General features: G+C 41.7%; 1 long non-coding RNA gene across 1 annotated transcript; it reads right to left on the reverse strand.

Annotated features, from left to right (window-relative positions):
* Window positions 1-21,766: 21,766 nt before the first annotated feature.
* LOC311519463 lies at window positions 21,767-295,681 on the reverse strand. The gene is made up of 2 exons (XR_014711283.1): window positions 295,628-295,681; window positions 21,767-22,097 (listed from the first exon to the last, which is right to left on the reverse strand). It is a non-coding gene; the product is annotated as an uncharacterized lncRNA (long non-coding RNA).
* Window positions 295,682-576,716: the final 281,035 nt, after the last annotated feature.

Raw genomic sequence — 576,716 nt, forward strand, 5'->3', positions numbered from 1 at the left:
GACATCTGGGGCCTGAGCCACTTGTAGAGGCACTCTAGGAAATCCAGGTAACTTCAGCAGGGTGTTCTGTATGTAGAATGCTTGTAGGACTGGGCCCTTAATGCATTAGGGAAACATTTGCCTACCCCACTAGTTGACCTATTTCAAAATAAATATTGACATTGGTTATAAAGAGAACTATTTAAAAAAAAAAACCTGTAGAACTTCAGACACTGGAACAACATTCTTCTTAATATTTTTTATCTCAAGGACATGTATAGAAACTCAAACTGAATTACTGTACTAGCATAAAGCCTGGTCCAATGGCTTGTTCACATTTTAAAAGTGTGACATTATGGTCAGTCTTCGCAGTTTATACTGCTTGTTTCACAGAGAAACTTCAGTCCGCTGCTTGGATGCCTGTGTGGAATTTGAATTAATCCCCTGGCCCAAACACATTGTTGCATAGGAAATATAGGGGGATAGATATACAGTTTATAACTTAGAACACATGACCATACATGTGCCCTTAGTGACAGGTGGGCTACCCCTTATTCACAGAACACAGAGCAATGCCTCACAGTTAAGAATGACCAGAAAAGGAGGGCAGCAGGCCAACTTTGTACCTGACCTCCAGCTGATGAACAGTGAAGCTAAAGCAGACCGTGGAAGTGCCCAGCTAGAAATCCTGCTGTTCTGGACTTGGAAACCTGAGCCTGGCATCTGGATCTTTCAGCTGCCAGCTTAACTCTGTGAATAGCCTTAAAGGTTGACTCATCTGCAGAAACAAAGGAAAATGAAGACCAAGGAGTCTATGTACAGAACTACCCTGCCAACTACATGAAGATGCAGTGCCAAATGCATTTTGAGTATTTCAGTCACAATCATGACACTGTGGTCTAATGTCTTAATAATACCATCTGTGCCAGATGAAGCTTGTGGCACATGTATCTGCTATATTACAAGTGTATTAGGGATTGCACTCTCAACACACACTATATTTGAAGTAATTTTCAGGGATACCCTTTATATCTCTCCCTAGTAAACTTTGTGATCAATCATGTCACTTCTCACAATAGATGTCAAAGAAGTCCGTAAGGATTAATGTCAAAAGATCAATAATGGAGCTGAAGATGGAGTTCAAGCCATTGTGAATTTGAAAGAGAAATCACTTTTATAGTCTTTGGGGCCAAATCCTACTATGCTCCTTAAACGACAAAAGTCCTATTGAGATGAAGGATGGACTTGTGGTTAAAATACTGGATTAGCACTCAGAGCATTTGGATACAATTCTCAGCCCCGCCACTGACTTCCTGTGTGATCTTGGGTAAATCCTTTATGCCTCAATCACCAATCTGAAATGAGGCTAAAAATGCTTCCTTTGGCTGTCTTACCTATTTCGACTGTAAGCTCTTTAGGGCAAGGACTGTCTCTTACTATATATGTGTACAGTATATAGAACAATAGGGTCCCAATCTTGACTGGGACATCTAGCTGCCACCGCTATTTAAATAATAATAAGCTTCAACTGGAGGTTTATCTGAGCAAAGAACCAGGAAAAAGATCTTAGCTTTTACGTGTGCATTTTCCTTTTCATAAGGGAATGCTTTATAAGATACTGGAAAGAACCATTGCCTCCTGATTAATGGGAAAAAAGAAAAGAAAAGAACTGTTTGAATTAAGAATAGTGTATTGAAGTTTATCTGACTTGCTCCAATAGTATTCATCAAACTAAAATATGACAAGTCTTGGCTTTTTGCATTTGCAAATCGCTCACAAACCAGTCTTGTTAGCTGTAAATATGTTCAGTATTTGTAAGTATTCACCAGAGAGTTTGACCTAATAATTTCAAACTACCAGCTGTTAGCTAACTGTGCACAGACTTAACTTATTCATTAGAGCTCATCAAAAAAAAGGAATTGCTAAAAAACTTTTTTAAAAAATGAAAACTGACCTTTTTATAAAATTAACATTTTAATGGATGTTTTTGAGGTGGGGCGGGGGAAGGCAGGGGTTAGACTTTTTTGACTTTCTGTTAAAACAAAATGAAAAATCTTTTAAGTTTTTGAGTGTTCTCCCCTCTTCTCCCTTCTTTTCCTCCCTCATAGCCATTTTCAGCAGTCCAATGGAAAAAGGAAGGAAAACCAAAAAAGGATTTTTTTTATTTTAAAAATTAGATTTTTTTTATCTTTTCATGAAACGTACTTCCAGTTTTTTTTAAACTAGCTGTTATTTACTATTTCTTAACCATGTTGTGTGATTGGTGTGACAAAGTTCCTCCTCTACCTTGGTGGGTCTTGTGCTTATTGGTGGATTTGCTCACCTTGGAGCTTCAAGGCAGCTTGGCCATTTTTATGAACCCACAGTCCAGGTCGACTCCTCCTGTGTCTGACCAGGAGTTGGGAGGATTTGGGGGGAACCCGGGCCTGCCCTCTACTCCGGGTTCCAGCCCAGGGACCTGTGGAATGCAGCTGTCTAGAGTGCCTCCTGGAACAGCTGTATGACAGCTACAACTCCCTGGGCTACTTCTCCATGGCTTCCTCCCAACACCTTCTTTATCGTCACCATAGGACCTTCCTCCTCGTGTCTGATAATGCTTGTACTCCTCAGTCCTCCAACAGTATGCTTTCTCACTCTCAGCTCCTACAGCCTCTTGCTCCCAGCTCCTCACATGCACACCACAAACTGAAGTGAGCTCCTTTTTGAAACCCAGGTGCCCTGATTAGCCTGCCTTAATTGATTCTTGATTGGCTGCAGGTGTTCTAATCAGCCTGCCTGTCTTAATTGTCTCCAGAAGGTTCCTGATTGTTCTGGAACCTTCCCTGTTACCTTACCCAGGGAAAAGGAACCTGCTTAGCCTGAGGCTAATATATCTGCCCTCTATTACTCTCCTGTAGCCATCCGGCATGGCCCTGTCACATTGGTCACACACACAATATTATTCTGCTCCCTGATTGGATGTTTGATGTTTTTGAATGAAGGAATAGTTAATGATGAATGTTCAGGAACAAATATATAATGTAAATTTGGGGGGAGGGATAGCTCAGTGGTTTGAGCATTGGCCTGCTAAACCCAGGGTTGTGAGTTCAATCCTCGAGGGGGCCATTTAGGGATCTGGGGCAAAAATTGGGGATTGGTCCTGCTTTGAGCAGGGGGTTGGACTAGATGACCTCCTAAGGTCCCTTTCAACCCTGATATTCTATGATTCTAAATCTGCCACAAAATGGTACAGTATGTGGGATTTCATGAATGCTTAGCTGTTTTCTGGCTATTCACAAATATTATAACCCTCTGAATAGCACTAAGTCCATCTGAACTGTTTATTTACTTATATATTAGATACCCCTGATCATACTGAGTAGTACTTTATTCTGAAAGTCGTTCCACTGAAGTCAATGGGATTACTCTTCAAGTAAGTTTCTGTTTGGTGTAATCAAGTGCATTGGAATCTTGCCTGTAGTCTGTTTTTTTCATTATTCAACAAGAACTGTTATATCCAGGTTTAAGGATGCTTTCCTCCACCCTTGTATATAGTATTGCACAATGTATTAGGTAAATATTGGGGGGGGGGGGGGTTAAAGCATTTACCCTCCTCTGAAGCATTGGGTATCAGATGCTATTTTCCTGAGGAAAGATGAAAACTAATGACTAATCTGGTTTGCCAATTTTTGTGTTCCTAGTTGAAGAAAAACACATGACCAGCACTCTGTCTTAAATTCCACTTGCTCTAGAAGAGTTTAGGATTTCATTGCAAAACTGCATTTGTCGCGCACCAATGCGACAAATCACTCATAGTTTAAATCTCACTGTTCTTTTAAAAGGATGTCTGGGAAAGGAAACAGAGTCAAAGACTGAGAAAATATAAATGTAGGAAAATGTAATTGATATACTCCAAAGGGGCTTTAAAATGGTTAATAACCGCCTGATATTAGAAAGGAAGCCCTTTGTTCCAGCAGATGTTTACATAATTAATAATAATGATAATAGTGATGCCAGTACAGCATCTTTTTTGCATTTCTTAACAAAGTTTCAACTTCTGACATTAAGGCAGAACTTAATATTTCTTTATATTTTTCTGGTCCCTGAAATCCTTTGACATTGGTACTGCTAGTTCCTGCAGTCTTCAAAATATTCATGAAATTTATTTGGGCCATCCTAAATCTTCATATTCCCACCTCAGAATAACTGCCAGAGCTGAGCTTATCATCAACATTTACACAGAATGGCTGGATGCCTCTTAAATGAAGAATCTCAGACATAATGAAGGTATGTGAAATAGTGATTTCTTCCAAAGTGATTCCATATGCATTGTAACTGGCCAGCTTCCTCTGCCTTGCATCATTGCTCAGACAAAAAACGAAGTAGTTCAGGCATTTTATGAGAAGAACATAATGCCTGTAAAATTTATGCCTCTCTTCACACCACTAGAAAATACTCCAGGGTACGCCAGAGAACAAACTTCTCCAGCTCATGAGGGACACAGTGCATTGGATGCAGGTCATTAATTTAATGCTTTCTGAGCCAGCTACTCTGATGCAGCAGAAAGCTTTAACTGTTACAAGTATTCATTATTAATATTCATTGCCCACACATCCCCCTGTTATGATGCTGTTTAACTGTATCCTTAAAGCAATTCAAACTCAGGAATTTCCATATAGACAAATCTCTTCCAAAGACAATACTGCAGTATTCCACAGTAAAGAATCAAAACACTGCATTATATATTATCATCATCAGAGCATTTGGGACTGTAATACTGTAACATCTTTCTTTCAAATAATGGTTGATCCCATCTGGAAAAATCTTCACTCAGCTCATCTGAAAAGAATGTGTTGAAAAAAAGGTCATCTAATGGCTTGAGCCGAGGGCTAGTACTCACAAACTCTTGCATTTTAATGCTGGTTCTGATTCTGATTTCCTCTGTGGCCTTGTGTAAATCACTTAGGCCAAAACTTAGTAAGTTGGGTGTCTGTGTAAATCTACATTTAGGTTATTCTATCAGTGTCCTCTTCTTATCTCATTACTTTGTGGAATAAAATATTTTTTTCTGTTTTTAATTAATATTATTAGTACCGTGGAGCCAACCCCGCTGGCAGAAATGGAGCTGGATTATATTCTCGTTTGTGCATCTGCAGTCTTGTTCACTAAATTCCATTTGTTGAATATATATTACTGGTGGTGATGTGCAACTCTGGAAAAAAAACAAAACACAGACCAACTTTCAGGCCTCAAGGTGAGTTACAGGGCTGGCAGTTAGAGATCTAATATCATCTTTATTTGTAGATTGTCTGATATTGAATCACTGAAAAACAATAAACATGGAACTTCAGGATGGGTATTTGAGTATTTTATGTATATATTTATAAATACTAAGACCATGGACAACAGTGCTCAATTACTGTACAGAAATTACTAAAAAATATATTTTTTCAGTTTCCCTTTCAGAAAGCCAGAAAAATCTAATGTAATAAAATAACAATTAACAGTAGGTGATGTGTGTGTGTGAGAGAGACAACAACAAATATTCATCACACATTGAGTGTGTAAATATGACATCCAATGATAAAAGTGACATGGAAAGGTGCCTGGTACTGATGTGCAAAACATATGACAGAAAATACTAATAAATTAACAACTTCTATCAAAAATCTATAAGAGACGTAGATTTTATGTAAGAATGATCATAAGATATAAATGAAAAGATAAACAGAAAGCTGATGCTATTTCATCTCCCCCGTGAGAAAATGTTCTCTAATGTTTAGAGATCATCATTTAATTATTCTTTTTATCTAACACATCTTTGAAGTCACCAGACACTTACAGAATTAAAAAATGTATCATTCACTCTGTGAAATTTACTTCATCTGCCCAAAGCCTGAGTAATCAAATCTGTGGAAGTAATCATCTTTGTGGTGGAAGTGTGTGTGCATGCTTTGGGAGGTGAAATCCACTCCTCAGTCTGGAACCACTGTATGGGCTGCAGCATATGCTGCTCCTCCCCAGTCTGTGGGCTGAAGTCAATAATACTTTTTGTGTGAGTAATGATCTGCATGTGTGTAAGAGGAGAAGGATCAGACCCAGTTTAATATAATGAAGTATTTGTTTTACTAGCAATGAAAAGAACTGGTCAAATTATTTATTGTGAATATGTGAATATGAAAATCACTATTTCTTCCTGCTCATAGATAATTTGTGAACTTATCCTGGCTTCTGCCTGTGCTTTTTGTTCTTCATGTGTATTCTCCAAAAACTTTGGGTGAACAATTTTCACCCCAAAGATACTGTTCACTTTGACTGTTCATTATTCATGATGTGTGACTGTGACTAAGTTGCAAGGTATTGTCTCAGTTCCTTGATTGGGAGACTGGAAATTATTAAACAGGAAGATAATTAACGATTAACAGTGAAATGTGAACAACCTCATATATGAATATGTGAGGAAATAGTGAACATAAAGTGCCACGCACATGGCTGAAATTATCTGCTTTTTAGAATGCAAATATTTGTTTGCAAATGCTAGTTTTGCTGTGTTCAACCAATTTCAACAATCCTTACTGCAGTAACTTTTCTTTCTTTCTTTCTTTCTTTCTTTCTTTCTTTCTTTCTTTCTTTCTTTCTTTCTTTCTTTCTTTCTTTCTTTCTTTCTTTCTTTCTTTCTTCAATATATGGATCTAAAAATGGATATCTTGGAGAAGTTGATTTACCTGGGTCCTAAGAAAAAATTGACATTCACCAATATCCTAAAAAATGTTCTTTTGACCACTCATGGTACGGCAGTTTTTTGTTTTTGTTTTGCTTCCTGTGCAATTTTTGACTTTGACTTTACAGTTGGCCAAGGTGAACAATATGACATTGCATGACAACTTATGTCAGAACAGTAAGCATACTTCTGAGTCTTCATATGTCGCTGTCCAGAAAATGTTGAGCTCTGCAGGGACAGAAATAGCATTTGTGAGAATACTGGCATAACTCTTCCTCTTCCTACAAAGACAATATGGACAGGTTATCGCTAATAGGAGCTATGAAATGACCAGCACCTTGTCTTGAGTACAATATGTTCCAGGGCCAAAACTATTTCATTTGTCTTTCTCTCTCTTAGCAAAACATAGACACAGGTCATGAGAAGTACTCTGTTTATTCTCTACTGCAACTTAGTGTCATTCATATATCAGATATATCAGAGCATTTCTGTGGGACAGAGTCTGACTGCCTGCTAGCTGTGCTGACGCACACCTACACAAGACGATTTTTCTTTTTACACCCTGTTATCTGGAGAAGGAAAAAAAATCACTATACAGTTCTGATTGAAAATCAATAACACTGACAGTGTTAAGACTGGTTTCTACAAAATCTAGAAATGTAATTGTACTATTTTCATTCACCTTACCGGTGGACACTAACCTCATTAACCGAGATATTCATTGAATACCGCATGTACTTCTTAAGACAAATTCAAAGGTGTGGGAATAGTACAACTGTAGCCAAGTTGGGAGAAACAGTGACAAGTAGGGCTGGTCAAAACATTTTTTCACCAAAATGATTTTTTTAATGGTAATTGGGATTTTTGAGTCAATGAAATTTTTCACAAGCTATCTCTTTTAAGCAGAAAACTTCAACTCTTCATACTCCCCCATCCCCAAGTTTTCAATTTTCCTCTGAACGTTGAAAATATTCATCCAAATATAGAAAATTTCTATTTGGAAATACTGCTAAATTGGAAATAAGTTGTTAGTGAAGCATTGAACAAGTGGATAACTATGCCCAGAAAAAATGGCACAGTTTGGAGTTACTTGGAATGTATACAGATATTCTTTACACTCTGTTTTCTAGGCTTGATTATCTGGAGGCAAATGTTCATTGCTTTAGCATTCTTTTCAAATTCATCTCCAGGGTTAACCATCCATTTTTAATCATTGCTTATAATGAGATTTGCAAACTTTTAAAAATCCCGTAACTATAACTATGAATAGGTTTGTGCATAAAATAGAGTGGGAAAAATGTGCTTTTATTTATTTATTTAATTGATTGATTGATTACTTTGATTTTTGTTGAAAGGGTGATAGAATCAACCGAGGTTTTTTTTTTTCAAATGGATGTAGTTTTGAAATGGTTTCACTGTGCAGAGACCAACTGGGAACTAGTAGAGAAGAAGCTCAAAGAATGTATTCAGTTTCCTACTGTAACTGCATCTTTTTCTGTTGTCTTAATCTCTGCCAGATCTCTCCCTTCTGTGGGTTTTCCCATGGTAGGGGTCCTTGCAGTGAAGAAATTGAATTTCTGCAGATGGAGAAAGGGATTCAGGTCCCAGATCCTCCAGTTTCTTGGGTCCCCAGGAAATCCCATCCAGTTCTTAGCGGGTATGGCTCCAATAGACTTGCATTGCCAAGGCTTTGCATGTTAGTATGACACTGGAGCAGTGGTGGGCAACCTACAACCCGGGGGTTGCACGCAGCCCATCAGGGTAATCTGCTGCTGGGCCACCAGCCAGTTTGTTTACATTTGCATGGCTACCTGCAGCTCCCAGTGGCCGTGGTTCGCCATTCTCAGCCAAAGGGAGCTGCGAGAAGTGGCGGCCAGCACATCCTTTAAGCCCACACCACTTCCCGTAGCTCTCATTGGCTGGGAATGGCGAACCGCGATCACTGGGAGTTGCGGGCGGCCGTACAAACTGGCGGCCTACCAGCAGATTACCCTGACAGGTTGCAGGTGGAGTGTCCCTAAAGGAAGGTTCTACAGCACAGAGAGGCACTATGTAAGTCTGAGGCTGCATTGACATTTTGTTGGTGCAAAATGTTTCCTCAGTTTGTTTTTTTATCTGCCCACATGATCCCAATTAGTTTGTCTGAGATCAGAAATATTCTCAGTAGACTGGATCCAGATCAACCAGTTTTAGGTGCCAAAAATATCATTCAACATGCACGGCTTCAAGGACGATCAGTCACATTCACTACATGCAATGAAAAGTACATGTGGTAGACAATATGAAAACCTTGCAGACATGCTCCGCACTTCCTCTTCATTTGTTGTATGGCTTTGGTTCTCAAATTAAATTAGACACATGTTTAAACCCTTGGACTGAGCTGCACTGTGTTCTGGTGCTTTGCTGAAGTGGGGCTTGAAAGCACCATCTAACACTAAGGGTCTGATCCAAAGCACCTGGAAGTCAGTGGAAACATTAAACATTAAATTAATGGGGTTTGGATCAGCCTCTAAGTGAGGATTACTTTTATTTTTAAAATGATTATGCCTATGAAGGCAGTTTAAGGGAATGATAAAGATTTAAAGAAAAACGAATACAGGAAGGAATGAAAAGAGGCACAAAAGAAAAGGCAGATAAATGCATCAGCTTCAGAGAAGAGGAAAAATATTTAATTCTCCGGTCAACAAAGGCCTCCTAGTTTCTTCTGTAAAAGAAAAATGGCATAGGAAGAAAATCTATAGCAACCATACAGTAATCCTCTCATTCTTGAGGAAGGCAGTCCACAACTTGACTTTTTTTCAGTCGATTCCCACAATAAACCACAGAGAAATTAGCTTTATTTTTGTCATATCATTTATCACAGAAACAGATTTTTTTTTAAAAAAATATTGTACATTGCCCTAAACATATATCTACTAATTTTAAGTTGTCATTCCAGTTCCAGTTTGGTTGTGCTTGGTTCAATGAACTAGCTCTTTCTCTCTCTCTCTCAGGTTCTCTGACTTAATTAGTTGTCACTATACCAAAGACATAAAATAAATCTGTTACTTGTGCAGTTGCCTCAGTGGCCATCTCACTGTATGTACCATAAAGTGCCAGCTGTTAGTTTGTTGTGGTGTTTGGTTTACTTTAGTCATGATTTTTATCTTTTTTTAGAAAGTACAGGAGAATACTGCATAGTTACTTAGTTTTGTTCTTAAGTTCTTCGAGCAGGACCCTTTGTCAAAATAGTAGCAAACCTGTATTACCAATGCCTGATGCTTAAGCCCAAGTTGTTAGATCTGATGCCAGTTGTGTAATGTGACAAGAGAGGCAAGTCTACCCTTTTCTTGCTTTGTAAAAGACCTTGTTTTTCCCCCCTAACTTCCTATGGCTATTGTCATTGCAAGCCACAGCCATATTCTCCCACTTATGTCCTCACTGATGACAAAAATAATATTTTTGACTCTAAGAAGATCTTATACTATCATGCCAAGGAGCCCTATTATCTGTCTCCTTGAGAACATTCTTGGTGAGGAAGGCAAGGATGATTTCCTATCATTGGAAATACTGCTTGTGTCTATCTGGAGTCTAATGTTTGAAGCTATAATATGGGGTCACAGTAACAGTTTGGAGCAAATTGATTCAGTGATGTGTTTTGTCTTCCAGCAGTAATACATTCTGGAAAATTGATGTTTCTTGTAGATTTCTAAATGTTGTGGCATGGAAAAATGTTTGACAGAGGTAAAATACTTCCTACAGACTTATCTCAGTGGGAAAGGAGGAACCAGGGAAGGGCAGACTTTCACAACTGTGTGTAGGTCCAGCTATCGTTGTGAAAGTTGTATGAGGGGTTGGAATAAAGGGGAAACCGAGAAGTCCTGGATGGTGGAAAGGCATGTGCGTATGGAGTTTGAGGGGGGGGGGCATGGAAAAGAGTTCTGATTGTGCTGCAGGGGAAGGCAGGCATGGATCCGCTCAGTCTGCAGCATTATCAACCCTAATAAACTAGAATTTGATCCAAAAACTAACACAAATCACTTTGCTAACAGCCTTTGTAAGGAGTGTGAATTAGATTTTTCAGTTATGAAAATATTCATACCAAATTCTGCCCTTAGTTTTCAGGGCTGTAACTAGGTGTAACTGAGGGGAGCATCTGGCCTTTTATTTCTTAAATCAGAGTGGGTACAGAGTGTTCACCATTTAAAAGAGCAATGATTTAATAGCAGTTAGTGTTATGTGACATATCAGTATTTCTGTATATTCTGAATGGGAAATAACTGCACTAGCTCATATACAAGTGTAACAACTATTGATTTTTTTAATGGTGTTAAACCAATGTAATTTCCATTGATCCTACTGAAAGTTATGCATAAGTACCATGAGGTAAACTGATCTCTGACCGGCTGACATTTTGTTTGTCTCCTAGACCTCATAATGGAGAACACTTAGGGTACACCTGGACAGCAGTAAGGAGCAATTCAACAACAGGTTGAATAGGTGCCGGATGACAGCTGAATGTGCTTTTGGCAGATTAAAGGCTCTCTGACGATGCCCTTATGGCAGGTTAGACCTTAATGAGGATAATATTTGCATGGTCATAGCCGCATGCTGTACGTTGCATAATCTCTGTGAAGTCAAGGGTGAAAGTTTGCTCAGGAGTCGAGTGCTGAGGCAGACCACTAGGCTGCTGATTTTGAGCATACAGATACCAGAGCTATCAGAAGAGTCCAGAGGGGGCCAATCTGAATCAGGAAGGCTTTGAGGCAACACTTTGAAAATGAGAGCCACTAAAGTATATCTCTGTGATTGGTGCTTCAATGTCACATTACGTGTAGTTTTCCGAGGAAGCAATGGTGACATTTTGGGGCTTACATTTCAGTAAGCAAATGATTAAAATGCCTCCACATGTATTGGTAGTGTCTCCTATCTCAATTTGTAGAAAACCAATAAAGATGAGTTACCATTCAAAAACTTTGCTTTTATTTTACAAGAAACAGCACTCACAAACACACAGATGCTCAGTGGGAAAGGAGGAACCAGGGAAGGGCAAACTTTCACAACTGTGTGTAGGGGCAGCTATCATTGTGAAAGATGTATGAGGGGGTGGAGTGAAGGGGAGACCGAGAAGTCCTGGATGGTGGAAAGGCATGTGCATGCGGGGTTTGGGGGGCTTGGAAAAGAGTTCTGAATGTGCTGCAGGGGAAGGCAGGCATGGATCTGCTCAGTCTGCAGCATTATTAAGGACTTCAGCATCTGCTTTTGGTCCTCCATTACTTTAATCATCCACTCAGTTGCATCCTTAACAAACTCCTGATTCGCTTTTCTGTCCTAATGTTCAGCTTTCCAACACTCCTTGCATTCCCTTTTTTCTGCACTGGAGCATGTCTTATTTGCTGTACCTTGGATGTTTTCTTATCTGGCAGAGACGCTTGGCCAGAGTGCGTGGGGTGTTCCTGAAGGGCATATCTGCTGAAGCACAAGGGACAACGCACAGAAGCGGGATTGTTAAATTCACATACAGCACTGAAACATTTTGGTTAAATACAGCTTTTTCAACATTGCCATCACTTCTTACTGACTTCTTTGCCAGGCACACATCTCTGCAAACACCCAAAGCATGGTGAGTGTTGGCGGGGGTTGGAGGGTACAGGAAGCAGGCACTCAACATGGGGAAAAGAGCACACACTCTTTGTAAGGGTCATGCTGCAACATACTAGGGGAAAAATTATAACTTTCTCCCACACTTTTCCACAGACAGGGGTCATTCAAGCAGATATCTCACTGCTAGGGGTAAGCAGGGAATTGAGAGTACATCTACTCCATGCTTGTGGCTTCCACCCTGCTCCCTATGCTGCTCGCCTTTGTGCCGCTTTGCTCCCTGCAGCAGTGATTGCTGAATGGTGTGGGAAAGTTTCCTACAGTGGGGGAAGAAACAAAGCTGGTCTGCCATGGAATCTTCAGCAGAAGATTGCCGAGTACCTCCAGGAAACTTTCTTGGAGTTCTCTCTGGAAGATTCCTTTGAGATCTTAGCATGCATCAACACCCTGTTCTGCCATACCAGTTAGCTACACAGGGAAACGTGCAGCTCATGGAAACACAGCCAGCATCCCACATTTCTATACCTTGAACCCACCTCCACACTACACAAACCACAGCCACTTACCGGGCATTTCCTCTCCTGGTTCTTGCTCAATGGAGAGCAACTGCTGAGACTGGCTAGACACCTCTGGAGTGGAGAACAGTTCCTGGCTGGTTGCCCCAGAGCTGCATGTCGTTGTCTAACTCCACCTCTTCATCAATAACTTCATCCTCTTTCTGCTGAAGTATCCATGGGGCTCTTGGTGGTGGAGATGGGGTCGCCATCGAGGATAGTGTCCAGCTCCTTATAAAACCAGCAGGTCTTAGGTGAAAAAGCACTGAAGCGATGGTTTTCCTCCCTCGTCTTATTGTATGCCTGCCTCAGCTCCTTTATCTTCGCTCTGCACTATAATGTGTCCCAATCATAGCCCTTTTCACACAAGCCTCGAGAAATGTGCCCTTAGGAATAACAAGTCCTACAGCTCAAGTGCAGCTGGGACTGCACAGCCTCCTCTCCCCATATACTGATCAGATCCAACAGCTCCACAGTGGTCCAAGCAGGAGAGCATTTGGTGCGATAACCCACCATGGTCACCTGGGAAGATGCGATGAGACCTCTTCATGCCGAGCCATCAGGAAATGGAATTTCAAAAATTCCTGGGACTTCTAAGGGAGGGGGTGGATAGTTGTTTATCTGGTTGCAGGGTAGTAGCGTTCAAACTGCTGACTAGAGCAGTCATGATGGACATTGTGGGACACTTCCTGGAGGCCAAGTAAAGAGATGAAATCAAACGTGATGTCTATACTGGCACTTTGTCGATAAAAATGTAGAGGAAAAAGACGTATGTCTCTCATCGGGGTGGCTGCATTTTGTTGCCAAAACTGGGCATTTTCCCCAATAATAGTTGCATCGCAGTGTGTACACATTCACTGTTTGGTCGACAAAAGGGAGTTTTCATGGACAAAACTTGGTACTGTAGACAAGGCCTCACTTCCTTTCAGAGCTCATCATCACCACTGTCTTCTCTTCCCATTCACCTGCTCCCCCGGAATGTGCCACCACACCAACCTTTTCATCTCCTGCTCCCTTCATCTCCCAGCACTTGGTGGAATCCCTCTCACATTGCGTCTCCAACTGCAGACTGTCTCTTATGCAACCTCTCCCTCTCTCAGACATTTGGCTCCCTTGGACTCTTCTATGTCCCTGGAATCTGAAATAGCAGCTATGCCAACTGGTCGTGTTTTTCATTTGCAATTAACTAGGAAAATATGACTTTTTTTCTGCCACTGGATTGCATCCAGAAATGGCAGCTAGAACAAAATATGGCAGACTGCTTGCTTAGAATTGGTTGCTGAATTCAGCTTATTACACCTGTGAGCCATGTGCTGCATGTCTTATTTGCTTTCAGAATGTTCATTTACAAATTCCTTTGTGCTCTTGATTTCGGCTTCCTTAAAGACTTCCTGTCCCCTTCTGGTACATATCCTCCCAACAACTGAGATCCACCAAGTTATTTCAATCCTGAATTTCCATGTAAGATACAAGGTGCATCTGTATAACTAGGGTTTTCCTTTATTAGGGATTTGGAGTCATAGACCATGGAGCTGGAGCAGAGGGAAACCTGGCCAAAGCCTGACCACTTTTGGCCCACTACAGCCCAGCTCAAGGAAGGAAAACTGGCAGCACCAGAGCCAGAAATTGGGGAGGGCATTGCAGGGGAATGGCCTTGTCTGCACACTGTGGCGAGAACCAATGCACTAGAGCAGGGAGCCAGGCCAGGAGCCACTGCAGGGTGAATGTGGTGTGGGCTCACTCTCCAACCCCCCTCCTCCAGGGTCTCCCACTCCTCAGGGGCAGGAACCAACCCCCAACTCACTTTAAATGCTGCTCCACAGCCCCTGTTTGGATTGAAGATACCTGGAGCTCAACCTTCCTCTCATGTATATCAGTGTAAATCAGGAGTGACTCCACTGAAGGCAGTGGAATTACACCAGTGTAACAGTGTAAAGAAAATCAGCTCCCTGTATCTAAATAGCTGTGGTTGGTGTTCTTAAGAGGTATTTTTTGTGGTGTGGTGTTAATTGATTTGGGTATTGTGTGTTTTGCTGCCAGCTGATAGCATTCTGTTGTTAATTGTTTCATGCTAATTACATTTTTAAAGATCTAAGTGTGCCTAGGTGCTTGGCCAATTAACACATGCTTTCTAAATAATTAAATAAAATGTATACACCATAAATATGTTTGCCACTTTGTTGGTAATTTTTGTGTTTCGTAATATCATGTATGATAATATATTTTAATAGTTTATGTGGCACAGTGAATACATAATCCCTTTAGACCAGTGGTTCTCAAACTAGGGGCGCCGCTTGTTCAGGAAAAGCCCTTGGCGGGCCGGGTCAGTTTGTTTACCTGCCACGTCCGCAGGTTCAGCCGATCGCGGCTCCCACTGGCCGCAGTTTGCCACTCCAGGCCAATGGGGGGCTGTAGGAAGGGCGCCCAGCACATCCCTTGGCCCGCGCCTCTTCCTGCAGCCCCCATTGGCCTGGAGCGGTGAACTGCTGCCAGTGGGAGCCGCGATTGGCTGAACCTGCAGACGCGGCAGGTAAACAAACCAGCCCGGCCCACCAGGGGCTTTCCCTGAACAAGCAGCACCTCTAGTTTGAGAACCACTGCCCTAGTTGTACAGTAGGAATTAAGATCCAGATTGTGGAACTGTTGCTCACATTGAGAAGCACTTACAGTTTGGATCTAATATTTTGTAAAGCCTCCTAAATGCCTAGTTCCTACATTTTTAATATCATCTATGACTTTTTTTTTCTCAGCGCCTTTAGCTCCTCTTTTAACCAAGATGACAGAATTCTCCTTGGCGAAATCGATAGTAATCTGCAGAAGTACTTAGAAATTTTGTCTAAATTCTACTGTATTGTGGAAAGAATTTGCAAGAACTCTAGAGACAATCTTAACTTTTCCCGCTATTGTTAAACTTCAAATTTGCATATATATATGAGTGAGTGACACCCCCCGCGCTGCCCTCCAGAGCTGCGCTCAGCCCCTATATATATATATATACATACTATATAGTGTGTGTGTGTGTGTGTGTGTAATTAAATGAAAAATATACCACAGGCAGTGTCAGAGTATAAACAACAGCTAGACAAAAAACGAATACATAGAAAAAGGGAGGGAGAGAAAATTACATATACACACACACACAAACCATAAGCAGTTGATGGAAGATCCCAACAAAAAGCATGTTATAAAGACACCACACACTATGACAAAGATAAATCATTATCTGTTTCTACTTGGAGTTCAATGAGGGAACAATTCACTTGTGGATGTATTTCTACTAAAACAATTTCTTAACAAACCTTTCCCCTTCTTCACCTATTCAGCGTACAAACAAATGGCCAGCTCTGCATTCTGAAATTGGTCCCAGGCAGAAATTATTTTCATCAAAAACTGGCCATGTCAAAATGACTTGGGAACAAATCCTGAATAATGAAAAAAGTGATTTAAAAATCATCTGGACAATCCATCCGGGGCTTCTAGCAAGTTACCAAACAAAAGTCGTAAAGAAAAATAAGACAAACAGCAGAGATAAAAGCTAAGCTATATCATAGTTTATTGTGCTGTAGTAAAGAAAAAATCCTTTGCTATCCTTTTGCTGTGGATCCCTTTTCACTTTCAGCTTTTCAAGAAGCTAACAGTTGTACACCAGCTAAAGATTTTGGGTGCTGTAAAATAAATAATATAAAAAAAACCCTTCTAAAAATTGTTGGGGAGAATCATAGAATCATAGAATATCAGGGTTGGAAGGGACCCCTGAAGGTCATCTAGTCCAACCCCCTGCTCAAAGCAGGACCAATTCCCAGTTAAATCATCCCAGCCAGGGCTTTGTCAAGCCTGACCTTAAAAACCTCTAAGGAAGGAGATTCTACCACCTCCCTAGGTAACGCATTACAGTGTTTCACCACCCTCTTAGTGAAAAAGTTTTTCTTAATATCCAATCTAAATCTCCCCCACTGCAACTTGAGACCATTACTCCTCGTTCTGTCATCTGCTACCATTGAGAAACAGTCTAGAGCCATCCTCTTTGGAACCCCCTTTCAGGTAGTTGAAAGCAGCTATCAAATCCCCCCTCATTCTTCTCTTCTGCAGGCTAAACAATCCCAGCTCCCTCAGCCTCTCCTCATAAGTCATGTGTTCTAGACCCCTAATCATTTTTGTTGCCCTTCGCTGGACTCTCTCCAATTTATCCACATCCTTCTTGTAGTGTGGGGCCCAAAACTGGACACAGTACTCCAGATGAGGCCTCACCAATGTCGAATAGAGGGGAACGATCACGTCCCTCGATCTGCTCGCTATGCCCCTACTTATACATCCCACAATGCCATTGGCCTTCTTGGCAACAAGGGCACACTGCTGATTCATATCCAGCTTCTCGTCCACTGTCACCCCTAGGCCCTTTTCCGCAGAACTGCTGCCTAGCCATTCGGCCCCTAGTCTGTAGCGGTGCATTGGATTCTTCCATCCTAAGTGCAGGACCCTGCACTTATCCTTATTGAACCTCATCAGATTTCTTTTGGCCCAATCCTCCAATTTGTCTAGGTCCTTCTGTATCCTATCCCTCCCCTGCAGCATATCTACCACTCCTCCCAGTTTAGTATCATCCGCAAATTTGTTGAGAGTGCAATCCACACCATCCTCCAGATCATTTATGAAGATATTGAACAAAACCGGCCCCAGGACCGACCCTTGGGGCACTCCACTTGATACCGGCTGCCAACTAGACATGGAGCCATTGATCACTACCCATTGAGCCCGACAATCTAGCCAGTTTTCTACCCACCTTATAGTGCATTCATCCAGCCCATACTTCCTTAACTTGCTGACAAGAATACTGTGGGAGACCGTGTCAAAAGCTTTGCTAAAGTCAAGAAACAATACATCCACTGCTTTCCCTTCATCCACAGAACCAGTAATCCCATCATAAAAGGCGATTAGATTAGTCAGGCATGACCTTCCCTTGGTGAATCCACGCTGACTGTTCCTGATCACTTTCCTCTCATGTAAGTGCATCAGGATTGATTCCTTGAGGACCTGCTCCATGATTTTTCCAGGGACTGAGGTGAGGCTGACTGGCCTGTAGTTCCCAGGATCCTCCTTCTTCCCTTTTTTAAAGATTGGCACTACATTAGCCTTTTTCCAGTCATCCGGGACTTCCCCGGTTCGCCACGAGTTTTCAAAGATAATGGCCAATGGCTCTGCAATCACAGCTGCCAATTCCTTCAGCACTCTCGGATGCAACTCGTCCGGCCCCATGGACTTGTGCACGTCCAGCTTTTCTAAATAGTCCCTAACCACCTCTATCTCCACAGAGGGCTGGCCAGGTTTCCTCTTCCATTAAGCCAGGCATTACAAGCAGCTTCAGGGAACAGAAAACCTCTCTCCCCCAGTTTTAAAATGATATATTATTTTATAGCACTCAAGTGTGCTAAGTGCTTCACGACGTAGATAACACTTTGGGCCAGATCCTCAGTTGGTGTAAAGTGGTGTAACCCCATCTGAGGATGGGGCCCAGGGTCTTGGCCCTGAAGAGCTATCAAACTAACTAGACGCATAACACAATAAATGGGGAACTGAATCAGAGAGGAGGAAATATTTGGGAAACAATAATGAGGCTAAGGCCCAGTTTGAAGAACAAAGGAGTCTTTTGAAACAACATAGATGTTTTAGGAAGTTAATTTTTTGTAGACACTGCAGCAGAAATGGATCCTGAGGAAGGATGTGAATGAGGAGATACTAGTGGTCTTACCAGCTGAGAATAGGCTGCATAGCAAGCTGTGTGAAAGAAAATGAGAAGATGTTTTTTAGAGAAGAGAACAACAAATAATGTGTTGAATCTGATATGATTGGCGGAGCAGAGAGGTAATGGGTGAGGATTGCTGTGATGAGAGACATGGGCAGATAAGTAGAAGAAGAATTGCAGAGGGCAATATAGGGAAGGACAAAGAGCTTGAACTAGAGGCACTGGTAGAGGGAAAGTCCATGGAGGAATTCAAGGAGGGAGCTACATGCCCAGATGAATGGGTTAGGAAAATGATCTAAGTTCCCATGGACTTGAAGTGTGTGTGTGTATGGGGGTGGGGGTGAGGAGGAGGGCATAATACAGATGTCATAAAGGCCAAAGACAAGTAAGTAAGGGCCTGGATGAAAATTTTAACAGAATGGACCAAGAAAAACATAGCTCTTCAAAATGTTTTGTAGAAAGGGATAGCAGTATTTGGGAAAAACCTGGATGTGTAGGGCAAGAGAGGTGTTGAAGATGACATACAGGTTAAGGGTCTCAGTGACAGGGATGGGCAGAGGTATAATAAAGAATGAGGGAATTTCACAGGATTTGGGAGGGAAGATCCCAGTGGTTCATGTGAGACATCCTTTAGGAGGTGTTAGGCAGCTAGGCTTAAATGCAGATTCAAATGGAAGGAGACAGCGCAGGCATAGAAAGATAGATTTGTTAATCATCCACTCCTCTCTCATTCAGATCTTTACAAGAAGCCTATATGCAGCATCACCCTCTAAGTAATTATTCCTTTTGTGCTTAGGGAAGACAAGCTCCAAAGTTATCTAGCTTCTGGCTTGAAAGCTCTTTAGAGAAGGAATCATTTTGGGGGGTTTATACAGGAACAAATACAATGCTGGTGATAAACAAATACATGATAAAGGCATTCTGAGATGCTGAAAACCACTGAAATCAGAGAAGCTTATTAAAGCTGGTAAAGAATATTGGCTTCCATGTTGGCCCTTTTTATGCTCACTTTAATCAAAATAATCAAGCAAACAAATATGTACAGGCAGCTCTGTCCTTTGATTCCGACTTTTTTTTATGGGCTGCAGTCATACACCCTTCAGTCTGTGCTCTTGCACGTGAAAGAGAGTTGGATCTGGCTTGTATTTGCATTGGACAACCGAAAGTAAAACCCAATGGCTCTACTTCCTTGCATAGCCATGTACACTTGCGACAAGTGTACATAAACTCTTACCAAATCAGAATGATAGTATGATCACCACCACCTTGGCTGACACACAGAGGATTGACCCAGCTACCTTGAGCTAAAAGAATGAGTAGCTTGAGCTGAAGAGCCAGGCTTTAACAAACTCTTATCCAGACAGGGACATATAACACACATGTGTAACAGCAGAGTTACAGTAGCACTCCTGTACTACACTCCTGTGCCAGTCAACGGTTCCATGTTTGTGGCAGTGTGAGGAGCACTACAGTAGCCCGTGGAAAATCAGGCCTCCAAGGTATTCTCCAGAATATTCTTGCTGATTCATGAGGGCTGGTCTATACTGGGAGCTTAAAATGGCCTTGCTCAATGGTTCTCAAACTCGGACTGCGGCTTGTTCAGGGAAAGCCCCTGGTGGGCCGGGCTGGTTTGTTTACCTGCCGCGTCCGCAGGTTCAGCCAATCGCAGCTCCCACTAGCAGCGGTTCACCGTTCCAGGCCAATGGGGTCTGCAGGTCTAGGGATGTACTGGCCGCCCTTCCTACAGCCCCCCATTGGCCTGGAGAGGCAAACTGCAGCCAGTGGGATCCGCGATCGGCTGAACCTGCGGACGTGGCAGGTACACAAACTGGCCCAGCCCGCCAGGGGCTTTCCCTGAACAAGCGGCACCCCTAGTTTGAGAACCACTGGCCTAGCTATGTCTCTCAGGGGTTTGGATGTTTGACACTCCTAAGAACTACAGCTATGCCAACCTAACCCCCAGCGTAGGCAGTGCTAGGTCAATGAAAGAATTCCTCCGTTGACCTAGCTACCACCTCTTGGGGAGGTGGATTACCCTCCCATTGGCGTAGGTAATATCTACACTAAAGCGTTACAGTAGAGCAGTTGCAGCGCTGCAGCTGTAGTGTTGTTAAAGCAGAGACATACCCTGAGGGCTAGTGGTTTCTGTAGGCAATCTTTCCTCTGAGTCAGTGCTGAATAATGTCACACTGAGTTGCTGTGGTGAGATATAAAACCAAGGTCCTCCCACTGTCATAGCGTTCCTACCTAAATTCACTCTGCTGTTTCAATGGGACTCATGTCATTTTCTAGTTCAGTAATAAGGTATCCATTGCTTGCCTTACTGAAAAGGGAATATTCCTCCAATTGCTCGATGAGGTGGGAGAGGGAAGATTGAAGATTTTTAATAATGTTTCTGTCAAAAAAAGTCACGTTCTCATATAGAGCCCCCCCCACACCCCCACTGTCACGTTCAAATAATTTAAATGGTACACATCCCATTTGCAGGACAGCATCCTAGTGTTTCAGTGCAGCTCAAATACAACTGTGACAGGTGGCCATGTAATTCAAAAAAAGCAGGGGTGGTTTTGAGGCATGACATTAGACTTCACATTTTTTTCAGATTTTTTCTTTGGCACAGATGGTGCTTTATTTTTCCCCTTCAAAGCCTTACCTCTGGAAGCTATTTTTATTTATTTTCTACAAGTACACCTTCAGGCTATAGCAACGGGGGTGGGGGGGGGGCAAATCCTTTATTTTATGCTGTCAAAACTGATCCACTATGAGTTATTCACATTGCTTTCTGATGTGCCAGTCAACGGTTCCATGTTTGTGGCAGTGTGAGGAGCTAACACAGATCCATAAAAAGCAGCTTGTTGACTGATAACATCAGAGTGGGAGTTAGCAAGGGGGGGAAAAAAGGACCTTTTTGTTGTTGATAGTTTCCTAATGAAAGTGGATGAACCAAGAACTGTGTAATAACATGTGCTTGGCCACTTAGCCATAGCGGCAGATTTGGAATGAAAGTGTTGGGGACACTGGGGCATGGCCACTAGGTAACTCGAGGGGATGGAAGACCACGAGTGTCGATGAAGCCCCCTCGCACTAGGCCCAAGTGTCCTTGGCCCCCCTGCCTGGAGGCACACACAGCAGTTATGCTGAGAATCTGCAACAGTATGTTGCAGAGTCAGACTGCCTGAAACTAAGCAAGGCCAAACAGGGGAGATATGAAAGAACAATGCTGAATAAAGCAGCTTTATGTATAGTTTAACAAATGATACAGAGAATCAGGGAACTAGCTGGGAACTGGATTGGCTGGCTATATGGATACTTGGGGCAGCTTGCTATTGGACAAGTATGCTGGAAAAAAGGATGTATAAAAGCCTGTGTAACTTCCTGCTCTGTTGTGCAGGATTTGAGATTTTATTCTCCCTGTACCTTTTTGCAGCTGCAAATAAACTTTTCTGTTTCTCCACCCCATTGTGATTATTGGGTGTAGCACACCGGGTAACGAACCACTCAAGCTGTTGTTCAGCCTCTCGGCACTGGGTGCCGGCAACAAAAGCTTACTAAGAATATGGTGAGGACCTTTTGTACTATTTCTCATCTACTGCAGTTCTCAGAAAAAAAATAAAGTGAAAGACTATAAATCAATTCCCCGGATTTTTAAATTTGATTCCCAAAAGAATACTTAAACTTGTCCAGAAGATAAGTAAGCCATCAGGCTGTTAGAAAGATGTTAGGCCTTTTTCCCCCTTTCCCCAGTAAAAGTAGATCATTTCTCAAAACCTTCAGAGCTATCATTTTAGGATGATGTTTGTCTTTGTCAATTTTTTTCTAAGGAATTCAGCTCAAACCTGCAAACATGTGGAAGTGAAAGAGCAAACATTAGATAATAAGCATGTGAGGGGATAACTGCCAAATTGTTCTGTGACTACTCCATACAGCAAAGCAACTTATCAGGTCTTCATAAAGTGCAGAGGCCTGCAGAAACATTTCCAGAACTGTTACAGGTCAGTCTTGTAATCAAAATTAATAGTGTTCAAATTTTTCTTTAGCAAGTGAAAGAAAAAAAAACAGCTTGGTTTACTAGAAGAGTATGCTGAAGAAATCTCCTCAAACTGTCTATCTGCAAAGAAATGTAACCTTCCTAAATCCTACCTCCAGGTAGAAGTTGACAGGAAGATCTGTGGAAAATTTAACATTTTATCTAGGGAGCTGCAACAGTTCAGTAGAACATAATAGTTTTCTATATGAATTTACAGAATGCCAGCCGACAGAGATAGATAACTTGGTACAAGTCCTGGAAGCTCAGTTATTCAGAATGTCTGAGAGAATTACAAGCAAGACAAGCACAGATGTTGGTATTTAAGTAACTTATGCTGACAAGATTTGCTTTCCTGTGTCCCGTGTTACACTATCAAGAGGCCATTTAGGTCCCATTACAGCAAACTATTCCCTGTGGCTGGACCCTGCTTGGAGCCCCATTGACTTCAGAGATGCTAACTTCTTTGGTGCAAGGTTCTGCTTGGGCAGGGCCATTTGCAGGACTGGAGACTTCCTGAGGTATGGGAAAAATCAAAACAATTATGATGGCTTCAAATTGAAAAGCCTTCAATCCAGTGTTGGCGGCTACATTGAATACAAAACATGATTTCTTTGTTACATTTGCAAACCAAATATAGAAGCAACCACACCAGCTACTATTGCATGGAACAGCACAAGCTGTACTGCAAACAATCCCCAGGGAGGAGACAAAAACCTTCTCCTAAGCTCATGAAGTTCTGTTTTTTTGTTTGTTTGTTTGTTTGTTTTTAAAGGATACTTCTCTAGAATTAAGTGTAACAATATTTAATTTTATTTTGCAGAGCATCATTTCTACAAAATGTACCCACCTCCCTCAAAATTTGCAGAGATGTATGATACAATGCCAGTGTTAAATCTTTCCAAACTCCAGACGCCTCATTTCTGTAACCTATTCAGCTTTCTGGGAAATTTCCAACACAGAAGCTTTAGGTGAGAAGATAGCTAAGGTTGCAAAGGCCCCGATTTCAAAAGGAGTTAGGCACCTAAGTGCCTTTGAGGACCTGTTTCTAAGGCCCTAATCAGGTAATCTGCTCCATTGGGACACACCTCTGCACCCATACAGAATCCCATTGAAATTAGCATGCAGGGGGACCCAGGAAAAGCAGCTTCCTGGATCAGGGCATACATGAAAACAGTGTATCATGTCTTGTATAAAAGTCACGACTTTGGCCCTGATTTGGGAAATCATCTCTATTCAGGAAAGCACTTACGCACATGTTAAAGCCACATTGAAATCAATAGAGTTCAAGCACTTGCTTAAGATCCTTGCTGAATCAGGGTCTTTATGATTTCTTTAACTATTCCTGGCTTTAAATCTTAGCCTGCTCAGGAATAATAAATGTAAGCACATTATTGTTATCAGCTACAAAGAACTGCATATTTCCTAGTTGCATAACCATCTTAACTTTCACCGCAAATAAAAGCTATTCCTTTATCAATAATTCCTAAATATATGAATGACTCAGACTGGAGAAGTAGGAGGATGAAGGGTGTAAATCCCAAGAAATGAGAAAAACTAGTCAGGGTGGAACAAAGTGGTATATCTAGTGGTAATGGGATGAAATGGAAGATTTTGGTTAAACATTAAAAAAACCAAGAACATCCTGATAATGTTACAAAGTCGTGAAATGAAATCCTATCATTTTGGACATTTACTACTAGATTGAAGAGAGCATTTGCAGATATGCTATAGGGAAAACTCCTGCACTGCCACTGGTATGAACTAGGTGATCCAATATGTCTTTCACCTCTAATTTCTATTAATTCTCTTCTTAGAATGAAGAACCTTTCTTTAACTAAATGACTTTATATTCAATGGAGCAGTGTGAGAAATGGTTTTCCTGTCCTGCAAACATTTTTTTTGAGATTTCAAAATATATTCCCACCCCAAATTAGAATGAAAAATCTTATTCTCAGATTTTTTTTCACAAGCAAACAAACAAAGATTAGGATGAATCAAAATGTTTCATTTCAATTTTGGCCATTTTTTACTTTTACTGTTTTTCTAAATTACTAAAATTAGCCTAATTTTTTTTTAAAAAAAATATTTTGAGCTAGAAAACCAGCATTTTTCATTTAACATATTGAAACATTTCATTTTGACAATTTTGAAACTCTTCAAAATTGTTTTGAGTTGAAAAAATTGTTGAAACCAACCCTTTCCAAGTAAAGGGTTTGGTTTCAATGAATCAGCATTTTCCAAGAAGAAAAAATCAACAAAAATTCCCAATTATTTGTAGTAATCAATACTGATGAAAAAGAAAATGTTACCACTTTTTGGCTAGGGCAGTTAGCTGATAATCGGGGTATGGCAGGTTGTTTCTGTTTGGAGGAGAAATTGATTATAAAGTCAGGGTTTTTTAATGTAATCCAGTTTATTTACAAAGTCTTGTTTCCCTGAACATAGTAGGAATCGAACAACAAGAGGCAGTTTCCTTGCTCATAATTCCAAGTCTTTTTCATCCAGTCCTATGTCCAAAAAGATCTCTTGGCTTTCTCTCAAAGCCACACTACACAAGGCTTCATCTTCTTTCTCCTGACTTTGTTTGCTTTTCTACTGGCTTTCTTGTTGGCTTTTTGTTTGACCCACCCATCCTCACGGAGCTGCCACCAAATCAATCCTCAACTGCTGTGTTTGCATTAAGTCTAGTCTCTGGGAAGGGGCATTTAATTGTTCCCTCATTTTGACTGAATAGAACAACCATCAGATTTATCAAGGTGAAACCCAACCTCCAGTATAACTGCAATATGTTGGCTGTATTGCAACATTTATTGAAACTTTAGTAACATTATTATGTTTTTGACATCTTGAATGTAGATGAATCAGAGAAAAAGATGAAATTCTACATTTTATGCACCATAACATTTGTTTTGACATAATGAATATTTTGCTGTGGATTATTTCAGATTCTTGCAATTTGCTTTATTTAATAAGGATCTTATTCTGTAGTATCTGTACACACAAATTTCTCACATAGGCCATATAACATCCTAAATAGGTTAACTTATTAGCATACTATCTGAACACCTCATTGACATGAATTAGTTTCCTTACAACACCTGGGTGATATAGGGAAGCATTATTATTCCAGTTTTACAGATGCAGAAGTACAGAGAAGCTAATTCACTTGCTCAAGGTGAATTAGTCAATGGCTTCCTGAGTTCCAGTTCAGTGCTATACCCAAAATACCACCTTTCCTGGGAGATTTGCTTGTGCAATGACTAAAAGGTCAGAGTTTTAGTCTATATGGATATGTCTTAACTGCAGCTGGAAACATGCCTCCCAGCCCAGGTAGACAGACACAAGGTAGATTTGTTTGACCTAGTCTGCTACAAATAGAAGTGTGGATGTTGCAGCATCAGCGCTGCATTGGCTAGCCACCAGAGCTCAGACCCAGCCTTGTACTCAAAGGGCTAACCTGTACTGCCACCTGTCCACAACATCTCCATTGCTGTTTTTAGCACATCTAACTCAAACAAACATAGCACACGTATGTCTATCCAGACTGCGAGGCACACTCCCAGCTCCCATCGTAGATATATGCTGCCTCGCTTATAAATATTTATACACATATACCATATCTTTAAAAATTGCTGAAAATCCACACAAGCTCAGTGAGATCTAGAGAGCAGAATCTAGGCTCAGTGAGATCCAGAAATCCCATGAGTCAACTCCAGCCTTTCCAAGATTTTCTTTGAAGCAAAATGTGATTACCTCGTTCGTCATAAATCAGAGCCCTTGACTGAAATAATGGTGTGTGATAGTATGGGTCTTGCGTGAATTAACCCTTGTCACCACTCTGTGTTCCTAGCTTGTTTTAATATCAGATGCACAAAGGTAAGTCATCTAGCTAAGTGGAAACTTGATAACCTAGTGTAATAATCTTTGACATTAGAGATCAGAAAAAATCTTTTATGTGTCAATTGGCTCACAAACGTCTGCCTGGCCAGATGGTGTTGGTTTTACAAGACAGGCATACTTTGCCCGGAAAATTTCAGAGAAATATGGGTATTATTTTCAAACTCCGGTAAAGGAGAAAGGTGTCATTTCATTCACAGCCCCAGAGAGTATTTCCCTGTTACTGCTTGCTTGACAGATGCTAGGAACAAATTGATGTATAAAGAAAGGCAAGGTACAAGGAAACCGTACGTTAAAACTCATTATCTTTAGATAGGAAAACTCTGCTGGGAGCAACTCTAGAGCATTTTTTGTATGTATAGTGAATGTTTAACATTCTGAATATATGTGCTTTTTAATGCATTGAGATTGCATTTCCATATTTGGTGTAAATCTGAATGAAAATGAAAACAATGAGAAGGTAAACACATGAGGAAATGCAGCAATAAATGAATCAGGAAGAACATGAAGCAAAATGCAAAAGAAATGCATCAATTCTCCTGGTTCTAGAGCAATGGAAAAACTAGAGATGCAGAGTTTGTGTCTGGATTCACTCTGAGGTTATTCAAAATTGAGGGACTGGGGATGTTCGGATGTAGTAGTTCCAGTTTGTTTCTTTACAGAAATTTAGCTTTAATTCACCAATTCAGCAAAACACTTAAGCACGTGGTGGCCTTTAATCACATAAACAATCCCCTTGCTGGAATGTGGCCTAAATTCAAACTTCCACGGAGTACTAGGGAATTGAGTCAATTCAGATCAAGTGTTCCAGCAATGGAATTGATGCAAACTGTAACTCCTATACAAGAGTTAGGGCTACAACTCCAAGTAATTATCAAGTATAATATTTAAAATATGCCGTGTGTGTATCATATCATGTGATATATATGTATATTAATACCAGTAAACAATAATCTTCTTCTTATTCCTCCCTCACGGCTTCTCCCTCATGGCTGTACACAAGCAATTAAAAAAGTCACAGTAGGAAAATAGACAAAGCAGATAAGCATTTTAAAAATCAAAACAAACTTTGTTAGAGTATAAAAAACACTCTTAAAGTGGGGAGAGAGAGGATGAGGTAGTTGTCCAAGGAAAATGAGCTCCAGCATCATAGATGCCAAATACCAAGTTAAGCTCCGGTTCTGCATGCAGACCCTTGCGCCTGTGCAGAGTCCCGTTGAAGTCAGTGGGACTGCAAAAGGTGCAGGGTATTATGCAGATCCAAATTCAGGCTTAGGGCCTGAAGGTAACAATATTGGTAGGCAGAGGTGTGGTGTTAGAGCCCAGCTATCCATCAAGTGGAGGAATCAGTCTAGCCCATAAGAAATCAAACACTGTTAGATCCTTCACCATTAAAAGTTTCAACATTTTAGATGGTCCAGATAACAAACCATGGATCTGAACATATGCCATAATCTTTGGGGAAGTTTGGAGCTGGATCCAGATCCAAATGTGGATTAGTCACTGTCTCCACAATAAACTGGACCAAATCCAGAAACTCCCAGACTTTCAAGTAGTTTGAATTTAAATCAAAAGGCAAACTTTGTGACTTGTGGCCATCTTTATTTACAAAAAAAGAGAAGGCAGTTGAATGTTGGTGTTGAGACTGTAGGATGGTTGAAACAGTTGCTTAATGTAATGAGCACGTGTGCTAGTGAACTTTGCACCAGTGGAAGAGATGTAAGCCCTATTAAGTAGAGCTGATTGCAGGATGACAATTTTGTTATAGAATCATAGAATCATAGAAGATTCGGGTTGGAAGAGACCTCAGGAGGTCATCTAGTCAAACCCCCTGCTCAAAGTAGGACCAACACTAACTAAATCGTCCCAGCCAGGGCTTTGTCAATCTGGGCCTTAAAAAGCTCTAAGGATGGAGATTCAACCACGTCCCTAGGTAACCCATTCCAGTGCTTCCCCACCCTTCTAGTGAAATAGCTTTTCCTAATATCCAACCTAGACCTCCCCCACTGTCCAACCTAGACCACTGTTCCTTGTTCTGTCATCTGCCACCACGGAGAACAACCTAGCTCCATCCTCTTTGGAATCCCTCCTTCAAGCAGTTGAAGGCTGCTATCAAATCCTCCCTCACTCTTCTCTATACAGTAACTTTTGTGGTTTTGAAATTTGCTTGCATTCTGTATTGGATCAAAAACAAAACTTTGAACATTTTTTGCAAAAATGGAAATTTCAGTTCAAAATCTGAGCTTTTTTGATTTGGGAAGATGGGTGTGGAAACTTGTGGTTAGGGCATTGACCTGGGCTGTGGGAGACCCTAGGTTCTTCTGATTCATCCCTGATCTTGGATGCAAAACTGCTCTGAGAGTCTTGCTCACTCTCTGACCTTCCCAATGAAAACTTAATTGAAACATCTGTAATCCTTCTGCCAAGTGGTGTTAGCAGCAACAAGAGCTGGGTTCAGTATCTAGGGGTTCTGTTTGAATCAGCTCAAGCCCCCACCCAGAAATCTGGGAAAACTAAATACCACCCCTGTGTACCTCTAAGGGACAATACTTCCCTATCCTCAAGCACTCAGTCTGTGTATAACAAAACAAAACTTTTATTAAAAAGAAGATGGAACTCAGCATTAATTGAGGAAAGCACCACAACAATGATTCAAATGTATGCAAGCAATAAATAAACACCCTCCCCACAGAATCTTGGGCTGTAGGTCGTTGCCTCAATTTCTTACTTTGTGGTGTGAAAGTTTGATGGACAAATGTCCCTTCAACACACCACTCCCCTTTCCCTCCAGTTCATTGTCTGAGGTCAGTGAAGTCCCAGAATTCAGGGGTGGGTTAACCTCCCACCGCTGAATGGTGGAGTCGAGGAAAGCCTCTGCCTCCTCTGCCTTTGCTGTTGCTCATCACTTGCCACTCGCTGCTGCTTTTGCCTCCACTATGATGCCTGTTCTGAGGTTCCACTACTTAGCCAAGTCCGAGTGATTTCAGCCCTTAGTTATTTTACTGGATAGATGGGAACCTCACTGACACTGTATCCTCTGTGTTGCCTTTCAGTGCAACGCTGTCCCCACACCACATCTAAGGTCACAGACCTGCTAATCTAGTGGTTACTGAGCAAAAACAAGAACTCTAAATGGAATCTGATCAGCTGGTCTTTAAACACAGGAGGAGGCAGGTTAATGGTATCTAGGACTCTTTAAGCAGAGGCCACACCAGCATGTGAGAACACTTGTCCCTACCCCTTCTGCTTTTCACTTGGAGTTGGCATCAATACTCCCTGCTTAGTAAGTGTCATAAATATAAAGGGAAGGGTAACCACCTTTCTGTATACAGTGCTATAAAATCCCTCCTGGCCAGAGGCAAAACCCTTTCACCTGTAAATGGTTAAGAAGCTAAGGTAACCTCACTGGCACCTGACCCAAAATGACCAATGAGGGGACAAGATACTTTCAAATCTGGAGGGGGGTGGGACAAAGGGTTCTGGCTGTCTGTGTGATGCTTTTGCTGGGAACAGATCAGAAATGCAAGCCTTCCAACTCCTGTTAAGTTAGTAAGTAATCTAGCTAGAAAATGTGTTAGATTTTCTTTTGTTTAATGGCTGGTAAAATAAACTGTGCTGGAGGGAATGTATATTCCTGTTTTTGTGTCTTTTTGTAACTTAAGGTTTTGCCTAGAGGGATTCTTTATGTTTTGAATCTGATTACCCTGTAAGGTGTTTACCTTCCTGATTTTACGGAGGTGATTCTTTTACTTTTTCATTAATTAAAATTCTTCTTTTAAGAACCTGATTGATTTTTCATTGTTCTTAAGATCCACGGGTTTGGGTCTGTGTTCAGCTGTACCAATTGGTAGGATTCTTATCAAGCCTTCCCCAGGAAAGGGGGTGTAGGGCTTGGGGGGATATTTTTGGGGACGACATCTCTAAGTGGTATCTTTCCCTGTTCTTTGTTTAAAACGCTTGGTGGTGGCAGCATACTGTTCAAGGACGAGGCAAAGTTTGTACCTTGAGGAAGTTTTTAACCTAAGCTGGTAAGAATAAGCTTAGGGGGTCTTTCATGCAGGTTCCCACATCTGTACCCTAGAGTTCAGAGTGGGGAAGGAACCTTGACAGTAAGCGAGTAGAGTAACCCCCTCTATTAGGGCATATTAAGTACAGTTCTGTTGTCCTTTAGTCATACAACAAGGATAAAACATTCAATTACTCCTGTGTACAAGGCTAAAGTGAATTTTAACCCAAAACAGCCAACTTGGGAAAACAGGTCTGTCTGCTGATCACTAGGCAAAGTAGCTGTGTCTTTGCAAATACAGGCTGCTCCTGAGGTCTTTTCCCGGAGTTCATCAATAGAGAGCAGGAGAGAGCTCATTCAGACCATGGCATACACATGTCTGTGAAACATTCCATTTATTTCCAAATTTCAATTAGTAACCAGTTTTACTGTTATATGCCTCATCCTGAGTTGCTTACTGCACAGGCAACCTTCATTCTAATATTTCCTAACTTGGGAGTGCTTGACTGGGCAACTTTAATGCTTTTTTAAGATAGGATGTTTTGGCGATGTAATATATTAATTAATTTAATATGTGTGTCTTCTTTAGATGCAAATATATCTGATAGTAATTTTTATGATGAAAATTAAAAATATTAAACAATGAAGGGGACATTTGTAATAAATTCTGCTTTTTGAAATCTGAAATGCAAAATGGTAGTAGCCCTAAGGGGTCTGGATGTGAAAAATATAAATATACAATGGCATATTTGTACTGTGCACATTAATACTTAGACTATATCTTTATGTTAAATTTGGAAAGGCTTCTTTTAGACAGGTAAAAGTTAATTGTTTTATTGGAGATGTGTGGGTACGAAATTATTGACATGTCCATGCATAATTCAGATAATTGCTTTTAGTAGATATCCAGTCTGATAAATGTCTGACAGAAATGCAGATTGACTAATTTTTTTTTCTTATGAGGGATTTTTCCTTTTTAAATTCATGAAATGTTATGTTGATTTGCATAATGGTATAACTGTCACAGCAGGTTACAGGTGACTACTTAGAACTTCATGCTACCTAATACAAAATGACCCATTGCTTCCTTCAGCTTGCAGTCTGCAGCTAATGGAATTTAAGCCTAGAAACATCATGCAATTATAAAGATATAAAGAAACTATTTGAAATATGTTGCAGTCACCACTTAATATTCATTTTTCATTGTAGAGAGGTAAATGCCATGGTTCATTTTACTCAAGATCCCCAACTCAGGAAAGTCTACCATGAGTTACCATTCTATTCTATAGAGACTGCCATCATTATCATATTACCTGAGCTCATTAAGTGAGATGACTAACATCTGTCATATGTGGGTCACTCTCGCCTGGGGGAGAATTGTGTGGGTGGAATAGTGTTAAAGTTTTGGTAGGGTTTTGTTTTAAACATACATACTGTTGTGTGTTTATGTTAGAGAAGGTGAGGTCAAATAAGTGCACTGTGAACTTGTAGTAGAGTATGGTGAGCTTTGTGATGGTCCTTAGTTCTTGAAGTAGGTTGTTCAACAATCTTGGACCAATCCCTAAGACATCTCTGTTTCCTGCAGAAATGAATTATACACTTATGGTAAAAAGTTCTACTATGGCTGAGGAGCACAGTTGCCAACCGCAGTTTTCACCCCAGAGCTTAAGGTGATCTTTTAGGGTATGTCTACACTGCAATTAAACATTCACAGATGGCCTACATCAGCTGACTCAAGATTGCAGGGCTCAGGCTGATCCCAGATCCCAGGCTCCAGCCTGAGCTTGAACATCTACACTGCAGTTAAACAGCTTCATAGCCCCAGTCCCTCAATCCTGAATCAGCGGACACAAGTGTTTAATTGCAGTGCAGGCACATCCTTAGGTATGCTGGGCCCAAGCTGCTAAGCACCTTGAAAATGACCAAGATCTTTAATTTGACTTGATTTTTTTATAGGAAGCCAATGTAGAGAGTGGAGGACACAACTGATGTGTTCTTGGTAACCTGTGTTGCTGAAGAGATGTGCTGTATTATTTGAAGTTACCTAAGGGCTAATGTCTTCATGCCCAGGCATATTCCATTGTTGTAGCCCAGATGGGGTGTGACCAAGGCGTGTATGAATGAGGACAGGTCATCGCTCACCAGAATAGAACAGAGGAGATGGTGGTAAGCCAACAGGAGATGGTAAAAGGTTTTACTTACAGATGCTGGTTTGGGGACAATTAGCACCAGGAAGGGCATCTAGGAATACCTATTACTGACACCTGAGTCCATGTTGTCTTACCACTTCACCTTGTGGCAGATACCTTAGCATCCAAGCTCATTGTGAGCTTTTAAAAATCAAACCAACAATCCCTTGCTTTGCCTCCTCCCATAGGTAGGGGTAAATTGTGTGTTTTGATTAGTTTATTCTTGTCACTGTTTGTTTCTTTTCAATTTTGATAAAAAATAACGAGGGCCTAATTTGTCAACCTGGTTACACCTCCTCCCCAACTACTACCTAAACACACTTTATCACTCAAAGAGACTGGAGCTTTTCAATCTTTGACAGCCAGCTTAAAAATAAAGTGCGCCCGAGGTGGGGGTGGGAGGTAGGGGGAGGAGAGAAAGAAAGAAAAATCAGAGGCGTCTCCACCTGGCTCTGCTGTTCATCCACCCTAGCTGAGCACTTCCTTCCCAACCTCCTCACTCTCCAACTCCCTCTTTTTTCACTGAGTGCCTTCAAAACCCCTTCCTCTCCCCCAAGGTCAGCTACTTACTCCCCCAGGCTGCCAGAGCCCACTGGTGGAAGAAACGATACCATTGCCTTTCTTTCTCCCAACCTGCAGCAGCACAGTAGGTGAAGCCAGTGAGAGATGCACTCTGGAGCAACTAATGGGGAGAAGAGAGAGCCCTAGCAAGAAGGTGAACTGGGGTGCATGCAGCCCTGAGGAAGGGGGTGGGGAGCTGAAAGACCCAGTAAAATATGGGGCAGCTCCAAAAAGCCCAGAAAAGGAAGCACCATTAGCACCCAAAGTGGGGTGGGAAGGAGGCTAAAAGCCTCCACAGAAGGGTCTGGAGGCCTTGCACCTCAGTATTTTCTCACTCAGCTGGGTGCAAAGTGTTGAAATACTATAAGGCTATCACTAACATTGCCAACCTGAATGGAAACCAGACTCAACAAATCTCCTACTGGGATCCCGCTCATGTGAAATTTCCAGCATTGCTTTGCAGGTCCAAGAGCTTTGGATAAGCTTTGAATCAGCATCCAAATTTTGGACGCTTGTATAAGCACAGATTCAGAATCTTTTGGAGACTCACTCATCACTAGTTATATTGGAAACTGAAGTAGTAAAGCTGAACGAGAATCAGTGAAATAAAACCAACTATAAAATGATAATCTCTATTCAAGTTAAACATCATTATCTATAACTCGTGCCTGGGCTTGTAGTGAGTGATATTTTTAAGAGATCCCAAATACTACATTAGGTTTTTATTTCAATATTTTCAGGATGCTCGGAGTAAATAAACTAACTTGTAGAGACCCCGTCTCTGTATGAGAGAGAAGGAATGCTAAAAGAAAGGTCCACCCTTCTCTGTTTCATTCCTATTTTGTCACATTGCTGTGTGGTGATAAGCACTTGTATGACAGGTAAAATTCAGTGTATTCTTAGGGCATCAATACAAAGTATTTACTTTTAACAATGAAATTATGTTTGTATTTAATGAAGTAGCAGGAAGGTAAGATCTGTCAGGAAATGCTGCAGAGACAACGCTTCTTGAAGTATTAAATATTAAATAATAATGTCAAAGTTCTGAAAGAGTGAACAGACCTTGCATGCATAGTATTCTAATTGTAGCAAATTAAAAAGGGGTTGGAATACTGCCAGTTGAGTGACTATGGGGAAAAAAGGGGACCCATAATAAGAAACAGTTGTAGTTACAATATTTGCTGAAACCAACACACATTAAATAAAATGAAAGCAGCCATCTCAAAATGCTGGCAGAGAACGGAGAACAGCTGAGCTGAAGAATCTGTAAAAAGGGATCTTAGCCAACATGTTGGCTAAGAATAAAAAGCTCCATTGGAAACTAAATGGTGAGATCAGCTCCAGGCAGAAATTTATGAAACAAAAGCAAGAGAGGAAAAGATGTGGGCACTGTCAGATTACCCAAAGTACTACAATGCAGTGTGATTGAAGATGTCCTACAAGAAGCTTACATTAATTTATTCTAAAAATTTATGGCAGACTTTAGAGTCTCTGTTTAAGCCAAATGAACCTTATTATCCTTTATACTAAAGAACATCAACCTGATGCCTGACGACAAAACTTATTGGGATCTTGTGCTTACTGGAAGAATTAAAAAGGAAATTCATTAAAAAGTATTAGTGGTTGAAAAGTTTCCACATGAGCTCTAGCAAAGGAACTTCTGAACAGCTGAATTTGTTCTTTTGTTTGTTTTTGTCCTACATGTGTTCTAGTAATGTATTAGACTCTCTACTTTAGGCACTGGGATAAGTTCTGTTCTCATTTACGGCAATGTAAACCCAAAATAAAAGTATTAAAGTCAATGGAGTTACTCTGGATTTTCAACAGTGGAACTAGTTTTTACACAACATACATTTCTAATAAATAATATACATTCTTACTTTAAAAAACTTGAGCTATTTTCATGTAACAAGTGCAAAAGGCCTTTTACACCAGTAAATTTTGGGTATTTTTAAAAATATTTGGTTCAACTTAAAATTAACCAGCACATGAGGGTATTTTTATACTTGTATAATTTAAACATCCCGTATCAGTTTTATCTAAACTCAGATTAAAAATGAAAAAGCTATTAAGAGTAGATGATGGGCTCACATGGTTCAGGTAACTATTATTCGTTAACATATATGGAAGTCACTTACTCACAGTGAAATCCTGATTTACTCCATGGGTAGCCTTCCAGTGCCATCAAATCTGCAGTTACAAGGAACACGATCCACAGCTGACAATGAGGATGCACTGCAAATGCCACTGATGCAGTTAAAACTGAAACTGAACCTAGGATCATAGAATATCAGGGTTGGAAGGGACCTCAGGAGGTCATCTAGTCCAACCCCCTGCTCAAAGCAGGACCAATCCCCCTAATCTACTGTTATTAGGTCTGCAATATCTATATAGGTACTATATTGTCCCCATCACGGTAGTATCTGAACACCCATAAGGTACCATAGCAGTTCACAGATGGAAAATTCAGGCACACAAAAAGTAATGGCTAGATTCTGCCATTCTTCCTCATGTTGGGACCCTCTGTAGAGCTAAGTACTACGTAAGTGTGACAGAATCTGACCCGAAGTGATGTACCCAAAGCTGAACAAGAAGTGTATGACCGAGTCAAGATCTGAACCCACAATTCCTGTGTCCCAGTCCAATACATTAAGCCCAAGACTGTCCTTCAGATGTTACGCTAGCCAGAAAACACAATGCAACTATCTCCATGTAATAACATGATGGACACATTTTTTGTTGTGGGTTTCCAAATCATTTTCAACAGGAGGGTTTCCAAAATCCTAAGACCGCATGTATTTTCAAAACCCGCACTCTTGTCAGAACAGCTGCATGCTTCCACTTTTGCATGCCCTTTCTTGGAGCAGTACCCTCTTGGGAGGTGAGGTTGCTAACTCGTACCTTGAATGTCTAAAACTGTGAACGCTATTCTTAGAACTCTCAATTTCTGGGAGTGGTGTCACAGAAAATGGCATTTTAATATTTTGGGAATACATGTAGGAGGCCTGAGGGAAGGGTCAAATAAGTCTGAACCCAAGAGCAGAGAGTATAAGAGATATGTCAGGTTTTGGAAAGAAGCACATTTATTTACAGCAAATCAACAATTTTTCAAAATGGGATTTGTATGGAAAAGGACGACAGATCCTTAACCGTAGTAACATGAATGGCTCCACTGCAATGTGTTTGTTCCCCTTTTTCTTTGTAAGTATTGACTAAGTATTGCTTTTTTCTTCACTTCAAAGTCCTAGGTACCTGAAAAGAAAAGATGCCGCTGTATTAAATGCAACAGATGTGACTCTAGCATAATATTGATCTTATAGAAATCAGTTTCAAGTGGAAATATTAACATTTCTAGGATCTTAGTGTCAATGATGAAGTGAGCTGTAGCTCACGAAAGCTCATGCTCAAATAAATTGGTTAGTCTCTAAGGTGCCACAAATACTCCTTTTCTTAATGTGACCAAAGTTACTCACCAGATTAGCATCCCCTAACTAAACTGGCTTGGCCCATTTCTACTGCTGTGTGTATCAAATGTTCTGTAAATATATACACAATTATTTTTACTGGAAAATACATTTAAATATCTTGATTTCCAGATACTATTTTAATGATGACCATAAAGCAAAAACATTAAAAAGTTTCCCATGGTTAGATCCCTGCTAGAAATTCATCTGTCTCTGAAATCCTTAGCTCTTATATTCACAACATTCTGAAGGTTATGACAGACCTCCTCCTTCTTTGTTCTTCTTGGTGATGGTGAAAACTGGATACATGCCCAAAGCAGGGAACATAGTGTAAATAGCTTTGCTGAAGACAGCTACTGGATCGTTCAAAACATCAGATGGCTAGAATATGTTATTATCAACAAGCTGTTTCCTGGCCAATCAATTAGAACACTGATTGAGCACTAAGCAATTGATTGTAGGCTAGCCAAGCAGTCTGGATGGAGAAAACATATGTTAATTGTTCTTCTAGTTGATGCTTAAAGGGGCAATTCCTGTTCCCTCCATCTCGAGGTTTGGAGGGTCCCTTTAAAATGGAACTCAGACGATTCTGTTGTGGTGGGAAGATACCCGGAGAGTGCATCTGGGTGCACATGGTCCATGTAATACGGAGCTCACATCCTTCGGCACTCACTTTGTGCTATCATATATAGGTTATATGAGAGCAGTGTAGGAGCAGAACTGAGGATCTTTAGGAGTTCTTCTTCCTTGCAAATGATGATGGAGTGCTTAGGTCAGGGATCGGGAACCTTTGGCACGCGGCCTGCAAGGGTAAGCCCCCTGGCATGCCGGGCTGGTTTGTTTACCTGCCACGTCCGCAGGTTTGGCTGATAACAGCTCCCACTGGCCACAGTTCGCCGCTCCAGGCCAATGGGGGCTGTGGGAAGCAGCGCCGGCCAAGGGATGTGCTGGCCGCCACTTCCCGCAGCCACCATTGGCCTGGAACGGTGAACTGCAGCCAGTGGGAGCTGTGACCAACTGAACCTGTGGACACGGCAGGTAAACAAACTGTCCTGGGCCGCCAGCGGATTTCTCTGACAGGCTGCATGCCAGAGGTTTCCGATCCCTAGCTTAGGTCATACTAGTGCTTGTGCAATGGCTCATGGTCTAGGAGGCAGAGACAATCAGGGAACATTTTTAGTTACTGTGAAAAATTTCAACAAAAAACAAAATTTTTGTTTTTTTGCTGAAACTTTTCTTCCAGAGTATTTGGATTGTCATCACAAAAACTCCCACTCCCTCTCCAGTTTTCTGAAATGGAAAACCCGGGGTGCAGGGGGTTTGGCCCAAGCCACACATTTTATGAGCAGATTTTCTGTTTGGATGGGGGGGGGAACCTTTTTTTTTGTCTGAAAAAAGTATCTTTGAACAAAATCTTTCAACCAGCTGTAATGAGAAGGAAGATTTCCCCCCCCACACACACACCCTTTCCCTCTACTTTCTACTATAGAGTTTTCTAGTGCTGAAATTAGCTAGTTGAGCTGGATGCCAGGAAAAAGGATTTAGAGGAGTGGAATAAGACCAGAAGAAGAAAAATTAGGCTAACTACTTTTGAAAAAAAATAAACCTGTAACTGCATTAGTTGCAAGTAATTGGACAACCTTTCCAAAGGAGGCTTTGACAATTATAGAAGGAATAGACATTGTAAATGTGTAGCCACACACCACAGTCACTTTGTGTCATTTTTTTGTTGTTTTGTTTTCATTGACCCTTTGGCAACACTGGCAGCCATTGAAGCTTCTCTTTGACTAAGAAGCAGTCAGGTGCCATCAAGGTAGAAGTTTCCATTTGGAAAGCAACAAGGAAAACTATACAAATATTTTTAAAATCTTGTTAAAAATTCCAATAAAGACTCCTGAGGAATAGCTCAGTGTACCTTTGAAAGCTTGTCTCTGTCACCAACGGAAGAAAGAAAAGACTTACCCATCTTGTCTCTCTGATATTCTGGGACCACATGGCTAAAAATATGGTTTTTTTTGGTCATTTGGAGAATGTCTTTTGAAAGTGCCCACTATTCTAATATACAGTGAAGAGCTATGTGGTAGACAGAGTATTTTATGGGTAGAAAATAGGTCTATCTGACTCTCTCTGAGGCTTCAAAAACCAGTAACTTGCTTGAGCTAAGGCAGAGGCTTACTGTTAGAGGAGACGGAAAAAGATAATTGAGACATGCAAAAGTATCAGCTATCTGTATTCACAAAATATTTGACTGAAAGGTTTTGGAATGTTTGGTAATATTCTACTGTTCTCCAAATATTCATTCACACTGAGTGGTGTCTTGATCTGCAAGTGTTTCTATTGCTGGCACTAGTCAATATGAATAAGAGCAGAAGACTCAGATCTGTAATGATTACAAACACCACAACAAGAGTTTATAAATTCTGAAGGGAAAAAAAAGCCTCCTATGGAAGTTCTGAGCTCCAGAAGAGTACAAAGACTTTAGCAGAGTATATGTTTTTAGATTGAAAACTATGTAGAGGAAGGTTTCTACAATGACAACTTTCTGCATATATATGAAATGACCAGACTTGCTACTTTCAGCCAGCATATTTAAGCTTTATTATTTTATCGCCGACCAGTGACCTCTGGCCAACTTTATTCTTCTAAAACATGAATATAATACACCAGAACTTCAGCTGATATAAATCAGCACAGTTCCATTGGCTTCAGTTGAGCTACACTATTTAAACCAGCTAGAAATGGGCCCAATATTTCCAGTATTAAAAGCCCCTGTACGCAAAGTGTTATTAAAAAAATAAAATAACAAGACAAATTTCAGTCATGTCTGAATTATGCATCACCAAAGCATACATATTAAAATGTTCTTCCCCTGGGTAATTTTTTTTTCAGCCTTATTTAGTTCAAAACGTAGCTGATGGAATTTTACTCAATTTCATTCCTCGGCTGTGGTTGTGCATAGGCATTTCTAGCCCCAAAGGAGCCTTCCAGAAAGTTTAAAACGTAGAACTTGCTAAAATGTTTTTGAAATTTTGTTTTAATTAATTCATTTATTTATTGCAAAAACACTTTTAGCTTTTTTCCCCCAACCATTCCTGGTTATAACCACAAGCTGATGGCTGCTGCACTAATCGAGGGCACCAGTGGAGATGCTGATCTTTCAGAGAGGAGGGGCCCAGAATCACAAAGGTACTTTAGTGCCTAGCCCCCAGACTTACGCATCTAATCCCTGTTTTTAGGTACACTGTAATCAGCAAAAACCCCACTTGGCTGTTGCTTAATCCTAAACTCATTTGGCACATAAGGTGGTTGCATTAAAGTTCCCTAGGTGTCTGTTTTCTGCTTCTGGGCAAGCACACTTCTGCCTCACTCTCGGCATCTGAATGCCTATGTCCTGCCTAAGCCCCATGGTAATCCATGAACTGGGGGAAGATTTGTCCACCTAATTTGCGTGGGGGGCCCAGTTCAGTAAGCATGCTCAAAGACTACCTAACTCCCCACAAAACAGCCAGGGGAGTGGGGAAGGAGGAGGTTCTTTCCTATAACTTTTAGCGGAGTGGTTAAGGTACTCAACTAGAATGTGAGAGACGACTAGATCAAGTCTCCTGTCTGTGGAGAAGGGACTTGAACAGGGATCTGCTAACTTTCAGGTGAGTTCCTTAACCACTGGACTATAGAATGATTCTCACTCATTTTGTGGTTCAATTAATACTTAATTATTCAATTCCAGTGGAACAGCTTCAGTAAAACAGGTTGCGGGAGCTGCACATCAGAATATCTCATAAAGCACTCACCTGTGAGGTGGCAGATCCCTGTTCAAATTCCTTCTCCTCAGTAAACTAGGCAGGACTGGGATAAAGATTATAAGGGAGACTTTCCCCACAGTTGTTTCATGAGGAAGTAGGAGGCCTCTGAACATGCCTACTGGAACTGGCCTGGCATGTGAGTTTAGTGCATTGTTTAGGGAACTTAGGCTTCCAGCTCAGGCTTTGTGGATTGCAGTGTTGTCCGTGTGATTTTCTAGGTGATTAACCCCTGTAACCTGATGGGAAGATCAAGCAAAAGGCATTGGATCAGGTACTGTTAGCATTTCTAGCCAAGTTTGATTCATCTTCTAAACACAAACTGTTGAATGTGAGCAGAGCCAACAAAATTACCCTGCCACTAGATAACAGAGGTGGAGAAGTACCCTCAGAGAGGCCTGTGGCCAGACAGCATGGACGAGATTGGAACCTGTATTCATGTTTAACCCAGAGGTGAGAGTAAGACGATCCGGTCTGGTCCGGCGTACCGGCAAGAGCAAGTAGGCTGTGCTGGACCGGACTGGCTTCCCCAGCGGTGATTTAAAGGCCCTGGTGCTCCTGCCACTGCGGGGAGCCCCGAGCCCTTTAAATCACCTCTGGAGCTCCGGCAGTGGGGCTTGGGCAGTGCTTTAAAGGGCTCTAGGGCTCCCCGCAGTGGCTGGAGCACCGGGCCCTTTAAATCCCTGCCTGAGCCTGGCTGCCAGAGCCCCAGGGCTCTGGCATTCAGGCTCCAGCAGGGATTTAAAATGCCCAGAGCTCTGTGGTGGCTGGAGCCCCGGGCCCTTTAATTCACCCCTGAGCCCCGGGGCTCCCAGCCACCTCTGCAGCTGGTAGTTCCGGGGTGATTTAAAGCCCCCAGAGCTCCCAGCCAGAGCCTTGGGGCCTTTAAATCGCCTCTTCCAGTTGAGGCCATGCCCCCACTCAGGACTCTGGTGTACCAGTAAGTCCTTTAAGTTACTTTCACCCCTGCTTTCACCTCAATATTTGAATAGTGACTGTAAGAGCTCATGTTGTACCTTTCAGACAGGCTACAAGTCCACATTTTGCAGATGAGCCCCATCTTTATTGTGGCTCAATGTAAGGAATTTCCCACATTACATAGCCTAGGTGATATAACTATGTTGGCATAGCCATGGCACTAGAGCCCTCTAGTATAGATACAGTATAAAAGGGAAAGGAAGAAGGAGGTCTCATTGCTGGCAGAGTTATACCACTTCCCTGAAGGACATTGGCTCACCAGAACGAAGCACTCTTCTGTCAGTATAGCTGTATCTACACTTGAGATTTTGCCAGCATAGCTATGTTGTCTAGGGCGTTTGATTCCCCCACCACCCATCCTAGCCAACATAGGTATGCCAGAAAAGCTTTGTAGTGCAGATCAGACCTGTCTGATGCATCCTGCAACAGCTACCTGTTTGCTAAAGCTTATCACCACAACCAAAGTCAGGGGAAAAGCCAAACACAAACAGGCTTGTCTACACTGCAGCTGGGAGCAAGCCTCCTGGCCCAGGTAGACAGACTTGCACTAGGTTGGCTCCAGCTAGTGCACTAATAATAGCAGCCTGCGCATTGTGTGTTCAGGTGGTGACGAAGGCTCCCACCGGACCCCCTGCGTCTGAGCGTGGGTGGCTAATCTAAATCTCTGCCAGGGCCACAATGCCTAGGCTGCTCTTGTTTTAGTGTGCTAGCTAAATTCAAGCTAGCATGATTCTGTCTAGCAAGGCTCACTTCAGCTTTAGCGTATGCATACCCCTAGAATCTGGAAAAAGTGCAGGGCAGAATCCACCAGGAAATTTCCATTGACAGTCACCATGTAGATGTAATTTACTTTGTTCACCACTTAGATACCAATTAATGCTATAGAGAGGCTTTCAAGCTGAAATCAGTAGGAGTTTTGCCATTCACCTCAGCAGGAGCACAATTAGGCACTAATTAGTAAATGTGGTAATGAAAACCTAAAAAAAAAGCCAAGAGAGATATTAAAGTGTTTTGTTTGAGAGTTTTCCCCAGTGCCACAGTGTCTCTTTAAGCAATTGAAGGCTGTGTGTGTGTGTTTCCCTGTGCATGTGCATATCTTGAGGGAACAGCAGACCAAACACGTTTCCACTAATCCTGGTTGGAGAAAGAAAATAATTTAGCCTGTGCTTGGTAGGTGCATTCTGAGCCTCTAAGGTTTTGGAAAAAGCATCATCCAAAGTACAAAACAATTTAAGGGTGTGCTAAGTGTTGTGTGCATTTTATCAGCGTTGGGCTTTGGAACCTTTTCATACAAATAGAATGAATAATTTAGTGAGTGTCTCAGTATGTGCATCTTGCACCACTGAGTTTTTGGAACACTTTCAGACAGGAAAAAATGTAGCGGGTGCTTGCCTTGCTGTGCTGATAGTTTACTTTGTCCTTATTTCAATTCCTTCTCAAAGCAAAATCTGCTCCTATTTGAGAACCAAATTAAGTTCTATTATGTGTTTATTTATTTATTTTATTTTGTTACCAGACATGAAATTGGGGAATGGAGACGAAAATAACAAACTTCATATACTATTTCTAATAATCTTAGATACAAAATGTTAGCCTAAATCTTTTTTTTCCCTTTTACCTCTTACATACAAACTCACTTTCATGCTGGTTGCTTTATTCCACTCTGGAACAGCACAAAAGAGTCTGAGGGTACTGACCAATTAAGCTGGGTTTACAGTTGTTTTGTTTAGCCAGAGCAGGGTTAAGCAGTTGCAGCATGCCCCCCAGTTTCTCCCTCTACAGCTCCTCCAAATTCCTCCTTCCTCTTGCACCTTCCTCTTTGTACACATTCCTCTTTGTACACATCCCAATGTCCCCCTTTCTCCTATCATCCAAATGCAACTCCATCCCCATTTTCTCCTCCCTATTTCCTTCTCTGAGTAGATCTGGTGAAGACAGTAGTTTTGCAAAAACGATATTTAAGATTAATGATCTTTTTCTGATGTTCATTTTCAGAAAGAAAAGCTTCTGTCAGAGGATGCTGAATAAAATACTTTTCTTCAGAGAAACATATGAGGAATTTTCAGAAAGAAAAGGAGTACTTGTGGCACCTTAGAGACTAACAAATTTATTTGAGCATAAGCTTTCATGAGCTACAGCTTACTTCATTGGATGCATTCAGTGGACTGAATGCATCCGATGATGTGACCGATGAAGTGAGCTGTAGCTCACGAAAGCTTATGCTCAAATAAATTGGTTAGTCTCTAAGGTGCCACAAGTACTCCTTTTCTTTTTGCGAATACAGACTAACACAGCTGCTACTCTGAAACCTGTGAATATGAGGAATTGCAATCTCAATGAGCATGCAGCCAGACTCCCCTTAGATAACATGGTCATCGCTGTGGTGTCAGGATAGGAGGCAAAGACTTTCCAATCTCGTTGAGAACAATGGAAGTCTACCTTTGTCAAAATGGCCAACTGAGCGTACTTGTGGCTTCAGTCACAATGAGAACTCTGCAAGATGGACATCATTTTGAAAGAGAACAGTTCTTCATGGAATACTCAATAGTAGAATATTGTTCATCGGGTGCTACTGAAGAAGAAACTTTTAGATATGAAGAGTAATAGCAAAAGCTGACTATGAATTGTAAAACAATTCTTCAAACGTCACAATTCTGTGATATTTCAGTGAGTTCTATAGGGGAATGTTTGAATCTGTTATTAAAATCATTTGAAATTAAAACCAAAAGTCTGACAGTGGATGCTAAATTTCTTAGATGAACTGTTTTAAAATTAATTTCACCTCCAACTAATTAATGAGTTTTTTTGTAAATTCTCAACAACAGAATCACCTTAGTCAAAGTGTAGTAAATTTGGGAATAATATGTATTCTTCATACACAGCAAAGTGGTTGAATCCCTGCGTTAAATGTAAAGCTCAACTCAGCATTACCTATGGAACTGTGAGTGATGCTTCCAGAATGACAAGATTACATTGTTAATATTGCCGTCACCACTGCCCCAAATTCCCTGAGTGTGGTTTTATTACTTTAGATGTAATATTTGGGGCAAAGGTGTAAACATAACCTAGTCACTGTCCAACTTTAAGCAGTTTTAAACAAAGTTTGGGGTTTGGTGTACAGAGGCCTCAGCCTATTTAGGGCATGTCTACACTTACCTCCAGAGCGATCGATCCAGCGGGGGTCGATTTATCGAGTCTAGTGAAGACATGATAAATCGACTGCCGAACACTCTCCCATTGACTCCGGTACTCCACCGGAGCGAGAAGCATAGGTGGAGTTGATGGGGGAGTGTCAGCAGTTGATCTATTGCAGTGAAGACACCCCGGTAAGTAGCTCTAAGTACGTCAACTTCAGCTACGCTATTTTCATAGCTCAAGTTGCATAATTTAGACTGACTTAGCTCGCCCATGTCCCCCTTTCCCCCCGCCCCAGTATAGATCAGGCCTTAGTATCATGGCAAATCACCCTTAATCATCACTTTAACCTTTTATTAAAGATATAAAAAGAAGGAAAAAGAACTAAAGCATTTGAAATGTAAATTCTTAAGTAAGAGTTTTAATTTAACAACATCCCTTTGCCTTTAGCTGGGGAGGCTTTTTAGAAGGAAAAAACCTACACATTTGATAGTCTTTTAGATGGTATTAAGGATGGTAATAATTGTTCCTTTTGAGGGAAAGAGTTACTTGAGATGAGCTGGAGCTGTCTTTGTTGATGATGCTATTAAAATCTGATCCCATTTCCTAGAAGACAAAACCAGACAAAACACACAGAAAAGTGGAGAGAAAAGAGCAGGAAAGATAGAAAATGCAGTTTTTGACTCTGGCATTCACTTTCACTTGCCACTGCACTGCTGGAAAAGCCAAGGCACAACACACAATCTTATCAGCCCCTCTGAGACCTGGCAAACTTGTACAAGCTTCAGGCTCTTTAGAGCATTGAATTTAGTTTCCTCTTTCTGCTCACAGTGTTACAGCAGTGTTGCAAAATATAGTCTTGGCCAGCTAAACCCAAATTTATTAGACTGAAGGAAAAAGGAGCAGGATAGGAAAGAGAAGAAATAGATGGGAAATCAAAAGAACATATGTGGGCAGGGACGAGGGGAAGAGATGCAAGAGATGGTGTTCAGGATTCAGGGGGAGCTGGTGGAGGTGGTGATGTCCATGGGTGGTAGGTATAATAGGTCAGGGAAAGCTAAGCCTCCCAAAACCCAGGCCATGGCACCACCCTGAAGCCGGCAGGAGCTCAGCTTGGGTGAGTAGTTTGAACCCCGACCTCCAGGCTGCTGACCTGAGCTGAGATGACCATCCAGGGGCTTGGGACAGTGGCTGGGGGGCTCAGGGTGGCTGGCGGGCTCAGGGGACAGGGTGGAATTCAGGGGGTGGGCTGGGGGTTGAGATGGGCACGGGGCAGGACCCAGGGTCAGAGTGGGACTCCAGCATGCCCAGGGGTCAGGCTGGGGGATTGGGGCAGAACTTGGGGGTCGGGGCAGGACTCCAGGGATCGGAGTGGGACTCTGGTAGGCCGGGGGTTGGCCTGGTGCTTGAGCTGGCCGGGGCCCTGGAGGGGTGGCGGGGCCTTGGGTGGAAGGGGTGGGGCTGGTGGGCTTCCCTAGGGGGGGTTTCAGGTGCCACCCATGTCTGGGTCCCGCCCTCTGTCCTAGTCTGGTCAGGACATCTTTCAGGATTAGAACAAAGAAGGTCCGGAGTACCATGAGCTTGTGGGGGTGGCAGGTATTATGGTGAAAATTGCTCCAATAGCCATTTTTTTCTCCCCAAAGTCTCTTTCTGTAAGGACCCAAAAAGGGAGTGATTGGTGGAATAGCTCATCCCCCTCATTATTTTGTCCAGCAGTTAGGCCTAATAGCTGATATATTAATTTGTATTTATGCATTTTCAGCCCTCAACTCCTCTTGTTTACCAGGTATAATCCTTGAGTTATATCTTTAAGCATCTTAGCTTGGGTCAATTCAGTCTTTCTGTCTCCTAGTCATACCCTTTCCCATCAACACTTGTTATTACAGGTTATTGTGATATCTTGTGAGCTTTCACTTCGTTTTTACAGTGGATCTCACTAGAGTAAATTTGTAGGCCCAATTACCACAACAGTACTGCTGCTTTAATCATAGTCCGATTGCCTAAATGGAAAGCCCTGTTGATGCTAGATGTATAGCAGTATATTTTGTTCTGTGCCAGCTGCTTTGGAAGCCATGTTATACTGAGCAATAGTTGCCTTCTGAAGTGTAGTTTTCAGCCCTGTTGTGGAAGAGAGGAGTTTGCAAATACTGCTACTGTTTGATAGAGTTTAAAGTGGTACAAGATTTCAGTCCTCATGATTCAGTGTAGCAGAGCTCTCTAGGTATCCTTACAACCTTCAGGGATGGGGTTCAGAGGGTGTCCTAGCACAAATTGAAGGCTGATTTCTGAAGTGAGATGATCTGAGGGATGTGTACTAGAGGAGACATAAAGAGAAAAGGATTCCAGCAGGTAGGGCACATAGCAGCTGGAGTCCAGTTTGGGAAAGTTGTCAATGATAAGAGCAGAGACTTGTCACTGCTCAGCTGGAGAAGGTTATTGGATGGGAAGATCTAGTAAAGAGGGTGAAAAGTGGCTATTATAGTTCCACTGGGAAAGCTGTCAGGATTCAGAGGTTCCAGAGTAACAGGCATGTGGCCGCTGAGGTTATGAAGCTGTTCAGTCATCTGGGGAAGGTACGGTGCAGTTGAGATTATTGCATGGGAGGAAACAATCTAGCAAAGTTATCAGACAGCATAATGGATTCACAGGTAATATGTGTTTATGACCCCATTGATGGGATGAAACTGTTTTCATTCACAATGCTAGAATGGTTCATTCCCTTACTGACACCACAGGTGGTTACAGTGGCAAATGCTAATCCAGTTTTCACAGAGGTAACAAGATTAATTACTTCTGGACTCATAAAATATATTTAAAATACCATAAATAGTGAGGCAGTCAATGTCTTGCTGCCCAATATGAATTATATCTTCTAAAGTGAGTGTAATATTTATTGTTCAGTAAGTTAAGATAAGGTTCGTAAGGAATGTTTTCTAAGAATTCAATTAGCCTGCCTTGTGAGCTAGCTCCATTTGCATCATAATGAAATGTTCTTTCAACAAAATGTTGAAGGAAAACACACTAATGAGTTTTTTATGTACAACACCGATATTCACAGGGCCCAACGGTGACAATGGCTATATGCCTGCTCCTTATAAAAGCTCGCTGAAATTTTTTCATCTAAATATATGATGGAACAACAGCTTTATGAACAACATAAAGCAATTTTCATTAAATAGAATCATAGAATCATAGAATATCAGGGTTGGAAGGGACCCCAGAAGGTCATCTAGTCCAACCCCCTGCTCAAAGCAGGACCAATTCCCAGTTAAATCATCCCAGCCAGGGCTTTGTCAAGCCTGACCTTAAAAACCTCTAAGGAAGGAGATTCTACCACCTCCCTAGGTAACGCATTCCAGTGTTTCACCACCCTCTTAGTGAAAAAGTTTTTCCTAATATCCAATCTAAACCTCCCCCACTGCAACTTGAGACCATTACTCCTCGTTCTGTCATCTGCTACCATTGAGAACAGTCTAGAGCCATCCTCTTTGGAACCCCCTTTCAGGTAGTTGAAAGCAGCTATCAAATCCCCCCTCATTCTTCTCTTCTGCAGGCTAAACAATCCCAGCACCCTCAGCCTCTCCTCATAACTCATGTGTTCCAGTCCCCTAATCATTTTTGTTGCCCTTCGCTGGACTCTCTCCAATTTATCCACATCCTTCTTGAAGTGTGGGGCCCAAAACTGGACACAGTACTCCAGATGAGGCCTCACCAATGTCGAATAGAGGGGAACGATCACGTCCCTCGATCTGCTCGCTATGCCCCTACTTATACATCCCAAAATGCCATTGGCCTTCTTGGCAACAAGGGCACACTGCTGACTCATATCCAGCTTCTCGTCCACTGTCACCCCTAGGTCCTTTTCCACAGAACTGCTGCCTAGCCATTCGGTCCCTAGTCTGTAGCTGTGCGTTGGGTTCTTCCGTCCCAAGTGCAGGACCCTGCACTTATCCTTATTGAACCTCATCAGATTTCTTTTGGCCCAATCCTCCAATTTGTCTAGGTCTTTCTGTATCCTATCCCTCCCCTCCAGCGTATCTACCACTCCTCCCAGTTTAGTATCATCCGCAAATTTGCTGAGAGTGCAATCCACACCATCCTCTAGATCATTTATGAAGATATTGAACAAAACTGGCCCCAGGACCGACCCCTGGGGTACTCCACTTGATACTGGCTGCCAACTAGATATGGAGCCATTGATCACTACCCGTTGAGCCCGACAATCTAGCCAGCTTTCTACCCACCTTGTAGTGCATTCATCCAGCCCATACTTCCTTAACTTGCTGACAAGAATACTGTGGGAGACCGTGTCAAAAGCTTTGCTAAAGTCAAGAAACAATACATCCACCGCTTTCCCTTCATCCACAGAACCAGTAATCTCATCATAAAAGGCGATTAGATTAGTCAGGCATGACCTTCCCTTGGTGAATCCATGCTGGCTGTTCCTGATCACTTTCCTCTCATGCAAGTGCTTCAGGATTGATTCTTTGAGGACCTGCTCCATGATTTTTCCAGGGACTGAAGTGAGGCTGACTGGCCTGTAGTTCCCAGGATCCTCCTTCTTCCCTTTTTTAAAGATTGGCACTACATTAGCCTTTTTCCAGTCATCCGGGACTTCCCCGGTTCGCCACGAGTTTTCAAAGATAATGGCCAATGGCTCTGCAATCACAGCCGCCAATTCCTTCAGCACTCTTGGATGCAACTCGTCCGGCCCCATGGACTTGTGCACGTCCAGCTTTTCTAAATAGTCCCTAACCACCTCTATCTCCACAGAGGGCTGGCCATCTCTTCCCCATTTTGTGATGCCCAGCGCAGCAGTCTGGGAGCTGACCTTGTTAGTGAAAACAGAGGCAAAAAAAACATTGAGTACATTTAGCTTTTTCCACATCCTCTGTCACTAGGTTGCCTCCGTTATTCAGTAAGGGGCCCACACTTTCCTTGGCTTTCTTCTTGTTGCCAACATACCTGAAGAAACCCTTCTTGTTACTCTTGACATCTCTGGCTAGCTGCAGCTCCAGGTGCGATTTGGCCCTCCTGATAACATTCCTACATGCCCGAGCAATATTTTTATACTCTTCCCTGGTCATATGTCCAACCTTCCACTTCTTGTAAGCTTCTTTTTTATGTTTAAGATCCGCTAGGATTTCACCATTAAGCCAAGCTGGTCGCCTGCCATATTTACTATTTTTTCGACACATTGGGATGGTTTGTCCCTGTAACCTCAACAGGGATTCCTTGAAATACAGCCAGCTCTCCTGGACTCCTTTCCCCTTCAAGTTAGTCCCCCAGGGGATCCTGGCCATCCGTTCCCTGAGGGAGTCGAAGTCTGCTTTCCTGAAGTCCATGGTCCGTATCCTGCTGCTTACCTTTCTTCCCTGCGTCAGGATCCTGAACTCAACCAACTCATGGTCACTGCCTCCCAGATTCCCATCCACTTTTGCTTCCCCCACTAATTCTACCCGGTTTGTGAGCAGCAGGTCAAGAAAAGCGCCCCCCCTAGTTGGCTCCTCTAGCACTTGCGCCAGGAAATTGTCCCCTACGCTTTCCAAAAACTTCCTGGATTGTCTATGCACCGCTGTATTGCTCTCCCAGCAGATATCAGGAAAATTAAAGTCACCCATGAGAATCAGGGCATGCGATCTAGTAGCTTCCGCGAGCTGCCGGAAGAAAGCCTCATCTACCTCATCCCCCTGGTCCGGTGGTCTATAGCAGACTCCCACCACTACATCACTCTTGTTGCACACACTTCTAAACTTAATCCAGAGACACTCAGGTTTTTCTGCAGTTTCGTACCGGAGCTCTGAGCAGTCATACTGCTCCCTTACATACAGTGCTACTCCCCCACCTTTTCTGCCCTGCCTGTCCTTCCTGAACAGTTTATAACCATCCATGGCAGTACTCCAGTCATGTGAGTTTTCCCACCAAGTCTCTGTTATTCCGATCACGTCATAGTTCCTTGACATCACCAGGACCTCCAGTTCTCCCTGCTTGTTTCCAAGGCTTTGTGCATTTGTATATAAGCACTTGAGATAACCTGTTGATCGCCCCTCATTCCCAGTATGAGGCAGGAGCCCTCCCCTCACAGACATTCCTGCCTGTGCTTCCTCCCGGTATCCCGCTTTACCACTTACCTCAGGGCTTTGGTCTCCTTCCCCCGGTGAACCTAGTTTAAAGCCCTCCTCACTAGGTTAGCCAGCCTGCTGGCAAAGATGCTCTTCCCTCTCTTCGTAAGATGGAGCCCGTCTCTGCCCAGCACTCCTCCTTCATGGAACACCATCCCGTGGCCAAAGAAACCAAAGCCTTCTCTCCGACACCACCTGCGTAGCCATTCGTTGACTTCCACGATTCGACGCTCCCTACCTAGGCCTTTTCCTTCCACGGGGAGGATGGACGAGAACACCACCTGCGCCTCAAACTCCTTTATCCTTCTTCCTAGAGCCACATAGTCCGCAGTGATCCGCTCAAGGTCATTCTTGGCAGTATCATTGGTGCCCACGTGGAGAAGCAGGAAGGGGTAGCGATCCGAGGACTTGATGAGTCTCGGCAGTCTCTCCGTCACGTCGCGAATCTTAGCCCCTGGCAAGCAGCAGACTTCTCGGTTTTCCCGGTCAGGGCGGCAGATAGATGACTCAGTCCCTCGGAGGAGAGAGTCCCCGACCACCACCACCCGCCTTCTCCTCTTGGGAGTGGTGGTCGTGGAACCCCCAACCTCAGGACAGCGCATCTCATGCCTTCCAACCAGCGGAGTCTCCTTCTGCTTTCTCGCCCCAGACATATCATCTGGTCCACTCTCCGCAACGATACCTGTGGAGAGAACATGAAAGCGGTTAGTTACCTGTGTCTGTGTTACTGGAACCCGGACATTCCGCTTACCTCTTCTGGAGGTCACATGTTGCCAAGCTTCTTTACTGGCCTCTTGGCTCCTCTGTGCAACCTGCTCTATATCTGTAGAGCTGTAGACATCATTCAATAATTTCTGACATGTTTAATCTAATTGGCAAATTTTGAATTGAGAAGAAAAAATGTGGTGGCTTTATGGGTTTTTTTTTCCTTTCTTTCCCCCCTTTCTCTTCCTTTCCCCTCCCACACCCCCTTTCCAACCCAAAACATAAACCAGAACCAAATTACTTTTTGTATAGAATGAAAGTGAGAAATCTTTGGATGAAAAATCAAACATGTCAATGATTTTGTTTATATTCAAGTGAAAACGGTGTTTCCTTTGAACATTTTCACAGAAAACAATTGTCATTTTTCATCTCTACTTCTTAAGCCACTGCACTCTCCTATCAGGACTGCCTGCAGTATGGGTACCAATATGGGGGCAGAACAGCTTCCAGAGTGCTGCTTCTCCTTTTTCCGGTCCTGTGTTTTTCACTCCATGCCCCCCTCCCCTCTCCCTCTTCCTCCAGCCACTGAGGGAAATAAGCTACACCAGGAAACAGGCTGCCACACTTACCTTTCCCCAGTGCATGCCAGGCCATGAACAGCATAGCTACATTTTGTCCCTCACAAAAGGTGGATGGCAAGGTACCAATCCAGTCCACGCTGGGTAACAGAACAGGGCAAATACAGCCAACAAACCAACCGCAAATATTTATTTGAATAAAACCAGTGAATTTGCTTTCACAATGTTTGTAACACCATTTTTTATTCGTTTTCCACAAGTATTTGTGTTAGTGGAAAATGATGGTCTCACAGAAACTCAGGGGTATCTGTTTTTAGGGATACGTTAGTGCCAGAAATGTTTGTGTGTTTATCTTGAAATCACTTTGATTTTCCTTCTCCTGTTGGTAAAAGCTTCACTCACCCAATCAGGAAGCAGAAACAACACAGTGTGACTGAATGAAGGAATTATACAGTACCAATATTGATTTGTGACTATTGAATGCTCACAGGAAGGTCTGCACCATAGGCAAGCCATGAGCTGAAATATTTGTACAGTAGATTCTACTAATTGCAAAGGAAAATATGAATTTTCTAAGTTTAGGCATTGCCTTTTAGGTATAACCTGTGCTGTTCTAATTCAATCTATGTCCTCCCAGGTACATGGAAGACTAAATAATGACTCAATCAGTTTAATAGGGATTCATTTAGACCAGCTCTCCTGAGTCTGTGAGCTCTGTATTCCCTAAGTAGACAGCTAAGGTTGAATAAGAGTCAAGATTTGCCAATGTAATTTATCATTTTTGCTATTATTATTATTTATTATTTATTGTATTTATTATTTATTATTTATTATATGTTTATGTTGCAGTAGCATCTAGGGGCCCCATTGTTCTGGGTGCTCTACTAACATACAGTAAGACACTTCCTGTGCTGAGAAGCTTACAACCGGTAAGAAGATGCTTAATTAAACACTGAGTCTATGGTGGAAGAGTGAGTTGCAGTACAGTACTCTCTTCCTCTGCTAAAATTGTGAGTGATCCTCTTGAAAGCCTGGCTGCTGCTGGGAACACAAGCTCAGACATCTGTGTATGAGTAATAGCATTATGTGCGCTGCAGCTCAGCCATCTGCCAGGCAAGCTACCTGCAAGTTGTTTGACTTTGGATGGGGCAGTCAGGAGACCTATGAGAGAGAGAGAGCTCATAGCATAATGGGGAAGACTGCTGTCTTATTGATTCTCTCTCTCTCGTTCTCATTGTTATTCTTATTTTATCTTATCTCTTTGTGTACCTGTTATTTATATATTATAGCAACAACACTGAATGTGGCGAAACAATAATCAGCACATTCATGGTGGCTGAAATTCACTCTTTCCTTAACAGAGACAAAGGTCTACACCTGAACATTAGATCGATCTAGATACTTTACTCAGGTCTGTGAAAAATGTCATGCCCTGTGCAACATAGTTCAGTCGACCTGACCCCCGCTGTAGATATAAGTAGGTTGATGGAAGAATTCTTCTGTCGACCTAGTTACTCCCTCTCAGAAGGAAAAGTCCTTTTTGTCAATGTAGAACATAAGGACGGCCATACTGGGTCAGAACAAAGGTCCATCTAGCTCAGTGTCCTGTCTTCCAACAGTGGGCAATGCCAGGTGCTTCAGAGGGAATGAACACAACAGGTAATAATCAAGTGATCTATCCTCTGTCACCCATTCCCAGCTCTGGCAATCAGAAGCTAAGGACACCAAGAACAAAGGGTTTTATGGTTGTAGGAAGCATCTACAATGTGGTGGAACAGCTTTAGCACTGTACCTCTGTAAGGTAGACATGGCCTAAGTAACTAGATTGGGGTGGGGGTGGGGATAAGTGGAGCCAAGACAAGGTAGATGGCAGCTCTGACCTGGAATATAATAGACCTACATCCTCCACAGCCTTTTTCTTAGAGTTCCATGCCACTGGATCAACATAAACACAGATCCAGGGCACCTTCATTCAGCTCACGCAGTTGAGGGTGATGAGCTTTATGCACTAGGTGAATTTTCACTCTGAATTTCACCCTGTGTGAATAATTACCAACTAATCACTTCCATCCCTTTCAGATACTGATAGTTAACACTTGTGATTTCCCTCCCACTAAATCTTAGAATTTATTTATTTGATTTTGTAAGGCCCTGATCCTGCAAGCTGCTCTGTGCAGATAGACCCTTCCCTCTATGCACCACCCTAATGGAGGACTGGGAATTTTGTAATCACTGGTATTTTGTCTCTTTCACTCAGATTATTTTCAAAACCAGATACAGAATAAAATCTAATTTTTATGACAGACCTATTCCATCATGAGCTCCTGTTGGAATCTGCCATTACAACAGATGTGCTGGACACTCTCTGCTCTCCCACAGGAAAGGGTTGAGCCAGTTAGCACTTATGCTCTGAAAAACCAAATTATGGAATAAGACAGGTGGAGAAACATGATTTGTCCAACTCATGTATTTGGTTTACTTAGAAATTCAGTGTCTCTTGTGCACTCTGTGATAATGAAGGTCACCAAGGAACAGGAGCAATGAAAAAAAATTGTCTACATGTCCAAAGCCCTCAACTGAATGAAAACAAAATAATTACAAATAACTAGCAATCTAACTAGGAATAAGGAGAAAGTGGAGCATCTTTAAAAAAAGACAGGAAATCATGGAATACAGTTTTGAATATGCTTGATGTCATGATGGATTTTCCCAAGAGGGACTTTAATGAGTTCTGTAGAGTAATCCTTTATTGAAAACCACCTTATTGAGGGTGAAAGAAGTCACATGGTAATGTGGTTTGTCACCACTAAATAAAAGGATCATCTCTTTCACACTACTAACATGCTAGGAATGCCTTGAAAAGGAAGGATGGTCTTAGACGAAGCCTACTCTGGAAAAGAAAGGTGGTCCAGTGGACAGGGTGTTGTTCTAGGACATGAGAGCTGAGTTCCTGTCCCTGCTTTACCATGTACTGCCTGGATGACTTTAGACAAGTTATCTAGTCCCTTTATGCTTCAGATCCCCATCTTTAGAATGAGGATAATAGTAGTGCCCTATCTCAGAAGGGTGTTGCTTTCTCTATTTATATTAATTAGAAATTGTGAGATTTTCAGACACTGTGATGATGAGGGTCACAGAAGTATGTAGAGAGAAGGGAAAAAATCCTATTTCTGTGACCAGTGAGAACAAGACACAAATATGATACATTATTTTTTTCCTTATTTTCCCTTTAAAATAAACTAGATTTAAAATAATTTCTCACAAGAGTAGGCTATATAATTATTGCTAATTATAGAATTGTGTTAGAGCTAAGAAAAAAGCCAGAAATGTCACTGATAAGATCATCTAATTTTGATAAATATTCACAAGTAATCATTGGCATAATCTAGAATTTGTTAGAAAAACTGTAAGTCTGATTTGGTAGTACACAAAGCAAACTACTTTTGTAAGTTAGTATCTTGCTTTATTTACAAAAAAATATGAGACTGGTTTTCTTGAACCCATGCAGATTATAATATCTTCCCTGGCCTACCAGATACAGCAATGGCTCTGAACAGAGTGCTCCCAGACTTTCACAGCAGATGTACAAATGACAATGCAGAGGGGTAATTTTTGTAGGGAGTCCAACCCAGAAAGAAGGCTAACCTGAATAAATTACCCTGCTGCACAGTGGAAATCAGTAATCTTCTGGGCTTTGTGTGGCTCAAAACTACAAGTGATTCTGGCTTTATAGCCCCACCCAAATGCTAAATTCACATAGTGAACTTTGCATCTCTCTTATGTCTGTAGGTCTCAGAGGACTGGAATTTTGCTCCAACAATTGGACTCCTTTCTGCACCCCATAGACCAAAGTCTCTCCTACTCCACCCCCTTCGTATCACTCAAATGGTGTCAAGGGATCAGAAACTGGCTGTAACTTCCCAGGGGCATAACTGTGGATCTAGCAGAGGTTCTGATGCCACCCCCTGCAGCCCGATTGTAGAAGGCTTTGGGAGATGAGGAGGGGTGTGGTTAGAGTGTTCTGTGCTCTGGCGATGTCCAGCTGGTGAAGGTTCTTTGGGGACTGATACCATCTGTCAAAGTTTAAAGCAACTTGTAGCTTGCCCTAACAAGGACTGGGGCCAGTGCAGGACTGGCCAGAGGATCAGGTACTGTAACAGGCTCCAGTCCATCTTCATCCCAATCACCTGTTGTGCCCAGTGGAAACTGGACATAGCAAAGAAACTTGGCAATTATTATCAAAGCTTCCTAGTTAATCCATTTTTCTCTATCCTAATGGGAGGGAGGATACATATTGCATAACTCTTTCATAACTGGTTATTAACATATTAGCCACTTAAATATTATTTCAGACTCACTATTATTTCAGTGGAACAATTTAAATGTATCTCCATTTTATGTACATTGTAATTCTTAATGGCCAAGTTTCTTTGCTATGCCCAGAACTGCAGAAGCCTTAGGTGTAATTCTTAATGCCCAGAACTGCAGAAGCCTTAAGTGTAATTCTTAATGCACAGTCACAGCATCAGAAAAAAAAGTCAATAATAATACAAATTTATTATTTGTATTATTGTAGAACCACAGAAGCCCTAGTTGTGGACCAGGACCCCATTATACTTGATGATAGTGAATTGCTTACTTACCTTTCTAAAACACTGCGATCCAAGACTGAAAAGCTGTATAAAAGTTCACTGCCTCATCATCATTATTTACAGTAAGAACAGGAATGTAGAAATAGCCTTTCATCAAGTTACTAAGAGTTCAAGCTGTCTTTAATTACCAATGTAATAACTCTCTATTTGATTCCTATGGACACTCCTGCCTCTTTAAAATCCATTTCCAGGGTGAAAAAAAGATAAGTTGGTTAAAAATGAATGAATACAGTGGACAGTATATAGGTGAAATGGATAAGCAAGTTAATATAAAGTGACAGTGTGACTTGGGCATAATACATATTTTTTTCAAACAGCATTTTTTTAATCAAAACTTGTTCAGTTTATTTCAAGTGAAATGATACTGGTTCACTGGAAATTCAGAAGGTAACAAGAAACACTGTGGGCCAAATTCTGCCCTTAGAAGTACTTATGGCTTTTAAGGGCAGAATTCAATAGAAGACTCTCCACTGTGCTTCTAAGGTAATACTTGATTCTGTCACAGTTCCCAAAGAGTCTGGGGAATAGTAAAACTCTGGGATGTAGTACTAGGTTGTGAGCAGGTATCTTACCCAACCTGATCTAATACAAAGGCCAGAGTTGGGTAGAATCAGAAGTCACCACCTTTCTAAGTTAAGAAAGGAATTAACAATAAGATAAAGTTCAGCTCAGCCTTTCCCCCTCAGGCTTTACCAAAACTAAGTTGTAAAGGTGTATTGTTGGATCACATTAGTTAGCTTGATCCAGCTCAATCTTACAGGTCTTCTAAAATCCTAGTCAAGCAGGTAAATATGGTGTTTGTTAGATCAAGCTAGCTAACATAGCTATCATATCGGATATAGCTAACATAACTCCATACTTAAAGTCTCATTTAGAGGTAATATTCTGTCTCACTGAGTTAACAGAACATTCTTAACTCTTTTCAGAATCGTTAGCAGTGAACAGTGTTTCACTCATACTTCCAACCTGTCAGATCTGGTCACTCCCTCTCAAAAAAGATATACTGAAATTGGAAAAGGTACAGAAAAAGGCAACAAAAATTATTAGGGGTATGGAACAGTTTCCGTATGAGGAGAGATTAATAAGATTGGGACTTTTCAGCTTGGAAAAGAGACAACTAAGTGGGGATATGATAGAGGTCTAAAAATCATAATGGGTATGGAGAAAGTAAATAAGGAAGTGTTATTTATTCCTTCTCATTACACAAGAACTAGGGGTCATCAAATGAAATTAATAGGTAGAAGGTTTCTTCACACAATGCCCAGTCAACCTGTGGAACTCTTTGTCAAAGGATATTGTGAAGGCCAAAACTAAAACAAGGTTCAAAAAAGAACTAAAGTTTATGGAGGATGGATCCATCAATGGCTATTAGCCAGGATGGGCATGGATGCAAAACCATTCTCTGAAGTGTCCCTAATTTGTTTGCCAAAAGCTGGGAATGGGTGACAGGGAATGGATCACTTGAGGATTACCTGTTCTGTTCATTCCCTCTGAAGCACCTGGCATTCGCCACTTTCAGAAGACAGGATACTGGGCTATATGGACCATTGGTCTGACCCAGTATGGCTGTTCTTATGTTCTTTCTAGGACAATGTATGGAATACATTGTTATAAAACTGAGCAGAAAATGTATACATCCCACTTTTAACTCCTTCTGTGAGATCCTGCCCTCACTCAAATCAATGTGAACTGTGCCATTGATTTGAATGGGGGCTCAAAATTTCACCCCGAGAGGAGGTTTCTAGAAATTCTTAGTGTTAATTAACTTTCTCTTCATCAACAGTATTTAAATATTGAGATGTCCAGCATCAAAGAATAAATGGAAATATTTATGCAAGCTTATTTTATATTAAGTTTAAGAAATATTAAAGATCTGATATCTATCAAAATTTAAAATCAGTGAGAAGTAGAATAAAATCTATTAGTAACTTAAAATTTTACTGTGCTTAGAAGGAACTGAGAGTTTCTTTAGTTTAACTAACATTTTGAAGTAAAACTTGAGATACCTTTAGGACAAAAGACATCAAACCGATTTTGCCTGGAATGGACACTGTACATAGAACATTAATGATGTCAGTCAGCCTTATAACACTCTGCATGTGAACATAGCAATTGGAAGAAATCAATAAAAAGCCAGTTCAAAAAACAATGTTTTAAATTTGGATTAAAAGTTTGGCAAAGGCTCAGCATCAGCTCCTCAGTGGAATACTGTTCACAAATAAGGGATAAAGTGTGCCGTGCCAAAGAACTTGTCTCAAATAAGATCATTGTAACTCAGAAGAGTAAACCAGTTCTTACAACTGTGGATAACTTTACTGAAAACTACAGTTACCAAATGCATATGAAGTTTTTGTCTGTTTTTAGCCAAAGCTTCCTCAAAATGGGATTATCCTTACATCACAGTTAAATTAGATGAGCCAGATTGTAGTCCTAAATTCAAATTTAGGTAGCTAAAACAGACTCTGATGTGGGAAAGCACGTAAGCAGGTGTTAAAGTCCATCCTTATTTAGGAAAGCATTTAAACACATAAGAACAGCCACACTGGGTCAGACCAGTGGTCCATGTAGCCCAGTATCCTGTCTGTGACAATGGTCAATGCCAAATGCTTCTGGCAATCGGTGGTTATGGAACACCTAGACCATAGGATTGTGTCCCTGACCATCTCGGCTAATAGCCATTGATGGATCTATCCTCCATGAACTTATCTAAATATTTTTTTAACCCAGTTATATTTTTGGCCTTCACAACATCCCCTGGCAATCAGTTCTACAGGTTGACTGTGCATTCCTTTTGTTTGTTTTAAACCTGCTGCCTGTTAATTTCATCAAGTGACCCCTAATTCTTGTGTTATGTGAGGAGGTAAATAACACTTTTTTTCTCCATACCATTCATGGTTTTATAGATCTATATCATATCTCCCTTAGTCATCTCTATTCTAAAAACTGAACACTCCCTGTCTTTTAATCTCTTCTCATATGGAGGATGTTTCATCCCCTAATCATTTTTGTTGTCCTTCTCTGCACCTTTTCAAGTTCTAATTTTTTTTTTTGAGATGGGGGTCTAGAACTGTACACCGTGTTCAAGGTGTGGGAGTGCTGTGGATTTATATAGTCGCATTATTATATTTTCTGTCTTATATTCTATCCTTTTCTTAATGGTTCTTAACATTCTGTTAGCTTTTCTGACTGCTGCTGCACATTGAGCAGATGTTTTCAAAGAATTATCCATGATGACTCCAAGATCTTTCTTGAGTGGTTACAGCTAATTTAGACCCCATCGTTTTGCATGTATAGTTAGGTTATTTTTTCCAATGTTCATTACTTTGCATTAATCAACATTAAATTTCACCTGCCGTTTTGTTTGCCACACCCATCTGGTGTGATTCCTTTGTAACTCTTCACAGTCCTCTTTGAACTTAACTATCTTGAATAATTTGTATCGTCTGCAAATTTTGCCGTCTCACTCTTTACCCCTTTTCCCAGATAATTTATGAATATGTTGAACAGCACTGCCCCCAGTACAGATCCTTGGGGGACCCTGCTATGTACCTATCTCTGTTGTGAAATATGACCATTTATTCCTACCCTTTGTTTCCTATCTTTTAATTAGTTACTGATCTATGAGAGGATCTTCCCTCTTATCCCATGAGAGTTTACTTTGCTTAAAAGCTTTTGTGAGGAACCTTGCCAAAGGCTTTCTAAAAGTCCAAGTATACCATATCGACCAGATCACCCATGTCTACACGCTTGTTTACCCCCTAAATAATTCTAATAGATAGCTGAGACATGATTTCCCTTACAAAAGCCATGTTGACTCTCTCCCAACATAGCACGTTTATCTATGTGTTTGATAATTTGTTGATAAATTTGTTCTTAACTGCTTCAATGGGGCTTAAGCACATGCAGAAAGCGAAACATGTGCTTAACTGCTTTCCTGAACAGAGTGGCTTTTCTGAATTGTGGCCAAAAAGCTTGCTGAATTTCAGAGATTCTAAACAGTCTGGTTGAGTGTTGGCCTGATACTAGGTCAGTGTGTTGTGGGCAGTGGCTGACCCAGTGGCGGACCACTCCACCACTATTTGGGCCCTGGGCTGTGATGCAGTGGAGTCAGGTGGGCCCATGTCCCCCTACCCCATATCATCCCACCCTTGGGGTGGAAGCCTCCCCTTAAGAGGCCTGTGTTACTCTACCATCCGCCTAGCTAGGATGCTAGACTGTGTTGGTGCTCATCTCTGTCAGAGCCCCTGAACAGCTTGCTGCCCCACCCTCACTAAAGGCCTGGGGCTCATGGACTTTGTTGTCTGACCTGACTGCAGACCAGAGCCTTCTAACTATTTGCTTCCCAGCCCTTACTGAGGGCCTGGGGCTCATGGACTGCTTTACAGCTCTACCTGGCCTGAGGGTCTGAACACTAGGAACAGCTAATTCCCCCTGCGGAGATCACCTTTACAGGTGTGTGACAACAAGGAGGCATGGCTTCTCTCAGAGACTGACAGGGAGGGATGACCACTCACCCTTACACTGGGACAGTTTTTTCAGGAAGTTACAAACAGAATAATTTTGGATATAATGGTAAAATATGATTATGTGTTGAAGGTGCGTGCATTAACTTAATACATGAACTATAACAACCTAGGCTACTGCTAAACCTCACGTCTAATCCCAATCCTTTTATAGCACTATGGGGTCTGGACTGCATCTTTACCTGTGTACATGTCTGCTGATAGTAGCTGCTACTTTGTGTTCCTTTCAGATTTATTCCAGCTAGACAGAAGCAATGCGTACTGTACTGTGTGATGGAGACTTTAACTTCTGTTCTTTCTTGTTTTAGCTTATTTTAAAATAACCTCTTCAGACTAGTAATAAACTATTAGACATCGTATATGGAAAATGTAACATTCACATGGCAACATTTAGAATTCAGCAGTCTCTTCCTCACACAGCTTTAAAATAAGTCTTTTCACATTAGGAATACTTCCTAGTGCTGTGAAAGGAGTCAGCAGTGGATCCCTGGATTCTTTGCCAGAGGAGGGGGACAAACCTATTTTTCTAATTGAATGCATCACTTATCTGCTTGTACAAACAACCCAGAGTGCAATTGTACACAATAATAGCTTGGTCTGGACTGAGGCCTCCTTTTTCCTCCCATGCCAACAAAAAATAAATTAACCACAGGGGCTGTCTTATTCCTGATATGAAATAGCCTGTGAACTCATAATATATTTTTTTCTCTTGTTAAATTTATTCATGATGCACTTTGGGATTAAAAAGAAGTAGTTGATTTTTTTATCAACACTTTTTTTAACATAAAAATGACTTTTAAACTAAAACAAAAATTTTGATGAAAGTTTTCATTTTGGGTGATTTTTTTTTAATTGAAGTATTTAGTTTTCAAAAACTGCTTTGGCTTTTTCTCTTTACTTTCCTTTCTTCCCTCCTCCTCCTTTGCAGTGATAAAATATAGTTTGGTTTTCACTTAGTCAAAGTACCTAAAAAATTCTATAAAAACTTACACATTAAATAATAAAATAATAATAAGTTCAAGTATAAAACATTTTTCATCCCCTAGAGCATTTGATCCCCTAAGTCATTTAGTATGTCAGAAACTTCAGTCTAGTTAATTTCAGGGAAATACCATTTGACTAATCATTCACAGTATTATTTATCTGTTTAAAATAGTAAATGTTTTAAAACTGTGCCAGATGCTAAACCTGTATACATTGGCGTAGTTTCACTGAATTTTGGAAAAAGCAAATTATCAGAGAGATGATATTATTCTATTTTATTATTTCTTTCACAGTGGTGTCTGGAGGCCCCAGCTGAGATCAAAGCCCCATTTGGCAAATGCATAGTAAGGATATGTCTGCACTGCAATCATAGGTGTGATTGCACCACATCCAGACATACCCATGCTAGCTTTGATCTAGCTAGCTCTGGTACCAATATCAGTGAAGCTGCAGGAGTGCAGGCTGTACAATCCCACCTGGCACCCTGGGTGCTTCCTCCGGCTGTCAGTCCATGCTGTTGACCATGCTGCCATGGCTTCACTGCTATTGGTATCTGAGCAAGCAAGACTGGAGGAGAAACAGGGACAAAGGTGAAGGAACTTTCCCCAAAGTTACACATCAGGTCAGCGTCTGAGTTGGGAATAAAACCCTTGGTTTCTTGGGTCTCACCGCAGAGCTCTATCCACTGGAAAATGCCGTCCCTCCAATCATAAAACGTATGCTAGCCTCCATGCCAGGACTTCTATGTAATAGCTTGCTTCATCACAGACTGGCACCTCTAGCGGAACATTCTCATCAGAGTATGTATGGCTCAGTTTTCAGAAATGTGTGTGTATTCACAGCATACATTTGGGTGCCTAATTTTCAGTAGGATATTCAGACATAAAATGGCCAGTTAGACACCAGTGGCCATTTGGGCATATAAATACCAGATGTGCATGCAATTCTAGTAAATTAGATGCACCATTGTACATGTGTAGTTTAGAAAAACAGGCCCACAGTGTTTCAAGCAAGGTGGGGAAAAAGTCAGAACATATGAATCATTTTAGCAGATGAGCACAATTTTCTGTTGTCAATTCTAGTTCTGTTTGTCATCAGACAAAGACACAAAGCCATTAGAGGTCTGCATTATTCTATTTCCAAGAGGGCCTTTTTAAATAGGCAAATTGATTTTTGCCACCAGCCAGAGTCATGCATACAAAGTAGTAGAGTACTTCTGATTCCTTACGTTCAGTTCCCCACGGTTCTTGGTAAGGTAAGTTGTTTGTCTGACTTATTTAGGAATAGATCTGTAAAAAAAGACTGCCTTTAACCCCTACCTCAAGAACAGAGTGCAGCTATAAGACACTCAAATAAATGTCTGCATTCCCTAGGGAAGGCTTCCTGTACATACATTTCTGATTTACACACAGAACTGATATGATCGAACGATTTATGACATACTGTGCATAGAACTTTTTAGACTAGTATTGAAGCTGCTACCACAGAAGGAAAAGGGGAATTGAGCAAGGAAGAATTTTAAGAATGTCTGATATTTCAGATTAAGCAAAAAAGAAAGATGGATTTAAGGTACCTAACTTCAGGCATCCACATTTGAAAAATTTGGCCAAATATTCTGTAAAGCACTATGGTCCCTACGTAAGATAATAAAGCAATAAATATGCCTGATTCTCCTTTGGGAGAGAGAATTATGCCCAGCAGCGCTACGCAAATATCATCAAACAAATCTTATCTTGCAAATTGACTGCAGCTCACTAAAACCTAAGATATGTCTCAACTTGGAGACTGAAACCAATGATGGCTCAACTGCCAGATCGAGACATCCTTGATTTTAGCAGGCACCACACAGTTTGGAGATAAACTTTGATTAATGTTGTTTGCTTTAGAGTTATTTTTCAATAGCTTCATAGGAGTGTGGGTTGCTTAACAAATCACAGGATGCCTGAAATTAAACACCTAATCCAGGCTAGGTGTTTCAATAAAAGACATTGTGATCCTGGTAGACCAAGTGCCAGCTCATGTTGAGGCCCCACACTTAACTGAACACTTACAAATGCATAGGTGGAAACCAATCTTATTACCTGTGTGTTAGAATTATCAAAATAGATATTACACGTTAAATTGATGAGAATATGCTGAGTGTTTAGTCTTTAGAAAATGCTTGTAGACTGTTGTATATATTGATCTCACTTATAATAGCCCATGGTATAAAGTTATATTGAGTGTTTGCATTGTAAACCTCTGTAATTGTGTAACTCACCAAACAGGAAAAGAAGCATTAATTAATGAAATGTGCTCATCCCATATACACGATGGCCTACTAAAGACAAATGAGGCATTGTGTAGCATCAAAGGACAGAGGCCATGTTGACTGCATTCTTAACCAGGAGGGAGATACCTACACAAGAACTCATCCCATCAGTTTTGCACTCTGGAGTAGAGGGGATAAAAATTCCTCACAAGGAGAAACTGAATCACTTTCATGCTGTCTGAATTACGAGGGGCAAAGATTTCTAAATATAATCAAAGAGATCCCCATGCTTCTTGTCCTGGTTTAGCCCTGAAATAAAGTTTTTAATTGACAGACTACTACAACTCTGTCACCTTTTGAGTCACAGATTGAAATTCATTTGTGTATGTATATGCTTCTTTGCTTTAACCTATAAATGATTCTCATTTATTTTTCCTAGTTAATAAACCTTTTGTTAGTTTATTATAGGATTGGCTACCAGTGTTGTCTTTGGTGTGAGATCTAAGGTACAAATTCATCTGGGGTAAGTGGTCTCTTGGGACAGGGAGCAACCTGAATATTTTGTGATCTTTGGTGTAAGTGTCCATTTATCACATATTCCAGTTTGCCTGGGTGGCAAGATACACTGTTGTGCCCAAGGGACCATCTGACTCCACAGTAAGCCTGTTACAGTGATTCAGGAGTTCATATTTGTTACAGGGTTGGTAAAATCTAATAATAGAACATACAACCAGTTTGGGGTGTCTGCCCTTCTGTTTGATAGTCTGCGCTGTGGTTGGCACTCACAGTCATGAGCCACTCCTGACAGTGTGACAGACCTAACTTTCACAATGGTGCTAAAGAGGAGAACTGCTGAGCAGGCGTCTGCCTAAAATCACAGCACTATTGCAACATGGTCAACAGGGGGCTATGCTTTAAACTAGTCCTGGAATGTAAACTGGTACACAATGCAGCTATCTGCCTATTAAATAGTGCCTTTCAGTGGCAACACAGGTCATTGGTTCTCCATGATCTGCACTGGCTACCTGTTGGTTTCTGGATTTAATTTAAGGTGTTGGTTTTGATCTGTAAAGCCCTACATGGGCTAGGAGCTTCCTATATGACAGCCTACCTCTCTCCTGGTGCCATACAGACACTGCTGTGATTGGCAGAAGCACTCAAGCAGAAATTCCTTTGATTAAAAAAAGAAGGGTCTGGCAGGAGAGTATTTTCCCTCAGTCTGAAATAGCCTAGACTTATTTCCCTTCAGGCCACACTGCAAGGTGCATCTATTTGCATGGGCTGCTCTAGTGGACTTTTAAGAAGAACCAGATTGATGCTGGAGGGAAGTTAGTTGTGTGTTTCTGTGAGCAGCTTAACTTTGTTTTTGTAATGTATGGAAAGGGTCCAATCACCCCCTTAAATTATTTTATGACACTTCATTTTAATAATCAATTCAGAATTGTTTTAGATTCACTTTATGACCACTAGCTCAATCCACATTTGAAATTGACATATTTGGTTCTGTTTCTCCACTGTCTACATTTTATGTAGTTATTTATACTGTGGAAAGTAGATGTGAAATGGTACCAGATTTGACTGAAGAATTACTCTGCCCTGATATAAATGCTTACCTAAGGTACAAGGCAGTGAAGAATTAGGCCCTTTGTTTGCTAACAGAAGAATGATCACATCTTCATTCCCCATATATTTTGTATATTATGTCAACTCCTTGCAACACCAATTTTGGGAGGTAAGGAGATTTATTATAAAAAAATCTACAGCATATTTTTGTGATACAATATACAAATTTACTGATGTTAGCATTAGTCTTCAGCACTGCAAGCAAAACAAAGATGTACAAATAATATAGATGACTTTAATGAGTATTGCATGGCTAAATCCCTATGCAACACTTACAACATTTTAAGGTTTAGATCATTGTCGAAGCCTCTGGAAGAAACCTTGATAAAACACACAATGGTATGCCTGTTCTACAAGATGAACATTTTCCATGCCTGTCCTTCACTTTTCTTACCTGTCTCACTTATTTATCCAACTCTTAAAAACTTAAATACAAAAATTTCAGGAGGCAACTTATTAAAAGTAGGCTTAACCTAGATATAAGATATTAACATAAAACAAATTAAATATGTCTCATCCATTCCTCTTTCTTTTTTGTCCGTTGCAACACTATTCTAGAGTAGTTCTTCCATTCAGGGGAAATCAATGACTACAGTAGTTCCTAACCATTGTGAAGAGGTATAAGGGAGGGTCTCTTTGTGTCCTGTTGCTGGGCTCCTGTCCATCCAAACATCCACTGTAGCTCCTACCTCTTCGTTATCTTCCCCAAAATACACACCTGAGAGAGGAATGAAAGACAATATTGCTATGGAACACACAAAAAGAAAGGCTTCAGAAAATGAGCAATTGTCCAATGTGCCCACCTGAGAAATATGGGAAAAGTAAACATGTAATCCCTCTCAAGCAGAGAAAACATGGTCGAGGTCCTAGTTCCACTGAAGTTAATGGCAAAGTTTCCATGGTATAGGTGACCCAGACACAGGACACACTATTAAACCAGCCTGGATGCAAAAAGTCTTCTATAAGATAAAAAAAGTGTCCTCAGAATGAGAAATCTTTTATTCATTTTCAGTGTGATGAAGCTTCCATGACAGATTTAAAAGAACTCTGTGACACAGTCAGATTCAGAACATAACATCCACTCCCTACACCCCTGCATTAACACCATAGACGATCTTCCCTATATCAAGGCAATCAGTGAAGAAGAAACATGAAGGGAGTATGTTAGATAACTACTGAAGTGATGTCTGAGGAAAATAATTATACCAGTCTCTTGCCAGGCTATTTATAATGGTCTACCAGTTGTACCACACACTAATACATGTCTGAAAACATGCTAGGGTCCAAATAAACTGCAGTGGGCAGTTTCTTTCTGGACCCAGCAAGAAACTGGGTGTGAGAATGCAAATCAGCAGTTTGGTTATTATTACATTACCTATTGTACCCTGCTGTAATACTTCAGCACAAAACCCATCCCCACAGCATGAATCTATGACTGGCTTGACATTCCTTGAACAAATAAATTATCAGTTCCCCAGTTGCTTCTCATATTATCAAAGGCATGACCATGGAGGAACAGCTTTGCAAACCAGGACCACTAACAGGGAGTTTCGAGAGGGAGTTCTCCAGGTGAAAGAGGAGCAAATACAGGACCCTTGGGGTAAGTGGCTGTCTGTAGTGTGTGTTTGTGTTTGGTGGTTACTTGCTGTGTGCTGAGCTTGAGTTTGTTTGTTTGTTTGTTTGTTTGTTTGAAGGACCGTGTGCTGTGGCCTGCAATTGGAAGCTGTGAGCTTCTAAGCAAGGTTTGAAATCTAGAAGCCTCTGTTCATTGGCTGAGCCTTAGTCAGGGGATGGGGCTATCAAGAGGGCCAGGGCTTTACAAAGCAGTGAGCAAGTGACCAAGGACCGCTAACAGGGAGTTTCGAGAGGGAGTTTGGAAGGGCAGTGGAAAGGGGGCGAGGTACACTTGCCATTCTTTAAAAACTTTAAACTAAACTATAATCAAAACTTCTTGATTTAATCAAAACCCCTATCATTAACCGAGGTAGCTGTAGGAGAAAATGCAGGCAGAAGCCCAGCAGCAGAGTGGGGCCTATTCTGTTTATTGCACTCAGTGTAGCATGTATGATTACCTGCCCTGTGGGCGGGTGGCATATGTGTGCATTCAGTGCAAGAAGCTCCTGGCCTTCAGAGACCGTGTACGGGCTTTGGAGGCCAGGGTGGCAGAACTGGAGGAGCTAAGGGAGGCAGAGAGGTATGCTGATGAGGCTTTCCAGGACACTGTAGATTTGTCCCACCTCCGGTCAGACAGCCCCTGCACTGTTAAGGAGGATGAAAGGCCCAGAGAAGGAGAGCAGTCAACGGGAACAGAGGGAAACCTTCCCCGAGTTGGGACGCTCCTTCCAGATGATGTTGAGGTATCTTCTTGCACTGAGGTTAGGGGAGGGAACTCCAGTCATTAGGAAAAGGCAGGTGTTAGTAATGGAAGATTTGATCATTAGAAACATAGATAGCTGGGTTTGTGCTGACCGGGAAAACCGTATGGTGACTTGCCTGCCTTGTGCGAAGGTTGCGGATGTCTCAAGGCATCTAGATAGACCTATGTGTAGTGCTGGGGAGAAGCTGGTGGTCGTGGTACAAGTAGGTACCAATGACGTAGGGAAGGGTAGGAGAGACGTCCTGGAGGCCAAATTTAGGCTGCTAGGAAAGAGATTGAAATCCAGGACCTCTATGGTGGCATTCTCTGAAATGCTTCCAGTTCCATACGCAGGGCCAGGTAAGCAGGCAGAGCTTCAGAGTCTCAATGCATGGATGAGACAATGGTGTAGAGAGGAGGGGTTTAGATTTATTAGGAACTTGGGAAACTTTTGGGATGGGGGGAGTCTACACAGGAAGGATGGGCTCCACCTAAACCAAAGTGGATCCAGACTGCTGGCACTTAACATTAAAAAGGTTGCAGAGCAGTTTTTAAACAAATAGATGGGGGAAAGCCGATTGCTGCAGAGGCGCATGTGGATCGGACAGAGACTTCTCTTCGAGGAGAGTCTATTGATAGAGATTCTCTAGGTTTTAGTCAGGAGGAGGGGATGGAAGAGGATAAAGTATGGGCCAGATCAGACGAAAATCATTCACATAAAGAATCTGACACATCAGAAAAGGGCAGACAAATAAACAATGACAAGTTTTTAAAGTGCTGGGACACAAATGCTAGAAGTCCAAATAATAAGATGGGTGAACTGGAGTGCCTTGTGTTAAAGGAGGATATTGATGTAATAGGCATCACAGAAACCTGGTGGAGTGAGGATAATCAATGGGACACAATGATTCTGGGGTACAAAATATATCGGAAGGACAGAACAGGTCGTGGGGGGGGGAGGGAAGTGGCACTATATGTGAAAGAAAATGTAGAATCAAATGAAATAAAAATCGTAAATGAATCCACATGTTCCATAGAATCTCTATGGATAGTATTTCCATGCTCTAATAAGAATATAACAGTAGAGATCTATTACTGACCTCGTGACCAGGACAGTGATAGTGATGATGAAATGCTAAGGTAGATTAGAGAGGCTATCAAAATAAAAACTCAATAATAGTAGGGTATTTCAATTATCCCCATATTGACTGGGTACCTCAGGATGAAATGCAGAGACAAAATTTCTCAATACTTTAAATGACTGCTTCTCGGAGCAGCTGGTACAGGAACCCACAAGGGAGAGACAACTCTTGATCTAGTCCTGAGTGGAGCACAGGATCTGGTCCAAGAGGTAACTATAACAGGACCGCTTGGAAATAGTGACCATAATATAATAACATTTAACATTCCTGTGGTGGGAAGAACACCTCAACAGCCCAACACTGTGGCATTTAATTTCAGAAAGGGGAATATGCAAAAATGAGGAGGTTAGTTAAACAGAAATTAAAAGGTATAGTGACTAGAGTGAAATCCTGCAAGCTGCATGGACACTTTTCAAAGACACCATAATGGAGGCTCAACTTAATGTATACCCCAAATTAAAAAACAAAGTAGAAGAACTTAAAAAGAGCCACTATGGCCTAACAACCATGTAAAAGAAGCAGTGAGAGATAAAAGGGCATTTTTTTAAAAAGTGGAAGTCAAATCTTTGTGAGGTAAATAGAAAGGAGCATAAACGCTGCCAAATTAAATGTAAAAATGTAATAAGAAAAGCCAAAAAGGAGTTTGAAGAACAGCTAGCCCATAACTCAAAAGGTAATAACAAAATGTTTTTTTAAATACATCAGAAGCAGGAATCCTGCTAAACAACCAGTGGGGCCTCTGGACGATCAAGGTACAAAAGGAGCACTTAAAGATGATAAAGTCATCACAGAGAAACTAAATGAATTCTTTGTTTCAGTCTTCACGGCTGAGGATGTTAGGGAGATTCCCAAACCTGAGCCGTCTTTTGTAGGTGACAAATCTGAGAAATTGTCACAGACTGAAGTGTCACTAGAGGAGGTTTTGGAATTAATTGAGAAACTTAACAGTAACAAGTCACGGAGACCAGATGGCATTCACCCAAGAGTTCTGAAAGAACTCAAATGTGAAATTGTGGAACTATTAACTATGGTTTGTAACCTGTAAAGGGAGATCATGTCTTCCTAATCTATTAGAGTTCTTTGAGGGGGTCAACAAACATGTGGACAAGGAGGATCCAGTGGACATAGTGTACTTAGATTTCCAGAAAGCCTTTGACAAGGTCCCTCACCAAAGGCTCTTACGTAAATTAAGTTGTCATGGGATAAGAGGGAAGATCCTTTCATGGATTGAGAACTGGTTAAAGGACAGGGAACAAAGGGTAGGAATAAATGGTAAATGTTCAGGGGTAACTCGTGGTGTTCCCCAAGGGTCAGTCCTAGGACCAATCCTATTCAATTTATTCATAAATGATCTGGAGAAAGGGGTAAACAGTGAGGTGGCAAAGTTTGAAGATGATACTAAACTGCTCAAGATAGTTAAGATCAAAGCAGTCAGTGAAGAACTTCAAAAAGATCTCACAAAATTAAGTGGGCAACAAAATGGCAAATTAAATTTCATGTGGATAAATGTAAAGTAATGCACATTGGAAAAAATAACCCCAGCTATACATATAATATGATGGGGGCTAATTTAGCTACAACCAATCAGGAGAAAGATCTTGGAGTCATCATGGATAGTTCTCTGAAGACATGCATTCAGCGTGCAGCGGCAGTCAAAAAAGCAAACAGAATGTTAGGAATCATTTAAAAAGGGATAGAGAATAAGATGGAGAATATCTCATTGCCCTTATATAAATCCATGGTATGCCCACATCTTGAATACTGCATACAGATGTGGTACCCTCATCTCAAAAAAGATATACTGGCACTAGAAAAGGTTCAGAAAAGGGCAACTAAAATGATTAGGGGTTTGGAATGGGTCCCATATGAGGAGAGATTAAAGAGGCGAGGTCTTTTCAGCTTGGAAAAGAGGAGACTAAGCGGGGATATGATAGAGGTATATAAAATCATGAGTGGTGTGGAAAAAGTGAATAAGGAAAAGTTATTTACTTGTTCCCATAATATAAGAACTAGAGGCTACCAAATGAAATTAATGGGTAGCAGGTTTCAAACAAATAAAAGAAGTTCTTCTTCACTCAGCACACAGTCAACCTGTGGAACTCCTTGCCTGAGGTGGTTGTGAAGCCTAGGACTATAACAAGGTTTAAAAGAGAACTGGATACATTCATGGAGGTTAAGTCCATTAATGGCTATTAGCCAGGATGGGTAAGTAATGGTGTCCCTAACCTCTGTTTGTCAGAGGGTGGAGATGGATGGCAGAAGAGAGATCACTAGATGATTGCCTGTTAATTTCACTCCCTCTGGGGCACCTGGCATTGGCCACTGTCGGTAGACAGGATCCTGGGCTGGATGGACCTTTGGTCTGACCCAGTATGGCCATTTTTATATTCTTATATTATGTTCTTAAAAGATTCCAAGCCATTACATTACTTGTAACCCATTCCTTTTCCCAAGTTATCACCATCCTTACACATACCATTACAGGAAATGGGAGTTGCATATCTAAAAAACACACACAATCATTTGGAAATTCAAGAGATAAGGTTATGAATTTTATCCAATAACTGTTTTCTTTTAATCATCTGAATAACCCAGAAAACTGAAAAAAGAAAAGGAGTACTTGTGGCACCTTAGAGACTACCCTTGCAACAAAGCCCATTGCCAACTGTGTCCACATATCTATTCAGGGGACGCCATCATAGGACCTAATCACATCAGCCACACTATCAGAGGCTCGTTCACCTGCACATCTAGCAATGTGATATATGCCATCATGTGACAGCAATGCCCCTCTGCCATGTACATTGGTCAAACTGGACAGTCTCTACATAAAAGAATAAATGGACACAAATCAGACGTCAAGAATTATAACATTCAAAAACCAGTTGGAGAACACTTCAATCTCTTTGGTCACTCGATTACAGACTTAAAAGTTGCAATTCTTCAACAAAAAAAACTTCAAAAACAGACTCCAAGGAGAGACTGCTGAATTGGAATTAATTTGCAAACTGGATACAATTAACTTAGGCTTGAATAGAGACTGGGAGTGGATGGGTCATTACACAAAGTAAAACTATTTCTCCATGTTTATTTCCCTCCACCCCCCACTGTTCCTCAGACGTTCTTGTCAACTGCTGGAAATGGCCAACCTTGATTATCACTACAAAAGTCCCTCACCCACAGCTATCTTGTTGGTAATAGCTCTCCTTAAGTGATCACTCTCCTTACAGTGTGTATGGTAACACCCATTGTTTCATGTTCTCTGTGTATATAAATCTCCCCACTGTATTTTACACTGAATGCATCCGATGAAGTGAGCTGTAGCTCACGAAAGCTTATGCTCAAATACATTTGTTAGTCTCTGTTGCGGTTCAGTGATGAGACAGAACACAGCTTTATGCAAGCAAACAGGCTGGTCAGCGGAGATGGGCTGTTCTGCCCCCCCTGCCTTCCACCTTCTCCTTTTATTATATTTCTCCCCCTAAGCATTACACACTGCTACACAAAGGAATGTATGACGTTGATTCATATGCTTAGTTACCATCCTCTATCTACTACAATCCTGGTTCTCAGGCCTTGAGCCCAGGCTAAAGAAACCTCCCACAGTTGCTGTCCAACCAATCAAGTTCTCAGGGTTCATATCTAGCCCTTGTCCTTGGATAGAGCAATGTGTGCATTGCTCCTAGGAAACAGTCAGGGTGTGCCCCGCCTGCTTCCAGGTGGAATAGCTAGACATTAACCCTTCATCTCCCCTTTTTTGTTTATTGATAATTGGCCATCTCATGGTAGCCGCCAATTTGTTTTATCATGCTATTTAACTCCCAGACAGACAAGGACATAACCTGGGGAGCTTTCCAGGGCAAAAATTTTACAAAGTCTTAACAAGGAAGGAATACATTGTACACAGCAACAACAAAAAATAAGCCCAATGATTACAAACACAAAATAACCAAAAGCTTAACATCTGCAATATAATCATCTAAAAGAGGTACACTTCTTTTACTACAATTGTGACCAGCAAAAGGCAATATAAGTATCATTCTACTAAGACAGCAAAGGGTGCCATCACTTAAATTTGCAGGAATATAATTAAAGGTGCATGAACCACAAGTAAAAAACCATCCTGATGGTAGGATGATATGGCCATAATTATATGAAACATTAACAGCATGGGAACAATTTAAAAGGGATTGAGAAATTTTTTGACAGCCCAATGGCACCTTTGTACTAGTGCAGTTAACTACACGCGCACAGGTGACATTGTGAGCCCCGGCCGGGTACGGTGTGTGGAGGGATATAGCCGTGCGAGGCAGAATATAGTTGGCCGGGCCCCAATTAGCCATGCTAGAGTACTGGGAGAAAAGATTAGCATAAGCAAAGAGCAGTATCTTATTCTCCTTCGGACTTGTAACGGGGGAGGCGCTTCCGAGCCAACCCCTACAGAAAATAACAGGCACAAAAGGCACACAATCATCACAGAATTAGCAGTGATTTGGGCGAGAATCGCCACAAACAAAGTCTTAGGAGTTTCTGGCTGCTGATCTGCTGCTAGTTTTCGTTGAGCCGTGGCGACCAATGCTTTTACTGCTCCCCCTGTCACGGGCTGGCTTGGGACGTTACGCCTCCTCCGTTTCCGTCCCGCCGTTGTCGACTCGGGGGGCAACGCGGTCTCCTCCAAGGTCAGCTGAAACTCTGGTATGGGATTCGACAGCCCCTGGTGCCATGCCATGTTGTTTAAGTGCTGGTCGCACGCACCGGGCTGGAACCCACAACGGTCCTGCAGGGAGAGACACAGCAGCATATCCCCGACCCCAAGTGATTAGAGGTGCTGGGCCCAGCCACTGTGGATCGGGCAGCTGACGGTAAAAGACACGCGGTCTTTCCAGTACCTCAGATTTGTGAAAATGCCGATCCGCAGGGGTCTGCTGATCTGCATTCAGTGTTAAATTATTTAAAGTAAACAAGAGAATATACATTTGTTGTTGAATGTCTCCTAAGGTTCGGAGACGCAGCTCCCCTTGTTTTAATTGTTTATCTAGCAAGGTTTTGAGTGTGTGATTGGCACGTTCAACAATGGCTTGGCCCGTGGAATTATAAGGGATTCCGTGTTTAAGACGGACGTCCCAGCGGGCACAAAAGGTGGAGAGGGCTGCAGAGCAGTAGGCTGGGGCATTATCTGTTTTAATTTGGCAAGGGCGACCCATAACAGAAAAGCAGGCCAGCAAATGGTGAATAACTTTGTTAGTGGCTTCCCCACGTTGTGGGGTTGCCCAAAGGAAGCCTGAATAAGTATCAACGGAAACATGTAAAAATGAATAGGGGCGGAATTGTGGTACATGAGTAACATCCATTTGCCACAGCTGATTTGCTGCGGTACCTCGGGGGTTAACGGCATAAGAAAAAGTAGGAGCAGCAACAGCACAGTGGGGGCAGGAACGAACAATGGAACGTGCATGATCAGCAGGAATGTGAAACTGCCGGGCCAAAACAGAGGCAGACTGATGAAAAAAGGCATGGCTTTCAATGGGGTCAGAAAAAAGGGAATTTACCTGACCACGCAACGCGCGATCGGCGCGTGCATTGCCCTCAGTGAGTGGCCCAGGCAGAGGGGTATGACTGCAAATATGAGCAACAAAGTAAGGGAAATGACGAGTGGCAAGAAGATGCTGTAAAGACAAAAACAGGTGAAGGAGGTCTGCATCAACCTGAGGGGTAATGAGGGCAAGGGGTAAATGATCAATTACCTGACAAACATAATGGGTATCCACAATTAAATTAAAGGGACAATCAGCAAAAGATTGAAAGGCCAAAATAATAGCAGCTAATTCTGAACGCTGTGCCGAACGCTGAGGCAGTGTAAAACGAGAATGCCAACGAGGGGGGTCACCCAACTGATAAGTGACTACACCTCGGTGGGGAGAGCCATCAGATGTTAATATCGAGGGTGGTGTCTAACTTTGTAAGTAAATCACGGCCCCAAATATTGAGGTGGACAGGGAGCACAAAAGGGCGGATTGTAGCAAGGGCACGGCCTCCTGGTTTAGAGACCGTGACCCAAGACAAACTTTGGCGCCCGGGTTTGCTACCCCCAATCCCCCACAACTCTTTAGAAGGAACCGTAGGCCAACTAACTGGCCACTCCAGATCACGAATCACTGTAACGTCAGCTCCAGTGTCCACCAGCCCTGTAAAAGGAACATCATTTAAAAGAAGTGTTAACTGAGGTTTCGAGGGGCGGACTGACATTGTCAGAGCAACAAGTGGAGAAGACGCGCTGTGAGACGGCGAGTGAGACAACGTCGATCCAAAGCCTCCTCCACCCCGAGTTCGATCCTCGGCAGCTGGCACCTGATAGGGGACTAAAATCAATTGTGCAATTGACCGTCCACGCGGGAGCGACTGTGGAAGATGAGTCCACACCTGAACCTTAATAATGCCAGTGTAATCAGCATCAATGACCCCTGGAATGACAAAAAAGCCCTGTTTCCCAGCATGTGAGCGAGGGAGAACAAGACCTACAAAGCCGGCAGGAAGAGGTCCCATCACCTGTGTAGGTATGGCACAGACCTCCCCTGGCAGCTGAAAGTCAGTGTCCTCCTGCATGATCAAATCAAGCCCTGCACTTCCAGCAGTCGCTGCCCTCATAGAGTCTACGGATTCCAAGGCAGAGGAGCGATTGCCTGAGTAGGAAACACCCCCGTTTGGCCCTGGGTTCGGGGGGGACCCGTCGCGCGGTTTCCCGACCCGCTACGACACTGATTAGCCCAGTGATAACCTTTCCCACACTTGGGGCACTTCTTTGAGGGTCGGGCTGGTGCCTTAGATGAGCGGCACTCCCGCTGAAAATGACCCTCCTTTCCACAGCGGTAACAGCGCTTCCCCTCCTTCCCAGTTTTTCTGAGGGTGGCAGCCAGAACTCCAGCCTTGTGGGCTTGTGTGCCAATGTTCTGGCACGCCCGCAGCATGTCTGAGAGCTCTAAAATACCAGAGACTTGTGCTGCCTGGAGAGCACGGCGGCAATCCTCATTTGCATTTTCAACTGCCAATTTTAACAGGAGCTCGTGAGCTGCCTCAGTGTTATCCACCTGTTGGAGGATAGCCTCCTGCAATCTGTTGGTAAAATCCAAAAAGGACTCTAAGGCACCCTGACGGATACTGACAAAGCTTTTGGTAGGCTTGCCTGAATCCGGGACCTTCTTGAAAGCATGCTGGGCACAGGTGGAAATAATGGGGAAGACGGCCTGAGGGAGTTGAGACTGCATCTCAATAGTAGCAAACTGGCCCTCCCCTGCCAAATGCTCATAAATGATACCTTGCTCTCTATATACCTGGGCTTGGCGTTCTGCGATCTGCCGATACTCACTAAGGCAAATAACATACTGACTGGGTGACAACATCATGCGCAGCAGCGTTTTCCAATCCTCAGGGATTAGGGAGTACCCAGCACCCATCCCTTCAATGAGACCACGCACAAAGGTGCTAGTCAGGCCAAATTCACGAATTGCTTTCTTTACCTCTCTAACCACCGAGTATGGCAGAGTGGTCCAGGTGCCCACGGGGTTGCCCTGGTCATCATTCTGCCAGGTCACCGGGCAAACGGAGACCAGATCAGCCAGCTCCTCTGCTGTAAGATCTGATCGAGCTTTCGCTGCGTGAACCATTTGTTGCACCAGCGAAAGCTTCTGAGCAGATGCAGATGACTCTCCAGGGGGCCCCATGGGGGGAGGGTGATCACACACCGGCTCCGGTGGGGAAGGCCAGGGAGGCGGTGGCAATAGAGGCACTGGGGGCGAAGCAGGGGGAGGGATGGCTGCAGGAGCGGACGGGGGTGGCAGGATCGGCAGCTCCTCTGTTGGTGCTGGAGAGGGCCTTTCTGAGGCGACACGCTGTGTCGCATCGCCAGGAGGGGGGATGGCTGCAGGGGCGGACGGGGGCGGCGAGAGCACCAGCCTCGCGAGGGAGGGTCTGTCCGAGGCGACACGCTGTACCACGTCGCGGCAGAGGTGCCAGGCATGTAAAGCCTGCACGGGTGCCCGAGGCTCTTTGTGCAATGTCTGGCCCAATCGCTCCCAGTCCGCTAGCTTAAGGCTTCCAGCTTCAGGATACCACGGGCACTTGGCACGCACCTCCTGTACCAGGAGAGTGAGTTCTCGAGCCGGGCAGTCATGCTGAGCCTTACGCAGCAAATACTGCAGCTCATTACGGTGTTGCACTTGCAAAGCAGAGAGGGAGCTTCCCATACTTACCACAATGAAAAATACTCACCGGGATCCACGAAGTGGATGAGTGACGCGTCTGAAACCCTTGCCGGGCGAGGTGAGTGCTGAGGGCCCCACGTTTGGGCGCCAGTTGTTGCGGTTCAGTGATGAGACAGAACACAGCTTTATGCAAGCAAACAGGCTGGTCAGCGGAGATGGGCTGTTCTGCCCCCCCTGCCTTCCACCTTCTCCTTTTATTATATTTCTCCCCCTAAGCATTACACACTGCTACACAAAGGAATGTATGACGTTGATTCATATGCTTAGTTACCATCCTCTATCTACTACAATCCTGGTTCTCAGGCCTTGAGCCCAGGCTAAAGAAACCTCCCACAGTTGCTGTCCAAACAATCAAGTTCTCAGGGTTCATATCTAGCCCTTGTCCTTGGATAGAGCAATGTGTGCATTGCTCCTAGGAAACAGTCAGGATGTGCCCCGCCTGCTTCCAGGTGGAATAGCTAGACATTAACCCTTCAAGTCTCTAAGGTGCCACAAGTCCTCCTTTTCTTTTTGTGAATACAGACTAACACGGCTGCTACTCTGAAACCAGAAAACTGAGCCCCTCTATTTTATCCTCTCTGAAAGGAACTTCATATTTATTTTCTTCCAAAAGCCTACAGCAATCTTGACTATTTCTAAGTAAAAGAGACTCGAAACCAAATCACTCCCAGATGAAAAAATATATATCTAAAGCACCACAACATGAACAACAGTGTAACTCAGGGGCTGTGGGATTTATACTTACAAAATATTTATCCTTAGATTTAAGTAAACATGTGGGAATATGTCAAAGGATGACTGACTGGTGGAAAGCACTGAAACAGGAATGTGAAGAAGGGAAATACATCTACGAAGATGGGAAAAGGAACAAGGCACAATGTTACAACAGTGAGTTGGGCAGAAACACAGAGGGACAGGGTGGGCTGGCGGAGACATGGGCAGAGGAAAGTAGATTAGAAGGGATCTTGCAGAAAAGAGTTGCTTGTGAGAAATGAGGGGGGTTGGGAATGGGAAAAGACTGGAGAATAATTGCTATAGAAGAGAGAGAAACTGTTGAAATATAGAACCCTCATCCTCAACAGAAGAGGAGACATGAGTGAGTTGATTTGAATGAAGTGAGAGTACCCAAATCTTTCACTCCAAATTTGTACCACAGGTTGGAGGAAAGTAGGACATATTTGGCTAGTTTTGATAAGAAAGCACCGTTCAGCGCTATGCATTTCCTGTTTGAAGTCACAACAGGAATCAAAGGAATCAAAATACTTCAAGAAGAGTTCTTCTCATGGTATTTCAAGCTCAGCTAGCAGCAGGAAATATTCAAAATATCATAAAGGAGATAGTTGAGGGACAGGAAATAGAACAACAAAAGAAGTGACAAAGTTGATGCTATTTGATGACTGTTCAATGCCCTAGGTGAAAAGTGCTTTCTGAGTTCCTAGCAGACAGGTATCTACAGCTCAAAAACACCTCCACAGTTGACCTTTAAAATTGCCTCAGCATAGGGACCCAGGAATGAATTAAGCTCTTTCCCCTAGAGCAGGTCCTTGCAGGTCTAAGATTTATACACATTGATGAGGTAGTTGGGGAAGCTTGTGCTGCACCTTGTCCATAGACAAATCGTTACTACACTACAAATACGATTACACTGTATTTTAATCTATAGGCTGTCAGTTTGTAAACAGATGGAGTTCCCCTCAGTATCTTACCAAGGATGTTCTGGCCCAGTTTGAAAACTGAAATCTCCCACCATCCCTCCACTACAAAACCAACAAATGATATAATCTCCACTAAGTACTTTTACAAAGAGACCTTCCTAGTCTTCTCTGAATCTCATTAATTACCTCATCAAAGTCTATCCATCTTGCTTCCAAGTTCTCTACAGAAATAACTGCCAGTTCTCTTACCCTTTCCTGACCTATGGATGTTCTTAGATAGCTCTTGATTACTTTTAGGTTGCTGAAACTCCTTTCATTAGCAGCCCCGGTTCAGGAAGACAGCAAAAATATGCAGTGCTGTTGGAGGAACTTGCATTTAAAGACTTTTTGTGAGTGTATATAAGGAGATCAATGGGCACCTTCATTTCCAAGTAATCAATAATATTTTGCTTGCAAAAACTGGCAAAGAATTCAGTCTCATTCTCAAAACACTGAGTTTAAATTATCAGGGTAGCTGCTTGCTAAGTTTTGAGCATGTCTCTTTAGGCCTGCTGAGACTTTTCACTGTCAAAAGAGTGAACATTTATCCGACGCCATCATATTTATGCATCCTGTCATCCAACTGTGTTAATATTTTGTCTAAGGCAGGTTTGAAAACCTTGCATTCAAAAATTTCCAGGATTTGATGACCTTCCATCTTTGGAAGTTTGCTTGACATTACTTTTCTCCCTCATGTCATTTCTTTTTAAAGTGCATGGATATACCTAATGGTTCAGCATGTGAGCAGCAGCTTCCTTACATGTAATGACCCCAGAAGACTGTAATTCTGATAAAGGGTCTCAAAGGCTACCAAGTAAACCACAAGCCGTTTGAATGCCGAGATCTATACTCCACAGTTTTTTGCTCACAATGTTAATTTTTGATACTATACCACATCTCGGCCAAACCAAAACACCAAAAGCTCAGAAATGTTTGTTTGCAAGCTATCAGCTTGTAACTTATGCTGTGGTTTAAGACTATGTGAAGACTTTGATCTCATCTCATGTGTTACAAAGATGCTTAACCTGATTTAATAGTTGACGGATCACCTCTGCCCATGCTGACTATCTTGTTGTTGCATTTTAATGTAAAGGTAGGATGCTTTTTCAACACATCCCACAGACTAGTAGAAGACAGAGTATGCAATTTTTGAGCAATTAAAAACTAGAACAATTTGGGGAACAACTATTGCAGCAGCTTCTTCAACAAAATGAAGTGAGTGGTCAGCACATGGCGCAAGTGGTCAGCACATGGCGTGAAGATACAAACAGATTTACCTACTGAATTGGATTTTGAATACCTTTGTGTCATGACTGAAATGAGGACAGTGAGACCAAGTTGGAGCAGGAGTTGGGAGTCAGGCCAAGTCAGGTACCAGGAGGTCAGGGTTCAAGATGGGCCAAAGGGCAAACCAAGAGTCAGGAACCAGGTGGCAGGCGGGTGTGATTGTTAGGATATAGATATTCAGGCCTGTCTGTAAAGGCCTATACTCTAAGAATTTAAGTGTATTCTTATCACTTGGCTAGTTAGAGGTATAAAAGAAAGAATCAAAATCACTGTCTGCCAGTGTAAGGGCCTTCTGTTACTGTCACAGTCTGGGGCCCTGTTCTTAGGCTAAGGTCTTTGGCTAAGCAACAGAGGCAGCCATAAGCTGGGAAGCAACCAGTCACCTCCTCACATTCCAAACTAGTCACATTGAAATAAGGTGCTATTGGACTGTTAGGAATACAGTCCTGTCCTGATAGTGCCTATTGCCTCCAGAGAAAGGGAAGTGCCTAGAAGATGTAAAAGGAAACTTAGTTTGATAGCATCCTGTCTGGCAAGAACTCACTTATCTATAGCTGAGATGTGAAATCCTCACTTCTGTATTGTTTTGTCATTATAGTTCCCACTTTGCTATTGTTTGTCTGTATAATCTCTGTCCGGTTTTGTGATTGTTCCTGTCTGCTGTATAATTCATTTTGCTGGGTGTAAACTAATTAAGGTGGTGGGATATAATTGGTTACATAATCATGTTACAATATGTTAGGATTGGTTAGTTAAATTTCAGGAAAATGATTGGTTAAGGTATAGCTAAGCTGAACTCAAGTTTTACTATATAGTCTGCAGTCAATCAGGAAGTGAGGGGGTGGGTGTGTGTGGGGGAAATGGGAACAGGGAATGGGGGTGGGGAAATTGGAATCATGTTTAGCTAAAGGGGGAAATGGGAACAGGGACACAGGTAAGCCTCTGTGCTGTCAGAGCTGGGAAGGGGGACACTAAGGAAGGAAACTGGAATCATGCTTGCTGGAAGTTCACCCCAATAAACATCGAATTGTTTGCACCTTTGGACTTTGGGTATTGTTGCTCTCTGTTCATGCGAGAAGGACCAAGGAAGTAAGTGGGTGAAGGAATAAGCCCCCTAACAGTGATTACTGATAGGTCAGATTCTGAGACAGGCCAGAGGGGTGAACCAAGAGCCAGGTGTCAGGAGCCATGCAGGGTCAGGTTAGCAGGAGATCAGGTTATAGCGAAGTAGAGCACAAACCAGGGTCAGAAGCTAGAATCTAGTCTCTATCGCAAGCAGGGTCTGGAGCAGAAATAGGGAGGCAGTCTGTATTGTTGCTCAGAGAGCTCCCCTTTTTGGCTTCCTGGTTTAAGTACTGGTATCAGCCAACAGGGGCAGCCACTTAGGTCCTGTTGGGTGATATGTCCTGGCTAGCCCAGCTTCCCAGGGTCCTCCCATGAGAGCTCAGCCTAAGCCTCCCATGGCAATATGGAGGTGTCAGCAGCCCAGAACGCCCACAATCACAGGTTCCAGCTATGTGGGCTCCTACACTTCGTATGCTGCAGCCATGTTAGCTCTGCTATCATAGCTCTGTCCCTGCAATCAGACATATCTAAAAAAAAATTCAGCTTCTGTAGAATAACCCACCTGTGATGGTGTGGATATCCATTACATCTACAAACCTCTCAAAAGTCTTCAGGCCATCTTTTGAAACCTACCGTAATGTCCAAGACATTTGTTCCATTTCGGAGAGGTCTGGAGTGGAATCAAACGCAATATAAAAGTCTTTAGTTTTCCTAACCTTGTTGAGAATAGTCTGCTATAGTTTTTGTGTGATTCTATCAATACATTCATTTTGAATTTGGTTACATAAGTAAGTCATCTTTGCAGTATAGGCTTTAATAGTTTCCATGTGATCTTTCAATATGCTATCAGACCTTGCAAACAGTTACAGTAAACACAAGAAATTACCATTGCAAGGACTGTCTAATTTCTTAAGAACTTAAATACAGTTATACTGGGTCAGACCAAAGGTCTATCTAGCCCAGTATCCTGTCTTCCAACAGTGGCCAATGCCAGTTGCCCCAGAGGGAATGAACAGAAGAGGTAATCATCAAGTGATCCATCCCGTCACCCATTCCCAGTTTCTGGCAAACAGAGGCTAGGGACACCATCCCTGGCCATACTGGCTAATAGCTATTGATGGACTTATCCTCCATGAATTTATCTAGTTCTTTTTTTAACCCTTGTATAGTCTTGGCCTTCAAAACATCCTCTGGCAAGGAGTTCCATAGGTTGACTATGTGTTTTGTGTGAAAAAATACTTCCTTTTGTTTGTTTTAAACCTGCTGCCTATTAATTTCATTTGGTGACCCCTCATTCTTGTCTTATGAGAAGAAGTAAATAACACTACCTTACTAACTTTCTCCACACCAGTCATTATTTTATCTACCTCAATCATATCTCCCCTCATGCATATCAAGCTGAAAAATCCCAGTCTTATTAATCTCTCCTCATATGAAAGCTGTTCCATATCCCTAATAATTTTTTTTGCCCTTTTCTGAACCTTTTTCAATTCTAATATATATATATATATATATTTGAGATGGGGCAACCACATCTGCACACAGTATTCAAGATGTGGGCGTACCATGGCTTTATATAGAGGCAATATGGTATTTTATGTCTTATTTTCTATCCCTTTCTTAATGATTCCCAACATTCTGTTTGCTTTTTTGACTGCCACTGTACATTGAGTGGATGTTCTCAGAAAACTATCCACTATGACTCCAGGATTTTTTCTTGAGTGGTAACAGCTAATTTAGATCCCATAATTTTATATGTGTAGCTGGGATTATGTTTTCCAATGTGCATTAATTTCAAACCTCACAAAGCTAAACACTTCTCACCTAAGTAAAATATTCAAGAAATGATACAAAGTATTGTGTCACATGTCCTTCTGCATCTGACAGCAGGTTTGCATATCTTTGCCAAATGTGTGACCCTTTTCCAACCATTCTGCAAGTTCCACTCAGGGAGCAATTGCCTCTGCATGTTCCTTTGATTGTTCATGCTGGCATACTCTCTTGATAAAATGGAAAAAGTTTGTGAACCCAGTTTCACAGTTCACAGATGAAGATGAGGAATTTGGTTGGAAAAGCAAGCAAGTAAGCAAAACAGAACAAGGAGGCAAGAATTGAGCAGTACATCAATCAAGATTGTTGGTGTAACCTGACATTGCAGTTTTGACAAAACAAAACCCACCTTATTTTAATGCTATCTTTCCTTTGCATTTGCTAGGGAGGAAGTCTTGTTCTAAATTAACAAAAGGTCTGTTTTCTACCAAAAAAACCAAACCAAAACAAAAAACCTCCAAACAAACAGATAAAAGACTCTATCTCTTGTGGCCAAGTAGTTGGATCTTCATGCGTCTTCAGGCATGTACTGTTAGAATAACTCAGGGGAAGAGGCCTGCATTCCTATGTAGAGTCCTAGAACATGCCACTCTATTACATAGTAATAAAGATTCCGAGTGTCTTGCAGTTCTCCCACACTTTCTACACTGGACATACAACAAAATAAAATAACTTGCTCTTATTTACACTGGTGTAAATCCAGAGTAATATTGTTTAAATTAATGGAATTAATTTAGATTTACATTGGTATAACTAATGGCAGAAGTGACCCCATTGTATTTGGGTTACTCTGCATTTACCATGGTGTAAATGAGAACAGAACTTGGTGCAATATGTTGTTTATATATAATATGTTTTAGTTAATAATACAGTATCACAAACACTGCAGAGAGACAACCCTAAAATAAATTCCAGTGATTTTCTCAAACAGCTTGTGAACATATTCTATTAGGCTGTAACAAATAATGCAGGATTGATCCGTTTATCATCGTTGGCTGACGTATTTAATTATAATCTTTTGCATGGTTACAATGGCTTTCCTCCACATATTATTTAATCTAGAGAACTGCATCTTCTTCTGCTAGAATAGTGACAGATTATTGAGTTTTAGTAACCAGCTAGGAAGCCAGATTTCAGGTCTTCGCTGAAATCTTTGCATGTTCACAGAATGAAGGCTGCTGTGTATGAATAAAGGCCTTAAACACATTGTTATCGTTATCAAAAACTTAAATCCTGAAATATGGAAGCATGTCATTAAATGATATGTCTTCCAGGATTTTGAACAGACAACAGTATACTGTCTGCAGTCTTAGTCTATTAAAGCATCTGATTTTACACAGAACAGCCATTTACGGAAGGTGCGAAAGGGTAGGGAAAAAATAAGCAGGGTTTATGGGGTAGGTTTGACCCATGGAGCAGAGTTGCCATCAAAAACTGCAGTTACAGTATTCAGTAAGTGCACAAAGTAATACAATATGTAACGATATGTCAGACTGCAGACTATTATCTCAGCTGGTACCCTGGCTCTATTATGCATACTCTGGGCTGAATTTGTCCTCATCTACATCTGTGCAACTCCAATGAGGTCTGTAATTACACAGATGTAAATGTAGCAAGATTTGAACCTATGGTTTCAGTATGAAAACTAATGAACTGAAGAAAGTGCTTTTAATCCAAACTATAATTTGCTGGGCTACAGATGGACTAGTATAATTTGTTACAACTCCATTTGCGTTAAAAAAGCTGAACCTGCATATATTGTCCAAATATAACAACATTATTGCTAAGCACTTATATAATAATGCTTTTCAGCAGAAGATCTTAAAGTGCTTTACCAAGGATCAAAATCCTTTTTCACAAATGGGAAAACTAAGTCACACAGGGCTAGATTCACAAAAGAACTTAGGTGCCTAACAACACTGGGATTCACAAAACCACCCCTCATCTGCTGCTGATCCCTGTAAGTGCCGCCATTTTCTCACTGCTTACATTTTTGCAGTAAAAGTTCACTCAGCACCTGTGTTTCTTCTTGTGCACTTGTGCAACTGCAGTCCCATGCAAGCCTCCTGAATGAGTCAACCCCAGTGTGAGGCACAAACTGGGAAAAGATAGATGTTCCTCCACCTAACTCACCTGTGGGGCCCGATCTGGTAAGTGGGACCTGTATGTGAACTCACACAAAACTGCTGAGGAGTGGGAGCACAACCTCCTTCCCAACTTTTAGCCTGGGGGTCAGGGTATTCATCTGGGATGTTAGAGACCCCCAGTTCAAGCCTCCTTCGCCGAGAGGGAGGATGGACTTGAACAGGGATCTGCCACCTCCTAGGAAAGTGCCCTAACCAGAGAGCTATGGGATATCCTGATGTGGGGCTCTCTCCCTCTCTTCTGTTGAAGCTGTTGCATGGTGGCTAAATAATGAAAGGGTCATTGGGCCAGATACAGCAAGCACAAGCATGAGAATGACTACGTCCAGGCAGTGAGATCGTGCATGTGGGAAGTAGAGGACCCAGGACCCAGTCGGCCTGTTCCAATGACTTTTTAAATTGTTTATTCACAGTAGAACAGCTTCAACAGGAGAGCTGGAGTAAGCCCTGTGTCAGAAAATCACATAGCCCGGCAGGTAGTCTGTTTACATGAGAGGTGGCAAATCCCTGTGTAAATCCTTTCTCCCCCTCAGGTGTAGAGGGAGCCTTGAACTAGGTAGGTGTCTCTCACATGATAAGAATGTAAGAATGGCCACACTGGGTCAGACCAATGGTCCATCTAGCCCGGTATCCTGTCTTCCGACAGTGGCCAATGCCAGAAGCTTCTGAGGGAATGAACAGAACGGGGCAATTTATCGAGAAATCCATCCCCTGTCATCCAGTCCCAGCTTCTGGCAGTTCAGCTTCTAGGTACATCCCAGTGGACTACCCTGACCACAGCATGAAAAGTTATAAGGGAGGGCTAGGGCCTCCTCCTCCCAAAAATAGCAGAGGTGCCTAACTTCAAGACAAAGAGTATCTAGCCCATTAGACAAAGAGTATCTAGCCCATTATTTATTATTTTGTATTACATTAGCACCTTGGGTTCCCAACCAAGATCAGGACTCCATAATGCTAAGAATGCACTTAATTAAAGACAGCCCCTACCCCAAAGCACTTAAAATCTAAACAGCCAACACAAACAGTGGGTGAGAGAGAGGAAGCATTATTATTCCCATTTCACAGATGGGACCCAAGGAACAGAGATTAAGTGACTTCTAAGGTCTCTCAGCTAGGATGTGACTAAGCAAGAAATTGAACTCAATTTACTCCCCAGTCCAGTACCATAGACTATTAGCATTTCTTTATTTTCTACCCTGCTATTGGAAATGCTCTTTTTCAACTCTTTACTATGACTTATACAAGCACACACTTCCCCTCCTCCAGAGGTCCACATATAACTGGTCACATATATTTTGCCTCCTTCACACTCCTGGAGGAGCCTAGGTATCATTATCGCAGCTCCCTTCCCCATTACAGACAATATAAACTGCATTAGTTGTAAAGGATTGTTGAATGGACAGGCTTGGGGTTGCTGCCACTGTAGAAAAATACTTCCCCAAAGGTTAGAACCTACATTTTATCAAAGAAAACAGTAAAGAAAGATTTGAACTGTTGTTTCTTGAATTACAGCTTGCTGAGATACTTGACTGAATCCCTTAATCCTTATAATACTGTCCTATTTTAGCTTTTATATAAGCATTTGCTCATACAAAGTCTGCATCAAACTCCAATCCAAGAAGCATTAGAACTGCTTGTGAGACTGATTGACTGAGCGGCTGAGCCCAGGGTAAGAAAATTCAAGAAATAAGCAGCCGCAATACCACTTGAGTCCAGCAAGAGCTAGCACTTAGTGACTCATAGTCTTTGCTATTCCAGTTCTTACAGACAAGACTTTTCTACTGTCAGCTTGTTTCTAATACGTATGAACAAAATGGTGTCAAGAAATGCAGCTAGATTGGTGTCATTTTTTTTAAGCATTAGGCATATTGATTGAGGCCATCTGAGGGAAAATACTATAATGGCGGTTGTGCTACATGGCTTTGAAATCAATTAGACTTGATGGCTTGTCTCATGTGACACATTTAATGGAACAGATTGATCTGTTTTGTGCAAGGGAAGTACTTACAATTAAGATTTGATTTTGTTATGTTACCAGCAGTGAAATGAGAGATTGAGAGAAAGAGAGCTAGTACCCTCCTTTAAAGAGTTAAAATAAGGCCACTAGTTTCTTTAAAAAGAAGCTGCAGTCATAATTTAAAATGGCCCTGCAACAAAGTGTTTTTACTAATGTAAGTACTTCAAAAATAGTGGGATAGGCAATTAAGAAGAGGTGCAGGTCAAGAGGTCATAGAATATATAAAAGGGAGGAAAGCCAAAAGACACTATAATCTGATAGGCACAAACCAAGCTGTTTTTCTCCTAGCCTAAATCTTTATGTCTACTACAACCTGTAATCATGTTTGTAGCCAGTTAATGACACGGATTTCCCAGAATTCACGGATGCATAGCTGGACAGTTGTAGATGCACAATGATGGTTGACACATGGTGGGAAAAAATGTACCATGTGGACACAACTGTTTATGATAAGGAGATTGGATGAGCGTGCCACTGACTGGTTACAAAACCCGCAGATCCACTGGTAATGTAGGTACAGCTTATTAACTGGTCAATGCTCAGTCTAGTCCCATGTTGGAAAAAAAATCCATTTAGTAAAAGAGATTTGATGTTTTATTAGTTTATCATTGTTTTAAGTGACAAGATGTTAAGTCCTCTCAACTTACATAGTTTCCAAGCTCTCAGGTTTATATATATATATATATATATATATATATATATATATATATATATATATATATATATTTAAACATAAATATGCTGGGTAAATTACATCACATACCTTGTTTTTTTTTTGTTTCCTGTGTTTTAATGCATGGGCTATAGGGTTTGCTTTTCTGTTTTTTAGAAGCAATGACATAGCAGAGGACAGAGGGACTCATCTTAAAAAGATGTTTAGCTTAATCAACATTTTATAAATAAAACAGAGATTCAGCTTCTTTGGAGAGACTAAATAACTGCTGGCGATTCATAATTCAGCTTTTGAATATTGAATCTTACAGTCTGAAAACAGTTATATTCCGAATACAGCTTACGCTTTCCAATACAACCATTCATTAGGAAACCATGAAGCAGAAAAAATAAAATTGGCACAAATGATTAATTTTAAAATACAACTAGACATCATGTTCTCTCACCTGAAACAGAACAAAACAACAAATAATTCCAGCAGGAGTTGAAATTGCAGAATACTACCAGTTAACCCTAACTGAACATAGGTTGCTTGAATGAAAAAAAGGTGACTTTAGCATTTACTTTGGTAAAACTTAATGAACACATGAAATTATCTTCCTACTAGTCAAGTACCACCCACCTTTATGTTGGATGACAGACATGTTATCAAAACCTCTTACTCCCCAAATGTTAATTTTGAAGAGGCAAGCAGTTTAAGGACAGATCTGATCACCGAAAAACCTTTTTCTTTAAACAAATCATAGCATTGATTAAAGTCATACATGAAAATGTATAAAAAACTTTGCAGTACTAATTTATGACAGGTAAGACAAGGAAGAGCTACTTTCTGGAAATTTAGGCCCTGATCCTGCAAGATACTCTTCAGAGACACACCCAACCATCTTTGCAGAGCTGTATTGGCTTCAGCGGAGTTCTGCAGAGCTGCAAGAATCCGCTCATATCTCTGGGTGCAGGATCAGAGCCTTAGGCAAGAAAGGGAAGAATGGCATTAGCTATACTGGCTAAGAGTCTGATGCAGAGCTGATTAAAGTAAATGGGAAGATGCCAACTCACTTCAGGTTTCAGAGTAGCAGACGTGTTAGTCTGTATCCGGAAAAAGAAAAGGAGGACTTGTGGCACCTTAGAGACTAACACATTTATCTGAGTGTAAGCTTTCGTGAGCTACAGCTCACTTCATCAGTGAGCTTTGGATCAGAAACCAAGTCAAGAGATTACACGGAATATCAATCCTTATCAATTCAAGACATGGGTTGATTGCTTATGGGGATTTGTAAGTATTTCTTTCCTGTTACATAGCATTGCAAAATTGTACAGGCACATTTTAGACTTTCCAAGAAGTCCTACAAAAACACAACAACTAATGCACCAAAAATGTCAAGATGGTCATGATTGCTTGGAATGCTTATTGTAATAGGGGGGGAAATATCTGTTCTCTTGCTCTGTGTTGTAAATACAAAAAATAGACTTACCCTCTACAAAACACTTGCTTTATCTTTCTCCTTTAGATTAATAAACCCATTAAACTATAATCTTGCATATATTTAACACAATATTTTGAACAGGTTTGAGGGACAAATTCAGTTATGGAGTAAGTGGGTGTCGTTGCATTAAAGTCAAGTGAAATGGAGCCAGAATTAAATGATGAAAACTTTCACATTGCATCTTTCCCCCCCCTTGTGCAACACTAATAAATGTAAGCAAAACATATTATAAACTGTATGGCTTTCTCTCCGTCTACCCCGGTTTTCAGATCATGATCAGCACTGTAGTAGCCAAACACATGGTTTTCTCTTTATAAAAGGGACAGACAGGACATTCATCTTGAAGATGAGGCAATTATCCCAACAGGACATGGTACCAAAGTGATTGGGTTGAGAAAACTGCTTGAGCTATGTGGTTTCTGCAAGGAATCTGAGGGCCAGATTTCACTTTCACTGAAGTTAATGGGATCCATTCCACTGAGTTCAATGAGAGCTGGATTAGCCCTTAAAAAATCATCAACTTCACATTTATTCTGAATGAATAAATAGTATTTCATAGTACTACAGCCTGTGTATTTTGTATGGAACACAAGTTTCACATTTACACGTCAAATGGCATCATTTAATAATAGACTAACTAGCAATGGTTGTGCTCCAAGGGCTAGATTCCCAAAGGAATTTAGGTACAGATGGTCCCCGTCTTACACAATTGTTCCATTCCAGAACGCCTTGCGTAACTCAAATTTTGCATAAGTCAGAAACGTATACCCGACCATTACGCAAAAAACAAACAAACAAACAAAAACCCCAAAACCCAACTCCTATTTCTAGCTTACAGAACTTTTTCCGTAAATGCGGATTTGTGTAAGTCGGGTCTTCCGTAACCCGGGGAGCATCTGTACATTGATGCTTAGCATCACCCCACCTACCTCTTAGAAGCCTAGAAAATCATTATGATTCACAGCACCTGAGCTGGGAGCATAGGCTTCCGATACAATGAATGGAGGAATATAGCTGCCTTAGACTATGATTCACAATAGTCAGCAGGATAAGCAGCTCCTTACCCAATCTAGCAACTGGGAAGTGGAAAGGTGAGTGACTGTCCTAAACTCTCAGGGAGTTTGGTGCTTAAATCCACGCAGAAGGGAAGCACCTTTCTCTGCTTGGGATTCTTAGCTGCAAATCCTCTCTTGGCATTAGGCTCCTATGCCATTTTTGCAAGAAGCAGGAGATGGGAGGATTTCCCTTGTAGTGGGGTGGTCACCCGCTCCTGGAAGAGGGCTGGGGCTGCAAGCCAAAGGCTAGGCTGATGGGGAAGGCAGCCACAGCTGGGGCCATGCCCCAATCAGGCCACAGTTGGCTTTATAAAAGGCTGGGAGCTGGGAGCTCAGGTAGTCTCTCTCTAGCTGTGGAGAGAGGTGGGCCTGGCTGCTTTGGGAGCTCACCAGGGTATCTAGAGTGAAGCAGGGCTGGGGAAAGGCCAGAGGAGCCGGGGAGCTCCAGGCTGCAAGACTCCCAGCTTGAAGGCCCAAAGCAGGTACTGGGGTTGCAGAGGAGCAGCCCAAGGTTAGACAAAGACAGCAGGTCCAAACCCTCTTTGCCGATGATGAGTGGAACAGACTGCAGTCTGTCCCAGTGTGTGGGGGCTAGATGAGGACTGACAGTAGCTGCTGAGGCAAGGTGGGGGTAGACGGTGGGGATTCCCTTGGGAAAGGAGATCCAGAGACTGGTGGGAGGGCTGCACAGAGCAGAACCCCAAGGGAAGGGGCACTGGGGTCCGTGAGGGACACGGAAGCCAGAGGCAAGCAGGACACTGGTCTGCAGAGGGTGATCTGGAGGCTTGAGAGCTAATTCCCTGGATGACCAGCAGGAGGTGCCGCACCAGTGAGTCGTCACTTGCTACTTCCCTCATACCTTTTAGCTCAGTGGTTAGGATACTGACCTGGGATGTGGTTTTGGAGCATAGGGACTGGATTCTAGGTCTCCCATGTGAGTACTTTAATCACCAGGCTATAGCATTATTATCATGCTTATGTGTTCTCTCTCTCTGATTCAATGACTCAGTATTTATCCAGAGTGCAAGAACTTCAGCAGGAGAGACTGAGGGAGCCCTGCATTAGAACAGCCCACTGGTTAGGGCCTTCATCTGAGATGGAGCAGATCCCTGTTCAAATATCTTCTCCCGTCAGGTGGAGGGGGGACTTGAAATGTGTGTGGGACTCTCCCATATCCCAGATGAGTAAGCTTTTAGCCCAATGGTTAGCAATGAGGGAAGGCCTCCTCCCCTCCACCCCCAGTCATTTTGTGTGAACTTACCTATGGGGGCCTGATCCTGTAGGTGAGTTCTGAGCACACTTACTAGATCAGGCCCCATAAGTGAGTTAGGTCGAGAAACACCTGTGTTGCCCCAGGTTGTGCGTTGCTCTGGGGCTTAGGCATCCAGATATCTAGAGTAGGGCTTCATTGTGTATGCCTAGAGGCAGAAACAGAAGGTGTTTTTACCGCAAAAATGTAGGCAGTGAGTGAGTTTAGGCACCTGCAAGGCTTGGCAGTAGCTGAATGGGGGTTTTGTGAACCCCAGTGGGACCGGATTCTGGGATTTAAGTACTGTAGGGGCAAGGTTGCGGAAGATTGGCGAGGAGCTAAGTGGTGGACTGAGTATGTGACTGGATATAAGTGGAGGATGCAGGCAGTTTCAATGAACTTTGTCCGACAGACCCTGCCAAAAGATATTGTAGCATAGCTCAGCATATTTTTGCCTGTAAACAAGTCATAAGCATAAAGCATAAATAAGCATAAATTATACATGTAAGAATGTAACCGGCTGTTGATCCCATGTAACCCCAAGATAAGCGCGGAGAATATAGCGCCGCAGAGGACTTCCCTCCTCCCCCATCCCAGCTCTCATTGGCTGGTCAGCTATCCCGAAGGGCCAGAGTCCCCTGCAGCCCCTCCATGCATCCTAGAGGCTCCACGAGCAGATTGGAGCGTAATTCTTCCTTCCTTCAATAAAGCATAGTTTACTATTCTTAAGCCTGAGTGTCCTCCTTTCGCTGGTATCTTCCCCCCAGCCCTTGCGGGCATAGGTACCTAACGTGGCAGTTAGGCTCCTTAATCCTTTTGTGAATCTAGACCCTAAATATTACTTTTCAAGTTAAAAACACTTTGTATTTTAAGCATAATTTGTTTGCTGTATGACTTGTTGTTAACAGCAAAACCACAATGTGGTGCAAAGAAGAAAACACTGTGACACTCACTTGCGTCCTTTACTGTTATCCTTCAGTGACTGTATAATTGCTGTTTAGTTAATGTGTTTAAATGCCAGTGAAGAGTATGCTTTTATGTATAGCATATTGATGATAATATCTGGGGAAGATTTGCTTCCCAATGAGAGACAACCCAAAAGAAACATGGCAGTACAAATTATACAAAAAATAACTATTTTTCTCTCTAAGCAATCAAAAATTGTATACTGTGTGGTTATTTTCATCAACACACTTTGGTACTGTAGAATGAACATAACAACTTCATTTGATTCATAGCAGATGCTGGCAACATAAACCTACACACCTGTGGAGAGTAGGATGTAGTAATCCCACTGTGATTAAGGAGATGTATTCTTGCAGCTCTGCAATCAGAATGGATTGTTTATCTTTTCTATGAGGTCTATAATTAATCATCTGGGCTTGATCTGTTTGGTACCAAATGGATTTAGCGACCCACATTGTTTAAGTAGCATGTAGGCTCATACAATGCTTATTATGTCTCACATTAAAAGGCACTACCACAGAGCACACTATGGTGTTTATTTTCTTGCATAACCTGCTATCTATTTGGACAGAAAACAGCACTGTTGTGAATAAGAAAGAGAGAACCGTGGAAAGTCTATCTGAAAAATAGATGCTCGTAAGTTACCATTCCTGTGCCGAAGAAGTAATTTTCTTTTACACAATGCCTTCTATGTGTACTGCATTTCAAAGTCCTTTAAATAATATCAAAATACGTGCAACAAAAAAAAGGAAAGAAGGACAAATTCTGCTGTTTGTTGCAATGATACTGTGACAGAGTTGGCTATAACTGAGTCACTGTGATCTCCATTTTGTATTGTCCTAATTCAAACTTAAAGTTACATCTATCTTGTGCTACATGCTGAATTCATGGCTAACCTTGTCCAAGGCAAGATCATTATGCTGTATTACAGTCAGTTACCCTGCACAGGAAAGATGCCTGACATTTCACTGAAGGACAATCCCTGAGAAACCAGCAAGATAATAATCTAAGACCAATGACTGATTGTCTCTCAACTAATGGCCCATGCCCATAGAACAATGGACTTTCTACACAGAAGCCTGATAGAGAAACTCCAGACTCTTACCAGGCCTGAACATGTGGCAGAAAGGGACAAAGACTACATTTAAGAAGAGTGTGCTTCTCTGTGGAGGAGGTCTGTCCATCACTACATACAAGATGATGAGACTGGAGAGAGGAAGGCAGGAGCAATTCTGCCTACTCTGAAGGCACATGGGGAGAGTATATCTCAGGACTTCTGTTATTTTTCAAAGATCTCTAACTCTTCATCATTTTTTAAGAGTAAAATGACTGTGGTTAAGATATTCCTTTGCTAAGCCTTTGCTCCTTGCTTTTCCCCCACGTTGCCCCAAAGAGGTTAAACTAGAAGACACAGCTATGTGGAATTCTGAGTACTCCTGGGGGAATTCTGTGCCAGTGGGCAAGCTCAGAATTTATGTCCTCCACAGATTTCTTTGCTTCCCTGCAGAAAAATAACTGTCTGATGGGGAAGCAAAGGAAAGCCACAAGAGCAGTTGTGTGACTCTCCCCAGCAGTATGTTTCTGGTTCTCAGAGAGGTAAATCACTGTGGGGCAGGGGCAGGACTGGAGAAGACCCGACTAGTGGTTCCTACCCTGGGCCGGGCTCAGCTGCTAGTCGTGTCTGGGCTGGGGAGAACAGGGCTTCCTCTTCCCCTGCATGGCAGCCGGGGTTGTGTCATACCTACCCTGCAGATTTCTCCCCTGGCTGCAAACTCCCCTCCCCCATCACTCCTCAGCTGCAGCGGAAGGGATCACTGTACAGGGAGCTGCTCCTCCATGCGCCCAAACCCCGGGCATCCAGATCCTCCCACCGAGCCTCACCCTCCTGCACCTGGAACACCCTGACAAGCCACCAGCACCCAGATCACCACCCTACCAATACCCAATAAGCTACACATGGATCTCCCACCCCACTGAGCCCCATTCCTCCCCCCCTCACCCAGACCCACCCTGCTGAGCCCCAACCACCTTTACCTTGACCCCCTGCAGAATCCCATTACCATTGCACTCAAAACCACCCAACAAGCCCCTGTGCATCCATCTCCCCTTGCACCTGGAATCCCCGCTGAGCGGCTCACACCCAGATTGCCCCACAAAGAGCCCTCACCTGGATCTCCCCACACTAAGCCCCTCCATATTTGGATCCTGCATTTCTGAGCCTACCTGGCCAAACTTGGTGCACCTGGCACAAAAGGGTAGGGCCCTGGGGTGTTTCTGGGGCAGGACCATTCCTTGTACTGTGTCAGGGTTGGGTGCAGTCTCACCGCTGACTCAGTGTTCCGGTAGGGGAGCTGCGCAGTGATCTCCCACCTCTGTGCAGCCAGTGGCCTGTGCTCCCCAGGGCTGTGCTGGGGCCTCCACATTTATTTGACAAATACAATTTGCAGAATTTTAAAATATTGTGCACAGAATTTTTAATTTTTTGGCAAAGAACGCCCTTAGGAGTAATCAGAGTCTGAAGGACTATGTAGAAGCAGCTGGGGCTTGAGAGATGTGAGGCACTGTTGAGAGAGACTGTGCCCCTATGTTCATAATTTTTACAAAACTATGATAAATTTTGTACAAAGTATACCTTGTGAGTTATCATTTGAAAACTCAATCTGCTGAACATTATTTTCTTGGTAAAATGTGCGGCAACATAAAGTTATAAGATTCTACTGCATAACATTGCTGTGACATACTTTTCTGACTTTGTTTTCTAAAGTTAGAAATGCAGGCCCAAACCTGTTCTTCAGAGACAAGACACACTGACACCGCGGCCAGGTATCAGCATGATTTCTTTGGCAGGAAGAAGGGTGTGAGCAAGAACTTTACATATTGGCAGTGGAACAGCTGAGGGTTTTCCATGTAAACAGACTGACTGTCTTCTGAACTCCAGCTGGAAGTAATCCTCAAAGAGGGGAGAAGGGTATAAGAGTGAGAAACAGAAGCTCCCAAATCACCTCTCTCCCCCATCTCGATTCAGAACATCAACAATGTTTGAAATACAAAGGAAGCATCATTGAACTGGGGAGAAAGTCCTGTCTGAAGCAATCCAGCCAGATTGCTGTGAGTGTATGGTGAGAAAAAAAAAAAAACGTTTGCTTTTAAGTAAACTTAGCTTGTTAAATTAGGTATTACCCTGCATTTCATCTTTTATTTTCTTTGTAACCAATTCTGATTTTTATGTCTCATTACTTGCAATTCCTTAAAATCTATCATTCTTTAGCTAGTAAACATGTTTTATTGTTTTATCTAGACCAGTGTGTTTGGACTGAAGTGTTTGGGAACCTCCACTTGAGATCACATATCATTTTCCATTGATGAAATTATGAACTTTCTATAAGCTTATATTGTCCAGAAGGAGAGAGGTGAGCAGCAGAAGACACACATTTCTGGGGACAAGTCTGAGACTGGGAGTTTGCTGGGGTCACCCTGCAGGTAATTCATGAGTGATGAGCCAGAGCATTCATGTAATTTAGCTGGGAGTGACTTTGCATGCTAGAGGCTGTGTGTGAACTGGCCAGAGGTGGTAGTTCTCACCGCAAAGCAGAGTAAAAGGCACCCCAGACTGGGGAATTGAGGGGATATAGCGGTTCAGCAGTCTAGATTGCACCCTAGGGAATGTCACAACTGGTTTGAAGGTCTAGGTAGTAGACTTCAGAGTCCCATGTCCCAAGGAAGTGTTCGGTTAAAATGTCTGAGTCTGGGAATGTGCCTTACAGTCCCAGAGCTAGGAACAGTGACTAGACTCAGCCTAGTATCAGCTGTTGAGTTCACTTACAATAAACTCATTATTGTGCCCAAGGGGGGTTGTGCAAGGTGTGCAGATACAACTCCAGACTTCAGTGGGAATACATACATGTAAATGAGGGGAATATTGGACTCACAAAAGTTTTGACGATATGTAACAAAGCAACGTGGAAAAGTAATATAGCCATTTATCAAAAGGGATTGGAAATAGCTGCCATAAGCCCATATGCTACACCAACCCTCCTCTGAAACTGAGCATTAATTTTAAAACAAAAAGTCAATCTTCAGCTGTTAACATTGTGAAGGCATCCTAAAAAAAACATGTGGAAGAAGCATGACTGAAGCAAAGATGAATCTACAGAGAGCCTGGAACAACTACTCTGAGAGGTGTGACCTGCCACATTCATCTCGTGAGGTGTTAACTTTGATGCAGTGATGATAATTTAAATGTCAGTGCCATTAAGTATGTCATTCCTCATACAAGGAAGGGAAGGGAATATCACAGATTTACTGTGACATCTCATTTTGTTGCCTCAATGGGTGGCTTTTGGGAGAGACCATCACTGATAATTTTTCCTCAAGTGGAAAGGCACATGCAAGTCCCTCTGAGGGATCACATTTTAATAAGGTGCATGGTCTACTATAAGTAGCATCTAATTTTTGGTGAGTTATGGGGGAAGCTTATTTTGTGGGCAGAGCTTAGAAGAGTAACTCCTTTTTTCTCTTCCAATCTTCTGAGCCTGTCTACAAAAAAAAAATAGGGTATTGTAAGTGAGCTATCCATGAGGAGAAGCTACAAAAATCATAATTAAAATATTGACACTCACTGTTTGAAAGCAATTAGAGTGACAGTCCGTTTGCTGTTATTTGCCACTTCAAATGATAATTCTCAGTGTTTTACTGATGAACTCTGTACAGCACTTGGCTAAGTGCAATGAAAGACTTCAACTAGACTTGAGATGGTATTGTTGAAAATGGACTCCCTAAGGTGGTATTGGTAGCAGAAGAGTAGAGAGATTGCATTTATTTTCTGGAAAATGTTTGTGGCTTAACATATAAAAATCAACTTCTTCAGATTCCTCATGCTAAGGAAAGAAAACTATTTTTTAAGACAGAACTGCAATTTAAAGGATGAGCCCCAATACGACATCTTCATAGATGATAGCAATTATTTTACCCAGATAATAAAATCTGTAGTATTTCTTTCTTTCTTTCTTTCTTTTTTTGTGTGTGTGTGTTGGGGAACAATGTTGTATTCCTTAGAATTATAGATGGGAAAATATGTTTTGCAACTGGCCCTCCCAAAGACAATAGTATAAGTGAGATGGAATCCATGATCAAGTGGTTGGATGAGTCCTGTGTTTACTGACTTGGGATATTCTCTCTACCATCTCATGAGGATCAGGTAGGAAAGAGGGATCCGCCTGATCTCTTTATTTCCCTTTCCCAAAGGGAAGGGGATTGTTCTCTTTCCCACTGAATAGAATCATAGGGTCATAAAATTGTATGACTGGCAGGAATCTTGAGAGGTCATCTAGTCCAGTCCTATACTCATGGCAGGACTAAGTATTATCCAAGAAAGAGACCTGATTGATTGTCATCTCAGTGCAGTTCAGATGTTGGTTTTGTTCACATAGTCAGATACATCTTACCTAGAATTTGTGGTATACATCATGCTATTCTCTGTATGCACTGCTTTGAAGGATAGCTGAACTGTTGCTGATGCCTGGGAGCAACAATCAGAGTTAGCAGCACCTGCAGCCATAGGCGCTAACTCCATGGGTGCTTTGGGGCTGGAGCACCCAAGCGGAAAAATTAGTGGGTGCTCTGCACCCACTGGCAGCCAAGTTCCCCTCACACTCCCACCCACTTCCTCTTCCCCCCCCGAGTGCGCCGCGTCCCCACTCCTCCACCTACTTCCTAGTGTTTCCCACCCAGACACCACCAAACAGCTGTTTGGCAGCGCTTAGCATGCTCCTGGAGGGAGGGGGCATAGTGGGAAAGTGCTCAGGGGAGGAGGCGGGGAAGAGGCAGGGTTGGGGTGGGGATCTGGGGCAGGAGTTGGAATATTGGTGGGGGGGCGGAGTTGGGGCAGGGACTTTGGGGAAGAGGTTGGAATGGGGGCAAGAAGGGGTGGGAAGAGGCGGGGCAGGGGTGGGGGCTCATGGAAGGGGTAAAGTGGAGGGGCGTCAGGGGTAGATGGGGGCAGGGGTTGAGCACCCCAGGAAAAGAGGAGAAGTTGGCACCTGTGCTTGCACCTTCTGGTGCAGCCAAGGCCTCATTGCACTTCACCCAATACAGGGCACAACTTTAAATACATAAGCCCCAGGCTGCTTCATATTTCTGTTGTGTTCCCTCCACACTGGAGATACCTTTTTAAAAGGAGGAGTCAGAGCTGCCATCATCAGCAGAATACTGTGTTAGTGATGCTGCACTGGAGATGCATGACTAAGAAGTTGAGAGGAGATGTGCAGCCGGGGCTTCCACTGTGTTGAAATTCTAAATTTAGTGGGAATTTCCTGAGTAGGTGCAAAACCCTGCTTTTTTAAATCACTCCTAACTCAATTATTCATATAACTTTTTACTTATGTTTCAATCCAATCTGGAGATTAGTCTTCAGTGAGGACAAGCCACCAAAAAATGTCAACCTATAAACATCAGCTATTCCTGAATTACTCCGAACAAAAAGTGGTCTTTTTGGCAATTTCTTTGGAGACAATGGAGTAATACCAGGAATGAAGTAAAAACTCTTGTTTTTTTTCATTGTCATATAAGAGAGTCCCCAAATAAATGGATCTTTCTCTTATGTCTTCACAGTAACTACCTGTAGTGAGAGACCTAGCCTTGAACTTTATATCCAAAAAAGAATTTTGCAGAAAGTTAAAGGGCATTTGAAAACAGGTGTTTATAATGTTAGGGTGCACATACCCCAGCTGTAATATTGGTCAAAATGGCATAAAACAGCAAAAGTATATTCTCTTTATTATGATGTTGGACTGTTTCTAGCTCATAATGTACTGCAAAGTTGCTAAGGTACCTGCAGATGCTTGGGAATATTTTCCAAGTACCAATCAATTGTCCAGCAACTGAAATGTCATTTCCAGAATCAATGCTCTCCACAAGAGCACAATGCGTGAGTGGCACTCGCCATTTAGGAGTTAGAGCAGATAAATGCTTGACAATTTATATATGTGCCTCCAAACAATTCTGAGTCCAGAGATATCCATTTGAGCTCCAAGTCAGATCCATTATTAATGTAAAACCTCCACTAAATAGCATTAGCTTCTCAGCTGTTTTCCTAGAACCATAGAAGTTAGAGATCAGAAAGACCTATTAAGTCAAGTGGTCCATCTCGCTGCCGAAGGCTGTTCCCTGTAGTACGTTTTCTGGTATTCCACCAGTGTAATTTTTAAGTGTCCAAATCAAACAAGCTTCCTATATTTCTCTTGGGATAATATCTACTAACAAATATATCTCACGATATGGAAAGCATTTGTTGCTGATATTTTGTCTAAATGTACCTACATTTAAAACAATCACATGGCTCCTGCAATGGTAGTGGTGGGAAAATCAACATTTTTGACAATACAATAGTAAAGTTTTACTATGACACTTCTTTTCAAATACAGGCAATATTTTAAATACCACAGTAAATTTAACACTTTGTGTAGTAAATGTGGATTTGTTAGTGTTGAGCACAGCAGTTATACCCGTTGTACCACCCCAAATGACTTCTATCCCTCTTTGGTAGCTACAACCTCTAGCTACAGTTACATGTCACTTATTTCCAACCTCTTCCCACCCATGCTTGTCTCTTAAACAGTCTATACATTTTTAAATGCTTTTAAAATCATATTCTTTTACCTTTTTTTTAAAAGATTTCTTCATGTACATCAGGATTTACCCATTCCCTGATAATTATTTAGCTCTGTTGTAAGCTTCATCAAATTCATATTTAGCTTTATATTTCCTTAAAAATCTTAATTGACTATATAATCTTATTCAGTTGCTCCGCTCCTCCCCTCCCTTTCCAGCCATGTGAACATGGTTATTTTAACAGCAGATCATGACAAGTCCCTTGGAAAACCACTTTGTCTCCATGTCCCTTGCGTGAGTCTCTTACAGAGGAATTGTAGTTTCTGCTGAATTATGGTGTATTATAGGATTCTTCTGTGTTTTCCCATGATATTATGTATAGTTTCCTGCCTTCAGTTAAAAAAAGTAATATGCTAAAGATTTTCTGTTCTACATATTATTCTGCATGGTTCAGATAGTCCTTTCTGAAACAGTTGAACACGTTCTTTATTGGGAGCTCAGCAGAGCAATTCATCTCTCCTGGAGTAAGTGCAGCAACTAAATTTAATACAAGAACTCAGTCAAAATGGAATTAGAGGTGATTCAGAGGTAGATTTTGATAGCTTAGTTAAAGAGGTAATTGAGCTTAAAGGTGAACTGAGGGGAGATGAAAATACACAAACTTTTCTGTGCTCTGTTCTTCTTGTTTATAACTAAAATTTTTCTACTCAAAAGAAAATCTGTTTTTTCCTGCTACTCTTTCCCAGAGGACCTTAGCAAGATCACTGGAGAACCCCAACAATACTAGCACCCCTGGTTGAAATATGACCCCCGATATACCAGCAACATGGCAGCCTTTAGTCCTGATCCTGCAAATGCTCATGCCCAATAATGCGCATGAGAGTGGTCCCATTGCGCTTGCTGTACACGGTTAGTACATTCACTCTGCAAAAGGTCTTTCCCAGGATGCAATAGCCTGTGTAGTGAATGGAACCAAACAAAAGATTATTTAGTTGTTGTAGGTGAATAGTACAAACAAACTTTGCGTATTTTCTCTATCATGAGAATGAATTCACTTCTGCATGCTTATGTCACTTTAGTGTTTACTTTATACAAACAGTTCTGCAATCAAAATTATAAAAAAGGTAGCTAATGTCAGAGGAGTGAGATTCTGGAACAGCCTTTCCATAGAAGTAGTTGGGGCACAACCTAACCAGTTTTAAGATGGAGTGTGATAAATTTATGAATGGGATTATATGACATGGCTGCTTGCGATTGCTAGGGACTGGACTCCTTGCCCCAGGATTCCCTTCTAGTCCTCTGTTCCTAAATTTCATTGCCATGAATACTCATATAAGAACAGCCATACTGGGTCAGACAAAAGGTCCTTCTAGTCCAGTATCTTGTCTTCTGACAGTGGCCAATGCCAGGTGTTTCAGAGGAAATGAACAGAACAGGTAATCATCAAATGATCCATCCACTCCCAGCTTCTGAGAAAGTTTTAATCTTGCATGAATATAATATACAGTGTGGGGTACACCAGGAAGACCAGGGGTCCTAAAATCCCTTAGCAAAGTTTGAGAAGGAACAGCTAAACAAGGGAAGGACTTGGCTGCATCTTTCACAACTAGGAACAGGTATGCACACCCAATTACCTTGTCTGCATGTGATGAGAGAAAATTAACTATACTCTGCACCCAGCCAATAAATCTTAAGGTAGCTTAATTCTTCTAACAATAATGCCTTGGGCAAAGCTTATGGGGCTAGAAGGGAAAAGGTTTACAAGTTTCTAATGTCCTCTACTCTTGCTTATCTGATATTTCTCCCTAGCTTGTTTCTGCTCCCTGAGAGAATCAAGACCCCAGTGACTGCTTCAAGCCATTTTTTTCCTGATCAGAAAAATTAAATTTATATAATCATGGAACAGAAATTATAGAGAATGTGAGACCCATCACAATTAAACCAAAACAGCTTACGTTTCAAATGTCAGGTATCCACATTTGACATTTAAGTGTTCACAAACTATAGATTAAAACAAAACAGAAACCTTGACAAAACTGTATAGTGTAAAGTCAAAATGACAAATTAAAAGAAATCACAATCTGTTCACAGACATTCTGAATAAACAAACAAACAAACAAAAAGGCTAAATTCATCATGTTATACTGTGAATTCTTTGCTCTTCTCTTTTATTTAGATTTTGGATGTGGGTGCTTGACAAGACCCCAGGAGCTACTGGAGCCCCAGTGTCACATAATTTAAGGTTTGCAATGCTTATTTTGGCACAGAGTGTTGATTCAATAAGACAATCAAAAATTATGGCATGCGCCTAAAGGAAGGTCAGTTTTATTCTAATTCTACTGTAGCTCACTGTCATCCAGAAACCTATGAAGCTGGAGGCCTTCAACAGCTAATAGAATAGAGAAGAGGCAATTTTAGTATCTTGTGGGTCACTTCTTTTATAGTGATCTTCATTTGAACTCATAGATTTTTCAGGCTCAAAATAAATAGCTCTTTATTGCAGACTGAACAGTCATGCAGAAATATCAGCTGCTGTGGCTTAGTTTTTCTCATCCATTTCAGGTCTATAAGTTACAAGAAAATAGAATTTTTGTACAATTAAAAATGTTGGCAGGCAAGCATTTTGTTCCCTGCTTTCTAACTGAGCTTTCTTTTAGTACCAACACTCCCCCAATTTGCAATCATTTAGGCCCCTACCCGACAAACAGTTATGAATGTAACTAACTTTGTTCACAAGAGCAGAGCCATTGAACCCAGCAGACCTACTCATGTGCATAAGCATTTACAGGATCAGTGTTATGTCCTTTCCTGGATACTTCTGACATAACCCTGGACTAATGAAAAGAGTCCTGCTCAAATTTGTATACCTGGAGTTACTTCAGCTTTGTTGTTTTAAAGGGCTATTTTCACTTTTTTATTAATCATATATAGAGAGAATTCCCTACAATGTGCAAAACCAGCTTAGCTGATCTCAATTTTACAGACATTAAAAATGAATCAAAGGAGGTGAAAACTATGGTCTGTTTTATACTAGAATCAAGAGCTGGATTCTCCAGGGAAACAAATCATCCAATTGAAAAAAAACCCCAAAGTCCATCCTTCCTCTAGCCCAGAGTTCCTAATACGCTGATCTATGGCACACCTGGAGAAGTACAACCTGCTATTGCATTCCACATTTGTAGCTGCAGGCAGGTGTCGTCAGTGAAAGGGGAAATCAACCAGCTGGAAGCTCTTCTTTAATCAAAGTTATTCCTCCTCCCTATCCTCTTCTGTAGCTGCTTCCAGACTTCTCTTAACTTGACCCCTGTCAGTCTGTCCTGGGAGATGAGAAGTGAAGGCAGAAGAGAGTAAGACAAGGTTCATAGGCAGATTAGCTCAGAGAGAAAACAGGATAACAGGGTATATCAGGACAGAACAACAGGCAACGCTTCTATCTTTCTCTCTTAGGGTTTTCTGTTGCACCCATCTCTGTGGTCTAGGAGAACTTATCCTACAAGCTGAAAGGAAGGTGGAAAGAGGGGGTCTTGCGGTTAGTTAGATTGTGGAATCTGTTTTTCATGAACCTTACAAAATGACCTGACACAAACCTGAACCTGTTCTGAAGCCAAAATTCTAGCAAAATTAAGCCTTCGTCTGACTCTTGAGAAGGACCTCCTTGAAAGATACCTGGAATTCAAATACTCTCTTCAACTTACTTTTACGTGAAAACCCTCTGGCACAATGGTTATGCGATATTGGTATTTCTTTTGTTATTTTGGAATTACAGTACAATTAGTGCTTGAGAATCAAAGAAGGAGATTTTCTTCTGATACGCCACCCTTTTTTGTCACATATTAATGTGCTGAATTTCTCATCTGTCATTTTTACTCAATAGCTACAATCAAAAGAGAATTGTGGATTAAAAATATCCTCTTGTTTAATCACTCCAAATATTTCTGTTGCCTTTTGATCTAGAATATCTATATCTAGATGGATGGATGGTGTTGGTTAACAGGGTGTATGCAATCTGTTCTAAAATGAAGCAGGAAAGGCAATACTTTATATCTTTCACAGCACGGGAGTGCTGCAGAACGTATTTTCATTATCACATATTAGGAAGATAGCAACCAAGATCAAAAGACAACATGACACTACATGCAACATCATTTATGAATTCTTGGCAATTTATCAATATTATAAAGTGAATATAGGCAAAAGCATTAAGAATCACATCAACATATATTTGAAAATGACTGCAATCATGGTGGGAGTGAGGCTGGCTTTCTCTTTTAATACAAAATCCTGGTGAATCAAAGGTTATATCTGAGGGACTCCAAAAGTCAGGCATTTGAAAAGGGGGATTCTCTGTTCCTATGCTGGTGACTACAAATGTATACAATGACATTATAATCCATACTGCTTTTCTTGCTGCTTGTAGAGTTGAAATATAATCACACAAGCCTTTGATCATGTTCAATTGTGCTGACTATTAGGGTACCCTAGCTAAGAAATCCCAACCTTCAAGGCTTTATTTAAACTAAAGAGCCCCCCCCAAAAAAAGTTAGCCCTGGAGTTACACTGGGTACTCAGACACTTTCAGTTTAGCTTTCAAATCTCAACTCTTCCATCTTTAAATAAAAAAATGAGAAAAAATGGAAGTCAGCATCCAGAGGGAACAAGCTTAGTGGAAAGGAATCATATTGATTTTACCATGTCCTTATGGATGAGGCAGGTTATAATCAGAAGTGTTGAATTACTTTTGATATCAGACCTTCTAAGCATGGGGTTACCTGCTGAAGCTGAGTGGTTGGCCACGGTGTATTTGTGTGTGTGTGTGTGTGTGTGTGTTAAAAGCTTGTGCACAAAACCAAAACCTGTTGGTTTCTGATACTTGTCTTTTACATTTTACTATGTTCACTGGGTACAAAATGCTATAGTTAAAGTTATATTCAGACTTCAGTTACAAACTCCTGGTTTTTACATGCTCATAATTTTCAAAAATACTCTTTTGTTACTAAATATGTCCCTGTTTGATCCTGGGCAAAAGGATCTTTTTTTCTTTTAGAAATCTGGAGCAAAATCTATTCTCCGAACTTTAAGTAATGCAAAAATAACGCAATTATATTTTTCTGCTCTAAAATGAATGTCACATTATTAATTTTTTTTTTTTTTACAAACACAACTAAAAGAATGGATGAGTGTTATAAGCTTAAATGTTCTGGGGCTGCTAAGCACTAGTCTCCAAGGGGCATATCCTCGACTGGTATAAATTGTCAAAGCTCTATTGAAGCTATGACAATTTACACCAGCTGAGGACCTGCCTGTAGGTGAATGGGAAAGAAAAAAAATTGTCGTCCTAAATTGTTTTTGAAAATGTTCTTGTAGATGTGCAGAATGAAATGTCTGGGATTATGGAGTAAGATAATATAGGTCTCCATCCTTCAAAGTGTAACACACATGCTTAATTTTTTGCATCTGAGTAATCCCTTGAAGTCAATGGAACTACTCCTCTAAGTAAAGTTGGACGTGTGTAGGTCTCTGAAGGATCAGGGCTGGAGTATTACTGGTAGTTACTAGGTGTGATTTTGAACTGATTTTCTCCAGACTTAGTATTTGTTAAGCCTTTGACAATGACACTGTAGAAGTACAGAGTGAAATTAACAAAGATTAAAGTTGTAACAAACATTTTTTCTCTTACAGTAATATGAAAATTAAGTACAATTCTAATTGTTGTTGAATTTTACGAAAACACATCTATACAGTCAAAACACAGGAAATGAAAAAAATAAAAGTTTTTGATAGCAACCTTAACTTGTCCAGAGTTCATGTAGGGGTGAACACATTTCAGAAATTAATTATTATACCATAATATGTATTGGGCCCAATGCTATCATAGAATATCAGAGTTGGAAGGGACCTCTGCAGGTCATCTAGTCCAACCCCCTGCCCAGAGCAGGACCAATTCCCAACTAAATCATCCCATCCAGGGCTTTGTCAAGCCTGACCTTAAAAACTTCTAAGGAAGGGGATTCTACCACCTCCCTAGGTAACACATTCCAGTGTTTCACCACCCTCCTAGTGAAAAAGTTTTTCCTAATATCCAACCTAAATCTCCCCCACTGCAACTTGAGACCATTACTCCTTGTCCTGTCATCTGCTATCACTGATAACAGTCTAGAGCCATCCTCTTTGGATCCACCTTCAGGTAGTTGAAAGCAGCTATCAAATCCCCCCTCACTCTTCTCTTCCATAGAATAAACAATCCCAGTTCCCTCAGCCTCTCCTCATAAGTCATGTGTTCCAGACCCCTAATCATTTTTGTTGCCCTTCGCTGGACTCTCTCCAGTTTCTCCACATCCTTCTTGTAGTGTGGGGCCCAAAACTGGACACAGTACTCTAGATGAGGCCTCACCAATGTCGAATAGAGGGGAATGATCATGTCCCTTGATCTGCTGGCAATGCCCCTACTTATGCATCCCAAAAGGCCATTGGCCTTCTTCGCAACAAGGGCACACTGTTGACTCATATCCAGCTTCTCGTCCACTGTCACCCCTAGGTCCTTCTCTGCAGAACTGTTGCCTAGCCATTCAGTCCCTAGTCTGTAGCGGTGCATTGGATTTTTCTGTCCTAAGTGCAGGACTCCGCACTTGTCCTTGTTGAACCTCATCAGATTTCTTTTGGCCCAATCCTCCAATTTATCTAGGTCCCCCCGTATCCTATCCCTACCCTCCAGCGTATCTACCACTCCTCCCAGTTTAGTGTCATCTGCAAACTTGCTGAGGGTGCAATCCACACCATCCTCCAGATCATTTATGAAGATATTGAACAAAACCGGCCCCAGGCCCGACCCTTGGGACACTCCACTTGATATCAGCTGCCAACTAGACATGCAGCCATTGATTGCTACCCATTGAGCCCGACAATCTAGCCAACTTTCTACCCACCTTGTAGTGCATCCATCCAGCCCATACTTCTTTAACTTGCTGACAAGAATACTGTGGGAGACAGTGTCAAAAGCTTTGCTGCAGTCAAGGAATAACACATCCACTGCTTTCCCCTCATCCACAGAGCCAGTTATCTCATCATAGAAGGCAATTAGATTAGTCAGGCATGACTTTCCCTTGGTGAACCCATGCTGACTGTTCCTGATCACTTTCCTCTCCTCTAAGTGCTTCAGAATTGATTCCTTGAGGACATGCTCCATGATTTTTCCGGGGACTGAGGTGAGGCTGACTGGACTGTAGTTCCCAGGATCATCCTTCTTCCCTTTTTTAAAGATGGGCACTACATTAGCCTTTTTCCAGTCTTCCGGGACTTCTCCCGATCGCCATGAGTTTTCAAAGATAATGGCCAATGGCTCTGCAATCACATCCGCCAATTCCTTTAGCACTCTCGGATGCAGCGCATCCAGCCCCATGGACTTGTGCATGTCCAGCTTTTCTAAATAGTCCCGAACCACTTCTTTCTTCACAGAGGGCAGGCCACCTCCTCCCCATGCTGTGCTGCCCAGTGCAGTAGTCTGGGAGCTGACCTTGTTCGTGAAGACAGAGGCAAAAAAAGCATTGAGTACATTAGCTTTTTCCACATCTTCTGTCACTAGGTTGCCTCCCTCATTCAATAAGGGGCACACACTTTCCTTGGCATATCCTGAGATATGCATACAGAAGTCCAGCTGACTTCAGAGGGAATTGCATGGATTTGTGCATGAGTCCAGAACTGGCTCTTCTGAATGTGCCATTCGGGAAAGTTACTGCTGAGTTACCATGAAAGCCTTAATTTTTGTATTTCTAATTTTTCATTTTTTAATGCCCTGAGTCCTTCAAAAACTCTCACATATGAAATCTTATGCATGCGAGATGTGCTATTGGGCTCAGTGGAACTATTAATATGCATAAAGTTTAGGGTTGCCAACCCTCCAGGATTGTCCTGCAGTCTCTAGGAATTAAAGATTAATCTTTAATTGAAGATAGTGTCATGTAATGAAACCACCAGGAATCCATCCAACCAGTTGGTAACCCTAATAAAGTTACTCTTGTGCATCAGGGTGCAAGATTGGGGCCTGAAATGAAAGCTTGAAGATTACATTAATGGAATAAAGAAAAGGAGTACTTGTGGCATCTTAGAGACTAACCAATTTATTTGAGCATAAGCTTTGGTGAGCTACAGCTCACTTCATCGGATGCATACTGTGGAAAGTACAGAAGATCTTTTTATACATACAAACCATGAAAAAATGGGTGTTTACCACTACAAAAGGTTTTCTCTCCCCCCACCCCACTCTCCTGCTGGTAATAGCTTATCTAAAGTGATCACTCTCCTTACAATGTGTATGAGTGTTGCGATATTACAACAGAAAAACTTCAAAACCAGACTCCAGAGAGAGACTGTTGAATTGGAATTCATTTGCAAATTGGATGCAATTAACTTAGGCTTGAATAGAGACTGGGAGTGACTAAGTCATTATGCAAGGTAACCTATTTTCCCTTGTTTTTTCCTCCCCCACCCCCAACTCAGACGTTCTTGTTAAACCCTGGATTTGTGCTGGAAATGGCCCACCTTGATTATTATACACATTGTAAGGAGAGTGATCACTTTAGATAAGCTATTACCAGCAGGACAGTGGGGTGGGGGGGGGGGGGGAGAGAAAACCTTTTGTAATGGTAAACACCCATTTTTTCATGGTTTGTGTGTATAAAAAGATCTTCTGTACTTTCCACAGTACGCATCCGATGAAGTGAGCTGTAGCTCACGAAAGCTTATGCTCAAATAAATTGGTTAGTCTCTAAGGTGCCACAAGTACTCCTTTTCATTTTGCAAATACAGACTAACACGGCTGTTACTCTGAAACCTGTCATTAATGGAATAGGAGTTTGTTTATCTGGGGACAATACACCCTAGATTGTCAATTATTAAGGGACAATTTATACTCATTACTATATTTATTTTCCACAAGCTATTCCTAGTATAACTTTTCATGAGTGATGTATCTGAGTATTTGGATACTGATATTTAAACTGCATTGTTCAATTTATTAACCCTAATTTGGAATATTGCAGATTATGTACGATATGCATTTTATGACTTTTTAAACAAAATTTGCTACTTTGGGATAATTTAACCATTATACCCAGATGAAGAGAAACGTTTTCATTAATCCATGTTTTAGATAACTTTAACATAAGTTTTAATATTATTTTTTTTAAGTCTGTTAAACAGGCCAAATTCTCAGATGGTGCAAATCAATATAGCTCTATTGAAATCAGTCGAGCTCAGCTACCAACTGAAGTCCTGATGACCTGGAATAAGAAACATAAATCTAACCCTCCTCTCTAAAAAGGTCAGAGTCAAGAAGCTGGATTTAATACATTAAATCCAGAAGCAACCGTTATGTTTAGTCTAACCTCCTGCATAACACAGGCCATGGAATTTGAATCCCTTAGTTAGAACTCACTTCACCCTACCCCTAGTATTTCCAGATCAATTCCTAAAGCTAAAGGAGCCTACTTCTTAAATCTATTTTGGAAGCTGCTCACAAAATCATCTGTTATTATGATACTTCTAACATTTTGGACCTTGGCAATTGCTGCCCTGTCATAAAAAAACCCCACACATACATTTTCTAAAAGATAAACATGAGCACTGTACAGCTTGATCTGTGTTTAAAAAACAAAGTAAAACAGATAAAAAACTTACTAGACAAAGTTGATCTTTTTATAGGATAGAATTACAAATGAGTGAATGAAGTGAAACATTAGATGCAATATATTTTAATTTTTGGTGGAATATTAAAACCTCTCATAAAATCCCACTCTCAGATTAAGTGACACAAGGTTTGGATATGACTACTGGCCCATGGACTGAAAACTGGCTGAAGGACCACAAACAGTACATTCTTGAATGTAGGAGTGGAGTTTAGCAAAACACCTTGTGTTAGGCTTGAACTCATTTAATATCTTTATCAGTAGTTTAGAGGAGGAAGTAAACTTCACGCTAATGAAATTTATAGATGATACTATATGGAGAGGTGTTTTGACTATTGGATTCAGTGTAGCTATGTGGATTTACACCTGCTGAGAATCTGGCCCTATGAGTTTACTATGCAAGATAATTTTGTTTACTTTTTTTGTTCATCTGGAGTACTAATTGCAGTTGTGGGCATCATGTTATCAGAAAGATACTGACAAATTGAAGGGAGATCAGAGAAAAGCAACAATAAGTAATCAGAAGTAAAAAATGTATTTATAATGAAAGATTAATGTATTTAGTTTCCCTAAGGGGAAATGATTAATCATCAACAAATATTTGAAGTAGAATCAAAATTCTGAATCCAAAAATCTTTGGGAATGCTGCAATTTACAGCAGATTTTCTGATTGGAACTTTGTTGTCTTAACCTGTTTCTAATTTGAAGTAGGGATGAAGAAGGCTGGAAAGGAATTATTTGAGAGATTTTTTGCGGGGAGGAGGGTTTGCAGACAACCTTTAAAAAATTATAAACATGGGAATATGCAGCTTCAAAAAAGAAAGTACTAATAAGAGGTGAATTAGAGGGAAAGTACAAATTGAATTATATGGATTCAAAAATTTAATCTTTTTTCGTTACAGTTGTGAGTACAAACAAATTGCTTAGAAATGTAGCAGGTATAAATCTTATTTTTAATTTACATAAGCAAACACTTTAGAAGATTGTCTAGACCAGATGTGTGAAGCGTAGTCTTTCCTAAGATTAAATAAAATGCAAATATAGGCCACTTTCATCACATTCTGTAAACATTAAAATTAAGATAGCAGTACGGGGAAAAAATAGGATATTTATTTTGTTGAACTCACTCATTTCAAGCCTTGCCTGAGTTGAGTGGTATCACCCAGTCATGTGTCCTTTTTAAAGAGCTTTTAAATATAAAGAAGTACGGTAACACACACGTTTAAGTGAAGTACATTATCTTGAGGATTCAATCACCAGCTGATTTAATGTTGCCTATTTAATCATATTATAAGCTTCTTCAAGAAGATGCTGTGTGTAATTGCCTTCTTAGCAGAAAAGGATGAAAAGCATACCTTGCAATTTTAGTTGTGTTAAACAGGATATTACAGTTCTACAAGCTCCAAAAAGTCTGTCAGCATTTCCATTTTCAACTCCTATTTTCAGGAGATAAAAACCTGGCCATAAAAATATACTTTTGGCTAAAAATAGCCGTGGAAAGACTCACGAGATGAGCAACTCCCTGCTCCTTTATTTTCATATATAGTGTGTGTGATCTTCATAGATTTCCTCCCTCACAAATCCCATTTTTTCCACTTCAAGTATGGCTGATCTATGTCCTTACTGAGGCTTAGATAAAAAAATGGCCATAGTTCTGAGGGAGGAAATCTATGAAGATCTATCCTTTCACACAGTCCCTCCTCTATTGTTTCACTGGACAAGGGACTAGAGTTTTTCAGCCCCCATCAAATAGGCCAAGGTCTGCCCTCCTAATCCTTATGGCCCTTTGAGAACTGCCAGAGGCTTGGTCCATCCATGTAGAGGCCCTTTGCCTCGATACAGTCCTTCCCTGGCTCCCTGTTGACATGGCTATAATGAACCCCACAAGGGTGTGATGTGGAAAATATAACAGGTCAAAACAATCTTGACTAAACTTTTTTCATTGAAACCAAAATGCTTTGTGGAGCTGTATTGGTTTTGATTACATTTTCATCGAGCAGCAGAGGGACTCTAGCTATAGCCTAACTGGTTGGGGAACTGGCTTGGGGTGTGTAAGGCTCAAGCTTCTGCTCTGTATGATTCAGAGTGCTCTAGGATGAAAAAATATACTCTAACCTGAGGCAAACCACTTTACCCTGGTTAATGTGACTTCTGGCTCACTGTGAAAAGCTAGTTCCCAAATATCTATAATCCCAGGAGGGCCTGTCTTGACTTATAAATTCCCTGACAGAGCAAAGGATTCATCCTGAAATCCCCATCCACAAAGCCTCGCCCTTATTCATGTTGATAACTATTCTACTTAAAGCTGAATTATTGTGTAAGTTGTCCAAAATACATTCCAATCTTCTGTATTTACCAACAGCATGGTGACAATCACCTGCATGAGCAAAAATGTTGTTAGACAGTGAAATTTAAACCCTGAAGTCCTCTGTTTTCATACATTACTCACACTAAAGGGCCTAGAAAAAAATACAGCAGTGGACTCAAGAGAATGTACCTGTATACAGTCTCCCCTCCACCCATTTACTAAAGGGATGCATAGAGCATGAACAGACAAGATCTGTCACCAGTTAATAAACTGCAGAGGAATACAAAGTTCAGATAAAACTAACCATAAATAGGTTAACTCTATCAAAAGCTTTGGCCTGATTCAAGGCAAAAACATAAACCTCCCATCCTCCCTATCACCCAGTTTTATAATTCCTGCAAACTACACAAAGTGTCTGCCACTATATGACCTTTAACGAGATTAGACTGATTGGGATGTAATAATTACCATGCTATTTTCCTGGTCTCTTATCTTAAATGGAAGCCAACATTTTGTAATATGTGTTCAAAAGGGTAATAAACTCCCAGTTCTGGATATCTTTCAAATCCCCCATTGTGGAAAAAATACCAAAGAAGAAAAAGCCCCCAAAACAAAGGCCCTTCATAAAAGGAAGATCCTAATGTGCTTTATTGTTTGTTTGTGTTACCAAGCCATCACTGAAAGCACAAGAAAAAGGGGATCTATGAACCTTTGACAAAATCTGGCTTTTAATGTGTCAGTTCCAGGGAAAGTCACCTTTTTCATTGATATGTTAGCTGCATGAACCTCCATCTCCTGTACTGGTCTCACTGGCCTCTGCCAAAGTTGGAAAACTTGCAGTACTTATCAAAAACTGCTGCTCCTGGAAAGGAGGAATGGTTTGTTCCTGAGAGAGCTCACTGTAGTATTCCTGAACTATCCTCAACATGCCATCAAGGTCCCTGCAGTACTAGGAACCCATATCCTCACCATATTCTGCTATAGTCTCTTTTCTTTACACCCTGCATAGATATCAGAGGAGGCTGACCCACCTTTTATATAACTGAAAACTGGCCAAAGGACCACAAGTAGTACGTTCTTGAATGTAGGAGTGGAGTTTAGCAGGGCACCTTGTGTTAGGCTTGAACTGATTTAATATCTTTATAATATTAATAATATAATAAAAGTCCTTTGAAAATTTACCTGATTTCAACTTCCTCATTTGATACTGAACTATCTCCTTCTTAACCATTTCCTTTATTTTCTTCTACGACCCTCATGTCCACATATTCCCCAGCTTGCAGTTGATTATTAAGGTCTCTCAAATGACTCTGTAATGCTAAATAATGCTTGTAATCAGCTGAATACAGACACCCTGTAAAGGGACATAGGGAGGCTACCAGGCTCCCCTTGGTGAATTCCTACCATTCTCTCTTGGATGCAGAACCCCCCTGAACTATTCCTTGGTCCCTAAAGATGCCCTCAGCCTTTCTAATTGCAACTGTGTATTCAAGTAAACAACTATTTAGTTTCCAATAACGCCATCCAAAGTCACTGTCCCATACTCCCCAAGTTCAGCTCAAACCAAACAGTGGCCAGAGAAGCCTACAGGCTGAATTACACATCCTCCAATAATTGAAAAAGCTTTCACAGATACCCGGTCCAATAAGCTACCTGATTCCCCACTAAAAAATGTAAAAGCTCTTCCTGCTCACCCCAAAGGCAACACATACTGCTTTCAAGTAAATTTTATCAGCTTTTGACCCTTTAGGTTGTTTTACTCTGTCAGTCACTACAGCTAAGTAATAAAATGTCCCCATTACAAACAAACCAAACCAAACCACAGTTACCAAGGCATCAATAAGAAAGGAGCAAATTCAGGAGAGCATGGCAGGAAACAAACACCTCAAGTCTGTCCTTGTTGTCCTCAGATGATAACTTACAAGTGGCCTCTGTGCTCCATCAGTACTAGGGCTTGATTTTTGTATTGCTGGAACCTCAGTGTCAAGTAAAACAAAGGACCACATTTCAGATTCTAAAAATAAATAAATTTAAAAAAATGCTCTTTTGGGCTATGTTTCCCTCCAGTCAATTCCTACTTTTAGTAACCTCCTGAGTGGAGCCCCTGAAACAGAAGCTATAACAGTACTACCCCTCCTTACACTTACAGAGAAAGGGGAGACCCCAGATGTGGCAGCTAAACTGCCTTTTGATGCTATGTTTCTGAGACAACCTGGCTGTGGCGAAGCTCCACTGTATTCCTCATCTCCTTGGGACCCCATGAAGAGTGTGGCATGGAGAGCAAGCCCTGTGAACTGTTTCCCAGAGTGAGGGAACCTCGTTCTATCACATCTGTACAATGGGTTCCCTCTGGCAGCTGCATGCCAACAGCAAAGAACTTCAAAACAAACTCATTTTTCTTTCAGGTAATATGCACTCCTGTTGTCTGGAAGTCACTTCAAATACTTCCCAATCCTCAAACAGTTTTGAGGCCAGCTACCCCACTCAAGGTACCTTTGGCCTTGTGGGTTCAAACCCGCAGGCACCAGAGGAACAAGGCTCATAACAACAGTCAATAAACCATCTGATAGCATCACAGGACCTAGTAGTCTGTGCAAAGTAACTTGTGCATCAGACTCCAAAGGAAATGGTCAATAATTGTTCCACTATTACATCCAGAGATTTTGCTGGAGGACTAGAGCCTCCTCCAGCCCAGTCACCTGAAGCCATCTTGGCAGGAAAAGGAAGTAAGAGTACTATTTTTTTGTCTCTAAAAAGTTTTAGTTTTGTTCTGATCTGGAACAAAAACAAATTTTGGAATCTCTAAATATTTTGTGAAACAGAATTGTTGCTTTCCAGGCAGCCTTAATAACACTGTCTGAGGCTGTATTATCTTTTCTCCTGAAGCTTCATGGGGCCAGATGCATGAGCAAAGTGTGTCCACTCCAGCTCTCCTGCCCACTCTTCTTCAGTTTGCCCAGTTGTCACCTCTCCTGCTGTGTGAAGGTTCCATGAGGACCCAAAGAAAATGGAACCATGCCATCTGACCTCCCCACCCTTTCTATGTGGAAAACCATGCACGGAGGGCCTCTGATGTTTGTGGATCTGTAGGGGAAAATCCAGGATTGAGTCTTCATTCCTTCATGCCATCCCTACTGAGGGCAAGTCTCATTTTCTTCATTTTGGCCACAGAAAATTTACCCAGCAGCTAGAGAATGGGGTACCTCCCCACCAACACAAAATTAGAGAAAAAATAGCATAGTTGTTCATGATGGGTCATTTTGAACCTTCCTACAGAAATTATAAGTGGAGGGGCAGAGAAGGACCAGAGAACTCTCTGGTGTTCACCTCATTGAGTTTCTCAAACACTTTGGGGTAGGAAGTGTGTTCTCCATGTGTTTGGACACCACTTATCATAATTAAGTCCTGATCCTGACTGTGTTTTTAGGAGCCACCAGAATCCAAACAGTAAATAATGATGATAAATGTTCACCTCCAAGAAGACTGAGTTGGAGGCTCAAGGAGGGTGCAGAGGAAATGACCTCCAAGCCTACACAGAACTCTGTATTCAACCCCATGGACCCAAGAGCATTCATTTGAAGGAACAGCCTATACAGTATATCCATATTCCCTGGCAAAGTGGGAAACCTGCCTAGGATAAGCTTTTGAAAGTTTGGCTGGTTAGCTAGATTTTACCTAAACTGTGCTACATTCTTTAAGTCAATTCACTGAAAATGAGGTAGGATCTGAGGGTAAAATAGAGAAAGACCAAGTCAAAAATTACTTAGACAAGTTAAATGTCTTCAAGTTGGCAAGGCCGATGAAATGCATCCTAGAACACTCAATTAAATGACTGATGAAATACCTGAGCCATTAGCGATTATCTTTCAAAACTCAGGGAAGAGAGGAGAGATTTTAGGGGACTGAAAGAGGACTAATATAGTGCCAATCTATAAAAAGGGGAACCCAGGGAATTATAGACTAGTCAGCTTAACTTCAGTGCCAGAAAGATAATGGAGCAAATAATCAAGCAATCAATTTGCAAACACCTAGGTAATAATAAGGTGATAAGTAACAGTCAACATCAATTTGTCAAGAACAAATCATGTCAAACCAGCCTGATATCTTTCTTTGACATGGTAACAAGACTTGTGAATGAGGGGAAGAGGTAGATGTGGTACATCTTGACTTTAGTAAGGCTTTTGATACTGTCTTGCATGACCTTCTCATAAACAAACTAGGGAAATATAGCCTAGATGGAGCTACTGTAAGGTGGGTGCATAATTGGTTGGAAAACTGTTTCCAGAGAGTAATTAGCAGGGGTTCACAGTCAAGTTGGAAGGGCATATTGAGTAGGTCTTGCAGGGATCAGTCCTGGGTCTGTTCAATATCTTCATAAATGATTTATATAATGGCATAGAAAGTACACTTATAAAGTTTGTGGAGAATACTAAGATGGGAGGGGCTGAAGGGCTTTAGAGGATAGGATTAAAATTCAAAATTATCTGGACAAACTGGAGAAATGGTCTGAAGTAAATAGGATGAAATTCAATAAGGACAAATACAAGTACTCTACTTACAAGGGAGCAATCAATTATACACATATAAAGTGGGAAATGACTGCCTAGGAAGGAGTACTGCGGAAAGCAATCTGGAGGTGATAGTGGATCACAAGCTAAATCTGAGGCAACAGATGCTTAAAAAGCAAACATCATTCTGGCATGTATTAGCTGTAAGCAAGGCATGAGAAATAATTCTTCCACTCTACTCTGTCCAGTTCTGGGTGCCACATTTCAGGAACTATGTGGAAAAAATGGAGAAAGTCCAGAGAAGAGCAACAAAAATTATTACAGATCTTTAGAAAACATGATCTATGAGGAAAGATTGAAAAATGGTTTTATTTAATCTGGAGAAGAGAAGAGTGAGAGACGACATGATAACAGTTTTCAAGTACATCAAAGGTCGTTACAAGGAGGAGGTTGAAAAATTATTCTTAACTTCTGTCAGGGTTCCCTTCCCACTCTGAACTCTAGGGTACAGATGTGGGGACTTGCATGAAAGACCCCCTAAGCTTATTTCTACCGGCTTAGGTTAAAACTTCTCCAAGGCACAAATTCTTTGCCCTTGGACGGTACGCTGCCACCACCAAGTGATTTAACAAAGACCACGTGAAGTTCCTATTCCCCCAAAATATCCCCGCAAGCCTTTACACCCCCTTTCCTGCGGAGGCTTGAGAATACTATCCAAACCAATTGGTTACAAAGTGATTACAGACCGAAACCCCTGGGCATTAGCACAATAGAGAAATCAGTCAGGTTCTTAAAAGAAGGATTTTATTTAAAAAAAAAGGTAAAAATCACCTCTGTAAAATCAGGATGAAAAATAACTTTACAGGGTAACAAAAGATTCAAAAACACAGCAGTACTTCTTCTAGGCTTAGTGTTAATGTTACAAAAACCAGGAATAAACCTCCCTCCAGCAAAGGAAAAATTCTCAAGCAGAACAAAAGATAATCTAACATGCCTTGCCTGGCTTTTACTTACAATTTTTGTAATATGAGAGACTTTTAGGATGGTTTATAGGAGAAGGAGTTTTCTGACCTGTTGCTTCTCTGCTCCCAAAAGAACACACACAACAAAACCTTCCCCCCACAAGATTTGAAAGTATCTTCTTTCGCCATTGGTCCTTTTGGTCAGGTGCCAACCAGGTTATTTGAGCTTCTTAACCCCTTGCAGGTAAGGAGGAATTCTAGGCTACCCTTAGTTGTATGGCTATGACAACCTCCGAGGATAGGACAAGAAGCAATGAGCTTAAATTGAAGCAAGGGAGGATTAGGTTGGGCATTGGGGAAATCTTCCCAACTGTCAGGGTAGTTAAGCATTGGAACAAATTGCCTAGAGAGGTTGTAGAACCTTTGGCACTGGAGACTTTTAAGAACAGGTTAGACAAACACCTTTTACAGGGATGGTTTAGTTATTATATATTCCTGCCTGGAGTGCAAGAGACTGGAGTTGCTGACCTATTGAGGTCCCTTCCAGTCCCATACTTCTATGAATCTTTATATTATAAAACAACTAGTGCTGTACCAGGGAGTGTGGAAAGAAAGATTCAGATTAATTCTCATCTATTTCTTATGTAGAAAGTAGGTTCCCATTTTCCCCTCATTTTCTCGGTATTTCTTTAATGAGGTAGATGAGCAGGATTTCTGAGTACCAATTCAGTGTTCTACCCACTAGCACATCCTTCCTTCAAGGCTGTAGCTGTTGAAACCGTGTTTGTATTAAGCTATATCATGACAATAGCCTCTATAACCTGTAAGCCAATGGAACATATGGAATATTGAATTTAATGTGAGTTTTGCAGCTGAAAACCTATACAGAGCTTTGAAGATTTACCACTATGTGCCTGACTTGAATTCACAAAAGCAAAACATTTAAAATGAAAGTTAAATCTCCAATGTTCATATGTCCTTAAGGATCTCCCAGTAATGTGTAGTTGACAAGTTAAGGACATAAAGCTACACAGTTTCATGGCTTGGAAACCAATAAAAGATACAACCTATTAGAAACGCTATGTCAAAATTCTGGGAAGTAGCCAAAACCACTTGCTTTGTATGCTGTGTGCTATACCATCTGACAGCATAAACGTAGTTCCACACTGAAGATCCATAAACTTCAGATAAACTTAAATTAAATTAAAATAAAAAAAAAGAAGGTTGTAGTCTGCAAAAGTCTGTGAGGAGTTAAAGTACCACACATGCTACCCTGGAAAAATGATGGAAGGCAGTACAGAAAGCTGATAACAAGTTAGTGTGATTGTCAGCAGCACTCACTTACTACTGGCAGAAATCCACAAGTCAAGGTGGCAACATGTAAATGCTGCAGCGGATGAATAAACACACAGGACCATGTACAAACAAAGGAGGGAGTGTGGCCTTCAACTCAGACTGCAGTGGTTAGTTGCACATTTCTACAAGTCAGGCCCTACCCTTCACCCCCGTGAGAATGCCCTGCCTTTAGCCCCAGAAGTTTTAACCTTGGGAACTGTTACCAAAAACATCTGAGCTATCAGGGTGGTGCATCAGTATAAAATAGCCAGGACTCAAAGCATGAAGGACTTTATGGCTCAAAGACATGACACTGAATTGTACCTGGAAATATGGATAGCTATCATAGTCTATAGAACATTGGTGTAATGTTTGTTTTATCTGTAAATTATGACTATCCAAGGAATTAATAATGATTTGCTTCTTGCAATACAGTTTTGCCGATGCAGATCCTTTCTTCTATTCTCTTTGGAATCTCATGGAAGAATGAGTACAATGCAAAGAAAATAAATTGTATGTAATGAAATTTATTAATTCTTTCATCAGAATTCAACATATTTAAGACTTTTTATTAGATTTGTTGGTGAATGCATTTGTGGCAAAGCAAAAGAATACAGTACAATTCATTTGATAAGCCAAGTGCTTTATTTTTTTTATCTGTTCCATTAACTTTTCATTGGGTTTGCATTTTAAATAACCAGAAAGCCCTGTTTTGCTTTGCTGTCTATTTTTTGTTGACTGACGTGGTGGGTAGAGACAGTGAGAAAAATGTGTGTGTTCTGAAGACTGTGGGAGGCTAGTAGTCAAAGTTTGTATTTAGATTAGTATTAATGGGAATTACAAATATAAATCTCTTCACTTTGAGATAATATATGCCTAATGAGAGAGAGGAAATAATATTGTACGATCTCGGAGCTATCTACATATGCTCCCACAATACACCCACTCCCAAAGAAATTTTCTCTTACACAAATGATATTCTTGTAAATGAACTTAATGGAAATGTTTTGAAAATTTTCGGTTCTTGAAAATGTTAAAACTCAGTTTTCTCTCTCTCTCCTTACATGCCTGTCACAAAAATGTCTGGGAGCTTGCTTCCAAATAATGACTTTCCACTCATTTTTTCCTTAGAAAATATTTATGACACACACAAACATCTTTCCCCCAAGAAATCATAGAATGTCAAGCATTTTCCTGGATAACCTATATTGGGGACTAAGTCTCAGCTATTATTTAAGGCTTCTTTCAACCACTCTTATACTGTAAAACAGTTGCAAAGTGGGGGACACAGTGTGGCTTAATGGACAGAGCTCTGGCCTGCATTCTCTACCACTGACCTGATGGACAAGCCACTTTCCATGCCTCAATTTCCCCATCTGTAAAACAGAAATAATGATACCAACCTCCTTTGTAAAGCTTGTTGAGATTTACTGCTCACTATATAAGAGCTAGATATCATTGTTATTATTACACCTATGCCTACTTTACAGTGGTGTAAATCATAGTGTACCTGAGAATTGCAGTCCTTGGGCTTTAGACATGCATTTTTTTCTCCTTCATGAAATAGACACATTTTTCCTTGTATTACAGAAGTCAGACACACAATTCAAACATATTTTCTATTGCTCTTCAAAAATCTTAATATAAAAGGAGGTACGTGTCCTACAAAGGGAATGTAATTAGAATATGTAAGTTCTGTGAGGCTAGGAGGGTGTGTTTGTGTGCATTTGCCAAGCATTTGTCCCTATTCCTGATTGCTATGCTCATGCTACCGTAATATAACTCATAATATATTAATATAAATTATATATATGAAATGATAATGCAAAGTGTAGCAGCATTTCACTGGAGGTAGCCATGTACTATTGCTCTGGAAACAGGGTTTATCATGAATTTGAAAATGTGTGTGCAATCAATCTATTGAAATAAACTTTCTATTTTGCATTTTCAAGAATACAGTTATTTTTTAAAAAAATGTTTAGAGATAGACATTGATGTTGCAAGGAAAGAGGAGATGTATTTACTTAACTTCCTCATTTACTCATGACTCCTGTGTTTTTCCCTCCCTTCTTTTTTTGTTCATTGTTTGCTTGGAAAATAAACTCAAAAGGTGGCAAGTACAAAGAAACAAATAAAATGTTGCCTCTAGAGCGCTCAAAGACAAACTCCAACCAAATATTCTAATGAAAGATAAATGAACAATGAACTAAAACGTGGTAACAAATATGGAATGAACTAAAGATAGCATAAATCAATAATTGCACTCAGACTTTGTTGAGATGATACTGTCCAAGAGTCTACCAGGAGACAATTTGCTGCAGTATTTTGTGAACACCGCTATCCGGGGAATCAGGCTGCTGAGGACATTTCAGTGGGAGGAAGAGAGCAATAGGAAAGAGCAGTATGATTCATGTTCAGCATCTCAAGTGGAGGGTAGAGCGCAAGGACTGAATAATGAAACAAAGAGGAGATATTCAGCATGCCAGGAAGGTTTCGGTTAGAGAGCTGTTAGAATTATTTAAAAAGGTTAGACTATGAATAAACATGCTTCATCAAGGTCTCTTACACATGCAAAGAGAGATGCTAATGAATAATAAAAGAGTAATGGGGACTGGCGAAGAAATTAATGTTAATCTTATCCAAAGCAGATACAAATTAATATTGGAGCAACATTTTTGTAATCACTTCTCAAGGCAAAAATTCAATTAATGTGACTAAATCAATATTTCAGATCTCAGTCCCTTGAAAATATACTTGTCTCTCTTCATATCAGCGTGCTCTCCTGTGTGATCAGTCTGTGCTATTCAAGTCAATACTCAGGGAGACTTCTTAATGGTCTGTTTTTGAGAAATTTTGGTCCAGTTCTATAAACCACAATGATGAATTTCGAGCTGCCTTAGGGTAGGTTTCAGTTAGAAAAGCTACGTTTAAATAGGGTAATTACTGTATAGAAAATAGATATGTGAGCGAGGCATAGTTTTGCCTTAAGCCTCAGCATTTGATATTTTTTTTTCCCCCAAGACTAGCTAGCATTTGCAATTTGCACAAGATGCTATGTCAATATATATGACATTACACCTCGGACAATATACTCTAAGCATCATCTTATATTAGGATGAAAAGCAGTGAGGAAAGAGAAAAACCAAACATCTTCATCTTAGCAAAAATTAAAATTGACTATTCAAAAAAAGAAACAGCTGTATTGGAACATGAGGTACTTTATACAACTCTGATAGGCATTCTCCCACCCCAAGTATATCTAGCCAGGCACTGAAAATTATATATTTGCAAAGATCACAGGAATTATGACCTTACTGGACTTCAAAAATAACACAAAATATCGCAAAGTAGTTCCTACTTTCCATTATTTTGTCTTTCTTCTCTTCATTGGCAGAGTCACTAGATAAGTTCTTATATATATATATATATATATGTTATTTTTCTTGAATACTATACAATATAAAATGCCTGTCATATTTTGTTTAAGGTGTCAGAGAACTGGGAAAAGTTTATGAAACTAAATGGACTCCTCGAATAATAGTTTTGCTGGTAGATTGTGTTGTTTATATTGTAACGCCTTGACAGATTTATACAATAAGAGGTGCTATAGCACCATACTATGATAGATTGGAATTGTTTGAAGCATGGTCAACAAATAGACTCTAAACCAAATGGCGATCCACACAGAATCATCCTATTAAAATAACTGCATGGACAATCTCACTTCTGTACTTTTAATAGATAGAATATCATTCCCATAATGAAAGAAGCATGAAATGGTTTCCATGCTGAATGAGCTCCCTAGAAATTCTGGGATTTGTGTCGTTATATAAAGCTTTTCAATCGCCATTGCACTGCCTCTTCTCATCTTTGATTCTCATCTGAGTGCAGACATTTCTGTCAACAGCTTTAGCCTGGCTAAACCAGCATAACGCTGAAAGGGGATAAGATTACTTCTTTTCCATTTATGTAGAAAACTATACACAGTGTTCCTGCTTTAAGAAGGATTAATCTGTGATGTGGACAGCATTCTGCAGTCTCATTAAAGAAGACTACAATTTTATTTCTCTAAATAAGTAAGTCTAGGTTAGGCTAGAAGATCAGTAATTTCAATGCCGCAACATTCACAAGGGAAAAAAAAATCATTGCTTGTGTATTCTTAACAGAAGCCTTAGGTAACTGACAACCCAGTACTGTTCAGGACAGCTCCTCACACCCAACAACCTACCGCATTACTCAATAATTTTAGATGCAAGAAGGAAGGGTAATATAATGAAGGAAACCATTATTAAAATAATACAATTCAGAGAGAAACTGACAAAAGCAAGGAAATTCAGAGCCATAAACAGGACCTTAATTCCCCTGTTTGTGCCACATGATTCTGAGCAGTACATTATTTTTATGGGCCATGGACCAGAGTCAGTGCAGGTGTTTACTCTATAGAACAGGGCCTGACAATGGAATGTTGTCCATGTTGCAAAGGGCCCATAACTTCAGTTGTGCCAAGGAGGATTGTAAGGCATCAACACAGCCCATAAAGTGGGACATATTGGCTAGGAAAGGGAAGTAGCAGTATAACCAGCGATGGTATGTCTCCCTGTCTGGGTTCTCAAGTAACATCCATCACCATAATATTTGAGCAACTATGAGAAAAAAATATATTTCCTCCACAGCCTTTGCTAGGGGGGTTCACCACCACCGAAAAAAACCAAGATTAGTTGGCAGCAACACTGTCTGCCTTTCTCTGGGTAAATGTACATGTAGCTGCAGCAGTGCTATTCAGGGGACACCATCACAGGGCCTAATCACATCAGCCACACTATCAGAGGCTCGTTCACCTGCACATCCACCAATGTGATCTATGCCATCATGGGCCAGCAATGCCCCTCTGCCATGTACACTGGTCAAACTGGACAGTCTCTACATAAAAGAATAAATGGACACAAATCAGACATCAAGAATTATAACATTCATAAACCAGTCAGAGAACTGTAAAAGAATAAATGTTACAAAAACTTGTAGTTGAGGCCCATTTATTCTTTTACTCCAAATGAGGCCTCACCAATGTCGAATAGAGGGGAACGATCACATCCCTCGATCTGCTGGCAATGCCCCTACTTATACATCCCAAAAGGCCATTGGCCTTCTTGGCAACAAGGGCACACTGTTGACTCATATCCAGCTTTTCGTCCACTGTAACCCCTAGGTCCTTTTCTGCAGAACTGCTGCCTAGCCATTCAGTCCCTAGTCTGTAGCGGTGCATGGGATTCTTCCGTCCTAAGTGCAGGACTCTGCACTTGTCCTTGTTGAACCCCATCAGATTTCTTTTGGCCCAAGTCTCTAATTTGTCTAGGTCTCTCTGTATATTATCCCTACCCTCCAGTGTTACCCTCCACTCTCCTCCCAGTTTAGTGTCATCTGCAAACTTGCTGAGGGGACAATCCACACCATCCTCCAGATCATTTATGAAGATATTGAACAAAACCAGCCCGAGGACCAACCCTTGGGACACTCCACTTGATACCGGCTGCCAACTAGACATGGAGCCATTGATCACTACCCGTTGAGCCCGACAATCTAGCCAGCTTTCTATCCACCTTATAGTCCATTAATCCAGCCCATACTTCTTTAACTTGCTGACAAGAATACTGTGGGATACCGTGTCAAAAGCTTTGCTGAAGTCAAGGAACAACACATCCACTGCTTTCCCCTCATCCACAGAGCCAGTTATCTCATCATAGAAGGCAATTAGATTAATCAGGCATGACTTGCCCTTGGTGAACCCATGCTGACTGTTTCTGATCACTTTCCTCTCCTCTAAGTGCTTCAGAATTGATTCCTTGAGGACCTGCTCCATGATTTTTCCAGGGACTGAGGTGAGGCTGACTGGCCTGTAGTTCCCAGGATCATCCTTCTTCCCTTTTTAAAAGATGGGCACTACATTAGCCTTTTTCCTGTCTTCCGGGACTTCCCCCGATCACCATGAGTTTTCAAAGATAATGGCCAACAGTTCTGCAATCACATCTGCCAACTCGTTTAGCACTCTCGGATGCAGCACATCCGGCCCCATGGACTTGTTCTCGTCCAGCTTTTCTAAATAGTCCCGAACCACTTCTTTCTTCAGAGAGGGCTGGTCACCTCCTCCCCATGCTGTGCTGCCCAGTGCAGTAGTCTGGGAGCTGACCTTGTTCGTGAAGACAGAGGCAAAAAAAGCATTGAGTACATTAGCTTTTTCCATGTCCTCTGTCACTAGGTTGCCTCCCTCATTCAGCAAGGGGCCCATACTTTTCTTGACTTTCTTCTTGTTGCTAACATACCTGAAGAAACCCTTCTTGTTACTCTTAACATCTCTTGCTAGCTGGAACTCCAGGTCTGATTTGGCATTCCTGATTTCACTCCTGCATGCCCGAGCAATATTTTTATACTCTTTCCTGGTCATTTGAATAATTTTCCACTTCTTGTAAGCTTCTTTTCTGTGTTTTAGATCTGCAAGGATTTCACTGTTAAGCCAAGCTAGTTGCCTGCCGTATTTACTATTCTTTCTATACATTGGGATGGTTTGTCCCTGTAAGTTCAATAAGGATTCTTTAAAATACAGCCAGCTCTCCTCGAGTCCTTTCCCCCTCATGTTATTCTCCCAGGGGATCCTGCCCATCAGTTTCCCGAGGGAGTCAAAGTCTGCTTTTCTGAAGTCCAGGGTCCGTATTCTGCTGCTCTCCTTTCCTCCTTGTGTCAGAATCCTGAACTCGACTATCTCATAGTCACTGCCTCCCAGGTTCCCATCCACGCTTGCTTCCCCTACTAATTCTTCCCGGTTTGTGAGCAGCAGGTCAAGAAGAGCTCTGCTCCTAGTTAGTTCCTCCAGCACTTGCACCAGGAAATTGTCCCCTACACTTTCCAAAAACTTCCTGGATTGTCTGTGCACTGCTGTATTGCTCTCCCAGCAGATATCAGGGTGATTGAAGTCTCCCATGAGAACCAGGGCCTGCGATCTAGTAACTTCCGTTAGTTGCCGGAAGAAAGCCTCATCCACCTCATCCCCCTGGTCCGGTGGTCTATAGCAGACTCCCACCACGGCATCACCCATGTTGCTCACACTTCTAAACTTAATCCAGAGACTCTCAGGTTTTTCTGCAGTTTCACACTTGAGCTCTGAGCAGTCATACTGCTCCCTTACATATAATGCAACTCCTCCACCTTTTCTGCCCTGCTTGTCCTTCCTGAACAGTTTATATCCATCCATGACAGTACTCCAGTCATGTGAGTTATCCCACCAAGTCTCTGTTATTCCAATCACATCATAATTCCTTGACTGTGCCAGGACTTCCAGTTCTCCCTGCTTGTTTCCCAGGTTTCTTGCATTTGTGTATAAGCACTTGAGATAACTCGCTGATCGTCCCTCTTTCTCATGAAGCAGGAGCCCTCCCCTCTCGCACACTCCTGCTCGTGCTTCCTCCTGATATCCCACTTCCTCAGTTACCTCAGGGCTTTGGTCTCCTTCCCCGGTGAACCTAGTTTAAAGCCCTCCTCACTAGGTTAGCCAGCCTGCTGGGGAAGATGCTCTTCCTTCTCTTCGTTAGGTGGAGGCCATCTCTGCCTAGCACTCCTTCTTGGAACACCATCCCATGGTCAAAGAATCCAAAGCCTTCTCTCCGACACCACCTGAGTAACCATTCGTTGACTTCCACGATTCGACGGTCTCTACCCAGGCCTTTTCCTTCCATGGGGAGGATGGATGAGAACACCACTTGCACCTCAAACTCCTTTATCCTTCCCAGAGCCATGTAGTCCGCAGTGATCCGCTCAAGGTCATTCTTGGCAGTATCATTGGTGCCCACATGGAGAAGCAGGAAGGGGTAGCGATCCAAGGGCTTGATGAGTCTCGGTAGTCTCTCTGTCACATCGTGAATCCTAGCTCCTGGCAAGCAGCAGACTTCTCGGTTTTCCCAGTCGGGGCAGCAGATAGATGACTCAGTCCCCCTGATGAGAGAGTCCCCGACCACCACCACCCACCTCCTTCTCTTGGGACCGGTGGCCGTGGAACCCCCAACCCTAGGACAGTGCATCTCATGCTTCCAATCAGCGGAATCTCCTTCTGTTCCCTTCCCTCAGATGTATCATCTAGTTCACTCTCCGCATTCGTACCTGTGGAGAGAACATGAAAATGGTTACTTACATGTATCTGCATTGCTGGTACTTGGACGCTCCCCTTTCTTCCTCTGGAGGTCACATGCTACCCAATTTCTTCACCGTCCTCCTTTCCCCGCAGTGCAGCCTGCTCTAAATCATTGTGTCCATAGAAGCATATCCTGATGTCTGTCCAGGAAATCTTCAGTTTCTCTTATGCAACGCAGGGTCAATACCTGTTGCTCCAGACCTTGAACCTTCTCTTCCAATATGGAGACCAGCTTGCACTTTGTACAGGCAAAGTCGCTTCTGTCCTGTGGAAGAAAGACAAATGTGGCACATCCAGTGCAAGTCACAACAGCTGAACACTCCCCATCCATATTACCTTCCTTCTACGAGCTTCCTCAGGAGTTGTAGTAACTACTCAGAGAAGCTGGCAAGACATAAGCCTCAGCGGGCTCTTCCCAGGCGAACTCCCAGGCAAACTCCCTCTGTTAGCCTCTCTTCTGTTTGCTGCTCAGCTGGTTTGCAGCTGACTGTCTTTTTATAACAGTCAGGCCCACTCAAGGCTCACCTGGAACAAAGCACTCCCAATTCACACTTTTCAAACAACCAATCAAGCACACGAGTGACTCTGTTTTTGTTAAAGCCACTTTAAAGGGCCTGGCTTTCAGAGAATGCATTCACAATCAGAGAGTGACCAGAGAATGGTCACTTTTGGAAAATTTATGCACTGGCCTATATGTGCTGCAATACTTATTCATTGTGGAGTGATTCATCTGGCTAGCTTTGGTAAGCAGATAGATTCCAGGACTCATTTATTCCAAAAGGCCACTTTTCAGCTTCAGCTATTCATTGTGCACCTACAGAAGTAATTCTTCAAATGGTTAAACAGAGCACACAAATTTTTGTGAGCATAAATGCTTTTAGGCATCATATTGGATGTCGTGGCTGACAACCTGACCCATAGTACTAATAAAAATATAATAATGTCCCTGATTAAAGGGATAGTGGTACACACTGAAACACACTTAGCTAAAGACAGTGTAGCGTCTCTTGAAAATAACAGAACACTTTCTGGGAAATTGTACAGTCTCCCTAAGGTACTTAGATAAACGGTACTACTAGTAATGGGGGCTATCTCCATCTATACTGTATTTATCCTCAAAACACACCTGTGAAGTAGAAAAGTGCTATTATCCCCATAGTTCAGATGGGGAACAGAGGCACAGAGAAATGACATGATTTGCCCAAAGTCACCCAGGAAGTTTTTGGCAGAGCAGGAAATGGAATGCAGGTCTTCCAAGTCCGAGACTAATGCCCTAACCACTGGACTAATCTCTGGGCCCTGTACTGTAGTGGTGGCTGAAGCCTGGAATAGACTGTTCCACTCCTTGCTGTCCTTGTAGTGATAGGTATCCAAAGGGCATTGTGGATTGGAGAGGGGTTAGTGGAACTTCCTTAGCATTCTCAATTCCCCATAGGGTTGCCAACTTTCTAGTTGCAGAAAACTGAACACCCTTGCCCTGCCTCTGCCCTGCCCCTTCTCTAAGGCCTCACCCCTGCTCACTCTATCCCCCCTCCCTCTGTCGTTTGCTCTCTCCCACCCTGGCTAACTCGCTCATTTTCACTAGGTTGGGGCAGGGTTTTGGGGTGCGAGAGGGGGTGAGGGCTCTGGCTGTGGGCTGTGCAGAGATGAGGGGCTTGGGGGGCAGAAGAGGGCTCTGGGCTGGGGGTTGGAGTGTGGGAGGGGGTATAGGCTCTGGGCTGGGGGTGCAGGCTCAGGGATGGGGCCAGTAATGAGGGGTTCAGGGTGAAGGAAGGGGATCCGGGCTGGGGTAGGGGGTTGGGAAGCAGGGGCGGGATGATGACTCCAGCTGGGAGTGTGGGCTCTGAGGTAGAGCCAGGGTTTGGGATGTAGGAGGGGGCTCAGGGATGGGCAGGGGGTTGGGGCATGGAGGGGTGCGGTCTCCAGGTGGCATTTACCTCAGGCAGTTCCCGAGAAGCAGCGACATCTCCGTCAGGCTCCTAGGCGGAGGCGTGACCATGTGGCTCTGCCCACTCCTGCAGGTGCTGCCCCCTCAGTTCCCATTGGACGCAGTTCCTGGACAATGGGAGCTACTGAGCTGGCACTTTGGATTGGAGCAGCAAACAGAACCCCTGTGGCAGTCCCTCTGTCTAGGGCCCAGAGGGAGATGCCAGCAGCTTCCTGGGAGTCGTGCAGAGCCAGGTAGGGAGACTGCCTGTGCAGCCAACCAGACTTTTAATGGCCTGGTCAATGGTGCTGACTGGAGCCCCCAGGGTCCCTTTTTGACTGGGTGTTCTGGTCAAAAACCAGACACCTGGCAACCCTACTTTGCTATCACATGGCCAGAGACAGGGAGTGGCCAGAGAATGGCTCTTTGGATATGTTTGTACTGGAGCTGCGAGCGAGCCTCCCAGCCTGGGTAGACATCTATGGAAATGACATATTCAGAATAGTATTTTCCGCCACACTGTGTAACTAGCTTGTTCTGGTAATTACACACAAACCAAACCCTTGAACGTTGCTTGGTGGGTTCACTCCTCATTGCGAGTAACCATTGGACAATTAAGTTAAAGAGAAACTGAAAAAGATGGGCTCCTGCTGAAAATGTGAACTTCTGCAAGTGCATTAATCACAAAAGCGTAAAGAAACATATCAAAGAAAATCTGCATTGTCATGGTATCATTAAAATATAATTTGGGATGTATTACGGCCTGATCTGGCTGCCATGAAAATCAATGGGAGTTTTGTGATTGATTTCAGGATTGCGGATTAGACCCCAAGTAACATTTTTCTAAGGGTCAGATTTTCTAAAGATGTAGATAGAAGCTTATGGAGATTTTCAAAAGCTGATTAGGTTTCAATGGGAATTAGGTGTCTAATGATTATTGCAAGGTGGCTAGGCACTTATTGCATCTTTGAAAAGCTCTAAATGCTTAAATTACTTTTGAAAATGGGACTCAGGCCCTATTTTACTTTAAAGCCCTTTTGAAAACTGTAGCCCTCATCTAGAATAATACATACCTACACTTTGGGACATCTCAGCAATGGAAAGATGTATTTAAAGAGAACTTAAAGGACAGCAAGATATTATTGATGAGATGGAGAGAGTGATCGAAGGCAGTAAGTTTATCTTGGCCAAACGATAGTAGGAGCATGCGGCACTGTGTACACAGACTGAAATGTGTAACTACTGTTTCAGCAAAAGCGCATCAGCACGTGAATAATGTTAAGCACAACTTCCAAGGGACTACTCACATGCTGAAAACCATGCATCTGTTTTAGTGTTCTGTTGGACTGGCCCATGACTAGGAGCAACAGAAGGAAATAAAGATACAAAAATAGGCTAAGTATTGGGATTGTGGTGTGTGTGTATGCAATCTCATTCTACTGAGCTGGTTAGACTGGGGATTCGCTTCTTAAAAGAACTGATTCAGCTACTTCTACTCCTTTTCAGCAGTGACTTCACTGGAATTACTTGCTGAGTACGGCTCTACTCGCCAAGGGTAAAGGCAGCACAATTGGACCCAAAGGAAGTGGCAGAATCTCCACTTCCTGTATTATTTAATACTCTACTGGAGACAGCATAGAAATGTATTATAATGAGTAATTTGTACTGCAAGTGGGATGAATTGGGTGACCCAATAGATAATTTCCATCTCTAATTTCTGTGCTTCTGTAAATCATCTGACAGTTATATCCTATATGGTAGCACTTTTCTGCATCTCAGGGACAAGTTTCTTTTATTAAGATTTTATCCAAAGAATGGCAGGAAAGATGTCATTGAAGCAGATCAAAAAAATAAGCATTTGGCTTTAAAAGAAGTGAAATTTGCCTTACAATACATTATATAAATTGAATTTGAGATATAAAGTATCTCAATGTACTTGATTTTAAAAATATCTCAAACAAAACCATAAAACTGGACTAAACTTGAAATTGAAAAGCAAGACTTGAAATTCAATTGAAAACTTCCTTTTTTAAAAGAGTTTTGCTGAATTGACAGTTCTGATGTCTGGTGGAAGGGAATCAAGGAATGCAAACTTTAGCAGTGAAAGGCTACGCAAAGGACAAAAACCCTAGCACTGAATGGCTTTAGGCTAAGCTGAGGGCCAGTTAGTAACCCCTGATCACAAAACCTTAGTGCATGTAAGTGAGAGGTCAGAATCAAATAATGGAAAATGGAGGAAGAGCCAAGGCCACAAATCTCTTTAAAAAATAATAGTATGGAGGGTAGAAGATGGATTGGAAAGGATCAAGGAGAAAGTTGGCATGAAGGAAATCAAAGCCGTGGAAGCTGACAAAACTCTTAAAGATTTTTGTAGCCTAAAAGGAAGAGAGAGATAGGGGAACAATAAGGAAGGCAGAGAGGTGATTCAAAGAATACATGTTGGCTGATAGAAAGGAAGATTTAAAGAGGAGGGAGATGGATGAGGTCAGGGACAGAGGGATGATATATTAAGAGGCTAGAAGGGGAAGATCTTTGATTTAGATGCATGAGATAATTCAACTACAGCCTCTCTGAACCCTTAAAAATAGTACAATACTCTACAGTTGTCCCTTTAAACACTGCAGCAGCAGTCCTGGAAGCTGTAATATTTCAGACAATGACTATAGAATACTGTAGTACTTTCTTTTTAAAGTGGTGGGGGAAAAAAGAGTCCAGGTGTGTTTGTCATTTGTTGTACACTTCCCCAACTTGACTAATGCTAGTGCACAACATTCATGTGGTAGTGTGTCTTTTTAAAATTATTATGTCATTTTTCATAACTCGGAGAGCTGCCTGGCCTCAGATCACTTCAGCCAGGCTTTTATAGTTTTAAGTCAACAGTTGACTGTGTGTCAACAGGCCTCTAGATTTATTTTTGATTTTATTTTGTAAAGTTGTGGCTATCTACGCAAACTGTAGGTTTAATTTGCCATGGACCAAGTAAAGCAACCTGCCAAAGGATTCTTTACATGAAACATGAACATGGTTAGGATGCAATCATTTGGGATCCCCCTCTACAGGGTGGGCTTAGAAGTTGAGGGATTTTTTTCAAAAAAATAATAAATGGATAAATTGCAGCCAAATTTTCTGAAGGTTCTAAACAGGCCAATGAAGCACATGGGGCTTCAGCACCTTTGAAAATCATGCCTCTTTTATTTAACTGCCTGAACATAGATTTATCATATGATTTTGGTTATTATAATATGAAACATTCCAGGTATTTAGTTCTGATTAAGCAGCTGAAGCTCAGAAAGAAAAGCACACATGCACAGATAGTGTTTCTACCAGAAGTCCATCTGGAGGACAGTGAACACATTAAATTATGGACAGAGTGGGTAGGAGATATGGAGGTATTCAGCTTAGCCCACTCCTGCAAACTGTGGTGGAGTGACCACGTTAATTATCAATCTGCTCCTCTAAGTTGTCTCAGAAGGATCATGAAAACAAATGTATTCTGCCTGTTCACTCATCTGTTCATTGCTCAGTATATTTGACTTTCTACTTTTGTCTGTGTAACGAACACAGTTCCTACGTCTTTGATTTTTTCTTTTTTACCATCCATTGGGAGTGGGGTGTGTGTGTGTGTGTGTGAAAAAGTGTAGTACTTGCCAGGTAAAGTCTGAAAGAGTTTTAAGCTGCATAAGTAACAGGAATGTATGTGGGCAGGGAGTATTCTAAGGCTAAAATGGCTCCATCATCTTCTAAATGCAATAAAGAAATCCATCTGTTTTATCACAGGGGATGTAACAAATGACTTTTATATGGCGGTTTCCAAATTTCTCACATTGTGAAATAATTGTGAGGGAACTATATTTAAATGCTGGATTTTGGATTTGATAAATGTAAGAAGAATTGCAGTGCCTTGGCTATTGCTTGAGTTCAAGAATAATTTAAAAATGCCTTATAGATTGGTTACTATACACTTTATTAAGATGTGTATTAACATATATACATACACTCATACCCAGTTACATCCTTTAAGGCAGCTTTACGGTCTGAGCAGTAAAGAGCAGTGAAATGAGTGCGGAGGAAGTATCCCAATGTATCGCCCCTGAGATGTGACAAGGCGCTTTGGAGCCCTGTATAAATAAAAGGTATTGGTGGATTAATCACCAACAGACTATCTTTTCAAAATAGATAGGATTTCTACAAGTTCCTTTTGCACCATCAATATGCCATTGTGAAAAATAGACCCTCATTGATTCTGTCTGCGCAGTTGATCAGACCTTTTAGATGGAGGGTAAGTAGGGCTTTTTCTCCTCCCTTCCCCCCAATGATACATCATTTTATCTTTCAAGGAAGAACACAACAAACTTTTAAACGAAATCAATTTACTGTGTCTGTCTGTCCAGGCATATTAAAAGCTTGTCTATGGTGGCAATTTATAGACATCAAATCATCTAAAAATAGTTGTAAAAAGTCAAATTTAGTGACAGGAGATTTAAAAGAAAAATAGCACTGGTGGAGATTCAACATAAGCAATATTATAAGAAAAATATAAGTAGCTCTTATTAATTGGGCTTAAAAATATCTTAACATAACTCTGGATCATGAGGGAAGAATCCATTGGCTCTGGCCAAGTGAAAATTGTTTACTGTATTTTACAAAAGAATGCAAGGTTAGGCATCATATAAATTGTACCCCCAAATGTAAACAAAGTGGACAGTACCAGTAATAGCAGAAAATGCTTATACCTGTTGTCCAGAGACACTGTGTAGTAAAAGTGTAAAGTGTTCAGTTATAAGGCCAATAATGAAGAGGGGTGATTTTAGGTACTATAGTTAAGGGAGAAAAGAGCTGATTTCTGTTGAGGCTGGTATAAAAGATAATAAACCAGATTATGGGTGTGATTAAATGGAGAGGAGAGAGAGATAGAGTAGGTTAAGGGGAGATGTGCAAAGGTTGCTTAAAGTTCATTGTTTCACCACCACCACCCTGATCCTGGGGGTGGCTCTGTTCAGGTCAGTCCTGCTGTACTGTGTGAGAGTAGCCTTTGGACGTCTCTACCTTTCCCCAGGCACAACAGTTACAGAGGGTTGGCATGGTGCATGTGCATCCTGACTAAGTCCCCTTTACCTGTGGCCACCCCCCCTAAATCAGCAGTGGGGAATGTGCGCGGGACGAGTACATATATTGTCTATTCCTGCAGAGAATGCCCTTACACTAGTGTGATCCTCTCTGGACTGGTTAAATCCACTTTAGAGTGAAATGATATCAGTATCATGGCAGAAAGTGGCTGCATGGCATTAGGGGATATGCCAGGGAATGCAAGATTTACATCACCTTCTACTCAAGAAGAGATTAGTGCGTCTCCAATTAGTGAATTAATGGTTATTTTACTGTAAAGGGGTTGACCTAGGAAATTCTTGATGGTACCCCCTTCTGGGACATGAACTCATTTCCTGAAAGATACATCCTCTGGCTACTGTACTGTAAGTGAACTAGATCAAGAAGAGTGGAATGCATGAGCCACTCGCTGAAATTTAATTTTTATATTAAGGCAATGAGGAGGATAGTGTAAAGTCCAGAGGAGCAGGTGGGTAAAGGGTACCTGCTTGAAGTCATTTGTTATTGAGTTTTGAACTCACATTTTAGTTTAAGAAATGTAATAACTCAGGGACCCTTCCCTATTCCTGGAATCTTACTACAATTTAATTAGTTTATGTAGAAGGCAAAGGTGGAACTGCTTTAAGTTCAGCAATTCTGTACCAAGGCAGGCAATTCTGGGGGGAAGGGATTTGGAAGGCTGTACTGTTCGTACCAACATCACAAATGTTGGGGTTCATAGGGAAGGGACTCTGCTCTTTCGGCAGGGAGACAATATCTGCCTGAAGGGATGGATGCTCCTCAAAGGGCAGTAGTGCCATTGGCTGGAGGTGGTGGGGGCGGCTCTGCAGTTGCTCCACAGCAACCACAGACAGGACCCAGAGGGTGCTGGGTGGTGTTGGTGGTCTGTGATATACAGGAGTGTGGGGGCTGACTGCAAGTTACCTTGGGCTGCTGTTACAGTATGGTTTGGGGGGAGCTGGTAGTGAGCTGGCTTTGACTGGCCAAACTGGCTTGCAGCCACTTGGCTGGATAAACAAGTGAAGAGGTAAGGAAGGCCTGAGACTGTGAAGTGTGGGAATAGAAAACAGCAGTGTTTCCTGCCAGAGCCTGCTTGTGGGTGAATATGCCCCCCCTTAGAAGGAGGTGATGATTAAAAGCAGCTATGAGAATTGCTTTAGACGAACAGTCTCACCTGCGGACCCTGGTCTTGTGGGTGCCCAGGAATTCCCCATGCTGGAGTAGCGCCTGCTACGAGCCCTCAAGGACAAGGCAGGAGGGTCCGGGACTGTCCGTAGCAGAAGGGGCATAAGGATTGATTCTTGCTTGCTTGCTTGGTTGCTGGAAAGCACGTATTTAGTAATTCGTGAAGGCTGGGAGGCTTATTATACTTTGGCAATAAAACCAGTTATACTTATGCACCTGGCGTGGCATTGGGACTGTCAAGGAGGTCAGACTAGATGGTCTGTGAGTCTCTTCCAACTTTACGCTCTACGAAGTGGTGCAGCTCCCCATCGGATTACACCCTATGCAAAAATTTAGAAGCAGTGCAGGGGCTAGTAATGCAGGGAGCAGAAAAATCCATTCTCCAGACCCTCCACTTCTGATTCTGCACCCTGAGAAAGCTGTGTCCCAGCTCTCTGTCCTGAAATCTTCAGAGCTCTAACCTTACATACCTCAAGCAAAGAGGTGACTGTGCAGGCCAAGCAAAGGGTGATGTTCCCATGGAAGAAGCATTTTTAATCACACCGCTCATGGAAATGGGAAGGTCTGTACCCGGGGAGCTCCCCCACATGTGGATCATTTTGGATCATCTGCCCTGGGTCACCAGGAAGGAGAAAACAGTCAATAATTTCATAACAGGGTTCAAAAAAGAACTAGATAAATTCATGGAGGATAGGTCCATCAGTGGCTATTAGCCAGGGTGGGCAGGGATGGTGTCCCTAGCTCCGTTTGCCAGAAGCTAGGAATGGGTGACAAGGATTGGATTACTTGATGATTGCCTGTTCTGTTCATGCCATCTGGGGCACCCGGCATCCTGGAAGATAGGATATTGGGCTAGATGGACCTTTGGTCTGACCCAATAGACTATTCGTATGTTCTTATATATTTAGCCTTTCATCAGCACTGCATCATTGCCTAATCATTGCCTTGTAAAGGAGATTTTTTATAAGAATGCATGTATTTTAATTTGGAGTACAGCATGGATTTTTTTATGTTTAATTATTTCCATAATACTGTATACCGGTTATAAGTAGTCCCCTACATCCTGTACTGAACCAAGGGTTATTGACATCATTAAAGTGACAAATGCTCAGCAAGCACATTATTATTTTGCTGTCAGACACTAGACAGAAAAAGTAAAGTTGTGATATTTATCCTTGTGAAGCCTCTCTTTGCTGAAATTTGTTGAGGCTATATGTTGATAAAATGCCTTTATAGATCTAATGGGGAAAGTTGTATGGTATGCCCATTATTGTTGTTGTTTTGAGCCTTTGCAGTCTTAAGGTCAATATCTTACCCAACCTTGCACTACAGCAAGGCTGAGTAGTCAGGCTTGTAATGGGGGAAAAGACCATGGGGAATGGGTGGGAGAAATCCTCCTGAAATCCATAAAACAGCACATGGAGCTGCTTGGTAGCCAGTTCCGCTCCCTAGCTCATTGCGTGTGGTTCTGTATATTGGCAGAACCACTTGTTGTACCCACACTTCTCTCTTGGGCCTTCATCTTTCCCCTTGCAAACTCAGCTGTGCTGGTGAGTGGAGGGAAGCTGTAATGCTGGGCTGTGCCTCAGGGTGCAGACCCTCTATGAGGCCTACAGAAATCCTGATCCCTTTGATTCCTCCAATGAAAAAGCAGACATATTCTGTTACATCTGGGAACTTCTGTGGTCCTCATGCAATTGGACATTTCATTGCATTTATGCATGTATGTGGCAAGACTTACTAAAGATTGCCCTTCAAATCTCTTCTGGACTAGTGATGCGAAATGTCTATGCTTGTATTCTGAAATGAGAAAGTGTTAGATTGCAAAACTGATTTTATGGTGTTCCTATCAGTTAAGCATATTATTAATTATTCTTAGGCCTATCCTAAATATATATATATATATATATATGTACATATCACTTTAAATTCAAAAAGCACATCACAGAGATTAAAACACACAAGACCCCTGCTTTTCTGGTTTTACAGTCTACGTCAGACAGATCTGAAAGCAAGGGACAAAGGAATGGGTGAGGTAAGATCCAGTGAGTACTACAGGAAAGATAATGTGAGTAATACTGTATTAGGAATGAATTGTAGACATTCTAACATTCTACACTGAGAAATGGGGGAGGAGCAGATAGGGAAGTGGTGAAAAGTAAGCTGGGATTTGAAAGGAGTGAGCAAGCACTCATGGCAGACTGGAAAAGGTGTTTCATGCTGAGTCAACTCATTGGAGGTCAAATAAGGCTGAGGTTTAAGGCTGAGTTGTGGTACCAAGCCACGGCCTACAGAAAGGTTCATTGCATGGGTACATTAACCCAACAGGAAACTCCAGGACGCATTGATTCTTCAGTGGCACAATGGTTCCCGGAATGCAGAGGGACTGCTGCCACAGACCTTCACTTCAACAGAGGGAAGCATGTTCCCACCCTCCTCCAATTCCTCATTCTGGGCTTGAATCTTTGTCCCTTCCCCAAACCTCTTTGGAGAGTCTAGCACCGAACGCAAAGGCTCTACTTGAGGAGAGCCAGGACCATGCCCAAGAAAGTGACTCAAAGGGGAATCCTCCTTGGGATTTCTAACCTTCCCCTTTTCCAGCTTCTGGACCTAGTAGAGTCCTTAATATAGAAACCGAACAAACACCAGCTTTATAGTGGACTTCAGGAATTATTTTCTTTGCTATTCTTAGTTCAGAAGGGATCTAATGGGCTACAAAATTATTTTGTCAGTTATTACAGAGAAAAGTATTTTCTCTGAGGAGTATAAAACTACCTGTTTTTTCCCTTTACTCATACATTATGTTGGTGAATAATGCTGCCAGTCTGATGTGTGCAGCTGCTGGTATCCCAATTCTAATATAATACTGTTCCTTAAATTTTCCAGTGCTTTATATTTATTGACCTGATGTACTGTAGGAGAGAAGCAGATAGTACAAGAATCCAACAGTGGTGGAAAGCAAGATGGAAAGTAAACATAGTCTTCAGTGTGTCACATTTTGTTTCTGTCATACTGCATCAATAGTTTTAGAATTCAGTCATCTGAGCAGGGGATTACTTGAAAAGGATGTGCAGTTTAGAGCGTGAGTGACAGGTATTTATGACCCACACAGTCTTTACTTGTAATAAGTACAGTATTTGGAAACAGTGTATATATGTCATCACGTACATTTGCCTGTTTACGTGTCTGCGTCATTCTCTAGCAATAATAAGGAAACATAGTTAAATGCCATTAGGTCTATGCAAAATGTTTAACTCAATGTGAATAAAGTGCTCAAAATCTTGCTTAGTTTGAGTTTGACTCAATTTCATGGAACATTATTGATACATGAGAACTTACTTTGTAACGGTGAAATGTCTTTTGTTGATCCTGTTTTGCTATATCCGGTTTACTCAAAATTGTGAGGGGTCTTGTTTGCCAGAAAGTTTTCACTTCAAACTGTGTTCATGGGGGAAAAGTCACCTGGGACAGGTTGTGGTATTTTCCAGTATGCACTTCTTATTTTGGGTGAACCAATGAACCCCGTGTGAGCTCAAAGCAATCTTCCCTCTTGATTTGGCCTTAGGAAAGGCGGGTTCATTTTAACCCCGACTTTTCAAAGTTCACAGTGTGCAAACCCATGGGTACAAGTCTAACACAGAAAATTTGTGAACACATTTCAAACTAAACTTGGAAGAGTTCACAGAACTCTAATTACTACTTGTATTTCACATGCTGATAAACAATTCACCAAGATCTTGAAGCTTAAAAGTAAACGACTTAAAACAGTACCAAAAATATGCTTCTGTGTCAAGCACTGTATGTATCTGCATAACTCCTGGAGCAGGCCATTTGCCGATAGCTCCCAATGCAGAAGTAAGCCATACACTGTGTTGCTGTGGGCTTGCTCATCCTTTACTCACTGCTGTGCATTTCAATCCAAACCCTTGACCCACACCCAGCCTGAGTAGTCAATACAATAATGCCTGGGGGGACTAAGAAGAGTAATCCTGTCACAGAAGACCCAAACGTGAAAGGAAGTCAGCTGAGACTGGTCCTGAAAAGCAGAGGATAAGGCATACAAGCAGAGGGTAGGAAAATGGCAATGGGCCAAATTCTGCACTCATTTACAACAGTGTATAGATGGAATTGAATTCATGTCAGTGAAAGAGAAAAAAGGAACATGCCCATTTCAGTTGCAGATTCCTGCTTTTTAACTAAAAAAAAAAAAAAAAAAAGGAAGTGTTATCCATGGAGAAAAAAAAAAGTTTAATCTCTGGACTGGTAAGTAAAATTTACAACATTTCAATATCATGCAATTCAGGAGTGAATCTTTTACAAGGCGCATTGCACATCTTACCAACTGCACTCTCCATTACAGTTAATAAAACAGTCAGAATAGTAGTTGATACAAAGAGAAAATTCCAGATACTTAAATATTCAATCAACTGATCATGGCAAGGAAATCAATATGGAAAACATAAACAGGTGAGGGAAATTATTTGGGATGCTTGGGGTTGCTAGAGAAATTGAGAAAACTCCATCTTATGTATTGGATTAGAAGTTGATGGAATTGTTTATTCTAATATGTATTTAGTAAATATGTCTGGAAATGTTACTTGAACAGCTGATGGAAGGAGCATGGGTTAAGGACCATAGTGTGGCTTTAGGCACAGCTCAGTGTAAGGGGCAGTGTGTATTCGTGTCACTCGAGTGGAATCCAGGGAAGGAATTAGGCCTCAGAGAGAATCAGGAAGAGGCGCATGATTCCTCCCCCTTATCCCTAGGGGACTAGTCTGCTAATCCACCTGCTGAATACTCCCTACCCTCAGTGTGCCAGCCACCCACTCTTCATCCTACCTCCAAAGAGCAGCAGGGGAAATACCAGCTGCATCACCACTACTCTCAAAGACAGAAGTGTCAAACTGCTAATGTAAATTGAAACGGGGATAATAATTCTTCCTAAAACCTCTTAATGTCTGTGAGGTGCTCAGATACTGTAATGATTAGTACAATAAAAAAGCCTGTATATATAAATAAATTCCAGAAGGACTTAAGAAAGCTAGACATTAGACAGTTAGCTGTTGAAAGTCACTATAGATAAGGGGAATGTAATGCACATTGGAATGAACAATCTGAGGTACTTATATACATTGATAGATTCTCAATTAACTGTAACCACTTAGGAAAAAGACCTAGGTGTCATTGTGAAAACATCTGCTCACTGCACAATGGCAGTCTACAAGACATAAGGCTGTGTTAAGAGAAAGAGATAAAATGGAATAATACTGATTATATGAATCCAATGAATGTGGTGTTCATTTCTGGTCACTGCATCATAAAAAGGATATAATAAAATAGAAACAGTCCAAAGAAAGGAAAGGAAAATTCTTAGATATGGAAAGATTTCCGTTGGAAGAGAGATCAAAAAGATTAAGTCAATTTAGTGTAGAGAAGAGATTAATAAAGGTGGAATGATAGAGGTGTATATAATAATGAAAAGTATAGTGAATGTCAACCAAGTGTTCCTGCTTACCCTTTCACATAATTCAAGCACAAGGGAGCACCCACTAAATTTAATATCATAAGAATAATTACTGGCACAGTTATTTGAATTTTCTTAATGCATTCAGTACACTTCATCTTGCATGCTGTCATTAGTTTTCTCTTATATATCTACATTTTGTCCCACTTATTGTTATAATCATCTCTCTTTGGCTTAAATGAGAATCCTTCTTAACATAAATTAACCTCTCTCTCTCTCTCTCATTTTTCAAGCCAATGAGCATCAGCAAGGAAAATTTAAACTTTGCATTGTGCAAGAAGCAAATATTCATAGCTTCAGTTTTTTTTTTAAGGAAATCAAAAGCTAATGTCATCATAATCCTAACTAGATGAAGCAATAGTGAAGAAAACTGCAAAGCAAATATGAAATTTAATAATGGCCCTCCAACAGCTTGCCTTTCAAATTGTTAGGAATTCATTAAACAATGGTTGAGCAGAACTGACAATTAAATTTACTCTCATAAGTATCTAGCCATATTATGAATATTGCATATTACACAGTGCACATTTTTAAAGGGAAGTAGTCAACAAATTGTATTTAAGAGAATTAACATGGGGCTTGAATTTCAGTCTCCAGATATATCCTACTTTGTTTCCCAGAAAAAAATAACAACAATGATAATTGAAATGCTGATATATAAACAGAGTTAAGTTAAAAGAAAAAAAAACCATGATCTTTTGGTAACTTTTTAGACTTGAGGCTTGTATCAGTTGTTTTGTAGTCATTTCAATATATATTTTCCCATAAAAATAAAGGAGAAAGGTCCAGTAAGAGGCATCATTTGGGGGGGGGGGGCAAGAAATCAGTGGGATTGAAAAACAATAGAAACATAACCAAACACAAGTAGACTGTACAGTGCTGTATGTCATAGGGGTGGGAGTGGGGGAATGAACTGACTGAACAATTAATCTCACACTTCCATTCGCTTTTATTGTCATGTTTTGTTAATTTTAAACTTGCCTTATGATTAATTCTAATATGTTGGTTTAAGGGCTGGGACAAGAAAGTCTTTGTCTTAGTGGATACTTGAGAAGAAGACTGGTTATCAGTTTAAGAATCTGGTAAGTCAGTGGAGCTTCTTGGTAAATGTTAAGCAACATGTCTAAAATAGGTTTAAAGGAGGTTAGGGTGCAGTTACAAAAGTTCAGAATCAGAAGATGGAATATTAACGAACCTTTCTGTAATCCTTACTGTGTCTTGTTTTAAGATTTAAAATACAACACACCCAATGTGTATTTAGATACTGTAGCTGTGTAATCATTAGGGTAAATGATCCATAACAAAAATCAGCATCACTAAAGGTGAATGTACATAAAACACCTCTGAAAAAATATTCCAAATCCTGGAATAATGGTATTCTGGAAGAATCTTTTATTTATTGCCCTGTTACATCGTTCGGAACAAGTTGCTGTTTTTGACTGTTTCAGCAGAAGGGGACTAGAATTTGCTCGGCGGTGGGTTGTAGTAATATATTATATGAAACTACAAGTTATTATTCAAAATCTGTCCCACACTGAAAGGTCTCACTTTTCATGGCTCTTCAATGATTCACAGTACAGGAAATGAGTCTAGTTCCCAACGCACATGCACATCCAACACAAAAATACTATCATATATAGTACCACTGTGCACTTTTTTACATGGTCTCCAGAGACCAAGATTGAATGGGCATGAAATTATGGTCTAACCTGTATCGCTGGACTTTTCAGGTCATTGTTTTTATATCTTTGGTGGAATAGTATGGGGAAGCTGAAGTACAGATTTCTTTTTAAACCTTTACTGGTGTCCTTTGACAAGACAGATGGCACCCTACATCAGCAAAGCAGCCAATCCCTGATTGATTTTATTTCAATTGCTATTTTTCATTGGTCTAAATATCAGTCACTTTAGGTACCCACTATTTGTGGATGAAACTCATGGACCTTAAAGAAGCGGGTGCCAAAAGTACAGGCCCTCCGTTGCCCTAGCTCCAGTCAAGGGAAGGAAGTTTAAATCCCATGATCTATAGTGACCCCAGAAGATGTCAGACTTCGATAATGGGGCTCACAAAGAGATGCAATCTCTCATAGAACGAGTTCTAGACAATTTAAGACTTTATGGATCATAATCAACTACAGCCAGAAGTCCATAGGTAGCCAGTGCAGATCTGGGAATGCTGGTATATTACAGTATCTGCTGATAAATCTCATCCTTTTGAAACAGTGACACTCTGCACCAGCTGAAGCTTTCTAGCCTTGTAGGTACCTTACGAAGGTAGGGTCTGCATCAGATGGAATCAGGAAAAGTTCACTAGCCAAAATGAATGGAAAAAAACCTTTTCATGTCCCAGCTGACACTTGAAGTTCCAGAAGCAGTGTTCCAAAATAACCCCCAAACCGTGAACCATCCCGGCAAAAGCCTGACTGACGCCCTTTGAAGAAGGTGCACACTTGCAGCTTCCTCCACTCTTTTAGATGTTTCTCCTTCTTCCTCCACTCTTTTAGATGTTTCTCCTTCCCTGTTAGAATAATTACCATTTGAACTAAATTGAACCTAAAATGGTTTATGTCTATCCACTCTCTTAATTCAGTCCTGCACTAAAAGTCTGATCTAAAGTCCATTAAAGTCAATGAGAGTCTTTCCACTGACTTCATTAGACTATAGATAGCACAGTGATCAAAATATCCATGCCCCTGGAAAAGAAGAAGTAGCTAATCTATCTATCGTGTTCCAGTAGCTGTAGTGTCTAGTTTTATCTGCATATTGATCCCATGGTGTCTGTGCATACATGCAGGACATGAGCAGTGGCAAAATGAAACCCCAAAGAACCGCACACATGAGAGCTATAGAGAAGAGCAAGTGCATATTTAGACCTCTAAATAGGTGGCCTGATTTTCAAAAGTTACTGAGCACCCAGAAGCTCCCACTGAAGGCTTTCAGCATACCCGGAAAATTCAATCACTGTTTGGTGGCTAGACAACTTCTTTTTCCAGAGATGTCTTAACAGAACTCTTCTAAAAACCCTCTAATTCCAATTAATATTTTTAGAAAGAAAAATTGGGAGAACACTTCAAAAATAAATGCATACATTACACAAATTTTTCTTTAACAATTTTTCTTTAACTGTTTTTATCTCTTTTGCCTAACACAAATGTCTTCAAGCAATCAACTTGAACTCGCATGAATGTCCACAGAAACAAATTCCAAAGTATTTTCAGAAATTGATTGGCGCATATGGGATTCCTTATGTAAACACTTCCATGCACATCCAAACAGGAAACAGGTACAATACCATGTCATTTTATCTGGCCAATCCAAACTATGCAAAATGGCATGAATTTTGAATATTGAATCTCGAATACTCACAGAGGATGATTTGCAATCAATCTGGAGAGCGGGGGGGGAGGGGCAGAAGTAAGATAATCAAATTATATTTAAATAATTAAGAAATCAAGATATGTTTAGAGTTATTCCACAGGCTGAAAAAGAGGCTAAATTGATTATATAAATTGTTCTGAAATATGAAGATTTAATTGCAATATATACAGATAATTGGCCACAGTGCAGTCAATGTAGTTAAAGCCAGTTTAGGTGTATTTATTCTTTAGCATTTATATTACAGTACAGCCTAGAGGCTCTAACAGGTAGGACCCCCATTGTGCTAGGAACTGTACAAAAAACATATAGTAAATGATAGTCCTTTATTCCTTAGCAGAGTGCTTATTCAGTGACAGATGATTGTAAATTGTATGGAAGGGGTGGGGGGAAGGGATGCATATATGATGTAATAAACATCAGGACTGCTGACCACACAGAATCAAATTTAACTTTGCTAATCATCGTTGCAGTCTTTAGTTTCAATGCCAGCAGAAAACTGGGGAACTGATCCCATCTCCAGGCAGTTCCCTTCTAATTCACATACTGTAAGTAGGTGCAGCAACCTCTCCTTTTGCTCTTCCTCTAAGTAAAGCCTGCTACCCCTGCAAGCCACTCTAATAATTACACTTCGGCACTTTCACCTCAAGCCAGCTGACATGCCAATTTCCCCAAAGAATTGTGGAACGAGCATGTGTCATAGTTGTGGCTTTTGTTGTATTTAGAGAATTTGACCCCCTAGTTATTAATGGGGACCTGCTTTCCTAACCTAGCTGCTCACCCTCTTTTTAACTGAACTCTGAGCTTGTTTACTTTCTTCCTAAGGTTCACTGACTAACTCTACATGTTGCATATGTCAAAACAGTCACCCCTGATCTCACCCAATTGAATCCCAGGGTTATACTGTAAAAAAGGTAGCTTAAAGGGAATGTTTTTATTTTTTTTTGTATGTGTTGTGTGGGTTTTTTCAATAAGAAGGGTCAGAGGTGGTCTCTGGATTTCAGACGCTCTTAACCACCTAATATACTCCTCCCAATCCCCACTGATAGGGGTGCTTCCCTTTTAACCTTTACATTTTATTCAGCATTGCTTCCATCATCACAATTCTATTTTCCTGCCCAATACATTGTTTTTCCTCTCCTGTGCATCTGTGTTACTCCTATTCATAATCTCATCCCTCTCACAACTGATCATTATCGTTTTTCAGGGTGTCAAGCTAATAAAAAGGCATCCTCCCTACTTCCACCTTTAATATACAATTGTTTCGGGTGGGGAAGCTGAAAGCTGAAGTGCTTGCCACAGGAGGCCTGGATAACTTTTACTAAACAAACAGGAGCTTTGGTGCAATCCTAACATAATTTAAGGTCTGCTTGAAACCTAAAAAAATATTTATGGACCTTATAGTTATGTTGGTTTTGCAATACTGTATATTATGCCTACCTTTCCTTACTTCTACTATGGGTGTAGCAACCCACATGCTTTACACTGCAGCACTGCAGTGGGAAGGGGGCACATGTTTCATTTTGGAGCACTTTTGACTCTCTGCAGACATGCAAAATGCAGGACAGGGTAACTCTGATAGAAGGGCCTAGAAACATCCAGCTCCTCATTAACAACTTCTTGATGGGGCCTGATAAAGGGCAGCTGGTCTCTATAAAGAGCTTTAGGGGGAGAGGAAACGAGAAGCTGTAGCAGAGGCTGCTGTAATGTGAAGGCTCTCGCAGGAGACCCTTGACTGGGGGAAGAACAGAGATTGGGCTTAGAGGCCAGAGCCAGAGGAAACTGTAGAGAGACTGAAGAGAATAAAAGATGTTCCTGCAGTGAACATGTTGAAACCAGGGGAGTTGCTCCAGCTGAGAATGGCCCGCTAAAGCAGAGAAGATACTGAGGTACTAAACAGAGTTTCTAGTCAGAAAGGCTGGGAGGAAGGGTCCTGCTAGGAAGACCCGAGACAACAGGGACATTTGAAACAGTACCTTGGGGAGATGGGGCTATGTCCTGGTTAGTCTCAGGAGAAGACTTTTTTGTCATTGTTTTGAATTTTATGCCAACAAAATTAGACTCTAGGAGGGGTATTATTGAACCGAGAGAAGTCTTTCTTTTTTTTTTTTTGAGTAATTGAGGCATCCAAGAAGGGAAACATAGAGCCACCCCAAGTCATGGTAATCAGGAGGTGGCTCACTCTGTTACATTCTCTTTCTGTCTCTTTAATAATCCCATCCTTGTTGCCTGTCCTCTCTGTTATTATGGCATACAGAGATGTTAGATAAAAACACAAACAATACTGGTTCTGGAAGGTTGCAATGTAACATGACTTTATTTCTTACATTCAGAACGGTAACACACAAGAACCCCAAAACAGAGAGACCAAGCAAGCTGTTCCCTAAAGCATAGAGGCAGAATTATTGTAGGCTGGCTGGCTGCTGAATTAACTGCTGCTAGGCCCCAACTGCACACTTCCCAACAGTGTCCCCTTGTCTTAAATCAGGACCATGAAGCCCCTGTGAGAATTTAAGGGGACAGATCACAATTTCAACACAGTTTTCAATACACCACACGGAGACAAGGCATGCAGACGGCTGTTTCTATGAGGCACTGCAGCCCAACAGCAAGATACAGTTTAATGTTAAATTGACTTGCAATAAATGTTTTGATTTTGTACAACAAACCAAGCCATTTTCATTCAAGTCCCATGGACATTTTCCATTTTGTGGAATCTGCATAATCTGTCCAAAAAAATCCTTTCAATTGAAAATTCCTGACCATCTCTATTTAGGAGTTTACATCCCATGAACGCTCACTAAAACTTAGGCTTCAAGATACCTATGCCCCTCTTTCCATGTTCGGCACCCTTGCATCTCGCAATGGTGTGGGAATGAGACATTCTGACATCCTTTAAGACAAGGAAAACCACAAATTCTCCATACTTTATTTAGAGAGAGGCCTCACCTACAAAGTTGGGATCCAGGTCAGGATCCAATCTTTCTCAAAGTTCTGCATTGTTTAGAGCTGGGGTTTTAAATTAAGCCCTGTCTCTAATTTTAACTTTTTTTTTTAAATGAAGAATTAATATATTATTTAGTTGAATTTTCTAATCCCATGAGCTCCCCTCCCTTGGTTAATTATTAACATCTTGAAGAAATGTCTTAATTCTCAACACTGGGCTTTAATTATAAGACTGTGATGACAGAAAAATCAGTCATTTACTACTATAGTAATACCAGGTCCATTTGGTGTACCCTCTGCTGAACCAAAGCCCCAGAACACTTTTCAAGAACTTCACCCATTTCTAATTAGAGCTGCATACATTTTAATTTTAAAAATAGAATGGGGGTTATATGTATAATTAATTCCTGGGTCCTACAAAAATTATTATTACCATTACTCGTTGATGGACTCAGGGTGAAGTCAGTGACAGTTAATGATATTTATGACATATTTTCATAACTTCTGCAAATGCTGCTTCAGAGGAGATTGTTGCTATTATAAATCTTAAATGAAGGTCTAACTTTCCAATCCTATTTCCCCTTGTAACTAAATATTGTGAAAGTAAGTGGACACAGCTCAGCAGGGTCATTTACTTTTATAGGGCTGCTTGGAGTAAGAAAGTATTTTTATTGGTTGGTGAGTAATATACATCACTGACTGTTCCCCATGCAAAAAGAAAAATGGCATAAAAGAGGAAATAAACCTGGAACAGGATGGGACTCCTGATTTTATACAGTGCCATAGTTCAGGGAAACTGAGATTTTCTGAACTCCATATGACTACATTTCTCTTTTTCCAAAAATCATATCTGTCCCTCCAATCTGAAATGTGAACCCAGTATTGGTTTTTATGAATTTGTGGTGGTTTCAGATGTCTCTGCAGACCTTGGCAAAAAGTTGGGTTTACCTGGGCATGCAACTCAGCCATGATTTGCCTCAGATTTTTATTCATTGCCATATTTTTATGTAGTGCCAATTATATAGGCTAAAATACTACTAAAATATTTAAAGCAAACATCAGATAGCATGATGGACAATGTCTTTCAAGTAATAAACCAGATCTAGCATGGTGTTTGATCAATTAAATTCTGTGTATACTGATGGTGTATTTATTCAGAGGTCCTCTTGAAACGAGACCATGCAGTGCTGGTAAAATTATTGGTTACAGTAAACAATTGCATGGCATCAACTTCTAAAACAAACTGATCACCACAGTGATGGATTACTTTAGAAAAGGACTCCTAAGTGGTAATTAGTTTATTTTTTGGCTCCAGGTATCAAATCACCTTTCTATACTTTATCACCAATTATTCTTATCTGGTACGTGAGTGATGTGTAAAAATACACAGTCTAGCCAATCTCACTGTGCAAATCATGTAAGCAGTGCAAAAATAATCTAATGGTGAACAGTCATGTACAGCTCAGTACAGTTATTTCTCAAAATAACCTGAAAAATGTTGGGACCATAAGTAGTAAAACATCTAGAGATGGACAAATCAGTTCCAGTAAAATACAAAGCAACCTACATCGTCCCTCCAAACCAAATTCAATCCCTGTAAACTGTGGGCATGGGGTGGGGAGGTGAGAACAGGACCCAGTGGGACTAGAGGAGCTGTGGTGGCACCTGGGATTGGGCTGGGGAGCAGATAGGAACCAGAGTGATTATGCTTGGGCCAGGAGCAGCTCCCCTTGGTGCTCCTCGTCTTACCTCTCATCGCCCCCATTGAAAGTGAGCTTCCATCACCGCTGCCTCAAGGGAGCTTGATTTTCAGAGTGGAGCTCAGTAGTTTCCTAGGCTCTTTTGAAAATCTTAACCTTAAGTCCTTCCATGTTGGATATACATTATGCACCATATTAAAGCACTTTATTAACTGCAGTTAGAAGCTAACACTTCAGAAGGTAAAGTCTGTCCCCACTGAAGAGTTGGACATTTTACCATTGACTTCAGTGGGACCAGTTTTTCACCCTCTGTTTTTATCTAGAAAATAGACTGCCCCATTCATATTTAGATATTTGACTATGTCTCATCCTGTTTGTGATCTGTGCCATGTATTCTCACGGTACAACCATTATAACCCTGTGTATTGATCTCAGGAGTGGTCTCATACAACTCCTCTTCTTTTAAGTGTTATGACACAGGAGACCAAGTTCATCACTTGTGAAGGAGAATGCTAATTGACTTTGGTGTGAGGTTGCAAAATATTTCTCACTACTCCCCAAACAAGCCTCAATATGTTTGGGATGTATTTCTCCATGTATTATTTGCTTTTCCTTTATCATACTTTTTCTTCTTGTGCCCTCACTTTCTTTCTTTTTTACCTCCATACATTTGTTTACACTGAATTAATCTCTTGCTCTTTTACCTTAGGGTACTACAGCATGCAGGGGTGTCTTAAGATGTTAACTAACAGCTCTAATCCTTTTTGACATACCATGACCCCTGAGAAAATATGCAGAAATGCATTCTGCTTCTACATTAACTAAGACTTCATCTTATGCATATCTGTCAGACAAATGGAGTGGAAATGATACATAAGACAAATATAACTAGACACCCTATCTAGTAAACTGACATTTCATTTGTTCCTCCAGCTCAGTTGGGTGGTTCTAAAGACAGGAGCAGCCTTGAATTTTGAAATTGTTGTGATATCTGAAGGGGGCAGTGCTGAGTGTGTCTGGCTTCAAGAGAGTGCTTTGCTAGGGTTGGGGGAGTGAAACATAATATTAAATGATACAAGAAACCATTCTCATTTAGTAGAGGTATATTAATAGTGGCATATGGCTGACTGGCTATAAATAAAAAGATCTTGAGCCTGATTTCTCCTGCATTCTACCAGATTTATGTTTGTGTAAAGTGCCATCATGCAGATTCCGTGGCATTTTAAATGCATTTTGAACAAGTGTCCATGGCTACATAAGGTGATGGTATTAGCGAATGAGGTTCCTTGTTACTCAACTGAATGTAAAAACTGCTAAACAGCCAATGAAGCTGTTTTTATCTCCACCTTAAAAAGAAGAAATCCAGGTATTTTTCCACAACCAAATAAAACTTTTTTTTTTCAAAAGAGGACAGGGAAGATTTAAAATATCCTAACAGTTCTTATACCTGTTTATCTCTTGCAGATGCTCTCTCACTCTCTTTCTCCCCCTACCCCCAACTTCTTACTCAAAGAATCAATGTCCCAATGATTTCTTTATGTACTCCTCCTGGTTAGCTTCGGTAATCCAATCAGGGAACAGAAACTACACCATGTTACTACAGATGATCACCAATCCCCCAATGTAAATAGTTAATCATAAACTATGATGACTCTTTCTGCACAATTAACAAAGAAACGATTCCTCAGAGGCAAACAAATTAATAAAAAATATGATGGTGTAAAATTTTCAGAAGTGTTCTAGGACCAGTATTTAGGCACCTAACGTGCAGATAGATGCCTAGTGGAATGTTCAACTTTCTTTGGTGCCGATGTCCTTTTGAAACTCCCACTAGGGGGTTAGATCCATGAAGGGGACTTAGACTCAGCATTGCAAGCAGTGGCTAATTTAGAATTAATTAATCCTGTGTGCAGCTTCATTTTTGCCCATCCCTTGGGAACAAGCCAAGAAAAAGAACATTCTCTCTTATCTCCCCCTCCCCCACCCTGTTTTTCATTCTTTTTCTTCATCCTCCTCCTCTATTATAAGTAATAGGAAGTGAATGAAAATAAAGTGAGGTACCTTGATTGCTTTTGTAGTCTAACATTTTTCCCCTAACTCATCACGTCCTCTTGGAGGTAGTCCTAAAGAAGACAGCAGTTTGACTGTGGCAACAACACATCTCAGTAAACAGTTCTCCTCCAGTAAACACACTCCTTTTCAAACTGAACCAACAACACTGAATCAATTCTTCCAGATAATTTACACCTTTGAGTGAACTTACACATAGCATTGATATGAGCTTTGGAAGTTTCATGATCAACAATATGTCTTGCAAGTTTTCTCCAATTAGAGTGCCTGTCGACGAATGTTTGTTTTCCTTTACTATGGTCAGGGAATAATTTGCAAACATAACAGTAGACTGCCTGCCATAAATATAAAGGGAAGGGTAACCACCTTTCTGTATACAGTGCTATAAAATCCCTCCTGGCCAGAGGCAAAATCCTTTCACCTGTAAAGGGTTAAGAAGCTACGGTAACCCCGCTGGCACCTGACCCAAAATGGCCAAGGAGGGGACAAGATTCTTTCAAATCTGGAGGCGGGGGGGACAAAGGGTTTGGGCTGTCTGTGCGATGCTTTTGCTGGGAACTGATCAGCAATGCAAGCCTTCCAACTCCTGCAAAGTTAGTAAGTAATCTAGCTAGAAAATGTGTTAGATTTTCTTTTGTTTTTTGGCTTGTAAAATTCGCTGTGCTGGAGGGAATGTATATTCCTGTTTTTGTGTCTTTTTGTAATTTAAGATTTTGCCTAGAGGGATTCTCTATGTTTTGAATCTGATTACCCTGTAAAGTATTTACCATCCTGATTTTACAGAGGTGATTCTTTTATCTTTTCTTTAATTAAAATTCTTCTGTTAAGAACCCGATTGACTTTTCTTTGTTCTTAAGATCCAAGGGTTTGGGTCTGTGCTCACCTGTACCAATTGATGAGGATATTATTATCAAGCCTTCCCCAGGAAAGGGGGTGTAGGGCTTGGGGGGATATTTTGGGGGAAGACATCGCCAAGTGGTCTCTTTCCCTGTCTTTGTTTAAATCGCTTGATGGTGGCAGCATATTGTTCAAGGCCTAGGCACAGTTTGTACCTTGGGGAAATTTTTATCCTAAGCTAGTTAGAATAAGCTTAGGGGGTCTTTCATGGAGGTCCCCACATCTGTACCCTAGAGTTCAGAGTGGGGTAGGAACCTAGACACTGCCTTAGTGGTTTCTGAAAAAAATCAACCAAATTCTCATTTCTGTTGTCCCAGTTTTCCTTCATCCTCAAAAAATGGGACTCATTAAGACCTCTAAATTGCATTCATCCTGCATCCTCATACTCTTTTTTTCTCAAATTTTCCATGTAACCTACATTTTTCAGTTTATTTACTAAGAAATATTCTATCATATCCAATGAAACAGATTTTGGCCATAATGCAATGTCTTCAGGGTAGATTTCTTCCCTTAGTTCGACAAAGTACCAATATTTTGTAGTTTCATTGTCACTTCAGAATCCCTTTGTTCAACTTTTGCAGTCGTTATGGTATCCCCACAGCTCGGCAAGTGATCAGATAATTCATATGTTGCTCACCCATACTTTTTGATGAATGTCCACTATTCAATACTTCAAGCTTTTTAAAATAAGATGACAAACTGTCTTTTTGCTTAGCTTTGTCTTCTTACCTCACCTTTGTTTTTTTTGCGTTTTTGACTGCCAGACTCAGTGTCGATTTATTATTGATAAAAAATTGGCCTTGATTTTAGGCAGATTAAAAATGTCTGAAAGAGCAGGGGCATAGCCACGGGCGGGCTGTGGACCACCCAATTGGTTTAACATAGTTAATCCTGTGTTTTTATCAGGCTATGTAAAAACGTCATTTTGAACCATTACAAACTAGTGACAAATCACAGGCATTGTTGCAAAGTGCGGGAGAGGGTGCTTTTGTTCAACTGATAATTGGTCAAGCAGACAGACTTTGATTGGCAAATGATGATTTCCCTTAGTTGCTGTTATGCTGTTGCCAAGACAATGAAAAAATGGTGAAGCAAAATTCTTTGCTAGGCTTCTTCAAAAAAACACATTTAGAGCACAGTTTGCAGAATAAGTTCACAGAATGCAGAAAGCCTGGACCGCTTTGCAACTTGCAACACTTATTAAATTCAGTCATTTTTCATATTTTTCCTGCATTTTGGGGTCCCCTGTCATTGGGGACCATGCCACCGCATGGTTTGTTTCATGGCAAGTCCGCCACTGATTGCAAGACCTACCTTTATGCACCCTACTATCCAGTGAAATCCTTAGCCCTGAGTTAGGAACCCAGGCTTCCCTATACAATGCATGGAGAGCAGTAGGCACCAAAGAATGGAATTCACAAAAATCCAGCGAGCTGAGCAAGGAGCTGACAAAGCTAGTAATTAGGAAATGCTGACGGGATTGTGGCCTAAGCCCTGGCTTGCAACGGAAGTCAGGTGCCTCTCTCCACTTGGAACTCTCAGCTGTGAACCCTCTCCTGGAGTTAGGTGCGTTTCCATGAAAAATGTGGGTGGGGCAACCTTTGGGCAAGAGATACGCAATGTGGTTGACTCTTATACTTGAGTGGCTAGGATAGTTGTCTGGGAGACCCAAGTTCTAGTCCAGGCCCCAAAAACAATTTAAGTATTTTATACAAAGTGTAACAACTTCAACAGGAAAAACTAAGAGACCCACTCCTGCATACCCTACATTCTATCGGTTAGGGCACTCACTGAGAAGTGGAAGATCCAAGTTCAAATCTCGGCTCCAAACGAGGCAGAATGGGGACCGAGGTCTCTCCCATCTTGGGTGAGTGCTCTAACCAGTAGGCTATAAAGAGAAGAGCAGGACTACCACTGCCTCCTCTGGTTGTGTTTCATGGGCCCTGATCCGGTAGGTGAGCTCCTAGGTGGCCTTTGAGAATGCCTATTAGATTGAGCTCCCAGGAAGATAAGTGAGGAAATTTGAGGATCCCCTGGAAGTTAGGTGCTGAGTAGCTCAGAAGTGTCGGGACTGAGGTGGCTTTGTACATGATCACTGGCAGAGATTTAGGTGCCAGGAGGACTTGACTGGTGGAAACTTTGGCATCTAGAGACTGTAGGGTTAGGTGAGAGCAGAGTGGGGGTTTTGAGGATCTAAAGTTTGGTCTTAGAAGCCTGAAGTGACAGTTTAGGCACCTAAATCTTTTTTATAGAACTAGCCCTATTGGCATTTTAGGTGCCTAAATAACTTTTAAAATCTAGGAGTCAAAGTCTCATTTGAGTGAATAACACACCCATATAATAAGTCTGTCCATATTTAATTTCTATATTAAACATTGAAGTCCCACTTTCAAACCTTAGACTTAGGCTCCTAAGTCCTTTGGCCACTTAAAAATGTTAGACATGAGAAAAAGACACTGCATTTGGAGGAAAAACATTTTATTTATTTTATTTATGCATATCCTAAAAGTTTACTGGGTGCCCCACAGAATGTAAGACATGATGCCTATTCTGAAGGGTGCAAATCATTTCTGTGTTTAGCTTAGCAAGGTACCTTCCTAAAACCAGTCTTATTATCTATTTTATTTCTTCTGCTTTGTAGTTTGTTCTCATGTCTGAATTCCTCAATTCCATTCTTCAGCTCTTATCCATCTATCTTTTGCTATTCTCCTAATTCCAGTATTTCTTCACTGGTACAATATTTTAATTCTTAGTAACCATCCTTTCCCTCCTGCCAATTAATAACAGTAACATGGTAGACAGCTTAAAATGAAACTTTGTATGTAAAAATGTCTGCACATTGATAAGTGTGTCAAGGTTCTGGTATACATATATACTATATAACACCACTAATCTGTCTCTGCCCTCAGTGGTCTTTGGAGCTTCATAGGACAACTTCTTCAACCTGCAAAATTATGCTTTGAAGGAACCAGATATTTCAGGGAGTCTAAATTTAAAGTTAGAAGATTATCAGTAAAGCCTATCTATTAGAATTACTTATCTGAGCCAAAGTAATTCAGGTGCAGTGAAACACTTCTAATTTTAAATTCAGGAGCACTGAACAGTGAGTTGGATTCTTAGTTGAAACCACTCTTTCCCTCTCATTCTCTCTGCTTTTATACCCTAGCCTTTATTTACTTATTTGAAAATCCATGTGCTGGTGGAATTAAAAGAGAATTGAACGATTACATTAAAAAAAACACTCCTAACTATTCAGATATTTCCAATGAAACATAAACCGGTTATAGAAAACTGCTAAAATATAATTATATTTACATTTGAAAAATGCAGTGATGAATATTTTTCGATGTGTGCTGGAATGCAAGTTGTTTGCATGTGGGAGTAGCACATTTATTGTAGAAATTACTTCTAGGCAGACAGCCCAATTGTATAGGTGGGTGATACACCAATCAAATGGTCAGAAAGTGAAATTTACATAGCTCTTCATTAAAGATGGCTAGCTCCATAAATGGAAGTGTGATGAACAGGAGTTATGAAATATCTGTTTTTTTGGTTCTGATTTGGTTTGTGGGGGGTTGCTTGTGTGTTTGGGTTGTTGTTGTTGTTGGTTATGAACATGTGCATGCCTCTCTGTATTTATGATGGATTTGCTATGGAGTTAGATCAAAATGGGTTGCTAAAGGAACCAAACAGGGAAGTTAAAACAATAACTTAGATAGGGAGCATTCCAACAAATATTCAAACACAATAGCCATGTTTATAGCCATAAAGGGAAAACGCCCCTGCCTCAACCCTGGTTATGTAGCTATTTTGCCAAGGCTGGGAAGATAGCTGACTGGCTGGCAAGGATTTACTTAAAGACAGGGAGAGCATCTTGCAAGCAAGACAGTCAGTTTCTCCCAGCCAGAGATGGAGATTGCTGTGCTGTGCTGAAGGGATCTACAAAAGCTGGCAAGGAAAGATTAAGGTGTAAGTAATTCCCATGCATGAAGGTCTTTTGTTGGTTTGCCATTTGCTCTATTGTTTTGTACCTTTTTTTGGGTGTGTGGGGGAGATGAATAAATAACACTTTGTTTTGAAGATGCTGTTTTGGAATTTGTTTGTTTTATTCAGCTCACTTGTCAGAGGTCCCTGGAGTGAAATGGTATACAAGTGCCAAATATAGTGAGGTCTGTTGCATTAACACAATTGGGAAATGGGGAGACAGCAGCCCAGAGATATGTTGGGATGGTGCTGAATTATTATGAATGACTGTGGTTGTTATAAATGAATGTGGTGAACATGAGTTTGGTATGGCTTGATATGTCTGAATTTGCTAGAGGATTCTGGGAGCAGGGTTCTTTTAGCATCAGGCAGTTGGTATGGAAATTTACTGAGAGAGCCTCTAGTCACTATCTGCTTTGTTAGAGGGCTTTCCCTTCACCTTCTCCCCTGGTTCTTGTCACACATACAAAACACAGAAGACCAGAAGTCCGAAGTGCAGGCAACGTGATGTTTGTTAGGGTTAGATCCAAGCAAGCATATCCATAGCTCTACATGCCAGCAGAGTCTGTTTCTCAGTGTTCTGTTCCCAGCTCTGATGCCGCAGAGTGTTTTCTCCATGTTCTTCTTCCCAGCTCTGACACCACAAAAACTTGTCTGTGTCCCCATTCCCACCTCCTCCTTCTTAGCAGGCCCAAATATACCTGCAATGCATGTGCACCGTCCCACCACTGACAACTTATGGTCATGTTCCATTTTGGGGGATCATGAGTCTAGGGTCTTTGTAGCACAACTTCACTCCTCACCCCTCCGATGGGATACAAAGGAGGTGGGACGGTCAGGGGCAGGCATTTCTTTGGCCTTTTAGTGTTTTATGCCTTCCCTCCAATCCCCCCTTGCCTCTCCTGACTGGTTGCTTGACCTCGCCTTGAGAGACGAGCCAGGCATACGGTCATATATTACACTCCGACCATACCTAGTAACACTTTAGCTCCATCTCTTTTCAGCCCATCTGTTTGTGGGCAGATATAACATGCAATGTCTTTGTCCTTTGTTTACACATATTAATATAAGATATAAGAGTATCAAAAAGTCAAATGCAAAATTCTATCTCAGGCTGACAAACAAGCCAATATACTAACCTGTGTGTATGTTTCAACATAGAACTTTGGAATATACCAGGCATTGGCCAGCTCACCAAGTAAAGAAAATGCAAAAACAAGTGATCAGTGAGCTTGACACAAGCTGACCCTGGTCAAAATAACCCTTTGGGATGGCATCATGCTGAGAGCTCAAGTGAATGATTGATGAGAGGGTAAACATTGACTGATCTTTTGGTCTCTGTTTTGCAGTCCCTTCTAAAATATTAATTAGAAAAAACAGTAAAGAAACACCCACAGGGCATATTTCTGGGATATGTGACTCCTTTGAGAACAAGAGGCATAAATGCTAAAAAGAGTAAATTAGTTAGTTAATTGCCCAATTAACATCTGAAGATGTCTGTGATGCTGTAAGACAGAGGGTCTCAGGGTAGCCAAGGCCCTGCTATGAGGGACTTCTCTACAACTTTTGAACCAGAGGGCCTATGGGTAACCAAGACCCTGCCCTGGGGGACATTTAACAGACCAAGTACTTGAGAGGAGAAGAGAAGAAGAGAAGTCTTCATCTAGGACTGGTAGCTATACCTGCTTTGTTTGCCAATCAGGATACTATGTAAAGCCAACATAGTTACTGAGGGTTTATGCTTAGGGAATTGAGGCTTATTAGGGAGACTTATTATATAACCTTTTACTGCTTGTGTGAGTCTTTCTCAAATAAACTGCTGTGCGTTGAGCAAATTGAATCAGAATTTTCACTGGTACCAGTAAAAATCTGCCCAGCTGTGGGCCACCAAAGATCCATTTCAACAAGATCCAGTCTGAGCGGTTGGACTGTGTGGTTCCACTCAAATGGAGGTGTGGAAAGCTAGGACTGTCATTTCACAAAGGCACTTGACAGGGGGACTAAAAGGGGCCCAAGGCATAGTTTGCCCATGTATCCATGACAGGGATTTTTTTAAATCAGGAAAGGTTGATGGCTTAATTGTGCATGCAAGGTATAATCTTATATTAAAAGCATTTTAGAGCCACAGCACCCACAAATGGAACACAGTCCTTCCCTGAGCAAACCTGTATTCATGGAAGGATACAAGGTACCCCCACAACATGGTCAGGCTGCTTCCCCTGCTGTGCCTGGCAGGCCTGGGCAAAGGAAGAAACTGGGCCCTGAATTCCAGTGTCATCCTTCACCTGCATAATAGCTAGTGAAAGTCTAGCCCTGAATATGAACTAAGCATATAAATGGATTGAAACAAAATTTAAAAGCTGTTGCAAGAAGATGTACACAAACACTTTCTGTCTCTCTGAAGGAAGGTCTCCATTCTTTTGAATAGAAATTTGTGCCAGTTTTAAGCTCAGTGGTGAACAGCTGACGGACACATTTTTAGGAAGTAGACTGCTACACTTCCAAAGCTAAATTAATATTAGGCCTTGTCTACACTACAGGGGAAATTCAAGCTAAGCTACGCAATTTGAGTTACATGAATAGTGTAACTCGAATCGGCGCATCTTAGATCCACTTACTGCGGGGTCCACACTACGCAATGTTGACAGGAGACGTTCTCCCGTCAACTCCCCCTACTCTTCTTGATATGGTGGAGTACAAGAGTTGATGGGAGAGTGATCTACGGTCGATTTAGTGGGTCTTCAATAGACCCGCTAAATTGACTGCCAATGCATTGATCGCCGTTTGTTGATCCCACGGTAAGTGTAGACAAGCCTTTAGTGTTTATCCCTTGCTACCCCTCTACAGTTAGGGACAAAAAGTGGCAGAAGGTTATTGTGGTGATTACCCCACAATCCAGCTGTTATACTAGCATTCATTGCTATAAAGCACATGGCTATTAGGTACCTCTCGCTGCTTCAATTTCCTCATTCTTTTTTCCTAATAATAATAATAAATAGTAAATAATGTAAACGTAGTAAGAATCTCTCAAACTGCCTCAATATAAAATACAATATTACTCTGTAATGAAGTTTGACAAGCTGTGATCCATTTTAGTCCATTTTAAACAGGCACATATTGGTAAGTGTGTTTTAAGAAGAAGCCATACATTTCAGAGGTAGCCAAGGCCACCAAAGGAGTTGACAATTAATGTAGAATCTACTCCTTTCTCATGAATAAAAAAGTAAATAGCTGCATTAAACACATGTAACCTGTCAGAACATGACTTATAGCTTCCCCTATGTGACTCTTACTTATGTACTCTGCTCATTCAATTTGATAATATGTTTTCAATAATAAATAACAAATTCAATAATAAATTCAGGCTCCGTGTGCTGAGCCTGGGAAATCCTCTTTTTCATCTGTCAATGTTCTACTGGATTTATATGTACTAAGTTAAAAACAGAAAGGGAATAAATTTAAGCTTCGTGAAAGGTGTGTGTGTTGGATAGAGGGGACTAAAAAAAAGTAAAACACAGGTTCAAATTGTGAGAGAGGCTGGGTTTAAAATACATGATTCTCTTAAACTTCTCAGGAGTAATCTGATGATCCAACTATATAAACTTGCAGCAGCAACCCAGGATATGCCCCTGGTATCTCTAGTCAGAATATAACTATACAAATCACAGAACATTAAAATAACCCATTCTCATCTAGAAAACTATTCTGTCCCCTACCTACTTCCATTACATTCCACCAGATAAACACCGGGTCTCATGGCAATTTGTACCACCCTATTTGGTGAACAGCCACCATTGCTTAGTCTTTTCTGTTTTTCCCCTGGTGAGTTCCAGACAGTAATTTGTATTTAGAAAAGACTATAGATTGCTCCCTTTCTTTATAGAAAGCACGTGAGAAGGATGAAGACAACATACCTCTAAAGATTTCAGAGTAGCAGCCATGTTAGTCTGTATTTGCAAAAAGAAAAGGAGTACTTGTGGCATCTTAGAGACTAACAAATTTATTTGAGCTACAGCTTTCCTGAGCTAAGCTTTCCTAAGCTTTCTTGAGCTCACTTCATCGGATGCATTCAGTGGAAAATACAGTGGGGAGATTTATACACATAGAGAACATGAAACGATGGGTGTTACCATACACACTGTAACAAGAGTGATCACTTAAGGTGAGCTATAATTTGATAGCATTCTGTACACATTGATTTTAAAGAACTATCCAATTCCATTAGAACTTTGTTGGCTTCATCCTTCCCAAGTGCTGGTTCAAATAATCTGTGGAAAATGTCATTTTGTAGTATTCTGAAGCAGGAATATTGTTCTCTATTAAACTCTACAGGACTTTTCCATGAGGCTTTCTCTCATGGAGAGATCATGTGATCTGTAAATTGGCTTGGAGGGAAAAGGAAAACCCTGATTAAATTCCATTGGTTGTTTTGTATATTCAGTGTAATGATAGAACCAGAGCACTGTGAACTCATTAGTTTTACTTCATACGGGCTCATGAAACCATTTAGTTAGTTTCAATAAATATGGGTTTGCACCCACCAAATTTTGCTTTGATTTTTGTGGACTTGAATTAATCACAGAACCACAAGTTTCCCAGGTTTTCAGTGCAAAACCATGTATCAGCCCAGATTAGTCCAATGTTAGTCCCTAAATTTTCTTTCAAATTTTTGATGAACATGCATGGTCTGTCTAATGTACTCTATATACTTATATGGTCCTTGACACCATTATGTCTTAAGTTTGTACTTAAACCTGAAGTCTGGTGCATTGACCTGGCTTTGAATGTTTTGAAGTGTAAACATTTTGTACAGCTCTAAACAACATGTGAAAGTTCACAGTTTATAAAATACTTTCCCTACCTATGCCTGGACAGATTGTCAAAACAGGAAAGTATCCACATTTGTCTAAATTGGTTCAGCCCATTGCTAATAAAAAATTGTTATGCTTATGATCAGAGTACAGGGGGAAGGAAACCTATGAAAATATTTTTTTTAAATTAGGATTTTTATGACCGCTGCTAGACTATTAGATGCATACAAAATAATTATTTGATGCACTCTGCATTTGAAATTCACATTTAACTTATTGAAACATTAGATTGCTTAAGATGAATGACTGAGGAATCATGACACAAAGACACAGAAACAAATTTATTTCTAATTGAGAGAAATTCAAATCAAAACTGATTAAAGTATTCATATGTGCAGTTCCTAGTTAGTACATGAAAAAAAAAATAGCGATGAATGCTTAGAGATCACCCACCCACCAAACATTCTGGATAAATGAGGAACATTTTAGCAGTTGTGGTGTTCAATCTCTCTCTCTCTCTCTTTCTCTGTGTATGTATGTGTGATACAATATTAAAAAAGATATATATGAAAAAGAAATAGAAATCAAATTCCATCTTCTTTAGTTTATCTACAGTTGGCTGATACACCGATTGCAGATTGGACTGTCCGTGTTAACCCTTAGAATTTATTAATTTTATGGTAGAGGTATGTATACAAAGACAAAAGAATGCAAATGAAAACTAAACTGACATTTTGAAAATATATAAAGTACTGTGACATATGAGGATTTCATAGTAGTGCCCAATTTCTTTTCATGTGTCATATATTACACCACCGAGACACTGATTAACAATGAAAAAATGAGATTAGGCAGGATCTAGCAGCAAGATTTCCATAGCTCTCCCAGCAACATTGATCCTCAAGTTGAAATGTGAATAGCCACATGCTGAGGGACTCTGGTTTAAAAATCCGAAGAAAAAATATCTGGGTGATGAAGAGCAGTTCATCTCTTGGGTAATGATTACTACATGCTGGCTTTCTATAAAGATGATGCTAGGCATTAGTTGATTTTTTCCCATTTGAGAAGCAATGAGCAAACAGGAATCTGGAATAATTTGTTTCGTTTACGGAAATTATCAAACTGCTAGGCTCTGACTTATTTTGTGACTTGTGAAATTGGGAATACAGGTATAAACTCCATGTGCTGGAAGTTGAGAGAGTGCACTCATGTTGAATAATGAGGATGATAAATGTATAAATATATGACATTTCACCATAATATGTGATTTATTACTTTCTTGGAGAACATCTTTAACAATAATATTCTTAAAAGAAGACACTGCACAAAAGTTACCAGTATAAAGTGTTTCAGAGTTGTTATAACTCAAGCTAAAAATTACCTGACCAAAAAGCAGAGTAAACATGAAAAAGATATGTTGGTAAAATGTGGAGCACAGTTATTGCATTGTCAACTTTCTAATCACACAAAACTGAATCCCTAGCCCCGCCCATTCCCCGAGGCCCTGCTCCCGGCTCACTACATTCCCCCTACCTTGGTGGTTCACTCTCCTCCACCCTCACTCACTTACACTGGGCTTGGGCAGAGGGTTGGTGTGCGGGACAGGATGAGGGATCTAAATGGGGGTGTGGGCTCCGGGGCAGGGCCACAAATGAGGGGTTCAGGGTGCAGGAGGGGGCTCTGGGTTGGGGTAGGAGTTTCGGGTGCTGGAGGGTGTGAGGGCTCTGGCTGGGGGTGCGGTCTCTGGGGTGGGGCTGGGGATGAGGGGTTTGGGATGCATGAAGTGGCTCTGGGTTTGGTGGGTGGCTCAGACCTGGGGCAAGGGGTTGGGGCTCAGGCAGCTCCCAGTCAGTGGTGCAGCGGTGGTCTAAGGCATGCTTCCTGCCTGTCCTGACTCCGCGCTGCACCCTGGAGGTCTGGCAGGTGGCTCTGCGCACTGCTCTCACCTGCAGGCACCTCCCCCGCAGCTCCCATTGGCCGTGGTCAGTGGCCAATGGGAGTGCAGAGCTGTTGTTTGGGGTGCGAGCAGTGCAAGTAGCCTTGTGGCCCCTCTGCCTAGGAGCCAGACCTGCTGACCACTTCTGGGGCACAGTGCAGAGCCAGGACAGGTAGGGACTAGCTTGCCTTAGCTCCGCAGCACCGCTGACTGGACTTTTAATGGCCCGGTTGGCGGTGCTGACCAGAGGTGCCAGGGTCCCTTTTCAACTGTTTGTTCCAGTTGAAAACTGGACACCTGTCACCCTACACAGTAACTGTAGATGACTAATAGATCTATTTGTAAGTATTTCCCACTCTGGCACACTCCCACTCTTAGCAAGTTACTGTTGCTGAATTAACTGATTACGAAGTATAGGCCCAGCATTGAAGATAGTAATTTGGCCTGCAGTAATGGGCCAAAAGCATGGAGAATCAGATATGCTGATTTTCACCAGCGATGCTCCAATTAAGTTTTTGCATCATAAGAAAACTTGCTCATGATTGAATTTACTCCCAACAAAGAAAGATACTCATTGTTACTCCATTTTCCTGCATAGTAGCCCAAACATGTAGCATAAAAAGGGTACACAAGGTAGTTTTGATTGAAGACTGATACATGTACAATTTAAAACTTTCTAGCATGACAGGACTACCTCTTGGATCAGTTTTCATGTGCATGTGGCTGAAGCAAGGTATGTGGGCTACTTGGATGTCCTCTGTGGAACACTAGAAGATGCTTGACCACAGGTTGAATGTCAGTGGAAGGTATAGCATTAATTTAATTGTATCAATTGTGATATAACGCTATAATACATCACCTTTAAAAACTTTTGTTATCTCAGAAGTAGCTATCATTTTTATCCACAGTTTAAGGACAGCCTGTGGCTTTTCCTTAGCACTTACAAAGAAAAACAAATGCCCAGGTGTCTCAAAAAATCTCAAAGGAATTCAGAGAGAGGGCAACTTCTTTGTGTTTTTCTTGGACTCCAAAAATAAGCGGCACCAATCATATGCACAAAATAGCTATTGGAAAAACAAGCATGCTTTCCTCTTGGACTTGCCTAAAAACACAAACATTTGGAAAGACTATATCTAGATGACACACATGGTGAGTGCGTGATTTGTTTAATATTATCCCCATAAAGGCAGTGTCATGAAGGAGCTGGTATCTTGGCAAGTAAGAGAAAAAACTAAGATAACAGCGATAGAATCTCTTATCTCTGTTGGAAGACAGTGACCATATCTTAATGAAACAAGCAAGTTGTCCAAACAGACAATACTTTTCCTTTTTATTAAACATGCCTTATGACAGGTTTAGATACTGATGAGATGTCAGAGGCACAGGATAGCCTAAAGACAATCAGGTTTGCTATCAGTCCTCATCTATCTAGTGAACGCTTATAGCCCTTTAATACCTGGACTAAAATGAAAGTGATTCCTTACATCTCTTCTTCAGTTTAAATGACTAAAGTTTTGACAACAATCGCTGGAAGCATAAAAGCTTGAAATTTTATACAGTTTTGTCACTATCAAAGTGGAGGAAGATTCAACCATTCTTTAGGGCAACAGCTGGCTTTCTGGTTTCTAATGCTTTCTCATGAGATGTTAAGTTTATTTACCCCAGTGGAAACCCAGCATAAGAATCGAGACTCTTCTTTTGCTCACAGTTAATTCTGTCCCGGGGTGGTAGACAAAAATCAATTGCACATGTGCATCAGGCTTGCTTATGGTAGGCTGGTGTGTGGCACCCATGACATAGAAAATAAATAGTTCTTTAGCCTTAAGGTGCTGAGCTTGAAATTTTTGACCAATTTCTCCATCAGCAGGCATTCATTCTCAAGGGCTAGCACCTAAAGCTGGTGCTAAGTGGCATATCTGCCATACAGTGGAAACATAACATTGAATTTCAGGAAAATCAATTCCCAGTTTTACAAGATCAAACCCAGAAGACAGCAAAAGAGAAACTGGACTTTATTATATAATGATAATCATTGTACTATACAGATTCTCGAAAGAGATGCATAGCAAAGAAACATCATATTGATTTACTAGTAATAAACTCTGACTTACAGTTCTAACTGAGCTGCTTGAATCATTAGATATAACACTATTGATCATAAACAGTGAGTATCTTCTTATCTGTAAATAAGGTCTTTTCATTCCATTTCTCAGTACTTACAGATTGGTGAAAATGTGGTGATGCACAAAGACACCAGATGTCACTGCCGCAGAGTATTGCTAGCGGGGGAAAAAGGGAATTTGAGGCTTCTCATAAGCAAAGATATCAAATCCAGAAATGGATCCTATGGGTAACATTTTTGAAAACCAGCCTGACCCATTTCCTCAGGAGTCTGACATTTATTATTCAAAAAATGTATTATTAAGTTATCCTGTTTTCTCGAGCTGGCATATGTATCTATTTTCTCTAAAGTAAAAACTTCAAGAGTAGATGAAAAGAAAATAGGTGCTTAAGACGGAAAGTATGTATATTCATTGAGAAAAGAAAGTTAATAAATATTGTCAGTACATGCTAAAAGAGGTCTCCACTCTCTATAATTTTAACAATGTATTTATTCTACTATTTTAAACAAACAGTTCTAGTAACTGTGTCTAAGCTGTGCCTTGCCTATATGAGAAAAGTTGCACCAATTAACAGAAGTGATTTTAAATCACATCTAGTCAAAGTAGTCCGATGACTCTACTTAGATGCACATACAAACTCAACCAAATTCAGCAGGAGTTAAAATGGTTTAAATACATCCACCATAGGGCCAGGTAGGTTGCCCCAGATTAATTATATAGAAAAAATGGATTTAATTAACCCTATGCAATTTTTCTCATATAGACAAAACTAATTCTCACCTTGCTGTTCTACCTTACTCTACAAATACTACAGTTGCCACAATCATCATTACTATTTAACTTTGTCATGCATGCTATCACAGTTTAAGGGTTAACTGTACATTTGACCTCCCTCCTTCTCTTCCTCAGGGGGTACAAACTGTAAGATTTCAGGCTTCCCAGTCACCACCTCTCTTGGGCAGAGACTGCACCTCACTCCCTCCAGACCAGGGGGTTAGTCTTGCAGTCCCTCTGCACCTCACTATGATTTTTCCCACAAAATCAGACCAGATTCCAAACCCTATGGTTGACTTTTTTCCCAAGAGCTACAACAGTATATACTAGTTACCAACAAGCTTTCACAAAGCAAAACACATTTATTCTGCAGCTAGCGAGAGATGTTAAGAGTAACAAGAAGGGTTTCTTCAGGTATGTTGGCAACAAGAAGAAAGCCAAGGAAAGTGTGGGCCCCTTAATGAATGAGGGAGGCAACCTAGTGACAGAGGATGTGGAAAAAGCTAATGCACTCAATGCTTTTTTTGCCTCTGTCTTCACGAACAAGGTCAGCTCCCAGACTGCTGTGCTGGGCATCACAACATGGGGAATAGATGGCCAGCCCTCTGTGGAGAAAGAGGTGGTTAGGGACTATTTAGAAAAACTGGACGTGCACAAGTCCATGGGGCCGGACAAGTTGCATCCGAGAGTGCTAAAGGAACTGGCAGCTGTGATTGCAGAGACATTGGCCATTATCTTTGAAAACTCGTGGCGAACCGGGGAAGTCCTGGATGACTGGAAAAAGGCTAATGTAGTGCCAATCTTTAAAAAAGGGAAGAAGGAGGATCCTGGGAACTACAGGCCAGTGAGCCTCACTTCAGTCCCCGGAAAAATCATGGAGCAGGTCCTCAAAGAATCAATCCTGAAGCACTTACATGAGAGGAAAGTGATCAGGAACAGTCAGCGTGGATTCACCAAGGGAAGGTCATGCCTGACTAATCTAATCGCCTTCTATGATGAGATTACTGGTTCTGTGGATGAAGGGAAAGCAGTGGATGTATTGTATCTTGACTTTAGCAAAGCTTTTGACGCGGTCTCCCACAGTATTCTTGTCAGCAAGTTAAGGAAGTATGGGCTGGATGAATGCACTATAAGGTGGGTAGAAAGTTGGCTAGATTGTCGGGCTCAATGGGTAGTGATCAATGGCTCCATGTCTAGTTGGCAGCCGGTGTCAAGTGGAGTGCCCCAGGGGTCGGTCCTGGGGCCGGTTTTGTTCAATATCTTCATAAATGATCTGGAGGATGGTGTGGATTGCACTCTCAGCAAATTTGCGGATGATACTAAACTGGGAGGAGTGGTAGATACGCTGGAGGGGAGGGATAGGATACAGAGGGACCTAGACAAATTGGAGGATTGGGCCAAAAGAAATCTGATGAGGTTCAATAAGGATAAGTGCAGGGTCCTAACCCAATGCACAGCTACAGACTAGGGACCGAATGGCTAGGCAGCAGTTCTGCAGAAAAGGACCTAGGGGTGACAGTGGACGAGAAGCTGGATATGAGCCAGCAGTGTGCCCTTGTTGCCAAGAAGGCCAATGGCATTTTGGGATGTATAAGTAGGGGCATAGCGAGCAGATCGAGGGACGTGATCGTCCCCCTCTATTCGACATTGGTGAGGCCTCATCTGGAGTACTGTGTCCAGTTTTGGGCCCCACACTACAAGAAGGATGTGGATAAATTGGAGAGAGTCCAGCGAAGGGCAACAAAAATGATTAGGGGTCTGGAACACATGAGTTATGAGGAGAGGCTGAGGGAACTGGGATTGTTTAGTCTGCAGAAGAGAAGAATGAGGGGGGATTTGATAGCTGCTTTCAACTACCTGAGAGGTAGTTCCAGAGAGGATGGTTCTAGACTATTCTCAGTGGTGGAAGAGGACAGGACAAGGAGTAATGGTCTCAAGTTGCATTGGGGGAGGTTTAGGTTGGATATTAGGAAAAGCTTTTTCACTAGGAGGGTGGTGAAACACTGGAATGCGTTGCCTAGGGAGGTGGTGGAATCTCCTTCCTTAGAAGTTTTTAAGGTCAGGCTTGACAAAGCCCTGGCTGGGATGATTTAATTGGGTATGGGTCCTGCTTTTGAACAGGGGGTTGGACTAGATGACCTCCTGAGGTCCCTTCCAACCCTGATATTCTATGATTCTTAGGGCAAAAGTGTTACAGAGAAAACTTAAAACCAATAAAAGTCCCTATATGCATGCTAAGGGCTTACCAGAGGTCACCCATCAATCTTATGGGACCCTAGTAAGCCAAAGTCTTCCAACCCTTTCACATGAGTTGGCTCCTCCACTGGACAAAAGTTCCTGTTCATTTTCTGAACAAAAAAAAAGGCCCTGTCTTGGTTTAAACTCAGGATGGGTGAGGTAATATCTGGTACTGGACCATCTTCTGTTGGTGAAAGAGACAAGCTTTTGAGCTTACACAGAGCTCTTCTTCAGGTCTCTGTGTAAACTTGAAAGCTTGTCTCTTTCTGCTAAAGAAGTTGGTACAAAGAAGATATTACCTCACTCACCTTGTCTCTCTAATATCCCGGGACCAACATGGCTGCAACAAAACTGCCTATTTATACCAAAACTCTTTCTTTGTCTTTGTCCAGTTTGAACCAGTACATGGAAACCACCTGACAGAATTGTTTACAGCTCCAGGAACTAACCTTCATCACCCCACACTGTTTCTGGTACCTGGAGGAGCTGTGGCAATTTTTCCCCTTTCCCGGTGTTCCATATAATTCCTGGCCACCAATGGTACTTAAACCATTCATAAACTTAATACAATATGCTCTCCCACAGATACTGCATGTGGTTGCAATATCTGCCACACCTTCATCAACAAAATTAACTAAAGGATGAACACCAAGAAAACCAGCTGGTCAGTGCTAGTTGCCGTGTTATAGTATGGTGAGTGACAGTAGCAATGTTCAGAAGGTGCTATTTTCCCCTCTTGAATCCCAGAAATATGGATTCTGACACTTTCTCAGGGGGTGGGGGGGAGGAGGGGGTAGAGAACTGTGAACATGAATTACTCCCTGGGTGGAAGTCCCTGTATAAACATTGTTTGCCTAAACATTAGATAAGAAGTAATTCTAGGATTACCTATGTCTTTTCCAATTGTTAATTAATTTGAATATATCCATACCTGAGTCAATGTAATATCCCCCTTAACATACTTGTAGATAGCCCCAGCAGACTGATACTTTTAGATCAGAGGATTCAGTATACTCTGTGAAAGATTTTCTTGTTTGTGTGTCAGATCCATCATGTATTGCTAATAGCAGTATCAATTTTATATTCTATTGCTCACACTTTTGACAAAGTTTTCTGAAGTTGCAGATAAAATTCACAAAGACAGGTCAGCGAATACATCTCAAATTGGTTAATCAGTTTAGCTTGTGGTACCTAGGCATCACCACAAGGCATACTGGAACTATAGTCACCCAAACTGAATCACCTAGTCATGAGTGGTCCTGAGAGGGAAGAGCATCTTTGCCAGCAGGCTGGCTAACCTAGTGAGGAGGGCTTTAAACTAGGTTCACCGGGGGAAGGAGACCAAAGCCCTGAGGTAAGTGGGAAAGCGGGATACCGGGAGGAAGCACAGGCAGGAATGTCTGTGAGGGGAGGGCTCCTGCCTCATACTGGCAATGAGGGGCGATCAACAGGTTATCTCAAGTGCTTATATACAAATGCACAAAGCCTTGGAAACAAGCAGGGAGAACTGGAGGTCCTGGTGATGTCAAGGAACTATGACATGATCGGAATAACAGAGACTTGGTGGGATAACTCATATGACTGGAGTACTGTCATGGATGGTTATAAACTGTTCAGGAAGGACAGGCAGGGCAGAAAAGGTGGGGGAGTAGCACTGTATGTAAGGGAGCAGTATGACTGCTCAGAGCTCCGGTACGAAACTGCAGAAAAACCTGAGTGTCTCTGGATTAAGTTTAGAAGTGTGTGCAACAAGAGTGATGTAGTGGTGGGAGTCTGCTATAGACCACCGGACCAGGGGGATGAGGTGGATGAGGCTTTCTTCCGGCAGCTCACGGAAGCTACTAGATCGCATGCCCTGATTCTCATGGGTGACTTTAATTTTCCTGATATCTGCTGGGAGAGCAATACAGCAGTGCATAGACAATCCAGGAAGTTTTTGGAAAGCGTAGGGGACAATTTCCTGGCGCAAGTGCTAGAGGAGCCAACTAGGGGGGGCGCTTTTCTTGACCTGCTGCTCACAAACCGGGTAGAATTAGTGGGGGAAGCAAAAGTGGATGGGAATCTGGGAGGCAGTGACCATGAGTTGGTTGAGTTCAGGATCCTGACGCAGGGAACAAAGGTAAGCAGCAGGATACGGACCCTGGACTTCAGGAAAGCAGACTTCGACTCCCTCAGGGAATGGATGGCCAGGATCCCCTGGGGGACTAACTTGAAGGGGAAAGGAGTCCAGGAGAGCTGGCTGTATTTCAAGGAATCCCTGTTGAGGTTACAGGGACAAACCATCCCGATGAGTCGAAAGAATAGTAAATATGGCAGGCGACCAACTTGGCTTAATGGTGAAATCCTAGCGGATCTTAAACATAAAAAAGAAGCTTACAAGAAGTTGAAGGTTGGACATATGACCAGGGAAGAGTATAAAAATATTGCTCGGGCATGTAGGAATGTTATCAGGAGGGCCAAATCGCACCTGGAGCTGCAGCTAGCCAGAGATGTCAAGAGTAACAAGAAGGGTTTCTTCAGGTATGTTGGCAACAAGAAGAAAGCCAAGGAATGTGTGGGCCCCTTACTGAATGAGGGAGGCAACCTAGTGACAGAGGATGTGGAAAAAGCTAATGTACTCAATGCTTTTTTTGCCTCTGTTTTCACTAACAAGGTCAGCTCCCAGACTGCTGCGCTGGGCATCACAAAATGCGGAAGAGATGGCCAGCCCTCTGTGGAGATAGAGGCGGTTAGGGACTATTTAGAAAAGCTGGACGTGCACAAGTCCATGGGGCCGGACGAGTTGCATCCGAGAGTGCTGAAGGAATTGGCGGCTGTGATTGCAGAGCCACTGGCCATTATCTTTGAAAACTCGTGGCGAACCGGGGAAGTCCCGGATGACTGGAAAAAGGCTAATGTAGTGCCAATCTTTAAAAAAGGGAAGAAGGAAGATCCTGGGAACTACAGGCCAGTCAGCCTCACCTCAGTCCCTGGAAAAATCATGGAGCAGGTCCTCAAAGAATCAATCCTGAAGCACTTGCATGAGAGGAAAGTGATCAGGAACAGCCAGCATGGATTCACCAAGGGAAGGTCATGCCTGACTAATCTAATCGCCTTTTATGATGAGATTACTGGTTCTGTGGATGAAGGGAAAGCAGTGGATGTATTGTTTCTTGACTTTAGCAAAGCTTTTGACACGGTCTCCCATAGTATTCTTGTCAGCAAGTTAAGGAAGTATGGGCCGGATGAATGCACTATAAGGTGGGTAGAAAGCTGGCTAAATTGTCGGGCTCAACGGGTAGTGATCAATGGCTCCATGTCTAGTTGGCAGCCGGTATCAAGTGGAGTGCCCCAGGGGTCGGTCCTGGGGCCGGTTTTATTCAATATCTTCATAAATGATCTGGAGGATGGTGTGGATTGCACTCTCAGCAAATTTGCGGATGATACTAAACTGGGAGGAGTGGTAGATACGCTGGAGGGGAGGGATAGGATACAGAAGGACCTAGACCAATTGGAAGATTGGGCCAAAAGGAATCTGATGAGGTTCAATAAGGATAAGTGCAGGGTCCTGCACTTAGGACGGAAGAACCCAATGCACAGCTACAGACTAGGGACCGAATGGCTAGGCAGCAGTTCTGCAGAAAAGGACCTAGGGGTGACAGTGGACGAGAAGCTGGATATGAGTCAGCAGTGTGCCCTTGTTGCCAAGAAGGCCAATGGCATTTTGGGATGTATAAGTAGGGGCATAGCGAGCAGATCGAGGGACGTGATCGTTCCCCTCTATTCGACATTGGTGAGGCCTCATCTGGAGTACTGTGTCCAGTTTTGGGCCCACACTTCAAGAAGGATGTGGATAAATTGGAGAGAGTCCAGCGAAGGGCAACAAAAATGATTAGGGGACTGGAACACATGAGTTATGAGGAGAGGCTGAGGAAGCTGGGATTGTTTAGCCTGCAGAAGAGAAGAATGAGGGGGGATTTGATAGCTGCTTTCAACTACTTGAAAGGGGGTTCCAAAGAGGATGGCTCTAGACTGTTCTCAATGGTAGCAGATGACAGAACGAGGAGTAATGGTCTCAAGTTGCAGTGGGGGAGGTTTAGATTGGATATTAGGAAAAACTTTTTCACTAAGAGGGTGGTGAAACACTGGAATGCGTTACCTAGGGAGGTGGTAGAATCTCCTTCCTTAGAGGTTTTTAAGGTCAGGCTTGACAAAGCCCTGGCTGGGATGATTTAACTGGGAATTGGTCCTGCTTTGAGCAGGGGGTTGGACTAGATGACCTTCTGGGGTCCCTTCCAACCCTGATATTCTATGATTCTATGATTCTATGATTCTATGAGGTGTTTGAAAACTTTGACAAGTTTTTTGCCATGGGTTGATATTAGGGAATGAAAAGACATTTGACATCTTGAATTACACATTCTACTGTCTAAGTGATTTGCAATCTTATCATCAGCAATGAGGAAGTGAGTAGGTGACTATAGTGTATGACTGGCTAGTTTAATGCTGGACATATTCTATTTTATTATCACCACTTGAAGAAATAGTTATCCTCTAGATCAATGGTTCTCAAAATTATTTGGTTGCATGCCCCTTCTTTGTGTATGTAGTTGTTCATGTCTCCCCACCAAACAAGTACATATATTGATAGAAAAAATCAACATGCAACTCTCACTAAATATTAAAAACAGATAAGGCATTGCTTCAGACAGAGCCAATGATCCATTGTCGTAAGAGCAAAAGCAGAATTGCGATTGTGGTTAATGCTTACAATTACATGTGCACATCGCCTCATAGCAAATGCAGTAACATACAGATGGCAATGGGTTGTGCAATGCTATGGAAGCTTAACAAAAATCCATCAAAACACACACAGCACCATCTAGAGTCAAATGCACAGCGTCCTGTGAGGACCTGGTATGTCTGGAGGAATCAGCTTTGATAGTTACTCAATACTGTACATAAAATGTGTGCAGTACGGTTTTTTTCTTAAAGCCCCTCATGCCCCCCAAATACATTCTGCACACCCCAGTCTGAGAACCTCTGCTCTTGGTATATGAGAAGGACTCTGGTGAGCTTCAGCTGTGAGACCAACAGACTTCATATAATAAATAAATCAATGAGGCTCTAAGTCCTTTATCTTACACAGCATTCTGTTTGGTGAAGTTTTTTTTTTTTAAAGGTATTATATGGATAGATGAAGCAAAAGGAGACAGTTGACTGATATCATCTTGTGGTCTTACCACTAACTTGTATTTTGAATGTCTTTGGAATATTTATTACAGTATATTTATTGACAGTTGCAGAAAATGTGCTTTATTGCCCTGCTTGTCATCTGATCAATGAATAAATTAAGAAATCTACCTGAAACTGACAGTATTTCTAAAGATTGAAAGGTATTTTTGTTTATTGCTATTATTAAACATATAGGGACAGACTCTGATACCTTTACTCAAACAGAAACCCACGTACTGTATTTGTATTGGGGACTATGTAGAGGTCTCACAAGCAAGATCAGGGCTTCAATTTAACAAACAGTAAGAGACAGTCCTAGCTCTAATGAAGAGTCTAAGAAGGCAAGGAAAATATAAAGTATGAAATCCTCACCCAGTTGACATGAAATGGGAGTTTTGCCATTGACTTCAGTGGGACCAAGATTTCAACCAAAGGACAAGAGGGAAACAGATTGGAAGCCCTTTTGGGATCATCACTCTTACATTTTTATACAGTGCCCAGCTCAGATGATTTTAGAATCCTATGCAACGTCTGAATGTGTGTTCTGTGTTACATTATTCACATGCCCCTTGAAGTGGTAAATAGTGGGCTCAGAACATCCAAGTGGGTGAAGCTCTTTCTGGGAGAAGGTGTGTTTAATTCAGGGCAGAGGGGGAGTTTCTCAGGATTGATTCTAGTGGTTGGGCAGTGGGCTGTGTGGCTGTAGCTCTCGGGAACAGGTGCTAGATAGAGGATCTGCACCCTGAGTGAGTGCCTAGACACTCCAAGATAAGGACAGGGCATAGGCTATATTCACACTTAAAACACACAAGGATTTAATGTCTAGATCCCCTCATGGGAGGTTGGCAAGTAGCCAAGAGTGGGCACTCGACTGGAGCTGTGACACTTGGTCAGGCTTCCTTGGATGTGAGAAAGCAGGCAACTGTATTGGTTAAATTCAGTCAGACACTGAATACTTGGCAGCCACAATAGTACCCACAATTCATAATGGTGAGTTCTTTCCAGTATTGATACAATTAGATCTGCGCCAAAGACTGATGTGTAACTTGCTCATTCCTTCAATAACTTGGGTTTTGAGGCCGTTTTCTCCAAAAACGCATAGAGCATTCACAAAAGGTTTAAGCTTGTTTGCATCTTGCTGATCTCTTTTTCCAGTATCCTTCATTTGTGGAAAGTTCTCTTAGAATACAAACCTCCTAGCAAATCAGCAGGGGTTGTTTTGCTTCCAGCTCCTGGGAGTCAAACCTGCAGGGCTGAGCAACATTGTCCCGTCACATCCTGAAATAAAATATTCAAGTCAGTCAGTTAATTTTTAGAAAGGTTGAATGTTTTTATAGGAGTTACTTAATAAAATATGCTCTCAGTGTAACCCTAGTTTTAACTGACTCATGTTGCGGTTCAAATACAAGACAGCACAAAGCTTTAAGCAAGCAAGCAGGCTGGTCTGCCAACGGGCTGCTCCTGTTCATTTCATCTGGGCAAGATTCCAAGGCTCATGCCCTTGAGAGGAGCCATGTGTGCACTGCTCCTACACAACACTCCGGGTGTGCTCTGAATGTTGCCAAGTGCATGAACCTTGTATGAATGCTACATCCCCTCCTTTTTTATTTGTGCTCGGCCATCTTATGGTAGCCATCAATTTGCTTTTGCAAACCAATTAACTCCCAGACAAACAAAGTCATAACTCGTGGAGCCTACCAGGGCGGGTCTCGACAAAGCCTTAACAAAAAGGAAATACATTGCACACAGCAACAGCAAAAAATAAGCCCAAGAAGGTAAAGTGTAATTGGCCAGGCCCCAATTAGCCATGCTAGAGTACTGGGAAGAGAGGTTCGTGTAAGCAGCGAGCATCATCTCATTCCCTATTTCCTCAGGGTGATGACATACTGGAATAAGGCACATACCTAACAATTCTTCAGCTGCTACAAAATCAGATAAACAAAAGTGGGTAACATTTACTATTAAAGCCAATCTTTCCCATAGGTTATATGTCATTTGGGCCCGTAACAGAGGAGGCGCTCCCGAGTCAACCCCGACAGGAAATAGCAGGCACATAAGGCACACAATCAATACAGAATTAGCAGTGATTTGGGCGAGAATGGCCACAAACAGAATCTCAGGAGTCTCTGGCTGTTGGTTTGCTGCCAGTCTTCGTTGAGCTGCGGCGACCAATGCTTTCACTGCTTCCCATGTCACGGGCTGGCTTAGGACGCTACGTCTCCTCCATCTCTGTCCCGCCATTGTCGACCTCGGAGGCACCGTGTTCTCCTCCAAGGTCAGCTGAAACTGCGGTATGGGGTTCGACAGCCCCTGGTACCATGCCATGCTGTTTCAGTGCCGGTCGCACACACTAGGCCAGAACCCACAACGGTCCTGCAGGGAGATACACAGCAGCATATCCCCGACCCCCAGTAATTAAAGGTACTGGGCCCAACCATTGCGGATTGGGCAGCTGACGGTAATAGACACGCGGTCTTTCCAGTACCTCAGACTTATGAAAATGCCGATCCGCGGGGGTCTGCTGATTAGTATTCAGTGTTAAATTATTTAAAGTAAACAAAAGGACATGCAATTGTTGCTGAATGTCTCCTAAGGTTCAGAGACGCAGCTCCCCTTTTTTTAATTGTTTGTCAAGCAAGGTTTTTAGCGTGCGATTTGCACATTCAACAATAGCTTGGCCTGTGGAATTATAAGGGATCCCGTGTTTGAGACGGACGTCCCATTGGGCACAAAAGGTGGAGAGGGCTGTGGAACAATAGGCTGGGGCATTATCCGTTTTTATCTGGCTCTGGCGACCCATAACAGCAAAACAGGCTAGCAAGTGGTGAATAACTTTGGGAGTGGCTTCCCCACGCTGTGGGGTCGCCCAGCGGAATCCCGAATAGGTATCAATGGGAACATGTAAAAACAAATAGGGGCGGAATTGTGGCACGTGAGTGACATCCATTTGCCACAGCTGATTCGCTGCTGTACCTCTGGGGTTAACAGCATAAGAAAAGGTGGGGGCAGCAGCGGCACAATGGGGACAGGAACGAACAATAGAATGTGCATGATCAACAGGAATGTGAAATTGTCGGGCCAGAACAGAGGCAGACTGATTAAAAAGGAATGGCTTTTGATGGGGTCAGAAAAAAGGGAATTTACCTGACCACGTAATGTGCGATCGGCGTGCGCATTGCCTTCAGTGAGTAGCCCAGGCAGAGGGGTATGACTGCAAATATGAGCAACAAAATAAGGGAAATTATGAGTGGTGATGAGATACTTTAAGGACAAAAACAGGCAAAGAAGGTCCGCATCGACCTGAGGGGTAATGAGGGTAGCTTTACAAGTAAGTCATGGCCCCAAATATTGAGGTGGACAGGGAGCACAAAAGGGCGGATTGTAGCAAGGGCACGGCCTCCTGGTTTAGAGACCGTGACCTAAGACAAACTTTGGCGCCTGGGTTTGCTACCCCGATCCCCCACAACTCTTTTGAAGGAACTGTTGGCCAACTGACCGGCCACTCCGGATAACGAATCACCGTAACGTCAGCTCCAGTGTCCACCATCCCTGTAAAAGGAAAATTATTTAAAAGAAGTGTTAACTGAGGTTTCGAGGGGCGGAGTGACATTGTTAGAGCAACAAGTGGAGAGGACGTGTCGTGAGGCGACGACTGAGACAGCGTCGATCCAAAGCCGCTCCCGCCCTGGGCCCGATCCTCTGCGGCTGGCACCTGATAGGAGACTAAAATCAATTGTGCAATTGACCGTCCACGCGGGAGCGACTGCGGAAGATGGGTCCACACCTGAACCTTAATAAAGCCGGTGTAATCGGCGTCAATGACCCCTGGGATGACAAAAAAACCCTGTTTCCCAGCGTGTGAGCGAGGGAGAACCAGACCCACAAATCCGGCAGGGAGAGGTCCCATCACCTCTGTAGGTATGGCGCAAACCTCCCACGGCAACTGAAAATCAGTGTCCTCCTGCATAATCAAATCAAGCCCTGAACTTCCAGCAGTCACCGCCCTCATGGAGTCTATAGATTTTAAGGCAGAGGAATGGTTGTCTGAGTGGGGAACACCCCCGTTTGATCCTGGGTTCGGGGGGGACCCGTCATCCGGTTTCCCGACCCGCTACGACACTGATTAGCCCAGTGATAGCCCTTCCGACACTTGGGGCACTTCTTTGAGGGGCGAGCAGGCGCCGTCGATGAGCGGCACTCCCGCTGAAAGTAACCCTCCTTACCACAGCGATAACAACGCTTCTCCTCCTTCCTGCCTTTCCGCAGGGCGGCGGCCAGAACCCCAGCTTTATGTGCTTGTCTACCGATGTTTTGGCACGCCCGCAGCATGTCCAACAGCTCTAGAACGCCAGCGGCTTGTGCCACCTGGAGAGCATGGCGGCAATCCTCGTTCGCATTTTCAACCGCCATTTTTTAACAGAAACTCCTGAGCTGCCGCAGGGTTATCCACCTGTCGGAGGATAGCCTCCTGCAATCTGTTGGTAAAATCCATAAAGGACTCTGATGCACCCTGATGGATACTGGCAAAGCTTTTGGTAGGCTTGCCTGAATCCGGGACCTTCTGGAAAGCATGCTGGGCACAGGCGGAAATAATGGGGAAGACGGCCTGAGGGAGTTGAGACTGCATCTGAACGGTAGCAAACTGGCCCTCCCCTGCTAACTGCTCATAAGTGACACCTTGCGCTATATATACCTGGGCTTGGCGTTCCGCCATCTGCCGATACTCACTAAGCCAAATAACATACTGACTGGGTGTCAGCATCATGCGCAACAGCGCCTTCCAATCTTCAGGGACCAGGGTGTACCCAGTACCTAGCCCTTCAAGGAGACCACGTACATACATGCTAGTGAGGCCGAACTCGCGAATCGCTTTCTTTACCTCTCTGATCACCGAGTAAGGCAAACTGACCCAGTTTGCAAGCTGGTTGCCCTGGCCATCATCCTGCCAGGTCACCGGGCAAACTGAGACCAGATCAGCTAATTCCTCTGCTGTAAGATCTGGGCGAGTCCTCGCTGCGTGAACCATTTGTTGCACCAGTGAAAGCCCCTGAGCAGACGCGGATGACTCCCCCGAGGGGCCCCAGAGCATGCGGCCCCGCGGGGGGATGGTGACCACTCAGCGACTCCAGAGAGGAAGACAAAGGAGGCGGCAGTAATTGAGGCGCTGGGGGCGAAGCAGGGGGAGAGATGGCTGCAAGAGCAGACAGGGGTGGCGAGATCGGCAGCCCCTCTATTGGCGCGGGAGAGGGTCTTTCCGAGGTGACACGCTGTGTCACATCGCCAGGAGGGGGGATGGCTGCAGGAGCGGATGGGAGTGGCGAGATCACCAGCCTCTCTATTGGCGGGAGGGAGGGCCTTTCCGAGGCGACACACTGTATCACGTCGCGGCAGAGGTGCCAGGCATGTAAAGCCTGCACGGGCGCCCGAGGCTCTTTGTGCAATGTCTGGCCCAACCGCTCCCAGTCCGCTAGCTTAAGGGTTCCGGCTTCAGGGTACCACGGGCATTGGGCACTCACCTCCTGTAGCAGGAGAGTGAGTTCTCGAGTGGGGCAGTCATGCTGAGCCTTACGCAGCAAATACTGTAGCTCATTGCAGTGTTGCACTTGCAAAGCAGAGAGGGAGCTTCCCATACTTACCACAATGAAAAATACTCACCGGGATCCGCAAAGTGGATGAGTGACGTGTCTGAAACCCTTGCCGGGCGAGGTGAGTGCTGAGGGCCCCACGTTTGGGCGCCAGTTGTTGCGGTTCAAATACAAGACAGCACAAAGCTTTAAGCAAGCAAGCAGGCTGGTCTGCCAATGGGCTGCTCCTGTCAGCTTTCCACCCTCTCCTTTATTCTTTCTCTCCCCCCGCGCATTACATTCTCCAACAGATAAAAGGAATACACTGGCTTTGTTTAACATTCTTATTTACCAATTTCTATCTACCACATTCCTTGCTCTCGGGCCTTGAGCCCAGTCCTGGGAGGCTTCCCACGGTTCATGTCATCTGGTCAAGATTCCAAGGTTCATGCCCTTGAGAGGAGCCGTGTGTGCACTGCTCCTACACAACACTCTGGGTGTGCCCTGAATGTTGCCAAGTGAATGAACCTTGTATGAATGCTACAGACTCATTTAAAGAATCTTGTAGAGAATAAAGAAACATGGTTTTCTAGATTAGGTGTGTGTTGTTTCATTGGAAATGTCAAGACATAAAGGCATTAGCAACAACAACCAACAATATAATATCCAAAATAATGGTACAAGATTAGCACTACCTGGCATGACTTGGTGGTGCTGTAATAGAATTTATAATCATTGAATGGAAAATCAAAAGATACAAAAAGTAGTGCTCAGCACCACCCTCATTCCATCAATTAACAATTTTTGATTGATTATGCCATTCTTTTCAGTAAAAGAAAAGGAGGACATGTGGCACCTTAGAGACTAACCAATTTATTTGAGCATAAGCTTTCGTGAGCTACAGCTCACTTCATCGGATGCATACTGTGGAAAGTGGATGAAAGCTTATGCTCAAATAAATTGGTTAGTCTCTAAGGTGCCACAAGTACTCCTTTTCTTTTTGTGAATACAGACTAACATGGCTGTTACTCTGAAACCATTCTTTTCATTGGCTCAGATCCAGTTTACATTTTCTTCCAAGTTGCAATAATACAATAATGGTTATTGTAATGAAGTCATTAAATCTGGGAGTCAATATTGATGGATAATCAGAAAGATCTTATGAACTGCATTGGCAGTTATAAATAATGGTTTACTAGAAACCATTGGTAATCAATTTATATTGCTAAAAATTGGACTTGTGGAAACAAACATTTTGGTAAACTTGGCCAGATCCTGAACTGATATATATCAGACTAACTATACTGCAATACAGTTAGGCCAGTTTACATCATTGGAGGATTGTGTTTTTAACAGAGGAGATGCTATGATATCAATAGCGATACTGACAGTCCAAAATATTCAAAAATTATGAGTCAGGTCCCATCATATCTTAACATTTGGTTTAAAAATCATGAGATTTTAAAAAAATACATTTTGTGGGTTTTTTTCTTCTGATTTTTGAACCTTCAGAATGCAACCAGGTCTCATTTCCCCCCCACAATTAGAGGGATAGAAAATTTAATTTTTATTTTTAAATGAAAGCTGAGATTCTTATTTAATCATTTGTCCCCAGGATCTGGGGCTTTATGGGAAACATCAAATACTGTGAGACTTGTGATAAAAAATGCAAGCGTTGTCAACACAGCTGTCATTCAACAACTGTAAAGAAAAAAACAAACACAACCATCACAAAGGCTACCTAAAATAGTCGCCTTTTTTAAAAAAAAAGATGAGGCTTCAAAAGGATGTGCTAACTGGTCATCAGAACTGTTGTATCAACACAAACAGGCACGCAGTAGATCTAAGATCCGGTAACTCCCAGAGGAGGTGACTTCCTATCTAGCACCTGGCTGCCCAGAAGAAATTCCCTGTACCTCCGCACAGAGGGTATGGCTACACTGCAATCTAAGTTGTGACTGCAGCTCAGGTAGCCCTACCTGCGCTACCTTTATCTGGGTTGGTACAGCTAAAAATAGCAGTGTAGACATGGGGGACCAAGCCTCGGCCCAGGTTAACAAAGGAAGTAGGTACTGAGGGTCCTCAATGTGCTTATAGAGACCACACTGAGGCCTGTGCCACCACTTCTATGCTGTTATTGTTAGCCATGCTAGCACAGGAACAACTATCATGGGTCTGTCTACCCAGGTTTCAGTCACTCCGCAGATTGCGGCGTACACGCAGACTTAGCTAAAGGGAGGCATGCAGGAAAGTGGCAGGATAACCAGACTCTGAAAGACCCAAATTCCCCCAACATTATACACAAATAGACATTCACTCTAAGGTTGGATAACCTTGGTTTCATTTAAGTTTGTATCATTCTATACCAATGAACAACAATATAAAAAATGGATGGTTTGAAACTCTCAGCCTTTCTCCTAGTTCCAGTCCTCAGTGCAATTTGAATTGGAGTAACTTTTCTTGCGTTATTCCATTTTGACCTGTGAAGTCAATGGGCACTACTCACATGAGTAGCTGCTCATTGGTGGGAGTCAGAGGTTCACAGTCTGCCTCCAATAGCCTATGTTTGGGGTGTTTGAAGACAGAGTTTTGGTACAAACAGAAAAAAATGACTAGAATGATAATGGGATATGCCATATTCTCTGACAATGAAGATGTCACCTCAGATCTCAATATCATTGTCACTTTCAACATCCTTGTCTCACTGAGCAATTTTCATTTTGTTGAATACATTTTTTGAGGCAGAGTACTGGTCCAAAATAAACATACTTCTTAACAACCATAGCAAGTCACTGGTTAGAGGCAAAACAAAGATGGAGGCCTCAACCCCAATCAATTAAGGTGGGCAATTATAACACAGGTCATAGGACATCCCTGAATTAATTCTTCTTTGAATTAGATCATATCTTTTAGATCAGCCATAAATGATCTGCACAACAACATACTGGTGGCTGATATCGGATCAGATCATAAGTTTGTGCTGGCATCAATGAGGATGTCCTATGGCCTGTGTTATAATAGCCCACCTTAATTGATTGGTCTTGTTACAGTTGGTATGGCAACACCCATTTTTTCATGTTCTCTGTGTATCTATCTATCTATCTACTCTATTTTCCACTGTTTGCATCCGATGAAGTGGGTTTTAGCCCACGAAAGCTTATGCCCAAATAAATTTGTTAGTCTCTAAGGTGCCACAAGTACTCCTCGTTTTCTTTTGCTGATACAGACTAACATGGCTACCACTGTGAAACCTGTCACAAAGAGGAATACAATGCAGGGGTTTATTGCAAGATAAGACAATTGGGTGGGCCATATGTGCTGAAGATGTTGGCAGTGAAAGAAAAGCACAGGCAAATAATGAAAATGCAAAGAATAAGCAATGGAAAGAATATTTGAAGAACTGTACAAAGTGTAGAACATGGTAGATGAAACAGTCTTGGAGATGCTTCCCAGTACAAAATGGGGGAGAGCAGAAGTCGGAATTGTGATTAGAAGTAAAGATCTCAATAGAAAGTTTGAAAAAGAAAAGGGCACTGGGAAGTGACAACATAATGACAGAGCTTCTGCAAGCAGGCAAGAAACACAGGGTAAAAGTGAGACACAAGTTATTCAACAAGATTTACAAACGAGGAAGCACTGAGCGAATGGGGGGAAAAGAGATAGGAGTGAGTGCAAGAACTACAGAAGAATCAGCATATTTAGTGTGTGGAAAAAGGTTTCACCAAGAGATTGCAGAGGCGAATGAAGAGAAATGTGGAAGCAGAGAAGGAGGCCAAATTTAGACCAGGACAAAGTACAATGGATCAGCTGATTATGATAAGACATGTTGAAGAAGTAAACAGAACATAACCAAACCTGCTACAACTTCTCCATAGACTTCAAACAGGTTTTTGACAGCATTTGGCAGAAAAGGTTATGGCAAGTTTGGAGAATGTATGGCACCCCCAAGAAATTGATCAAGTGATAGACAACATCTACAGGATGTTGATGAATGGATCAGGAATATGTAGGAGTGAAACAAGGATGTATGCTATTGCCTGATTTGTTCATCTTGGTACTGGGAGCAGTAATATTGTAGCACTGAGGGATTAAATGGGAGGAATCATGTTATGTGGGAGGACAGTGAATAACCTTAGTTTTACAGATAATATTGACTTCATAGCACTGACCAAGGAGGACAGCAATTAGAAGATAAGAGGAACAAGTAGAGATCAAGGCCAAAGACAGAGACAAAGAACTAGAACAAGTGGGGGGAAATTGTGTACCTTGGAGGATTAGAATAAAAGATTATGAACTACGAAGATGATATAAAAAGAAGAATTGGACTAGCTGCTACTGTATTCAGAAAACTCTACAAGATCTGGAAGGCTAAAATTAAAATCAATGTATATGAGACAACTGTCCTACCAATACTGCTGTGTGGGTTAGAATGCAGGAGTGTGAGGAAAGCCAAGAAATGAAAGATATTGAATGCAGAAATGAACTGACTGAGGAGAATATGGAGAGTTTCAATGCTGCAGAAAAGAAAGAAAATGAAGTGATAAGAAAATGTTTAGGAGAAGAAATAACACTGTTACAGAATATTCAAGAAAGAGAACTGTAGGGGTTTGGACATGTGTCAAGAATGGAAACAGAAAGGATACCATACTTAAAGATACATACCAGAGTGCAAGAAACTGGAAATAGAGGAAGCCTAAGGATGCACTAGATAGACACAGTAAAGAATGACAGAACACAAAAGCTTTAAAGATGAATGAAGCCATGAAGCTGGTACCAGATAGAAAGTAATAGAAAGACTTACTCTGGCACCATTATCACTGCTGAGCTGATGGACGGGAATCAAAGTAGAAAACTATATCTTTTAGAAAAAATCTAATATTGATTTAAAATTTCCAGTGACAATGAATCTACCACTATACTTGGTAAGTTGCTGCAATGGTTACTCTGTGTTCAAAATGTGCTCCTTATTTCTAGTCTGAATTTGTCTAGCTTCAGCTTCCAGATATTTATACCTTTGTCTGATAGACTGAAGAGCCCTCGGTTATCAAATTTTTGTTCTCCATATATTATTGACTTTAATCTAGTCACTCTATAACCTTTTATTTGTTGATTGATTGACACCAGGAGTTCAATCCGTTTCGGTTATCAGTAAAAGGCATATTTTCTGATCCTTTAACCATTCACATGACTCTTGTCTGAACCGTCTCCAATTTATCCAACATCCTTCTTGAATTGTGGAAACCAGAACTAGGCACAGTATTCTGGTAGCAGTCATAAATAAAGAGGTAATATAGCATCCCTTCTATGCAAGATTCACAAATTGTGAGAAATATTGGGTCTGCCAAGCATTAAGGTACAACTGGATTGAATTTAACAAATATGATATTTCTGTGAACAGCTCATGAAGATTATTCTTCAGATACTACAGTAATGTGGTGGGGGGCATGCAAGTAGAGAGATACTCAGCAGGATAAATTCATGGCTGGTGAAAATGAGCAAATTGATGGAGCAGCATGTGACTATGCCAATGGTGGATTTAGCTACTAGTCTGTGAAAAGCAACTCTGCCCTGTGAGCCAAAAGAAAGATTCTCTGTCATCCACTAGGAACTGTGCTAATCTTATCATAGAACTAATTTATGTATTAGGATCATTAATAAGAACATAGCTGCCCAAAGGGAAACATGCATGAAGTGTAGTTGTATCTATGTCAGTCCCAGGATATTGGAGGGAAAATAAAAGATATTACGTCACCCACCTGGTCCTCCAAAGTGAAATATGGTGACAGTTAACAGGGGGATTTGAACTAGACCCTTAAGAATAGGGAGTCGCTGAGGTTGAGAAGAACGGTGACTTGGTCAGGCCTCTTTGGTATGTGAAAGAGGAGATGGCCATATGGAGTAATCTGTGATGAAAGTCTGTGCCTTGAATAATGCAGAGTGGGGACTTGAGCCTGAATCTCTGATGTCCCTAGCCAGTGGCCTAATTATTTGGTCATGGAGAGTTTCTCACTCTCTTGCTCTTGTATTATGACCAGACATTATAGTTAAATACTGAGAACTTGTTAGGTTTGCTGTGCTGCCTGCTGTGAAGGGGAAGAAAACTGCAGAGAAAGCCAGGGTTGTGTGATAGGGGAAAGCATCTGTGTGAGACGCATCTCCTCTGTGCAGCTGCTTGCCTTGTGTCTATAAAATTATCCATGTGGACAATGGGCCATGCAGCAAAAATGATTAAAGAGAAGAAGAGAGTGGTGAGTAACTACTTCATGTGGTATGCTGCCAACCAGATCTATAAAAGATCTGCAGAAAAAATGTGTTGAACATAAAGACAGCACTAACTCCAAGTACTTTGTGATCTTCCCATGGAACCATGAGGCTCACCAGCTGCTGCTCTGGCTGTGCTGCCATGGCAGGTGATGGTGGGGCTGGAGACCACCATTAAGGGACATTTCAATGCAGAGCTCTGTGGAGGCCCCAGGACTGATGAATCAGACCCCCAGAGAACTACAACTTCTGTATATTTTCTGGCCCTGCTTTCTAAATGGTCCTGTGGACTTGGGCTCTGGAGGGGGAAAGGGAGTATGAATCCACCTCATGATTATGAGGTTCCTGTGGTTTAGAATCTTCATCATTATGAAGGAATTGCTTTTAGGAGATAAGTATGTAGTGGAGTGTATGTCATGCATGTTGCTTTATGGTTGGCGGACAGTTTGGATAAGTAATGACAAGAAGCACAGAGGAGTTAGGTTGTCTGGAGAGAGAAGGCACAGCATTTTAATTACCTGTGTTTGTTCTTAGCTCAGTCTGACTGCTCAGTCCTCTGGAAACATCTAGTTCAAACTGGGCATGCTCCAAAGCTTAATACAGTAATTAACATAGTCATTCCCATACTGACATGGCAAATGTCCATACAGGGCATATTTTCATAAGTTAAATAATTTATAACCAGTCCTTATATCTTGTTGTAACTACCCTGAAGAATGAATGAAGTTGGTTCTTTTCAGCATATGAGTTGTTTTTTGTTGTTGTATGGATACATTGCTGGTTATTCTTAAAGGTACAGTATAGTCTTTTATTGCTCTCTAACAGTATTGGGCTACATTTTCCCCTGTAGAAGAAAAACCTACATAAGAAGTCAGGAAACTCTGAGTTCCCATTGCTGGGGTTTTGTCTACATTGGCCCGCATTTTCCCCTAATGAATCTTACCTTTTTTTCTCCCTCTAGGTTACCTTTTTTTGTGCCTTTTGTATTATATCTGTTCCCTCAGTCATGTTCAGAACTCCTCCCATTAGGGTATCCTCACTGGACCAACGGAGCTATGCCAATTTACACAAGCTGAGGATCTGGCCCTGAGTGTTGAATCTATGGAGTCTATTTACTGGACTTTTTGCTGGCATTTCAATGCTGAAAATTACATGTGTACATGTCTATAGAATATCATTTTGAACTTAGTACTATAGCTTGCTGACCCAATCAAATGATTTCAAAACATAAACATAGATCATCACATGACACTGTGGATGATTTTGCAGTGTAACCCAAGGCCATTTGCTTTAATTAGGGTCCTCTGAAAGAGGGATTCAGGAGCAGATGATCAAAGCACAATTAAACACTCTTTCCCTCCTCTCACAACTCTCTTTTTGTCTACCTTCTCATGTTTCTGTTTTCTTTTTCCTGTATCTTCCCAGAGCAATGGTGGTGAATGTTAATGATTCAATATTTGGTTCTACTCCATCCAATCATTTTTAGAAAATTAAGCCCCATACACTGTATAGTTTAAGCGTAATGAGACATTTATACTAATGAATAATAATGATTTACAAATGAACTCCGCTTCTGATTAGCTGCGGACATGTCACTGCCTGGTTGGCAAAGAATAATAAAAGAAAATAGATAAGGTGCAATGGCTTTTTTTTTTTTTGATCATTTATCGTAGTCAAGAGAAGCAAGTTAGGAAAATCATACAGCACAGGGAGTAGGCAAGGAAAAATAAATTAATGTCTGCACAACTCTGCTATTTTAAAATGATGTTTTCATAAGCAGGTCTGCATTAAGAAATGATGGTAGGTGATATTTCTGTTTAGTCAGAAGTGACAGAGCCATTTTATTTCATAAGCAGTCAACAGTACACACAACCCCAATAAAAATAACAACCAACCAGCAAACCAAAATCAGCGATAAAATTAGATTAACATAGTGAGGAAAGAGAGTCTGAGGATTATGGAGCAGATTTTGATCTCAGTTCCACTGCTCACAAGGAGTCTGGCAATGGTTGTGTTTCTCAGTTCAGCTGGGTGAGAAAGTAAAGATTGAGTGACACTTTTCATGCTGATAGATCTCTTTTGCTGAAGCAGCACTTCCTTCCTTGGAGCAGGTTGCTTTAGAAAGAATTTTATGATTTTTTTTTTCAAGCACTGTGACTTACCATTTCTGGAAATAAAATTTAAAATACAGTTATGTCCCCAGGGTAGCATTTCAACATGTTAGGGACTTGGAGCCAGTGCCTGCAGCACGACAGTCAATGGGAACATGATGAAATGTTTAATTCTGCTTGCTTTACTCGCTCAGATAGTCCTATTGATTTCAGTGGGATTTCATGTGAACAAAGGGGCAGGATTTGGTATGTTTTAATTTATGATTTAATACTCAGGTACAGCTGGGCTTCCAAAGTCACATTGTGGGTAATCTATATTAAAATCATCTGCCAAAGACAAATCAAAAGTGGCCAGTCCAATATTTCTTGCAAACTAAAGCTCTTCTTATTTAGATGAGAGTTTTAAGCATGCAAGGATTATGCTCCAAGAGTACATAGCTGTTACTATGGGGATCACAAGATGGCTTCATAATTGTTGCAATGCAATGTACTGAGGATGAAATATTGCTGACAGTTAAGAGCAGTAGAAAAAGTGGGTCTGAATGTCCTTTCACTGGTACTTGTATAAATGAGAGGACTATCAGGCCCTATATTTTGTTATTTTAATGGACTGGAATTCACAACAAGTTTGGGTTTTCAAATGTACAAATAAATATGGAGGATATATTGGTGGATTTTGATTCAGACACAATGACAGCAAAGGACAAAGCCTACATTGCAAGCTGTACAGGAAAAAAACAAGATGACTTAAATGACAGCATCTATATAAATGCAAGAGGAGCTATTGCAGTACAACATGTCAAAAATATGGAAAGAAATAATGGTGTATGCAGACAGGAAAATGTACGGTGCAAACAAACTTGAATCTGGTAATTTTAGAGTCCACATATTTTGCTGTTTTCTGCTGAAACCAAATTTTCATATTAAGAAAATGTGTCTAGCAAATTCCTTACCTTTCAGCCATGTGATCACTATCACAGATCACGGTGAGCACCTTTCTTGACCACCCGCTATCACTGCTGTGAGGGGAATCTCTGCTTGACTGTTTTATGCTCCTGAAACCTGAATGGAGTCCAGCCACTTCCCCAATCTCAGGGTCCCTAGGCACACTCTTAGGATGCATACCTTCTATCTGGCACCCCCATTTTAAGTGTTGGAAACTGCTGTCCAAGCACTTAGTCCTTCTGGGCACAGCACTGAACCTTCAGACTCCCCAGTACTCGATCATATCCTTTTCCCAGAAGTCCACCTAAAATCAGGAGCTTTTCAGTTTTAACTCCGGCAGGGGAACACAATATTAGTGAAGCAGTCAACACGTGCACATGTTGCCCGGTTTAATATCTTTATGTTCTTTACTTAACAGATACTCACAGGAGAGTGCTAATCAAACAAAACAATAAAGCATCCTAAATACAGTGTCCCTCAGTAGCTCACCCTTCCCTTGGTGGTCCTTAGGGGATCTTCTGTGTTCTATTAGACAGACAGGGTCTTCCACCCTTTTGCCTATTTTCTGCCTCCACTGCAGGCTCCCACATCTTAATCTGGTGCAAAATGTCTCTTTCTCAGTTCCACCCTGTGAGTCCCTTTATAGACTCCTGCTGGAGTCATCACCTGCTGCTTTTATTCAGCTTTTTGCAGTTTTTCCACTTCTCTCAAACTCTTTTCCCTTCAGACAAGGGGAGGAAGTGTCTTCTCCCACCTACAGCAATCCCATTATTCCAAGGTGTTTTACTTTGAATGGATGATCTTTGAGCGCTGATCACTCACTCTTGTCTCTAGCCTGGGAGAGACATGAAACAACCCTGCTAAGTCAGGCTGGATTCACATACACTTAGGCTTTCAATGACACAGTAATGTCATGACACCATTTCATTAAATCATCCACAATTCAGAGAGACCCTCCCCACTTCATCACAATCTCGCTCATAAAGCTGATCTGTTGTGTTCTGTTACCCCATTGTCTCCAGGTAAACAACAGGGACAACAAAACTCCCCCCCCGCCCGCTTTTTCTCACAGTCCAACACCTAAACAAACTGAGTGGTGCTTGAGTCATTTAAAACTAGATTGCACTGAGAACTCCTGCTGTCTTGAGAAATGAAAGACTGTTCCCTTGTATGCAGAGAAAACAATCCTTCATTGAACAAGATGAACTGCCTCTTCATCTCTGCTGTTTATGATTCTATCATATGATTCTGTAAATACGTACTATAGTCTTGGAAATGGAAACAAATCTGCTGACCGACAAAAATTGCAAATGAAATGCCTTGTGGTTTATGAAGGAATTCAGCACCAGGTGGTAGCCAGCATTTCCAGTTACCTCTACCGATCTGAATGCCAGCATGTGACTATCCACTGCTGCTGACAAGATTTAAATGGGAAGATTAGCCCTCTGGGGCTAAATTTATGACCAGATTTGGGCTGTGTTGTGACAGCAAAATATCAGTGTTTGCTATTTTGCTACTTTCCCAGGCCATCGTGAATTTCACCCTCTTAATCCTAACAATGTATAGTTATTACAGAAGATATATTTTAGTCCCTTGTGTTACCTCAATTAATTGTTGATCTCAACACTAAGGTAAGGCATCTGTAGTGGAAGACAGTGAAAGAAGATGGGATCTATTTGCTACTGGAGAGTGCAAAATAGCACACTTGAGGCAATAGTGAGGAGGCGTAAACAAAGAAGTTCATAATATAGGATAGGGAGCAGGACATAGGAATGGTGGAGGTGAGCTGGAGAGTTAATGTTAAGCCCAGTATCGTGATCAATGGAACTAGAGGCAGAGGGCCAAGTTTCCCTGATGTTCAGCAGCTAGTAGTGTGAGCCATGGAACTCAGTTTGAAACCCCCTGAAGCCCTGGATTTTGCAGACAACTGCAGCAACATGTGTTCCAAAGAAGACTAATAAGAACATAAGAATGGCCATACTGGTCAGACCAATGGTCCATCTAACCCAGTATCCTGTCTTCTGACAGTGGTCAATGCCAGACTCTTCAGAGTGAATGTACGGAACAAGGCAATTTCAAGCGATCCATCCCTGTTGTCCAATCCAGCTTCTGGGTTTGGGGACACCCAGAGCATGCTGATGCATCCCTGACCTCTTGGCTAATAGCCATTGATACACCTATCCTTCATGAATTTATCTAATTCTTTTTTTTAACCCAATTATACTTTTTGGCCTTCACAACAACCCCTGGCAATGAGTTCCACAGGTTGACTGTGCCTTGTGTACTTCCTGATGTTTGTTTTAAGCATGCTGAGTATTAATTTCCTTGAGTGACCCCTAGTTCTTGTGCGATGTGAAAAACAAATAAATAACACTTCCTTATTCACTTTTTTCACAACATTCATGACTGCATAGACCTCTATCATATCCCCCCTTAGTCACCTCTTTTCTAAGCTGAACAGTCCCAGTCTTTTTAATCTCTTCTCATATGTAACCTACCCCTTCCATACCCCTAATCATTTTTGTTGCCTTTCTCCAACTGTACTTTTTCCAATTCTAATATATCTTTTTTGAGATGGGGGGGGAAGGACACCAGAATTTCATGCAGTATTCAAAGTGTGGGTGCATCAGGGAGTTATAAAATGTCAATATGATATTTTTGCTCTTATTATCTATCCCTCTCCTAATGGTTCCTAACATACTGTTCGCCTTTTTGAGTGCCAGTGAACATTGAGCAGATATTTTCAGATAACTATCCACAATGACTCCAGGATCTCTTGCTTGAGTGGTAACTGCTAATTTAGACCCCATCATTTTATATGTATAGTTGGGATATTTTCCAATGTGCCTTACTTTACTTTTATCAACATTGATTTAATCCAGGGGTTCCCAAACTTGGTTCATGGCTTGCTCAGGGTAAGCCCCTGGTGGGCTGAAAGATGCTTTGTTTTCCTGAGTGTCTGCAGGTGCGGCTTCTCGCAGCTCCCAGTGGCCACGGTTCACAGTTCTCGGCCAATGGGAGCTGTGGGAAGTGGTGGCCTGGCCCACGCCGCTTCCCGCAGCTCCCATTGCCCAGGAACGGCGAACTGCAGCCACTGGGTGCTCCAAGCGGCCGTACCTGCGGATGCTCAAGTAAACAGTGCGTCTCATGGGCTTACCCTGAACAAGCCATGAACCAAGTTTGGGAACCCCTGATTTAATCTGTCATTTTCTTGCCCAGGTACCCAGTTTTGTGAAAGCCCTTTGTAACTCTTCATAGTCTATTTTGGACTTTTACTAGCTAGAGTAATTTTGTGTTGTCTGCAAACTTTGCCATCTCACTGTTAGCCCCTTTTTCCTGATATTTTATTAATATGTTGAATAGCACTGGTCCCAGTACAGATCCTTGGGAAACTCCACTATTTACCTCTCTCCACTGTGAAAACTGATAATTATTCCTACCATTTGTTTTCTATTTAACCAGGTACTGATTCGTATTTGCTTAAGAGACTGCTTAAGAGACTTTGGTGAGGGCCCTTATCAAAGCCTTTCTGAAAGTCTAAGTACACTATATCGACTGGATAACTGATTTCCACATGCCTTTTGACACCCTCAAAGAACTCTAATAGATTAATAAGGCATGATTTACGTTTACAAAAGCCATTTTGACTCTTCCCCAACATATTGTGTTTATCTATGTGTCTGATAATTCTATTCTTTACTATGGTTTCAACCAATTTGCCTGGTACTGAAGTTAAGCTTACCAGCTTGTAATTGGCATGATTGCCTCTGGTGCCTTTTAAAAAAAATGGTGTTACATTATCGATCTTCCAGTCATCTGGTACAGAAGCTGATTTAAATGATAGGTTACATACCACAGTTAGTAGTTCTTATTTATTTATTTATTTATTTATTTATATATAGCAATTTCATATCTCAGTTCCTTCAGAACTCTTGGGTGAATACCATCTGGTCTTAGTGTCTTATTACTGTTTAATTTATCTATTTGTTCCAAACCTTAACCCAAGCCCTGGAAGGACTGCCTGGATGAAAATAATTGCAGATATTTTCATTGTAGGTGAAGAAAACAATTATACAGAAGCTGAATGAGACCTGTCATAAAACTACAAGCCTTTCTACAGTGAGGCAAGGGCAAGAACATAAAATTCAGCCCAGAATAAATGCAATTCACACAGCATGAGGTGATATACATTGGACATCTACTCACACCAGGGGGACTGAAAGCTGATCTCAACAACATCAAAGTAGTCAGAAACGTGCCAGTTCCAGGTGATGTGAAAGGGATTCAGTGCTTCATAAGATTGATACATTTTCTGTCCACACCTGCTTTCAGTAGCAAAACCATACGTCATCTCACAAGGCAGGATAATGAATGGGACTACGCAGGTCCCTAACAGTAAGAATTTGACATGCTGAAATAAATGATGAAACACTGATGCTCTAGTGTGATGCATCAGAGAGAGGATGGGATGTAGTTCTTTTGCAGGAGACTGAACAAGGATACATCCAATCAGGAAAAAAAAGAACATCTAGTTGTGGTATTTGGAGTGGAGTGATTCCATTGGCAATCTGTGACCACCCAATGATAGTTCAAACAGACCACAAACCCCTAGAAACCATTATGGCAAAACCACGTCTTAGTGCTCCAAAGAGATTGCAGTGCACATTGATTGCAGTGCACATTGGGGGTTGGACTAGATGACCTCCTGAGGTCTCTTCCAACCCTAATCTTCTGTGATTCTATGTACCTCCAGCTCTAAAGATAGAGATTAGATAGCATTCACGAAGATTACTGGTGTATAGGATTATGGGGTGTTAGCTGATATCCTGCACAGAACACATATACCCATCATCAGTGAGCAGGAGGAAGGGGATCAGGATGCTACAGTATCTCCCAGTTTCAATAGCAAAGCTGATGAAAATCAAAGAAACTACAGAAAAAGACATCAACTACAGATGGTAAAAATAGTGATACAAACAGAATGTCCAGAACACAAATGCCAAGTACTGGTAGGAGTAGACCCCTATTTTCAAATTAAAGATGAGCTGATTGTGCAGGATGGAATCATATTTTGAGGACTGAGAGCAGTTTTTCCCTGCTCTCTTTTGTAAAGATATCATGCAAAAATACACAATTCATACCTGGGCATTGACAGCTGTCTTAGATGGGCTCAGGAGTACGTTTGCTGGCTGGGAATGAACAGACAACTACTCATCTTGATAGAAGGAGCCTCTTTCCGGGTGGCTGATGCCAGAAGCAAATCAGTGATCAATGATTGGTACACTGAAGGTCTGCTTTGCAAGATATGGCATTCTGGGCACTGTATTCACCAACAGTGCACCCCAGTTTCTCTTGGAAGTATTCAAGAACTTTTCAGGCAAATGGGATTTTAAACACTGCACCTCCTTGCCAGCATGTCCACAGAGTAATGGTAGGGTGAAATAAGCTGTGAAAACAGCGAAGACACTGTTGTATAATGCTGTTTCCTCTGGATCAGACCCTTCATCAGCACTTTTGACAGATAGGATTACCCCAGCATAGGGCTGCCAAAACAGTCCAGCACAGGCATTGATGAGAGGAAGGACCAAAATCCTACTATCTATGAGAGGAGATCTGTTGTGGGCAGAAGCATGGCCATCTCCTCTCAGCAGTATCTCCAACAATCAGAGAACTCAGGCACTAGAGTACTCAGACCAGGACCTACTAGCCCTGGAGAATCCTGTGAGGATCCAGCCATTGGAGACACACCACAAGGAGTGGATGAAAGGAGTCATGAGGAGTGTAGCAGCACCCACATCAAATGAGGTGATGTCATAAATATAAAGGGAAGGGTAACCACCTTTTTTGTATACAGAACTATAAAATCCCTCCTGGACAGAGGCAGAACCCTTTCACCTGTAAAGGGTTAAGAAGCAAAGATAACCTCGCTGGCACCTGACCAAAATGAACAATGACGAGACAAGTTACTTTCAAAGCTGGAGTCGGGGGGAACAAAGGCTCTGTCTGTCTGTGTGATGCTTTTGCCGGGAACAGATCAGGAATGCTCTTCAGAACTTCATTAAGTTAGTAAGTAATCTAGCTAGAAATGCTTTAGATTTCCTTTTGTTAAATGGCTGGTAAAATAGGTTGGGCTGAATGGAATGTATATTCCTGTTTTTGTGTCTTTTTGTAACTTAAGGTTTTGCCTAGAGGGATTCTCTGTGTTTTGAATCTGATTACCCTGTAAGGTATTTACCATCCTGATTTTTACAGAGGTGATTATTTTCCTTTTTCTTTAATTAAAAGTCTTCTTTTAAGAACCTGATTGCTTTTTCATTGTTTTAAGATCCAAGGGTTTGGGTCTGTGTTCACCTGTACAAATTGGTGGGGATTTTTATCAAGCCTTCCCCAGGAAAGGGGGTGTAGGGCCTGGGGGGATATTTTGGAGAAAGACGTCTCCAAGTGGGCTCTTTCCCTGTTCTTTGTTTAACACGCTTGGTGGTGGCAGCATAGGGTTCAAGGACAAGGCAAAGTTTGTACCTTGAGGAAGTTTTTAACCTAAGCTGGTAAGAATAAGCTTAGGGGGTCTTTCATGCAGGTCCCCACATCTGTACCCTGGAATTCAGAGTGGGGAAGGAACCTTGACAGGTGACTACACAAGAGGGACATGTGTTCTGAAGCAACAAGACCCCATAGACATTATACCTAGAGAGAGCCAACAGAGATGAAATCATTACACAACAGAGGGACTGAGAATCATTCAGAGGCCAACCCCATAAAGAGAGAGGAGACTTCACAGGGAGAGCTTGCTCGACTCTGAGACAGGTGATAGGGGGACTAATAATTCACTTCTGGTATGGTCACCTGCTGAGAAGACCAAACTATCTCAAAGACTATGTAACCACCTGAGTCTGCAGTAAACATAAGACTCCCACTTGGCTATCTGCTCGCAACTTCTGGATGAAGGGACAGGTGGTGGGGTGCCTAGGGGGTGAATTATTTGTTTTTAATGTTTATATTAAAATGTTTGTAAAATAGGGAAGATGTTACTGAGGAGACAGCAGGGTGCAGGGGGTGGAAGCAACTCAGCCACATGGACAGAGCTGCATACAGGATTTGATAAAGTTATACTTGTTCAACTTAATCTGAATTCCACTTCACTCTTTATTAATTAAATAAGTTTGGCATAATTTAAAGTGGACTGCCTCTAAAGAGCCAGTACAGACAAGACCTGCAGGAGCAGTGCAAGAGACCCCAGTCCAAGGTACTGATGTGCCATTGAACTCTGACCTCCATGGTTCATTCTTATGATGAATCATGTTCTGGCCTCTCTGCTGATAATGATGATTATCCAACTGTGGTTTTGGTAATGTGCTCTGAGGCCACAATATCACTTCATGAAGGCCACTGAGCAGCCAAAAGATCAAGCCTGAGCTGGATTTGAACTAATGACCTGTGGTAACATTTTAAAAAGCACTTAAGTGACTTATGTGCCAGAGTGCCATGTTCAAAAGTGACTTACTGATAGATTTTAAAAGGTATTTAGTCACAAATATGCAGAAAGGTGTCTAGCAGGATTTTTAAAAGCACTTGTATGCCTGGAGTTATTATACCTATATGCTCTTGAGAGTCCTCCTTTAGGCACCTAATACCTTTAAAAACTGTCTGTTAGGTTGGATCCTCAGTCATATTAAAAGCAATGGGATTTAGGCTCCTCGGTGACTAATTCACTTTTGAAAATGGGATTTAGGATCCTAAGTCACTTACGTGTTTATGAAAATATATCGCTAGAAATGAGGTGTTTTCTACAACATTATTAATCTCCTGTGCCCTTTTGTTCCCTTATATAATTTGAATTAACAAATAAAATATGAAGGTATGCAGTTTAAGTAATATGACAGTACTGAAGCAGGATATATGTGCTGCAATAAAATAGTAAGAAACAAATGAAGGTTGCAATTGATATTCATCCTGGATAAATCAAAATAGATAATAGGACAATAGAGGCCAATGTACTTATGAAGGGATATAAAAACTGGAACAGGAACAAGCAGTAAACTTTTTTTCTTTTTCCCCCTGAGCACCTTGAACAATATAGAAATACCCTGGTTGCTGCAGAAAAACAGATAGGGGTCATTTCTTAGTCCCCTATTATCTGACATCCAGAGGTCTTTGAATGACCAAGGTTAAAAGCCCCATTCATTCTCCGGCTACCACCCCTGTAGGGAACCAGCTGAGGGCTATTTCCATCAGGCCCAGAACACCTAATATCTAGAGGTCCTTGAGAGAGAAGGATTTAACCCTCCTCCCCCTAAGTCTCCAGTCAATGCCATTGCAAGGAACCAGATGGGGGCTATAAACATCAGACTTTACCTACTTGACATCTCAGGACTACCTATTTTCTGTTTCCACTTATCTCTTTGTAGTTGTGGTAGATGGGGGAGAATATTTTCTTCTTATCCTATTTAAGATGAGCTACTTTTTTTCTTATTAGCCTTTGAGACTTCCCTGTCATGAGGCCCATTATAGAGACACACTTCTATTTTAAGGTAAAACTTATCTTTTATCTTTGTGTCTCTAACAGAGAATCTCCCCACCTCCCTCATATTATGCCACCAGTGTGAGGCAGAAAAGAAGGTGGCTTGTATAAGTCTCTCTTACTTTTGACTATATTGTGATTAGAGCTAATAAAAAAAATGTTCAAAACTTTTTCTAACTGAGAATAGCTTTTTTTTTTTTTGGTCAAAATGAAATTTCTTCTGGAAAAGACTGCTTTTGGGGGTTGCACTGAAAAGCAAAATAAAACAAAACACCAACACAAACCAAAAACCAAAAATGTTGCTCTTTTGTCAACTGAGAAACGACTTTTTTTTTCAACCGGAATCTGAAAAATTTGTAATATTCGGTTGCCAGTCCCCTTGCCCCTCCCCACCAGCCCAATTTGGCTTTCAGCTTTTAAACGAAAAAATCCAATAAAAATTTCAATGAAAATTAAAAATGTTTAGTTTTCATCTAACTTTTTTCTGGGAAAAAAACATTCCCAATTAGCTCTAATCATGATCTGAAACAGGCCTAATAATGTGAGGGAGACGTTCTTTTACCTCTGTCCTCTGCACGATCAGTGACTTTAGAGGCACTTAGGAGTAAGACTCTGCCACCCTTATTCAGTCTGAGTCCTACTTTATTCCATGAAGAGTCTTGTTCGGCCAGATTTGGATGCTCTTATTTACAATGAATTGAATCTGAGTGTCATTGAATGGGACTACTCACTTAGTAAAGGTGGCAGAATCTGCTGCTAAAGGCTAGATTGTGTAGACCTCATGCTGGAGACCACTTACTCAAAGGAGTGGCCCTTCAATGAGAGTGCTCCTGTGAGTAAATGCTCACTAAAGCATTGAACAATCTAGTCTTAAGTCAGCAGCCTAGAAATCCGGTTCCAGTTCTTCACCATGTATCACTTCCAGTGTTTAAAGGGAGATGGTTTTCTCTGAAATAAGAATTCTTCAAAGTAAAGTTGACATATTTGAGTTTAAATTAAATGCTGTTTCAAATAAAATTATAAATTGAGACAATGTGCTAGGAATATGGAAGAAAAAGTCAACGACATGTTAATCCCAAAGATTTTTTTCTGTTCAAAATTATAGCCCTAAAGCTCTAATAGTAGCACTTAGCAAAGGTGATGTGCTTGTTCACTGTAAACTAGAACTTGTGGAAAACTTTATTCAATCTACAAATATTTGGATTTATGTTTTCCCTAAATATTACTACAAAGGCCCTAGCAGTTAAAGTTTCAATTATTCCAGCTATATCATTCACTATTTACACCAACTGAAGCTCTGACCATAGGCAGTGTGCAATACCTTAGAAAGTGAAGCTGAATTCCCTTCTCTGGGTTTCCAGACATCAGCTGTTTCCTTAAACTTTCTTTAATTGAAGATGATTGATAAACATTTCAAAATGCCTCTTAAGAGCCTAAATTTCATTTTCCAAACTGACTTGTAGACTTAGGAGCCTAAATGGCATTGGAAGTCTCTATACGACAAGCACCTAAGACACTAAGGCCTTACACTAAAAAGTTAGGTCAATCCAGCTACGTCACTCAGGAGTGTGACAAATCCACAATCTGAGCGACATAGTTAGGCCAACCTAACTCCCAGTATAGACAGCGCTAGGTCGACTGAAGAATTCTTTCATCAACCTAGCTACCACCTCTTGGGGAAGTGGGTTACCTACGCCATTGGGAGAACCCCTCTCATCAGTGTAGGTAGTGTTTACCCTGAAGTGCTACAGTGGCATGGCTGCAGTTGTGTCAGTGTAGCATTTTGGGTGTAGACAAGCCCTTGGGTACTTTTGAAGTTACTCAGTAATTCATATATTTTAAACAATGATACTGCAAAGTCTTTTTTCACCATCGTGGCTTAATAAAATATAGAACTCCTTTATTGTAGGTGAATTAATGGATTCTGGTGTGTGTGTGTGTGGGGGGGGGAATCCAATATATTTTTTCCTCACTAAACACCTGTAATGTCATCTAATCTTTTATTTTTTCAATACTATACATTTCTAGGTGTTGTTTTCTGTTAGGCCAAGAATCTCTAAATCACACTCTTAAAAATGCTAGATAAAAATGCCTTTATTTTTTCAACACATAACTGTCTGTATGATGCTTACTTTGGTTACCTTGTCTCATAGGTTTTAATATGCTTTTTAAAAAAAGACAATTCTTATTATTATTTGATGACTGAATTTTATTTTTTGAAATAAGTCATATTTGTTATTATTTCTATAGGTTAAAAAGAATAAATGGGGAAGGAGTAAACAGGCATTGCGTTCCTACAGCCAACAGAAATTCTTATTGGTGCAAATTGCTACACTTTTTACTATAGCAAATTACTATTTACAATAATTGTGACATACTCAATATGAGTTAGATTTTGTCACAAGGACACAGCCTGTTGTAAAGAGTGGTACATAGTTTTAACACTCTAGAAGCATCTCAGGAAGGCACAGTCCCTTTCCTGCTTTCCACCCCCCTCACCAGGGATAGTAATTTACTGCTGGCCCATGCTGAGCAGTAAGTGAGGATTCTGCCCACTCTTCATGCCCCTGCTCCAAGGAGAGAGTAAACAGGAGCATAGGTACATTTACTCTCGCATGTCCAGAGTCAGGGGAGCAGAAAGGATGTTCTGAGTGGGCATGTAGTTCAAGTCGTAATCTAGGCCTATGAAAATTTAATGCATATAGAATGCATCTATAAAAAATGAAAAGATGGACCAAATTCTGCATTCATTTACCAATGTACATTCCCATTTATAGACTACCGGAGCTTCTGGTTCTGTTTACTGATATTCTTCTAGAGGGTCAATAAGTTTGACTTCTAGACAAATAAAAGCAGGTTAAAAAGTTGAAAACGACAGCAGATTGTCTTTAAACCTGAATTGTATGTGTTGTCTGCATACACGTAGACACATGCACTCACAGCTGAATATATATTATATATATATATAATATATATTCAATTATCAACAGTTTCCCATAATATATTCATTTTAATTACGATTTACCATTTTTGTTTCTCATTTATATAGTAAACAGAGGATCATTAATGCATCTCTCTAGAGAGCTATGAGGATGCTATATTATTAGAGATGTTATATTGTCATGCAGATGGTCCTTGGTCTAGCAGGCTTGACTAAAGTGTATTTGTGCTCCTAATTAACTATAGAATAACAACACCAATTGCTTGGCTGTGTTTGAAACCTTCTGTTCGCATATGTTTCAATGTGATGTTTATTCACAAACAATACTTGGATGTTTTGGTGGCCTCAGAACAGCATTCAGATAGGTACTAAAGTTGGCAAGAGTTAGTCTTGTCGGACTTGTCAGACTATCAGAACACATTAACTACCTTCAGGAAGCATTTCCTTAGCCTATCATTGATTGAAGGGTAAAGTCTATGACTGTAGTCTGCAAATATTTCCTGGCAGTAATTCAATATATCTGGAGCTCACGTTTCTGTAATGAACTGCAACTGTAACTTCTTGCTAAACTAAGCTGGCTCTCAAGTTCATTATGGAAGTCTTTAAGAAACAAGGCTACCATGATCCTTACTCAACTCTTTAAAAGATTAGGAGTAAATTAAATGCTGGCACACAAGGTAAATTAGAACATCAAATGATACTGGAATAATAAACTTTAAACAGTGTACCAAATTACGTTTAGCATGCAAAAGGCAAGATATGCAAATTAAGCCCAAGACACCATGCTACTGCTGTGCATATAATTGTGTGAAAAGTAATGGGACATGGATATATTTATAGCAGTTCTGAAGTTATTTGACTGATTCCTGTGTAGGTAGCCTCCAGGAGTACATTAAGGCAAATGCTGACATATGGTTTAATCCTGAATTTGAAAACATATACTGTGTAACTACTGCATTTAAAATCAACCAACCAACCAACCCACAGTTCACATATGTTTATTCACTGATTAGGTGCTCAGAAGAACAGGATTTTTCTCTTTGATGTTACTTCACCTGGTTTAAAAGCTGCCTGTATGACTCATAACCAGATGGTCCTTGCTTTTTGTGCCAGTGTGCGAAGACAGGGCGGGAAAAAGGCCTGAGTTAGGCTTCCTATACAATGAATGGAGGGAGATAAGTGCCTCAGAATGGGACCCACAAAAGCCAGCATGCTAATGGCTTCCTGTCTAAACTAACCAACGGGAGATGCTAAGGCCATGGATATTTCCTAAGCCCCAACCCTCGGGGAATTAACCCTTTCTTGGCTCAGTGGTTAGGGTACTCACCTGGGATGTGAGAGACCCCTAATTCAAGTCCCTCCTCCCCTCTACCTGAAGTGGAACAGGAATTTGGACACAGATCTGCTACCTTTCAGGTGTGTGCTTTAACTATATGGCTATAGGACATTCTGATGTGGGGTTTCAGAGTAACACCTGTGTTAGTCTGTATTCGCAAAAAGAAAAGGAGTACTTGTGGCACCTTAGAGACTAACCAATTTATTTGAGCATAAGCTTTCGTGAGCTACAGCTCACTTCATGTGGGGAATACCTTCAGTCTCACCTGTTGAAGCTGTTCCATTGTGGATAAATAATTAATAAATCAATTGGAGCAGGAGGACTGGATCCTGCATCTTCCACGTGAGCCCTCTAACCACCAGGCTGCAGAGTAATTCTTATGCTTGTGCTTCCTCTCTCTCATTGTGGCCCAATGATTCGTTCATTATTAATTTACAGTGAAGCAGCTTCAACAGGAGAGACTGAAGGAACTCCCTACATCAGAATATCTCATAGCCTAATGTCAAATCAAATACAATTTTATTAGGTTGCATATGACATATATCTTTGTGAATACAAAAAGAAAAACAAACACAATCTAAAAAACCACCACCATCTATATAATAGATTAAAATGTGGATTATAGCTTAATAACATCTTTCTTTTTGTCACAATGCTAAAAGGACAAAAACGTTCAACGGATTCCATTTCTGCCAGTAATTGAGAAAATACTAGAAACCATTATCTTTTGAGATGGTGATATTTTTTTTTTTAATAAAAAAGAGGAAAAATCCAGCATCCCCTGAAGCTGGAAAATTATACAACTCAAAAAATAAAGAGGTTGATCTTCCAACTCTCCATATTTACTTGGGCAAAAATGAAGATGTGAAGGAACTTTCCTATATCTACCTTTAAGGACCGCAATTTCCATGGTTTGGAATCTTAACTGAGTATATACCTTACATAAATGAGGGTTTGATAACTTGTTTAAAAACATGGGCCATCTTCATAGCAGAAAACGAAAAAGGAAATTTAGAATCACATTTTATAGACAGATCTTCTTGTTGGATAATATCTGTTACTGTCTGTTTGAGTAGCTGATTACATTGATTAAAAGATTATTGACAATAAGTGAGTAATGGAAAAAAACCAACCAAGTTATAATAAATTGGAGGGTCTTATACCATCAAAATAAGGAGTAGACAGGTTGTTCCTCCATCTCCTGAAAGCAAAGATGGGACAACCTATGATCTAATAAAGTACAGATCTCAGACCAAAATTTAAGAAAAGCACTGTAAGCTCTACTACTTACAAAAAACCACCATTCTTGGCACATAAAAAGGAGACAAGGTTAGAATTTGGGAGAATTAAAAGTCTCCTCAAAAAATTATTTTGAACAATCTTAAGGCTGAAGTTTGGCCCTTATCCACATTTCAGCCCCATAGAGCATCTGTGATATTATTTTAGCATTAAAAATTCCTAATACTGGGGCAGCTCTGTTTCGATCATATAAGCAGGTAAAACAGAGCATCTCTTGAGTTAAGGGTCTTTTGTTTCAAATCTTTATGACGAGGGGATCAATGACCCAAATGATTAAACTTCAGGTTGTAAAATCTGGATTAAATATTACATGCCACATAGAACAGATTAATAGAACTGTGTATGAAGTAGAATTTTTTCAGTCCTCTTTTTTAAAAAATGCAACTATGATACTAGACTACCAGCTAGATGGAATCCACCCAGAATTGTTAATGACAATACATAATTGAGTCAAGGCTGGGGATCACCAATCAAGATTCTGCTGAAAAACTTTCATGGGGAGAAAATCTTTTTTCTATGGTTGGGCTAAAAGAAATGACTGGGTTTTATCTGCCTGTCACTGAAGACCAGAGTGGTAAATCAACTCAGTAGAATTAAATAAAAAAAACTTGTTGGGGGGCAGGGAGGGATAAATACCTGGCTAAAATATGCTTTCCAAGCTTCATCATTAATTCATAAGTGGGGTATATCTACCAGAGCCTGAGACCAGTATCTTCCAAAATGTGGAAAAATGTTTAGCTTTAGCTGCTGTTTCAAAATCCTTCCACAAGGATCTAAGATATCCTTGTTTTTTTATGATATAATAAACCTTTGTATCTCCTTCTGGCAGCTACTAAATTCTGAAGTAAAGTAGGAGAGAAGGTGCATATCACCTTATTAGCTAGAACAGACTTTTCCTTCACATACTCCTCATCAAACCAAGCATGCTTATCTTTAAAAAGAATTTTTGGGATAATTAAAAGGAAAATACTTTTATTTAGATATAAATGGTTATGTAGAGTTTACCAGTAACTCATATGATTTACAAATTTTATAGGAATTCTTGGACTCAAAAAAATTATGTCTCTGAGAAATCTAACATCAGAGTCCTCTACTCTCCTAGATAAATGTCATGAATGACTGGGGTCCATTTTAGTCTTTTACAACTATGTTGTTCCAAAACAGGTAATTAAGGCATTCTCACCCATCAGAAATAAAACTTTCTTAAAATGGCATATAAATCATAAGTGTTAGTAGTCACTGTGTGGGTGAGAAAGTATAGATACATTGCTATAGAAGGACCAATTAATTATAGGGATAATATTATAAGAAGTCAATGAAATGTAGGTAAAATGCACTTCTCTATCCTCTACATTTATGGGCTGGTTATTTATTTAGATTGTGAGAATATATCTCAGGATTTTACATGAACTCTTTATCAGTTGCATGAAATGTTCTAGAATGTTTTTGATTTAACTGGGTCCCCCAAGTTTGATCCTCTGGTTTCTTCTTCTAGGCCCAGCAGCTTTACCATTTCCCCTCCCTGAAATGGTGCTATCTTTTATGGGAGCATTGGACTGAATTCCAACAGGATTCTCCACCTCAGTCTTATGTTCACAGTTTCCCAGGAAGATTGCACTTTAAAATAATGAGGTGTTTGGAGGTGAATTAAATTCTTATTATCAGGCTCTTGGTCAATGTCTTATACATGACTAGATTGTCCAATCTCTTTCCCTCTATCCAGGGAGAGCTTTTACCAGAACAATTTATGAATTTTATCCTGGAATTTATCTGGGTATAAAAATAAGATGAATGATTTGGAGTTCTTTACATTTTTGGAAACATTGTATTTAATTTTTTACAAGAAACATGATCAGCTGAATCTGAAATCATAGTCTCTCCTGGTTTTGAATCCTTTCTCCCCCAGGAGGAGGCCAATTATCAAAAAGGGATCATATATCAGGAGGATATTCCACCTTGGTTTCTTTCTACCTAAAAGCCCAGATTTTATCTTTGGAATCAGTGTCAGAGTATTCAGGCTGTATGTCTTACAAAATTTCCTCATCTACAAATTTTTGTATTAAATATGTATTTCCCCACCACCCCCACCCCCATATCCTCCCTGTTTTATTCAGAGTCATTGTGGGAATGTCTGGATGAGAAAATTGATATAGTAGGTCTCAGTTCCCAATAGCTTATCCAATTATTTTGGGAGATTTTAATGCTTGAATAGGTACTCCAATGAACTAAGTAGCGGGGGAAGAAAACATGGAGGAGATTTTTTACCTTCCCCCTCAAAACTCTAGAAAGCAGGTGGTTAACATCTCCGGAAAAAATTAAAGGTATTAGATAATCCATATTAGATAAGTGATATTGAAAGTCCCTACAGAGGGGAGAGGGTGAGCTCATCTCCAAATCAATCAGTGCCAGTCAACTCTCAACTTAAAAATTTTATTTAAGCTTCACAACCCGCCATGGAGGAAATATTCTACATCAAACGGGCCTTAATTTAACATAGATGATACTACTGACTTCACAGCTCCCTGGGAGGGAAGTTTCCTATTAAAACTGCCATCTCCACAGTCTTCACATCCTCCAGCAGACTTGGGCCTCCAGGGTTCACTTGTTCCAAATCTCCAGATATTATAGAGCAATATTGCTATATAGTGGAAACTGCCACTTATTCACTCGCAGACTCCCAGGAGCTCGTTCACTACCCCAGACAAGCTGGCTGGCCCCCCAGATACTGCTCTCCCTGTGTGCAGTTCCTCCTTCCGGGTGCTGAGCTCCACTTCCCATAGCCTAATGAAAGGGGGCAGATCCTCATTCTAATCCCTTCCTCCCAGTCAGGCAAAGGGAAGACATGAACTGGGGGTTTCCCAGATCCCAGGTGAGCACCCTAACCACTGGGCTAAATGTTCTGCCTCTGCTGCTGCCTTTGTAAGCTTGCTTATAGGGACCTGACCTGGTGGGCAAGCTCTGAGCATAGTTACTGGATCAGGCCTTGCAAGTGACTTAGGAACTTCCCTGGATTCGGGCATCACACTGGGGCTTAGACATCCGCATGCAGATGCTTAGTGTGGGGCTGCAGAGGCAGAAACATAGGTATTTGGGAAATTTTTACCACAAAAATTTGGCTGCTAAGCATGTTTAGTCACCTGCAGGATTTGGCAACAGCTGATCAGGACTCTGGGAATTCCAGAGGGGCCTGATTCTGGGATTCAGGCACCTAAAGTGGAAGCTGGGCACCCAAGTCCTTTTGTGAACCTAACCCCAGGAGATTAAATGATTTACCAAAGGTCACACAGGAATTCTATGGCACAGGTGGGAATAAACTCAGAATACCTAACTCAGTCTAATGCCTTAACTACAAGAACATTCTTCCTCTCTGTTTATGGGTTCTGGACTGATCTATGCTACTTATTGGATTAGTAAACACAATGAGTAAAAGGTTAAAGAAATGGAGTCCAAATTGACCCACCTGGAGATCATAGACAGAGGTCCTCAGAAGCAGGAATCCTGTTCAGATGCTTAGCTGAACCTTATTCAATCTACTGTAACCACTTGGGCTTGCAAAACTAAGTGGTACTCTAGCAAGAAATTTGTCCTCAAAGTATTTCAGTGCTTTTTTTTTCAGATGCTTTGTTCAAAGTTCATTTTAATTCATCAGAGTCCTTCCACTGATTCAATGAGCATGGATGGAACCCCAGGTCTTGGTCAGAATCACAAAGAGAAGAAAGACACAAACATGAAAAATGTTTCACACTTTTAAAGCACACTTTTGGATCTTCAAAAAAAATTTCAGGTCAAATTCAGCTTTTTTTTAAGACAAAGGAGTGGGTCACTGATCCCTAAATATTTTTGACTTTAGACTCCAGTTTCCATTCTAATAATCCTCTGACTAAAACAGTAAGTAAATTCCTATTGCAGAAAGACTAAATATTTGCTGAAGATATTTCAAATTGGTAGGTAGTAGGGGTAATTCATTGCCTGTATCTTTCATGTTGTAATCTGGCAGTTAATGCAACACTGTAAAATGTATTTATTAGGATATCCTGCTTACACATTTTATTGGTTTCTCATTTCTTTGTTACAATATTTCACTTATATGTTTGTGTCTTTTCTCTAGTTTATTCAAGCAAAAATAAGACATTACAGTGGTAGAATTGCAGAGTGTGGTATATTTGACTAGGTTGTTTGAGTAGCGGCTGTTAGTTTGTCAAAGCAAGTGTACAATTCGATGAATTTAAGAGACAAAAAAAACACAGAAAAGAAAAGGTGATACATGCATTATGAGCACTATAAACAATTGGCCAAGTTAACTGGTCTCATAAAGAAATCAATGGAGATATAGCCATTTACAGCAGAAGTGAATTTGGCCCAATTACTTTACACCAGTTGACCTGACACCCTTCATAGATTCTTTTTGTATAATTACCATTGTTGTATCATTAACTTGTTTCTCTTCGAGCCAGAGCATGGAGAGTGGGCAGAGCCTTGGCTTGATACCGCCTCACTAGCTTCAACACACTGGCGAGCACAGCTGAGCCAGCACAAAGGAGAGAAGTAATCCGCAGAAAAGAATTTACACTGTTTACTTCATTCATTGAGTAATAAGGAGCAGAGATTGGAGTATGACTGAGTCACAGTTCAATCCCTGCTTCGCTCCTGGGGTAACACAACTCCACACTGCTCCTGTAGCGCTGATTTAATAGTAAAAGAAATAGTAAGGATTGTTCAGGGAAAATAATTTTTGTTTGTTTTTTGTTTTTCCAAAATTTCTGTTTTTGTGGAAAAGAATCCAATACATCCTTTTTGTTTCAATGAAAAAAAAATGAAACCTGAACATTTTTTGTTTTCAAAATGGTTTTTGTTTTTGGTTGTTTGTTTTGTTTTTCTTCTCTGTTACCCCTCTTTTTTATTTGAACTCCTTTTTCATGGCAAAACAACAACACAAAAGAAAACAAAAACAACGTAGCAGAACAAAACAAACATCATAGAACCTAACCACATCAGCCACAACATCAGGGGCTCATTCACCTGCACATCTACCAATGTGATATATGCCATCATGTGCCAGCAATGCCCCTCTGCCATGTACATTGACTAGACCGGATCGTCTCTATGCAAAGGAATAAAGGGACACAAATCAGACATCAAGCATTGTAACATTCAAAAACCAGTAGGAGAGCACTTCAATCTCCCTGGACACTCAATAACAGACTTAAAAGTGGCCATTCTTCAACAAAAAAAAAATCCTTCAAAAACAGACTTCAATGAGAAACTGCAGTGCTGGAATTAACCTGCAAACTTGACACCATCAAATTAGGCCTGAATAAAGACTGGGAGTGGCTGGGTCAGGACAAAAAGTAATTTTCCCTCTGTTGATATTCACACCTTCTTGTCAACTGTAGGGAATGGGCCCACATCCATTCTGAGTGAATTGGCCTGGTTAGCACTGACCCCCCACTCAGTAAGGCAACTCCCATCTTTTCATGTGCTGTATATTTATACCAGCCGACTGTATTTTTCACTCCATGAATCTGAATTGGGTTCTAGCCCATAAAAGCTTATGCCCAAATAAATTTGTTAGGCCTGGTCTACACTGGGGGTGGAAAAGGACCTAGGGGTGACAGTGGACGCTGGATATGAGTCAGCAGTGCGCCCTTGTTGCCGAGAAGGCTAATGGCATTTTGGGATGTATAAGTAGGGGCATAGCGAGCAGATCGAGGGACGTGATCGTTCCCCTCTATTCGATATTGGTGAGGTCTCATCTGGTGTACTGTGTCCAGTTTTGGGCCCCATACTTCAAGAAGGATGTGGATAAATTGGTGAGAGTCCAGCGAAGTGCAACAAAATTGATTAGGGGACTGGGACACATGAGTTATGAGGAGACGCTGAGGGTGCTGGGATTGTTTAGTCTGCAGAAGAGAAGAATGAGGGGGGATTTGATAGCTGCTTTCAACTACCTGAAAGGGGGTTCCAAAGAGGATGGCTCTAGACTGTTCTCAATGGTAGCAGATGACAGAACGAGGAGTAATGGTCTCAAGTTGCAGTGGGGGAGGTTTAGATTGGATATTAGGAAAAACTTTTTCACTAAGAGGGTGGTGAAACACTGGAATGCGTTACCTAGGGAGGTGGTAGAATCTCCTTCCTTAGAGGTTTTTAAGGTCAGGCTTGACAAAGCCCTGGCTGGGATGATTTAACTGGGAATTGGTCCTGCTTCGAGCAGGGGGTTGGACTAGATGACCTTCTGGGGTCCCTTCCAACCCTGATATTCTATGATTCTATGATCAATCTAAGTTAGGCAACGTCTGCTACATAATAATGTAGCTGAAGTTGATGTACTTAGATCTACTCACAGTGGTGTCTTCACTGGGCTAAGTCGATGGCTGATGCTCTTCCGTCGACTCCGCCTGCGCCTCTCATCCTGGTGGAATATTGGAGTTGAAGGGAGAGCACTCGGCGGTCAATTTATCGCGTCTAGACTAGACGCGATAAATCGACCCCCACTGGATCAATCGCTGCTTGTCGATCCAGCAGGCAATGTAGATAAGCCCTGAGTCTCTAAGGTGCCACAAGGGCTCCTAGTTTTTTTTTAAACAAACTTTTTTTTTAAGATACTGCAGAATATTGAGTTTTTCATTTTTTTTAATTGAAAAATTGGAGAAAAGAAAATGTTTTCCCAGGAAAATTTTATATCCAGAACGCCATTTGTTGTTAAAATTTAAAAATTTCAACCAGTCAATACCCTTTACTCAGGGTACATTGTTAGATTGCAATGTAGTTCTCCGATGGTGTGTAGCGAGATCGAGTTATTTTAACAAAGGTGTCAGTGTGGCTCAGTAAGATGGACTAAGAAAGAGGGATTTGTGCTAAAGCCCTGGACCAGGATGTAGGCTTACAAATAATACTGCAATTTCAGACCAGTAAAGAGATTCTACTGTTAGCTGGGGTTCCTAATGGGTGAGACATAAAATTAAAGATCTTTGAGAGGGAAGCTAATAAATACTTTGCCAGAAATATTTATTTTTCTAGCCAAGAAATTGATAATGGCAGAATGAACTTATTCAGGTCCACCCATGTAGTTCTGTAATATGTGTTTTTAAAATAAATTCCCTTTAAAAAAGAAACAGTGTTTAGGGATTGAGATGGGAGAGAACCCCTCTGTTTTGGAGAGCCCCGAAGTGCACTAACCACCGCTACTTTTTGATTTGTATGATGCTGAAGACCGTGTTGATGCTTAACAATTAATTAGCAATATTAGGTCACATCAGCTGAATGTCATTTATTGAAAGAACAAAATATTTGAAGAAAGTGGCGAGATGCATGGTAAAAGTGTGAGCCACATAAAACACAAAATAAGCCCCCTTTTTGGTTTTTCTTGTAGCATCATCAGGGCAGAAATGTTCAACAGTAAATACACATTCTGAATAAATGTAAAACATGAAGGATAAACCTATCCACTTTAGAAGGTTTACCTACTCTGGATTTGCATACAAATTTATGTATTCCACATGATATCATTAATTCTTAAACCATAATTGAGTGCAATGAGTTTGGTATCCAGTGATTAAAAAAAATAAACATCTTAGATCCCTGTTTTAGTGGTGTTTTATTACATTTCATATATTATTTATACCAGGGATTAAAAAATGTATTAAAATAGAAATGCCTCGCTAATAGCTATTGCTTTGTGAGCCCTGCCCTGCATTAGTACAATCGATTTTCACATCATTTTCATGCTTCTGCAGTAGGTCTACCCTACTTTAAATGCGCATATTTGCTATGAGGATAGAATAGCGTCGCCAAGCATAAAACAGCAGCTAGATTTATTGGGACTCTGAAATTAGAGTTTAAAACTCTTCAAGTCTCTTCCCCGTTTTCTTTCTAGATCTAAGCTATCTCGAACTCTTCCAGGGTTCTCTATTGAATCTGGAGGAGAAGTTCACCACAATGTTGCCAAGCAGTAACTAATCCATCGCTCATGGTATGTTCTTTGAGTACTGATTGCACAGTGTCATTTTCTCCATGTATTGGGGATGCTTCGCTTGTCACAGGCCCTGAAAGGAGTCAGCTTTCATCAATGGATCCTGACAACACAGAAAGAATGAATCACCTGAAGGAAGCATAGGACATAGCATTTCAAAAGTGATCTCTGAAGACTGATTATTCCTCATCCTTGACACTGTGCCAAGGGCAAGATACATTGAACATTTGGGATGTAATGGAGCCTACACGTCACTACTTGCCTAGGGTCACTCTCAGGACACAGGAGGATAGCACTTTTGTTCAGTTTTTATTATATGTTGTAAACTTTTGACTATTCTGATATGTGTTGTCATTGTTGTGTCAAGATTGGGCCCTAACAGGGTGTCTGACTTGACTGAGATCAAAAATGCTCCATTGAAGCTAACAGAAAAGAACAGGAATAAGGCTGTTGTGGGACCTTTACCAGTCAAACATGGGCTCTGGTACCTGTGTCATATGGAACCAAAATACAGGGCAGTTGTCAAGTATAAAATCATACTAAAAACTACTATCCTTTGGTCTCATGTTGAGAACTGGTGCAGGAGAGAACTGCTAGTAGTTTGCTGTACACTGTAAGCCATATGCTATGAAATTCACTTTCTTATTATAAAAAGAAGGGTTTGTCCTGAAATATGTTCCACTACTCTCAGCTTGATTGTTGTTTTTATTATGGAAACCAATTTAAATGATACTTTTGACACAAAGAGAAAACAACAAAAGGCTAGTTATCAAGCTCAAGATAAACTACCCCTTTGTTGTTTTAATATTGAAGATGTTTGCTTGAAAACATATTTTTAATCTTTGCGGTGGCTCAGTAGACTATGGTTTAGAACAATGTGATTCCTCTCTGAAACAGCATTTTCCATGATAGCAGCCAATCTACCCTGTTGAGCAGGAATCAAACTGGTTTTATTTTCTTCCTGTTCAAAGATATTTTCTCCTTGTAAAAGTAGAACAGGCAACTATAACAGTATTATCTCAGCTATGGTAAATCCTAATCAAAGTAGCAGAATACCAAAGGGACTGAATGGCCCCAAAACATACTTCAAGTTGAATTTACAGATTTGTTAGAGGTATGGTGTCCACTTTTAGATGAAAAGATGTGGCCCACCAGAAAGTGGCGAAGAGGTCTTTGAAGAAGTTCCATAAACAACAGGATTCCCCAGTTGTGTGTCAGAGTGCTGCCAAGGCATCCAAAACATAAAAATCCAACTATCATCTGAACCAAATGAGCACATCCAAAAGACTTCTGGACCAGTGAGAGTCACAAAACCCTCTAAATATAGACAGTTGAATCGGCAGGATGTAAAACAGCATGAGTTTAAAAACTAATTTTTCCCCCTGAATATTTCAAGTCCAAAGATATTTTTCTAGCACAGACATGTTTTTCTAAAAGTTATGGTATTTCCATAGTATTATTTCTTATTTTCTTCATATGATAATAGTGAGCTAAGATTGTGTAAAATGATCTACAATCTCTGTACTACCCCTACTATTTATCTACAGTATCATTGAGGAGGAAACAGCATATTATTTATCTAAATGACATTTGTAAATCTTTGCAACCACTTAGCAACTGGACCAGTATGTATAGATTTCTTATTGAACATACACAAGTAGGTCATTCTAACATATAGGAAGAGCAGTAATATTTCACAGATTAAAGTTGCAGATCTTTTTGATCCTGACATAGCATAAAGCATTTTCAAACAACTGACATTTCCACTGAGTCAATTATTTATACTTCCGTAGTCTTTGGAATTTATAAATTGTTCAGAAGGCAATAATTTCCTCAGATGGTGTTTAGCTTTTGAAAAACAAAAATGTGAAAAACCCAAGTATGTTTAGCACAACAAAGTTATAGACATAGATGATAAACAAGGAGGAAAATTTCTATTAGCAGACATTATGGAATCACAAAACAATATTGATTTGAAAGACCTCCTGTATGACACAGTGTAGCCACCTGCCAATGCAGGACTGTTCCCTACAGCTGAGATTGAAGTGATCCTAGTGAATGTGCTTCCACCAAATTCCTTGCATCTGCACAGTCTAATGAATCAGACCATTTGTATATTTTTTCCTGATAGACTACATTTCCCTTTGTTTCATGTCCCTAGTTATACCCCTTGGTACCACAAGTAACAATGCCGCACACTCCTTTCAATACTTATATCTATACAATATACCATGTCCCCCACATTGATAATAAAGGATTAATGAAATATGAGATTATGAAACAAGAACAATTACACTGATAAGAAAAGGACCATGCTGTAATTCTGAAATTGATTTGTTACAGCTTCCTGGTCCCTGCAAGCAATTAAAAAGCTGCAGTGCAAGAAAGTAGCAGGGCTAAAACCAATGCAATATCAGAATAAGTCAGCAAAGAGGCTTTCCTCCAAATGAGATAACAATCAAGCAGTGATTTAAATATCACAAAATGAAAATAAAACCCCAAAACAGTCTGTCACAGATGGAATAATATATTTACATTATGTGGTAGTCACAGGAATTCGTGTAGTGCTCGGAGTGAACATTTCTTTGTAAAGCCAAATAAGGGCAGGGTGGAAAAGGAAAAGGAAGGGAAAAAAGGGTTAAAATGCGAGGATGTGGATGATGCTGATGATTGAGGATGACAATTGGGATTGGGAGCAAGAATGTGTTATGGGAGAACCTGGCTGAAGAAACAAACAGCACGGTGCAAGGTAGTTTAACACAAGTAGCAGAACCCTGTGTTTGTCTAATCTAGTCTTTACTCTGTGCCCATCACTGAAGTATCTTGGTAGAGCATGACATTATTACCGACTCCTAAGTGTACATGTGGTACATTCAGCAAGCGCTTGATTTTGCTACTCTTATTTAAACCGATGAGCCCTTGCCATGAGTCGTCCCACCGAAGTAAACATTTGAATTCTGTGATATGTTTCTAGCACATGGATTTGTTACAATTGCTGGTATGAAGAGCACAAACTTGACTCTAGCTGCTCCTGCATTTTTTCTCTTTACTCAGGCTCTAGCCGCCATTGCACCACTCACTGTGATACAACTGCATGCCCATTTGATCATTTTAACTATACCAGTGTAGTTACAGAAATACCCTCCCCACGTCCACCCCCTCTCAAGTACACACACAGTTGTATCCATATAGCTTATTTCCATACATAAAGGGGAATAAACTCAACTTGCATAAAGCACCCTTGTACTGGTATAATTGTGTCCATGATCGGGGTTGTACTAGCATAACTACATCAGTACAAAAATCACACCCCTAACCAAAACAGTAATCGCGGTACCAAAATGATGTGTAGACCTTGCCTAAGTGAAAGGAAGAAATAGTAACATTTCTGTTACCCCCCATAAATTCCTCTCCCTTGATAAACATCAGCACACTTGCAAAACTCAGACATCACCTAGGATGAGATGTGAAATCTAATTAATGCCCCTTGTAATGTCCTTGAAATCTTCTCTGGGTTAATGTGAAATCCTTGCTTGAAATTTGGAGGGCAGCTTGACATTTACTTTAAGTATTTATTTGTGAAGACGCTGAAAGTTGAGAACAAAAATTATACTTAATAGGGGCTTACAGTGCGCTGTTGTTGATGCACATGGTACTTTCCTCGATGATGTGAATCTATTTACCCACTGCTTTCTTGGAGGGGGAGAAGGGGAAGAGGGTAAAGGAGAATTGTCTTCCTAAAAAGGAAAAATGGAGGTAGAGAGAATTCAAAAGGTCAGCAAACCATCAAAGTATTTGTAAAACAGAAAAGCAAGAATAATTTTGCAAGAGCCCAGAAATGTCAGACATTTACTTAAAAACAAGCACAATGCAGTATTTCCAAGAGGAAGGAATCCAGCTGGGGAAAGAAACGAAAAATCATGGGCTGCTACTTAAAGCAGTGACAGCGTCTCTATTATGTCACATCCAAAACCACCAGGCTAAAAGAGCATTCCTTCAAAGTCAAGCACTCAAAAATTAGGAAATACTAGAATTAAGGTAGCCTGGGCAGCCTTGATTCAGCTCTCTTGTGCATACATGTTATGCTACAGTCTTTAATTACATGAACACACACAGTTTTCTCCACTTGAGCTAAAGGAGTAACTGGTAGCAGCAGGAAGTTGTTATCTTCTGTATAGACCGGCCACTTCTTCTTAGCGTAAGTGCAAAGTTCCTCAGGTGGCACATGACCAGCATTATAACCAAATTTGGGCTGCTGGTTGGATCATTAGCTTCCCCGGGCTGGGGCGGGTACTGACGGGGAGTGTGATGTGAACGCTGATCCATGTCCCCACCTGCCACTAAAGTGGGATGAAACTGTGACTTTGCCAGTGGGTTGCCCTGTGTGACCATTCAACGAAGTGGACCCGATGGAAGGCACTGGATGTTACACTTTTGACTGTGCTTATCTAATGGTCTGGAAGTACAGTCTGGGATTGTCTTCTGTATTGCTTACCACATGGCAATTGGCTTTGCAGCCACAATTTTGGCTCAAATACAAACTTAAAAAAATCAATTTTGAAGACTTCAGAATGCCATCTGGATCTGGACTCCTTAAGGAGACCAAATTATTCTGGAGTTCTCAGTTAGGATTAGTAAGAAAAATATATAAATGCCTAATATGCACCTCCTGGTGGAACATAATATCATATGATGTAATTCATCATTGTACAAATGTATGTCTGAAAGTTCTCCAGGGAACCATGAGTTATATCTTTCCATTCAAAGAGCCAGAACAAAGGAAAGTAATAATACACAGTAACATATATAGAGAACTTTCTGTTTTAAACTGTGTTACAAACATTTATTATGATTATTTAGTGCCCAAAATGTGCTATTGTAGATGCTTTTCAGCCATGTAAGAACACAGATCTCTGCCTCAAAGAGATTACATTTTAGGACTAGCTCCTTCTCCTGATGTGATTCCAGTGGGACATAATTGAGCCCTGAAGAGACAAAATACAGATGTTGATTGAGCAAAAGTGCAATATTAAGTGATTAGATGATTTTGGGAGCATCTTGTTATATATATATATATATATATATAAATGTAGAACTAACAAGATCTATCTATCTATCTATCTCATCCCCTCCTTTTCTGATTCTTTCCATTTGTCCCTGAGCCGTTTTCTCTCCATTGTCAATACTTATTCCACCACCCATTCTCACTGACTTCACTTCCTCTTTTTCCTTCACCTCTTCCAATAGATCCTGATGGAGTGTGAAGGAAAGAATTTCACAACACTCCTGTGAAGTAGGTAAATATTATAAACTTGATTTTGAAGATAGGGAACCTTACTTATTTAATCAGAGAAGTTAAGTGTACAGATCATAACTTAGAGTCAGTGTGGAGTCTGAATGAGAACTCAGGGCTGAAATTAATCTTACCTTGTATGAGCCATTCATACTTCTAGAATGACAGCTGAACGGTTCCTTCCAGGTTTTCACAGGAACTTTTTAGTAACCACTGTCATAGTTCAGGATAACTGGACCTGTATTCTCCCCACCCCACCCCTTGTAGTGTGGCAACAGGTTTTCAGTTCCTCAGCAATCTCCTCTCTTGGGTGGAAACATGCATCTTTCTCCCTCCTGACCAGGGTATTTCCTGGCTGCACAGTTTCCAGCCAACACTGTGAATCCCCTAGCAAGTCAGACTATCTCAGGTGGCCTGCTTTGCCATTCTTCTTCAGAGGCTATAAACAGCCTAATTACCCACAGTTAAAGTTACAACACGGCTCTTTCTAAGCAAGCACATTTATTCTTAAGGTAAAGTATTACAGAAAAAACATATTAAAAACAATAAATTAATCTACACACATGCTAATAAGCTTACCAGAGATCACTCCAGCTTCAACAAGGGCTCTGGCAGATGACATGTCCTTCTAATCCCATCAAGGGGCTTTTGTGAGGTTACAAGTTCATAACTTCCTTGGCTCAGAACAAGCACATGTATGAAAAATTTAATCCTTCCTTTATACACTTTTGGCCTTCGACCTGGGAATAGTAATTTGTAGACTATGGGTTTCTCCTATGGGCATAGCTTCAAAAGGCTTGGTTTTTGCATAACTGGAGCAGTTACATTTGCATACACCATCCTCCCTACAGATTTTTGGGAAACACATTCAACTTTAAAAGTTCACATTGTTTCAAACAGTCCTTTGAAGCTCATAATACCATTCAGGGTTTACATTAGTCAAGTCTCCTCCCTGGAGATGTTACATATAATCACACAATAATACATAAATATTTGCATTTTTATACAATGAACCCCTAATATACTTAAAACTTAATTCAATAATGTTTGTCCATGGTACTTCAGGAAATTGTCATATCTGTCACAACCACATTCTAGAATATAAAGTGAATCCCCAGCATATGGTTGCTAGAGTTTAGTGAGCTCTGTATGTTGTTGATGAAGCTGATATAGCATTTTATGTCTCTGTGATGGGTGGGACAAGGTGTTTTCTCTCCTCTTGGAGGCCATAATGAATTCATATACAGTGCCCCTGCCTGCTGATCCACTCCCTTTCAAAGACATCGATGGTAGCATTGGCTGCTCAGGGGAGGTGAATCCTTAGCCCCAGTACGGTGCAGGAAGGGAGACAGTCTACTACCCCATCTGCAGATGACAAAAAGCAGGTAGGGAGAGGGGGTAAATGGGTAGGAAGTGGAGACCAGTGTTTCCAGGATTATCAGCTCAGGGTTGTTGTTGTATTTTTAACTTTTGAGGCAATTGGCTGATGGCTGAAGTCACAAAACATCACTCAGCGTACCATGATATGGAGTGCAATACTTTTCATACAGCTTTTATACCTTACTCTTGTTTTGTGTTCAGACTACAAGTCTCTCCTATAACAAACTTTTCAGGTTGCATTGTGCTTATCAGATTTGAGTCGCTTCTACAAATGGAACTCTTTATCTTCTAATCTTCTGTACTAGCCGAGAAATGTGACCCTTCTTTGGATTCCTTGCCTAGCCTGCCTGCTGGGCCCTACTGTTGACAAGCTTGCTTAAATTACATTTTCTTTCATTGGGAAAGTAATACATTGCTTATATAAAGTCTGTGAGTGCAGCCCAGTGCATTGGAGCAGCACAGTGAAGCAATCACAGATAAAAACAGGACATATCTGTACACAGGTTGTGAGTATCTTGGTTTTCATTCACCTGTGGCCTTATAAATAAAGCCAAAGGGACAGACATTAACCATTCTGTATTTGCTTTGTGAATATTTCCATCCCAACCCCTTCCCCATATCTTACCATATCTCTGTGTTTACAAGCCATAGCTTCTATTAAATTGAAATCGCTTTCCCCTGTGGCCAGCAAGGCAAAGGTGTGACTACCAAGCCATGCAAGGGGACACTACTAAAATGAGGACAGCATTTGAAAAGGAATGTATGCTATTTGGGAAGGGCAACATTTCATCATATTCATAGTCCAGCAGCTCTTACTGAAAACAATAGCAACACTGTATGTGAACAATATTTTGAAATTTGAACCAAGTCATTTATTCCAAGTCTAAACAAATGTGGGGCCATATCTTCCTCTATGTGAATTATTCATGCCTTTGGGATTAGCCACTTCTCAAGTCTGTTTGTGGAGTTTGCTTGCCTTTCATATGTCACCCAGAGAGGTGGGTTTTTGTTTCTTTCCCATCCATTTGGCCCAAAAATTCACTCTTCTTTGTGGATCAGCAAGAACAAGGTTATCAGAGTAGAGACATTGAACCTCTGTGCTGCTATTACCCCACACAGAGTGCAGTGTTTTAGTCATGCTGTCATGTACTCTCCACCTGACAAGTATCCTGAAACAGAGAAGGCAGTTTCACTGTGTGGGCTGGCAGCCCACACAAGTTAGCGATCAAAGACCTAATCATCCTGTCGCACAATGTGATAGAGATTCCCTCAGAGGATTGTGTCAGGGCACACGGTTTGCCTCTTTATTCCCCATGGAAAAGGCCACATGATGATCTGACTTAAACCTTGAAGATCTGCAGGTCTACCTTCACAGCTTTACACCTCTGGCTACCCCCAAACTCTGCTTCTTGACAGTAAGGATCCATTGGAACTGTGATCTCATGGACGCCTCCAGGCCTCAGGGAAACCTTAAAAGGCAAAACTGCTATTTTATTTGCAGCTAAAGATATGGAGATTTTAGATGTGAAATCCAATTTACAGTTACTGAAGGAGAGTCTGGAACTACTAACATCTCTACAGAATAAGCAACATCAGAAGCTATGTGACCAGTTACATCGCCTACCATTCCCCAGCATCTTAGTGGAACTGCAGACATGCATAGTCGTCTCGTCAAGCGATGGCATCTTCTGAGGCATGATGCAGCTGTTCTAGGCCAGCACTGAACCTAGTCAGCAGGCATTCACCGACAACATATGTCATCATCTGTGTTGCGCCACAGCTGCACAAACGGCTGTCACGAAGGCCCCAGCGATACTGGTTGGCTGCACAAAGACCTTGCCCAGTCCGGAACCTGTTCAACAGGGACCATTGGTGACAGGACAGGTCAAAACCAGGTGGGCAAATTGTGGGGTCAGTGATGAGGGACTGGTCGGGGATTATAATACATATCCATTCCTCTCGCCAGGGTGTTTCCGCCCTAACATTCTGGCATGGCAGATGAGACCATAATGGGTGATGTGACAGCAAACATGCAGCTGGGGGCAATGAATCAACATCCTCGTCACGCCACCCACCAGTACCTGACAGCAATCGGGGAAGCTAGTGATCCAACCAGTGAGTGAAATTCCATGAGCACCAGCTCAGCGAATCCTGGCACTGATGTCACCAACATAGTATCTGAGTGCCTTCCAGTATTACCTTAAGCGACGTGAGTGACTAAAATCTGTCATGTGTTTGTTCTCTCGTCCTTTCCCCAGTGGGAGAAGCGTATGCAGTAGAATGTGTTGTTCTGAATGGGATGGAATGTTAGTTTTTTGTTTGTTTTTCTAAATATCATCATCAATCCAATAACCACATTGGTCATTGAGGCACCATTATTGGTGAGCAATCAACCAATTGTCTCCACCCCTGACAACTGTGTATCAGTGCTTGAGTCTCCGCAAAGTCCATTCCTGTCAACTCTTTTATGTTGTCAGTCCATGTCTTCTTCTGTCTACCTCTTCTCTTCTCCATACTGTCCCTTGGAGGATGATCTTGGATAGGCCAGATGACCTTGTTATATGGATGTACCACTTCAGCTTGCGCTTCCTCACAGTCGTCAGGAGGCCTTCATATGACCCAACGTGTTGGGTGATGATGTTGCGGACCTCTTCATTAGTGATGTGGTCAAAGTAGGAGATGCCCATGATTTTACAGAAGTATCTCATCGCTATTACCTGTATTTTCTGTTCAAGTTCTGACGTAAATGTCCATGTCTCGCACGCATACAGAAAAATGGAGATAACCGGTGCGTGCAGCAGTTTCAGTTTGGATTCCAGGGAGATGTTCTTGTTCTTCCAAATTGGCTTTAGCTTTGCCACTGTTGCTGTTGTTTGTGTAGTTCTCACCAGAATTTCTGCCTTTGATCCTTCATCAGTGATGACTGCCCCCAAATACTTGAACTGTTTCACTGTCTCCAGCTCTTGTCCACTGACACTGATATGTGATCTGATCTTGCCACATTTGTTTATCATCAGCTTGGCTTTCTCTGCACTGATTGCCGTGCCGTATTTTGCAGAGCTTTCATCCAATTGTTTCACAAGGTTGGCAATTTTATCTTCGCTACCTGCCAGGCTTGTTCAACCCCGCAATGATGACTGTGCATATGTGATCTTCTAGGACATCAGTCATTATGTGCTCCAAGTAGATGTTGAATAGTATGAGCAAAAGAAGGCAGCCTTGCTGGACTCCAGAAGTGGTGCAAAACCACTCTCCTATTATGCCATTGATGAGAACTGCACTGCTTGGCCGTTGTTTAATGGTAAGAATAAGCTTACAACCAACATTATACTTCTTCATGGTTTCCCAAAGAGCTTTGTGCCATATTCTGTAAAATGCCTTCTTGAAGTCAACAAAGATGTGGTAGATGTCCTGCTGGTGTTGCAAGTACTTCTTACAGAGAACATGAAGATTGAAAAGCATTTCTGTGGTACTTCTTCCAGCATGAAAGCAGCCTGTTTTTCCACGATGATATTCTCCGCTTGTGGCTTCAATCTGTTCAATATGACTTTCAACATCACTTTGCGAGGATGGTTAATTAAGCTTATGGTTCAGTAATTTTGACACAATTGCAGATTGCTTTTATTCGGCATTAGTCACTGTGTCCATGTGGAGGGCCACTCACCAATCTGCCAGATCTTGTTGCAGATCTTGGTGAGTATATCTATTACTATTTCTCCTCCGAATTTCATCAGTTCGGCTGGGAAGTTGTCAATACCTGTAGCGTTTCCATTCTTGAGTGATTTCACAGCTATCTCCACTTCTTCCTGCTGTATTGGAAAGTCATCCTCCTCTGTTGAATCTGGGCTATCTAGGACACTAGGATCTCTATTTGTCTGGTGGTTGTATAGATCAGAGCAGTCATTTGTCCACCTATTGATGATATCCTCTTCTTCTGTCACACTGTTCTCTTCTTTGTCTTGAATTGCATTAGGTTTGGTACATCTTTCCTTCCTCAGATCTTTTACAACCTGGAAGGCCCGTTTGCTATTTTTATTATTGATATGCTCTTCAATTTTAGAGCATTGGTTTTTTTATTCATATCTCCTTGGCCACCTTCATTTCTTTCTTGATCTTTCTGCCAAAAGCTCTGTATTTATCAGCTCCCTCAGTGCTGTCCTTGTCTCTCTTGAGTTCTCTTCTAATGTCACACATTTGTAGTATTTCGGTTTTGGCCCAAAGTTTTGTCTTCTGATGGTGTTTCGCGAGAATGTCCATTGCTGCCTCATTCATTACAGTGTTGAAATCGTTCGTCATTGTTTCTACGTCTTCCTCTAGAGCAAGCAGTGGAGCAAATTTTACACCAATCATTGCTTGGAATGACTTGCAATGCTTCGGTCTCTACGTCTTTCTAAGTCAAACTTGATTCTGGTGAACTTTGGCCTGATGATTTTCCTTAGACACAGCCAGAAGTTTAGCATCACATGGTCATCATCACTTCCAATATCAGCACCGGGAAGCTCCTTGTTTTAGCTCTGTTGATTCCAGAATGAAATTGGTTTTGTACCATGATTTAGTTGATTTGACTGTGATGTAAACCATTAGGTGCATGCCATAATTGATCATCTGGGTGCTTTATGTGCTCCTAATGTGTTTGAAAGATTGTTATAGGTGGCAAACTCCAAAAGTCTCAGTCCTCTCTCATTGGTTACTGCATTACATAAAGGGCCACAATAATCTCACCAATCTGCCTGTGCATCAGTACCCATTTTAGCATTCCAATCTCCCTGTACAATCAGGATATGTTTCTTGTGAACCTTATCAATGATGTCTTGGAGCTGATTGTAAAAAATCTTCAATTTGCTCATCAACATAGACTGTTGTATGTGTGTAGACTTGTACCACTGTGATATTCAATGGTACTGCTTTTAGACGGATGGAAATAAGCCTTCTGGATATTGGATGGCATCCTAATATTGAATTTTTGATATCTTTATCCACAAGAAATCCTACACATGTTTGTCCTCTCCCCTGTAATAGACTACATGGCCTTATTCTGTTAACGCCTCTCCAAAGTTCTTCCATCTGACCTCAGAGATTCCTAGGAGGTGCCAGCTGTATTGTTCCATTTCGTATGTGAGTTCTTTCAACCTCCCTATTGTTCTCAATGTCATTACATTCCATGTGACTATGGTAATGTTATCTCTTCCACAGATTCTCTTTGCTGAGGTTACACAAGTAGTATACTTGTCACGCCTGCCCTGGTGGGAGATGGTTGGCATGGTCATTATTAACCCGGGCTGCGACCAATCTGGTATGGACATGGTTGACTTGTTCATCATATGGTGTGTCTTGGGCAAATTTCTAACCTGGCAGAGCCCATCCCTCTCCAGGCAGCCCCCTTTTAGTCTCCTCTTATGACATGCAGGAGGAGCAGTGGGCCTATTCTGTCCCCGAATCCTCAGGATTTCTAAATATACCTGTTGCTATACATTTATATTAGAGAAGGCAGGTGAAAGAAATGCACTTTTCACTTGGAACAGAAGGTGGCAAGGTTCTGACTCCCATATAGATGAGGTTTTACCCTTACTGCAGGGTAACATTGTGCCAAGGAGTGAATCATAAATATCAGGGTTGGAAGGGACCTCAGGAGGTCATCTAGTCCAACCCCCTGCTCAAAGCAGGACCAATCCCCAATTTTTGCCCCAGATCCCTAAATGGCCCCCTCAAGGATTGAACTCACAACCCTGGGTTTAGCAGACCAATGCTCAAACCACTGAGCTATCCCTCCCCCCATGAAGTTGTCAGACAGTCTTCATCCCAGTTCACACACATTGATTTTTTTGTTTGTGTTGAAATTTGAAACATCAGTCATTCAGTTTTGGAGCATTGGTGGGTTTGAGGATTGTAATGTAAATCTCTGCCGAACAGGCTGGTCTGAGGATCAATGTTGTGATAGTTCGCTCCTCCTGTTTTATATATGATGCTAAATTATCAAAACCAAAATTATTCAAAGTAGGAAAACCATTGGAATATAACTGAGAATGAGCTTATAATAGAGTCACTGAGCCTTAAATATAATAGTATTAATGGGGATACAAAAACACATTGTTAGGGCTAGTCTACACCCAAAAGTTGCACTGCTTTAACTATACTTATGTGGTTGAAGTGGTGCAACTCCCTCCTAGGGTGGAGACAGTTATTCCAGTATAAAGATGCTTCATACCAATTTAGCTATTCCTGTATCGGAAGGGTAATAAATTATACTGTTATAAGACACCTTTATAGAGAGATACTGCATCCACAGTAGAAGTTCTATTGGTATAACTATTTTGGTAAAAAATTGCATCGCTAACTGAAATACTTATAGCAGTACAAAAACTTTATGTAGACATAGAATCATAGAATCATAGAATATCAGGGTTGGAAGGGACCTCAAGAGGTCATCTAGTCCAACCCCCTGCTCAAAGCAGGACCGATCCCCGACTAAATCATCCCAGCCAGGGCTTTGTCAAGCCTGACCTAAAAAACTTCTAGGGAAGGAGATTCCACCACTTCCTTAGGTAACGCATTCCAGTGTTTCACCACCCTCATAGTGAAAAAGTTTTTCCTAATATACAACCTAAATCTCCCCCACTGCAACTTGAGACCATTACTCCTTGTTCTGTCATCTGCTACCACTGAGAACAGTCTAGAGCCATCCTCTTTGGAACCCCCTTTCAGGTAGTTGAAAGCAGCTATCAAATCCCCCCTCATTCTTCTCTTCTGAAGACTAAACATCCCCAGTTCCCTCAGCCTCTCCTCATAAGTCATGTGTTCCAGTCCCCTAATCATTTTTGTTGCCCTCCGCTGGACTCTCTCCAATTTTTCCACGTCCTTCTTGTAGTGTGGGGACCAAAACTGGACACAGTACTTCAGATGAGGCCTCACCAATGTCGAATAGAGGGGAACGATCATGTCCCTCGATCTGCTGGCAATGCCCCTACTTATACATCCCAAAATGCCATTAGCCTTCTTGGAAACAAGGGCACACTGTTGACTCATATCCAACTTCTCATCCACTGTAACCCCTAGGTCCTTTTCTGCAGAACTGCTGCCGAGCCATTCCGTCCCTAGTCTGTAGCGGTGCATTGGATTCTTCCGTCCTAAGTGCAGGACTCTGCACTTGTCCTTGTTGAACCTCATCAGATTTCTTTTGGCCCAATCCTCCAATTTGTCTAGGTCCCTCTGTATCCTATCCCTACCCTCCAGCGTATCTACCACTCCTCCCAGTTTAGTGTCATCTGCAAACTTGCTGAGGGTGCAATCCACACCATCCTCCAGATCATTTATGAAGATATTGAACAAAACCGGCCCCAGGACTGACCCCTGGGGCACTCCACTTGATACTTGCTGCCAACTAGACATGGAGCCATTGATCACTACCCGTTGAGCCTGACAATCTAGCCAGCTTTCTATCCACCTTATAGTCCATTCATCCAGCCCATACTTCTTTAACTTGCTGGCAAGAATACTGTGAGAGATCGTGTCAAAAGCTTTGCTAAAGTCAAGGAACAACACGTCCACTGCTTTCCCTTCATCCACAGAGCCAGTTATCTCATCATAGAAGGCAATTAGATTAGTCAGGCATGACTTGCCCTTGGTGAATCCATGCTGACTGTTCCTGATCACTTTCCTCTCCTCTCCTCAGAAGTGCTTCAGAATTGATTCCTTGAGGACCTGCTCCATGATTTTTCCAGGGACTGAAGTGAGGCTGACTGGTCTGTAGTTCCCAGGATCCTCCTTCTTCCCTTTTTTAAAGATGGGCACTACATTAGCCTTTTTCCAGTCATCTGGGACCTCCCCCGATCGCCATGAGTTTTCGAAGATAATGGCCAATGGCTCTGCAATCACATCCGCCAACTCCTTTAGCACTCTTGGATGCAACGCATCCGGCCCCATGGACTTGTGCTTGTCCAGCTTTTCTAAATAGTCCCAGACAACTTCTTTCTCCACAGAGGGCTGGTCACCTCCTCCCCATGCTGTGCTGCCCAGTGCAGTAGTCTGGGGGCTGACCTTGTTCATGAAGACCGAGGCAAAAAAAGCACTGAGTACATTAGCTTTTTCCACATCCTCCTGTCACATAGGCCTAGGCAATGACTATCTCATTCAGAGCTAGAAATTAAAAGGCTAACTATAGTAAATGTGGTCTGCTCATGGGTTAATGTTTACCTGGTGGTCATTGAAGGGTAATAAAAGGTCTGTTTTCAGGGTAAATAAGGAGTTGAAATTGAGTTTGTGTTTGCCTCTCAGGAGACCTTTCCTATTCCGCTATGAATAGACAAGTAACAACCACTTGGTCACTGGCTGTTTAAAGCTGTATGGCCAGCTTTGTCAGGCTTGTCCCTTTCTATTTGTATGTGACAGTGGAGGAAAGGTATTTTGGTAAATAAATAGGCAAGTTCACTTGTCTGCAACAGTGCACTTCACAGAATCTGCCAGTGCTCAACATCTCTCTGAACTACAGCTTTGAAAATGAACTACAAGTTTCAGAAATGAAAATCTCTCAACACTTGCCTGCACATTTTACTATGGTAACTAGTGACTGCAGAGAGCAGGCTGGGACACCTTTTGTCTAACTGACAGCTGGTCAGTTATAACTTATGAGCCACTGAAAGCAGAAAGGTCAGACAACTGCTACGTGCAGTGTTTGTCACTATTTGTATTCTAGAATAGAAGCTAGAGAAACAGGCCCAGGGCTCTAAGGGCTCATGAGGGCTTGGAGAAAAGATTATTTGTATACAATATTTATCAGGCTCTTTATTTCTTAAATAATGCCTTAGAACATCTGGCATTTTGAACTTGTGTACCCTTAAGTGGTTGTCACTAAAAAAATCAGCATTTATTATGTAATGATAAATGAATGTTTAGGTTATGTGTGGTATTTCCTAAACTTAGAGTAAGAAATGCCATTTTCCATCATAAGTTTAAGAATACACCAAATATTGCTGTAACTTCAAAGACCACGGTCCATAATGATAATGATAATTTTAGTGATGAACATTGCACTAGTACCATTGGTCAGTAAATTCCAGAAATATCTGGACATCTCTAAGTCTGTTCACCAAAAAATATGCCAACAATAATAAATAGCAGAAGTTACACAATAAGGGGAAAGTCTTGCTCAAGCAAAGCCAGTGCAGTTCCATCTCATTAAAAAGGAAATGTCTGGGGACACTATGTTGGAGGTGGGCGCATGGATGGTTTGTTTGCTTTCTGTTCACGCTGCTTTGTTCTGTTCTGTGTAGCTTCCTCACACCTTAGCATGCAGTGGGTTTTAGGGACTGGATCCATGACTTCACCCATCTGCCCCCACAGTGGGGTAGTGTATCAATTGATGCTCCGCTGAAAAGTGATGTACTACTATTTTTTTCTCTGTATTATAGTAGAGCTTAGTCAAGATCAGGGCTCCTTTGTGTTGTACTTTGTACATATATGTATTAAAAGAGTCCCATTCTGAAGAACTTACTAAAGAACACAATATATGAATAAAAATCCTGTTCCTTAAATAGTTGCAGCCACTTGCGTCTTACTTTATGGAAATCTTCTTTATTAGTAGTAGTAGCGTGCCAGATTTGTACACAGATCTGGTAAAAACGAGGGATGGACCCTAAACCAGAAGATCCAGATGCACATTTTGATCCTATGGCCCTCCCAAATTGTGTGCATATTTAGAGATGAGGTTTTGATTGTAAAAAACAAGGTCCCTCCCTTCCCTGCGGTGCTTCCAATCTGGCCCAGACATATGTTTGCTCAGGATCACACACCCTCTCGGAAATGCTGAAATACTTGAATATTGGATCTTTTGAAGCTGCTCATAAAGTGTCATTGGCTGACTTTTCTGATGAGTTGTGAAGGGGTCTTTCACAAAACGTGACTCTGCTCTCAGACAGCTTGGTCGGGGTCAGATGAAAATGTTTATTTTTCTCATTTTCTGAGCTGATTCCAGAAGCCCTCTAAGCATAGAAACCCTAGTGAAGTCAATGAAAATTGTATGCACAAAGGGCCTGATCCAAAACTCATTTAAATCAATGATAGTCTTGACTTCACTGGGCTTTGAATAAGGCTATTAGGGTTTACAGGATTGGGCCCTGTCATAAATATAAAAGGAAAGGTAAAACCCTTTAAAATCCCTCCTGGCCAGAGGAAAAATCCTCTCACCTGTAAAGGGTTAAGAAGCTAAAGGTAACCTCGCTGGCACCTGACCAAAATGACCAATGAGGAGACAAGAACCCTCCAGACCCCTTATCGTCCCACCACACCGTTCTCCAGCAACTCACCTTGCCCCAGTGACCCGTCAGCTGGACGATATTTTAAATGTAACGAGCTGGGGCATGTAAAGGCCAACTGCCCCAAGAACCCCAACAGATTACAGTTCATTGCACTGGAATCACACCAGAGGTCCGCAGGCCCAGATACCTCCCAGATACCCTTGGAGCGGAGGGAAACTGTGAGTGTGGACGGGAAGAAGTTTACTGCATGGAAGGACACTGGAGCACAAGTGTCAGCTATCCATGCTTCCTTAGTGGACCCCAATTTAATCAACCCAGAGATCCAAGTGACGATTCAACCCTTCAAGTCCAACTCATTCAATTTGCCTACAGCCAAGTTGCCTGTCCAGTACCAGGGCTGGTCAGGAACGTGGACTTTTGCAGTCTATGATGATTATCCCATCCCCATGCTGTTAGGGGAAGACTTGGCCAATCATGTGAAGTGGGCCAAGAGGGAGGGAATGGTCACCTGTAGCCAGGATAAACAAGCCGTGAGGCCTAGCTCTATTCTGGAAACTTCTATCAGGACCCAGTCAGAGGTGATGGACCCGGACCCCAGGCCAATGTCTACAACAGCAGTAGTGGATCCAGTCCCAGAGACCCAGACAGAACCAATCTCAGAACCGGAACCAGCCGAACAACCAACACCAGACCCATTGCCAGCACCGAATCCAGTACTTGCAACCTCAACACCAGAGGGCCCCACCGAACCTGAACTGGCAGCAGCTGATAACCCTACACAAGAGGCTCAGCTGGAGCCTGAATCCCAACATAGTGCACCAGTGGAAAGCGTTTCACAGTCAACGGAAACAGCCCTATCCCCTACATCGCTTCCAGAGGGACCAAGCCTATGTCCCCAATCCAATGAGGAACTGATGTCTCCAGCATCAAGGGAACAGTTCCAGACCGAACAGGAAGCAGATGAAAGCCTCCAGAGAGCGTGGACGGCGGCACGGAGCAAACCACTGCCTCTCAGCTCTTCTAATCGATCCAGGTTTGTGGTAGAAAGAGGACTTTTATACAAGGAAACTCTTTCTGGTGGACACCAGGAAGACTGGCATCCTCAGAGACAGTTGGTAGTTCCAACTAAATACCGGGCCAAACTCTTGAGCTTAGCCCACAATCACCCTAGTGGCCATGCTGGGGTGAACAGGACCAAAGACCATTTGGGGGGGTCATTCCACTGGGAGGGAATGGGCAAGGATGTTTCTACCTATGTCCGGTCTTGTGAGGTATGCCAAAGAGTGGGGAAACCCCAAGACCAGGTCAAAGCCCCTCTCCAGCCACTCCTCATCATGGAGGTTCCATTTCAGCAAGTAGCTGTGGATATTCTGGGTCCTGTTCCGAAAAAGACACCCAGAGGAAAACAGTACATACTGACTTTCATGGATTTTGCCACCCGATGGCCGGAAGCAGTAGCTCTAAACAACACCAGGGCTAAAAGTGTGTTCCAGGCACTAGCAGACATTTTTGCCAGGGTAGGTTGGCCCTCCGACATCCTCACAGATGCAGGGACTAATTTCCTGGCAGGAACTATGGAAAACCTTTGGGAAGCTTATGGGGTAAATCACTTGGTTGCCACTCCTTACCATCATCAAACAAATGGCATGGTGGAGAAGTTTAATGGAACTTTGGGGGCCATGATACATAAATTCGTAAATGAGCACTCCAATGATTGGGACCTAGTGTTGCAGCAGTTGCTCTTTGCCTACAGAGCTGTACCACACCCTAGGTTAGGGTTTTCCCCATTTGAACTTGTATATGGCCGTGAGGTTAAGGGGCCATTGCATTTGGTGAAGCAGCAATGGGAGTGATTTACACCTTCTCCAGGAACTAACATTCTGGACTTTGTAACCAACCTACAGAACACCCTCCGAACCCCTTTAGCCCTTGCTAAAGAAAACTTACAGGATGCTCAAAAAGAGCAAAAAGCCTGGTATGATAAACATGCCAGAGAGCGTTCCTTCAAAGTAGGGGACCAGGTCATGGTCTTAAAGGCGCTCCAGGCCCATTAAATGGAAGCATCTTGGGAAGGGCCATTCACGGTCCAGGAGCGCCTGGGAGCTGTTAATTATCTCATAGCATTCCCCACCTCTAACCGAAAGCCTAAGGTGTACCATATTAATTCTCTAAAGCCCTTTTATTCCAGAGAATTAAAGGTTTGTCAGTTTACAGCCCAGGGAGGAGACGATGCTGAGTGGCCTGAAGGTGTTTACTACGAAGGGAAATGTGGTGGTGGTGTGGAAGAGGTGAACCTCTCCATGACCCTTGGGCGTATGCAGTGACAGCAGATCCAGGAGCTGTGCACTAGCTATGCACCGATGTTCTCAGCCACCCCAGGACTGACTGAACGGGCATACCACTCCATTGACACAGGTAATGCTCGCCCAATTAAAGTTCAACCTTACCGGGTGTCTCCTCAAGCTAAAACTGCTATAGAACGGGAGATTCAGGATATGTTACAGATGGGTGTAATCCGCCCCTCTGGAAGTGCATGGGCATCTCCAGTGGTTTTAGTTCCCAAACCAGATGGGGAAATAAGTTTTTGCGTGGACTACCGTAAGCTAAATGCTGTAACTCGCCCAGACAACTATCCAATGCCACGCACAGATGAACTATTAGAGAAACTGGGATGGGCCCAGTTCATCTCTACCTTGGACTTAACCAAGGGGTACTGGCAGGTACCACTAGATGAATCTGCCAAGGAAAGGTCAGCCTTCACCACACATCTCGAGCTGTATGAATTTAATGTACTCCCTTTCGGGCTGCGAAATGCACTCGCCACCTTCCAAAGACTTGTAGATGGTCTCCTAGCGGGATTAGGAGAATATGCAGTCGCCTACCTTGACGATGTGGCCATATTTTCGGATTCCTGGGCAGACCACCTAGAACATCTACAAAAAGTCCTTGAGTGTGTAAGGGAGGCAGGACTAACTGTTAAGGCTAAGAAGTGCCAAATAGGCCTAAACAGAGTGACTTACCTTGGACACCAGGTGGGTCAAGGAACTATCAGCCCCCTACAGGCCAAAGTGGATGCTATCCAAAAGTGGCCTGTCCCAAAGTCAAAGAAACAGGTTCAATCCTTCTTAGGCTTGGCCGGTTATTACAGACGATTTGTACCGCAATACAGCCAAATCGCCGCCCCACTGACAGACCTAACCAAAAAGAAACAGCCAAAAGCTGTTCAGTGGACCGAAAAGTGTCAGAAGGCCTTTAACAAGCTTAAAGCGACACTCATGTCTGACCCTGTACTAAGGGCCCCAGACTTTGACAAACCATTCCTAGTAACCACAGATGTGTCCGAGCGTGGTGTGGGAGCAGTTTTAATGCAGAAAGGACCTGATCAAGAATTCCACCCTGTAGTGTTTCAATCCCTCCTGGCCAGAGGAAAATTCCTCTCACCTGTAAAGGGTTAAGAAGCTAAAGGTAACCTCGCTGGCACCTGACCAAAATGACCAATGAGGAGAAAAGATACTTTCAAAAGCTGAGAGGAGGGAAAGAAACAAAGGGTCTCTGTCTGTCTATATGCTGCTTTTGTGGGGGACAGACCAGGAATGGAGTCTTAGAACTTTTAGTAAGTAATCTAGCTGGGTATGTGTTAGATTATGATTTCTTTAAATGGCTGAGAAAAGAATTGTGCTGAATGGAATAACTATTTCTGTCTGTGTATCTTTTTTGTAACTTAAGGTTTTGCCTAGAGGGATTCTCTATGTTTTGAATCTAATTACCCTGTAAGGTATCTACCATCCTGATTTTACAGGGGGGATTTCTTTACTTCTATTTACTCCTATTTCTATTAAAAGTCTTCTTGTAAGAAAACTGAATGCTTTTTCATTGTTCTCAGATCCAAGGGTTTGGGTCTGTGGTCACCTATGCAAATTGGTGAGGCTTTTTATCCAACATTTCCCAGGAAAGGGGGGGCGCAAGTGTTGGGAGGATTGTTCATTGTTCTTAAGATCCAAGGGTCTGGGTCTGTAGTCACCTAGGCAAATTGGTGAGGCTTTTTACCAAACCTTGTCCAGGAAGTGGGGTGCAAGGTTTGGGGAAGTATTTGGGGGGAAAGATGTTTCCAAACAGCTCTTCCCCAGTAACCAGTATTAGTTTGGTGGTGGTAGCGGCCAATCCAAGGACAAAGGGTGGAATATTTTGTACTTTGGGGAACTTTTGACCTAAGCTGGCAAAGATAAGCTTAGGAGGTTTTCATGCAGGTCCCCACATCTGTACCCTAGCGTTCAGAGTGGGGGAGGAACCTTGACAGGCCCCTGATTTGTAATGTATGGACTGTATAACTATGTTGAATTAACTTATTTGTATGTACAGTATGTAGATCAGTGATCTCTCTTGGGGGGTAATACTGACGTAGAAACCTATGATTATGTGCAGATATAGCTGATTAATAATTGTACTATTTGGATGTGCATAATAAGAGCTGCTACTGCATCAGATTACAATTCTGCAGGGTTTGGGATTTTTTAAGATCCCCTCAGAAGTCTAGATGGATGACGGTTATCTTTTTATCTTCAGGTATGAAATCTTTGTATCCGGTGACACAGTATAAATTCTGTCTTCCTTTACTATGTAACCTAGAAGATGAAGTGATCTGCAAGGATATTTGTGACTGTACTACTGAAGTATCCATGCAGAAGCCAATCTTAATGACAGCAGGATTCTTTCAAGAACGTGTCTGGATCATTTGCTTTTACAGTTTTTCCACTTCTTAGAATCTTACAGTCAAGATTACAGATGTGATTTTGAACAGATGCCTTTCCTGTTAACACATTATCTCCCATGTGAGTACTGACTGCTTAGTACAAATGCATTTGGAGCCTGATCCAAAGACACTGAAACAAATTTGAAGACTCCCTTTGACTTCAATGAGCCTAGAAGCAGACCCTTGTGCTATGTAAAGATACATCAGTGAATTTTTAAGTAATTGTTTGTGGATACTGGATGTGAGAGTAGATAATTACAGAAATTGTTTTCTATGAGAATCAAATAATCCCTACATGGTTAGCCAAAGAATTTAAATCTTATGTTGTACAAATCAGATATAATATAATAGAAAATTCTCACTTTGCTAATCTGCAAACATCATAAATTTCACAAAAATAAAGAAAGAAATGAAATGGAGAGCTCCTCCTCTGATCAAATCAACTAATTTATTGCATAGTACTATAATGAGGACCCACCTTATCAAGCCACACCATTACTTTAACACTACATTCATTAGAGTTAACTATAAAGTTTCATTAATTATTTCTAACCATGTCAAAATAAACGAACAAAGTACACTTTGCGATGCACGAGCCTTGTTTGTTTCTTTGCTTTTCCCCACCTTGCTTATTTGTTTGCCTGATAATTCACAAACTGATTGATCCACTGTGGAAGCCTGTTTCAACTTCCATTAACATCAGTGCGAGTCTTCCCATTGAGTTTGAAGGGAGTTGGATCAGGCCCCAGGAGCCCCAGTATCAAGGAAAATAAATCATGTTTCTTGTAATCACTAATTAGATTATAAGCATTTCAGAGCAAGGGCTGTCTTTCTTCTGTGTTTGTACAGCATTTTAGATTCATAGAGTCCAAACCCAGAAGGAACCTTTGTGATAATCTAATCTGGACCTCATGTATCACACAGCAAAGTATCAATTAGAGGTAGCTAGAGGGAGAGGAATGGGGAGGGGCAAATGCCATCTCTCCTCCCACAGTTTTTGCACTTGCTCTAGGTTCCATAGGCCACGGAGCTGGTTGCGTTGGAGAGGGGGAAATGGCCTAACCACTTCTAAGCAGAGGTCCCATACTAAATCAGTATGTGGCTGCTGTCGGAGTGGTCCAGAGCATTGCTCTGGCTGCATGGTTACAGTGCCACTGATGTTTGACCCGTTCACCCATTCATAGAGATGTAGGGGTGGTTGGGCCAAGTTTCAGGGAGTAGCATAGCAACACGGTGCACAGGTATGAAGTGCCAATCAAATACCATCTGGCTGCCCTTCCATCCAGATGGAGGGATGGCTGAGTCAAATCGTGTTGTGACTTGGCACACAGGAAGTTTTGTTCCTCTACAGTGGAGCACAGAAGAGTCTGCTGAGAACTTGACTCCAGGCAACAGTGTCTCATTCACTGTGTGAGTGCGAGAGAGGGGAGATTCCCCAGCCAAAGGAGACCTAGGGTCCCTGCAGGAGGAGGGGCAGGGTCAAGCTGGAATCTGAATGGAGACCCTGCTGCAGCGTTCCAGTGTAGGCCATAGAACTTCCTTAAAATAATTCCTAAAGCATATTTTTTAGGAAAAACATTGAATCCTGATTTAAAAATTGCCAGCGATGGAGAATCCACCATGACCCTTGATAAATGGTTCCGGTGGTTAATTGTCCTCACTGTTAAAAATGTACACATTATTTCCTCTCTGAATTTGTCTAGCTTCAACTTCCAGCCATTGGATCATGTTATTCCTGTCTTTGCGAGATTGAAGAGCCAAGTATCAAAGATTTGTTACCCCTGTAAGTACTTACAGAGTGTAATCAAGTCACCACCTAACTTTCTCCTTGTTAAGCTAAATAGAGTGAGCTCCTTGAGTCTATTAGTTAGCATAATGGGGGGGGGGTCTCAATTCTGATTGGGGCCTTTAATATAAAATATATATTATAATTAACATAATATATAAGTTGTCTTGTGAATCTCAGTATTTTTAAATCTCTATCATTTGCTCATTATATTTTTATTAATTACAGTTCAGCACCTAGGTACTTTTGTTAAAGATTCTATAATGCGGAAGACAGTGAATAAATAAAACCTGCCATAAAATCTGTCAAGCAGTTGTTATCCAGCACACCTGTAATGCTTTCACAGCATTGCTACATAACAGTCAAATATTCAGAACTGAGAGGAAATAAGAAAAGACTTCTAGTGAATTTAATATGACTACTTAAACTGCATTGGGCCAGACTGTATCCTGCTACACTGTGGGTACAAAGGTGTGGGGGAGCAGCTGGTTAGAACAGCCGCTATGTTCCAGAGAGCACAGAGCATGTTCCTTCTGCACATATTTGAGAGCACAAGGCATCCCAAAAGGAGCATGGAGAAAATGGGGAATTTCTTGCACTGCTGGAATGAGCATCTTGCTCGCATTCTCCATGGAGAATTCCTCCCACAGCTCTTCCTAGGGACAGTACAGTCCCATGCTCTCCATGGTCGGGCTGTGCCACAGCTGAATGCTTTAGGAAGTGTTTGACAATTTTATTAGATGACACACACATGGAAGAACCCAAACTAGCTCATTATCACTGAGCCGTTACTACGTTGAGCCTGATCCTTCAACCCATACTCAAGTGAGTAGTCCCATTAACTTCGGTACAAACTCATTATCTTTAACCTACTCTTGCCACAAGGCAAAATAAGACTCTCTTCCTGACTATTGAAAAGAAAACAATTGTTGATGTGCCTTTCAAAAATAAAATTGTCCTCAGAAGACCCGTTACCACAGGAAAACCAGGAGCTCCAAGCCTAAGAGCAGTGATTGTGTTTCACCTGTGCTCTGTATTCTGCTTGATGACTTTATTCAGCTTTAGAGTTCTAAAGGTAAATTGTCTGATTCTCACTAAATAGCCACGTAGCCTCAGTGTTCACTGACTGTGATTACTTGGGAAAAGACACTGTTCCTAAATTACATAGGTTCATCTTCCCCTCCCCCTGGCAACTCCCCATAACAGACAGGAGTCAGACTACTTATTTGTTTGTTTACATATAAGAGTGGTAAAAGAGGTGGTACTTTACTCAGGTTCTGCCACAACGTCAAACTCCAGTCACAATCCAAGAGTAGCTGGCTGGTTTTGGTCACCACTGATAATAGTTAACAATGCTAACTTTAAATTGTTGCCAGTGTTATTCCTCAGAGTAAACATTCAACTGAAACAAATGCAGAAAATTCATGCTTTTCTTAGGATCAAATGCTGAATCCTGTCCTGGGATGGGGAAAAAAATAATTCCTCCCACACATATCCCAGAGGGCTAGTGAAGGGCTTCTCTGTAGCCTCCGAACTACCCATTGTCTTTGTATCCCCTGTAGCCCCTGATGCGTGAGTAATTTAGGGCTGTGCATCCCTAGAGTGATGGCTCTATGAAAGGGTGTGCCTGCCTGGTAGTGACCCCTGCTCGCCAATGGTGGCTCTGCAGTATCCTGCCTCAGTTTTCCCTTATGCTTGGGCCCCCTTAAGAAGTCCACACAGTCCAGATATTCAAAACATTTCCCTTCTGGGGTCTAATTCATTAAGCCTTCATAAAGCTTTTCAAAATAGAACTCAAATCCACAGTCTTCAACCCAGTTTCGAGCTGGACCCAATCCTTACTCCCTGAGGGTCTGTCTTCCCTTATGAATTCTAACACTCTTCCTTGAACATTTGTCTTCCTGTTCTCCCAGCATTTATTGCCTGGGGTCTGGCCTTCTCTGTAGGCTCCTTACCCCACTGGTTGCAGTTTGGGCTTTCAAGTCTAGCGGTTTGGGTGGGTGTGAGAGTCTGAGCTGCAGCCCACGCCTCAATATCCACACTGCTATTTTTAGCACGCTAGCTTGAACCCTGCTAACATGAATCTGCCTACCCGGCCTGGGATGCTCACTCTCAGCTGCTGTGTAATCTCACCCTCAGGGGTTAGCCACCCTGTGACAACACCCCTCTGCACTGTTCCTGACACACCACTAAACTATTCTGCGTAAAGTCCCTCTATGTAATGTGCCACTTGCACAACGGAACCACAGTAGTGTGTTTTAAGGCTTCCCCATTCCTATGGAGTGGGAAAGGGAAGGTTGGCTCTCAGAGATATTTTTAAAATCTTTTTGCACTCAGCCCTGCGTCAGTACATGTTCAGACAGAGCACTCACATCACAGCCAGAAGGGGCTAGAAACTTCTTTTTCATGAAAGTTTAAATTCTGCAGACATTGATAGGTCCACCAGAGAAGACTGACATGGCATATTGCCATGTACTGGATCAGTCCGAACCCTGATAACAGATACATAGGAAATGTCATAACAGATGTCTGCTTAAAATGCAAGGGCTCTGCTTGTGAATCTTATGTAAGGTTCAGCATTGCCTGTTCTCACAGTCGATGGGGAAGTGGGTCTGGCTCCCAGCCCAGGTCTCTCACACAATGATTAACCTGAGACTACATGGCACCATCTGGTACTGTCTCAGGTATGAAACATATAAAAGTGCCTAAAAAAGCTGTATTTTCCCTCCGTAAGCAGAGTCTTATTTGAGAAATGGCACTTTTTTCAGAAATGTAGCCTTGAAATCTCTCATGTAAAGCAAAACTAGACAGTGCCCTCTTACTTATGCTTCTTTTTTAAAAACCGTAACCATTTTTATTTTAAAAAAATCACAGAAAAGTGCAGATAAAGCAAAAATTTCACAGTTACCTAATGTGCTTGAGAGGGGAGATGTGCTTAAATCAGGGAACCGGGAGCCTATTTCCATCTCTGACAATTGCTTCCTATTTGTGGCTGGTGAGATATATCTTACTCAGCTGGAGGAATGGATAACCAGATAGTGAAATTAACTGATGGTAATAATAATATGTCGCTTTTATATAGCACTTTCCTTCTATAGATCTCAAAGCGCTTATAGAGGAGGTCAGTACCATTATTCCCATTTTACAGATGGGGAAACTGAGGCACATAAGTTAAGTGACTGGTCTCAGCAGGTCTGTGGCGGACCTGGGAATAGAAATTGGGTCCAGTGCTCTAGCCATTAGGTCACTCTGCAGTCATATAAGAGATAATGCACAAGCACAGGTTACACTGGGCTAGTGCAGAGGTACATTACCCAAGGAGGAGCTCCTGGAGTCATTTTGTAACCCACACACCTTCTGGGTGTGGTGTTGTATTCCATCTAGTGGAACTGAGACCACTTAGAGAGAGAGAGAGAGAGTTAAATGAGTCTGCTCTACAGCCTTAACTAATAGCCAGTTAGCTTTTAGCTAATGTGGAAGAGGCTCATGCACTAAGCTGCAGAGGTCCCAGGTTCGATCCCGCCCACTGACAACCAGGTCTGTCGGTGTTACAATTGCACCAAAGGTGGTCAAGGAGAGTAAGTCCACAGCACCACTCTGTTAAAGGATATGCTTGTATTTTCCATACAGGGGAACAGCTCCTCTGGCCAGGGTGCAGAAGAGAAGGGCCAAGGCTCTCTTTCTCATGCCTTCTTTTCCTTCTTGGGCTGCTTTGCACCCAATGCAAGGGTTTAAAACACTGAAGGTGCTCCCTACAACCTCCCCAGGCATGAACACACACAGAGATACAAGGCCAGGTACGATTCTGTCTCATTATCGTTTGCTCCACCCACACCTAGAATATTGTGTCCATCTTCGGGCACCGTGTTGCCTGAAATATATTGCTGAATTGGGCAGACAAGAGAAACTGAAGTATGAAACAAGATTATAGTCTAATTTGCCTGACAAATAAGTGAGGGACATGGGAAAAATGCACAAATATTTGAACTGTGTAGCTTAAAGGTCAGAATAGAAGAACTGGTGGTACAATACATAAGCTAGTCCACCTATTCCAAACTGTGCTCACTGTTGTAGAGTAGCTGATGATTTTTCTAAAACAATCAGAGGTGAAAAGAGTTGAAGGTGATGTTTAAAATGTTCGTTAGGCTGATCTGTGGGTCCCACTGAGAAGTGCTAGTTGCAAGTTGGGGAATACCCTTTGTATCTGCTTCCAAAACTAAGCCGGAAAAGTGCCAGGCCTGACTCCAGCATAAAGATAAATTAGAACAGCATTGCTGATCTAATTTATCCCAGGTACCAATGGACCTTAGGGGTTTTTCTGGCATTTGAGGATCATCAGGACTCAAAGATACAGGGTCATGCCCCATTTTCTCTGGCTCTGCCCTGCACTGGCAGCCAGGAGAAGTGATGGTTTAGGAGCTGTTTTGGTGGCTCTGTGCCATCCAAGGATTCCCATACATAGAGTGAATCCTCTAGTGGCAGGCTAAGCCCACTTTAAGGTTGAGTTCTGGGCCCTAGGCAGCCAAACACAGCCCTTACTTGGCAGAGAATCTGACTATAATACTCTGTTAAGACAAATGGGATAATTCACAGCTCTCTGAGCTCTTGTTTCTTTCTGTCCTTTTTGACTAAGCCAGACAATACTGCATTGGTTCACATTTGGAAAGTTGTCTGGCAAGAAACTTTAATTAAAAAAAAAAATAAAAAAGGAAGCTTAAATTCTGCAGGAACTTCCCGATAAATGTTGGTGCTGCTTATCACAATATCGTGGCTCTGCATGTCCCCTGGATGTAAACATTAAAAAAAGATGAATTATTTATTATGTATGACGGCATAAAGGGTTATGCCTAGAAGTAAAGGGATGGAATTAAGAAAGGAGAAATATCAGTTGAAAATCAGAGAAAAAGCCCTTCTCACATGGATGTCTCTTACAAAGTAGAGAAGTCTCTGATGGGAATAAGAAAAAGACCCATCAACACTAGAAACTGTACTGTAATGATCAGTTCTTCACTGGCAGTGGACTAAATAACCTAATCAGGCTTTTCCACCTCTGTTTTCCATGATTCTACGGTAAATTTAGAAGGCAAAATAAACAACTGTTCACTACACCCCCAACTTTTATTTCTAGTAGGAGAACGCTTACCATTACCAAGCTAATCACAGTGCAACATAACTTCAGCATTTTATACTGGATATTATTATAAGTACATATCACTAAAACATAGTACTTTCATTTTGAGCCCATCATGGTGCTGTTACTGTTTTCCAGCAAAACATTTTAAATTTAAAGGGGGGGAAATGAGTGGGAGGTATGGTACTCAATTATATCTGCTGTGGCTCCTGCTTTAGGGGCTTTATGGTTAGAGTTGATTTTCATTGCTACTTTGCAATAGGAGAGGGGATTTGCTTTGTTGTGTGTCATTTGCAGTTTGAGGCTCTCCTGAGTTCTTAAATGTTCAGCCTTTCATATACCATGGCATTTAGTTTGCTCTCATGTCTTCAGCAGTTTCTAATTCCACTTAAATTATTTGTTTTTTAGGTCAGTGATTAGTGAATGTCAGCATTCTGATGGGATGTGAGGGAAAGAAAGATAGTTTCATTGACAGTGGAGTTTTCATAAGCAGGGACTCCTAAAACTTTGCAGAACTTGTAGGGATTATAGCACTAACCATATAAAAGGCTAGTTTCAGATTCAGGTTACAAGCCTGCGAAAGGAAACAAGAACCTCCGTGTTGTACCTGTGTGGGCTAAGCAGAGCTGAGGTCCAGAGGCTAGGCACTTGTTTACTCCCTCCCTGGAGCAGACAGAGAATTAGTAAGGAGGGAAATGAGAGGGGAATGGATGGCATCTTCTCTCCACACTCTCCGCCCCCATTTGTTGACCGGAAGAGTTGAGCCAGCATGGTGCAATGGGAAAGAAAGTAATTTGCTGCTGGTCAGCAGTAATTCCTACCACATAAGATCAAGGAGGGAACAGGGAAGGAATTGTGATGTTAAAGAGCCTCTGAGCTACAACGCCCCCTGTAGCTACTCTTGGGGTGGTGCAATTTATACACCACTCCTTATTTGGGGCTGTGTGTAAATCTGCCACCTAGCCCTAAATGATTATCTGAAGGGCAGAGAGGAACCCAGTCTTTGTAATTAGTTGAGGTCAAGTTGAGGTCATACTACAAATTACAGTGTATATTCAACTAGTTTAGCTTGAAAAGAGAGGTTATAGTTCATAGATTCCAAGGGCAGAAGGGAATATTGTGATCATATAATTTGATCTTCCGTATAACACAGGCCAGAGAACTTCCTCAATTTAATTTCTAGAGTATATCTTTTAGAAAAAACATGCAAACAACATTACCAGTGATAGAGAATCCACTACGATCCTTGGTACATTGTTCTAATGGTTTATCACTCCCAGTGTTAAAAAAATTATGCCTCATTTCCAGTCTGAATTTGTCTAGTTTCAACTTCCAGCCACTAGATCATGTTATACCTTTCACCGCTAGATTGAAGAGCCCATTATTAAAATATTTGTTCCCCACGTAGGGACTTACAGACTGTAATCAAATTATCTGTTTGATGATTCCCCATTTACAATTACATTTTGAGACCTTTTAATCTATTTTATGTGTGTCATGTTAATTTAATATTGTTCTTATTCAAAATGTAATGCAGTACCAATTCAAGTGCTTTACAGAAGTCTAAATATATTACATCAACACTATTACCTTTATCAACCAAACTTGGAAACTGATCAAAAAGAAATAAATAAGGAAACTAACAGGCTAGTTTCACAGATCTGTTTTCCATCAACTCATGTTTATGGCCATTAATTATATTACCCTCCTTTAATATCAGCCCTGGATTGATTTCAGATTAACAAGATTATAATTACCCGGGTCCTCCCATTTACACTTTTTAAATGTTGGCACAATATTAGCATTCTTCCAGTCTTCTGAAACTACCCTGGTGTTCCAGGACTTATTGAAAATCAATATTAACAGTCCAGTGAGCTCCCCAGACAGGGCTTTTAAAACTCTTAGAAGCAAGTTATCTGGACCAGCTGTTTTAAAAATGTCTAACTGTTTAACATCCTCCTGAGATACTAGTGGAATGAAAAGCATGTTATCATATGAAATGACTATATCATCTGGATTTTTTCCCCCAAATACAGAACACAAACATTTAGTGAGCATTTCTGTTTTTTTTCTGTATTATTGATAAGTCTTCTATGTCCATCCAATAATGGACCAATAATATTGTTTGGATTCTTTTTGTTCCTAATCTATTTTAAAAAATCTTTCTTATTGCCCTGGACTCTGCTGGCCATACATTTCTCCTTGTGTCCCTTTGCTTCCCTTATCATTTTTCTACAAATCCTAGCTCTTTGTTTATATGAATTACTATCAACTTCCCCTGTCTTTCATTTGTTATATATTACTTTTATATATAACAAACTTACCCCCTAAACCAGGTCCATTTGTTAACGAATACAGCCTTCTCCCTCAGTTGTGGGAGTATGCCTATTGGGACATTTAGTAAAGTATTCTGAAACAATTTCTAATTATCATTCATATTTTCTGATTAAATTCTCCTTCCCAGCTGATTTGACTCATAATTGTTTCAGCTTTGTGAAATTGGCTCTTTTAAAACCCAAGTACATATATATCACTGGTATAGACTTTATTCTCTTTGCACATTATAAATGTGATCATGACACATTAATTTTTAGTTCTGGATGAAGTCTAATATAGACTAATATAATTTTCCCAAGTTAGATGCAACACTTTACAGGTTTGGAAATTGACATGTACAATATTTAGAAATTCCACACATTTTTTAGTACTAGCAGCATGAGATCTCTAGCATATGTCACTCAGATTGAAATCCCGAATGATCAGAGAGTCCCCCCCCCCCCGCCAATCTGGCATTATATTGCATATTGAGACAGTCATCCAGCTCTCTAGTGTAATTTAGTGGTCTGTAACAGACACCAACTAATACTTCATCTTGTGCTTTAGCTGTTAGGGCATTGATCCATATGTATTCAAGATATTTTTTTTTTGGAGTCATCAGTGACTTGGAAATAGGTACTGCCATTTTTGACAAAGAGTGCCACTTCCCCTCCCCTTCTGACCACTTGATACTTCCTAAATAGGCTATAATTATTGCTTTTAATATTCCAGTCATGGGAATCATTCCACCAGTTTTCTGTAATGTCAACTAGATCAAATTTATGCTCATAAATGACCAATTCCAATTCCTCTTGTTTGTTATCCTGGTATATAGAAATTAAATAATTTCTTCTCTTCTGCCCTATGGTTCCTTGATTAATTTTGTTCTCAACATCTCAATTTTGTGCTGAGTGTTCATATCTTCCCTCTTTTTACTCTTCCCTTTTGTTATTAGTTTAACGCCCTGATGACTACTCTAGCCAACCTATCCCCAATTGGTGGAGCCCATTCATCCTATACAGCCTTCTCTCCCAATAGAAGATGGACCAATGTTCCACAAAACCAAAATGCTCTACTCTTTTCCACTTACCTAGCCAGCGGTTCACTTCCGAAGTCTTCTGCCTTCTGTCTTTCTTTTAGATAGGAAGGATCTCAGAGAAGATTGCTTGGATATTTTTTTCACCATGCTTATGAGTTACCTGATGGCATGTACTATGTTCAAGATATCCTGCAATGCAGTGTCATTAGTGCTGATATGAACATCACAAATGGATCCTTTCCCATGCATTTCAAAAGCCTATCTAATCTTAGAGTGCTGTCTTGAGTCTTGGCTCTAGGAAGTCAGCACAACATCCTGTTGTACTCCTGCCCCTTGCAGAATGGTCTTTCATTTCTTTCTAGTACTGCATTCCCAACATCCTGTTGTACTCCTGCCCTTTGTAGAATGGTCTTCCATTTCTTTCTAGTATTGCATTTATCTTCCTTGGATGGTTGGAGATTGTCTTTGAGGACAATCTTGATTTTCTTACAGATTTTGTCAAGCTGCCATCTATATATTTGTCCTGTAATTTCTCCATTCCCTTGAACCAATTGGATCTTGAATGGTATCTCCCACAGTTTCCAAGCTGAAGGCCTGGTATTGATCATGAAATTCTTCTCAATTATCTTCTCTCTGGTAGCATCAGCCTGCCCCTCCAGAATGCCACCATGAACTCTTGACTCTGGTGGTTACAAACTGGTAGGCCTCCTCTCTGACTTCCTCTCTCTCCCCAATTCCTTAACACCCAGCTTCTTTCTGCTTTGAACCTGGGGTACTGGTGTCCCTGAACCCGGTGTCTAGGAACTCCTCAGCATCTCTGATTCTCAGTAGCATCTCTGCTTGCCTCTCCAATTCAAGAATCTTCTCCTCCAGCACAACCACTAGCTTGCACTTCATGTACAGGAAATCCCTCCTGGCTTCATGTGGTAAAGAAAACATGGCACATATGTTGCAGGTAACCACCAATGTTCCATCAGTGCTCATCTCAAAATCAAATATAGAACTGAATATGGATGGAAAGCCTCTTTAAATTCTCTCCAAAACTCTCCTGTTAGCTGCCTATGTTTGCGGCTCTCAAGTTTGTCTAGCAACTGACTTTTTATATCAAGTTTTCCTGCTCAGCTAAGCTCTGTCCTTCAGCACCAGGTAGTGATTAGCCACTCAGAGACATCAAACAGTGGAACTGGTCAAAGCTCCAAAGGTTAGAAACTTGGGGCCTTTAATTATGTAAGCGGGGGAATAGTCCTGCTCTTGTGGGGAACTTTCCTGGCTTTTGCACTACCCCGGTGAAGTGGACTAGCAAAAGGATCCGAGTCCTCGCTCCCACTTCCTTTACCCAGTGGCCTTCCTGCCCTTGAGGACTCCCCTTCCACGCTTCTGTCTGGCAGGATCCTCGTAACCCCAACAAGGCGGGGCCCAGGATTCCTGGGGGGCTCAACCCCCAACCCTGGGTAGGACAGGGGCTAGGGTGTCCCCACTCTGGGGTACTCTCTCTGCACTGGACACTTCTCTGACCCATTGACCATTACAAACAAGTTAAAGCAAATGCAAGTTATTTAATCAACAATTAATTTTAAAAAGAATAAGGAAAAATGGGAAAGGTTAAAGGAAACACAGCAACCCGCTCTGTGGCAGGGAACATCACAAACAGTGTCTCTGGAATGTCAGGGCAGTTCACAGTCTGTTCCTTGTAAGTCCCAGGCCTCCTTCTCAGGCCCTGGCTGTGCTGCAGGGATGCTGTGGGTTGGACACTTGCTCTGGTGATGGCCTCCCGCTCTCAGGCTCTAAGTGGTAGGACCCTTCTTCCCAGTGTCACCCCTGCCCTGACGGGGTTACAATCCAAGCCTGGCCTGCAGAGCCTCTTGGCTGAGGCGTCTCCCTGTGCTGAGCCCGCTGCCCAGGGTCCCCCTCGGTTTTCCCAGCTGCTCACAGCACCCAGCTCTGGACTGCTCCAGCCCCAGCTCCACCACTCTGTCTCTGCACTGCTGCTCTGCCACCAGCTCCCTGGGCTGCTCCTCTGGCCCCTCTGCCTCTGGTTGCTACAGCTCTGCTCCCAGGACAGGTCTGTTCTGCAGGCTGCTTCTGTGACTCTGCTCCCAGCACTGACCTGCTTTCTGGGCTGCTTTTCTGGCCCCTCTGGCTCTGGTTGCTGCAGCTCTGCTCCCAGGACAAGTCTGCTCTCTCTGGGCTGCTTTTCTGGTCCCTCTGGATCTGGCCCAGCTCTGCCCCCCAGCTCAGCTTGCGCCCTTGCTTTCTCCTTAGCTTGGCCCCACTCTGTCTGACCCAGGCAATTCCAGCTCACACGGAGGACGGGACCTCCCTGGCCTCCTGACTCCCTAATTAGCCTGCTCGCCCTGTCGTTCAGACTGACCTGGAGCATTGGGCTCTCCCCATTGTTCCTGGGGGCTGTCAGTCTCAGGGTCCTGATTCCCCATCGACCCTTCTCCCTTTTTAGTACTGGGAGCTCGCCAATCAAATCACCCCCACTGAATGTTAGTAAGGGGGCAACAGTCCCCTTACACTAAGGCACCAACAAACAGACCTATCTTACCTCCTTACTCAAGGGCCCATGGCCCACTGTATTCTCAGCCTGTATAAAAAGCACAAACAAATAAACATTCAAACAAACAACCTACAGACAAACATACCACTCATCAAGTCCTGCTACCTCCAAGCACAGAGTCCACAGCTAAGCCCTACAAAACTCTCATGTTAGCGGCTTCTGTTTTTTGCTTCCGCTTCTGATGAATATACAGATATGGGAACCGATCCCTGTTTCTTTGGTCAGGGAAGACAGGGTTGGACTGATGGGGGGAGGGAAGTCACAAAATGCAAACAGTAAAGGCTTTCATTGCAACCACTCTCTGGATTAATAACAACATATTGCACTTATTTCAGTAATTTACTCAATACCCAAGCTCATATCTCATTTCATTGAAATCTTCCCTGCACACTGAGTTCACTTTCACCCCCCCTGCAGAGTTGCTAGCCTGCCCATCAAGTAGCTCCTTTCAGGCAGCCCTTTGATCTAAAGGCCTCAGATGTGCCTCTCCCTCCCGTAAAGAGGAGAATTTCCTCTGAAGTCCTGGGCAGTGTCAAATCCTTCTCTCTGGGGACGTCTACACTGCAGTCTGAGGTGTGAGTGCAGCACACACCTGAGCTAGCTTTGAGCCAGCTAGTTCAATTAACCTTAGCAGTGTAGCCACGGCAGTACAGGCTGCACAATCCTGCCCTGGGCCCCAGGCATGTACTTGAGAAGCTAGCCCATGCCGCTGCCCTGCATAACATAAGTTCACTGCCCTAGTGACCTGAGCTAGCTGGCTGGAGCAAAGCTACCTCAGGTATTCTAATCGTGCTTCAGTCACAGCTCTCATTACAGTGCGGATGTATTCTCTGTGCGATGGCTGGAGAGAAAGTGACACAGGTGAGGGTTAGGGCTAGCCACAGATCAGAATGGTAGCTCTGCAGTGAGGTGCCATACCTGGGCTCTCCATCTCCTCTACCAGTGGGTCAGATTCTCCTTCATCCCTGTCAACTTCCTATCCTCGTTTGTGGTGGTGAAGGTGAACTTTTGGCTATCAGGTGTCTCGCTGAAGGACAAACATGTTCTTCTCTGTCGTACTATAGTACTCTGATCTACTGGGAATGCCGTACTGCAGATTGGCTATTTTGTGGAAATTCATTGGCCACAATGAATAAAGCTCCAACCACCGTCTACACATGCAGTTTAAACCCTTTACAACAACAAGTCAGATCATCTTAAGAATATAAATATGAGTTTTCTCGTGCTTATAAATAGTTTGCTAAGAAGTACATTTGTCAGATTGGGGTGCAGAGCATTGATCTGAGATGTTGAAAAATCTCTGCTCAAAACTGTAGTTGCAAATCTCCTTCCAGACCTACCCAAATATCCTCTTATTTGAAATTTGTCAACTATACAGCAGAGCCAGGACATTGCCAAGGGAAAGCCCATGAGTTTCTCAGTGTCCAAAGAAGCCCTGTGTACAAGATCAGCACTAGCAATCACATTTCCAGCTGAAGAAGGCTAAATGTGTCTCTGACCTACCACAAATCAGCGTGACTCTCTTCTTGGTTAGAAGGATCCCTTCAGAGAAACATTTTTTCTCCAGGGGATGAAAGTCCGGGAAATGCAGGACCTTGCCAATCTAGAACCAAGGGACTAATTTTGAACACCAAACTCAGATCTCCCTCATGACATGCTACCACTGGATTTGACGTCTGTTTTATAGAAACTGGAGTAGATGATCTGTTGAAGGTGTGTTCACTTCCCACTCCCTGCCCATCTCATCCCTTCAGGGAAAATCTGTGGATGCTCTGCAGGTGATTGGAGGGAAGTTGGACCAAACTTTGGCCCAGTGAAAACAAGCTATAGCTTGCATAAATAGTGATCACTAGGGATGTAACTATCACAGGTCTGGTCTTTAAAGGAATCAGATGCCTCGCCTACCTTTGACAGGCTCCACTGAAAGAAATGAGTTCCAGATCCACTTGGGGATAGTTAACTGCCTAAGTAGCTGGAAGGCAGTTAATTAAAAAAGAGCATCTGGGCCTAATAGCCATAGGAGAGCTCAATTAAAAAACAAAACAAAACAAAACAAAAAAAAAACCAAAGAAGGAAGGATGCTCCAGAGCAGTGTTTCCCAAACTTGGGATGCTGCTTGTTCAGGGAAAGCCTCTGGTGGGCCCGGCCAGTTTGTTTACCTGCCACGTCGTAGGTTCGGCCGATCACGGTTCCCATTGGCTGTGGTTCGCTGTGCCCGGCCAATGGGCGCTGCAGGAAGTGGCACAGGCCGAGGGACGTACTGGCTGGCCCCATTGGCCGGGCACAACGAACCGCGGCCAGTGGGAGCCGCGATTGGCCGAACCTGCGGATGCAGCAGGTAAACAAACCGGCTGGGACCGCCAGGGGCTTTCCCTGAACAAGCGGTGTCCCAAGTTTGGGAAACACTGCTCCAGAGGAAAGGAGCTCCTAGGGAGCCTGAACTGTGTAAAAGCTTTTCAGGTATGGGGGTCTTGGAGAGACCCTTAGCAAATGGGGGAAAGACTGTAGAGCTCTCCAGACCGCAGAGAAGTCTGAGGCCTTATAGGAGAAAGAGCCACTGCTGGACCTAAAGACTTGTTTTGGGACTTTTAAGTTTTATCTAGGCTCTGCAGTAAGAACTTTAAACCCTTGTAGAAGTGTTCCTTTCAGAAGGCCTAATTAAAGGAAGATATACTGTTGCAGAGTAGAATGTTTGGCTTCTCCTTGACTGGCTGTTTAAGTAACCTCACTGAGGGGAAACTGAGGCAGGCCATCGCAGAGACACATGCAGCCACAATGGAAGGCTTGGAAGGTGATGGTACCCCTGCTACAGTAACCCAGAGACTTCAGCATCACAATCACAGACCTTTGCCACTTGCACTAAAGGAAAATACTTTCAGTTACAGGTAAGTAGCAAGGTAGTGTCCTCCCAGCCATTGGTGGAGACGTATTCTCTTGAAGAAAGCTACTGTTTTACAATCACTTTTAATTTCACTTAATCCCCTCCCCCAAACTTTACAGTCTTCCCATGAATCTTGTAGGTTGTTTATATTTCTTCTCAGCTAATAATTGCAGCTGAAACGTACAGAATATTGTGCTATTCTGCAGGACTATACTATATTGTGCTATTCTGGGAGTACCATACTGTGTCTTACTTCAAGAGGGAAGAGTGGTAACTTTTTATAGGCAATATGGGTGAGATGAGAGGGATAAGTGCAGGGATTAATCTCGTTTTTCATCCAACTCTTCTGAAATGTGGCAACCATATGCAATATTTTTAACTGTTATTCAATCCATGTAACTAACGTATAAAAGAAACATTACAAAGCTGAGTCTTTTCAAACCCTGTTCTTTATAACTGTTAGACACAGTATGTGCATTCATTTAGATATAAAAATAGGGTCCAAATCAGAAGCAAATAGGAATATTTGTTGATCTGCATCACCTTACCTGGTATGTTTGATGAGACTGTAAGTCCAACAAGGTCAGATCGGTAGAGGAGGACTATATAGCTCTGATTCAGTAGCCCTGTATCATCTCTATACTGACAGAGAAGCCATGTATCAGAGTTTGTAAGGAAACTTACAATGTGTGGAGAGTATTTGAAGAAAACATCAGCTAAGTCTTTCTTTTCAAATGTTACTACTTACAGAAAGCCACCAGCATGATAAGAATTTAAAATCCTATTAGGCAATTCAGATTTTTTTTTCTGTAATTTGACACGAAAGTCTTTTTGTTAGTGACTTTCATATTGTATTAGCTATAAAGGAGGAATGAGGAAGTAGGCTCTGGCTGCTAGCCAAGTCTGAGCTGCAGGGCTACCACAATGAAATTCTAGGATGAATGGCAGAGGCATGCAAATGAGTTGGGAACTCAAATGAGCAGCCACGGCAAAGACAGGCGGTTATGAAAGCACAACAGTAACCTCAGATTTCTACCATTACAACACAGTTCAAAATGTAGGCAGCTGAGCATGAGCCTGGAGCTGTTTACTATCATGCAATCTCTTATGCACCGTAACAAATGCCTCTTTTACAGCAAATGGACAACTTCAAGAGACCGCAGACCGTATTGGTGAATACTCTTGCAGGAACTCCTCTTTTTGTACATCATTCAAAGCAAGGGGGCATTATTTTGCCTTCATCTTGTAATTTGCTTCACAAGGGTTGCTGTATAATGATTCTGTGTTTTTTTTTAATATTTACGAGAATGATAGCCATCGCTTTTTGTGAAAAGGGTATAAAGTAGGTGTACTGTCGAAATGTGTCTTCAAAATGAGGCATTGCCCCCTTAAAAAATAAGTCGAATGAGAGAAAGCAACGATTATTATTCTAGGTAGTTCACTCTCTCGGTAGATTTACTAACTAGAAAAGATAATCCATATTTAATTAAAGCTAAAATTGCAGGGAATAGTATTTGATAAAAAGAAATGATAAATGTGTATGTTTGTTTATTTAATGCTTAATGAGATCAACTGGTCATGTTTCTGGTTATTTTTTTCATGTAGCCTGCACTGTCCCAAAGGCTTTGTCCCCTCAAGCCTACAGAGGAAATTCAAAGTTTAAATGACATAATGAGCAGATTTATGCAATTGAATTGTGGTGTCAGTAAACCTTTACATAAAATTATACTGCTGGATGTGAAAAGTGCTTAGAGAAGACCACAACCAATATTCATCCAGTAATCAAGGTACTGCACTGATAGCGCTCTGAATGGATGATATACACCAAGTATTGCAAGACAATTTCCTCTTGCCTATGTGCTTTCAAAAGAAGTACTACATTTAAAACTATGTGTCATATAGTGTGAAAACAAAAATAAGTACGTGGAATTAGCCCTGGTCTATACTAGGAGTTGAGGTCGAATTTAGCAGCGTTAAATCGATTTAACCCTGCACCCGTCCACACGACAAAGACCTTTTTTTCGACTTAAAGGGCTCTTAAAATCGATTTCCTTACTCCACCCCCGACAAGGGGATTAGCGCTGAAATCGGCCTTGCTGGGTCGAATTTGGGGTACTATGTACGCAATTAGATGGTATTGGCCTCCGGGAGCTATCCCAGAGTGCTCCATTGTGACTGCTCTGGACAGCACTCTCAACTCAGATGCACTGGCCAGGTAGACAGGAAAAGGCCCGTGAACTTTTGAATTTCAATTTCCTGTTTGGCCAGCGTGGCAAGCTGCAGGTGACCATGCAGAGCTCATCAGCAGAGGTGACCATGATGGAGTCCCAGGATCGCAAAAGAGCTCCAACATGGACCAAATGGGCGGTACGGGATCTGATCGCTGTACGGAGAGAGGAATCCATGCTTTCAGAACTCCGTTCCAGTTTTCAAAATGCCAAAACATTTGTCAAAATCTCCCAGGGCATGAAGGACAGAGGCCATAACAGGGACCCAAAGCAATGCCGCGTGAAACTTAAGGAGCTGAGGCAAGCCTACCAGAAAACCAGAGAGGCGAACGGCCGCTCCGGTTAGGGCCCAAAACATGCCGCTTCTATGATGAGCTGCATGCCATTTTAGGGGGTTCAGCCACCACTACCCCAGCCATGTTGTTTGACTCCTTCAATGGAGATGGAGGCAACACGGAAGCAGGTGGATGAGGAAGATGACGATGATGAGGTTGTAGATAGCTCACAGCAAGCAAGCGGATAAACCAGTTTTCCCAACAGCCAGGAACTGCTTCTCACCCTGGACCTGGAGCCAGTACCCCCGAACCCACCCAAGGCTGCCTCGCAGACCCGCCAGGTGGAAAAGGGACCTCTGGTGAGCGTACCTTTTGAAATACTATACATGGTTTAAAAGCAAACATGTTTAATGATTAATTTGCCCTGGCATTCGTGGTTCTCCTGGATATACTCCCAAAGCCTTTGCAAAAGGTTTCTGGGGAGGGCAGCCTTATTCCGTCCACCATGGTAGGACACTTTACCACTCCAGGCCAGTAGCATGTACTCGGGAATCATTGTAGAACAAAGCATTGCAGTGTATGTTTGCTGGCATCAAACAACATCCATTCTTTATCTCTCTGTGTTATCCTCAGGAGAGTGATATCATTCATGGTCACCTGGTTGAAATAGGGTGGCTTTTCTTAAGGAGACATTCAGAGGTGCCCGTTCCTGCTGAGCTGTTTGCCTGTGGCTGAACAGAAATGTTCCCCACTGTTAGCCAAGGGGAGGGGGGAGGGGCTAGCCACGCACTGTGGGGAGGCAAAATGTGACCTTGGAACGAAAGCACATGTGCTATGTATGTAATGTTAACAGCAAGGTTTACCGTGAAAGAGTGTACCCATTGTTCTATAAAATGTGTCTTTTTAAATACCACTGTCCCTTTTTATTTTCTCCACCAGCTGCATGTGTTTCAAGGATCACAGGATCTTCTCCTTCCCAGAGGCTAGCAAAGATTAGAAGGCAAAAAAACCGCCCTTGTGATGAAATATTCTCTGAGCTCATGCTGTCCTCCCACACTGACAGAGCACAGATGAATGCGTGGAGGCAGACAATGTCAGAGTACAGGAAAGCACAAAATGAACACAAAGAGAGGTGGCGGGCTGAAGAGAGTAAGTGGCAGGCTGAAGAGAGGGCTGAAGCTGAAAGGTGGTGGCAGCGTGATGAGAGGAGGCAGGATTCAATGCTGAGGTTGCTGGAGGATCAAACTAATATGCTCGAGCATATGGTTGAGCTGCAGGAAAGGCAGCAAGAGCACAGACTGCTGCTACAACCCCTGTGTAACCAACTGCCCTCCTCCCCAAGTTCCATAGCCTCTTCACCCAGACTCCCAAGAACGCAGTGGGGGGGCCTCAGGCCACCTAGCCACTCCACCCCAGAGGATTGCCCAAGCAACAGAAGGCTGGCATTTAATAAATTTTAAACTTTTAAAGTGCTGTGTGGCTTTGTCCTTCCGTCCTCCACCATCCCTCCTGGGCTACCTTGGCAGTTAACCCCCTATTTGTGTGATGAATTAATAAAGATTGCATGAATGCGAAGCAACAATGACTTTATTGCCTCTGCAAGCGGTGATCAAAGGGAGGATGGGAGGGTGGTTAGCTTACAGGGAAGTAGAGTGAACCAAGGGGCGGGGGGTTTCATCAAGGAGAAACAAACAGAACTTTCACGCTGTAGCCTGGCCAGTCATGAAACTGGTTTTCAAAGCTTCTCTGATGTGCACCGCGCCCTCCTGTGCTCTTCTAACTGCCCTGGTGTCTGGCTAGTGCGTAACCAGCAGCCAGGCGATTTGCCTCAACCTCTCAGCCTGCTATAAACATCTCCCCCTTACTCTCACAGATATTGTGGAGCGCACAGCAAGTGGTAATAACAGTGGGAATATTGGTTTTGCTGAAGTCTAACCGACTCAGTAAACTGCGCCAGCGTGCTTTTAAACATCCAAATGCACATTCTACCACCATTCTTCACTTGCTCAGCCTGTTGTTGAACAGCTCCTGACTACTGTCCAGGCTGCCTGTGTATGGCTTCATGAGCCAGGGCATTAAGGGGTAGGCTGGATCCCCAAGGATAATTATAGGCATTTCAACATCCCCGACGGTTATTTTCTGGTCTGGGAATAAAGTCCCTTCCTGCAGCTTTTGAAACAGACCAGAGTTCCTGAAGATGCAAGCATCATGTACCTTTCCCGGCCATCCCACGTTGATGTTGGTGAAACGTCCCTTATGATCCACCAGTGCTTGCAGCACTATTGAAAAGTACCCCTTGTGGTTTATACACTCGCCGGCTTGGTGCTCTGGTGCCAAGATAGGGATATGGGTTCCGTCTATGGCCCCACCACAGTTAGGGAATCCCATTACAGCAAAGCCATCCACTATGACCTGCATATTTCCCAGGGTCACTACCCTTGATATCAGTAGATCTTTGATTGCGTGGGCTACTTGCATCACAGCAGCCCCCACAGTAGATTTGCCCATTCCAAATTGATTCCTGACTGACTGGTAGCTGTCTGGCGTTGCAAGCTTCCACAGGGCTATTGCCACTCGCTTCTCAACTGTGAGGGCTGCTCTCATCTTGGTATTCTTGCGCCACAGGGCAGGGGAAAGCAAGTCACAAAGTTCCATGAAAGTGCCCTTACGCATGCAAAAGTTTTGCAGCCACTGGGAATCGTCCCAGACCAGCAACACTATGTGGTCTCACCAGTCTGTGCTTGTTTCCTGGGACCAGAATTGGTGTTCCATCGCATGAGCCTGCCCCATTAGCACCATGATGACCACATTGCCAGGGCCCGTGCTTTGAGAGAAGTCTGTGTCCATGTCCTCATCACTCTCGTCACTGCACTGATGTCGCCTACTCGCCCGCTATCACTTTGCCAGGTTCCGGTGCTGCATATACTGCTGGATAATATGTGTGGTGTTTAATGTGCTCCTAATTGCCAAAGTGATCTGAGCGGGCTCCATGCTTGCCGTGGTATGGCGTCTGCACAGAAAAAAGGTGAGGAATGATTGTCTGCCTTTGCCCTGACGGAGGGAGGGGCAACTGATGACATGGCTTACAGGGTTGGCTTACAGGGAATTAAAATCAACAAAGGGGGTGGCTTTGCGAAAAACTGAATGGCCCCCTCAAGGATAGAACTCAAAACCTCAAGGATAGAACTAAAAACTGGGTTTAGCAGGCCGTTGATTTCACAGAGGGAGGGAGGAGAAAATGAATACAAAACAAATCTGGTCTATTTCTTGTTTTGAGCCACTTCATCTGTCTTTATACATCTTGCTGGCAGCAGACTGTGCAGTATGACCGCTAGCCATTGTCATCTTCCTGGGTGCTCGGCAGAAGATGGTGCAGTATGACTGCTGACCATTGTTTTCTGCTAGCTGCAGATTAAAAGACAGTGCACTGGGGGTAGGACTCAATTGCCATGAGACGAAACAAGGGAAATGACCTGGCTGAGTCACTCCCATGTTTGCCCAGGCGGCTGGTTAAAAGAGCACCCAGGACTATGTTGACGACGGCTACCAGTCATACTGCACTGTCTGCTGCCAAAAGGCAATTAACTGCTGCTGTGCAGCAATGCAGTGCCACGTCTGCCAGCACCCAGGAGACATACGATGACGGTTTGCTGAGTGGGCTCCATGCTTGCCGTAGTATGGCGTCTGCACAGGTAACTCAAGAAAAAAGGTGCAAAACGATTGTCTGCCCTTGCTTTCACAGAGGGAGGGAGGGAACAGGGGCCTGACGATATGGACCCAGAACCACCCCCGGCAATGTTTTAGCCCCATCGGGGATTGGGATTTCTACCCAGAATTCAAATGGGCAGCGGAGACTGCGGGAACTGTGGGATAGCCACCCACAGTGCAACGCTCTGGAAGTCGACGGTTGCCTCGGTACTGTGGACGCACTCCGCCGACTACATGCACTTAGAGCATTTGTGTGGGGACACACACAATTGACTGTATAAAAACGCTTTCTACAAAACCAACTTCTATAAATTCGACCTAATTTCATAGTGTAGACATACCTTTAGATTTCTTAAATCATGATTTTTAATGGACTTGAACTTATTAGTTGACTGTGTGTCCAGACAGGGATATAAAGCTAACTTCAGCATTCCCAACAGCTCCAATGTAAACAAGCCCTAATATAGTTTAGTATTGGATGCAGTGTGGTCTGGTGGACAGAGCACTTGACTGGGACTCAGGAAACTCACATTCTTGTCCCAGCTTTGCTACTGATCTGTCAGTTTACTGTGGGTTAGCCGCATCACCTCTCTGTGCCGCATAATCTCCAATGGGGTAATGATACCAACCTCCTTTGTAATGCACTTTGAAATACGTAGATGAAAGGCGCTGTATAAGAGCTAGGTATTATTATTGTACAAAAAAGGGATTAGGATATTTGACCCACGAGCAATTAATGTTGGTTGATGGTACAGCAAACATTAAAATAAGATTATGTTAGTGTTTTCATGCATATATTTACAAAATATTAGGGATTGAGAAGAATCATGCACAAGTAAAAGTTCTGAGTGAGCCTGGCTTGATTTCTGCAGCTCCTTCCTTTGTTATGAAGACAATCAATTCCTTCTTCTCCGGATTCTCCATAGCTTTTTTAACATCTCCCCAGTGGGAATGGATTCCTCTATTCCTTATATTTCAGAACTGTGTGGAAGGTAAGAGATTTTTGTCTTTGAAAGAACAAAGGCTTCTCTGGTCCTCTCTTTGTAGAAGTGCCATTGGTCTCTTTTGGTGGTAACATGGACCTAGTGTCACTCAGCTGTTCACCTTTAAGGGTCCAGGTACTTGTTTCTACCCTCAACGTTAGTATGAGTTCCTCAAAGGAACAAGATAGTAGTGAGGCTTTCTCCTAGCAGACTCTCTACTTGATGAGATTAGAACTGGTTGAAAATGTTGTCACAAAACATTTTTTGTCAATAATGTCATTTCATTAAAACCAAAATGTTTTGCAGAAAAGTGTGAAATTTTTATGTCAATTTTATCAGGAACATTTCTAGGTTCATGATGGAATTTCTGGTCACAGAGAAAGACCCACTGCAGAATAGCCAATAGCTCATGTGGAACTATTTTGGTCCTCTCCTTTGTGTGCATGTGTGTGTGTGGGCAGGGGGGAATCTGTCTCATTTTCATTCTGATGCCTGATGTGGAACAAAAATAAATTTTGAAAGCTCTAAATTTTCTATGAAATGGATTTTTTTTCCTGGCCCTCCCTAGCTAAAACAGGTAGCCAGAGCTTCAAGTGTACACCTTTCTAGCCAAGGCAAATTATTTTGTCATTTCCCTGACATGTGCTGCCTCTCATTTCTCCCTGCCTCTTTATTCCATCAACCTCAGCCAACCAATCAACAGTACAAATGTTAACAATATCACGGGGCTGGATCTTAAGCTTCATTAACTCCTGTGCAGCTACACTGATTTCCATCAGGTCAGGATCTGACCCATTATGTACACACACATGCACACACACACAAACACACACTCCTTTCTGAGACCCCCTTAAGACTGCGAGCTTTTTACACACACACACACACACGACTACCTTGTACTCATATTACTCAGAGAATTCACAATTTAATTTATGTTAATTTCTGGTTAATCGCAGGGCCTCCTGATTGATATTGGTAAAGCTTTTACTGGCCAACATATATTTTAGAGTCCTAACTGGAAGCTACCCAACATAAACTGCTGATTATTGTAGAAGAGAATCTACAAAAAAGATGTACCTAGGGAAAAGAGTTGTAAAGGAGAGAGTGAGACAGAAAGAGGGAGAGAGAATGCTCATATTTCAAAGCAAAAAAATGATCTTTCTTTCAAAGGACTTTAATATATATTATTTTCCAAGATACAGGACTTCAAAGCTTTTGGAAAAATGTAGATAAATAGATTATTTTTACACTGCCAGGGTGACTCATCATTTCAACAATACTTGTGATATTTTTATGGACTCCCACCTCAAATTACTTGAGTTCTGTCTTATAAAAGAGATGTTCCTTTTATCTGCATTATTTTATCTTCCCAAAGACGGAGAAGAAAAAAAAACACTTCATAATCACCTACAGTACATTGTTTGATGTCATCACTAGACCACTCAACAAATGTAGAAAAGTATGATTACTATGATGTATAAAAGACTGATGATAGTCACTACAATGCTTTATACCTATTTGAAAAGACAAAAAGCAACAGAATTAAAGAGAAAATATTTCTTACAATCCCGGAGTAAAGTTAGAAGTTCCAAACTTTGTTAGTTGGCTTTCATTTTGTGGTATATCTATAGATTCTAGGTGCTACCAACTTTATTTGTGGGGATCATCTAGCAACTACCCCTCTTTTACTCTAGGCTCAATCCTCAAATGGCTTGAGTCGGGACCACCCTCTCTCCAGCTGAGGAAGTGAAAACCAGCTTCTTTTGGAGCTTGTGAATACTACTTAATCAAGGCACAAATCTGGAAAGTGACAACTGCTTTCTGCAAGCTTCTAAGTGCTGCCAGTTGCTGGAGTTCACGATACTCAGCACCTGGCAAGTGGCACTTAGCACATCATGTGACCCAGCCTTTAGTTGGCTGTTCATTAGAGACTAGAGCTGCAGAAGGTGTTCCAGCCATAGCACTTCCAGCTTGGAATTTACTGTGATCTAGTGCAGTGGTTCTCAATCGCTTCCATTCCGGGACCCTCTTTCTTCCACACCAGCACTGACCTGAGATCCCTTTTTCCTTTAGCTGGTGATTCCTGACATTTAGCAATATGACAATGTCAGTGTGTTGACAACCCCCTGACACACACGCTTGTGTCCCTCCTTCCCTTCTGGGAGTCACAATTAGAGCCGGTCAAAATTTGTCAATATTTTTTTAATGAAAAATGGCTTTTCTCAAAACAGAAATTTCAGTGACCGAAGCCCATTTTCAGGTTTTCATGGAAAATACAAATTGTTTGTTTGTGTCTTCAAGAAAATCTAAAATGTTTGAAGAAAATATTGGATGACAATGAAAAGTTTGTTTTCCTCAATTTTTTGTTCAGGAACAAAAAATACTTTCTGACCAGCACTCTTAGGTTGAGGACCCATGTCGTATCCGGCCCCTAGAGAGAAGCATTCTGAGGAAGCCAATGTTGGTCAATGATACATTCAGCAAGGCAAAACCTCATTCAGCCAGGAGAATCGTTGCATATTCTGTGAGCTCAAACAAGCTATTCAAAACTTTGCCATGTGAAAGCCAATGAACTTCAGGGTGGAAGGGGAGCTGCAGGTGCTGACTACTCATACGTTTCTTCACATGAAATAGCAAAGAGGCAGGCTTTGGCTTACCTTTAATAAAGTCACAAATTTTATAGCCTGCTCAAGGAGCTTCTCTATTTCCACTGGCATCCTCTTTGCCACCAGAACTTCCAGATGAACTGGACAACGTCTCCTAAGAGCTCAGGATGCAATGGACTGAATTCTAGTGACAAGGTTGCTGTGGCTTTTTTCTGTTTTGGGACATTATCATTACAAATACCAGCACAGCAATGGCAGATCAACTCAGCTACAAGAAATGACTTTTGGAAAGCTTCAGAGATTTTGTCCCCTGTAATATGTCCTATTAGTGGATACCAAAACAGGAGGTCCTTCTGTATTGATCATTCCCACCCACACTGGATAAATGTTAAATGTTGGGCAGAATATTTATCTGTAATTTCATCCAGTTGTATTGAGAAATACTGGCTCTTCTGAAGTCTTCTAAAACGCTGTTCTTGAATATTTGCAGCCATGTTAGGAATTCATAATCTCTTTGTGTCATTGGAGAGGGGAACAGATTTGACTTGATCGGCAGCTGAAGAGCCTAACATAACACTAGAAATACCTGGAACACAGGGTGCAGCTAAAATTTCCCCCAATTATATGAAGCTTGTTTCACTATTCATAGTGAAACAAAGGTCGATGCTCAGAAAACTTTCATTTTTACAGAACAGCCATTTAATAAAAGAGTTTATTAGTTTGGTGAATTCATGAGCTTTTCTCTGAGGAAGTCATTTTTTAATTTTTTTTTTTTAAAAGATAGATGCTTGCTTGAATTGCTCAGTGCCCCATCATTTAAATGGTTTCATGCAAACCCTCACTCCTATGCCAGCTACCATGACAACTTCTTTGAAGTAATGCAGTAACTGACAAGCCTTCTGCTGCATGCGGTGGTCTGAGTCCACTAAAGAGGAAAATCAGGATGCAAACACCAGATCCAGAGAAGAGGGGAAAATGGTAAGAAAGGGAGTTTGTGCCACTCTGTACCTCAAAGTAGCACCCTGGAATCCCGATATTCACCATGGTGATATGATTATATGTTTTGTACAAAGTATACCTTGTGAGGTATCATCTTAAGTCTTGATTTGTTGGACATTAATATCCTGTTGGATTGTATGAACTATCATGGTATTTGAAGTTATGAAGTATTGATACGTGTGTTACTGAAATAGGTTGTGAGGTTGGAAACACCCACAACCAGCCTTTCAGTTACAACACAGGAGTAGCCATCAATAGCCAGACAGTGTTAATGGCTCATCAACACCCATCAAGAAAAGAATCCTTTATCTCAGAGACTCCTTAGAGAAGGCACCTACGCAGTGGAGACTGCTTGAACAATGGGGACTGTCTGATCCCTATGTCTCAGCAAATATCTTTTCAGCAAGCTGGAAGAAAGTATAAAAGAGGGGAAGTGATATCATTACTTGGCCTCTCTTCCCCCTCCCTGCAGCTCAACACCTGGAAGCACATCTGGAAGACAAACTGGGGAAGAGTTCTTCCAGGCTGGAAATGGAGTCCAGTCGGTGTACTGGGGAACTGTATCCTTCTTGTAGAATCATAGAACCATAAAATCATAGAATATCAGGGTTGGAAGGGACCTCAGGAGGTCATCTAGTCCAACCCCCTGCTCAAAGCAGGACCAGTCCCCAATTAAATCATCCCAGCCAGGGCCTTGTCAAGCCTGACCTTAAAAACCAATAAGGAAGGAGGCAACGCATTCCAGTGTTTCACCACCCTCCTAGTGAAAAAGTTTTCCTAATATCCAACCTAAACCTCCCTCACTGCAACTTGAGACCATTACTCCTTGTCCTGTCCTCTTCCACCACTGAGAATAGTCTAGAAACATCCTCTCTGGAACCACCTCTCAGGTAGTTGAAAGCAGCTATCAAATCCTCCCTCATTCTTCTCTTCTGCAGACTAAACAATCCCAGTTCCCTCAGCCTCTCCTCATAACTGATGTGTTCCAGACACCTAATCATTTTTGTTGCCCTTCGCTGGACTCTCTCCAATTTATCCACATCCTTCTTGTAGTGTGGGGCCCAAAACTGGACACAGTACTCCAGATGAGGCCTCACCAATGTCAAATAGAGGGAGACGATCACGTCCCTTGATCTGCTCGCTATGCCCCTACTTATACATCCCAAAATGCCATTGGCCTTCTTGGCAACAAGGGCACACTGCTGACTCATATCCAGCTTCTCCTCCACTGTCACCCCTAGGTCCTTTTCTGCAGAACTGCTGGTTAGCCATTCGGTCCCTAGTCTGTAGCAGTGCATTGGGTTCTTCCATCCTAAGTGCAGGACCCTGCACTTATCCTTATTGAACCTCATCAGATTTCTTTTGGCCCAATCCTCCAATTTGTCTAGGTCCCTCTGTATCCTATCCCTGCCCTCCAGCGTATCTACCACTCCTCCTAATTTAGTATCATCCGCAAATTTGCTGAGAGTGCAATCCACACCATCCTCCAGATCATTTATGAAGATATTGAACAAAACCGGCCCCAGGACCGACCCCATCTATTGTACTATCTATCAGGGTAAGAAAAGCTGTTCAATTGAACTCTTGCTTAGACTAAGTTTAGGATTTAGAAAGTCTGTTTCTATTTTTAATTTCTTAAGGTAACTATCTCTGACCTTTATGCCTACCACTTAGAATTACTTCAAATCTATCGTTCTGTAGTTAATAAACTTATTTTAATGTTTTATCCTTACCAGCATGTTTGTTTAAAGTGCTTGGGAAATCTGCTCAGGTTACAAAGGCTGGTGCTTGTCTGCTTTCTTATGAAGAGGTGGCAATCTAAGTAATAAATGTACAGGCTTCTGACCAGTGCAAGACAGTACAGCTCTGGGGTGCAAGTCTGGAGACCAGGGGCATGTGGGCAGGAAATTGGCTGAAGCCTCCCTATTGATGGTTCATGAGTGGCTGGGAGATCATTTATGTAACACAGTTGGGCGATGTCTGTGTAAGTGTAGTGCCTGTCAGAAGTTTGCAACTTGACATTAGAATCACACTGTGAGGGCCAGCCCTGCTTGGTGGGACAAAGGACTCAGCAGTCCTACAGTTCAGGTTGCACTCTTGGGATCACATCCAAGAGGGTGGTTCATGACCACCCTGCCATCTCGCTGCATTGAACAGAACAGGGAGCATGCACTGTAATATAATTAAATTCCCTTTGAAGGGAAAACTGGATAACAAGAAGTAGCTGCAGACAGATCCCAGCAGGACAGGGAGACTAACAAAATATTAGACAACTTGCTGAAGCAAAATGGAAAATTCCTTGGCAAAAATGCTGAATTCCTTGGTACATTGCAAAAAACTGTCAGATTCCACAACCACAGAATTACATAGTCTACAGGACCTTGACCTTGAGATGAATGAGGCAGTTCACACCTATTAGAGCTATTGTTTCAAGCTGTCTGCAGATTCAGGTAAGGATCACTGCATCAATTTGTGGTTGGTTTCCAGATGAGGAGAGATTAATAAGCCGGGAACTTTTCAACTTGGAAAAGAGATGACTAAGGGGGGAAATAACAGAGGTCTATAAAATCATGACTGGTGTGGAGAAAGTAAATAAGGAAGTGTTACTTACTCTTTCTCAACACAAGAATTATGGGTCACCAAATGAAATTAATAGGCAGCAGGTTAAAAACAAACAAAAGGAAGTATTTCTTCACACAACACACAGTCAACCTGTAGAATTCTTTGCCAGAGGACGTTGTGAAGGCCAAGACTGTAACAGGGTTCAAAGAAGAACTAGATAAATTCTTTGAGGATAGGTCCATCAACGTATATTAGCCAGGATGGGCAGGGATGGTGTCCCTAGCTTCTGTTTGCCAGAAGCTGGGAATGGGCGACAGGGGATGGATCACTTGATGATTACCTGTTCTGTTCATTTCCTCTGGAGGGCCTGGCATTGTCCACTGTCGGAAGACAGGAAACTGGGCCAGATGGACCATTGATCTGACCCAGTATGGCCATTCTTATGTTTATGTTTCAGAGATTAGCTCAACAATTATAAGGATAGAAACATATTTTTTTTGTTTTAACAAAAGGATGAAAAAAAGGGAGGAAAGGATGGGGTGATGGCAGCCTCCACCTAACCTTTTTGTGAGCCCCCAGAGAATCACACGCCACAGGCTGAGACCGCTCGTCTAGGGGATAGGCTGTCAAACTATAAGTCTGCTGACCTTGGTTCTATTTCTGTTGTTGACCTGCTGTGTGATATTGAGTAGCATTGTCTCTCTTTCCCCTCCCACCCCTTCTCTATTTTATCAGTTTAGACTGTAAGATTTTCAGAACAAGGATTGTCTCTTACTGTGTGTGTTTCTATGGCACCTAGCACAATGACACCTCATCTCAGTTGGGGCATCTAGGCACTACTGTAATATAAGCAATCATTACTGAAAATAATAAGGACCAGACAGGGTCAAATTCCTATCCCCCTCATGGCAGCACGTTGCATTGTCAGTTCTGCTGCACAAACATGGGGACTGATCTGGGGCCACGTGGAATGTACTCCACTCGCATTGACTCCAAAAAGAACAGTAGGCTGTCAGTACCTTGCAGGGCCAGGCTCTTGCCTAGGTAAATAATTCCCAATGCCATTATGTTTCAAGAAGCAATAATACATTGAAATAAAAAGCATATTGATATTTGTTTGTTGTTTTGATGAGCTGATTCTCTTTACAACATGTCACATTTCCTACATAAATAGAATATTTTAATAATCCAGAATGCATTTGATAGAACAATTTGAATTGCCTCCTGTGATCGACAGTATCTTCCCAGTACATTAGAATCCTTCCTGGAGATAGTAAGTGTAAGCGTTCCTAGAAGCTTTCAGAATCACTATAAAAGAGTCAGGTAATGACAGTCCTTTCAAAACATGCTTTTCATGTTCTCATAAAAACCCTCTGTATATTTTGTGGAGATTCTTACTTTCAAACTCACCCCCAAACCCAAAACTGGTATGTGTGGCACCATCAAACAAAAATCCTTTTATGGGAGGGAGTAAAACAAAAAGGGCACTATGAATAGTAAAAAAAAAAAAAAAAGAAAGCATAAAAAAATCACCAAAAATACCCTTTATCAAGGGAAGATAATATGAACATGGTTATTATCATCATTATATGGACAGATGGATAAAGTTTCTTCAAGAATTCACTTCATGTTGCTATTCTTTTGAGCACAATAGGGGAAAAACACCTTAATTACTCACTATTCACAACATTAGCAAAACTGATATTTATAGCAAATGCATGGGCGCAATCTAGATCTGAATCTGACATCTTGTCACGGTATACCACTTGCATCAAAAACCCCTCTTATTGACAGCTTTGCTTGCTTTCCGGATTCATCTTTTGCCTTATAATCTTGAAAAATCCCCAGTGAAAAAGAAAGTTCTAAAGCCTTCTGAAAAATTAGTAAAATGCTCTAAGATGATCCACCTGCTTTAAAATTGCAGATATACTAACCTTTAAATAATCAGCTTTCTTATGGGGAAACTTCAAAGCAAGTCAGCTACCTGCAAAGTGCTGCCACATGGAGCGGCAGGGTTAGAAGGGGGGAGGATTGACAGCAGGAAGAAGAGATGGTAGGTGGGGAGTGGAATACACGTTTTAGTTGCCTTATTGCTGAAACTTATATAAGTTACTATTTCAATTGTTTTTTTTTTTAAAGGAATACATTTTCACTACTTTTTTGTTGTTATTTTTGGACACTGATCATATTTATAATATAGGGTCATTGATCCAAATGTTATTCCAAGGTATGCGTGGATCTTGCATGGAAGGAGATAATTCCTTACATCCTGTACTCAGTTTGGGTGCCCAGAAACAACTGCAGCCCCTGTGCTCTCCAGAGAGGCAGGGCTTTTCCCTGCTGGCACTCCCGAAGGTGCTAGACATCTCCAAAGAAGCAGGGGAGTGGCACCACCTCCCTTCTGCATATAGCATGGTACACTTTGGTGTGATACATCCACTCCTGCACTTTAGGTCGCTTAGGCAGGCATTGGCCTTTTATAAAGTGTGGTATCTTTCAGACATCCCCTGGGGCAGAGCAGCTCTGCACTGTACCCAACATGAGCCTGTGCCTTAAAGGCACAATGTTGCCCTTTGTAAATGAAATGAGGGGATGATGAGGCTGGTTGTTTCATACTTTTGTTTCAGTGAAGATATATCACTGAAAAAAATCCCCAACCATTGACTATGAACACAGCTTTTGAACAATCAGTGCTCAAAGCCATGTTTTATAGTGCATTTTCAACAGATAGTTAAACAAAGAGTGTTAAAAAACCCTTCTGGGAATTTGTATATAGGGGCGTGTACAGTTAATAACGTGTCTTTGGAACATTCCCCATGCTCCGTGGGATACAAACACTGCAGCAACCTCATTCTTTGTACCTCTGTCAGCTAAAATTCTGACCCTTCTACTTCTGGAGAAACTGGACCTGTGTTTGGGCTGGATCTAGGAATTCTGAGCCAGATTCTCATGTTCTACAGTTAAAACCCATTTACACTGAAATCAGTGGAAACAATTTTCAAAAGTGCCTAAGGCCCAGATTCTGAAAGGTATTTAGGCACCTAACTCCCATGGAAATTATTCATTCATTCATTCATTCATTCATTCATTTCAATGGCCATTACGTACCTAAATATCTTTCAGGATCTTGGCCTAAGTGACTTAGGTGCCTATGCTTCATTGGATTTAAATGGGACATAGGTGCATAAATCACCAAGGAACTTTCGAAAATTTTGCCAAACGGTTCTAAATCAACTTACATTGGCTGTGGATCCGGGCCTCAATGTATTTGTATTTCTAGGAGCAAATATTTGTTAGCTGGTTATTGTGTGGCACTAGGCACTATCAACTACCATTAACTTTAGTAGAGATTATGGACATATCATCACCTCACAAGATTAGGTCCTAAAGCATGCAGCCGTATTAGGAAAATTAGTTTATTTGGTTCTTTATCATATGTTAGCTAATGGGTGGGCCCAGATCCCCAATTCCTCCTAATCCTGATGGGAGTAAGATGCCACAATACCTTTAATTAATACATGATGAAGTTCTAATGTGGACAAGGCAGTTTGTAGTTTTCACACATTAGCAGGTCAAGGTAAACATTAGTTCAGAGCCTTGTCCACACTAGGGTTTTGCCACGAGCTAGTTACCATGTGTTAGCTACAACATGGCTATTTTTTTTAGTGGAGACAAGGCTATAGTGGGAAATGTCTGAAGATCTTGAGGCATCTCTGTGTCCACAATATACCAATTAGCCTGTAGTGTTCCTGAAGAAAATATGTTGAAATTCCTCTCAAGGGGGAGGGTTCACAGTTGCCACCTTTCACATGGTAAATAAGCACCCCGACTTTCACAATAAGCAAAAGTCAAGGTAATCCCATTTCAAAACAAACCAATCCCTAAGAACCCCAACACTCTATGTGACTAGATCCCCCCAGAATGTAGTCTGGGACTGTGGTGGGCCTGCTGCGTGCCCCTGACTCTCTCCCTCCCTTCATAGAATATCAGGGTTGGAAGAGACCTCAGGAAGTCATCTAGTCCAACCCCTGCTCAAAGGAGGACTAATCTCCAATTTTTGCCCCAGATCCCTAAATGGCTCCCTCAAGGACTGAACTCACAACCCTGGGTTTAGCAGGCCAATGCTCAAACCACTGAGCTGTCCCTTCCTTGCCCCTGGTTGTTCCCCCTTGCCCCTGCTTGCCAGGAGACAATCAAAAAGAAGAAGCAAGAAACTGCAACAAGCAACAAGCTACAAGCCAAACAAGCAACAAGCCAAAAACTAGCCAATAAACAACCCACAAGCCAATTAAGCCAAAAACAAGCCCAAATTCTACATTTTTTAATGGGTTTGGTATGTCTGGGAGGGTGTAGCACATGGCCTCACTAGAGCCATTTTAAGGTACTAGGTATGCCAAGAAGCAAGGTGTGGGATATGCATTTAAAATATTCCTTTCCCTGCCTTAGGTGTTCTTCTGTTCTGGGGTGGTGGTGGTTGTGTGTGTGTGTGCGTGCGTCCGTGCACATGCGTGCAGTTCTGCAACCACTGTGTGAACTTTTACAGGAACCAGTTTGGTTTGGAAACCTTCACTGGAGTGGGGCAGAACCTGCTCTCATTGCATGACATAGGAAGCAAAGGCATGTTTGTGGGGCCCCTAAACCCTGTATATTTTCTGAATGCAACAAAACTGTAGAGGCACCTGTAGTAAGGAACATTGTGCCAGTCCACTGTGCAAGTTCACAGCATTCAGTAGCCTTGCCATTTTTCATTTCTCATTTGTGGTGTTGTTGTGCGGCGGTTGCACATTAAGCTGCAGGGGGAAGAAAGCCTGTATAAATACAGGTTAAAGAGCTCCTAAATTGTAGCTGATGCTTTCTACAAGGCAGGCATGTATTTCTTTATTTGTGAGTGCATGTTATCTTTGTTTCAGCCATTACATCTATAACACAGGGAAGGGGAAGAAAGGATATAGGCTTTAAAATGTTTGTTGACATAAAATACAGACAAGACACATAAGGACCGGGGGGCAAAAAGACATAAAAAAGAATGAAAGTACAAGGCTAACTTTGAAGCTAGAGTTCTCCAGCAGTGTACTTGCAAAAGGAATATTAGCATATGCTCCATGTATAAGTGAAAATGTCGTTGTGATGACAGTCATGTACCCAGAGTGGATTTATGCCAATGTACACCTTTACATGAAGAAAGATGGGTAAGTTCAGATCTACATTCAAACAGCCCAGATCTCTTTCTAACGTGGAGTAGTTTTATTCTGCACTCTGCTTTCACCCGCCATGAAGGTTCAGGAAGTCCTGGAGCTGATTTAACTTGCACCAGCTGGTATGGGCCCCAAAAGAACCTATTTCAGGTAAGCATAGTCAGAGTGCATTGTTTCAGCCAACTCCTCCCATGCCCTCCATGTCCCTGACATGATTCTGAAGCACCCTCTAAACTGGGTGTTGCTGGGAGGGTGATGTAGGAGCTGGCCTAACTTGCTCCATACCTACATTAAAAGGAGGATCTGTGGGTAGGGAATCTGCTTCATTAGCTTAAAAAATAAGCCAAAATGAAAGTCAATGGAGTTACAGTGATTGACGTGAGCCTGTTAAAGACCACCAGGAAAGCCCCAGGTTGTAACAAGTCTATCGTTTGTACTAACACTTTATTTATTTATTTATTTATTTATTTGTCTGGCTGGGTGCTGTTGCTCTCCCCCCTGCTGCTCATTCCCCATCCAGGCTGCTCTGCTCCATGTGCACAACTTGGCTGGCAGTGACACTAATAAGATTTTCAGTCTCTAAAGCGCAGATGGCACCCTCCATGCTTCAGAGACTGTCAATCTTGTTAGTTTCACTTCCTGGTCATTAGCACATGGAACAGAGCAAATGGGGAAGGGGAAGGAGTAGGAGGAGGTGCAGCAAATCACCGAGGAGAGTAGGGGAGGGGAATGCTCCCTCTCAACACGATGGGGGAGTGGAAGTAACCAGGGGCTTGGAGAGGGAAGGGAGAAACAAGAATAAATATATAATGTGAACAAGTCAGAAAAAAAATAGAATGAAGAAAACATGAAGCAAGAAAAGAAGAACAGTGAATGGAGAAAGAAAGAAAGAAAGAAAGAAAGAAAGAAAGAAAGAAAGAAAGAAAGAAAGAAAGAAAGAAAATACAGGGAAAGGAGAGAAAAGGGGCAAAAGAGACCAGAGTGGTGGGACCTGGTGGTTGCCCTGGGGGAAGTCAGGATGTGGATAATGTTATGAGGGCCCAGTACTGAGTGTGTGGAGATGGCAGAGTGGACAGAGTGGATGGAAAGTAGGCGAAAGAGAGAGCAGTGGAAAGGATACCATACATGGGGGGGTCAGTACTCATGGAGGGGTGCAAAGTCTGCACTGCATGGCAAACAGGAGACACAGAGAGTTGGTTTTATAAAAGAGAACAGGATGCACATTTGAATTAAAAAATGTAATTCTGCTTTCACAATGAACTGGTACTGGGTAGAAAAAACAGCCATGGTGGTAGCCCTACACTGGTGCTCAACAGAGAGTGAGGACAGGGAAGAGTGATGGCCCCTTCTTTTTTCCAGCCCATGCAGCTAAACCTGCGAGGGTGAGAACTCACAGCCCCCCATGGAACCGTACATATACCAGTGGTGCCAGCTAACATGTGCTCTCCGGTGCAAACAGAGGTCTTGAGCCAGACTTTGGACCAATACTCTGATTTCCCTTGTGCTGCTGTGGTTGTGCACAAGGGCCAGAACGCAGTCCAAATTGGGCAGCTGAGGAGTCTCCCAAAGTGATTTTTGCTGTAGCTTTTTGTGATGTGAGTGAAACTTAAATCAACACTCGGGCACAATGAACCAGAGTAGAAAAAAAGCAAATAACTATTTGCTGTGAAGCTCTTGCTTAGCACAGTTCTGCAGGTAAGCAGATAGGACAAAATGGAACGGCGTTCCCCCCACCTACACTTCTGTCATAGACTAATGCACCGAGGGTGGAAAGAGAACAGTCTTTGGGCTAGAATCTCAGCTGAATTAAGGCAGAGTAGCCCCATGAACGATATGCTATCTGAGAATCTGGCTTTTCATCTCTTTGTTCACATACAGTACTTCTTCATACAATGCACAGTCAACCTGTGGAACGTGTTGCCAGGGGATGTCGTGAAGGCTAAAACTATAACTGGATTAAAAAAAAGAATCAGAGGGTAGGTTCATCAATGGCTATTAGCCAAGATGGTCAGAGATGCTATCCCATTCTCTGGGTGTCCATGAGTCTCTGACTGACAGATGATGGGACTGGACAACAGGGGATGGATGCCCCTGTTCTGTTCATTCCCTCTGAAGCATGTGACACTGGCCACTGTCAGAAGACCAATGGTCTGACCCAGCATGGCCATTCTTGTATTACATATATAATACATACTTGTCATAGGGTGGCTGGCCCTTGTAAATGTGCCAGAGTAGGTGCTCCCATGTGGTCAATTAAGAGGGGCAGCACCTGGGGTTATAAATAATCAGGGAGCAATCACGTGAGTGAGAGTCATGGCGAGAGTTAGTCAGGAAAAGTCAGAAGACTGCAGGAGGTGTCTGGGGGAAGATGCAGAGAGCAGATGGATCTTCCAAAGCCCTTCCTGGGAAGAGGGGAGGAATTGGCTAGGAGACTGTATGCTTGAGACTTGGAAGAAGGTTGAAAGCACGAAAGCAGCATGAGGGGGTTTACTGGCTGGTGTCGCCAAGCCAGAGAGCCAGGTCTGGAGATCTGGAGAGGACTGAAGGCAGAAGGAGCATCAGAGGGAGTTGCCTGCTGGATCTGATCTGAAACTAAGGGCTTTAGAGGGCTGAGGGTAGGGGAACAGCGGAGGAGCTTATCTGCTATCATCTGCAGGGCTGGAGAGCTGGATGCAGAGAGACTATGAGAGGGCCACAGGGAGTGAGGGATGCTCCCAGCAGAGAGACTATGGGGTTCCACCTTGGGAAGAGTGGAGGTGCTCTCCAATGGGAAGGGTTGGGATGGCTGACATGGTACAAGGACCAGAGAGGGCTGTGCTGGAGATCCAGAGCCTGGTGAGGGCTGCCAGGGCTGTATATTGCATGTACTGTAAAGATTATGCTGGGGGTATTATGGACTATGGTGCTGGGGCTTGTTTGTTAAGGTTTGTGTGCACAGGACTTTGGTAATAAATGATCCCCACAAGGGCTATATTTATACTTGCGAAGACTCTGTCGACTATGTCTGGCAACTCTGAAGGAAGAAAACTGTCTGAGGCAGATGTGGCTATTAGGCCGTGGCCTGGTGTGGAAGGGTGGTGCTCAATTCAGGATCACCCTATAGCAATACCATTGCTGCTGAATGGAGTGTCTCTTTTTCTGATGAAGACTATTCATTGTAACATTCAGGAGTAAATTCTGAAGGCTTCTGGTGTTCTGTAATATCTGGTTTCAGAGTAGCAGCCGTGTTAGTCTGTATCCACAAAAAGAAAAGGAGTACTTGTGGCACCTTAGAGATTAACACATTTATTTGAGCGTAAGCTTTCGTGAGCTACAGCTACAGCTCACTTCATTGGATGCATCCGATGAAGTGAGCTATAGCTCACGAGAGCTTATGCTCAAATAAATTTAGTCTCTAGGGTGCCACAAATACTCCTTTTCTTTTTGTAATGTCTGGCTATGTTCTATCCTTGTTCCATCCAGTGAGCTCCCACTGATGTCAACAGGCAATTTGTATACAAGTTGAGGAAATATGGTTCAATGCATACAACAGCTTTAATAAGCAACATCTTCTTCCCTTATATGGCTGATTGTCACTGGCTATGCACATATAAAAATTTGCAAAGAAACCAGAGTTATTAGTTAATTCAGCATGACCTCAGAAAGTACATTGATACCTTCGCAGACTTCTCTCTGCATTAAACCAGCCTGTCATCCTTTCTGACTCTCTTCATTGTAATTCAAGAGATATAGTACCTGTGATCACTGAGAAATATCTTCAACTTTACTTAAAAGTTAAAATATGCAGGTAATACTTAAAATAGACAACACTCTTTAATCTACAGATTTTGTCATTATTAACTGGCTCAGTTTTCATGTTGTGCACAAATGTTGACTTTTTTTTTTTTTTTGCTTTGCTAAACCTTCAAAGTACTATTTGATATTTTTGCAAAAATCACAGAATACAAAAAAGAAATTTCAGAATTGGGATTTGAAAGGAAATGTCAGTAAAACTAGGTGAGCCTGTATGTAATTTCATCTGCCTAAGATGAAATAGAACCCAGAAAGCTAGGAACTTTGTTGAACCCTTATCCTGTAAAGCCTTCCTAAAGATGAGGAAGGGACCTTTTGTTGCAGCTCTGTAAAAGCTTAGAACCAAACCATTTGGTGAAAATAGTCATTATTTAGGCCAATGGGTTGCATTATTTGAGGTGGGAGATTCTCAACAAGTGATACTTCTCTAACATTCTCAGAGGGTTCTGAATATTAACATCAGTGATGGTGAATCTCCAGAGGTTCAAGCTAAAATTTTAAAACCTGGGGGCCTAAAGCTAGGCATCTAAATCCATATTTCAGTATTCAAATAAGAATTTGAGTTGTAGAATGCATATCCCATTGACTTGATTAATAAAACAGGTAAGTTATTTAGCAGCTGAAATAGGGATTTTGTTGCATGTTTGGCATCTGGTTTTTAAAATTTTGGTTTAAAAGATTTGGTTCACATAAACAGTCAGCACCTGCTTTGCCACTGCATTATTCCATTTGTACATTAGCATAATTTAATTGAAACCAGTGGAGTTACACCTGCACACAACTGATTAACTCATTAATGAGTCTAGCCCAGTGGTCCCCAGACTGTGAGGCACGCCCCTCTAGGGGGGCAAGGAGGAATATTCAGGTGAGTGCATGGTGGGGTCCTGGCCAGCTCTCATGGGTGACAGGGAGGGAACGCCACCCAGTCCTGCTGCAACCCCAGACCAGCTCCAGCCCTGGCTGCAGCTCCACTACACCCCCTACTCTGCCCCCAGGCCAGCTTCGGCCCAGCTCTGCCCTCATTTCCTCTCCGCCCCCAGGCCAACTCCGCCACTAGCCCCAGGCGCCTCCCCCATCCTCAGTTCTGCCCCCAGTTCTGCCTTCTGCCCAAGCTCCTCTGCTGAGGCAACTGTGCAGTAATGCAGGGGGGATGCGGACAGATACCATTACTGGTAAGTGGGGGCAGTGCGACAGAAAAAGTTTGGAAACAGCTGGTCTAGTCTCTGGTGCTTATTGAAGTACCTCATAGAAGTGTAATTAATTAGGGCCAGATTCCAATGCCCTGAGTAATACCTCATTCAGGGAGCAGTTCCATTGATTTCACAGAGGGGCAAAGCTGGCATTGCTGGCTTTGTGCTTATTCCCCTCCTCATCCTCAGCATAAGGAGTATGTACAGTAGAGTGCAGGTGTGCCAGGCGCGCACATGGTGCTCCTTCTCTGGCTCCAGGCAGCATAATTTAGAACAGTCCATAGCTTCTCTAAATTACTCCAGGGAACATTTCAACCCTCCCAAGCAATTGTAGAAGCAAGAAACATAGCATAAAGCCATTTTTCCTCACCAGTTGTAATGAACGCTAAACCCTGTTTAGTTGAGGATTGAGCCTGGAGTGCTTTGCAAGCTTCGGTATTGTGCTGGAGGAAAAAAGGAAAGAGGAAGGATCTAAGGCGAATACAAATATTTTGAGCTATTAATGGAACCCAGTTGTTCATAAAGCTGTGAAGTGAAGTTAACTAAAACTAATATGATGATGCACTAGCAGAACCCGTTTTCCAGGTAGGGAATTGGCTCATAGGGAACCTTATAGTATCCCTGGATTGACAGGAAGTGAGAGTCTTTATATAGGAGCTCAGCATTCAGTGGAGTTTTCCCTGCAGGATAGGATACATTTTAAATCACCTGGACTGGATACAGAAATACAAGAAAGCACATTTAAAAGAATATCAGATGAAGAATATTTTTGGGGGAAATAATGTAATTTTCATGAAAGTAGTTAATCTGTTTAGCAGTTTTTCAGTCCACCAGTTTATTCAAAGCCCCCTCCTCTTCCATTAGCTGTGGTTAGATGCTTTTTGATATCTCTCCTGACTCTAGAGTCATGAGCCTTTTGACAATTCAAGACAATCTCCATTATTCCATCCAATAGGGTTGGTTCTTGCTTGGCCTTTACTCAGTTGTCTTTCAACCACGCTAAGTACTGATCTGTACTACAAAGTTAGGTCAATGTAAACCACCTTGTGTAGATCTAGTTGTGCATGTGTCTACACTTAAATTTGTCTCCCACCAATGTGGGATGACATACTGAGATGGACACAGCATGAGTGTATACACTGCATTACCTATGTTGACCCTAACAGTCCTTCAGATGCTGTCCCAAAATGCCCAACACTGACTGGTCTGTTCACAGTTCTGAACTTCAATACCCAGGGGTCACAAAGACCAAAACTGCAAACCCTCCCTGCCCCCCTTAAAGCCCTAGACATTTTTGATATCCCTTTTCCTGATTGTCCATCAGGGCGAGCACACCTAGCAGCTCTCTATTGTTGTGTGGAACTGCCCAACTGACCACGCTGGCTCCACATTCCAGATGTGCTCTGGCTTGGAGTAGACAGGTGGTATTGGCTGTCATGAGCCTGTGAGAGAAGAGGTTGTACAGACACAGCTATGGACCAGCCAAAGAAATATGGACATATATGAACAGATTGCAAGGGAGATGCAGGAAAAGGGGTATGACAGGACCAGCAGTAGTGCCACATGAAATGAAATGCGGTAAATGAAGTGCGGTAGACATAGCAGAAGGCCAGGAAGGACAACCGTCAATCCAGTGCTGTGCTGTCAATCCTCTTCTAAAAGTTTCTAGGGATGGTAGCCTTATTTCTTCCTCTGTGGTAGGACACTTTCCCAGGCCATTCAACAATAACTTGGGCATGCACCATTGTAGTAAATAGGCTAATGGCACATGGGCCTTGGTGATTTCAGGATGCAGGACACAGCAGGCAGCTATAATCATTGGGATTTTTTTTTCAATGAGATCCAATTTTGTGAATAAACAGCATCAGCGTCCCTTCAATCTACCAAAAGCACATTCAACTGTCATTCTTCACCTTCTAAGCCAGTAGTTGAATCTTGCCTTTGTGCTGTCAGGGTGGCCAATTGTATGGTTGCATGAGCCAGGGGAACCAGGGGTAGGCTGGGTCCCTCAGGATCACTATTAGCATTTCAACATCGCTGATGGAAATTTGCCAGTTGGGAAAGAAAATCCCTACTTTCTGACCAGTCCTGTGTTCTTAAAGATGTGAGCACCATATGCCTTTCCTGACCAACCAACACTGATGTCATTGAAGCATCCCTGGTGATCCACCAATGCTTGCATAACCATAGTAAAGTCACCCTGTCTGTTGTTCTCTTTTAATTTCTTGCAGTGACAGTTACATGTACATCACACTATTTAACATTTAATCTCTTTCAGTAGCAGCTCTGTTCCACAGGTCTTAGACATCATTCACCCTTTGTTGGAAAGAGTTAAATCCAAATGAAGGAAGAAAATATGAACCCTGATCTCTCACTTGATATCTCTCTTTTTAGGGTGTTGGTTTGTTTGTTTGTTTGTTTGGAAACAAAAACAAACAAATGGTGTGAATTGGTGGATTTTACAAGGTACAATTTTATCTTAGAATGACCTGGATCTTTTGAGGCTAGCACAAACAGGGGTGAAATCTAACCATCCCATCTGCTCGTACCCAAAACCCAAACCACAGTGGCAGCACAATGGTTCTGTTGCATGGGGTGACAGGTTGCAAAGAAGTGTCATGGAGCAGTTCTCCATTGAGGAATGAAACAGGGTGGGGTTCATGGGTGGATCATGGGAATAGGGAAGGATACCTGGTGACTGCATGAACTTCATAAACCCAAAGGCTATAAATTCTTCTTGGGGAGTCTAGTGGCTTGCAGCTATTATTGAAGGTAGCGACATTAGGACGTGCTGGTGCTCTATGCATGGGTTCTAGGTTAAGAGATTTATCCACAGTTTGGTTCAGTCCTCTCCACATTCTTTATTCTCTCTTCCAGATTCTCAGTTAATAAAATAAATAAATAAAACTCGGGTGAGGCCCAAACCAACCTGACAGATCTGAATACCCACAAAATATTCTATCTCAAACCCACCTGTAAGAGAGAAATCAACAAATAGTGGCAATTTACTATACACACTTCTTTCCACTTGATACTTGGCTGATTTTCAATCTTTGTTTGTGGCCCTTCCGGCAATTTACAATCCATGTGGCAGTGCTGCTATCCCAGGCAATTTTAATTAATTTTATGATTTCTCATAAGATTTCCACCCCAGTGTTGCAGACTCAAGAGGTAAAGTTTGGATAAGTAGCCAAGTCTTTTGTGATTCACCCACCACTAGTATCAGTTCATTTACCTTGGAAAGATAGAACTATATGCAATAGAGGAACTCCTACTTTCAAACAAAATTAAACTACTTTGCCTAAGGCTTTGGGTATTGTTCCACTTTCAAAAGATCATGAGGCTAGCACAATATCATTGATAGTGATGTCACTCCTAACAATATTAAGAAGATTTTCAATCATTTTAAAAGCTTTTCTTATCAAGTATCTGTCTTAAAGTGTAATATATTTCTGATTTTTGTAAAGTTTCTTTTTTTTTTTTATGACTCTATTGCAATAAATTCAGAGGGCCGACGAGAAAAACAACTGTATTGGCTGAGATACTCAGCTGGTGTAAATCAGCATTGTTCCACCAGTGTAGGATCTAGCTGGCCTGATATAACTGTAGCTGTAGTTTAAAAAAAAAAGGGTGCTACATTTGAGTTTTCCATTTATATATTTATCTACTGATTCTATACTCGTAATGCTGGATTTTCAAATATCAGGGGGGTAGTCCTGTTAGTCTGTATCCACAAAAACGACAAGGAGTCCGGTGGCACCTTAAAGACTAACGGATTTATTTGGCCATAAGCTTTTGTGGGTAAAAACCCCACTTCTTCAGATGTGTGGAATGAAAACTACAGATGCACACATTATATACTGACACGTGAAGAGACGGGAGTTACCTCACAAGTGGAGAACCAGTGCTGACAGGGCCAATTCGATCAGGGTGGATGTAGTCCACTCCCAATAATTGATGAGGAGGTGTCTATTCCAGGAGAGGCAAAGCTTCTGTTGTAGTGAGCCAACCACTCCCAGTCCCTATTCAAGCCCAAATTAATGGTGTTAAATTTGCAAATGAATTTTAGTTCCGCAAATTTTCCAAGTTACCATTTGGTTCTTCATAATGTCTACCAAATTTTCACTTCAAAAGCATATTTTACCACATTTTTTTAAAATAGATGTGTTTGTTTATTTATTTATTTCTATTCTGTTGCCTTCAAGCAGGATCATACTTTTGAAAATGAAAAGTGATGCATGCATGCATTTGCTTCTGATGTTATCGTTACAGCAGAATAGGACAAAAGGGATTGTATTGATGAACAGCGCATGCAAAGGACGGTGGTCAGCCATGTTTAATTGATTCAAACAGTATCAATATGGTGCTTTGGGGGTGGGGGAGTTTTGTTTCAGATTTCTTGAGTTGCCTGAAGCCAAATGCGTAATACCTAGTGAGCTGTCTTTCACCTGGCTTTCAACAATATTTTCCCTCATTTCTGAGGTTCTGAATTTTTTTAAAATGCTTGCTTTCAGGGAAGGAGGGATAGCTCAGTGGTTTGAGCATTGGCTTGCTAAACCCAGGGTTGTAAGTTCAATCTTTGAGGGGGCCATTTAGGGATCTGGGCTGAAAACTGGGGATTGGTCCTGCTTTGAGCAGGGGGCTGGACTAGATGACCTCCTGAGGTCCCTTCCAACCCTGATATTCTATGAACCCAGTGCTAGCCAGAATCATTGTCGTGAAGGCAGAGGACTAAAAGTATGAATGGAAAAGAAGTTACTTAGTTTACAAATGTTTTAAAATGTTTTTTTTCTTTTGCTTTCTTCATGTACGTAAAAGGACATGATGAAATATGGCAAGAAGACCAGACAGCAAAGATGAAACAAACACATCTGCTCCAATATGTTCATTCTATATATTTTTTGCAGTGGCCAACCAATAAGGAGCTCACAAATGTTGATTTATAAAAAACAAAGGGGAAGATTGTAATACCCTTTCTCACCCTGAATAGTACCTTACTACTTGAGCAGCCTTATTGTAACTGATGGGGACTAACTCAGGGTATGTCTATATTGCAATCACACCCTGTGATTACAACTCAAGTAGACATACCTGAGCTAACTTTAATGTAGCTAGCTCAGTTCCCAGAGCAGTGAATCTTCAGCAGTACATGTTTCGGTATGGGCTGTACAAGACCACCTGAAACCCTGGGTAATTACTCATGGAGCTAGCCCATGCTGAAGCATTCACTGCCCCAGTACCCAAGACAGCTAGACTAAAGCTACCTCGGGTATGTTAGCTCAAGCTGTAATCATACCTGTATAGCCTTACCTTCGTGTGAGACTGGGGGCAGTTTTAACCTTTACCAGTTGTTACTGGTCCCAGTAGCATTGGCCCTTACTTTTTTCTTTCAAGGTCTGGCTACACCTCACTTTCCTTGCTGGTCAGTAATCTCCCTTTTCAGTGGCAAGGGTTTAGGATAGCTCTCTGACTTAGAAAAATAACCCACACGTTCCAGGGTAAACAAAGTCTGATGAACAAAAATCCCCACCAGCTCCATCTCCTGCATCATCTCCCCCATGTCGCTCCTCCAATTTTCCTTGAGAAACTGGGACAAACAGCTAGATCTGGACTAAAGCTGGTTGAATTTTTTTCAAAAGACTTGCACTAATTTCAGTGGGCTTTGGATAAGGTCCATAATGATCAATATTAGCATTAGGTGTATTGCTTTTCCTTTTATTTGATTATATTCTCTGTATTTTTTTCTCAAATAAACCATTTTTTGTTGAATCAGTTTGAATGGAATTCTGATGGCCACAGTTGAAGTTAATCATTGCTGGGTAACCTTGATTGACAGAAATCTATTTTCTTTTCTCATGGGAGGCAGAAACAGGAGATAATGTAGCTATCTGAGTCCTGAGTCAAAGCTGAGGATAAGGAAGGCTATTTGCCTGTGTCTGTCATGAGTAAGGACATCAAGATTTGGCCCTTAATAACATTGGGATTACCACTGCTAGAAATCATGCTGAAAATCCTAGCACTTAAAAAGCAATTTGTCTGCAATAAGGCTACTGATTTAAAGCATAAAATAGGCTTTTATTCTTTTGGGACTGTAAGATGAGAATTGTTTTTTTAAGATGCTTTTGATTGTTCTCTAGTACAGTGATTCTCAACCTCTTTTAGTCTTTGACCCACAAAAATGCCTAAAAAATCATCTCACAACCTTACCATATCCTACAGTCCATCCCTTAACAACTTTTTCTTGCCCCTCTGCAATCTGAGCAGATTTCCATTGTATAGAACTGAACTTTTTCAACCATATTTCAGTGAGCCAAAACTATTCAAAAACACTGATTTGGGGGATGGGGAGGGAGCAGGTTAAAATGATCAAAATCTTGAATTTAAAAATCACATTGTTTTAGTAACGAATGAACAAAAAAATAGCATATTTGTTAAACTGAGGGCTTCTTTTTATATTTATCTTGCTTGCAACCAAACTCCTTTACATTTTTAAAGGAAGTTTTCCAGGAAATTAATCCTAGGTCTTTTGGCAGTGCTCAAAGGGAATTACAGAAGCTGGGATCCAGCACTTTTCTTCCCAGAAGAAACAGAATGGCAGAGCTTCTGAATTCAAAAATAAACGCTGTTGTTGTTTCAGAGGAAAAAGAAAAAGTGATACAAAGTTTGGAATAATAAAATAAAAGGCTAAAGGGAAATAAAGTTGGAAAGAGAACAGTAGTGTTTGCAGATGCTAATAAAATCTGTTCTGTGGTATTTGCTTCACCTTTAGGGTAACATTATGACCAATGTGTATACTGGTGAGCAAGGTAGGGAGAATGCAGGAAACCTCTTCTTATATCCCAATGCAGGCATTAACAACAATTGAAGCACTGCATTCTCATGAGCTGCTCATGCCCAGCATCCTCATAGGTGCTAGCTTTTCCAAAAGCCGTGGGGTGGATGTGGGGCCTTGGAGTGGGGCTCCTCAGGAGCTCTAGGAGGCATTGTATTGGAGTGAATATGCACATAAGGTAAGCAGCTATGCTGCTGTCTGTGTTGAGACTCAAAGCATATGCAGAATGGCCTGGATATTTCCAAAAATTTGAACAGGCTTAGAAAGCTGCTTGTCCTAGTAGCAGAATTGCTTGCACAACAGTAAAAAACCCTGGTTGAGTGGAAAAGATCGTGAGATTGGTTTAAAAATCATGTGATTTTAAGAAATAAATACATTTGGAGTTCTTTAACTTTGCCTTCTGAGCCTTTTTGAGCCTTTAGGTTCATGTTTTCATGTTTTTCTCTGCAAGCATAGAGGTAGAAACTTACTCTTATTTGAGAAGGGAAGTTAAGATTCTTATGTGATCACATGACTCCAGGAGCTGCAGCTTTAAGAAAATTGCAAGCTGCAATCTCCCTATTGACTTAAGGGGGAGCAATGTGGCTCAGAACTGGAAGCAATGGAAGATGAGTCGGTCTGAGAATTCCTGTGATGATGCACATTGTTGAGTTTAGTTGCACGTCGACAATTTTGGTGTGTGCCAGCCAACTCCATGCTGGCACACAGTACTCTGCTATTGAGTACAAGATGACAAGGACTGAGGTCTTTAAGGTTGGAGCAGCCTCTCACCATAAAGAACCTGCTGGTTTGCTGAGAAGGTTATTGAGTGCCTTGACCTGTGCTGCTGTCTTGCTCAAGTATCTTGCTTGGCTTTTGCATGTCAGTGTTCGATCGAGGGTCATAACTAGGTAAACTGGATATAAGAAAATAAGAGCATCCATACTGGGTCAGACCAAAGGTCCATCTATCCCAGTATCCTTTCTTCCAACAGTGGTCAATGCCGGGTGCCCCAGAGGGAATGAACAGAACAGGTAATCATCAAGTGATCCATCCCCTGTCGCCTATTCCCAGCTTCTGGCAAACAGGCTAGGGACACCATCCCTGCCCATCCTGGCTAAGCAATTGATGGACCTATCCTCTATGAACTTATCTAGTTCTTTTGTGAACCCTGTTATAGCCTTGGCCTTCACAACATCCTCTGGCAAAGAGTTCCACAGGTTGACTGTGCGTTGTGTAAAGAAATACTTCCTTTTGTTTTGTTTTTAACCTGCTGCCTATTAATTTCATTTGGTGACCCCTAGTTCCTGTGTTATGAGAAGGAGTAAGTAACACTTCCTTATTTGCTTTCTCTACACCAGTCATGATTTTATAGACCTCAATCATATCTCCCCTCATGCATATCAAGGTGAAAAGTCCCAATCTTATTAATCTCTCCTCATATAGAAGCCATTTCGTACCCCAAATCATTTTTGTTGCCCTTATCTGAACCTTTTCCAATTCCAATGTATCTTTTTTGCGATGGGACAACCACATCTGTATGCAGTATTCAAGATGTGGATGTACCATGGATTTATATGCAAGCAATATGCTTCAGCCTCCGGCCATTCATTACAATGTTTAGTTTCCTTTTAATAGGGGCATGGTAGAGGTGGAATGTGCTAGGAACTGTCTTACTGGTGATAGGCTGAAGGTGCCATGTCTTGCAGTAACCAGCCAGCTTTGCAGCAACGTCACTCATGGTCTTCTCCAGATCATAGAAAGTTGGAGCCTGTAGCCCGCAGCAGATGTTGTCTGCATAGAAAAAAACTTCTGTGACTGGATTGGTGGCAGGTTTTTGATGTATAGATTAAACTATAACGGTGGCAGGACTGTTATAAGTAGTTTAAACTTTAACAATCCTGCCACGCTAGGTTACAGAAAAAATCTTTAAACAGTGGCATGACATTAGATAGCTCTGCTCGTAAAAAACATCTTTTTCTTTTAAGTAGAGCTGGCCCCAGGCATAAGCAGACTAAACAATTTCTTAGGGCCCTGAGCAGCTCAGGGGGTCCCCCATTCTCTTTTTTAGTGTGTAAGATTTTTGGGGAGGGCGGAATATTCCCACTTAGGGCTTCCAAAGCACCACTTCTGCTTTTGAGTAAAGTATCTGAATGAATTTGATATCGCCATTTCAACACCAAGCTGCCCATATCCAGCTATTTACCATGTAACTGACATCCCAATTTCAATGAAGTTCTGAAATAATTTTTTCTTCCGAGTCTTTTCAAGGGTTCTAAAGGTTTTATGAAACCACAGATTAATCTGGGTTCTGGAAATTTGGGGGGAAATGCATGATAAAGTGGTTGGAGTCTGAAAACTAAATAAAAAGAAGGACTTAAACACACACATACATTTTTAGAACGTTACAAAACATAAAAACCTACACAAAAATTGATAAATAATTTGCATGTACAGAAAACAGATTCTTATTTTCAATTCAGCACCATAAATATTTCCAATTAACATTTTAGCAAGAAGCATATGGCTAAGAACTCAGGTTCAGTTCAAGCAGAACATCATTTGGGATTTAACTGATAGGTATTCAGTAAAACTCCACAGCATGTTTAGCAAACAGCAACAAAAATGTGTGACCAATTTAATAAGCGTGTGCATTGGGAGTGGCTATAAATATGTTTCTAATGAATACCCAACTACCCTTGTGAAATAAACATTTGTGCACTGTTCCTGTCTGCTTGGGCTCCCCTCCCCCGGCCGCCTTCCCAAAGGAACTTTTTTGCATGAATTAAAAAGAGAGAAGGAGAGAGAAAACAAAACAAAAATTCCCACAAGAGAGAGAAAATTTGGTGGCTCAACAATTTTCTGCCTAAAGGGAGGCTGTTTCACATAACTATTGTTTGAAATTGGACAAATATATATTAATCTACATGTTCAATATCCTTAAAAGGTTTTTAGACTCTAAAATGTTTGAACAAAATCCTGCGGGTCCCAAAACTGTGTGCATACATGCAGCTCATACCTCCAGTGGGCCAATACATAAGAACGCTGCAGCCTGCTCCAGCTGCTGTGCTGGCTCCACCTTGCAGAATGGTGGGAGTGTGGCCATGATCCTACCTCCTGCTTCTCCTTCCTACCCTTTCCGTAGGTGCATCAGAAGACTGTCATTGTATGTGGCCCTTGCTTGAGCATGCAAGTTGTGGGAGGTTAGACTCTCTGTTTTCTGAACACTTATGACAGTTTCAAACACAAGCTAGCCTAGAATAAGCACAAAATCTCCCTGGTGTAGTTAATTATAATGTTCTAGAATCAGGGGGGCATGGCAGATGATGGGCAGATGATGGTTTCACTGTCACCCTACCTTAGATTCACTTACAGGAAGACAATTTTCAGTGTAGATTGGGCTCCTTGCGTGATCCACTGGAGACGGATGGCCATGGTGTAAACTGGATCCCTCCAGACAGCCACAGCCACTTTCTGGGTTGTGCTAGGTAGCTCCAGCCCCTTGATGGAGCAAGGGGTTTCATGTGTTTTATATCACAGTGATCCACTCCTGCTGACCTTCTGCCACTGGGATTCCACCACAGAAGCTGGCTGAACTTGGGAACTTGATATCTTAACAAAGAAAACACAAAAAGAATGTGCATCCAATGGGATGGGGAGTGAAGTAATTGGCTAAGTGACGAATGATAGCATGCTTTGCATATTCACTGACATTAGCCAAAATGTTCCTGCTCAGCAGAAGAACTTAATCAATCAAGAAATTATTTTAAATAGCCTTAAAATTGCTTATGTTGTCTTGATCCTATATGCTAATAGAGAGATTCATGTGGTTTCAGTACTCTAGGTGGCAATCAGACTTTCCAGTAACTAAACACAATCCTTTTAACGAATATCCTGTAAAATCCACATTAAGAGGCTGCAAACTTAATTCATTAATCTTTTCATTAACCAATCACAAAAATAGAGTACTGGGTATTTATGGTGCTTATTCTATGCCAACCTTATGTCTCAAATTTGTAGAACCTAGAGTTGAAGTGGTTGCAAATGTTTCTGCCAAGTGACGTTTCTAGCCGCATCTGATCAAAAAGCACATAAGCCAACAGAAAACATCTATTTCTGGGGACTGGTTTACATCTAAAATTGTTCTGAAGTATTTAAACAATTTTTAGGGGAAAAAAGAGATCTGGGTTGACAGTTTGTATGACAAGTTAACCCAATGGGATTTTAAAAAGCTGATATATTAATCCCTAAAAATCCTGCTTTATAACAGAAAGCCTTATAGGCTCTTACCTGTGTTGCTAGTGAGTGATGTTAGAATATCAACATTTAAAAAAAACACTTTTCAAAATATTTTATTTAAATATACTTTAAGAATCATTTTTAGATAATAGTTTTCACTCAGTGCCAAAAGATATAACACTTTGACTATGACAAATCCCTCAACTGAAATTAATTTTTAGACAAATCCATCATATTTTCCAGGCACAGTTTCATATAAATATTTTTGTAGTCAGATTCATAATAAATACTTTGAACTTTGGTGTTGCATTCCAACTAAAGATCTCAGAGGTCTCTGTAAAGAATAAGTAATTGAGCCTTTCAACATCTGTAGGAGGTGTAAAATAAGTGTAATTATCCTAATTTTTACAGATGGCCACATTGAGCACAGAGATATTTAGGCCCAGATCATCAAAAGCTATGTAGGCACCGAAACAACCTTTGAGGATTTGGGCCTCAGTGACTACCATAAGATCATGCATAAAGTATGTAGCAAAGTGAGGAATAGACGCTATATTTCCTATTCTCAGTTTTATGCAAGTTCTAGGCTGCTTAAAATATCTGTATGCCATAGTAGTTGAAATCTACAAGTGGCCATTTTGTTTATGTGTCAGCTACCTCCTTTTGCTCTTATGTGTTCATTGCAACCCCAGTGTTGACCCCAGTGTCCTTTCCACTTAGATCTTTCTGCCAATCTCTTCCATTCCAAAGAGCTACCCTTCTCCGGCCCTACAAGCTGCTCACTTCAACTCTGTTAAGTAGATGGAATAATGCTGTGAAGTCAGGGGATAGAGCATTGGTTAGTGGACCCTCACCCCCGCCAACTAGAGTCTCATATCTGTACGCAATATCACCTGTTAATTGGTCAGAACCAATCTAAAATGATTGCTGCTATGTCAAAGATAAATCAAACAGAAAATAGGCAAATCCTGTCCCCCTCACCACAGTTGCCAACTTTTACACAGTAAATAAGCACCCTGACTTTCACAATAAGCGAAAAATCAAGCTAATCCCATTTCAAAACAAGGCCAAAACAAGCCAGTCCCTAAGAACCCCAACACTCTATGTGATTAGATCTCCCTGGCATGCAGTCTGGGACTGTGGTGGGCCCATTGTGCACCCCTGACTCTCCCCGCTTGCCCCTGCTTGCTGGGAGCCGATCAAAAAAGAAGAAGCAACAAGCTACAAGCCAAAAAATAGCCATCAAGTAACTCACAAGTGAATTAAGCCAAAAACAAGACCAATTTCTGCATGTTTTTCCTGCAGGTTTGTCATGTCTGCCCCTCAGTTATCTCTGTGGGCACAGATGTGGCTAACAGCAGCACTTTCGCTGCCAAAAAAATGACCTAATGTCAGAACCACAACCTAGGTATGCTGCAGTGCTGTGGTCACCTTAAGTGGGTACTTGATTACAATTCAGCAGTTGCTACTTGATCATCACCAGCGTCTGTGAATCCATTTGTAGCACAGAAAGAAATTCTCCCTTTCTATCCAGCTATTGTAATTTCCCCAAAGGGACAGGAGATTTATTTCCCCCAGAAACAATACCTGAGAAATTTATCAAGTACTGGACATTGAACACCTTCTAAATGACCCTCCTGGAATATCTGACAAACCAGATTCCTTCCTTCCTTTCTATCTATCTATCGATCTATCTTTCTCAATCACAGACTACAATCGATCAGTTGTAGTCTGTTCATGATTGAAGTAGACCAAAGATTTAAATCTTAAAGTTAATAATGACTTTTTAAAATAAATAAAATCTATACATTTTCAAGCTCCAGTTCAAAGCATCACACATTATATTATTGCAGAGCTCCACTGTGGTGACATTCAGCTGCATAATGTCTACCTCAATGCACTAAGGCATTTGTTGGATCATGTGATGATGATTTGATGCCCATGACTCATAGTTCATGTGTCAGATACTGCAGTCATCAGGGTTTTTTTTTAAGCAGTGTGACAGTCAGTGATGGATGTCAAAATGTTATAAAGGCCATGTCATTGTTTGAGCCAGATTAAACAGAGATGTTTTCAGGATTCCTGCAGCTCCAAGTCTGTCACCAGTCAGAATGCACCTGTCGACTGAGGATTTAGAGAATGGCTATATGAGAACATCATAAAATTGTGTTTCTAAAAAGCGTGGGTATAGAGTAATTGCTCATGGTCAAATCAGGAGAAGATTTGTCTGTTTCAAACTATGTTTACTGTATGGCAACTTCTCCTCTCCTAAAATATAAATCCATGAACTAAACTCATTCAAAAATCTAAATGCACTATGAATCCATTTTGGGAGAAAGTCTTTACTAGCAGACATTTTCCCATTATTGTATGGTAACTATTTTAGCATTGGGGCACTTTTGCTAAAAATACCATAACTGAAAAGGAAAATGATTTCAAGATGCGTGTGTGTGTGTGTGTGTGTGTGTGCACGCGAGAGAGAGAAAGAGAGAGAGAGAAAGAGAGAGATTGAGTGGATTGAGTGTGGAGGATGCAAGGTTAAAAACCAAGAATGAACAAATAAATAAAAATCACAGCTCAATTGTCTGGCCAATTGGCAGTGTTCAACTTGAGAAGATCTTTGAGGAACCCATCTCAAAAAAGAGCAACCATCCTGCATGTGTACAGACAGCATCCTCCACAGCACTATTTATGCACAGTTGGCTATCCTGGGTGCCCCAGGCCTGGCTGGTCTTGGTGAACCACACCACACCTAAACCTGTTAAGTTGGCTCCACCGGCAGTATTGGATCCCAAATCCAAGTAACTTCATCCGTTGTTGATGCTGATGTAGGTAGTGGCAGAGGCTCTCTCCTATTCTGTCTACCAGAGTGAAGTTATCAGCTGGATAGACAGTGTACAGCACAGTGCAGATAGGATTTCTGCTGTGCATTTGGTATCCATGTGCATCCCACATATCTCTGAACAGTTTCAAGCAAGACATTTGCTGTACTGAGATGATCAGTTGTTGGCAGCATTCTGCTGGATGTTACGTGGAAAAGTATTGTCTAGGACCAATAACCGTACAAGACTTGCTGGCTTCAGTGTGCCTGTGATAATTCTCATTATTTGATCAGACTGTGTTTGTGTGTGGGCAGAATTTAACCAAACTGGGACAGTGTATTTGTCAGATGAGCAGAACAGAGCCAGCCCCAAACTCTGCAGTATTTGTGTGTTGGCTCCCCAGATGGATGTTACTAGATTGTTCAGGAGGCATTTTCTGCTCGTGATCGTATGAGCTACTTTTGTGAGATGGTGTGTTTATGTGTGTGTGTGATGTAGAGTAACCCCTAGATACAATGGCATTGGGGTGTGTGCCAGCCACTGACCATTCAAAAGATGGGAAGCTCCAGTTGGCTCTGAGCATGGTGAAAGTGGACATGGTCTTTGATGTACTTGGTTTCAGTCTCCAGTTCTTGCAATAGCTTAAATTCATTACTTTGCTAGACACTAAAAATCATGGACTGAATAGAGACACTGGATTTATTGCTTATTACAACAATCTATAACACCCTAATCATCCCCACTCCTAGCTTCTTTTTCTCCCCTCCCTTCCTTTCCTCCTTTTGAATGGAGGGGTGTTAATAGGCCACTTTACCTCAAATGGTCCCTTGAAATACGTGTTAACTAATTAGGCTAAATAATCTGTTCCACCTTGTATTCAGCTGTGACACTCTGAGTAAGTTTCCCAAACCTGAAGAACTCTGTCCAAATTCAAAAGTTTGACTCAAGTTGGTCCAATAAAATATATTACCTCACCCACCTTAGAATCATAGAAGATCAGGGTTGGAAGGGACCTCAGGAGGTCATCTAGTCTAAATCCCTACTCAAAGCAGGACCAATCCCCAATTTTTGCCCCAGATCCCTAAATGGCCCCCTCAAAGATTGAACTCACAACCCTGGGTTTAGCAGGCTAATGCTCAAACCACTGAGCTATCCCTCTCCCCAGTCTCTCTAATATCCTGGGACCAACATGGCGACAACAACACGACATATAATAGTCACCTAAGGTAGCCATATCACTAAACAGATTCTTTTCAATCTTTTGGAAGTCACGATATTTTGAGGCCAGGCAGATATTGTCAGCATACATAAACCATCTGGAAGTCGTGTTCAGTAGGTCATTGCTGAGTACATTAAATAAAGTTGGTGCCAGCATCAAGTCCTGCAGGAATCCATTCTTTTAGAATCCAGGTGCTAGTTTTGTGGCCCAGAGACACCTACAACATCTACTTTGGGGCATCAGTTGTCATGACAACCCACCTAGTAAGAATTCTTGACATCTTGTACAGCAGATCAGTATGCCAGAGGTTGTCATAGTTTGCTGTAAGGTCAAAAAAGACAGCTCTGGTTTTCTTCTCTTGAAATTTATTCTCAAGGTATGTAGTAAGTGCTAACGTTTGGTCAAAGAGCTTTGATTTGGTCAGGAACCTGACCGATCATCACCCAAAATGTGTTCTGTCATGGGCATAATTCTCTGTAGGATCATCTGCTCCAGAACTTTGTAGCTACAACTCAGGAGTGATACTGGCTGCTAAAGAGTGCCCTTTACCTGGCTTTAGTAAAGCTATCAGCTTAGCTTTCCACTATATCTTGGATATTACATTCTCCCGATTAATCATATCCACTATTAATCCCATGCCAAAGGGTGGTGGGAACAATGGACATAGTTTTAGGTGGATAGGGAACTTGACCCGTGGATTCATAAATTAGAGATAGGTTTGATTCAACACCCCACCTTGCGAAAGGTTATCAATGTAAAGTTAGAGGGGAGGTTCAAAATCAATACAAAAGGAAGATCTGAATTTTGCAGCTGACCCCTCTTAATATAACAGGCTGACTCAAAACCTCAAACCCAAGCACCCGCCAGCTTTGGTGTGCTCTAAATGTGGATCCTGATCTGATGTTTTTTTAACTTGGGCCCCTTTCTAAGTGAAACAAGGAATTATTTGTGGTGCTACGCATATTCTTCTTGTTTCTGAAGGAACATTGTTGTTACAGAATCTGTACTGAGGTACAATCTAACAGGAGAAGCCCCAGCCCTGGTCGTGCCATTTCATATCATAGAATGGCTCCATTAATGCAGCACAATAGAGGCCATATGGTGGTGTTTTCAGCTATTAGAGAGCACCGTTTTCTAAAACTAAGTCTAAGAAATCAAATTATTTTCAAACATGTTTTTTTCCCCCTTTCTTTTAAATTACCAAACTCGTATGGTGCATTCCAGCAACTAATGCAGTGGATTGGAGAGCAGCACTGTGAGTTTGTGGTTCCTGTTGAACCATTTGTGACATTTCTTATTTGAATTTAATGTGGAAATTCATACTGATCCCTGAAGAGATTCTATATAGCATAGAAACCGCCATCTTAAACAGGATTTTTATAGACACGCCTCCTACCACCTTTCTAGCTGTTGTTAGGTTTTATTAGTTTTGACTGAGATCCCTAAGGTTGTAAACATAAAACTTACGCTAATTCTCCATGCTGAAAATGAATATTCCTTCCTTGCACTCCCTTCCTGTCTCTAAATAAACCTGTTATTAGTGGTGGTGGTAACCTTACTCTTACTCTATGATAAACTAAAGCCCTATAACATTTAAATGTATTTTTCACCGTCTGATTCTATTTTCCTTTCATGGTTGTTAAACTTTCAGAATAATAGGAAACAGCAAGAAGAATATTATTCTTAAGCTTGGCAGAGGTGAATCAGCCAAATCTGAGGCTGAAATGACAAGCACAGCAGTCACTGACACAAAGCAGCTGCCAGGCCTCTTTATATGCAAGTTATTCAGGGAGATATCAAAACATGGAAAATATAATACTCCTACCACCATTTCTTGTTGAATTAATGCCCAGGTGAGTTCTTCTGAAATACTGCAGTTGTATCTTAGCAAAAAACAAGAAGCAGTAAAGCATCACACTTATTAGGACCCAATTTGCCACAGCGGTAGTCAAGTGCTTCAGTCTTTCCCAGTGGCAATGTGGGGAGAGGAATGGGGATAGAGAAACTTAAATTAAATTCATAGTGCAGTGCACATGTAGAATTCAATATTGACAGCTCTAATTACACACACCTTTCCATCATCATAAGTTCATTAAGTAGAAGGAAAAGGCTAGAAACAACAATATCATCTTCTTGAAGAAGAATAAAGAAAGGAAGCCCAATATTCTAGAGTTATTGACATTTCCACTTCCTATTTAGCAAATCCCAAAATGTTGCCTGGAGAGTTAATGGCTATTTTATATTGCGGAGGGGAAGAGAACCAGGTAAGCTATTCTTAGAAATATATTTTGGAAAGTTATCAGAACAGAATGACGAGAGAAATATGTGCCCTTCACTCTGGGTGAAATTCTGTACAGAGGGCCAGCAGAAGACCTATGCATTATTTGAGACCCACCTGGCTATGCCCTCAAGGCAGTTTACTACCCCTGCTGCATTCCAGGAGGAATGCCATAGGAAATGCAGGACACTATGATCAGCTGATGTAAAGTAGCATCCTGTCCCCAGCTAGACTCGCTCACCACTCACTCTGGGCTGCAATTCACAGGCAAACACCAATGGAAGTTAATGGGGAGTGGGGTTTCATTGCACTGGGTACGTATGTATTCTATTCCCAGCTAACAAGCTTGCAATCTTTTCCTGTCACTCTTGTGCTCCTTTATCTGTGAGGTTTCTGTGATTGCTGAGTACCTCATTTCTATGCATCCTGTCCTAGATAATTCTTGAGAATGACTCCATATCAGGCAAATTGTGCCCATCCCAGCCAATGACACTGCTGTAACCTCCCCTCTGCATGGGACACTAGCATCCCTGGGTTCTGACATTGGCAAAGTAATTAACACTAATCAGAATCACAGCAACACCCTTATAACCCATGTCACTATGCCCTGATCCACTGACTTAGCCATAGCTTATTTATAAGAGCAGAATTGCATATTGCACCAGCAGTGGGAACGGGAGATAATCTTGTACCATCAATGACATCTACTAAATTTACTGGCTAGAGAAGGCCTCCCCATGTCATGATGTACCCACAGAGTCACCTTAGTGGACATGTTCTCTCAGGAACGGTCTAGATAATATTTAGTCCTGCCATGGGTCCAGGGGACTAGACTGGATCTCTTGATATCCCTTCCAGTTCTATGATTCTATGATTCTATGTCCACCTCATATGCATGCAGAGTGAATGCATAGCCACAGAGTGAAACAGGCCTTATATCACTGTGTGAGCAGCCTGAATGACACCAATGTGTTGCTGTGTGGAAACCCATTAGGTTCCAGTTTATGCTGTAATAAACTCACACTATGTTATTAAATAATTTTTCATATGTTTTGAAGTCCAGGTGACTTTGGGCCAAGTTCTTCTCTTACAACCATTTTTGTCAGATCTTCAGCTGGCATAAATTGGCATTACTCCGCTGTTTTCAATGGAGCTACGCTGAATGATACCAAATGACAATCTGTCCGATGGACTTCACTGGAGTGCCTCTGGATTTATTTTGGTGTAAATGGGAGCAAAAATTGGACATTTAAGCTTGGAAGTTCTCCCATCACCCATAGGGTTTTTTAGCAAAAGAAACGAGGAGAAATGCACAAATTAATAGAAAGTTTAGAGAATTTTGATCAACAGTACATTTACATCCTAATCTTGCAAGCTGCTCCAAAAGGATGAACACCTGAACCTACATAGAAACCCATTTGAGTCAATGGGGCTCTGCATCCTTTTTGATATTCATAAATCAATCATGATTTCTACATATATTAAGTTATTCTTTAATATTTGCAGAATAGTTTATGGAAATGAATTTTAGCATAACAAATAGTTTGTGAATGTTTCTCTTCAGTGCTTCATCTTCATTTTATGGTGTGCATCTCCATCACATATTGTATTGTTTCTGCTTCTTGATTGGCTAATATGTTTTAAGTAAAGGGCTACTGAATAACAATAAAGAATTTCTGATTTTAATTTTTAGTTAAAACATTCATGCTAATATTCATGAAACTTGAGGGAATTCTAAACATTTTCACAAATAAATGAGTGGGACATTCAAATTATAAGTAATTTGACTCCATGAGTAACAGTGGAGCAAAATCCCAGTGTATAGTCATGAAAATGTTTCACTCTTTCTACCAACTCTGCTGACGGCATTAACTTTTTATAAGGTTTATTGCAGGACTGGGATTGGTAGATATGTTTAGTAATGCTATTAAGGTGGATAATGTACTAAAAGGGGGGGAAAGAGTCATCATTCTCATTGAGAGGGAAATCAGTATTTTTAAGGTGGCAGTGAAACTGTATAAGACACTTGTCTTTATACAAACAACTATAAAGGATAGAATTACTAGACCGTAAGACTTTGCCAACTAGTAGCAGTTTCCATTTCCTCCCCCTCCACCATGAATCTCTTTAGAAAATGTAATACTTTTAGAGGCATTTTTGAATATTTTTACTGTATATGTGACTCAGTCCCTCACAGCTGCTCAGAGAACTCTTAACAGTTACCCTGTAGAGTGGCCACAATGACTGCTTTTGTTTTTGCTGAATCGGCTTGGACAATCTGTTTTTGTCCTCACTCCAGATAACATTCATTATAGAGCACATTCTCTCAACAGGTGCATTAGTGCATGGAAATACCAAAGACAATTCAGTTGAGACAGTCTGATATTTAGATAGAGGATGCTATTTTTATTAAAAGATTGAGCATCCCCAATATACCAGGATTCCATATTTTTTTTTCCTCTGTCATCTTGCTGTTACCTATCATTTGTGCTTGACAAGGAACATTCAAACAATTTTCATCAATTACTTGTCAGGTTACATTGTCCTGACTTGTGTTTTCATCATCTTTTCCTGGAACAACCTATATCATCTAGTAAAGGTCTGGCAGCTTAAAAACTGTCACAGGTTCATGCCATTTGGAACTAGTGAAAAAGTATTAAAATCCTACTAGAAACATACAGTTAACAAAAATATACCCTAGTCCCACATAGCCCCATTTACTGATAATTTGCATTGTTCATCATGACTTGCAGATATATCACTTCCTGAGACCAGATATATGGTAGGGCAGTGTCAACGAGCTAGTATTTCTGGAATGGAGGCACTGGACCAGGTCCTCTTCTTCATTGCACAGCAGTGCAAAGGATCTGGAAAGCCACAAATCTGCCTAGCTGAGGAATGCCCATGGCATAGCAGAATCCCTAGATGGTGTAAAGCCAGCATAGCTGGCTCCTACATCCATAACTCCAGGGTTCCAGGTGTTAAGAGCATGTTGAGGGTGGAGGGGGACATGGCCAGAATGCTATTGTACTGTTGTTATTCTGAGCTGGCATGCTCTTCCCTTGGACTATTGTCAGATGGTGTATTTTGAAGAAGCCCTCACACTTCACTAAAGTACCTCATGCCTGGGGCTGACAAAGAACTGGCACCTGGTCAAATAGGCACAGCTGGCTTCTTTGCAGCCTCTTTCAGCTGTGCTTATCAGATACTGAATGCAGCTGAGTATCTAGACTATTGTTTCTATAACTAATATACTCTGGAAATGATATTCCTGAGAATTATCCTATAATGTAGCAAAAGATATGGTACGACATACTCTGTTTTTTAGTAATGCAGTCAGTGACACACATCTCCATCCCACATATGAGCACAAAACTTCTGATAGCACTTGCCACTGGATATGTTTTCAGTGGTTAATATTTATATTTCTTTCAGGTCTTTTGGGCCAGTTCTTAAAAAAGAATATGAATCTTAGCCTTTTGCAAATTCTCCACACCTGTTTATCATAAGTACATGATGTGAAACCACATAGGCTTGTGTGGCTTACAGTTCTATATATCTCTCCCTATAAAAAAAGTAACCAACAGGAAGCTCTGCAGACACATCTATATCTTGTAAAGAAATCCCTAAATATTTACATCCAGAAAAGCACCATATATTATAAGTACATCATTGCTACTAATTTATCAACACTTTTCATCTTGCTTTCTGTTCACACATTGTTAGTGCACAGATTACAATTTTCTTATTTTTGTTTAACTTCACTGAGTAATTGAGTGAATAATTCTCCATCTTAGGTTATTCAAGAGCATTTTTGTTTTGAGTACTTTATGTTTGAGCTATGAGCTGTTTTGTTTGGACACCTAGACTACAAGGTATTCTGTTGTCTGATTAGATGCTTAGGTTTCCATGATTCAAAATTTTCCTTCTGTGAATGTTCCTAGAGTGGCCTCCCATTGAGCCAGAGAGGGAGGAGCCACTCTCTTGATCCCTGGACAGAGGAGCCAGGCTGGGCTTGCCTCTCCCGCTGGAAGCTAAGCAGCAGGATGGGCAGTCTAAAAGGTGGAGCCTTTAGCCCAGTTGAGTCTGAGCCAGGAAAGGAAGTAGACGTCTCCAGCCCACTGCAGAACCCTGGAGCTGAACCTGTGCTGCACCACGCCCTGCCCCTGGAGGAGACTAACCCAGGAAAAGAGCTGCTGGGACTGCCTCTCACCATATACTGGAGGAGACAGAGGACCTCTGGGCTATGGAACCCCTCACCCAGACTATGGAAGGAAGTAGCTCAGGGAAACCAGACATTGGTCCAGTTTTGCTGTTAGAACCCAAGTCAGCGTGTTGCAGTAGGATCCCCGCTGACCCAGTGGTGGAACCATCTGCCACTCTGAGGACCCTGGGCTGGGATTTGGTGGGACCAGGTCTCCCTACCCCCTGATGCCAACCCCACCCCAGGGGTGGCAGCCTCCCCACCTTAAGAGAAGAGGCCTGCATTTGTCTGCCATCTGCATGAGCTAAGAAGACAGGCAACAGATTGCTTAGTTGCTCTGCCCTGCCTGAGAGCATGAGCCTCCTAAGACTGTTAGGCTATGTCTACACTACCATGGTAAGTAGACCTATGTTACGCAACTCCAGCTATGTGAATAACATAACTGGAGCCAACGTAGCTTAGGTTAACTTACTCCAGTGTCTACACCACGCTGGATCAACAGGAGACACTCTTCTGTCGACTTAACTTACTCTTCTCGTTCAGGGTGGAGTACTGCGGTCAACTGGAGAGCAATCTGTGCTCAATTTGTGGATCTTCACTGTCCTCTGCTAAATCGACCCCTGGTGCATCAATCGCTGGAGCATCGATCCAGCGGTAATGTAGACATAGCCTCAGTTTGCTCTACCAGGCTTGAGGGCCTGAGACTGTGTATTGCTCAGCCCTGTCCCACCACCAGGGCCATGGATCCTCACACTCGATTTGCTAATTCCTTGATAGTGGGCAGCACCCCAGTGACATAGGGAGGCAGAGTTGCCTCCCACTGAGTCAGAAGGGGAGGTACAACCAGAAACCCACTACATTCAGCTGTAATATCTGTTTTAGAGAACATTCTTTTAGGGAAATTTATGTTCTAGAATATTTGTGGAAAACAAAACCATAAGAAATGCAAATACATGCAAAAAAAATATGTTCTAAACTTCAGATGACTATTTGCAGATCATTGTTTTTTAAAGCATTTGTCCTTAAAAAAAAAATTCAGCTGTAATGAACTCCCAGGTTCATAGCAGCTGTAGCTTTATATTTATCCTCAGGTCAGGTTTTGTTTCTGCAAATCTTCACATGGTTTCTATGTGCTCTTATAATTACATCAGTAGCATCTCTAAAAGCTATTTCCCTTTTTAAATATGCAAAATTTATCAGTGATTAGTAACCATCTGTTACCAGGTCTGTTGTAGAATATTGTGTTTATCATTCTAGGAGGATAGGGTTTAATCTGTTCAAATAACTCTAAAAATTAGAGGTATTGAAACTTTTAAAATATCTTGTTTGTTTGTTTGTTTGCTTGTTTTTACCATATTTCAAAATGTTGGCACATCGAACTAGACCCTTAACTGATGTAAATTAATATAGCTACATCGACATCAGTAATATGTATACCAGCTGAAAATCTGGCCTCTTATATTTTAATGACCAGGAATATTTATTATTCTTTGCTAATCTCTTTTTATGCCCAGAATGTATGGATACATACATTAAATACATAGACGGTCAAAAAGAAAGTATTTTCAAAAGATTTAAGCAGATGAAGATTTCTGAAATGAGTTCAAGGCCACAAGAAGAAACGTGGGAACAGATTTAGAAACACGCTTTGGCTGCTTTGTGCTGCTTCAGTGATTCAAATCAGCAGTAACCCAGTTTAATTGACTGGGTAAAAGAGGTTTATAGCTGTATAACCGTGAACGTTGTCCCCACAATTATGGAAATTCATTGACACTGTCACATATCACCACTGTGCACAGTTAATGCCTAAGGTTCATTAAAAAAACTAAAGCTTAGAATCAACTTTTCAAAATCAAAATAAATAAATTAAAAATATGCTAATGAACAAATTTAGAATTGGTTTCAAATTTTGAAGTCAAGCATATGGTGATAAATAGATGGATTCTTTGTAGCGTAACAAGCACACTGGCTGTATCTGGCTCTGCATCTAGCATCCTACCTTGTTGAGGCAATTACGAGCTCTAATTCAGCACAGCATTTAAGCATATGCTTAAATTGCATTGAAGTGTTTTGCTGAATTGAAGCCATCGTAATAAATGCAACTAAAACTCTGATCCTGTAATGAGATCCACGTAGGTGGATGCCTTCCCTTAAATGGACAAAAAGAAAAGGAGTACTTGTGGCACCTTAGAGACTAACCAATTTATTTGAGCATGAGCTTTCGTGAGCTACAGCTCACTTCATCGGATGCATACCGTGGAAACTGCAGCAGACTTTATATATACACAGAGAATATGAAACAATACCTCCTCCCACCCCACTGTCCTGCTGGTAATAGCTTATCTAAAGTGATCATCAGGTGGGCCATTTCCAGCACAAATCCAGGTTTTCTCACTCTCCACACCCGCACACAAATTCACATGATAATCAAGTGGGGCTATTTCCTGCACAAATCCAGGTTTTCTCACATCCCCCCGACCCCCATACACACACAAACTCACTCTCCTGCTGGTAATAGCTTATCCAAACTGACCACTCTCCAAGTTTAAATCCAAGTTAAACCAGAACATCTGGGGGGGGGGGTAGGAAAAAACAAGAGGAAACAGGCTACCTTGCATAATGACTTAGCCACTCCCAGTCTCTATTTAAGCCTAAATTAATAGTATCCAATTTGCAAATGAATTCCAATTCAGCAGTTTCTCACTGGAGTCTGGATTTGAAGTTTTTTTGTTTTAAGATAGCGACCTTCATTTCTGTGATTGCGTGACCAGAGATTGAAGTGTTCTCCGACTGGTTTATGAATGTTATAATTCTTGACATCTGATTTGTGTCCATTTATTCTTTTACGTAGAGACTGTCCAGTTTGACCAATGTACATGGCAGAGGGGCATTGCTGGCACATGATGGCATATATCACATTGGTGGATGTGCAGGTGAACGAGCCTCTGATAGTGTGGCTGATGTTATTAGGCCCTGTGATGGTGTCCCCTGAATAGATATGTGGGCACAATTGGCAACGGGCTTTGTTGCAAGGATACGTTCCTGGGTTAGTGGTTCTGTTGTGTGGTATGTGGTTGTTGGTGAGTATTTGCTTCAGGTTGCGGGGCTGTCTGTAGGCAAGGACTGGCCTGTCTCCCAAGATTTGTGAGCGTGTTGGGTCATCCTTTAGGATAGGTTGTAGATCCTTAATAATGCCTTGGAGGGGTTTTAGTTGGGGGCTGAAGGTGACGGCTAGTGGCGTTCTGTTATTTTCTTTGTTAGGCCTGTCCTGTAGTAGGTAACTTCTGGGAACTCTTCGGGCTCTATCAATCTGTTTCTTTACTTCTGCAGGTGGGTATTGTAGTTGTAAGAAAGCTTGACAGAGATCTTGTAGGTATTTGTCTCTGTCTGAGGGGTTGGAGCAAATGCGGTTGTATCGTAGAGCTTGGCTGTAGACGATGGATCGTGTGGTGTGGTCAGGGGAACTTGTACAGATACAGATACAGACAGACATCATCTTTCTTTCCAAATGCAAACAGATGGACATCGTACCAAAAGGACTGAAGGTAAAAAATCCATTACAATCTACAGACTATGCTGACAGCTTGTGCCACACGCTCTCAAAGAAACTGCGGAATCACCTGATCAACATCCTCTACAGCAAACAGGGAAAGATTAAGAATGAGCTCTCAAAAATGGATACTCTCATAAAAAACCAACCTTCCACACAAACTTCCTCGTGGCTGGATTTTACTAAAACTAGACAAGCCATTTACAACGCACACTTTGCTTCTCTACAAAAGAAAAAGGACACTAAACTTTCTAAACTACTACATGCTACAAGGGGCCACAGCAATGGTTCCCTCAACCCACCTAGCAATATTGTTAACCTATCCAACTATACTCTCAGCCCAGCAGAAGCAGCTGTTCTTTCTCGGGGCCTCTCCTTCTGCCCCTCCACCCCCACGAACATGATACAGTTCTGTGGTGACCTAGAATCCTATTTTCGACGTCTCCGACTCAAGGAATATTTCCAAAATACCTCTGAACAGCATACTAATCCACAGAGGTCTCCCTACCAACACCACAGAAAGAGGGATTCTAGGTGGACTCCTCCTGAAGGTCGAAACAGCAGACTGGACTTCTACATAGAGTGCTTCCGCCGACGTGCACGGGCTGAAATTGTGGAAAAGCAGCATCACTTGCCCCATAACCTCAGCCATGCGGAACGCAATGCCATCCACAGCCTCAGAAACAACTCTGACATCATAATCAAAAAGGCTGACAAAGGAGGTGCTGTTGTCATCATGAATAGGTCGGAATATGAACAAGAGGCTGCTCGGCAGCTCTCCAACACGAGTTTCTACAAGCCATTACCCTATGATCCCACTGAGAGTTACCAAAAGCAACTACAGCATTTGCTCAAGAAACTTCCTGAAAAAGCACAAGATCAAATCCGCACAGACACACCCCTGGAACTCCGACCTGGGATATTCTATCTACTACCCAAGATCCATAAACCTGGAAATCCTGGGCGCCCCATCATCTCAGGCATTGGCACCCTGACAGCAGGATTGTCTGGCTATGTAGACTCCCTCCTCAGGCCCTACGCTACCAGCACTCCCAGCTACCTTCGAGACACCACTGACTTCCTGAGGAAACTTCAATCCATCGGTGATCTTCCTGATAACACCATCCTGGCCACTATGGATGTAGAAGCCCTCTACACCAACATTCCACACAAAGATGGACTACAAGCCGTCAAGAACACTATCCCCGATAATGTCACGGCTAACTTGGTGGCTGAACTTTGTGACTTTGTCCTTACCCATAACTATTTCACATTTGGGGACAATGTATACCTTCAGATCAGCGGCACTGCTATGGGTACCCGCATGGCCCCACAGTATGCCAACATTTTTATGGCTGATTTAGAACAACGCTTCCTCAGCTCTCGTCCCCTAAAGCCCCTACTCTACTTGCACTACATTGATGACATCTTCATCATCTGGACCCATGGAAAAGAAGCCCTTGAGGAATTCCACCATGATTTCAACAATTTCCATCCCACCACCAACCTCAGCCTGGTCCAGTCCACACAAGAGATCCACTTCCTGGACACTACAGTGCTAATAAACAATGGTCACATAAACACCACCCTATACCGGAAACCTACTGACCGCTATTCCTACCTGCATGCCTCCAGCTTTCACCCTGACCACACCACATGATCCATCGTCTACAGCCAAGCTCTGCGATACAACCGCATTTGCTCCAACCCCTCCGACAGAGACAAACACCTACAAGATCTCTGTCAAGCTTTCTTACAACTACAATACCCACCTGCAGAAGTAAAGAAACAGATTGATAGAGCCCGAAGAGTTCCCAGAAGTTACCTACTACAGGACAGGCCTAACAAAGAAAATAACAGAACGCCACTAGCCGTCACCTTCAGCCCCCAACTAAAACCCCTCCAAGGCATTATTAAGGATCTACAACCTATCCTAAAGGATGACCCAACACTCTCACAAATCTTGGGAGACAGGCCAGTCCTTGCCTACAGACAGCCCCGCAACCTGAAGCAAATACTCACCAACAACCACATACCACACAACAGAACCACTGACCCAGGAACGTATCCTTGCAACAAAGCCCGTTCCCAATTGTGCCCACATATCTATTCAGGGGACACCATCACAGGGCCTAATAACATCAGCCACACTATCAAAGGCTCGTTCACCTGCACATCCACCAATGTGATATATGCCATCATGTGCCAGCAATGCCCCTCTGCCATGTACATTGGTCAAACTGGACAGTCTCTACGTAAAAGAATAAATGGACACAAATCAGATGTCAAGAATTATAACATTCATAAACCAGTCGGAGAACACTTCAATCTCTCTGGTCACGCAATCACAGAAATGAAGGTCGCTATCTTAAAACAAAAAAACTTGAAATCCAGACTCCAGCGAGAAACTGCTGAATTGGAATTCATTTGCAAATTGGATATTATTAATTTAGGCTTAAATAGAGACTGGGAGTGGCTAAGTCATTATGCAAGGTATCCTGTTTCCTCTTGTTTTTTCCTACCCCCCCCCCCCCAGATGTTCTGGTTTAACTTGGATTTAAACTTGGAGAGTGGTCAGTTTGGATGAGCTATTACCAGCAGGAGAGTGAGTTTGTGTGTGTATGGGGGTGGGGGGAATGTGAGAAAACCTGGATTTGTGCAGGAAATAGCTCAACTTGATTATCATGCACATTGTGTAAAGAGTTGTCACTTTGGATGGGCTATCACCAGCAGGAGAGTGAATTTGTGTGTGTGGGGGGGTGGAGAGTGAGAAAACCTGGATTTGTGCTGGAAATGGCCCACCTGATGATCACTTTAGATAAGCTATTACCAGCAGGACAGTGGGGTGGGAGGAGGTATTGTTTCATATTCTCTGTGTATATATAAAGTCTGCTGCAGTTTCCACGGTATGCATCCGATGAAGTGAGCTGTAGCTCACGAAAGCTCATGCTCAAATAAATTGGTTAGTCTCTAAGGTGCCACAAGTACTCCTTTTCTTTTTGCGAATACAGACTAACACGGCTGTTACTCTGAAACCTTAAATGGACACTTATTGGAGCTCTGCTAGGGCAAAGGGGCCAGTCTGTGCCGATCTCATTGGAGGATTAGAGGCTATCAGCCTAAAGCCCTGTTCTTGTAAAGGGATCCGCATGCATGGGCCCTTATACCCAGAGCTGTTCTTAGGCATACGCAGCATACATGGCTGTGTAGGGCACCTGAAAATTTGGGGTACCCCTGGGTCTTAGTGTCCACCTTTGCACCTCTTCCTATGCTTATTCTAATCTGACCCTTCCTGCAGGCTCCCACCACAGCTGGCTGCTGTAGCCTGGTGAGTCTTCCTCAGGAAGGGATCTAGTACTTAAAAGTGAAAAAGCCTTCCAGTCTACCAGACCTGTTAGCACAACATTGAAACTGTTAAAGGGCCATTCAAGTGGTAATGAAGCCTTTTAACAGGCATTTGCCAAGCCCCAGGTATATACTGTCAGTTTCTGAATTTACTGACAAAAACAGTTGTGCATTACTGTAATATTTACTCAGAACATGTTAGTCTACAGGACCATAGTTTAACATTTGCTTTAAAAATATTTCATTAGTGTGTTGCTAAAGATTATAAAATCACATCTCTAAAAAATCCTCGCATAGATTTTTAGATGCACAATCTGAGTATTCATCTTTATCCTTAAATGCTTGGATCTTCAGACATAGTTTTTTAAATAAATCCTTCAAAAGACTGCCCTTATCTAAAATATATGCGAGCCCGGGCTGCCATCAAGCATTTTAATAATACTACATAGGTCCCCATAAATCCTAAGGATGGCCCTGCTTATTCCCATGGAGTCATACTGAAGTCAGGGGGGAAGTTAGTTCCCACCCTTGACTTCCATGTCTAATCCATGTTTGATTCCTTCATGGAGGTCAATGCTACTCTGTGTGGAAGAAAGGGACCATGTTTGCAGATCTTTTTGAAGTATTTGAGCCTTTGTACCTAACACTGCAACCAGAAGCAGTCAGTTCAATTAAAGCTTGTATCTGTTTAATGGAAAGTTTAGATGTAAACTTTTTAAGAACTATCAAGACTTGAACTCATTTTCTGTGTCTGAAGCCTATGCAATGTTCTTGTAGCCATGTTGGTCCCTCAAAAGTTTCTCTTACTCACTAACAGAAGTTGATCCAATAAAAGCTATTACCTCACCCACCTTGTCTCTTTGTTTTTATAATCATTTTAACAAAATATCTACACTGGCTACAGTTTCAAGGGACTGTTTTCATCCCTCTATTGCAAGTGCCTTTTTCTCCAGTAAATTATTGATTCTTGTGTAGCCCAAGGTCCAGTGTGCTTCAACAGCAGCCATGGAAACTACAAGTTGTGGACTACAACCTGCAGCTTGTTGGGAGAACTTCCTGGTTCCTGCCAGGATGTACCTTCTGCCCTCCCAGCAGGAAGTTTCAGCACTGACTCAAACTGGGAGCATGTGGCAGGCAAGCAGAGAGGAGGCTGCTGGACTGTAATCCTGCTCTGTGTTTCTTTACAGAATAAAACCTTGTTCCTGGTGGTTTGTCTGAGTGGGTCTGGTCTGAGGTGACTGACCCACACTGACACACAAGCAGAGCACACAGAGGAGACTCAAGCCCAGTTTCCCAAAGTTGTGTAAAAAGCCCCAAAGCAGACTAACCCTGTCTTAAACAACATCCTACTGGGCCAGGAGACAGGAAGAGGGCTACACTTGTCACAAATGTGTTGTGATAGGGTAGATACACCCTGCACTGGTCATGAGAGGGTAAAGGAGAGTCAGCAGACTCAGCTGCTGCAGCCTACTACCCCTGCAGCAAATGTCAGGCATGGAGAAGGGAGTTAAAAGGAGGAGTCTTGGCCCAGTTCAGGGTTGAATAGAAAGGGAGACAAAACTCTGCTTCTTTTGATGGGAGAGAAGCCCAACTGCAGTCCAGAGACTGAGTTATCTTGTCATTTGGGTATGCCCCTGCTAGAATGAATGACCAAACCCTGTTTACTTAGATGAACCTTCTGTGTGGTGGGTGAACAATTGGCTGGAAAACCATATTCAGAGAGTAATTATCAATAGTTCACAAACTGGAAGAGTGGAGTTCTGTAGGGAGCTGTCTTGGGACCAGTTATATTTGATATCTTTATAAATGGCACAGAGATGAAACATATAAAGTTTGTGGATGATAACAAGCTGGGAAGGGTTGCAAGTACTTTGGAGGACAGAATTATCATTCAAAATGATCTTGACAAACTGAAGAAATGGTCTGAAATAGATAGGATGAAATTCAAAAAGGACAACTGCAAAGTGTTACCTTTATGAAGGAACAATCAGTTTCACAAATACAAAATGAGAAATGACTGCCTAGGAAAGAGTACTGCAAAAAAAAAAAAAGGATCTGGGAGTTGTAGCAGATCACAAACTAAATATGAGTTAACAATGTAATAAGATCATTATAAAGAGGAGGGTGATAAATTGTTCTCCTTATCCTCTGAGGACAGGACAAGAGGTAATGAACTTAAATTGCAGCAGGGGAGATTTAGGTTAGACATTAGGAAAACCTTCCTAACTGTAAGGGTAGTTAAGCACTGGAACAAATTACCTAGGTGGCTTGTGGAATCTCTACCATTGAAGGTTTTTAAGAATCTATTAGACAAACAGCTGTCAGAGATGGTCTTGGAATCATAGAATCATAGAATATCAGGGTTGGAAGGGACCTCAGGAGGTCATCTAGTCCAACCCCCTGCTCAAAGCAGGACCAATCCGCAACTAAATCATCCCAGCCAGGGCTTTGTCAAGCCCGACCTTAAAAACCTCTAAGGAAGGAGATTCCACCACCTCCCTAGGTAACCCATTCCAGTGCTTCACCACCCTCCTAGTGAATAAGTTTTCCTAATATCCAAACTAAACCTCCCCTACTGCAACTTGAGACCATTACTCCTCGTTCTGTCATCTGCTACCACTGAGAACAGTCTAGATCCATCCTCTTTGGAACCCCCTTTCAGGTAGTTGAAAGCAGCTATCAAATTCCCCCCTCATTCTTCTCTTCTGTGGACTAAATAATCCCAGTTCCCCAGCCTCACCTCATAAAGCATGTGCTCCAACCCCTAATCATTTTTGTTGCCCTTCGCTGGACTCTTTCCAATTTTTTGCACATCCTTCTTGTAGTGTGGGGCCCAAAACTGGACACAGTACTCCAGATGAGGCCTCACCAATGCTGAATAGAGGGGAATGATCATGGCCCTCAATCTGCTGGCAATGCTCTTACTTATACAGCCCAAAATGCCGTTAGCCTTCTTGGCAACAAGGGCACACTTTTGACTCATATCCAGCTTCTTGTCCACCATAACCCCTAGGTCCTTTTTTGCAGAACTTCTGCCTAGCCACTCGGTCCCTAGTCTGTAGCTGTGCATAGGAGTCTTCCATCCTAAGTGCAGGACTCTGCACTTGTCCTTGTTGAACCTCATCAGATTTCTTTTGGCCCAATCCTTTAATTTGTCTAGGTCCCTCTGTATCCTATCCCTACCTTATCCAGCGTAACTACCACTCCTCCCAGTTTAGTGTTATCTGTAAACTTGCTGAGGGTGCAGTCCACGCCATTTCCAGATCGTTAATGAAGATTTTGAACAAAACCGGCCCCAGGACCGTCCCTTGGGGCACTCCACTTGATACCGGCTGCCAACAAGACATGGAGCCTTTGATCACTACCCGTTGAGCCCGACAATCTAGCCAGATTTCTATCCACCTTATAGTCCATTAATCCAGCCCATACTTCTTTAACTTGTTGGAAGAATGTCAAACTCTTTGCTAAAGTCAAGGAATAACACGTCCACTGCTTTCCCCTCATCCACCAAGCCAGTTATCTCGTCATAGAAGGCAATTAGGTTAGTCAAGCATGACTTGCCCTCGGTGAATACTTTGTCCTACCTCCGTGCAGCAGACTAGATGACCTATCAAGGTCCCTTTAAGTCCTACATTTCTGTGATTCAATAATGTTTTGGTGTATATCCAGAAATGGAAGGCCCACGTGAAGCAGGTTTTCTGAAGTGGAGGACTAACAGCAAATCTCATAAAATGCAACACAGGCAAAGACATAACTAATTACCTAGGTTATACATTGGGGAAGGGCCAGGTACAACCTCTGGTAAACAAGATCCAGGCCTTAATGGCCTAAATTCAAAGAAATAGGTATGCCCGATTTGGGGGCTAGTCGTACACAACTACTGTTTTGTACTGGTGTATTCATCTACTGTGGCCCCTCTCACTCATCAGCTCCAGGGCAGTATCTTAAGGAAGATCCATTGGACAGAAGCATTGAGAAGGCCTTCAGATGCCAAAGGTTCACTTCTGTTGGGAGCCTGTTTTATACAACCCAGACTTCACCATGAAATTCCTCCTACACACTGATGTTTCTGAAGTTTGTGGATGGCTGTCTTGTTCCAGGTGGTCAATGGTGAGACATCCTGTCCTTCACCTAAGCCACAAATTGTTCACAAGAGAAAGTGCCTACTCTATTACAGAAAAAGAGGGCTTAGCAGTAACATGGGTCATGGAGAATTTCTGATATTACCTTCTGAACAATGAATTCACCCTGGTTATAGATAATGCTCTTCTATGATAGCGCCATGCCAGGAAGAACACTAACTCCCTACTCATGAGGTGGTACCTGTCTCTCCTGCCCTTCTTGTTCCATGTCCAGCATAGGGGTGGGAGTGCTCACTGAAATGCGAACCTTTTCTCTCAAGAAGGAGGGAGGCTGGTGAGAGAGAGAGGTGCCCCAGGCAGGATCCCGAGGGGGGAAGATATATGATGGGGCAGATAGGCATCACTCTGACATTGAGAAGGTTAAAGTCCTGCCCCTCTTCTTCTGGAGCTAATGTAAGTTGTGGAGAGCAGAGTCAAAAGGAAGAGACCCAGCCCAGTTCGGGGCTGACCATGAAGGAGAGCAGTTCTCTTCTTCTCTCGATGGGAGAGAAGCCTGGCTACATCCCAGAGACTAATCTAGCTTGCCAGCTGGATAAATCCCTGTTAGAAGGGATGACTAGAACCTGGACATTTGGTGGAAGTGCGGACTGTTTTGAACCAAGCCTGGAATAGAAAGGCAGGATCTCACTCAAGCTTTGTCAGACAACTCTGTTTTGAATTGCGGGTTTTTTTGGTGTCTGATTGCCTTTGGACCTTAATACTCCAGAAGAGGTAGGACTGAAGTATTCCGTGGCTGGAGGGCAATGACAATGACGTACTGGTGGAGACCTGCAGCGGGGTGAGTAGTGCCCAGACATGCCTCAAGGGGATGCCACAGGGGGAATCTAATGAATGCATGTATTAGCAACAGTGCTCTGAAGGCTATTTGAGCTTCAAAGGTAAACTGAAAGTGAGTTTATGCCACCAGAACATGAAATCAGACAAACCTACATATTCACTCATCAAGAACTTGTCCCTTAACAATTGGCTAGGTTTACATTTTGAAAATAAATACAATCTAAGGCCACAGTCTTGCAAAGAAATACACATTTAACTTTAAGCATGTCAATAGTCCCATCAATTGAAAATGCTTTTGGAAATTAATTTGGAATTTTCAATCCTATTAGCTATATAAGATTTCCAACAATAGAGAAACATTGCTTGGCTCCCTTATATTTTTTTTAATATAACTTCAAAAAATATTTTTAACAGATAAGTCCCCTGCAATATGAGCATGGCCTATTATGTACCTCTTCATTCTGATGATGTCTTGATTTTTTGTTAACACGATAAGACCTCCTGCTCCACCGTATGAATTTTTCTTGGGATCAGGGCAGGTCATGTCATCCCCTCTGAAGATGCTGCTCTTATTGATCCATAGATTATCTTGCAGGGGATGTTGTAAGAGTGGAACAAATCAAGTGCAGTGTTCTCCTACCCCATAGGTCAAGGTCATCTCCTCCAATAATGAGCCTAGATGGGAGTCTGTGATTATACTATTAGCAGTCTCAGTGGTTTGGCCTCCACAGTTCTTTGCACGGCAACTGCAGAAAATTCACAGAATGCGTTAACACTGTTATTTGAAGAGTTCCCTTATAAGCCTTCCATCTGAAGGCCCAGTGTGACCAATAGCAAATAGTTCTTGTGCTGAAGTTTAACTGTAAAGTGTTAGATTTTTTCATACTCTCTCATATGCTGATGCTTCAGATCAGTTTGTTCAGCTCATTATAGGGCGCCGGGGGGGGGGGGGGAAGGCAGCGAAAGCACACCAATTGCAAACCATGATCATGATTCATCATAAAGTAGGTTGCACCTATTTACGTCATTTTACCTGTTTACTTAATTTAAGCACATGCTTTTATACACTGGATTGTATATCATGTGCCTATTTCACAATAACACTTCCAGGTGCAAATGAAGATAAAGGCAACTACTTAGGTATGTGCCTATTTTCATAAAAGTAATTAACCATAATTAGGGTTTTTTAATAATTGCAGATTGAATGCTTTCATGTGGCATTTTTACAGAACTTTATCCTTGTAGAAATCATTTGTATTTGAATTCTAAAAGAAAAAATAAATAACACTAGAAAACTGCTCTTGAAAATTTTGTTGTCATTGAAAACATGGTCTGTAGCAGTACCATGCCACACTGGGCTGTGATCACACAAACTAAGCAAGAATAGCGCTGGACAGGTCAGCATTTAGATGGGAGAACTGCAAGAAAAACTCAGATGGCGTAGAGGTGGTGTCAGTGATTCATTAGGTCACATTCAGCTCTTGCTGAGTCAGTGACCCAGAATACTGTTAAGGACTGTGGAGATGAGGTACTGTCTTTTTCATCAGATGTCAAGCTAAACTCATAATGATTTCTGGTCCTTAATGATGTGATGGCACTTCTCAGAAGAACATAGGTGTTATTTTTTTGCTATCCTGGTCAAATTTCAACATGAGTAAGTACATTCTACCCACCAAATTCTGCTTGCTGTTTCTATTGAAGATTACATTCCCTTTTAGGAAAGGAAATAAACTGTTGTATAGAATTGCTCTACACACTTGAACACCTGCCATTTTCCACACCATTTCAGTGGTGAATGACGTGAATTCAAGAGAAAACCACTAGCTATACAAATTGTTATTTATTTTGTGTGTGTGTGTGTGTGCATGCACCCTTTGTGAAGGCTAGGAAGGGATTGTTTTGAGGTATTTCCTACCTTTTAATATTATTTTTATTATAGAATACATAGAATAGAGATTATTAATATTATTAATAATATACTGCCCAAGTTCCTATGCAGCACTTTTCATCAACAAATCTCCAAGCACTTTCCGAAGAATGTATCAACACCATAGGTTTAGATTAATGATGGAAGACAAGCTGAAAGAAGTGAGCATGGAGAACAGATTTGAAATAGAAGAAAGTGAGATCATTTGATGGACAGGAGAAGAGGGACTGCTTAGGATGAGAAAAACACAGAATGAGAGGGAGAGAATCAGATAAAGGGAGCTGTGAGAAGAGAGGAAAGGAAAGTGAGAGGACGAGGAGGCAGGAACTGAGGCTCAGGCCAGGGCGTTGCTCCATAAAAGTGAAGGTGAGGAATTTGATCTGCCTAAATGCCAATCTGAACACTAAAGTAAAGTTCTCAGGGCTTTTTAATTAAACAGAATTTTGTGTTTATTGAAGATAAGTTAATAGCATAAAGATGGAGAAAAGTGCATGAATTTAGTATGCCCCAAGAGGACAACATTCAAAGCTAAAGTGTTCTAGGTAATAAATAGATGTCAATCATTTTTAAGTTCACTTTATTGATCCCTTCCCTCCATACACATAGCCTTGAGTTCTGAGAGCACAATGAACAGTTATGTACAACATATGTTGGGTTTATTGAGTTGGGAATATATGAATGTATCAAACAATAACCTCCAACTTCTTTCTACCTTTCATTCCACAGCATACAGGATGTGAGTGTGAACACTGTGTTAGTTCAGTTTTACACCAATGTAATGCTATTAATTACTATATTATGCTTGCTTCACTTTGTCCCATTAACTGGGGTTGGCAGCACAGACCCACAGAGCACGTCTGGTTGGCACAACTTTTACAAATTGACTGCCCAGGCCTGACATTCCAGGTTTGAAAAGAGAGTTTTCCTTCTTCGAAGTGGACTGCCTGGCACAGTTGATGAGTCCCACTTGCCCAACAAAGGCACATGGAAGTGAAGTGACTTGCCCAAAGTTATCCAGAAGACCAGTGGTGAAACCAGGAATAGAAAAACGGTGTCCTAAACCTGTATCCTCACCACTATACCATGCTGCCTTATATTAATTCAATTATATTTTATTGTCAATTTTATTGCCAGGTATTCAAAAATCATGACTCAGGCCCCAGAAAATAAAGGATATTTGGGTTAAAGTGTAAGATTTTTAACATAACAAATTTGGGACCTTTTTTTTGCTTTGTTTGAGCTTTTAAGGGTTGTATTGTTAACATTTTCTTCATAATTGTGAAGGGTAGAAATTTACTTTTTAAAATATGAAACCTGAAAGTCTGCTTTAATCACTAGATTCCAGGAGCTGCCAGTTTAAGAAGAATACCACAGATCATAGTTTCACTATAAAATCATGAAAATTGGCAACACTGTATTATAATATATTCTGATTGTTGTGAACACCACTAATTGATTGTAAACTGTTTCCTGATGCTCCTAATTACTTCTGCAACTTCCCCTACCACTTAAAATTCTAAATCATCGTAATGACTATAATGGATACAGTGGACTTTTCTGCTTATTATATTACAATCTTATAGAACAAAGTGACATGATTACCCTATTCCTAATTTCAACAATGAAAAGCAAAACCTGCGTCTTTCAAAAAGTTTTATGATGCTTTTTATCACTTTTAGGGTTCTATTCATATAAAATATTTTTAAATCTAAAACTTTAAAAAAATAAACCAGAGTAAAGGCCTCAAAATATTCAGAAGGGCTTTTCAGTGTAAAACAGTAGAATACATTTTGGAGGGGAGAGAAGAAAGGGTGAATAAGAGACATGCAAAACATTTATAATGAAACCAGAAAACGAGGAAAATTTCTGATGTTGGATATCATTAAAAATATAAAACTTGGCTCCATTTTAGTGGAAAGTTCACCAAAATCTGCAAAATATTCTGGAAAAGTAGGAATCAGACCATTATTACTTTCCTTCACATGGGATCCAAAACCCCTCTTGAAGAATTCCAGTGACATTTAACCAATCACCTTTGATGTAATTAGTTCTTTCTGTAGGTTGCTGTTGTAAAGACGGAAGGTGGGAGAGTAGGCCAGCTGGACTCCTTCTAGGTCTGAGATAATCATGGGTGGCTAAATGAACCACCTCCAGTTTTCTGTGCACCCCATTCCTTGAAAGGATCTTCTGTGGAGAAGGCAAAAACCACCTAGCCTTCAATTTGTTAGCAGTGGGGTGACTCAGATGTTTCTTCCCAGCCGCTTTACCTCATCTTGGGAATGAAATGACAAAGATGACCCAATATTGTTAGTTAATTTCCAGAACAGAGAGCCCCTATTATCAAAGTGCATCTCAGACCCCAGAGACTGATCAAATGAATGGAGGGAGGAAGCCAGCTGATCACCTACCAGAGAGTCCGGTGGGGCGGAGTTAGCTGATCTCACCAAAATTTTTGACAATGTGGGTACAGTTTGCAGCTGATAACCTGGGTACATAGTAGAAAGAGATGAAGGAATTTAGGCCCTTAAGATACAGGGCTTAGAGAAGAAGGAACATGAAGGTGGTTCAAAGCTTTGAGTAGAACAAATGACATTTAATTGGTTTAGAGGCAAAACTGTGCAGCCCCCCAACCCCCCCGTCCTTTGTTATATATTCAGACCTGAAGGCCCTGGTGCCAGGACAGTCTACCTGTTAGGCTGACAGGGATCCTGAAAGACCTGGCAGAATGGGGGCATAATCAGGGACTGGATGGGGTACTAAATTATGCTGAAGTGAATTTAGTCAGACTGAGCAGAAAACCTATTCTCTCTTCTGCACTGTCAGTCAGTCAGACTCAGAAATCTGGCCCCCAATTCCAGTTTATCCTGGTGTAATATCCTGAAGCATATTTTTCAACCAGGGGTATTGTCTTCAAAGTGCTGACACTGTTATGAGTTTCCACAATGGATGATGCTAGAATTCCCTTGTCTTAGGGTAGGGGACACTGGGCACGAGTTTTCTCTGTTTAATCCATTCAATTTCCTCTTGAGAAGACACTTCCATGAAATCACAATCCAGCATAAACCAAAGTTGTTGGACAATTTCATGAGACATCTTGATTCACCTTGAGTCAACTTAATTCACACACTAGGCTTGTCTACACTACCACTTAAGTCAATGTAATTTACATCAGAGGTGTGAAAAAAAAACATTTCTCTGAGTGACGTAAATTATATCAACTTAAAGCAGTGTCTACACTGCACTATGTCTGCAGGAGACACTCTCCCACCAACATAGCTTCTGCCTCTCATTGAGGTGGAGTAATCATGTTGGCAGGAGAGTACTCTCTGGTCGATGTAGCACATCTTCACCAGATGTGCTACATCAGCGCTGCTGCATCCATCTAGCAGGACCAAGGTAGTGCAGTACTGAAGTCAAGCCCTCTCTGTGCGCATATAGAGGGGTTAACAAAAATATTTGTATTTTAGCATTAAACCACGATCCCCCAGGTGGTGTGTAATACATTTCCGGATTTAAATTTAGCAAATTATTTCCTGTAAAATTATTTTATGATTTTGCAGAGGATAGAAAATTAGAATTGTCAGAGTTTGAGCAATACAATGGGAATAATTTACTCAAAATCTTCTCTCTGGAAACTTGGATTTCTCCAGGCTAGGATATCGGTTATCTTCTTGAATGATCACAGCAATGGATTGCAGCATCGTAGCCGTGAGGAGTTGTGGATTCTTTAATTCTGTGGATAGTATCTCAGTGCGTTCTAACTGCAAAACAACTATTATTTTTTCTTAACCAGCTGAAAAATTAGAAAGGCCCAGGCATGTCTTAAATGCCAGTATCATAACAAAGAAGATCCTTTCTTAAACAACAGTTCAAAAAGCTAACCTATTTTTCATACATACCTACAAAAATCTAAAATGCACAATTCTAATCAGATTTGCTGAGTTTTCAGACTAAACATTTTCCTTGAAAGGTGAACACAAACAGCTTTGTAATTTAAAATCCCAGATATTATGGGTCCCAGTAGCATCTGTGATTTCTTCAGGGAGGGTTTAATCAGTTTGTTGTGACATAGTACCAGGAACTCAATTGTGATTGATCACTACTGCTCCAGAATTGGCCAGAAGGGAGCCTAAGCAAATCATTTTAGTAGTGCCTCTGAGCTGCAGAACCTCAGACAATGAAAGGTTTCCTGAAGCTCACAGAAATATCACCAGGCTACAAGGATGGATTCTGACAACTCTTTCGATGCTGCTTTTAGCACTGTCATTGGGAATTGCCCTGTCCTGTTATCCAAAGCACTGATTCTGAGACCAGTACTCTTAAGTCCTGCTACTGTATGGAGGGCAAAATTTACCAGTTCCCTGAAGACAAATACCATTGGAGCGGATCAAAAAATGGCAATTGACTTTCATGGAAAATTTTGAAGTAATGTTTTTTTTTTCTTTTTTAATAACATAATTTCTGGAAAAAAATAAGCAATCCTGCCTCCTTATCGTCCCCATGTATAGACTTTAAGGGCAAATGGGACCATTATAATCATCTAGTCTGAATTTCAGCATAGCACAAGCCATAGAATTTCACCAAGGGATACCTGTGTCAGACCCATAACATCTGATTGAGCTAGAGCATATCTTTTAGAAAGACATCCATTTTTAATGTAAAGACTTCACGTGACAGAGAATCAACCTTATCCCTAGTTAAATTCTTCCAATGATTAGTTCCTTTTGATGTTAAAAATTTTCACCTTTTTTCTAGTCTCAAATTCTAATCTGAATCTGCTAAGAAAGCTATAATGATTGTACACACATACTGAAAGGAGTAGTGAGAGAGCATGTTGTATTCCGAACCTATGGCAATGAATGCTTTATAAATACCTAGGAGACAGAGAGAAAGAGAGAGAGAGAGAGAGAGGACAGAATAGGGGGAACAGGATTGATGAAGTGATCAAAAGAGTACTGTAAAGATAAGTGAAAAGAAAAGGAGGACTTGTGGCACCTTAGAGACTAACCAATTTATCTGAGCATAAGCCTTCGTGAGCTACAGCTCACTTCATCGGATGCTCTAAGGTGCCACAAGTCCTCCTTTTCTTTTTGCGAAGACAGACTAACACGGCTGTTACTCTGAAACCTGTAAAGATAAGTAAAGACTGAAGAAGAATCTGGTTATGCTGAGAGGAAGATACGACACTGACGGGAAAGGACCTCAAAAGGTGTGGGCAGTTTTATTAATTACAGTATTTTCTATTCTAAGTTGAAATGTCACCCAGAACTAGATCTGGGCCATATTTTTCATTCTAGCCATTTTTTCAGTGAAAAATGCAGACACTGAAATACTTCATGAATTTGTGTCAATTTTGCTGAATAGTATCAGTTAAAAAAGCAAAACTAAAAAATCCCTAAAAATAATAAAGTCTGAATATATTGAAATGTGTTCTGGGTATTTTTTGACATTTTTGAAACAAAGCATTTTGATTTTTTAAAATTTGAAGTGAGTTTTTGTCTCATTTCAGGTTGAACAAAACATTTAGTTCAATCCAAACCAATTTTTTATTTACTTTTTGATTTACCTAAGATTTTGATAACTTGGTTTTCCAGGCAACCTGAAAAGGTTATTTATTTATTTATTTTATTTTGGGGGATTTTTTTATTCACACAGCTATACCCAAGGCATTTAACCAGAAGTGAGAAATATTTTCATTTTGATTTCTCCCTCCTCACATTTAACAAACAAAATGTGAGAAGTTTAAGGGAATTTAATTTGGGGTTTTCTTTCAGTGCAGTGTGCAGGATACATCTTTTTTGTATGGGAAGAATTTTGTTCTTTCAGAAGTGTCAATACTGCTTCTTTGGTTAATACTGAATAGCAATAGATTGGCTAGTCACTTCCCTGTAACCACTGTAAGTAAAACTGGAATTTCTGTATTCTCCAGACATGAAAATAAGTCAATGTCCTGTTGCAGATTTTAGTTCTGGAAACACTTTATACTGAAATTTCAATAGCTGGTGAAATCTTGTTAATTTATTCAAGAGCTACTCTGAATCAAATGCATTAAAGTAACCACTAATCAATCCTGTTTCTTGATTTCAAATTCCCATTTTTCCTTCTTTCCCAGAATAATCATACTCTTAATCAGTGATTTTGGGCTCCTGATGTTACCATCACATTGGGCATGCTGAATGTATTGTTTGCATCACTTATTCAAAACCAGATGCTATTTTAACTTAGATTTCATTTACTCTCTAGCTTTCTATTCTTGTTATATTCATGGTATTCCAAATCTGAGCTGTGTTGCTTAGAAGTTATTCATCAGGTAAGTTAATAATATTGTTTGTGATCCTTGATTGGATGAGTAACTGTTAGGATCACGTTTTGGAGAGAATGCTCTTGCTAAAGAAATTGTAAAATTTGCTTTTTGTGAGTGCAATCATAAAATTCCCTTTCTGAGAATATTTGTGCTAATAAGCACACAGCAATTCCTGAGAAGAAAACACAATCCTGCCACAAATGTGGCTCAATCAAATTAATCTTTAAATTCAAACTAATCTTTTGCATTATGGTCCTTGGAAGTCATTGGGAGTCTTTCTATCGATCTCAATGGGCTTTGGATCAGGCTGTATATATTCAGCTCTATTAAGTATAAATGATGTACCTAAAGTTTGTAGACAGTTTGAGTTAGATATCATGCATTATGTGCTGCATAATTTTGAAGGACTTTGGAATCCTCTGAGATAAAAGGAGATAGTAATAATAGTATGAGGGTTACATTTGCCTATTGATTTATTTGGGGTGAGCCTGTTATTGGAGGCTTTTGGGAATTTCTTAAAGTGACATAGATGTTTCAATGAACAGCACCAGAGAGAATACAACAAGGTTGATACCCAATAGATGATTGATATGAAAGAGACAGATCTCAGAATAGGCCAGTGGCAACTAATGGTTTCTTATGGAATTTGGATAAGACAGAGCAGAAGATCATAGAATCATAGAATCATAGAATCATAGAATATCAGGGTTGGAAGGGACCCCAGAAGGTCATCTAGTCCAACCCCCTGCTCAAAGCAGGACCAATTCCCAGTTAAATCATCCCAGCCAGGGCTTTGTCAAGCCTGACCTTAAAAACCTCTAAGGAAGGAGATTCTACCACCTCCCTAGGTAACGCATTCCAGTGTTTCACCACCCTCTTAGTGAAAAAGTTTTTCCTAATATCCAATCTAAACCTCCCCCACTGCAACTTGAGACCATTACTCCTCGTTCTGTCATCTGCTACCATTGAGAACAGTCTAGAGCCATCCTCTTTGGAACCCCCTTTCAGGTAGTTGAAAGCAGCTATCAAATCCCCCCTCATTCTTCTCTTCTGCAGGCTAAACAATCCCAGCTCCCTCAGCCTCTCCTCATAACTCATGTGTTCCAGTCCCCTAATCATTTTTGTTGCCCTTCGCTGGACTCTCTCCAATTTATCCACATCCTTCTTGAAGTGTGGGGCCCAAAACTGGACACAGTACTCCAGATGAGGCCTCACCAATGTCGAATAGAGGGGAACGATCACGTCCCTCGATCTGCTCGCTATGCCCCTACTTATACATCCCAAAATGCCATTGGCCTTCTTGGCAACAAGGGCACACTGCTGACTCATATCCAGCTTCTCGTCCACTGTCACCCCTAGGTCCTTTTCCGCAGAACTGCTGCCTAGCCATTCGGTCCCTAGTCTGTAGCTGTGCATTGGGTTCTTCCATCCTAAGTGCAGGACCCTGCACTTATCCTTATTGAACCTCATCAGATTTCTTTTGGCCCAATCTTCCAATTGGTCTAGGTCCTTCTGTATCCTATCCCTCCCCTCCAGCATATCTACCACTCCTCCCAGTTTAGTATCATCCGCAAATTTGCTGAGAGTGCAATCCACACCATCCTCCAGATCATTTATGAAGATATTGAATAAAACCAGCCCCAGGACCGACCCTTGGGGCACTCCACTTGATACTGGCTGCCAACTAGACATGGAGCCATTGATCACTACCCGTTGAGCCCGACAATCTAGCCAGCTTTCTACCCACCTTATAGTTCATTCATCCAGCCCATACTTCCTTAACTTGCTGACAAGAATACTATGGGAGACCGTGTCAAAAGCTTTGCTAAAGTCAAGAAACAATACATCCACTGCTTTCCCTTCATCCACAGAACCAGTAATCTCATCATAAAAGGTGATTAGATTAGTCAGGCATGACCTTCCCTTGGTGAATCCATGCTGGCTGTTCCTGATCACTTTCCTCTCATGCAAGTGCTTCAGGATTGATTCTTTGAGGACCTGCTCCATGATTTTTCCAGGGACTGAGGTGAGGCTGACTGGCCTGTAGTTCCCAGGATCTTCCTTCTTCCCTTTTTAAAGATTGGCACTACATTAGCCTTTTTCCAGTCATCCGGGACTTCCCCGGTTCGCCACGAGTTTTCAAAGATAATGGCCAGTGGCTCTGCAATTACAGCCGCCAATTCCTTCAGCACTCTCGGATGCAACTCGTCCGGCCCCATGGACTTGTGCACGTCCAGCTTTTCTAAATAGTCCCTAACCGCCTCTATCTCCACAGAGGGCTGGCCATCTCTTCCGCATTTTGTGATGCCCAGCGCAGCAGTCTGGGAGCTGATCTTGTTAGTGAAAACAGAGGCAAAAAAAGCATTGAGTACATTAGCTTTTCCCACATCCTCTGTCACTAGGTTGCCTCCCTCATTCAGTAAGGGGCCCACACATTCCTTGGTTTTCTTCTTGTTGCCAACATACCTGAAGAAACCCTTCTTGTTACTCTTGACATCTCTGGCTAAGATAGGAGGAGTCTAGAGGTAACTTGACTAGCATGGTGTCTGGGAAAAGAAATGCATGGGATTATAACACTGGGGCCAAAAGAACAGAGGCAAACAGAGATGGAAAATATGTGACAAGGAAGATATAATAATAAAAAGGAAGAAACTGAAAGGAAGTGGAAAAGAGTTAAAGTGTGTGTGTGTCTGGCAGCTGACAGAAAGACTGGTAACAGGAGAGAGCACATGGAAGCTCAGGCTGGCAGAGAGGGAAAGCAAAAATGATTAGTTCTTGGCATAGGATAGAGACACTTACCCTGTCATCTGAGAGTGAACTGGCAGAGAAAGAGAGACTTCGGGTTTACAACACCAAGCCGGGCGTGCTGCCTGGAGGTATGGATAGGAGACAGAAAGAGTTAGAAGCATGGACAGATCCAGGGAGATCTGAGGAGAAAGACCTGAAGCCTGGAGTAAAAATATAGATATATAAATATGTATGTATACCCACACACACACACACACAGGAATGAAGTAAGACCAGTTTACTGTTATATAATGAGCAGCAGGAAAGCTATTTGACCTGGAGTAGAGAGAAAACAGGAGAGAGACTATAGATCCCTAAAAGAGATACGGTAACCTAGTGAGAGAAAGAGTGTGTGAGAAAGAGTGCTGTGGAAAGAAGTGAGATGAAGAGAGACATGGGGAAGTTTGAAGAATGTTAAATGGGAAGCTGGAGAGGTCACTGAAGCAGAAAGAGACAGGGGAAATGGAGCCTAGTGGAAAGCTGGGCAGCTGAGACTAGGAAAAACCAAGAGATGCAGTCTGGAACCAAGCAATGAGACAGATGGGACCCTGAAAGTAGAGAGAAAACAAAGGTCAAAAAGCATGAAGGCACACAGCCCCAAACCAACTGTTCAGCAAAGAGTCTGCCAGGCTAAAAATCCCTGACAATAGCTGTGCTCCACAATTGTAGCTGAGAAAAGGAAGAGAATGGCAAGTACAACAAAACATTTTATAATTTCACTGCTCTGTAGTGTAACATATGGTATGAACAGCAAAATGCCACTCAGATAGTTTTGAGGATATATTATAATCATACAGTTTTCAGCTCATTCAAATCAGTTACACCACATCTATGCTCCGTAAATGCACAATCCCCTCAGTACTTAGAAGGTTAATTTTCTTGAGCCATCTACATTTTTATTATTACTATTATTTTAATATATGAGCCAGAGTAATGGGTTTATATCTCCCTTGAGGACCAGAGACATATTAACATAAGTGTCATACATACAAATAGAGTGACTTGGATTATTTCCAGAATTAGCTGGACTGAGGGTATAAATGTATCTACATGACTTACCGTTCTCACAGAGAGTCTTTGTGTACATGATTTTACTTCCAAACATTACGGCACTTTGCTACTGAACCATGAGATATACCTTTGCTGTTTGAATGAAGTGAGTTCTAAGAAGCATCGATCCTAAGTGCCACATTTTTATGTTGAGAAAAGTACTTAGACGGTTGAAGTGACTTTTGCAAACATTTTATAAAGACAAGGAAGCTGAAATTCCAATTATATTTGCTGCCCCTTTACTACTACTGAATAATGAGACAAACAGTTCCAGCTGCTTCAACTACCAACTCTGCTTCTTTCCTCAACCAGCAAATGTTGACACTTACAGGTCACATGCTGTGGTTGTTTGATCTATTTAGAGGGGCAGTCTCACTTGATTAAGCACTTAACATTTCAGAACTGTCACCTTTTCTCTAGCTAGCCACCAAGTGTGTACTGGGGGGGGGGGGAGGGTTGCGTTGGAATGGTACTCAGCTAGCCATCACAGCTATGCTACACTGGGGGCTGTGGGAAGCAGCATGGGCTGAGGGGCGTGCTGGCCGCTGCTTCCCGCAGCCCCTGTTGGCCTGGAACAGCAAACTGCGGCCAGTGGGAGCTGCAATCGGCTGAACTTGCGGACGCTGCAGGTAAACAAACTGTCCCAGCCCTCCAGAGGATTTCCCTGATGGGTCACATGCCAAAGGTTGCCAATCCCGGTCCTAACTTGAGCAGAGCAAACACGTGTCTATCCACCCATGCCAGGAAGCAACTCCCAGCTGTTGTGTAGACATACCCTTAGATTATTCTCAGTTGTGAATACACTTTACTCAACTCTCTGTCACTTCACTCTCTCTCTGTCACTCATTCCTCCTGGAAAATGGAGGAAAACAAAGAAACAGAAGAAAACAGTATCTTTCTCAGGTGGTATCAGATCATCATGTTCTTCCTTCTCCCTGCAGTCACTTACCCATTTAAAATAAGAAAAGTCCCTTGTGATCTTATGGGCTTCATTCTGCGCTGTAACCATTAGTCTTCATTGTTCCATGGATCTTAATCAGTGTGTAATGCGTAATTTCCCTTTTTCTTGTGTTTCATAACAAATAAGATTGTTTCTGCTGTTCTTTGGCTCGTTTTCTGCGTAATCTTCAGAAAATGACTTTTCTCTCACTTCATCATACTGTATTCAGGTAACTAAGTGTATTTCTTTTGAAGATTAAATCCGTCGGGGATAGTCTGAGAGTACTATGAGGCATGGCTCTAAGTTTATCATGAAGCTTGTACATTTCTTGCTTCCAGTTCTTCATTTCAACATTTATAGCTCCAAGCATTTTTGCTACAGCCACAAATAAATGCAAACTTGATATATTGGCTTCCTCCAATGTGGCTGTAGGACAAAGAGTCCTCCAGTTTTCCCTGAGCCTTTTTTTTTTCTTCTTCTTTTTTTCCCCTTCAGAAAAGACCCTCTCTTCTTTTTTAACTAATTTTATTTATAGCACCACAATTTTTTTTTCCTTTGTGGTGCTATAATTAAAATCCTTAAGTTTTCAGTCACTAATCGGGTTTACATGTTCTTTGCTGAAGATAGTTTCCACTGCCTGCTACCTCCCATCGTTAGCTTGATTTACTGAGCAGCAGGTAACCCACACTGGCGAAAGATAAAACTAATTTTCTTGTATGATGTCTTACCTTGTGCTAGGCTGTGATCCTGGAAGTTGCTGTGCATCAGCAGTGCCCCTCGTTCCTGTGTACAGTAACTTGTAGAATTGGGGTAGGCTAACTGGGTACCTGCTGCCCTGTGCTTAATCTTTATAAAAAAAAAAAAAAAACCTTACCATCTTTATGTGTGTTGTTTAGCAGAGTGGATACCCAGAGTTCTTCTCTCTGATATTTAAAAAGTGATGTGTATGTTTTATCAGCAAAGAGAGCTAGGTAGGAAGGTGGTTGTTAAGAAAAGAAAATATAGTCCTTGGAAACATCAGATTTAAAGCTCAAAGTGCCTGTGGAAGTAGAACTGGGACATCACAGCATCCTCATATTTACAAACTATTTTAATGTTCTTTTTTCCTGGAACATTTTTTTCTGCAAACATTTTGGTGTTTTGTCCAGTTGGCCCCTTGGAGCCTTACCACCTGATACTTCACTGTCACGCATCTGAAGTCATTTATATCTCAGGAAGACACTTAAGCACATGTATAACTTCAAGGAGATGAGTAGTCCTATTGACATCAAATTAAAATTAATTAATTAATGTAATTAATTAAAATTAAAACACGTTTGCTACCCTGGGACTCCAGAGATTGGGGCTTAGTACTCTGCTGGGCCACAGACGTCTTGAATGACCTTAGGCAAGTTACTTAGTTCCCCATCTGTCACACGGGGATAATAGATCGTCACAGGGGTGCTGTGAAGGTAAGTACATTAAAGATTGTGAGGTGCTCATATGTATAGCAACAGGCGCCCTATAAGTACTTAAAATAGATACTGGACTGGGGCCTTAGGCCAGGGCAAAATGACTGTAAATGGTACCAGAGCAGAAGGACAATGTTTTACACTTCATATTCATGGTGTCCTGCTGTAAATAATAAGAGAAGGTACAGAGCAGTTGAGAATCGTGCAAAGACTTAATGTACATGCTTTACTTTATACAAGTCTCAGTGGGACTTCTCACACTGCATAAAGTTAAACATGTGTATAAGTGTCTGTAGATTTGTAACCATGAAGAATATTAGCAGGAGAAGACAACTTCTTTTAAGATAGAAACCAACTTTTTCTCCTGATAATCTTTAATTCATCACAAAATATTATAATATATATATATATATATATATATATATATGAATTAAAGATTATCAGAGAAAGAAATGGTTTCTATCATAAAAGAAGTTGTCTTCTCCTGCAGTCTGTGTATATGAAAGGAAATACCTCTAAAATACGTGCTTGGGCAAAAGAACTACAAAACTAGCTCTTTCCCAATATATCTTAATAAGAAATTTTTCAATACATAAAACATGAAATATGAAATCACATGAATTTTTATAGACAGATTTAGCATATTAATTTGGACTTTGAGAAATAAACTGAATTTGTGTGTGTCTGCTTCAAGCTATTTGTTATCTGAATAATGGTTTGTGAATCATACTCAGATCAGCCTGATTCTCCATTGCCTTGCCTGTGGTGTAGTCATGTAGACAAGTGCAAAGTGAGTGTAAAATACTGCCATTATAAGGGTATATCTAACATTGCAATCAGAGGTGTGATTACAGGTAGGGTAGGTACCTGCACTAGCTTTAATCTAGCTAGCAAAGCTAAAAATAGAAATGAAGACAGAGAGTCATGGAGCTAAGTGCAGGCTAGCAACGTAAGTATGTACCCGTATGTTCCTGGTGACCTTGTACAGACTTCACTGAAGCCCTTGCCACCACATCATCATTGCTATTTGTACCCACACAAGCTAAATGAAATCTGGGTATGCTATATGAGCTACCATCACACCTCCAATTGCCCTGTAGAAATATACTGATTTGATTGCACATGCAGTGCTGTGCAAGGCAACAGAGCCTGGCATTTTTTTCTAATAGAACTGAGTTTGTTAACATTGTTGTGTATTTTCCCCGATATAATTATTGTTCTTTTATGCTTTATATATTTTGTCACAGTTGATTATGGGCTTTGTGGCTGACTTTTAAATTTAAAAACAAAACTAGAGAAAGGAAATGTAAGGATGGCAATGAAACATTTTAAAGTATACTCACGATCATATATATTCCTCTGCAATTTAATGTGTAGGTACAGAATATCAATGTAAGAAAAAAAGAGTGATTTTCAAGTGCACTGTTATAAATTACAGGCTAGATCTTCAGGTGGTATAAATTGCAGGAGCTTCACTGACTTCAGCGGATGCCAATTTATGCCAACGTCAGGACTTGAATGCTGTGAAATGTCATTCAATTTTTGGGGAGACCAGGTGGGGCCGTGTTCCAGTCGTTCTGGAAGTACTGGAAATACATTCTGGTATTTCTTCTTTTAGAACTTGGTCCACCAAACAATGTGCCTTTGTAGAAAAGCTTTCAAGAAGAGGAATAAGTAAGCACTGATAATATTTGCTATTGTTGATACATTTTGTAAGTATATTTGAACATCTTCATTGTGCTAGATCCTTTCTTGAAAAAACCTAGTCATGAAAAAATGACCTTGAATTAAGGATGTCATTTCACTGCACAGAACTAGAGAGCTTGTAGCTTTCCAGGAAGCTCAAAACTAGGTGTTACCCTTTGAGATTATATTATTATTATCATAACTGCATGCAAATATATATATATATATATACATATATACATATACACATACACATACACACACACATATATATATATACACATATAAATATATATAAATCCAATGGTATGACTATTTTATGGACTTTTATGGTGTGAGACTGATATTATTGCTTCATGTTTATCATAAAGCTCTTGTGTATCATGTAGATCCACATTCACAAATCATCTGTCATCAATGACCTGAATTCTTTTCTTAAGGATGCCATCAGGTGAGACCCATTTGTTGTAAGCTGTGGTTTTTGCTCCAGCTAAGCTTTCCTGGAATAGTATGAAGCAAGTAAGTATGAACATAGCAGTGAACCATTTTGAATAGCTCCGTGAATAATTTGTTAGGCAGCAATTTTAAAGCTTTCATAGCTCTAATATAAATTTTAAATGAATTTTGGTAAACATTTCAAGGTTATGACAAAGTTAATGCATTTTTAGCAAATAATCCTACCTTCTTGAACAGATCATCGTGAGTTGGAAATGGAATGAGAAATCAGCTCTGCACTTTACTCCTTGTTGTTCTTTATGTAAAATATAGCATAATAAATGATACTAGAGTCAGGAGGAAAATAACTCCGAAAGTTTTGAGGTGGCCAAATTATACCTGTCCACTGATTTGTAGAGAAAACTGGGCAAAATATATCCAAACACCTTAGCAGTTCATGTGCTGAAATTTGTGATTTGCAAATGACATACAGTAGTCCAGAGGTAATGCCCTCATTTGGTGCAAGTCAGCATACATCCATGTATCCAAAGGGCCAATAGGGATATGCCAACTTCCACCAGCTGAGGATCTGGCTCTATTTTAATTTTTTTTAAAATAATCCAGCTCCTTACAGTCAATTCGCAGTGTAAATATGGACTCAGGACAGAAATCTAAAATGTAACCCTTCTGCCCATCAGAGTTGGCAGCAACAAGGGCCGGGTTCAATATCTAGGGGATCCATTCCAATAACACAATGCAAACCAGCTCGAGCCCCCACCAAGTGAACTGGGACAAATATATACCACCTCCGCTGGGCGCCTCCAAGAGGCAATACTTCCCCTCTCGCAAGCACGTAGTCTGAGTGTAGCAAAAAGCCTTTTAATAACAGAGAGAAACAATGTGGCATTATGTTGGGGAAACACCACCAACAGGATTCATAACACAACCCATGAGCAAAAAAACCCACCCCAAGCAAATTGGGGCATGCCCTTTCCCTTTGGTTCTTGAGTCCAGCAACCCCAAATCACCCAAAGTCCCAAAAGTCCAATGACTCAAAAGTCTCTGTCCCTGGTCAGGGCAGCCCCAGAGTTCAAAAGTTTATCTACAGAGCTTTACCTCCCAACCTGGGTGGAGATGGGGGCAGAGGTAAGAGGCACCTTACATGATCTGAAGCTGACCGCCCCACAGCTCCATAGGCCTTCGCTCCACCAGCCGCCCCACGAACTGCTTCGCTCAGCTCTGCTCTGCGGCCCACAAGCAGCTTCCGCCATCCCATGAACTGCTCCATCACCGGTCCACAAACTGCTCCACATCCCACCAGCAGCTCCTGCCGTCCTACAAACTGCTCCACCAGCCTGTCCACAAGGCACTCCAGCCATCCCGCAAACTGCTCCACAATATATCTTCAGGCTCCCCCACTACTTAACACAACACTCAGTGATTTCAGCTCTTAGTCAGTTCAGCTCTTTGGTGAATTCAGCTTGCAGTAGGGGAGCCTCAGTGCTGGTGCACTATTAGCCCAAAGTCAGCTCAGCAGCCTGTAACTAGACTTCTAATGAAATCAAAATTAGCTCTGATATTCCACAGTGGAGAGAGGAGGAAGTGCAATTAGCATGTAAGGCTCTCACCAAGGGGCCCATGCCACCAAATATTAATACTTGTCCCCAACCTCTCTCCATTCACAGAGTTTTGGAACCCATGACCCTTGCCTAGGAAGTGCTACTTAGTTGATGGTGAGTCCCTCCATCATAACAAAAGGCCAAGTACAGTTCCAAGCACAGTTCCCATAATCAGGGTAATAACAATTTATTCTTCCTGCCCCAGTAACAGAGATACTGGGGATCCCACAGCAGCCAAAGTAACTATTTGGGCAGCTATGGCCTCATTCTAGGCGGGGTGGGTGTGCCTATGCAAATGAGATCGGCCCCTGAAGTTCTTTTCCACAACTTGCCACACCTTACCACCAGATGTCAGAGTGGAGCTCATCCTGACTCTGCTTACATCAAGATGACCTAAAAAAGAAAAGAAAAAATGGGCTTTTTCGATTTTTGTTTCTTTATGATACATAAAGTGCTTTTGAAAGGTTTTTGTAACACCCCCACACCCCTTTTCTGCTTGTTTTTTGCCTTAAAAATTCAGCTCATGTCCAACCTGAAAGACTCTCTAGTGACTGATGAACTAATGAAATTGTGATCTCATAAGAAACTGAGGGCCAAATCTTATTGCAGAGTAATTCAGTGTAACTTCTCTAGACTTCAATGGATCTAGAGTATATCAGATTATACCTGTTGAAGATTTGGTTCTTTGTTATTTAATTTCTGTTATTGGTTATTTAAATACAATGCTTAATTGATGCTTGAGAAAAAAAGCTGTCTTTTTAAAATGTAATACAAGTGCCCTTTCAGTAGAAGTGAGAACTCACAGTATAATCCTGAGGCCTTTTGTCTCTCTCTCTCTCACACTCATACACACACTATGTAAAATGTAAAAAGACATATGTAGTTTTTACCTTGATGTAGATATATGTCACCCTGTATCCCCTAACCTGAGGATTACCACAACTAGCTACATCAAGGTAAAAAACTATAGCAGCTTGTCTCCACTAGGAGTTTACATCTCAGGTTAACTATCTTGATGTAAAACCACACATCAGCCATGAAGATATAGTCTAAAAGTGTGATTTTTAAACCAATTTAATTAAACCAGTTCAAAAGGATGTGTAGACATGCTTATTTCAGTTTAAATCAGGTTTATTTAAGCCTCATACTCTGAAGAAATCCTCCAGCAAAACTAGAAAAGACTAGACTATTCTGTATTGACTGATGGGAAGTCTACTTCAATTGAAATAAACACAAAGGGATTTATTGTGCCAATTTAGCTAAACAAATTTAGGCCAAGTGTACATGAGAAAGCTGTACCAATTTAACTTAAACCATTTGTTTAAACTGATTTAAATGAAAGCAAAGCCCTGTGTGGATAGTCTTATTTCAGTTTAAGATTGACTTATTTTAATTTATCTTAATCTGATTCCTAATTGACTGAAGCTAGTCTGAAAAAAAAAAGCCTAGTTTAAATGGAAATAAAAGTATTCACACAGCTGTTTGCTCTGGTTTAATTAGAACACTTTAAAATAATACCTTTAGTTAAACTGGTGCCATTTTCTTAGTTAGATATGAGTTTGGACTTTATGTTTCTGTTATTTCAAAGATTAAAAAAACAAAAAATGCAGGATAAAAATTCAGGCCTTTTTTTGTACATCATAAAGAATTGAAAAGGGCACATTATTTTGTTAGTCACCTTTTACAATAGTCAAATTTTGAAAGTCTACACTAAAACTAAGAAACCAGAAATGAAAATTATAGACTTCTTGCTGTATTATAAAATAAAACAACAATCAAAATAACCTTAGCACACCAAATTTAACCAAGCATATTGACATAGTCCCCAGTGCTGCAAACACTTAAGCATATGCTTAACTTTACAAATGTGAGTCATCAGTTCCACTGAAGTCAAAGGGTCTCTTTCTCATCTGGATAGAAAGCTGGTTACATTGTCTGGCTCAACGGGTAGTGATCAATGGCTCGATGTCTAGTTGGTAGCCGGTATCAAGCAGAGTGCCCCAGGAGTTGGTTTTGTTCAACATCTTTATCAATGATCTGGATGATGGGATTAATTGCACCCTCAGCAAGTTTGCAGATGACACTAAGATTGGGGGGAGAGGTAGATATGCTGGAGGGTAGGCATAGGGTGTCCTAGAGTGACCTAGACAAATTGGAGGATTGGGTCAAAAGAAATTTGATGAGGTTCAACAAGGACTCTGCACTTAGGAAGGAAGAATCCCATGCACCGCTACAGGCTGGGGACCGACTGGCTAAGTAGCAGTTCTGCACAAAAGGACCTGGGGATTACAGTGGACAAGAAGCTAGATGAGAATCAGCAGTGTGCCCTCATTGCCAAGAAGGCCAACAGCATAATGGGCTGTATTAGTCAGAACATTGCCAGCAGATCGAGGGAAGTGATTATTCCCCTCTATTCAGCACTGATGGACCACACCCAGAGTATTATGTCCAGTTTTGGGCCCCCCATTACAGAAGGGATGTGGACAAATTGGAGAGAGTCCAGCAGAGGGCAATGAAAACGATTAGGGGGCTGGGGCACATGACTTACGAGGAGAGGCTGAGGGAACTGGGCTTATTTAGTCTGCAGAAGAGAAGAGTGAGGGGGGATATGATAGCAGCCTTCAACTACCTGAGGGGGGATTCCAAAGAGGATGGAGCTAGGCTGTTCTCAGTGGTGGCAGATGACAGAACAAGGATTAATGGTCTCAAGTTGTAGTGGGGGAGGTCTAGGTTGGATATTAGGAAACACTATTTCACTAGGAGGGTGATGAAGCACTGCAATGTGTTACCTAGGGAGGTGGTGGAATCTCCATCCTTAGAGGTTTTTAAGGCCCGGCTTGACAAAGCCTTGGCTGGGATGACTTAGTTGGGGTTGGTCCTGCTTTGAGCAGGGGGTTGGACTAGACGACCTCCTGAGGTCTCTTCCAACCCTAATATTCTATGATTCTATCTACACTAAGGCCTCTTTATACCACCATTGCCTTAAATGGACCAGGATTTAACTCTAGCAGTGTAAAGGTGCCTTAGGCCTGGTCTCCACTTAAACTTTAGATTGACCTAGCTACGTCACTCAGGGGTGTGAAAAAATTCCCAGATGCAGCTGAGGCCAGGTTGATGGAAGAATTCTTCCTTCAACCTAACTACTGCCACCTGGGGAGGTGGAAAACCTGTTCCATTGCTGTAAGAGGTGTCTACACTATGACGATATAGTGGTGTAGCTACTGTGCCACTGTAGCGTTTGAAGTATAATCATAAACTTAAAGTGGATACAAAGGGGCCGTAGTATAAATGAGAATTTGACCTAATGGGGTACTTGCATAAGCGCTATATATAATTTAAGTTAGCACTCAGGGAAGATGCCAAACTCTCAATCCTGGAGAGCATGGACAGCATAGATTGTGGCAATGCAAGCTTCCTCGAACTACCCCTTCAGTGTGCCTTAACCCTTACTTCATGGAATCATCTTTAGGAAAGAACAGCTCCTTTTTGACAGATTTGACCCAGACTGAAAGATTCAAGTCTCCTGGGCCTCCTCTAAAGAGACATTGTAATATGTGTTTTAACCATATTTCCCACCTCCTTTTACCAGTTCACAGTTCTAGCAAATGGTGATCGATTTACTTAGGATCACTGACTGAATTAGCTTCCTTCCTCTAATCCCTGTGAAGCTTCAAACACCTTCCAAACTTTTTTAATTTTTCTACACAAAGTCTGTGAAAGCAGTGAAATGTTTGCAGCAATACCATTATATTTTCATTAATATTTCTGCTGCGGTTTAGTATAAAGCAATCATCGCATTCTGTACAGGCAAGCCGCATTCTGAATGAGCCTAAAGATACTTTTGATCAGAGTTTAACATACATCCTTCTTATCTGAAAATACTGTTAAAAATGTTACTTGGATTATAAGCAAAGCTTTCATTTGTACAGCCCGTGGCTGTCTGTGTCATAAATATGCACATATATCTGCTCCAGCAAGATTTTTCTAAGCACATTTCATGGTACTTTTCATATGCACTGGATTTGATTTGTTTTAGGGCATAATACAAATTCTTTGCTGTGATACAGGATAAAAAAGTGCTTTTAAGAAATCTGGTCTAGTCACAAGGCTGTACTCATTTTGCAGACCCAAAGTTTTATTAAGTGTCTAAATAACCTGTTATCACTGTTGTTTATGCATCGAGGTACTCATCTGGTTCTGTCTACAGTATCTACCTTTCCTTGCAATATCTCCATTTCCATGTGTTTGCCCTCAGTCACCAGTGTGAATTCTTCCAGCACATAATGATAGTGTTTCACATTCCAATCCATGAGCCATCCTACATGCCACGGAATACAAATGTGCATGAGGTGGTAGTTTCATTATCTTAGGGTCAGTAGAATTTCAAGAGCTCTGAAATTACCTCTATCAGTGATGCAAGTGTCAACTTAGTTTTAATAAATCTTTAGAAACAGCCACAAGTTACTTCTAGGACATCTTCCTATTTCCAGAAATACATCATTCAGCTGCCAAACCTGCTATCACGTTGTAGCAAATAGAATTTCATCCATTAAATGCAAAGTCTCACTTCAGCTTTTGCATGCCATCGCACTATGATAGCTAAATGTGTGATTAACCTGAAGTTTAGCTGATATCAATCCAAATGTATGCTATTCCACTTAAACTGGGACAAGGTCTTAGAAAATTGTATTTTCTATAGAATATGCTTAGGGAATACTATATTTACCATACTTCTGATTATTTCACAGTACCTGTCCTGGATGCTATTAATGTTGTGGAAAGAGACTACAGGCTAGATTTACAAAGGGATTTAGGTTCACATTAGGGAGTTAGGTGCCTAACTGACACTTGAGGTTCCTAAATCCAAAATGTAAATCTTCTAAACCTTGGCTCAGCTATTTCTTAACTCTGTGGGTGCCTAAACTTCCTAGGTGCATACATTTCCCCTGGTAAAGTCCCCTAGGTGGCTAAAACTCTGCCAGTGAGCATTCATCACAGCTGCATCAGTTTAAGTGCCCAGGCTACTAGCACATGCCTAGGCAGTGTTCTGCCTATCTGGCCTGCAGGAGCTGGGCCTGATCCAGTGGGCATTCTCAGAAGCCACCTACCAGATCAGGCCCTACACAAAACTCCTTCAGAGAAGGAGGAGATAGCTAAAAGTTATAGGGGGCACTGAGTAGTTAGAACGTTCAACCTGGCTCTGGGAGATCTGTATTCAGTCCCTTCCTCTGCCTGATGTGGAGAAGGGACCTGAAACAGGGTCATCTTCCGACATGGAGAGGGGCCTAATCACTGGTCTATCGGGTACTCTGGGTCAGGTTTTTCTCACTCTCCTGTTGAAGCTGTTCCACTGTGTATAAATAATGAAATATGCATTGCAGCAGGGGAGCTGGAACCTAGATCTCTCGTGTGAGTGCCCTAGCCACGGGGCTACAGAATAACTCTCCTGCTCTCTGTCTGGCCCAGAGCATATTTATTTATGTGTGCACAGTAGAACAGCTTCAGAAGCTGAGTTAGAGAGAGCCTTGACCCAGAATACCCCATAACACTCCTAGAAAGGGCCCCCTATAGTCAAATTCCTTCACAGCAATCAGAGAGGGGAATTGAATGCCTATCTCCTACATCCTGGGTGAGAGCTCTAACCATTGATGTATCAGTCAGCATGCTACTGTGGTTTTGTTGTAAGAAAAGCTGTGAATCCCAAGCAAAAGGGGGGGAGGAGAGGGGACGGGCGGGGGAGGAGACTTAGGGCACACCTCTTTTCCCAGCATTTGCTTTTGCTACTGGCTAGTTAAGGCAGATCACTGCCCAGCTAATTGGCTTCTGTTAATCTCTGAGGCACCTAACTCTCTTCATGTCAGGAGAGCCTGGCCACTGAACTTGGGCTGTGCATTTCACTAGACAGCAGGGCACTGAACTCGGGCTGTGAATTTCACTAGGCAGCAGGGCATCTAAATGTTAGGTGTCACAATGCTAACTCTATATCCCCTTTGTGGCTCTAGCCCTATGACATTTTGGTGATTTGCATTTTTTTGTCGTTAAAAATTTTATAAATAGGATAGTTGGGAAATAAGAGATCAGCTAATTTAATGATAAATCCTTCAATTTGTCATCTGTCAAAAAACCCATTAATGGGAGTAAGAACTGCAGTATTTTGCCCAATAATGACTTAGGATTAACAAGGTCTTTTATACAGATTGACTACTCTAATGAATCCTGACAAAAGCTCAGTGAGTGAGGGAAATATTTTTCTACCTTTCACATAATGTGGAAACTGAGGCATGCACAAGATAAGTGCCTTACCTAAAATGACACAGTTAGTGGGCAAAAGAGCTAGGATTCAAAAATTAAGGAGATCCACACTCTCAGTCCCATACTTTGAATAGTAGAGCACACTGCATACCTGATTCTTGATTATCTGTGGATGTAAATCAGGAGTCTTTCATTGACTCTAGTGAGTTTTGGATCAGGTCCTTATATTATAAACTCTGGGCAGGAACTGTCGTACTCGGTTTATATAGTTCTTTATAGCTGTATCTATGTATCTATAACAAAAGACTCCAGATATGGTATTGATCATGTGATCTTGTTCCATTACAAAGTGCTTTGTATTTAGATTACACTCTGAGATTTTCACTCCCTGCCGCCCTCCTTGGCAAAGAGAAAGTGGGAAAACATCAATTAATTGCATTTTCAGCAAAATTTATTTCAGGAAAAGCCATATATGTTAGACATACTCCGTAAATATGTTTTCATCTCTGTGGTTTCTAATATAAAACATTATTAAAGCTACAAAAGATATAACACCTCTGAATGATCAACAACCTTCAGCTTAGTATGTTTATCCAGATCATCCTATTTTCTTTAATAAATTCGTATCAGCTCTTAATTATTTCATTTACTATATAAATATATTTTCAGTGAAAATAATATACATTTGTATCCATTTATGAGGTTAAAAACCAGTTTGGAACATCGACATGAAAGATTAGAAATTTCCTCATCGAATTCTAATTTAATTTAGTTCAAATGTGCACATCCATTATTATTATTATATTAAATAATACTAATTATTTATTTGTTTTACTGTAGCATGTAGGGGCACTGTTCATATATCAGGACCGTATTATGCTAAGTGCTGTACAAACACAGAACAAAAAGATGATTCATAAATTCATATGTCAGTGTACCAAATTATGTTTTTTTTTTACAATGAATTGGGTGTGCCCAGCACCTCAGAATAGTACGGTGGTCATTTTAGCCACCCAAGGTAGCCAATGGGACATAGACATATGCTTAAAAGTTAAGAATGTAATTAAGTATTTTCTTAAATGGAGGTGTAGTTTTTATTTTGTTTTGTTTTTGTTTTGTTTTGAATAAGAGCCTATACTCCTGATTAGGTGAATTTACCTGATGTAAGACAGTAAGGGCCTAAGTGTATTTAATGGATCATATACTGGGCTATATATAAGTAATATAATTGTTGGCCTAGTTTAGTGTGGTCAATAAGCTCTGAAATTTGCAGTTCTCTTGCCTCACTAGTAATTGAAATTACATTTTGAGGTTTGGTGAGAAAAAGAAGAATTAAAAGGCTTCAGTGTTAATATAACATTAGTTATTTTAATTGGGACGAAATTTATTCCCGAAATGGGCTATGAGTGTTGCTCCAATGGTTAGTATGAGGAAAACAAAACAAAAAAAGAAAAACACAAAACACAAAACTCTGACCTTGTAGTAAATTTGAATAATCTTTTCTAAATATAAAGGGGTTTTTTTCTGCTATATTAATGTGTTTATACTGTGCTATGTGACACACAGATACCAAACAAAGTACAAACCAAGTGTGTTAGTGCCATAGCAGACTGGTACACGTAGAATTTGGAAACTAAAGTAATTTCTACAAGTTCTAGTAGATCTCTGCCACAGGAATGCAGCAGATACCTTCGTTACATTTGAGAACCATAAATCTTCAAGTTAAGTACACCTTTAATTTGCTGCCATGCAACAACAGAACGTTGCAGCAAGAGCTTTCAGGATACTTTACATTTCAAATTGACATTAGGGTTTAAAAGGTTTTAGGGTCTCAAATATATTACTTTAAGGGTAAACTTATGTGCTGGAATCCAGACACTTAACTATATGAATTAACATTGATTGTCTAACCTTGTGATGTGACTGGCAGAGCACTGCTTGAATGCTGTAATTCTCATGCACTACAGGAGGCATGGTGTTATCCAAATCCCAATGGTACTCCACCGAATTGATGAAATGACCAGGAAGGCCTAATTAAAGCTGTTCAGCTCAAATGTATTGATGTATTACATCTATTACAGCTTGGTTCAATAGGTCTACCCTATGAATGCTGCCACAGCCTGTAAAGCAAACTAAACAGACTGAATAAATAATGTTGAAAGGAAAAGAGACACTCATGGAATCAAAGCTGCAGAATGCAAAATGCAACAGGATGACCTGTGGACTTATGATCACATAATCCTATATAAATAACTATATTCTTTATCCTTTACTAGATGAAAAAAGGAGGCATATGCATTAAAAACTTTTCTGTGCTTTGTGCATACTAAATTTCTGACTTTTCTCCTAAAAGTTTAGTTGCCTTTTTTTACAAAAGAGCCCTTCAAAGATTAGTGCTTTTTCCACCATTGAACCACTTTTAAGCAGCAAATCCATTTTAGTTGCCAGGAACTCTAGTAGTGCCCTATTTCTTCTCTCTCTGTTTACATTGGGTAATAAATTGTTAACATTTCTAGTCTGTGTTAATCCATTCCTCAGGGATTTGTATTTCTGCACTCATTTAGCAGAAGAGAGTTGTACAGCATATTGTAAAAACATATATAGAATCAGAGCCACATATAATATCTATCTCTAGCAGAGCTGACCTAATCCAGATGAACTAAAGGGTTTTTTTCTACTGCAAGACTGTAGTCTATAATAACAAACAAACAAAATAATAATTTAAAAAAATAGAAGGGAAATTAATAAATGAGCCATGTTCCCTCTCATAGAATGGTACATGAGAACATAAGAACAGCCATACTAGGTCAGACCAAAGGTCCATCTAGCCCAGTATCCTGTGTTCTGAAAAAAAAGAAAATGAGGTCTTGTGGCACCTTAGAGATTAGTCTCTAAGGTGCCACAAGTCCTCCTTTTCTTTTTGCGAATACAGACTAACATGGCTGCTACTCTGAAACCTGTCTTCTGACAGTGACCAATGCCAGGTGCCCCAGAGGGAATGAACAGACCAGGTAATCGCTAGTGCCCTCATTGCTGCTGTTGAGTCCTTCATTCCACTGATGAAGGGGAGAGTTGCTCTGTAATCTCTGTAGCGGATGGAAGATGAGGTTAAATAGACTCCTTTGTAGTCACCTTCCTTGCATCTTCTTTCTTGAAACCAAGAGAAGGAAGGGAGGAAAATACATATTTTGAGGAGCAAAACCCTATGTAAGACAAAGAGCATGGGGAAGGAAACTAGAGGAGACAGACTTCTGACTAAACAGCACCCTTAAGGGCTTATTTTGGTTTCTTTGCCTCATCCATGCCTCCCTATATCTGTTGCTCCTACCACTCTTTCAGGGCTCTTCTGAATCACGTACCATTAAGTGTCTTCTGGGCAGGTAATGCAGTTATATTTTATTCTCCTTCCCAACATTTTCTTGGAATGATTTAGCTGTTTGGACAACTCAATTTTTGTTTCTTGGGGGAGCCAGCAACTGAAATTCAGGACCCTCTGCGTATATCAACCAAAATGAATGTGTTGGTTTTTTTTCTGAAGCAGGGGACTACTGGAAAACACATGCTCCTCTTTCATGTGTGCTGCCATGGGGATCTGACTAGACCAAACCTAGGGTGGACTACAGCTCTGCCTTTTAGAGGTGTTTAGGATGGGAAACCCCACTCATCATTTTGATAGGGTTTCTCAGAGGAAACCTGAAATGTAGCTTCCCTACAGTAAGCACATTTCCCAAAAGTTTTCCTAATCGTTAAAAAGAAGATGTGGGATATTCAAACCTAAAGGATAATAAGGTGATAAATAAAAGTCAACATGGATTTTTAAAGGACAAATCATGTCAAACAAATCTAATTATTCTTTCACAGGGTACCCATCCCAGTGTATAGGGAGAAGCAGTAGATGTGATATATCTTGATTTTAGTATAGGATCACCAGATAGCAAGTGTGAAAAATTGGGACGGGGGTGGGGAGTAACAGAGCCCATATAAAAAAAAGCCCCAAATATTGGGACTGTCCCTATAAAATTGGAACATCTGGTCACCCTACTTTAGTAAGGCCTTTGTCACAGTTCGACATGATATTCTAATAATCAAACTAGGGAAATATGGTTTAGATGAACTTACTATAAGGTGGGTGTATAATTAGTTGAAAGACCCATTCTTAAGGAGTAGTTTATAATGGTTCACTGAGAAACAGGGAGGATGTATCAAGCGGGGTTCCTCAGGCGTCTGTTCTCGGTCCACTACTATTCAATATTTTAATTAATGACTTGGAAGATGGAGTGAAGTATATGCTTATAAACTCTGCAGATGACACCAAACTGTGAGGGGTTGCTAGCACTTTGGAGGACAGGATTAGGATCCAAAATTATCTTGATAAATTGGACAATTGATATGAAATTTGAAAGATGAAGTTTAATAAAGACAAGTGCAAAAGTACTACACTTAGAAAGGAAAAATAAAATGCACAACTCCAAAATGAGGAATAAGTGGCTAGGCCAAAGTACTGCAGAGAAAGATTTAGGGTTTATACATGATCACAGATTGAATATGAATCAGCAATGTGATGCTATTGCAAAAATGGCAAATGTAATTGTGGGATGTATTAACAGCAGTGTCATATGTAAGACACAGGAGGTAGTTCCACTCTACTCACCAAAGATGAGGCCTTAGCTGGAATGGAGTTTCCAGTATGGGTACAGTATGGTACCACATTTTAAGAAAAAAAGTTAACAAATTGGAGAAAGTCCGGTGGAGAGCATCAAAATGATAAGAGGTTCCGAAAACATACCATATGAAGAAAGATTGAAAGAATTGGGCATGTTTTGTCTAGAGAAGAGAAGGCTGAGGAGGAACATGATGAAAATCTTCAAATATTTAAAAGGTTGTTTTAAAGAGAATTGTAATCAGATAATTCTCTATGTCTACTACGGGTAGGACAAATAGCAATCAGCTTAGTTTGCAGCAAGAGAACATACGAACATAAGAATGGCCATACTGGGTCAGACCAAAGGATCCAGCCCAGTATCCTGTCTACTGACAGTGGCCAATGCCAGGTGCCCCAGAGGGAGTGAACCTAACAGGTAATGATCAAGTGATCTCTCTCCTGCCATCCATCTCCACCCTCTGACAAACAGAGCCTAGGGACACCATTCCTTACCCATCCTGGCTAATAGCCATTAATGGACTTAACCTCCATGAATTTATCCAGTTCTCTTTTAAACCTTGTTATAGTCCTAGCCTTCACAACCTCCTCAGGCAAGGAGTTCCACAGGTTGACTGTGTACTGAGTGAAGAAGAACTTCCTTTTATTTGTTTTAAACCTTCTGCTCATTAATTTAATTTGGTGGCCCCTAGTTCTTATATTATGGGACAAGTAAATAACTTTTCCTGAATCACTTTCTCCACACCACTCATGATTTTATATACCTCTATCATATCCTCCCTTAGTCTCCTCTTTTCCAAACTGAAAAGTCCTAGCCTTTTTAATCTCTCCTATCTCTCCTCATATGGGACCTGTTCCAAACCCCTAATCATTTTAGTGGCCCTTTTCTGAACCTTTTCTAATACCAGTATATCTTTTTTGAGTTGAGGGGACCACATCTGTACACAGTATTCAAGATGTGGGCATACCATGGATTTATATAGGGCAATAAGATATTCACTGTCTTATTCTCTATCCCTTTTTTAATGATGCCTAACATCCCGTTTGCTTTTTTGACTGCCACTGCACACTTTGTGGACGTCTTCAGAGAACTATCCACGATGGCTCCAAGATCTTTCTCCTATTAGTTGTAGCTAAATTAGCTCCAATCGTATTGTATGTATAGTTGGGGTTATTTTTTCCAATGTGCATTACTTTACATTTATCCACATTAAATTTAATTTGCCATTTTGTTGCCCAATCACTTAGTTTTGTGAGATCTTTTTGAAGTTCTTCACAGTCTGCTTTGTCTTAACTATCTTGAGCAGTTCAGTATCATCTGCAAACTTTGCCACCTCACTGTTTATCCGTTTCTCCAGATCATTTATCAATAAGTTGAATAGGATTGGTCCTAGGACTGACCCTTGGGGAACACCACTAGTTACCCCTCTCCATTCTGAAAATTTACCATTTATGCCTATCCTTTGTTCCCTGTCTTTTAACCAGTTTTCAGTCCATGAAAGGATCTTTCCTCTTATCCCATGACAACTTAATTTATGTAAGAGCCTTTGGTGAGGGACCTTGTCAAAAGCTTTCTGGAAATCTAAGTACACTACGTCCACTGGATTCCCCTTGTCCACATGTTTGTTGACCCCCTCAGAGAACTCTAATAGATTAGTAAGACATGATCTCCCTTTCAGCAGCCATGTTGACTTTTGCGCAACAATTTATGTTCTTCTATGTGTCTAACAATTTTATTCTTTACTATTGTTTCAACTAATTTGCCCAGTACTGATGTTAGACTTACCGGTCTGTAATTGCCAGGATCACCTCTAGAGCCCTTCTTAAATATTGGCATTATATTAGCTATCTTCCAGTCACTGGGTACAGTAGCTGATTTAAAGGACAGGTTACAAACCATAGTTAATACTTCCACAATTTCAATTTGAGTTCTTTCAGAACTCTTGGGTGAATGCCATCAGGTCCCGGTGACTTGTTACTGTTAAGTTTCTCAATTAATTCCAAAACCTCCTCTAGTGACACTTCAATCTGTGACAATTCTTCAGGTGTCATCTACAAAAGATGGCTCCCTAACATCCTCAGCCATGAAGACTGAAGCAAAGAATTCATTTAGTTTCTCTGCAATGACTTTATTGTCTTTAAGTGCTCCTTTTATATTTCGATCGTCCAGGGGTCCTACTGGTTGTTTTGCAGGCTTCCTGCTTCTGATGTACTTAAACATTTTGTTATTATGTTTTGAGTTTTTGGCTAGCTGTTCTTCAAACTCCTTTTTGGCTTTTCTGATTACATTTTTACATTTAATTTGGCAGTGTTTAGGCTCCTTTCTATTTACCTCACTAGGATTTGACTTCCACTTATTAAAAGATGCCTTTTTATCTCTCACTGCTTCTTCTACATGGTTGTTAAGCCATGGTGGCTCTTTTTTAGTTCTTTTACTGAACATAAGAACATAAGAATGGCTATACTGGGTCAGACCAAAGGTCCATCCAGCCCAGTATCCTGTCTACCGACAGTGGCCAATGCCAAGTGCCCCAGAGGGAGTGAACTTAACAGGTAATCATCTAGTGATCTCTCTCCTGCCATCCATCTCCACCCTCTGACAAACAGAGGCTACAGACACCATCCTGGCTAATAGCCATTAATGGATTTAACCTCCATGAATTTAACCAGTTCTCTTTTAAACCTTGTTATAGTCCTAGCCTTCACAACCTCCTCAGGCAAAGAGTTCATAGAATCATAGAATATCAGGGTTGGAAGGGACCCCAGAAGGTCATCTAGTCCAACCCCCTGCTCAAAGCAGGACCAATTCCCAGTTAAATCATCCCAGCCAGGGCTTTGTCAAGCCTGACCTTAAAAACCTCTAAGGAAGGAGATTCTACCACCTCCCTAGGTAACGCATTCCAGTGTTTCACCACCCTCTTAGTGAAAAAGTTTTTCCTAATATCCAATCTAAACCTCCCCCACTGCAACTTGAGACCATTACTCCTCGTTCTGTCATCTGCTACCATTGAGAACAGTCTAGAGCCATCCTCTTTGGAACCCCCTTTCAGGTAGTTGAAAGCAGCTATCAAATCCCCCCTCATTCTTCTCTTCTGCAGGCTAAACAAGCCCAGCTCCCTCAGCCTCTCCTCATAACTCATGTGTTCCAGTCCCCTAATCATTTTTGTTGCCCTTCGCTGGACTCTCTCCAATTTATCCACATCCTTCTTGAAGTGTGGGGCCCAAAACTGGACACAGTACTCCAGATGAGGCCTCACCAATGTCGAATAGAGGGGAACAATCACATCCCTCGATCTGCTCGCTATGCCCCTTCTTATACATCCCAAAATGCCATTGGCCTTCTTGGCAACAAGGGCACACTGCTGACTCATATCCAGCTTCTCATCCACTGTCTGACTGTGCGCTGAGTGAAGAAGAACTTCCTTTTATTTGTTTTAAACCTGCTACCCATTAATTTCATTTGGTGACCCCTAGTTCTTATATTATGGGAACAAGTAAATGCTTGTTTTTCAAAAGCACTCCTCATTGCCTAATGCTTCCCCATTGAAATCAATGGGCGTTTTACCACTGACTTCAATGAGGGGTCTGTTCTACACACAATTCTTGCACTGACTGAACTATTTTAATTAGGGGTGTGAATTTCTACTGGAATAGTTCAACTGGAAATCCCTACGATTAACATAGTTATGCCAGTATAAAGGTGCCTTATACCAGTGCCCCTTCCTGTATGGAAATAGCTATATTGACCTAAGCACCGTCAAACTGTACCTAGAGCTGGTTGGGAATGTTTTGATGAAACATTTCTTGTCATAAGATGCTGATCCATCAAAACCAAAACTTTTAATGACAACTTATCAATTCAGACAAAAATCATAGGGAAGATTTTTCAGGGCCTGGATGAAATTTCTTATCAAAACCAATGAGTCCCAACACAGAATAGCTAATGGACTGATGGTTAGAGCATCATGTGCAATTTGGAAGACCCAGGTTTAAGTCTCACCTCTGCTTGATTTGGATCACGCACTGGAACCCAGATCACTGACTATCCCCAAGTGAGTACTGTAGCCACCAGAATATTTGCTATTCTAGGGCAAGGTACTCACTCTAATTTTAAGTAAACATTTCTAGATATCTTGATTTTGCCTAAGGCAGAACAGAAGATATTTTGACATCTTTTTTTTTTTGTAGGACATGAAAATCTTTTCCCTCCCAGCTCTGCTGCACCTACATGAGATAATTTCATTACTTTTTAACTGTGCTGGTGTAGTTAGTGATACAACTGTTGTGTCTGATGAGCCCTAAGAGAACCTACCCTCCCAGTAACAGTGTCATTTGCACAGTTGTAGAGAACTGCACCAATATGTTCAGAATCAGAGAAAAACAAACATAGTAGTAATTTTCAAAAGAGGGCTTGGGGCGGAGGAGAATGATCCAGGGAGTTTCTAATTCTTCTTCACCTTTTCCTTATCCCAAATCAGTGTTGGCTGTTCTTATTCTTTATCTCCAAGCATTCCTGTCAAGTATGTCTTCCTGGCTAACACCAACCTTCTTCATGTTATCCTTCAGCATCTTGAACCCCCTTTTTCTAGGTCTTCCTCTTGGGCTTTGTCCCATAATTACTAGATCTTGCACTCTCTGACCAACAAATCCCATGTCTCATTGTCTCACATTACTGAACCATCTCGGTCAATGTTCTCTAAGCTTTTCCATGATGGGGGCTACCTGTATCAAGGCTCACACCATTTCACTGCAGAGCCTACCAGCTTTTGTTTTATCCAGCATTAACCTGAGCATTCTCATTTTGGCAGTGTGAAGTAGTTGCTCTTCTCTCTTCCTAATAGACCAGCATTGTGACCCATATGCCATGGCTGGTTTAATCATAGTCTTATACACTTTGCTTTTTAGTTTACTTGGCATATTCTTATTACCAAGAATTCCTGTCAACTCTCTCCATTTGCATTAACCTCTCTCCATGCTACTCCTAAAGTCCATATCCATATTCAATCATAATTCAACACTGAACCAAGGTATTTGAATTATTAGGGAATTTCTAAGTAAAATTAACAAATACTGAGTGAATAAAAATCTTGACCATCTTGAAGAATAATGGGAATAAGCACAATAAACAGCATGAAGTTATAAAAAATAAATCTTTGCAGACAAACTTATTGTTTTTATGTTAGCGATAACAAATAAATTTATTATTATTATGTGGATGACAAGAATGCAGTAGATCCAATAAATTTATATTTTAGCAAAGCATTTGAACCTCCCTTTCAAAATCTTATCTGAAAATGTATTTCAGATTTGTCGGGGTAGCAACAGTTATATGGACAGAATGCTCCTAACAGCAGGGAAATGATAAACTGCAATGGGTGCAGTGTCTAATGCTGCAAGTACTAGTTTTAGTTTTATTTAACAACTTAATTAATTAACTAAAGGAGGCAGTAAACAGCAAGTTAATGAGATAATGAAATCCACAGATGACATTAAATTGGGTGACAGCTGTAAACAGCAGTGAGGTCAGAGAAATAATATAAAGAGACAAACAGAGGTTAGTGTTGGCCAGAAACTAACTAACTAACCCTGACTTTGGAAAATGCAAAATCATAAATAAGAGGTGAAATAATCTAAAAACACAGCTGCTTAATACATGGGAGAAATTTAGTATTTTATGAATTTATGACTCATTTAAGAATCTTGTTATTTTAACCATGCATCTTTCATCTGGAAAACCAAGAGTCAGTTGCAGTACAAGTATTTTCCGTCATGTAAGCGGCATTACACGGGCACCACAGACAGACCCCAGTCATTGGTGGGTGGGATTGAACCTGGGACCTCTGGCGCTTAGTGCATGAGCCTCTACTGCATGAGCTAAAAGCTAACTGCCTGTTAGCTAAGGCTGTAGAGCAGACTCATTTTCTCTCTCTCTAAGTGGTCTCGGTGACACTAGATGGAACAGAACACCATACCCAGAAGGTGTGTGGGTTACACCTGCACCCTTATTTATCTAGTGATGACCATGCAATAACAACACATAACCTCATGACGTGAAGGCTTCCGTACGGAAGCACCGTCAAACAAGGCTGCCTGCGATGAATCACTACAGCTTGTAGCTTGTGCAGTTATTTGAACAACAATGATCATATTAGGCCCACCCCCTGTCCTTTATACTTGCTGTCAGTTTATAAAGATTTTAATGGTGCAGACCCTGGTTGCAATTCAAGACTAGGTTTATAAAAGGGACTAGCAGATCTGGGCACATTAATATTTGAATTTGAGACACCTTAAATGGGATTTTCAGAGTGCAGTTGCTTAGATCTTTTTATAGATAAGGCCCCTTTTAGGCATCTCAAATTGGGTGTCCAAATATTGGTCCGTGAAAAATCCCTTCTGAAGTGTTGGTCCAAATCTCCTCCTTTTGCTCATCCTGCTCTTGTGATATCAACTCAATGACCATTATCCTAAGGCTCCATTTTGCTTTCTCTTAAGGCCTGCCAGAAAGCAAGAAAAGGGGAGTGGGGAAACATTTTAAAGCCCTCAGTACCCACTCTTACAAAGCCAGGTTCAAAGTTCCTCTTTACTTTTCCAGTGGCCACAACATATTGTGAACCTGCACTATTTAACAGCCTGAAGGAGGAAACAATGTAAGTGTTCGTATCTCAATGACTTAGACAGTGCCATGAGTGGGGATATATGTTACATCACAATCTCTTATTGGCTTATGAACTGTAGCCACACACTGACCCTATTTTGGCACACCCACAATGATCCAGCTTCATTAAACCATTCATATGGAAATCTGCTTTTACTGCATTGTGTTGTAAAATTCCCTAAATGACTTAGTAGAGGGCCAGGGATCCTTTAGAAATACATGCATTATTATTAATTATAACGATTGCTAGTTTTTCAATTCTGTTAGTCTCATTTTTAATTGTATCTTATTAATAGTCAAGCTGTGCCAGTTTGGAACACCCGTTTCTCCAGCTGAGATCCTAGAAAATGATGTACCACCTCAAGCTAGTATATTCTTCATATTTGTATCAGGTTAAATGACATTACGACACACTGAAACGTGAAACTACACATGGGCAGGTGGAAAGAAGCTATTTGTCTTACAGACAACTGTTTCAAGTTTATTGGGGCAAAGGGGTGATAGGGAGGGAGGCATGGGAAAGAAGCTGGAACCAGCCTTTCCGTTCATTCAGACGTTTTTTCAAAATGTCAGCCAGAGTGTTTTCAGATCTCTGGCCTTGTCTGGAAAGCCACTCACCACATGACCCAAATCTAATTCAACTGTTCAGTTCAGCTCTAATCAATATGTCACTCTGAGATGTAATGCTGTGATGTTGTTTATACATTCCTTTTGAACTGTTTCTCATTCCCACATAATAATGTTCCTAGTGTAGAGCTGTTTATGCGCATGATAGCTGTCACCTGTCATGGTCAAATAGCTTTCAAAGTGTGGCCAATTAGATTAATATTTTTGTTTATTCACACTTATTACAGTCTTGTGCAACTGAAAAGAGTTTTTCCCCCTATGTGTTTCTCCTTCACAAGCACAAGCTAGGAAGCATCTCTTACTGCCCAGACATTCAGTTCATTCCCTAAGGATCCTTTTTATAAAAAGGAAATAAAATACCACTCAATAGTGTGGGAGTGAGCCACCAATGCTGTGAAGGTCTGAAAACACTTTATTTTAACTAACAATGTTGCACAGACATCATCCGCTTTATATTTGCAGTGGTTTGGTGATGATCATGGAACAAGAATTAACCTTGCTTTGACAATGGATTTTTCACATTTGCATTACAGGTCAGCAGCTGAAAGATAGCTGTCAAACTGTATACAATCACATCAGGTTAAATAATGATTTCCCCATGTCGGGCTTTGCTTCATAGTATTTTCATCAAAGAAGTGCCAGCAGCAACATGCCCATTAACTGCTTCTACCCACTGTTCCTAGATAATTATCCATATCCATGCTTTCTCAGGGAAAAAAAAGTACCGGCTATTTGTTATTTTTGTGTTACAGACTTCATATTGCTGTGGGTTAGGTCAGATCACATAACATGGCACAACCTAAGGCATTACAACATGACAGGGACTTACTTCATTTTGCCAAAGAAATATAAAGAAACATTGTGGGCATTTTTTTTTTTAAAGGGTAGCAGCTCCTGCATAACACAAACCACAAAGAAGAAAATAGAAAGCTGAACAGCTTTATGTTTCTAATAACCACAATGTGGAATCCCACTCTGCATAAAAATTCAATTGCCTCCGTGCAAGAGGCTATCTTCCCAACCTATAGGTGAGCTATTAGTGCATAGTTGCCTAGTCACACAGATCCCCATATTTCTCATTTTCACTCACAAGAAATGTCCGCTTCTAATTTATAGTGTATCTAGGATTAGAATAAACATACCATTATTATATTGTGCTACTTGGCAAGCAAGAACTTGAGAAATACCGGTGAGTCCGTCAAGAAACTCTGTAATGAAAACATAACCTATTGAAATAGTTAGCACTCACACTTGTTGCACATATTCATTTATATCTTCAAAGGCTTATATTTTTCCCAAAGTGAATAAAGTTAGGCTTAATAGTCAATGGCCAAAACCAGATCTATTTATTCCACTAACTAATCCTAGGAGTTTTGAAAGAATGGAATTTAGCTCTGTACCACCTGTTTAACTTTTGGATTTGCAAAATAAGATCATTAGCATCCTTGCCCATCTCTACTATAGAGTAAATATTAAATTATAAAACTAAACAGCTTGTTAAAAAGAGAAAAACTAGCTTGCACTTATTCCTAAATTGTACAACTTGTGTGTTTCAGTACATGTGTATTTTTCAGTGCTCACATTAATTAATACCATGGAGTAGGGCCTTAATTCAAAATAATCCCATTGAACTCAATGGGCTAGCCATATGGACTACGTGCTAGGGATCCTAGGGAGTAAGAACTTTCCTTACACTCCTCCATGGGTATCTGAGCATGAGGTCCTGCTTTGCAGGATTAAGTAGACTCTATGCACTTGCTCCTCCCCTACTCACTGAAGCAAGTGGGCGGGGAGTGACAGAGAGTGAAGACTTGGCTCCAACCCTCAATGCACTGACTCCAGGCTGTACGGGGCAGGAGATGTTGTAATTTGTTAGTAAATTCATCCAGTAGCAAATTGCTAGTTTACAACCTCAGAACAAAAAACTGGGAGGGAGTCTGCTAAACTAAACTGTCACTCTTGACCAAATGGAACAAGCTCAGCCAATTAGGTATGCAGCAGAAATAGCATGTAACTTTGAGCCAAATGTCCCAATGAACCAAGACTACAGGCAGGATGCTGAAAGAGTTTGGGTGTGTCGTGATGCAGCAAAAAAACAAACAAAATACTTCCATTGGTCTATTAGGGTAAAATAATAATAATAAATAAAATAAATAAATAAATAAAAAGGTCTCACCACTCTCCATTTCCAAATGCAGTTCAAACTTGAACAGAAGCTAATTTTGAGTGCTTTTGTGGTTTGACTTGGTCAGGTTGTCTGACAGTAGTAACCAGTTCATTTCTTCAGCATTTGGGTCCTGACTCAGTAGTACGTATAATCACATGCTTAAAAGTAAGCACATCCTTCAGTGTCTTCCTGACCTGGGGCCTTGGTAATGAACTACTGTATGGGCTTTTGGAGACATAGAAAGTACTCTTGGTAAAGTAATATTTGTGGTAAATGGAGGCTCTTAAATGACACAGATTCTACATTCAACTAATGTTGCTGATGCAGTTATTCCAGATTTACACTTTTGAATTGGGGGTGTCATCTGTCTCTTGTCTCTCCACCTGCAACATTTTTAAAATCATTCAGCATCAACATATCTGAGCACAAGTCTAAAATCTGAAAAGAGCTGGTGGGAAGAGGTGGTTCAATTCTATTATAATAGTCTATTAATTGGGACAGTTATGGTACAACACAGCTAAACAGTTTACATTGTTCTATCAAACTCTACTCAACAAAAAGGCTTTTATTTTGAGGAACCACACTACTATAGCAATTAATGATTATGCTGTAGTGCAGTCTGGCCGGCTCCGAACATAACTTGCTTCACTATACTATGGCCTAATTCTGATCACACTTGCACTGTTTTTGCACCAGTGTAGCTCCATTGACATGAATGGAGTTACTCCTGTTTTACACCAGTAAAAGTGAGATCAGAATCACCCTCCAAAATTACATTATTAGTCTACGTGGGGACACATTTTTATATGGTAATATGGGTTAGAACTACGTATATGGTGGGTTTGTGGTTTGTTGAGTAAGAAATTTAAAATATATATGTTCTATGACACTGACATGATATGATGCCTTCATTTAACTGTGAAGGTGACTTACAGCATAACATTTCCAAATTGTACTTGCGTGGATATGGGATTTTCTGTGAATATCAATACATTAATTTTCAAATTGGCAATTTACTCCTTAACAAACCGTATTGTAGAAAGAAGGAATTAGGCCCCAATACTATGAGGTTCAATAAAAATGATCTTAAGAAAAATCTTTTCCATAATACAGTATATCTTAATGCACACCTCATCTGCCAAGTGTTAAACTTACAAGGTAAATCTCTGCAAATCGGCTGGACATGGTTCAAGAGTTTAAGAGAGAAATCATATTTTATCGCTGCTTTGAGGAAAGTCTTACGTGTGGCTGCCTTGGTTCCACTGAACAGAAAGAAGATCTCTGGAGTCTTTAGATCCATCCTCTAGACTAGTAGAGGATGACTGACCTGAGATTCACCTTATATACCTTGGTGTTAATGTACCTGTTCTACTTCGGGTATAAGAAATATTGAAGTGAGTTCTTCAGTGTTCAATGGAGCTCTGTTAAAGCTACACACTTACACTGCAGGAAAAAAAAAAAAACCTGTATATATAGTCTTTAAAATGTTTTCAATGAATCACAATTATAATCTAATTCAATCTTAAATAGAATGCTATGAAATCTGGGTATTTAGGATCTAGCTTTAAAAATCTATCCCAAGGAAATATAATGGCATAAAGACCTTGTATGGAGTTTATTACTAATAGAATGACCAGTCTGGATCAAATAAAGCCCACAGCTATGCTTCATGCTTAATTACTCTCAAAGTGGTTCAAAGCTATTTGCTTGCTGTGTCTAGTCATATGTCTAAAATAATATTCACATAGCTAATAAAATGATCAGAAAAGAAGTGATGTTGCTTGCAGTGATGACCAACAGCAGCACCGGCAGCTAGAGAAATTTGCCTTTTGTATTTTGCTTTCAAAGGCACCTAGTTAGTGTATAGCTTAGCTGTCAAATAACGTATGGCCCTGTTGGCACACTTACAGTAGAATGGGCACAATGTGATTTGGAAAAAATCAGCTGACATAAGGAGGAATCATCTGTGAAAAGAAAGAGGTCATTACTGGCTTCTTCTGCTAGATGACTTAGGAAGAGGAATAAAAGTGTCAAGCTCTGCATGGATCCTTTAGGCTTTCCAGGATAGCAAGCCATTGGCAATGACAAGTTGCCATCTGTTAGGGAGCTATTCCAGAAGAAAACTGAAGGTGCTGAAGGATTTTACTGTACTATAGTCAGCAAAATTGTTTGTTAGTAATGTCATTGGGTCTGTTGATGTTTGCAAGTATGCACACACGTACACACACACACACACTTTTTGACTGAACTAGATGAGAACAGCAAAGAATAAATTATACTTATTTCCACATTACTGTTTGCCAGTTGAAGAAATCTGTCAATTATTCTAAATATAAACAGGTCTTTTAAAACACTATGCTTTAATGTCTTCCAGGAACAAAACACTGTTTCAAGGAAAAGTGTTATAAAAATCAGAGACTTTACTGTTTGGGATGTTTGATTTAATACCTCTTGAATGCTGAATATATATATCACAGTAGCCAGACAATTGATATTTTTATGTATTCATTTAAGATGCATTGCTGTCAAATTTCCTGATAAACATGGCAAACTTTCAATACAAAGTCCTCAGCAAATCTCTTTTATGCATGTGAAATTTGAAAAATGTCAGCAAATGAAATATGTTTCCCTAAACAAGTTGATGGTTTGTAGATATCTGCATGTTGCATTTTGTTCCTTACAAAACAAGCAATTATGTTTTGTGGTTTTGATTATTTAAGTTTAAGGCAAATGAAATTCAATAAAAAGTTAATTCTGATGCTCCATCAATAATGAAAATGAATTAAACAAACCCGTATTGCCTACCAAAAAAGTCAGATGTTCACAATGTTAACGAGCTTTTTATTAGGGCAGGTTTTGCATTTAAAAATATTCTGCAGACAGCAAGAATAACGATACTACTGTAATGTAATCTTGGATCATGATGCAATTAATATGAACCACTTTTAGATGTTCTCTGAAAGTGATGTTTTGAAAATGCTCTTGAGTATTAATCATAAAAAAATAAAAATCTTGCCCTAGACAGCATGGAACCATTTTTAGCTGGAATTGTCTCAGTTCTCTGACAAACCTTTTTAATCTTTCTGCTTATTCCAGTGGAAATGCTTCTATAAATCTGAGTTTGGTACTTTCTTCATTTAAGGGTCACCCATTCAATAACTCTAGCAACAACCTTAGCAAACTTCAGACTTGTCAGCATCATCCAAAGTTCTTAAAAACTGATTAATAACTGTTTTATTAGCCTTCATTAAAGCATGGCATATGCTATATTTTTCTCAGTACTGGATTAAGGTCCTCACTTAGGGTCCAGTTTTCTTCCCACCAAAGTCAATTGCAAAACTTCCAATGATTTCAGTTGCAGCAGGATTGGAAGTTCAAGCAGTGTTTTTAATGAAGGTACCCATTAGCAAAGCAACTGGAAAGTTCCCATGTGGTTAAAAGCTTTCCCGCCATGTATAAATCTTCATTGTATTTTGAGATAGTTTAAATTCTCAACTGGGCTCGAATACAGTAGTTCCATTGACTTCAGTGAAGCTATGCTGATTTGCAACAGCTGAGGATCTGACCAGAGACACCAGTCACCAAACACTCATAAAGGTAACTTCAGTTCTATTGTAAACCCTGATCTCTTTTCCATTTCTTTTTTTTTTTTCATTCATTTCAAAATACCTGTCTCCATCCACCTGCATATACAATGAATTCTTCATCCAGTCTCCTAATTTAAAGCAGGACTATGCATGCTGTGAACCTTTGACCTAAGTGAGACCATTGAGCTTTCATTTTCAGATTTACTCTGCTGAATGAGCTATCTTGTGATTTAGTGGTATCCTCCCCCAAAGTCACAGCCGTCTCTTTTCTAATGAGGTCAGTTTTCTCCAACACAGGAAATGTGCTGTTGTTGTCACTTTGTTGGCTCTCTGTTGACTGTTAAGTCATGGAAAATGTTTTCCTGTCAATGCTTTGCATTCTTCTGCTATGTGAATGACTTTTTGAGATCAATATGGGATAACATTTGGTAAACCTTCCTTGTAATTTTCGTTTTTCATCGTTTTGATTTGTCCTTGATGGAAACATCACGTTCAAAAGGACGCTGTCTGATTGCTTGTGATGGTCTCACTATTGAAAACTGATGGAGGAAAACAGTATTTCCTCTTATCCTTCCTTTATCTCCCATACTGTATAACGTTTAGCATCACCCTTAAGGGATGAAATATTCTTATATTTCCTAAAAAGGAAAAATAAACTGTTAATATGTTCCAGGCCAGGTAGAAAATAGAGAAGACATGCACTGAAGTGAAAAAGATGTAGGGTGAGGGCAGTAAACATGTACTCCACTGGTGTAAATCCATTGAAGTCAATGGAAATGTTTTATATCAGCTGAGGATGTGACTCAGCATGCTAACTGTGGAGTTTTGGGGCGGACGAGAAGTATGATTGGAGTGCATTCCCAAGGCATCCATCTTTGTCGTACACATCATAATCTTTTCACTTCAACAAATATGCTTGCTTCTTTATAGGCCACTCATAGTTATTTACCCCTTGGTTTAATATAGGCCTCAGGCACCCTCTACTAGAGAGACCTCGGAGTTTAACTGGGAGTGTTCCAGTTGGGAAGGTCCCTAGTGCTGCAATCTAGCCTTGGTGACTAGAACTCCAGTGATGCCTTGGGGAAGAGAGAGAGACTTCCAGAGGCTACAGAGAGAGCATGCAGTGGGAGGGGAGCCAAGATCCAGGTCAGGAGAGCTGAGATTGCTTTCTGGAGCTGCTGCTTGAAAGCCAGATGATGCTGCTGATAGTCTGCTGGAGCTTTGAGTAAGCAAGGAGCCTCAGAGGCTCTTGGCGGGCTTCACTGGAGCCAGGACAGAGACTGTTGCTGTGCCCAGAACTAACTGAGTGCAGGCAGGGAGAATAATCAACACCTTTGTAGTTTGTGAAAGTGTTTGCAAGGGAAGGAGGGTAGCAAAGAGACTTCAAGGAGTTGCCTGAGTCTGAGAAGAAACAAAGTGATCTTACTGTCTAGCCAGAATCCAGGGTTACTGACCTCTGGTTAAAACAATTCCTGTCTTCACAGGCCTTGTGCAGCATGGAATGATCCCAAGTTAGAATTGCTCTGTCAATTGCATTGATTGGACTGTTTTACTGGACCAAGAAAATGCTGTCCCCAGCTTCAAGATCTTTAAGTTAGCCCACACAAGCATGTAGAATTCTGAAATTCAGAGAAGTGCACGCTCAGGGATGGTGTGAATGGTGACAGTGTAAATGCTAGTTGGTTGTTTTATTTACTACTGCAAACTGCATTTATTAATTGATTTACTGAAGTGTCCCCTGCTGATTTAAATTGGTTGTGACATTCTAATTAATCTCAGTCTGTTATATCATGTTTTCTTAAATCGTTAAGTAAAGGTGTGTTAATGCTCATTTAAGTGTATATTGGTCATAATTGGTACTGTTGAGTTAGACCCATTGCACAGATTAGCTCAAGTTTATTTCTGGAGGCTCCCAAGGTCATTGAGTGAGTACAGGGCCCAGCCAGGGGTAGGCACTGCCAAGATTAATTTGCTTTACAAGTAAAAGGACTACAGCAGAGGTGTGAATAGAACAGGGATCAGCAAACTTTGGCCTGCAGCCCGCCAGGGTAAGCCCCCTGGCAGGCCGGGCCAGTTTGTTTATGTAACCCTTCGGCCCGTCAGAGTTGGCAGCAACAAGGGCCGGGTTCAATATCTAGGGGATCCATTCCAATAACACAATGCAAACCGGCTCAAGCCCCCACCCAGTGACCTGGGACAAATATATACCACCCCCGCTGGGCGCCTCCAAGAGGCAATACTTCCCCTCTCGCAAGCACATAGTCTGAGTGTAGCAAAAAGCCTTTTAATAACAGAGAGAAACAATGTGGCATTATGTTGGGGAAACACCACCAACAGGATTCATAACACAACCCATGAGCAAAAAAACCCACACCAAGCAAATTGGGGCATGCCCCTTTCCCTTTGGTTCTTGAGTCCAGCAACCCCAAAGTCCCAAAAGTCCAATGACCCAAAAGTCTCTGTCCCTGGTCAGGGCAGCCCCAGAGTTTGAAAGTTTATCTGTGGAGCTTTACCTCCCAACCTGGGTGGACATGGGTTGGTTAAGAGGCACCTTACATGATCTGAAGCTGACCGCCCCACAACTCCATAGGCCTTCGCTCCGCTCCACTCTGCCAGCCGCCCCACGAACTCCTTCGCTCAGCTCCGCTCTGCGGCCCACAAGCAGCTCCCACCGTCCCACGAACTGCTCCACCAGCTGGTCCACAAACTGCTCCGCATCCCACCAGCAGCTCCTGGCATCCTACAGACTGCTCCACCAGCCTGTCCACAAGGCACTCCAGCCGTCCCGCAAACTGCTCCACAATATATCTTCAGACTCCCCCACTACTTATCACAACGCTCAGTGATTTCGGCTCTTAGTCAGTTCAGCTCTTTGGTGAATTCAGCTTGTAGTAGGGGAGCCTCAGTGCTGGTGCACCATTAGCCCAAAGTGAGCTCAGCAGCCTGTAACTAGACTCCTAATGGAATCAAAATTAGCTCTGATATTCCACAGTGGAGAGAGGAGGAAGTGCAATTAGCATGTAAGGCCCTCACCAAGGGGCCCATGCCACCAAGTATTAATACTTGTCCCCAGCCTCTCTCAATTCACAGAGTTTTAAAACCCATGACCCTTGCCTAGCGAGTGCTACTTAGTTGATGGTGAGTCCCTCCATCATAACAAAAGGCCAAGTACAGTTCCAAGCACAGTTCCCATAATCAGAGTAATAACACTTTATTCTTCCTTCCCCAGTAACAGAGACACTGGGGATCCCACAGCAGCCAAAGTGACCATTTGGGCAGCTATGGCCTCATTCTAGGCGGGGTGGGTGTGCCTATGCAAATGAGATCGGCTCCTGAAGTTCTTTTCCACAACTTGCCACACCTCACCACCAGATGTCAGGGTGGAGCCCATCCTGACACTGCTTACATCTACATGCAGCGTCTGCAGGTTCGGCTGATCACAGCTCCCATTAGCCGCGGTTCGATGCTCTAGGCCAATGGGGGTGCGGGAAGCAGTGGCCAGCAAATCCCTTGGCCTGCGCCGCTTCCCCATTCGCCACGTGCCAAAGGTTGCCGATCCTTGGGATAGAAGATTTCCACCAATCCAGCTTTATTAGTGGGATACTCAGGATCTCCTTTACTGTCAACAACATCAGGCGGCCGGGCACATAGGTGGGTGTTGCCTGCTCCCGAGTACTCCATGGGGTGGGGGGGGGGCGGAATTGTGTAGGTGCGTCTTTAAAATAGATTTGTGCCAAACTCCCCAAGGGTAGTGTACATAGACATGTTATTTATTGCTCCTTTGGAAGTGTTTGTAGTGGGGTACATTTAATAATTTAGCACATAACATGGGACTATGAGTGCCAGAAAACAAAGCTAATGGTAAGGCACATTTTACTTCTCATAAATAAGGATGGTTTGGAAGCTGAATAGCACTTTCTATGAGATGTAGAGCAGCGTTTCTCAAACTGTCTTCTGTGGACCCCGGGGGCTTCCTACCTGCCCTGGTTCCGCATCGCTCCTGGAAGTGGATGGCATGTCCCTGAGTTTCCAGGGATTTCTGCACACTGCCCACGCCCTAAGCTCCAACTCTGCAGCTCCCATTGGCTGGGCCAATGGGAGCTGTGGGAGTGGTGCCTGCAGGCAGGGGCAGTGCGTAGAGAACCCCTGGCTCCCCACCTATGAGCTGCTACCATTGGGATGTGCCAGTCACTTCCGGGAGCTGCCCAAGGTAAGCGCCACCCGGCCAGAACCCTGACCCCCTCCTGCACCCCAACCCCTTGCCCCAGCCCAGAGCCTGCACCCCACAACCAAACTCCCTCCCAGAGCCTGCACCCAAACTCTCTCCCACAGCCCATACCCCACACCTCCTCCCGCACCCAAACTCACTCTTACAGCCTGCACCCCCTCCTGCACCCCACCCCTCTGCTCCAGCCTGGTGAAAATGAGTGACGGTTGGGGAGAGTGAGTGTTGGAGGGAGGGTGGATGCTGTGAGTGGGGGGCCTCAGAGAAGGGACAGAGGTGTGGCCTCAGGGAAGGGGGCAGGGAAAGGGCTGATGGGGAGGGGGGGCTGAAGGTCCCCAAAATGTTTTAAATCAAAATGGGTGTCCTCAGGTTACTAAAGTCTGGTAACCGCTGATTTAGAGTAGAACAAAACTGCTATTTTATTATCCATGGTGGAACTAATATTTTATAAAATGTATTTATATTTTTGAAATAATAAAAGACATTTTTACAAACTTGCATCATAATACTGAAGATTAAGATTCATGGGGGAGGGATAGCTCAGTGGTTTGAGCATTGGCCTGCTAAACCCAGGGTTGTGAGTTCAATCCTTGAGGGGGCCATTTAGGGATCTGGGGCAAAAATTGGGGATTGGTCCTGCTTTGAGCAGGGGTTGGACTAGATGATTTCCTGAGGTCCCTTCCAACCTTGATATTCTATGATTCTATGATAAGATTGCTCTCTTATATGCAAATATGTCTATGGTGATATTATATGGATGCTATTTTCACCTATGTCCTGATCCTTTTATGCCATGTAAAAGGGTATGAGTGGTACAGAAGGGGCTTGAAGACCTGGAGCCAGCCATTGAGGATTCCCGCAACAGAGAAAATGAGAAAGAAAGCCACAGGTTATCTACCAAGGACGCCCTCACAAGCCCTGGCATCGCGGACATGCTTGGGAGGGGGTGACAGGATACAACACAGCAGAGATTCTGAGCAGTACACAGCTAATAGGGCAGCCCCAGGAGACTACTGTAACTTAGAAAGCCCCCTCAGGTCTGAATTATGCCCAGAGCCACTGCAATTCTTGGAATAACCCAAAATCAGGAGGGTGCAAAGCTGATTGAAAGCCACCTTAACCTCTCTTCCTCCCTGGGCTGTGATTTCTGTGCTGCACCTCTTTTAGGCACTACACATAATCACACTTTATATTTATATGGAATCAGGATAAGCTAGTGAGGATATTGTGTACCTATATAGAGAGAGGTGGGTGTGTGTGTGTATACATACACAATAGTGTTTTAGTATGGAAGGAAGAGATGTTTTAGATTATTTTATTACTTATTTGATTAGACAACCCCGATATAAATTTGATATTATTTTAGTTATGCAAGTAATAATAAGATTAGTTATAATTATAATTTGTGAAGTGATGATAATGTACAAGCCACAAAAATCTAAAAGACAAACAATCTCCCAGAAATCTAAAACAAACAAAGAGAGGTTAAGATGGACTCAGAAATTTTGATTAGCTAATTAACATACATTTTTTCTCCTTTTGGAAAATCCCTGTAGAACATGAAGCTAGGCACAGTTCTCAAACTTTATTACACCGTGACCCCCTTCTGACAACAAAAATTACTACATGATCCTACGAGGGGGAACCAAAGTCTGAGTCCACCTGAGCCCTGCCCCTACCGCACCAGATAGGGTGGCAAAAAACAAAGCCTGAGCCAAAACCATTCCTGTAACCTGAGAGAAGCCCTATGGCTTCAGCTTCAGCCCCAGCAAGTCTAACACCAGCCATTTATCACAAATCAACTGACAAAAATAAGCTGCATGCTCAGAGTTTTCGTGCATCAGCAATGAAAGGCCAGTCAGCCTCACCTCAGTCCCTGGAAAAATCATGGAGCAGGTCCTCAAAGAATTAATCCTGAAGCACTTGCATGAGAGGAAAGTGATCAGGAACAGCCAGCATGGATTCACCAAGGGAAGGTCATGCCTGACTAATCTAATCGCCTTTTATGATGAGATTACTGGTTCTGTGGATGAAGGGAAAGCAGTGGATGTATTGTTTCTTGACTTTAGCAAAGCTTTTGACACGGTCTCCCATAGTATTCTTGTCAGCAAGTTAAGGAAGTATGGGCTGGATGAATGCACTATAAGATGGGTAGAAAGCTGGCTAAATTGTCGGGCTCAACGGGTAGTGATCAATGGCTCCATGTCTAGTTGGCAGCCGGTATCAAGTGGAGTGCCCCAAGGGTCGGTCCTGGGGCCGGTTTTATTCAATATCTTCATAAATGATCTGGAGGATGGTGTGGATTGCACTCTCAGCAAATTTGCGGATGATACTAAACTGGGAGGAGTGGTAGATACGCTGGAGGGGAGGGATAGGATACAGAAGGACCTAGACCAATTGGAAGATTGGGCCAAAAGGAATCTGATGAGGTTCAATTAGGATAAGTGCAGGGTCCTGCACTTAGGACGGAAGAACCCAATGCACAGCTACAGACTAGGGACCGAATGGCTAGGCAGCAGTTCTGCAGAAAAGGACCTAGGGGTGACAGTGGACGAGAAGCTGGATATGAGTCAGCAGTGTGCCCTTGTTGCCAAGAAGGCCAATGGCATTTTGGGATGTATAAGTAGGGGCATAGCGAGCAGATCGAGGGACGTGATCATTCCCCTCTATTCGACATTGGTGAGGCCTCATCTGGAGTACTGTGTCCAGTTTTGGGCCCCACACTTCAAGAAGGATGTGGATAAATTGGAGAGAGTCCAGCGAAGGGCAACAAAAATGATTAGGGGACTGGAACACATGAGTTATGAGGAGAGGCTGAGGGAGCTGGGCTTGTTTAGCCTGCAGAAGAGAAGAATGAGGGGGGATTTGATAGCTGCTTTCAACTACCTGAAAGGGGGTTCCAAAGAGGATGGCTCTAGACTGTTCTCAATGGTAGCAGATGACAGAACGAGGAGTAATGGTCTCAAGTTGCAGTGGGGGAGGTTTAGATTGGATATTAGGAAAAACTTTTTCACTAAGAGGGTGGTGAAACACTGGAATGCGTTACCTAGGGAGGTGGTAGAATCTCCTTCCTTAGAGGTTTTTAAGGTCAGGCTTGACAAAGCCCTGGCTGGGATGATTTAACTGGGAATTGGTCCTGCTTTGAGCAGGGGGTTGGACTAGATGACCTTCTGGGGTCCCTTCCAACCCTGATATTCTATGATTCTATGATTCTATGAAGAAAGGCCTTCCCTTTATTCAGATTTTAAGAGTGAAAATAATTTGTTAATACCGATGGAAATAAACATCTAATGAAAGAACTTCCTTTGACATAGTTCCAAAGGAAGGTATTGGAAGGAAAATATAATTCATGGCAAGGATAGGGTGGAAATAATACATACATACATACGTACACACACACACACAATTATATCTGATATATTTCTAATCAGAAAGCACCCTGAGAAGTAGGAATAAATTTTCAGCCTCCACATATACATATCCAAAATTGCATGAGCTTCTTTAACACCTGTGGGTGCATTTGAACCATTCTAACACTTGGACATGTGTGTTACAGAGTCAGAAGGCCCTTTTAGAGAGTTGGGTTGAGCCCCACCCTGGGACTAATCAGTTGCCTCCCAGTATGATAAAAGATCAACAGGTAGCTCACTTGAGATCACCAGATGGTATTTTTTGCAGGGGATCCTGACTCAGGGTAAGGGACCAGAAAGGGGCTCCCCACACCAAGTTAGGTAGACATCTGGCTGGGGGTAACCCTACTCTGTAGGTGGCAGCAGAAACACTCTGAGGCAGAGGCTTTAGGAGCAGCTGGATGATAGGACTTGGGTTGACCTGTTTTAAATGATGCTGGACTGTATTTGTGATGGAAAAATAAATGCATCCCTGGGAAAAGGGAAGGAAATACTGACATTGGTTGGAACTTCATGGATGCAGCTATTTGATGTTTAGCCTGCCAGCTTATATGATAGTGGGGAGACTGAGGCAGAGGCACGGTCCAAATTTCCTGAGTATGGGGAGATCCAGATCATGAAGATCCTTTCATAAATAGAGAAGTGAAAATCTAACTGTGGTTCTTTCAGAAAAATAGGTCTGTTCTTTACTCATCCTCCCCATTATGAAACATTCACTGAGAAAGCATATTCTGTAAGGTGTTCTAACATCTTTTTTTGTAGAAGGTACTATTTGCTAGGGGTTAGATTATAGTTTAAAGGCATTGCCTAAAGGTAATCCACGCCACCTACACCTCTTGACTCTCTTATTGCCTTGAGTGCTAGGGATCACAGGTGAGCCTGCTGCTGCTGCAGCCTTTTACGAGGCAATACGGTACATTTTGGCCTTTATCCAAAGCCCAATGAAGTGAAAGGGGTCTTGGTCAGGGTCTTAGCCCCCGTCCTGCCAAATTCTATTAATCTTGAGTACTGGGGACTTGCCTCTCCCCTTCCTCTTCCTCCTATTGCGAGGTCACACTTCACAGAGGATGCCATTTTGAAGAGTGGCCTGCCCCTGCCAGCATGACCTTGCATGCATGGTATGTGTGAGGTCATGCCAGCCGGGGTGCAGAAGCGTGCTCTTCAAAATGGTGTTTCTTATCCATGATATCGGACAAAACCATGCCCAGTTTTGTCTCAGAACCGGACAGGGACAAAACTTATAAAAGAGGACTATGCCAGGGGAACTAAGGTAGGACTAAATCTGTTTCTGGAGAGCAGCCAGAAATAATAATTGAAGATTTCTTATAATATTAAGAAGTAGCAGAGCCACTTAGCAGTATGTTAAAATACAGAATGTTGTAAAGCCTAAAAGAAAACATGACTGAAATTAAAGGCAAACAATTGAATCTATTTTCAAAAGTATTGGTCTTCTGGAACACAGTGACAAATTCTAATGACTGTCCTTAATGATTTTACAGTGGGATAAATCATCTGTGAAAGTAAGGTGGTTATAAAAGACACTTACAGTGCAGTATGAATGCTAAATGAAATCAGACATCCTTATAATCAACATCAGTAACAGTACCATAACTAATTTAACTGCTTCAGAGAGCAACCTAATAAAATGTACCAAAAGAAAGACTCCATGGGCTCAGACATGTTGCTTTTTAATATATATTTAGTTTCAATACTGAGCAAAATGCTTACACAAGTAACATGAAGCCATTTACTAAAAGAAGCTAATCCCATTTGTAGTAATTCCTTTCTCCCCTCAGGGCAAAACACCCTTCACAAAAATATAGGCGATGATTTTCCATTGATTTAATTAAGGTGATTTACAAAACAAAAGCCAAGAAAATCTTAATCTTTATCCACAAATCATCTTGTGGATGTTAAAGTCCAAGATCACATCAAAGAACTTCCAAGCTTTTATATATATATAGGGATAATTTATTTGAGGTGGAGACTATCTGTTCTGTGTTTGTACAGCTCCTAGCACAATGGGTGCTAGGTGCTACCACAATAAAAACAATGTTAATAGCATCTGAAGGAAGGGGAATAGTTAAGAGGGATGAGAGACACCTTAGGCAAGTTCAGTTTTTTTAACCATGCTCCATGACCAGGGATTGCTCATTAGTTTTATCCAATAGACAAAGCACATTCTACCTTCCACAATGCACTTTTCAGAATTATAGCTCCCTGTAAACCTGATAGGATACAATAAGATGACTTTAGTTCCTCAAGGAGGAAAAAGCATTGTTTTTTCCCCCCTCACAAAGGATCTCAGGTGTGGAAAGAACATGATTCCTGCACCCCCACGACCACACATCTCCTCCTCGTAGATTAAAATCATGCTTTTCTCTCTCACAATTGTCAATATCGGCTCCTTTTTAATCAAAGGGCAGGTCTACCCTGGAAACACTACATTGGCACAGCTACAACAATGCAGCTGTGCCGCTGTAGTACTTAAGTGAAGATGCTACTACACCAATGGGAGAGCTTCTCCTGTTGGCGTAGATAATCCACCTCCCAAAAAGGCAGTAGCTGTCCCAGGGAGGGGGCAGTGCTGACTACACTGGTTGTTAGGTCAGTACAACTTGCATCACTCAGGGAGGGAGATTTTTCAAACCCCACAGCAATGGAGTTATACCAATATTGGTCTGCAGTGTAGACCTGGCCAAAGTATCATGTCATGTCAAATTTAAAATTAATTCATTTCAGAAGTTACCTTGCTGCTCAAGGTTTCTCTTTGGATTCACAAACCATGGATAAATTCTGCTTTAACATGCTCCTCTTTTTAATAAGTAGAGCTGGGTGGAAATGTCTGGATAAAACTTTCTCCACAAAAAATGCAGATTTGAGTCAACTGAAACAGTTCAGAAATTCGTATAGAATTAACCGAATTGTTTTGTCTGGAAAAAAAGTGAAATGTGTTGATTTTTCAGTTTCAAATGACTTTTCATTTCAAAGTTGATTTCAATTCTGTTTTTAAAAAAAGTTTTAAAAATATTCAGAAATTAAACATTTCTCTTTGGGTCAAACAAAAATGTTCCATTCAACCCAAAATTTGATTTTTCGTTTTGGCCAGTGACCAAAAAAATCAGCTATTTGCACAACTCTATCATCAAGTCCTACAATGACAGGAGTCCACTTCTCCAATAAACTTAACAAATAGGCTCACTCCACTGAAGTAAGAAGACTCAAGAGTTTGATCTTGATTTTGTAAAGGCTAGTGGGTGACCTGGAATATGGGCTCATGCAAGAGAATAAGAACTCCCCCATTTGTAGACCTGATCTGAGCAGACTCTGTTTACTATTTCCCTCACATGGAGCAGCTGGAGGGGGACTGCTCAAGGGAGGGGTGGAGAATGTTCACAGTCATGGTGCTATGCCCCCACTTGCTGGTCTGTACATCTTAGCTGATATGGGGGGCTGGGGATGGGAAGACTGTCATAATGTTCTGCAGATACAGGCCACCAGTAAGTTACTACTCGCTTACACGGAGTAAACTGTGTCTCTCAGAGCTACCCCTAAGGTGATGCAACTTACGTCCCACCCCTTTTTCAGACCTGTGCCTAAAATCACACTCTAGCTCTCAAAGTTCAATGTTATGCTCTAACATACATGAATTCTGTGTAAGACATCCTATTAAGCAAACTGTGTTTTCCATCTCCTTATTTCTTCAGTCACCCCACTGCCCACTCAGTATCATTTTAAAACCATTTGTTGTTCACTGTACAAGTACAGCAAGTTAATCAATTTTTCACATCACTTGCTGACACCACTGCTTCCAGTTTCTTTTTACTTCTTCAAATGTTACTTCTAAAGCAGTTGAAAATCCAACTGATGATGCTGGAGTTTGGCTCTCTGAGGGAGGTAGGCAGTGCCTGGCACCAGTCCAGGCCTCTGCAACGAAACCCTCATAACGAATAAATCTAATCATTCTCTTTTCAGTTGTGTCTTTTCAGTGTATGGCAGAGCAGAGAAATTGATATGCAAGGATATTGCAGTAAGCACTGGATCCGCTTTCCTCTTCTGTTAGAGTGAAGTGTTTGGAAGCTGGGTTCTAAATGTGCACCTCCTTATATCGAATGGCATTGCAGAACAGTTATACTTTCGTTTAGTTGAGCAAATTATTCATATTGATCAAATTGACAAAATCCTTTTCCTCTTTGTGAATTATCTGCAAAAAAGGTTACAATTTTCACTGACGTATTCATTATTTTAAGTTACTCACCAAATAATTTTGGAGAATAGTTCCTGATCTGCTGTTTAAACATCAGATTCATATGATGGTTCTGTTTCCTGATTAGCGAAGCGTAAATCTAACAGCTAGATTCAGATACATGTTTGACATTGTGTTTCACCTTCCTCCACAAATGGTCACATGGACTTCAGTGGCACCTTTCACAGAGGATCAGAATCTGGACCGTTGTATCAGGTTTGTAGTGTAAACGCTTGAATGCCATTCAAAATTAATGCATTTATATTCACTTAAGATGTGTTATGAGAACATTTCTGACAGAGTACTCATGGCAAGAAATACAAAGGCATGCAAAAACAGCTTGAAGTGAATTCAGCATGTTTATTGCAATGGATATTTGTGAAAACTGTTTGGAGACGCATGTTTGGCTCTAGTGAAAAATGCTACCTTTGGTAACAGTTTAAGAGAATTGCATCGGTTATAACCATTTTCTGTCATTTACGTTTGAGTTATTCATTTTCCTGTGCACAAGTTTTTGAAACTTAAATATAAGAGAATCTGAGAGCATTTTCTGTATAATTTCAAGGCAGGAGAAACAGCATGAGCTCAGAATGATGGCTGGAAAGAGAGAGAGGAGTACTATTTAAGAAACAAACAGAATAATCAGCTAAATGTCCTTTAGTTTGTGGCTGGAGGAAGCACTGCTATGACTTGAGGATTCTAGACCAAGCAAGGCTAGACAGAGATTGAGAGCTATAATGCAATCTCATATAATAAAATAAAATATTTTAATATTAAGAAAATAGGAATTAGGCCACCCTGGTTTGAATTTTGTAACTAAATTCTTTATTCAGCAAAGTACAAAAGCACATGCATATGCACTAGTTCATTCTGCTCATCCATATGGGCACTGATGATACTGCGAAGTCTGACCCTGAGCAGATTAACAGGGACTAAAGGGCTCTCGGAGCTAAGGTAATGGCTGGGGCACAAGTTATCCTCCCAGTTGAAGGTGAGTGCCCAGGCAGGGGCATGCTCATCATGCAGATGAATGAATGGCTGCCCAAATGGTGTCAACGGGAAGGCTTCCCATTTCCTTGACCATGGGGTGCTATTCCAGGAAGAAAGTCTGCTGGGAATATATAGGGTCCCCCTGACCAAGAAGGGGAAGATCATTTTCATCCACCAACTCACCGACCTAGTGAGAAGGGTTTTACACTAGGTTCAGAAGGGTCAGATGACAAAAGGCCACAGTGTAAAGAAAGTGACCTCAACAAAGGGTTGGATGTTGTGGGGGACATGAAAAATTACAATAAGTTTGTAGGGGCAACAAGAGGAAAATCAGTGGGGGAATCTGCTCAATATCTTAGATGTCTATACACAAATGCAAGGAGTATGGGTAACAAACAGAAAGAACTGGAAGTAATTAGTACATAAGCCAAATGACTTAATTGGCATCACAAAGACTTGACTGGTTAAGTCTCATGACTGGAATATTAGTACAGAGGGGTATAGCTTGGTCAGGAAGAACAGTCAGGTTAAAAAAGGAGGAGGTGTTGCATGATACACCAAGGATGTATACACCTGTTCCGAGGTCGAGAAGGAGGTGGGAAGCAAACCAGGTAAGAGTCTCTAGGTAAAGATAAAAGGGGGAAAATAAGGGTGATCGCATTGTCAGGGTCTCCTATAAACCATCAAATCAGGAAGAGGAGATGTATAAGTCATTTCAAGAACAAACAACAGAATATACAAAATACCAGACCTGGTAGTAATGGGAGACTTTAACTACCCAGACATCGGTTGGAAAAGTAATGCTGCAAAACACAAAATTTCCTGTAAGTTTTTTGAATGTATCAGGGACAACTTTTTGTTCCAAAAAGTAGAGGAAATAGCCAGAGAACAGCCATTTTAGACTGGATTCTGATCAATAGGGAGGAATTGGTAGTCAATCTGATAGTGGAAGGCAATGTGGGTGAAAGTGATCATGAAATGATAGATTTCATGATTTTAAAGAAAGGAAGGAGGGGAGACTAAGAACAATGGACTTAAAAAAAAAAAGCTGTTTTTAACAAACTCAGGGAACTGATAGGTAAGTTCCCATGGGAAGAATTTCTAAGGGAAAAACAGAGTTCAGGAGAGTTGGCAGTTTTTCAAGGAGACAATATTGAAGGCACACATTGAAACTATCTGTTGTGAAGGAAAGATAGGAAGAATCGTAAGAGGCCAATATGGCTCCATCAGGCCCCTTTAATAATCGGAAGATCAAAAAGGAGTACCGCAAAAAGTGGAAACATGGACAAATTGATAAGGAGGAATACAAAAGAATCACACAAGAATGTAGAAAACAAGTCAGAGAGTCTAAGGCACAAAATGAGTTATACCTAGCAAGGGACATAAAATACAAATAATAATATACATTAATAATAAGTTCACCATCCCTCGCCAATGGGAGCTGCAGGAAGCCATGGGCCGCAGGGACGTGCTGGCCACCGCTTCCCACAGCTCCCATTGCCCGGGAACAGTGAACCACTGCCACTGGGAGCTGCGGGCGGCCATGCCTGTGGACGGTCAACATAAAGAAACTGTCTCGTGGCCCACCAGCGGATTTACCTGATGGGCCGCGTGCAGCCTGTGGGCCGCAGTTTGCCCACCACTGAAATATTCCATACAAATAACATTTATTATTCTTGATAAAAAGTCCAGTAATTTCTTTAGTGTATTATAAATGCAACATGATCATTATATTCCTAAGTGTTATGGATAGTTTGGGAAACTGGTCTGTTTTACAAGGCATTCCTTGTAACCTCCAGTATTTCTTTTCTAGCTTATACAGTAGCTGGTATCCAGGGACCAGGTTCATTATAGCCAAAGGTTCATAATAACGAAGGGCGTTATAGCGAGTATGTACTGTATAGTAAACTCCTACTCAGTATTTCACCAAAAAGAATTGGCATAGTGTGAACTGCAGGGTGTCTTGGTAAAACTGAATCCCATGTTAGGAATTTTAGATAAGAGCAGTTACTGATTGGTTTGATTATGACTAGATAAGTGAACTGGGATATTACAGATAGCAAATATTATTTTTCTCTTATAAATGTAATGTCATGCATTTGAAAGGGCTTCTTTCCTTCTTCCTGCATTGCTGCATGTCTGACTCATGCAGAATTGTGGGTAGAAAGATTTTCTTATGATGCTATCCATTAAGGGTCCATACGTGTACTAGTTGAAGTGCATGGGAGTTTTCAGTGTAATACAGGATCAAGACATTAATGTGATGTGCGCACCTCTGTGTGTCTTAACATTCTTTACTGAGCTTTCAAATATAACAATACAGTTATCCATGTGAAAGAACTGAAAGAGTATGGTGGGAAATAGGTGAGGGAGGTGGATCAAGCAGCAAACGCCAATTCATGTTTTCTGTCTTTTACAACCTATATGCTCATGATACTCCCTTCCAAAAAGCATGAGCATGGAGAGCTGAAGCTCAGCATCTCAATTTATTTTTCCAAAATATATCTCAGTGATCTGAATCTAATCCCACATGGGCTCCATTTCACCTCATTTTGGGATGATCTCAGAAAGGGAGGGGACAGACACTGATTTGGAAGAAAATCTAGAGGAGAGACAGAATATTTAGAACACTTTGACAAGTGGCAAAGTTCAGCAAAGTCACATACTACCACATTTTCAAAGCAATCTTCAGAGTTGTTAGCATGGTCCTCAGGTGTACAATGGGAGTGGCACAGTTCAAACCCCATCCACTGTATCTTAAAAATAAGGGTTAGCTACTGAGTCTGTTACCCACACACCTTCTGGGTGCGGTGTTCTGTTGTCCCAGCTAATGGCACTGAAACCACTTAGAGAGAGTTAAATGAGTCTGCTCTACAGCTTTAGCTAACAGCCAGCTGGCTTTTAGCTCATGTGGTAGATTGGTAGAAATTCATGCATTAAGCTCCTGAGGTCCCAGGTTCAATCCTGCCTGCTGACAATCTATCAGCGTTACATCTGCAGTACATAATATATTTTGAAGAGAAACGTTTCTAATGTTATTCTTAAATTTGGTGTGTAATGAAAGAGGTTAGAGGAGGGAATAATGGACTGGAGAACTCTAACATGGGAGAGAGAATTTTCATTATTTTTCCTTCAACTATCCAAAAAGAAAAAAAAAGTAGGAAAAAAGCCAAAGGCAACATGGTAGAGGATTATTGTAGGGATTAGCCAAGGAAATCTTAGTTCACAGGAGCTAAGCCTTAAGGAATAGAATGTGACAGTGGTAGAGAAACAATGACAGGAGACATCACTCTGACATCCATGAACCTTAGAAAATACTGTGATGAAGAGAATCCATTTTTAACAATACTTTCGAAACGCCCATCACAGGAATGATGTTTTGAAAGACAGAAAGCTGCTCACCAGACCAACAGGGAAGAGAGCTGGATAGAAATGAGGGGAGGAAAGTAGAGGCTGCAGGGGAACAGGAGGAGTTGGAGAAGGACCACTGTGGAGAAGCGAGCAAAACACAGAGAAAAGCCACATTAAGATGAAAAAAATAAACCCTCAGAGAGAAATTATCAGAGATAATCATTGTAAAGGGCCAGATTCTTCCACTCTTGCTCATGCTGAGTGATAATTTACTCAGCAAGTAAATGAAACTGATGAAAAGCTACTATTCAATATGAGGCAGAGTGGCATAACCTAGCTCAACTACTAACTCATAATCTAGCTCAACTATTAACTACTGCAAACTTACGTTATAGTCTATTAGCTTGATTGTCCCTCGGCCTACACACCCAGGTAGGGGAGTACAGAGAACAACCTCATGCATGCTAGCAAGACCTTGACTCCAGGCATGCAGGGGGTAAGTAGGTGCAGTGTGGTAAGATTGAACAAACAGCTGGCACAGGAAGTAATTTGTGGGGCATAGCAAATTTGATAGGTCCTCCAAAACTCAGGAGCTATGCTACATATTCCTGAGTGCCATCTCCTGGAACTTTGTCTATACTATCTACAAAAGTACAGTCATAGAACACTCTCATAACACACTGTCACAACTGCTGCCCCTAACAGCATGTGGGTAGGGAGCTGGCTGGTACTGAGGAGAACCTTGTGCCCATCTTTCCTCCAGTTTATCAGCCGGTAACAACACACACACACGTCTTATGGCAAAGTCAAAAATTTAGCCCTTTGTTTGTGATAGTGTCTCAAATTATAAGTTTTCTGCGAGATGACTGTTGCCAGTTACAAGCCCAGTAAAACGTGGTTTACACACACATTTCAGTTCATAAATATAAGGAAATTGTTCTTATCCTGTGAACATTTGGCATGATAGGCTGAGCAACACAGAGCTTCCTTTTGAGCTGAGTTTTTTAAAATTAATTTTAAAATACATTTTATTTTGTGTGTTTTTGGGGTGGGTGATGGGGAACTGGGGGATAATTGTTTTAATTTGGAAAGGAAAGCCTGCAAAAATATGTAAATATAATTCAACAATTTATCATTTTAGGCTAATATTTAGTTTGCTATTGATTTTGTTTCACCTAATACCTAGTTTTCCCAGTTTTGCTTGCTCTCTTTAATGATATATGTGGCAAAAAGATATTTAATTTTCCAAATGTGTGCCCTTGTGCTTTTGTGCTCATGCTTCCCATTTTATGCTGAAGTTAAAATCTATTCATAGTAGGATGCCCTCATCAACAGAGATTGTTTGTGCCTGGGATGAGCGTGTGACTGGATGTTTGTCTAAGCAGCAGGTGGTGGTACATTTGTTGAAGTAGACCATTTGTTGGATTATTAAGACAAACAGAGGTGTCTATTTATTACATACAAGGTAATTCCAGTTTATGGCTACTGTTCAAATTGTGGCAGCCATCATGTTCGGATTCAAATTTGCAGCACACACAATATGGCATGAAATCCAAAAGGAGAAAAATGATGGAAAATAGGATCATGTCAGCATCATTTAGCAGGCTTATTTCACAGGAGCTGTAGATATGATGGAAAGGACAAACCAGGCTATTTCCACTTGTGGGACACCCCCACCCCCCATAACTCGGACGAGAAGGATGACATGGAGCAACAGGAATGTGACAAGCTTCTGTCCATCTTGTGGACATTTAGAAGGGGATTTCTTAAGGCTGTAGCTAGCCACAGATGTAAAATTACTGAGAATAAATATGCAGGTATTATGCAAACTCCTGCACCTCTAAGAGATAATAGTAGACAATCAGAAGATAGGGATTTGCACAGTTAAGTTATGAAACTACAGTTCTGGTTTAGTAACTGTACAGGATATAAAAACTTTGGCTAAAATCATTAGTGGATAGAATTGTCTATGAAATCAAGCCTGCCTTTCTGTTAACACTCCCCTCCCTGCCCCAAACTCACTTTACCTCTCTGAACATAATTCATTCCTGATGTAAGGCAATGAAACGCCCATGAATTCTGCTGTCATTTACTCAGAGTTACTTGAGTTTTACACTGACGTAAACAAGATCAGAAGGTGTTTGATGGGTTGTAATGGAGGAGGAAAACGGGTGCAAATGGTAAAGGAGAGTAAAGGAGTACTCAGTGTAATTTAATGTACTATGCAAGTATATTGAAGTCAATGGAGCTACATCAACAACTGAGGATCTGTCTCAGAGGGCCCAAAGCTCCTCTCACTAACCTCAATTATACACCACTGAAGTCACTGGAGTTACTGTTATTAAACAGCATAACTGAGAGAAGGATCAGAATAGGGGCTGTGCAAGGAGATCACAGAACAGGATCCTATCCTTTCTAACTTGGTCTTTTCTGAGTGTTGCTTCTTCTGCCACACTCCCTTTTCTCCCTCTGAGAAACCCTACTCATTCACATAATGATATTGACAATATATAAATTCAGAGTAATAGGGCCCACTTCCATGCCACTCTAATCTAGTGTAAATTGGGAGAAGGAATGCTTTAGGCTCCAGGATTCTGAGGTTCTTTCTGACTCTGTTCTGTTGTTTTCAACATGTATTTGTAAAAGAAACGTACACACAAGATTTAATAAGACTAGATAACTATATTCTCAGAATCTCCATATTCCCAGCAAACGTATGAATCAAACCATTGTTTTTGCTTTTAAATTATCTTCTTTGCTGTGCACTCAGATGAGCTATAAAATGGTTGACAGGTTGGGGATTTCTGTCTACCTCCATGCCGAAAATCAGGTTGTGAACATTGGCAAAAATGCTGTTGCTTGGGCAATGAGTGTGTTTGTTTTCCAGTAATTTAGTGATCCTCAGAGATACCAGATTGAGAATGGCAGACTCTTAAATTCTCAATTTGTCCACAGAAGCGTTACAGCATAAGCAAGGCAGGGCATTCCACAGGGGCAAGCAATGCCTGGCGTGAGCGGAGCAACTCTTGCCCCATTTGCACACGCATACTCAGAGGTTTATCTTGGTAGACTGAATGACTTTGAGAGTCATGTTAACTAATACAATCTTAAACAATAAAGACAGGGTCAAGGTGTGTTTAACATTAGTTCAGCTGGTTGTGGTTAAACCTATGGTTTCATTATGTTTGTTAATACAGCTCCTCAAGGTCATTTTCTAACATGACCTGATTTTTCTAGTAAAGACTAGCCCGTCTACACACTTCCCTGTTCATGTGGTTGAATCCAGTTTTGGAAGGATTATTTCTCAGGGTTAAAGGTACAGAATCTCATAGCTGTTCAGAACTAGAAAACGGCCAATTAGTCCTTCGGGTGTGTTTACACTGCAGCTAGCCTAGATAGACAGACTTGTGTTAGCTGGGCTCATGCTAGTACACTAAAAATAGCTGTGTGGACATTGTGGTCCCAAGAGAGGCTTGGACTAGCCATCCAAACTCAGACCCAGGGAGTAGGGTGGGTTTGAGGGCCCAAGCTGCTACCCAAGTTGCAACATCCATACCGGTAACTTTAATGCACTAGCCCCACTAGCATAAATCTGTTTACCCAAATTGGGAAAATGGGGTAAACAGCTGCAGAGTAGCCATAACTTAATGTCTGGAACTGTTTCACGCTATTCTATAGTTTATCCTCACACACACACGGAAAACCCATATTATAAATCCACCTTACCTTTAATAGTTCCGTATTTTAGTTATTATGATGATGCCCCACCATATGTCCCATAGTACATTAAAACAATACATTTGACTCTTTCCAAAAAGCAAAAGAAGAAGGATATTTCGCTATCTACATCCACCTGCCCATAAAGCCATAATCCAAATCCCTTAACTCATCCAGTTCTACCAAAAAGAAGCATTTATTCTCATTCAATGGAGCTGGTCAAAATAATTCCAATAGAATGTTTTTCTGACAGAAAAAGCATCTCATCAGAATTGAAACGTTTTGTGGCAATGGGTAAATTCCAATGTAATGTCATTAAACATTCTCAAAACAAAGCATTTTGATAACATCAAAATGTTCCATTTCAGTTTCAGAACAAATTGTTTCAATTCTTCATTTTGAAACAACTTTTCATTTAGAAATTTATTTTATTATAAATTATAATATAAAAAGTCAACATTGAAATGAAACATTTCAATTTGATCAAAACAAAACATTTTGATTGACCAGAAGTTGTGTTTTGTAGTAAATTTTGAAATTTGATGAAATCCTGGTTCCCACAATTCCTATCTTTCCCTCAGGCATATTTATTTTCCATCTGCATGTTACCTACAAAAAATCATGGTCAGTTTTTGGCACACAAGTAGTTCCATTACTTTCAATGGAACTGCTCACGTGTCTATGTGCTCACCAATATAAGGGCTTCACAGTCTGGCCCTTAAATTGAGGAAATCCATAGTGGTATTATTAGAAAAACAAAATTTCTACTAAAATAGCTAACTTTGTTGTTGTTTTTCCCCCTGCAAGTGTAAATACCCTGCCTTCTTGAAACTGTCAATCTGATGTATCCTAGGCATGACACATCATGTCTGGTTGTATCGGTCACATCTTAAAATAACGTGAATGAAGTATCACAGTTGGACATAATGTGCTCCCCCTTAGTGGAAGATCAAGTAATGCAAAGGATAAATTACATGATATTTGTGAAAAAAATATGTTTAGCCAAAGCTTTACAATATTTTCCTTCTAAGTTAAATTTTTGTCTTTGCATACTAGAGGCAAAGATCATTGTTGATATGGAAAAGACAGAGGCTTGCTGAGTCACTAAGCCACTTCACAAGTTTAACTAACCAGGAGAAGATCATCCCTTCCCACAGAGAAACAGAGGATGAGACCAGAGGGATAAAAGCCATGTGAGGTTTGACTTATGAAGTATTTGTCATTCCCTCAGGTGGAAGGGCCAGCAGTGAGAATCTATGATGAAAGAAAGCATAAGAAACAGAGGTCCATGGGAAGGATAGGCTCCTCCCCCTGAATGTACAATCATGAATAATTCATCATTTTTGGTGAAATGGCTATTGGGCATGTTGATTTTTGTGTGTGTTGTTATTATCAGATCAGGTAACTTGAATCAATTTATGAATGTCAGTAATGCCAGGGGTTATGCACGTTATAAAATTATCATCTTGGCCAACAGGGAAGCGCAGCCACAAAAAACACTAGTGTGCTTAATATTCATTTATAAAACACCATAGGTGTGCTCAGCATTTTATAAAACCACATGAGAAGGCAAGGTGCATGTCACAAGGACATTATAATCTGAGGGCCTGATCCTGCAATCCTTATTTATGCAGGTGGTCCTTACAAAAAATAAAGATTGCAGGATTGGAACAATCCCTGAGTAGTGTAAAGTTGGCATAGTCAGCTCCATGCACCCTCCCTGTAATGGGGGAATGAGACATACCAGGGTGTGTGTCGATGGCAGGAGCGGGGCATCACTGGTGTTCATTAGGGAGGCACTTGGGGTGCTTTAATTTATTCTGGAAGTCAAACTGGTAGTTCTGAGGATTAGAAGAACACAGATTTGATGCACTTTCCTCTTTTTCTCCCGCCTCTGAAACACCTCAGGATTCAGACTAGTAAATAGAAAATATTACCTGAATAACACTGCCATGTCGCCTATTCTTAGTACATGGAATATCCAGGGAATACTGCAAATGCAGTGTTCCGGTAACTATCTGTGTAAGGTGATTAGAAAGTTTTTCAGGGTGACAGCCATATAAATAAGCTGCAGAAGACTTAAACAACCAAAAAACAAAAACAAATGCATTAGTAAAGAGGATGTTCTTTGAAAAGAAGAAATCCTACAGGTATAACCTACTCATTCAATTTGGAATCTTTACAGTATTGGTATTTAAGATATTTTAATTTTATGCTCACTACTGATTTTTCAACCAAGCATTGTGACCTTCATAGCACAAATGAGCTCTCTGTGTGACACGTAATAGAAGTGTTTGTTAAGTCTGTGACACACTCTTTAGGAATACAAAACAAAAGGTAATTGGAAACTAAGGAAAAGTCTTGATTACTGGAAATAATCATCTCTCTGATAATGATGCAGTTGCCAACTGCTAGATAAAAGGCATGTTTGAAATGGACAAATTAGTGGTGAAACTTGAGAAATGATTTATAGTGAGGCTGTCCTGTGAAAAGCGATTGTAAAAATGGCATCCTGAGCTCCAAAGTTTATCCTCTCTTCTAGATCAAAAAATGTACTCAGTAAACACTAATTTCAAAATAAAGGATGTGTCTGTGATGGGTTCCCACCTGGGTGCCACCTGGAACTGGGGTACCCCTGAGCCCTCTGACCAACCACTCTGGGCTCCCTCTCACACTGTGCTGCTGTGATAAGCTCCAAAGCCCTCCAAGCTTGTACTTCCACAAGCATTCACACAGGCAGGGACACACCCAGCTGCAGTTACATGCAGGCTGTCAAACTACCAGCTTCCCAGCCAAGGACTCCAGAGCAGTAGAGCAGTACCATCCTGCCCTGGTCAAATCTGGCTAGTGTGTATATATATACACACTAGCCAAACACACACATATATACATACACACACACACAAAGTCCATGGGGCCGGATGCGTTGCATCCGAGAGTGCTAAAGAAATTGGCGGATGTGATTGCAGAGCCATTGGCCATTATCTTTGAAAACTCATGGCGATCCAGGGAAGTCACAGAAGATTAGCCTTTTTCCAATGTAGTGCCCATCTTTAAAAAAGGGGAGGATGATCCTGGGAACTACAGTCTGGTCAGCCTCACCTCAGTCCCCAGAAAAATCATGGAGCATGTCCTCAAGGAATCAATTCTGAAGCACTTAGACGAGAGGAAAGTGATCAGAACAGTCAGCATAGATTCACAAAGGGAAAGTCATGCCTAATTAATCTAATTGCGTTCTATGATGAGAACTGGTTCTGTGGATGAAGGGAAAGCAGTGGATGTGTTATTCCTCGACTTTAGCAAAGCTTTTGACACGGTCTCCCACAGTATTCTTGTCAGCAAGTTAAAGAAGTATGGGCTGGATGGATGCACTACAAGGTGGGTAGAAAGTTGGCTAGATTGTCGGGCTCAACGGGTAGTGATCAATGGCTCCATGTCTAGTTGGCAGCCAGTATCTAGCGGAGTGCCCCAAGGGTTGGTCCTGGGGCCGGTTTTGTTCAATATCTTCATTAATGATCTGGAAGATGATGTGGATTGCACCCTCAGCAAGTTTGCGGATGACACTAAACTGGGAGGAATGGTAGATACGCTGGAGGGTAGGAATAGGATACAGAGGGACCTAGACAAATTGGAGGATTGGGCCAAAAGAAATCTGATGAGGTTCAACAAGGACAAGTGCAGAGTCCTGCACTTAAAATGGAAGAATCCAATGCACCGCTACAGACTAGGGACCGAATGGCTAGGCAGCAGTTCTGCAGAGTGCAGGGGTAACAGTGGACGAGAAGCTGGATATGAGTCAACAGTGTGCCCTTGTTGCCAAGAAGGCCAATGACATTTTGGCTGTATAAGTAGGGGCATTGCCAGCAGATCGAGGGATGTGATCGTTTCCCTCTATTCGACATTGGTGAGGCCTCATCTGGAGTACTATGTCTAGTTTTGGGCCCCACACTACAAGAAGGATGAGGAAAAATTGGAGAGAATCCAGCAAAGGGCAAGAAAAATGATTAGGGGACTGGAACACATGGCTTATGAGGAGAGGCTGAGGGAACTGGGATTGTTTAGTCTATGGAAGAGAAGAATGAGGGGGGATTTGATAGCTGCTTTTAACTACCTGAAAGGTGGATACAAAGAGGATGGATCTAGACTATTCTCAGTGGTGGAAGAGGACAGGACAAGGAGTAATGGTCTCAAGTTGCAGTGGGGGAGGTTTAGGTTGGATATTAGGAAAAACTTTTTCACTAGGAGGGTGGTGAAACATTGGAATGTGTTACCTAGGGAGGTGGTGGAATCCCCTTCCTTAGAAGTTTTTAAGGTCAGGCTTGAGAAAGTCCTGGCTGGGATGATTTAGTTGGGATTGGTCCTGCTCTGGGCAGGGGGTTGGACTAGATGGCCTCCAGAGGTCCCTTCCAACTCTGTTATTCCATGATTCTATATGGGTTTAATACCCTGTCTGCCTCTCCCTCAATGTGAAGAGGACCATGCACACTTGTGGTAAACAAGCTGAGATTTTCCCCAGATATCTTAGTCAAACACACACTGGTTTGGATTCAAACATAAAATAAAAGTTTATTAACTACAAAAGATAGATTTTAAGTGATTATAAGTGATAACAAACAAATCGAAGCAGATTACCATACTCCCCCCTGCCCAGGTGGGCCAAAACACCACACCCAGGAGGTGTGTGGGTTACACTAACTCAGAGGTTTCTATTGCACACAGTTCTTGGGGTAATCCTCGTGGTGTGCATTTCCTCAATAAGCCATTAACACTGTTTGCCCTTTTTACAGTTGTACCTGAAAGGATGCTTGTGGGTGTTTTCAACCTCACAATATGTTTCAGTAACACATACATAGCCAAACTTCATAACTTCACATATGACGATAGCACATACAATCCAACGAGATATTAATATTTAGCGGATTAAAACTTTTAGAAGGATACCTCATAAGGCATACTTTTGTGCAAAATATATCTTAAATTTATGATGAATAAGTGGTGAATAAGGGGGTGCAAGGGTGTCACAGTCTCAATCAAAAGTTAATGTGACACCCCTCCCTTAGGAAGGAAATTTTGCGCCATTTTAGGCATGTTGATTTCTCTGTGTCAATGACATCAGATAAGGTGACTTGCTTTGCTCAGGCACACCTAAAGAAGAGGCTGATAGGAGTTAGTGAAAAGCAAGAAAGTAACAGGGCAGATATTCAGTGAATCTATGAATTAATGTTGCAGTCCCCTTCCCTTTCTTCTGGCATAAAATTACACAGGTAATATGGCACCCCAGTATGTGAGTCATAGCAGAGCTAAATGGTAAAATAGGTTGGGAAAGGGCTGATGATCTCTGCAAGGTTTGTTGGCCTAGAGAAATAAGACTAAGATGAGACCCAATGAAGGTGGGATATTTCTTTCCACTGAAGGGCCACATGCCACAAGTATTTAAGTACAGATATAGCACATGTTCATAACCATTAGTGCATCAGTCTTTGGTGTGAGCACAACCGGGATGTGGTTGTGGGACCGAAAAAGAGGAAGATCAAATGATGGCGCTACAGTTTGTGTAGCTTAAATTAAGGTAATTTCTCTTATGGTATTCACTAAGATTCATTCTATGTATTCAGACTGTTAGAAATGTATATTTACAGCACTGAGGTACTTTCCATATTCAGAATAGGACATAATTCAAAAACTCCAGCAAAATTAAATGTGGTGCATGATAATGGCTTCTACTGTAGTAGATTGCAGTGAAACCATGAAGGAAACTCTGCAGCACTATTCCTCATAGAGAATATTTCCAACTCTGGACCTAATTCTCCATTGCCCTGCAGTTTGTAAAGTCAGTTACACTTAGGCAAAGTGGATGCAAAATGCATTCTTATGTGATAGCACTTTACTCCCATTATGCCCCGTTTTTCCCCAGTTATAAGTTATTAAATCAAGGGACCTGGCAGTGCAGAATCAGGCCCAGTGACTCCTACTGTGAGCTAATAGAGAGGCTCTTGTATGAAGAAAAGAATGTGTCACTGAAGACCAATTTAAGGATGCTTAGAGGATTTATTTTCTGTTAGAAAGAAATGGAAGAGAAAGGGGAAAGGGTAGTTTGGGGAGCTATAATAGCAGGATTGGATCTCAGCATTTACCATGTATGTCTGTGCATACTATGAGCATTTCAGAGAAGTGTATTGCTGCTTACTAAACTATCTAGATAAGATAAGGAGAGCACGCACTTTTTATAGGGGATTGCTTGTCTGGTGAAGGTTGTGTTTAACCTAGATAGGGGGATGTCTTGGGATGAAATCAAAATGTGCTCTTACACATATACCAATATATGTCAATTATTCAATAGACAGTACTTCTCAGTCTCACATGCCTTAAATCTGGAGTCCAAATAATAAAACCTTTAGAGCTGTAAAAACTGAAATTCATAGAATTTAGTTTAAACTATTGATTTATAGGGTTATAGAAAGTCAGGCAGTGGGAACTTTCTGAGGCAGTGGGTTAATGTTGAGCCTTTCATCTCTTGTGACTTAAGTTTCAATGAGAACTTGGATCACAAGTGAAAACGAGCTTGGTGGTCTCAGGCTATTTTCACTTTTTATTTTCTTCACACCATCAACTAATTTGGAAAGACTGGCAGTCTGTGCTCTAGAGAGGTTCAAGACTTCTTCTCAAAGACATGAGTGTAAGAATGCAAAAAGCCTCTACCCATATCAGGACTATGATTTCCCCATAGAACTTCAGCCAGGGGCGAAGATACCATTTGGGAAGATGTACACGATGTCAAAGCCTGAACTAGCGGTGTTACGAGAATATCTTCAGGAGAACCTGGGCTGGAAGTGGATTTCACCAGCCAGTGCCCTAGACCTTTTTGTAAAAAAAAAAAAAAAAAAAAAAAGAAAAGGACAGCAGTTTCAATCACTGTGTTGATTACTACATCAGATAACAATTGGAAACCATTACCTGCTACCCCTAATCCCTGAGTTGATGAACCATGTGGGGGCTGCCCGCATATTCACTTAACTGAACCCTTAGAGAGTTTACAATCTCCTCTGTATCTGAGAGAGGGATGAATGGAAGACTGCTTTTTGGACCTACTATGAACACTTTGAATGTTTAGTTATGCCATTCAGACTGACTAATGCCCCAGCACTTCATTCACAATGTGCTACTAAAGCTACTGAACCAGTTAGCCTGAAAAGATCAAAATATCATCTATCTAGACGAACACACCACCCACATCTGGACAGCCTTGGAGAGACTATGTCAACACTGTCTCTACACTAATCTTGAGAAGTGCACATTTGATCAGACCTCAACTGAGTTTCTCGGTTTCATTCTGTCCCTGGAAGGAATCAAGATGGATCTGCACAAACAGATCCACTGCACACATATGGCCATGAACTACACACATATGGCCATGAACAAGGCCAATTTACACCCGTTGAGGATCCAGCCAATGAAGTCACTCCTAAGCTTAGTCAAAATATATTTTTTTCTGTAGCAAAGGTAGGCGTACTTTGTGGGAAGGCATTGTAAGGATTTCAGACATTCATTTTGTTGTGCATCAATTAACTTAAATTCAGCTCTGGAAATAGCTGACATTTTTTGAGAAGTGTAAAGGAATTTTAGTAAAGAAATTAGATTGAGTTAATAAGTCTGTTTGAAATGGAAGCCCCAAAAGTAGTAAGTGCAGTGCTTACTTTGTGCCAGGGATTGCCAGGGCTGAGCCCTGACATCTCCAGGCTTGGCAGTTCATAGACTCGTCACCTCTAAGCTTACCACATCAGTTATGAAAGTTAAAAAAATATTGAATCCTGGTACCTAATTGCTTGAGCCCCAGCACCCCTTTCATTACGAATTAATCACTTAGTCAGCATCATTTTCATCACTGGTACTAGTATGAAAAATGACATCAAGAGTCTGCAAATTGACAGCAAAAATATGCCATTCACTTAATATAGTAAAACAGTCAAGAACCATGGATGGCACGATTTAGCATAGAATCTGCTTTCAATGAAATACCAACCTCAAAGAAAAAACACCCTCTCCTTCCATCTTCAAGCAGCAAGAAGAACTTGTATTTTTCCTTAGAAAAAAAAGACTTCTCCTTGAAACATTTGATTGTTGTCTCTGAGCCAGGCTATTGAAATTCATTCTTCCTGAGGCTGAAGACAATACAGCTCATCTGTCATGTGGCTCCCCGGTTCCTAAAGTAGAACAGACCTGAGATGGTATAATCCATGAGTACTCCACAATCTGCATATACTCCCCATTCACTAGTGTAATAATTTCAAAGCACTGAGTTGGCCCATGCTATCTCCGGAACCAAACCATTTCATAGAATCATAGAATATCAGGGTTGGAAGGGACCCCAGAAGGTCATCTAGTCCAACCCCCTGCTCAAAGCAGGACCAATTCCCAGTTAAATCATCCCAGCCAGGGCTTTGTCAAGCCTGACCTTAAAAACCTCTAAGGAAGGAGATTCTACCACCTCCCTAGGTAACGCATTCCAGTGTTTCACCACCCTCTTAGTGAAAAAGCTTTTCCTAATATCCAATCTAAACCTCCCCCACTGCAACTTGAATTTGTCCCTTCATGCATTGCCATGGGACCTTAATTCTACTGTCAGATGACATGCCAGGTAAGAATATCAGGAGCCCTCTTGGCTGAAGATCCTAAGCTATGGAGAAAAGGATGTGCTCAATCTTGCCTCATTTGAGAGAGTACTGCAACACACATTTCTTCACAAAGGCCTTCAAAGTGAAAGTGAAAGAAGCACCCAACCATGTTCTTTTGCAATATTGTTCCAAAGATAGCAACCAGTGACAAGTTCAAGAGAAAGACTTTGGAAGTATTGTTTAGCCCTGCTTTGGACGAAACTTGCTGTGGTTCTTAATCATGCAATATGCGGTGCTTTAGAAACACTTATAGGCATAATTATTTACCAATTAGCAGTTTTACATTTCTTGCCCTTTACTTATAAAAGATTTTTTTAATAGAAAACACCTATTTACTCAGTGAAACTCACAGACACAAAATATTACCAAGACTAATAGTTTAGCATGTACCAGATTCAAAGGTACAATAGGACTTTCAGGAGTTGGGAATATACCATTATCTCTTTTTGTTTGTGAGCGAAGCCTATTTTCTCCCCCCACATCTTTGTTTTTAAATAAATTTATGCTTATGGTGGGGAGGCTGATTAGAATAGCAAAGGAAATAGTGTATGTCTTGGGACACAGTTGCCTTTTTAGAGCCCCAGAAGATTCAACAGTTCACATCTTCTCATCCTTGGCATAGCTTCAGAACAGATGTTTAAAAAAAAAAATGAATACATATCAAGCTTTCAATTACAAACATTTGTGTCCAATAGTGTGTCTTTGAAATGTTTAATGATTTTTTTTAATTGCAAACAATCCTCTTCAGCCTTGAATGGCCTTTGAAATATTTCATACTTTACTATATTTCTGCCAAAGACTTGCTCTTAAGCATTATTTTCTCTCAGCTATGCAAACTTTAAACATTCAGAATGGATAGAATATTCTACATTTCCTCTTCAAAGAGCCTTGTGTAAGACTGCCAAAAGCCAATTCTTGTTTTAAATAGCTGCCTACATACATGGTTCACTTATTTCATGAACACATTTCCCCCCCCCCCCGCCCAGACTAGGCTGCTAAAATAAATGATTATGTTCCTAATTAAATGATAAAATAGCCCCAAAATGTAAGTTAAATTTGAGTTTGGGAGTTGAGGCCACCAAAGCCTATGCCTGTGTTTCTCTCTATCTCAGTAAGTATATAGCTTTAGCTATTGTGGCAAAGTACCTTGTTCTCCACAGCAGACTCAGTCTTGTTAGCCTTGGAGACACCAGCTTGGGCAAGGCAAATCCTTACAAGTAGCACAGGGTCCAGTTATTCCTTTCCCTGATTGGTCCCTTGTGCTTGCTTGCTTGCTTTCCCTTCCAGGAAGGGAGGCTGCACTCCCTCCCCAGAAGGGTTCAGTGTCTTGCTGCCCTTAGCCTACTAGCAGCTTCCCTACTTCTCCCTCTCCCACCCCCACCTTCTCCTTCTCCCATGCCTGGGAGGGTTTTAAAAAGGACTCCAGCAGTTGGAGCCAGCTGAACCTAATTAGCTCCCTAGCAACCCCTTTTCCTGCTGAACCTTATTTCCCCCTGGTTCTCCTCAGTGGACAGGGAGAGGCCTTTTAATCCCCTGGGACTAATTACTACCCCTCCCTTTTTTGTAGCTCTTTGTCCTAGGTTTACCACACTATTTATTATGCAAACACTAAAGGTCACATCTTCAACTGCTGTAAAGTGGTATAGCTCCATTGACTTCATTAATAATGCTGCCAGATCAGTCACTGGCAGGGACTGAACTTGGCAACTCTGGATCTAAATATACGCATCTCTACTACTTGAGCTAAAAGCCTCTGCTGAACCGCATATAGAAGCATTATTATAAATGTTAACCTGTATGATGTTGTCAAGGTTCCTCCCCCACTCTGAACTCTAGGGTACAGATGTGGGGACCTGCATGAAAAACCTCCTAAGCTTATCTTTACCAGCTTAGGTCAAAACTTCCCCAAGGAACAAAATAGTCCACCCTTTGTCCTTGGATTGGCCGCTACCACCACCAAACTAATACTGGTTACTGGGGAAGAGCTGTTTGGACGCGTCCTTTCCCCCAAAATACTTCCCAAAACCTTGCACCCCACTTCCTGGACAAGGTTTGGTAAAAAGCCTCACCAATTTGCCTAGGTGACTACAGACCCAGACCCTTGGATCTTAAGAACAATGAACAATCCTCCCAACACTTGCACCCCCACTTTCCTGGGAAATGTTGGATAAAAAGCCTCACCAATTTGCATAGGTGACCACAGACCCAAACCCTTGGATCTGAGAACAATGAAAAAGCATTCAGTTTTCTTACAAGGAGACTTTTAATAAAAATAGAAGCAAATAGAAATAAAGAAATCCCCCCTGTAAAATCAGGATAGTAGATACCTTACAGGGTAATTAGATTCAAAACATAGAGAACCCCTCTAGGCAAAACCTTAAGTTACAAAAATGACACACAGACAGAAATAGTTATTCTATTCAGCACAGTTCTTTTCTCAGCCATTTAAAGAAATCATAATCTAACACGTACCTAGCTAGATTACTTACTAAAAGTTCTAAGACTCCATTCCTGGTCTATCCCCCGCAAAGACAGAATATAGACAGACACACAGACCCTTTGTTTCTCTCCCTCCTCCTAGCTTTTGAAAGTATCTTGTCTCCTCATTGGTCATTTTGGTCAGGTGCCAGCGAGGTTACCTTTAGCTTCTTAACCCTTTACAGGTGAGAGGATTTTTTTCTCTGGCCAGAAGGGATTTTAAAGGGGTTTACCCTTCCCTTTATATTTATGACAGATGTGCTGTGGGCAGCGCCATCCTTAGGAGGGTGCGGGGCCCATGGCAGAGGTGTTGAATCCGTCACTTCCAGGACTTACTGGTCACTTCCGGGACTGACTGTGCCAGCTAATTGCACTTGCCTGAGGGGCCCCCCAAAGTGGAGGGCCCGGAGAGGTCACCCCAATTTGCCATACCCAAGGGATGGCTCTTGTTGTGGGTTGCAGAAGCTCTTGATGAGCTTTCCTTGCCAGGGCAGCATATAACCTATAGTAGCTGAGTGTAGAGCTTTGTCTCTACTTGTGGCTAGTTACATATATATATATATATGCACACATATGTTCATATTTATCAAGACATCAGAAAAGGATATTGAAAGCACAATTTTTAATAGGTAGTATATCACTACATCATCCCTTAATTAGACGCTATACAACAGATGGTTCTATATTTCATAGGGAATATACTCTATTGGTCTTCCCGAACATGTTTCACTCTCATTAATCAAAGTAATTTACTATATTTTGTTTTTAAACTCTTTTTACATGACTCAACAGATTTGAACATCTGAGTCATATATGGGCCCTAGTGTTGAAGCATTATGATCAACTCTGCATGACAATGTGAAGCAGTTTACAGTAAATGACATCTACAGTCACTCTAGCAGTCAGCCAACATTAAGAACATATTTGGGGGCATGTCATAATTGCTCAGCATTTGACATGAAAGCACAAAGTTCTCTTGGAGACCAGAATCAGATGTTTATTAGTGTCACAACAGTGTGTAACAATGTGACTTTGTTTATTCCAGACGTGCCTTTGTACTTTACCCGTATTACACAGTGTACTTGACAATGCTGAACCTAACATTTTGCCTGACTACAACTGTAAAATGTTTAAATCGCAGGCCTTTGCTGTTAGAAAATGAAAGAAAAGCAATGTGTCTGATGCTGGCCTAATGAAGTACAGGACTTCTTTGGGGAATAAAGATGTGATAATTCCTATAACTAAAAGTATTCCATGTAAATTGTCAGCTATTAATATTAAAGAAATAACTAATGAATAACTGCATGCAAGATTGCATGGAGATTAGCAGTAAAATATTTAATATCAGCTGATGTTATCAATCATTTCCCAATGTAATTACCTACATTGTTGAATAGAAAATTACCTTTAAAACCATGTTTCAATTTATTAACTATTAATTATTACAGATAACTTGTAAAACATGATTGTTAACATATACCATTTTCTAGAGTTTCACTTTCACAATTACTAGAAGAATTACACTCTGTAGATATTTTATTATATTAATTCCCTTTCCACAATACTTCATAAGAGAAAGAAAAGATCATTTGAACCAATATCCATGCAATTAGTTATCTTTGTCTCTACCCCATCTTTCTGATTTGTTTTATTTCTTGCCATAATTCTTAATGCCCGTCTCATGTAGAAGAAATCTAAATATCTCTTAACCATTTAAATTATTTAATTCACTTGTGCCCCAGTGATTGATTCTGTACCCCAACAAAGAATTATGTATCAGAAATTTAGACTTGAGAAGGACTCAATATTAATTTTGTGCCTTCCTGGTTGTTCCTAAAGATAGAAGGCTGTAGGTGATGTCTTTGAGCTCCTGGAATGGGGCAATGTGAAGGTGAACAACTAAAAAGAAACTGAAGGGATATTGTACCTAATCCTGGTTCATATGCTCCACGGGTCTGAAAATAAACTCATAGAAGAAGACCTGCTAAGTAGCTGTTCATTACTTAAGCCTGAAGGCAAGCTCCATGGAAGTGGTGCTTCAGTTTGTCCAACACCATGAATTATAATGAACATTTGGTAAACAAAGGAAATTGGGTTACTACTATTCAGAAGTATCAAGGTTGCATTGTATCTGTAGGATTTATTCTAGACTGAAGGAACAAATCTCATTCTCTGAGAGAAAATCCACATTTAAGTTGTTAGTATCTAGCCATGATTAATATGGCATGGCATACAGCACCTGCCATAGAGCTGGTGTAGTTATTCATACCAAGAGCCACAACATTTTCTACTGGAGGAGAATCTTATAAAGAATCATAGACTATCAGGGTTGGAAGAGACCTCAGGAGGTCATCTAGTCCAACCCCCTGCTCAAAGCAGGACCAATGCCCAACTAAATCATCCCAGCCAGGGCTTTGTCAAGCCTCTCTGATACTAGTGCCATTGAATCTGAGATACCCAATAGATCCTCTTTAGAAGTTACTGGCAATAGTTATCTCATCCATAGATATTATAGCAATGCCAGGTCTACGTGTGATGCCTACCATCCTGGCTGACACTAGGGAGTGAACAAGAGACCTCAAAAGCTTAGACCATAAGACTACCACTTGAGCTAAGGAGTCACGTCTGTAGCTGAGATTGTAATGGACTCACATCCTTTGTGGAACAGACACAGAGTGGGACTCCTAATACACACTGACTAGTGAGTTACATATACATGTCCACAGATTTCTGTTCTTGATTCCAAAGGTCACCTCCCTGGAAACTAATACAAAGATAAAGATGCCTTTCTAAATCAAATCTCTCAAAAGGTAAACACAGATGGACAAACTCATTCAAAGTCTGCCAGTAGTGGAACCAAAGATACATTATTTTTATGAAAAAAGAAAAGGAGTATTGTGGCACCTTCGAGACTAAGCAATTTATTTGAGCATAAGCTTTCGTCAGCTACAGCTCACTTCATCGGATGCATACTGTGGAAAGTGTAGAAGATCTTTTTATATACACAAAGCATGAAAAAATACCTCCCCGCACCTCACCCTCCTGCTGGTAATAGCTTATCTAAAGTGATCACTCTCCTTACAATGTGTATTATAATCAAGTTGAGCCATTTCCAGCACAAATCCAGGTTTGAGGAATTCCACCATGATTTCAACAATTTCCATCCCACCATCAACCTCAGGCTGGTCCAGTCCACACAAGAGATCCACTTCCTGGACACTACAGTGCTAATAAACGATGGTCACATAAACACCACCCTATACCGGAAAACTACTGACCACTATTCCTACCTACATGCCTCCAGCTTTCACCCTGACCACACCACACGATCCATCGTCTACAGCCAAGCTCTGCGATACAACCGCATTTGCTCCAACCCCTCAGACAGAGACAAACACCTACAAGATCTCTATCAAGCATTCTTACAACTACAATACCCACCTGCGGAAGTGAAGAAACAGATTGATAGAGCCAGAAGAGTTCCCAGAAGTCACCTACTACAGGACAGGCCTAACAAAGAAAATAACAGAATGCCACTAGCCGTCACCTTCAGCCCCCAACTAAAACCCTTCGAACGCATTATTAAGGATCTACAACCTATCCTGAAGGACGACACAACACTCTCACAAATCTTGGGAGACAGGCCAGTCCTTGCCTACAGACAGCCCCCCAACCTGAAGCAAATACTCACCAGCAACCACATACCACACAACAAAACCACTAACCCAGGAAACTATCCTTGCAACAAAGCCCGTTGCCAACTGTGCCCACATATCTATTCAGGGGCCACCATCACAGGGCCTAATAACATCAGCCACACTATCAGAGGCTCGTTCACCTGCACATCCACCAATGTGATCTATGCCATCATGTGCCAGCAATGCCCCTCTGCCATGTACACTGGTCAAACTGGACAGTCTCTACGTAAAAGAATAAATGGACACAAATCAGATGTCAAGAATTATAACATTCATAAACCAGTCGGATAACACTTCAATCTCTCTGGTCACATGATTGCAGACATGAAAGTTGCGGTATTACAACAAAAAAACTTCAAATCCAGACTCCAGCGAGAAACTGTTGAATTGGAATTCATTTGCAAATTGGATACAATTAACTTAGGCTTGAACAGAGATTGGGAGTGGCTAAGTCATTATGCAAGGTAACCTATTTCCCCTTGTTTTTTCCTACCCCCCCCCAAGACGTTCTTGTTAAACCCTGGATTTGTGCTGGAAATGGCCCACCTTGATTATCATACACATTGTAAGGAGAGTGGTCACTTTAGATAAGCTATTACCAGCGGGAGAGTGGGGTGGGGGGAGGTATTTTTTCATGCTCTGTGTGTATAAAAAGATCTTCTACGCTTTCCACAGTATGCATCCGATGAAGTGAGCTGTAGCTCATGAAAGCTTATGCTCAAATAAATTGGTTAGTCTCTAAGGTGCCACAAGTACTCCTTTTCTTTTTGCAAATACAAACTAACACGTCTGTTACTCTGAAACCTGTCATTATTTTTATGTTAGTCATCTTCCTCTGTGTCTGTGAACATACTCCTAGGTAATCTGAGTTCCAAAGTCAGCCAAGGAGTACAAAATGAGCACCAACTGATTGGATCTTAGGGTATGTCTACACTGTACACTTAAGCTCAGATCTCTGGGACCCAGACTTGGGTACTCAGTGTTTCCAACCCCATACTCGAGCGTCCAAGCTGCATAGTAAATCTGGGTTTACAGCTGCTGAACCCACGTCTCACAGCTGTGCTAATGCATCCATACTGCATCCATCTGTGGCTTGACCTGCAACCACACTGCAAAATGACAGGGCATGGGCATGAGTCACAGTGGGATTTGGGCTCTGACCCACCTGGCAATAGGATTATAGGAGCTCGGCTCTGAGTTCTTACTTATCCAAGTCAGACTAATTTCTGTGTGGATGGAAGGCGGGTTTGGGCTCACACCTGAGTCAGAACCCAGGTTTATTGTGCTGTGTAGACATGCCCTGAGAGTCTAGGCATTGTAGTTAGAAATTTCCCAAATGTAATGTGTGAATTTTTTCATATATTAGAAAAAACGTTTATGCGTTTGACACACAAATACAACAAACTCCTTATATGAGGATAGGTATCTGTGACTACCGATTGATTATTAAAGGCACTTCTGTCATGCCTGTTATTGAGATCATACAGAATGCAGATGTACAGGTCTGGAACACAAGCAGTGGATTTTAGCTTATCTTTGTGATTCAAAGTAAATAGACCGATTTTGATCTAGTTGCTCTGATTAATCACAAGGAACATCCAGAAGGAACTTCATTACATTTATTACACTACAAGCATATTCAGGGGGGAGTGTTCTTACCTGCCCTCCAAGGCATCCTAAGTCCATCCACAGACAGATATTCAGTTGTTTATCGGATACAAGATATGTCATAGGGTCATGACTTACTTACTGTATTAAACCCCAGGACTGATGCATAATAGGGGATCAAGCCCATAGTCACACCTTCAATGGTGCTGAATTACTGGTTCTGGGAAGAAAATGCACAGATGTTGTAGTTATAATGTATACAAATTACAGGTTAATCAAATTAAACTTTGTAGGCTGAAAAAAATAGCCTCCAGTCATTATTCCTTAAAGAAAGAAAAATCCACAGGGCACACTCTCAGTTTACATTCCAGTATTAACAGAAACATTTTAGAAGAATCAGACCTCAAAGTAATAAACACATAAAAAAAACACAGTATAAAACCACATCACACAATTGTTTTGATTTATATTGGTAGCATAGATAGAACTACCTCAGGGAATTTACAGTGCAATTCAAGTGGAAAAAAGATAAGTCTCAAAATTTGGTCTCAGTACAGTTTGCTACAGAGAAGTCTCACTCAAGAGGGTCATAAACTGACTTTAATGGAAGTTAGTAATTTGCCTGCTGCATGTTGAGTCACCTAATTGTTGTTTATGTTGATGTAATTGCTATGATAAAAGTAGTAAAATGGACTAAACCAGATTTTCAGAGCTGTAGAATGATACCCTCATTAAATTAAGAGATGATCGCTAAATTCACTCTGATTGGCTATTAGGACATTTTCTAATGTTAATTCTGCATAATAAAACATGTTTTACTTCATGTAAGAGACAACACAAGCAGAACAATGCCAAGAAATGAACAGAGCTATTTGAAGTCTGATTAACACTGATGTATTTTTCTTCATTATTTTCTGATTTCTTTTTTTCATATTTTTGGTCCTTTATAGGTCATTTTATAATTGAACAGATCAGAATAGGAAATCACCTAATGGCAACTGGAAGTCAGGACGCATTAGTTCTATTCCCAGGTCTTCCACTGGCTCATCCCATTACCTTGCACAAGTCACTGGATCTCTCTATACCTCCATTTCCACATCTATAAAAGAAGGATAAGAGTAATTACTCACCTACTTCAAAGCGATGTTCTGAGTATAAAAATTACTTTTCACTTATTTAGCGATTACCATCTGAAGATCATAACATGCGGTACTAATATTAATGAAGCAAGCCTGAATATACCCTGTGAGTAAGTAGTAGTATTTCCCTGGGGAGACGGACATACAGAGAAGGTAAAACTGCAGTTTTTAAATCTGTGTACGTAAAGGTTGGCATATAAATCCATATGCAGGAATCTAAGTATGATTTTGATTTTCAAAAGATACTTAGCACCTATCACTCCCATTTTGCACCCAAGTTTGCTACCTACAGCTGTCATTTCATTGAACCTAAGCCACAATGAAGTTTGTTGTCAGTTTTGGACATAGTTCTGATGCACTCTCATGTACTGAAGCTGTTGATAGGCCTTCTTTCCTCCTTCAAAGACACATCTGAAAAAAGAGAAGACTGTGTGGCAAAGAGAAATAACAAAAAACTTCTAGTGCTGAGAATACTGAGGAAGCACTGATGTACTGAGGGGACTGCTCAACACGAGTCCCCTGGAAGGAAGGCCTGAAGGGATTTCAGCAGGGATGCATTGAAAAGAAGCAGCAAGGTTGGGGCAGATGCTCAAACTTCAGGACAGGCATTAATATACCAAGAAAAAAATAAACACCAGTTCAGATGCTGCAGTAGATGCTGAGATGGAGGATACAGAAGGCTTTGAAACACTCAGAAACAACTGCCAAAATGCTACAAAAATGCACTGGAACTTTAAAGGTAAAAGCTTCACAATTGAGGGAACTGACTGGACTGATTGCAAGGTAGGCTAACGGATACACACAAGGATCAGGTGGAAGAGCTGGAGAGACACAAAGAAATTGTGAAAGTGAGCTCTTCAACCATCCTTGGCCAAGAAAGAGCTGATCAGAATGTTTTGTGGTCAGTATTTACATCTGACGGTGATGGTATGTGATGGTCAGAAGAGCTGAGTGATTTTTTTTTTTCAGTGAACAATTTATTCACTGAAAAATGGAGTTCTGTCAAATTGAAACTATTCACAAATTCATGTCAACATTGCTGAATTGCATTGTCATCCATAGTGGCAATTCATAGCTATCCATAATGAAAATTATTAGTCATGGGTCCAGGGACAGAAAGTGGGAATGACTTTTAGACAGGTGGTTGGTCAGAACACTCACCTAAGATGTGGGAGTCCCAAATTCAAGTCCCTGCTCCAATGACTCTTTAAGTATTTATACAAGGTAGCACAGCTTCAGGAGGAGACACTGAAAGAAACCATTCCAGAATATCTCATAATCCTAGGGCACCTTCCTGCAATTTGGGAGACCCACATTCTTCACATTCCTTCTCTACAAAAGGCAGAAGAGGGAATTGAACTTGAGTCTCCAACATCTCACAGAGCTAAAGATGATGAGGAAGGCCCTCCTTTCCTGCCCTCTGTTGTTTTGCAAATCTTGCCTTCCTTTCCTTTTGTCAAAATACACAAAATCAAAATGCAAAATTTCAAATTGGGTTTAAATGAAACATTTCCTTTTGACCCAACTTGAATTTTTATGGCTTTTCAGCTTGACAAAAATATTGAAAAAGTTGCTTTTCAGTTTGACCTGAAACCAAACCATTTTTAATTTCTTTTATTTTTCAGAATTGCCAGAAAAATGAAAAAAAAAATCTCGATAGGCCAGTAGAAAGCATGAGTTGGCTCTTTGTGAACAATGGACTTGGGTTCAAAACTGAGAGAGTTCCTCCAGTTTCACAAAAAAACCCAAAAGTGAGAATCCTGGCAGCTGGTGGCTTCATAAAAAAAGATACAATACAATACAATACAATGCAATGCAATGAACATGTTTCAGGCCAACTTAACTTATCAATATGAAAAACTGATACAAAACAACACAAATGCATAATTACCAAGGCCAATATGTACTAAACCAAAGCAACTAAAGGCTTTTATTACTCTGCTATTGACCTGTGTCATCCTGTGCCACAAATCCCACTCCTTGCCATTTACTAATGATTTACATCATATATTATTTCTGCACTGTGGGAGAAGCTTCCTTGGTCTTGGGTTATGAAAATATGGCCTGGTGTTCACTTCCCTCACTCATGGGGGAAAGGGAATTAATTAATTAGTGTGTATCTGTGTAGGCATGTGTCTGTAATTGTAAATAAGGAATGCAGTACACTCCTTGTTACTTCTGCCAGCAGGATCCTAGACTTTACGATCCTGGAAAGAAAACTGGATATTATATAAGTCCTTTGTATTCATTAATATAAGAATCACTGAAACATGTTGCTGTGGGAATTGGTGGTGGTTTTCATGATGAAGGCTTGCTGAATCAGCCCAGAATTCAATTCATTTCATTCTACTGAGGTGTACTCTCTTAACCTCTCTTTTTGAAAGGTTCACTTAGCACTAGTCTCAGTATGTGAATAACTCCAGGTTTTTTTTTCCTATCCTATGAATCAAATTCTTTCCTCAGTCACATCTGGGCAGCTCCCTTGAAAACAATAGAGTTGCAGAAGTATAAATTATAAGCATGGTTTGCAATTCTGTAGCATGCAAGTACAAGGCATTTTAAACTAATGTCAAATTGACTCCAAACACAACACCAGCTTCAAAATTTACCATCAGATAAAATCTTGAAATAATATAAAATGTTTCATGTTTTGTTGCATATATTTATTATTAATTATTATTAGTATTATTATTTATTAGCAGTTACAGGGTACTCATCACCATGGCATCTAGGCTCATAATTTAAGGGGGGAGCATATAACATTACCCAAACTTAACTAGCAAATTCTTTGTGACATTCTACCCACTCTTCTCCTGAAGCACTGAGCTTGTCAAAGACAGAGGGGAAAAAAAACAACCAGCAGAAACAGAGCTCTGGGCAATCCTGCTTTTAACTCCAATTCAAAAAACATTCTAGAGTCTAAACATGACCAAGACATCCTTCACCTGAGCATCAGAATGATCCACAGCAACTAAATCCAAACAAACAAAAAAAAGAGAGAAGATAACTGGATTTAAAGGTATTGATCTCTCCTTACATAAATCCTTATGTATATACTTACATTTATGTGGCCAGCAAAGATCAGTAATAGAGAACAGAGAAAAAAACCTCCCTATATAAATTAGGTGCTTTCCACGCACATCTGGGAAAATATGTCTTATATAATTTAAATAAATTATAAAATACCAGAATGTTTGACATCTGATGGTCCATTTTCTTTGAAAAAAGCACTTAATTGTTAATATTAGATTCAATAAACAAGTATAACAAAAAAGGGCACTAGAATCAGAATGAAAGAACATGAAAGGCATGATGTTGACAGTATTAATACCAAATCTGATAGAGCATAGCAGTTTTGGAAACATAAAACATGTTGAAAACATCATAATTATAACTGATTAGAGACCAAAGAGATATGTGCAATAAAAGCAAACATAAAAGCAATCAGATAAGACACATTAAAAGGGAATTTTGCTGTAAACATGAAAGATAGCTAAGGGATAATATTTTGCTGACATTATTCAATTAAAATAAAATGATATTTTATGACATTGATCTTTGTTATTTGTTTACTTCACTTGTTTGGGATTAGCTTTCAAGGTTCACTTACAAAATTCTAACACTGTGTAAAGGGAAATGTTATACCAATGGCTTATACATGGCACAAAGTCCTGAAAACACTCTGAGGACACTGCTTTTCACTTTGTAGCAGATCAAACTGTGTTATTCTCCAATCATCCTCATAGCAACAATATAGGGATGTCTAAATATAAACAAATTCTGTGCAAATAGAAGGTAGTGCAAACCTATCTCACACAAATGTGCTTAGTCAGGTTATCTATCCTATTCTCATAAAGGAGTTATTCCCTGGGCGCTGCTGCTCTAGGAACTGATTTTGCAAGCTGCTCCACATTAGTGGACCCTTGCACCCAGTCAGAGGTACACTAACTTCAACAGGAAACTACACGGGCCCAGAGGTCCACCCACATAAGCAGCTTGAAGAATATGGACACTCGTCTCTTCCCTGGTGACAGTACCGACAGCAGGAACCATACTGTCAATGACAGAGCCTCCTCATATTTGGGTAGTAGCAATCATCAGGAGCAAAATCATCCTGAGGTCAGGATGTTAAATAAGTTGCCATGGAAACTGGGAGGGGTCAGTCCCTGTATGAGACTAGGGCTTCTTTTCCATGCTGATCCTGGGGATCTCCAACCTCTCCCTTTTCAGAAGGGAAGGTGTAAATATGCATTTTGCTTTAATGTTATGTCTGTGTTCCAGAAACCATGACAAAGGGTGAGTTAGGACTTCTGCCACAGATAGAAAGATCGTCTTTAGTTTCATACCCTTGTAACTTCTGCTTCTGAAATAGTTTCATTAGCTTATATATTTTTTTGCTTGGGATATTTGGAAATTTTCTAAAATATACCAAAGACAGACAATAAGCTTTGTGTTACTTTTTATTCTTATTGTACAAGTGGGAGTAATGATGCTGGATTCCATGAGAACTTTGTATATAAAAATCAGCTCTTGCAGGACCTCTTTGATAGTTGAGTTCAGGCTGCACGTTAGGGCCTGATTTCAGGGCTTTGCTGTAATGGATGCACCTACTCAGAAACAGTCAGAGTGGAAGATGGTTGATCAATTCAAGATATCATTGGGCCGAGTGCTTTCACATCTTGTTGGAATTAGGAACTTTGCTGTGATTTTTTTTCTCATACCTTTATGGCACAGAGCCTTTGTGTCCACCTGAGACTCAATGGCTACTTGAGAATCTTCCTAGGATCTCAACGTTGGATGTGGAAAGACTTGAACATGAGTTGACATTCTCAGAATTGACTTCTGCCTTAAATGGCTTTGCTCCAGGCAAGGCACCTGGTATTGACAGTTTGCCTGTTGTGTTTTATAAGGTCTTTGTTCGGCCTAACTTGCTCCAGATTTTTCAGGAGAGCATAAGAAACTATATATAGCCACTCAGTTGTCATAGGGCTGTTCTTACCCATTGCCTAAGAAGGGAGACCCCTGCTTTTCTTCAAGCATAAGCATTTTTCAAAGACCTTAGCAAATAGACTGGAAACTGTGATTGGTTCAGCCATGCGTCCCGATCTGACCTATTGAGTCCCCAAAAGGTCCATTTTTGATAAACTTTTTCTATTGCAGGTTGTGATCGCAGCCTCAAAAATGTTTGATTTGCACATTGGGTTGATCAAGCAAAGGATTTTGATCATGTAGATTGTGGATTTTTGTTTTGGGGTCCATGCTTGTCTCCTGAATTCAGTTAGTCTATAACCACATATATATGTATATATATGTAGCCAGGTCAGTCCCAGGACATTAGAGAGACAAGGTAGATGAGGTAATATCTTAGAAGAATCATAGAAGATTAGAGTTGGAAGAGACCTCAGGAGGTCCCAACCCCCTGCTCAAACCAGGATCAACCCCAACTAAATCATCCCAGCCAGGGCTTTATCAAGCCAGGCCTTAAAAACTTCTAAGGATGGAGGTTCCACCACGTCCCTCGGTAACCTATTCCAGTTCTTCACCACCCTCCTAGTGCCCCAGCCCCCTAATAATTTTTGTTGCCCTCCATTGGACTCTCTCGAATTTGTCCACATCCTTTCTGTAGTGGGGGGCCCAAAATTGGATGCAGTATTCCAGGTGTGACGTCACCAGTGCCAAATAGAGGGGAATAATCACTTCCCTTGATCTGCTGGCAGTGCTCCTACTTGTATTGGACCAACTTGTGTTGGTGAGAGAGACAAGCTTTGGAGCCACACAGAGGTTGTCTTAAGGTCAATGGCTCTCTCTGGCTTGAAATCTTGTCTCTCTTACTAACATACGTTTGTCCAATAAAATATATTACCTCATCCACCTTCAGTCTCTAACAATATATATATATATATATATAGTCTATTTAAGGTGAATGGGATTTTGAACACCACCCTTCCAGTCTGTAGGGGAATTAGGCAGAGTTGTTCCCTGTCTTGGTTATGCATACTCTACAGAACCTTTGTTATGCATGTTGCAAAAGCACCTTTCTGGCCTCTGTGCTTGTTCTAGCTTGTACCAGTGTGAAAGTCTCTACATGCTGAGGTAACTGTGTTTATTGTTCCTGATTGTGAGGTCCAGGCTTTGACTGAATGTCAGCATTCTTTTGAAAAGGCTTCTTCAGCTCACATAATTGAGGGAACAGTGACTTGAGGGGCTTGAGTGGTCTCCTGCCTTCTAACTTTTCCAGGTGGCTATCATGGAGCTGAACTGGCTTTAAAGCATTGGGAATTATGTTGGGACCAGATGATATTTTGGGTCAGAATTGTAAGGAAGTTATGGAAAAGTTGGAGGTGAGGTTGCAAAGGTGGAAGTGACGACTCCTTTTGAGAGTCAATGTTACTCATTAATAATTTAATTTCCTCTGTCTTGTGGCTCAAATGTATTGTTTTGGACCTGTGACACTACACCCCATATTCACCACTGCCATATAATTATGATATGTTTTGTACAAAGTATGCCATGTGGGGTATCATTCTAAAAGACTTGATTTACTAGACATTAATATCTCATTCGATTTTATGTGCTATCATTGTATATGAAGTTATGAAGTTTGGCTATGTATGTGCTACTGAAATATGTTGTGAGGTTGAGAACACCCACAAGCAGCCTTTCAGGTACAACAATAAAGAGGCCAATGTTAATGGCTTACTGAAGTAATGCACACAAGCACAAGGATTACCCCAGGAATTGTGCACAATAGAAACCTCTCAGAGATAGCACTACACAATGGGAACTGTTTGACCCAGGTCACAGTAAAACAGCTGTCCAGCAAGATGGAAGAAGATATAAAAGGGGGAAATGACATCATGACTGGACCTCACCCTCCCTACAACAGGAGTTGGCAACCTTCGACACGCGGCCCATCAGGGTAATCTGCTGGCAGGCCATGAGACATTTTGTTTATGTTGACGGCTCCCAGTGGCCACGGTTCACTGTTCCCAGCCAATGGGATCTGCAGGAAGCTTTCTTTTGACATTTTCTAGGATGGCGTCATTGGCTGAGGCACAGTATTTTATATCTGCCAGTTGTGGAAGGGGATCAAGGTCTCATTGATGTTTTGAGCAGAGTTGCGGCTTTTTTGGTTACAGTCTCTGCCGCAGCTGCTGTTTGTGGATGAGTAAACTGGAAGCAACTGGCCTTTGCTTTTCTTTAGCTGGTAGGGCATTTGCATTTTGATTGGGAACTTTTTTTGTTGGACTATGCATGCTTTAGTTTTGAGGTGTTACCAAATTTTTATCAAAAGCTTTTTAATAATGGTTGGAGATATTTTAAGCTGAGGCTGCCAGACAGGGCTGCTTGCTTAATCCCTTCTTTATAAAACTGCCACAAGGATTCCCAGTCTTATTTCTATGGATGTGTCTACAATGCAATTAAACTCCCACAGCTGGCCTGAGTCAGCTGACTTGGTCTCGTGGGTTCCAGGCTACAGGACTGTTTAACTGAAGAGTAGATGTTCGGGCTCTGAGTGATGTTACCCAGGCTTCTTTCAACCCAAAGCTCTTGGTAACTTTTACTCTGTGCGAGGTGCTATCAGGAAATAAATCAGGGGAGACACGGCTGTCCAATCGATAGATGACTGGCACAAACAGGACAACACAAGAGTGCTTTCACTTAAAGCTAAACTTTACTTAGTCTCAAGCACTTACACTCATCCGCAACAGATTAGTAAAAAAAAACCCAACCCTTGATAATTACCAAAGCTGAGTGTGGCTCTCAAGTGGCAAAATGGCAGCCTTCTGGTGGCCAAATCTTCCATCTGCCAGTAGGGAACACAAGATGTATCCAGAGGGAGAGTCCCACTACCTCGAACTTTTCCCCCTTATTTATACATTAGTAATACAATGACACGTTACTTAAAGAAAACTTGTTAAGCAAGCAGTTTCATTGGTCAAGCAAAAGGTTTCCTTCTGATTATGGTTAACCAGGTGGTTTTTCCCCCCAGAATTTGCACCCCTTCAGGCCCTGGTAGACACATTCCTGAGGGAATATCCTGCTCTTCTAAAATGCATGTATCAGCAACTTCAGCACAATTCTTATCAGGAAAGACATGGGGTCAAGCTACCCTTTCTGTGGCACCCAAATCCCCCTCCCATCCTGCCTTGGTTAAGCTAAGGCTGCTGCATGGCCAATTTATGGCCTGCTGACTTTGCTGCTTTTAGCAATAAGCAATAGTTTATTAAGTTTAAGAAAAGTGGTTTCAGGCACTTTACTGGTTTGCCAAAATCTCCCTGTACAAGTGGAGCCTGGGTTCAGGGACTTTCCTCCCTGCACAGAGTCCCAGAGCCAAGGCTCCAGCCTGAGCCCAAATGTCTATGCCAAAATTAAACAGCTCCTGAGCCTTGTGTGCCACCCATGGGTGTTTAACTGAAGTGTAGGCATTTCCTAGGAGTCTTGTCTCTTTTCTTATTGCAGCAGGTGTAACAAAACTAGTTTATTTAATTGATTTTATGAATTTAATATGGGCTTCAGTGGATGTCTTGGCTGTGAAGCTTGGTTTTCATTCTATTTGCTGGGTTTCTCTCTCTCTCTTTTTTTTTATCAGAGGTGGAATCAGCTCTTCCTAGCAGCATTATTGTTGGTCTGGACAGTTGCATCCTTGAGTGAGACATCTCTGATTATACTAGTGTTTCTATTTTCTTGCCTGTTGCTCCTGCTATGGATTGAAAAGTCTAGCAGCTTACTTGCCTTCAGTGGATCTTCTGAATTTACTTTTAATGGCGTAAGACATAAGTCATTGTATATGCTTGTGGTTATGATTAATCATTTTTGAACACGTGCTGAATATCCTGATAAGGTATGGCGTAGTGAGTTTTGGGTGGCAGACTCCACCCATCCAGCCTTGCAATTATATACAAGCCTCCAACTGCAAAGAAGGTGGTGATTTTCAATAAAGAACTCTTCAAGGGGCTGCTGCCACAAATGTGGTTGTGTATCTTTCCATTCTGGAGGTGTCCATGCCATGTGGCTTGCAACACAGACCTACCAAGCGCCATGCAGCAGAGCTTCCTTTAGCCAGGCAATCCATTCAGGGATACCTCTCTACAATGTAGCCTCAAACCATGTGTTCTATTAGTCAAAATGAGTTTCACAGATGTGTTTTGGTTGGTAACAGAGAAGTAATGGAAGAAATCATTCAAAAGAAGATTTTCTAACAGGAAAACGTATTAGCTTGTGAAATCACTTCCCTAAGGAAGTGCTGGGAGCCCCATCACCTGAGTCATTTAAACTAGACTGAACGGCACACTTTAGAATGTGCTATAGGGAAAAAATCTTGCACTAGCAGAGAACTGGGACAGACAGCCTAGCTGGGTCTTCCTCTTCTCTAATTTATATGATTCTTTGAAACTGTGGTACTTGAGCCCATGACACTGATTGACATAAAACCAAATGGAAGAGTGGCCGAAAGAGTTGGAAAGAGGGAATGAGAGATGCTTGGTGTTTGCAAAGGACTTGTAGAAAAGAGACAACAAAGCTGAGATTACAGTAGGGATACAGACAGCCGGCTTAAAATCTTATTTTTTCAGATAAAAGCTCTCTATGTACTTCTCTTTGAGTTTGCTTGTGAATAAGCTTTATATTGTAAATATAATTGTGTTTGAGGAGCTCAGTGTCTTAAGACACTTTAAATATCAAGACTCATGACAAATAGTATTAGCTCGGAATAAGCTGTTGCTCTTTCACTGTTAATTGGGAGTGTTGCAGTATTTAAAATAGTAAGAATGAAACTAGCGCCAATCCTCAGGAGTGAACAAGTGACAAATGGAAATATGCAAATGGGTTTTCTCAAGACTGCGAAATGTGAAAGCCTGTAAGTTTTTATATAACTTTGGAAGATTAAATGTTAAAATCATGATATATTTAATGCAAGCTTTTAAAGCACAGGAAGGGCTTTTTACAATATTTTAATTCAGAATTGTCATCTTCTAGCATTACAAATGCATTTCCTTTCAGCTGTCTCTATATATAACCTGTCCCCATTCTAACACTTTAAAACAGGTATCTGGCTTGGACAGTACAATTATTTCCTCCTATGATATTTTCAGAGTTTATGAATGTTTTATTAAAGGCTACTTGTTTAATTCAGGCAAATGTGGGAGAAGGAGTAAAGTATTTGACATTGAACAGAAGCAGCAAAGTTTCCTTGACACAGTGGTTAAACAGAATGATTTTTTATAAACCTATGTATGTACATCACATATTCCAAAAGCTGCTCTTCCAGGAAGAAGTAGAATCTGCTGGTGGTTAGCAGCAGCAGTTATACGAATGGGGAACATGGATCAGCATTCACATTGCACTCCCTGTCATTACCCGCCCTGGGCCAGGAAAGCTAATGATTCAACTAGTGGACAAAATTTGGTGATGAATCGTGGTCATGTGACTCCTGAGGCATGTTGTGCATATGCTCAGAAGAAGAAGTTGTATGAATATATATTACTGTAAGCACATTAGTCACTGTAAGCAAATTTAACAACTTCTTGTTGAATGGATGGCCAGTTGCACTTCCCAGTTGCTTTAGAATGGCAGACAATATGTTTTCATTACCGCTGTCCCTTAGCGCCGATACTGAGTTGGACCATACTTCAATTGCATCTTGGATTCTATAAGAGGACCACAGGTAAGGGGTACTAATAGGATGCTCTTTACTGACACATCCCCCAGCCTCTCCAGCCATGCTCCACTTTTGAATGCACTGTACCTTCTCCCTGGGTGAAATGTCTTGCACCACTGCAACTATCAAGCCGGGCAGACTTCAATCAGTGGATACCTGGTGCCCAAATCTAAATCATTATTTCCAAAGGCTACGAGAATTAGGAGAGAAATATTGAAAATAGAGATGGGCCTAATCCTAAACCCTGAATTGAAATGTCCACCCAACCACACTGAAACAAAAGTTTCAGACCTTTACAACTGAATTTAGGGCTAGAATGTCACAGCCTTACTCTGCTGTGCAGGAGAAAAATGTCTGTGACTGTGGGCATAAGAAGAAGAGATCAGGTTACTTGTCTGAAGGACTGGATTTAGGGGCAGTAGACCTGGACTGCTTGGGGTGCAGAGCTTGGGGGGTGCTGGGTTTGGAGTGCTGTTTTTGTTGTTAGTGACAAAAGGGAAAATAGAATGTGTGAAGTAAAATGTTTCAGGTATTCTGTATATGGATTCATTTTTCACTAACCTCCTAGAATGTTCTGGACCTTTATAGACTGTCATGGAACTTTCCAGACTTTCTGAGAACTATATTTTCCTCGAACCTCCTAGAATGTTGTCAGCCAGACCCTTCTGGATATACAAGGAGCGGGGTATTACCAGTCAGTCAGTCAGTCATGAACTGAAGTGAAGAGAAGGCCCAGCTGTGATATTGTGAACCTTATTTTATTGTGTAATTGTGAAAGTGTACTTGTGTTTTAAGAGTGTAAGTAACTAATAAAGGATATATTTAATTAGATGCCATCAATAATAATATAGATAATATATAATATTATAATATAATATAATATAAATAATATATAATAATATAAAAGAAATATTGTTACTTCTTTTGCCATGCTTAACATGTGCTGTTTGATGACTTTCTAAGATTGCGGAACATAGACTTTTGCTCTCCCTACTAATATCTGTTTTATCTACTAATGAAAGATGCCCACAAAGAAGCCTTCAGAAGCTCAGTATAGGAAGTGAAAAGCTCAATTGCAATCTAATTTGCAACTAGCAGCAAATGTGGTGGGAAAATATCTGGAATAGAACAACATAGACTGGGCTTTAGGCAGTAGTGATTGTCCCAGTGCAGGAGAAATTGAGGAATGAAGCTTAAATGATGGAAGTCCAATTACTAAGGAATTAGCAGCTTTACCTGAAGCTAAGGAATGGAAATGTGAGGAAAGTGATGGAGAATCATCCAGTTTTCCTAGGAGCATAAAGAAGACAGATGATAAAGAAGAATGTGGCTCACATGAAAAGAAGAGTAATGACAAAGAAAAATCTGGTTTACACAAAAAAGGAGAGAAATGATAAAGAAGAATCAGCCTCACATGATGACAGAAACAGCTGTGAGAAAAATTGTACACTACAAATCAGTACATCAGATCTTGCTTTATGTCGGCGATCCTAAACTCTGCTGATATTGATCATACAATTTTGAATGGGCCGGGCAAATGTGCATTCCAGTAAGGGAGCAGAAGTGACACTTCTCAAAGTCACGCTGCTCAAAGTCAAGAGTGCTCAAAAATGGTGAGAAACTGAATCAGTGTTGGCTATCGGCTGACAAAGTGTTCTGTTTTTGTTGCAATATATTTTACGAGAGTGCCAATTGTTGCTTGCTCTTTCCAGGTACAATTACTGGCATAACTTAGCTGTTTCTCTGAAGCAACATGAAAAGTCACGCAGCCATTTTATGGCCTACTCCAAATGGATGGAGGTCAATTCCAGACTCAAGCTGAATAAATGCATAGATGCAGAAAACCAGTATATTATTATTGTAGAAAACCAGCATTGGAGAAACATGCTCAAGCATCTGATCTCAATTATCCTCTTCCTTGCAAACAATAATTTGGCTTTCTGGGGCTCATCGGATAAGTTGTTCACTGAACATATTGGTAATTTCCTTGGCTTGGTAGAGTTCCCTGGGGAATATTATGATGTCATGTGTGACCATCTATGTCAAGGAGTTCATAAAGAAGCTATGGACCTTTACTGCAGTAAAACAATTCAAAACAAATTGACTGACCTTATGGCAAGGAAGGTGCTTGATAACATATTGATGAAGCTTGGCAAAGTGAAGCAATAAGCCATAATAATGAATGGCACTCCCAACATTAGTCACAGTGAAAAGATGTCATTTACACTAAGATTTGTTCATGAGGATGGCTGTATCCAAGTAAAGGAACACTTTATCTGTTTCCTGTCTGTGGATGACTCTAGTGGAAAAGGCCTAACAGAACTGTTTATGGATGTTTTGAATTAGAATAAAATAAAGCTTCAGCCAAGGCTATGACAATGACGCGAACATGAAGGGAAGAAACAGTGGCGTCCAGGCAAGGATCCTTGCTCTGAATCCAAGAGCTTTCTTCATGCCTTGTGGCTGCCATTCCCTCAGCCTGGCTTTGTCAGATGCAGCGTCATCTTCTTTAGATTCGGTAGCTCCCTTCGGAGTACTGCAAAGGAGATGCATCCTGTTTTCAGCATCAACTATCAGGTGGAAGATCCTCACAGACAATATTACAAATCTGACTGTGAAGCTGCTATGTGACACTTGCTGGGAGAGCCGCATTGACAGAGTAAGGCCAGCGAGGTACCAAGTGAGTGAGGTTTATGATGCCCTGATGGAACTGGCGCAGTCCAGTAAAGGTGAGGCAAGCATCTGACACGAGGTGCAAAGCCAGATCACTGATTTCAAATGCGAGAAAAGTGACCTTTAGAACGAAAGGACTAGGGTTAACATTCTAAGGCTGTCACCTACTGTAACACTATTTAATACTGGTCCACCCAATGTTGGTGCATAGTTCAATTTATTAATATGTTTCAGTTATTCTTAAAATTAAAATGTTTCTATAGGCTTAGAGGAGTCAGATTTTATTATTTGTTTACATATGGCATGAATAAATACAGATTTACAGACCCTATCAGGCAAATTTATAATCTTACATGACAGGGATAAATCATGCATTCAAATCATGCATCAAAGTCATGAAATGGAGTAGAAATACAATAAAAATAAGATAAAAGTTTAACAAATGGAGGAGGGAGGCGCCGAAGATGCTCCTCGCCTAGGGCACCATTTGGTCTAGGGCCCACCCTGCTTATTTTCCATTCTCTTCTCCAAACAAGTGAGCAGGGAGGATTCAGATACATGCTGGAAGTGCTAGAAGATGTGTCCAGGGTAACTAGCCATGTGCAGAACAGGAATAAATTGTTCTGTGAAAAGACACAGTAACTTAATCGTCTCCCAGAACAAGGAAGTGAGGAATACAATTATGAATGGCTGGTCTCTAGTATGCTCCTGGGGTGGAATAGCTATGAGGCAATAGCTTAAGAAAGCTATACTATTTACAGATCTAGGCCTGCTCACTTCAACTAAGAAGAGGAACTGATAAGCTCAGGCCACAAGTGAGTACATGGAGAAACTAAGGGGGTGGAGGGGAAACAGGAACAGGAGTGAACTCAAAGGTTGAAAATGAGGGAACCAGAAGGAGACAAGCGATGGACCAGAGCTGAGAACCACTAGATTAGATCAATGAGGTCTTGGTGTATTATAGCATTAAGGAAGTTGTGTGAGGTCTTGGTGTATTATAGCATTAAGGAAGTTGTGAGGTTTTAGGAATAGGGTGATTTTTGGTTAGAGTCCTTTCACTCTTGATAGTATTTTCCCTTTTGTGATAAGACTGGCCCACCAGGGTTCCTTGTCTTTCTGATCCTACATATGGCGATCAATTAGACCCTGAGCATGTGAGCAAGAACAAGCCAGTCGAGCACCTTAAAGCTATTTATAATTTTTTTCTGACTTGGATACATTTCTGCAGCCAAAGTCTGTCCTCACTTACACTGGTAAAATGCCATGTTTCAGATGAGGGCTGATTTAGCTCACAAGGCACTTTAACTTCAGCAGTATTGCACTGTCATAATTAAGAACAGATTTGGACCTATTACTTTTAGGGTACGTCTACACTGCACACTTCTTTTGGTGGTGTATAGCGTACATACTCATATAGCCCCCCCAACACAGCTCTAAATAGCAGTGTAGACCATGAACCCCATGGCTTAGGTGAGTAAAGACATGCCTAAAGAGTCTGAGTATCTAAACAAGTACGTGCCCTACACAGTTCCATACTTGCCCGTGCCATGTCTCTACTCTGCTATGTTTAGCAGCATAGTGTCCTGCTGATGGATCTTTTTTCTGCAGCAGGAAATGACTCTGGCAGTGGAGAAAGCTTCCATTGGGGAGAGGCAGTAGAGAAAGGATCTGCCAGCTCCCACTGCTGGACCTTTTCCCCACTGCAGGGAAAGTCTCTGGCAGGGGGGAAAGGCTCCAGCAGCTCCCTGTTGCTGGATCCCTTCCCTACAGTAGGGGAAAATTCCAGCAGTGGAAAGCTGTTGAAACCTTTCACCGCTGCCCAATTCTTTCTCTACATACATAGCTACACACTACAGTGTTTACACAGCTTGTTTCTCACTGCAGTGTAACTACACCTGTGCTGCATGCCGCCAATGCTGGGGTGTAGTGTAGATGTAGCCTTAGTGATGTCAGTTTTCTTCTTCATATATCTACAGCAAATGTGAAGGCACTCAAGTTATTTGTTGATGTGTTTTCAAAACAATTAATTTCTTAAGCCACGTTTAGTGTGGATATTAAAGATGGTGTGTGAGCTAGTGGGAAGGGTTGGTGTAATTTCCTGTACTGAGTGATCATACCCTGAAGGAACTTATGCCACAAGAGGACACATGGGAAGAGCTGTACCACAAAAGGAAACTAAGCTGAAATTCCCCCCAGTTTCTTTTACTCCTTGCTAGTGGTTGTTTCCTACTACAACCTGGTCCTATACAGTTTCTTTAGCTGCTTCAATGTCATCAGTAAATTTCCTAAGTGTTACGGAATTCCAGTCAAAATTCCTCTGAGTGTTTCAAAATCAGCTTTTCTGAAATCAAACATTTTATGCTTATTTTTCTGGTACAAAACCTCATCATTATTTCAAACCTAATGATTTTGTATTCACTGGATACTGCATGCTCCTTATCATCAACCATATTTATTATGCTTATCTCAAATCATTGGACTAGAATTGCCTCTAACTATGCAGGCTGTTTAGCAAACTTGCTGTTTAAAAAAAAAAGCAATTCTAGACTCCTTCTAGAAGAACCTCTTTCCTGTTTTTTTGCATAGTTGTTATCCAAATCCATATCAGGGTAATTAAAATCCCCATGATAAAGCTTCAAGCCAAGCTCTTTCAGGCCTGTCTTATCTGGAAGAATATTGGCTTATCTGCTATTTCTAACTATCCAAGAGATCTGTTGCTACATCAGTGAATTACCTGGCTACTTTTATTATCCAAATTTCTATCTAAACTCATTCCAGTGGCAGCCAAAGTATTTATGCCATTTATCCTAGCAGAATACATTTCATCCCTCAACAATACCGCTGAATGCTCCTGCTTTTTTTTTTTCCTGGCTATCTCTTTCTTGAATCCTGACATTTTAAATCCTCAGTCACTATATTGGTTTGTTCAAGTGTGGCATTCTAATCACAGCATATCATATGTATAAGCAAAGAACAACAGTAAAAAAACAAATGTTTTGCAGTGAGAGGGATTGGGAAAGACGTAGTGCCCGATTGTGCAACCTTCACATTGGTTAATGAGTAAATGCTGAATAATGTGAGTAATGGTTGTGGATTAAGGCCCTACAAGAACTACTAGTAAATATGTATAGCGTTTATAAATGATGACTACATATGTGTTTGGAAGACATAACAGGTTGCAAATATATGAACGGTTTTTCCATTAGAAGACAGAGGAATTATTAAGGGTTCAATCCTGTAAACACTTATGCTTGTTCTCAGCGTTAAGCATGCAAGAAGGCTTATTGATTTTAATATTGCCCCCATTCTCCCCTATGTGACAGACTCCCCAGGCAGATTACATCTCCCATAATGTACAATGGTACCTATTCACTTGAGGCACTGTGGTGTACCATGGGAGTCCTGTGACCACAAGTGCATCATGGGAGATCTAGTCCTGTTAGGCAGTTTGGCATACAACTCCTATGAGTCACTGTGGTTGCTCAGTCAAAAGCAGAGATTAACTGTGGAACTGAAACAGAACATTTCATGATTTTCTAAGTTGAAATTCAAAAATTTCAGCAAAATTGAGAAATACCCACTCTGAACAGGTGTAAATGACTAGGAAAAAATTCCATTTAATTATTAGTTGGAAAATTGCACTTAGGCTAATCAACTGCATTTTTTCTTATGACATCATCAGTCTCCAGGAAAGTAGTGCAGCTTATTAATATTCATGAATGCTGACCCTGAAAAATTTATCACTCTTCTGTTCATACAGAGTTTTCTAAGGAATCATATCTACAAAATACACAATGAAGTCTTCTGTTACTTCTATTTCTCTTCTATTAGCTCCAAGTTAATAGATGAGCATATGTTGACATGATCAACGATAACATGATGCAAGCAAACACTGTGATTAATGGTCAAGCTCTAGGAGGTGGTAAAGTAATTTTCTTATCTGGGATCATACATATCCAGCCAAGGAGGCTGCTCTAAAAAAATCAGAAGAAGATTAAGAAGATTAGGGATTGCACACTTAGCCATGGTCCCCTTATAAAATTGTGAAAAAAAAACATGGTATCTTGAAATGTATAAAAGATCAACTGGTAAAAAGCTTTTTTTTTCCCCCATCATGACTTACGGATATGAATTCTAGACAACTAATGCAGCTGACAAGAAGAAAATTGAAGCCTTTTGGATGTGTTGCATGAAAAGACTCTTGCATATCTCCTGGACAGAAAAGGTGACAAACACTGATGTTAGAAATATTATTGGAGAGAAGCAGACTCTATTCTTGGAAATCAAGAGGCGTAAACATATGTACTTTGGTCACATCAGACGTAGAGATGGAAATAACCTTGAAAGAGATATCATGAAAAGAATAGTGATGGGTCATTGTTGTAGGAGACTACCAGCAAAGAGATAGATGGTGTGTGGCAGATTTTTGGGAGGCTAGCTGCTGAGTGTGTGAAGGTAGTGAGGGATTGAGATAGCTTCCAAAAATTCTGCTATAATGTCACCAGTGTTCAGTCATGAATAATTAGAGTTTACTTAGTTACTTAGCGATCAAGAGAGTAGAGCTAGTCATGAATTTTTCAACTAAATTTTTGTCAGATTCATCAAAGCTGAGACTTTTTAATGGATATGTATTAGTTTTGAATAATCTTTAGTCAGGAAAAAATTTCTCGGGTCCACAATAGAATTTTGGTCAAAACCAAAGAGACAGAGAGAGACAGAAGGCACCACTGAAGGAGAGTCAATAGCCTGGTGGTTAGGTCACTCACATGAGTCGTGGAAACAGGTCCAAGCCCTTGCTCCAAATGATGCGGAGGAGACAGCTGAATGTGGGTCTCCCATATACCAGGTGAGTGTCCTAACCAGAAAGCTATTGGTTATTTTAGGGTATGCTGCTCTCTGTTCTTGAAAAGTTTCATGTTGATAAGGAACAAATCCAAATGCCAAAATTTCACCTTTTTTTTTCGAAAGGGAATTCTTGTTTTCTGGCCAGCCTCCTTAAGAGACACGTAGGATGCAAAACTTATTGAACAGTTAATTAATCCATTAATCCATTTATTTCTCTCTTTTTTCACCCTTCTTATGGTTACTAGTCTTTATGCTATTCTGTTTTCTCAATGCTGTGCTTCTAACACACTCATCTTACTTCACATACATATGATCATTACTTCTGTTACTTCTTCTAAGTTTAAAAACAGTCATGCATGTCTTCGATGGATCTCTCATATTTATCTGTCATTCTGAGAGAAGTTGTTGTCCTCCTTAATCAGATACAGCAAGCATTCCTCTCCATTCTGAGCCTTAAAAAGGATTAATCATATCTTTAATACTTGTCCTTACCTCTGATAAAAGATGGGGAAAAGCCTGTTTGTGGTCAGCGCTCCTAAAATTGGCAACTCTGCTATCAGGTTCTTTTCTTGCTCCTTCTGTTAACTGTAGGGCTGGTGCAAACTATTCTAGCTACACAAGTAATCAACCATCACAGAGGACAAGGATGATTCTGTGGTCAGGACACTTGAATAGACCTCAGGAGACTTGGGTTTAATTTATGAGTTTGTTATAGACTTTCTGTCTGACCATGGTCAAGTTACTAAATCTCCTTGTACCTCAGTTCCATATCTGTAAAACTGGGGAGGTGTGCACGAATCCTTCCCTTCTCCCACCTTTTGTCTGCTTTGTGTATATAGGCCATGTCTACATATCTATACCAGCTTGCCACATAGTAACATCTTGCAAGCACATTGCTACAGCTCAGGAACTTTCTGTGTAGACAAACCCTTAGATTATAAACTGTTCAGGGAACTCTTAGTATGTAAAGCCTCTAGCAGAATAGTGCCCTGATTTCAGATGGGGCCTCAACACGAATAATACATATTAGAAATAATTATCTTCTTCCTTCTCGACCAGATTAGCAAAATTATCCTCATCTACACAACTTTCCTGAAACACCTCCTGGTTAGCTGAGTAATCAATAGGTATTTTTTTTAATATTTTGACACCCCAGCATTATGTGAAGACACTTGTTCCCCCAGCATTATGTGAAGACACAATCCTTACCCTTTTCCAACTAACCTTTTAAATAAAATATTGCAATAGTCCAGTATTTTGAGGATGAAAGTATAGTTTTCTTAAAGGTCAGTTCAGTCCTGGATATGTTTTCACTTTAGACAATACATTATGAACTGTGGAATCTAGTAGCAATTTTCAGCACCAGTAACAATGGGAAGTAAATTTCAGCCATTCACAGTAAGATGGCAATGTGGTGACATTTGAAGCCTGACTATAGGCTCTTACAGTCACTGCAAGAGACTGCTTGCTGAGTGGAGAGCACCTCTTTCTAGTTAAGTGGGTAAATTTTAGATGCAGGTGAAAAATAAGATCAGAACACTTTACAAAATGATTGCAAGTCATCAGCTATGTGGCAATTTCCCCACCATCACCCTCCTCTCATAGCAAGTCAGAATTGAAATATATCAAATTAATAAATCCCTAAGAAACCAATAATCTCACATTTTCTGTACAATTGTATGTGACAGATGTTTTTATCTTTTAGTTCCAGTGAGCCACAATCATTATGTTTTATTTTCCAGATGTATGTCCTTGCTCTCTTAAAACTACAGTACTTGCACTACACAGTAAAGCAATAAATTTATAAAACATTCTTTTGAAGTGGCTGCTTGTGTCATAATTCCACTTCCATATTTTTAGTTGTTCTAAAATATATTGAACTGTCATTGTGGGGGTCAGGAGATTAGAACACTTTGTAGTTCCTCTGCCAATGACTTTGTTTAACTTGGAAAATAAGCTACAGCACCCAGGGAGTGATGAAATCAAGGATATGTAGAGTCACAAAGGCATAAAAATGTTAAACACTGAATACTGCAAACATTTCTTAAGAAAGAAAAGTGATATGTCTGCACGTTTTTACTCCAGGTACCCACCAGTGAACCATCTTTATTAAAACTTATAAAGAATACACAACAACACTCCAAGGCTTTGCAATAAAAACGAGTTTCTCTCTGAGCTTCTGTCTTCTAGAATCATCTGGCTTTTGACCTTGAAATGATATGCACTTTGTCTGACCCTGGCTTACTGTCAGTTAGTTTAAACTTCATTTAACATTTTATTTTTTACCTGAATGGAAAACAGCAAATCTCTTGGGATTTTCCAGCTTCTCTGAGTGCTAGGTATGCCATCATCATTTTGAAGGCAATTTTTTTTTGTAATTTCACAGAAAACAAAGCAATTGCAACATGCAAAAAGATTTGTTTTTAAATTCCTACCTAACAAACAATAGAATGAAACTCTGCAGGACAATCTTTACTAATTACTTTGGGGTTATATGTAAATGGATCTTTAAGTCAAGCTTTTGTCCATACATTAGAGCACAATATCAATATGAAAACTCCTTATGCCAAGAAGAGCAGTGGATAATGAAATATTGAGAGGTCCCAATACTGACTGAGGATGGAGGTGATGAGGTATGGTTTTTGTGCATGTGGGAAAACAGGCATTAGCCCTCTACTTGTGCTGATGAATACTGGGGCTTTGACAAATCCTAATAATTGGCATTACAAGTATCAAGAAGAAATGAAAATTGGCAACATTCTTGCTTATGCACAGGTGTCCTAAATGGCCACATTGGATTGGTTTAACCAATAGGCTAGTGAGTAGATATATTTCTTGTCACATTCTATGGTGCAATTTAGGCTAGAAAGGAGTTGTGTCACTGCCCGATCTGTAACCCGAAATATCTTTAAAAGGTCTGCTGCTGTGGTTCTCTTGTCTGGACAATACCACTCAGCACACATTGTGTGTCTATGGGTTAACCAGCTCTGACTCAGTAATTCTGCTTCCAGCAGCCTGCTTGTTACTCTCCAGCCACATTCTGGTTACACCTGGCAAGATGACCCCAGCACTTCCTTGTCCTCAATTGTCCCAAAAGCTGTGCTTTGAAATGTCCAACCCTCTCCTGGACTATTCAGAGAGATATTAAGGTTTGTTTGTTCCTTTCAGGATACAAGGACTAACAGCTGGGCACTTTAAATGGAGTTTTCACCCACTTTAAATCAAACACAGCACTGAGTTGGTTTAGATTACAAGTAAAACAAGTTTATTAACAAAATGAGATTGTATTTTAAGTAAGTTCAAGTACAAAGGATAGAGTTAAAAATGGTTATAAGCAAATAAAAATGAAATATAATTTCTAGTATCTAAGACTTTACAAAACAAGCTACTGCCTTTTTTTTTCAAGGTAGTTTCCTTACCAGTCTACCATCCAACAAGATAGCTGTCCATGCTTCTGGTCAGGATTTTCCACAAAGTCCAAAATATTTGGTTCCTTTGTCTTCTTAGAGATGGAAGATCACTTGCGGTTCTTTATCCTTCTCTTTATAATCCAGGGAATCTTAGAAATTGATTTTTTGAATGATTATCCCTCCCCCCAAAACTAAGTTTGATCAAGCTGTGAGGAAGGCAATGTGGAGTCTGAGGATAAAGGAAATTCCATGCTGGTTTCTTGCCCCACTAGTGTTTGCTAAAATTCAAATTGATCTGTTTCCTGCAGTCTCCTCCCACTGCTTTCTTGATGGTCCTGTTTACTTGCTATGTAATTAGCATTTGCATTGTCTCTTGATGTACCTTGGAGATTTCCTCCCAGGTGACATTCCTTTGTCTAGGATCTTTAGCCCTACCTAGCAGACACCCTTTGATAACATAAGTTCCAGTATGTTTGTAATTTTGAATTTGTCCTCTGTACATACACCACACAATAATATAATTGATCAGTATGTTATTAGCTTTCTATTGACAACTTACCTGACACCTTTTGAGACATTAGTCAATTGGGGTTCATAGTACTGGTCAGGCCAGAAACTTACTGCCAGATACCAATAAGTCCCTTGCCCTCTTGCATTGAGATTCTTTTAGGATTTCACTTCCAATCTGGAGTTTCATAGAATAACAGGGTTGGAAGGGACCTCAGGAGGTCATCCAGTCCAACCCCCTGCTTAAAGCTGGACCAATCCCCAACTAAATTATCCCAGCCATAGCTTTGTCAAGCCTGACCTTAAAAATATCTAAGGAAGGAGATTCCACCACCTCCCTAGGTAACACATTCCAGTGTTTCCCCACCCTCCTAGTGAAAAAGTTTTTCCTAATATCCAACCTAAACCTCCCCCATTTCAACTTGAGACCATTACTCCTTGTTCTGTCATCAGCTACCACTGAGAACAGTCTAGATCCATCCTCTTTGGAACCCCCTTTTAGGTAGTTGAAAACAGATATCAAATCCCCCCTCATTCTTCTTTTCCGCAGACTAAACAATCCCAGTTCCCTCAGCCTCTCATCATAACTCATGTGTTCCAGTCCCCTAATCATTTTTGTTGCCCTCTGCTGGATGCTTTCGAATTTTTCCACATCCTTCTTGTAGTGTGGGGCCCAAAACTGGACACAGTACTCCAGATGAGGCTTCACCAATGTCGAATAGAGGGGAACGATCACATCCCTCAATCTGCTGGCAATGCCCCTACTTATACAGCCAAAATGTCATTGGCCTTCTTGGCAACAAGGGCACACTGTTGACTCATATCCGGCTTCTCGTCCACTGTCACCCCTAGGTCCTTTTCTGCAGAACTGCTGCCGAGCCATTCGGTCCCTAGTCTGTAGCGGTGCATGGGATTCTTCCATCCTAAATGCAGCACTCTGCACTTGTCCTTGTTGAACCTCATCAGATTTCTTTTGGCCCTATCCTCTAATTTGGCTAGGTTCCTCTCTATCTTATCCCTACCCTCCAGCATATCTACCTCTCCTCCCAGTTTAGTGTCATCTGCAGACTTGCTGAGGGTGCAATCCACACCATCCTCCAGATCATTAACGAAGATATTGAACAAAACCGGTCCCAGGACCGATCCTTGGGGCACTGCACTTGATAGTGGCTGCCAACTAGAATGGAGCCATTTGATCACTACCCCTTGAGCCTGACAATCTATCCAATTTTCTATCCACCTTATAGTCCATTCATCCAGCCCATACTTCTTTAACTTGCTGGCAAGAATACTGTGGGAGACTGTGTCAAAAGCTTTGCTAAAGTCAAGGAATAACATGTCCACCGCTTTCCCCTCATCCACAGAGCCAGTTATCTCATCATAGAAGGCATTTAGATTAGTCAGGCGTGACTTACCCTTTGTGAATCCATGCTGACTGTTCCTGATCACTTTCCTCTCCTCTAAGTGCTTCAGAATTGATTCCTTGAGGACCTGCTCCATGATTTTTCCAGGGACTGAGATGAGGCTGACTGGCCTGTAGTTCCCAGGATCCTCCTTCTTCCCTTTTTTAAAGATGGGCACTACATTAGACTTTTTCCAGTCGTCCAGGACTTTCCCGGATTGCCATGAGTTTTCAAAGATAATGGCCATTGGCTCTGCAATTGCATCCGCCAACTCCTTTAGCGCTCTCGGATGCAGCGCATCCAGCCCCATGGACTTGTGCTTGTCCAGCTTTTCTAAATAGTCCCGAACCACTTCTTTCTCCACAGAGGGCTGGTCACCTCCTCCCCATGCTGTGCTGCCCAGTGCAGTAGTCTGGGAGCTGACCTTGTTCGTGAAGACAGAGGCAAAAAAAAACTTTGAGTACATTAGCTATTTCCACATCCTTTGTCACTAGGTTACCTCCCTCATTCAGTAAGGGGCCCACACTTTCCTTGACTTTCTTCTTGTTGCTAACGTACCTGAAGAAACCCTTCTTGTTACTCTTAACATCTCTTGCTAGCTGCAACTCCAGGTGTGATTTGGCCTTTCTGATTTCACTCCTGCATGCCTGAGCAATATTTTTATACTCTTCCCTGGTCATTTGTCCAATCTTCCACTTCTTGGAAGCTTCTTTTTTGTGTTTAAGATCAGCAAGGATTTCACTGTGAAGCCAAGCTGGTCACCTGCCGTATTTATTATTCTTTCTACACATTGGGATGGTTTGTCCGTGTAACCTCAATAAGGATTCTTTAAAATACAGCCAGCTCTCCTGGACTCCTTTCCCCCTCATGTTATTCTCCCAGGGGATCCTGCCCATCAGTTCCCTGAGGGAGTCAAAGTCTGCTTTTCTGAAGTCCAGGGTCTGTATTCTGCTGCACTCCTTTCTTCCCTGTGTCAGGATCCTGAACTCGACCATCTCATTGTCACTGCCTCCCAGGTTCCCATCCACTTTAGCTTCCCCTACTAATTCTTCCTGGTTTGTGAGCAGCAGGTCAAGAAGAGCTCTGCCCCTATTTGGTTCCTCCAGCACTTGCACCAGGAAATTGTCCCCTACACTTTCCAAAAACTTCCTGGATTGTCTGTGCACCTCTGTATTGCTCTCCCAGCAGATATCAGGGTGATTAAAGTCTCCCTATGAGAACCAGGGCCTGCGATCTAGTAACTTCTGTGAGTTGCCAGAAGAAAGCCTCATCCACCTCATCCCCCTGGTCCAGTGGTCCATAGCAGACTCTCACCAGTTTTAATAACTACACAAAATTTCTAATTTAGTACAAATGTCAATTAGATTAAAAGTAGGTGAAAAAAAAGCAATTGTTGACTCCTAAACCTCTCCAATTCCCTGTGAGGGGATCCCCGAGTTTCAGTCTGGGACCATGGGACCGCTGTACCTCTTGAACTCTCTCCAGCCTGGGTGTCTCTCACAATCCCTTGCTTGTGACCATCAGCAAGCCCCTCCAGGTGCTGTTATCAATTAGCACAACCATATGTGGAGCCCCACAACCAGCTAGATTGCATGAATGCTCCCAGAGCCATTGATGAATCACACAGAGAAAGGCATCAGAGCCTTTCCCCCCAGCACAGGAATATACCGTCTTGCACTGTTTAAGATCAGGAATACAGATTTATTAATTGATTCAACACTTCAGCAATTGAAAGGGGATATATACCAGCCTTTGCAAAACCCTAAGCAGATTTTCCACACACTTCATACAAACTCACTGGTAAAGATAAACAGTAAAACAAATTTATTGACCATAAAAGGTAGATTTTAAGTGATAGGCAAAAAGTCAGAGTTAGTTACCGAAAGAAATAAAACATACACACACAGTCTAAACTCTCAAGCCTATTAGACTGGACAACATCTAGATTAAGCAGTTTTTCTCACCCCACTGGATATTGCAGTCCTTAATATACCAGTGTGTTCCTTAAACCTGGGCCAGTCTCCTCTGTTGGAGTCTTCTTCTCAGTGTCTTTGTTACTTGTAGCATAGGTGGGGATGGGAGAAAGGCCCAGTATGTGTCCACTCTGTTTTATACCCTCAGTCCATGTGCTGTGTCCATTCTATTTTATACCCTCAGTCCATGTGCTGAGTCCAGGCATGTCTGGAGGCACTGCTGAATCCCCAGGCAAGGTTGAACAATTCCCCTGGTGTGGCCTCATGCAGGTGAGTCACTGAATTGTGGCTCCCATGCTGGACAATGGTTGTTGATGGGTTGTTTGAAACCCCACCAGGTGTTGGTTACTTTCCTTGCTGTTGCCTCTGGGGAGCTAATATCTGGGTGATTCCCCAGTTTACAGCATATTTTAATGACAATCATACAACACAAGTCCCACAACTTCATATGCATTAATGATATACATATATGGATAGAGAAATGACTTTCAGCAGATCATAACCTTCCCCCTGATACTTACAAAGCATGCTTTATATGTAAGATCATGATTATATAAAAATGAGGAATATGTGGGTTACAGGATGCTTCCCCAAGGATAGAATGTCACATCCCCCATTCACCATTACTGGGGATACTACCACCAACCTCTCTTTCATCCAAACTTGCAAACAGAGTGTTTTAGTTGATTCCTCATTCTCATCCCCACACACATGGGCTGTGCTGCTGTGCTTCTTTCACAATATCTCTAAAATATTTCTCTTCTTCTCTGTACTGGCAGCTTAACCACTTATCTGTGCCCTAGCCATTTCCTATATTATTGCAACCACACTTTTCCAGCCTCTAAAATAACTTTCTTCATCCATGATCCAGCCATGTAACCTCCACCTTGATTCTGCACTGTCCTGCCCCACACATCTGAACATTGCAGCAGGTTTCAATGTCTTGTCTTTGCTGTCAAAGATCTTCCCAACTCCATCCTGGTCTACATCTCTGCCATCAGCTTTTACTGAGTTCACCCAAAGTGCCTTTATTGCCTCTGTTCTGTCGACACCACCATCAACTCCCTACTCATAATTTTCTCCCAGTCTTGCACATGTGCCTTTTTCATGCAAGCAACCATCCTTTCTGCATTTTAATCTCTCTGTAAGAGTCCCTTCTTCCAAGTGGAACACAAATTATTATTTGTATTACAGTAGTGTTTGGAGGCTCCAATTAATGTCATGACCCCCTGTGCTTGGTACTATACAGACACATAGGACACAGTAGGAGACAGTCTCTGCCCTGAAAAGTTTATAATCTAACTAGACAATAGGTGAGAAGGGAAACAGAAGCACAGGGGTGGAGTTACTTGCCCCAGCTCACACAGAGGCCACTGATAGAACTGGGAATATAACACATTTCTCCTGCATTTCAGTCCAGTGCCCTATCGATAGACTACATTGACTTTTCAAGAAATGAGCTAATAACAGTATTTCTTAAGCTTCCAGTTCTTCATTCTCTGCATCTCTCAGCATGTTCTTATCTTCCCTGTGTGTATTTTCTTTAATTGTTATTTCTTTGGTGCAAACTGTTTATAGTGTATGTCTTGTAGAATGCTGTGCACCTCATTTTTAAACAAATACTACATGATAACAACCAGCTAGGAGGGAATATAAGATACAGATTGAGTCTGGTAAGCAAGTGGGATCAAGGAGGATGTTCCAGGAATAAGGAAGCATTGTGAAATAGAGGCATGGTGTTGTAAGTAGGGGACTGAGCCCAAGATTCTGTAAGGTGTGTGGAGAGGGTGGAATGTTACAAACAAGGAGATGAGGGTATAATAGTCACTAAATGAAATGCTGCCATAAGCAGCAGATACTTAAGAATTTTTAATTGGGAGACTGTATAGCCTAGTGGATTGAGCACTGTCCAGGGACTCAAAAAACCTAGGTTTTACTCCCTCCTTTGCTACTGGCCCTCTGTGTGACCTTGGGCAAGTCACTTCACCTATCTATACTTCAGTTTCCCTATCTGTAAAATGGGGATAATGATACTGAATTGCATGTAGAGCTAATGATAAAAAGCTAGATATTAGGTCTGTTAATGATACTGATTGACTGATATTCTGACAGTTTTCAGAAGTTGATGCACATACAGACCAGACTAGCTCCAACATACAAACTCATAGCTCTGCCAATTTGGAATGCCTTCTAATAGGCAGGCAGGCTGGAAAATAACGATGCATTGCCCATAGAAAGTACCAAATATCTTTAAGATTTCTCTATAAATGAAGGCAAAAGAATTAAGGTCATTCCTGCATTCCCAGTCCACCTCAGAGTGCTACTGAAGTCAATGAGAGCTTGATTTCACAAGATGTATCTGTCTCAGCTCCCTCTAGTATCATGTCAGTGGATAAAACTATGGGGGGAAGCAGGAAGCTGAATCAGACAAACTTTACCCTTTTTTGACAGTTTTGTGAAATATTGGAAAAGAGCACTTCTTTTTAGTGAAAGTTTCCAACACAAACCAAAAACACTGTTGTTGATATGATAGCAAAACTTATTTCCACTCATCAGCCTTGAAACATGTCACAAGGAAGTGGGGAGCTGGAGGCTAATGGGTAAACTGGATTTTATGCAGCACGTTTACATGCGCTGCATTGTGAACAATTTCAGGGACACAATCAGGCATCTAAGATTGAGAATTCAATAAATACAGTTAAAAACAAATTGCAGTTAAGTGATAATATTGGCACTTGTGGCCTAGTTGTCCAATTTCACTTCCTTTTTTTCAGACTTTCAAGGAAGCTAATCAAGCATTTATTTGAAGAGAACTTGCTATTCTTTTTGGAAGAAGAACCACATCTGGAAGATGGGAATGGGAGTTTGTGAAACTGATTTGATCACCCTAAAACAATGGAGTTTAAAAGCCAAAGAAAGAATGAGAGGGAAACAATATAAGGAAATAAGTTCACTATGTCCCCATGTTTCTGCCTGCTAACAACCACCTCCTACACCCATCCTCAACCCTCAAATTGAAAATAAACAGCATATTGGCAAGTCAGGGCAGACAGCACGGCAGCCAGGTCAGCACAAGTAGAAGTTTTGCTGGATTTTATATGCAGAGAGAAAACAACAAGCTGTGCTTTCCTTTTCAATCCCAGTGAGGAAATGTCCTGTAAACTACTAATGATGGATGCATCTTTTATCAAACACATATAGCAAATGCAGGGTCTAGGTCTTTCACATTTAAGTGGCATTTTCAAGTGCATGAAGAATAATTAAAGCTGGCCATTGGGACATTCTCCTTTTTGTTGTAATTCACTAGGGGCTGAGGCTTCAGTGACTATCTTCTAAAGCTCTACAATATTTTTCTATGACTATAAAGGACTTTTCTATTCTGAGGATTTTAAGTCTGCGGTAGGACTTTTTGGTTATTGTTGCTATTGTTCACGGCTCAAGGAGAAGGTTATTTGTTTTACTAAGATAAGGTTTCTAAAACATCCTGCTTTAAAAAAATACTACAAAAAACAGATGGTGTTTTCTCCCTTTTTCTAGTTATCTATTTTCTTTAAGGAAACTGAAATGTCATCTTGCCTCCTGGATAAATTAACTTTTTGTTTAAAATGGAGGCAAAAAAACCCAACAACCTTTGAGATATAAATAAAGGTCAACTGAGGAGGTCTAGCATGGAGCATTGTTGAACACAAAGTTATTTAGCTGGACTTCTTAAAAGAAGTTGGATATTTTGCTTCCATTTACTTCTGATGCTGAGGCACCTGGGACTTTTGCTAATGACTTCAATGGGGACAGTATTTTCCCCCATGAATCTCTACATCTCTATAAGCCCCACTGATTTCAGTGACAATTTACACGGGCAGAGAGGATTGCTCACATACATGGATTTGCAGGATCAAAGCCTTATAGGTCAGGTTTGAGCTTAACTCCTCCTTGGAGTTTGTCCTTATTTTTAACACAGGTCATAGAACCTTTTTCACATTGAGCAGTACCGTACTCCATAAATAATCCCATTTCAATAAGGCATAGTAGCATGAGTGGTGCAATCAGCCCTATAAATAAGAACAAAACAACAAAACTCAGCCTCAGCTTTCTCCTCACCACAGCCATTCACAGGGTTTTTCCTGCAGGAACTCTTTCTTCCTTCCCCTATTTTGCTCTGTCTTTGAGAGACATTGGAATCCTTTTATACTGCTGGCTGGTTTGCAGCTAAAAAACCCACCTGTGCTGAGTTAATGACTCAGCAGAAGTAGTTGTCCATCTCTACACAGGGTTCCATTATCTGGCATTACCATGAGCAAGAAAAAAGAGGCCTGTAGCTATCACAGTTTAGGGCAACCTATTGATCCAGCAATGGCATGCAGGCTAGGCTTCAGACTCCCCTGACCATCATCTCTCTTGGGCGGAGACACATATCTCACTCCATCCTGACTGGGATATTTTCAGGCTGCACAGTCCCCTAACTATACTATACTATACTATACTATACTATACTATACTATACTGTGATATCTCAGCTAGAGATGGCCTAAGCATGCCATCTTACTTTTCCTTTAGAGTCTAATAGAGTAATTGCCACAGTTATAAGATACCACAAGCTTCCTATGCAAGAACACTACAGAGAAAACATATAAAAACAATAAAAGAACTCACACACTTTCTAATTCGCTGACCAAAGATCATCCCAACCATAATGTGGGCTCTGACGGATACAAGCCTTCAAAACCTCACCCCGAGATTTTCCCTGTGGTTTAAAGTTCATCACAGCTTCAGCTCAGAACAAGCACACAGTCTTATAGGCCGCAGTACACCAAGTCCTTCCCTAAGAATTGGAGCCATCTGTGGACCAGAGGATCTGTATGTTTGCTGGGTCACGAAGAAGGCTCTGAGCCTTTTTAAAGACAGAATATTTATCCAATAATCCTTTCTTTAGATAAATATCCTGCATTGTTGGACATTGAGAGATATTGACAAGTATAACTCATCAATTGTGAGTGTCAGATTATGTGGAGGTGCCACTTTTATATGTGAAAAACAGTGTGGCTTTATTCTCTTATCTTGATTTCAAGAGCAGATCGTTCTGTTTATCTGAAGGGAATAGAGAGGTATTGGATCTAATTATCTACTTTGTTTATCCCCATTTTACTGCTGCGTATCCATACTGAAATCAATGGAGTTCTATTGAAATAAATCTGGGGTAACAGAACAGAGAATCAGGCCCATTTTCCCCCCACCCCCCATAAGCCATGAGCTGAAGACCTGGCATTGTGTAAATAAAGGGAGACATGCAGGGTAAACTCTCTCATACTTACAAGCCTTATTTTCACTAGCATATCCTAAACAGGATTTAACCCAATTTTGTGAAATAATGCTCAGTAGGCCATATATTTCAAGGTATTTAGGTGCCTAAAGCTGCAGATAGGTGCGTAGTGGAATTCACAAAAGTGCCTACACACTTAAGCACCACTGATTTTAAGAGAAGATAGGAATGTAAGTGCATTTGAATATCCGACTAGATGCCTAACTGTTGCTTTAAGCACCTAAATAACTTCTAAAAATTTAGCCAATTGTGCTCTATTATGGTCTACACTTGCAGTAAAACCATCTTCAGCAGGGTTCAGGTGCATCCACTGCTGACAACCATTTTCAGCAATGGGTAAATTTCCTAGACAAAGCTATAGAACTAACCTACTTAATATTCTTGGTTGTTCAGACAAAGGTACGACCCATCTTTTCTATCTTCTTCTTTTTCAGAAACAGAAAGATCTCAAAGGACTCACTGCAGGTCAGAGGTCAAACTCAGGCCCAGATCAAAAGTTAAGAGAAAGATCTTTATCTTCTTTCTTCTAAGTCCTCAGACTTCTAAGTCCTAAGTCCATCTCCTTTGATGACTTTCTCTCTTGCTAAAATTTCTAATAAGACTTTCCTTTTCTTTGAGACATTATTATTTTTGTTAATTTACTGGTTTTGAAAATTCTTATTCACTATCCTGTCTATCCACATCTATTCCCTAGAGTCAGGAGAATTTTATTTTGCATCATTTGTTGGTCTCAATACTTACATGGACTCAGTGGTATTTTCTGGTATTGTATCTAATATCTTTATATATTCCATGTGCACTTATTTGGTGCAAGCTATCTACTTTACACATGCTCTGAATTATTTATTCCTGGTTGGGAATATAAAAGAAAGTAATTTTCCAGATATCAGTGAAAAAAGAAAGGTAGGACTCAAATTATTTAATAGTTGTGTGAAAATTGGCTTTATTCATTTGACATAATTTAAAAGGCATGTTGTAACCTATATGTGAATAATGGCTTAATGTCCCTCAAATATACAGAATTACCTACACTTGAGGATAATTATAGTCTGGTTTTGCTAGGTATACTTATTGTACCTGCAGCAGGTGTGTGTGTGTTTGAATCATATAACTTCCTGCATAAAGCACAGTGATAGTTTTAAATGACTCAAACTTGTCCTCTACTCTCTATAGTGGCTTACCATAGAATATTGAACCAACTTCAGAGTCTCAGAACTTATCTGGGAGTTGCTCAATATCTTGTGCTCAGTACATCTCAAGGGATGAGGACCATGGCTGACAACTCTTTCTTATCAGGCACAATGATCATTTCTGATATAAGGGTAAAACCCATCTGTGAAGAGGGGCAGCCTGAGACTATGGAAAAAAACTCCTACAGGAGCAAAGGACCGTCACAAACCTCACCACTCTGAGTGCAAGGCGCACTTCTTCAATCTACTCTTCTGTAACACACACATAGCAGCATGTACATCCAAATCTCCCCCCCCCCACCCCAACCATACCAAATCAAACCACTGCATTGCACATACAATTTTCTCCCTGGAAGAAGATGAGAAAAAGAATGAATCCCATGTGGCAGATGTTAGTCACATCACTTAATGTACTACTAAAACATGCTCAGATACTATGGTGATAAGGGTGGTACAACCACCTATATAGAATAGAATAGAACCCTTTCAACCCTTTTCCCTCTGCCCTTAAATATTATTGAACATTAGCTATACAGGTAAACTCTTAACTCTGACTCTCTAATCAGTTATTATTTATTATTTGTATTACCTTGGGAAGTCCAGAAATGGACCAGGACCCTGTTGTGCTAGGTTCTGTACAAACACAGAACAAAATATGATCCCTGACCCCAAAGAGTTTACAATGTAAGTACCAACAAGAGACAGCGGATGGATATAGACAGATGGGACGTACAAGGAAACAGTTTTGGTCAGCATGATAGACAGTGATATCAGCACAGCAGAGATCTAATTGTTGTCAAGCTTTAATGTAGGCACCATGGAAAAGGAGAGTTTTAAGGAAGGATTTGAAGGAGAAAAATAAGTTAGTTTTGAGAGTGTCTATGTGGAGCTCCTCCCAAGTTTGGGGGTAGCATTGGAAAAAGCATGAAGGTGCTCATTTGAAAATTTAATGAATGGCCAATAGAAGTTGGCATCATGGGCAGATCTGAGGTGGCAGTCAACATTTCAGTAGTGAATGAGAGATGATAGGTAAGGTGTGGATAGGCTGTGAAGAGCCAGGAAAGTGAAGTCAAGTAGCTTAGTCAAGTTTGATTCAATAGGGAACAGGGAGACAGTGGAGGGATGCAAAGAGATGGATGATGTGCTCACAGCAATGGGGGATCACAAAGATCTTTGCAGCAGCATTCTGGATATAAGCAGGACAAGACTGCATTTGTCAATTTCAAATACAATGATGTTGCAGTAATTGAGGTGTGAGAAAATGCAAGGCAGGATGAGAGTTTTAGTTGTGTGGATGGATAGGAAAGGCTATATCTTATACGTGTTATGCAGAAAGAATCAGCAGCAATTAGACATAGCCAGGATGTGAGGATCTACAGAGAGGGGGGAGTCAAAGATGCCACCCAGTTTACCAGTCTGGGAGACAGGCAGGATGGTGGCGCTGTTCACAGTGATGAAGAATGGAGGTAGCAAGGAGGGTTTAGGAAAGGTGAGAGATTAAGCGTTCTGGTTTTGTCATGTTGAGCTTGAGCTGACAGCTAGACATCCATGAGCAGATGTTAAAGAGACAGGCTGAGATTTTAGTTAGGACAGAAGGAGATTGCTCTGGAATAGAGAAGTAGATCTGTGAGTTATCAGCATAGAGATGATAGTTGCATTTATTTGTGGATGAGATTACCCAAAATTAAGGTATTGAGGGAGAAGAGAAGGGGACTGTCAACTACTCTGGGGGCAGCCTCTCTAGAGGTTCCAACTTTCTCCTAGCCAGTCTCCCTCTATTAATCTCTAATTAGCCAAGTCCATCAACTTGACCTAAAATGAGTCAATCAGCCTTTAAACTCCAGGGCTTGCAGTCTTCCTCTGTCTCCCTATCAGTTTCTTAGGACATGTCTACACTAGAGAGCTTACAGCAGCAATGCTGTACCAATGCAGCTGCGCCACTGTAAGATCTCCTGTGTAGAGCTCTCCTGTTGACATCATTAAACCACCCCCAATGAGCAGCAGTAGCTATGTCAGCAGGAGAGCATCTCCCATCAACATAGCGCTGTCCATACCAGCGCTTCTGCCGGTGTAACTTATGTTGCTCAGGAGTGTGTTTTTTCACACCCCTGAGTGACATAAGTTACACCCACAAAAGTGCTAGTGTAGACAAAGTGTAGAGTCAGCTAGGCATGGAGCTGTTGTCCCTCTGATTTCCCTGGCCTTTCTGCCTGCTCTTCTCTCTCTGTTCTCCTTCCTTTATAGCTCAGCTTATTTTCCTTATTGGTCCCAGCACTGGGTGCATGCATCCATGATTGGCTGCTGTGCTGAATGTGGCCAGCCTGCTAGCCTGTAAGTAGGGAAGACTGTCCTCTCCCTTCTGCCTATGCTCAATATGGGGTCTTTAAACCCCATTACAGGGACCTATTTCAGAGCCCTGGGGAACACTCACAGAAAGTTGAAGAGGACATGAGGATTTTCCAAAGGACATGCTGAAGGAGCAAATAGAGAGTTAGGAGGCAAACCAGGATAGGACAGAGTCACAGCAGACAAGAGAAGGCAAGATTGAAAGAATAGGAACAAAGTCTACAGTGTCAAAGGAAGCTGACAACATGAAGATGGAGACCCTGGTTCTTAGTGTTGGTTAGGAAGAAGTCATTAGACACCAGTTAAATAAGTATACAGAGATAGTTTTCTACTAACAACTTTCTCCTAGAAAGTGGTTTTCTTAATGTTGCAGTCATCTCTAGAATGAATACCAATACCACTGTTAGTGACCACTTCATAGATAAATTTATAAATCATTCATTGCATCCTGTGGTAGTAATGCGTTTCTATTAGCATTTCAGAATTACTAGCTTGCTAAGAGGTTTTATCATCCATTACAGCACTCCTTTTTCATTTATTGTCCCCTGGACTCAGTTGATCTCTGTTTTTTCTGGTCATTCCCATTTGAAAACTGGCAGAACCTTTTAGTATACTAGATTGGTCCTCCTCAGGGATCCATCATGTTCATAGGGACCAAATAATCATTACAGCACTCCTGTCATCAGAGTTCATATTTCATAATAAAGTTCTCTTCTGTTGATAACAGGATGGAGAAGTCCTATTATGTCTCAATACTGTATCCAGTCTTGGATCCACTTTTTGCATGACTATTGGTTTTTTTTGCTACTGACAAGTAAATCTTATTCAAACCATATCACCTTGCTGGGGATGTTGACGTGTATTTGTATTTGCAGATTATAGTGTGAACTGTAGGATAACTTTTTATTTGGCCTTCTTGCAGATGACATTTGTAGATGGTGCTTAGTTATCAGCATTTTAAAGCCCAATTTGTATTAAGGTATTTGTTAATTACACTCTAGTACTATAGGTGACTTGCATTTCTCAAAGAAGTTGCTATTGATTATAGTTACAATGCATTAGTTAGGACAGAAAAAACTAGATTATGGTTTTCACCTTCACCATCCTTTTTATTAACAATGTTTTCATAAAACACACTCCATTAGTTCATTAATCTGTGGATCTCCTGGACTTCAGATTGCGTGTTCAAGTCCATATTGCTTAGCAAACCTTGAAGATCCAGTACCATTGAAATAAAGTCCATTGTCATTCACAATTCACTATGGAATCTCCTGTCAGCTAGGACTGCACTTACTCCTTTTGATAACATGACAGTTTATCATGTTTCCATAGTTCTCTCCAAGGACACCACTTTCAGATCATTAGAGCAATAATCCATGATAACTGCTTCATTTTTCTTTTGTAGCATAAATACATATATGCCCATTTTCCCCATGGACACCCTGGAGATTCCAGTAGTCATAATCTCTTTTGGGTTTAAATTTCTTTAGTGCGGAGCTATTACATTTAGCAGCCAATGTATGACTCGTATCGCATATCACTTGCATTGTTCTGTTCCTAAGCGACCTTTGTGTATTCATGTAAGGATAGACTTTCACACATAGACAGGGATTACAATTCCTGTACCTTTCATTAGAATTCCATAAATCACTGTCAGTTCTGCTTTTTTAAATATACACACTCTAGATGAATGTAACAGTTTTTCTATCTGTATAGGACAGCTTCTATAACAGGTGGCAAGATCTCATCTCTTTTGGAGCCTGACTCTCATTTATACCAATTTGACACTGGTGTAACTCTGACTTTAGTGGAGTTATTACTGATTTAAATCATTATGAGAGAGATCAAAATCAGTTCCTTAGTCGATTAGGCAACTCATTCTTATGGAACTCAAGAAATAGCACAATTGTCTAATCAAATTCACATTTGAAAACATTTTCAAATCACAGAAAAAGTGTGTCAGAGTGCATTTTGGTCCCACACTGAAAGGGGGCTTTATACCCCCTCTCATTTACATTTATTTTAGGTCTCCATTCGTTGTAACAGAGTTACTTCTGATTTACACCAGTGTAAGTGAGAAGAAAAAGAAGCCAAATGTGTTCTTTAATACCAAGTTATTATCTGGGACATACTGTATATAATCTCCAGATTATTATTGTGGAGTCTTAACAACATTCTTGGTATGCGAGGAGATACATCCTCCAGGCTGTTTGTTGAAATAGCAATAAGAGGTTTGTGGTCCGTTTCTTCAATGATGTGCAGACCATAAATGTAGTTATGGAAAACCTTGCATCCATCAACAATTCCAAGTGCCTCTTTTTGTATCTCCCTGTATATTTTCATTCCACTGGCTTCTTTGCCCACGATGAATGTGAAATGGTTGTCCAATCTTTTCCCTGCAACTACAGTAATTCCAAAGGTATCCTGATGTGTATTTGTTGAGATTCTCATAGGTATCCTAACACCAAACATTGAATACTAGATGCTGCAGTAAGCATTTCTTTAAGGTTTAAAACTCTCTCATGCAATTCTGCTCACTGCCATGCTCCCAATTTATGTAACATGTTTTCTAAGTCTTTTTACTTCCCAAAGAGACTATATTGATAAATTTACCCAAGTCGTTTACCATTTCTTAAATACAGGGCACTCCCCTTGGGCAGAAGGGCAGAGCTTTCTTTACACAGTTACAATTTTTCAGAAGTTTTTTTAGGATGTCAGTGTGATTCCCTGGTATAGGTTCATAGATTCAGGAGGGGCAGGAGGAGGGATAGCTCAGGGGTTTGAGCATTGGCCTCCTAAACCCAGGGTTGTGAGTTCAATCCTTGAGGGGGCCATTTAGGGATCTGGGGCAAAAATTGGGGATTGATCCTGCTTTGAGCAGGGGGTTGGACTAGATGACCTCCTGAGGTCCCTTCCAACCCTGATATTCTATGATTCTAAAGCCCAAAGGAACCACAGTGATCATCTAATTTGACCTCCTATATAACATAGACCATAGAAATTCCCCAGAATTTATACTCAGCTTGCTGTTTTGGCTGAAGTTTTACACTTTAAGCACTGGTAAAGCAGTTTTAAGTGATTCCTCAGGTGTGAACACTGAAAACAGTCACAGATACATTACAGTTTGTTATTTTCCGTTTGCTTATTTCAGTGAGGGAAATAGAACAGAAGCAGGAGAAAAATGAGCAAAGAAACATATACTAAGTTTAACAAAAAAGCAGTTAGAAGATCTATGCAAACAATGTGGCCTGTTTTGTCTGGGGAAAAAGCCAAATGAGATAAGAACTTGACCAACAACAAGAAGAATTGTTGGGTCGACAGAAATTGCAAGAGGGTGCAGGGGCTGGAGCATCAAGAGGAGCTGGACTTTTCAGCACAGCACGGAACCAAGAATGAATGCAGTTGAAAAGGGAAAACTGCAGTTAGAAGCCCTTTAATTCAAGCAGGAGCTAGAAGAAAGAAAGAAGCAACATGAACATGATCTCAAAATCTGGGAACTAAGGAAGGAAAACCCTCAAGTAACAGATATCCTTCCCAAAGATCCAGACAGTACTGAGGAGTACTTTACAACTTTTGAAAAGATTTGTGAGTTACAAAAAACTCTGGAAGACAGGAAAGTCCCCATTTTGTTTTAAAAGTTATCAGATCAAGCTTTAAATGTGTTTAATGCAATGGAGACTGAACAGGCTTTGAAATATGCTAAGTTTAAAAAGGCTGTATTGCAAAGGTTTCAAATGATTCCTGAAGTGTATGGAGTGAAATTTAGAGGTCTCATAATGAATGACAAGATGAGTCATAGAGAAAATGTATATAATTTCTGTGATTTATTGAAAAAATGGGCCCACAGGGAAAGGGACAGAGAATTATAACTGGTTGTTTGATCTTTTTGCACAGGAACAATTCCTGACTGTAAGTTCTGAAGAAATCATACAAACATTCTGGGATAAATCCCTGGATTCTGTGCAGAAACTGCAGATCTAGCTGATGGATACATGAAAGCTAAGGCATCCAATGATCGCAAGGCACAGAGGGAGGGGCAGAAGCCAGGTGTAAAAGGGGGACCCCATTTAACCCTTTGGAAGAAGGAGCGTAATTGAGAACCCAGGCACTTACCTCCCTAGAATCAATCCCATCCTAGAAATCACACTCACAGACCCCTTGTACAAGAGAACGGTCCAAGAAGGTGCTACCAGAGTAACTCCACTGACAACATGAGGAATAATTGCTCTAAACTGATAGAATCTAAGACCACACCCCATCTAGCACAGGTTAATGTAGTTGCCATTAGCACAGTGTCACCTCCAGGGCCCTTGACTAATTTTGTGAAGTCTGACTGAAAGGAGGTGGACATTTAATTTTCAAAAGTTGCCGGAATAAATGACAAAGAATGCATAGGATGGAGAGACACTGGTGCCCAGATTTCTCTAGTCAGAGAAAACATGTTGAGAGAGAATAATATTATCTTGCCAGGAGATAGAATGTCTGGCATTGGGAAGATATAAAATTCCTGTGCCTTTGGCTAAAGTGCATTTGGAGTGAGAAGGCTTAGGCAGTACCTTAAAAGCTGGGGTGTTGGATTGTATTCCAGTGGAAATGTTGGTGGGAAATGACATCTTAACCATGACCATGGCTGTTAATGTTGTAACCTGTAGTAAAAAAAGGAATATTGTTCTGTAATCCCAGAAAGGAATATTGATGACACAGAAACTAGTATGAGGGGAGAGGAAGACACTTTCAGCTCTGGCTCAACAGAAGAAATCAGTGTGCCTTCAGGTGTGGGTAGGGTTGATTCAAACTCCTGTGTAGCAGAAGAAAGTAGCATGATTTTGGAGCTTTGGGTTGTGGGGGAAGGAGTTAACCCCCTGTTACTGAAGAAGCTGTCCCAGCTGTCAGCTGCCAACGTTTTGCAGATGAACAAAGGGCAGACCCCATTCTAGAGTGCATAAAGGGACATGTCCTTGAGGGGACCCTGGTGAGGAGAGATGGTGAAAGATCTTTGGAAGAGCAAGGAAGGTTGTACAGGGAAGAACACATGGGAAAGGATAAACACCATGGGGAACCTTACAAGCAACTAGGTTTGCATACCCAGCACTGTAAGGAGTTAATGTTGCTAGTCAAGGACTTCTCTTTTGTTGGCTACTTGGGAACGTGGAAAACCTACAGTTGGTTAAAGAAGAATTTTTACTGGCCAGGGATACAGAATGATTTGGAAGACTATTTCAGGCCTGTGAACTATGTCAAAAGAGAAAGAGACCTGGAGGACCACAAAAGGTTCCTCTATTTCCTTTGCTTGTGATTTTATATGTAGCAATGGACTTTGTGGGCCCTATGCTGTGATCTACCCAAAGGTGGAAAATATATCTTTGTGGTAATGGATTTTGCCAGTAGATACCCCTGAAGCAGTTGCTTTAACTTACATAGAAGCAAATTCTGTGGCAAAAGTCCTTTTCACTATTTTTAGTAGAGTGGGTTTCCCTAAAGGGAATTTTATCAAATTGAGGGTCAAATTTCATGTCCCAACTATTCAGAGAGCTATGAAACCTCTAAGGATGGAGATTCCACGACCTCTTTAGGTAACCCATTCTTGTGCTTCACCACCCTCCTAGAGAAACATAGAATCATAGAATCATAGAATACCAGGGTTGGAAGGGACCTCAGGAGGTCATCTAGTCCAACCCCCTGCTCAAAGCAGGACCAATCCCCAATTAAATCATCCCAGCCAGGGCTTTGTCAAGCCTGACCTTAAAAACTTCTAAGGAAGGAGATTCTACCACCTCCCTAGGTAACGCATTCCAGTGTTTCACCACCCTCCTAGTGAAAAAGTTTTTCCTAATATCCAACCTAAACCTCCCCCAGTTTTTTCTAATATCCAACCTAGATCTTCCGCACTGCAACTTGAGACCATTGCTCCTTGTTCTATCATCTACTACCACTCAGAACAGCCTAGCTCCATTCTCTTTGGCTGAAGGCTTCTATCAAATCCTCCCTCACTCTTCTCTTCTGCAGACTAAATAATCCCAGTTCCCTCAGCCTCTCCTCATAAATCATGTGCTCCAGCCCCCTAATAATTTTTGTTGCTCTCTGCTGGACTCTCTCCAATTTGTCCACATCCTTTCTGTAGTGGGGGTCCTAAAACTGGACCCAGATGTGGACTCACCAGTGCCAAACAGAGGGGAATAATCACTTCCCTCGATCTGCAGCAATGCTCCTACTAATGGAGCCCAATATGTTGTTAGTCTTCTGGGAAACAAGGTCACATTGTTGACTCATATCCAACTTCTCATCCACTGTAATCCCCAGGTCCTTTTCTGCAGAACTGCTGCTTAGCCAGTCGGTCCCCAGCCTGTAGCAGAGCATGGGATTTTTCCATTCTAAATTCAGAAGTCTGCACTTATCTTTGTTGAACCTCATTAGTTTTCTTTTGACCCAATCCACAGGCACCTGACCTCCTCCCTGGAAGGAAAATGAGAAGGCCCCTAGATCTTATCAGGGACTCCTGGGATGGGGATACTGAAGTGGGGGAAACCAGTAACTGAATATATACAGGGGTACAGGGAGGAATTAAAAGACATGATGGACGTGATTCAAACTAACCTCAGGGACAGCCAATCCAAGCAAAAGGCACTGTATGATAAACATACTTGTAAATGCTCCCTTGAAATAGGGGACTTGGTATTAGCGCTAAGCCCTGTGAAAAAATGCAAAAAACTTGACTTTTGAAATATGAAAAATGAAATAAGCAGTGAGTTAACTCAAGTTGAAAAGGAAGAAATATTTTCTGTACTATAAACACACAAACAAGTATTTTCAGCAAGTCAGGGAGGACTCACATGATGATCCATAAGAGCATCACTGATGATCCACAGCCTGCATCCAGCCAGGTCTACTGCATCCCTGGCAAAATGCAAAAGTAAATTTGCACAGAAATACAGAACATGCTGGACCAGGGAATTATTAAAGTGTCTGACAGGTTTTGGGTGTCACCTATGGTCTTGGTCCCCAAGGAAGATACCACTGTAAGATTGTATGTTGATTATAAAAAAACTCAGTGCTGTCACAGCGCCAGATGCTTCCTATGCCCAGAATTGATTATATACCTGATGTTTTGAGCAAAGTTCATATCTTGGCATATTTGACCTTGTGAAAAGTTATTGGTGAATATGCACAGCCTTTAGATGAAGATGAACAGAAAAAATCTGCTTTGATTATTGATATAGGACTGTATGAATTCATAATATTACCATTTGTTTTAATTAATGCAGGAGCCACTTTTCAGAGGCTGGTCAACTGAGCGTTAAACAGATTACAAGAATTTGCAAAAGCATATGTTGATAATATTGCTATTTATAGCATCACTTAGGTACACCACATAAAACACTGTGGTATTGTACTGTCAAAACTCAAAGACACAGGTCTGACTGTTAATGTCTCTAAGTGTAAAATTGGAGCTGCCAGAGTTCCGTATTTGGGCCATTGGGTAGGCAGTGGTCAGATCTCTCCTGAGCCCCAGACCAAACAGCAGATCCAGCCTTTCATAGGCCTGGTTAATTATTTGTGTATGGCTTCAATGACAATGTATCTGCAGTCACAGATCTGTGTAAAAAGAAAAAGGCAAACAAAGTTGTATAGTCAAAAAACCAACCAAAAAACCAATGAGTGATTTCTTGAGGTAAGCAAAATCTTGTGTGAAAAGCCTGTTTCGGGCCAGCTCAGATTTTTGATAAAATGTTTAAACTTTGTAGTGATTCATCAGGCATTGTGCTAGAAGCCGTACTGATACAAGCAGGGGAAAGCAATAAGCAGTATCCCATTGCTTTCCTAAGCAAAAAATACAGACACCCACTGAACAGAATTACTGTCATAGAGACAGAGTGTTATGCTATAGTGTGGGTAGTCAAACAACTGAGTCCCTATCTCTTTAACAAGAAATTCAGGGTCCTGACTGATCACTCTCCATTAGTTTGGCTGCATAACATTAAGGGCTCTAATTCAAAATGACTATGATGGAGTATGATGTTCCCGGAGTATAATGTGGAGATGGTAGATATAAAGAGGAAAGAAAATGTGGTGGTAGCTGCCCTGTCTAGAAAGAAGAGCTCTGATCTGCTGCTTCCAGGTCAACCAGTGGCAAACATTCCTACAGCTATGTAAGGCGGGAGGTGTGACCCTAAAAACATCCCAGTGCCACAGGGCAAGAAGATCACAGGTATCTGGCAGTGAGTTTCAGCTGGCTGACCACTTCAGTGTACCCCAATTCAGAAATGTCATAATCTGTATTAAATAGGTGTTTTTTGAGGTGTCATAGGAAAACCAGTAACACAAAGATCATTGCAAACAGAAAAGGAGTACTAGTGGCACGTTAGAGACTAACCAATTTATTTGAGCATAAGCTTTCGTGAGCTACAGCTCACCTCATCAGCTGTAGCTCACAAAAGCTTATGCTCAAATAAATTGGTTAGTCTCTAACATGCCACTAGTACTCCTTTTCTTTTTGCGAATACAGACTAACACGACTGCTACTCTGAAACAAAGATCATTAATATTCTTGTGTCTTTTAGGTACAGCAAACACCTAAAGGACTGTAAAAATGTGAAGAAAATATGGAATTAAAATGTGTTTGAATCACACAAGTCTGGGGAGTGTGTAAATAGTTTTTTTTTCCAAACAAGAAAAAGACCAATGCCTCCATCCATGTGCAATCACAGACATTGTCAATCAGAGTCAAGTGGCCATTCATTGGCATATTAGAGGCTACATTGTAGAAAGCACCAACAGGAAAGAAAGCAGCATGGAACCTTCTCCATCAGACTCCATGGTACCTGTCCCCACAGCAGTGACACTGAAGTTTAAGAAGAAAACATTTCAAAAGTTCACTGGACTGTAAAAGAGAGGAGCAAGTTATCTTTCAAAGGGACTGAGGACCTTGGACCATTGGGAGATCCTAACCAAAGGGGTGGTTGGTCATCTTGCTGGAAGGAAGTGTGGTAAGAATTTTACTTTGAACCAAGACTGTAGTTTTGTTAATTCAGTCACTAACAAGCATTTTTTGCTTGTATTTACTTGTAACCAATTCTGATTTTATCCCTTATGCTTATACCTAGAGCAGTGATTGAATTGAAGTGGTTGTTAACTTGTTTCAATGTCACCCCAAGTGGTTTGATACAGACATTGAACTACAATTTCATTTTATTGCATGTATCACTAGCAAGCATTTTGTTTCCTTACATCAAATTCAGCTCTTTGGGGCAGTGAATGTTATTGTCTCTATGTTTGTACAACACCTAGCACATTGGTGCCCCGAGCTTACTGGGCTCTAGCTGCTACCACAATATAAATGTACAATAATTATAATAATCAAAAGACATTCTGCTACCAACATTTCTGTTGGCTTTGTGGTCTATTTGTATTTATGTTGTGAAGATATTAATATTTGTCCCCATTTTATAATCCTCAGTAATAGTGGCTAATTCCCTGGCAGTGCAGCAAAAGATGCTAACTTTCGTTTATTTGACTTTTTGTTCATTTTTCAGAAGACATTCAAAACAGGCACACGGGGACAAACTTTTAAATGACTTTTTTTTGAGAAAGAACTTTAAGCTTCAGACATAAAGTAGTTCCAGATGTTTGATTTCCGCACATGCTAATGTGCAGAGGCACAATTTTGAAGAAGGGACGTTTTCTTATAATGCAAGTGGACACCTGAGTTTCTCTTTCTTCAGAATATCTCAGTTTCAACCCATCTTTCACCCCTCTTCACCACGAGTCCTTGTTGTTCAGTTACTCCATTTATACTCAGGCCACCCTGCTTCTTCCACACCAGCACAAAGAACAGCAGCTCAGAAATCTCCAGTGCAGAAAAGCTGCCAGAGGAACTAAGCACAGATCTTGGAGACTGGTTTACCCCAGGAGCCTGTATGTCACATAAAACTTGCAGCAGGATTGCTGAGATGCACCTTAGTGGGAGGAAAAGAGCTGCTTTGGGAACATTCAGGAGGGTCAAATCCCTTTCGGTTCTCACCAGCTGTCTTAGTAAGCTCTCAGAAACACTGATGGGACTGTTTTAGGTTTAATGCACATTTGCTCAGAGCATTGGATGGGCTCTTTAAATATGAAAATGAATAATCAAATCACAAATGATTTAGAGGCAAAAATGATACCAAAAGGAGTTACAAAGTGGCCTGATTTTGAGCAGGGCCTAATGTCATCTATGTTTGGACATGCATGTGCAATTTGGGTGCACTAACACCTATGCATGCAGGGGAAGCCATCTAAAATCTCCAGATGCAGACGATAGAACTAATACACACAAAGCCCACACTTCACAATGAGTTTTTGAGCATGATGATTCTATCAACTACACATGCAGGCTGGTTTTGTAGTTAAGGTAGTGGACTACCTTAGATATATGAGTTCAAAACCTTTGTTTTCCATAGATTTTCTCTGTGTCTTGGGCAAATCATTTAATGCCTATGGGCCTTGATTCAAAATGGGGAAAATAATACTTTCTTCTTCTGTCTTGACTATTTAAATGGTAGGTTCTTTGTGGCAGGGACTTATATAATGTTTTGCATACTGGAAGCCCTGATATTGATTGGTGGCTATAAGTGCTACCGTAACAGCTCTTAGTGCACAAAAATTGTATATGTGGGGTGAGTAACCACAGAGTTGCTTAGGAAAGATAGTTCTATGAAAGTTAGGAAGTGTGGTAAGAGACCACCTGGCTTAACCAGGAGTTATTCAGTGATCTGAAACTCAAAAAAGAGTCCTACAAAAGTGGAAACAAAGTCAAATAATGAAGGATAAATACATAAAAAAACTTAACAACAGAAGCAGGTAGGGACAACATTAGAATGTCCAAGGCACAAAGTGAGATTAAACTAGCTAGAGATATAAAGGGTAACAAAAACATTCTACAAATACTTTAGAAGGAAGAGGAAGACCAAGGTTAGGGTAGGCCAGTTACTTAATGCGGGGGGTGGGGGGTGGGGGAGAGAATAACAGAAAATGTGGAAATGGTCAAAGTGCTAAATGCCCTTTTTGTTTCAGTTTTCACCAAAAAAGGATAGTAGTGATGGGATATCTAACATACTGACTGCTATTGAAAATGAGGTAGGATCTGAGGCTAAAATAGAGAAAGAACAAGTCAAAATTACTTAGACAAGTTAGATGACTTCAGGTTGGCAGGACCTGGTGAAATACCTCCGAGAATACTCAAGGAGCTGAATGAGGCAATATCTGAACCATTAGCAATTATCTTCAAAAACTCATGAAAGATGGGAGAGACTCCACATGTCTGAAAGAGGGCAAACATAGTGCCAGTCTATAAAAAGGGGAATAAGGACAACCTGAGGAATTACAAACTAGTCTGTTTAACTTCAGTACCCAGAAAAAATAATGGATCAAATAATCAAGCAATCAATTTGCAGACATCTAAAAGATAATAAAGTTAAGAACAAATCATGTCAAAACAACCTAATAGCTTTCTTTGACAGGGTAATAAGCCTTGAGGATGGGGTGGGGGGAATGATAGATGTGATCTATTTTGACTTTAGAAAGGCTTTTGATAATGTCTTGCATGACCTTTTCATAAACTAGGGCAGTGTTTCCTGAACGTGGGACGCCGCTTGTTCAGGGAAAGCCCCTGGCGGGCCCGGCCAGTTTGTTTACCTGCTGCATCCGCAGGTTCGGCCGATCGCAGCTCCCACTGGCCGCGATTCGCTGTGCCTGGCCAATGGGGGCTGTGGGAAGTGCAAAGTACTCCACTTAGGAAGGAACAATCAGTTGCACAAATACAAAATGGGAAATGACTGCCTATGAAGGAATACTGCAGAAAGGCATATAGTGGATCACAAGCTAAATATGAGTCAACAGTGTACCTCTGTTGTAAAAAAAAAAAAAAAAAAAAAAAAAGCAAACATCATTCTGGGATGTATCAGCAAGAGTGTTGTAAACAAGACATGAGAAGTTATTCTTCTGCTCTACTCTGCATTGATAAGGCCTCAACTGAAGTATTGTGTCCAGTTCTGGGCATACATTTCAGGAATAATGTGAACAAATTGGAGAAGGTCCAGAGGAGAGGAACAAAAATGATTGAAGGTCTAGAAAACATGACGTATGAGGAAAGATTGAAATAATTTGGTTTGTTTAGTCTGGATAAAAGAAGACTGAGAAGGGAAATTATTACAGGTTTCAGTTACATCAAAGGTTGTTACAAGGAGGAGGGTGAAAAATTGTTCCTCCTTAAACTCTGAGGATAGGACAAGAAGCAATAGCTTAAATTGCAGCAAGGGAGTTTTAGGTTGGACATTTGGAAAATCTTCCTAACTGTCCAGGTAGCCACTGGAACAAATTGTCTAGGGACATTGTGGAATCTCTGTCATGGGAGTATTGGTGTCAGTGTCAAACAGTGTCAGGAATGGTCTAGTAAGTTATTACTTAGTCCTGACTTTAGTGCAGGGGACTCAATTAGATGATGTATGGAGATCCCTTCCATTCCTACACTTCTATGGGTCTATGCACAAAAGGATGCCAGAGCCTAAAAATCAGGCCCAAAATGCAATTTAGAACATTCCACTGAAATATTTGATTCTGTTTTAGGATTGTGCATGCAGATAACCATTAAAATCTCTCCTCTGATATCCATTTCCCCCTCATTTCTTAATAAGGTTTGTTAAGTAACAATAGAGTCCAATTTTTTTTGTCAAATGCTGTCAAATGGGGCTATATTTTGTTGTTGTTGTTGTTGGGGTTTTTTGGGGGGAAGGGGGGATGGAAATGAGCATTTTTCTGTAAAAAAAAAAATAGCAAACTTTTCTTACCAAAGACTTAGTCATTTGAAAAATCTCATTGGCTTCTTCAGTGCTGTCTCAGAGGACAAATCACTTAAATGTAAACCATTTATTTTATTAACTACTGCTATCAGATACAACGTGCCATTTGGGGGAATATCGCTCTTTACTTCTGTAGTTGTCTGTGCGGGTATATCAATGAACAGAATCTGAAAAACAACAGGCATGAAAACCAGCACAATACCAGATCAGTTGGATTATTTTTTGTGTGTGTTTCGGTAGTACTTGTAAGGAGCTCTGTGGGATCAAGCTCTCCTTAGTCACTCTTCGCATCTATGCTTCAGCTTTGAAAATGGGGTGGTAGGGAGGGAAAGTAAATAAAGGACCCTGCAGTGTTGGGAACTCTGATTCCCAGACTCCAGTTAGCCTGCCACTTTGATAAAACGGGTCATCAGTGGCATCTCAACTAAAAGCTGTTGCTAAGTTTACTGCATACACGCCTTTCTCCAGAGACAGCACAAGCTGTTAGTCTGCTGCCACATGCCTGCTATGTAAATGGAGCTATGTAACTGCTATGAGATTGTTTACTCTGCATTGCACCTTTAAGTTTATAAGGCGTCTGCAGTATTCTGTGAAAGGCAGAACTGAGGCAGCATGGTACAGTGTAGACACTCACTGTGCTCGCACCTGAAGATTTTTCTGACTTTGTCTTGCTTTGTTGTGGCCCATAAGCTAACGTAAAACAAATGAAACAGCATGTTTGGCTGCTCTTGTATTTAGCAAAAACAGCACATACAGAACTTTTAAAGGGGTAGGAAAACTTCTGTAGCAAAACAGGGGCCTGTGATGGGTTCTCTCCCCCATATCTTCCTGGAGGCATTGGTGCTCTGGTACCCCCCTTCTTAGCATAAACTCACTCAGGCTGGGCTAACAAAAAGATTTAATACTCCAGAAGCCTAGACGAGACACTGACCAATTGGAAGCCAGCAGGCCCCTTAAGAAGGCTTGACTACTTCCTCTCAGGGAGTGTTGGATGAGGCTGGGACAGGAGAGGAGCTGGACTCCTCCTCAGTATTAGCCCAGAGCCCAGGGCCAGTTCACGGCCTTGGCTAAAAGGACTGTGATGAAGCAGTTATCTTTGAGGTTTGTTTAAAGGTGCAGGCAGCCAAATTTTGAGTTTGTTTTTATTTACTTATTGAAGACTGACACCAAGCTTCCAGCATAGGCTGCCTGCTCCAGACAGACTTCCACACTTTGTAAACTGAGGTAGGAAGCACCTTCAGCATTATATTCAACCAGAAGAAGACATGACAATGCAGCTACACCTGTGACAGGGCTCGATTCACTTGTCTACTGGAAACATTTTGTGCCACTCCTGTGATGCAAAACAGACAGACACTCAGCTAAGCCACTTAAAATGGTTTTGTGGGTCCTTTGCATCACTACAGGAGCCCATAACATCCCAGAAAAATCTGGTCCAAGATCTTCTTCCTAATCTAGTGGTTTCGCTTCCAACCCAAACGTTCAGCTATGCTACATCAAAGCATAAAATTCAGATGCACATTCTGAAGAAAAGAATCCTGCACTTCATCTTTGCACTTTGATCTTTAAATTAACCAATCATTTAACACTTGAAGAAAGGTGTTGTCATGGTAACAGGGCTAACTGCACTTCTGTCCCTTTTCTGGTCTCTCTGAATGTACTCCCTTTGGTTTTAGGCCTTATGCCTGTACATCTCTTTGGTGTGGAGTTCTGCAGTTCTTCCACTCTAAAGCTGGGCTCTGGGTTACAGTATTTTGCATATTAACCATTCTTCCCCTGTAGGTCCTACTGAGTTCTGGCACCAGTAGTTCGTCCTTTCAGGAGTCTGCAACCAATGTTATAGTGTACAGTGATCAGACAACCAAAGTATTGTGCATTTAACGGTAGAACAGTGTTAGAGGAAAAGGATTTTAAAACAATCTACATGCTTATTCATCTTACTTAAAGGCTTACCATCCCCTGATGACAGCCCAGGCAGGCCTAGCTCTGTTAGATACCCCCACTGGGTGCCGGTGTCTCAGTCTGAGTCCCCTGAAAAGCGCCTTCCCACTTTAAACCCCACTAGAGTTCTTTTGATCTCTTGTATTTCTGGGCTTTTCCTGTCCTGGCTTTGTCTCTTAACAACCCTCAAGTGTTTACTGAGGGATGGCTTATCTTCAGCCATTCTTTCTCCTTCCTGCTTGTTTTCTCAATAACCCGCTCTTAAACTTAAACCAATATATTCAGATAAAAAGCAGCTCAATAACCAGGTTAACATACGATCCTCAAATTATTACAGAGCAGCTCCACATCCATCACTGCTACAGAGTCAATTCAAGAGGGCTTCGTATAAGGGTAATACATACTAAATGAAAAATCCAGATGGTCTGGTGAATGGAGCACTAAGCATGTAAGGCAAAGTGTGATAGAAAGATATGGTAGTGTGTGGGAGAAGAAAGGGAAAATGAAGAGATGCAGGCTGAGATTTTCAAAGCCAACCAGGAATGCCCACTGGACAGCCAAATTCCTTGGCTGGCTTTAGAAATCTCAGCCATAATGCGATGGTGAATTATTTATATTTTATTTCTATAGCCTGCATCATTAAAGGCACTTAGTCGAAGCACCTTACACACAGGCCAGAGCATTCCCTTTAGCACAAAAAAGTATGGAAGGGAGAAATGCACCCAAAATGTGTTTAACTGGAGTGGGAAGGAGAGCCTGTTATGCAGCCAGTACATATGACCCCACCTCTTCTCCCTCCATTTCAGTGGAAGCAACTGTTATGCAGGACCAGATGCTCAATAAAAAACTGTAAGTAAAATGGAAGTATTCCCTTAAACCATACATGGACTTGAATCCAGAATCAGAACTGAATGTTGTTGCCTGAAGAAATACATGCCCCAACAAGGGAGAAAGGTGATAATTGAAAAGCTGTGGAAACATTTTGGCTCATAGGAATCATGTCACCCAGGAACTAATGCAAGCTAGGGAACTTTCTAGTGACTGAAAGAAGAGATGCCAGCGGATACACATCAGTGAATCTGCTCTGTTGACCTGTTTGTGGTTAACAGCAGACTATACTGAACATCACTGTGACAGCAGCCTGCAGTATATGATAGCAAGTCATACAGCAGAGGACCCTAGTTGCCAGTAGCATATGGAGGGAACATAACAGCCTAACAGCTATGTGAAATACAGAATTACTATGTAACTAAAAGAGATGTTGGAATAACTGGAGTTGCAATGTTTTCATTAATATCCCAGGTGCACAGGCATAGCAGTGTTTACTGCACACTATTTAACTCAAAGGAACAGAAATAAAAGAGGTTACTTTGAGGAAAACATCACTTGCGCAGTGTGTACTGAGAAATTATAACAGGGACGTAATAGCAAGCAGTACATAGGAGTAAAAATCACCACCTCATCCAGATAAGTATCGAAGCAGTCAAAGACAATGGGTTGAAACTGTCTCAAAGTAGACATAGTAGCCCATAGAGAGACAAGGTGGATGAAGTAGTTGGACCAATTTCTGTTGGTCAGAGAGACAAGCTTTTGAACTGACACAGGGCTCTTCTTCAAATCTGGGAAACAAAGTCAAAGTTTCACGGCTAAATACAAAATTTGAACAAATTGTTGTATTCTTAATGCAAGGGACCATTCAAGATGAAGAGGCCTGTTAACTCCTCTACAGTCATAGGGAGAAAAGGAAGTGGGGGTGAGTGGGGGGTGGGGAGAAGCAGCTGGAGGTGGTTGTTAGTGGGTTAGAGATTGTTATAATAAGCCATAAATCCAGTGTCTCTATTCAGTCCATGATTACATACCAGACACACCATCCCAAAGCAGCACCCAACCCTGCCAGAACAACAGAAGCAAAATATATGCAAACATATGTGCACTGCTACAATGATCAGCACCCCCCATAGCATTCTTTTCAAGATCCATAGGCCCTACACATGCCTATCGCAATACGTGGTATGCCGCATACAGTGCACTAAATGTCTCAACAACAACTATGTGGGTGAAACCAGACAATCACTATAGTCTCCAATGAACTCACACAGGAAAATGATAAAAGACAAAAAAGCACCCCGTAACTGTGGGTGAACACTTTTCACAAAGCCATCACTCTGTATCTGACCGTGGGGTGCTGGAACAGGGCAGGCTAGGGGGTCATGGCCCCATCACTTTTTACTGGCCGTGAGGACAAGCATGGGGGGACTGGAGAAGAGCAAATGGGGTATTGGGGGAAGAGGCGGTGCAAGGTTGGGGACTCAGGTGAAGGGGAGGGAGTGGGACTTTGGGGGGAAGGGTGGCGCAGGGGCTTGGCCTTGGGGGAACGGTGTGACGACAGAGGCTCTGGAGAAGGGGTGGTGTGAGGGGGGGACTTGGGTGAAGGGGTGGGCGTGAGGCACTGGGGGGTAGGATGGCGCAGGGGCATGGCCTGGGGGGGGCAGTGTGAGGGCAGAAGCTCTGGGGAAGGGGTGGTGTGAGGGTGGGGATTCAGGGGGAAGGGGCAGCGCAGAGGTGGAGCTTTGGCGGGAAGGGGTGCCACATGTGGGCAGGGGCCATGGTTCAGACTCCGGTAGCCTCTCCAATTCTAGGAAGCATCTGTCTCCCATGTCTGTCCTCCCAATCCTCATTCTCCAAGGAAACCTGCACAACACTTTCTAAAGGCGAGCCTGAGATGTTAAATTCATAACTTTGCTAGACACTAAAAATCATGGACTGAATAGAGACACTGGATTTATGGCTTATTATAACCATCTGTGACCCACTAACTAGGGTGACTATATCATAGAATCATAGAAGATTAGTGTTGGAAGAGACCTCAGGAGGTCATCTAGTCCAAGCCCCTGCTCAAAGCAGGACCAACCCCAACTAAATCATCCCAGCCAGGGTTTTGTCAAGCCAGGCTTTAAAAACCTCTAAGCATGGAGATTCCACCACTTCCCTAGGTAACTGATTCCAGTGCTTCACCACCCTCCGAGTGAAATAGTGTTTCCTAATATCCAGCTTAAACCTCCATCACTGCAAATTGAGACCATTGCTCCTTGTTCTGTCATCTGCCACCAGTGAGAACAGATGAGCTCCATCCTTTCTGGAATCCCCCTTCAGGTAGTTGAAGGCTTCTATCAAATCCCCCCTCACTCTTCTCTTCTGCAGACTAAACAAGCCCAGTTTCCTCAGCCTCTCCTCGTTAGTTATGTGCCTCCGCCCCCTGATTATTTTTGTTGCCCTCTGCTGGGCTCTCTCCAATTTGTCCACATCCTTTCTGTAGTGGGGGGCCCAAAACTGGATGCAATACTCCAGATGTGGCCTCACCAGTGCCGAATAGAGGGGAATAATCACTTCCCTCGATCTGCCGGCAATGCTCCTACTAATGCAGCCCAATATGCCATTAGCCTTCTTGGCAACAAGGGCTCACTTCTGACTTATATCCAGATTCTCAATCCCCAGGTCCATTTCTGCAGAACTGCTGCTTAGCCAGTCGGTCCCCAGCCTGTAGCAGTGCATGGGATTCTTCCTTCCTAAGTGCAGGACTCTGCTCTTGTCCTTGTTGAACCTCATCAGATTTCTTTTGACCCAATCCTCCAATTTGTCTAGGTCACGCTGGACCCGATCCCTACCCTCCAGCTTATCTACCTCTCCCCGCAGCTTAGTGTCCCTTTTTGGCCGGGACAGTCCTCTTTTTCAGCTCTGCTCTGGTCATCCCTACATTTTCACTAAAACTGGGCATTTGTCCCTGATTTGTGCAGGCAGTGCTGCCTTCAGAGCTGTTCTTCCCGGGCAGCAGCCACCCCATCTCTCTGGCTGCAAGGCAGAGCGGAGAGCAGAGGCTGCTGCCATTGGGTCAAGGCAGGCACAGCATCGGAGAAGCGCTACCTTTTCCCCCCAGGCAGCAGCCCCTGCTCTCCGGCTTAACATGACAGGTAGTTCAACCTGGGACAGCTGTCCACTGTTTGCATCACCGGATAGTGAGGAGTTTACTTAAAAGATTGTGCCTCAGAGATGTATAATCCCTTCCCAAGCAGCCTGGTGTTCTGGTCAAATGAGTGTGCTGCCCACATTAGAATGGTGCACTCCTCCCTGAGCTCAGTGACTGCAGCCACTGGTCTTGGAGCAGGCTGCACAAAGAGTAGGGCGACAAAGTGGAAAGTAGAGATTTGTGCTGTTGCTCTGAAGGCACTGATGCCCGCCAGCAGCAGCAGAGGAATTTGCTACTGGCAGGCCATGATGCTTTCTGAGCTGACCCCCACAGCAACAGCCTCACTTGCCAGCTACAAGGCGGAGCAGAGAAATAAGGGTGACATGGTATTGCCACCCTTACTTCTGCACTGCCTCGAAGTCTGAGCCTTCCTTACTGTGAGGCTCAATAGAGAAGGCTTTGAGCAACTTGACCAGGAGGCTGTATAGAAGCACTAAATTAATGTTCCTATCAGCTCAGTGCAAGGTCAGCAAAAAAAAGGTAGGAACCCCATTTATTGACGGGCACAAAGCATAGCTAAATGGCTTGTCAGCAACAGCAGGGTTGAAGGATGCCCCAACCGATGGGGCTTAGTGGCAATGCTCTAATTTGTAAACACTGATTTTTGTTGTTTGGCTGACTTGCAGCTGCAGGCTGAAAGCAGTGTGATGGTCTCGCCACAACTCCAATGTTTGCCTAGCTTGGGAGTCTGAGTGCTGAGGCACTTTGAAATCGGAAGGGTTTTTAATTGCACATTTTGTGGTAGCTAAGAGTCCCCCTGAGCCAAAAAAACAGGCTGCCTGCAGTAGAGGCAGAGAGCTGGGTTCAGATTCTGGGCTGAGCCAGTGTTCAGAGAATGCCTTGTGAAGGAACACTTGCAAATAAATTCTACCGTGGTGTTTAAGTAGCAGATTTACCAGGCCATAGAGATCGCTGGTGTAAACCATTGGACTTGGAGATTATCTTGGCCCATAACAAGAAATTTGTTCAGCAAAACAGAGGCTGTCAGGAGATGATAGAGAAAAACGATTTGTGTGACAGAAGTTGCATTGCAAATACGTTATCGGAAAGGCTTGGAGAAAGATTTGTCACACAGAAGTGAAGAACTTACTGCATGCTCTTGTAGAATGCGGGCAAATGAAAGAAAGGGAGTTTTACGATGTAACTGACAATTTTTACACAACATGATTGTCCTACTTACAGCACTGGAAACCTGCCTTTGAGTGCACCAAAAAGTTTAATGGGCTCTGCTGAAGAATATGCTGCAATGGGAGCAAGTACAAGACAGCCTCACTGCATGCCACACCAGAATTCCCACCTTAAATATGTTGGATGAGAATCGTCTCTTTGACGAGTGGTCTAGTGCAAAATCAGTTGTCTCCAGTTGTCTTTCAGACTGGAACCATCAGAGAATGCCCATCACCGAAAGGTGGCAGAAGATTTTTCGAGAGATGGACTGTAATGCAGTACAATACACACATCTAGCCAAGGCTGTGGGATTTGCGCTGTGTCTGCCTGGTACTACAGTGACTGTTGAACATGTCTTTTCAATTATGAATTATGTGTGGTCTCCTGAAAAATCACATCTGAATGTCTACACTATGAAGGCTGTCTGGTGTGTGCAAGTTAATTTTTCTCTAGACTGTACTGCATTCTACCACAAGTTGCTGAAAGACAAGCAAACCCTCAGAAAAAGTAGCAGCTTCCAAGAAATACAAATGATATCAAGCAGCTTCACACCCTGAAGAATGACAAGATGAGGAACAATGCCAGTAACCACTGAGTTTTAAGTAAAATATATGAAACCATGAAATATATATATATATATATATATATATGAAACTGCCTTATCTTTTTTGCATACCCTAAGTAAACTCCCCTGAGCACTGACCATCTCTTACCCGGTGTCCCGTTTTCAGTTTAGGGAACTATGGTCACCCTGCCACTAACAACCTCCCTCAGCTGTTCCTCTCCCTTCCTTTCCTCCCTATTATTTGAGGGGCCACTTCACCTTGGATGGTCCCTTTGAAATATGTGTTAACTACTCATGCTAAACAATCTGTTCAGATCTTGTTTTTAACAGTGACACTTTGAGTTAGTTTTCCAGGCCTGAAGTAGAGCTTCATGTAGCTTGAATGCTTGTCTCTCTCACCACTAGAAGTTGCTCCAATAAAAGATATTATTTCACCCACCCTCGTGTCTCTAAAATCCTTGGACCAACACAACAATACCTCATAAAACACACAAAACTTGGCTACAACAATACCCCAAATAATAACCCATGTTATGCTCAGTAGAATATGCCCAACAACACCACACTTCAATATGTAAGTGATCCATATCATCCATTAGTCACTGCTTTAGATACACTCATGAATCAACTCAGCAGAGGCTTGGAATTGTAACATAGATGAATTCTACCTTGGAGCAATGCTAGTAAAAGTTATGAGTAATATTAGGTTTTGCTCAGTGTACACCTGTGGGCATTTCAAACAATACACTTAAAGGAGGTGGACCCAAATATGCATTGTGTGTTGTATGACCTTCTCTATGTATAACTGGAAAGGGAGAATGCAGCATGCTCTGACCACACCTTCGTTTTGCATAACCAAGCCCAAGTGTGCCATGGAGGTAGAACAGACACTATCTCTTTTGTTGCAACTGCTAATCTGATATCACAATAATTGATAATTGGCTTTGACAGTGAAACCCTGAACCCTGAACTGAATCTATTCACTAGGTGGCAGAAAATGGAAAAAGAGTTAAATAAACTCTAAAGTACTCAAACAATTATCGGTAAATAGAAATTCTGTATTGTGACAACTCAACTAACTAGTTCCTTTTTTGTGTGATAATTCTGTAACTGTTATGTTAGTATATAGATCTGTTTGTTAGCCTGGGATAGAATTTTGGGTTTGACTTTTTAGTACTCTTATACTAATAGATTCAAAAAAAGGACAAAGATAGTGATGTTGCTTCTGCCTAGTCAGATGGATTTGTCAGTACAATGGGAAAAGAGAAGAGAAGTTAAAGTGTAACAGAATGGCCGCTGTGCTTCTGCACTACTGCTCACTACTAGGCAGAGTCAGAACAGCTCATTTCATCCTAAACCTAAAATGTTAACAGATAATAGAGATTCTCCTTTGCTGTTTATAGGAGTGTGCACTTTTGGAGTGGGTCTGAATTCCAGATCCTACATCACATTGAAGTTCCTAGTGAGCATAGTGCACAGCATAGCAAGACCAACGAATTCATAGGGCATGAATTTGATACGTGTCGGTGTGTCTGTTTGTCACTTTTTTGAGGGAACCTTAAATAAACTTACACTTCACCTGTTCCCATTTTCCTAATTGCATTTTAAATAATAAAGAGTTTTTGCCTGGAGAAGATTTCCATAATTTTAGCCAGAAGCGAAACTATGTATGGAGCGAGGAAAGGAATTAGTCCTGCAAAATACTTTTCTTTCAATCTTACCATGACTTTTTAAATCAGCATGTTTGCTCACATCTGGTGTTTTTCCTGGTCTCATTTAATCAGTCCAGTTTCATGTTGCCTGTAGTTCTCTTCATAGGACTGTTTTCTTTTGGCCAAATCCTGCTTTCACTGACAATTATGATCGCACTTATTGTAATGGAATTAGGATTTTACGTATTGAATATAGAAGGTTTTAAACTGCCCATTTTTAAACTCCTTTTTCTGGGCTGCGAACCCCTGAGGTACTGAGTCAAGGTTAGGGAAGCTGTGCATAGTTATTTTTGTGCTTTATAAAATGTCTAACATTTTTGGTGCATAAATCAGTTTTAGCTTTACCTAATTTCAGAGCATAAAGGGCATGTCAAACTTTACTAAACCGAAGCCCTGGGAAGCAGTCGATAACCATGATGGATTTTTATAATGATATAACCCTTAATGAATTATTGTAGTTCTTTAACAAGGTTTTAATAAGAAATTTCTTTTTGCCAGCATGGTTATTAGTTCTCTCATATGAATAGCCCTGGGCTTGTCTTCCATAGAATAGTACAACATAATATTTCTTTCTGTGTCAATCATACAGTACTGCAAAACTCCAAGCCATGAATAAAATACACTTACTTTTTTAAAAAAAATTATTTTAAAGGTCAGGTTTTTAGAATATGTAAGGTGAAAATAAAGATGTGCTGACTGCAAGACCACTGTTAGTCATGCATAATGGAAGAATGCCCACCACAGTATTCTGATCACCAGTCAGATGTTTCCTATACACTAAAGTACCTTTTAAAAAAATGAGAACAATATACATATTTTGCTCTAATTGGTACATGTGTATAATGTACATTATAGTATACTAAACTGATTTTCTTCAGGTTCTTTAAGGAAGCATCTGAACAGTGATCTGAATACTGCAGTGGGCCTTCTTCCATTATATATATATATATGGAGAGAGAGAGAGAGAGAGAGAGTCAGGAATGGCAACTGTCTGTCTCCAAAAGTTGATGGTACACACACCAAAGCAGTTCAGTTACTGTGTGATGCTGCAGCAACACAAGTGGATAAAAAACTCCATTTCTCAAGCGACAGTCCTTGCTACAAATAGTGCAAGTGCAAGGCACAGGGCCAGAAGATAATGTTGGAGCACTACTAGCACTTGAGGCCTCCTAAGCTTTCTTCTTTGCTATCTTCATTTTCCTCTCTCTCAACCATCAGTCTTTAGCCTCTTTGACTTCCTAGGCACAGCACAGAATTCCAGTGAGGCCTATTGCTAGCTTCATCTTCTCAGCTTGTGGTGTCAATGTTTAAAGTTTTCAAGTCCCACCTGCAGCCTAAGCCTATGTCAGCTAAGTGACCTTGCAACATCCATGAGTTCTCCATACAGGACAGCCTTTGGAATGCATCTGGTGCAATGGAGATGTCTGGGTTTGAGAATAGTGATTTGACTTTGAAATTTTGTTTTCTCAAATACTTTGGTGTCAGGAAATTATTTTCTGATGTGATATTTAGAATATGATGAAGACAGAGAGTTTGGAAGGTGTTTAACTTCTCATGTCTGCTGTAGGTGGTCCAGATTTCACCATCATACAGCAGCATGCTCAAACCACACATCTAGTAGAACCTATCTTGGTGTTCAATGTCAGTTTCCTGTTATTCCACATGCACTTGAACAGTTGTCCTAATGTGGTGGCTGCCTTTCCAATGTGAGAACTAAGCATGTCATCCAGATACAGTTGATACTAGATAGCAGAATTCATGCACATCTTCTGGTGCAGTCAACACACCTTGTGTTATAATTGTTGTCTTCTTTTGACTCATGTTTCAGAGTAACAGCAGTGTTAGTCTGTATTCGCAAAAAGGAGTACTTGTGGCACCTTAGAGACTAACCAATTTATTTGAGCATGAGCTTGTAGCTCACGAAAGCTCATGCTCAAATAAATTGGTTAGTCTCTAAGGTGCCACAAGTACTCCTTTTCTTTTTGACTCATGGTTAGTCCAAATTTGTCAAAAGCTAGCAAAGCTATTGCAAAGTTTCTGGAGCTCCTCTTCACTGTGTGCAGTGAACACTGAATCATTGGTGAAAGAAGTTAATTTAGGAGGTGTTTGACTGTGCTTTTTGCTATTAGATGTGCACTGTTGAAGAGTTTTCCATCTGATCTCATATGAAGATTTACACTGTTGGTGCCAGGTGAGAAAGCACGATGAAGCAGCAGAGAGAAGAATATACCTAAAAGTGCTGGTGCCAAAACACATCCTTGGCTGACACAACTGCGGATTTCAAAGCTGAAAGACTGATCACCATCATACTGGACTGTAGCCTTCATGCCATCATGGAAGGATCAAATCAGATGTATGAGGACTCAGGGCAACCAACTCTCTCAAGCGATTGGAAAAGATCCTTTATGGTGATCAGATCAAAAGCCCCTGTAAGACTCATGAAGGCCATGTAGAGAGGTTTTCTTTGTTCTCAACTCTTTTCTTGAAGTTGCTGTAGTGCAAAAATTATGTCCATAGTTGATCTAGTAGCACAGAAGACACACTGACTCTCTGGATAAACACATCAGCGAGAACTTGCAGTCTATTGAGAATGGCCTGTGCAAATGCCTTGCCAGCAATACTAAGGAGAGAATTTCCTCTATAGTTGTTGCCATCTTTCTGATCTCCTTTGTTTTTATACAATGTTATGATGCTGACATCCTTCATGTTTTGTGATAACTCTCCTTCCCTCTAAAAGGTAAGCAAGACATTGTGCAGTTGTTTAAGCACAACCTGGCCTCCTTGCTTCAGTATTTCAGCTGGAATTCCTTCTTTTCCTGTAGTCTTTCCTGGTGCTAGGGAGGTGATTATTTATAGATGGTTCTATATCAAGCTTTTCAGTAGTCTGCAGTATGTTGATTTCATTTAGGATTGCTTCAGAAGCAGTGGTTTCACGTGAATTGTTGGTGACAATGTTGCATTGCTTTGCTTCTCTCAATGATGATGTCTCCAATAAGAGAGTTGAGTGGAGCAGTCTTCTTGCGTTAAGGACCAATTGCTTTCTTCATTTCATCAAATATATCTCTTAGATGTCCATTCTTAAAGTGTGTTTATATCTCCTCAGACAGATAGAGCCAGTATGCTTGAGCACATTGCTTACATGTTGGTTACAATACACTCTTGGCCAATATGAAGTTAGCACATGTCTCAAGAGAGGGGTTCATGTTATGACAGAGATATGCTGTGAATTTTGCTTCAATAAATGGAAGAATTTCTGCATAGCAGTTGTCATAAATATAAAGGGAAGGGTAAACCCCTTTGAAATCCCTCCTGGCCAGGGGAAAGCTCCTCTCACCTGTAAAGGGTTAAGAAGCTAAAGGTAACCTCGCTGGCACCTGACCAAAATGACCAATGAGGAGACAAGATACTTTCAAAAGCTGGGAGGAGGGAGAGAAACAAAGGGTCTGTGTCTGTCTGTATGCTGGTTTCTGCCAGGGATAGACCAGGAATGGAGCCTTAGAACTTTTAGTAAGTAATCTAGCTAGGTATGTGTTAGATTATGATTTCTTTAAATGGCTGAGAAAAGAATTGTGCTGAATAGAATAACTATTTCTGTCTGTGTAACTTTTTTGTAACTTAAGGTTTTGCCTAGAGGGGTTCTCTATGTTTTGAATCTAATTACCCTGTAAGATATCTACCATCCTGATTTTACAGGGGGGATTTCTTTATTTCTATTTACTTCTATTTTTTATTAAAAGTCTTCTTGTAAAAAACTGAATGCTTTTTCATTGTTCTCAGATCCAAGGGTTTGGGTCTGTGGTCACCTATGCAAATTGGTGAGGCTTTTTATCCAACATTTCCCAGGAAAGGGGGGGTGCAAGTGTTGGGAGGATTGTTCATTGTTCTTAAGATCCAAGGGTCTGGGTCTGTAGTCACCTAGGCAAATTGGTGAGGCTTTTTACCAAACCTTGTCCAGGAAGTGGGGTGCAAGGTTTTGGGAAGTATTTTGGGGGGAAGGACGCGTCCAAACAGCTCTTCCCCAGTAACCAGTATTAGTTTGGTGGTGGTAGCGGCCAGTCCAAGGACAACGGGTGTAATATTTTGTATCGTGGGGAAGTTTTGACCTAAGCTGGTAAAGATAAGCTTAGGAGGTTTTTCATGCAGGTCCCCACATCTGTACCCTAGAGTTCAGAGTGGGGGAGGAACCCTGACATGGTGGCATAGTGGTGGGATTAACCTGAAATCATTTTGAGATCCAGTTGAGATTTTTTGAACTAGAAATACAGATTTTAAAAAGAATTTTTTTTCCTTTGGAAAGGAAGTCCAGAAAGCAGTTGAAACTGAAAGCAGATTGTTTTTTCTCTGCTTTGTGGCCAAGCAGAGACAAAAGGGGATTATCTTGTGAATTGCAGGTTTTCTTTGCCTGGAGGCAGGGTACTTAACTCCTGCAGGGAAATTCAGTCTTCCAACCCAGAGTTTTTTTTCTTCTTTTCTTCCTAAAAGTAAATAGGGGTTGTGTGTTCTACCCATTTGCTTTTTCTTTGGGCTGGGTAAGCAGGTTTCCAAGTAGTTGAAGGTTTTTTGCTTTAATTTGGGCCCAGAGCAGAGACAAGGGAATTGTCTTTTTCTGTAGGCTGACAGTCACTATCAGAGAATAGGTATTCTATTCCAGCACAGCAAAATTTTACAGCCACGTTTTGTTCGTTTATTTCTAAACCTCGGGTGTAAAGTTAGTTAAAAACAGAGAGGTTAGAATGACGAAATCCTCAGCTTGACTACAGCTGGAATTAGCCAAATTTCAGGCTGAGGAAAAACAAAGGTAACATGAAAGACAGATAGAACTCATGCGGCTGGAGAAGGAGGTACAGGAGGCTGCCCACAAGAGGGAAATGGAGGCAAGGAAGCATGTGGAGGAGGAGAAGGAAAAAGAGAGGAAGCATGTGGAGGAGGTGGAGAGGATAAAGGCCCAGCAGAATATACCAACAAACCCTAGCAATCCTTCTCCAGGTACCACTTCCCATCCCAGAAAGTTCCCCACCTACAAGGCAGGTGATGATACTGAGGCCTTCTTAGAAAACTTCGAAAGGGCCTGCCTTGGGTACAACATCTCTACTGACCAATACATGGTAGAGCTGAGGCCGCAGCTCAGTGGACCCTTAGCTGAGGTGGCAGCTGAAATGCCTAAAGAACACATGAACAAGTATGAACTGTTTAAATCCAAGGCGAGAGTCAGAATGGGGATAACACCCGAGCAGTCTCGTCGGAGGTTCCGAGCCCTAAGGTGGAAACCAGACATGTCATTTACCCGACATGCCTACCACATTGTGAAACATTGGGATGCCTGGATATCAGGAGCAAGTGTTGAATCTCCAGTAAATTTGCCCTTCCTAATGCAAATGGAACAATTCTTAGAGGGTGTTCCTGAGGAAATAGAAAGATACATCCTAGATGGGAAACCCAAAACTGTAATTGAGGCAGGAGAGATTGGAGCCAGATGGGTGGAGGTGGCAGAGAAGAAGAAAACTGGTCGCAGTTGGAGCGGAGACCAGAAGGGACCATCCCAGACCACACCCTATTACCGGGGGCCGCCCAAAGCCCCACCTACCTCCCAAAGAACCCTCCAGACCCCTTATCGTCCCACCACCCTGTTCTCCAGCAACCCTCCTCGCCCCAGTGACCCGTCAGCTGGACGATGTTTTAAATGTAACGAGCTGGGGCATGTAAAGGCCAACTGCCCCAAGAACCCCAACAGATTACAGTTCATTGCACCGGAATCACACCAGAGGTCCACAGGCCCAGATACCTCCCAGATACCCTTGGAGCGGAGGGAAACTGTGAGTGTGGGCGGGAAGAAGGTCACCGCGTGGAGGGACACCGGAGCACAAGTGTCAGCTATCCATGCTTCCTTAGTGGACCCCAATTTAATCAACCCAGAGATCCAAGTGACGATTCAACCCTTCAAGTCCAACTCTTTCAATTTGCCTACAGCCAAGTTGCCTGTCCAGTACAAGGGCTGGTCAGGAATGTGGACTTTTGCAGTCTATGATGATTATCCCATCCCCATGCTGTTGGGGGAAGACTTGGCCAATCATGTGAAGCAGGCCAAGAGGGTGGGAATGGTCACCCACAGCCAGGCTAAACAAGCCGTGAGGCCTAGCTCTGTTCCGGAAACTTCTATCAGGACCCAGTCAGAGGTGATGGACCCGGACCCCAGGCCAATGTCTGCAACAGCAGTAGTGGATCCAGTCCCAGAGACCCAGACGGAACCAGTCCCAGAACCGGAACCAGCCGAACAACCAACACCAGACCCCGTGTCAGCACTGAATCCAGTACTTGCAACCTCAACACCAGAGGGCCCCACCGAACCTGAACTGGCAGCAGCCGATAACCCTACCCAAGAGGCTCAGCCGGAGCCTGAATCCCAACATAGTGCACCAGCGGAGAGCGGTTCACAGTCAACAGAAACAGCTCCATCCTCTATATCGCTTCCAGAGGGACCAAGCCTAGGTCCACAATCCAATGAGGAACTGATGTCTCCAGCATCAAGGGAACAGTTCCAGACCGAACAGGAAGCAGATGAAAGCCTCCAGAGAGCTTGGACGGCGGCACGGAGCAACCCACCGCCTCTCAGCTCTTCTAATCGATCCAGGTTTGTTGTAGAAAGAGGACTTTTATATAAGGAAACTCTTTCTGGTGGACACCAGGAAGACTGGCATCCTCAGAGACAGTTGGTAGTTCCAACTAAATACCGGGCCAAGCTCTTGAGCTTAGCCCATGATCACCCTAGTGGCCATGCTGGGGTGAACAGGACCAAAGACTGTTTCGGGGGGTCATTCCACTGGGAGGGAATGGGCAAGGATGTTTCTACCTATGTCCAGTCTTGTGAGGTGTGCCAAAGAGTGGGAAAACCCCAAGACCAGGTCAAAGCCCCTCTCCAGCCACTCCCCATCATTGAAGTTCCATTTCAGTGAGTAGCTGTGGATATTCTGGGTCCTTTTCCGAAAAAGACACCCAGAGGAAAGCAGTACATACTGACTTTCATGGATTTTGCCACCCGATGGCCGGAAGCAGTAGCTCTAAGCAACACCAGGTCTAAAAGTGTGTGCCAGGCACTAGCAGACATTTTTGCCAGGGTAGGTTGGCCCTCCGACATCCTCACAGATGCAGGGACTAATTTCCTGGCAGGAACTATGAAAAACCTTTGGGAAGCTCATGGGGTAAATCACTTGGTTGCCACTCCTTACCATCATCAAACAAATGGCATGGTGGAGAAGTTTAATGGAACTTTGGGGGCCATGATACGTAAATTCGTAAATGAGCACTCCAATGATTGGGACCTAGTGTTGCAGCAGTTGCTCTTTGCCTACAGAGCTGTACCACATCCCAGTTTAGGGTTTTCCCCATTTGAACTTGTATATGGCCGTGAGGTTAAGGGGCCATTGCAGTTGGTGAAGCAGCAATGGGAGGGATTTACACCTTCTCCAGGAGCTAACATTCTGGACTTTGTAACCAACCTACAAAACACCCTCCAAACCTCTTTAGCCCTTGCTAGAGAAAACTTACAGGATGCTCAAAAAGAGCAAAAAGCCTGGTATGATAAACATGCCAGAGAGCGTTCCTTCAAAGTAGGAGACCAGGTCATGGTCTTAAAGGCGCTCCAGGCCCATAAAATGTAAGCATCGTGGGAAGGGCCATTCATGGTCCAGGAGCGCCTGGGAGCTGTTAATTATCTCATAGCATTCCCCACCTCCAACCGAAAGCCTAAGGTGTACCATATTAATTCTCTAAAGCCCTTTTATTCCAGAGAATTAAAGGTTTGTCAGTTTACAGCCCAGGGAGGAGACGACGCTGAGTGGCCTGAAGGTGTTTACTACGAAGGGAAATGTGCTGGTGGTGTGGAAGAGGTGAACCTCTCCATGACCCTTGGGTGTATGCAGCAACAGCAGATCCAGGAGCTGTGCACTAGCTACGCGCCAACGTTCTCAGCCACCCCAGGACTGACTGAACGGGCATACCACTCCATTGACACAGGTAATGCTCACCCAATTAGGGTCCAACCTTACCGGGTGTCTCCTCAAGCTAAAACTGCTATAGAACGGGAGATCCAGGATATGTTACAGTTGGGTGTAATCCGCCCCTCTGAAAGTGCATGGGCATCTCCAGTGGTTCTAGTTCCCAAACCAGATGGGGAAATACGTTTTTGCGTGGACTACCGTAAGCTAAATGCTGTAACTCGCCCAGACAACTATCCAATGCCACGCACTGATGAACTATTAGAGAAACTGGGACGGGCCCAGTTCATCTCTACCTTGGACTTAACCAAGGGGTACTTGCAGGTACCGCTAGATGAATCTGCCAAGGAAAGGTCAGCCTTCATCACACATCTCGGGCTGTATGAATTTAATGTACTCTCTTTCGGGCTGCGAAATGCACCCGCCACTTTCCAAAGACTTGTAGATGGTCTCCTAGCGGGATTAGGAGAACATGCAGTCGCCTACCTTGACGACGTGGCCATATTTTCGGATTCCTGGGCAGACCACCTGGAGCATCTACAAAAATTCCTTGAGCGCATAAGGGAGGCAGGACTAACTGTTAAGGCTAAGAAGTGTCAAATAGGCCTAAACAGAATGACTTACCTTGGACACCAGGTGGGTCAAGGAACTGTCAGCCCCCTACTGGCCAAAGTGGATGCTATCCAAAAGTGGCCTGTCCCAAAGTCAAAGAAACAGGTTCAATCCTTCTTAGGCTTGGCCGGTTATTACAGACGATTTGTACCGCACTACAGCCAAATCGCTGCCCCACTGACAGACCTAACCAAAAAGAAACAGCCAAATGCTGTTCAGTGGACCGGAAAGTGTCAGAAGGCCTTTAACAAGCTTAAAGCGACACTCATGTCTGACCCTGTACTAAGGGCCCCAGACTTTGACAAACCGTTCCTAGTAACCACAGATGCATCCGAGCATGGTGTGGGAGCAGTTTTAATGCAGAAAGGACCTGATCAAGAATTCCACCCTGTAGTGTTTCTCAGCAAAAAACTGTCTGAGAGGGAAAGCAACTGGTCAGTCACTGAAAAAGAATGTTATGCCATTGTCTATGCTCTGGAAAAGCTACGCCCATATGTTTGGGGACGGCGTTTCCACCTGCAAACCGAGCATGCTGCACTGAAGTGGCTTCACACCGTCAAGGAAACTAACAAAAAACTTCTTCGGTGGAGTTTAGCTCTCCAAGATTTTGATTTCGACATCCAACACATCTCAGGAGCTTCTAACAAAGTGGCTGATGCACACTCCCGTGAAAGTTTCCCAGAATCAACTGGTTAAAATCGTCCTTGAGATGTGGAAAATATTGTTAGTCTTTATGTACTTGGTAGTATATTTAGAGATGCATGTGTCTTATTAACTCTGTTTTTCCTAGAGCTCCAGGAAGAAATCCCAGCCAGTGTTTCACCCTAGCTGAGATTTGGGGGGCGTGTCATAAATATAAAGGGAAGGGTAAACCCCTTTGAAATCCCTCCTGGCCAGGGGAAAGCTCCTCTCACCTGTAAAGGGTTAAGAAGCTAAAGGTAACCTCGCTGGCACCTGACCAAAATGACCAATGAGGAGACAAGATACTTTCAAAAGCTGGGAGGAGAGAGAGAAACAAAGGGTCTGTGTCTGTCTGTATGCTGGTTTCTGCCAGGGATAGACCAGGAATGGAGCCTTGGAACTTTTAGTAAGTAATCTAGCTAGGTATGTGTTAGATTATGATTTCTTTAAATGGCTGAGAAAAGAATTGTGCTGAATAGAATAACTATTTCTGTCTGTGTATCTTTTTTGTAACTTAAGGTTTTGCCTAGAGGGGTTCTCTATGTTTTGAATCTAATTACCCTGTAAGATATCTACCATCCTGATTTTACAGGGGGATTTCTTTATTTCTATTTACTTCTATTTTTTATTAAAAGTCTTCTTGTAAAAAACTGAATGCTTTTTCATTGTTCTCAGATCTAAGGGTTTGGGTCTGTGGTCACCTATGCAAATTGGTGAGGCTTTTTATCCAACATTTCCCAGGAAAGGGGGGGTGCAAGTGTTGGGAGGATTGTTCATTGTTCTTAAGATCCAAGGGTCTGGGTCTGTAGTCACCTAGGCAAATTGGTGAGGCTTTTTACCAAACCTTGTCCAGGAAGTGGGGTGCAAGGTTTTGGGAAGTATTTTGGGGGGAAGGACGCGTCCAAACAGCTCTTCCCCAGTAACCATTATTAGTTTGGTGGTGGTAGCGGCCAGTCCAAGGACAACGGGTGTAATATTTTGTACCTTGGGGAAGTTTTGACCTAAGCTGGTAAAGATAAGCTTAGGAGGTTTTTCATGCAGGTCCCCACATCTGTACCCTAGAGTTCAGAGTGGGGGAGGAACCCTGACAGCAGTCTTTACCTTGTATAGTCTTTTTTTACCAGAAGTTAAGGTAACAGCTACATGGAAAGTCTTTCTGTGTGTTTTTCATGCTACATCATCATTCAGGAGAGTTGCAGTCAATGACATAGCTTCTCTGAGATTTGCAGTGAATTGAACACACCTTCCTTGGTCTTTTGATGAAGATATCTTCTCTGGTGTTTTGTGTTGTTGCATGGGCAACAGCTTTGTTTGGTACAATAGAATTTCTGCAGTGAAAGCCTTATTTTGCATCATACAAGCACATACTCTGTGTCACAGTCTGCACTGTGAAAACTGTGAATATGGAGAACATCCTATAAGTGTTTTCTATGGGTTACAATTAAATCCAGCTGGTGCAAGCATCCAGATCTCTGCTGTCCTGATGAGATCTTCTGGCACTGACTGCATTGGAAGTAGGTTTTGGTAATGCACTGGTACACAGCTCTGTTAGGATATAGATATTCAGGTCTGTCTGTAAAGGCCTACACTCTAAGAATTTAGGTGTATTCTTATCACTTAGCTAGTTATAGAGAAATAAAAGAAAGAATCAAAATCACTGTCTGCCGGTGTAAAGGCCTTGTCTTACTGTGACAGTCTGAGGCCCTGTTCTTAGGCTAAGGCCTTTGCCTAAGCAGCAGAGGCAGCCATAAGCTGGGAAGCGTATGGTCACATCCTCACATTCCAAACTAGTCAATCTGCGGCTGTTGGAAAGGTGATCCAATCTATCATCTTCAGAGAAAGGGAAGAGCCTAGAAGATGTAAAAGGAAATTTAGTTTGATAGTTTTCTGTCTGGTAAGAACTCACTTATCAATAGACACAGCTGGGAAACCCTTATGTCTTTACAGATGTAGTTGTGAAATCCTCACTTCTGTATTGTTTTGTCATTATAGTTCCCACTTTGCTATTGTTTATTTGCATGGTCTCTGTCTGGTTCTGTGATTGTTTCTGTCTGCTGTATAATTAATTTTGCTGGGTGTAAACTAATTAAGGTGGTGGGATGTAATTGGTTAGCTAATCATGTTACAATATGTTAGGATTGGTTAGGTACATTTCAGTAGAATGATTGGTTAAGGTATAGCTAAGAATATTACTATATAAGTTAGGGGCAAACAGGAAGTAAGTTGAGATTCGAAAATAAGAAAAAAGGAACTTGGATTTAAGCCTGCTGGAAGTTCACCCCAATAAACATTGAATTGTTTGCACCTTCAGACTTCGGGTATTGTTGCTCTCTGTTCATGCAAGAAGGAATGGGGAAGTGGGAGAGTGAAGGAATAAGCTCTCTAACAAGCTCCAGTAGTCTTTGCCCAATATTGATTATTTTCCCCACCCTCTGGTGGCCAGCGGATACTGGCTACATCTTGTGATCTGACTGTGGTGTTGAAGTCTCCCAGTAGAGAGTCACTTGCCCAGTAGTAGCTTACTCATGATGTTGTTGAGCCACTGGCAGAACAAGTCCCTCCCTTCAGAGGTGGAGGAAAGTGTTGGAACACATGTACTGACACATTTGGTAAAGTCACCTGTGGTAGATACTCTTAGCAATATGATACATTTGGATATTGCAATGGGACATTCAACCATGGGTGCTCATGTATTTTTTAACTGCAAAACCCACCCCGTGTATGGTGTGGTCTTGTTTGCTATTTTCTTGCCAGAAGAAGGTGTAATACATCTTACATAGAGAGCCTGGGTCAGCTAGTCTGTTTTTAAAGAGAGCAGCTACATCAAAGTCAAGCTTCTCAAACTCTCTGTCAATAATGATGGACTTTCTAAGGTCATTGACCGCCATTAGGTCAGTGAGTGGTGGGGTTCCTGGTTTCATTCTAAGTACTTGAATCGTGTCAGATTGTACTGGGTTATGTGATACAAGTAACAGGCTTTACATGCCTGATCTGACCCTCTATACATGATTAACAGTATATATGTAACCCCCCTTTGTAGTTTGTCAGCTCCTGGAATGCAGGACTGAGCCTCTAGGAGTCCTACCCTGTCAACTGCAACAGCAGTTTTCAACCTGTAGTCCATGGACCTCTGGGGGTCTGCAGACTATGTTTTAGATTTCCAAAGGGATCCTCAACTCCATTTGAAATTTTTTAGGCATCCGCAAATTAGGGTTACCATACATCTGGGTTTTTCCAGACATGACCCCCCTTTTTTTTCCCCTCCAATCTTGGTCCAAGTAGATTTTTAAAATATGAACAAATGTCCATGACTTTTCCTTGCTCATCCTTTCCCCAACATTGATTCTGGTAGAACTGCAATTCCCGGCATGCCCTAATAGTGATGTGTGTGTTCATTGGTTTGCCACCCTTACTTCTGTACTGTTTTTCCTGGTGGCGCTGCCTTCAGAGCTGGGTGGCCAGAGAATAGCAGCTGCTGGCCAAGTGCCCAGCTCTGAAGGCAGTGCCACCTCCAGCCACAGCACAAAGGTAAGGGTGGCATGCTATTGACTGCCTCACTAAAAGGGATCCTGCTTGTACAATATAACATCAGGCACACATTTTGCAATGACTTATGGCTACTTGATGACCAATCAACCACTGCTGAGAAAGATATGCTCTACAGAGAAATATGCATGGGCACAACAGGAAGAAGGGCAGTAGGAAAGGCCTGACTGCACATAAAAAGGAAAGTTTAAATTTGATTTACATTTATTTTTGAGGCCATTACACTTGTTATTTATAAAAGTTAGATATTCAAAGTAAAAATAAATTGTACAGTAGAAACTGTACCTCTCCCCACCCCAATTCTCCCGGGCAGTTTTCTCTATTTGCAAACTTAAAATATGGTAACTCTACCGCAAATGAAAAAAGGTTGAAAACCACTGAACTACAACAACCATGGTTCCAGAACCTCTGAACATCATTTCCCAGCCAGCTTAGAGTCCGTGATGGGGACAGAAAGCACAGAAACTCCTGCTAGGAACAATAGGGATGGAGTAATGTATACAAGCAGTTTGCTAGGCTCAGGTGTAAGTGAAAGCCTTATTTTGCATCATACAAGCACATACTCTGTGTCACAGTCTGCACTGTGAAAACTGTGAATATGGAGAACACCCTATAAGTGTTATACCTATACACTGCGTAGCTCCCTCAGTGGGAGGGGAGAGCCTGGCTCAGAGACAAAAGGACTAGGTTTAGTTTCAGTTTTGGCTGTTTGAGTTTGAAGTTGAAAGAGCAGCGGAACAGCTTAAGGAGTTTTTGATTAACAAAGGGAGATGTTGAATTTCTGTGGGATCCAGTGTGAGACAGTTCCAGCCCTGCAGATACCTGCATCCATGGAGGCAGAAAACCAGTCTGGTGTTGCCTACCTAGAATCAGCTGAGACCACCACAGGACCCTTTCCCATTCAGGAGTGAAACATTGTAAGAGAGCCATTTTCAGTCTCTTTAAGCCGGTCAAGTTAGTACTGCTACATTCATCTCTGAACTCATCCTCCACATTCCATCTTCCTGGAAGGTGCCAGGGAGAAAGTTGGGGCTAAGGTACAGTTGTGAATGGTGGGAAGTGGGGAATTTGTTGTATTATTAGCATTTATTAGTTAATCTTATCCCTTTTCTTCCATAAAGACTTTTTTTCCTGCCCCCAATAAAGTCCCCTTTGTTATATTGTTATTTATGAGTGTGGCATTTCATTTGTTGGAGTTTGTATTCATGTATTGTTGTCTGTGTATGGGGTTATATTCCTTGTTAAGAGTGATCGCATTACTCATTTTCCCAAGTGACAGCACTCCTAGTGTCCCAGGCACAATTAGGTGAGGGTTACCTTGCACAGAGGTGTCACAACAAAGAACCCAGGACCTAACTGCGAGGTGACTGAAGAGAGAAGTAACAGATGTGGGGGAAGACGTTTGAGCCATACATCAGGGGAGGAGCTACCTAAAAAAAAAAAAACCCTTAAGTCAACAATCAAACAGCCAAGTCAACAATCAAAAATTAGGTTTCAGAGTAACAGCCGTGTTAGTCTGTTAGATAAGCTATTACCAGCAGGACAGTGGGGTGGGAATAGGTATTGTTTCATATTCTCTGTGTATATATAAAGCCTGCTGCAGTTTCCACGATATGCATCTGAGGAAGTGAGCTGTAGCTCACGAAAGCTTATGCTCTAATAAATTGGTTAGTCTCTAAGGTGCCACAAGTACTCCTTTTCTTTTTAATCAAAAATTAGAAATATCTGTGAAACCGTGTCACAGTTTCAGAGCAAAGGCACCTGTAGTCCCTGTCTGTGATCCGCCAAGGGCACCCATTTAAAGATTTCCAATTCCCAGTTATCAACTCTCCTGGGTGAACACATGCATCTCATTCCCTTCTGACCAGGGGTTTTAAGGCTGTATTGCTCCTTGATTTACACTGTGATATCTCCAGCAAGACATAATGCCTAACCGAGCCAACATCAGTGCTTTGTTTTCTCTCTGAAGATTATGATCAGTGTATTGTCTCAGTTATAAGTTACCACACAGCTCCTTTTGAACAAGCACATTTATTTTGAAGGTAAAAGCATTACAAAGAAAATGTATTGAAACAATGAAAGAATCTACACACATGCTAAAAAGCCTATCAGACATCACACCCAACTCCAGCCTAGGGCTCTGATAGGTTTCTGTCCTTCAATACCCACAACTGAGTTTTCCCTATGGTTACAAGTTCATCCATTTTATATCTAGAATGAGACCTAGGCTGGGGAGTTCAGCCATGTCTTTGTACTTTTCAGGCCTTTGACTTTCACCTTCTGTAACAGTAATCAACAAACAAAGACCCTCTCTTCATGGTGTATTGTCAAAGGCTGGGTTCTTGCATAACCAGAGTTGGGTCATTTGCATGAATCTTTCCCTAGGGATTCCCTAGGCAATCCACTTAATGCTTATTGTCCCCAAAGGCCGTAGTTCTCTGGCACATTTTCAATATAGTTTTTGAACTCACAGGTCTTTCATCTGTCACATCTGCCCTCTCAGGAGGTTACATACAACACTGGTCTTACACTAAAATAATGCAATAAGATCTTTTAAGTATATTGTAGGAAATTGCTCTGTCACAAACCTTTACTCAGCCCCTTTGTGTATATGCATTGTGCGGCAGTCTTTAATTTCATGTGCATATACTATAGTGCCTAGAAGCACTTGTCATGGACCAGAACCCCATTGTTGTAGGTGTAAACCCTTCGGGATTTAGAGAACATGGCCCCTTTAAGTCTGTGCCATGAGGGGAAGAAGTGCTGATTGTTCCATGACAAGATAGTGTTGTTGGGTTTTTTGTGAGGGGAGGGGGGAAGCATGGAGAGAGGGAGAGTAACAAGGTGTGTGTTTGGAACTCCAGAGAGAAGGACTGCAGCAAGCATAGTGAAGCAGCTGAGAACCTGCCCAAAGCCTGGTAGGGACAAAGTGGCTGACCAGGGACCCAGGGCAGGAGCCAGAAGGAGCACTGTGCCAGAGAGGAATCACATGAGAAGGACAAACCAGAGCTCGACCCAGTATCACTGTTGCCCAGACCTATGTGGGCATGAGTACTGGGGCTCACTGGAATAAAGGAGGCTGTAGCTAGTTAAGTGAGGAGGTTGTTGCTCTGTGTGGCTTTGCAGAGAACGGCAGAAGAGGGCACCGGAGGGGTTTGATGGGGAAAGTTTACTGGTGCCGAAGACAACCAGGAGCACCCAAAACTCACTCCCAGACTGGAACTTTGCTCAGGACTCCTGAACTCTGAGTGCAGACACATTCCTCAGCGTTTGCCACTTTCAGACTGTGGCACCACGGGGCATCTGGGACTTGTGTTCGATGTAACCCTGTTTTACTGCTCCCCCTAGTTTCCCCCCTGTTGTTTGTCTTCATATATCCCTTTGTGAATAAATATTTCCCTTTCCTATATTCACTATACTATTTCGGTGTGTGTGTGTTTACTCCAGGAACATGAGTTCCTGGGGTGGAAGGGACTTTCACTACTGCTTTACTGCACTCACCTTTTCTTGTCCAGAGCTGCTTGCAGAGCAGACTCCATCTTGACCACAGGGGCGCTAAAGTTACATCGCTGCTGTCCAAACACAAAACAAAAAGGCCATCCCTGTCCCAAAAGCTGACAACCCTAAAAAGTTTCTACTGAGCATGTGCAAACTGAGATTTTTTTAGAGGTTTATAATTTGGCCAAATTAAGCAAATGTTTATTTGATGGCAATAGGCATATTCCTGGCACCAGTGTGACCTCCCTGCCAAAATTCAAGTCCCTGCTTCAAGAACAGAGGTGCTAAAGCTTCTGAAAAAATGAGAATATTTGTATATCTATATCTAATATCTATCTATATCTATATAAACACACACAGGGCTAGTATGTGTCACCCACCGAAATTTTATATTATAAAAAAGTTTAGGCCTTTTTTGTTCTGATTTAGATAAAAATTGTTAAGAAAATGTGCCTAAATCACAGAGAAATGTATTAGATGATTCACTGTGACTCATTAAAGGCCTAAAAATGAATATTACATTAATTCTATCCATCTAACACATGAACAATTACGTTTGATTACTCTGAAGTCATTTTAGTTGCAAACAAGGAAGGATAGGGAATACTCAAATCTGCATGTCAACAGATTTAAAGGAGACTAATTCTGATTAAAACTAGGCATTTTTGTTGGTCAGTACATTTTAATAGCATGCAAAGAAGAAAAAGGCAGAAAGACAAGTTTAAAAGGCAGAATATTGATCTCACCTGCAGCTGTGTGTTTCAGCACATCATTTATTTCCAGCTGTTGTTTCATCTTCTGTTCTTGGTCAGTGGCTGTAGTATTGATTCTTGAGCTGCTTTTCTCCTTCACTGCGTCTTCTTTTCTCTTTTCACTTGGCAGAAGATGCAAGAGATGACAGTGCAGAGACCCAGACAGCTGATGAACTAAGAAGGACAGAGCTCTATGACCCAGAGCAAGAGAATAGCCACATTCTCCCATCACAGCATACATATAAAGTCTCAGCAATGTAACCAGCCATGGCTTCGTATATAGCTCTATATAAATAGTGAATGTCATATTTCTTCTTACATGGATTATTCATGACTGTTTTTTGTTGCTGTTGAAATTTTATGTGCAAATATACGAAGAATGTGAGCATTGTGGACTGTAAATAAACAAATCTGAGTGAGGGAGAATGGGGAGGAGGGACTTCATCTTTGATTATCTTAACTGGTACTTTAAAAACAATTAGATATGGTCATGTTGAGATATGCCAAGGTAAGTTAACTTACCAGAGGAAGCCAGGATCTTGTGACCTGATTTGGTGCAAACGCTACAAAACAATGCATCTCAGCCCTGACCCAGACCTCTTGTTTTTGCAGGCACCATATCCAAGGTGAACTAAAGGGATACTTCCTTCTGGCTAGGTCAGTAGGAGCTGTCGTAAACATTTCCCAGTCAGCAGGAGTCATTTCTGAGTCAGTAGGAGCTGTCACAAGACTTTTTACATACTGTGTATCATACTAGATGTGAGAGTGACCTATCTAAACATTACCAAAATACTTGTGGATAATCAGGTCACTCCATCCATCTGGTATCTAAAGCTCAGCTCTCTCATTCAGTACTGGCCTGATTATGCAATACTTTTCTGCAATAACCATTTAATATTGGTGTAACTCCACTGAAATAAATGGAGTTACACTGTTGTAAAACTGGGGTGATGGAGTACAGAATTAGGTCCTTTACTTTATGCATACTTCTAGTGCCACAACTCTCAAAAAAGGCATCTTTGCTAAATTTTGAAAACATTGAGTCACTTTACTTTTTATACTGAAATTCATAAATTAAAAAAAAATCCTGTTTTACAATTCTTTAGTATGTCCCCTTTTAGCTTCATCTTAATTTATGTTTATTATTTATGATCTTTTTAGGTATTGGTGCAAAGCAGAATATGGGGTAGATATACAGAATTATGGATACAGATTGGGCTACTGACCATGATATGATTCCCAGGACCAGATTAAGATGAAAGAAGAGCTTGGAAATGTGGCCCAAGTGTAACCAGTGCAGAGAAGTCTTAATTGATCTGCAGACAGCCTAAAACAAATAGATCTGAGAGTGTGAACTACTCCAAGCATATCAAGGGAGTGTTAACCCCCCAAATCATTGCTATAAAGGGCCCTGTCAACACCGCTCCAGCAAAGGATTTTGTATGTGTCCAAAGAAGAAGAGGGCAGTGGGCCCCACCCATCCTCAAGCAGGTACAACCTGGCTGCTGAGGTAGATATTTGGGGTTGGGCAGGGGATGCTGCTGTCACTTCTGCCTCTGTGGTGGGGGAGGGGACCACTGCTGATTTCAAGGGGAGGGAGATCCTTCTGTCACTCATGGAGATCCCTTCTCTTGTCACTGCCACTCCAGGTGGGACATAGCAACAGCATGGGGGCAAGGTCAGAAGGGTGGAACATTGGGAGGTCCAATGTTGGGGTGTATCTAGGCCCTGGAGTGAATTAATCCAACACTAAAGTTTCTACCTGTTAATGTAATCCTCCCATTTGTGGCATTTTGAAAATGCAGTTGGCTCTAGTATACTGATGGTCACACGGTTAATTGCTTCTGTAGATCAACCTCATTGCACACAGCAGGGGCTCCTCATTGGCTGGTGGGCTGGAAGCAAACTGCCAGCCTGTCTGGTTTCCAATGCCAGGTTCAGCATTTCCCTAGATGTTTTCTACTAGAAAATTTCCAACCAGCTCTTCCCATACCCTAACTCTGTGTCCCACCCTCCCTTCCCTTAACCCTAAATTTATGTATTCTCCCATTTGCTCCTTCCCCCATGATAGAGGCTCTGTGCATCTCCCAAATCCCCCTCCCTCTATACCAAGATCCCCCATTCTCCCTCTCCATGCTAGGGCCTTTCTTTGCCCCCCATTTCCCTCTCCCTGATATCAAAGTCACCTATTCTCTCCTCCATTTGAGGAGCTCTGTGTCTCTTGTTTCCCTCATGTCAAAAAGCCACATTCTCCTCGCATCCCCAAGCCAGAGGATCTGTGTTCCCTATTTATTTCATAGCATCCAGAAGCCCCCCAGTGGGATTGTGATACCAGAGGAAAATTAGCTAATCACCTGATTTTAGTTGAAATCAGGTTTTTCTGGGATTCAAATTGTCATCAGAATCAATGGGATTTTGACACCCATCGACCCCTTGAATATTCCCTGCAATTTTGGGTTTGATTGAATGGGACCTTCAGAAGTTGTGCTACAGACAGAACTGCTGTCAAGTTGAGTGTTAGGCCTCACTTCTCTCAGACAACATTGCAGCTGTAGTTAGCCCCTTCTAACAAATTCAGAAACAATTCTAAAGAAGCACAGACAATGTAAGAAAAATAAATGTTCAAGAAGATCTTCTGGAACTGGCCAAGATTTCTTTCATTTCTTAATATTAATTCCACACCACACACGATTCCAGGGCCATATAGGTGGGATGTGCCCATTCATGAACCTCTGAACATTATAAATTTTCTCAGTGTATTATAATTACAGAAACATCTGTGCTGAATAAATAACTTTGTGCTGAATCACCATGGAAATTTGCAGGGTTGAATAGCCCTGAGAAGTTTTCATTTTTTGTCTGTAGTGAGGTGGTCTAGAGGAAGAACATTAGGCTGCAGTTTAAAGCACATGGAAAGTCCTGGTACAAACCCTCACAAAGAATGCTTTATATATTTTCTGCAAGGGAAATTTATGTTTATTTCTTTGGCTCTGATTTTATCTTTATTGTAAAAAAGGGTCCTATAGATTGGACAAACTAATGCTGTTCAGAGATCTGGGTTTAATTCTTTATAACATTTTACTCCCTCACTTTGTGGAACTGGGTGCGCTGCACAGACAGCTTGTTCAGACACTGGGGAGGGAATGCCTCTTGTGACTCAAGAGCATTTCATTTGCACAAATCCACTAGATCACAGCTTCATCATGCATCAGATACGTAATGAAGAAAAAGTAACATGCAATGATCCACTGTAAAGCCAAATGTTAAATATCACTGGCAAAACAACCATTGCACAGGGGTTGTATCAGTAGTGGCCATTAGTGAATGGTTTAAGGATCAGCTTTCATGGGCTCAGGAAGGAGTTTTGTCCTTTGACTTCCTTCAATTGCAAGTGACATGGAGCCTTAAAGGGCATCAGGTTAGAGAGGAGACACTATGGAGAAATGCCACTAGTTCAGATACTCAATACAATGCTGAGGTCAAAACATTTCATGTAGAAGAATGGAAATAGGAATTCTTCTAGATCACAGCCAAGCTACAATGTGATTGTAGCAGTATAATTTATTGGTGAGTGCATATTGTAGGTCTGCTGCTTTGTTCTATCCATAGGAAATATGATTCCATTACAGTCCTATGTAGGGTAAGTTGATCTTTAACTCATGTTGTAGCAGCTCATTCCTTTCATTTTGGTGATCTCCAGTTCAGTCTCCAGTGTGTAAACCAAAACGGTGCCCATCTCAGAGAATCTGACTGTTGTTGGGGCGAGGGGAAAATATATACACCCTGAAAACACACTTGAGCATTTACTAGACAGAGATATTTTAAGCAGATAAACATTTGTACCAAAAAGCCATGACGCAAAAACTTATAGAGGACTGTGAGTTGACAAAAGGTAAAGAAAGGTAAGTGGAAAGATAAATGGAAAGATAATGAAGCAAATAATCAAACAATCAATTTTAAGCACCTAGAAGGTAATAAGGTGATAAGTAACAATTAACATGGATTTGTCAAGAACATGTCAGATCAATCTAATCATGTCAGATCATGTCAGATCGACCTAATACCCTTTTTGACAGGGTAACAAGACTTGTGGAGAGAGGGGAAGTAGTAGATGTGATATATCTAGACTTTAGTAAAAAGAAAAGGAGTACTTGTGGCACCTTAGAGACTAACCAATTTATTTGAGCATGAGCTTTCGTGAGCTACAGCTCACTTCATCGGATGCATACCGTGGAAACTGCAGCAGACTTTATATATACACAGAGAATATGAAACAATACCTCCTCCCACCCCACTGTCCTGCTGATAATAGCTTCCAGCAGGACAGTGGGGTGGGAGGAGGTATTGTTTCATATTCTCTGTGTATATATAAAGTCTGCTGCAGTTTCCACGGTATGCATCCGATGAAGTGAGCTGTAGCTCACGAAAGCTCATGCTCAAATAAATTGGTTAGTCTCTAAGGTGCCACAAGTACTCCTTTTCTTTTTGTGAATACAGACTAACACGGCTGTTACTCTGAAACTAGACTTTAGTATGGCTTTTGATGCTGTTTCACATAACCTTCTTATAAGTAAGTTAGGGAAATATAGCCTAGACAAAACTACTATAAGCTGAGTGCACAACTGGTTGGAAAACCATAGTCAGAGAGTTGGTATCAATGGTTCACATTCAAGATGGAAAGGCATATTGAGTGGGGACCCACACGAATCTCTGCTGGGGCAGGCTCTATTTAGTATCTTCATAAATGGTTTGGATAATGACATAGAGAGTTCCCTTATAAAGTTTGTGAATGATACCAAGCAGGGACGGGTTTCAAGTGCTCTGGATTAGAATTCAAAATGACTTTGAAAAACTGGAGAAATGATCTGAAATAAATAGGATGAACTTCAATAAGTACTAATGCAATGTACTACTCTTAGGAAGGGACAATCAGTTGCACAAATAAAAAATGGGAAATGACTGCCTAGGCAGAGGTACTGCAGAAAACGATCTAGGGGTTATAATGGATCACAAATGAAATATGAGTCAAAAATGTACTACTGTTGAAAAAAAAAAAAGGCAAACACTATTCTGGGATGTATTAGCAGGAGTGTTGTAAGCAAGATATAAGAAGTAATACTTCCACTTCACTCAGCACTGATGGGGTCTCAACTGAAATACTGTATCCAGTTCTGGGCACCACACTTCAGGAAAGTTGTGGACTGATAAGAGAATGTCCAGAGGAGAGCAACAAAGATGATTAAAGGTCTAGAAAACCTGATCTTCCAAGTAAGATTGAGAAAAAAATAGGTTTATTTAGTTTGGAGAAGAGAAGACTGAGGTAGGACATGATTACAGTATTCAAGATCATAAAAGGTTGTTGTAAAGATGATGGTGATAAGTTGTTGTCCTTATTCACTGAAGACAGGGCTTGAATTGCAGCAAGAGAAATTTAGGTTAGCCATTAGGAAAACCTTGCTAACTGTCATGGTAGTTAAGCACTGGAACAAATTACCTAGGGAGGCTGTAGAATCTTCATTATTGGAGATTTTTAAGAACAGGCAAACACCTGTCAGGGATGGGTCTAGATAATACTTAGTCCTGCCTCTTGTAGGTGACTGGACTAGATGACCTATTGAGGTCCCTTACAGTCAACATTTCTGTGATTCTGTGACTAGTGAAAAAAATGAGGAAAATGACTGCACTACAATTAAAGTGGGGCAGAGTTTGTCTGTGCTTACCCAGGAAGGACAGCTCTGCTTTATGGTGGGGGCAGGGGAGGAAGGAGGTCAGAAACTGCTGTCAAAAAGGTGTTAGGTGGCCCCCCCACCCAGAAATGTGAGTTCTGAAGGGCATAAAGGTATTAAACCTGGGCCCTGAAGAATTGATTTGAATAAGCATGGATTTGCCTGCACTGTACACTTTATCTGCTGGGTAGTCTCAGACATCTGTATAATAAAGTTGTGGCCTGATTAAAATCCATAACAAGTGTCTCCTGTCCTTCTTGTGGTATACCCAGACAATCATGAATATTGCTGGAGGTAAACAAATGGATTCAGAGCACTGTAGTGATAAGTAGGGATTTGCTGCTGATTCATCTCCAAATATACCCATAAATAGAGTTTTATCCCAATAACTTTGGAGTGTGCATATCAGAGCAGATATTCATGTTTATATAACATTGTAGCTCAAATCTAAATTTTCAGAAAATTGTGCGCACAGTTACCACAATACAAAGTACAATCACACTAATTATGCATGCAAATTGCCAATTATTGATGTAACTGGTTGTTCCTATACAGAATTAGGTTGCCGTGTGCAGACCTATTTTCCTGGAAACATAAGTCTAACTCTGATTAGGAAATGGAATTTGTTACCAGGGTGCTGACGCTGTAACAGTGGTCCCTCCAAAGAAACTAAACATAGGCTTATACATCACATCACATCCCTCAAAACTGCTACACTATTTGCAAGATAATTTTAATTACAAATAAAAGGACTATAATATATGCCTGCCTATAAGTTTAGAAAACTAGGCTTATCATACGTGTTTCCTTTAAAACTACTGCTTCAATCATAATATTTTGAATTAGTGTATTGCTATTTACGTATTCACAGTGCTTTCTTTATTTAGGCCCCAATCCTATGCAAGGATCTGGTAACATGAAGCCCTGTACCCATCAGCAAGTCCAGTCAAGATACACCCATAGATCCATGCACATGTGTAATTCTGTTGAAGTCAGTGGGATGAAAGGGTCCATGCCAGTGGATCATGAGGAAGATTGAAGCCTTTCTCCTAGAATTCTAATAATAAGATTTTTTGGGAACCAAATTTATATAGCAGTGATTAAATATTCAAGGCTAGATTCTGTTACCCTTTCTACACTAGGTAGTAACAAATGTGGGCTATTAATGGAGGAAGATACTTTTAATGTGAGCGAGGATTGCAGAATAATCATTTATTTTTCTAATTTTTATGAACAGTGTTTTGCAGATTGCTTTCTAATCTTTCATATACAATGATGCAATTGATAGTAGACTAGCTAGTAGCTTGTAGGAGTCATGGATAACATTGTAGGAGTAGGGGTGGTGTCACAAGGATGTGTTAATAACTGTTATGAGATGTATATAAGAAGCGACAGTGTATGATCTTTGAAGGCTTGATGAAGGGAGATGTTGAAATGTCAGCAAAAAGTTACTTTGCAACCAAATAAATATTGCTTGAAAATAAACTGACATATGAGAAGTTTTGCTGAGGTGTATGATGTGATGTTTATGCTTGTTTACAGACTTCCACCCAGCCATAAAGCCATGAAGCCTCGGGCTGAGATGTGTTATGGACCTCAAAACCTAACCACTTCCCTGGTTTTAAAAACAACTTGCAACATTGGGTCTAGTGAGACCTCTTCTCCTTCTTTGCTACCCATTCCACAGGTTTGTTGTTGCTGGGAAAGAAATATTTTTTAAAAAAATAATCCACCAGAGTCTTCATATCCTTTGAAACCAGTCTTACCTGAAACAGTCTAAGTTTATGCTTTTTGTGATTTGGCTCTGTTACTAAAGTCTACCCTGTGGGTATCTGGTAAATTAAAAAAAAAATAACTGGGGTGAGAAGGGAGAAAATTGTCTAGAATTGGGCCTACAACCGACCTTGGTCTGGAACTTCCACAAATTTTAGGAGAGTTCAGAATCTAAAACTAGATCAAAATTGCATAACTGGCTTCTATTTGAACTCAAACCCCAGATCAGAACAGTTCTCTGAACTTTGAGATATTGGAAATCCAGATTCAGGTTTAAGTTCTGCAGCTCAGATCCATATCTAAATGACACTATGTAGTGGGGGGAACTGAGGAAGATGATGTAAGGCTCCTCCCAGCAAAGCACTAGGCTATGCAAATACATTTTTATTTTACGTACTTTCTGGACTACCCACTTCATGAGGTTAATCTGGTGCTGTTTAATTGCTTCCAGAAGCTCATCTGCCTATGAACTGATGATTGTTCCTAAGTATTCTTTACATGCAGAAACTCCTCTGACATAATCAACTTTCTACAGACTGGGAAAAGGGTGGTCTCATGGGTGATCAATGCAGTAAAAAAAAATCCAGACCTGACACTATTATTGCCACTCTGTATATTTTTAAACAGTGTTTGCTGAATCACGATCAGGCTTTAGAGAAAGCTCTGCTTAATTTCTGTAGATGCAAAACCCTAGGTTTCCAGGGAGGAGGAAGTGACATTATGCAAAGTACTCCACTTAGTAAGGAACAATCAGTTGCACACATACAAAATGGGAAATGACTGCCCCTAGGAAGGAGTACTGTGGAAGGGGATCTGGGGGTGATAGTGGATCACAAACGACATATAAGTCAACAGTGGAATGCTGTTGCAAAAAAAGCAAACATCATTGAGATGTAGTAGCAGGAGTGTTGTAAACAAGACACAAGAAGTAATTCTTCCACTTTACTCCATGTTGATTAGGCCTCAACTGGAGTACTGTGTCAGTTCTGGGAGCCACATTTCAGGAAAGATGTGGACAAATGAGAAAGTCCAGAGAAGAGCAACAAAAATTATTAATGGTCCAGAAAACATGACCTATGAGGGAAGATTGAAAAAAAAAAACGGGTTTGTTTCATATGGAGAAGAGAAGACTGAGAGGGAACATGAGAGCAGTTTTCAAGTACATAAAAGATTGTTATAAGTAGGAAGGAGAAAAAATGTTCTTCTTAATCGCTGAGAATAGGACAGGAAGCAATGGGCTTAAATTGCAGCAAGGGAGGTTTAGGTTGGACATTAGGAAAAAACTTCCTAACTGTCAGGGTGGTTAAGCACCGGAATAAACTGCCCAGGGATGTTGTGGAATCTCCATTATTGGAAATTTTTAAAAGCAGGTTAGACAAACATCGGTCAGGGATGGTCTAGATAATAATTAGTCCTGCCATGAGTGCAGGGGACTAGACTAGATGACCTCTTGAGGTCCCCTTCCAGTTCTAGGATTCTATGATCAGAGCTGTCAGAAAGCACAAATAGTGAAGACATGGAAGAAACTGTTATCCAGATTACAAGTTAGAATTCATTCTCTGCTGCACTTAGGCACTGCATGATATCTAACAAATTCAGAAAAGCAGGATTGTTTTACTGAAGCTAGGACATGTGGGAAGTAGAGCAACCCCATAAAGACATCTCATCACTGATATAAAACTGCCAGTGAGATAAAAAACAGGCTTAGCACTGCTGGTAGGTCTCAAAAGCAAAGAAATAGATGAGAAGTAATGCATATGATGTGGAAAAGTTGGGAAGAGAAGTTCAGGGCAGGAGATAAAAGGAACAAAGATGTTTCAAAAAATAGAAAAGGAATACAGATTTTTCAAACAACTTAGAAATGTCTACTTTAATGGTATTAATTGCGTTCTGCCTTTTTTTGAGTTACAAGGTTTTAACAATAATGTATTTTTCTCCTATCATGATGTTCTGAGTTATATATAAAAAATATTTCTAAGAATCATCATATATTCACAATATAATGGTCCTAGGCTGATTATCAGAATCATGAACCATACAAGAATATCTTTCATGGTATGGAAGCTTAGTACAGATACTGTTTGCTGTGTGCCCCTGAATCTAAGTTCTGTTGATGTAAGCAATAGGCATTTGGACTATTATAGACAAATGGAGCGTAATAAGTGGTGTTTCAGGAGACTGTCATTTTGAATGCACTAGAGTACCTCAGCACTTTCTTCAGCTAGCACACTCATGTCAATCATCCACATCAGGGTTTTCATTAGCTCTATAACTGCCTGACCTTGTGCCAGACTTCAGCAGACAGGTAGTTCATAACCCTTTACTGTCAGAATTAGCATTCATGATTCTTCTTAAACTGTGGAGCAAATTTAGAGTTCATTATTAAATGAGGCATATGTTACTACACTTATAACTGATTCAGTCTAGTTATTTTTAGTTTGACCTTTTCTGTATTCATCAAATCAGCTTTGAAACAGACATTGAGGTACCCTTTACCGTTAGTTATAAAAATTCTTACAGCTTATGTTTTTTTATACACTATTCTGGCAAATTCTTATTAGGTCTTAGTCGCTGAATGCTATATGAAATGTTTTGCTGTTAGCTTACTTAGATACCAGGTAAGCTGGCATCATTAGGATGTAAGTGATCATATTCTTCAGCTATATCATCCCTCTTTCTCTCTGCCAGTGTATCCAGATTTGAAAGGATAGAGCTACAATTTCAGGATATAAAAACTGCTACTAAACATGGCAAAAACTGAGTTCAGAGGATGAACACAGCAATTATTGGGGCAGATTTTTTCCTGGTGCAGCTCCAAGGGTGAACTTCACCCAGTATTATTGTTTTTTGGCTAGCTCATCTTTCCCCTCCTGGGCTAACGCACTGAGAACAGATCAATCTAAAATTCAGACCCACCAGCACAAGTTTAAGAACCATATCTTCGCATTTTTCTTTCACTATCCTAGGTCTCTACATTTTAACATTGACAAGACACCCAACTAAAATTATGCTGGCATTCCTTAAACTTATGAGGGCATCAAAAAGCCTCTGTTACCATAAAGTTATCTTCTCTAATAAATAAATAAATTCTCACTCTTATTCACTCTCACTCTTAGAGTTCAAAGACTCTAAGTGATCAACATCCACCAAAATATGAGAATACATGTGTTCTGAAGTTGAGGATAGCTAATGATGACAATATTATTCTATTAATAATGCAGCATAGCATCTGCAACTGTATTCCAAACTGACCTATTTACTTTTATAGAAATAGATAAAAAGGCTCTGATTCAGCAAGGTCCTTAAGCACATATGTCTCTTTAAGCATGTCATTAGTCCCAGAAGCCGGTATGACTACTCGTGTGTTTAAATTATGCACATGGTTAAGTACTTGCTCAGAACCTCCCTGAATTAATTCCTGTTTGAAGTAGAGCTTAGCTTCTTAGAAAGAAACATTTAATCTTGATTTAAAAATGATCAGTGATGGAGAATCCACAGCAACCATGGTAAGTTGCTCCAATAGTTAATTACCATCAGTGTTAAAACATTATGCCTTGTTTCTTGTCTGCATTTGTCTTTACCCCATGGTCCATGAAAGTGATGGATATATTTGCAATTTCAATACTACAGGGAGCTGAGGACCTGCTCTCCCTGTATCAGTTTTTGGGGAGCACAGGCGTGAGGCATCATTATACCATTCTGTGCTTAAAAAGCACAATTGAGCCCATGTATTTTGAATACAAAGTGCTTTGTTGAATTAATTCTTAAGCTCTCAAGTAAACCAACAAAAACAAGGACATTTAGAATGCTGTGTGACACTGCTCTGAAGTACCCCACTGTGAACCTCTATTGACAGTGTCAGAATCACAGATTAGTACACAATGTTAGGCATCATATTTAATTGGGACATGCCATGAGCTCTTTCCTGACTGAAAGCAGAGACTTCCTGTGCATGAAGTATAAGTTGATGGCTGCACATGAGGAAATTATTTGAGATCTTGAAGGGCATCTATTGACACTATGTAGCATCAGAGAGTCAGAAGAGTTCTTGGACTGCCAGCTTCAGGTAGCAGCACCAAAGACCCAAATGGCAAATTCATTGGTTTCAAGGGAACACGGGACAGTAGAAAAGAGAGGACTGGCAGTTTGAGACCAAGAGAGGAAAGAGAAGCAAGAAACATTCTTCGCAACCAAAAGGAGGGCCGGCTCTAGTTTTTTTGCTGCCCCAAGCTCCGAGAGCGCAACTCCCCAATTTCCTAACAACAACAGTGTAAACTGCAAGGATGAGGTGATTTAACTCTGTCATTGTTTCAGTCATGTAAAATATAAACTTCCACAAAGCTCCTATTTTGACCACAGTTGGGTCCCTCACTGCTTTTGCCATACTGCTCAGGGAGAAGAAAGCTGACTTCTATAGGAACTGCCAGTTATTGTCCCCTTCTCCCTAATCTCTGGCTTACGTGTCTGTCTGTCTTTAAATTGTGGCCTCTTAAGAACAGACATCTTTCCCCCTTTTAAAATGTTTGGAAAGTGCCTATCATAGCCTGAGCATTAGACTAGAACAATAAGTAGTATACAACAATCAACATAAAATACATAAGAAAGATCTGTTTGAAGTTCATCTTTTGAAAAATAGGAACATTTTTGCTAAAGTGTTCATGAAAAATTGTCCCTGCCCTCCACCCTCACCTCCATCAACATTTTTTATTTTTTTTAACTAACTCTATAGTTGGCTGAAAAATGGGAAGGCATTTTTGCTAAAAAAAAATTGCAAAATATTTTGTCTTTTTTTTAAAAATAACATTTTCATAGATTCATAGAATTTAAGGCAAGAAGAGTCAATTAGATCTTATAATCTGACTTTTGTCTATCACAGGCCTTTACATTTTATCCAGTAACTCATGTATTTAGCCAATAACTTCTGTTTGACTAAATCATAAAGTCCAGAAAGGCATCTAAGTCTTGACTTGAAGAGATCAAGATATGGAGACTGCACCACTTCCTATGGGAGTTTTCCACACTTATTGTTAACATGGTGCCTTATTTCCAATTTAAATGTGTCTGGCTTCTGCCTCTGAACCTGCTTCTGGTTCTTGTTATGCCTTCTCTACTAGATTAAGTAGCCCTTTATTACCCAGTATTTTATACTTGTGAAGGTACTTAGACACTAATCAAGTCACCTCTCAATCTTCTTTTTGATCAGCTAAACAGATTTAGCTCTTTAAACCTCTCATTGTAATGCATTTTCTCCAGCCCTTGAATAATTTAAGCTCAGGACATTACTAACTGGGAATTTTCTGTCAAAAATATTTTACAGTTTCTGTAAAATCAAAGTTTTCCATTGGAAAATTTTGATTTTGTTGAAACATTTCTATTTTCTTTTGGGATAACTGAAACAAAAGATTCTGTTTTGGGTCAGTTTGATCCTAATCAAAACACTTTGGTTTGTGAAGCTGAATCAAAATGTTTTGTTTCAAATTGGTATGGCATTCATCTATGTCTCCTTCAGCTGCTGTGGTGCATCATGGGAGTTGTAGTTCAGTTGTCTCAAGTGCCCATTCTTTTCTGGGGCTGGTCTCTCTGGCTAGACTGTAGCTCTCTGTGACCATAAGAACTCCTCAATTGCAAGGAGCAAAGGGCTCAGCTGTGCAGAACACAATGCCATCCACAGCCTCAGAAACAACTCTGACATCATAATCAAAAAGGCTGACAAAGGAGGTGCTGTTGTCATCATGAATAGGTCAGAATATGAAAAAGAGGCTGCTAGGCAGCTCTCTAACACCACCTTCTACAAGCCATTACCCTCTGATCCCACTGAAGGTTACCAAAAGAAACTACACCATCTGCTCAAGGAACTCCCTGAAAAAGCACAAGAACAAATCCACACCAGACACACCCCTGGAACCCCGACCAGGGGTATTCTATCTGCTACCCAAGATCCATAAACCTGGAAATCCTGGATACCCCATCATCTCAGGCATTGGCATGCTGACAGCAGGATTGTCTGGCTATGTAGACTCCCTCCTCAGGCCCTATGCTACCAGCACTCCCAGCTATCTTCGAGACACCACTGACTTCCTGAGGAAACTACAATCCATCAGTGATCTTCCTGAAAACACCATCTTGGCCACTATGGATGTAGAAGCCCTCTACACCAACATTACACAGAAAGATGGACTACAAGCTGTCAGGAACAGTATCCCCAATAATGTTACAGCAAACCTGGTGGCTGAACTTTGTGACTTTGTCCTCACCCATAACTATTTCACATTTGGGGACAATGTATACCTTCAAATCAGCAGCGCTGCTATGGGTACCCGCATGGCCCCACAGCATGCCACCTATTTTATGGCTGACTTAGAACAACGCTTCCTCAGATCTCGTCCCCTAATGCCCCTACTCTACTTGTGCTACATTGATGACATCTTCATCATCTGGACCCATAAAAAAGAAACCCTTGAGGAATTCCACCATGATTTCAACAATTTCCATCCCACCATCAACCTCAGCCTGGACCAGTCCACACAAGAGATCCACTTCCTGGAAACTACAGTGCTAATAAATGATGATCACATAAGCACCATCCTATACCAGAAACCTACTGACTGCTATGCTTACCTACATGCCTCCAGCTTTCATCCAGACCACACCACATGATCTATTTTCTACAGCCAAGCTCTACAATACAACCGCATTTAGATTCATAGATTCATAGATTCATAGATATTTAGGTCAGAAGGGACCATTATGATCATCTAGTCTGACCTCCTGCACAATGCAGGCCACAGAATTTCACCCACCACTCCTAAAAAAGACCTCACACCTATATCTGTGCTATTGAAGTCCTCAAATTGTAGTTTGAAGACCTCAAGGAGCAGAGAATCCTCCAACCCCTCAGACAGAGACAAACACCTACAAGATCTCTCTCAAGCATTTTTACAACTACAATACCCACCTGCTGAAGTGAAGAAACTGATTGACAGAGCCAGAAGTTACCTACTACAAGACAGGCCCAACAAAGAAAATAACAGAATGCTACTAGTTGGCAGCCGGTATCAAGTGGAGTACCCCAAGGGTCGGTCCTGGGGCCAGTTTTGTTCAATATCTTCATAAATGATCTGGAGGATGGTGTGGATTGCACTCTCAGCAAATTTGCGGATGATACTAAACTGGGAGGAGTGGTAGATACGCTGGAGGGGAGGGATAGAATACAGAAAGACCTAGACAAATTGGAGGATTGGGCCAAAAGAAATCTGATGAGGTTCAATAAGGATAAGTGCAGGGTCCTGCACTTAGGACGGAAGAACCCAATGCACAGCTACAGACTAGGGACCGAATGGCTAGGCAGCAGTTCTGCGGAAAAGGACCTAGGGGTGACAGTGGACGAGAAGCTGGATATGAGTCAGCAGTGTGCCCTTGTTGCCAAGAAGGCCAATGGCATTTTGGGATGTATAAGTAGGGGCATAGCGAGCAGATCGAGGGACGTGATCGTTCCCCTCTATTCGACATTGGTGAGGCCTCATCTGGAGTACTGTGTCCAGTTTTGGGCCCCACACTTCAAGAAGGATGTGGATAAATTGGAGAGAGTCCAGCGAAGGGCAACAAAAATGATTAGGAGACTGGAACACATGAGTTATGAGGAGAGGCTGAGGGAGCTGGGATTGTTTAGCCTGCAGAAGAGAAGAATGAGGGGGGATTTGATAGCTGCTTTCAACTACCTGAAAGGGGGTTCCAAAGAGGATGGCTCTAGACTGTTCTCAATGGTAGCAGATGACAGAACGAGGAGTAATGGTCTCAAGTTGCAGTGGGGGAGGTTTAGATTGGATATTAGGAAAAACTTTTTCACTAAGAGGGTGGTGAAACACTGGAATGCGTTACCTAGGGAGGTGGTAGAATCTCCTTCCTTAGAGGTTTTTAAGGTCAGGCTTGACAAAGCCCTGGCTGGGATGATTTAACTGGGAATTGGTCCTGCTTTGAGCAGGGGGTTGGACTAGATGACCTTCTGGGGTCCCTTCCAACCCTGATATTCTATGATTCTATGATTCTATGATTCTATACTAGCCATCCCCTTCAGCCCCCAGCTAAAACCTCTCCAATGCATCATCAAGGATCTACAACCTATCCTGAAGGATGACCCATCACTCTCACAGATCTTGGGAGACAGGCCAGTCCTTGCTTACATACAGCTCCCCAACCTGAAGGAAATATTCACCAGCAACCACACACCACACAACAAAACCACTAACCCAGGAACCTATCCTTGCAACACAGCCCGTTGCCAACTGTGTCCACATATCTATTCCAGGGACACCATCATAGGGCCTAATCACATCAGCCACACTATCAGAGGCTCATTCACCTGTGCATCTACCAATCTGATATATGCCATCATGTGCCAGCAATGCCCCTCTGCCATGTACATTGGCCAAACTGGACAGTCTCTACGTAAAAGAATAAATGAACACAAATCAGACTTCAAGAATTATAACATTCAAAAACCAGTCGGAGAACACTTCAATCTCTTTGGTCATTCGATTACAGACCTAAAAGTGGCAATTCTTCAACAAAAAAACTTCAAAAACAGACTCCAACGAGAGACTGCTGAATTGCAATTAATTTGCAAACTGGATACAATTAACTTAGGCTTGAATAAAGACTGGGAGTGGATGTGTCATTACACAAAGTAAAACTATTTCCCCATGTTTATTTCCCCCCCTACTGTTCCTCACATGTTTTTGTCAACAGCTGGAAATGGCTTACCTTTATTAACACTACAAAAGGTCCCCCCCCACCCCACTCTCCTGCTGGTAGTAGCTCACCTTTCCTGATCACTCTTGTTACAGTGTGTATGGTAACACCCACTGTTTCATGTTCTCTGTGTATATAAATCTCCCCACTGTATTTTCCACTGCATGCATCCGATGAAGTGAGCTGTAGCTCACGAAAGCTTATGCTCAGATAAATTTGTTAGTCTCTAAGGTGCCACAAGTACTCCTTTTCTTTTTGTTCTCTAACAGTAATTCCTGACAGACCCAACAAACTCACTACACCCATGACATGTCATTCATGGTATTTATCCAAATAAGTTCAAGTGAGGTATCAACTTATGTCATACTGATCCCCATAATCATTATCAGATATATATCTGGATGATATTTATGGAATTGTGTATATATTGGAAAATATACCTTAAAGTCTGAATCAAAGCAGGATTGAAAAGCAGGTTTTGAGGAGACAAAGGATGTTCATTCACCTTTCTGCCTTGATTGACATGTAAAATAAGTATGATAAGTCAACACAATGGAAGCCATTTGTCAATGTGAGGAGGTAAAGGCAACATGGAGCCAGCACGCCAGGGAATAAACAATGAGGTCATTCTGACTCTTGAGACAAAACAATTACTTATAAGGAATATGAGGGGAAGGCAAAAAGACACCCATTCATCCTTCACTGAGGAAACAAAAAAGAAAGTGTGTTTTTGCATTTATGAAATGGAGATTCCAGCCATGTTGCTTGGAGGTGCTGGGAGATTGCTTTAGGTCAGATAAAGTACTTTAGAAAAGGGTTTTAGGCTGTTAAATTTGTTGCCTGATCTATTCACTGTATATTTATTATATTGGTTACTTAAGAATCTCCAATTAGCTCTCTGTGGTTTGGCAGAGTCTAGTCCAAGATCAGGTCCAGAGTTATTAGAATTAGTATTATTTTGAGTACTCCATTGTGCATGAAGGAGACAATTACATTTAGGAAAGGTGTTCTGTCCCTATAATATTTTTATTTAGCTCAATTACAAAAGTCAGAAACACTGCAAACCAGCATGGAAAGTAGAGATAATATAAAATGAGCATCCGAGCATCCCTTGTTGAAAAAGTTGAAGTGTTAGTCACCATACTTGTCATAATCCTCACAATCATTATCATCACTAGTGAGCATTATCCTGGCACTCCTCGGCCATGAAGGCTAGGATACAACTTTTATAATGTGTTATGATGATGCTTACTATGTCTAATGCATATTCAGTAGAGGTTTGCTTATCTATATTTCCTCACTCTAATAATGTTGGGGTGTCCTCCCATAGATTACTAGACCTTTTACCTCAAGTTCATTATCATATATGTCCATTAGTTACCATGGCATTATTGTGGTTGGACATCTGCTGATATTCCTAATTTAAAATATATGAAGCTGGTATAAACTGGCATTTTGTGGTTACCTGCCAGCAATTTAGTTATAATTGTTTATTAGAGCACTATATCTTGTGATATCTTATGCTCTAGGGTTATTTCTGGTTCATTGCTTATGCTAAGACTTTTGGGGCTTTCCACATTGATTAGTTTAGCTAAACACTCCCATTATGAATCATGGTCCCCCTTCTGGTTGAACCACTGCAGTGCATTATGGGAGTCACAGAATCACCACATATCATGGGACATGAATTCTGGTCAGAGTCTGGCCCATAGAGGGCAATGGAGGCACGAGGCACTTGAACTACAACTGCTCTGAGGCACTGCAGCAGCTCAGGGGGACACAGATTAAGGTTGAGATATGGTACAGAAATTTCAATTTTTGACTAGCTCTACTACTCCTGCACATATCAAGAAGGTTTCTGTGAACTGTTTAATATCTTAAGTTTCTCTGTGGTATTTCCTGGCAGCACAGGTTTCTACACTCATCACTCCTTTGAAATATGTATGTGAGAGTCCAGGAAGAAATGAGGAGGTGTTTTGGGCTGTAATACCATCAGTACACTGAAGCTGTTATCATCTGTGTCAGATAGGAATGCAAAGATGCACTAGGGCCTGATGCTAGGCCCCAGTATAGTCAATGGAAAGCTTAGGAGAGAAGTAGGCCCCTACCTAAATCCAAGTTGAGAAAGAGCTTTGGGCATCGTGAGCCTGCTGAAACTCAGCCCAAAGCGGAAGGGAAGCTGGTGGGTCAGAGAAACCACCGAGAGGAAATGGCAAAGGTAACACCTGCTGCCTTTATTGAGGGGTTGCATTAACTTATTATCCGAGAGTCCACAGAATCAAACTAAAGAGCTTTTATCAAGGTGTGTATTTATTCTTTTCATACAAAGTAACAGTGTATTGAAGGCTTACAGCAAGGGGAGACTTCCCCACAGCTTTCACACCTGAGCCAAGGCCCACCCTCTGAGCTTCCCTTCTGAGCAGCCCCTTGCTACCTGTTCCTCCTATTTATATCCTCCCAATTACTTCATTAGCCCAGTGATTACCAACCAGGTGATCATAATCTAAACCCCCCTCCCCGTCCCAAAAGAAAATCTATAATTGCCCCCAGCTAGGCCTGAAAGCTTCTTCAGGCTGCAGCAATGTCAGTGATTAGGATGCTGCTGATAGTGTCCTATCACAAACAGGAACAAAGACCACACCACCTATCACAGAGTTGTAGTTGTAACCACACCCAAGTTTGACCATGGCCTTTGAAAACCTGGATATTTTGTTTACCTGGACTTTCCTGGGAAGGAGGTGAGTAAATTGAGGCTAAGCCTTAAGCCAGCATCACTGTTACAAAGCATGTCAGCAGCAGGTTTAGTTATTTTATTTCCCTTTTCTCTCCACCATCACTGAGTGGCTTCAGTGAGTTTATTCCTGAGGAGGATGAGGACGAACAGCAGCAATCACTTATTAGGTGGCGACTCACACAGCCCCAAAATATGGGACATTCTGGTACTTCCTGGAGGAACCTGTGTCCACCCCCACTGGTGTGACCTCACATGCATGGAGCATGCACAGTCATGCTGCACAGGGGATGCCATTTTGAAGAGCGTGCTGCCCTGCCCCCGCTGGTATGACATCACATACCCCATGTGTGCAACGTCACAGTAGCGGGGATGGGACAGCACACTCTTCAAAGTGGCATCTCCTATTCAGTACCAGACAAAACAACATCTAGTTTTGTCTCAGTTGTGGACAGGAGACAAACCTTAGAGCAGCGGGGCTGTCTGACTGAAAACCAGTCAAATGGCCTGCCTATCACATATGTGTTTGGGAGCTATGTCCAAGTAAATCTCCATGTGGTGAGCGGAGGACAGAAGAGCCTGCAGAAAGCAAGCCTTCAACTCAAGCCATGCTGACTCTGCTGACGGACTCTTTAAAATTGGATTGAAGCCACACTTCAAAGAAGAAATCTAGTTCAAAAATAAGACTTTTTTTTAATTCAGAGCTGATTTTAAAAGTTTACCTGATCTGAAGGTGTGTTGGGCTTTTTTTTTTAAATGACACCAGTTTCTCTTTGAAGTCCAGCTTCCAGACAAGACACATCAATTTTAAAGAGTCTCTGAGCACAGTCATAGCAGCTCAAATTGAAAATACTAGAATGAAGGTGGACAGTACTATGTCAGAGTTCGACATGCATTACTTTTTTTTTTGAGATAGTGATCAGAAAAAAGTAAATTTCATGTACCCTCATTAAAAAAGTAACATAGAAAAAATGGTTGGAAAGTTCAGAATAAATCCCTAAAGAAAATATTCTTACTTGGATTATCAAAATCTTTACAACCAATTGACATGCTTCTAGGTTATTAAGAAGGGAAGTAACCTTACTGAAGTCAGTGGAGTTATACACATGTAAAACACCAGCGAAGTGAGTTCTGAGTCTGGCCCCAACTGTAGTATATGCATTAAACCCGGCTATCCCTCAAAGGTAAATGTTTCAGCATTAAAGGCCCAATCATGTTCCCACTGAGAACAATTAGAATTTTGCCATTATCTTCAATGGTAACAAAAGTGTGCTCTAAGAAACCATCAGCTCTCTGTAGTAAAGGAAAATGGAACCATAAATTAACTATCAAATGTATCTGATATAATCCTGGCTTTAGTTTACTTTTCCATTATTTTTTCAGTATATATTTTGGATAGCTGCATGAGGTAAATTGATATAATGGTGCCTGCTCAGCACTAGTTTGTTGGACAAAAATTCTAAAGAGCTGCATGAAACAGATTTTAGAGAAGACTCTATTGGGCAGAAAATTAGAGCTAGGTCCTCCTCAATGTATAACATGCTGTCTCCAGTAATTGTTGCTTTCTGATTAAGGGTATTTTCAATTACGTATTCCATCAGAATGAGATGTTGAAAGAGGGATCTTCCATTGTTTGTGCAGTGTTGATGTAGCCCTGTTGGTTCCAGGATATTAGAGTGACCTGAAGAAGAGCTCTGTGTAGCTCAAAAGCTTGTCTCTTTCGCTAACAGAATAAATTTAATTGGTCCAATCAAAGATATTACCTGACCCACCTTGTCTCTCTAACTTTGAAAGAGAGGCTTTTAAAATTTATTTAGGTGTATTTGTGTAAGTCTCTCATTCATTTATTGAATTGATTAAAAGGGGGGCATTTTTTTCTTAAGATGAGTCATCCAAGTGATGCCTGACCTAGAAGTGAGAGTCTAAAAATGTAGCTAATGGGTCTATGTTTTGTTTAAGATTAAAGATGTAACTGTGACCCCATTAAAGATAATAGCAAATCTCCCATTGACTTTAGAAAGGCCAGGATTTCACCCACTGGATATGCTTCTCCTCTCACTTATGCAATTAATGTCATTTATGTCAATACATTTGTATAAAGTGACTAGAAGGTGGGTGTACAACATAGCGATTCTGATCTGCTAGCATTTTACACCATCTATGCACAGATGTAAATATTGCCACCAGGAAAAAGGCAGTGGAGAAACAGGCCTAGAATGTACAGTTGCACAGGCTTAGGATGTACAGGAGTCTGACATACCCATCCATTTTTGTGTCCCTCCTGGTAACTGAGTTGAATATGCTTTGGATTATTTGGAAGATCAGAGATCTGCATTTGATTGATAGTAAATAACCACCCCTGATGGACTGTCAAAAGCTGTCTGGAATAAGTATTGTTAAAATTGTAAGATTGTAAGCTGCTCTAAAGACATAAGAAAGTATAATTAAGAGTGCAAAATAGTTAATATTTATTACTTATTTGGATACTGCTGATGTTCACAACAAATGGAGTGGGAGGAGTGGGGGTCAAAGGCCGAATCAATCCTGCTCCTTTAGAGCTTTCCTGCACTGAGGGGGACTACACCATTCAGAAGTCGGGGACTGGAACCCCTTCCCAACACAAATTTATTAAGAGAAAGATGTCTTCTCCTTCCCCACACAAGGAAGCAGCAGTATCTGTTACTAGAACTGTGTTCTCTAGGGGATTGAAGGTACAACTGGGACCCTTTTCTTCTAAATTATGTTTCCCCACACACACACTCTTCCACTTCTAAATGGTGTCTAGTTCCCCCTCAGGCTGCTGAAACCAGCCCTGCAGAATAGATCAATGAAGAGCTACCCTCCCTACCATTTTCTTTGGGAATGGGGGGGCTTACCTTACTCTTAAGTGTCCCTATTTTTAACTTCTCCCCACTTCCTTCATCCCAGAGCTCTTCACAGGTCTTTGTGAGGCCTAATGCAAATTCAAGAAAAAAATATATTATCATTATAATTATTATTTACAAAACCAAAACAAGAAGCAATTTGAATTTAGATGAAGTTGAACCCACGAGGTTCAGTGTGGGGAGATGGAAGGGGAGATACCTGGTTTCATCGTGTCCCATTTCTAGCTACAGAACATTCAATATAATACTGGTCCTTCAGGTAGTATCCAATCAATTGGCCAGGTTCTCCTCTCCATTGCATTGGATACTATAGTGAAGTCAGTGAAGTTATTCCAGATTTACTGCAGTGTAAAGGAGATCAGAATTGTTGCATTATCCAGGCCAAGTTGAATACTTTTCAACTTGAATTAACTTTTCCAGGCAGATTTTGAGCGGCACTGTCAAATACTTTAATAAAGTCTAGATATATTACATCTGCTGACTTCTCTGCATTCACTAGTTTTGTAATTTCACTCAGAAGCATGATCAAGTTTATCTGGCATGATTTGCTCTTTATTTCATTATTCTCATTTCTTTTAAGAAAGTCTCTTTTCTTTTCTTTTTTTTAAATTTTGTGACCTCAATTCCTGTGTTGCTGCTTTTAAAGAAGGGTAAGTCCAGCATCTTCAGTTCTTTCTATCTTAGATATTTATAAGGCATCTTAAGCCTTGATATATGAGCATCAAGGAGTTTTTTGTGAAGGATGACAGGTATTTAATTTGGGGTTTTTTTCCCCCAGTTGATGATGATGAGAAGCATTAGAAATTAGAAATTGGCTTGAGCCACAACACTCAGATCTAACATCAGATCCAAATCTTTAACACCTTCCTTCAGAAGACACAGTGTTGATCAAATATAGGGTTTCAGTTCAAGCCAATATGTATTAGAACTTGATGCTGACTTCAGAGTTTGTAAATGACTCAGTGTTCTTTACTATACTAGTAGTTTCAATGTTGGAGATTAACAAAATAGTTTTCAGAAAAATAAACTGACCAAAACATTTTGTGAAGGAAAATCATGCCCTGCTCCATCCAGTAGCATTCTTTCGGTATAGCAAAAGAACAATTTTAGCAATATTTTACTTGAACTTTCAAGATGCTTTTCACAAAATCTCTCACAAGAGTATATTAAGAAAACTAAGTAGACATGGGGTGAGAAAATAACTGAAAACATGAAACAAACAATAGGAACAAATGATTTTAAATACAACAATTTAACAAAGGGTTAATTGGATTAACCTATGATCTATGCTATAACCAGTAATTAAGACACCAATGATCGGGAAAAGGGGTGAACAGTGATGTAATGGAATTTGCAGACAATACAAAATTATTTGTTATTTGTTAGTCAAGATGGGTAAGGCTGTAGCACCTCATCTCCTTGTACCTTAGTTTCACCTTCTATAAAATGGGAAAAATGAAAATTACCCATCTTAGTAAAGCACTTTCCAAAACTATGAATGGAAAGCTCTAGTTATATTGTAAGGGTTATAGCTATATTTTCTGTCTTCTTAAGAATACCTGGACAGACAATTTTCCCTTTACATCCATATCCATCTTTATGTTCCACTCGTCATCTGGGAAATTTGTCGTCAGTCAATTCACTTGATCTGTTAAAGAGAAACCCACCTATCTTACTTTCAGATTTTAGTAGCCTACTGGAGTTTATGCTTCAAAATTCATTGTTATAATGAAAGAAAACAAATAAACACGAGAGACATCCCTCTGTTTCCACAAAACTAAATATGTTTTCATTAATGTGGTTGAGGCTGTTTGCCAAGAGCTTCAAAACTATGAATATTTGAGAAAATCTGAAGATATATAGATAGAGTTATGGATGCCTGAGTTCTTCAGTTATCCAGCCCCAAAAAGAGTGACTGATCTTGCTCCCAGTGAATTCAGTAGGCATAGGTCTGTCGCACCTCCCATGTAACCACTTCCCTTCTCTTTACCAGAAATGACAAACAACAGAGAAAACAGAATGCATAATGAAGCTAAAATATTCACAAATCAAACCATCTTGTTAGATTTCAAGCAATTTGTGGATTTGTGTGTATAATAGCTCAAGAGCAGTATTTTTGTGGTAGTTCTAACTGATACCAGGAAGCATACAGTCGTTATGCATGCACAAGCGCACACACAGAACAAAAGTCCCATTCGGGCACCCTATGTTTACATGAAGATAACTAATCCTACTAAAAGATTTTGCTCAAGTTCATTTTGAGAGGAGATGGGAGATGTTTCAGATTGGATCTCCTTTTAAAGAAAAATATGAAAAATAATTCATTTCCACATTTTATTAGCATGCTAAAATGTATAGGAGTGTATAAACATTGCAGACAGATCTATTTGTCAGGTTTTGAATACATATGATTACAAATACTTGTCAGTCACCATTCATACAAACAGAAAAGTTGTTGATGAACCAACACTTCTGAGTTGCTGCAAGTGAGGGAAATTTATATTTTTTGAAGAAATTAGAGAATCTAACCCTTGTTCATTTCAAGGTTATGGAGTTCAGGATGTTTAAGACAGAGGATCCTAAAGAGAGCTCCAGGGACAGCTTCCCTCTTCTTAAAGGATTAAAGATGCCACCCCTTTTCTTTCATTTTGTCTCCTACTTGCCAATCCAGGTGCTGGAATGGAGACACCGGTTGGTGACTGTCAAGTGGGGCCCTCCTGGGGTTGGTTCAGTGGTTCTCTAACTCAGCATCACCCCTCTTTTTGGGAGGCAAGAAGTTAACTCCTATGAATGGGCACTGTAGAGACATGTTTGTAGAAGGTTATAATTTAGAGACTCTCCCTCATAAGGGACAGTAGTATGAACATAGGAATTTGGAGATGTACCCTGGAGGTGGGGGTTGGAAAAACTGTATGACTGTGTGCAGCGGTTCATTGGAGATGTTCTCCAGTTTGTTTTATTTTACTGTTTTATTCCTTTCTCATTCACTGGTTTGTTGCTTAATGAGCCCCAAGATCCTTACATGGTGTCAGAATTGCTGAATGAGAAGGAAACTGCAGTCATTTTGAAGTTAACTCCTGTGTTTGCAACTGAAAGCAGAGACAAAGGGAGGCACCAGAGAAGCAGGTGGAAGACTAGGCCCAGAGGCTTTTGCATATATTTGTTGAGCACAATACCAGCTTGACTAGCTTAAGAAGGGTGGGGGGAAGCCAAAAATGCATGTGTTGCAACCTCCATTCAGTCTGCAATTGCCAGGCAATGTTGCAGGGAACTGGAAAAAAAATCAGACAGAAATTTGAATTATATTTAGCAGCCATGGGGCAGAGGAGAAAAATGATAAAGTGAAATCAGCTATCTTTGTGGATGTTGTTGGAGAGGAAGTACTGGATATTTATAGATCCATTGTCTACAGCCAAACTCTACGATACAACCGCCTTTGCTCCAACCCCTCAGACAGAGACAAACACCTACAAGATCTCTATCAAGCGTTCTTACAACTACAATACCCACCTGCTGAAGTGAAGAAACAGATTGTCAGAGCCAAAAGAGTACCCAGAAGTTACCTACTACAGGACAGGCTCAACAAAGAAAATAACAGAACGCCACTAGCCATCCCCTTCAGCCCCCAACTAAAACCTCTCCAATGCATCATCAAGGATCTACAACCTATCCTGAAGGACAACCCATCACTCTCACAGATCTTGGGAGACAGGCCTGTCCTTGCTTACAGAAAGCCCCCCAACCTGAAGCAAATACTCACCAGCAACCATACACCACACAACAAAACCACTAACCCAGGAACCTATCCTTGCAACAGAGTCTGTTGCCAACTGTGTCCACATATCTATTCTGGGGACACCATCATAGGGCCTAATCACATCAGCCACACTATCAGAGGCTCATTCACCTGTGCATCTACCAATGTGATATATGCCGTCATGTGCCAGCAATGCCCCTCTGCCATGTACATTGGCCAAACTGGACAGTCTCTACATAAAAGAATAAATGAACACAAATCGGACATCAAGAATTATAACATTCAAAACCCAGTTGGAGAACACTTCAATCTCTTTGGTCATTCGATTACAGACCTAAAAGTGGCAATTCTTCAACAAAAAAACTTCAAAAACAGACTCCAACGAGAGACTGCTGAATTGCAATTAATTTGCAAACTGGATACAATTAGCTTAGGCTTGAATAAAGACTGGGAGTGGATGTGTCATTACACAAAGTAAAACTATTTCCCCATGTTTATTTCCCGCCCCCCCCCCCCCACTGTTCCTCACACATTCTTGTCAACTGCTGGAAATGGCCTACCTTGATTAGCACTACAAAAAGTTTCCCCACCCCCACCCCGCTCTCCTGCTGGTAATAGCTCACCTTTCCTGATCACTCTTGTTACAGTGTGTATGGTAACACCCACTGTTTCATGTTCTCTGTGTATATAAATCTCCTCACTGTATTTTCCACAGTATGCATCCGATGAAGTGAGCTGTAGCTCACGAAAGCTTATGCTCAAATAAATTTCTTAGTCTCTAAGGTGCCACAAGTCCTCCTTTTCTTTTTGCGGATACAGACTAACACGGCTGCTACTCTGAAACCTGGATATTTATAACAACTTTAAATTTGAAGAAGGTGAAAGTATGAAGTAAAGTAAAATGCTAACTAAATTTGAGCTTATGCTCAAATAAATTTCTTAGTCTCTAAGGTGCCACAAGTCCTCCTTTTCTTTTTGCGGATACAGACTAACACGGCTGCTACTCTGAAACCTGGATATTTATAACAACTTTAAATTTGAAGAAGGTGAAAGCATGAAGTAAAGTAAAATGCTAACTAAATTTGAGGAACATTGCATGCCAAAAAGGGATGAAACCTTTGAGAGACACACTTTTTTACATGCATGCAAACTGATGACACCATGGAGCAATATGTCACAGAATTAAGCAAACAGTAAAACCTGTGATTTTGGTGAGCTGACAGAGTCTCTGGTCAGAGATAGAATCATTTTTTTTGTAATTAAAGACAATGTGTTAAGAGAGAGACTGGTCCATGAAGGAGACTTAACTTTAGAAAATGCTCTCCAAATATTCAGGGCAGCGGAAACTTTGAAAGCACAAGTCAAAGAGCTGAATCCACCAGAAGGTGTTGTCCATATTCTAAGTAGAAAAGAATATAGCTAGAATAGAAGACTGGAACCACTCACTATGAAAACCATTGCTGGGAGGAAGACTGGGTACAGATGGTCATGTGTAAGGTATGGATCACAGCATGGCCCCAAACAGTGTGTTCACTTTGGGAAAATAATCATTGTGCAAAATGCTGCAGATCCCAAATGCAGAAAAGTCAAGTGCATCCAGTTAAAGACAATCTGATTGATGAGCTTTTCACAGATGTACTTTGATCTAGTAAGCCTGATGAGAGGAACTGGATACTGAGTATGACAGTGAATGGAACAATTATTCAACTGAAACGGGGCGCATGAGCTCAGGTTAATATTCTGTCGGAACAAGATTATGGAGACTGAAAATAAGACCAAAACTGGGATCATTAAAATAAAAGTAACTGATTATCCTGGAATAAATACATATATCAGTGAAGGGGAGGTGCATTGTTAGCATCAACCATAAAAACACCATGTACAGGCTCCCTTTCATTGTAGTGCCAAAGGAAGTGACACCAACTTTAGGCCTAGCTGCATGTGAGAAACTCATTCTCGTAAAATGGGTGCTCCAGAGGTGAAAGTAAGCCGGTACAGCATACTGGCAAGAGCCGGTGCACCTTACTGGGGTGGCCCGGCTTCCCCAGGTGGCAATTTAAAGGGCCCCCTTAAAGGCTCCCTTAGCCCCAGGCCCTTTAAATTGCCACCAGAGCCCCACTGCTGGAGCCTGGAGGTAGTGGCAGCGGGGCTCTGGGGGCTATTTAAAGGGCCGGGGATCCTGCTACTTCTACAGCCCTGGGCCCTTTAAATAACCACTGGAGACCCACCGCTGCTACCCCAGAGCTCCGGGGGCTATTTAAAGGGCTGGGGCGATAGAAACAGGGGAGTCCTGGGCCCTGTAAATAGCCCCAGAGCCCTGGAGTAGTGGCGGGGCTCCGGCGGCTTTATATATATATATATATATATATATATATATATATATATAGTGCATGTGTTATTAGATAGTCAGTTGTTAGCTGTTATATATAGATATGAGTTAATTTTGTTATTCTTTAAGAGGGAAGATGTAGAGATATGTTTGTAGAAGATTGTAATTTAGAGACGCTGCCTCATAAAGGACAGTGTTATGAACACAGGAATTTAGAGATGTGCCCTGGAGGTGGGGGTTGGGAACCCAGCATGGCTGTGTGTAGTAGTTCACCAGAGATGCTCTATAGTATGTTTTATTAAAGTTTTATTCCTTTCTCATTCACTGGCTTGTTATTTAATGAACCCCAAGATCATTACAGGCACTACACTTAACAGTAGAGGAATACCTGTATCTGACTAGTGGCAACCCCTCCGTCAGTATCAGGGGTGATCCCAGCAACAGATTCCTTAAGGGAATTACATATACACCTTCCCCAGCAATAGGGCAATACGCCTGGTCCCCAGTGCCTAAATGTACGGAGTAGTATTCTCTGCCCTCTGTCTCTCGGAGGGTGCATGTACGCTGCATTTTGAAGGGCGCCTCCCAGCTGGGCCAACAGACTTGAGCTAGCGAGGCTCACGCTGGCACTCTAAAAATAACGGTATTGACGGCCCTTTGAAGTTGTGGCTCCGGCTGGAGTCAGGCTCGGAAGCTCACTCCCATCTTTAGGTTCCAGAGCCTAAACTCCAGCCCGAGCCGTAACTTCAGAACTCAGTCTACACAGCTATTTTAGAGCGCTAACGAAAGCCCTGCAAGGCCAAGTCTGTCAAACCAGATGGGAGGCTCTCTCCAAAATGCAGTGTAGACGTACCCTAAGTGGCTAAACCCTACATGGCCAGCAACTCACCCCCACAACCTTGAATATATCCCCACACTCACCTTTCGCTGACCAGTCTGCTCTTCTTCAGCAACATCTCTCTCTCTCTGTCTCTCTCTCTCTCTCTCCCTCCCACACACAGCAGCCCTGGACCAGGAATGTGAGAACTCCCATTGCTCCTCTCCACATATGCAAACCTCTCTACACCACCTCAAGTCTTCTTCCACTAACTGCTCTTTCCTTCCCTGTTCACTGTCCTCCAAAGAATCCTTCTACTCAGTGCCTTCCAGCAGTCCCATTACACTTTTCCTAAAGGATAGAGCACCCCATTTGCATCCTAGGAAGCACAAAAGCTCATGGAGCTCCTACTCATTACCATTACTGTACTCATAACTGTGATTTAAAAGTCCATTCTAATCCCAACCTTTAATCCTGAACATTTATTGGTCACTAGCAATTTGCCTGATCTCCATGTCTGTGCATGAAACAGCAGGATGACAAGCTAGTAGGGCTGCTCAAAATTTTTCTATTTACATTATTTTTAACAGAAAATTGGGTATTCAAGTGAAATGATTTTTTTTTTAAAGTGTCTGATTTCTATGTTTTGTTTAAAAAACTTTCCATTCAAACCTAAAATGTTTTTTTCCCAAAAATTCTAAATATTTTGCTCAAAAAACAAAAATATTGGACCGGAGAATACATCATTGGAAACTGCAAAATTTGATTTGGATATGCTACTGCCTTATGGGAGCTTCAATTTCATTGTTTTACATCCCCCTATGGGCTGGCTTCCTGGCTGGATTACATTTTATGGTGCACCATAGCCTGGAACTCCCATGATGCAGAGCCTCCCCTTTCCAAGAAGGGAGACCATCATGCATGATTGGAGATATAGTCCAGCCAGGAAACCCAACCCCTGGAGGAAAACAGGAACACGAGGAACCTGATCTACAGTTCCCATGAGATACTGCAGCAACATTTCTTAATGAACTATTCTGGGGTTTCATCTAAATGTATTTAGTATTCAAATATGCATTATTTTTTTTTCCATGGAAAAATATTTTCCAACCAACCCTACCTGCAAGGCTTGATTTTTTTTTTTTTTGAATAAAAAGTCCCCTTTATTTCTGATATGTAGAGGCCAGTCATCTAAAAAAATGTTTATTTCACTAGGGTCATGTCCAAAATACACATGTTCATAAGGTAGTGTATGTTACTCATTTCTAAGTGGGAGTACGTAGTTGTAACTATAAACAGCTGAAGAATGTAACAGCAGGTTGAGGTTGTAGCAGGAAAAGAAACTAATAGGAAATTGTAAAGAAATCTACAGTGAATATGGCCTAACTTGCCTATATTATCTTACACGGTCTCACATCTTCAGGTTGCTTTTCCTGATAAACCCCATTCTTCTATCCCCTAGCTACATAAGAGGCTCATACTTAAAAAGAAGTAATTTACATAAGCCTTTATATCACCTATGAATTTGGCCCTTAGTGGGATTAGATGCCCTAATTTCCCCCACCTCCCATATTAAAGATGATTCTATGATTTTCTGGCTATTTTGGATATTCACCTCAACCTTGATGCTGTAGTCTCTGCACCTAGATAGGTTTCAGAGTAACAGCCGTGTTAGTCTGTATTCGCAAAAAGAAAAGGAGTACTTGTGGCACCTTAGAGACTAACCAATTTATGAGAAAACCTGGATTTGTGCTGGAAATGGCCCAACTTGATTATCATACACATTGTAAGGAGAGTGATCATTTCAGATAAACTATTAGCAGCAGGAGAGTGGGGTGGGAGGAGGTATTTTTTCATGCTTTGTGTGTATATAAAAAGATCTTCTACACTTTCCACAGTATGCATCCGATGAAGTGAGCTGTAGCTCACCTAGATAGGTGACTCATACATGCACATGCACTAATAATAATAGTAACTGTAGTCAATGTATACATAGAAGGCCCTTGTGATTAATCTAGTGCTCCCTTACAAGAGTGCACAAGGTCCAAGTACTAGCAGAATTGCTGTGGCTCTAGTACATGAGGGCAGACCCCTAGCAAGTGATGGGCTTGGAGCAGATTAGAAAAAGGGCAGGTTGTGTGGTCAGTGGTTTATAAATATTTAGCCGCAATGCTACACGAAAACAATAGAGAAAAAATATCAGGTACTTAGTGGTGTGCTTGCAAAAACACTGGAGTATGAAAGTACAATAGTTAAGATAAGACAATGAAGTCAAATAAATTGTCTTCATTGTTGTGCTTTCATTGGCACCGAAGCATACAGTGATAAATGGAATCGATCTGTTTGATGGAAATCATAAACCTTCATATTTATTAAACAATTGTTAATACTTTTATAACATTGCCGTTGTACGTTCATTACATGCTCATTGCATTACAGCAACTTTATGTCCTTGTTTCATTGTTCTGGTGTCATTGTGCACTGAGAACATGTGTAAGACAGGTCTATTTTTAATGTTATACAGTACAGTATGTGAGGAAGGTTCAGTTCTTAATGGAAGTGTCACATCATTTCCAGATCAAATTATCTAGTTTTAACAGCTAAAGGGAAACAAATTAATCAGGAGAAAACAAGCAAATGAACAAACAAACAGAATACAAAATAATACAAATGGTTTGGTTCCCAGGTGTTGATTGAAATGTGTGAAGGTCAGGTTTACCAGTTATCACATCAAGTGTAAATCGTTAAGTATAAGAGTATTCTCCATTAGTTATTATAGTGTTTATAGGAGGAGTATATACAAAGATTTCAACAGCAAAGAAAGTGTTGTAGTATTTTGCTATAGTATTTACCCTGTAGTATTTTGCTGATGACGAGACCTATGTCAAAATAAACTCTTTATTATGAACAGGAATTATGTAAGGCAATAAGGTAAGAAAAAACTTTCTACTAATCTGTGGCTGCAGCCTACAACAGCCCTGTCCTGAACTTCCTTGTTTCTGCCCCAACAGGAAGCATATCCCAGCAAACAAAGTACTGCATCAAGAGTGTACAGAAAGTGTGGCATTTCTGCACTTCCTGGTGGACTTACCCTATAGCACGTTGTCCTTTTTTAGATCTCCTTTAGAATTTAAAACTGTTAAATCAAACTATCAAACTATTACAAATACAGCAACTCCTTAACTCTTTAGGATTCCTAATCAAAACCCTAATATGCCTCGATTAATCTCTACAGCAATTCTTATCTGTAACAGAATGTTCAGTCTCAGAGTCAATAACAGGACCAGTTTGTGAATTGCTTTCACCATGTATGTCTGGTGTCACTTCACTTGTTTTGGCCAAGTTGTCAGGTATTTTGAGCAGGTGCTTATGATTCCGTCATAAGGTTTTGTCTTTATCTGTGATTATTGAGTATGAGTGAGGTGACTGGCCAGTGCCTATCCTGCCAGATTCCCACAAGTCTTTTGTTTTTTTTTTATCTGTGGAAGAGGCCTGGGTCCTTTATTGTACTATTCTATCTAACTGTACTTTCCCTGTCTTTTCCTCACTATCACATACTCCTTAGTTATCCTGTTTTGTCTCATATCTGGTGATCAAGTATTTATATGTCTATTGTAGAAATTCAGCAGGTGACTTTCCATAATGCAGCAGTGTAGCTCTGTAGTTGAGTAGTGCTAAATATGACTCTTCTCTTACATCCAATGTTTTTGAGCAACTTCTTCACTATATGTACTCCACATTCAGTTAATATACTGATTTGAGGATATTAGGGTCTAGATGTCTCTTGATGAAAGTCATACATTTTACCAAAGTCAAGTAATTGCCTCTTCTTGAACTGTGATCCATTGTCAGTCATTACTGTCCTTGAAATTCCATGATGAGCAAATACAGTGGTGCTTCTCAAAAGTCTCTTTTGGTGTATTGCAGTCAGTGGTTTGTGATTAATTTCTGCTTTGAAGCTATGACCCTAGAGCAGTGGTTCCCAAACTTGTTCTGCCGCTTGTGCAGGGAAAGCCCCTGGTGGGCCGGGCCGGTTTGTTTACCTGCCGCGTCCGCAGGTTCGGCCAATCATGGCTCCCAGTGGCTGTGGTTCACTGCTCCAGGCCAATGGGAGCTGCTGGAAGTGGCGGCCAGTACGTCCCTCGGTCCGCGCTGCTTCCAGCAGCTCCCATTGGCCTGGAGCAGTGAACCACAGCCACTGGGAGCCGGGATTGGCCGAACCTGCAGACGCAGCAGGTAAACAAACCGGCACAAGTGGCGGAACAAACTTGGGAACCACTGCCCTAGAGCCACAAAATCTTGTACCTATATATGCCAGATTGTATCTATTTTGTTCAATTTGTGCATACATCTTCTCTGTTACTCTCATAGACCTAAATACAGCCAATCAGTTCCATGACACGATAGTAGTACTGCTCCCAGCTCTCCTTTTGAGGCATCTGTGGAGAGTATGATGTCTTTCAGCACTGCAGCACTGGAGCTGATGTCAGAATGTGCTTTAAATCATTTAGCTCTTTCTCATGCTCTAGCATCCATGTCTATTCACTAACCTTGTGGAAGAGATGGCTTCGGTGAGCTCTGCAAGTTTTACAGTTAGGTATGTATTTGCTGATATAATTCAACATCCCTTTGAATTCCTTTTTTTATCTTCAGGTCTCAGCATGTTCAGAAATGTTTGAAATCCAGCCAATGAATCTAATTTGCTGATAGATTTGGCTCCTGCCATCTCAGACAACAATTCACTTCCAATGGGCATTTGGAAGTGTTCTCTTTCAATGCTTTTGTTCAGTTTCTCAGGTCCCATGCAATCCTCCTCCTTTTTATCCTCTTCAGTTACTAAAGAGTGAACTCAATCTGCAGGTTCTTCTATTCTTCAGTTTATACCATTTGCTTTCATGTTTTGCAATTCCTCGTCTAGCCGGTTTCTTAAAGCTTGTGGAATTTTTCAGGTAGTATGTATTACAAGTTCTGCATCTTGTTTTAACCATATCTTGTGTGCTACTGGGAGCCACCCATGTCCTGGGAATAAATCTTCATATTATGCTATTAATATTTTTATATCTCATTATATGTTGATTTCTGTCTCTCCGTGGCATACATGCTCCTAATGAAACCAAGCACCTCACATGTGTGGGCCCCAGACTGGTTGATTACCTTGGTGTACTACCATAAATACTTGTTTTATCATTTTCCCTTTGTATTCAAGTGCTGGTGTGTACTCTCCCAACTCTGAAATGTTCCCTCCTTGTAGTCTTTCATAGACACTTTGGTTCTTCCATTTCTATGTTGTCCTTACTTTGTCAGGCTGACAATTTCCTGAAATATTCTTAATGAACATTATTGAATAAAGTTAAACTAACCAGAATTAGATTTAATACCTCTGGGGTCCATTGTATTAAAAATGCAAATGTGAATGTGTTATCATGGAAGTGTACAGGACTTCTTTAGGAGACTGAGTAATGCAGTCTCTGGAAGGTATTAGAAACTTAAATGGGCTTTTTTCGAATGATTCATGTGAAGTCCTAGTAAGTAACTGGGGATAAGGGGAATGCAAATGACCCACCTAGAATCCTCCCTTTTGAAGCTAAGCCCTGGGAAGGAAAACCTATTGTCTACTAATTTCCTTCTCCTGGAAACTTCAGATCAAAGACCCCACTGAACTGTTTAAAGGGTAGACTAATTGTGTTATGAGTATGCTTGTTCTGAGCTGAACATGTGATGAACTTGAAACCACAAGGCAACCCCTTCAGTAGAGTACTGAAGGAGACTCCTGCCAGAGCCCATGTTAGGGTTGGGGTGATCTCTGGTGATCTTATTAGCCTGTGAGCAGGATCTTTTAGTGTTTTCAGTATGTTTTCCCTTTAGTGCATTTACCTTAGGAATAAAATAGGCTTGAGTTCAAATTGCTGCATGGTAACTATAACTGTGGGCAGTCACACTGTTCACCATCTCTGAAGCAAAAGCAAGAAGACCTGCTCAGGCAGCCGGCCTCTGCTGGAAATTACACAATGACTGCAGAGAACTGTTCAGCTTGTAGATATCCTGGTAGGACGAGATAAGAGAGAGAATGATGTTTTCACCCAGGAGAGGTGATGGCCACAGAGCCAGAAGCCTGAGAGTGGATAACCTTGATGGGTCATTGAGGGGAAACAGGTGTGGTTGTCCTGAAATGTGACACTTACATCTGTTTGGATTTCTGTTATTACATGTATTTGTTCACCAATCTATATATCTATACGTAAGTGCCATTTGTGCATATTTTAATTAGGCAGTCTTGATTTTTCAGCCTCCTCCATTACTGTACTTACGAACAGCTTTTTCTCTTCATTTGAGAAATCCCTTCCTGCACTTAATACATGCACTTTTCTGCTTTCTCTGCATATTTTAGCATAATGGCTCCTTTTTTTAAAAACAGGTTTTTGCAGATTTGCCTGAAGCCTGGACAATACCTCTACTCGTGCTGGTTGGCATATCACTAGCATTGTCTCCTGCTTTCCATGTTTCTGTACTTGGCCAATGTAATTTCCATGAACTTTTCCTTTGCTGGTTTAGGTATAGTACACACAGTCATCAGTGCTGTGCTTTTCTGTAAGCTTTTTATTTGAGTTTCTGTTTGTTCTGCTGCTTGCCCTTTCTAGTGTTAGATCCATCTCCTTTAATAGCCATTCACAATGTTTTAATGGTTACACTTCAGAACAATGTGGTCTTTAATAAGAGTCGTAATAGTGCACATCCAAAGGACTGACATTTTAGTTTTACATCTGTGACAAACTTCTCTATTGTTTTCCCTTCATCCTGTATTCTCATCGTAAATGTATATCTTTCAAAAGTAACATTTCTAGGGACAAAATGGTCATTAAATATTTTCATTATTTCTGCAAAGCTTCTCTCTCTCTCTCTCTCTCTCTCTCTCACCAACCACAACCTATATGGAACATACTGTGTACATCAAAGGCTTCTGTGTCTTCCTCTGTTAAGAGCAGAGTGACCTTTTGCTCATCCTCAAATTTATTTGCACCATGGCTTTCATATAAATTTCAGATTGCCATTTTAACTTTCCCCAGGGATATGTAACATTGCCTCTGATTCTCAGGGCTGGTGAGGGCATTTCATGCAGTTGCACAGACTGTGTAATAGCTATATCAACGATACATTTTCCACCAGATCTTCCAACACTCGTAGTACCATGTTGTATCTTGCTGACTAGCAGACTGGTGTCAAAATAAACCTTTTATTATGAACACAGCTATGTATAAAAATGGGGTAATAAAATTTCTCCCATTCTATGCAGCTACAGCCTGTGACTCTCCTGTCCTGGGATTCTTTGTTTCCACCTCAGCAGGAAGTATATCCCAGCAAACCAAAGACTGCATCTACAGTGTTCAGGAGGTGTGGCATCTCTACACTTTCTGGAGGACTTACTCTAGAGCACAGACCCTTGGAGAAATAAAATATTTAATATTATTTAAGGATGGGTCTAATACATCAAAATCCAGAATGAAATCAAACACAACTGAAACCCTCAATTGATGTGTTTGGCCTACACATGGAACGTGGAATGGTCTCTTAATGGACAATCGTCCAAGAGACAGTGCACAATGCTTAATGGAAGTGTGCATGAGTATATGCTCTAAGGACCACCTTAACAATGATTGTACAGGCAAAGTCACATTCCTTTCTGAACTAATGGACAATTTCACCAGTGTCTGGAGCAGGTTGGCAAAGAAGCCCCAAAACATAGCTGAAATAGTAAGAGGGCAATTATTGTAATCACAGGAGGTGTGATAGTGACTTCATTCTAGTGAACAACCTCTACCTATCTGCCTACATGCCTGTACTAAATACATGTTCTTGGACTTCTGTTTGTGAAAGATTAATTTGTTAAGGAATATGGGTCTCTGTATTCTGGTTTCTGTGAAGGATTCTCCTACTCAAGTCAAAAGAGATGAGATGAGGGCAGAACCTTTGACATCCTTCAAGCTTTTTGCTTTTATAAGAGGAAACTCTCATAGTTTTGAACTGCAACATGCTCCATTTTCATAATTTATTGGTCCCAGAACACACACATCCACTGTTTTCTTTTATTTGATTTGCTATTAGCCTTAGACTTTTACAAATGCATGCAGCTGAAGAAGATTACTTTATTTTGATTGAACAATGGTGTTGCTCTCTGTAAACATTTGATTGGGAGCACAGTGTTGAAGCTCTGAAGTGTATTTCATTGGGATGTTGTAGAATTACAAAGATCAAGGCTTCTCTTAATGTAAAATAGCAAAGAAATGTCTATCGTAATTCATGTCACTAGAAAAAAAACAAACTGTTGGCACTATTCAAGTTAATCTAAAGTCAGAAAAGTCATATTTCTGCCTCTGATGTCAATAGTTATTCATATATAATTAAAATGACAACATAACATGTTTCTTTATTGTTTACACATAATGGAATTGACATGAACAATTTGGAATATTAACATTCAAATGTCTACTATGTCAGAATGCTCAGTGACCAACTTGAGATTAATTTTGTTAATTAAAATAAATGTAAATGATACTTTAAATGCTATAGAAATGTTGACCAGCACATGGTCTGGACATTATTTCTGATGCTGGATTTCTCCATGAATATAAATCATCTCTTTTTCAAAGCAGTTAAAGCAATTAATTGTCATTAAGGATTAATGAACTGATGACCTTCTGGTTTTAAAATGAGGAAGCTTTTGAGATATCGGAGTACCCCAAACCATCTTAAACTGAAATCTCTCTCTTTAATGTATCCTGCTACTCAAAAACATCTAGACCATGTTTTGTTAAACTAGAGGACTGGGCGGGGGGTGGGATGAGAGAATTTCTCAAGCATTAAAAGTTTCAATCAGAAATGATTATTTGTGCACCTTTCTCAACATTTGCCAGAGGACTGAGCTAGAACACCACTGTACTAACTAAACTGGTTTCAGTGGGCAACCAAACAAGTATTTAAACATATATACAACAGTGGAAGGCTTTTAAATTTGCTAACTGATAAGTTTATCAACTACAGAAGACAAAAATTCATCCTCATGTGACTAGGCAGGTGCTGGGCGGAGACTATTATCTCATATGCAAAATGCTCCTTTTACTTTTTTATTTGTCTTGGTCCTCCCTCACCTCCATCGAGTACAAATGCTTGTCCATCCTGTTGTGTCTCGTCAGAAATCTAGATTGTAATCTCTCTAAGACAGGGATTGACTTCTTATTATTTGTCTGTGTACTCAGTCTCCATAAAGTTTAAGACCAGAAAAAAAACATTAGATCATCAATCTGACCTGTACATCACAGGCAATTAAATGTCACCCGGTTACCTTTGTATTGAGCCCAATAACTTGTTTAATTAAAGCTTAATTTCTGTTTGGCTAAAGCATATATCCCAGAAAGGCATCTGGTTTTTATATGAAGATGTTTTATCTCAGATGTAGAACTTCACATTTGGCTGTACTAAAAAGCATTTTGTTTGAATAGATCCAGGTTACCAAGATTCAGATCACACTGTATGACTGACCTGTCATCATTATTTACCATTCCATCAATCTGTGTCATCTGCAAATTTGATCAACAGTGATTTTATATTTACTTCCAAATCACTGATTAAGGACCTAGTACCAATCCTTATGGTGCTTCAGTAGAAACTCCTTCCCATTCAATGATGTTTCCTCATTGATCATTACTGCTTGAGATCCATCAGTTAGTCTGTACTTGATTAATTTTATGTGCACTTTTTTTTATATTGACAGGTTTCAGAGTAGCAGCTGTGTTAGTCTGTATACACAAAAATAAAAGGAGTACTTGTGGTACCTTAGAGACTAACGTTTCCTTTATTTGAGCATAAACTTTCGTGAGCTACAGCTCACTTCATCAGATGCATTCACCACTTCATCAGATGCATTCAGTGAAGTGAGCTGTAGCTCATGAAAGCTTATGCTCAAATAAAGGAAACGTTGGTCTCTAAGGTGCCACAAGTACTCCTTATATATATATATATATATATATATATATATATATATATATATATATATATATATATATATATATATATTGTTTAGTGTTGTTGTTTTAATTAGAATATTATGTAGTAAAAAGTTAAATGCCTTAGAAATGTCTAAGTGTAGCTACACGGTTACTATTATCCATCAAACTTGTTGTGTTTTCAAACAAAGAAATCAGAATTGTTTGACAAGACCTGTTTTCCATAAAAGCATGTTTGCTGGCATTAATTATATTCTAATACTTTAAATTGTATTAACCAAATTTCATTAAGTGTTTTTCTTATTTTCTCCTGGACTGATGTCAGGCTAATCCGCCCATACTCATCCCACTTTCCCCTTTTGCCACAACAAGCACTTCTTCCAGTCTTGAATTTCCCCAGTATTCCAAGATTTATTAAAAATCTAACCTCAGCTGGAGAAAAATCTCTGAGCCACCTTCTCTAGGTCTCTTGTCTAAGTTATCTGTGCCTTTTGATTTTAAAATGTTTGTTCTGAGAAGATGTTTAACCATTCTCCATGCTTACGAATTAATTGGAAAGTACTTCATCCTCCTCCTGTGATATAAGTACATCACCCTGCTTCTTTCCAAATACCAAACCAAAATATATATTGAGCACTTCTGCCTTTTGTGCATCATTATTAACAATTTACCATTTCCATCTAGCAGTGGACCTATACAGTTGCTAGGATTTCCTAAATGGGAACACTTAGTTCTACTGTAATACAATATAATAACAATTAACAATATTGTATCAACCTCTTATTCAAAACCCTCATGATCCTAAGATTTTTCAAAAAGGATTTTAGTTGGATATTCCCAAACATACTAATATTGTTCAAACTGAAACAATAGCAGTGAGCTTTCAAGCTCCTCTTTAAGCAGTACATCTATTATTATACTAATGATTGCAAACCATATGGTGAAACCAATAGGGTTGTGTAGTGGGGCGGCTGCCCCACTCCGTGAGGAAAAGGGCTAGAACAGGCCAGAGAGGTTGCACATACCAGCAGCCAATCAGCAAGGGCCTGTGGAGAGCCAATCAGGCCAAAGGAAGAGGCAGCCAAGCAGGGCCAGGCTGGGTCCTATATAAAGGCTGTCTGGCAAAGGAGAGAACAGTTGCTTCCTGCCTAGCAAGGGAGGAAGACTGGTTCCTGATGTAAGGAGGTAGCACCTTGACAGAGCAGTGCTGGGCAGGCTCAGGAGCAGAGGAGAGCTCTGACTCAGATACCTGCCAGGCTGTGGCCCCTGCTAAGAAGGGCTGAGAAGGTGCACAGGGCCAAAGGGGTAGTGGCCCAGGGAAGATAGGCAGACAAGAGAGTAGGGCTGAGAGAGACTGATGTAAGAGGGTTCCTGGGTTGGGACCCAGAGTTGAGGGTGGGCCTGCCCCCCCCCCCCCCCTTGCACTGTACCTAGCCACAGAGGAGGGTGGCCGAGACAGACTGTAACTTGCCCCTGAGGTGAGAGGCTAGACTTTGGGGTTGTGGTTGGCCACTGAGGCAGCTGCAAGCCGAAGGACTGTCGTTATCTCTCCCCTCCCCCCACCCCGAAGGGGGTGAGAACATATTAGCGGACACTGCCGGAGGGCAATGTCCTGAAGCAGACACCGCCGAGCAGGGGCAAGGCGGTTCCCGAGCAGCAGAGCAGACAACGGGCGAGACACCATGCACAGAGGGCGCTCCACAGAGGACAAGAGCTAATTCCCGGAGCAGCCAGCAGGAGGCTCCAGCAGTGGTGAGCTGTGACCCCCCTCACAGGTTGTCTTTAGATATACTAATTATATCAAGAGCCAACAATAAAGCAGGTGATACCTAGAGACCTCATGCAAGGCCTAGTTCAACCAGCAGCTGGCAATATATTGTTTTCCTATGAAAAGAATAAAATAAAAAATGAAACAAACTGAAACTAGAGAATAGTGGGCTAAACAAAAAACAAAACAAAAAACCCCGCTTTCGATTACCAAGCTTTTTGCAGTCAAACAGGCGAAGTAATGTAAATAGTCTAACAGCTCTATACTACCTTATTCATTGAACCATTACACCAACAACATTTTGTTCTTACTGGATTAGTTGTGTTGTCTTATGTATCATTCTATTTTTTTGTATTGAAACTGTACCTAACTACAATAGCTATCAGTGTTGCCTTTATGACAAGAAAAAAAAAGAGATTTTCTTTCTTTCTAACAGTATTGAGAAGCAAACCCAATAATTCCCAGATTTTTTTTTAAAGATGTTAAATTAAATGTTAAGTTATTTTGTACTACAATAACAGCGATGAAATAGTGCAAATAAAAATATAATGAAATGGAAAAGCTCAGAAAAGTTGCTTATAAATATTAAAACATTAATAGTTTCAAAATGAATGATCAAAACTAACCTTACCGCTCCTGACATAGATACATGTCTATTACATACATGAACAGAGTTTCCAAAGAGATATAAAAATATAAGGGCTGAGGATAGCAGTCTAAAAACTGTTAGAGTGCAGGAAAAGAAGTATTCTAATACATTAGGGGTAATACTGCACAAAGTATGAAATATATGAAAGGAGATATTCATGTATGTCAGACTTATTGAACTGAGTGAACAAGGAATACAAAACTAATGAATGGCCATTAACATGAAATATGGACTACAAAAACTTTAGACCATCTCTGATCTGAGGATTACAATCACTGAGGTTTCAGAAGACTGAAAACGTGGATACACATACAGAGTGACATTCATGATGCAGCAGCTTGGATAGGAACAACTCCATAATGTTAACCATATTTCATGAGTTTTACAAATTCCGAAACTCATCACAATTTCCCACTCTCCCAGTTGTACCCCCCCTCCACACCCCGGTTATTTTTTTTTTTTTTTACTAGCTGCAGGGATGGTTGGAAAAAAACTGAATTTTGGCCAAAAATTTTTTTGGTATTTTTTTTTTAAATGGTCACCTCTTTTTAGAGCAGCTGTACTCAGCAACTTTGAATGAGAAGTTCATGGTTTCTCAAATTAAGCACCCAAAATGGTTACATTCAAAATCAATGAGGCAGTCTGTGCAGTTGGAAAGAAATATCAGATACTAAGGACATACCAAACTCTGTAGTTTCTCACTCCCTTTCCCAACAAAGTAAAATATATCAAGACCAGTAAATTCCTGTGATTTAACTAAGTTTTTTTTCCTTTGCAAAATACTGTATGTAATCATTCAAAAGATATGTTTAAACCAAGATTGAGTTGAGGGTGACCTCTTTTTCTTCTGCTTATATTATTGTGCTTTCATTCTGGGAAAGGGAGGCTATTGATTAATCATTAATTGATCATCTCTTTTTTCCCCTTTTGCATCTTGGCTTCCTTTTGAGAGATTGTTCTATCAGCTCTTTAATCTCAGAGGGTAGATTACTGATCTTTCATAAGAAAATCAGGAACCATCCAATTCTAAGTGCTACATGTAAGTCTTTGCTATCATTTGATAAATTAAAAGGGAATATTTACCTCATACTAGAATCTGTCTGAAATCCCAATTGAAGAAGAATTTATATAGAAAAATCTAGCTGTGCAAATGTGACAAACATACATTAGGTGAGATCACTGAACACAATAAACCAAATGTTAAAGTCAGTTTGAGGGGCCTACTCATTGTTTCCTTTACAAACAACCTGCCACTGGTACTGAGTCAGCTCCTGGCTTGTGGAGCATAGCTAAGGAAGAGATATCTGGAGAGAGCTGTCAAGGAGCTGTAGCTGGACTATCCTTGTACCCTGGTGATCTTTAGCTGCCAAAACATCCCCTAACAGTGAGTGCAAATTAGAGCAACCCTGAATCGGGGAGTCACAAAGGTGCTTTACAACAATCTTTGCCCCTCCCCTCTCCATCCATCTATGAACTGTGCTGGGCATAAATGGCTGGTACCAAGGATCTGATTCCCTGGGTCATTCTCCTCTAATAAGAAATTTGAATCGGGACTAACACCAGTGAAGATAACGTCATGAAAACCAATCAAGTGAAGATAACGTCATGAAAACCAACACTGTGAAAGGACAATCAATCACAGTGTTTCCCGTTTTACATATCTACCAAATACATTTGTTTTCTTCTCTTTGCACTATCAAATGTATACAAACTGTATGAATAACATTGTTTCCCAACCTCCAATTAACTATTTCCAAAATTTCTCTAATGGACTATATTGCCTTTCCAGTCAATATCAACATAAAACTTGGCTTCTGCCCCACTTTTTTTTTTCTGCAAAATCTGTGTAAGAATCAGCCTCAGCCTCAGCAACTAAATTACATCCGATACAACAGTTTATAACATTGTGATCTGCAATCACCAGTCTTCACTGCTTCAAGCCATCTCCCATTATGCATTGTCCTTTTTAGGTGCTAGCGAAATTAATGTAGAGCAGGATCATTTTATACCATAGGTGCCGACTTTTGGTTTTGTTGGTGGGTACTTTTGAAGAGGTGTGTGTATCTGGGGTGAGGGGAGGCTCTGCCAGTTTTTTGGGGGGAGGCTATTTTCAGCATATTTATACACTTCTTTCATAGTCTAGTTATTGAATGTGTGTCTATCATTGGTATCTTTATTTTAATAATGATTAAATTGTTAGGAACTACATAATTACATTATATTTACATAAATATATTTACATAAATACATTATACATAACTACACAAATTACATTATATTAAAATCATTGCAATCATCTACAAGCTGACTTCACCTACATCCCAGTTTAAAGACATTACGTATCACTGTAGCTTTCTGGATAACTGTCAACAATCTTATTTACATCTAGTTCCCTGGTATAGACTTGATGCACGTTAAGGACAGCTACATTATTCAGTTGATTCTGTCCCATTGATGACTGGAGATCATTTGTAAGCCTTCTGAAGATGGAGAATGAGTGTTCCATAGTTCAGGCTGATACAGGCACAGTGAGAAGGATTCTTATAAATTTGCAGTACTCTGGAAGCATAGTGCATAGTTATGTACAGATAACTCCAAGATCTGTTTCTTGATAGATAACAGATCCCATCATTTTGTATGTATAGTTGGGATTATATTTTGTCATGTTCACTACTTTGCATTTAACATTGAATTTGGTCTGCCATTTTATTGCCAAGTCACGCTGTTTTGTGAGATCCCTTTCTAACATTTTTCAGTTTGGAATTAACTATTTTGAGTAATTTTGTACCATCTCTAAATTTTGCCACATCACTTTTTTACCCCTTTTCCCAGATCACTTATGAATATGTTGAATAGCACTGGTCCTGATACAGGCTCCTGGTGGACACCACTATTTACTTTTCTTCGTTCTGAAAATGGACCATTTATCCCTACCCTTTGTTTCCTATCTTTACTAGAGTGCCTAGCAATGGTCATCTAACCATCCTTAATTTAATTTTATGGCAAGCCTTTTGATATCATAATCACCCTGCCTCTGTTTATAAACAAACTCCCTGCCACAAGGGCAAAAACTGTTAGCAGCACAGAAGTTATCAAATTCCACACTCAAGATCTCTCTGAGGCTAGGGCATGCCCTGCGAGCAGACCTCAGGTACAAAACTCAGTGGGGGCCAGGAACCACAATCACTGGTAGGTGCTGAGCATCCTCTATTTATTTCCATGGGTGCTTGACCCCTGGAGCACCGACGGAGTTGGTGCCTATCTTTTATACTGATCTCTGTTACTCTTGACGACTCAGACAGGCACATATGCTTTATATAGTGTTTAAATGTCAGACATTAAAACCTGTCTGGTCTTAGGTTTGTTTGTTCATACAATATAATGAGGTGGAACTTTAGTTTGCTCTTATACTTTAAAAAGAGTAGTTTTACAAACACCTAGGATCAGATTTGCCATTAGAAAGATAAACATAGTACTGGAAATAATACTTCCAAGCAGTAATACTCTAATGGAAGTCTACCAACTCAGCTGACTGATTTTTGGTTTAATCAAATTTGTTTAGTGTGTGAATTTGAAATATTTAGAGCAGAGGAAAGGGGTACACTACATTAAAGTTATGAATTTTTTTCCCCGTGTGAACAATGTGAGCTGAATCACCGTGCACAATAGTATGTTTATTCTGAACCAGTGAAGTTTTTCCCCTGTCCTTCACACAGAACCTGAGTTAATGGCCTTTGAATGCAAAACACACCCTCACTCTGGTGGAGGTGAGACTAATGAGCTCTTCTGGGCCTATTCTGCTCTAATGAGGTGCACCTGCAAGGCTTGTTCTTCCTGGAGCTAGGGGAGCTTAAAAAGGGAAAACCTGATACAGGAAGGGGTGGTGAATAGGAGAAGGGCTGTTCTACCTCAGAGACTGCTGACAATAATAGAGACAGGTCAGCCAAAAGGGAGACAGTTACAGGCCTCACCAGTCCTGAAGCTGCAGTGGACAATTGCAAAGCGGTAAGCCTCAAGAGGAGGGGCTGGAAATAGACCTGACTGAAAGACAATAGATCCTCTGATAGACCAAGCAGAAAGAGCTGAATCCAGAACAACTGCCTGGAAGACAGACCACCTTTGCTTTTCTTAGTTTTCACTCTGATTCTCCTCTCTCATAAGAGTGGGGAGAGGACTTTTCTTTTGTCTATTTTATTCATATGCTACAAACTTGGGAAGGGGAGGATGACATTCTAAACTACTTGAAACAGGATCTGGAGGGAACTCAAGGGAGAATGCAGGCAGAACCATAATACAAGGGATTTTAAAAAAAGCATTAGAGGGGATACGGCTCAGCTGCTCCATGCCAGATGGAACCAGAGCACTGCTATCAGAGGTTAGCGGAGATGCAGCAGCACGCTGCTCAGCAATAGCAGTTCCAACAGCAATTGCTGCAACAGTGAACCACTCAGCAGCAAATCCAGACCACACAGCAATAACAGCTGCTGAGGGAACTGATGGCCCAGCAGCAGGAGTTTCAAAAGGAAATGATACACCAGATAGTGCTGGCCCTACACATCCAGGGAGTCATGCTTCTGTCCCACAGCAGTACCAGTGAAGCTAACCAAGATGGGGCTGGACAATGATCCTGAAGCCTTCCAAGTTACATTTGAGAAGGTGGCACTAGCAGCCCAGTGGCCCCCAGAGCAATGGGCTTTGATTCTGGCCCCATACTTGAGTCTGGCATAGGTGGCCTGTCATAATCTGGACTTGAAGTGGGCAAAAGACTACAAACAAGTACAGTCTGACATTTTGAACTATTTGGGTATCTCTGAAGAGACTTACCACCAATGGTTTAGATGTGAGAGCTACCCCAGGGAGTGAGACCCCAAATAGTAGTGTACTGGTTGAGAGAATACTGTTGGAACTAGCTCCATCTGGAGGTACAATCAGGGCCCAAGTGGCCAAGGCCATTATGACAGAACAATTTATAAAGATATTTCCCATGAAAGTGGGTACTATGGCACTGCCTGGGGATGTTATCAGAAGTGGCAAGGCTAATGGAGGATTTTATAGAAGTCAAAGGATCACTAAAGGAACAATCACCCAAGGCATTGCCAGGGTGGGTAAAAGACTGGCAAGAGCCCCAGGAGTGTGACACAGGATCAGTAATTATCCCTGTGAGAGGCCTGGCCCTAAAGGGGTCCTCCCAAATGGTCAGGCCACTTTTTAGTCCAAGGGAGGTCAGGGGGCTGGGTGCAACTACAGCACTGCCAGTGGGATGACTAGGCACCTCAAAGAACTGGAGCGGGACTCTCAGACCAGGGTCCAGACACAAGCCCATGACCAGGCTCACCCTCACCTAGGAGAGGTGCCAGTCCATTCAAATGCTATTCCTGTGGACCTTTTCCTGGCAGGTCTTTAATGCATAAGCCCTGGTAGTGAGTGAGAACCCGGGCCAATCATTACAGCCAGTTCCCTGGAGCCTTGGGAAAGACGATGACCCGGAGGAAGGAACATCCTGAGCAACATGGCTGCCCACCTGACACCAGGGAAAGAAGAGGTAAGCAGTCAGGACTTGGAAGCCCTCATACAGAGCAGGAATTTCACACAAGAACAGAGGAACAACCTTACGCTAAGCTGTGCATATGAACAACTGGCCTCCGTAAATAATGAAGTAACAGACCATCAGTGGGGTGAGCAGTATTTACATTTTAAACTCTTGAAAGTCTGCTTGTATCAATGGGAAAGGATCAGAAAACCGGGGTGGCAAGCTTGTGCAAAATATCTCATGTGCTGGGCACCTGGGAAGAGAGAACACATTGTCTCTTGTATTAGCCTAATTCTACTGGCCACGTGTGCATAATGATGAGAGAATACTGTTCCTCCTGTCTAGAGTGTCAGCTAGCCAGTGGCAAAGGGATCCCAAAAGGCATCCTTGGACCATCTGCCCTTGATTGAGACACCCTTCAAGAGAATTGGCATGAACATGGTTGGGGCCCTAGAAAAAAACTGCACTGGGGAGGCAGTATACACTACAGATCAACAACTACACAACCAGGTCCCCGGAGACTATTCCTCTGTACTCTGTGAAAGCTGTGGTGATACTGCCACAGGTCTTGAATCTCTTCTCATGCATGGATTTCCCCATAAAATATTTACAGCTCAAGGGACTAACTTAATCTCCCAGATGATGAGTGAATTATGCTCCTTTCTGAAGGCCAAGTCCCTGAAGATCTTGGTGTACCACCCGTGGACTAATGGCCTAGTAGAATAGTTTAAGATTATGTGAAAGGGCGTGTTGAGGCGGTTTGTCAGAGACAACCCCAAACAGTGTAATTGGCTATTCCCACCACTCCTGTTTGCCATAAAGGAGGTCCAGCAAGCCTCTACAGGGTTCTCTCCATTTCAGCTGCTTTATGGTCACCAACCATGGGGAATCTTGGACTTGCTATGAGAAGATTGGGAGGAACAGGACGTAGTAGCTTAAGGAACAACCCAATAGGTCTTACAGCTAAGGGAACAACTCAGGGAACATAGGGTTTTTCACCAGAGAGAATTTTAGAAAGGTCCAACACACACAGGAATGAAATTACAATAGAGGGGCAAGACTATGGACTTTCCACCTGGGTGACTGTGTCTTTCTGCTACAGTAGGTAGGACCGGTGGACTATGAGATAAGGCTACCTGGAAGGAGAAAAGAAACTAAGATCCATCATACGAAACTTCTCAGAGTGGAAGATGCAGGAGGCCCTGCTGATAACTTCCTCTCTGATAGGACCTGAATTAGGCCCCCAAGTACCCAGTAGCCAAGAGCTGACAACAATACTGGGGGGAAGAGGGCTCTCTCCTGTGCAAAGGAAGCAGCTCATCCAAATGATTGAGGACTTTGTGACTGTATTCTCCACCCACCTAGGGAGAACTCAGTTTTGTCCAACATCCTAGAGACAACCCTAGGCCAACTAGTAAGAGAGAACCCTAGATCACTGCCCACAAGGGTGTGGGATACAGTCCAAGAGAAAGTGCAAGTGATGCTAGAGATGGGGGCAATTGTAGAATTCAAAAGTGAATGGAGAAGCCCTATAGTTATCATTCCCAAACTGGACAGTTCAATTTGATTTTGCATTGACCTTGTGAGGGTTAATTCCATCTCAAAATTTGATGCCTACCCAATGCCAAGGGTAGACAAGTTACTAGAGTGGCTGGGACTGGTGAAGAACCTGAGCACTATTGCTAAGGAAAAGTTAACATATGTGACTCCATTTTGGTTTGGGGCCCACCATTGTCTAAAAGCAAGCACATCATGCACCAGGAGGAGTGTTTCTTAGATACTGCATTCCTGTGAAAATCCTCCCCCCACCCCTTGTTTCCAGCCTGTTTTAACTCCCGGTTTCTGTTCTTTGTCTGTTCCTAACTCCCTGCCTCCTGGCCTTGATGTGGGCCTCCCATCCTCATAAGAAAAGTTACTGATGCATTGCTTTAGGACTCTCTAATGTAGTTGAAGTAATGGTTTAGCATGAGGAATGTACCTAGCAGGAATAGGTGGTAGATAAGGGAAGGGTTTGTCTATTGGCTAAGGTTTCCGATGCACGAGGGCAACATGCTTTGCTAAAAGGTATATAATCTTTGTATAACCTGCATGCGGGGTCCCCTCCTGATTAGCAGGGGGGGCACCACGCTCGAGCGTAATAAACTTAGTATCTTTGGGAACTCTGCAGTTGTGGACTTTGTTCATGTGCCTTAGCCTAGACTTGAACTGTGCGTGACCTATTGGGTATAATTTGTAGCAGTTCCTGTGCGTGACCTATCGGGTATAATTCGCAGCAACTATCGACTGAACAGAAGGTTATTTGGCAGATTCCTTTATTCCCTGTCTTGCAAGGAAAAAAACAAACAAACCAAACTTCCCCACCCCCTTGGGACACTTTGAAGTCAAGACTATGCCTTTTAGCCTTCACGGAGCTGCTGCAACTTTCCAATGCTTATAAATAGGATCCTCAGCTCCCACCATCAATATGCTGGAGACTACACAGATGACATCAACATCTATAGTCCCACCTAGGAAGACCACCTACAGCACTTAAAGGCAGTGTTAAAAGCCCTCTGGGATGCGGAACCTATGGCCAACCCTGAAAAATATAGGTTAGCCATTGATGAAGCAAGCTATCTAGGGTACCGTGTAGGAGGCAGCCTTATGAAACCAGCAGTTAACAAGGTACAGGCCCTAACAGCATGCCCTAATCCCCAGACAAAGAGACAAGTGAGGCATTTTCTCATCCTGGCAGGATATTACTGGACATTTGTCCCTGGTTTCACCGCAATTGCCCCCAGTACAGACCTCATAAAAGGCAAAAAGTCTAAGAGGATCCAATGGGATGAGAAATGCAAGGATGCTTTTAGTGAGCTGAAAACTGTGCCAGGCGCCCGTGCTCTTCAGCCCCACTTTTTCCTGGGAGTTCATACTGCACACAGACACCTCGGATGTCTGACGTGGTGTCGTACTCTCACACAACTTTGGAGGAGGAGAACACCCAATCCTGTATCTGTGTACAAAGCTGTTTCCTAGAGAAAAATCTTAATCAATTGTTGAAAAAGAGGCATTAGTGATTAAATGGGATGTAGATTCCCTCAGGGTAGCCCCTTCTCCCTAGTCACATATCATGCTCCCCTAAGCTGAATCCATACCATGAAAGACACAAGCCCACGTATAATAAGTTGGTATCTTGTACTACAACCCTATTGTTTTACAGTACAACACTGGGTAGGAAAGGACACTGATTTATTTTCAGGGGAGTTCGGAAATGAAGACAAGCTGCCGCAGAACAGCCTTTCCAGCTAGAGGGATGGGGTATGTGAAGGGCCACGCTCTCACTCTGGTGGAGAGGAAGCTAACAAGCTTTTCTGGGCCTCTTCAGCTCTAACAAAGGCATGTTCTGCCTGGAGAGAGAGGAGCTTAAAAAGGGAAAAACCTGAAACAGGAAAGGGTGGTGAATAGAAGGTGCTCCATATCAGAAAGTGCTGACATCAGAGACAGGTCAGCCAAGAGGGAAATGTTAGAGAGCTTATTCCTTCACTCTCCCGCTTCCCTGGTCCTTCTCGCATGAACAGAGAGCAACAATACCCGAAGTCCAAAGGTGCAAACAATTTGATGTTTATTGGGGTGAACTTCCAGTAAGCTTAAATTCCTTATTTTCGAATCCCAACTTATTTCCTGTTTGCCCCTAATTTATATAGTAATATTCTTAGCTATACCTTAACCAATCATTCTACTGAAATTTAACTAACCAATCCTAACATATTGTAACATGATTAGCTAACCAATTATATCCCACCACCTTAATTAGTTTACACCCAGCAAAATTAATTATACAGCAGACAGAAACAATCACAGAACCAGACAGAGACCATGCCAATAAACAATAGCAAAGTGGGAACTATAATGACAAAACAATACAGAAGTGAGGATTTCACAACTACATCTATAAAGACAAGGGTTTCCCAGCTGTGTCTATTGATAAGTGAGTTCTTACCAGACAGAAAACTATCAACCTCAATTTCCTTTTACATCTTCTAGGCACTTCCCTTTCTCTGGAGGTGATAGGCACTATCAGGACAGGATTGTATTCCTAACAGCCCAATAGCACCTTCTTTCAATGTGACTACTTTTGAATGTGGGGATGTGACTAGTCGCTTCCCAGCTTATGGCTGCCTCTGTCGATTAGCCAAAGGCCTTAGCCTAAGAACAGGGCCTCAGACTGTCACAGTAAAAGACGGACCTTACACTGGCAGACAGTGATTTTGATTCTTTCTTTTATACCTCTAACTAGCCAAGTGATAAGAATACACCTAAATTCTTAAAGTACAGGCCTTTGCAGACAGGCCTGAATATCTGTATCCTAACAGGAAACAGTCACAGGCTTCACCACTTCTGAAGCTGCAAAGCAGTATGTCCCAAGAGGAAGTGCTGGAGGTAGACCCCACTAAAAAACAACAGATCCTCTGATAGACCAAGCACAAAGAGCTGAATCCAGCAAGACTGCCTTAGAGACAGGCTACCTTTGCCTTTCTTAGTTTTTCCTCTCCCATAAGGGAAAGAGGGGGGAGAGGACCCTTCTTTTGTCTGATTGTTTTACTCAGAGAACCCCTCATATGCTACAAACTTGGGGTGACAACATTATAAATTACTGGAAACTGGGACTCGAGGGAGCCCATGCCCCCCACAGCCTTCCCACAAGTCGTATTCTAGTCTCAGCTTAGCCTCCTTAATATCCTTTGGGCAACCATTCCTGGCTGACAGATTTGTCTAATCATGGATCCAGTAGCACTCATCCATGGTCTGTGCCCAGTGGGCACCATCACACCCATATGAGCTCAGCATAAAGCCACCTCTGATATAAGACAAGTTCAGAACATTCCCCACCCTCACCTTGCAGTTGCTCTATGCAGTCTGCTCACCTCATAGAGGTACAGCTGGAGGTCAGCAGCACAGAGAATATTGTGAATCAGGCCCACCACAATGGGACTTACATCCCAATTACTTTTTCTAGAACAGCAGCTATTGCATGTGTCTGTTACTTTGTTGCCTATAAAAAGTAAGTCATTTCATTTTCTAAGTCTAATGGAAATTAATACAAATATTGAAAACAAAAAAGAAAGAAAGTTGATTCTTTCAAAAGCTCTTACGTTATACAGGCAGTACTTCTGGCTCATTCAGACACAGCATGTTAGAATATATCCTGATCACCACAGAGCTTCAGGCCAAGCAATCAATCTTCTGCTCTTCCTGCATTGCTGCCTACATGTGTCCTGCTCAATTAATAAACTATATGTTTTTTTGTCCCTTTGCTCTCCTTTTCCCCTTCATGTGTTGGCACTAAAATTGAATGCTGATGTGTTACTACGTAGGTGTGAGGCAATTCATGGTGCAATGACAGGAGTGAGTGCAGGTGTGCATATGTGGGTTTTTTACTTTGTTTTCATATAAAGAACTAAGGATTGACAGAAAAGGATATGGATGATATTCCACATCACGGTTCATAATGTTTTGATGAAGGACGAAGCGAACCTATTCAAATCTTATGTTATTTACACAGAGAAGATGGGTGAGGTAATCTGGTTTATTGAACCAACTTCAGTTGGTGAAATAGCAAGCTTTTGAGCTTACACAGAAACTCAAAAGCTTGTCTCTTTCACCATTTAAGCTTAAAAACTTGTCTCTTTCACCAACAGAAGTTGGTTCAATAAACCAGATTACTTCACCCATCCTATATCTCTAATATCCTGGGACCAACATGGCTAAAACAACACTACATACATTATTTACACTGACAGGAATTCCTCCATCAGATGTCCCTCACCTGGAGCCACAGCCACCTCCTCCAAACCATTTCCTCACTCTCTCTTTGATGTGTTTTGAGAATTGCCCATTGAAATGACATCATAGGGAGTCAGGGCTGGAAGCAACATAAAGAAGCCACCTAGTCCAGCACACCTGCACTGAGGCAGGGTGAAGTATACCGAGAATCCTCATATCATTTCAATATCATCTTGGAATTCCTCACTGTCCTGGATCTTCAGTGAATACCAGTTTTAAAATATAAATAACATAGATGTTTCTGAAGCACTTAGACGAGAGGAAAGTGATCAGGAACAGTCAGCATGGATTCACCAAGGGAAAGTCAAGCCTGACTAATCTAATTGCCTTCTATGATGAGAAAACTGGTTCTGTGGATGAAGGGAAAGCAGTGGACATGTTATTCCTCGACTTTAGCAAAGCTTTTGACACGGTCTCCCACAGTATTCTTGTCAGCAAGTTAAAGAAGTATGGGCTGGATGAATGCACTACAAGGTGGGTAGAAAGTTGGCTAGATTGTCGGGCTCAACAGGTAGTTATCAGTGGCTCCATGTCTAGTTGGCAGATGGTATCTAGTGGAGTGCCCCAAGGGTCAGTCCTGGGGCCGGTTTTGTTCAATATCTTCATTAATGATCTGGAGGATGGTGTGGATTGCACCCTCAGCAAGTTTGCGGATGACACTAAACTGGGAGGAGTGGTAGGTATGCTGGAGGGTAGGGATAGGATACAGAGGGACCTAGACAAATTGGAGGATTGGGCCAAAAGAAATCTGATGAGGTTCAACAAGGACAAGTGCAGAGTCCTGCACTTAAAATGGAAGAATCCAATGCACCGCTACAGACTAGGGACCGAATGGCTAGGCAGCAGTTCTGCAGAGAAGGACCTAGGAGTGACAGTGGACAAGAAGCTGCATATGAGTCAACAGTGTGCCCTTGTTGCCAAGAAGGCGAATGGCATTTTGGGGTGTATAAGTAGGGGCTCTGCCAGCAGATCGAGGGACGTGATCATTCCCCTTTATTTGACATTGGTGAGGCCTCATCTGGAGTACTGTGTCCAGTTTTGGGCCCCACACTACAAGAAGGATGTGGAAAAATTGGAGAGAGTCCAGCGAAGGGCAACAAAAATGATTAGGGGACTGGAACACATGAATTATGAGGAGAGGCTGAGGGAATTGGGATTGTTTAGTCTTTAGAAGACAAGAATGAGGGGGGATTTGATAGCTGCTTTTAACTACCTGAATGGTGGATCCAAAGGGGATGGATCTAGACTATTCTCAGTGATAGCACATGACAGGACAAGGAGTAATGGTCTCAAGTTGCAGTGGGGGAGATTTAGGTTGGATATTAGGAAAAACTTTTTCACTAGGAGGGTGGTGAAACACTGGAATGCATTACCTAGGGAGGTGGTGGAATCCCCTTCCTTAGATGTTTTTAAGGTCAGGCTTGACAGAGCCCTGGCTGGGATGATTTAGTTGGGATTGGTCCTGCTCTGGGCAGGGGGTTGGACTAGATGGTCTCCAGAGGTCCCTTCCAACTCTGTTATTCTATGATTCTCTGATTCTATGTATTCGATGTATTGCTGACTCCAGGCTTTACTTCTGCTCTGAGACAGAATTAGGGGGGCATGGAAAGGGTGCACAAAATTACAGATAAACAGGAAAAAGCAAAGTCAGCAAGAGGGGGCATGAAGGAGGGGATCAGAGGAATATGGCGTGAAGAGGCATATCATCTGGGTGGAGTCTGGAAAGAGGGCATGGAACCATTGTTCCTGTTCTGGGAATGAAGCCTAAATAATGAGATTTTTTAAAAAAAATAATGTTTGGTATAATATAACAGCTGAGGCTTTAAGATAAACAAACAATCACACAATAAAACTGCTGTGTTGGCAACCCTGAAACGGGTTTTTATCTGTCTAGTTAAAAACTAAAAAATCAACATTTTCCATATGGTTAAGAGCCCCTTTTCTCCCTATTCATCCTTTTCCACTATCCATTACCCTCCATATCTCACCCAAGTGTAATTCTTCTCTCTTTCACACACACGCATGCACACATACACACAAAACCGGAGAAATGGTCTGAAGTACATAGGATGAAATTCAATAAGGACAAATGCAAAGTACTCCACTTAGGAAGCAACAATCAGTTGCACACATACAAAATGGGTAATGACTGCCTATGTAGGAGTACTGCGGAAAGGGATCTGAGGATCATAGTGGATCACAAGCTAAATATGAGTCAACAGTGTTGCAAAAAAGCAAACATCATTCTGGGATGTATTAGCAGGAGTATTGTAAGCAAGACACGAGAAGTAATTATTCTGCTCTACTCGGCGCTGATTAGGCCTCAGCTGGAGTATTGTGTCCCTGTCTGGGTGTCACATTTCAGGAAAGATGTGGACAAATTGGAGTAAGTCCAGAGAAGAGCAACAAAAATGATTAAGGGTCTAGAAAACATGACCTATGAGGGAAGATTGACAAAATTTGGTTTGTTTAGTTTGGAAAAGAGAAGGCTGAGGGGAGACATAAGAGTTTTCAAGTACATAAAAGGTTGTTAGAAGGAGGAGGGAGAAAAAATGTTCTTCTTAACCTCTGAGGATAGGACAAGAAGCAATGGGCTTAAATTGCAGCAAGGGCGGTTTAGGTTGGACATTAGGAAAAACTTCCTAACTGTCAGAGTGGCTAAGCACTGGAATAAATTGCCTAGGGAAGTTGTGGAATCTCCATCATTGGGGATTTTTAAGAGCAGATTGGACAGACACCTGTCAGGGGTGGTCTAAATAATACTTAGTCTTGCCTTGAGTGCAGGGGACTGGACTAGATGACCTCTCAAGGTCCCTTCAAGTTCTATGATTCTGTGAAAATGCATCTCCTATGCACCTACTAAATTCTGCATGGGGGACCCCTGTTTTGGTGGGCGTCATAAGATCTGCTGGAACAGGACAGATCTCTGCAGTCTTTATGCCAGCCTGATTTAAATTTTGGTACTCATTAAAAAATAAAAACAAAAAACCCAAACAGCTCAGGGAAGGTCACAAACAACTGTTAAAAACAGTTACATTTGAAAGTGATTTCCTTTTATTTCATTGGAGTCCATCTAGCACCCCACCAAAAACAAGTTACATGTTCTTTAAAAAAAAATTACACTTTCAAGAATCACACCCCAATTTTGTAAACTCTGTAAATCTGGGAATGAATAATTATGAAATTCAGCTAGTTCTCCCTGGTCATATAACCCTTCCTATAATCATTGCTTATGTCAGATAAATCCTATTTCTATTAATCAAAACATTCTTTCACCCCACCAACACATCACATAATAACACAAAGAATAGAAGTTTGATATAACTTATTTTACCCTTGACTATATTGCTTTCTGTATAACTCATTTAATAAACAATACACAACACCACTATATACATCCAACAGCAATTTACTGTTGCAGAATAAAACAAGTGATCAAAGCTAAAGTAGGGTAGGTGGTGTAAGACAGGTGTGAGAGAGTGTGTGATGAAGGATTATATGGCATTGAAGAATTGGTGGTCTGGGGGTATTTTTTGTTTGTGTATATTAACCAGAGTGCCTATTTCTCTTATGCACCTGCTGCAAGTGAATTCAGGTATTGTACTAAATATTCTGATCTTAGCTAGGTGTTTGGGTGGCACTTGTTTAATAATTTGTTGGGTCTGAACCTTCAATCCCAGATACTTCATTTTGGCATGTACAGACGCTCCCCGATTTACGCAATTGTTCCGTTCTGGAATGCCTTGCATAACTCGAATTTTGCATAAGTCGGAAACGTATACCCAACCATTATGCAAAAACAACAATAACAACAACAACAAAAACACCTCCTATTTCTAGCTTACGGAACTTTGCTTACGGAACTTTGCATAACCCGGGGAGCGTCTGTAATCGCTTTGATTCCTGATTGTTTCTAACTCACAACAAAAAAGGGTTGTGTTTATTCATCTGTTACAGTTGGAATTTTACAATTAACCCCTAACATACAGTGGTCTAAAAAACTGCTTGTACAATATGGTACTTTGCCTCTTTCAGCTCTTCATTGCTTAAGCAGTGTTGTTGCCATTGACAAACATAACCCATTATTACCATGCACCCATTTTGTTGCAGATTTGTTGACCATTGGATGAAAGTGTTATTTGGTGGTGATTTGTAGCCAATACTATACAAGTATTGAAAGGAAAAACATTTTGGGGAAAAGGGCTTAGAAGCTATAACCATCCTGGAGGAACTGGAAACTTTCAGACTTAAAGCAATAAAAAAGATTTTCACAAACATAGATATTCTCTCTCTCTCTCTCATATATATATATATATAATCTCAAATATCCAGACCTCATTTTATTGTATTATTTTGGACTAATTAAACACCATCAGAATTATATAAAGCAACCATTATGAAGTGCTCTTTTAATCATTCTCCTGGCACCGTCATTCACATCTTTTGTGAATGTCAACCCATCATTAGGGACTGGAAAAAAAGTAATTTCCCTAATAGAGAAATTAACTAAAATGCCACTGAAAGTTGTTGTGTTGTTTTCTTTAAACTGATTATCCTGAAGTCACAAACTTTAGAAAAACAACCTCAGTGGCATATAGAAAAGTTTGTAGATACACCAATGACAATGTCTCAAACTGCCTCTAAAGCTTTTGGAAATAACTTTTAATTAATAGTAACAGGCAGAAAGTCAAACCACTGAAAGTTACCAATGTGCCATTTCTGGCCCTTTGTTAAAAAAAAGATTGGAATAGCCATGAGACTTATGGGACGTTCAGATTCTAGGGGACAGATTCACCAGCTATGGCTATTTTGTGCTGTCTAGTGACACAAAGCTTCCTATGAAGGCGTAACCCAGGTTTATGGTCAGTATGCATCACTGGAGTGTTGCAAAGCAGCCAGAGCACACTGGTAAGTGCTCTCAAGAACACACCCCTTCTGTTGAGGAACAATTGAAAGATGAACAAATTGTGGTACATCATAATTTAATGTAGTCTGATTTCTCCCTCAACTATCCCACACTTGCAAGGTGCTTTGGTAGAGCAAATAGCTTCATATCTTTCAGAAAAGCATTTTATATTCAGGTTTGTTGCTTAAAACATTGTAACAAAGCAAGTTTTTTTAAAGGTTCAAAGTAAGTGAAATTACAGATGAAACGAACCAGTTTCTGATCAAATGTTAACATAATCTCAATCTGTTCAATGTTTCCCTGACAAAAATGACCACCAGCTTGTCAAGACACCCAGGATTAAATTTATCTCTTATATGACTTTGTAGATATCAGTTCCATTGGTGGAAGTGTTTAATATTTCCCCTAGATCCTGTGTGTGATTATTTTGAAGGCTCATACTAGGACACTGGCAACCTAAGCAGTTGACCTGTCATAGGTGCCTATCTCCAGGAAAGGGTTAACGGTTTAGGATCCCGAGTGGAGGGAGGTAGTCAGCCAAATGCACGCGGCACCTACGTTCCTCTTCTCTCCCTGGCATTTCACTCCTAGTTAGCTCAGGCAGCTCCCTGCTCAACTTTCTTGTTTCTGGGGACCCATTTCTTTGGAATCTAATTTTCCCAATGGATTGTATGGGGGTTAGGCATTGCAATGCTGAGTGAAGCAATACCTAAGTATCTTTAAGGATCTGGGTCTTGGGCACTTTTGAATATTTTACCCTTAGTCTCTCTGTGCCTCAGTTCCCCATCTGTAAAACAAGGATAACTGTACGTTCCCCTACCTCACAGTGGTGTTGTGGAGATAAATACGTTCAAGTTAATGAAGCGCTCATGGCAATGGGGGCTGTGTAAGTAATAGTTTCTAAAACACCTAAGGTCCCTTCATGGAAGCTATCTGCCTTGCCAGAGACAGATTTTCATATGGTGTTGCTTTGGCAAAGCTGTTTGTACTATTTTCCCCATACACCATTTCCCACCACCCAACCTCACATTAAAACACTATTTTTTATTTTCATTCACTCTAATTTTCAAGACAGAGTAGGGAATTTTTCTGAAGTGAGTTTGCTCTCAGGGAAGAGGATGTCATAGACTTTCTTAATTGGTTTAATAGACCTCTCTCTAAGCAATAAAATTCTGAATATTGGCTTTAGCTTGCCCTTTAAAATTTGATCAGGAGGAGTTGCCAACACATATGGTATCCTGTCAAGCATTTCACTTATTACGGTGTGTGTGGAAAGCCTCAGTCTATGCTTTCTGTCAGTAGTACTAAAGAAATGTCCTCTGTGTTTATAAAAAGCTTCACATTTCTTCCCCCGCCCAAAAAAGTGTAGAAACCTAATTTGTGACAATGTATGCTTTAAAAATGAATCTTCAATAACTCTCCAGATTAATATCTTGGATAACTTAATAAAGGCAATCAAACCTGTAATCACATTCTAATGAGTGGAGGCTAGTACAATATCAGTCTTACCTGTGCTTACTCATAATATGTGTTAGCTGGAGTCTCTATAGCATGTATTAACTACAATTCTAATTAAGTAAAACTGCTCCCTTATCCATTGTTTTTATAAATATTGGACCTGCAGACCATAAATTTTATGTGCCACCTCAACCATAGAAAATATCGAGTGTCTCTGTTGGATACATTTATGTGATACTTAACATATAAGGGCCCAGGTTTTCAGTTGATGTAAATTGGTGTAGCTCCATTTATTTCAGTGAAACTATCCCAATTTACACCAGTTGAGAATCTGGATCTCCATGTGTGCATGGAGAAGCAATGTGTTTGTATGGCACTCAACGTAGCGGGATCCAACTGGGGCTGTTGAATGCTACTGTAAAACAAATAGTAATGGTTTCCATTTCAGTATTGGCAATTTTAAAACTGTACAAGAGTTAAATCAAACTATATTATTTATGGGTCTATGATATTTGGTATATCTCAGGTAAACCATTTTGATCCATTTAAAGGGAATTGATTAGTAAGGAACATTGAGTCAAGGATTCAGCCATTTAAAACTTTACTGGGTCTGAAATCCTGTGACAGTTAAGAACTGGCACATCAAAGGAGTCTCTGACAGCCATTATCGTGACGGCAAAGAGTGAATGAGTTGTTAGGCCATATAGAAAAGAGAGGCAATAGTGAAAATGCGGGGAAATTAAGGCATTGATGGGGATCTCAGTAGGTGTGTACTCAAGTCAGTAGAACAGATAGGCAATATTGTGGAGATGGTGAAAGACATACCTGCAGATACAAGATCAAGGATAATTCCAGGGCTACAGAGAATAGAAACAGTGGAAGGTCATTAAGAAGAGAAATAAAGGAGATGGAACTGTGTTGTAGATTACTCCTCCCACACAAAAGGGGATAAAGTTACAGTGTTACTTCATCAAGGAATTTGGAGGCTGGGAGATATGGGGAGCATGGAGAAGACTAGTCCTGTGTGCTTGAGTCAGAGAGTTAATCTGGGTGTGCAATGAAACTTAAATCGATGGCCCAGAGTCATCTGATTCTGCATAAGAACGGTAAAATGACACTAGAATATTATGAAGAAATAACATTTATTGCAAGCTGCTTATGATGAGGTCCATTTCTCAATTAATGAATTATATAGTTCCAAACTCATTGGTGCATATATGAAATATTAATCTGACAAAAATATAATAATTCATAATCTGTCTGCATATGGCCTTGAGGAAAAACTGCAGAAGACAAAATGGCCAGTGACTCTAGCCAGTAGGAGCAGCTGCAGAAGCAGCCATTCAGAGAATTTTCAGATACTCAGAGGATTTTCGACCATTTTGACTAGATTTTCTCTGCCCTGAGATGATGGAGCAAACAACCAATCAGCCTCCCTTTCCTCCCCTCACTGTCTCTTCATCTAAGCTTCACTAACCACCTGCTCCCTGTTTCCTCTTCTCCCCTCACACCATTCCCTTCAGTGCCCCCTCATTTCTTCACCTTTCTTTCAGTTTAGCTTATCCCTTTCTAAGTAACCTTCCCCCCCCCAAAAAAAATGTGAAACATTTGCTCTTATTAGATTGTTCACTGTGCTTGTGAACCACCATCCCGATGAGTCGAAAGAATAGTAAATATGGCAGGCGACCAGCTTGGCTTAATGGTGAAATCCTAGCAGATCTTAAACATAAAAAAGAAGCTTACAAGAAGTGGAAGGTTGGACATATGACCAGGGAAGAGTATAAAAATATTGCTCGGGCATGTAGGAATGTTATCAGGAGGGCCAAATCACACCTGGAGCTGCAGCTAGCCAGAGATGTCAAGAGTAACAAGAAGGGTTTCTTCAGGTATGTTGGCAACAAGAAGAAAGCCAAGGAATGTGTGGGCCCCTTACTGAATGAGGGAGGCAACCTAGTGACAGAGGATGTGGAAAAAGCTAATGTACTCAATGCTTTTTTTGCCTCTGTTTTCACTAACAAGGTCAGCTCCCAGACTGCTGCGCTGGGCATCACAAAATGCGGAAGAGATGGCCAGCCCTCTGTGGAGATAGAGGCGGTTAGGGACTATTTAGAAAAGCTGGACGTGCACAAGTCCATGGGGCCGGACGAGTTGCATCCGAGAGTGCTGAAGGAATTGGCGGCTGTGATTGCAGAGCCACTGGCCATTATCTTTGAAAACTCGTGGCGAACCGGGGAAGTCCCGGATGACTGAAAAAAGGCTAATGTAGTGCCAATCTTTAAAAAAGAGAAGAAGGAAGATCCTGGGAACTACAGGCCAGTCAGCCTCACCTCAGTCCCTGGAAAAATCATGGAGCAGGTCCTCAAAGAATCAATCCTGAAGCACTTGCATGAGAGGAAAGTGATCAGGAACAGCCAGCATGGATTCACCAAGGGAAGGTCATGCCTGACTAATCTAATCGCCTTTTATGATGAGATTACTGGTTCTGTGGATGAAGGGAAAGCAGTGGATGTATTGTTTTTTGACTGTAGCAAAGCTTTTGACACGGTCTCCCATAGTATTCTTGTCAGCAAGTTAAGGAAGTATGGGCTGGATGAATGCACTATAAGGTGGGTAGAAAGCTGGCTAAATTGTCGGGCTCAACGGGTAGTGATCAATGGCTCCATGTCTAGTTGGCAGCCGGTATCAAGTGGAGTGCCCCAAGGGTCGGTCCTGGGGCCGGTTTTATTCAATATCTTCATAAATGATCTGGAGGATGGTGTGGATTGCACTCTCAGCAAATTTGCGGATGATACTAAACTGGGAGGAGTGGTAGATACGCTGGAGGGGAGGGATAGGATACAGAAGGACCTAGACCAATTGGAAGATTGGGCCAAAAGGAATCTGATGAGGTTCAATAAGGATAAGTGCAGGGTCCTGCACTTAGGACGGAAGAACCCAATGCACAGCTACAGACTAGGGACCGAATGGCTAGGCAGCAGTTCTGCAGAAAAGGACCTAGGGGTGACAGTGGACGAGAAGCTGGATATGAGTCAGCAGTGTGCCCTTGTTGCCAAGAAGGCCAATGGCATTTTGGGATGTATAAGTAGGGGCATAGCGAGCAGATCGAGGGACGTGATCGTTCCCCTCTATTCGACATTGGTGAGGCCTCATCTGGAGTACTGTGTCCAGTTTTGGGCCCCACGCTTCAAGAGGGATGTGGATAAATTGGAGAGAGTCCAGCGAAGGGCAACAAAAATGATTAGGGGACTGGAACACATGAGCTATGAGGAGAGGCTGAGGGAGCTGGGATTGTTTAGCCTGCAGAAGAGAAGAATGAGGGGGGATTTGATAGCTGCTTTCAACTACCTGAAAGGGGGTTCCAAAGAGGATGGCTCTAGACTGTTCTCAATGGTAGCAGATGACAGAACGAGGAGTAATGGTCTCAAGTTGCAGTGGGGGAGGTTTAGATTGGATATTAGGAAAAACTTTTTCACTAAGAGGGTGGTGAAACACTGGAATGCGTTACCTAGGGAGGTGGTAGAATCTCCTTCCTTAGAGGTTTTTAAGGTCAGGCTTGACAAAGCCCTGGCTGGGATGATTTAACTGGGAATTGGTCCTGCTTTGAGCAGGGGGTTGGACTAGATGACCTTCTGGGGTCCCTTCCAACCCTGATATTCTATGATTCTATGATTCTATGTGTGTTAGATCAGTTTTCCCCACACTGTGTCTGTCTTGTCAATTTACATGGTAAGCTCTTCAGGGCAGGGACTGTCTGCTACTCCGTGTTTTTGCTGTGCCTGGCACAATGGTGCCCTCTTCCAGGTTGATCCATAGACACTGCCATAATAAACATGATTATTAACAACAATAATAATTCTGCACCCACAGCTATGTGCATTCACAATTACTGTTGCTTGGTTGTTCTAATACCTTATCTGCAGGAACAATCAGGTCCTTAAATCCTTGAATGACTTAACCAGTAAGCATAAAAGGGAGGATCAATGCAGGCCATGGTAAAAAATATGCATCTTCTACTGTCTGATGAAATGAAATGAAAAGTCATGAAATTAAGGTAAATCACCCTGATAAAAATGCTGTAATTTCTTTTTGCATTTATTGTGCTGTGACCCCTAAAAATAGTTAATTAAATTAAGGGCTTTTTTACATGTATTTTTATCATTTCATACTTATTTTTAAAATGTAAACAATGCCTAGGGTTAAAGTTTTGTCACAGTGTTTTTTCCCCTTGATGTCACAAGATAGTTACTACCTCCTTACAAGCACGTAGGATTGATCTTTGGGAACCATGAAATCTACTTCTGAAAGGCTCTTGATTTTTGGTTGAGGTCCATTTGCACCTTGAAATGTTAGCCAATAACTGAACTCTCTACCCAACTGAGCAAGTGATGCAGCTCTGGCCATAAGCAGGAGTAGGTAGAGCAGTTCACCAGAGTAAGAAGCCACATGGTTTAGAAGAGGATGGATAGAAAGCAACTACTCCCATGGCTCTGATACTGACACTCTTTCTGTGACCTTGGTCAATTCACTTCATTTTTGTGCTTCTCTTTCCCACTGTGAAAAAAAATAGATAATGGCCAGGTCCACACTACAGAAAGCTAAAAATCTACACCCCTGAGTGACATAGTTACACCGATCTAATCCCTCCTCCCCACATCCCCACATCCATAGCGATATGTCAGCAGGAGACCTTTCCCATCGACCTAGCTACTGCTTCTTAGGGAGTTGAATTAACTTCTCTGACAGGAGACGCTCTCCCATCAACATAGGAACTTCTTTGCTTAAGCGCTACAGTAGTGCAGCTGAATCGATGCAGCTGCGCCAATGCAGTGTTTGAAGTGTAGATCTGCCAAATGATACTTCTATCTACTTCAGGACGGTGATCTGCTGATTAATTGATATTTATAAAGTGCTAGGTATTATCATTTCCCAGACTGATGGATAGTTTAGATAGGTAGATTAGGCAGAAATGGAGAAAGACAATAGAATAGACTGTAAGTGGGAGCCACGGGGAAAGACAAAAAAGAAAATATAACCTACAAACTTCCACAATGCAAATTTATGGCTGATGACACCTCTTGTCAGCCCTGCATGGACAGCAACATGAAGCACCTGGGTTCTACTTTGCAGAAGAGGCCGATGGCAGCTCAAAGATTCCCCTGGGGCACTCCACTTGATACCGGCTGCCAAGTAGACATGGAGCCATTGATCACTACCCGTTGAGCCCGACAATCTAGCCAACTTTCATCCCACCTTATAGTGCATTCATCCAGCCCATACTTCTTTAACTTGCTGACAAGAATACTGTGGGAGACCGTGTCAAAAGCTTTGCTAAAGTCAAGATACAATACATCCACTGCTTTCCCTTCATCCACAGAACCAGTAATCTCATCATAGAAGGCAATTAGATTAGTCAGGCATGATCTTCCCTTGGTGAATCCATGCTGACTGTTCCTGATCACTTTCCTCTCATGTAAGTGCTTCAGGATTGATTCTTTGAGGACCTGCTCCATGATTTTTCCGGGGACTGAGGTGAGGCTGACTGGCCTGTAGTTCTCAGGATCCTCCTTCTTCCCTTTTTTAAAGATTGGCACTACATTAGCCTTTTTCCAGTCATCCAGGACTTCCTCCGTTCGCCACGAGTTTTCAAAGATAATGGCCAATGGCTCTGCAATCACAGCCGCCAATTCCTTTAGCACTCTCGGATGCAACTCGTCCGGCCCCATGGACTTGTGCACGTCCAGCTTTTCTAAATAGTCCCTAACCACCTCTTTCTCCACAGAGGGCTGACCATCTATTCCCCATGTTGTGATGCCCAGCGCAGCAGTCTGGGAGCTGACCTTGTTCATGAAGACAGAGGCAAAAAAAGCATTGAGTACATTAGCTTTTTCCACATCCTCTGTCACTAGGTTGCCTCCCTCATTCATTAAGGGGCCCACACTTTCCTTGGCTTTCTTCTTGTTGCCAACATACCTGAAGAAACCTTGTGTTTTCCTGTGCCCCTCAAAAGCAGTTATGAAAATAAATCAAAAATACCTTGTTCCAGTTTTACTCTGGGATGTGTACATAAAATCTTCAATGGCTTCTTTGGGAGGGAGATGGAGGTACTTGATCACAGAACTGGGCCTGACAGTTTGTGTGCAAATTAGAAAATCACAGCACAGAAGGTTTAAATATATATGTAAATGCACATTTTTCAAACAGTGCCTGAACCCAGAGGGCAAAATGGAGAATGTGGACTGGAGTAGGTAAATATTTTACAGTATCATGGCAGGACAAAGCTAGTGCCAAGCAGAGTGCTCAAAAGAAAAAGATTTTGATTTTGAGATAATAGTTTTTACATTAGTGAAATGTGGTAATCACTGAAAGGGGGGGGGGCTCAACTTGGTTAATAATATATGAAATAATACTTAGCCCTTACACGGCATTTTCGATTTATAGAGCTCAAGAGAGCTTTGCAAAAGTGACTGAACATTATTAACCCTGTTTTACAAAGGTGAAAGCCAAGGCACAATGGGCTGGTTTTTCAAAGTTATTTGGCAGATGCAGATAGGTACCTAGTGGGGTTTTCAAAAATGTCATGATGTCAGGGATCAGGCCCTACAGCAGAATCAGTCTCCTGGAAACCCAAGAAGCACAGCCAGCCTGTGGCAGGCTACCTGGTTGACTGCATCCCGTGATTGGTCCGGAAGGGCAGCTGGATGGCCTGGCAGCAGCAGCAGCATGTACCATGCCTGCAGCTGTGCTTGCCTTTGTTCCAGGCCCTGCTCTTGCCTGTACCAGCCCTTGTTCCAGGCCCTGTTCCAGCCTGCTTCCAAGTCCCTGCTCCTGCTCTGCTCCAGCCTGTTCCCCTTTAGCTCCTGTCCCTCCTGTACCAACCTTGGGCTTTTTCCTGGACTCTGCCCATGCTGGACCCAGCTCTAACTGGTAGGATGAACTCTTGCTTTAACCCCTAGGCTAGACTGCCCATGGCCTGGTCTCTTAATATTAGGTTCCTAACTCCCACGGAAGTGTTCTTGGAATGAATGGGAGTTAGGCACCTAGCCTGCTTAGCTATTTTTTTCAGCATGCCAGTAGGCACCTCTCTTCCTCTTTAGGTGCCTAAATATCTTTGAAAATCTAGCTTAGGAAGCCTGCCTGTTCCAGTGAAGACTTCACACATTTATCCTGAATTTAAATAGATCCTTAATGTTCTTGGGCACCTACCATCTAGCTACACCATTGAATTAAAACATTATGTTTTCACCTTTGTGTCCAGGGCGTGCTGTGCTGCAGTATCATCCAGAAAGACAGATGCCTATTGCATCATTTTTACCAAGATCGCTACATAGTCCCGATCTATGAATAGGGCTCAGTGTGTAAACAGCCTAAGACAGCGAGCCTCCCAGCTCAGCTTTGTGTTAGCAGGACTCATGCTAGCGCTCTGTAACTAGATGTGTAGGCAGCACTTTGAAGTTGTGGCACGGGCCCCTGAGCTGCAACTTCAAAGCACTGTCTACATAGCTACTTGTAGAGTGCTCATGCAGACCCCGCTAACCCAAATCCATTGGCCCTGGCTGGGAAACTTGCTTCCGTGAGCTGTTTAGACGTACCCCAAGATGCCAAAGTAATGTATATAATTATATACAATATATAATAATGCCAAATATATAATTATTGTTTTTAAACTGAATTAAACAAATGCATTTTTGGTAGGAAGATGATCAGAATATTCATTGAATTATAGTACCAGGCATATTTTAATGCAGCCATTTCTGTTTTATAGACAATCTTACAATGGAGGGAGTTACATGCTACTGTATTTCTACACTGTATTTAACAAATTAGCAGTTAAGAATAGTAGGGCTGTATCTTTTGCCCTCCTCTATTGAAAATGTAAAGAACGGTATGACTGCTAAGTATTGTTATTTTTCTCCCTAGCCTCATTGCCTTACATGCCTACAATCAACATGTAATTGACTTTATTAACAGAAAAGATCAGAGGTAGGGAGAGTTACGTACTGAGATAGTGAGAACTAAATGTCTAATCCCCAGAGCATTTTTTAATCATTTAGATCACCTGAGGAGGGGTGAAAATAGGCCAGATTTCCCATTTGTTTTGAAATGTTCCCTCTCTTTATGTATTGTGGAGAAAGGTAATAATCATGGCACTCTCTCCAAAGGCTGATCGTTTCCAGGCCTTGGTTCTTCACACTCTGAGCCTGCAGGTGCCAACAGAGACTTCCCCTGGGATTGCCCTTATACCAGGCTCCAGGGAAATGGGGGCAGGATTATAAAGCTACTAGAGAGGTAATGTTCAACTGATGGCCCATGGACCCTCAGTCAGCAGCTTCCAGGACAGATATCCCCTGAAGTCCCCATTCCACCTGACTCCAGGTCAAAAGGAGCTCGGTTTAAATAAAGCTGCTATGGGATGAATCCGGCTGCCATGCCATACTAACCTGCTTCTGCAGTCTCTATAACATCAGCAGTCCAGTAACATCGGCACAGCTTTTCCCCTCCAACAGCACTTTCCCTTTCCACTATGTTTTTACCTCTTTTCTCCCTTGCCTCTTTCCCATCCTCCATTGTTTCCTCAACTTCCCCTTATTCTAATTTTCTTTTTTCCATCATCTATTTCTGTTTTCATAGATCCAAATTTCCAGCCCTCTGACCAGCTGGTTTATGATGTTCAGGCAGTCCAAAGCAGTTGGAAATCTGCCATAAGAGACCCGCTGCTTCATTTAGTGGAATACACAGGTGATGGAAAGCTACTGTTGGCAGCTACAGTTGCCAATTCACTTGCATCATACCCTGCCGCACCCCCCCACCCACCCCCCAGCCCACACACCGCATGGCAGGCATGCTGGGAATAGGCCAAGAGTTGGATGAGACTTTGTTAGAAAGATATGCTCTCTGGTGATCCCCAGCCTGCATAACTGTCCTTCCAGATATAATTCCTACTGATGTAACTTAAAACAGCCATCAAACCCCAGGGTCCATCCTCCAGTTTTGAGAGAGTAGAAAGGTGGCTCAAATCCACATTCATCAAGCCATCCTTTGGGATCTGCACTGAGCTCAACACAGTGAGAGCCAGGGATCTGGCCAATGACCTCTTAAGAACATATGAATGGCCATACTGGGTCAGACCAAAGGTCCATCTAGCCCAGTATCCTGTCTTCCGACAGTGGCCAAAGCCAGATGCCCCAGAGGGAATGAACAGAACAGGTAATCATCAAGGGATCCATCTCCTGTCACCCATTCCCAGCTTCTGGCAAACAGAGGCTAGGGACACCATCCTGGCCCATCCTGGCTAATAGCCATTCATGGACCTATCCTCCATGAACTTATCTAGTTCTTTTTTGAACCCTGTTATAGTCTTGACCTTCACAACATCCTCTGGCAAAGAGTTCCACAGGTTGACTGTGCGTTGTAGGGGAAAAAAACAAAACTTCCTTTTGTTTGTTTTAAGCCTGCTGCCTATTAATTTCATTTGGTGACCCCTAGTTCTTGTGTTATGAGAAGGAGTAAATAACACTTCCTTATTTCTCCACACCAGTCATGATTTCTTTTCCTATTTTTTCCTCCTTATCTCTCACTCTCTGCTCTCGCAAGTCATCTCATCTGTACTCTTCTTTCAACTCTTTGAGGCTGCTGACATCACTCCTAATCTAGGCCTTTGGTGTATCACCCAAACTATCCCTAGTGTCACTTCTTCCCTCCCTCCTCCATTCTCTCTACCCTTGTACCCACAGCCTCTGTCCTCCATCTGAAATGTCCCCATTTTACTAAAAAAACCCAAACCAGTACATCAGGATATGCATAAAATCAACCTCAGTAACCATATACTTATTTTCACTCTATGCTGCTGCTTGTTCTATGCTTGCTGCTCTCACTTACTGTGTCATTTATATATTAGACTGTAAGCTCCTCGGGGAGGGGAACATGTAAGTGATTTGTTCTGTGAAGTACCTTACCACCATAATAAATAACAAATAATAATAACCATTAGTGAGGTAATGGGATCAGTAGAAACTACCAATTATCAGCAATTAAAGCCACAATAAGGAGGTTAATTTAGAGAACACTTTCCTTTAGTTCCTTTCTAATTAACAAGGCAGGACTCTTTATTCAACATAAAATACAGTACAGTAGTCTTTAATATTCCACACCCCTCTTCCCACCCAGAAAGCACTGATTAGAGAGATCTAGCCCCTCCATCTAAGTGGCCCAGAGCTAACAGACATGGATCTAGATTCTGATCATGCCTAAGGTCAAGGATGTTTGGATTTGAGATTTTGGATCAGTCCACTGTAGATTGACATAGATGGAAGTAGGAGCCAGTGGGTTGGATTTTCAAAGAAGCATAATTAAAATTCAATGGGAGTTAAGTGCCCACCTCCCTTAATCCCCTTTGAAAATCCCAGCCAAATTTAAAATCCAGATCCGGTATTTCATCTCAGCCAATGTTCAGAGGTGTTTGAATGTAGGGTTATGTTTGGGGCTTATCTGTACAATTTAGAACTAGTCTGAAGAAGTCCAGGAAGACTTAGTCACAAATGTGAAGACAGTGGAGTATTTTATATTGGGTATCAAGGTGGCCAGCTGGTATTAAGGAGTTATTTCTCCCAGTAATGACTAGGTATATAATATATTTCCACTCGTTATCCATTAACATCTTACTTTATTTACATTCTTATATAAAGCTAACATAATTATTCTTCAAAACTTTAATTGTAATGAGTATAAAACCATAATGTTGAAGAAAGGCCTTTAAATTCAGTTTTAAGACATGGAGTTTTCAGAGTTAATAGTAGAAAAATGTTCTCTTTATTGCAACAAATAAAGTGTCTTAATTGAAAATATTGATAGAGACACTTTAGGCACAGATTATATAATTCTAGTGCATTCATCAATTTAATCTTTGAATATGTCCCATTTTCCTTAGATTTTTTTTTCTCTCCTCCTCCATCCAAACCTCCCTGCATTCTACTGTAACGTTTGCCTCTAAAGGTTAGTCTTCAGACTTTCCCCCTGATGACCCTACATAGTGTCCCATTTATAAAGTGAAGTAAATTATGGGCTCAATCACTTGCAGGACTCAGTGGCATGCACTTGCCCCTTCACCCATTAACCTGCACACTATGTAGCTAAACTAGGACATTATTTCAAAACAAGCCTGCTTTCTTTCAGTGGAACAAATGCTGCTTTTAGTTGTTATGCTGTTTGAATATGATGCATTACAAAGTTTCAATAGCATTTGATTTACAGCATAATAGCAAGGACTTTCCTACACTGTTAACATTAAATTATGCTTGTGCAGACACACAGGTTGGTTTCACATATGTTGCATTACAACACTGCATGCTTTTGCTGTGATAGAGTTTTGTGTTATGCACCGTGTGATCAGACACGTACAGAGAAAGATCACTGAGACAGATTTTACTACACAGAGTTGATGATTGCATTTACCCATGCTGCACCATTTCCCATTGTCTCACTCCTTGCAATTCACCGTCTGCAGCCAGCATGTAGCTCTGATAATTGACTTTTGTTTGGAATTCTCCCTGAAGTTAATATTGAGTGGGAGTGTAGCACTGGCTGCTGTTGTGCTTTTAGGTTGGGATGAGGTACTGTGGCTGTGGCCACAACCCCAGCAGTCAGCTTCTGGGTAAGTCCTAATACTCACATCTTCCTGGTGTCCTTATACAGAGATTGTGTTCTGTGTTTCTGACTGGCAATCACTTTGCTGTTTGCTGTTTTGTGCGGGCCTATGCAGAAAGAGAGGTTACCCTGTTCAGCCTGTGTGAAGGAAGAGATCACTGCCTTGTGTGTCTATCTGTAAGCATGCATCTACACAGCATCTGAGAGCATGCTTTCCAGCACGGGTGGACATGTGCTAGCTCTGGTTGTGCTAGCATGCTAAAAATAACAGTGTGGCCATGTGGCATGGGTAGCGGCTTCAGCTAGTCGCCCAAGTACACACCCGCCTAACCCCTGGATACGTACTCAGGTGGCTAGCCCGAGACTCAGTCTCTGCCACTAAAGTCATATTGCTAACTAATAAGTATATAACTTTAGTACACTAGCCAGAGTGGAGCAAGCATGTGTCCATCTACACATACTGGGAAGCACTCTCCCAGCAGCTACGTAGACATACCATTGCATTGTGTGTTTACCATGTTTGTTTGCAGTGCTGTGTCTTGGTGGTGCTGGAGTGGCAGAGAAATGACCACTGGGGTCGAAGTTTTTGGCAGAGGGACCTTGGCAGTTGTCTATTCCCAGGCTAAGTGGTGACTGGAAAAGCATCCCAATGCTGCCAGTCCTCTGAAGAATATGGATTCCCGTGAATGGGTGTGACACCCTCTAGTTCATGTTCACCACTTTTACATGGTAATGTTATATTTTGCACAAAGTTTCCCTTGTGAGGTATCATTTGATAACTCATAATCTGCTGAATATTATTATCCTGTTGAAATGTGTGTAACAACACTGCTTTTAAAATTATGAGATTTTGCTATATGGTTGTTATTGCAACATGTTGTAGTTCTAGGTAATGCCCACAAACCAATTTCTCAGAGACAACGACACCCTAGCACATCAGCAGAATGCTAAAGAGCTATTACGGGCTTAATTGGAAATTCTCCAGAAGGGGAGGGGAGTTGCAAACAAGAAATTTACAATTCATCTGAAGGACAGTTTGGAGCTCACATACGCAAAGGGACTGCCTACCCCCATGGCCCAGCAAAGATTTTTCCAGCACACAGGATTGGGGTATAAGAAGGGCGACGGGGGGAAATGTCCCTAGCTAGTCCTCTCCTCCTTCCATCTGTCTGTTCATGACAACAGCGACTATCAAAGCACTGAACAAAGGGGGTGGGGGGAGGAGGAGAGTGGTCCCAGGCTGGAATGGGATGCAGCCTGTGAAATGTATTGCAGCTTATCCTGAGCCAAACCTTTTGCTTTTAAGTCTAATAGCCTCGGTAAAGTTTAGGAATAAGCTTGTGTATTTATCCTTTTATTTCTTTTGTAACCAATTCTTACTTATATGCATCTATACTCATAATCACTTAAAATCTATCTTTCTCAAGTTGATAAACTTGTTTTATTGTTTTATCTAAACCAGTGTGTTTTGATTGAAGTGCTTGGGAATCTCTACTTTGGTCAACAAGCCTGGTGCATAGTCATTACCCATGGTTGGAATGATGGACTACCTATGAGTTTATATTGTCCAGGATGGTCCTGAACAGTGTAAGATGAACATTTCTGGGGAGCAAGGCTGGGGCTGAAAGATATGTGGTAAAATGCAGTCTGAACCCTTCCTGTATGCTGCAGCCCAATAGCACATGATAGTGCAGGAGAAAGAAGGAATGTTGTGGTATTGAACCTCCCAATCCTACAGCCGAACCTCAGGTAGGGCCTGATCCTGAGCACTTTGAAGTCAGTAGCAAAACATTCCAAGCTAATATATGGCAATACACTGGCGGACAATTAGTGGGAAAAATACACATTGATGGTCAACAGTGGAGTAGGGCCATTGAGCAGCAGTATAAGCATTAATGATAGCTGAAGCCTCTCTAAAGGGGAGTAAGAAGGATGAAACACAGAGTACAGTGCAGCATCAAACTGGTAACACATGAGAGTCCAAATAAACCATAGCAATACTAAGATATCACAAATCTATAGCCAGGCTCTCACGACAATTGACAGTATATAGAGGAACAGGTGCAAAAAGTCCCAAGCTTTGTCAGTGTAGATGTGCCACTTATCCATGGCTGTGACCACCATTCCTATGTCCATCATCAACCAGTGCTTTACCTAGCAATTTGTCCCTAAAGAATGCCATGTCAGACAAGCATAGGGACACAATGAAATGCAAGGAATGCTGCTCAGGAGGAGGTATGGATTGCAGAGAAAGAGAGCCATTCTAAACCCTCGCCACACACAACATGAGATTCTGCACCACTCTTTTAATAGGTGCAGCATAGAACTTGCAGCTCAGGAGGAGCGAGGCTAGGTGGCTTTAAGCCACCTTTATCACCTCGTGATTATGGGCTGTTTCTGGGGCTCTAGCATAAATGACCTCTAGCATAAATGCCGACAGCCTGGGTAAAATCCTGCCCTTCACTGGCAACACTCCCACTGAGTTCAGTGGACCCATAATTTAATAGCACTGGAGAGCTCTCTAAGTTACAGCAGTCTCCAGCTGCCTATGGGCAGAAGCACTTGCCAACCTCTGCTTCAGCCCTATCCCAGCCTGCTACTCCCACCCCCAGACTAACCCTTGGCACACCCTCTACACCAGGGCATGTGAGAGGGTCCTCCTCAGAGGACAACCATTCAGTTCCTGTGCTGCAGGAACTCTCCCATACTTTTATGCTATTCTTGTCCTTTTATCTGAGATAAACGGTCCAGAACATGGGGGAGAATCTCACCCTATGGGTGAAATCCTGGCTCTATTAAGATCAGTAGGAGCTTTGCTATTGGTTTTAGTAGGGCCAGAATTTCACCCTATCTGCAGACTTCTATCATTCAAAGTATTGATTACTCATATGCACAGTGTGATGTTCTATGCAGGATTACACCCTTAATTATCTGTCTTTTGAGCCATGATAATTCTGTCCTGTCTGCAGTTACACTAAGTCTTTGTTACTTCTAAATTTTCCTTTTAAACTACCCCGTTCTGTTTTGTCCTGACCTTTATTAAACAGCCTACCATACAATTTCCCCTGTGCTTCAATCTCCCCCTTATATTTTAAATTGACATTTTTTCCTTGTATTCAAATAAGAGAAGCATAAGAGATCATTCAGGAACTTCCTTTAATTTATTCATAGCATTTAATTTCTACATTAATCAATACATTGTTCTGAGATTTGTGTAGACATCTCTCAGCATATATACACACACAAGGTTGATATAGCTATTGATAGATATATACACATATGCATTTTGTCTCACTACAACGATTTGTAAACACACACACACACAACCCTCTAGGCTTTTTGTATTGTGACAAAGCTCTGTCCTTGTCTCCATGGTTCCCACATTTCCTGGCAGATTTTGCTAGCCTCAGAGGCTCACTGTGACCCTCCACATAGCTCATCTCTTTCTAGAGGGAAGGGTCACAGCCTACTAAGCCATTTTCATCATAAGCCAGCAAGGGAGGTGAGGAGAAACTACCCTCCCTTGTGCAGTCTCTATTATCTCCCAGTCTCAGTGATTAACTGGGGGGAGGGCAAAGCGGGGAGCCCAGGCGTGCCCTGTACTCCAGGCTCTAGACCAGGGACCCTAATAGTATAAGCTATGTTAGCTGACTTGTTAGAAACAGGATGTGTACAATTTCCTGGGCTACTTCCCCACAGCAGCCCCCACTTCCTCAGTATCCACTTCACCCTTACCTCAGGGCCTCCTTCCTTGTGCCTGATATGGTTTGTACTGCTCAGTCTCTCCAACAGCATGGCTTCCTCCTAGAGCTCCTGACACATGCCCCGACCTGACTAACTGGGAGGTTTTTCACTAGTTTCAGCTGGCCCCTGATTGGCTTCAGGTGTCGCAATCAACCTAGCTGTCCTCCCTGCCTTTTGGAAAGATCTTAATTGGCCCCAGGTGTCTTAATTGACCTGGAGCAGCTGCCATTTGCATATCCTGGTAACAGGGATTTGGTTAGCCTGTGGCTACTATCTCTGTCTCCCACTCCTTTACTATAGCCCTCTGGCTTGGCAGGAGGTGGAAGGCTGCTGCTCCTGCTGGGCCATGGGCTCTCCCTGCTCCTGCTCTAGTTACTTCCCTGGCTGGGCCAGACAACTGTCCCCGCCCCCTTCTCTGCTACCTGGCTGCTGGACCTCCCCCCAGTTGTTGCTGCTTCTTCTGAAACCGCTCGGGGGGGGGGGGCTGCTGGCCCGCTCCCCAGAGGAGGGGAGTGAGGAACCCCAGCTGTCGCTACTGCTGCAGATACCACCACCACCACCACCACCTGCAAGGGGTCCTTCCTGCCTGGCCTCCAGACTGCCTGTCGGAGCTGCTGTTGCTGCGTGGGAGCTGCTGGAGCTGCGAGGAGGAGGAAGAAGGGGACCATCTGCTGCTGGGAGAGCACACAGAGAATCTGAAGACGACTGTGGAGGGGGCCTTCAAGGACTGAGTAACTTTCGAACTGGGCTTTTGTGGTGGGGGTCTTGACTGTGTTTGTGGGGACACAGGGGGTGTGGCCTGGAGCCTGCCCCCTGGTCCATCTGTGTCATCCCCACCTCTTTCCCCACTAGCACCATTGCTGCCCCCTCCACCACCCCCACTGGCTGCTTACTATCTTCCCCAGCTCCTGCCTCAAGGACTCAGATGCTTGCTTGGCTTGCCATGCCCCGTTTCCACCATTTGGGCCTAAAGCAACAGCCAGCAACATTGACTTTCTTTTGCAAGCACACGTGGGCACATGTGCCCCCCCCCCTTGGACGGACACCCCCCCTTCCCTGCAGCAGTCTCTCCCTCTCCCCTTGCAACCCTTTGCCCCCACCTTTTTGAGCCCCAGCTCCCCAGCAGCTTAGTTTATTTGCCTGCCCCACCCCGTTCCCTCCCCCCAGCTGGTGGGAATGGCCAGGGAAAAAAGAAGGATAAGGGCCCCGCCAAAAAGGCAAGGCCCTCCATGGTAGGGGCTGCCCCCTCTGTTGCGGCCCCACCACCGGCTGCAGCATATCTCCCCGCTGCTCCCTCCACCAGCCCCCAGGGCATACGCCCAAGTGGAGGCAACCCACCCGCCCCCCACTATGTCATCTGCCCTGGCCACCGCCTCCACTTCCATCTCTGGTGGCCGGGGCCCCTTCCCCACCTTGACCAGGAAGCACGGCATCTGTTGCCTCCCTGGAGCCGCTGGAAGACCTGGGCATCCGACTGGTCCTGACCTCCGTCCCTCCCTTCCTTCCTAATGCGTCCCTGCTACCCACCCACTCTGCCCTAGGGAAACCGCTCTCTGTTGTGAGCCCTCTTCCGCTGGGCTGCAAAGACCCCACCCTCCGTCATGTCCTCTCGTTCTGCCGGCAGATGCAGCTTCAACTTCCGCCAGTGGCGCATAATGGAGAAGCGCTCGAAGGGTCTTTCCTGGTCCCCTACCAAGGGGCCTGCTACCAGGTGCATTATTCTATGGGGGAGGTCCGGTGCTACCTCTGCAGTGTGATGGGGCACGTCCAAAGGGACTGCCCCTTGGCCCGGCATGGAGGACTGTCCAGGACCCCTAAGCCCCAGCAGGGCGCCGGCCCCGTCATTGTCACACTGGCATTCCTGGCTGCCCGGTGCTCGGAGCCGCCCCTTCTCCTCTCCACCCCACCACTGCTCCCACTCGGGCCCTAGAGGCACCTCCCCTAGCGTGCCCAGATGAGCGGGAGAGCCCCATCTCCATTGCATGCAGTCTGGCGGGGCCTGTGGAGGAGGGTGCGGCGAGATTACCACCGGACATGGGAGAGGGCCTGCTCCAGGCAGAATAGTCCCTGCCTTGTACCACCGCCCCAGTTACCTCCTCGAATACCTGTGCCAATGCCCTTGCCCACCCGGTCCAACCCCTGTCAGCCAGCCCACAGATGATACCATGGAGGGCTGGGTTCTAGTAAGGGGGAAGCGGGGCAAGCAGAAGGCTCGAGCTCCGCTCCTCCCATCTGAGGTGGAGGATACAGAGGCCCCCCGAAAGACCAGGAAGGAGGCCACCAACACCAGGCCTTCTGCCTTGCCCCCAGGTGAATCCCACCCACTGGAGCCAGCTGGGGAAGACGTGGCATCAATGGAGGGTCACACTGCCACTCCCCCGGAGTCCTTCCTCAAGGGAGCTTTTCATGCCCCTTTGCCACCTAAGGCCTCTGCTAGCCCTGAGGTGAGCGTCGCTTCGGGGACCAGCGAGGAGGTCCCTGGCGTGGTGAGTGGTGATTTCCCCTCCATCTTTGCAGAGATGGAGGCCCTAGGTCTGACCCCAGTCACCCAGGGGGAGGACGACCCTCTGCTAGGGGGCCTCAATCTGAGTGACCTCACCCCGGCTCCCCTTTCCCCATGCTCCGTCCCCCTAACCACTGCTTCTGCTCCCACCTCCGAGGAACCCCTGGACTCTTCCACCAGCCCTGCCATAGATGGCCCCCCGCTAATGGCCACCGAGCATATTGAGGCGACAGCCAGTGCCACGCGGATGGGACCTGAGTCACCAGGGACATCCCTCGCTGCTGTTGGGCAGCCAACCTCCTTCCCAGGAGGGGGCCCCACTGCTGATTCTCCACCTAAGGAGGCTGTGGCTGCACCACCCAGTTTTATGTCATCATAAAGTAAGCTGTTACCATCATGGTCATCAAATTAAAAGCAAAGAGCTTCTTCAGGTCCTTGCAACCTACTTGGTCTACTGGTTTGTTTCTCTTCTCCCCCTCTTGTCCTCCAATCTGCCATTAAGCACGAGCCTGGCATCTTTAAGGGCCCCCTTCCCACTCCCCAGACCCCGGAGCCCAACTGAGAGGTGCCAACCCCCCGGTAGCTTGGATGCTGGGGCTCAAGATCCCAACTTTGCCCCTCTCTCTGATCCTGACCTTGACCCCTGCCCTGTCCCTGCCGCCAACCCTGCCCCCTCCCCTCCACCTCCCGTGCTGCTACAGGTGCCCCTGAGGAAATCTCCTTCCCCTTCCCGGAAGATGACCCCCAGGGAGCAGCCGTTGTGTTCCTCTGTCCCCACCCCATGGGGGCTGCCATTTTCCCTCTGTCTCCCCCTATTGAGCCAGGGCTTGAGGTAGGCCATGTAGCGCCGGTCCATCGGGCACCACGCCAGGGGTCTGCCCCCTGCTTGCCCATCTCGGCAGGCCATGGGGCTGTGACAGGGGCCCTACCAGAGGATGGACAGGGGCCAGTGACCCTGCTCCCCCATATACTGCAAGAAGAGCTGCAGGAGTTTCTCGAGGACATCCGTGGGTCCTGCAACAGGGTGCAGCTCACTCTCCAGAAATGGGGGGAATTCCATCAAATCCTTCGGGCCATGAGGGCCCTCTTGGGGGAGGGTAAAGGGACTGGGAGGCAGGTCGCTTCGGCCTACAAGTGGGTCTGCAGCTTCCATGACTCTTTGCTCGCCTACGGGGTTGGTCATGGTTTGCTGCATGGCCCAATGGGGGCCGTGAGCGTCCCTGCTGGTGAGGATCCCCCCAGCCCTCCCCAAGCCACCCATTATCTTTGCAACACTAAACACCTGGGGCTGTAGGATGGGTCTCCACAGGTGCCAGGTGCTCTCCTTCCTTTGGGAGGGGGGGGGACTCGGTGGTTTTCCTGCAGGAGACCCATACGGATCCAACCGCTGAAGCTAGCTGGCGGCTGGAGTGGGGGGACAGGATTTATTTTAGCCACCTCACCACCAATTTGGTTGGGGTGGCCACTCCAGTTCTCCCTAGACATACGGGCCGAGGTGCTGGGGGTCGCCGAGACTGTGCTGGGCCACCTGCTGCACCTCCGGGTCCGCATGCAGGGGCTAGTGGCCCAGACCTTGTCACGTCTGGGCCAAGTCCTTGGAGAGCAGGGTCCTCCGGCTCTCATGCAGGAGAGCCATGCTTGCCTTGCTTCTGAAGAAGGGGGACCTCCGCGACCTTTGGAATAGGTGTCCCATCTCGCTCCTCAGCACGGACTACAAAGTCGTAGCGAAGGCCATCTCGATGCAGCTGGGGTCCGTGCTGGCGGACGTGGTCCACCCTGACCACACCTACACCATCCTGGGGATCTCTTGGGGCTTGGGTGTAGGGATGGTCTGTCATTCGCCCTTCTGTCCCTGGATCAGGAGAAGGCGTTTGACAGGGTGGACCACGGGTCTCTCCTGGGCACTCTGAGAGCGTTCAGCTTCGGACCCCAGTTTGTGGGCTTTCTCCAGGTGCTGTACACCTCTGTGGAGTGTCTGGTCAGGCTCAACTGGACCCTGACTGAGCCGGTCAGCTTTGGGCAGGGAGTATGTTAGCGGTGCCCCCTCTCGGGCCAGCTGTATGCTCTGGTGATCAAACCCTTCCTCTGTCTCCTCTGCCGGAGGCTGACGGGGTTGGTTCTGCGAGAGCTGGAGCTGCAGCTGATCCTGTCAGCTGGTCCTGTCTTCTGCCCGCCCACTTCCTGGATCCTAACAGAACTACTTTACTATAGCCATCTGGCCTTGCCCCATCGCAATATGTCATGATTTTTAAAAAGGAATAGTACCATTTATTTCTTAATTCGTTTTTTAAAAATTCTTTAACTAGGAAAGTTATTTATGAAAATACTGCTTGGATATACCTCATGAAAACAAATTATATTATAAACATGAAGCATGCCCCCAAATATGTAATACTTCATGCTTCCTAAAAATCCATCAGTCTGATGAAACATCCTGCACTTGTTGATTCAAACATTCATGAGAGCTCAGATACTTTTCACTCTTAATTTAAAATAATATAAACTTCCATGAGATGTGAACTTTAAAAAAAGTCCATTCTACAGAAGAGTTGTCCTCTGTATCCTTTTTTGACAAGTGTGCGCAGCCACATCTTGCAACATCTGTGCAGCTGCTAGTGATGTATCCTACCTTTGTAAAGAGACGAAAGACAGTTTCCTTTGCCATTAAGTCTTTTAGCTGTATGATTTAATAGTAACCTTGAAAGTTACAATATATTAATATATTATACAAAATTACTTCCCTCACCTATATGCTATTAGATAATTTATATACAGTATATTTCTGCACTATATTATTAGCCACCCCTAGATGATAATAGGATTAATCAGAAGGAGTGCATTTGATTCACCAGCATCTAATGGATTTCTAATTTAAACACTATGTAACTCTTATATAAATTGTCCAACATATTAAGTACTTTTTCCATCATAAAATCACAATGATATTCTAAAATTGCATTTTGCTTTTTCACAGGCCAGGTTGCCAAGGGTGGTGTTAGACTGGGCCCTGGGCAGAGGGGCTCAGGTTTCGGCTTCAGCTTTTGGCAGCGGGGCTCAGGTTACAGGCCCTCCCACCCAGAGTTGAAGCCACCTCCACTAGGCCACGATGCCTCCAATTCCCATAGGCCTTTTTCTCATTTCCTTTCCTCTATCACAATAGATCACTTGGAGGATTTGTTTTTTCACAAGATCTGTCTATGGAGCATCCCATGTGCATGTGGATTTCCTGTTTTCTGCATGGAGGGGAGGGATTGGGTTAAGTTACCTCTGCTTCACTGCCGCTCCCCCCCCCCCCAGCCTTAAGTCATGAGGAACATTTTGGTGTTGGCTGTTTGGTGTGTACTTTAGAGCTGAAAAGTACCACATCATATTATTCCATATGTCAATTCACCAGGTAGAATGAGCAGAGGCACTGTGCGCTGGATTTATTTGCACCTGTGCAAACTGAGAGCACAGCAGGTGTATAATGCTAATAAATATTTTTGTCTGGTATCTATTAAAAAGGGGCTTACACTGGATGTTTCAGACGAACATGAACCCCTCTGCAGCTGCATAACATAATGCAATTAGCTTATTCATCGCTGTGTACTAGTCCCTTTATCTAAAATAATAGCTCAGACAGATATAGGGGTGGAATTTTCAAAAGAACTTAGCAATGATCTTACTCTACTCCCATTGAAGTCAATGGGAACAGAGCTAGGGCAAAGCTGGGTTGCTCCTGAACATCACTGTACCTCTGCATCAAGAGTAAAATGAGTATTTTTATACATGTTTTTTGCTTACAGATCACCTGTTTCCTTGGCTGTCTTTTATTAGTAGAGAGCCAGTAGGCCATTCACTTGCTTGCATTATTTATTTATTTATTTATTTCTGTTTCATTTTGTGTTGGTGTCTCTTTTCTGACCCCTCCCACATGTCAGTATGAAAGGGCTCTATAATCTAGTATTATATGATGCAAATTACAGGAAACTTCCACATTCAGGGGAGGAAGGACTTTGGACCGAATGTCCCCTGCTTCTTCCTGGAACCTTTGTTGTACTACAGTCCAGTATTGGATACCCATTCTGGCATGCTGTACCATACATTTTTTGTTATTATTTCTGTACTGAAATGAGTATACAGGCAGTATATTCTATCATGCATTAGGCTGTGACTCTTTTTCCTTAACCCAGTCATGCACGAGTCACTGACAGAATGATTAACAACAGGCCAGTATGTGCAGTTTGATTCTCATTTTACACCCACATAGAAGTTCAATAGGAGCCATCACTGTTGTTATATGTGCCTAGCATTGTCATTTTGAAGAAACTCAGTGATAAAGGTCTTCCCCAGCTTATTTGCTCTTTTGCAGCAGTCGGTACATAATTTTTAGGACCCTTCAAATCTTTCAGCTTCCACATAGGAAGCAAATGGTTTACCAAGACATGCATATTTTTTTAAATCTTTCACAGCAGAATAACCAAATAAATAAATAAATGAAATCACTAGATGTAAATTGACATCCATTATCATAAAATAATCTGCTTTGTGGCTAATAATGGAAGCCAAATATGTAATAATACTATTTGTAGTAAATCATAATGGGAAGCAAGGCTACCATTTACTACCAGCATGGTATAGAGAGAAATTAAAAGGTAATAGAAGAGTACTAATAGAAAGATTAGGCTAAGGTTCATAAACCAGTTGTACTGACTGAAGAAGAAAAACCATGGCCCTTGGCAATGTTGTCATTTAATGGATCACCTCTTATCATTTTATAATGGATTCAGCTAAGGTGATTTTTTTTAGGTAACCAGTGTACAGGACATTACAGTTTCCACTGCAGACTCTGCTTTGATGGTTTTCATTGTAGTTACTTAGATTAGGCTTAAATACTGCAATACTTTGTTCCTAATGCACATTAATTTTCCATCAGTACCTCTTTTTCATAGAGAAAATGTGGGACTATTTCATTAGCCTGCTGGATTGGGGATATAACTACCCTGTTTGGAATGCATATTTCTGTGTAGAGAATTCATTAGACAGAATGTAGCTGACAAGTGAAAGGGAGATAGTAATTAAGCACAGGTAATGTGAGCCACCCATTCAGTCTACACGTCTTAAAAGTAGCAGTAACTGTATCAAGAAACCAGGGCAAGATAAATGGCACAAAGAACATTTTAAAAGAAATATCTCTGAAGGGTTGGGGGATAGGTATCCTACTCATTTGTATTTCCCAAATCTTGCCTTTCTTATTTATTTGACTTACAGTAGCACACCAAAGTCCCAATCAAGGATTAGGGCTCAGCTGTGCTGGGTGTTATACAAACATATACTGCAAAAGGACAGTCCATGCCCTAGAGAGGTAAGGGTGAAATCCTGACCCTACTGAAGTCAGCTGGAGAAGTTTTGCCATTGACTTCATAGGGCCTAAGATTTCACTCCTAGTGTGTAAGTAGAGGCAACATGTCCATGTACCAAACAAATGAACAGGGGAGAGGAGGCTGAGGGAACATTAAAACCAGCCCATTTTGCATAATACATGACAATCTCATTTTGCCACTGGCCTAGCCATTTTTAGATGGCTCCATACTGCACGCAGTGCAACTCAGTTAAGTCCTGAGGAGAATAAGTGAGGACTTTACAGATCTGTTTCAGGGCACTTTTCCCCATACTCAGAGAGAGGTACAGGGAAAAAGAGGGGGGGGGGGTGGAGAAGTATACTTATGGGTGAAGCGAGCAAGCAAGTATTCAAGATGGCTTTGCCTAACTTATAAGGGAGTTGAGGGGCTTACAACAGCTGCTTAGTGGTATCAGATAGGACCTGTCACAAATGTCATATGAACTACATTCTTCACAGATAACCAAGTAGAAAAATGACACCAACCTGTGTCACAACAGGTGGCTGCTGGGCGACAAAATACATTGGACTACCCAACTATCAGCTGAAAGACGCCATGGAACTTCTGAATATCCATGATGAGAAACAGATATCAGCAAAACAGGAGGGACCATAAAAGTGGACATGAGGCCACATCAGCATTTCTCTTTCAAAAAGGAATTGTTTTCCCTAGGAATGGGCCAACAAAAATGAATCTCACATAGTTTTCCTAGCAGCTTGGGTTGTGGATGAAATGCCAATGAAAGCAAAACTGGCAATAAGCCCAAAACATTCACAATTTGCTTTGAATGTAAATGTTTTCCCCAAAGATATCCTGAATGAGCACATAGGTGAAATGTTTTCTATGTCCTGAACAGGATCATTAATTGATTCTACCATTACTGTCACATTTCAGAGACCCTGGAATCTGTAACTGAAGGGCAAATATCAGATTAATACTTGGTTAAACAGTTATTGACTTTGACAATAAAGAAATGAAGCAAAGAACTAGCCATCATGTATAGTGTGGACCTCAAGACAGCCTAACACAAGCAAATCTTCTCTGGAAAAGGTTATGTCAGACCACAGGTAACGTCAAATGGAAATCACTTTCTACTTCTGGTTAAGAGTTTTGTGTAATATAAACATTGAAGAGCCTACATTCCACAACAGGGCCAAGAGCATGACTTGCAGCATTACAGAATGACATACAGTTCTGCAGGCTGGAATTTCATTTGAAATAACTTGAATATGAGAAATACTATACAAAAGTAACAAGCAACTGTATTTCAGTGAAGATGCAAACAGAGCAGCCTGTATACCTTCTACAATGCCTCTAAAATATTGGCCATTGTAGGAAACACTAGATTATCCCCATCTGTTTTTGTATAAGAAATTAGTACTCGTGAAGATGCCAAACTCTTTATTTCAGAGTAAAAGACACCATTTACCACAGAACACTCTTAATACAGGCAACAACATTGCAAGTTTTGTGCCAAAATGCCTCTGTTTTTTCTTTTCTTTTTTTCCTACAGGGACCATTTCTCTTCATGAAAAAATTGCTTTCAGAGCTGGATAAAATATTCTGGATATAGTTTCATGAAAATTTTGAATTTAAAAAAAGCACCTGAGAAAGAACTCTCATCTGTGTACTGTAACCAAATAACCCAATGCATTCAAAGGTCAGGATCTCTTGTCCTATGTCTACCACTCACAACCTTTCATCCTACCTCTACGACTCATTGGCCTGAATAGTACTTTTGCAAATATATTATATTTTATCAACAATGTTTAGTTGTGAAGTAGGGAAATATAATTTTTAAAGCTAGACTGGAAAGGGATTTCCCATCCCATGAGAATTTTCAAGATTTTGACATCTTTTACAGTCCTGAAATGGGACAAAAAGTCGATGTCCCAAAAATGTTTGCAAAATAATAATCTGGGGGGAAAAAGGATCAGGTCATTTGAAAACTTTAATTTAGATAATTTCAAATTTTTTCATTTTATTTTTGATCTTGTATTTTTAACTCTTTTTAAAGCACAAAAAACTAACCTTTCAAAACCAAACGTTGTTTTGAATCGAAAACATTTGGTTTGAAAATGGTAGAAATAAGGTATTTTAACCATTTCACATTTTCTCTAAATGCTTTTTTCAAATTGGGAGATTCATCAAAACCACCTTTCCCATGAAGTTTTTCAGTTGCAATGAGTTGACAATTTCTGACCAAAAAAAACTTTCAGTCACAAAATTCCCCATGAGCTCTAATAATTATGTCTATCTGACAGATAAGGCAGTATGGGTGAGACAACAATTAGATCGCAGGTCTTCTTTATTACTAATATTTATTATTTCTGTAATGTCCTGTGAGTACAAGATCCTAAGTCTACTCTAGTGTAGTCCAGTGATTAGGTGAGGGTTTGAGTAAGGAAGCCTGGTTTCTAACCTTGGCTCTGAGACTGGTTCGTTGAGCAACCTTGGGGAAGTCTCTGAACCTTGTGTTTCCCTATGTTTGAAATGGGAATAATGATACTTACACCTTGTCATAAATATAAAGGGAAGGGTAAACCCCTTTGAAATCCCTCCTGGCCAGGGGAAAGCTCCTCTCACCTGTAAAGGGTTAAGAAGCTAAAGGTAACCTCGCTGGCACCTGACCAAAATGACCAATGAGGAGACAAGATACTTTCAAAAGCTGGGAGGAGGGAGAGAAACAAAGGGTCTCCGTCTGTCTATATGCTGTTTCTGCCTGGGATAGACCAGGAATGAAGTCTTAGAACTTTTAGTAAGTAATCTAGTTAGGTATGCGTTAGATTATGATTTCTTTAAATGGCTGAGAAAAGAATTGTGCTGAATAGAATAACTATTTCTGTCTGTGTATCTTTTTTGTAACTTAAGGTTTTGCCTAGAGGAGTTCTCTATGTTTTGAATCTAATTACCCTGTAAGGTATCTACCATCCTGATTTTACAGAGGTGATTTCTTTACTTCTATTTACTTCTATTTCTATTAAAAGTCTTCTTGTAAGAAAACTGAATGCTTTTTCATTGTTCTCAGATCCAAGGGTTTGGGTCTGTAGTCAGCTATGCAAATTGGTGAGGCTTTTTATCCAACATTTCCCAGGAAAGGGGGGTGCAAGTGTTGCGAGGATTGTTCATTGTTCTTAAGATCCAAGGGTCTGGGTCTGTAGTCACCTAGGCAAATTGGTGAGGCTTTTTACCAAACCTTGTCCAGGAAGTGGGGTGCAAGGTTTTGGGAAGTATTTTGGGGGGAAAGACGTTTCCAAACAGCTCTTCCCAGTAACCAGTATTTGTTTGGTGGTGGTAGCGGCCAATCCAAGGACAAAGGGTGGAAAATTTTGTACCTTGGGGAAGTTTTGACCTAAGCTGGTAAAGATAAGCTTAGGAGGTTTTTCATGCAAGTCCCCACATCTGTACCCTAGCGTTCAGAGTGGGGAAGGAACCTTGACACACCCACTTCCTGCTTCATAACTTAATCATGTTTTTAAAATGAATTGTATGTGCTAAGCAAGATAAAGGCCAGTCAGAGGAAGAAACAAAACCCAGGAGAACCTTGTGCTTCACCTTCTGAGGTGGTCTGGGAGAAAGAGGCCAGGGGAGGTAAGGCTCTTCTTCCAGCTTCTTCAAAATCCTCTATTGAAAGGATTTTGCATAACTGTTTTTTTCAGTATTTTCATTCTTCGTTACAGTCTTCTGAAATCTCATTGTTTAAAAAAATCTAAATATTGGTAGTGTGAAATCATGCAAAATAAGTTGGCGCAAAATATTTCATGAATTTCACCCAACCTACCCACAACCTTGTAGGCCAGAGGTAACAACTAATTTTCATGCTTTTATTAGAAGGTATTCTATATTTTGGAGCTTTGGCATCAAGGAAATATAGTATAGTGTGTTTTTAGCACATAATACATGTTGCAGAGTCCCTGTTTTTTGTTTTGTTTTGTTTTGGTTTGGTTTTTTTTTGCCCACTAATGCAATGTAGCAAGTGTCTAATTTGCCCACAATCCTTACATTTTGCTCTCTCTTCAGAATACACCAAAGCATTTGCTAAGTGGGTAATTGAACTACAATGAAAACATGAACGTGATCTTTTCTGTCTTGCAGAGTGAAAGATCTAAGCAGTAGCAAAAAAAACCCACCACCGCCAACAACAAAAAACTTATGCTTATGATGTTTGGTTTCTGATTTCTAAATCTATCTTATGAGAGCCACTTCAATAGATAGGGTATCTCCCTCACCAAGCATCTCTGCATTATTAATAGCTGCCACACTCTGGCATGCTTGAAAAATTGCTTTTTGCAATGAAAAATTAGGTTCATGTAACAATCTTTCATCAATTTGTATATGTCTTCCACTAATTAGTCTCTTAAGTAGTTCATCTGTGTCATCACTAAATCTTATACCAAGTAGAAAATGGATAACTGCAATGTACAGGTCTGTAATTCCTTCAGATGTTTCTTCATGCTATTGGAATCTATGACATTCAGAAACTATATTAACCTTTAGAGTAAAGTGAATTTCCAAAGCAGTAATAGCAGAAGCATATGTATCACCTCTATCTGCCAAAGTATGGAAAATACACTCTCCTTCTCTGGCCAAGCAATGGAGCAAAACTCTTCAGTTATGTGTATCAGGCCATGCTTGCCCTGCAACATCAATCATAAATAGGTAAATTTTAAGCATTTTCATCCACATTCAAAAAAAAATTGATGGATCTCTTGGGCAAGGAAGAAAACTACCAAGTACTAGAACAGCAGCAAAAAGAGATTGTCTCATCACTACCTTGTTGTGTGGGTTAAAGTAATAATGACAGATGGCAATAGATTTACTCCAACATTTACTGCAATGCAGCTATTTCTGCCTTCTTTGCTATTAAAGTGGTTGCAACCACTTTCTTTCAAAACAGTGTTTTTTCACCCATTTAGATGGCAAATATAATATTTTGCATGAAACATGCACAGTAGCAAAAAGAAAAAAAATCTCACAGTGTAGATGGAACATGCCTTCCTCAACTGGACAGAAAACCATGAATTAGTCTAGGTTACTGTTAAAATATAAGCTCTGATCTTGCAAATGCCTATGCAGGACTGCATACCCATTGGCTTCAGTGAGGCTACTCACACGTGTAAAAATAATTTAAGCATTTATGTGTTTGCAGCATCAAGATCACATGACATTCAGCCCACTATACTACCAATACCCTTCTCACCTTAGATCATTGGATCCCTTTAAGCAAATAAATAAATAAATAAATAAAAATCTTCTGATGCAATAATGGACTAGTAACCTGGCATACACTAGAGCCGGGGTGGTCAAACTTACTGGCCTTTTAGCCGCGTTCAACAATCTTCAGAAGTTTGAGAGCTGAGGCATACCCGCTGGGGACCGGTGCTCAGGGCTTCAGCCCTGCTCCTGCTGAAGCCCCAAGCCCTGGCAGGTGTGACCTGCAGGCCTGAAGTTCTGAGACCCTCATCCCCACTGGGAAGAAGCCTCTATCACTCACCTCTCCACTGCAAGGCAGAAGTCTCAAGCCCCCCTGCCCCCTTCTGGTAGTGGAGAATGGGAGGGCATGGGTGGGGGGCGTCATGAGTCGCACTTTAATGGTAAAAGAGCTGCAAGTGGATTGCGAGACACAGTTTGGCCACCCTTTCAATAGAGGCTTCTTCAATGAATAATAATGTCTTGCTCTTATACAGCACTTTTCATCAGCAGATCTGAAAGCACTTTACAAAGATGCAAAGAATCATTACCCCCATTTTACAGACTGTGGAACTGAGGCAAAGTGACCTGCCCAGGATCATCCAACAGGCCAGTGGGGAACTAAGATTATAGCTCAGGTCTCCCAGATCCCAGTCTAATTGTCTATCCACTAGACCACACTGCTTCAACTCCAGCACTTCTTCAGAAAAGGGAAGGTGAATAGCTACTCTCTAAACTCTGTTACAAAGCTATATTTGGATTAAATATTTTTCTGTCACACTGTCTATGTCCAGATGTTTTACTTATGACTATAAGAAAGAAAGAAAGAAAATGTCACCTCAAATCCTTGTATTTTAGCTCTTCTTTTTGAACATTTCTTTGACTCCTGGATAGATGACTGGGTATCCCATTGAATCTTTTCAGCTGGTAGTTTTAGGTCTACCTGTATGTACTGAGGTGGTGTGGTGCCCCACCACCCTGTCGAGGGAAGAACCTCCCCAGACACCAAAGTGAGCGGAGCCAGTGGATCCTACGCCCGCCCCCAAGAGGTCAAGATGCACGACCGGAATTAAAAAAGCCCAACCCCAGAGCTCAGTTGGGCAACAGCAGCCAGAGAGGTCAGATGCCCGTGGCCTGGCTCCGGCTTAGGAGACCCCGGCAAGCCGCAGCCAACCCAAGGACTGGCCGGACCAGCCAATGCCTGACGCTGACCGCCAAGGAGCTGCCAAGCCTACCCCTTGCCAGCTACCCAGAGGAGCTGCCAAGTCTACCCCTCACCGGTGACCCAGAGGAGCCCATGGTGCTGGAACCCTCCGAGGACGCCACCCTGACCCAGGTACCCTACAAGGGGGTGTCTGGAAGTAGCCCGGGGGCAGCCAACCCCAGTCTGGCTCAGCACTGCCAGAGCCAATGTCAGAGTGTTGCGGCCAGGATCCGCACTGACACAGCAGCGGGTCTTTGGCCGCTGCTAGGGCCCTGGGCTGGGACGCAGCGGAGTGGGTGGTCCTGCGTCCCCCCTGCCACCCACCTCGCGGGTGGCAGTTTCCCCCTCCCCCTGGTTGCTAAAGCTAGGGGCCTGGGCTTCTATTGAACTACTTTGCTCAGCCCCTGCCTGAGGGCCTGAGCCCCTGATTGTTTGTTTGCTGCCCTGACCTGACCCAGGGCCTGGGCTTATAGTGAATTGCTTGCGGGACCCAGCCTTAAGGTCCGGGCCATAGACTGGGTATTCCCCAACACAGCAGAGAGTGTAGTGAGGCGGTGTGGTGCCCCACCACCCCGCCGAGGGACGAGCCACAGCTGAGTTCACTTACACATGGTGGAGAATGTGGGCACAAGCCCTTGACCCCTGTGAGAAGAGGTCGGGGGAGGGGGGGACGGTCCCCTGAAGGAGTCATGGATATTTCCAGACTTTTTAAGCTCCTGACGGAGAGCCAGGAGTGACAGCAGGCGGCCTAGCTCCAAGGCAGCAGCAGGCCATCCACCAGCAGCTCATCCAGCAACTGAGGACCCAGCAGCAGATTCGGGACCTGGGGGGTGCAGAACCAGGCATTCCAGCAACAATGCATACAGCAGCTGACAGCGGCATTGCCACGGCCCCTGGAGCCCCAGCTGGGAGATGCAGCCAGGGTACCCCAGCCCACTGCACCGGTGCAACTAACCAAAATGGAACCGGAGGATGACCCCGAAGCCTTTTTGGTGACTTTTGAAAGGGTGGCACAGGTCGCAGGGTGAGCACGCGACCAATGGGCCACCCTCCTGGGTCCGTATCTGACCGGGACTGCCCAACCGGTATACCGGGGGCTATCCACGGAGGACGCACGGGATTACACCCAGGTAAAGGTGGCAATTCTAGATGCCTTAGATGTCAGCTCAGAAACCTGGCAGCAGGTCCGGAGTCTGACCTACACCACGGGCACTCGACCCCGGTTGGTGGCCCAGGAGCTGAGGGAGGCATGCAAGCAGTGGCTACTGCCCGAGAGGCGAACACCAGATGAGCTCACTCAGGAAGTCATCCTGGAACAGTTCATCCACATCCTCCCACCACAAGGAAGGGCCTGGGTCCTCCGCCATCGGCCTGTGATCTTAGCCGCTGCCATCATCCTAATGGAAGATTTCCTTGTGGCTGAAGCTGCAGTGGAACCAGCTATTTGAGCCTATCCACAAGGGCCTGACCACCCTACTAGAGAGAAAGGGGAGCGCCCAGATGGAACTGCGAAACCCTTTACAGGGCCGGGTTCGACAAGCCCCTCAGGCCCCTGAGATAGTGGTCAGAAGGACCAATCAAAGCCCCCCAAGGCGCCCCGGGGGAGCATCTGCCTGGCCGGACAACCAGAGCTTGGACCCTGTTTCTCCTGTGGGAAATGTAGACACTTGCAACGGGACTGGACCCAGATGGACTGCAGTTTCCGGCACATTTGCGCGGTGGCAAACCGCGCCCGAGGGCCGCAGGCCACCATGATTACAGTGCCAGTAGTTGTTGAGGATCACCCGACCCCGGCCCTGATTGACTCAAGCTGTGGCCAGACCCTTATCCGCCAAAGTGTAGGCCTCTCGGCGGACGCCCGCTTGGGGACCATCCGGCTGCAGTGTATCCATGGCGATGTACAGCCCTACGCCAGTGCCCGAGACTGGCTAACAGTGGATGGGGTCATGCGGCTGATGGTGTGGGGGCAGGCCAACTGACTAGCCTGCCCCGTGATCCTAGGACATGGTTGGCCAGACTTCCCAGGGGTCTTTTGTTTGAATGCCGTGGAAGGCCCGGAAATCACTCCAGCACTGGAAGGAGGCTGCCTTGAGACCCAGGCAGAGGAGGGGGAGGAAAGGGACCCCAATGGACAGAGAGGAGAGCCCGAGGACCCTCCTCCCGACATCTGCGTGGGTTAGCATCGACTTCTGCCGGGACCAAAGGGAAGACCCTACCCTTGGTCGAGCGTATGAGCAGCTGGCGGCTGTTGATGGGACCCTGATCCCCATTTCGAGTTACACTGTGACCATCTCTATCAGGTGGAATGAGATCCCCGCACCAGAGAGGTCCAGACCCAACTGCTCATTCCTCGATGTCACCGACGAGCGGTAATGAAACTCGCCCATGACATCCCAACTGCAGGGCACTTGGGACATGAAAAAAACCCTTACCCGAATTTTGACATGGTTCTTCTGGCCCAGGGTGCACCAGGAGGTGAGGAACTATTGTAATTCCTGTCCAGAATGCCAGCTGGCTGCTCCCCCATGGATGCCTAAGGCCCCACTGATTCCCATGCCCATTGTAGATGCACCATTTGAGCGAGTGGTCACGGACTTAGTGGGCCCCCTCCCAAAGAGTATGGCTGGGTTCCAGTATGTGCTGGTCATCGTGGATTATGCCACCTGTTTCCCCGAAGCCGTCCTGTTACAGAGCATCACCGCCCGAACCATCAGTGATGAGCTCGTGAAGGTCTTTGCCCGGGTGGGCTTACCCCGGGAACTTCTTACTGAGCAAGGTACCAACTTCACCTCCAAGCTGCTATGGCAGGTGTGAATCATAGACTATCAGGGTTGGAAGGGACCTCAGGAGCTCATCTAGTCCAACCCCCTGCTCAAAGCAGAACCGGTCCCCAACTCCCCAGATCCCTACATGGCCCCCTCAAGGATTGAACTCACAACCCTGGGTTTAGCAGGCCAATGCTCAAACCACTGAGCTATCTCTCCCCCTGGGTGTACAACCTCCTGGGGATTAAGCAGCTACGCACCTCCATCTACCACCCGCTAACTGATGGCTTGGTGGAATGGTTCAGCTGTACCCTCAAAGACATGCTAACTTCAAATTTCCCCCAGAGGACCTATGCCACTGGGACCAGCTGCTCCTGCCTTTGCTTCTGGCCATCCATGAGGTACCCCAATCCTCCACAAGATTTTCCCCTTTCGATCTATTGTTTGGACGTCGCCCAAGGAGGCTACTGGACCTCATGAGGGAGACATGGGAGCAAGCCCCGTCACCAACCCAGGGCCTTCTGAAGTACGTCTTCCAGCTTCAAGAATGCCTCGCTCAGACAGGAGCTCTAGCTCGGGAGAACTTGAAGGGGGCTCAGGAAGCTCAGGCCCAAACATACAACTGGGAGGCCCGGGTCTGCGATTTCAAACCCGGCGATCGGGTCCTGCTCCTCCTCCCTCCAGCGAATCAAAACTACTGGCCAGTTGGCAGGGGCCATATGAGGTGGTCCAAAAGGTTGTACTGGTCACCTATGAGATTAGCTATCCTGACTGGCATAAGAAAACTCAGTGGTATCATGTTAACCTCCTGAAGCCCTGGCAAGAGCAAGAGGGCCTTCTAATTAACCGCTGCCCCCTGGAACCCGAGTTGGGCCCCCGAGTACCTCTGACTGAGGACTCCGCAGCACCCTAGCTTGGAGAAACCTTGACCGAGGAGCAACGTAAGCAGACCCAGTGCCTCCTGCAGGCGTTCCCCAGAACTTTCACTGCCCAGCTGGGCCATACGACCCTCGATCACCATGCCATTCAGACAGAGTCTGAAGTGGTGATCCGGGAGTCGAATATGCCCTTGCCACACCACAGGCAGCAAGTTGTCGAGGAGAAAGTCCAAGCTATGCTATAGTTATACTGAACTATTTGGCTCAACCCCTGCCTGAGGGCCTGAGCCCCTGACTGTTTGTTTGCTGCCCCACCCTGACCCAGGGCCTGGGTTTATACTGAACTGCTTGACGGACCCAGCCTGAAGGTCTGGGCCATAGACTGCGTATTCCCCAATCCAGCAGAGAGTGTAGTGAGGCAGTATGGTGCCCCACCACCCCACCGAGGGACAAGCCCTGGCTGAGTTCCCTTACACTGCAACCATAGTAAGCTTTCGTTAAACAGGTGGAAATTATGCTATGCTATGCTAGCACTGAGTGAAGAAAGACAAAAGTTATGGAAAAAATGCATAGAACTGACTTGATGAATATGTTTGAGATTATTCACCTCATTTTATAATATGGGTAATGAAAAAGAACGTTTACTAAATAATTCAAAGGAATACTGCAAAGCTGTTCAAATAAATCATTCAATGACAATAATTTACCACCTCTAGTAATGGGCATTATCAGTTTAGGCTAGATTATGCCATTTTGGACCAGCCCTGCATTGCCACAGGAGAAGCATAAGAAGTTATTCTACTGCCAGAAATGCAGGTATGATATGCAACATACTCAACATATGTAACCAGTCAGCTCCACTAACCGGTGTGTACAAGAGGTAGAACCATAGTATTAAACCTCTCCTCATCCTTCCCCACCCCTTTTCATGCATCACATGCATTCAAAAAAGAACTAGAGGGTTCAAAAAATAACTAGATAATTTCATGGAGGATAGGTCCATCAATGGCTATTAGCCAGGATGGGCCGGGATGGTGTCCCTAGCCTCTATATGCCAGAAGCTGGGAATGGGCGACAGGGGATGGATCACTTGATGATTACCTGTTCTGTTCATTCCCTCTGGGCACCTGGCATTGCCACTGTCGGAAAACAGGATCCTGGACTTGATGGATTTTTGGTCTGACCCAGTATGGCCTTTATGTTTTTACACATCTCCATGAGAACATGGGCTGAGCCACATAAGGGAGGGAGTTCCCCTCATCAGGGCAGTACCTACATGTAAAACAGGGCAGTAATCAGTGCTTAGCCTTTTGCTCTGGCCATATGATTTGAAGAGGAAGGGGAACTAAAAGTCCTATAGAACTCTCCAGGACGGATACTTGGGTTTTTTGGGTCTTAAAAATCCAAGGCTGGTTTGTGCTCATCTTATTTATTCTCAAGCCTCCCCAGGAAAGGGGGTGTAAGGGCTAGGAGGGATATTTTGGGGAAATAGGAACTCCAAGTGGTCCTTTCCCTGTTCTTTGTCTAAAGCACTTGGTGGTGGCAGCATGCTGTTCAAGGACAAGGTGAAATTTGTGCCTTGGGAAAGTTTTTTAACCTAAGCTGGTAAAAATAAGTTTAGGGGGTCTTTCATGCGGGTCCCCATGTCTATACCCTAGAGTTCAGAGTGGGGAGGGAACCCTGACAGCCACCTTTGCCCTTTCTGTTCAGTCTTGGCTTGAGTGAACTTGGCCAGAGAGCCCTCCATATTCAGTCTGGAGTTTTGGTTGGTTTCCCCAAGTGCATCATCCTCATCACTGCTTATCAAGTGAACGTGCTGTCCAGGAGGAGTGATTTATTGGGCTACGAAATAGAGCCAAAGATCTCAGCATGAACAAATATTTCAGACTCCATCTGAGCTCTTCCACAGACTCAGGGCACCCACTATCTTCTATCTATGCCCTTGTTTTACAACTTATTACTTTTATTTCAGCCTGATTCACACTTCTGTAACTAAAATATCCTTAAGCAATTTTCAGCTATGCACAGACCCATAATGCTAATACTTAGTGACATTTGTATTTGATATTGTAAGTTCTAACATTAAATGCAATGTAGTCCTAAGGACAGTCTAATCTCTTATACTTTACCAAGTGAATTGTAGGGCAAAACTTTCATGTTTAAAAACTGGGGAGAGGACAGAGGCTTGGACTTCCTGATAGTGACATGCACAATTTTTAGGCAGCCTTAAAGGAAAACAAAACAAAACACAGTATTAAACAAAAGGAATTTTTCTTTCATTGAATCCACAGCACATCAGCAATGCAATATGCTATTAGTGCAGAAGAGATGGCAGAATAGTGAAGGAGGTAACCACAAAGGGGCATTAATTCTAAAAGCCTACTTAAAAAAAAGTGTGGTAGGAACATCTGCACAATTTGCATCTGAAGCAGTTCTAGACCACCAGCAATAGAGAAGGAGGACAGAGAAAGGAGGAGAGGAGGGAAATCAGAAAGATGACTCAAGAAGGAATTAGGAAGAAAAGATGTCAAAGGGGGCTGGCAGTTCTTAAAAAGATATAATACTAGAGGTTCAACATCAAGCTATTCCGAAGCAGAGGAAAGATAAGAAGAGCTGCAGGAGGACAATCTGGCTGCACAAGGAGCTTGTTAGCTATCTAAAAACCAAAAGGGATACATACAGGAAATGGAAGGAGGGGCATGTCACCAAGGACATATACCTGGGAATTGCACGAGCATGTGGAGACAAAAATCAGGAAAGCCAAGGCAAAGACTGAGTTACAGCCGGCAAGAAATGTTAGAGGCAACAAGAAGTGGTTCTTCAAATATGTCAGACAAAAAAAGAAAGATCAAGGACAGTGTGGGACTGCTGCTCAGTGGAGAAGGTGAACTGGTAACGGAAGGTGACAGGAAGGCAGAGCTGCTCAATGCCTACTTTGCTTCAGTCCTCTCACAAAGCAATGACATGTGACCAGACCACAAGCAAAGTTACCATAGACAATAAAGCAGAAGGGATGCAGATCAGGATAAGTAAAGAACACATCAAAGATCTTCTGACCAATTTGAACAAATTCAAATCAGTGAGGCCTGATGCTATTCACCTGAGGGTACTGAAGAAATTAGCTGAAGATATTTCAGGGCCACTGGCAATACTATTTACAAACTCAGATGACAAGAGAGGTCCCAGAAGGCTGGAGAAGGGCTAACATACTGCTCATTCTTCAAAAGAGGAAAAAAGAAGAGCCAAGGAACTAGAGAACAGTCAGCTTGACTTCAGTAGCTGGGAATCTATTAGAGCAATGTATAAAACATTCAGTTTGTGACTACACAGAGGATAAGGGGTAATCACTAGCAGACAGCATGGATTTACCAAGAAAAAATCATGCCAAACCAGCTTGAGTTCCTTCTTTGACAGGGTAACTGATTTGGTAGGTAGGGGGAATGCAGTGGACATAGTATACCTGGACTTTAGCAAGGCTTTTGACACAATCCCACATGACAGTCTGATAGATAAGCTGGAGAAATGTGTGCTCAGCAGAACTATAATTAAGTAGATACATAATTGGTTAAACAACTACAATGAGTAACTATTAATGGAATCATGTCAGATTGGAGGGATGTCTTAAGTGGGGTTCCATAGTGATCTGTTCTGGGCTTGGTGTTGTTTAATATCTTTATTAATTATCTGGATGTTGGAATAGAAAGCATACTGATTAAGTTTGCAGATGACACAAAGCTTGCGGGGGGTTGCCAATACTTTGGAAGACAGAGCTAAAATTCAGAGGGATCTTAATAAATTGGAGAACTGGGTTATAGACAACAAAATGAAATTCTAGAAAGAAAAATGTAAGGTGCTACACATAGGGAAGAAAAAACAAATGATTTAGACAAAACAAATTCTGCATTTTGGCAGGGGGTTAGACTAGATGACCCTCGCGGTCCCTCCTAACTCTGTAGTCCTATGATTCTAGTATAGGTCTACACTGCACAGTCCTTTTGGCAGTCTGTAAAGTAGATACACTGCACACACTCCCAGCACAGGTAAAAATAGTAGTGTAGATGGTGAGGCACTCCTTAGGCGAGTAAAGACACACCTGAACCCTTAACATATGTCTCCACTACATGCTTCTTAGGCGGCGTGTATAACCCCCTAGCATGGATATAAATAGTAGGGTAATGGGTGAGGCACAGCTTAGGCAAGTAGAATAAAGGACATGCTTGAAGTGTGTGGGTATGTATGCGAGTACATACCCTACATGCGCTGTACTTGCCCAAGCTGTGCCTCCCTGTCTTCACTGCTATTTTAGCAGTGTAGTATCCCACTGCCAGAGTCTCTCCTCCTCAGGAAAAATCTCCCCCGGCAGGGAAAGGCTCTGCCGGGTGAGAGACAGTGGGAAGAGGCTCTGCCAGCTCCCTGCTGTCTCTCCCCTGCCAGAGCCTTTCACTGATTCTATGTAGTGTGGACATCGCAGTGTGGACACAAGCTTTTCAATGTGGTGAGCAGCTACACGAAACATACATCATGTGGTCATTGATGCTCAGTATAGACATAACTTCAGACAGGTCCATATCACTAGACACCCCTTGAGTGGCATTACCTTCATTACCTTTTACTTATACCTCAACCCATAAGTACAGGAAGTGGAGGACAGGCAAATGACTCATTCTATGATATAACACTTGCAGAAGACACATTGGAAATGGCATCAGAAGCCATCCTACAGCCTAAATGTCAAGTTGACCACAAACTGGTATTGGACTTTCAGCCCTATTTAATTCTGTAGAGTTTTTCTGGAACAGATGGAATGACAGAAATAACACAAGAGACTACCACTAGTGTTGTGAATATAGACTAGTTGTCATGTTTTTCAGATTTGAAAGCAAAACTCAAAGTTAGTTGGCTATAAACCCTATTCTTCAACCTGCAAGTCAAAAGACTACATTGCTCAGGTTTAATACTGTAGGACTCAGAAAAACAGGAACGTGCCAATTGCCATACCAGGTCCAGTATCCTGACTCTGATAATGCCTACTACCAGGTGCTTCAGTAAAAGAAGTTGGAAAAAACCCCATAGTGGTAAATGTTTACAAATAACCTGCCCATGGAGGGAGTTTCTTGCTAATGAGATGGAGATTGGCTTATGAAGGTTCACATCTCTTTTTAGACAGACAGACATAGATATGTTCTGCAGATGCTCTCATTATCCTTATACATGTTTAATCCCTTTTTTAATCCTTCTGGGCTCTTAGGCTCAATGATATTTTGTGGCAATGAGTCCCACAAGTTAATTGTGGCCTGTGTAAACCAAATGTTTCTTTGTTTCATTGGCTTTAAATTAAATTGCCTTTTTATTTCACTGGATGTTTTTGTTCATTGATGGTGTTAATTTTTTGCCAGGTAGAAAACTGACAAAAAGGTAAATTTTCCATTAAACATTTTTTTAACTGAAATAGTAAAAATGTTAAGCTATTAAACGAATTTTACTTTATTAGAACAGCACTGGAAAAGCTGTTTTCCTGCTGGCATATAATATGTGCTCTGGAAAGGAGCTGAATACAGTTCCCAGGCAGGCAATCACCAGGTCTTTTAAACAAGATCCATCTGCATTCAGAATTATAAGGATGGGTTTTGACAGTGTTTGGGGTTACTTTGCAGAAGATTACTGTATGTCTGTGAAGTCTCTGTTTTTTGATATGCCAGATAGCTGTTTTCTAGTTTCATGTTTAGATTTGAATTTTATTCAGTTTTAAAAACAAATTGGGAGAGGGGAGTTTTCTTCCCCCAAAGGGTGGCAAAATGATGTTTTGATGTGAATTCATAAACAAATATGAACCACATCCATAGTGTTTGCTTTCAAGGTTATATTTAAGGGGTTTTTTTAAGAAGGAATCAGTGAACTGTGCTTCATCAATAAGTTTGTTACTATTTGAATGGCTGCCTGATTAAATTTTAACTGACTGGTTATTAGGCAAATTATGCTGGAATGTGAAAGTTCATAACCCTGTTGATTTGCAGTTGACAGGTCTTTCTACAGCCAGAAATAGATGTCTCTTAAACATTAGTTGCTTATAGGAGAGCCTTTAGGTAGTGAACCTAGCCACTCATTGGGTTATTTTGTATGGTATTTGCATTCTATGTTTCAGTTCTGTAGCAAAATACAGCACCATTTTAATGTCACTGAGCATTATGGAAACTGCTATTTCATACATTGAAACCGTAACCATAAAAATATTTTAACCTGTGTGACAATATTATTTCTTAATACAGTTTTAAAATAAAGTGGTTTACAACTTGCATATTATATGATTACTATGTGTACAATCATTCACAAACATGCATAATGCATGTTATTTTCATTCTCACTAGCTAATAATTTGGATCAATAATTCAAACTCATTTCACTCGTGTGTTTAATTAAATGACTGAAGTCTCCATGCATGTAGTCATATGACTGAATATGAGGACACCAGGGGATCAAATGCCTAACATGGATAATTGTACTAAAGCAGTGGTTCCCAAACCTGTGCAGGGAAAGCCCCTGGCAGGCCGGCCGATTTGTACAACCTATTCTGAAGGACAATACTTCACTCTCACAGATCTTGGGAGACAGGCCAGTACCAGCAACCACACACCAACAACATTAACCCAGGAACCTATCCTTGCAACAAAACCCGTTGCCAACTCTGTCCACATATCTATTCAGGGGACACCATCATAGGGCCTAACCACATCAGCCACACTATCAGAGGCTCATTCACCTGCACATCTACCAATGTGATATACGCCATCATGTGCCAGCAATGCCCCTCTGTCATGTACATTGGCCAAACCGGACAGTCTCTACGTAAAAGAATAAATGGACACAAATCAGACATCAAGAATTATAACATTCAGAAACCAGTCAGAGAACACTTCAATCTCTCTGGTCACTCGATTACAGACCTAAAAATCGCAATACTACAACAAGAAAAACTTTAAAAACAGACTCCAATGAGAAACTGCTGAATTGAAATTAATTTGCAAACTGGACATCATTAAATTAGTCTTGAATAAAGATTGGGAGTGGATGTGTCATTACACAAAGTAAAACTATTTCCCCATGCTTAATTTCCCCCTACTGTTACTCACACCTTCTTGTCAACTGTTGGAAATGAGCCATTCTGATTATCACTACAAAAGGTTTTTTTTTCTCCTGCTGATAATAGCTCACCTTAACTGATTACTCTCACTATGGTTGGTATGGCAACACCCATTTTTTCACATTCTCTCTGTGTGTATATATATATATATATATCTCCCTGCTGTATTTTCCACTGCATGCATCCGATGAAGTGGGTTTTAGCCCATGAAAGCTTATACTCAGATACATTTGTTAGTCTCTAAGGTGCCACAAGTACTCCTCGTTCTTTTTGCCTAATACAGACTAACACAGCTGCCACTCTGAAAATAGTTCAGGCACACACTTCTCTGATTGATTTAAATGTTGGAGATCTTTGTTTTGTTTTTATTTCCGGTCACTTTTTTTTAAGGTGATGCTGCAAGAGTAAGTTTTTAAGGAGCAACTGTAATGAGGATTAAAGCTGGTAAGGAATTTGTCAACTGTAGGGCTTTTCATCAGAAATGGCCAATTTGTCAAAACTGGATCTATTCACAGAAATGTGTCAGTCTTGACAAAACTTTTGTTCAGAAGATTTCTTAGGTCCACAATGGAATTTCTGGCACAAAACAGAGTTACAGACTCAGTCATATCATCCCAGATTAACCAATAGCCCAGTGGTTAGGGCACTAAGTGGTATATTGGAGACTCTGCTTTGCCTGATTCAGACCAGGGACTTGAACCTTGATTTCCCCAATTAGTAGGTGAATGCCTGAACTGCTGAGCTATGTGCTTTTCTGGGGTAGACATGGATGTCTCTCACTTTTCTGTGAACAATTTTGAAAGGTCTCATTTTTGCTTGAAAGGAAATGAGTAGTATTTTATTCTTTAATCATCCTGAGTAAGGGTATCAGAAGATGACCCATAATGACTAGCAGAGTGTCAAAGACTTAGCTATCTTGAAGCATTCCAAGACAACTCATAGGCTAGAAATAGATTCATTTAGAAAATTCAGATCTCTTTGCAGATAATCCATTAACAGAAAAAAAGACTAAATTCATCAAATATATTAATCCCTATTAATAGTCTACCCAGCTATGCAATCAGTTTTCCATAGTTTCTGTGTACATTTTCTAAATATAGTTTACACACACACACAATTTTTTTTCAAAAATGAAAGTCATAACAGTGCTCATTACCTGCTTTGAAAGTTATTTAATCTAAAATGAGAGCAATAGCTAAATCTAATTGCTTTGTCTGTTTGGTTTATGGATGCTAATGAGTTCTCATTCTGACATAAATGTGGTTAGAAATGCACCAGGTAAAGGAGCTTGATCTCCACAATAGTTAATGAAACTGAAATGATGAATAGATGAGATAGTGTTTCAGATCCAGGTTTGGAATCATACTCCCTCTTGGCAGAACACCTTATTAACTGGGGCTCATTATGACTGATACAGCATTGTACACCTCCTTTATCTAGAAATAAAGGTTATCAAAGATCAGAACATGAGTCTATGAGGTGTTTTCACAACACTTCAACATGTTTTTATTACAGACTATAATGCAGCAATCTATGTTGTGTAAGTACTAATATTACAATTATATTACCTGCATCTTACCTGTAGTTTTACTGTCAAAAGAAATTATACTAAGTCAAGCTTGGCTAATGGCACAACTAAAAGCAGTATTGAAAAATCAAAATGTGAGATTGCATAGGGCAACTATATCATTCATCTTTACTAATGCAACTTGCAGTATGTGCTCCAAAGATACCAACTAGAATGAACAACGGGAAAGAAACAAACAAGGAAAAGTGACGTACCAGGGAGAAAAACACGTATCTTACCACAATTTATTTGGTAATCAATAAAGAGCATAGACCTTACCCTATTTTAACAACTAATGAAACATTAGTTTAAAGTGCCCAGAGACAAAGAAATTTCAAATGCTACAAAAGGTTGCCAAGAAAATAAAGGTTTCTGCATTTATAAGATCACTCTCTGAAATACAGAGGTGGTTTTAAGGCAGTAATTCATTCAGGGGGTTCGGCTGACACCATAACTCTCAAAAGTTTAGAAATGTCAGGTGCCTACAAGATGAATTACTGCCTTACAGGGATCTCTAATTATATGCTATAGATAAGTTAAATGAAAGAACGCCTCGATTAAGAATAAAAAGGTGTGATTAGTGCAGATTCTGAACTGTTTATGTGTCTATATACTGTACCAATCCTACACGCACACTTTTGAAGTATAAGAAAAATATTGTGATAAAGTGCATTGTTACATTTTAAATGGAAACTATTTTTGCAACTCTGCTTTTCAATAAATTGTTTCCCTCTAGGGTATTTTCTTGTGCTTGGTATATTATTGCAATTATGGTCCTAATGCTCAGTCACACTAAGGACATTTTTACATCACTCTAGCTGTATAAAAGGGCAGTGCATTTATTTACATCCAATTTAAGGATTTTTTTATGCTACAAGAATGGTATAAGCCTGCCTCAGTGTAAATGAGAATCAGGCCCCAGCTGCCAACCTTTGTGTCATACAGCAAGTTGTCAACATCAAGACCAACAGATCAGGTGGTGACTGTATAATATTTAAGAACAAAGAACAATTTGTAAAAGCAGTTTGGTTTCCAAGAGAAGCGCACAAACGGATCTGAAATCCTCAGAAAACTCCATATTCCCTAGAGCAGGTGTTCAGCCTATTAAACTACCAGCCAGAGATTTGGGGGCACAAGTCATGGCCTTAAGTGGTAAAATCTATGGGAAGGATCCTGGGAGAGAGAAACTCTGCGAGGTTCTGTACACAAAGGTTCCTCTGAATTCTCCCATTGGGGGCTGGATGTGGATTTGCCTGAGAGAATTGTCAAGAAGCCTGGAAATTTGCGCATCCTCTGCGATCTGAGTGGATGTTTTGGAATCAGCCATTGGCCTGGGCCAATCATGTGAAGGTTTTATGTCTCACTGCTGGCCCCTATCCAGTAATCCATTTCTCCCGGGGAACTTCCGCTGCCCTGCAATCCCCTCCTGGAAAGGGGATTCCACAGTGTGGAGCAGGAGCTGCTGACAGGACAATAGAGCTTGAGGCTGTATTTCCTTCTTTATAAAGTTTGCATACTGGGGGTGGGTTGGGGACAATACATATTCTGCCCAGGACCATCTACAACCCTTTCCCTTCACTGATCACTGGCTATCCAGGGTCAAAGGGAATATTGTGAAGGGATGGCTGATATCACTCTCTGAGGTATGGAAGATGGAGATGCAAGCACCGAGTCCCCTCTGCCCTGTGGACATAGGGGGAATGTTCTCCTGTCTCACCAACTTTGTGAAATGACTTAGACTCAGTCTCCTTCCACATTCAATGCCCACAACTGGAAATTGTTTTTTCCAGGCTCCCCAAATTCCCCACCCCTAAAGAAAACAGAACTTGAGCTGATACAGTTTATGCTAGAAGTGAAAGGCAGTTAATCATAGAATATCAGGGTTGGAAGGGACCTCAGGAGGTCATCTAGTCCAACCCCCTGCTCAAAGCAGGCACAATCCCCAATTTTTGCCCTAGATCCCTAAATGGCCCCCTCAAGGATTAAACTCACAACCCTGGGTTTAGCAGGCCAATGCTCAAACCACTGAACTATCCCTCCCCCCCAAGACTTGGTTCTCTTCCTTCACTTGTGAAAGGCAAATTCCAGTTACCAGGTAAGTTTTATAGTAACCAGTTATCAGGTAAGTTTTATAGTAACTTCATTGATCACCATAAAAATTTTCCACAAACAAACAAACAGTTCTCTAACATTGGTAACTGACGTACTACAATTTTCTCCTATGCTTAGAACAGGAAGTAACTGTGGATAAGTAACTGCATAGAGGCTTTACAAAAGAGGATTTATTTTTAATAGTAACCAGTGCAGATGACTGACTATGCATGCTCACAAGGAGTGCTCCAGTTTGAGGCAACCCTAGTAAGAGAGGCTACTGTAAAAGTTGCAAAACCCCAGCCATTTATACCATTGTTATTTTAAAAGTCTGCTAAATTCCTCACGGAAACAAGTAAAGACATGAGCCCTGTGCTGCTAACTTTTTATAAGCTATGATCCTGTTACTGTAATTGACAAAGGGTTGCCAACTTTCTATTTGCAGAAAACTGAATGTGCTTGCCCTGCCCCCTACCCGCCCCATCTGAGGCACCATCCCTGCCCCACCCCTTCTCCTAGGCACTGCCCCCGCTCACTCCATCCCCCCTTCCTCTGTAACTCACTCTCCCCCACCCTCGCTCACTTGCTCATTTTCACTGGGCTGGGGCAGAGGTTTGTGGTGTGAGAGGGGATGAGGCCTCCAGCTGGCGGTGCAGGCTCTGGAGTGGGGCCAGAAATGAGGGGTTCAGGGTACGGGAGGGGGCCCGGGCTCCATCTGGGGGTGTGGGCTCTGGGGTGGGGCTGGAGATGAGGGGTTTGGTGTGCAGGAGGAGGCACTGGACTGGGGCACAGAGTTGGGGTGTGGGCTACAGGCGGCACTTACCTCAGGAGGCTCCCTGGAAGCTGCCGGCATTTCCCTCTGTCTCCTAGACAGAGGCGCAGCCTGGCAGCTCAGTGCACTGTCCCTTCCTGCAGGCATTGCCCCTGCAGCTACCATTGGCCATGGTTCCTGACCAATGGGAGCTGTGGTAGGGAGCAGCATGCGGAGCACCGGTGGCCACCTCTAAGCCTAGGAGCCAGAGGGAGATGCCGGCAGTTTTCTGGGAGCCATGTGGAGCCAGGAAGGCACCCTCCCTGCCCCGCTGTGGGTGGCCAACTGGACTTTTAACAGCCCGGTCAGCGCTGTTTATTGGAGCCACCAGGGTCCCTTTTCAACTGGGCATTCCCTAAATTGATGCATATTGCAGGATCAGGGCCTTAGCTCTATCTTATCTGAAGTCATGCAGTGTGTCTGAGGATTGAGGCCTAAACTCTATTATCTAAAATCAATGGGACTTCATAGTGGTTCATTAGTCCCCAGTGGGCCATCAATTTGATGACTGGTGCTTTTAACTAGTACTTATTTACAAGCTAAACAGTTACTATAGCTATTATTTTTTTTGTTATTTTCTTTTATGTTGTTTGAGAGTGAGAAGATAAAGATATAGGGTCTGAGGATAATAATGTAATAGAAAGAGTAAAAGAGAGATGACTTTTTTTTTTAGACCTGTCTCTACCACATATTCTTCCACTCTCTCCTCCCACTTCCAAATCCTTCATTTTTAAAGAGGCAGAGCGAAATATTTCCAACACAGCTACAAACAGTAGAGGCAGGTTGAAATTCAAGCAACAGCAGCTGCTTTTCCTCGCACTAACCAGACCCATCAACTCAATCAAATTTTCTCAACTCAAGAAGGTTCAGCTTTGGAGTAATCCACCAACATTCTGCTCAACCGTATTCAAAATACTCATTAAAGTAATTTCCATGAGAGGGCTTCCGCTTATTTAGCCACCTATCAACCATCGGCTGTTGTCGCTCTGAGTCAGCCTCAGCCACTGTGCTGACTCATATTACTAATACTAGATCATAGAGTCATAGAATACCAGGGTTGGAAGGGACCTCAGGAGTTCATCTAGTCCAAGCCCCTGCTCAAAGCAGGACCAATCCCTAATTAAATCATCCCAGCCAGGGCTTTCTCAAGCCTGACCTTAAAAACTTCTAAGGAAGGAGATTCTACCACCTCCCTAGGTAACGCATTCCAGTGTTTCACCACCCTCCTAGTGAAAAAGTGTTTCCTAGTATCCAACCTAAATCTCCCCCACTGCAACTTGAGACCATTACTCCTTGTCCTGTCCTCTTCTACCACTGAGAATAGTCTAAAACCATCCTCTCTGGAACCACCTCTCAGGTAGTTGAAAGCAGCTATCAAATCCCCCCTCATTCTTCTCTTCTGCAGACTAAACAATCCCAGTTCCCTCAGCCTCTCCTCATAAGTCATGTGTTCCAGACCCCTAATCATTTTTGTTGCCCTTCGCTGGAATCTCTCCAATTTATCCACATCCTTCTTGTAGTGTGGGGCCCAAAACTGGACACAGTACTCCAGATGAGGCCTCACCAATGTCGAATAGAGGGGGATGATCACGTCCCTCGATCTGCTCGCTATGCCCCTATTTATACATCCCAAAATGCCATTGGCCTTCTTGGCAACAAGGGCACACTGCTGACTCATATCCAGCTTCTCGTCCACTGTCACCGCTAGGTCCTTTTCCGCAGAACTGCTGCCTAGCCATTCGGTCCCTAGTCTGTAGCTGTGCATTGGGTTCTTCCATCCTAAGTGCAGGACCCTGCACTTATCCTTATTGAACCTCATCAGATTTCTTTTGGCCCAATCCTCCAATTTGTCTAGGTCCCTCTGTATCCTATCCCTGCCCTCCAGCGTATCTACCACTCCTCCTAGTTTAGTATCATCTGCAAATTTGCTGAGAGTGCAATCCAGACCATCCTCCAGATCATTTATGAAGATATTGAACAAAACCGGCCCCAGGACCTACCCCTGGGGCACTCCACTTGACACCGGCTGCCAACTAGACATGGAGCCATTGATCACTACCCGTTGAGCCCGACAATCTAGCCAACTTTCTACCCACCTTATAGTGCATTGCTACCATCACAAGCACAGATTGGGTAAGTCAAGGGGCAAAGTTGCAGAAGGAAAACATTCCTATTGTGACATTGAAAATGACCTGAGTCATGTTGATAATTTGATGATAACATATTGTGTGTTGTAGAAGATCCTTCAGAATTCAGACCTTAAACAGGAACAGATGGAAAATTATAATGGCAACGGACAATTTTTATTTGTTCTTGATAAATTTCTTTAAAGCTAGTTAATCTTTCCCCTCCCCCCCAATGATTAATAGTAATGGACATTGGCCAAAATTTCCAAACCATACTTAATAAAGTTAGGTGCCTAAATCCCTACTTAGGAAGACCTCATTTTCAGACGTGGTATATATATACATGCAGCTCATATTGAATTCAGTGAGAATTATGAGTGCTCAGGCCTCTGAAAATAAGGCCATATTTATTTTGATGCCTAAACACAGATTTAATCTTGCTTCTCTTCTGACACCCAAGTGTTAAACCATTGGGTGCAACATATTTAAAACTCCTGAATGATAGCCTCCTAAATAAAGCTAAACAGAATTAAAAAGTGAATTTTTCAGGGCTCTCGATGCTGATATTGAAAACAGATAATATGGCATTTTATAGTTATTTATTTGATTTCTAATGGGAGGGCTCAGCTGTTTATGTTCATTTTAAAACTTATTTATTTGATTTTATTTTTGTAATACTATCTTTCATTCGATGATGGAAAAAGGAGATGGTCTAGTCTCTGGGAATTTTTTCAAATGTATTTGAAGTTGAACTTACTGTTTAATAAAAGAGTAGGGCTGAAAACACAGGAAATTCAAATTTGTTTTCTAGGTGCATGGGCAGTGGCTATTCTCCCAATGTTCTTAAGATAATTCCATCTCCATATCCATTCACTGCTGGGTCTCTGTTGAATGCTGGTGCCAATTAGTAATAATTATTTTTATCAGTCTCTGGGTGGATTTTCTTTTGGTCCTTTGCATGTCAGTTTTCAACAAAAAAAGTAATGAGTAATTAATATCAAGCAAGTGAAATGGCCACCTTCCCAGATAGCAGCTGTCTCTCACACACTCCTGAACCACTATTTGAGTTTTGGAGAATATTACCACTTAACATCTTCCTCCCACAATATTAAGTATCTTTGAGTATGACTCTTGCTCCAACCTACATACTCTCCTACTTCCATGCCAAATATGAAAAATATTATATCCTTCCAAAAAATGCTAAAACAGAATAAAAATACCTTACAAGCAATTTCTAATAACCTGTTACTGGTAAAGGCACTCATGAAAAGATACAGAGTTTGCAAAATAAACTGAAACTGGTCATCATTCTGCAGTCTACCCCTATAGATATTATTGCCTAGGAGATATCTGTATGTGAGTGGCATAGAGCAGCAAAAATATGTGTTCTGAATGCTGCTCTAACTCCACCATCCATTTTAATTCCCTAGATGCACACATTTTATATATTATGGCCTAGATTATTAGTTGCACTGAATTTTCGTTCTGGTTCATTGATTTATCAGCTCAACCCCAAACATGGAGCAGGTTAGAGCAGCCTGTGGGCTTTTCTAGCATATATCAACTAGTAGCAATCCCCAGGGGACAGACAACCATCTATGAGTAGAAAGAAATTCAACATGCTCCGGTCATGCCTCTTCCCCAACATGGGGTGCTGCTATCATAGACTTTGTGGGATAAATCTCATGAATGCAATATTGGTGTAGAGCAGTGGTTCTCAAAGCTGGTCCGCCACTTGTTCAGGGAAAGTCCCTGGTGTGCCGGATTGGTTTGTTTACCCACTGTGTCCATAGGTTCTGCCGATCGCAGCTCCCACTGGCTGTGGTTTGCCGCTCCAGGCCAATGGGGGCTGCAGGAAGGGCAGCCAGCACGTCCCTTGGCCTGTGCCACTTCCTGCAGCCCCCATTGGCCTGGAGCAGCATAATGGGGGCTTTGAGAACCACTGGTGTAGAGGGTTATAGCTGGTTCAGGTAGGACAGTCAGGGGAAAAAAAACAGAGGAGGTGTTGCATTACGTATCAGGAATGTACACACTTGTTCAGAGATGCAGAAAGAGATGAAAGGCAGACCAGTTGAAAGTCTCTGTATGAAGCTAAAAGGGGGGAAATAGGGGCAACATCATGGTAGAGGCTCTACAGTAAACCACCAAATCAGGAAAAAGAGATGGATGAAGCATTTCTAGAACAAATAACATACATATACAAAACACAAAACCTGGTAACAATGAGGGATTTTAACTGCAGTTGGAAAAGTAAAACTAAATGGCAAAGCACGAAATGTCCAGTAAGTTCTTGGAATGTGTTTTGCACAACTTTTTTGTTTCAGAAGGTGGAGGAAGTAACTGGGGAATCACCATTTTAGACTTCATTCTGATGAATAGGAAGAAATTGGTAGCAAATCCGAAAGTGGAGTGCAATTTGGGTGAAAGTCATCATGAAATGATAGATGATATGATTTTAAAGAAAGGAAGGAGTTAGTGCAGTGGAATAGGACAGTGGACTTCAAAAAAGCAGATTTCAACAAATTCAGAAAATGGATAGATAAAATTTCCTGGGAAGAAAAGCTAAAGGGAAGAGTTCAGGAAAGCTGGCTGTTTGTCAAAGAGACAATATTAAAGGCACAAAAGCAAACCATCAATACGAAGGAAAGAAAAGAAAAATACTAAAAGACCAATGTTGCTCCATCAGGAACTCTTTAACAACCGAAACATGGAAAAAACTGTTAAGGATGAATACAAAAGAATAGCACAAGAATGTAGGGGCAAAACCAGAAAGGATTGGCACTAAATAAGTTACTTCTTGCAAGAGATATAAAAGACAACAATAAATTCTATAAATGCATTAGGGAGTTCTATAAATGCAATAGAAATATGAAGGAAAGTAAATCATCTACTTAGCTCAGAAAGAGAGCTAATAACTGATGTCATCAAGATAGCTGAAGTGTTTAATGCCTATTTTGATTTAGTTTTCATTATAAAGGTTAATGGTGACCAGACACTCAACATAATTAATATTAAAAACAAGAGGGAAGGAATGCATGCTAAAAATAGGAAAAAACAAGTGGAAGAATATTTAGATAAGATAGATGTATTCCAGTCGGCAGGTCCTGATAAGATTCATCGTAGGGTGCTTAAGTAGCTACTTGAAGGAATTCCAGAACCATTAGCAATTAATTATCTTTGAGAACTCATGAAGGATGGGTGAGGTAAACATATCTTAATTTTAGTAAGGCTTTTGATAGTTCCACAAGACATTCTCATAAGCAAATTAGGAAAATGTGTCCTAGATTAAATTACTGGTGCAAAACTGGTTTCAGAGTAACAGCCGTATTAGTCTGTATTCGCAAAAAGAAAAGGAGTACTTGTGGCACCTTAGAGACTAACCAATTTATTTGAGCATAAACTTTCGTGAGCTACAGCTCACTTCATCGGATGCATACTGTGGAAACTGCAGAAGACATTATATACACAGAGACCATATATACCTCCTCCCACCCCACTCTCCTGCTGGTAATAGCTTATCTAAAGTGATCACTCTCCTTACAATGTGTATGATAATCAAGGTGGGCCATTTCCAGCACAAATCCAGGTTCTTACCCCCCCCCCTCCAAAAAACCACACACACAAACTCACTCTCCTGCTGGTAATAGCTTATCCAAAGTGACCACTCTCCTTACAATGTGTATGAAAATCAAGGTGGGCCATTTCCAGCACAAATCCAGGTTTTCTCACCCCGCCCCCCAAACACACACACACACACACAAACTCACTCTCCTGCTGGTAATAGCTTATCCAAAGTGACCACTCTCCCTACAATGTGTATGATAATCAAGGTGGGCCATTTCCAGCATAAATCCAAGTTTAACCAGAATGTCTGGGGTGGGGGGGTAGGAAAAAACAAGGGGAAATATCCCCCCTCCCCAGACATTCTGGTTAAACTTGGATTTATGCTGGAAATGGCCCACCTTGATTATCATACACATTGTAGGGAGAGTGGTCACTTTGGATAAGCTATTACCAGCAGGAGAGTGAGTTGGTGGGGGGGGGGGTTTGAGAAAACCTGGATTTGTGCTGGAAATGGCCCACCTTGATTATCATGCACATTGTAAGGAGAGTGGTCACTTTGGATGGGCTATTACCAGCAGGAGAGTGAGTTTGTGTGTAGGGGGCGGAGGGTGAGAAAACCTGGATTTGTGTTGGAAATGGCCCAACTTGATTATCATACACATTGTAAGGAGAGTGATCACTTTAGATAAGCTATTACCAGCAGGAGAGTGGGGTGGGAGGAGGTATTGTTTCATGGTCTCCGTGTATATAATGTCTTCTGCAGTTTCCACAGTATGCATCCGATGAAGTGAGCTGTAGCTCACGAAAGCTTATGCTCAAATAAATTGGTTAGTCTCTAAGGTGCCACAAGTACTTCTTTTCTTGTTGCAAAACTGTTTGAAAGACCATACTCAGAGTAGTTATCAATGGTTCATTTTCAAACTGGGAGAACATATCTGGTGGGGTCTCACTGGGGTCTGTCCTGAGTCCAGTACTATTCAATATTTTCATTAATGAACTGGATAATGGTGTGAAGAGTATGCTTATAAAATTTGTGGACAACGCCAAGCTCTGAGGGCTTGCAAGCACTTTGGAGGACAGGATTAGAATTCAAAACAACTTTGGCAAATTAGAGAACTGGTCTGAAATCAACAAGATGAAATTCCATAGAGATGTGTAAAGTACTACACATAGGAAGGAAGAGTCAAATGCAAAACTACAAAATGGGGAATAACAGCCTAGAGTTGTAGTACTGCTGAAAAGTATCTGGGAGCTACGGTAGATGACAAATTAAATATGAGTAAACAATGTGATGCAGTTGCAAAACAGACTTAAAATATTTCTGGGATGTATTAACAAGACTGTCGTATGTAAGACATGGAAGGTAACTGTCCCCTATGAGGCCAAAGCTGGAGTACTGTGTCCAGTTCTGGTTGCTACACTTCAAGAAAGATGCAGACAAACTGGAGAGAATCCAGAGGAGAACAACAACAACAAGTTTAAAAACTGGGCACATTTGGTCTTGATAAAAGACTGCTATTAGGGGGCCTTTATAATAGTTTTCAAAATGTTAAGGGCTGTTATTAAGAGTACTGTGATCAATTGCTCTCCATGTTCACTGAAAATAGGGCAAGAAGTAATGGGCTTAATCTTCAGCAAGGGAGATTTGGGCTAGATAATAGGAAAAACTTTCTAACTATAAGGATAGTTAAGCACTGGAATAGGCTTCCATGATGCTTTGGAGTTCATCTCAGACCATAAGTTGTTGTGTATCCTCCTGGCCTGTAATCCTGGGTGTCTCTGTGCTGTGCTGCCTTGGTTCAGATCCCTGACAGCAGCAGCATGCTCACAACACAATAGCCTCCACAAGCATGGGTTACTTCTTGCAGAGTGACCTCCAACAACCTTCCAGTCCCACACTTCCTCCAAACCATCTGTCCAGTAGTGTCCAACCCTGTCACTTAACACTTCCAGTAATGATTAAATTCACAGCTCCCTTAAAGCAGCTCATTACCTTAACTTACACTCTAGTTTAATCAAGCACTGAATTGGTGTATAGTAAAAGTAAATGAAAAGTCATAGGATTAACTGATTCCAAGTATAAGAAATAAAAGATAGCAAGGGCTACCAACAAACAAAAGTATAAAAACATTTCTAAGCCCTGGTCTACACTACAAGTTTAGGTCGAATTTAGTAGCGTTAGATTGATTTAACCCAGCTCCCATCCATACAACGAAGCCATTTACTTAGACTTAAAGGGCTCTTAAAATCGATTTCTGTACTCCTCCTCCGACGAGGGGATTAGTGTTGAAATCGACCTTGCCGGGTCAAATTTGAGGTAGTGTGGTCACAATTAGATGGTATTGGCCTCCAGGGGTTATCCCAGAGTGCTCCATTGTGACCGCTCTGGATAGAATTCTCAACTCAGTTACACTGGCCAGGTAGACAGGAAAAGACCCGCAAACTTTTGAATCTCATTTCCTGTTTGGCCAGTGTGGCAAGCTGCAGGTGAGTGCAGATCTCATCAGCAGAGGTGACCATGATGGAGTCCCAGAATCGCAAAAGAGCTCCAGCATGGACCGAACAGGAGGTACAGGATCTGATCGCTGTGTGGGGAGACGAATCCATGCTATCAGAACTCCATTCCAAAAGATGAAATGCCCAAACATTTGAAAAAAATCTCCAAGGGCAGGAAGGATGGAGGCTATAACAGGGACCCGCAGCAGTGCCGCATGAAACTTAAGGTGCTCAGGCAAGCCTACCAAAAAACCAGAGAGGCAAACAGCCGCTTGGGGTCAGAGCCCCAGACACGCTGCTTCTATGATGAGCTGCATGCCATTCTCGGGGGTGCAGCCACCACTACCCCACCCCTGTACTTTGACTCCATCAACGGATTATCACGCAACACAGATGCACATTTTGGGGATGAGGAAGATGAGGAGGAGGAGGTTGAAAATAGCGCACAGCAAGCAAGCGGAGAAACCATTTTCCCTGAGAGCCAGGAACTGTTTCTCACCCTGGACCTGGAGCCAGTACCCCCCGAACCTACCCCAGGTGGGCTCCCGGGCTCCAACAGGCAGAGAAGGCACCTCTGGTGAATGTACCTTTGTAAATATAATACATGGTTTAAAAGCAAGCGTGTTTAATGATTAATTTGCAGCCAGTACAGCTACTGGAGAAGTCTGTTAAAGTGTCTGGGGATGGAGCGGAAATCTCCAGGGACATCTCCATAAAGCTCTCCTGGATGTACTCCCAAAGCCTTTGCAAAAGGTGTCTGGGGAGGGCAGCTTTATTCCATCCTCCATGGTAGGACACTACCACACCAAGCCAGTAGCACGTAGTCTGAAGTCATTGCATAACAAAGCATGGTAGCGTATGGTCCCGGTGTTTGCTGGCATTCAAGCAACATCCGTTCTTTATCGCTCTGTGTTATCTTCAGGAGAGTGATATCATTCATAGATTCATAGATAATAAGGTCAGAAGGGACCATTATGATCATCTAGTCTGACCTCCTGCACAACGCAGGCCACAGAATTTCACCCATCCACTCCTGCGAAAAACCTCTCACCTATGTCTGAGCTATTGAAGTCCTCAAATGGTGGTTTAAAGACTTCAAGGAGCAGAGAATCCTCCAGCAAGTGACCCATGCCCCATGCTACAGAGGAAGGTGAAAAATCTCCAGGGCCTCCTCCAATCTGCCCTGGAGGAAAATTCCTTCCCGACCCCAAATATGGCGATCAGCTAAACCTTGAGCATATGGGCAAGATTCATCAGCCAGATACCCAGGAAAGAATTTTTTGTAGTAACTCAGATCCTACCCCATCTAACATCCCATCACAGGCCATTAGGCCTATTTACCATGAATATTTAAAGATCAATTAATTACCAAAATTATGTTATCCCATCATACCATCTCCTCCACAAACTTATCGAGTTTAATCTTAAAGCCAGATAGATCTTTTGCCCCCACTGCTTCCCTTGGAAGGCTATTCCAAAACTTCACTCCTCTGATGGTTAGAGATCTTCGTCTAATTTCAAGTCTAAACTTCCCAATGACCAGTTTATATCCATTTGTTCTTGTGTCCACATTGGTACTGAGCTTAAATAATTCCTCCCTCTCTGGTATTTATCCCTCTGATATACTTATAGAGAGCAATCATATCTCCCCTCAACTTTCTTTTAGTTAAGCTAAACAAGCCAAGTTCCTTGAGTCTCCTTTCATAAGACAAGTTTTCCATTCCTCGGATCATCCTAGTAGCCCTTTTCTGTACCTGTTCCAGTTTGAATTCATCCTTCTTAAACATGGGACACGAGAACTGCACACAGTATTCCAGGTGAGGTCTCACCAGTGCCTTGTATAATGGTACTAAATCCTCCTTATCTCTACTGGAAATACCTCGCCTGATGCATCCCAAGACCACATTAGCTTTTTTCACGGCCATATCACATTCATGGTCAATTTGTTAGTCTCTAAGGTGCCACAAGTCCTCCTTTTCTTTTTGCGAATACAGACTAACACAGCTGCTATTCTGAAACCTGGTTGAAATAGGGTACTTTTATTAAGGGGACATTCAGAGGTGACCGTTCCTGCTGGGCTGTTTGCCTGTGGCTTAACAGAAAACTTCCCCGCTGTTAGCCACGCGGTGGGGGGATGGGTGAACCGATCATCCCAGAGAATTGGGTGGGTGTGAGTGTGTGTGTGTGGGGGGGGGTAGTTGGGTTTGTGCTGCATGTTAACCTGAAAACTGCAGCCCCTCCTTTTAAATTGCCAGCCCATTTTAAATGGCCAGCCCAAAGGCTGTTTGGTATGGGAAATGAGGGCACTACTGTTTGAAACCATTCCCACATGTTATGAAGGCTAAAGAAGCCAAAAGATTGTGGCTTACCATGGCTGCCTGCAAGCCAAATTATGTGGCCCGCTGGCCCTGCGTGTGTGATCTCTCACACCAAACCAGCAGACCCTCAATATAAGAGGCAAAGTGCGACCTTGTACCGAATGCACATGTGCTATGTAATGTTAACAGCAAGGTTCACCCTGAAAGAGTCTACCCATTGTTCTCTAAATGTGTCTTTTAACTACTACTCTCCCTTTTTATTTTCCTCCCACAGCTGCAAATGGTTCTGCGCTCACACTATCATCTCCTTCCCAGAGGCTAGCGAAGATTAGAAGGCAAAAAAAAGCACTCATGATGAAATGTTCTCTTTCATGAGCTCATGCAGTCCTCTCACACTGAAAGACCCCAACAGAATGCATGGAGGCAAACAATGTTAGAGTCCAGGGAAGCACAATATGAATGCGAGGACAGGTGGTGGGTTGAAGATGATAGGTGGCATCAGCTTGCTGACAGAAGGCAGGAGTCAATGCTGAGGCTACTGAAGGATCAAACTGATATGCTCTGGCATATGGTTGAGGTACAGGAAAGGCAGCATGAGCACAGATCACTGCTACAGCCCCTGTGTAACCAACCGCCCTCCTCCCCAAGTTCCATAGCCTCCTCACCCAGACACCCAAGAACGCGGGGGGAGGAGGGGGACCCTCCGGGCACCCAACCACTCCACCCCAGAGGACTGCGCAAGCAACAGAAAGCTGACATTCAATAAGTTTTAAAGTGCAGTGTGGCCTTGTCCTTCCCTCCTCCCCACCCCTCCCGGGCTACATTGACAGTTAACCCCCTATTTGTGTGATGAATTAATAAAGAATGCATGAATTTGAAGCAACAATGACTTTATTGCCTCTGCAAGCAGTGATCAAAGGGGAGGGGAGGGTGATTAGCTTACAGGGAAGTAGAGTGAACCCAGGGGTGGGGGGTTTCATCAAGGAGAAACAAACAGAACTTTCACACCATAGCTAGGCCAGTCATGAAACTGGTTTTCAAAGCTTCTCTGATGCGCACCGTGCTCTCCTGTACTCTTCCCAGACATGATGCGCCCTGGTGTCTGGCTGCGTGTAATCAGCAGCCAGACGATTTGCCTCAACCTCCCACCCCACCATAAACTTCTCCCCCTTACTCTCACAGATATTGTGGAGCGCACAACAAACAGTAATAACAATGGGAATATTGGTTTCGCTGGGGTCTGAGTCAGTAAAATGCGCCAGGGCTCTTTTAAACGTCCAAATGCACATTCTACCACCATTCTGCACTTGCTCAGCCTATAGTTGAACAGCTCCTGACTACTGTCCAGGCTGCCTGTGTATGGCTTCATGAGCCAAGGCATTAAGGGGTAGGCTGGGGCCCCAAGGATAATTATAAGCATTTCAACATCCCCAACAGTTATTTTCTGGTGTGGGAAGAAAGTCCTTTCCTGCAGCTTTTGAAACAGACCAGAGTTCCTGAAGATGTGAGCATCATGTACCTTTCCTGGCCATCCCACGTTGATGCTGGTGAAACATCCCTTGTGATCCACCAGTGCTTGCACCACCATTGAAAAGTACCCCTTGCGGTTTATGTACTGGCTGCCTTGGTGGTCTGGTCCCAAGATAGGGATATGGGTTCCGTCTATGGCCCCACCACAGTTAAGGAATCCCATTGAAGCAAAGCCATCCACTGTGACCTGCACATTTCCCAAAGTAACTACCCTTGATAGCAGCAGCTCAGTGATTGCATTGGCTACTTGGATCACAGCAGGCCCCACAGTAGATTTGCCCACTCCAAATTGATTCCCGACTGACTGGTAGCTGTCTGGCATTGCAAGCTTCCACAGGGCTATTGCCACTCACTTGTGAACTGTGAGGGCTGCTCTCAACTTGGTATTCTGGCTCTTCAGGGCAGGGGAAAGCAAGTCACAAAGTTCCATGAAAGTGCCCTTACGCATGAAAAAGTTTCGCAGCCATTGGGAATCGTCCCAGACCTGCAACACTATGCGGTCCCACCAGTCTGTGCTTGTTTCCCGGGCCCAGAATCTGCATTCCATGGCATGAACCTGCCCCATTACCACCATGATGTCCACATTGCTGGGGCCCGTACTTTGAGAGAAGTCTGTGTCCATGTCCTCATCACTCTCCTCACCGCGCTGCCGTTGCCTACTCTCCTGCTTTTGCAGGTTCTGGTTCTGCATATACTGCTGGATAATGCGCATGGTGTTCAGAATGGACATAATTGCTGCGGTGATCTGAGCGGGCTCCATGCTTGCTGTGGTATGGCGTCTGCAGGAGAGCACAGTGGCAGTGGAAGCGGTGGGTGGATGACAATGCTGACAGCAATATGGCGCCCACACAGAAAAAGGCATGAAATGATTGTCGGCCACTGCTTTGATGGAGGGAGGGGGTAAGCAAGGGATAGGCTGGCAGCAGACAGTGCAGTACAACTACTAGCTTTCATCATCTCCTGGATGCTTGCGGTGCTGCTGGCTGGGAGAGCTGACTGACCCCCTCAAGGATGGAGCTCACAACCCTGGGTTTAGCAGGCCAACGCTCAAACCACTGAGCTCTCCCTCTGCCAATATTCCAGGCAGGACTCAATCTCCATTAGACAAAACTTAAAGAAGAGAATGACCTGAGTCATTCCCATTTATGTCCAGGTGCCCCTGACAGGCCTCACTGAGGCCCGACAAGAGCACCCAGGAGATGACGAGGACGGCTACCAGTCGTAATGCACCATCTGCTGCCACAAGGCAATGAGCTGCTGCTGTGTAGCAATGCAGTCCCACATCTGCCAGCACCCAGACGTACGGTGACGGTAGCTGAGCGGGCTCCATGCTTACCGTGGTATGGCATCTGCATGGGTAACCCAGGAAAAAAGGCGTGAAATGATTGTCTGCCGTTGTTTTCATGGAGGGGGGGTGGGGGGCCTGACAACATGTACGCAGAACCATCCGCAACAATGTGTTTTGCCCCATCAGGCATTGGGATCTCAACCCAGAATTCCAATGGGCTGCGGAGACTGCGGGAACTGTTGGGTAGCTACCCACAATGCAACAGTCTGGAAGTCAATGCTAGCCTCGGAACTGTGGATGCACTCCGCCGAGTTAATGGTCTTAAGAGGGGACACTCACAATCAACTTTATAAAATTAATTTCTAAAAAGCGACTTCTATAAATTCGATCTAATTCCGTAGTGTAGACATAGCCTTCTAAAACTTGATTTAAACTAGAGTCTCTTGTTCAAAGAAGTGTTTCTCTCCAAATCTCTTTTCCAGCATGGCTGAGCAGACTCTTTGGCCAGAATCCTTCACAAAGCTCAAAGTGTTTGGCTTCTTTGTCTCTTTAGGCGAAGGATGCTAAGATGGCAAGTTGAAGCTGGCAGAACCACATTTCTTTGCCACATTTCTTAATCCAGGTTTGGATTAGGTACTGCTTACCAAATCCATTTTAAGAACATATTTCTGGCACATAGCTATTAAGTCCTTTGTGGGCCTACCTTACATACATCACACAAAGATATTAATGATCCATAACTTATTAATTTCAGTGATATTTACATGCCACCTTTTGGTATATATCATGATAACTGTGTGCCCACTGGCATTGGGGTGCACTTAGGGTCACAGTTTCCAAAGGAGGTTGCAGAATCCCAGGCACTGTAGGTTTTTAAGAATGGGCTAGACAAACTCCTGTCAGGGATGATTTAAGTTTACTGGATGCTGCAATGCAGGGGTCTGGACGAGGCCGCTCAAATGCCATTCTAGCCGTACATTTCTATTCTATTTCCATTTCCTGTGGGTTGACAGACCAATGTTAGGGACATGACTGTGATTTTATATTTAGGTATAGCTCTTGTGATTGTAGTTGTAGAGCTATTTAATAAGCTAGGCATCATTCACTAAAAAAGAAAAGAAAAAAACCCACACAGAGAAGGTCAGATTAATTAAAGATTATGAGGGAATAAACCAAGGATGGTGAGTTCTGCTGAATTTTAGAGGAACTGGATTAGGAACTCTAGCACATTTCTAAAGCATCTCTGTCTCTCCTGTGTTCATACCAACAAGACATTCTGAGGACCAAATTTCAAACGTGTATCAAACCTACAACTGGACTCATAAATCCATATTTAGGCATGTCAGCC

The sequence above is a fragment of the Lepidochelys olivacea genome (genome assembly GCF_965140295.1).
Source record: "Lepidochelys olivacea isolate rLepOli2 genome assembly, chromosome: 1".
Lineage (NCBI taxonomy): Eukaryota > Metazoa > Chordata > Testudines > Cheloniidae > Lepidochelys > Lepidochelys olivacea.